The sequence below is a fragment of the Opisthocomus hoazin genome, chromosome 3 (genome assembly GCF_030867145.1).
Source record: "Opisthocomus hoazin isolate bOpiHoa1 chromosome 3, bOpiHoa1.hap1, whole genome shotgun sequence".
In the NCBI taxonomy this organism is placed as follows: domain Eukaryota; kingdom Metazoa; phylum Chordata; class Aves; order Opisthocomiformes; family Opisthocomidae; genus Opisthocomus; species Opisthocomus hoazin.
The window spans coordinates 61,543,181-62,119,896 of record NC_134416.1 but is presented as its reverse complement, the minus strand read 5'-3'; the positions used below and the strand labels follow the sequence as shown (position 1 = coordinate 62,119,896).

The window sequence follows — 576,716 nt, the reverse complement described above, 5'->3', positions numbered from 1 at the left end:
CAACAAGAACCTTAAAAAATATGGTAACAATGATTTTAGACTGAACAAACAGTCAAAAAAAAAACAAAAAACTTAAGTGAAGCATGGCTCATACAAGACAGGATGTAATTTACCGTGGCACATTTAGTAATCATTGTCGTTTGAAGAAATATTTCACCATCATACTACATAACAGGCAGAAGATGAAACAATATTTCGATTCTCTTCACTCTGATATTAACTCACGACATATATAAGTCCATTCACAAACTGAAATTAGTAGGCTCAAATTAATCCTTTGCAATATCAAGTGGAAGATATATTATACGCCATCTGCCGCTCCTTCAAAGGTCCTTCTTAGTGTGTCATGGTTCAGGCAACACCACTGTTCTTAGAATCAGTGATCAGGTATTGCTTAGTCCCGGAGATTTCAGACCTCCTGCTAGGTGATTTGAGCAAAGTCGTATGTGAACCAACATCACTTCACAGGGGACAAAAACAGACACAGAAAAATAATCAAGTTCCAAAATAACCTGCTAGTATTCATTTCTCAAAATCAGCTGCCTGTACATGATGCTATCCGTGGTTGCTGTGAGGCCATTTCCGTATGCATGCTTTCAGCTAGCCAAAATAGGTACAAATGTCACTGTGATTTCAGAGGAGGGCACAGCCCCTGAAAGTCCATACCTCCCATCTCCAACACGTGCAGAGGTTCATCACAATTCAGGCATTGTGGCACACAGTGTGCTGGTCTGCACCTTTCTTCTGCACCTCTGAGGAGCTCTGAAATGACTGTCTGCTCTTGCCATCAATTCTAGAAGTCTCCTTTATGATTTGAGCTGTCAGTATTTTCCTAGGACTTTACCAAGACCTGGAAGCTCTCTGGAGTCGCCAGGCTCCAGGGAGAAGCAGAGCTGAGCTGTCCCTAGCTGCACAACCCCCACATCTGTTTGCCCAATGGTGACTGCAGTCACCATCACCCAGTTTGGTGGGACTGGAAGTCCTCCAGCAGCTCTCACCAAGCATGAGGGGTGGAATGTACCTGTGTTGGGTTGACCTTGGCTGGCTGCCAGGTGTCCACCGAGCTGCTCTTTCACTTCTCTTCCTCAACAGGAAATGGGGGAAAATAAGATGAAAAGCTCATGGGCTGAGATAAGGACAGGAAGGTCACTCACCAGTTACCAAGCCCAGCAAAACAGACTCAACCTGGTGAAGATTAAATTAATTTACTTTCAATTGGTTGTAACAAAGTAAGATAGTGAGAAATAACAAAACTAAAACCACCTTCCCCTCCACCCACCCTTCTTCCCAGGCTTAACTTCACCGCTTCATTGCCGACTCCTCTACCTCCTCCTCCAACCTGAGTGGTGCAGGGGGATGGGGAATGGGTCTTGTGTTCGTAACACTCTGTCTCTGCCTTCCAAAGTAGGTCCTTCTCATGGACTGCTGTTCTTCAAGAACTGTTCCAGCACAGGTCCTCTCCATGGGGTGCAGTCCTTCAGGAATGGACAGCTCCAGTGTAGGTCCCCCACAGGCCACAGATCCTGCCAGAAAACCTGCTCCTGGGCCATAGCTCCTGCAAGGAGCCTGATCCTGTGTGGGCTCTCCATGAGGTGCAGCTTCCTTCAGGGCATATCCACCTGCAGCAGCATGGGGTCCTCCACAGGCTACAGTGTGGATAGCTGCTCCAGCATTGTCCTCCATGGGCTGCAGGAGGCACAACCTACTTCACCTTGGTCTTCCCCATGGGCTGCAGGGGTCTCTACTCTCCAGTGCCTGGAGCACCTCCTCCTCTCCTTCTTCTCTGGCCTGTGCATCTGCAGGGCTGTTTCTCTCACCCTTCTCTCTCACAGGTGCTGCACAGCGTTCTTTGCCCTTTCTTAAACACTTTATCACATAGGTGTCACCAGCGTTACTGATGGGCTCAGCTTTGGCCAGCGGTGGGTCCATTTTGGAGTCAGTTAGAACTGGTACTATCCAATATGGGGACAGCTTATGATCTCTTCTCACAGAGGGACAGCTCGTGATCTCCTCTCACAGAGGCCACCCCTGAAGTACACACAGACACCTCTCCCTCACTACCAAAACCTTACCACTTAAAGCCGATACAGCTCCACATAAGAGACAATTGCAGGGTGCAGCATCACGCTCAGACCCTTGCCTTGGAAATCTCAACATGCTTATGTTACGCTTGTTCCCTTTTCTCACCCTCATGTTCCTGTGCCCAAACCTTATACCCATTCACACTGCCAAGGCACAAAATTGTGGTGCCTGTCACACCTAGAAAAGGATGGTGAACTCTGATGGGCCTGCTGGCACCCCAAGGCACCACCCCATACACAAACTGGAAAATCCTCCATAGAGGAGTGATCTGGGAGAGTTCACGGAGCAGAGTCCTATGAACTCATAGTTCTTTTCATGAAGGAATCCTGTTGCTTATAGTCTTTCCAGGAGAAGAGGGAAACCCTGACACAGACATATCAGGCATGCCAGGCTGCAACCTTTCTTCCCTCCAGATGTTTGATATCTCAGCTGCATGTTTCACCTCTTCAACTCTTCTCTTCCAGTCCCACAAAGCCACAGGACATCCTTGCCACAGCTATCTATTTTCAGCTGTTCTTGCATGGTGTGTCTCCAGAGAGAGCATCGCCAAACAACAGCCACCAGCTCCTCAGAGAGCTTCAGGAACACTTCACCTTCAGGAATGATCTGTCTCCCTCTAGCTACAAACTATCCTTTGAGGCTCAATTCCTTGAGTTTTTTTCATTCTTTGCTCCTTGTCATAATCTATTTTTCTCCCTGATTTTTTTTCCTAGCCCTTCTGCTTCTGTTTGGATGAAGGAAGAGAGCTCTTGGTTTAGGGGAAAACCAATGAAAACAGTGGCCAAAAGCAGGGAGAACTAACAAAGGTAGTGACCTAAGACCAGTGCATGAAGGGAAACATAAGGGCAGAGCAACAGTTCAGCATCCTTACCACCTCCAACCATCTGCAGCTCAAGGACTTAATACTCACACGAAGGAGAATAAAGCTGTAATGAATTAATCCAGACAGGACATTAGAAGTAAGTGTTGTACTGTCAGATCTGGAAGAATTTTCCAAAGAAATTAATGGAGATAACTCCAAATCTTTTCAACATGGATGTAGCTTAACTCACAGACTAGTTTATGTGAGCTGATCAGTGAACTAACAATTAAAACATCTGTAACAGTCAGTATGGTTCACAGATATGATAGATAAATTAATTACCATAAACATGATGTATTTTATTTGAGTAATTATATGCTTTAGGATTTCACTTGCTTGCACAGGCTGGCTTTTAAGTGATGAGCAAATATGTTCTCTTCAAAGGCTTCAGATTTGGGAGGTATCTAAAGACTGGGACAAGCATAGTTTAAGGGAAGTGCCAAGTCCTGCATCTGGGTAGGAACCATCCCAGCCACCCATACGTGCTGGGGGCTGACCAGATGGAGAGCATCTGGGCAGAAAAGACCCTGGGCGTCCTGGTGGACAACAAGTTGAGCATGAGACACAACCATGCCCTTGCCCAAAAGAAGGCCAATTGTATCCCAGGCTGCAACATGAGCAGTGGTGCCAGCAGGTCAAGGGAGGGGATACTTTCCCCCTACTCAGCTCTGGTGAGGTCATAATTGGAGAGCTGCATTCACTTCTGGGCTCCCCAGTACAACAGAGGAGAAACTCCAACAAAAGGCCATGAAGATGATCAAGGAACTGGAGCATCTCTCCTGTGAGATAAGGTGGAGAGAGCTCGGACTGTTAAGCCTGGAGAAATGAAGGCTCAGGGGGATCTCTTCAATGTGTACAAATACCTGCAGGGAGGGTGCAAAGAGGACAGTGCCAGGCTCTTTGCAGTGGTGCCCAGTGACAGGACCAGAGGCAACGGGTACAAACTGAAACACAAGAGGTTCCCTCTGAACATCAGGAAACACTTTTCACTGTGATGGTGACCAAACACCGGCACAAGTTTCCCAGGGAGGCTATAGAGTCTCCATCCTTGTAGATGTTCAAAAGCCCTTTGGACATGATACTGGGCAAGCGGTTGTAAGTGGCCCTGTTTACGTCAGCGGGGTCGAAGCAGATGACCTCCAGAGGTCCCTTCCAGCCTCAGTCATTCTATTATTCTGTGACATGCTACTGCTGCTAGGGGCACTGAGAAATCACTTGCTTGTGTGCCCAGCTTGCCTACACACACAGAGACAATATCAGGTGTGACATGAGACATCTGACTTGTCTCAGTAGGATGGAGGATGGCTACTGGGTTGGATGGTTTGTTTTACCACCAGTTTTTTGACAGCCCTGAACATAAAGCACTTTATGGGACGGCCATTTTGCTGGCTGTGTGCTAATGCCAACACACTGACCGTGTCCCTTGAGCTCTCTGCTCTCTTCCGTGGTAGATTTTTCAGCGGTCATGTTTTCAGTCATAGAAGTAAGCTGCCCTCTGTTAGATGAATATCATGTATTTTGTGATCTGAGAAGAAAGAAAATGAATTGACATGTGACTCCTGCAGGATTTCCTGCTATTGCAGGGGAGTGAACTTAATGTAAGTGATGTTCCTTGGTCCTGTGTTTCTGGACAGCTTCCACTATCCCTGGATAATTAAATGAATGGGTTTGCAGGAGTAAAATGGCTAGAAACTGTGTGTGGTATTCAATTAGTTAACCAGAACTACAGAAATATTACATGCCAGAAGAGTTTGTCCCATACAAAAAACAGCATCAGGGAAAGGCCAACCTAAAAGTCTCACAGGATGCTCTAAGTCTCTCCAAATCAAAATAGATCATAGCTCATTGTTTGCCCTTAGATTTTTTTATATTTTTCTTTTATGAAAGAGAAAAGTAGGCAATCAATATAAAAAAAAAAATTTCGGTTAGAAACCTGATCTGTCAAAACACAGTTTCAACAAAGAATTTTCAACTCATGCAATTTTCCATACTCTGACTACCTGCAACAAGGGAAATTTAATTTACATATGAGGAAACACTTTTTTATAGTAGCAATACTGAAAAGCAACAATTAGGGAGGTTGTGACATACCTGGAAGTAAAGATTTCTAATATGAGGTTAGAAAAGCACTCACTGTAAATTAGAGTAGATGTAGGTGTTTCTGCCTTGGGGCCAGGGAATAGACTAGTTCAGCCCTATTTTCTGACTTTTCTGCACTTTTACTGGAGCTAACTAAACCAACTCCCAATGCAACAACTCTAGACTCTAATACAGCAGAGTCCACAAAAGGTGTCTGTGAAAGGCCTAAGGCTATAAGCATTGTAAGAATAGACTTATAATCTTCACCCTCTTATAACGCAATATGGAATTAATGCAGTGTTAGGGCAAATGATAGAGGACTTATGCAAACCAAAAAGCCAGTAATTATCTAACTATATTAATTTGCGAGAGGTTCGGTATTTTTCATACTTAGCTATTGTGACACTACTTCAAAGAGGTTTTTTCTTCTTTTTGAACTACTTATGTATGTTTACAAAGGCACATATGACATATCACACCTTGACTATCGGATCTGAGACAGGTTAGGAAAAAGGGGTGTTTTTCATTACACTCCCTATGCATCTCAGCTATTCTGAACTGGCTTGCCATAATTACAGCTTAAAAAAAATACTGCATATACAAATTAATAGCCTATGATATTGATTAAAGGCAATGAATTCACCAGAAGCTAATGAGGGGGTGACACATTTCAGCAGGTAGGAGAAACAAACAGAAGCAGGAACTTGTTTTCTGTTTGCACATTCCACTGTGATTTAATTTGTGCTCCACAGCTCTAACCTGCATTCTTTGACTTCAGCAGGATACTAGTCTGTGTATATCTGCATATATAAAAGCATAAAACTAAAAAACAGCCAACAATTCTTCATACTTAGAGATTCATGTTGTTGTGGGGTTCCTCTTAAACAATCCTGCACATCTTTCTAACAGGTAGACTTTAAACCTATCAAGGAGGAATGAATGTTGATATAAGAATCACGGTGAATACGGCTGCACAGACTCTTGCACACAGACACCGGCCAGTTCTGCCTGTTGCTTCATTCAATCAGCTGCAAATCAACTCCAGACTGAGGCTGTTAGCTTAGATTCTGCATCCAGCTAATGTATCCCTGCTGCTTCCAATTGAGAACCAGATCTGAATGCAGAGAGAGAATGAGCCTGTTTCTGCCTGTGATCATATCTCACATACCAGCTACAGCCTGATACAGGAGGCCAGACCATTGTGGCTTTCAGATTTTGAAGGGAAAAATGGAATAGGAGAAGGCCAAAGGGATGCAAAAACAGAAAATAAAACTCACAGTGAACATTAAAAGGACAGTTGAAAAATAAAAAAAAATGCACTCAAAAACATATATGTCCTCTGCCCATTTTATCCACAACATTGCATAGCAATATTTTTTGTATGCCTCCCCCTGCAACACCAGAAGGTAATCAAAGGAGATGTCTCTTTAATCAGCATGTAAATCCATTTAGACACAAGAGTTTCATTAAACAAATACTGCAATTTAAAAGACTCAATCCAGCAGGGAAACTCTGACATCTGTAATAAAAATCTGGTTGGCAAAGAAGCAAGAGTTTAGTGCAGGGGAAAGAAAACTGGTATTATCAGTAACCACTCCCTATGTAGTCATTTAGTGGTTCTCTTTCACTGCAGCACAGAAAAATTTCCCAGCTCTCCAGATCTGCAGAAGAACTAATGTGTGAAGTGCAATCCTCTTTTCTTGCCGAATCTTCCAGAGTTAACCCGTGCAGTCTGCCATTAATAATACTGTGACTTTGTGCCAGAAAGTAATTCATAATCCATCCCAAGAAAGGCTGGAGGTAGAAATGTTTAAGTACCAGAAAGCTTAAAAAATGCATTTCACACATCAAGCGCTACAAAAATATATCTCAACTCATGACAGAATGAAGTCATTGCACTTCACTGTCAGTCGCAATTCAGCTGTGCCACTGTTCACAAATGCCACCAAATTGCTCAAGAAACAGTTTAGAAACCGTGTAAGTCAAAATAAGACATTCAATGTAAAACTGATGCACAAGTGTCCATCAAAGTAATAATGTCAAAAGCCTAAAATGATCACGTATTTGCAAACTAGTGCATTGGAGAACTGCAATTTTTATTAAAGCCGATACTAACATAACAAAAAAAAATGGGCACAATCTAAAGGAATCTGTTTTTTAAGACAGTCTTCATTTTGTTAGCATAATGACAGTCTATTTCACTTATTTTTTTGAACTCTTTCTTGCTGAGAATCCTGTATTTCCTCATCTAGCACAGACTACTCTTAGTGGAAAAATAGAATAATTCCTTCAACTCCACTTGTCAGCAAGGCTCCAGTACCACAATTACACACAGATGTATTTATAGCTGTGCATAAGCATTTGCAGGAACATGAATCTCTCACAGCTGCAAAATGCAGTCACTCTCCTCTTTTGTCATATCATTATCCTAAAGGGTGATAAGTTCAGATTTAAATAACATTTTGATTAACTATGGACTGTTCATTATTGCCATATTTTGAAATTCCTCTCATTAGCCTTGCGTTCCATAAGCAAGTTATTATGACTGAATTATTGTTAATAACTCTAAACGGAAATAATTTTCATAATCTGTACACTGGATGTGTCAAACTGTATGAATTTTTTTTTCACTTTCTGAACTGTTCCATCTTTCAGTGTTAATGTAATTATGCACCTTCTTTCAGAATAAAAAGCAAGCTATTTTGAGCTTTGCTGAGAGCAAATATAGCTCTTCAGCAGCCCTGAACTATAACAGGGTAAGATGAAAAGTAAAAGCACACATAGCTTGCTGAAGAAAAACATTTTCTGACTAAAATTGTGAAGGAGGTAGAGTTCTTTAAGTATAATACAAAACATTAAAGATCAAGCATTACAGTTAAAGTGCAGGAATTCTGTGTTAGCTCTCCAGATCAATGTGATTGTTACGTATGTATTCTTTCTTCTTATTCTCAGAAGTATTTCAACTGTTTCAATTTTAGCCATTGCACATAATAAACCTGGTAGAAAAAATCTGTTTTCAAATTATTTTTTTAAGAAGTGTTCAATTCAACAACTTTAAGATCACAGCCGACCTGTGCCAATGATTCCGTAGCTAGATCGTGTCTGTGGTGGACCCATCTCAGACACATTCTGTATTCACACTGCCTACAAATTGTACTGCAATGAATGAACTATGGAGAAAACCCCAAGTCCATATGTTCCCTTAGGGTGATTTGGCGGCACTGTCCATTGGTGGAAAAGAGAGGGAGGCTGAGAACAGTCTGGTCTCCCTCCTGGCTCATTTATTCAACTTGGTGGCAGAAGATATGGAAAGAGTCTCAGAAGAAATGGACTGCAGCAGTGATGGTGTCCTCCCAAGAAATATGAAGTCCTCATCTCTTCTTCTATTACATGTCAGTGGTAAGCCAGTCAAAATATAACAGAAAGTCAAAACCCCTTTGTGATCAGGAACTGTCCCAGCTGTGGCTGCAGGAAGCCTTTAGGTCTTGTCTCTTAGAGAATAGGTATAAGAGATCATCCCATGGAGCAAAGTGTCTTCAAAACCTGGCTTCTTGATTCATGGAAAGTTCAGGAAGGTTGGGGTAAAAAAAACAAAAGACATTCCATTTCCAGAGCCATTGTTTCTTAAATACTGGGAGGTATCATCATGTGTGGACTTTGGCTGGAGCAGGTTTCAGGGCAGGTGTAATAAACTGTCAGGGCAGTTTATTCTTCTGACCCTGCCTTGCAGGCTGCCTAGAGCCCCAATGGGCAACTTCACAGGAATTGTGCAGGCTGCCCTGGCCCTATTCAGTTGTGGCTATTTTCAAAAATAGTTCCTTGAGACCTTCTCACCAGCTGCAGTGATCTTTCCTGTTACAGAATCTTCACTTCACTGTAGTTTATAACTAGTTAAACATCTGTAATAATCTGGGAAATTTTTCCATTTGCCACCTATAAATTGCTTAGTATTGATTACTCATTACACATGGCAGACAGATTAAAAATCAAGAATCCCCACATTTCCAATGTTTGCTTTCTTTGTGGCTTTTTAATTACATTTAGAATGCAATTCCAAGGGCTGGTGAGAGACCATAAAAAACAATATTCATTAAACCTTGACAGTCTTGCATTTAAATGGAAGCAACCCCTGGGGCAACAAAATACACCAACGCCACCAAATCACATCAAAGAAAAGTGCCTGTTAGTTATAAGACTACGAGGTAGGAAGGTGAATCCCTTGACAAAAGATATAAAAAACTACACAGTAAGGATGTAATTTGGCAAAAAGGAGTTAAAGCCAAAAGCAATCAGCTTTCTGCAGGAGTGAGTGAGTCAGAGATAAAAAAGAAATCGTGCACAGAGATGTAAAGATTCTCCACTCTGTTAATTGAGTGTGACAGAAGTTCAAAGACCTCTTGGTGAGAAGAGGCCAGAGCATGTTGCACACATTTTTGAATGTCTAGTGTAGATATGTGCTTTGTCTTCTGCATCATCAATCTACAGACAAGGATATTTCGATTAGAAACCATTTATAGCCTCTATATTGTTTAACCTTCAGTTTTATTCATTACTGTAAGCTTACATAGCACAAAATTCCTGGAGGCTTATCCAGCTCAGAAATTTGAAAGTCTTGGAAAGGTTAGGCTGAAGTTAGAAAAGAAGGTATCGCTGGGCAGAAATCCCAAATCAAAAGAAATGTCCAGCCCCTTAGCTCTCAGGAAAAAACAAAAGAAAAAGAAAACAGGATGCCAATGCATGGGACTGAGACAAAAATGTTCATTGTTCAGTAGAGGAAGAGAATTGACCTGATCCGAGACATCATCCAAAAGGAGAAGCCTCTCTGTTTCAATATGCCATTATCTGTGTCTTCATTCCACACAAAAACCCAATTTGTCCTTCACAAAATGAAAATAGGAGCCATATTCTAAACAATGAAAGCAGAATGTCCTTCCCACAGAAAAAATCCCATGTGCTGTAAACCTGAGGAACTGTTTGGAAAAGGATGCTTTGAAGGCTAGAAGTTTACATGAGCATGAAGGGAGGCCGAACAACCATATTTAAAAAAATAAAAATAAAAAAAGCTCAGAATTCAAGCTTGCTAAATAGCCAGAAGTGAAATCCAGTGAACTGAGTAAGTTGGAGCCTTGCTCTTGAGGCACCCACTAATGGTTACGACTGTAAACAAAATACCTCACTGGCTGGACCTTTGGTTTTACTTGAGCTCGCTGTAGGTATGTCCTTACATCCCCTCATGAAGCCAAGTGCCACCACGGAGGAGATCACTCTGCCTGACCAGCTGATGGCCCCCACCAGCAGAACTTGTGCTTACTACTGAAATCTTCTGTTTCATCATCATCCTCCTGTCTCCTTCCTGCAGTGCTCCTTGGTGTAGTCTTAGACAGCAAGGCAGCCAAACAAACTCCAGAAAGAAGTGCTGGTGCTGTGGCCCTGCCCTGGGACTTTGCAGCAGCGGTGAGCCGATACTGAAGTCAGCACAGCCTCGTGCAAGTGAGCAGCAGTAGGCTACCCTGAAGTGGCCTGAGGGTTCAGCTGCCCGTGCAAACCCAGCTCCCAGCACAGTTCTGTGCAGCATTTGCGGTTCACAACAGCTGAGCTTATACAGGTAGCTAGTCCAAAACTAGCTCTAAGGACTGTTTATCTTACTGTAAATAGGCCCTTTTCAGCTTCTCCATGACTCAATTATCCATTGGCAGAGGCAACTAGAAAAAAATTAGTTAAGACTGGTTTTTACCTCAAGGGTACTGTGCAGATAAAATATGTTGAAGGTGATGGGCTGTGTGCTCAGACACTGGAGCAATACAGACCAAGCTAATGTCTTCTTCACTTGCTTTCCATTGTCTGCTTACCCTACCTTTTTATCTTGATGAACCTTTGTGCTGCAAATCTATTCTTTTATATACCTTCATTATTGGATTTGTTTTGGTATGTGAATGTATTACAGAAATTAAACAGTCAGTACCAAACAGTAAAAGTCCAGCTTCCACAATCTCCACTGCCTGCATCTCTTACCGAGATATCTACCCTCTGACTTTTAAATTAAATTAAGATTTTTTTTTAAAAGGGGGGGGAGACACAGCATCCCCTTTTCTGTCTTTTATTGCCTACTGAGCACAAATGCCACTTGTGAAGATTAGTACGAGCACAAAAAATTCAATTTGCCAATGCAAACGTGCTCAGATTTTCGCTCCAAGTCTCAATACTCATGCATGGCTGAGAATGACAAATGAACAATATAAGAAGCTTTCCAATTATACATAATAGATAGCCAAATATTGTGTATGGAAAATGTGTTTAGTTGGAATAATAGGCAGGTAGATACAAACTAGACTGAGAACAAATTGCAAGTCTTTATTGATTTTCTGTCACACTAAACTAATGAAGCATTCAATAAAAGTGTGCTATAGACTAATTAACAGTCAGAAGAAAAAAAACTATAAATGCCTGAAGAAAAGTTCTTTCCCTTCAGTTTCTATCATAAGCCTAAAACAAAATCTGAATATTAATGGCTTGAAAGAGAAAAAACAATAGATAAAGCTGTTATATTGGTTATCTCTGTTCTCTGCATGTCAAAAATGATAAGTATGTTATTTTAGACAGTAATGATTTCACACTAAACAGAATATGAAAAGTACAAAAACAGCACTTTAAAAAATCACCTGATTCCTAAAGCTAGAAATGAAATGTAAGAACAAAAATATGTCAATTTTAAAAATTCCTCACAATCCAAGTGGAAATGGTTAGCTTTGGGTTTTAAGTGATATAAAAATTGCACAGCCAGACTTTGCCATTCCAGTGAACCCTCCTCCACCTACCCAGTCACTGCCTTAGAGGTGTTTCAACTCTAAGAGGTTCATACTTTAAATTGCAGTGTTTCCTTAATATTGTCCCTCCCATTCAGCTTAACTCTACTGTCAGAGCTTCCAGTGTAAAGATATAATGGCATTTTATAGAACAAAAGGTAATACAGATGGCCAGGTTAACCACAGCTACAAATCTAGGATCGTAGGGATCCTGTCTCACCCTGACACAAGGTCTTCACATAATCCATCACCAGTCCTCTGCACAAAAGGAAAAGGAAGCAGGAAAAATAAAAGGAGAACTTCAACCTGCCTTATCCAAGGATTACTCTCTTCACTCTTCCCGCCTCCTGCTCAGTACCAATGACAGACACACTGCTGCTTTTGCTCACAGACAGTCCCACTGAGGGCCCTGGGTCTCAAGGTTTTTCTGCAAGCAAGGTAAGAAAGAAGAAAAGTAAAACAGCTGAAGTAACTCCTCAGTCTCTGAACCATCAGCTAGAGATTGCAATAAACTGACAAATTATTTTACTGTCTTGAAAGTGCAGAGTCTTTTGGTGACCTGCTGGCGACAGGTGGAACTCAGCTATCTCAAAGGGGAAAAAGGATTCTTGGCCACGAGCTGGTGGGGCTCATTGAGAGGGCTTTAAACTAGGTTCGAAGGGGGAAGGGGACATGGCCCAGCTCACTAGGGATGAGCCTAGGCTTGGCGTGCCAGGGCCAGGGGTGAGATTGACAGCCCAGCTCAAGTGTGTCTACACCAATGCACATAGCATGGGCAATAAACAGGAGGAGCTGGAAGCCATTATACAGCAGGACGGCTACGACTTGGAATGCACATAGCATGGGCAATAAACAGGAGGAGCTGGAAGCCATTATACAGCAGGACGGCTACGACTTGGTCGCCATCACAGAAATGTGGTGGGACAACTCGCATGACTGGCATGCTGTCATGGATGGCTACAGACTCTTTAGGAAAGACAGGCCAACAAGGAGAGGTGGGGGAGTTGCTCTATATGTGAGGGAGCAACTGGAATGCATTGAGCTTGTCCTGGGGGCAAATGAGGAACGAGTTGAGAGCTTGTGGGTTAGAATTAAGGGACAGGCTCACACGAGTGACATTACGGTGGGTGTGTACTACAGGCCACCTGACCAGGAGGAGGAGGTTGATGAGGTCTTCTACAGGCAGCTACAAGCAGCCTCACAGTCACAGGCCCTGGTTCTCATAGGGGACTTCAACCACCCTGACATCAGCTGGGAAAACCATACAGCTAGGCAGGCGCAATCCAGGAGGTTCCTACAGAGCATCGATGATAACTTTCTGATGCAAGTGGTGGAGGAACCAACAAGGAAAGACGTGCTGCTGGACCTTGTATTAACAAACAAGGAGGGACTGGTGGAGGATGTGAAGGTTGGAGGTAGACTCGGCTGCAGTGACCATGAAATGGTCGAGTTCAGGATCCTGAGTGGAGGAAGCAGGGTGATAAGCCGGAGCAAAACCTTGGACCTCAGGAGGGCTGACTTTGGCCTCTTCAAGGAGCTACTGGGAGGAATCCCGTGGACCAGGGCTCTCGAAGGCAGAGGGGTCCAAGAGTGCTGGTCGCTCTTTAAACCACACTTCCTCCATGCTCGGGAGCAATGCATCCCCCTGAGAAAGAAATTTAGCAAAGGAGGCAGGAGACCTGCATGGTTAAACAAGGAGCTTCTAGCAGAAATCAGTGGAACAGAAAGGTCCATGGAATGTGGAAAGAGGGGCAGGCCACTTGGGAAAAGTACAGGAACGTGGTGAGAGCGTGCAGGGATGCGACGAGGAAGGCCAAGGCCCACCTGGAATTGAAGCTGGCAAGGGATGTCAAAAACAACAAGAAGGGCTTCTTCAACTACATCAGCAGCAAAAGGAAGGCTAGGGACAACGTGGGGCCGCTGCTGAATGAGGCGGGTGTCCTGGTGACGGAGGATGCGGAGAAGGCAGAGCTACTGAATGCCTTCTTTGCTTCAGTCTTCAGTGCTAAGACTGGCTCTCAGGAATCCCAGGCCCCGGAGGTAAGAGAAGAAGCCTACAGAGAGGACGACTTTCCCTTGGTCGAGGAGGACTGTGTGAGGGATCGCTTAAGTGATCTGGACGTCCACAAATCCATGGGCCCCGATGGAATGCACCCACGAGTGCTGAGGGAGCTGGTGGATGTCATTGCTGAGCCACTCTCCATCACCTTTGAGAGGTCCTGGAGGACAGGAGAGGTGCCCGAGGACTGGAGAAAGGCCAATGTCACTCCAATCTTCAAAAAGGGCAAGAAGGAGGACCCAGGGAACTACAGGCCGGTCAGCCTCACCTCCATCCCAGGAAAGGTGATGGAGCAGCTTATCCTGGAGGCCATCATCAAGCAAGTGGAGGAAAAGAAGGTTATCAGGAGTAGTCAGCATGGATTCACAAAGGGGAAATCATGCCTGACCAATCTGATAGCTTTCTACGATGACATGACTGGCTGGGTAGACGAAGTGAGAGCCGTGGATGTTGTCTACCTCGACTTCAGCAAGGCTTTCGACACAGTCTCCCATCATATCCTCCTAGGGAAGATCAGGAAGTGTGGGTTGGATGAGTGGTCAGTGAAGTGGATTGAGAACTGCCTGAATGGCAGAACTCAGAGGGTTGTCATCAGCGGCGCTGAGTCTAGTTGGAGGCTGGTAACTAGTGGAGTCCCTCGGGGGTCAGTACTGGGCCCAGTCTTGTTTAACTTCTTCATCAATGACCTGGATGAAGAGTTAGAATGTACCCTCAGCAAGTTTGCTGATGACACCAAACTGGGAGGTGTGGTAGACACACCGGAAAGCCTTGCTGCCATTCAGCGTGACCTGGATAGGCTGGAAAGTTGGGCAGAGAGGAACCTGATGAGGTTCAACAAAGGCAAATGGAGGGTCCTGCACTTGGGGAGGAATGACCCCATGCATCAGTACAGACTCGGGGCAGACCTGCTGGAGAGCAACTCTGCGGAGAGGGACCTGGACGTCCTGGTGGACGACAGGTTAACCATGAGCCAGCAGTGTGCCCTGGCTGCCAAGAAAGCCAATGGGATCCTGGGGTGCATCAAGAAGAGTGTGGCCAGCAGGACGAGAGATGTTCTCCTTCCCCTCTACACTGCCCTGGTGAGGCCTCATCTGGAGTACTCTGTTCAGTTCTGGGCTCCCCAGTTCAAGAAAGATGAAGAGCTACTGGAGAGAGTCCAGCGGAGGGCTACAAGGGTGGTGAGGGGACTGGAACATCTCTGCTACGAGGAGAGGCTGAGAGAGCTGGGCTTGTTCGGCCTGAAGAAGAGAAGGCTGAGAGGGGACCTAATATATACTTATAAATATCTGAAGGGTGGCTGTCAGGAAGATGGGGCCAAGCTTTTTTCAGTAGTGCCCTGTGACAGGACAAGGGGCAATGGGCACAAACTAAGGCACAGGAAGTTCCGTCTGAACATGAGGAAGAACTTCTTCCCTCTGAGGGAGACGGAGCACTGGAACAGGCTGCCCAGGGAGGTTGTGGAGTCTCCTTCTCTGGAGATATTCAAGACCCGCCTGGACAAGGTCCTGTGCAGCCTGCTGTAGGTGACCCTGCTTCGGCTGGAGGGTTGGACTAGATGACCCACAGAGGTCCCTTCCAACCCCTACCATTCTGTGATTCTGTGATTCTGTGATTCTGTGATACTTGTCCCTGTTATTAACCTTATTCCTTTGCCTATTTTTATTAGCTTTAATTAGCGTAAAAGGCTTTAATATTTCTTCTCCTACCTAGACAGAAAGCATGAAGGTATAAAACTTTATTTAGACATTCAGTTTTCTTTAGCTTTTCTTTTTTGAATGAGAAATAAAAAGTCAAATATAATATTAAATTTCAAATCATTAAACTTCTCATGTTGCGTTGATGGTGCTCCTATGCAAATTATTTGGAAGTTTATGAGGTTTTTTTTTATATAAACTGCACTAACTAAACGTGAAATTGCTGCTTGTCAATAGCAAACTAGAAGACCGACTGAACAGATTATCCCCTTAGTGAAACATCATTTTGCTGTCCTTAATGTGACGCGTGTCTTACAATTAAGCAATAAAACACAGCTTCCCCATCAGGCGGTGAACAATAAAAGAAGCAAGCTCTCCCAAAGAAGACTCGGAGTCAAAAGCTACCTGACCTATGCCACAGTCTGCCATTAGCAATGCTTGCCTTAAACAATGCCAGAAGGAGAAGAGGAAAGTACTCCTACCTTGCAGGAGGTTCTGGAAGAGGAGAATGCAAAGTCCTAGATACTTCCCTGCTAAGGTATTGACTCGTCCTAAAATTTGAGAGACTAGACCTGTCAAAAAAAAAAAATTGTATATATCTTGAAGGCCTTATTGTTTTCAAGATCATATAATACTGAATATCTTTAAGTTCTTTTTACTTTTTAACAAGTGCAGTGATCCCAATCTACATACAAATGTTGTCATTTGTCTAAGTGTAATGTAAAATTAAGGATATGTTTATTTTTTAAAGGCAATTATATCAATAAAAATAGCTTTCACTGAAAACTACAAGATCATTTTTTTTGTTGCTGGTACTTCAAAAGCAGAATTAGTAAGAAAAAGCAAAAATAAAGGTCAGAAATTTAAAGAAATGGGAGACAACCATGGAAATAAAGTTCTCGACAGAAATAAATTCATGAATTGAGAAGCCTGTCGTTATGCATCACAGTACTTACTTTTTGAAGGTGAAAATAATTATACAGTAATTTTGAAATGGATAATCATGTGCAAAATGCTTAACAAATGCCTCCTCTAGGTTTTCTTTGGTTAGAATATTCCCCCACACACCCCGAAAGCTCCATAAAGAGGGAACACAGGGAAAACAAACAGTAACTAAGAAAGAAGAAAAGGAGGATGATCCTGGACAGCCAATCACACCTAAGATCTATACTCCTTTTGACCATTCTCATTCGCATTTTTGCAGAACCATAGAATCATAGAATGCTTTGGGTTGGAAGGGACCTTTAAAGCTCTCCTAGCCCACCCCCCCTACAGTGAGCAGGGACAGCTTCAATTAGACCAGGTTGCCCAGAGCCCCGTCCAACCTGGCCTTGAATGTTTCCAGGGACGAGGCCTCCACTGCCTCTCTGGGCAACCCATTCCAGTGTTTCACCACTCCAACTAATGTACTTTTTACAAGACGACTGAATTCTCCTGACATACTATTGATTGAATCTGCTGAACATATATAGAAAAAGTTTCAGTCGCCTTGAATACCAGTATTTGAGCAACGGTGCCTGACCACTACTGTGTGCGTGAAAACCATCTCTCAGGGCAAAAGTTATGCCAGCTTTAAAATCTTTTCTTATCTTTCATGTTGTATAGCAATATTTACCTAAAACACTTGCAACAACATAACACAAAAATAGCAAATCCAAGTATTTAAAAATTAGTAAATGTTAACATCAATGTAGACCATGCAACTGCAGTTAACCCTTACATGTACTGAGTCTAATGCACTCTTTAATTATGTTGGTGGAGGCTTTAACAATATATATAATACAATTCCTTTCAGAAAACTTGAATTAGGGAAAAAAGTTCTGTTGCAAGAATTTGCATTAATACACACATGAGGCATCTGAAATGAAAAGCCATTTAGAACAACAGTGCACTCTTGCGACATTTGGGCTGACAGAATTAGCTGTGCTCTCCTCATGGGCTGACACCAGAGACTGATTGCTCTTAACCTCAGAGGAAGATAAGAGAATTAGGAAACCAGAGCTCTGTTTTAAAGAAGTCTGGGGCAGACCACTGTCACATAGCCATCCTTACCTCCTCCCACCTTCTTTTATTACTCTTTCCAGCCTGCCCTGGTGAAGGTGTCATGCCAACCCCCTGCCGCCACATGTCTTTGCCTTTTCCCATGCCTCACCAAGCAAGGGCACACCAGCGGGGATGTGTCCAGCTCTCCTTCTTTTCCCCTCACTCCAATACACTAGACACAACTACTTAGTGCAAGAAAATAACAGCGCTATCTTTGATATTCCTGCAAGTATTTTTGATTAATGACAAACCAAGATTCACCAAGGGTTTGGCACCGTAATATATATTTGTACTCATCAATATTCAGCTGTGAGGTGCTGGGAATCAAGCAAGAGGTGATGGCTGAAGACAGAAGTACACCAGTGTTGCACCTTGGGCTTCTCTATCTACCCGAAATTCATCCAAAAAATTCTCTACTGTCATTTTAATACCAGCTGTTATCATCACACTCGCTATATTTCAGTGTGCAAGATAAAACATGCTAAGATCTGAAAAAGTTGGTGAATTCTTTCTTGTTGGAGCTTTGTTTGACCATATGGCACTGCCTCATGGATTAATTCATTACCAGTGTGCCTCCAGAATTTCCCTAAAACTTAATTTTCTATGATACTCCATATTTGCCAAGTCACTGAAAAAGAACGAGTAACATCTTTGTGCAAATACTGAATTATTAGTAATAAAATTGCAAATGTTCACATATTCTTGCTTTACCAGACAACCACAATTAGGCTGTTTTCTGCTTAAAAAAACCTCTTCTCCTGTTGTCTTCTCTAGCCATCTGTCCCCAAAAGATTATTGTTTGCTTTCTGATGATGGAATAGCCTAATAGTTGCCTTTTCCACAAAACTCCAAGTTTGCATAGCATGCTGAGAACAGTGTGGGATGAAAATCTGACCTGACATCTATTTTTAAGCAAGAATCAAATGCCAGGCAAAATCCACAGATGAAGGCAGTTGACTTTTGCTTATTTTTTTTGTTAAGGGTAATGGCAACAGAAAGTGAGACTTTAGTAAGTATTTCATATAGCTAATAAACTACAATTGACACATTTCCTGTCTACTGGACAGAAAAATTTCGTGGAAATATCATTTTTGTTTTTATTGGCCCTTCTGAGGTCCCAGGTTTTATGCACTCATCTTCTAGTCAACTTTACTGATCATGGCTCCTCCTTGAAAGCCTGGACTATGTACAGAGCTCTTTACCGCTACAATTTCTAGATCTCTTTCTCTCTTCACATGTTTTTGCTATAGTTTTGTAAGCAAAGAACTGTTAAAATCATTGTAAGAAGTTTGTCGGGTGATATTGTCCTTCCTAATTTGTATTTTCAGCCTTCAAACTAGAATTTTCTACTGTTTTCATGGCTTAATAAATGGAAATAAATTTTATGCAGTGTGATAAGAGGAATTCATTTTTTTATTTATGACATTCAATACCACTTGCTTTTTCATTGTAATTCATCAAAGTAGATCTGTTTTACACAGTAATATTTTATTCAAACAAATATTGAATAACTCTTGGTCCCTCTCTGACATCTCCTTTCATCTTTACATACCTTCCTTTCACAAATCAAAACAGAAAATTAACAAATTAACATTAGAAAATCTGATGTGCCCAAAATTATAGTGTTTGGTGCTTAGGTAGGTGGTTTGTTAGGGGGCATTTTAATTTATTTCTTATCTCTGATCCCCTCTCTAAATGCTCACAGTACCTTCCAGAATAAATCTCTTAGCCTTCCTATTTCTTATCATTGTGCTTCTGCAAACATTCACCGCACGTTTAACCACAGCATCGTACGTCTCTGCTGAGCAGCAGAGAGCCTTTATAGCCAGGTCAAAAGTACAGCAAATGCAGCTCAGGCACTTTACTGCTGCAGCTTTGTACTCCATATGCCTCCTGGAGGCAGAAAGTTTTGTTAGCTGCAGTTAGAACGAAAGGCACGATGTTGTCCCACACACACCTACAGCCCCAGCTCTGCTGGACTGATGGAGTAACATTCACATTACATCCGAACACAGATATGTGAAATATTAGTACAGACTTCTGGAGTGTTAGGCTAATGCAACCTGAAGAAGAGTTCTCTGAGGGCTTTTTGCTCTTCTGCTCAAATGTTTTAAGATGATAGCATGACCATAGGACAAATCATGTTCCTAATTCTTTTTAATAATCTGATAAATCACCAGAATTCAATGCAATCAATATGCCACTCTCTTGTTGATAGCAAGTACCCTCTGACTTTCTAGACTTCAATAAAACTAAAAACTAAATTTTTAGTTTGTACATGACCCTAAACATTGTTATTACGAATTCTGACTCTTCATTCTCAATTCAGACTTGATCCAAATTTCTTTGTTGCCTAAGGCTGAGTGAGGAGACCTCTGCATCTCCAGTGTTTATTTTCTCTGCAACTGAAATAAAATGTAAGCACAAATTCACAGACTTTTTTTCCTATAAGTTATTTATTATACCTTATGGTACAGACTTTTTTGTGCATGCAATACACCGTTAGGCTGTGTACTGTACTTCTAGTCTAGAAAAGAAATTCAGAGCCCAAGAAGAGAAGGCCCTCCACAATTAACTTCCAAGGCACCTAAGGGGTGTTTTCAGGTCCAATGCAGTGCAAAGAACCTGAATTCATAAGGAGGTGGGTTCTGCCTAACATGATATGGAATGAGTGCTCTTCAAGCTGGTGCTCCAGAGCAAGGACCATGACCAGGTATATTTGAAGGAGGTTATTCAAATGATGGATAAGGTAGGCGAAAACAAATAGCAAAAAACTGTTCTGCACTCCTGTGACATCAGTTGTCTTGACTGTGTCCTATTCTTCCATGCCATGCACACTTTTACTATTAATCATCTTTGTTTATTGTAATGGCACTCAGTGGGTCCAACTGGTCTAAAGAAAAGGAAGTTAAAAAGCAAAGATGAAACTAGTGTGCCTTTGAGGATGGAGAGTGAGAGTGAGGCACATTTTTCTTCTCGGGAAATCTGAAAGACACTCACATATGATGAACATACTTCCATTTGCTAAAGTTTTTTTCTTCTTTAGATCCCTTCCCCCGGAATGTGTTGCTAAGCCTTTTCCCCTCCCACTGTTATGTGCCAGAGACCCAAATGACCCTCACTTGAGCTGTCACAGTGCTAATTGCAGAGGGTTTGTGTTTTTACCAGTCCTTCTGCACACAGATGTACTAAATCCTCAGTTCCTGAGCCCAAATTCGCCCTTTCTGTAGCAGGCTTCAGCTTTTGCTTGGTTCCCTGGAAGCAAACAAATTTTATCAGTTTATTCTGTAATGAATATGATTCTGCTTTTGGGCATTGCTATTTAACTGCTATTTGATAGATACAAATGTGAAGTCTTTCCCTAAGGCAAATAACTTCTGCTTTTCTCCCCTGTTTGTTTCAGTAACAGGGACTACCACCTCTTCATGAAATACTGTTAAAGCGCAGTACATTTTTTACCTTCATGACCTGAACTACAGTTCTCTGTAATGGTCACTTAAATTAATCCAGACTGGTATAGCTGGACTTTGGTGCTTCCGAGTTCTCTCTAATTCTTTAAGTTTTCAGTTCAGCTACCAGTTATGTCTTTAGTAGAGGTCTTAGACTGAAAATCAAACATAGTGACAGTCCTCTTGATGGGCAGTGAACATCCTATGACACCTCAGACACCTACCTGCATGTTTAAACTCTATTTATAATACAGACCATAGTCTTTTTGTGAACAGACTCCTTGATTTACAGTCTGCCAAACATTAGGAGGGGAGGTTATAAAGATCAGGAGTATCTGAAAGGGTAATGCTGCTGAAACATAGAATATTTTCTCTTTTACTTGGCATATTTTCTTTTTTTTTCTTTACAAATATTTTCAGAGACGGTGGATGATTTATTTTAAAGTGACCCTAATTCAAGGTTATGCTAGTGAGACAACTGTCTTTCTCTTTGATTTAGATGTTCCAGTCTTTCCTTTACGCAAAGACTATGTTGGCTTCATTTCCTTTATAACTAATCTTGCTCCCAGCATTACCAGCACACTGACTCACCAGTTGTTTCACTAGCAGGTAAGTGAGGGTTTACTAAATCTATCTAAAACTCAGAAAGCCTGCTTGGAGAAAGTAGTGAAAGGTGCAATGTTATTTGTGGAATGAAGTGCCATATTTCTAATGTTCCCTAAAATCTTTCATCTTACAATCATTCTTCCCTAAAGCAAAACTTTGGCAGGTGTTTTATGCCTCTTTTATGAAGATTGAGTAAGATTTTCCTCTTTACCACCTGAAGAAGTTAAGCTATACAGTAGGAAAACTTTTGCTGAAATGTTTATCTTTTGGATACTGTTCTGCCTGCTTCATCTCAGTTTTTTCACTGCATCAGCCAGAGGTCACACAACTCAGAGACTTTCTAACGGGTGATCAATGAGTCTTCTTCTGGAATCAGACTGGGAGTTACGCAAGGAGGGCTACTCCTGCCAGGTACAGCTTTGTCATATTCACTCTGCTGCAGGGAGATCGAACTTTGTTCTCACTTACTCTAGCATAAATATTGAGCAAGTCCATTGATCTACCTGATTTTATTATAGGTTTTTAGGAGTACAACTGACAGAATACTGTGTGTTTTGCTGCATTCTAACTGCCAGTACTCTTATGCATGTAGTTCCGGGATACCTGTGTGGAAATGGAAATACCTGTTCTACCACAGCACCATTGCCATGGGGCTCCACATGCTGATGCATGGAAAAGACAAGCTAGAATTACCTAATTTGGGATATCTTCATAAACCTCCCACACCTCTCCAGAGGTGGGTTTGGATGACAGCACACCTTTTTCAATGAGAATTTGGCTACTTCTACCTGTCGCAGAAGATGTGCCAGCACTGCATGCTGACATGCAACCAGACTAAAGTTTTATGTGGCCACTAATCCAAATGCAAGTAGATTTTTATAGGTTTGAAAAATTCAGGTTTGATTCTTACCACATTAGTTTTCCTATTCATTATTTCTCCCTCTCAGATGGATGGGCATGAAGATGGCTCTGAAAAGACGCATCTCAAAGAGGTGTTTTCTTCTCCCTGCCCACATCCTATTGGTTTCCCAAAGAAAGCAGCCACCTGTTGAATTCATGTTTTAATTCTTGTCTTTTCAGTACTTTTACTTTCTAGCATAAAGAGATGCAAATATCTCAGTGGCAAGACAAAAAAACACAATAGTGTTTTTAAGTAGCTCCCAGGAAAGAAAATCCTGCATGTTTCATGCACTTTTTTTCAGTAAGACATACCTGGATTTATAAGCCAGTGCACTTAAACGGCAGTGAATGCACTATAAATCCACACCCTCATTTTCTGTCACTTAAAAATATAAAATATTATTCTAAGGGTTCCATCTACTTGAAATATTGCTTTATTTGCAACTACTGGAGCAATCACAGCCAGAGAAAAAAATGGGTAGCTTCTAAAAAAACACCCAGGACTGCTGCTTTCTTTAGAGCAGAAATTCAGAACTTCTTTAGAAATGGTTAAATTTTTTTTGTACAGGAGATTTCCTTGATGGTTGTTGACAGCATTTCTGTAATGGCACTATTACTGGCAAACTTAATGATTTACTGGAAAGAATAACAACAGAGCAGTGGCCTCAGAAATGTCACTTGAAGGCCTCTTGATTGATTTTTACAATGATCCCAGAGGACTATTTGTCCTGTATTCAAATTCACTATTATTTTTCATTCCTTCTAGAAAGTTACAGCTATCCATAGGCTTAAAATTAATTTATTCTAGAAGCAAATAAGAAAGTATAGTGTATTCAAATGAGACTATGAAGTCTGGAGCAGAGTAACTAGTGTTTGAAAAAAACATGAATCAGCCTACTACAATCTTAAGAGAGAAACATGTGTTCTGTAGGCATTGTAGTTTTTCACTAGGTCACTCAAATGGATTGAGACTGATTTACTAGAGTGAAGGATGTGACCACAGGGTGTAAGTACATCACTTCCAAAGCAACTACCTGCATCAGGAGCAGCAGGGTTTGGTTTGTTGTTTTTTTTTTCCTTAGGTAGATTATGTTGTTACAAGTGAGAATAGACTAATAATAATATTTCTTGATGTATCACAAGTTTACAAAGCTACAGCAGCTTTACAGAGAGTGAGACTCCATGTTTAAAAAAAACCGAACTACTCTTATGATCACGTATACTGTCCATCTGCAGAGAGAGGGGAAACCTTCACTGAATTTCATTCCCATCCCTGATATCTATATATTAAATGACTTGTAGTTCTCCCTACCCAGGGTACAGCATGCTGCCTGCACTGGTGGGAAGGCCCCTCCAAAGTTCAAGTACTGGATGAGGAAGCAAAACCCCAGTCACTGGTGCATTAGTGCATTTACGGCCCTTGGGTTTTAAGTTCTAGTTTTTCTCTCTATAGATCGCTCATTTTCAATAAATTGTCCACACACACTTGGTGTGAAGAGGGTTATTTCACTGACGACTTTGTGAGCATTCTGTGTTTATGCCTCATGACAAGACAAGTGTTTTTATATAACCTCCAACATTCTGTGCATTTTTTTTAGTTCCAGATACTTGAGATAACAGCATAGCTTACAGTCTCAGCAATTGTATGTGAAAATGATACTGCTGCAGGGAGTTAATCACTTAGAAAGCATTTCCTGACTTTTCAGCTTAAATTAATTTTTCTCACTGTCATTTTAATGACTCTTGTCATTTCCTTCATAAACATTCTAAATAATTCCTTTTCGTCTCTGCTATTGCAAAGATTTTTTTTTAAGTATATTGAGAACTCAGTCCATCTTTTCTTAATCACTCTTACTTTTTTCACTTTCAGTATCTTTGCTAAAATACCCAGGGCTATGGATGTTTTGAATGACGCTACACTGACATCGTATAGAGAGAAGCAGTCCTGGCAAATAAGTTTCTGCATAGCTTAGATGCTTTACTGCGTTTTTTGTTGTTGGCAACAAAATCATGGCATATTGAATAAAACTAAGCTTAAATATGAATGAAGAAATCTTTCCTGAAAGTGACATTTTTCCTTATTCACAAAACAAACATGTAACTGTGTAATTTTAAAGTTGATCTAAGGGAAAAAAAAAAAGAAGTATCCATAACAAATAAACCCATCTTTCAGATTTTCATCTGTATTGTTTGCAAGACCTCCAGTCTGTCCAGTTTATTTTTACACAGTTTCCAAAGTCAGGAAAAAACTTCGTATATGGAATTGTGTTCAATGTATACATACATATCTGACACTTAAAATTTCAGCAAGTCTAATGCGCAGCCTAATTTCTCTCTAGAAATGCTGCTTACTGGGCAGCCACAGCTATAATCATGAGTAACATTTTGCTAGTAATTAGCTCAGTTGGTACAAGTGTGGCTTTAGATGCAACAATAGTTTTTCTGTGTTTAGCTTGTGTACGTACACACTTCAATTTTTTTTCCTCTGCTATTTTTTTCAAAAAGTATAGTCTGTATGTCTATCAGTGTGAAGTTAGTTCTAAGAAAGTACTAGACACTGAAGTGATATGGGACATATATTCATTATTCTGATGCTGTAAATCTCCACGACAAACAGCAGTGAACACTCCTACACAACAAACATTTATCTAGGTCTGATGCTAGTTCATGAAATTGAAATCAGGCTACATAATATTATACAGTGTCTCAGGCACATGTGAGGAGCCAGAATAGCTGTAATCAGTCATTAATATCTGACTAACCCTATTTTGTTGAACACTAGAGGGAGATCAAAGCAAAAAAATAAATTATCTACTAGATTATGGATACCAACTGGAGTTCATAAAATTTCAGCTGATGAGAAGAAGAAACACCAGGTATGATAGTATCTCAATTTTTCATCATAGTTTTCATATACCCTTATTTGGTGTTTGTTTACCTACAATGTAATTTTAAATTATGATAAAAAGAAAAATAATTAAAAGGAAAAGGACTGTGTTTGTATCAATACCTCAATTAATGTATTCTGTATTAAATTAGTTTTTTCTATGACGTACATTTACTTCAATGAGAAGACAGAGGCTTTAGAAACTGAAAAATGAAACATAAGCACAGAGTCCATCTATCTCACAGTTCTCTGGACACATGGTACTTTGTTCTAGTAAGTACCTATACCTGTGTTTCTGCAAGATCTTCCCTAGAAATAGCTCTTTCTGTCAGACTAACAGCAAGTAACTGAGACTGTTCACATTCAGAACAGGATGAGAATTCATGCTGTCACTTTTTTGCCATTACAACTATCATTATGTTCAGTCTTTGCTGAACAAAGTTTGTAATATAAAATGCATATTTTAAAATACAGACCTTTTTTTGCATTGAAGTTATCAAATGCTCGCTTTTTTGCCCTCTCAGTTACTGCTGGGAAATACCAGTACTTTCAGCAGCATTCCCAAAGGAAGGGCCCTTAGGGCCTTGAATAGTTTCCTAAGAAGAAGAACCTGGTTAATCAGCCCTCTCGAAGGAGGAACCCTGGCATCCAAGTTTCACAACCAAGGAACTACTCATGCTGCAGTTTGCACAGAGATTGTTACGCTGGTAGGGATGCCTGAGCTGGATGGAAACTGTGCTGGCACTGCTGGAAATGTAGTTATTGACAAAGAGGTCACAAAGTTAGGGTTACTTTACCCTGAATAAATTGCTATGCGTGGTGGATTGTTTGTATCCACCCAAGGGAGACGGCAGGAGTGAGAGAGCAGGAGCAGAGAGAAAAGCAGATGGGAAGGGAGAGCTGGAAATTTGCCTTTCAGCCTGGCGAGCTGCTAAACTGGCTCAGGGCTTGCTATGAAACCATAACCTCTCACAGAGTTACCAGTCAGGTCTCCTCCACACAAAAAAAAACCTACTCCTCCAAGTTCCACTTCACAAAAAGGAGCAATATTTGTACGTTATTGAACTACTGTGCTGCCACTAAAGTTAAGCAGCAACTTCTCAGAATCTTCCTGCACTGTTTGGGTCTGTTTAATAAATGGTAAGAGATTTAAAATGCAGGCCATCTGAGAAAACTATTCTGTGCAAGAGTTTAACAGTCGCAGCTGATGATGTTTCACATATAACATGCTACTGTTCATCAAGCAGACAGATTTCTGGTTTGTTTTTTTTATACAGGGTATGCTGAGTTACCTTAAGCATAGTCAACCTAGAAGTCAGTAAGATACTGAGACAGCCAACGGTCTTCACTTTAGCTACAGCCAGAAAAGTTAGGTGAGGTAGAGCAGGCAACTCGCAAGCTGACAGGAGTCTGTGAATATTGTAGAGTAATTCCTCTGACTCGGTTACTTTTAACACCTGTAAAGAGCCATATAACGTGCAGGGCAAGGCAGAATCAGGCTCTGTGTGTTCTTTTTCACTTACTTGCTCGCTCAGGGCTAAGCCCAGCTGGTAGACAAAAAGAAATGCCCATTAGAAAGTGTAGGGAACATCCTGTCCTCATAGTTTACCTTCCAATAACAGGTCCAGGCCGCTTTGTCCCAGTGAAAGCCATTGCTTACCTACTGAAGAAAAGAGAAAATAAGAAAAAAAAGTTGCTCTTTTTACTTATTTTACAGCTTTAAAAACTAAGCCTCCACATCTTTGTTTTGAAGTGGCTTGTTTCCTTCTTAAATGCCTTGAATATACATAAAAGCTGGAAATAAGGAAAAAAAGGTAATTGTCCATATTTTTTTGTCAAACATATTTTGATACAGATTTGTAACAGCTCGAATGGAAGTGACTGAAAATGTGTATAGCTTCCATCCACTGAACATGGGAGTCATGCTGTCATTTTCAGAAAAAGGTCATCCTAAGCAGCCCCAGACAGTATAACCAGTCACACACAGCTTGCCTGACCACCTCCACAAGGGATTAATGTTCCACTGTGACCAAGTTTTAGAAGGAGAGCCAAGGTGAATGGATCACCAGGTGCCCTGATGCCCAAGGTGCTTTTATTTAAGCCAAGGAGAGTTTTTACGCTGGATAGCTTTGGGGATGGAATGCTAGAGATGACGACATGAGAAGGCATTTGTAAACACATTGGAGACTTTTCTGGATTGAGAAAAGTTCATGGTATTTTAAGTGACAAATAAGGCCCTCTGTATATACTGAATGGAATGTGAAGTACACTGCACATACTGTGTGTGAAACATATAAAACTTGTTCTTTTTCATTCCTAATAAGTTACTTTTTTGAAAGACTATATGTACATAGAAGAACAGGGAATTAATACATTTTGTGGTTCTAGAAACAAATCATTGCATCTACACAACTGGCCAGTTATCCCCGCTGTTTTGTGCAGTCCTAAAGCAGAAGAGACTGCTCAATACACTTTCAGGTTTGATTTACTACCAGCTGTTTAGAGAGCAAATACAGCTTGGGGTGTCTCCAACAAAGTGAGGTATGGTTTTCTATCATTATAGCTCACAGCTGAAATAACTTTTGTTGCTATTACAGCTGACAAGGACAGTTTATGTAACATTTTGGGATTGAGGGAAGTGTGTTGTTTATTTATTGAATGGTTTTCATCCAATAAGAAAAAATAAAATCAAGTGCAGGCCTATTACTCCTAGACCTTCCAGGTACTAAATCATTGCATTTATACTGTAAAGAAAATTGAATGTTTGTAATCAATGGGCACTGGGCATACAGGAGAGAATTATGCTTTTTGTCCAAGGCTAATCCTGCACGGTGCTGAGACCTTCCAGCATCCATGGAGGCATTCTCAGCATTGTCACAAGCTGAAGTTCTGGGGCTGGCTATTAGCTGTGTAATATATACCCATGTGAACATGCTTTGTAAGTGTCTGAGTGTTGTACAGAGCCAAGCCATAATCATGGTGAATTAATACAATTGGCAAGTACTCCAAATTGTGTTTGTTGCCTAAGTTTGTACAATATTGTCAGTATAGTTTCCAGTCCTGGCTTCCAGTCTCCCAGTTTCTTCCTTCATCTTGCTTTAGGTAACTACAAAATAAAACAGAAATTGCTGATAATATTACTAATGTATGCGTTCTTCGTAACTTTACTATTGCCATCAGCTCATTGCCCATCATAGCAGCTCAGGAGACTGCCTCTTTCTAGATAAAAAATGTTTCAAAATATCCAGTGTTATTGAGCTGTTGATTTCTCCCTGCAGGACCTAATTTAAACATGAAAAAGAATGGGTTGAGGCTTTTGCAGTTTTTGTGATACAGCTATATTTGCAAATGTGTTTCAAACTTAAAGGGTCTTTTTTGTCATTTATTGCTTTTTGACTGTTTTACATTTCTTTCTACAGTCAGGTAAACTTATTCTTAGACTGTGAATGACCTGAAGAAACATAAAATCCAAATAGTTCAGCCATTACCAGGAAAAACTGATTGCAGTATAAGGCACTTTTTTATGCTTAAATTGTTGTGTTCTATTTTTAACAATTCGGACAGATAAACACTAGCTGTGAAAGGCTGACTTTGCAGATACCTGCAAAAGATAAATCTGAGGTCTTTCAGAGACTGGTGTTGGTGAGTGATATGAAACCTTTATCTGGCCAATGCAGCGATGAAGCAAACTGGAAAGGTTTTAACAGTGGAGAAGAAATCTGCTGCATCCAAGCTGTCTCTGGTAGTGCAAGCAACACAGGAGGGTAAACTTTTCTTTTTTACCTAATGGTTATTTATAGCTTTGTGTGAAACGACTTTGGCTTTAATTTCTGTAGCCAGTGGAAATATGCATTCAAGCTCCAAGGTGTCTTCTTTTTCCATTAGCTTTTAGGATGCACTGAGGTTACTCATCATGTTCACAATAGCTTTACCACCTCTGTGTAGTCTGTCTGTCCTAACCTGCTTAGAAGTGTTAAACTGCTTCATGCACACTACCTGGTAGATCTGCAGCAGTGAAAGAATCCTGTAAATGTGGAACTTACTGTAGATGTGTGATATAACATGGGTTGCATAGATCAAGCACTGGATTTGTTACCTGTGTGCAAGAGTGTATACACAGATCTTCATGTCCAGGAGGTCTGAGACAGAAATATGACCGTGTACCACACTGAAGCATCATGAAAGGAGGTAATTGGAAATATCCTCGATGGAACCCTAATCAAATATTGTGCAACAGTCAGATATACACAATGAAATGAGAATCTCTGAAATAAGAATGTCTTTTTCTGGTTTTCTATTAATTGTCTAAAAACAACATGAACTGGTATAATGTAATTATTCAGTTTACTGCAACTGCTCTAAAGCCCTTGTAAGTTCTCTGCTCTAACCAAATGCCATACTTAATGTGAAGTTACTGTAAAATGATAAGCAGCAGATGCAATATATCATGCAATTCATAATACTATATGTTTTCAGTGCAGGAATCTTCATGTTTGTCAGGCAGATTAGTTCAGCAATATGACTATATCAGCAAAGAAGCATTATTGAAAAACCGTTCTGAGAGAATACTAACTTAACAAAAGCATTTTTACCAACAAATTGTCCCGTTTAAATCCCACTGAAATGAGGCTTTGTCTGAAGTGTCCGTGTTGACTTTCTATTAAGAGTGAAAATTAAGTTGTTGAACAGTTTGCTAGATTAGAAATCATAAAACTTAACTGTGACAGTAGCTCTAGGTGAGAATAGGAAAAACATATCGTTACAAAGACATTGCTGAGTCTCTTCTTCATGTTAGTGACTCCTTACTTCACATACTGGCCAAGGTTGATGTAATTGTATTTGTTTGGGAATGTCCACACATCATACAGTGCAATACAGTTCACTTACTCCACCACACAGCCTTTGTTTTCAGATAAGCATTGTTACTCTCTTGAATGCTTTCTCTTAAGTGAACTTGTTTCAACTGAATTCATGATGGTTGGTGGTCCAAGTCTCAGCATTCTTCTTCCGCAGGTAGTACCATACAGGCAATCTCAGCAGATAACGTTAGCAAACATGTCGAAAGCCTATTTTCCTTTGAAAAGTGGCCAAACACATTCATCAACATCAAGGCTAATCATATTCAAGCAGCAGTTCAGCTGTCCTGATACTCACTGACACTTGCAGAGGGCATTGTTTGTGTAGAAAGGAGTTAAAACTTTTGACTTCTCCCTTTGAAACAGTAGTAGAGTGTATTATGGCATTCGGCAGCCATAACTATGAACAAAGGTCTGAAGGAATTTCAAGACTTACTAGTATGAAAGGGCAGAGGGAGAATATATCAGTTCCTTAAAAAAGGGGACATTCCAAATAGAAACTGCTTTCGTGTTTCTCGCATGGGGCTATAAAAACTACCAAAACAAGTACGGGTAATATCCAAGCTAAATTAATATCACATCCATTTGTACACTAATGAAAAGCCTAAAAAGCCTAAACCTTTGTAAAGATTCATATATGCTTTAATGTAGTTTATATTGGAATAATTATGGAGAAAGAAAAATATTTTCTTGATGCTGAAATAAGCATTTGGTCTTTTAGATAGCTGTAAAATACAGCCAAGCTAAGATTGTACTTAGGATCTTAATCTGCATTAGAAATATGTTCATCAAATCAAAAAACAGTTTCAATTCACATGAAAAGAAAGCCTCCCACTGGTACCTAACATGCCTCAGAAAAATATCAATATTTACAAATGTTCATGTCTAAATTGAGGGCATTTTATTTCACCATCAACAGTGTGGTGGTAAACATGTTGCTGTCCTGGACAACAGTTTATCTTGGCATTGGTCTCATTTGTGTCTAAGACTTGTGAGAAATGCCAGACTTTCTCAAAGCAAACAGCTGGGCCAGTAAAGATTGCCAAGCTCTTGAAGTCTGTCAGATCAGTTTCAGTAAATGTGGAATGTTCATTGGTAAAGAGAACTACATATATTTTTTAAAATTGCTTTGAAGCTAAAAGAGAATTTATACTTTGTTTTCCTCTAAGGCTCAGCAAAGCCTGGAGCAGCTCTTATTTTATTCAAAGCAACTTTGCCTCTCTCTGATGATGATATATGCTCATTCCATTGCAATAGGTAATATTTTTAATGTCTATTTTTGCCCTATCTCTGTGGTAAATTTCTTCTTGATATTTATGTTTCTACATGTTTTATTTTAGGACAAATTCAAAACATTTCAGTTAAGTCTTAAAATTGCTCCGGATGAAGGAGAAAGCCTTCATCAAAAGAAGAATGTTCTGACTGACAGGTCAGCTTGAGAATAAAGCCAAGCCTGAGAAACAACAGCCCAGAATCCTTCCACGACCAGAAGAAATGAGCACTGAGAGACCTTCCAACCTAATCAAACACCCAGGGCAGACAAGCATTCCTTCCCTTGCAAATAGAAGTGATTATTCCTTAAATATCACTGACTGCATCCAGGTAGTGGTGCCAGAGGAAGTTTTTTTCACCATTGCTGCTGCTGGAATGCTGGAAAATCTGCTTGTCCTTATTGCTGTCATTAGAAATAAGAATTTGCACTTGCCCATGTACTTCTTCATTTGCAGTTTAGCCGTTTCAGACATGTTAGGTAGCTTGTACAAAACTCTGGAGAACATCTTTATCATCTTGTGCAAGATAGGGTACCTGACACCTCGTGGGGACTTTGAGAAAAAGCTGGATGATGCCATGGATTCCATGTTCATTCTGTCTTTACTGGGGTCAATTTTCAGCTTGTTAGCTATTGCAGCAGACAGATACATCACTATCTTCTATGCTTTGCGATACCATAACATCATGACACTGAAAAGGGCTTTGGTTATCTTGGCAATCATTTGGACGTTCTGTGCTGGCAGTAGCATTGCCATTGCCCTCTTCTCCTATGAAGCAGCAACAGTCATTCCCTTCACCATCCTGTTCCCTTTAATGATGTTTTTTATACTGTGCCTCTATGTCCATATGTTCCTGCTGGCTCGGTCTCATGCTAAAAGGATTGCCTCGCTGCCAACCAGCACAGTCCATCAAAGAACTAACATGAAAGGAGCCATTACACTGACCATTTTTCTTGGAGTTTTCCTTTGCTGTTGGGCCCCTTTTGTTCTTCACATCCTCTTAGCAAGGTTTTGCCCACATAACCCTTACTGTGCCTGCTACATGTCCATTTTCCATGTGAATGGGACGCTCATAATGTGCAATGCAATCATCGACCCTATGATTTTTGCATTCCGAAGCCCAGAATTATGGAGTACATTTAAGAAGATGTTCTGCTGTGCCAGATCAACCTGGAACTGGTAAACACTTAATGAAGAATGAAGATTATAGAAGCACACCTATGGGGTGCTGTGCAACAGCAGTTTGCAGAGTTAAAAGTGCTAACAATTATGCCCAAAGTAATACTATGCTTGTAGGATACTGCCAGTGATTTCCAGAGGGCTACCAAAGAATGCATAAAATCTAAGTATGCACACAAATCTTTCCCAAGTGGACCTCCAGATATATTACTGATGAAGTTAATTCTGCTTACAATTTTCATGCAAGTAAAAAAATAACTGCATATTAACTATCTTTTGTCACCTCAGAAAGTGCAGAAGTTCATCTTCTGCAGCAAGTATTGCATTACCCCAGAGATGAGTTTGTGCCAACTCATTTTGTATCAGTAATTTCAGTTTAAGGTGTATACTACTTTAAAATTCTGTTGTTTAAATCACAATGAAATGAATGTTTGTTTCTAAACTGCACATCTACATGGAAGTCTATTATAAAGCAGAAAATATGGACATGTATTTTGCTGGAAAAGTGAATTCATGACTGTACTTTAACATCTAGTCTCCTTAAAATCATGCAATTAGTGTTCTTTAAGTTTCAGAAATAACTTTTGGAGTGTGAGTCCAAGAGAAGAAGGTATTTTGGCTTAAAAGCTTTTTTTAGTGACTGAAGAGGTTTGTCCAACATAAAGTTGTTGTGGCAGAAAAGATAGGTTTAGAATTTTGCAACCCGAAAGCCATGTCTGGACTAGCAGAGGGAATTGCTGAGCTTGCCACGTCCCCGTTGGATGTCTCTGGGCCAGTTTGCTTTAATACTATAATAAGTTTCACAGACAGTAAAAGAAATTTGATTAAGCCATGACTTTCTAAACATGTCACAACAAAGAATTCAAAAAATAAAATACCAGAGAGAAAATTCAAAAACCTCCAAGGAACCCAGTCACCTGGAGAAGGAATCAGCTAGCCAGTCTGGGAGGTTGCTAGAAAGCAGTTTGTAATTTACAACATTCCAGTGAGAAAATTTTAAATTGTCCCTGCCAAAGTAATACAAAACTCACAAAACTTTAAGGCAGAATAATTTTCAACAGCAAAACATCCTGAAGCAGTTCAGAGCATATGGTGAGGAATTAACCTCACAATAATTTAGTGGTTATTCAGCTGTGCCAGAGAGTAAGAGATAGCCATGAAACTGAGAAAGCCAAAGCATGGCTAGAACAAGAACGAGAGGAAAAGATATAATCTATTCGAATTCATAGATAAATAGAATATTTTACTCTTTTGGAACACTAACAAAAATAGGAATTTCAAGATATATGGAATGTGGACCAGACCATACATATTCAGGTGGACAGGCTTACAGATAAAGATATAAGAAAGGGACAATAAACCTGAAAGCTTCTATAGAACTAAGCAAAGAAAATATATTAAATGAGAAAAGAGATACTAAAATGAAAATTTTTGAAGCCTATCTATTTGTTACAAAAAAAAGGTTGATCTAAAAAATTCAAGTTCAGAACGGAGTTCAGATAGAATCACACATTTTATTCTAATGAGAATTTTTTCCTTTCCACCAAAAGTGAACAAATGTAAAGTTGCACAGCAAGAAATGGCTGTTAGACCTGAAAACAAATAAAAAATATACAATATTAAAAGACAAGAGAAAAGAAAATACCTACAGTACCATAATACCCCATGCACACAGTTGATGAGCTTCAAAAGGATAAAAAATATTGGACAGAAAATTGTGATTTAAGCAGCCCTTACATTAACTCTGTAACACATGAAATATGTATTAAATGCACCTTCCCTCAAAACTTTATTTTCCATCCGCTTCCCTAAAACAGGCGTAGTTAAGACAGCCAGGTAGCCTCCACCATGTTAGAAGGCAACATCTCCATGTTCAGACTGAGATCTCCAAGCCTAAATTTTAATAAAATATGTATAATAAAAAACTAACCTATAACTTCAAAACATGGAAAAGTAATCATTAAAGAATGTACATTTAGCACTGCAAAGAGGAACGTTCAAGACAGACTCATGTCAAAATCCAAAATTCAGCAGTAAAATATAAGATCATTTGCAAAGGACTGCTCATCTTGTGGAGACACAGGCAGTTTCAGCTAGGAAAGGGACAAATGTGAGAGCCCAGGCTGGGGGTGGACATGGACATGGCTACAGCAGGACCCAGCTAGGGCCACCAGCTGCTGCTTTCTTCTACCACACATGCATGTGGCATCTCAGAGCAGTCCTGAGACCGGGCTGGCTTGGTCTGCAGGAAACAGGACAGCTTAGACCTGGCTGCCTTCAGCCCTCATCTGACTGCCCCCACCTACACAGGTCTCAGGAACTGGCTGGCACCCACCTTCCTCGCGGCATCCCCAGGCCCAGGGGAAAGGGGAGGACAGACCCTAGGAGGCAGTGCCTAGCTCTCGTCCTTGCACTTCCAGCTCTTTGCATTGCAACAAGGACCTGGGCTCCTACCTTGCCGCAAAGCATGGCTTCCAGGCTGTGCCAAGGAGAGAGTAGCCTGAGCCGAGGAGCTTGGATAAGGCACTACACCAACCCTCATCCCAGACCTCCAGCCTGCCTTGCAAGTTTGTCACTGCCCTGTCTATGCCACAGCCTCAGGACATGGCTGGGAGTGGTGGCACTCTCCTGCCATGGTCCCAGACCCACACTAGGAGCCCTCCGACAGCCTGTGTGGGGCACAGACGGCTCACCAGGCAGCTGGGCTCACTCCCTCCTTTCCATTACCCGTGTCTCAGCTTCACCCTCAACCTAAGACCCAAAGGGCACCTAAGATAAGAACTTCAGCTACAAAACCAGTCCTACAGCACCCTTTTGATCCCCTTCCTCTCAGCCCCACTTCAAGGCCAGAGCAGACTCTCCTCCAGTAACCCAGCACCTGTCCACTCCTTCCCAGCCTGTCCCACTGCCTTTCTCGGCACCATCCCCAAGCCTCCAGCCACTGTTCACCTGCAAAACACAGAGCAGCTGGGGTTATGTAGGTTACAGCCCAGGGAGATTTCTTTTTAAAAACAAGGAGTCAACACTTAGGCAGCAAAATTTTGGCAAGTTTTACCTCACATTGTTGTCACAGACTTGCAAGTATTTCTGCAGGTACTGACATTGGATCTCAGGTTGCTGTGGGATCCAAGCACCATCAGGAAGGGGTTCCTACCTAAAGTTACCAGGAATTAATTGCCTTTGTAGCTTACATAAAAGCCTGAGCAACACTTAAACTTGTGGCTTGAGGTTATGTCTTTAAACTGGTGATGAAGTCGATGGCTGTTACTGTTAGACTGTGTGTCTAACATCCAGACAGCCAGCAAGGTGGGGAAAAAACTGCTATGTAAGGAGATCTAAGACAAAGCACAGAGAGAACAGGCTTATAAATTATGAGAACTGCCTATTGTTCTCCATTTTTAATGGGTTCAGGACAACAGAACTTGCCATATTCTCCATGTAAATTCATAAGAAATGCAGATCCTATGCATTTGCAATACAGCTGAAATCTGCAACAGAATATTAGATCTCAAGCTGAGCCTAAGAGTTGTGTAAAAGAGTCAATACAAAATTCAAAAGACACATATAAAAACTCTTTTTTCTTTAGTGTGCACTAGTTACAACTAAATGGAGCATTCTTTTGAAAATATTTCATTTCAGGAGAGGCAGAGTCAGGAATAGCACAAAACATTCTTGAATAAAAAAAGCTTCTTGGAAGATTTTCATTTTCAAGTCTGCCAGCATTTGTTGCGTGTCAGCAGATGGGTAGATCTCCATATGTTATCTCCTAATTGGCTGTAAACTTGGCTTGCATTTTAGCTGTTGTGCAGTGTCCAAGAAAATATTTTTTTCTGTTTGACATAATAATATCTACCTGTATTTCCCTGTGTTGTGCTTTGAACAGATTCTTTAAACTATGATTTGCAAAGCTTTCATTGTATTGTACCGAAGTCACTCGAAACTCTGATATATTAACGTATAACAATGAATGCTTTTCTCAGGTTTGGGGACTTTCCTTCATCTGCCCAGCTTTAAATTACAGGTGTCTAGGGGGCAAAACTGTACCTTAACTTTGGAAGAAGCAAGTTCATCTTGGATCCTACCAGAAGCTAATAAGCCTGGAAGGAAAATCCAGTCCCTTGCCTTGTCACAGGCAACACTACAATTGATGTTTCATTTGGAAGCGCCCACAGAACTTCATCATGCCTGTGGCAACAAAACATTTCCTAGTCACTTACTGCAAAAGCGAATAAGAAAAGCTCCTCCTCTTTTTCTGTTGTTTTGAACTGAACATCATGTTCAGGAACAAAGTGAACAAATCTGATAAAGGCACCCAGGGGAATTAATTCCACTGAAGCAGTCAGTATGCCTGTGAGATACACTGTTTGATTTTGTTCACAAAATAGCTAGACAAATATAGTTTATTTGTGATTATTTCTGTGAGAAAATCTTGTTTCCATGAATTACAGTCCTGGGCAAGACTTTCAGAAAAATAGGTGTCTTGGACACCTATTAGCTGAAAAAAAAATCAGTTTTTCAAATAATATTGAAGTAACTGAAGAAGAAATTTGACTTGAAGTGCAGAATACTGTCAAAGGCAAGCAATATTTATTTATAATATTTGTTTATAATATGAGTTGAGGCAAATGTTAGCCTTCTCTTTAAAAATCTCAAGCAAGATACTTCATATAGAGTCATATAAAACTACAGGCAAGGAAAACAATGAAAGCATCTTAAAGTACCGATTTATCATGAGACATAATACTGCTTGCAATAGTACTGAATTGCAGTTATGTTCACAGCCGTATCAATTTGGTTGAATTTTTGGATTTTGTTTAGCCTTGGAGGCTTGAAACTTTGAATTGCAATTATGTTCACAACCTTATCAATTTGGTTGATTTTTTGGATTTTGTTTAGCCTTGGAGGCCTGAAACTTTCAGTACTTTTTTTTCAATACTAAACTTCTACATTTCAAGCAAATACTTTCTTTAAAAAAATCATTTTAAATCAGATTTGAACGAAACTCTTCAAATGATACATTTATAGAAACAGAATCTATTCCCCAAGTAGGCACAAGGTCTGTTTTTTAATTCTCTCAAGGTAATTACAGCAAATAGCCATCTATGAAGATATTACATGTTCATCATTCGGTAACGCAATCATACAGCTTCGTTTGAAGTGTTACTTTTACAGAAGACACAGCTTCTGATTCAAAGAGGATGAATTACTTATAGTACAATTATGGAGAAATGAGTGTGACCATTTAAGAAAACTTTTCATCTCCACTTGAAAGCAGTTTCCTTATGTCTGCAAATCCCCTCAAATTGCTGTTGTAACACAAAGATCACACTTTCGAGCTGTCACACATAGTCTAATGAGTGGCCATTAGCTATCAAGTAATTCTGAATAACCCAGCTGAAGTACAAATGCTTAGTGAGTAATTGAAATTATTTATTGCTTTCCATAATTTTTTTTTATATTAAGACCATGAGACAGGTTTGTTACTCCACATTCCATTGCTTTAGCAGCACCTTTACACTGCCATTTGTTACAACTTCAGTCCTTCAACAGTTACACCTAAACTTCATACGAACTGTCTGAATAAAGGCAGAACTAGTTAAAAACCATTTGCTAATGAGAGGAGTTACTTCACCAGCAACTTTACATCCCCTGACAACCTGACCGAGGATGGAGGAGATGGAGCATGTGGCCTGGGTGGATACTTGTGTTGAGAATTCAGCTGTGGTAAGTCAGATGTGTGATTTACATGGGTACCCGAACAACCCAGTTATTCGTATGGCTGTACAGAAAGGTTTCCAGAACAAAAAGCCAGGCCGCACTGTGTGCATCTTTACAGGTCAACAACTCGTTCCAGCGCCATGGCCCTGAGGCCCTGCCAGCCCTGCCTGTCCCTGCCCACCCTTGCATCTCCCCCGGACCCTGCTCACAGCCCAGGACCCCGTGCCAGGCCCCCAGAACCATCAGCCCCCTCACCACAGCAGGGCCAGTCTCCAGCTCCCCACAGTCCTGCCCTGCCCAGCCACGGGCCCACCCGCAGGCCCACGTCCTGGCCCAGCCTCGCGCCATCCCCAGGGAGCTGCCTGATGCCCAGGCTGGGGCTGCCCCTGGGCTGGGGCTGCCCTGCTCCTGGCTGGGGTTGTGGGACCAGTCCTGGCTGGCAGACCCTGCCCTGACAGAGCCCAGAGGAGTCCCATGGCCGTTGGCATGGAGCCCCCGCATTACTTTCAGCTGTTAATTGCAAACAGGCAGTTAAGAGCCATTTTCACAGAATCTGAAGCTGCGCAGGAGCCTCTGCGGCACAGCATGAGAGTATTCAGCTCTGCAGGGAGCCTCCGTGTCAGCATAACACCATGTAGTTTAATACAGTCTCTAAAGCCAGCAGGAAAGATCTTCAGCCCCTTTAAAATCCTGTCACACAAGTTATTCTGGCTAATTGTCCCTTCCTGACAATTTAAATTTAGTCTCAGTATTTGGTGGCATTGAAAGTCTAGGGTAGATGTCTTCCAATTCAAAACTAGCTTCCCAGTCCCAGGCATTCCTGCAGCTACTCACTTTCAAAATTAATGGATACTATCCACCATGCTAAATATGCGTTTGAGGTTTCCGTTGAATTTTAAAGAATGATCTCCAGTGTCTGCTTCACTGATGTACCGTTTCAGTCTTACAGTCTACAGTCAATGCATTTTCATTTACTTGAGAAATGAAACCACAGCCAAGCAATTTGGGTAATCACATCATCTGGTGTGGCAGCTAAATCTGTCTTGACTGCCAGTCTGTGCAATGAGGAAAACAGGAAGAGAGAAAGAAGCTCTTCAGCCCGGCACGGAGTGGTCCGTGTCAGAGGGCAAGCCGAGAGGCACCGATGGAGTCCTCAGGTCTCTCATTCGTGCTTCGCTTCCTCTCAGCTCACACCAGAGCCTGCAAAAGAGGGGGGAATTCGGATAAAAGTGAGCTGCTGGCTCCTGGGTGAGAGGCAGATGAAAGATGTGCAGCCTTACAAGTGAGAGCTGGCTGGTTAATAAGGGGTTGAGACTGGCAGCGCTTCCCATTACAGGAGCTGGCAATAGGGGTTGTTAGAAGTCTGGGAACAGGCCCGAGGAAAAGGGTCACTGAAGAATAATTATTTTTTGAAAGAACAATGTTAAATGAACTAAATCAGTTGTTCAGCCTCTTTTTATACATAGGGATCTTTACTGAAGGCTTTGTCTGGGTGGCTCAGGAGTATCAGGGGCATGAGAGAGCTCCTCGGGCAGAGGGGTCCCTGGGCTCCCAGGCTGGAAGCATTGCCAGCGAAGCCAGGGTCAGGCTAGGAGGGAATTAGGCAGTGCTGAGACCTGGATGGGAAGAAAGAAGTAATTTCCAGGATTGGGTAGGACAGCATGGAAGTATGCAGCACAGAGAAAGAAACAGGTGGAGAGGACATACTCATCTTGCACTGCTGGGAAGAAGTGTGCAGACCTGAGAGAGAAGCAGAAATGAAGAAAGTAACTATCAGGATGAGACAAAGCAAAGGAATGGCGAGAGATGAGTTAAAGGAGCAGAGGTGTCCAGAACAGGGCTTTAGTCCCTGATTTGCAATAGCAACCAATAATTCTGGGGGTTTTCCCAGCTGCATTTTCCGTTCATTATTGATGGGTTGGGTGCAGGTGCCCAGGTGCTGGCAGTGGAGGGGAGCTGCAGGAGTGGCCTCTGCAAGGAGGATCCGGGGATGCACTGTATCGGCTTCAGTGGACCGGGGGCCAGGTCACCACAGTGCACAGCTGAGCCCCTCAGCCAAGATGGTGGCATCTCTGGGAAAGCATGTTTAACAAACAGTAAAAGGACTGTGCAGCAGCTGTGAAAAAGGAGTGAGGAAAAAATGTGAACCAGACCTGCAGACACCAAGCTGAGAAAAGAAGGAGGGGGAGCAGGTGCTCCAGGCACTAAAACAGAGACTCCCCTGCGTCCCTTGGAGAAGACCATGGTGGAGCAGGTATTTCCTTGCAGCCCTTGGAGATGACCATGCCGGAGCAGCTATCCACAATGCAGTCCATGGAGGACCCCATGCTGCAGCAGGTGGTTATTTGTTGAAGCAACTGCAGTCTGTGGAAAGCCCATGCTGCAGCAGGTTTGTCCTGAAGGACTGCAGCCCATGGATAGGACCCATGCTGGAGCAGAAAAAAGGTAAGAGGAGGAAGGAGCAGCAGACAGGAACTGCTATAGATTAACTGTAACCCCCTCCTCCCAGGGTGGAGGAGGACATCGAGGAGTCAGGAATGAAGAACTGAAGTTGAGCCTAGGAAGAAGGGGAGGGTGGTGGGAAGGTGGTTTTAGTTTTGTCTTTGTTTCTCTCCATCCTACTCTGTTTTAACTGGCAATAAATTAAACTAATTTTCCCCAAGTCAAATCTGTTATGCCCATAACAGTAACTTGTGACCAACCTCCCTGCCTTTATCTTGACACACAAGCTTTTCTCATCTGACTTTCCTCCTCTGTCCTGTTGGAAAGGGGGAGAGAGAGAGCATCAGGGTGGGCATCTGGCAGCAGGCCACGGTCAACCCACCACAATCTATTAATCTTACAGATTCATAATTCTATTCTAAAGATGAGACGCAGTAGGACTGCAAGGGTGAGCAAACCACAGGTGAGGAAATGACCTACAGTAGACTAGTTCAGTGAACTTTCATCAGCTTTTTTAGAGATCCCAACCTGAAGCGTCCTGAGTGCTCTTACACTGACAAGAAAGTGCTGACTTCGACTAATCAACAAATAAACCACAGATAATAATGTTAAACTGAGTTCTGTGCATAAGCTTTGGACATCCACTTACTCAAAGCACTAGGATAAGCTAAAAGATCTCCTCTCATTCCAGCTGATGAAAGTAAATTTTGCAGGTATATGTGGCTTTGTGTGCTGAGTACCATCTGCCAGCTTTCTGCCATCAGATGGTGAAAACTGAGTGAAAATTCCTGTGACTGTTAGAAGGCAATCTGAATTAAACAGGAGAGTGATAATAAAATGGCCTCAGAAATTAGAACTATTGCCTTGATAGCACCAAATAAATTCTAAACACTCAGAAATACTATTTCATCTGGAAAATGCAGAGCAGTAGCTTTTTATAACAGAATGATCTATGACAGCTGCTCAGGAGTGTTCTCAAAATGGTCCAGATATTTACCTTTTATTTAACTGTTGTTCAGGCTCAAAGCCTGTAATTTTGGTTTGGAACTAATGTCAGTCTCAGCACGTCAAAGGCAAGATTTTTTGGCAATATTCAAGCAAGACACAGAGACGCGGCAGAATTGACATAGCCTGTGAAGCAGTTACTTCAGTTTGACGTATTAGTGCCAGAGCTACAATATCACATGGCAAAAAAAGCACTTACCTCGGAAACGCCAGTGAAGAGGTGGCTAACAGGGAAAAGCTATTTTGCGCACCAGCAGCCATTACTGCTGCCAAGGAGGAGGGACACCAGTGGTGGCAGCAGCTGGAAAGAGTGCTTGGCACCTGGAAGGAACGGTGACACAGTGGCTATCTGATTCACCCAGATCTCTTGCTGTGGCTCTTCTCAATGTCGTGCCACAAAGGAACTGAAATATTCATATGTATCTTCACACATACACAGATAAGCATACTTTCTTTGTATTTCTTTCTTCATAAAGGTTCTTTTGACTCAATGACACAGGCTTTCAGTCTCAGTCCTGCATCCATTTGATTTAGTGACCAAAGAAGCCTGAAAGTGCATTTCCTGTGTTGTCTCTTTGCACGTGTGTAAATAAGAGTTGGAAGGCATGTTCTGTGAGGAGTGGCTGAGGACTTTGGTCTTGCCTAGTTTGGGGAAAAATAGGCTGAGGGGCGACCTCATTGCTCTCTGCAGCTTCCTAAGGAGGGAACGTGGAGAGGGAGGAGCTGAGCTCTGGGATCCAGTGACAGGACATGTGGGAATGGTTTAAAGCTGGGCCAGGGGAGGTTCAGACTGGGCATGAGGAAGCGTTTCTTTACCGAGAGGGTGATCAAGCACTGGAACAGGCTTTCTAGAGAGGTGACCAATGCCCCAAGCCTGTCAGTGTTTAAAAGACATTTGAACAATTCCCTTAACAACATGTTTCAATTTTTTGACAGCCCAGAAGTGGTCAGGCAGTTGGACTAGATGGTCGTTGTAGGTCGTTTCCAACTGGCTCCCCAGTTCAAGAAAGATGAAGAGCTACTGGAGAGAGTCCAGCGGAGGGCTACAAGGATAGTGAGGGGACTGGAACATCTCTGCTACGAGGAGAGGCTGAGGGAGCTGGGCTTGTTCAGCCTGAAGAAGAGAAGGCTGCAAGGGGACCTAATATATACTTACAAATATCTGAAGGGTGGCTGTCAGGAGGATGGGGCCAAGCTCTTTTCAGTGGTGCCCGGTGACAGGACAAGGGGCAATGGGCACAAACTGAAGCACAGGAAGTTCCGTCTGAACATGAAGAAGAATTTCTTCCCTAGGAGGGTAACAGAGCACTGGAATAGGCTGCCCAGGGAGGTTGTGGAGTCTCCTTCTCTGGAGATATTCAAGACCCGCCTGGACAATGTCCTCTACAGCCTACTGTAGGTGACCCTGCTTCGGCTGGAGGGTTGGACTAGATGACCCACAGAGGTCCCTTCCAACCCCTACCATTCTGTGATTCTGTGATTCTGTGGAATAGTCTAGTCTAGTCTAGCCTACTCTCAAGTGACACTGTTTTGCATGGAAGGAATTCAAAACAGGTCCTGAAGAATCTGTAATGTAAACAGGGATTACGTTTGTGCTTGATGTTTTAATAACTAATTTCTTTTTTATTTCCTTCCCCATACCTTTCAGAAATATTCACTTTCTTCCTTAAATCATTGTCTGCAATGATCCCGGTCCCTGTTAATGTATCATGTCGGGGGGTCAGTCATATTAGAGTTAGATTAAGTGTGGTGTTTCTGGTATTTCAAAAATAACCTGAAAATTTAAAATTTAAAACATATTATGCATTCATTTGAAATTCAGATGTTGAAGGTCCAAAAAATATTTCATGCATTATGCAAAATGCTTTATATCCATTCCATAACTAAATGCCTTACAGTATACCTTCCTCAGCTAATTGTCCTTCCAGCAGCTAAGTCATGATCATAAAATTTAGCTCAAATGACTAAAATTACCTAACACAATATCTGTACCAACATTCAATAATCTATTCAAAAGTTTACCTTCCTATATTTGTGGCAGAAAATGTGGATAAAAGGCAGTACTGTGTGAAAAGATTTTAGGACTAAATAAAATAAAGACTTTTAGTGGAATTTGGTGCCTAAAACAGACACATCTACAGCTGTTCCTGTTTTCTTTGCAGGCAAATGCACACAAGCTCAGTGACACAAGCAACCCCCAGGAAATGGGAGTCAAAGATTCACATTCTTCTTACACAGAGAGAATTCAAAATCCCATCTATAGCCTTTCTAAAGCAACAACCACAGGGGTTTATGTAGGTAGAAAAGTTTCCGGTTGCTCTTCCTTGAAGATGTTCCTGCTGTTGAAACTGTGCAGTGAAGAAACCAGCATTCACTGGAGTGGGGGAAGAGAGAGATTTGTGGATCAGAAGAACCTCTGTGGGTCAAGGGTCTCTGCAACCCAGGTCCTCCTCTCTGCCCTGCTGACGTACCTCACTTCAGCAAAAATATAACAAAGTGATTCCCCAGGAAGTCTGAACTAGAAGTCCCTCAGGTAAAAGGGAGATGAGAATCCAGGCTCATATACTTCTGGAGGGGTGGTTTAAACACAGGTCTGTGGCATGAAGCTCACAGTCTTACAACCAAGACAACGGCAGCATTTTACAAGAGTGATATCTAGTACCCAGCTCCCTCAAAAAGGAAGAGTGTGATCACCTGCTCTTAAAAGAGATATTCAGTATGTAGTTCCATACCCCACGAGATTATTTGAGTCACCTCCCTCATTACTGTGTTCAATATTTCTGACCCTCTTTTGCAACAGCTGCTTGTATCCCCACCCAGTTTGGGGAACCTTAGACCTAAGCATGGCTGCAGGCACCGCAGAAGGTGACGAGATCCTCAGAACTAGAACAGTTTAACTCAACTTTCCAGACCGTCTGCTCTCCTGTGTGCAGAAGGAGTGAACAGTGACAGTTTAGCTCTGTTCCCAATACGCTCTGTGCAAAAACAGAGCTTAGTAGCAGCTGTTTGGCCTGTGGAAACTGTGGAATGTGAAACAGACAGAAAAGAGTATGAAAAAGGTACAACAGCCCTAGTTCCCAACTGCAAGCTCACCTGCAAAGCAAGTCTCTGAAAAGTGAGAGCAATCCTGCTTCCTCCAGCTTACAAGAAAGATCTGGGCTGGAACCAGTTAGAAAGTGTCTTATTTTTGTTACGAGGCAGTGTGTATTACACTAAGCCTGTAACAGAGAATTTTTCCCCTAAAGAAGAGATAAACTTCAGGTTACTAAGAGATCTCATGTTGCCCGCAGTTAGCTTTGTACAAGCCCAGACTTTCAGTTTAAGGGTTTGGAAAATGTTCTCATGAAAGACCGTGATAGGAAATGAGGGGAAACAAAAGGTCTTATGAATTAAGTGAGTCTGCTCTCCCAGCCCTTCTGGCTATACTGATGACAAAGCCTTACTCGGAAGGAGGGGAGGCCTTGCCACCTACAAATGTTGTGAAACAAATGCCTGGAATAAGAGCCAGAAATAGCATTTGGCAGTTCAAAAATGCACCTGTTCTGCTAATGATACTTTCATATCAGTATTTTTGGGTGTCACAGTTTAAAGCACGGTGTCAATAAAGTGGGTGGCAGACGCTTTCTATTAACCCCCACCCTCCCACAAGAGGAAGGGAAAAGGAGGAAAAGGGAGAGAGACTTACAGATTGAATATAAAAAGTTTTATTAATAACACTAACAATACTAATAATGTGAATAATAAGACAAATAATGCAAAATATACATAACTGATACTGAGTTTCCTGGAGTTGGGTGCTGGTGCGCTGGCGTCCCTCCAGCAGCTGCCGGGCATCACCAGGCAGTCCCGGACTGGCGTCGGCAGTAGATGGGATCTGGACTCAGGAATGCTCGGATAGGGATCTGGGTCAGGATCGCATGCAGGACAACGAGCAGGGTCTTCTTCAGCAGCCAGCCATGGACGAAGAGAGCAAGACCCTCGCGATCCCCCAGCTTTAAACTGAGTATGACGTGCATGGCACAGAATACCTCACTGGTCAATATCGGGTCACCTGTCCCGTCCGCCCCTCCCCGCAAGTACGACCCTTTATGACTACTTACTTACAGGACCTAAGAGGTCTACTGGTGACCTTGGCTGCTATAGTGATAATTATAAACAAGGGTCTTTTTCTGCATGTCTTTCCTACCATTAGCTGAGTGTAACTGTAAACATTAGATATTATCAGCTTTGGAGCCATCACTGTCTGTAAAATAAGCAACCAACTTCAGAAAAACACAGTTACTTAGAAGAACTTCGCTTTACAGAAGGACCACTAAAAGAGAATCAGTTCTGTTTTAACCAAAACCAGGACATTGGGTCACAGATTAAGCTATATGAAAATGAACGTGATTTTACATCAGTTTAATTCTGCTCACACTAATTTCAAGCTGAGACACACTTTTTTGTCCATTGGTGAATCTTTTCAACAAATATCTTTGCTCAGGTCTGCCTAAGAAGCCCTGGAAAGGCATACTTGGGCTGATCTGTGCATCTGACCACTTACCAACTTCTTCACAGGAGACTGCAAGGCGAATTGCCTTGCCTGTGAGCTCAGGTGTCCAGAGCACAGCTTCATTAGTTCAAGACAGCAGGATGGCAGTGAAGACACCTTTCCCACAAAGGAGAAATTTGATGTTTGCTAGCACCTGCAGCACGCTGGGTGACAGTCCCTCCCCATTCTGAAGGTAGGTGTGGGTGGGAGAAGCCACGGGTGGGAGAAGTCACGCTCTCCAAAGTGCACAAACCTCTGCAACAAATCATGGCAGCTGCTGGCAGGTCGGCAGCCAGAGTTACAGGGTAGGTGATACAGAGCACTAGCAAAGGAGTTGCCAGCAAATGTAACCTTAAGAGAAGGAAAAGGCAAAGAAACTAACTGCTTCATTTTAGCCGTGCTTTCTAGCAACAGTAGAAACAGTGGTATAATTATCAAGAGAAAAATGTCAAGCACCACTGCACCCTAGACACTGCGCGTTGCTAAAGAGTTCCTTGGCACAACATTCAACCAATAAGAAATGAGAAAGGACTAAAGATAGAATATTAGGAATTAAATTTAAAACAGTACATAATTCAGTAGTGGTAAAAAGGGAAATTAATTCTGACATTTCTGCTTAAAGCCTAGCAATCTGTGAATTACCTGAAGTGCACACTGAGTTTCAAGATGATTGGCTTTTGAAGGATATTCTAGTATATATTGTAGCCTGCATTTTCTGTAATCCCTTTCATCAACACTAGAGATATTTTCCTGCCCTTTAAAAATGGCTTTTGTCAAAAATCAGAGTGCAGTTTCAGGACCTATTCTTTGTTGCTAAATCTTCACACCTTTTCCCATGACCCACTCACTACTTTTTTCAACCAGTTGCAAGATGCAACCTTAGTATTACTTGTTAGCTCAGGGTGCTTTCTTTAAATGACAATACTTACATTACAATAATATTAGCTAGGGGAAAAGTCCCATGATTCAGTAATAAGCACATTGAAATGTGGGGAGGCTATATTTTGACTATGTGGAGGAAACATTCTCGTAACAGGAGTAAAAGCTCCCTCATGCTTTCCTCTATAACAGCCAGGGTGGGCCAGACTAACAGTAATATCTGAGCCCCATTACAGGGAACAGCTACAAAACGTTTCATCCCACCCTCACCACTGTAGCTGAAAAGACCCCATGAATGATGAACTCTGTAGTATCAACACACACACCCAACAGTAGGTCTCTGCAGCTGAAAAGATGAGTCTTTAAGTGAATTAGTACATAAAATTAAAAGACAAAATGATGAGTAGCTGGACAAGAAAGACTATCTGGAAACAGAGGCCAGAATGCAGCCAGCTTCTCATTTCTGAGGAGGAAGTTAAGGAAACAGGAGGTAAGCCACACGCTGGTACTCCAGGGAGGGAAGAAAACAACTGTGAGCCAAAATGCAAACACGGTTCATCCCTGCAGGAAAGGAGGTAAAAGTAGAAAAATCACCCCTACGACAAACAAAGCAGTGAATTAATTAATTTTAGTACTTAGCTTTGTAGTCTGACCTCTGTGGGGTTGTTTGTATTATTTTGGCCCATTTGAATCACAAGGGCTTTCTAGTAAGATTGTTCTGTTTTTAACTCTTGTTTTTTGACTCTCTTGTTTTTACCAAAGATATATAACAAGAGTAGTGGATTTACTGTGCGTAATTTAATAGCCAGTACACTAGCTTCCCTTAGGAATACTAGCATCCGTTCAGGTGAGAACTGCCATAGCAAAACATAATGATGAGAGTAAAGAATGGATACTCGAAATAAGCTTTCAAATATATGTTTCCATGGGAGCAAATTAGCCATAGCATATGGAAGGCCTGTACCCATACTTCAGCCAGCATTGCTTCCTCTCCACTGCCTGGCCACATCTTGCTGTCTCCATTTCAAACATCTGTGCACATGTTTAAGACTCAGATGTCTGTGCTCGGCTGACTTAAAGTTCGTGTATTATCTTTGGCATGTTTTATATACCATTTGACAACTAGTGCATTACCAAAACCACAATTTCATGTACTTGAAATACAATTGTACCCACCCCCAAGGCTGAGAGGGCAACGACTGAGAAAAACAGTCTGAAACAAAGCAAACATCAGGGAGAAGAAATGCATGTAGACCGTTTTTTAAGACATGAGGAAATGATAAGTTGAAACCCATCAGGACAAGAGGCAGAACTGACAAGGACTGCATGCGCCTTATGCTGATGCACAACTTGGTTAAGTCTATCCTTAGCTTTGCAGCCTATGACCTTTGGATCTGTATACAGATGCCTGTTGCTCAGTGCCCTTTTTGTTCTAGGAAAAATGTCTTTCCCAACTATAGTTCCCAGCTGGTTGCACAAGTTTCCTATAAAAGAATTGAGCTGTTACACCAGTACGGCTTTAGCTCCCTTAGAGAGGTCACAAGTTGCTATCCTGCTGCATGAGGGGAGTTGGAAGAGCCAGAGGGACCCACCCCCACACAGAATCTGATCTAAACAGAGACTCTCAAAGGAGCCCATTATAGAGGGCAACCCACTTGCTGCATTTAAAGGGAGTGAGCTCTGCTAAGCCTGAAAACAACTGAAAAGAAATACTGAGTGACTCTGACATTTCGCTAGTCATCCCACAGGTTTGTCTCCAGGAGACTGACTGAGTTTTTAAACCACATATTCTTGGATGTCAACAGTCTGTGCATATCTCTGATGTGAGATAAAGTTCCACAGAGCTGTTTGTATGTGATAAAAATAGGAAGATTAACAGCAACCACCCAAAAATTTTGATCAGGAGGTTCAAATCTGTTTGATGAGTTGTTAGCATTTAGATCACCAATAGGTATCACTTGTCAGATGAATAAAGGGTAGAGAGATACATAGACAATTTCATGTCATTATTATGCTGATTTGCCACTTTAGAAGCAAAGTTGGCCACTCAATAAAGTGTTACAAAAGCCTCAGAGACAGAAGGTAACTGGTGAGAAACAAATACATTTTTAGGGAAGGACAAACAGAAACAGTCCAAATAATGAGGCCAATATGATCAAAGCACAAAGGACAAGGAGTATTTCGAACTAACAAATGCACGTGTAGGGATGGTGGTTTCTAGGCGAGATAAGAAATTCACTTCCTTGTTTTTAGTATACAACAAAAACCGAAACAAAAGAAAACATTTTCATTTTTTTGCAGAAACAAAACACAGGATTAGGTTTGCCATCTGCAGCACTGATGAGGTCCAAAACCTTAACGGTGAAGGGAAACCTATAAAACATCTAAAGAATTACTGATTCAAATGCCGGGGGGAAATAAAGGGGGAATTGTAGAGTCAGAATCTTCTCACTAGTTATTATAGCTGTAGCTTTTATTTACAAGGACTCTGAGAATGTAATTAAGTATTATTCTAATGAATGCTGCTTTCATGTTAGTGCCAAAGACAGAACTGCAGCCGAAGGAAAGGTCCAAAATTTCTCAAAATGGAAGTATAAAGCTATACCTTCTATTCCCCATCTCATTTTGGCACAGCTTTTTATCTGTCACAATGTAAGTGGCTTGCTATTCCTATTACTCTCTTTTACAGACAGGACAGTTGCTGCAGCCAATGGTTTTAAAAGCGTTGGTTTCTCTGCATGGAAAAAAAAGCACCTCTTCTGCAGCTGAAGGTAAGAACAGCATAATTTAGCCATGATAGCACTTGTTGATTTAAAGCCAATGAAATGATTACTGAAAGAAATCCCTAGGATATTTTGCAGACAAGTCATTATTTTGCCTGACCTCTGAAAGTTTCACTGATCAAAACCTTGTATCTCTTACAGAGGAAAAATTAAGCAATTATACTAATTAATCAAGGAACAGTAATGGAATCTCCAGTAAAGGGGGTAATGTATTCACTTCTAAAAGACACATACCAATCTGGTTTTACTTAGGGAAACAGTTTTCTTTATCTTTCACAGAAAGTTTTATTAAATCTACTTAAATCAAAGGCTACTAGAAAACAGTAAGTTATTCACTTCCTTTGTGCCATATTGATTGAAGTAAAAAGCTATTTCTCTACCTAGTCATGTCAGATTGAATCTAGGTACTTGCACCATCACTGTCACCATGGCAGCTATATTCATAGTATTTATCATTACTTTCCCAGCCACTGTAACTACTGTTTTGACAAATAGTGTTATTAAAAATTAAAATTTCTCAAAAAGTACTTCACAGATGAATTGCCTTCTGTATAAATTTAGCTTTTTCCCAGCTAATTAAAATAGTGTTCTGCAAGGAAATTATTTTTCTTGCAAAAAAATTCCATTATTTTTAAAAGCTTACAGTAAATCTAAACTGTTTCAAACAGGGCCAGTCCAAAACCTGTACTTTCTTCAGGAACTAGAAAGCTATAAATGTTACTTGAGACAATAAATGTAACTGGGGAAGGACATTTCAGTAATGTGAAGGCAGCTATCTTGGGGACAAAGGCTGGTAACCACAGTCCTTTCAGTCTCTATAGCTGCATAAATAAATATTTTGAAAGAGCATAGAAAAAACAAATCTAATAGTGCTGCCAAGAAAAAAAAAAAAAAGCCTAAAATTGCAGAAAGCCAGAGTGAATAGTTACTAATTAGTCCCTTATCCAGCCAGAGATAAATATCTGTATTTCAGGGAAACATGTTTCATCTTCTTTTATTATTGCTATAATTACAGTGAGTAATTAAGGATTCACAGACAGAGTGTGTTTGTAGGCAATAGAATAAATACATGCAGTGAGCTCTGGAGAGATGACAGCAAAGGAAAAATAGTAAGTAGGCAGTTGGGAATGTCATGTATTTCACCCTGGAAGAGTATTTGGCCTGATACCTTGCTGCTGGCTGATGACCAGCTTTCTCATTAGAAGATTTGTTTTGTGCAGGCACAACAGCATAAATAATGTGTTGTGCTTTCAGGTCTGTGTTTGCACTGACATTTCTTCCCACTCCTAATGATCATACAGGAACACATTCTTTTGGCACAAGTGGGACTTCAGTGTACAGGCCTATGGTCCCACTCAGCAATCACTCCAGTTTCAATGCCTGAAGTTATTCCTGAGTCACTGGGAAACTACATTCAAAGACCTGGCAAGATGTATGTTGTAACCCCAGCCCAAACAGACACTACGCCCCAGCCAGTACCTTTTCCTTTACCTCTTACCTTTGTGTTACCAGTGAGATCTTCTCCCAGATGGTGCCGTGAGGGTAAAACCACATTTCCTGACTTTCCCAAACACTTGCACAATTGGAGACAGGGAAATGTTTCCTGTTCTTCACACATGCAAAAGGTTATAGCACTCTCCCATCCACAACAGTAGGTGAAAAAAGAGCATGCTGAGATAGAAGTATGCCGTCTAAGAAAGGAAAACCCTTCTCAAGCAGAAGTCTTTCCCCAGTTTATCATCTACCTGTGCATGACTATATCATTCCAAGTGTTGCATATTTTAGATATCCACCATATTTCCCTCCAGAACTTACAGCTTTTAAGTTTCAGTTAGAAGCCCATCATCAATTCTGTGCTCTTTTAAACTGCTTGAGGCAGTTTTACACTGTATTAAAGCTGAGATGTCTTTCAAGGCTTACTGGGGGATCAGAAAAAGAATCCTGATCCTGGCTCTCCTGCGAGATGGAATGGGGAACCCAACAACCTTCTCTTACTTGAAGCTGAAGCCCAGGCTTTCTCCTTCACTCATTTTCATTTCCCCCAGACATGTTAACACAGGTAGGTACTACCTGCTGTTGGGTTCTGCCGCAAATGCTGACATCAGAAGTCTCTGTCCACATAAGCTGAGGTCTCAGTGATTTACTTCACTGGCAGATTGAGGATCCCTGCTTTTTCCCTGGTCTAATGTGGTGACAGGCCTGTTAGGTAATAAGCAAGGTGGTTCAGCAGGCCTGCGAGGGAGGGAGGGAGGGAGGGAGGGAGGAAGGAAGGAAGGAAGGAAGGAAGGAAGGAAGGAAGGAAGGAAGGAAGGAAGGAAGGAAGGAAGGAAGGAAGGAAGGAAGGAAGGAAGGAAGGAAGGAAGGAAGGAAGGAAGGAAGGAAGGAAGGAAGGAAGGAAGGAAGGAAGGAAGGAAGGAACTGGCTACAGAGTCAGGGCAGTGCTGGCAGTAACCTGGCAGCAATTGTCGATAAATTCATGAAAATACTTGGCTGACTGAGTCAAAGAACACCTGGAGGATCCAGAAAAAACTTCAGTTTGCTTCATGTAGAAGAAACCACGAGCCATGAAAGGAACCTGATGTTGACAAAATAAGGCTGGTAGCCACAGGACAGGAGCCATCACCCTGCTATCAGCAGTGATACAAACAAGAGTGATCCAGGGAGCTGCATAGTGAAAGAACACTGACATCTAACATGATGTAGCAGTAAAGGAGCCAGAAGAGAGTAAAACTATTTTTCAGTGATGAGCCACTAACCTTTAAATCCCTTGAGTCTCCCTCCGTTGTTTTTTCAGCTTTCACAAAAAACACTTCATCAACAATAACCACTGTAAAGAGATGTGGTAAAGAACTTAGCAAGGACAGCACATGTTGCAAAAAAGAAAGTGGAAAAATAAGTCAATCTGTTGGCATGTGCTGGGATGCTACCAGCAGCTATGCTTGACATAGATTTCTTAATAGAGAGAAAACTTAGTTTTCAAAACAAGGAGAGTTCTGACGTTTTAAGTGTATAATCTTCATTGACCTTGTCATAACAGGACAATGGAAAACAGAGAATCAGAAAAGGGAGCTAGTTCATTTATGATGTTCCTTCTATCCTTGCATGAAAGTCGTCACCCCAGTCAACTCATTGCCTTCTCTGCTTCTCCCTGAACTTCTTTAATCGTCTTTGACAACTTCACCTTTCATCACAGAGCTCTCTGTCACTTGGATTGCTCAAGCAGATCAAACCTGTCTGAGGGAAGTTTCCTCCTTTTCCTTCACCTTACCTACAGAACAATCAGGAATGCAAAGCCTGAATGAACTCCAGTGTCATACCTTCAAAATAACATGGGTCACTTGAGAGCTAAGTGCCTTTGTCGCTGTTTTAGTCTTGTTGCAGTGAAGTTTTATGCAGCTTTGTATCAAGTTATTTCTGTGCCTGTATAATCCCCTTACCTCTGACTTCACAACAAAGGCTTTGAGAAGAACAGAAACTCTTTTTGACACAGAATGCCACAAAGAGACAGAGAATTTGGCAGAGTTTTGCAGAGATGTGTTCTCGGTGCCCTGCAATATTTAGACCTGCGGCAGCATAATTTGCCTTAGGAAAGTATTCTTTCACAGTGTTTTGTTTGGAATAAGGTCTTCAGAGGACCATAGTGACCCTTGTAACTCTGTGCTACAGGTTTCTAAGCAGAAGGGCAAGGCTGTTGCTTGTGTGAAACACTCTTCTGCCTCTGCCAGTTATGAGTCAGTCCTGTTCTGTTTGAAGTAGCGAGTTGTGGTTTAAACCCGGCCAGCAGCTCAGCCCCACACAGCCACTCGCTCACTCTCCTCCAGTGGGACAGGAGAGAGAATGGAAGAGTAAAATTGCGAGAACTTGTGGGTTGAGATAAAGACAGTTTAATAAGTAAATCACAAGTTGGAGTCTCAAGCAGAGTAGAATAAGGAATTCATTCACTGCTTCCCATTCGCAGGCAGGTGTTCAGCCATCTCCAGGAAACCAGGGCTCCATCACCTGTAATTGCTACTTGGGAAGACAGATGCCATCACTCCGCATGTTGCCTCTTCCTCCTCTTTTCCTTAAGCTTTTTATCACTGACCACAATGTCATATGGCATGGAGTATCCCTTTGGTCAGTTGGGATCAGCTGTCCCGGCTGTGTCCCATCCCACCTTCTTGTGCACCCCCAGCCCACTCGCTGGTGGGGCAGTGTGAGAAACACAAAAGGCCTTGTTGCTGTGTAAGCACTGCTCAGCAATAACTAAAACATAAGTGTATTATCAGCACTCTTTTGGTTATCAGTCCAAAACATAGTACCATATAAGGTACTATGCAGAAAATTAACCCAGCCAAAACCAGTACATCAGTGTAAAGAAATTGTATTTGCTTCAGCTATAGGAAGTATGATCAATTTTTAAAACAAAACAAAAAAAAGAAATCCTGAGCAAAAACTATCAGTAAAGCTGAAACAAGAAAATAAGGATTGCACCAGGTGGATCTTTAGTCTCCTAAAATACCTAAGCCACCTTGAAGGAAGAGAAAAAGTGACAAACTGTGCCATTAAATTTCCATCCAGAATTGGGCTCCCTCTTTGCTTTTACAGATGGAGCTTCAAATTTGAAGTCATCTATAGACTTTTCACATGTATTTTTAGTATGTACTATACTATTATAGACTACAGTTGTACTTGTTACCAAAGACAGCCATTAAGTATCTTAAAATATACCCAGAAAGGGGGAGAAATAAGACATGTATAACTTTTGGAGGTTTGTATTTTTGTGCTTACTGTTCTTTTATACGTAAATGCGTTGTTACAAATGAGTGCTTCCTCAAGGAGAGACACAAAAATTCTTTTTGTTTATATAGAAAATGATTGCTCACTTCTTTTGTTCTAGTTTTTACCTCTGCTTTACAGAAACAACACTTAGCTGATTTGAACTTGCAGGAAACTTCACTAAGTGAAAGTGGAGAAGCAGATCGTATATTCCTGGTTTGGCTCCCACTACTGTATCTCACTTTCAGCGGGGACACTAGGAAGAGTAAAGGGCCTGTACTTCCTCATTTATTGAATGAAAGAAGCTGAAGTTTCTGAGGCAGGACCTTAAAATGCTCATGCAGAAGAGAATTAAATACTGTCATCTTTTTCCCGTGACTCTTAAGAGACTTGATGTTAATACAGCTCAGGCAGTTTAGCAGGATCAACACTGGAACAAAGTGTATTTTTGCAAATTTGGGTTAAGATACACTGGCAGAAGTCCACAGCATGAACCTCACCTAGCATCTATTCCTACAGCTATCTAAAGTCTTACCATGTTCCATTGGAGCAGCATTCCTTTTCAAAGTTGTTATTTGTAGGAAATTATATTTATTACATCCTCTTGGGAGTTATTTAACAGGTATTAGCTACTCACTGAAGCAGAATTATTCAAAAGAAACAGATAGGTTTCATGTTTTGACATTGTTTGCAGTCTTTAAAGGAAGGTTGATCTTTATTGCATAATTCATCTCTCCAGAAAAATCTCCTAGCTCCCTCCTTTGTAGCAACAAAGCAGTGAAAAATCAAGTAATACATGCTCAACTGATGTAAAAGGAGATATCAAAATGATAAGCCTGAATACATAAAAATATTTGAAATCCATTCCTTTAGATTCTAAAAAGCTTTGGAGTAATTTAAGAAATAAATCCTAACTTGCTCCATAGGTTTTATCACTACTGATTTTTCTAAGAAAAAGGTAACACAAGACTGTACTCCTTCAGTGGTAAAATCCTTTTAAATAAACAGCACTTCCCCATTTGTGCTCCTACAGAAGAGCTGTCTTAGATGCACAGACAGAAACCTCCGTATCTTTAAAAGTTTCACATATATCTCTTTCAGAGTATAAGAGAGTTACTGGATGGAAATGTTTTATTCCTGGTAGCTACATAAGAAAATAATGCAATACGACAGCTGTGAGCCTCTTCCTCTGGCATTTTGGATCAATTCAACTGGGTATTGTTATGGTTTGGCTGTGGCCTGCAACAAAAGTGGCACGCGGCCGCCCCTCCCCCCGCCGGGGTGCGGAGGAGAACAGAAAGAAACAGGCAGAAACTGGTGGGTCGGGATAAGGGCAGTTTAACAGAACAGCAAACAAAGGGAACAGGAACAACAATGATACAGATAAGGGGAAAACACAACACAAACAGCAGGAACGGACAGAGCTGCTCTCACCGACCGCCACCGAACGCTCCCGAGCCACAAGTGAGTTCCCGTCTCCCAGCTCCCCCCCACCAGAACCCAGCATGATGGCACATGGTATGGAATACCCTGCTCTGTTTGTCAGCTGGGGTCAGCCCGCCCGGCTTTGCCCCTTCCTGGATTCCGGCGAAAATTAACCCTCTCCTGGCCGAACCCAGGACAGGTATGGAAAATTCGCACTCACATCCAGAGTTCAAGTCTGTAAAAAAAGATCCGAACTGATTTTTCCTTTTGGCAGCTGCTGTTCAGATGTTTCAGTGATTGTTCTGAGGCAAATAAAGCTTTTCAGTTACAAAAGTGCTTATCAAAACATGGAATGAGTTACAGCAATAGCTCATGAAGGAGGAAACTGCTACATGAGACCCAATCATTTGGCCAGCTACAGAAGAAATAATTTTGGATCTTGTAGAGCTGGTGAAAAGCCGGTAAGTGCAGCAAAAAGGAAAAAATCATGCCTTCCATTTTAAAAAATAGTGAAGCTTCATAAAAGTACATTTGAAGCTGCAAATATAATGGAAAATATACTAAATTATCACTTTTACCCATTTTTGAGAAAGGCTTTTGCAGTGGCAGAACTGTCCTGTACTGCTAAAGCCAAACCATTCTGTAAAAGTGTGTAGGCTTCAATGGCCTTTGTATGGGAACATTTCTGAAGCCAAGGGGTCCCTGGTCACTTCAGAAGGCCGGGGGAAATGACAGGCAGAGCTTGAGACCTCAGTCAGAAACCTTGACACAGTCACATTTCATAAAAATGGGTTACAAAGCACAACACATTTCAGAACATTAAAAATCTCATAAAGTATGTTTGTCCTGCTGTGGACGTTCATTCGACTGTGAAGAAGCAGACTTCATCCTGTTCCAGTGAGGAATACACTACAACACAGGCTACAGACAAATGCTGCAAGATGAGGGGAAAACTCTTCAGAGTATATCAGGTAACAGCAGCAACTACTTCCTGGGAACTTTTTTCTTTTTATCAGCTCTATTCTACCTATGCTACTTTTGAAGTAACTGCAGTGGACTATGTGAGGGCTTCAGGAGCATCCACAGCAAATCTAGGTTAGGAGAATGAGAAGACTAAATTTAGTACATTATCTGAGGTGAAAAAACATTCTGGCGTGGCCAGGCTCACCTTGGAACCACCAGGATGCACAAGAAGGCCTTCGTGGTCAACGTCCTAAAGACACAGACATCCCAAATAGTGCAGCAGTAGACATGAGACAAAAATAAGCAGCTTACCCGTGCAACTGGTTGACGGGCAGAGTGTGCTGTTTCCTTTTTCAGGATGAGAGAAAAGCAAGGTCAGTTTACTGACCATGAAGAGGTGCAAGGGATGTCAGGGTCCCTTTCTATGATCTCAAATGTCTTGTCACTAAAGCCCCTGTGGCCACCCTTTTTTAGCAGGTCTTGTGTCGTGGGTGTCTCTCTGAAGCTGTCACTTTGACAGACAGCCGTGCCTGCAGCGGCCTTGCCACTCTGTTCAGCTGTCGCGCAACCCTGTGTAATTCCCTTCTGCACCCTATGACTATTTTCACAAACTCTTATGTCCCAGTTGCCTTAATCCCACACTTCAGTGGTTATTTCTCAGACAGACTATGACTTAACTCTTTTATTCTTTCCCCTCAAACCAATCCATCTACTTCCTAAGACAATTCCAACGTGTTAGACTCTCTGCTGTTGAGCGCTCAGAGAATAATCATGAGGCTGATAAATTCTGGAAAGTTTTTTTCCAAAGCACAAAGGCAACAGAACAGACAAAGGCACGAACCTTAGGGGAGAAAGAATCTGCTAAGCAGGTCTGTGGAGAACAATAACATTGTTTTAATTAAATTGTGATCCTGCCCTATAAACTGTAGCACAAGAGGCTGGCAGAGGCAGCAGCAAAGTTTGTATTTTTTCCTCCAGTTGTGAAAGTTCTTTAATTACTAATTGAAAAGTATTAAAACCTTAAGTCCCAATTATTACTATCCCTGCATTGGCTCATACATGGCAATGGTTCAGATATGAATTATTCTGTGTTTATATCACATAAAGCAGGAGGGTGAGGACTGCAGTTACAACATTTACTAAAATATTGTTATTACAATCCTAATCCTGATCCCAGTTTCCAGGCCAATTAGTCTGGTGGCACTGGATGGATAAAGTCGAGCAATAGGAAGAAATGTTCAGATCAGTGCTTTTGAGCTAGTTGCTTGGTCGTAACTGGGTAAAATCACAGAATCACAGAATCACAAAATAGTAGGGGTTGGAAGGGACCTCTGTGGGTCATCTAGTCCAACCCCCCTGCCAAAGCAGGGTCACCTACAGCAGGCTGCACAGGACATTGTCCAGGCGGGTCTTGAATATCTCTGGAGAAGGAGACTCCACAACCTCCCTGGGCAGCCTGTTCCAGGGCTCCGTCACTCTCAGAGGGAAGAAGTTCTTCCTCATGTTCAGACAGAACTTCCCATGCTTCAGTTTGTGCCCGTTGCCCCTTGTCCTGTCGCTGAGCACCACTGAAAAGAGCTTGGCCCCATCCTCCTGACAGCCACCCTTCAGATATTTATAAGCATTTATTAGGTCCCCTCTCAGCCTTCTCCAGGCTGAATAAGCCCAGCTCCCTCAGCCTTTCCTCATAGGACAGATGCTCCATTCCCCTCATCATCCTCGCAGCCCTCCTCTGGACTCTCTCCAGTAGTTCCTCATCTTTCTTGAACTGGGGAGCCCAGAACTGGACACAAAATTACCTCCCACAGAGTCTTACACTAAGAAAGAGGGCAGTGCTTCTCATTTCTGTTCTCCCTCACTAGGGGAATGCATGAATACGAGATGACTGGAACAAAAGAGACTCAATCACAGGTTTTTCCTTTGTCTTTCTGCGGGTGCCTTCATCCCCCTATGGCCAGGCTGCAACCTTCAGTGTAGGCCACAAAGGAGGAGAAAAATCTCGTTTTATATACAATTGGCCCACAAGTTGTTTAACTGAAATAAGTAGAATAATACACAACATGAAGTATCCCCCAGCAGGATTCAAACAATCTGCCTCTTCAGCTCTCCATTCATTTGAAAAGCCTATGACATTTCCAGGAAATCTGTTGTTGGATTAAGAGGAGTATATTCAGTTATTTTATGTCTAATGGCATTCTACAGCTGAAATTGTCTTTGGGAAATTCCTACCCTACATTTACCGCATTTCCACTCACTTTCAGTTTGAGAAAAAAAGGCTGAGGCTTAATGGTTATTTTCATTCATTCTCTTTTAAGTCCATTAGGAGAAAAAAAATTAAATCAGAATAACACTGCACTAAGCATTTGCAAGAAACAGTCATTTGGGGGAAGAATATCTCCAGAGTCCTCAGTAATGACTGGCTTTTATTTTGTCGCCTAATCATAGGTTATAGAATGATGTATCTAAAATGAAGATCAGTATAATACCATTCATACAACTGGCAATTAATCAGGCCCTTTAATGTTTTCCCTGTCTTTCATATTGCCTAGAAGAAAAAACATGTAGCATCAGAGGACATCTGGAACATGTTTTTCATTCCAAACATCCTGCCTGCTGCATAAAGATTCATGAAGCTTATTTATACATTTGCCAACCAACTTCTTAGCCAGAGTCTTTGTATCACACCACCCCTCACTGCTCCTCCCTGTGCTAAAGCCACAAAAAGTCAAGGTGCTGGTAATTCCTAATGGCCCTACAATCCCTGCTCTGCAGACAGAGATGTAGGCAAAACAGTCTGCATCAGGGGAACTCAAAAGAGCTTTAAGAAAAACTCGAAGTAAAATCTAAGTAAATAGAAACTTGCACTGTACGAGCACTAGCAAGTAAAGACATCTGTTTGAAAATAATTCTTAACCAGCTAGGTCATGGGGCCACTGAAACAGTATCCAGGCATCACAGATGTTAGTATTGAACAGGAATTTCTGCTCAAACCAAGTTAAATGTTAAACCTACACTTGCAAACTTCAGAACTGCTCTAGAACCCGGAATTAAATACTTCTACTTATTTCTCAGTTTATCCCAAATATGTTCTTCCATCCCAATCACGAATTATTCTATCATTTATCTTTTACCATTTTATTTACATGGTTTATCATCCTGATGGTTGAATGGATGCCTAAAATGACAGCTTATCCTTTTATTGTGGGAAATTAAAAATTAACATTGACAGGCATGAATTTGAGGTGATTTTTATTATTCCCTTGCATTTTACCTCCTCCAAATTTTGTAATTCAATGCTACTTATACTAAATACTTTAGAGGCAGCAAAAATACAGAAAAAAACAAAGATCTGGATGATTAGAGATGCAGTAACCATAATCAACACACAGCTAAATAAGGTTAATCACGATTGATTCAAATAAGGTTAAACAATTCCCAGAAATTAGCTGACGAATTAAATGTGCCATGTCACTTCTAGATCTGAATAAATTAATTTTAACATAAATTATTCCATGAGCTTAATTCTTCTTTCTGTTTTTTTATCAATTAATTATACCCTCAACACTTCTCAGTTGAAACAAGATTTTGTACAAAGCTACTTCACAGTTAAGGATGTTCACTTGTACTGTGATTTCTGATTCAGTTCTTGCATTAACCTTGTACGATTCTGATGTTCTGGCCTTAACCTGGTCTCATGGAAGCGTCTCGCGTGAACCTCCACATCTATACACATAGGCAAACTTCTTTTGGACCATATTAATTTACACCTTACAAAGAACAGAGTTATCAGTATTTGTTAGCTTTCTTGGGAAAGAGACATGAACATTTGCTAACTTTCCGTGAAACTTCATTCAACATTTTAAGACCAGAACAGATTAACATGATTGATGAGTCTGACTTGCATAATAAAGAACACAAAAATCTTAGCCTGTGATTTCTGCATCAAAATCATTTAGATATTAAATCCTCACCATTAATAATTCAGTTTCAGCAAGTTCTTGCCACAGCTGTTTTCACAGCCTCCCAATTGGTTATGTTAATACAATGGTGACACCAGACATGAAAATTCACATTTCCACAAATCTGATGAAAAATTTACTCCATTGGTAGTATCTACACGATCCCTTTACTTATCTTCTCTTGCTTAATTCTAGCTCCAAAGTGAAATACATGCACACTGTATGAAGAAGGGGCAGAGATCAATGACACTTTGCAAAAATAAATGACATGAAGAGTCATCTAATACCATTAGGCACTTAAATCTGTCAAGTACAGAATATGGAGACAATGATCCCGCTGAGCAATTTACTCAGGGTGCATCTACCCCTTGCACTGGGCCACACGGTGCGGAGATCTCTGAAGCAGCCCTAAACAAGCTGGTGCCAAGACTGTAGGAAGCATTACAGGCACTGACATTGCTGTCAGCAGCTGGCTGGTACACTTTGCCCAAACACCGTATTTAGGGGGCTAGATTATCTGAGAGCGCCAAGTCAGTCCTTGTGCTATACTTTCCTTTGTTATGCAGGGATATTGGGTCTGATCGTGGGATGTCTAGCACTGTCCTCTTACCCCAGGGTCATCAAGTATGTAAACAGTCCTGCAGGTTTCAGAAAGACAGTTTGCGCTTGTAAAGAGCAGGCTGTTCTTATGTATTTGCTTGAATTGGAGACTAAATCAAGAATGCTGCCATAAAGTTAATGAACAGCAGGTGCCAGTCAGCTACAGATCTTTTCAAAGGAAAAACTGCAAACTGAAAACGATGCCCTCAAACCATCTGATTGCAGATAGACTAAGGGGATTTTAGACCAGATGGCTACATATAGGGTGAGTAATCAAAGACAGCAGCCTTAGAAAAACTAAGGTATTTTAAAAAGCTTTACTTGTTTTCATCCATCACTGATTATCTTTTTCCCACAGGATGAACTCATTTTAAATTTACTCTGTTTCTGCGGTACAGAGGAATGTGTTGCTGCAGGAGGCACGAGCAGTGCTTACCACTGGCTGCTATGGAAGTCCATGGTTGCTGAAGGAAGAAGTTGTTCATGGACCCCTAAGACTACTAGACTAGAGCAGCAGATTGGTGAAAGAGTAAAACTGGAAAGAAAACCATTATAACTGCCAGAAAAAAAAATGCTTGACCTGCAGCACAAGCAATACAAACCAGCGGGAGAGGGTTACTAACAGCTAACCAGCAATAGACCTAATGCCTCCAACAAACTGGGAGTCAAATATGCCTTAGCAGAGAAGTAGAAAATACTTTTAAGGGATTCCTACCCTAAACACAAAAAATAATTTCTGTAGAATAACAATTGCTTCCATTGGTTTTACAAATACCTCAAGATGCAGAAAAATATTACCTTAAAACTGTGGATGTCATTAACAAATCTCCATCTAATTTCTGTGTATTTGCGCATTTCAAGAGCAAGAAATTGCGTTTCATATTCTAACTTCCTTTTTTTATGGAGAACTTTCTCAGAAAACAACAGGGAGAAGTTGACACAAGTTTCTGGGTTTGCCTTGTTTGTGGTTTTGCCAAGGCATTTGCATAACAATTTACATTTTTAGACTACAATCGTTGTTTCTAAGCCCTTGAACTACAGTCTGAGCATGCTTCCCTCTGGAACTACTGAGCCCCACACTACAGAGGTTCTGGACCTGTTACAAACATGCCACCCACAGGCCACTGGCCACAGCCCAGAAACTAGAAAAAAAAAAAAAAAAAAGGAATACATCTAATAGTCTTTATCACCTGAGGGAGCAATTTCATCAGCACACACTGCACTAACTTCTGAATACTTCCTCCTGTGCTCTCCTTGTGTCTGAGCTTCAGGGGTGAGGAAGAAGATTCAGGGCTGGAAACCTGCTTTTTGAGAGGAGGAAATGCCCTGCCTGCCCTCGAAGCCCAGTGGGGACTCCAAAGTCATGGCTGGTACCACAGCACGGGGCACAACCATTTTTCTCAGGTCTGGTACAGGAGGACACTAAGCTTGGAACTATCCTACCACCCCATGTTACACCATGGATGTTTTTCTGGTGCCTGGAAGCCCAGTTCTTCAGATTGTGTGGTGACTTCAGAGAAGTGCTTCTTAACTGCAAAGGAACAAAATCCGTAATTTGGAGTTCTACTTTCAAAAATAAGTCATCTTTTGCTCCCTGCCTTCACCCTCAGGGTGATGCTATGCTTCTGCAAGAAATCTTGCAGCAATGGTTTGAGACTTCATTTGTTAGTGTTTGCAAAATACTCAGAGACTCTCAGAAGGGAAATGCTACTGAATTCTAAATATCTGCCTAATTAGCTCTGTTCAGAAGTTATTTTACCCAGTCAAGCTGAAAGATCAAAAATATCATAGAAAGGTAAACTGCAGAACAAAAACACAAAAAAATCAATTTGGCGGTGGTTAAATACCTCCCACTTCTCTATGCAGAAGGCTTCTTATATCTCTTCCAAAGTGCACAACTGTCCGGGGCCCATGGACAGCCCTCTCCCAAGGCTGAGGTGGGGGTAGGGGGGACCTGCTGCAGGCTGTGGTGACCTAGGACAAGGTCCAGGAGCAGTCTCCGCAGCACCTCTCCTCTATCCACTCTGTTAGTTCACCACAGATTTACTTCGTTATTATTAGCCATATTCTAGTCATTAAATGTTTTTGGTTTTTTTTCACAGCACTAACAACACTGGCTATTCACTGGCCATTATTAGTTCAGCAAAGCTTCAATGTATGTGTAATTCCAGGTGTCCAGCTTCCCTGGATCTTTGCTCTGGTTCTTCACTGAGCATTAAACCTTTCATTATTCAGTCCAGTTATTTATTACCCTCTTTATAAATTCAGTACAATCTTCTAACTGACATTTTCAACGAAAGGTCATTTGAAATACACACGGTGTTCCTTGTATCACCTGCCTTCCCCTCTAAAGGTCCACCAGAGCTAATGTTGTACTTGTCATCTATTTGCTCATTACATTGTGCAATAAGTCTCTGATCCCCCGCTTGTCTGTATGCCAGGGCTGTCTCCCATGAGGTAGCTCTAGGGTGGCTTTCCTCTTCTCCATTCTCTTCTAATTAAGCTGGACACATTTTCAATATCCCCCACTCTAAATACTGTTCCAGTGTATTGCTTAAAATGCCGTGGCTAAGTTCAGCTATTAATCGCACAGGACTGGAGCGCCAGGCATTTGGCCAACAAAACCAAGGAGCTGAATGAGGAGCTGGGAGCCTATATCCACCTGTCATTTGTTGTACCTAAAGCCCTTGCACCTTCCAGCTTTCTGGAAGCTGAGCATCTCCGCTTTGGATGGCAGAGGCACAGAGGACTGCAGACCACAGATCCTATCGTAAAAATAAGTCCAGTCAAAAATAACTGAAAAGATGTTTCTCCACTTGTTTCACCAGAGGGACTGTCAGACTTTCCCAGGGAGTAACTAAAACAGCAGCCTACACACCAAATACCATTTTCCAGACTCAGAGGTGGCCACGCCAATGTCCCTTGTCATAGTGAAAAGCTGAATATTTAGCAGCTTCACTGTGAGATTAAAGACCTGGACTTCATTCAAGGACTTACCTCCTACCTCTTCATTTTCTATGCACTTTATGAAGGGACATGAACCGCCACTGGAACTGCGCTTGAAATTCAAGTGATTCATCTCTTTCCTCTGCCTTTTGAAAGAAGGGCTTTTTAAGCACCTGCTTTAAAAATTGTGATTACCAAGCAGGGTACTTCAGCCCAGGACAAGTCGAAGGTTGAACCTACCTTTTCCAAGTGAGTTAAGCAGGTTCCTTATGAGCTGGCTTTTCAGAGACCCCCAGTCAGAGCACTGGATCCTGGGAGTCCGCAGTAGGTAGCTGGCAGGTTCTCAGTCTGAAGAACATGAGAATAAACGTATTTGCCGACACATTGATTTTCCACTAAAGTTTAAAATATTGTTATTTTCTGTTCTAAGGAGGAAGGAGCTAGAGAAATAGCCCATCCTGAATTCCTACTATATATCTTTGTGGGGAGGAGATGACTTACAAGACATTTCAGTGAAATGGGATTCAGTCACACCTGGTGAGGGTCTTGCACGCAGGCTTTCACTCAAATTTCCAGCACTTAATGTCTCTCTTTCTCTAAAACAGAGTTAGCCACAAGTTTGTCTACCAGGACGTTCTCTAATACAGCCCAGTCATCACAGGAGGAAAAGGCAATTCATCTTCATTCTGTGTAAGAGTGAAGTGTGAATTTAGCACAGATTTAAAATGCTTGCTTCCTGAAGTCCATCACTCATCCACCACTGTATAGGCAGAGAGCAAGAATGTCCCCTCCTTGTTATAGCCACGGCACTTTCTGTCCTCTGGGCAAAACTTTCAGGAAAGAGCTACTCTTAGTATCAGTGACATATCTCTATGCTGAGGTCAATATTGGCACTGCCAGTAATTATGCTGCTATGGATTTAAAACAAACTTAAAGAGTATTTCCTGCTACCTTTTGAAAGAAATAGTATCCTGGACAGATTCCCCTGACTTTAAAAAGCACAAGCAACCTGTGAAGTAGAAATAATAGTAAGTTCTATATAAGGCTATCCCAGCACTATGAACTGCTGGGATATAGAAATTCGGGGATTTAGGTCCTGACCCAAAACCCATGCAAAGCTTTCCAGAAAGCAGTTCAGAGCAAAGCTGTGACAAACAAAAGGCATAATACAAAAATGATAGGTATTCCTAGGGTCATTTTTTCAGGGTAAGTGAAGTTGGCATGAAGTTTCTGTGCAAGATACAAAAGCCAATGAAAAAGCTAACTTATGGGCAACAGCACTTATTTCTTGCCAAAAGTAACTGTGTCCTGTTAAAAAGTGGCAAACTAGAGAGAAAAATTAATTCCATTTTCTTTGTGGATTTTTGCTTTGTTTTGTTGCGGTTAATTAGGGCATTTATGCAACAGGGCATCAAAAAAAGTTCACTTGCTACCTTTGAAAATCATGTGGAGCCAGCATATAAAGCTTGTAGTTCCAATTCTCGTCTTCCTTTAACCAAGAGTAAAACCAGCCTAATTGAAAAGAGAGGAGTGATGAATCACCACCTGGAGGTAGCTGCGCAAATGACATTCTTACCACCATACTCAAAGTAGTGGAGGGTTTCCAGCAATTTGTGTCTGAACTTAGGGTCCCTGATCCTCAGCCACCCAGAACATGGCTGGGTCACACTGCAAGGCTCCTGCAGCCTCTGCAGCCAGGCTTCCTTCCCATAAGATGTGGGGAGGTGGAAGCTGTATCCATCAAGTGAGTTCTGCTACAGAACTGGGACATAGCCAAGGCATGTACTTGGACCCAGAAACACAGAAGCACTCCTAAGCACCATATTTTTGTCATATGTTTAACATGCTGATCTACAACCAAAGCCCCCATCACTGAAAATGTAAGCCTATTTAGAGAACAGACAGTATGTTTTCCTATGAGCATTTGCAGAGAGGGAATTCTTTTAGAAATCTTGAAGTTTTTCAAATTAGGGAGCATGTTGTATTAAATGAAAGTATATTGTTACACACTGCTAAGAAAAGAATCGAGAACAAAACATGCAGCTTCGTCTGGTACTGCGGAAATCAAGTTTTCACCTATATCTGGATTATCCTGTGCTTATATGGTTCCCCATGAGTCAGAAACAGTATAGTGGATCTAGGCAAACAAGATAAGGGCAACAAGGTATGAAAACACCAGCAGAGATTAAATAGGCTAGGATCCTTGTCTGGAAAAGAGAAACGTTATAGGGGAATATAGGGAGCAGAATAATGAATGGCACAGGGAAAGTGAATGGGGACCAGTTGTTTCTCTTCTGTACAACATAAGGACTCAGGGGTGTTGAAGAAAACTTCCAAGTAGATGTTTCATAAAAGGAAAAAAAAATTTTTCCACACAGCATACCAAAATTGTGAAACTTGCTGTCACAAGATGTTGCAGATAAGTATAAAGACATTCAAGAAGTGTTTAGATAAATTCTTGTAAGAAACATTCATTGAGAGCTATCAGTCACAAAGCTGTAAATATAACCTCCTGCCCAAGAAGTCCCTAAACCATAGCTTGTTGGAAGCTGTATGGATATTTCAGAGGATTACCATGCACATGTCCCGACTTCATATAATTCCCCTAAACAGCTGCTCATTGTTATGATGGAGACCCTTCAATGTCAGTTCTCAGTGCAGCCAGTCACACGTTCTTGGGGTTTTTTAGGTGAGCTGCTCAAGAAGAAACTGTTCTAGGAATAGTGCTTAAGCACCATAAGAATTGAAATTTTACTAGGCAGTGTAACAGGTGCTAGGGGAAGTCTTTGTTCTATCACATTGATCCACTCTTTTTCAAAAGCTCGAGATGCAAAAAGCGCTTGAGGCTTTTTTCTTCTACTTCGGATTTAGACTATTGCTAGTTTGTTCACAGGTGGAGGAAATATGTGAGAAAAGCTGCAGACTGGAAAGTAGTGTAACAAATAACTGGATGACAAAGAGCAGAAGCATTAGGGAAAATGAAACTATGCATCCTCACATACATTTCATTTGTTGATGCTATTAGTGATTGTACTCTGTATTTGGAAGTAAGAACTCATACACATGTAGGCACATATGTAAGTATAGACACACACATACATACCTCAGATTCTACTGTTCTGTCCTGTATGAAGGACAAGCTGGATCCAAGGTGCACACAGCTCAGGTTGTAATACATGATAAGATTAGAAAAGGAGGGAGAGCATCTCACGTGGAGATAACCTAGCACAGAGACTTACACAGGCAGCTCCATTGCAGCCTGCATGGCCCTCCATCTCTGATGTGGGGATCCCCTTTTCCACATCCATGTTCCTGTACCTTATTCACCCACCCTACCTAACAGGAAGGGCACTGCGCATGCAAACCAACACAGCTGAAGACTGGGACAGTCCACTGCAATCCCTGAACACAGCAGTGGTCACCGTGAGCTGGTCTTCTGTGCCAGAAGCTAACCAGCAACGGAAGAAGGATTTACTGCAAGAGAGGAAGGAGAATCCCCAACAAGGCTTGGAGACAAAACAGAGTCCTTTGAGATTTCAGAGAGCAGACTGTGTGAACGAGTTGGCTGCTTTCCCACAGATGTATGAATGTTTTCTGCCCTCTTAAAGTTTGTGTGTGCAGGAAATTCCTGTGGTTTCTGCACATGTTTTGTGCAGGATTCCTGAAAAATGCAACTGAAGTCTCCAGAGAGCCATTCAGAGAAGATTTTCTAAGAGGAAAAGCCTAAGCAGTGGGAATGTGCAACCCACTCTCAAAAGGCAGTTGGACACTGGTTGCAGGGAGGTTGCAGACCTGCAGGCTGTAGAGCTTAAAGTAATTCACCCCTCCCAGCCCAGACCCAGAGGGAGCAGTACTCAGTAGTTAGAGCCCTTTGTGACAGATTTGTTCCCGTTTTGGGAAGCAGGGCTGGCCCAGGATCATAAAAAGCCTCTTTGTTCCATTCAGTTATGACTGTTTTGTGTTACAAGAGATGCTAAGGCTCTTGGAAATCTAGTATCTCCAGGTACCTTACAGTGGCCTTGGCTGGGCAAAAAGATCCAGATTTTCCTAATGCTAGTATCAGAGCATGCTGAGTATGGGATTATCCAGGCAATGCCATCATTTGCAAAAGCCAGCTGTCTACTTCAATCTACTAGAACAAGCAACATAGGAAGTACTTTGGTGTGATCTGGAGGCAGAACAACACTCCTACCATCAACCACCCTTTGCATTATTATAGACTGAATCATCCGGTCTTCTGCTTTACTAGATGAAGTTCTGGTGCAGCTAGAAATGTTGGTTGGGGTTTTTTTAATATTGTCCCTGCTCCTACTAACCTACTTAAAATGCAGGTATAATTTCACCACCCTGTTATAGACGTTGACCCCATCTGCAGCAGGAGTGAGTTCAGAATAATTTCTTAATAAAAACTTCAAAATAGTGACACACGAGTTAGAAGCAGTGAAGTGTTCAGCCAACAAAGCAGCAGTGGGTAATAGAAGTTGGTTTTGGAGCTCTGGCACAGAAATAGCATGATTTGAGCTTCTTTCCAATGACCAATACAAACCATAAACGACCAGCAGTGTAAGCAAGAGTAGTACCATTAGCTGTGGGGACATGGTGCAATGAGCCCTAGTAGCTAATTTTTTCTTGGCTGTCCTTTGACAGAAAATTTCATACTTACACAACGGTTGCTTGTCCCAATCTATCAGAATACTTAGTGTTTTCCAAGCTCTGGTAGAAGTGAAAACATGCTAAATGTCGCTCTCTTTCTGTGGCTAAGCAGAAGAAAGAAATAGATTAAAACATGTCATGACCTCAGAGACACATGTATTTTATATGCATTCTTGTAGTGTAAACAGCCTTTTTTTTGAAGGAACTATTCTAGCCTGTTGCTGAAAATATTTTCGTTTCCCCCTTAAGCTGCCTTTGCTCCCACCTGTAAAGCTTATAATGAGGATGTGATGCTGACACCTAGAGAAACATAGGTATGAATGTAAATACATTGTGGGAGTCTGTAACTCTTTCATAATGTGTTTTTTAATCAGGCATCTGTTTAAATTGAGAAGTGAAAACCTGTGATGCAATATTCCCTCTGTGAATCATCTATAAGGTTAGCGGACACGTTACAATGAATAAGCAGTAATAGTGGGTTTTCCAGCAATCCAGTTTAATAGCCTCTTCATATGTCTTTATACATCAGATAAACTTTCAACAAAAAAAAGTAATGTACAATTCAAGAAAATACCCAAAGCTATTACAGTTTTGGCTTCCTCTTTGTCGATTTACAATTATGTACAAGACTGTCTTATTTGCAATACTCCGTGAAGATTTAACGATTTATTTACAACCTCAGCTGGTGCCTGTCACTATGCAATTGAACTGTCTCCTTTTTGTTGTTTACATTCGTAGTAGCAAGAGCCCACTCTTACATGCCATTTATGGATAGGGCTCAGAGCTGAAGTGAAACAAGGCAAGATTCTCACTACTGACCACAAACACATCTCTGAAAGTCCATTTCAGATATAGCTGAAGGAAGATTCCAGCACCTAGTGCACCGATAAAATTACTATATTTACAATCAACATAATAAGGTGTCTCCACCGAGAACAACATTCCCACTCATATCAGAGGGAGATACATGTGTGAGCTAGACGCAGTATATATTTTAAGCTGCAGCAGAAAAAAGATATAAGGTGCTAAAGATGCACCCTACTTATCCTGCCAGAGACCTCCAAAGCAAATGAAGACACAAAGTATGCTATCTTTCTAAACGTGTGGAGGAGAATCTGTTACAATTCTTACACAAAAGATTAAATTAGCAGGGAAAAAAACTATAATTTTGTCATAATATGCAAACTGTTCCACAAAGTCACAGGATAACTTGAGTTGAAAGGGACCTGTGGAGGTCATTCAAAGCAGGGCCAATGTCAAAGTTAGAGTCAGCTTTCAGTTTAGAGCCAATTGGTCAGGGCTGTCCCCAGTCATGTTCTGAATATCTCCAAGGATGGAGACTGAACAACCACTGTGGTACCTGCCCCCACATTTGACCACCACCATGGTAAAATATTTTTCCTAACATCCAATCAGGACTTCCACCTTGAAGGTGTAACCTAAGGCCCATTGAATCAATCATAGTCCTTCTATACACAACAACAGTTTTAGAGCACCTCTAAACTAACTGTAACAAGGGTTATTTTTCCAGCTTTTGGAAGAAATAATTCATTCTTCCAAGCTATTTTCTGACACTTAGTCAGTAGGATACCACTGCTTGAAATATTTTCATCATTTATATCACAGTGCAACATACGTACCATCCATTGGCATCAAGAAATCAATGCCACAGTTGCACTTCCTTCATCTGTGATAAATCCAATATTTTGCACATTACACAGCTGTTGCAGAACAGCATGTTTATGAGAGCATGACTGGATGCAGATTATTCACACAAATGGCATGAGGGTTTCACCTTAGAATCCTCTCAAAAAAGACAAAAACTGTTTGTTTTAGGAGCAAAAGTCAGGAGACTCTGTCGTGTCTCTATATGTGCCTGAATTTTTGAAATCCCTGGTTTGCCATTCTCTACTACGCCTTCTGATTATTCAGTTTGTTTCTCCCAGCTTGAAAGATGCGATCTACAGTACAGCTTCCTCTAGTAAAAAAAGCTACCCCTAGCTGAAACAATTTTCTAATGTACGTATAAAGGAACCCACTCACTCAGTCCTTCCACCTCCACAAAACATATGACTCTAGAGGCCATGAACCCTTTAATTCTCTAGCCCTGGCAAATAAAGAAAACGGACAAACTAGAATCAGCTCAGTCTTCATATTCAGCCTTAAAATCCACCTACGGTACATCCTACCCCACTGCGATAAGAACACATATAGTCAGACATTAAAATCTCGTGGTAACACTGTCCTCTTATATAATATGTATTTTACGGCAGTAACAGTCATGACTGCAATTGTAGAGTGCTGATATGTGCATATATATTGGTCACAACTGCTGAGCGAGGTATGTGAACCCTGATAATTGGAGCTACTTCTCTGATTTTATGTCTTCAAAAGGAAAGAGCAAAAAACCTCTTAATTCTGGGCATTGGAGTAAGCCATGATGTATCTAGAGAGACAAAGAATATCAAGAGAAACACACACTGAGAGGCTGGTGGGCTCATTTGCATGGCAGGTCACACTTGCTGCATTTTGCAAAGAGAAAAATAAGGCTTTCCCTTTATAGTCCTTTTATAAAATCCTGTGTTCAGCAGGGTGAGATTCAAAATATTCGTTCCCCCCATAATATAGATGCACTGAGTAGCTCCTACCACCAGTGTGAGAGAGGTGTGTGGAGGGAAAGAAAGGTAAAATCATATATTAAAAAATGGTTTCTGATTGCCACAGAAATCATAACAGCTGAATGGAGAAAGATATTCCACAGGCATTTCAGCAGAATTACAAAGTGTGGCAAGATTTTACATTTCGATTCTCTTCCCTGGTTTGGCTTTGTTTTCTCAATACTTGTTTGATAACCCACAGACCATTCTCAGGCTATAGCAACAAATTATCTCTTTGAAGGTCTTCCTCATTTCCTGGCTGCGAAAGGCGTAGATCAAGGGATCAATCACCGAATTGCACATAATGAGAATGAGGTACATGTTAAAGTGAGACATAAAGCAAACACAGTAGAGGTTTTGAGGGCAGGAGATCATCAGGATGAGATGAAGGAAGAATGGAGCCCAGCAGACAATGAAGATGCCGAGAAGCATAGTCAGAGTGATGGCTCCTTTCATGCTGGTTCTTTGACGGACAGAGTTGTACCCAGGCAAAGCAGCTATTTTCTTCACGTGAGTGCGAGCCAGGAGGAACATGTGGATGTACAGTGAGACCATGAGCAACAACATGGTAAAAAACATAGTGATGAGACAAATGATCACGTAAGTCGATTCATAATAAAGAATGAAGATAATGCCACAACCTGTGCAAAACGTCCAGATGCACGCAATAATGAGCCCTGATCTTTTCACTGTCATGATGTTGTGATAACGCAGGGCATAGAAGATAGTGATATACCTGTCTACTGCTATAGCCAGCAGACTGCACATGGAAGCCACCACAGATATGCAGATCATTGAATCAAAGACATTGTCTATATGACGGACAAAGGCATCTTCCATAATTATGTGTCTATTGTTTATTAAGTATATCGTTATAGTCTCCCAGGCATTAGACACACTAACCAGCATGTCAGCCACTGCTAAACTGCAAACAAAAAAATACATGGGTGAATGCAAGTTCTTGTTCTTAACTATTGCACATATAACTAAGATATTTTCAAGGAGGCTTACAATGCCCAGAGTTAGGAACACCTCAGCCGCAATGACCACTTGCTCACATGGTGACGACTGGCTCTTGACAGTAGGCACAGTAAAGTTGCTGCCAAAGGCACTCAGGTTTAGTTCAGAAACATACAGTTGAGAGGATGTGTTCATCTCTGCAAGGAAACACGTTCTGTTCTTTCTGAGGGACTTGCCAAGGAGTGCGGTAAATGCATTTTCCAAAAGGCAAAAGACCCTGCCAAAAAAAATATAGCATGACAAGAACAGGCAGAAGTTGAGAAGATAAATATCACTTATTTCTATTTAATTCGGCTTGAATACCTGCCTCTTCCACACCGTATTCCTCTACTGATTCTAAATTAACCTCAGATTGGCTCCAAATTTTTCTACCTATCCTTACTGGGCAATTAAAACCACAGACTAATGAAGAGATTCATGTGCTCTTCATTCATAGTTTGTTTATTCTATTAGGTCCCCCAGAGTGAGCACAATGTCCTGGAAATTCTGCTGAACAACAAACAACAAACAGTTTTCAGAGTCTCAATTCTCAGAGCCCAGAAATGCAGGAGAATACAGTATTAGGTTCAGCAGAACCTGCTCATTTTAATACAATATATAGAAGTTTGAATTATTGCCACAGTTAAGAATTGGACATTTTCAGTAAAAGATTTTAATGCTTTCCTGACCTTTGTACTTAAATTTGCATGAACTCTATTACAAACAGCTTAACTGTGCAATGCTAACATGCTCACTTAAGAGAACAGTATTAAACCCCTAACCAAGGCAAATCCATACATTTCAGAATAGTCTAAGGTTACAGAATCAGTATGGGTGGAATTCTGTCATAAAAATACATTTTCTATTCTAGACATTGGGTTTTTTATTCAGTGCTCTTTCAGTAATGAGAATATTGAGGCTAAGCTGTAAGCCATCAGATTCTTAATAAGGGGAACAAAGCTGATTGTCAGTGACTTGCTGCAGAAAAAATTCAGAGCTTATCAATCTAAATAATTTTCATTTTTTAAAAGTAACCTTTGTTTTTAATCAAGAATTAACTGTACCTATTTACCAGAGTTGCTTCTTCAACTGCTCTTCCTCTTCATCGCCTGCTACCTTTCCTCCAGAGAACAGAAGTTTCAGCCCCCCTCCTCACCCAACATCTGGGGCTGGGGACTCCTTGGTGGGAATGGATGACAAAAATAGAGCAAAAGAAATGCGTAAATCCATAGAGTCAAGGCTGACCACGTATAAATTACTTACTGTGCAACTGCCTTTTTATAGACTCCAAGCAATAATGATTTCAGTACTCAAACTGTGGCTCCTCCTCCCCTTCTTTGCCCCTCTGAACTTCTCTTTTCACAGATGTTGTTAGCAAAGGCTTGGGTTTTTACCACCATCTAGTGGTCTTCTCTTGTCTTTCTAAATGAACAGTGATTCTGATCTAAAATTCATTGTGAGCTTTTTAAAATATTAAAGGGGCAAATGCACTAGGCATGCTCCTTTCCAAAAACATTTCCTTTTTGTTTTCTTTGCTGTTGCTTGTACTCACTGACAATAAGTTCATACTGCAACAGTACTCCAAAAGAGGTGAGAGCAGAAACTGAAGCTACTGTTCTAAGAATCCATCTTACATTCACAGTTATAATTTTGCAAGAATAGGAACCACACTGTTATAAAACTCAGAGAATGTACAGTCAAGCCCATCACACCACTAACAGAAGATGTAACTCAAGTAATTTGTGTGAAAAAATAGAACAAATACATGGTTGTGTTCCAGCCCCCTTGCTAGAATAGAGATTTTGATGCAGATGTGGAAGAAATATAGAACGCATCGTGCCAGGAGCCAGGACTTTCCAAGATGGATGTGACTTCCCCAGGTTTCACAGGGTCTAAGAGCTGGGAAACCGAGTGCTGAGTATTGCAATGGCTGAAGTCCCTCTGTGGGTCTAGCAGTCAGTCAGTCTGTGCTCATCCTAGGCCCTACCCAAAGGGTGGAAAAATCCGTCAGAGTCTTTTCCTTAGCAGATGGGCTCTGCTTCTGTGTGCAGACTGAGGAATGCAAAACAAACACCTTCCTGACACTACCAAATACACTTTGTGTTATCCACTAATCAGCCAGTCAAAAACCATGCAGGATTTGAAGTTACCGTGAGACAAAAAAGTCTCTACTTCTCCAAATCACCACTTCTCCACAAATTAAGGAGTTGGGGGGTTTTTTGCAGTATATAACAGATTTGAACACTTATTTTTAGCCTATAGCATTTTTCTTAAAGAATCGCCACCAACAAACGCAAACTTTATTGCTGTATGCATTGCCTTTTTTGTGTTTTCTGTGTTCAGATAGAGTTACTGCTAGCTTCACTCCAGGGATGCTTGAAGACACTTAGTCCCTGTGCCAAAGGAGACAGTGAAAAGCATTTTTATTCATTTGAGTAAAATGGCTCCTGTAACATTACACAGTTATAGTCTGCAGACGAACTTTGCATGCCCCTTTTCCCCACGACGGGCAAGAGAATTTAGATTATCACACAACAGAGGCAGCAAACTATGCTCGAGTGAAGCTGTTAGATCTGAGCAGATAACGCCAGCTAGTGAACAGCAATACTCCCTGTCATATCTAACCCACCTGTGTGACACATCTGAGCTCCTAGATCTTTGCTAAACCCAAAACAAAAAAATAGAGGATGCCCATCTGCAGTTCGCTTTCTGTTCTTTAATCTACTGCAAGTTATAGTTCTCCTACATACCTCTAGTACCTTTGTAGTTACCTCTTTAGGTAACTTTTCTTAGTTATCTTTGGTTATTTTTTGAAGAGTTTCTGATTTTCCCACTGTAGACCCTGGAAACCATATACCTAAAAGTAAAATTTTACTTTTTTCACTGTTCCTGTATCTACCAAGAACTGTGCAGTCGCTGTGCTCTTTCCACTTCCAAGTATTTCTCTTCCAGTATCCCATTTTTTTGTCTGTTATACTCTGTCTTTAAATTCTGACGGTCTTCCCATTTACATATTCCTCTGTATGTTCAGTTTAATAGAGTTCTTTGCAGCCCAGCTTACCTGCCTTTGCAAAAGTTCCCACTGTACCTGGTAGGACTCAGTAGCCCAACTGATTACAAGAGATAAACCACACATCAGACTGGATGGTTCAGCTGTCATTCTTTAGAGCAACACCTGGTCTCTCACGTATAAATTATGAATCAGCCTTTGCATTCTTCTTCCACATGGCAGGTGTAAACCCTGGTACAAGTGTCTATGCTAGACAAAGAAACTCCCTTATTTACAAACCTTGCAGAAAACCTTACCTGCCTGGAAACTGGGGTAGTGATACAGATGTAGTTTGTTTATGTTAGAGGATGAAATTAAAAAAACCCTTTTTTTTTTCAGAAAAGAGAGAGTTTTATCGTTATATTGCTGCAGCAAGCAACTGTAAGCATTGCAGTGAGAGAAGCCAGTAGCTGAAGGGCACCCAGGTGAGTTATAAGCATTGTAAGTAAAGAGGCATAGGAGCAGATCTTTGGATTCTCTCAGGAAGAACCCAAGAGTGGCTTCACCTCCCACCTGGAGGACTCTTGACTGAATAGACTGGTCCTTCAGATGTTCATGATCTTGGCGTTCAGCTCCCTTGCTTGTTCAGTTAAATAAATTCTCTGCCTCCACAGACAGGGTGGCGCTTGGTGTTTTCCAGGGCCACAAGAATCACGTCTGGATTGCTGGTGTGAGTGAACAGTACCATGCATCACAAAGCTGGTGTTGGTATTTAGCTATTGGGCTATGCCGACATAGCACAGGACCTGACTCCTTGCGTGCACACAGAGCCGGCACCCTGAGGAACACAGTGAAGCCTCTGTGCTGTCCTCAAACCAGAGTTTTCTTTGCACAAATGGAAAGAGGAAGGGAGGTTGGACTGGGGGCTTGGGATGTGGGTGCAAAAGTCTCCCTGCAGCCTAGAAACAAGCACACCTGGGTCATACACCAAGGACCCTGGGTCTGGAGCCCTTGGGAGTGCTCCTGAGGTCCATGGTCATCCCAAAAGGCATAATAAAATGTATCTTCAGGAAAAGGTGTTTTGTTCTGTACTTCATGTAACATCTTACCTGGCATAAGAAAAATGCTAGCTGCTTAAAGTCCCTATTTCACTGCACTCACCAAGAGTTTGCTTGGGGTTCCAGGCAAAAATATCAAAAGTGCCCCAGAAGGACATCAGTGAATATAATAAAGAAGTAAAACACAATGCCAACAAAGAGACATCAGGGTCTGTTCAGGTCCCACGCCATTTCTTTCCATTGTGAAGCCATGAGAGAGATCAGAAAGCTGCTCCTGCCACATATCTGCCTCACAGGCTTCATCAACAGCCAGAGCAGGAGCCGTGACAGCATCACTGACAGAAACACCCAGCCCCTGCCTGCCAGCAGCACCACCACCAACCACACCAAAGCTCTCCTTGGCCCAGCACGTCCATTGGGACAGGAGAGGCCATGAGTACCCTGACCCATGGGCCAAGTTACACCATGTCAAAACCAGCAGGGAATTGCATGCCGACTTCATGACAACAAGATACTGATTTTATCAATGAATGTATGAATGAGGCCAACAGTACAACATGCCTCTGAAGAAGTTCCTGTAAGAAAAGCTTCTTACACTCAGCTGTGTGCTGGTATTAATCCATGTGAATCGTAACAGGTTCAGAGCAGAGGTTTACTGAAGTTAACACATAGACCTATACAACTTGTCTAGTGCTCATACATCAAAGCAACTTAATTCCAGTGTTCTTCTGTAGCTATTTTTATCAGCTCAACAAAAATAGATTTGTCCTTCACAATGTAGCTTTGGATTGGTGCTCTTGGCCTATTTCAAAATGTCTCTTCTGTCTATCCCTTGCCTATGCTGTCAATAACATAGTATTTCAGAACCCCGGGGTATCCTCTCAGACTGCATTCTGCTCTAAGAGATAACCCATGGATCCAGGGCAAAAGTGAAGACCGTGGCCTTCTCTGCATTTGGAAATATGTAACAAATGTTCTCTAACTTCTCACACTGAGAAAACCATTTCTCTTGACCTCTGCTACCCTGAGTAGCTTTGGCTGAGCCCCATCAAGATCCCCTCTGTCACCTCCTCAGCATTACCATCCAGTTAGCCTTTAATAAAGACAATTAATCCAGACCGAAAATAAAAAGCATCAGTCCTTCCTGTCTTTAAATAAAAGAGCTGGATGAAGTGGTGACAGTTCAGCCCCCTCCTCTGTACAAGGGACAGCTGAAATTCTAAAAGTTAGGTATTTGAGGTAAGCAGTGGTATAGTGAATACATTCTTTTACATTATGGCCCTAATCTTCAAAACAACACTTGAATGCTTTTTTTCAGGAAGAATCACAGAAAAGCAAGACTGAAAAAAAGACATCAAAATACCACGTAAACAGTGCCCTGTCAGAGGGTGGGATCAGCCATACTTAGTATGACTGCGCTAGCACTTCTAACCATCACCTCTTTCACCTGAGTCCTTCAAAACAGTTTGAGAGAATCTCTGGCCACTCTCAGCTAATACCTATCAGTGGTGCTTCTCGCATCAGAGTAGAAAGCCATGAAACATGCAATACAGTATAAAAGGCATTTTAGAAAGGCATATCCTAATAACCTAAACCGGACAATGTCATAACTAGCCCCCTAAACCATAAAAGGGTAATAAGGGGCTTAGTATCCATCATTTTTTAATGCGCCTTCTAATGGGAGCCAATTCCAGTAATGAATCATCCCCTAACATATTGTTAGAGCACGAGTCAGCAGTACAGACCTGGTGAATCACACAGAAGTGCCAGCTACACACTCAAAAAAACACAGATGACCAGTGAAAGACTGTAGAAACTTTCCGGCAGACAGGAGGGGTAATTCAGTAATGGACAAACAGACTGGGAATTAAAAAACAAAACCAAAACACTTCACAGGTTCTTACTGGATACTACTTTCTACAACAGAAAGGAAAGTATTTCTTGCTAGACCACAGAGAAGTTTTAATATGTCTTTATCCATTCGTATCATGATCTAAAATAAGTGATTAAAAATGCTACTTTAATTGCATATTCATGTCTCATTTCTGCAACCTTATCCTCCAGTATGGCAAAGGCAAATATTAAGAGCACATTGTTAATTTGCTTCATAAAATGCTTGTGCTTGAGAATATTTTTTTATATATATAAAATGCTCCTAACTTGTTGTGTAGTTCACCTTCTCAGTGGGACTTTGATGTTTGAACATTTTAACTTTTTTAGAGTGACCACAGGCAATTCAGTGAGTGCTGACATACAACCCCTAGTCTCCACATTCAGAATTCCCCGTTTTTCCAGCAGTTCATAACCCCAGTGCTAGGTACACATTAGATGCCAGGTGGACCTTGCAATCACCCATTTACCAATAAATATTCATAAGCAGATCATTCTTTTTCCAGCAAGAACCAGATGACTTTATTTGCATTCTTCTTAACGTGATCTAAGAAGAAGTAGCCCAGCGTAAGGCTCATTTTTCTTTCAGCTGGGACCAACATGGGGCTTGTTTCAATGAAGTGCTCTCTGATTTTAACTGGCCTGCCCTGTGGTGACAGCTTACCAACTATTTCCCTTGGCTCAAGAAAAAGAGGTCTCCTTTTAACGACAAAGGCCTTTTAAAGGACTTGTTTGAACAGGCCAGCCACACATCCACTATTCTTCTCTCACCTGAGTTACTAGCACATGTCCCAGACATTAAACCTTAAGCCTCCCCAGGCTGATCAGAAACACAGGCACCTTTCTTCTGTCCTAGAGTAATGTTTCACACGTTCCCAAGATACAGACCCATTCCGAAATTCAGTCTTTATTTTTCTACTGTCTACCCCCACGGTCCAGCTCTGGCTTCTCTTGAAGCTTAACTCCACCTTTCCTTAAATTTCATCAAAGCTGTGAGATCCCTGGTTGAGAGTTTCCATCTTCTTCATGAAACAAATGTGAGAAAATTCACGTACAAACAGGCACCGCACAGAGCGTCTGAGCACATCATTGCTTTTACATTAGCAGATAAAAAACAAGAGATTACAGACCACTAGCAAACAGCAAACCTTCTGAACCCAATGCACTGTGCCGAGGTCCTCCTTCCCTGGGAGTTTCTTGCATGCCCATCTGAGTGCAAAAAGCCACGTATTCTTCAGAAAGAGTGAAAAAATCCTGATTTCTGGGTTTTTGTAAATTTCTGGTCTGAAGAGATCCCCTGAAGAGCTGATCACTCCCCTCTTCCCTCCTGCCAGATAAACACAGGACCACTGCATGAACTCTCCCCCGTAAGTGCTGCGCTCCCCACGCTGGGCTGGCTGTTTGGTTTGAGCAAAGAGCTCTGACAACTCAGTGTCTCTCTGTCCTATGCTCTCTGCGCTGTCAGGTGTTGGTATTTTCACCCAACATGGGGACAGAAAGATGACAAGCAAGCTGAAGGACAACCTCAAAAGAGGTACAGTAAAAATAATCATGAATTCACTATACACACAAAGAGACATTGCTACACACACAAAATTGCAGATGTAGCAATATGTATATGCAGTTCCTATCTAGGCAAGTGTAAAAGTCTTTGATTCAATGCATGTGATGACTAAACGTAAATATACATGCTACCCAGGCAATTTTCAAGAATGCTATGACAGCAATATCAACATTTCTCCTTTTGAAGGAGTTTTCAGTGCTATTTGTAATGTCTGTGTACTAATATACACGTTCTCTCCTCACTCTCTGCTCAGGTTGGTAAAAAATGCAGTTACTTCCTATTTAGTGAGGTGTCTAAATGCACCAGAAATTAGAATTGAATAATAACCATTTAGGTCAGAGTCGAAGGTTTTTGTCAAGCCCCTACGACACTGATTTTTCTGAGCTTTCCTACAACATAGGTTTGCAATATAAAGTATCTTTTTTTAATATTGGGATGTTCTTTTAATCACTATATCCTGAAAGAAAAAAAAAACATTATTTCGGGAGTAGGCATTTCTATTCTTCTAGCATTCACCTGCTAAGGAGTGAAAATGTGGAGTTTTGCTACGGCTGAAACCAAAGGTATAAAAATTAAAAGGCATATTATGTCAGCCAGAAACAACGAGATCTGCAAAAAGGGAAGTCCAGTATTGTGTCTGAGCCCAGAATATTGTCTTCCATACTGAAGTTACCAGTGCATTCATTAGTAGTTGTCTTCCATACTGAAGTAACCAGTGCATTCATTTGTACTAGCAAGAACCTAAATCAGTTTACACTAAAGCATTGTCCTCAATGGCAAGCTGTTCGCTGGCGTACGAAAAGCAAGTGACTCTCATGAGCCCCTCAAATTTGGGACATTTATAATTTCAAGCATTATCAACCCCTCACAAAAGCAGGCAGCATGTGCTCTGCTGTATTTACTGTCTAAGCAAGTACGAAGAGTGAAGTAGAACCTGAGAAATTTCTTGTCATACTGGTTTGGTGAAGCTGCCTGTAAGCCGCAGTTTTCTGGGCTTACAAAGTGTCTGGTTATGAATGAATATCAGAAGATAATCTCTTTTTCACAGATTTTGAAACATGAACCAAAAAAATCCACTTTATTTTTTTTTTTCCCCCCAGAAAAAAACAACCATATAATCCCAGTATGATTTCAGAGAGAGGGCAGCCTCTAGAGAAAGCTCTAGTTCTAATGAAAATAACCCAGAAAAAAACCCAGTGCACAGGTTAATCATTCAGGCTAAAAGGGATGGCAGATTTGTGTCTCCAAGAAACAGGTTGCTATTGGATCAATTGGGAAATCAATTTCTGCAAGAGCTAAGCTGGACTATGCTATGGTTTCTCAACTGAATTACATTTCTTCATGCCATCTCTAATTGCTGATAGATAAAAAGAAAAGAATGCTTGGCATCTACGATCTTTCTTATTTCCTCCCTCTGAGCTCCTCAATTATCGCAGCACAGAGGTCAGTGCTGGCCAAACATCACAACCTTCAAAGTGGTTAAAAGGTGCATCTTTGAAAAAGTGATGTTCATGCTTATTAAAGACCCTGAATGCTTAAAATGCACCTCAAACTCTATGGCTAGTTGAAAGCTGGGATTGAAACATTTCCATTTGGGGGATAAAAGACACACACTTCCAAATTCTGGGGAAAAAAAAACAAAGCTCTAACCTTAAGCAAAAATCAAACTAAATTTTTCCTGTGGATCTGTATTTGAGTTGCCAGCCTTGACAATCTCCAGGGCTGACAGGCAGAAAGCTCAAGCCCTCTTCAAGAAAATCACTGGGGAGTCAGGAGGGAAGATGCAGTTGTGTAGACCTTACAGCAGAACAACATCATGATAGGAGTTCCTGTTCCACACACCCGTATGAGACAGTGACGGAGCAGCAGTCTGATACCACAAAAACACCATGGCCCTGTAGTTCTAGTGACCATACTTGTACTCCTTGTACTCTCCCGTGGATGCATACAGTACCGCCACCAATGTTGTTACAGAAGTTTAAGCAGCAAGGATTGCACTGATTAGTGTAACTCCATTAATGTCACTAGTGTCCCACAGCCACAGAACATGGCACTGATTTGCAAATCCGAGTATATTTTTGTCGGTGTGCCCTGGCCTCTCCATGACTAGGTCATAAGAAAAATTCTCTGAAAACCAGCAGGGAACAACTAAGGTTTGAACACCTACTTACAAGCACACAAAGCAGTAGCAAAGAATTAACTTTGGCTTCAGAGAAAACAGTAGCAGTATAGTCAGCTTATAGATATGCAAATATTTTTTTTATTCAAGAGAAGGGGACGAACAAGTTAATTCGAAGTTTCAGATCAATTAGAAGAATCAGGACAAAGAGAAATTGGAAGTCTCCTGACTTTTCTCTAGAGAATGAATCTGCAGGCAGAGCATGTTCACAGGCACTTCTTCAAAGAATAGGATGAAACAAAAGGACCCCCATTTCCAGCCACAAGAGAGAAATGCACCTGGTTAGCATACACCTCAATTTTAGTAACAGAATTAATATTGACCTGCATTACCAACACTATCAAGTTCAATGATACCATCACTTCTGAAAACCAAGAAACACAAAGTACACTTCCCAATACAGCCCGATTTCAGCCTTAGCTGTAGGAGAGTTGGAGCTTTGTCTTAATAGATAGTGAGAAGCAAAGTAGAGAAAATCAATTGTCTCGTCAAGAATGTTCAGCTAATTCGAGGTTTGCAAACAAGTGTTGTTTTTAGCGCTGAGAGTTAAAATGAACTGCTACTAATGCGATGGCAATAATAACGAGAAAATGAAACTTAAAGATGCAGGTTTCTTTTTCAGATTTATAGAGAATAGACTTCTATTCTCAGCAGACTAAACAAGACTAAGAAAAAATTGCAGTGCTTCTCAGTTATAAATAACATAATTGATTAAAATACAAAAGCAAATGAAATTTTAATCTTATAGAATTGAGAATATGAGAGATATTTTATTCAACTAACAAAACTTCCACCTCTTCATCTTCATTAGAGTCTTCCTAAAAGACTGTAAATTTGTCAGTAACTAGGTGCTTCTTTTTAATGCCTTCTTCTTACATTAATTTGAAATTAACATAGCAAGTTTGTAAAGTGCCAGAGAATAACAGGAAAGCCATGGGAATTTCTTGTGAAGGCATGCTCCTGTGGGTTAGAGGACGCAGTGAGAAAAAGTTCAGGACACCTAATTCAGAGGAAGTGGTATTTTTACCCGAAAGGTTTGTGCTGGATGCGGCACACAACGTAAAGTTTATGCCCTGCAATAGGATGATCAATGCCTGACCTGACATAGAGTTTGAACGAGGAGGACAGGCAATTCAACCACTGCCATAAAGCATACCAGTAGCAAGTTAACCCATCAAAACTGTTTAAAAAATTTGACCATGTCAAACCACAGCTCTTACATCCCTTAGAGATGAGGTCCTTGCCAATTTTAATATTTCAGGTTAATGTGCCAGCTACTTGCAATTGTAATAATGAGGTTTTTTCCATGTGAATAGGTGTCTACTACACATAGTGAATAAAAATGGAATATATGGGATCTTAATAGTTTAGCCCTGTCTAAATATTTTTCTTCCTATTCTTTCAGATCATTTTTTACTTTATTCTTCATTTTTTATTATTTGTATTTCTTGAGGTTGTCCTATGCAATCACTGAATTGTTTTTTTCCAAAATAAATTCCAGAATAGATTTGCACTAACAGCAGAACAATCATTACTTTTGAAGTTCAGGACATACGTTCGGGTCACTAAGTATTGACCTAAAGGCTTTACTCTAGGCACATTTTTCAGAAAACCTTGCTCTATATAGTTTCCAGCCTAGAGTTATGAAAATACAGTGGGGTCTTTGGGTTTGAGCGTTTGGGTTTTTGTTTGGTTTGGGGGGAGGGTTTGCATCTTTCCTATCTCTTTGGCATAATTAAAGTTATCTGAAGTATTTAAAAATTATCACTTGCAAATAAACACTGGAAAATGAAACCATGAAAGATGCATTCACACAGTATGGCATGAGTGGAAATACATGTATTTCCACAGCTATGGCCCCTACTTCCCTCACTTTGCAGCCTGGCCTCCACACTGGCCGTGCTAGCAGGAACACTTGGAAGCCATACAGCAAATAGCATCAGGGAACAGTTCTGAGCCGAAAAAAAGTAGCCTCTTAAAAGAATGTTTATTTTTCTGCTAAATTCAGTCTCTGGTCTATATATCCACATACAGATCCATGCAATATAAGTGGGAGGAAAAAGTGGCCAACAGGAGACAGAAACTGCGGCAGCCAGCACAGCTGCCAAAGGAAATCTGTGCCCAGCCACAGCCTTAGAAACAAAAACTGTGCTGCTAGCTTAAATGTTTTTCACATACAAATAAAATAAATACAACTAACCTTACTTGCTGCTGTGTGTCTGCTAACAAACAAATCTGTTAACAGGAATATGGATGCACAGAAAATGGATTTTGTATTTACTGAAGCACAGCACAATTAACAAGAGGGTGAGCTAGCTCGGTGTTCTGGTTTCGGCTGGGACAGAGTTAATTTCCCTCCCAGTAGCTGCTGTGTTTTGGATCTAGCATGAGAAGAATGCTGATAACACTGATGTTCTCAGTTGTTGCTGTGACATCAAGGACTTTTCCCAGTTTCTCACATTCAGCTAATGAGCAGGTGTGCAGGAGCTGGGAGGGAGCATGGCCAGGCAGATAGCCCAAGCTGGCCAAAAGAAATATTCCATACCATAAATGCCATGCTCAGTTTATAAATGGGGGTTGGACAGGGTGCAGGGAGATCTTCTCTTTGCTGTGAGTGAAAATCCTCTCCTGTCTGGGAGTTCAAACTTTTCTGGGAGTTCGGTCTTTTTTAGGAATTTCATGAGATTTGCAAAATCCACAATTTACAAGCCCCACAGTCGCTGCCCGGGGCCTGGCTGCGAATCAGTCATCAGGTGATGAGAAAACTGTATTGTATATAGTTTGGTTTGCATATTCCATAGTAGTAGTAGTAGCAGTAGTAATTTCCTTTGTTGTCTTATTAAACTGTCTTTATCTCAACCCAAGAGTTTTACCTCCCACTGGGAGGGAAGGGTGAGCGAGCAGCTGTTGGATCCTTGTTGCTGGCTACCGGTTAAGCCATGACACTCAGAAAAAAACTTAGCTGAGGCAGCCATTTAGTAGCTGAAGGGAATGAGGTAGCCTCCCCCAGCACAAGCATGGTAATGATACCTGCCTATTTCTCTCCTGACACAGACCCAGTCACACCCTTTAGGTGCCTGAAAGACCACATACCCATTTGAGAGGAGGAAGAGCTGAGTTCTCTGAGGTTTGTTGCTGTTTCTAAACCAAGGACAATAAGGCACATTGTCCAGGGCACAAGGGCAAAAGCACCAGTTCTCCTTTCTCAGAGGAGGGTCCTATTGACCAGCTACTATTCAGAGATCATGGCTTCCTCTTGTTTGATCCTTTTTCAGCTCACTTTGGTGTAGCTTCAGTAAAAGATTCCCTCTGAGAGCAGTCACGTCGTCAGATGAGCAAATCTTTTTCCTTGGGAAGTGGGAGGCTTGGGTTTAAAGACCCTGCTTCTGAGGAGCTCTGCAATGGAGGCACCACTGCCCTGAGAGAGGGCCTGGGCCTCAAAGCTGTTCAGCTTTGAGCTTTGAACACATTGCTCAAGGCTATAGTTATGGGGGTCAAATTCTGCCTGATACAATATTTACTTCACCTGCAGCAATGCCAAGTTCAGTGTAACCGTGATGATAGAAAATATGTCAGACAGGGTGTAATGGTTAAAAAGACAAGCTCTAGCTTGCTTTTCCATAACAGGACACAAAGCACCACTCGCCAAGTGAGTGGTGCTGGGAGAGCAGGAGTGAGACCAGTAACACCAAGCTGTAAATACCATACCAAAGCATCATTATCTTTTCACAACTCTGCCTTGAAGGTTGGAAATGTACACAGTCATGACAGGATGAAAAATTTCAACTACACTTTCTTCAGCTAGTTTAGAAAAGATATGTCAGGTAGAGGAGTGACATCTTTACTAGGACAGCTTCACCTGGCACACCTTGATGTACTTGAAGGGGTAGAGATGTTTCCATGTATAACATCTGCCTCTGCATCTGTAAATGGGCTGTAACATCACAACTACACCTCCAGCGAGAAGTTCTACCACTTTCACATAACTGGTGGCACTGATGCAAAACAGCTGCTGTCTACAGGGAAGTCCTGAGGGAAACAGAGCATTTGGATTCTCGCACACAACCGCTTAGAGGAGAAATGACATATTTATTCAGCCTATTTCTATTTGCTGCCTGAAAAAAAGCCACGGCAACTACGCCAGCAAGGTACTCTCTGTCCTAGTTAAAGGGTACCAAAACATTCTTTTAGGCCTGATGCTGAAATCTTCATTAAAGTACACCATCCTTGTGGTTTTTCGGAGAAACTGTGCTCCGGCATTTTCCTCTGAAACTCACTGCTATATCTGCATACCTTTTTGCATGAACTTTTTCTTGTAGTACTAACTGCACTTGATTTGCTGTTTGCAAAGAAAGCCAATATTACTATTAACAACAAAGAATAATCCATGCTTTCATGACTGTGGTTTGATTCCAAGATTTCTACCCCATATGTCTCCCTTGCATAGCTTTGAAAAGGTTTGCGTAGGTGTCATCGTTTAAGCTGGCAGCTGGCAGCTAAGCACTAGACAGCCACTCGCTCCAGTATATACCCACAGACTTGTGACTTGGGCAGTACACAGCCTCAGATCACAACACGATCCTCTGCAAACCTGCAGCATGCCTTGATTTTCAGCCAGAATTTTTTTATGCAGGCACTTCTCAATTCAGATTTCATTTTTCCCACCACAGCAAAAGACTCTCCATGCCCACCCAACAGCCTCCACTGCTCCTCTCAGGTGGCAGTGGTGCAGGCAATGGCACATGCTCCGGGCAGCCCCAATCACTTATACCATGTTTTCCGTTCAGCGGCAGTTTATTCTCCAGGTGACATATGCAAGGTGATAAGAGGTAAAGTGTTGTATCGGTGTCAGGAGTAGACACACACACTGAGGACTGATCATCACGGTGTACTGGAGACAACTCTCGGACAGTGGAGCTGGAGCAGAAGGCAGGAAACCCCAGCTGGTACTCGATCCCCAAGAGGGTCTCTTGCCTTTCTCTGGCAGGGGTGAGAAGTTAAGGGAAGCCATGTAAATACATTCCACTATGCCCAGTTTTCCTTCATTGGTCCAAATAAAAAAGTTTCTTTAAGAATCATTTCTTTTTCAAATAGCATTTGGAAAACAAGTGCCTCAGTGCCTCTTCTTGATCCATAAGATAAGTGGGTTTTTTCCTTAGTAATAAGATTAATAAACTAACAGTATTTTGCAAAGTCCAAGCTTCCCATTAGATGAAAGTCTGCCCTTTGCTTTCAGTCAGGAGATAAACACTCATATTTAACTATCATATCTAAGATTAATATTTTTTTTTCTCTTAAAGCCATGAAAGTCATGTTGGGTTTTTACAATTAAAATCAAGTAAAACAACTTAGAAGACTTTCAGGGAAACTTTGATGAGCAATGTAAGATAGATATACCTCTGAATACATTTACCTTAAATTATGGCTTAATAGCAAGTCTAGTTCAACTGTTACCGGCAGAGAAGGCACGGTGACCTATCCTCACACACAGAAATACTGATTGATTTCAGACACAGCACTGGGAGCTCTCAGAATACGAACAGGGCGCGGCTTTAATGAAAATTCCAGCCTCCAGCTTTTCACAGGAGCACTCTACTCAATCTTTAAAGCACATAACAGTAAATTTGGTCATAAGTAGTTCAAACCAATTTGTTTTCTAATCGACTCTTTCTCTTCAAGGGCATTTTGACCACAGATTAGGAAATTGTGAAAGTTTCAAGGAACAGATTCAAACAGACAGGAGCAGAGTGTTGCCCTGAACAGGCTGCTGTGACTTTCAGATGTGAGCAAAGCCTTGCCCAGAAATTCATCCCTTTGCCTCTCCCCATTTCTTTCATATTGTTAAAGGTCACCGCAGCAGTATTTTACCCACTGAAGTTACTGGAAGTCACCTTGCTCATCAGTTGTGGAAAGTTACGCAAAACCATATTGTATGATTCAGGCTTTGATATCCTTGAGTACATGTGGCTGCTGTTATCGCAGTGTGGAAGTGTAAAATCAGATATTCTCTTCAATGGTAAGGTGTTGTACTGATGTTGCAGAGGTAATACAGATTTTCTTCCTCATCTCCTTTTTAGATTATGCAATTCAATAATTTTCTGCCCAGTATTTTCTAATGAACATATGAATGCGAAAGGAAAAATAACCACTGCTTCTTTTTTCTCTTAGTTGCTTTTTTGTCTTTCTGGACATGTAATAAATACAAAATTAAATAAAAAGTGATCCCAGGTGGCCAAAAAACTGCTGCTTACAAAGTCAGCAGTGAATAAAGTATACTAAATGTTGCACTCCTATTGCTGAAGTTGGAAGAGCAACGAGTAAAGTAATATTGAGGACAAACTTGCTACAAAAACTGCCTACTCCACTGAAGCTAGCACCAAATTCACATTGACAAATTGCCAAAAATCATCTAGGTTCTTCTCTAAAGACCCCCTGTACTGATTCAGCTTAGCAAAGGCAAGCAGCTAGGTAGTGCACTGCAACCAGCCACAGTAATTAGCACTTTCCCCAGCTGCCGTTAATTGCCTGCACAAAAACAAAAGTCATAGTCGTGCTGCACTCCAGCTGTCACTTAGCTACACTAATTGAGCAGCCACCAAATTTTGAAACTTAAAACAACACAGTGATAAACAGAATCTTTAATATTCAACACAAGTGTTTAATTGGGTCTCAAGGAGGCAAAAAATTATGCTGTTTATTTGTGATGAAGTAGACCACTGTAATGATTACATGTACTTGAGCGAAGACAAGACTGTAAAAGTTGTGAAAGATCATGTTGTATTGCTACTCAGTAGCTGGAGAACAAATACATAACACAAAGGCAGCCACCAGTAATAACCTTTTCTGTAACCGTGTAACTTATTATTTTGCCATCAGGAGGAAGAGGATTATACACCTCTAAACTTGTTTGTCTTACTACCATGTTACTTTTGTTATGTTACTTTTGTTATGTGGTACACACTGATGTTCAAATATCAGTGCACACAAACCATTTTAGCAGCTAAGGAGGGTGGCTTTATATACTCGTTATTATATGCAGGATATTTTAAGAAAGACTTTACATGCCCAGCTGTGAGGGACCTGACTTTCAAGGACTGCTGAACAGATCATCTTTGAAAAATAAGACCTTTTTATATTATTTCCAGTAAGGTGTCTTAAAACTTAATTTCTGAAACCAGTATTCTTTTAAAATTCAGCTTTTTTGTACTGTGGTGGGTTGACCTCAGCCAGCAACCGAACACCACCCTGCCACTCACACTTCCCTCTGCTGTGGGATTAGGAGAAAATAAAAGGAAGGTGAAAAGACTCATGGATCAAGATAATGACAGATTAATAAGGAAAGCAAAAGTGCTGTGCACAGGCAAAGCAAAAAGAAGAATTCATTCACTGCTTCCCATTCGCAGGCAGATGTTCAGCCTCTTCCAGGAGAGCAGGGGTCCAGCATGCAAAATGATTACTTGGGAAGACAAACACCATAACCGCAAATGTCCTCCCTTCCTCCTCCTTTTCCTCAGCTTTTAGTGCTGAGCATGACTCCATCTGGTATGGGGCAGTCGTTTGGTCTGTTGGGGGTCAGCTGTCCCAGCTGTGTCCCCTCCCAGCCTCTCGCCCACCTCCAGCCTGCTGGCTCTTGGGGGAAGAAGTGATTTGGAGGTAAAGTCTTGATGCTGTGTGAGCACTGCTCAGCGGTACCCAAAACACGGGTGCATTACCAGCACTGTTTTAGCCACAAATGCAAAGCACAGCACCATACGGGCTGCTGTGAACTCCAACCCAGCCAGACCCTGTACAGGTACTTTCACTATTTGATTTCTCCAGTGTTCCTGTAGACTTCGACAGTATTGGTTTGTCCAGGTACTGTTTGTGCTATTCCACCTATTATTTTTTGTCATATATGCTGACTGCAAGCCCATTGGGCAATGAAGCTAACTCTTTTGTAATGGATAGTAAGCTAATACCCTTAGAGTTCAGCCTATGTAGAAGAGGGATTATAGTAGAATAATTAAAGCATTACAGCATTGTACTTGGAAAACACCTTAATACAAGTCTAGAATATGTATTCTAATGCTGAAATACAACAGCCTAACTGTACAACCAGACACTGCATTTCTACCTTTGAGAAAAATCAAAATTTTTAGTGTTTATTACACTTTAATTCAGAAACTAAAATGTATTACCTGAAGAGGCAAAGACAACAAAATTTACTTTCTCTGTGATGGTCTTCTTCAAGTAAATTTCCCAGAATTGAGCAACTAGTCAAAGACTTACAGAACTCTTTTGCAGTGTTTGAAAGAAATCTCTTGGCAGATGGGCAGCGCCTCAAAAGAAATACTCTTTGTTTAGCTTAAAGAAAGAACCCGTTAAATGTGCTGTGTTGGTGGTTGTTAAGTGTGTCTCTGTTACAAGACAGGTTGCTTGCAATGATATTCAGACAGATCTGAACTGCAGTTGCACGTCTGCTCTCAGGCAGAAACACACACACACACACACACACACACACACCCCCATAAAGAGGGAGCAATTCTACATTAGATATGCAAAAATACCTGAAAAGGAGCCAAGAAGGTGCTTTTTACAAGGTGCTGCCTTGGAAGACATTTAAGACAAAGAAGCTGTCCCTATCTGATTGCTACTACCTTTGTCAAGCAAACCGGACATCCTGGCATTCTGGACCTTTTTGGCAAACAAGGAGTATTTGTTCAGCATTAGGACCCTGGCAGCGTAGAACAAGTCTTACAAGCTCCTCCCTCAGGACTGGTCAAATAGGAAGAACAGCTTTCTTCTGCACTGTGCTCTGCTGATTCCACTTCAGGATACTTACCCAGAAACTCAGACTGAAGTCCAGTTAATGTATTGAATCTCTTTACACTGAAGAACTGGCTTCCCACATCATCGCCGGAGATCCTGAAGATGGCTTCAACTACGCCTTTGCGATGTGATTTATACCCCTGTATATATATCCAGGACATGCCCTGCGAAGAAGGCAAAAGCACAGGTCAGCTAACCTGTCCTACATGATTTTTACTACCAGCTGAGAGATGTAAAGAGCCTATAAGACAATGTGGCTTTCATTGCTGGCATTGTAAGGCTGGCAGCTGAGGCATCCAGCTTATCGCGTGTGAATGAAGCAGTCTTAACATGGAAGTAACGAAGACACAAAAAATTGCAACTCCTCTGCACTCTCCATGATGCTTCTTTCAAAGTGGAGGGGCAACAGTAAACTCTGTACAATTTCCATATGTATCTTTACATTTCACCTCTTCACACTCTTGTGCAGCTGGATGCCGCCCTCCACTTGTACTTCCCGGTAAACCATTTCAACCTCTGTGAGGCGACGTATGAGGACTTTTCATATGAGAAACACTCAAAGCAGTGGGTGGCCTTAGTACTATACCCTCACCTAACAGAGGTTGAGTCTGTTTATAGCCAAATCTTCAGGCACACTGAATAGCACCTCTCGCGTCATATACATCCTCTCATTAAGGTAACAACCTACATGCTGACCTGCTGTGATAAAAATTTTAAAATTTCTCCATAATTATGAGCTACTTTTTGCCTTTCTTCAGCAAGAGTATAAGAGCAATTTGCATTTGGCTTGTGCAGGTAATACTGTTTCTTTATTCTGGTCATATTTGACAGGGTTACTTGGGCTGCAATATATGTTGCAGGGCCACCGCTTGCTGCAGAAAAATGGTTGCCACAGCCAGTATATAATTACACTGTACTAATTGAAGCAGAATATATTTCCTTGGCAGTAATGAGTAGTAGAGAGGGCTTAATGGACCAAATTGCTGCAGAAGCCAATCTTAGTCACTCGTTATTCCTTCAGAAGCCAATCTTAGTCACTCGTTATTCCTTCAGTAGCTGTCCTATGCTAAGTCCAACTCAGCAACTACACAAAATATCAGATGAAACCTAAGTCTACACTGCAATAATATGATCTTTAAAGTTTCCACCAACATATAAAGCTTTAAAGGTGGTATTTTTTGCATCTGTAAAAGTCACATAGTGCCGAGATCTACAGAGTATCTTCACTTCTAGACTGGGATTAGTTTTTGGACAAAAGACCAGTGCCAAAAGAACCCACCAGGTCTCCTTGTTCCACAAGTGATCCGTTGTCATCACAAATTTATGCCTATCTTGCTTTACTTTTTTCTACTGTTACTTGTCTTAGGAAGAACAAAATCACTAAGTTTTTTCATAATAAATATTTCTCAATGTTTATGATGCAAAGTCCTGCCAGACAGATGAAAAAGCAGGAATTTTCACACATACTCTGCTCCCTACTGCAGTGTGTGAGAGGGAGAACCATCTTAGATTTCTGGAGTAGTGGTCTTGTCTCCTGCTACATTTCCTCCAAGGAATGTGTTGCCTTTTATTTGTGATGACTGAGGTTTCTCACAGGGAGACTCATCAGCTAAAACAACTGTCCCAAGGAAAGCCACCCAGGAAGGATGAGATGGCTTATCTATCTCACCGAAAAAAGTGACATGGCAATAAGCAGCCCCAGTCATAGGCAGGGCAAAGCAAAGTAACTGCTAAACACTACGACACTATCACATCAGAAGATACATCCCAACGTGTTCTGGTATGGCCGACCTGCTGCAGATTCTTGTTAATAGATAGGTTATGTTTACTCTGAAGTTAATCTGCTTTCTGTCGTTGCAGCCCTTTAAAATCAGATGCAGGCAAAGAAATGCATGAAGAGAAGTTTGGGATTCACAGTAAAGCAGAAGAAAACATATGGATATGCTGAGTAATATGGACACTGTCTCTTTTCCTACATTTATTCAGACATATTCAGCCAGATCACTGGTGTTCACTGTGACGCAAGGCAGTCAGAAAATTACCTCCATCTCTGCAAAAACACAGGAGCCTGGCAGAAACACTCTGTGCTGGAAAGCCAGTTTCTACTTTTCTTGCCTGTGTTTACTGTTTTCACACCTCACTCTTACCTTTTGATCACTATCTTCTGTATCAGCACAGAACAAAAGACTCAGTGATTCTTCTGCTCCATTTGTGGGTCACCCCAAAAGGAAAGCGGGAAGGCAAACCAGGTGCTGCTCTTTGTGTGCATATCCTTTCTCCACCATCTTGTCCCTTTCCTCTTTCTGGTATCAAGGGACAACTATACTCTTATAGTACTCCTCAGCATTAATTTGGGTTTAAGAGGGGGACTACAGATAAGTGTCTAAAACTCTGCACGTGGATATATCATCACTCTCAGAAAACACATCCTGTATGAAAAAAAAAAGGCAAACAAAAGCATTAAATCATATGAATGATAATAGAGTGCCTAACTTTTGCTAGGATGGCCATTACCACCTTGCAAGGCTACATGCAGATTTGCAAGCACGTTTCCCCCCTCACTTAATGAGCAATCTTGATGCTTGGAAAAGTATGCTGCCCCTGCTAGGGCTCTGGATTGCTCAGAGGTTTTTGTCAGAGTAACCCTGGAGACAAGAAAAAGTTACCCTGTCTTAGGAGAATGCAGACACTCTCTTGGACTCAGGCAACTTAGATCTTTGATGTAAAGCTGTTATGAGGAAACCTGACCCCGGTCTTGGGCTGAGAAAGAAGGGGATGAATAAAAAAGAGCACAGGACATCATGGCCCTCCCAGGTTTCTAAGAGACTGACAAAATGTCTTTTGGATATGTGATACCACTCAGCAAAGGGACAAAGGCAAGTGCCAAAATGGACAGAGTGTTCAACATTCACATCTGCGTAACCACCAGGCTGCTCAGAATTAATACGACCATATGATGAGCGTGTCTTCTGATTACAGCCCATCTGTGCAAAATCAACACCAAGGAACAAGTTGAACTGCAAAGGAGCTTGAAGGAATAATTGTGCAGGCTGATGAATAAAAGACGACAGCTATGAACCACTTCCTTGGATTGTCAACCTCCCTCCAAAAAGAAGGTATACTGGTTACACTAACAAGCCAAACACACTTAGGGTAGCAAAAATAGGCCACCTCCAGCACAAGAAGCCTTGATTGCATCAGTATTTCACATGAGTTTCTTTGGTAGCACCAGAAACTGGAAAGGGAAATGAAACTTCTAAACACAGCATATGAAGGAGTCCCAATTGCCATTTACTCCTGCTTCCCAGAACTCTGTAATAAAACTTCACCCCTTTCACAGCATTTTCCACCTTGGTCCCTACTGAAAACAGGCAGAAGTCACAACTTTTTAAAGAAGATAGGAAGGCTAGAGACAAAATAATTTCTTTTGAGCCACAATCAGATCACAGCTCCCTGTAGCCTCCTCGGAAATGCCCAGGCCCTCATATTTTGGGAGCTTAAGAGAGATGTTAAAGATAGAGAATTCTTGCCTTAAAGAGTCTTGACATTACTACATTAAAAACTGCTGTACTCACAATACAACAGGGCAGACATACACAAGCCTAAACATACAGTGCACCCAGTGCTGCTGTTCCTCTGCAAGGGAAAGTGGATCCAAACGTGGGTACCTGCAGCCCTTTGAATGACATATTGTCCAGAAGAGACACCTACGATACATGAATTACCCTCATAATTTACACTTGAAAAATGTTTAAAAGTTTTTAAGTAATGAGGATGACTGAAAATAATTGTATCATCCGACACAAATGGTTAATGCAAAAAGCAGAATTTAAAGATACTTTGAAAGTGATTTTAAAGCCTGCAATGGCCAAACGTCATCTACTAATAAAACCTACTGCCATGTTGTTACTGTATCCTTCCAGTTACGTCAATGCTCTGATGTGATTAAGGAAAAATCTCAGCTATTTTATGCTTGACTTCTTTTCCCCCGTCAGGCTGTAATTTATGTGTGTCACTAATAGGTTTGTCTCTGAATTACAGCCCCTGGCAAATTCTGCTTCTGAATGTGCCTGCAGTTCCCACATCATTTAGGGAAACAGTTTCAAGTGCTGAGGTATCATGTGGTTTCTAGCACTTGCAAGGAAAGTTAGTGCTGAAATCAGCAAGGCCAGGAACCAAGGGACTTTTAAAAGAAGATGGCTAGCAACACAAAATGAACCTTTCAAAGTGTAAGTTTTTAGTTTGGACTCAGGCACAACGCACCCAGTGTGGATATATCCAGATTCTCCTGCATAGCTGTGGGACATCCTCAGCAAAATAGGGGCGAGTTACAGAAGACCATGGGAAAACTCCCTCTAACCGCAGCGGATGTCAGCCTGAAGCTTTATCTTATATTCATGCGGCCTTTCATTCCAATAGTGTGTGCTAGCCAAAGGTTTTCAGCAAGCGTGAGGGGGCTCAAGCGTAAACAGACTCCCGAAGCTGAAGAAAAGTAGGAAGTTCACAGTTGCCATGCTTTTATGACTGAAAGGAAACGGACTTCTATTTTGGCATAGATCTACTGCAAAAATATGTACAGGCTTACACTCCTTCCCTCAAGAAAACTGTCGCTTGACCATATTTTTCTCCCCTGTTGAGTACCAGGCAGAACAGCTGCATTGGACACACGTTTGTTTCTGCTCCACGCAACTCTCACGACTGTCGCCATCTGGCATGAGAAATGCTGCCTTCAAGTCTGAGACTATAGAGAAAGTCACACACGAAATGTCCAGGAAACGCCCTCTCCCGTTATTTCAAAACAATCCTCCTGCCTTCACTTCTGCCCTTTGAGGATGTCTTGCCTAAATAAGGGATTGCCTTTCTGACTGTCAGCTAGCCTCCAGTCAGAGACGATTGTTTGGTTGCAGTTGCTCAACTTTTCTGTGAGAAGCTGGAGATCTGCATATAAGCTGGAGTTGTACCCAGAGTAGCTTGTGCACCCTGAAGCACCTCCCCTAGCTTTAATTTGCCCCCAGCAGAGTAACAATTATCCTTCATTTAATAAAAATGTTCATCAACTAAATAGATTCACAATTCATGATTCAGAATTCAAAATAAAATTTCATTTTAAATTGCTGATAATTTCCTTTTTACTTTTCTAGCTGCTGGAAATAAATAAAAGAACTTAGAGGAGGATTGGGAATCAAATTTAGTGGAAAGTATGAATTAAATTTTTGATGACTTCACTTTTCCCTTCCCTGCCCTGCTCCTGTTTCTGACTACCTACACAGAACATGGTTTTCCACCTCTTTTTAATGCAGACTTGAGCAAGGAAGGCTCTGGTCAAAGGCTGCAACCTTTGGGCTGAAGGACTTTCTTGGCCTGACCCTCAGTATAGGCATCGTCCAAAGAACTAAGTCAGAAACCTACAGCCTTGGGAAAACAATAACAAAGGCATGCCGTAATCATATTCCATGGAGAACTGGATCTGAGAGAAACTCATTCTAGAAAAGACTAACATGAAAGTTTACATACAGGCTATTGCAACAGTACTGTATATGAATGCAACAGAGTGCACAGGAACAGGACAGAAAGACAAGAACCAACCTGGATCTACCAACTACCAGCATTTGGTACAGGCAGAAAAAAATGTTATGTTATACATGTAGAAGCAGACAACCAGCAGTTGAAAGCAAACCAAATGGCTTTTAAGTGATTCTCTGGCAGTGCTAAAATACTACAGAGTACCCTTGTTGCTTTCTACAAGCCAGTTTCTGGCCAACTCAGTCATCTAGCCAGGAGACTGGAACTATTTTTGTGTGCAATATTGCCCAGAGCCTTTGCTGAGTCACTTTGCATTTTTCTGTGTCTATCAGCATATCAATAGATATCAGAATTCAATTCTTATTCATGTACTTGTATTAGCTCAGCATTTCCCAGAATCCCAAGCTTTTGCTGGTGGCCTGCAGGTCTACCCTGCATTCATTCCACTGCCTGCCTTACGTCATTATATCTATTAGTGTAGTTGTCCAGCAGAGCACCGCCTGGCATGTCTCATTAACATTCTCTAGCTACAGCAGGACTGAATGGCATGTCATTTACTTGTAAAAACTATTCACTGAAAAATACAAAAGTGATTATAAACTAATCTCTAAGCTTTGGCTTCAGCTTGGACCCAACATTTTTATAGACATCTATACTTCATTCTGGTGGTTCATGACAACACATCCCCTTGACTAAGTTGCTGCTGTCTGTTAATAAGCAACCTATCCTAATTCATTACCCCACACTTTATTAAGTGTAGGTAAACAAGAGTCTGGGAAATTCTTTTATTGCTTATTTGACTTGTGAGTAAATGTTCCACTAATTCGAGCTATTCTCCCTCTTAGCTCCTACTTGCTGATTCCAGTGACTAAAAGAAAAATTATATTTCAGCTACATAAGTTTTGTAGTACAAATACAAACTAACATGCTCTGCCTCCATATTGGCCCCTCTACCCTAGCTCTCCTGCTGTCCCTTCTCTTTGCAGAAAGCAATGGCAATGAAGTCCATCTGAAAAAAAGACTCTTCCAGGCAATACTTGCTCTGCTCAACATAGTCTCAGCAAACCCACTGGATCAGGGATCTCAAGCATTCCACCACAGAAGAGGCAAAACTGCACTTCAGCTTGGTGAAAGCAAGAAAAAGGGGAGAGGAAAAAACGGAAGCAGTTTCTACAGGAATTCAGAGTCTGCTGAGCAGGTATGGGGGAATCATAATTTCAAATTCAAATACTTCAAACTCCTCCTCAGTCCAGTTTGAGAGACCTAAGAACCTTTGTATTACCAGCCCTTTGTATAATCCTGTGCCAAGGAAGCCAGACAGCAGAATAAAGTTTTGCCTCACAGCACAAGTTGCATAAAGTCTTTGTGGTCGTAGTGAATGATCTGCAAGGAACCTTGTCATTGCTATCTATGTAAATGTCATCACCTTAGTTGATCAAACTGAATTACATTTTTAGAACTAACATGCTTAAATCTAAAAAGAGTTTCAAGGTGACAGAAATAAAACAAATACTTTACTGTGTAAGTGCAAAGTCAAGATTACTCAGGTTGGTTTATTACTGAAAGACGAATTACTACATCCTGCAGGGAGTATATGCCATTTTCCATTTAGGCTGAGGAGAAATGCAGTTAGCCCCACCAGCTGAATACAGAAATCCTGACTATGAATTAGTTTTTCTCCACCACACTGGACACAGCCATTTTTGTATTGGGCCAAACGGGCAACATAAACACCCTAAATCAATCAGGATTTAGTTTCATGGCCACATAGGAGGTTCAGCACACTAAATGACTGTAAGGAACCACATCTGTGAAAGATTATTTTTTCATTTTATAAGACATGCTTCAGTGTATAACTGCTAGACTGCTGCTAGAAAGGGCAGCTGTGAGAGGAGCAAGTACGGTAAGAAAAACTTCCTGTCTGGAGACAAGCACATCTTCAGAAAAGGTTGAAAGGTAATAGTCAGCTGTTTTAAGCCATTAATTTAAAGTAGAATTTGCTAAACAAAGCAAAATGAGAGCATGTTCTCTGTTCCGTGAACTGCTTCTGGCCTTGAATCCACAAGCAGAATGTTGCATTTTCCCCACTGTGGACAATTTACGGAAAACTCCTCACCTGCTAGACCCGGAATGTTTAAATTGCTTTGTAATGCACATTTCCATCAAAATCTTCTTCACACTGAATGACCCTTGGTCTTTTCACACATGAAATGCAAGTGTTCCATACAATAGGAACCAATTACTTATGGCAGTGACCACCACTTACTGAAATTCATAGAATCATAGAATCATAGGTTGGAAAAGACCTCTAAGCTCATCGAGTCCAACCATCCACCCAACACCACCATGCCTACTAAACCACGGCCCAAAGTGCCACATCTACACGGTTTTTAAACACCTCCAGAGATGCTGACTCCACCACCTCATTGGGCAGCCTGTTCCAATGCCTGACCAAATTAATTTCAAGTAAAACAAAGAAATGGACAGTGATTATTCAACACTACAGTTTCACAGAAGGCCTGCAAAGCGGAATAATGCCTTTTATTAATAAGTGTTCTTCTCCCCAAAATACACTCACTATAAAAGTCTCCGTTACAACAATTGAACTGATCAACTCCCACAGGAAACACGAAAAACACTCTTTCAGCACAGCAATTGATAGCAGAGTAGAGAACAATATGGGGAAACACAGGAAATTTAAAAAAAAAACCCTCTTACCTGCTGTTTTGTTGATTGTAAGGTGTGCCGCACTACTCTGTACAAACCAGTTTTAAAGCAAAACGCAATGAAATTAGTTGCTGAGCGAAGAAACTCTACAGCAGGTTCCAGCTGTGATTCATGCGCAGGTCCACAGGCACTGCATATGCTCTTGGTTAATGCACCTAAGTCGTCTTTGGAGTCAGCACAAATTGACAAAAGGAATGATGACTAAAATTAAAAATTGTACTACAAAAGTAATGTCAGAACAGAAGAATGTGGTTTAATACACTGACTTCTTCTGTTAAGCTGGCTGTCAGTGAAAGTCAGCTAACAAAAGAACAATTTAGCCAGTCCTTGAAAAGTGGTTTCTCTACGAAACTTCATTGTTTCATCTTGAGATCCCTAAATAATGCTGCGAGAATGACAGGTTACAGTGATGCAGAATTAATGGACTTCTAACAGCAGAGCATCCTTCCCTCTCGCCTCTTCACTCCTCAGCAAAGAGGGACACAATTTTGCTTGGCATATGAAAACACTGAAAGCAGCAGCCAAATTGCACATTTCGTTTCCATTTACCTCAGAAGTCAACAGAAACCTCTGAAAATGAAATACATAAAACTTGCTTTTTTTGCCTCTTTTTTTTCTAATGTTTCTTGTGATTAGTAAAATATTTACCCCACCTCCATCAGCAGATCAGTTTCATAAAACAACAGTGATTTTATAATTTGTATTCTGACACGGGTGAAAGTATGGCAAGAACATACTGCTACACTCCAGGCGCAGGCGGCCACACACACCTGTAAGGCAGCCCAGTTTTCCCTCGAGGCTGTTAAGAGGAAGCAGTGATTCGCTTCTAGCTGGAGAAACATTTACTGAATCTTTTATGAATTATGCAAGGAAGCCAACGATTTCCAACCCTGTAATTATTGTTATTCGTTTGGCTCACTCACAGCTCTTTCATAAAGAAGCAGGCTTCAGTCCCATCTGTCTGCTGCATAGATGTACACTGGCTGGTGTCAACAGCAAGGGAACCAAAGAAAGAAAAGGACTACTTGGACCAAAGAATTGAGAATAATCCTGCTACCAGAAAATTACTACTCCACAGAGCAGTTTCCTTGGACTATAAAAAGTAGAGATTTAAAAGCTGTATTTTATATATAAACCAAGGCTGTCTTTGTGTTTATTGTCTCATGTAGTTTTTCATAGTTTTAAACCAACAAACAAAGATTATTCTTGTGCTGAAAGTCAGAACAATTCCATCACTTCCAAGTCAGAAGCAGTGAGCGCAAACTGAGAAGGAAGCTGTTACTGGTTGGGAGCTAGTAAGTCATCAGCTGAGTAGTCTTCTTCCAAGACTACAAAAAAGCCACAGAAGTTAAGAAGCAGAGCCATGCACCTAGATGGGAGTGAGAAAGTGTGACTCCAGAAAATGTGAGCACTGTTACTCTGAATTCCATGGCGATGTTCATTTCACGGCGAAGTGCAGTAAATTTCCAGTTAAATCACAATTAGTGATTAATTAAGGGTGAGCAAAAGCACACCGTTTTATCAGCCTGTGTCAGAAACACAATTTGTATGAATTCAGACAAGACTGTAGGGCTCAGAGAGAGAGCGCAACTCTTATGAAGCTGCCTATTAAAACATTATGGCCTACGAACTAAAAGAATATCCTCTCCTTGGGCTTGAACTATTCACTCCACAGATCAGTCAGACTGTAAATGTTGAAACACCTTACCCTGAAAGTGAATTTCAGTCGCGAGGAGACACATTAAAGTGAATAAAAAGATGACAATGTTGAGAACCAGCTTTAATAAAATGAAGAAAGGATGACAGCTTCCATTAAAATCATATTTATGCACCATCAGAATACCTTTAACTTATCAAAACCTAATTTATCAAGTTAGCTTTGTTCTGTCTTACATCTGTTCTCTAAGTAACAGAAACATTCAAGGCAATACATAAATCTATGATGATATTAAGGGAGGTTAAGGGAAAGTCATTTCACCAACACTAGCACATCCATGTAAAATGTTACACACTGAAGCTGCAAAAAAAATGTATTAACATTTTTTAGTTCAGTACACAGTATTCATAACGCCATCAGCACAAGGATTCAGATTTCAGACTTTAAATCTCAAATTAGGTTTCTTGTTCAAAAACCACTCAAACACTTGTCTCCATGTCTTTTGGCACTGAAATGACCTGATTTTTGTGCTTCACACTCCTGAAAAATCAGGACGCTTATTTGCATTCATAAGTAACAATACAGGTGTTCATTCCCTCACTTCTGTACAGACTCATTACTCATTTGTAGCACACAGGGAACACTGGGGACTGAGGTTACAAGACTACTGTTAATCCTGCTTGATATTAGACAAGCCATTTCTCCCCCAGAAGCATTATTACTTTGGCAATAAGTGGACTGAAAAAGTGAATTTATTATCAGGCCCTTGATTACTTTGCAGATGTTTTAAATTCATTGCTACCCAGTTTAATGTTCCCTAAATTAACTGTTTTCAAAGTCTTTACAAACACAGTTTAGCAATTAGAATACAGCATATAATTACTCTTTTTAATAAAAACAGATATTAGAAGAGAGTGCCTTATTAAATAGACTATGACACAGAAGGAAAACACTTTCAGTCAAAGGACTGAGATGCTCATTATGTAAATTAAACTATGCAAATGTTGTAACAGGAGTACGTGTGAGATTTTCAGCAAGTCTAGCTTCTGAAGTCAATCAAATACACTCTACCAGGCAACATGCCTCCTGAAGCATTCGCTTAAAACTTAAGCAGAAAACACAGCACATGTTTAAGTGCTTTGCAGCAATTTCTACCACACTGGTATGTCATTCACAAAAAAACCCCTCATACAATACAGCACCGATACAACAGTAACATACTGAAGCATGACACATTTCCTGCACAAATACAGTATTTCATTATGTTACTTTTGCTGTAAGATTGCAGAGTATTCTAAAACCTACAAGGAACAACTACCTATACTAACAGTGCTTGGGCAACTTTGCTGCCGCGTAACCTCAGCTACAGGACAACGGAACAAAACATAGCTCCTTCTTTCAAAAGCAAAGCAAGATGGGAGGAAAAAAGTTGGGACAAATTGTCACTGGCAGCCAAGTACCTTTTTTTTTTTTATCAAGTCTTCCATCTTTACCTTGGCAGATGTATCATCCATGACCACTGAATCCATGTTAAATGGAGAGGGCTGGTATTTGACTTCACTCTTCACCAACACAAAATTATACACAGAAAGCACTGTACATTTGAACATCTTAACCAATTAGTTAAAACAGGATTTTCATACATCCACTTTCATGGTGAACCGCGGTGTATCCTGAGGCAAGGATCTATCTAATCTAAGTGCAAAACAACTTTTTCAGCTGTGCTGGCTCTCCACAGCAGCTATATGCTGGGCAACTGGGTTCTACCACAGTTCTCAACTGTCTGCCATCACAGAAGGAACCAGAGAAAGACATTGCAGCTCTTCTAGCTCTTGTTCCCGACTCGTATGTTTCCACACCTGCATGAGAGAGGATAAACCAAACTACAAAGTTGCCATTTCTAATCTGAATTCCTTGATTGTGTAAAGTGAATTTGAAAATGGAACCACTTAGTTGGTGTAGCGCCCTTCATGTATCACTCCTCCATCCTTTCTTAATTCAACAGATTGCCAGCATTCCTTCTACTGCAAAAAATCATCCAGCTCAGATGACCTTGACACTCCCCTGTCTTCACTTTTTCACCAGCAATCCTGAAGGCCTTGATGTTCTGCGCTCCTTTAATTGCTTCTACGAGGCCACCCGGTTCTACTGAGAAGACACATATTGCATCAGGAAATGTTGCAGGGCTATCCAGTTGCTGTTGCAGGGCTATGATCTTGCTGGGATCATGGAGACACGGTGGGATGACGGTGGGATGACTCGCATGACTGGAGTGCCGCAATGATGGGATACAGGCTCTTTACGCAAGACAGGCCAGGAAGACACGGTGAAGTGGTGGAGTTGTCATTTGCATAAGAACACAGCTGGAATGCATGGAGGTCTGCCTTGGGATAGGCAATGAGCCAACTGAGAGCTTACAGGTAAGGACTAAAGAGATGACAGGTATGGGTAACATTATGGTGGGTGCTGGCTACAGGCCACCTGACCAGAAGGAAGAAGTGGATGAGGCCCTCTACACACAGCTAGAAGCTGCTTCACATTCACAGGCCCTGGTCCTCAATATCTACTGGAGGGACAGCACAGCAGGACTTAAGCAACTCAGGAGGTTCCTGAAGGGCATGGATGCAACTTCCTGATCCAAGTGACAGAAGAACTAACAAGGAGAGGTGCTCTGCTGGACCTCATACTCACCACCACCAAGGGGCTTGTTGGGGATGTGAAGGTCAAAGGCAACCTTGGCTGCAGTGACCATGACATATTGGAGTTCATGATCCTCAGATGAGGGAGGAGGGCAAAAAGCAAGCACAGCACTGGACTTCAGGAAAGCAGACACTGGCCTCTTGAAAGATCTGCTTGGTAGAGTCTGATGGGATAAGGCTCTGGGAGGGAAGGAGGCCTCAGTAAAGCTGGTTAATATTCAAGGGATCACCTCCTCCAAGGTCGAGTGGTCCATTCCAATGAATACAGAATCAGGCAAAAATGCCAGGAGGCCTGCATGTATGAACAAGGAGCTCCTAGCAAAGCTATAACACAAGAAGGAAGCATACAGAGGGTGGAAACACGCACAAGTAACCTGCTAGGAATAGAAACACTGTGCAACCATGCAGAGATACAGTTAGAAAACCCAAAAGCCCACCTGGAATTGAATCAGGCCAGAGATTTCAAAGGCAACAAGAAAGGCTTCTACAAGTACATTGGTGAAATAAGTCAGGCTAGGAAAAATGTGAGCCCAGTGCTGAATGGGGCAGTGGCACTGGTGATACAGGACATGGTAAAGACTGAGGTCCCGTATGCCGCCTTCGCCTCTGTCTTTACTAGCAAGACTGGCCTTCAGGAATCCCAGGCCCTGAGACCAGGGGGGAAAGGCTGGAACAAGGAAAAATGTGTCCTTGGTCGAAGAGGATCAGCTCAGGGAATACTCAAGCAAACTAGACATGCGTAAGTCCATGGACCCTGATGGGAGGCACCCACTAGCACGGAGGGAGTTGGCAAGTGTCATTACGAGGCCACTCTCAATAATCTTTGAATACTCATGGGAAGTGGGAGAAGTGCCCAAAGACTGGAGGAAAGCCAATGCAACTCCTATCTTCAAGAAGGAAGAACCAGGAAACTACAGTACGGTCAACCCCACCTTGATGAGGTGATGGAACAACAGATACTGGAAACAATTTCCAGGCAGATGAAGGACAAGAAAATCACCAGGAGTAGTCAGCATGGATTCATCAAAGGGAAGTCACGCTTGACCAACCAGATAAACTTCTATGACAAAATAAATGACTGGCTTGGTAGATGAGGGGAGCAGGCAATATAGTATACCTTGACTTCAGGAAGGCTTTTAACACCGTCTTGGATGAGCAGACAGTCAGGTGGACTGCAAACTAGCAGTCCCAGAGAGCAGTGATCAGTGGGACAAAGTCTAGTTGGAGGCCACTAACAGTGTACCCCAGGAGTCAATTCTGGGTCCAACTGTGTTCAAAATCCTGGAGCATCTCTCATGTGAAGAAAGGCTGAGAGAGCTGGGACTGCTGAGTCTGAAAAAGAGAAGGCTCGTGGTAGTAATCTCATCAATGTGTACAAATAGGTGAACGGAGGGTGTAAAGATGGAGCCAGACTCTTTGCAGTGGTGTCCAGTGACAGGACCAGAGGCAACAGGCACACACTGAAACACAGCAGGTTCCCTCTGAACATCAGGAAATGCTTTTTCACTGTCAGGGTGACCACACAGCAGCACAGGTTGCCCAGGGAGGTTGTGGAGTCTTTGTCCTTGGACATATCCAAAAGCTCTCCGGATGTGGTCCTGGGCAACCGGGTCTGGGTGGCCCTGCTTGAGCAGAAAAGTTGGACCAGATGACGTCCAGAGCTCCCTTCCAACCTCAACCATTAAGTGATTCCGTGACATATTGAAATTTGATTAAAATAGGAAAGACACTCCACTGTATTTCCCCTCTTTTTATTGTTCTTGTATCTTCCAAAAAGAGCGTAACACTGTGCTGGCAAATGAAAGTTGATAAAGAAATCCAACAAAACTAGCTTTGACACACACAAATTTCAACGAAACATTTCAGCACTTCTAAAGTGTCAGCATTTTTCAGCTAGTTTCATGAGTACTAGTTCTAGCATACAAGAAAGAATCTTGTTTTCTTAATTTCAGCAGCAGAACTGACTGTGATTCTACTGCTTTGGTGAAGGTTATACTTATTCTTCTATACAATAAAAAAAAAAATTAAGGAGTCATGGAGGAAAGAGTACGACCTAATTACAGGGAGAAGGCAATACAACCACAAACTCCAGATAATTTGAATGCTTAACTTTGTAACAGAAATGGTCTTTCCTAGGTTTATCACAACTTTTCAAAATACTCATGTACCATCAACATTTCATCATTTCATCTCTACATAAACTATACTAGCCAACAGCAGCAAACAGCTACTGTTAGCCCAAGAAGGGAGAGAAAAAACATGATGCACCTACGCCCTCTCAGTAGTGGGTGGCTACAAGCACGTGGAAAGCAGAGCAAACACCATGTCAGAAATCCCTAAGCCAGCTCTAAGAGACTGACGGGCAGTTAAGATGGTAGTTAGGCACAGCTCTGCCTACTGGTATCATGAGATTACATTCCCAGAGTATTTGGTTTTAATTTGGGGATTGTTATCCATATGTACCAGGGTGTGTACACACACACATACACAGCCCTCCCTCCCAGAGTGAATTTCTAGTGTCCTCAAACGTTATACAGGCTCCCCTTTTAATTCATGATCCAGTATGTGACCACATTACTAATGCCTTAAGGACTGTGATGAGTCCATCACCACCAATAGTTCATCCTTCTGCCGAGCACACTTGGAATTTTATGAAACAAGTAAGAAACACATCCTAAGATCCGTCTAGTAAGTTTCAGGAGACATTAAAACTGCCAAAAAGTCAGGAGAGTCTTTAATACAATAGAAAATGTTCAGTAATCCAAGTTCAGCAGCCATTACTAATTACCATTTGGAAAAACGATGTAAAGATTTGAAACTTTAGAAATTCAGTTCTTTCAGAGCAGCTTTGTACAGAACAAACTCATTTAATCTTGAAAGCACCATGAAGTGACACTACATATCAGCAAGCACAAAAAAACAAGATCATGGGACTCCACCATGTGAACTACACCTTGAATACCACTAAGGTAGATTTACACTGCAGGCTTGAGCACAGCACAGAAGTACTCAAACTGACTCAGATATTATTTGCCACTTAGCTCTGCATGCAATGTAGACATACCCTATATGTCAGAATATATCTCATTATGAATTAACTGAGCTCTGCAGTACAGTATTTAGGCCCTCATTCTGCACCACTGAAGTCAACAGGCATTTTTCCATCAACATCAGCAAGTGCAGGGTCAGGCTTGTAATCACAAACACACTTCTCCTAACAAAACATTTGTTTCTAACATGAAGTTATGTCAAGTTCAAACGTGAGTTTTGAGAGCATGCAGATTGCTTACAAATGTAAAAAGACTGGTTCAGAATCTTTCTTAAATATACACACGCAAGTCCATCTGTCACAGACAGGCAATGTAACTCAGAATCATGAGCTTGCTCTAGTTTTTGGTAGTGGCCTGCACGCTTCTGATAATTAAAAAATAAAAAATAAAAAAATAGTTGCCACAATGGACTTCTGACCATTCCAACTTGCACATGGATATGATCTCTTCTCACTGCATCCAGCACATGAAGTTTCACATTTGCTTCTCAAATGCAAATACCAAGTAAATACCTAAAAAAGAAAATGGAACATATTTAAAGTTTCAGCTTCCTCTGCCATTTGATTCAGTTTTCAAAATGTAAACAGGTTGATAACTTGCCCAAACAACCTGTTAGCAGGTTACTGAAATTATAAAAACTGCTATGGCTTCCCAATGAGTCACTCTAGCATTCAATGGTTTTAGACATGTTTTCACAATAAAGCTAAGAATGCACAAAAGCAGAATATTTTAAATACTGCTGATACAGTTAATGCAATGCTAACTTCAGTTAACAGTATTACTGAAATCTGAATGTACCTCAAATTACTACGCCATTCTACACATAATTAACATTCACTGGTACATAAAAAGTCACATGCAACTAAATTTAAAGACTCCTTCATACATGCAGAAATGGACAATTAGGGGTGAAATGATCAACTTCATTTTTAATTAAAAAGTGAATAAACTCTTGTAAAGAAAAATATTTACAAATGCTACATGATATTTTCTCACATCCAGAAAGCACGATTCTAGAAATGGATACTCCTACAGTCCACCCCAGCAACCCTAAGAAATAATTATCTGGCACATAATCAATGCCAGCTACAGCAGAAATTCTTACTCTTCATACCAGATAGATAAGTTAAAACAGCTTCTTGGGACTGTGACTTTAATTCAATGTTTGTGGATCTGCACTTGACGTCAGCTTTTGTTGTAATGGATGAGGTGCCATAGCTACATTGAAAATCTTTCAAGACAAGCCTCAGCGATAAAGCAAACTGAAGTCCTATGTAACAAGCAAGCTATCCTTATACCCTATCAGAAGCTCTGTACCCCAAATCTCTCTGAAAAATGACACTACTTAGAAAATACAGTCCTCGCTCAACTTTCAAAGGTATAAAAAGCCCCTCTCAACTAGATGAACAGTTTACATAATTCTTTTACATTGCTGGAATTAATGTCTACCTTATGATTCATACCTTTACAAAATAGATAATAATTCAAGAAAGCAAACACCTTAACTAAAGATTTTTTCATTCATGAATTGAACAGTGCTTTTTGGGTGTTTTTAAACCACTAACACGTCCAGTGTACAGTCTGCAAAAACGCAGATGCTGGTTGGCTGCAGTTACACAGAAGTTAGTAATAACCTCTCCGGGAGTCAATTTTGATCATTAGAATTCTCAGTCCCTTACATCTGAGTTTTATTTAACTCAACATTGGAAAAAAAATATGTCAAAAGTTTTCCATGGCACATGCTCACAAAATCTTAAAACATATTTAACAGCAGTGTATCCTTTCCAGTGTCTGAGGCACCGACTTTTTTCCTCCTCTCTTTATAAAATATTCAAATACCCCTTCACCATGCATGCTTGAATTGATTCTTCCTGAAACATATATCACTACGGGCAAAGGGTAAAGCTTCAGTCCCTGTCTTCCCAAAATAGATTTGTATTATTTTTGATAAATGTATGTCCCAACAGGAGTTTGTTTTCTAGTTCACTGATAACAGTATAACATCCAAGTGTACCAAACGGCAGTATTGCATTTAATCCTCTAACAATGGCATACTCTTTTCATACATCCTAAGTAAGGCTTCCTCAAACTATTTTAGCACAAAAGTCTGCGTGCTAGAAGCTTCTTAAATAAAGCAAAATTTCAATCTATTTTATGCATTTCCCGCCCAATTTCTTGAGATGTGTGGACTACATAATCTATACATATGCATTTGAGTAACACAAATAATAAAATCTTGTTATGTTTAAAATTTGGATTTTCTTCCATAACCAACAGGCTATTATTTCACATGCTTTCCATAGCAGTCATTCAGTCAATGCTGAGTTTTCAAAACAATACTTACTTGTTGCTTCCCATTCAGATTTACTCAACGTTCCCTAGAAGGGGGAAAAAAAAAAGAAAAACCACAAACAAAAAAATACAGTTTCAGCAAAAAATAAGGAAACGATAAAACACCAATTTAACTTGCGACAATCAATCTTTCACAGACCAATTTCTAACCACCCACACTGGCTGGCTATTTAGAGACTAGAAGAGCATTACTGTAGCCCGCAGATACTTATAACTCCAATAACTAGGACAGTATGGAATTGGAATACCCCAGATAATGAACACACATAAATTACACAGGTGTAGGAGAATGGGCCAACAGTCTGTTGGGCTGGATGTCTCTACAATGCAGAGCATGCTGGGCCCATTACCACACATCAGTGTGACCTGACGTGGCTCAAGCTGCTCCCTAGGCTGAGATGCCCAACACTTGTGCAGAAGTAATGAAGAGGCCCTATATCACTGTGCTGCCACCTTCCCCAAGAACACCGCCTGCCTCCACCTAACATTTCCCTGCAGCTCATAAAAACTCTATTTGCAGGAGACGAACTCCCAACCCAGCTCACACATTGTGAAAAAACAGCCTGCCTTGCAGCCCAGGAAACCTACTCCTAGCTCAGCCTTTCGGATGACAGCAGGGCAAGTGCACAAGTAAAAAGCTGTGGCCATTTACCCTACAAATTAAGAAGCATGAGGTAACAACAACAACAAGATGGGTTTTCGGCTCTGCCCATTCCAGTGAGTCCTCACTGGGAGTATGATTTAGTGCATATACTATACCCACTGACCAAGCCTGACCAAATAATTAGTTTTTTAAAATGCTAGTGAAAAAAGGCTTGTTCAAGCAGATTTCTTCTTTGTCAGGTGACACAGCACCTGACAAAAGAAGTCTTTGGTCTGACTTGACCATTCTCACATTCTTAAGCTTATTTCTTGAAAGAAGTATTTTTCTTTTTGAAATTTTTAGATTTCAAATACAGAGAGTATGTTTCTTTTCCCTCTTGATATAGGATTTTTATATATACAAGTAAAAGAAACACACCTTTAAGAATTCATAACATGAACAGTAGTTAAACCAATGATTAAAAAAAGAAAAACCCAAGCCAAAAAACTTCAAGCTGACCAGCCTCATGCTGTATCTATGACAATGAAATGGGATGCCATCTATCAGTAACTATACACAATTTCACTAAAACTACAATCTCTATGCAAACTAGTCTCCAGTTTTGGTTCTCTCTTGTCGAAGAGCCTCAACACATAAAAAAGACTTAAAGTTCAGACTAAAAGAGCCAACATTGCTTATCAGGAACTATTCAGCATTAATAGTTAGGTTAAATCAAGCCTTTGCAAGGTTTCCATCCAGCCTGACCCCCCAAAAGCACAGACAAAGCAAACACGCAGCTATATGCTACCCTGAATAGCTAGCCTGCCTACAGATGGAGAGGCAAGAGCCAAACGGAAGCAGTTCCTGGCAAAAAACAACAGCAAACATTGTCTGTCCTCCTGCTCGCTTCCCAGAACAGCAGCTGTGCAGGCTCCTGTCCATCATGCACCCAACTCTGAGACCAGTACAGAAGAATGAAAGGCTGCAGGGGACAAGCTTCAGACAACTCCACATTGTCATGTACTGCTAGGACAATGGAAGAAAGAAAAATCCTTTATAAAAACATGAGAAACACAGCAAGTTCACAAAGGTAGAGCTGTGCATTAGAACACAAGACTAGAAGCAGAAAAAAACATATTTAATTGGAGCACTGATCTAAAATCTAATATGATCTCTTAAAGATCGTTCAGTACTCTTTTCTTTCTTAAGTCATAAATCAAGCTGACAAAACAGGAGAAACACAGAAAAATATGACACAACAGCAGACTAAGTTTTGTACATAAGATCACTATCATCACAAAGAAAATTTCTTTTCACTCCAGAATATGGACAGAATATAATAATTAATAAAATTCAGGGTGGAAATGCATGGATTTAGTTTTATGCATATAGGACTAGTTTAATTCTAGGAGCCCTGTTAAAAAAAAAAAAAATGAAGGCACAGTAGATATCAAAAAAATAACATTTACAGAACTTTAGTAAAGTTGACTTAGGAGGGAGCTAGATCTTCTTCACCCAAAACCACAATAGACAAAGAATGCTTAAGATTTCAAATACATGCAGTTTTATGCAGAAAGTTCTCAACTCACCTGTCAGAGGATTAACAGAAGAAAACGAAAGCTTTAAAATTGGTAGCGTGAAGATTCAGAAACGTAAGAAAATGCTTCAAATTAACAGTTAGGTTAGAACAACTGCCAAGGAAGATGGCAAAATATCCTTTTCCTTTTGCATTGTTAAAAATTTTTTAATAACTACCAAATTAAATGAATTTGATTCTTTGAGTACGAGTTATACACTAGACGAACTCCTCAGCCCTGCAGCTCTACCATTTTTCACATGCACAGAGACATTCATACCAATTTCATTGCAGCTGGAAAGAAGCAGCAGGCGTCACATGTCCAAAGACACCATTTGCTCTAGTGAAGTAAGCAGTAACTTACCAATGGTAACTTTGCCTTGCCATCTTTGATAAACTCTTTTGCATGCTCATAATCATCAGGTTTATCAGAAACAAGCCTGGAATCACCAAATGTAGAATATGGCTGGAGAACATAGAAAAAAAAAGAAAAAACTATTAATTGTGTAGTAAGATACATTAATCACATCCGTCAAGAGTTTGTCACAACATAGCCCAGAACAGAGGACAGTAATTATTAAAAGGATCTTAAATTTAAATCTCTACTTTATAGCACCTATAAGATCAGGTCTGGTATTCCCCACTTCCCAGAAAATCCGACACCCAGAAAATCTGACACCCAGGATTTATAAATTAACTGTTATCCATGTTTCCAAAATGGGGGAAAGAGAGTAACTATAAAAATTATTCTCCGTGTACTGCTCATTATGAGCAGTACCTAGATACATGCTCTTTTAAAACAGCAACTAAACAAGCCAACATCTCTCTTAAGCAGAAGTACCAAGAAATGATCAACTGAAAGATTTCAGGCAGAATGTTTAAAATGCTTTAACAACACACAGGAGCTGTAACAGAAGTATAGAATTGATTTTTCAAAACTATGCATACACTTCTTAAGGATCCCAGCTACTGTATAATGGTCTGTGCTTAACAATGCAGTCCTCAATTACAAGTGGCCACTAATTTAAGACAGCTCTCACTTCTCTGAGAACAAAGCCGATATGTCAAAGGCTGTGCCACCACGCTACTAGCAATACAAGCCCGCACAAAGCACCACCCCTTTCAGAGTCAACAATGACAGTCAAGTCCACTTGCAGCCCATGTGACTCAGTTTAATAAGTCACCACATATACTTGACTTGATAGTTTTATGCTGAAAAATTCTACTGTTTGAGGGAGAAGGGAAGCACAGAGAAGTGTGAGTAAAACCAAAGTCTCAGAGATGGCACTGAAAAGCTTCTCTGAAGCTGCTGAAGTCGATAAAAAGGCAAAAATATTGGGCAAAAACTTCAGCTCAGTTACAGTTAAGTACCATTTTCTTCTACAAACACCATCTGTCCTTTTATTAAAGATTACTTTCTGTCTTTTCAATCAATATTCCTTGCGCAAAGATCCAGCTTTCAGTCTTTCTCTGCTGAGGAAGAACTGGATTATGGTTATCACTACCTGACACTAGGCACAATCCTTGTGCTTCTGCTTACTACTCAATAAAAATGAAAACTTGCCTCAAAACTGAAATTTTATCTACAAAACTGAATCACTCTGTTGGGTGCTCGTGCTCAGGTGATAGCAGCAGGGGGCTGCAGAGGTGGCCTCTGTGAGGAGAGGCCAGGGCCATGGCTGTCCAAGACACAGACAGTTCCACCAGCTCCAAACAGCACAGCTGAGCCTCTCAGCCATGAGTGGGGTGCCTCTGGGAAAGCACATTTAAGAAAGTGCAAAAAAAACCCTATGCAACAGCTGTGAGAAGAGTGAGGAAAAATGTGAAACTACCCTGCAGACACACAGGCCAGAGAAGGAGGAGCAGGAGGAGGTGCTCTAGGGAGGGACACCTGCTGGAGCAGGGAAACAGTGTGAGGAGGAAGGAGAGGTAGAGAAAAAGTGTTACGGACAGACCACAACTCCCATTCCTCATCTCCCTGTGCTGCAGAGAGCAGGTAGAAAGGTCAGGAGTGAAAGAGTGAAGTTGAGCCTGGGAACAAGGAGCAGGTAGTGTGAAGGTGGTTTTAGCTTTGTCTTTGTTTCTCACCATGCTACACTTTTTTTTTTTTTTTGTAATAAATTCAATCAGTCTTCAAGTTTAGCCTCTTTTGCCCATGATTGTAATTGCTAAGCAATCTCCCTTTATCTCGACCCACAAGGTTTTTTTCTTCTTTTCTCCCCTCACCCTGTTGGGAAGAGGGAATGAAAGAGCAGGTTGGTGGGTGTCTGGCAGCCAGTCAAGGTCAACTCACCACAGTTGCACTTTCAGCCACAGGAGTTTAGTTCTTCTACTGGTAGCCCTTAATTAAATCGCACAATGTTCACAACAGGAATTTCAATTATTGCACAAATAATTAAGACGACATAAAACACTATTTAAATGAAACCGGTTAACTCCATATTTACCTCCAAGGCCTGCATTCTCCTTAACAGCATTTTATGCTCCTCGTTCTTGGTTTTTTCTTCATAGAATTCCCGAAACGTCATTTTGTAGACTAGTTTCATACCATGTTTCTTCGCCATTCTGTCAAAATAATAAGCTTAATTAGGAAAGCTGCAAAATGAGTGCAGTTTTATTTTCAAAGGAACAATTTTAAGCCACAGTGACATATTCTGGTATTCACTAGGATTACACTCTTCCTAGAATTTTTTTTTTCAGTAAAGACATTTAGATGAAAAAAAACCTGCAATACCACCACAAACTGTACTTTTTTGAATTGGGACTACAGAAGTTTACACAGAGGTCATTACAAACATTTCAATAGAAAAACATCTCTTCTTCCAACACACAGAAGTTAATAAGTTTCATTTGAACTTCCAGACAGACTATGCTATTTCCCTGAAATATCATCACCCTGCCACATCAGCTATTATGGATATATTTAGAGAACCCCTTTCTACCAGATTTACTGCCTTACATGTCAGTTCTATATAGACATTGTGGTCATACAGCACTGAAGTTACAGGTGCCAGTGACAGATGCCGGTATTTTTCAGAGAACTACAAGTGAAGTGCGTGAAAATATAAAGGTTTGAAAGCAAAGCCTAATATTGTTTAACAACCACACTGAGCTTGAATGGCAGGAACAACCCCAACACAGAAACATTTGTCTGTACCTCAGGAGACAGCCTGGGAAAGACAAATCTGAATTCACACAGAGGTAACAGCAAAATGTATGCTCAAAGGTGAAGAAAAAAAATATGTTGTAGGAAAAATCCTACAACATCCAAAGAAAGCTGGAGAAGACAAGAAATACACCATGATGAAGAGGTGCCTGCTGAAGGATTAAAGAAAGGTAGAATGAAACCCCAAAAAAAGTTAAGATTAAAGCAGAAAAAGTTGACAGCACCAAAGGTTTGCTGACAGATCCAACATATCACATACAGACACTCCTGTGTGAGACTTCGTTTCTCACATGAGCTTCTGAACACAGCACCTTCAACTGAGTGCAATGGACAGATTACTGTTGTGTATGGAAACGCAAGAAACCTCTCCATTTGGAGCAACAACAGAAAGTTAAGAACTGAAAAATATAGTAAGAAAGCCAAAATATAATTTTCTGCAAGTATTATGCAATGACACACACGCTAAACAAATGCTTATTACGTTCCACAGCTTTCACTGTATAATGAATTCAAAACTTAACTTACTCTTCCAGTAATGGAAAGTAAACCAAGAACTCAGGGACATCAACCACTTCTTCCAAGTGGAAATCATACTTGCAGCCAAACAAGGGATATTCTCCCTTCTTCTCAAATTTTACGCTGTATACCTCATTCCCAAATGAATTTGTTTCTGAAGCTTCAAGTCGCTTTCTATAAAATTAGATACAAATAAACATTAATTGACCAGTTTTTAAATTTAATGGGCAGAGAAAACCATGCATACGAGGCCTGAAATTCTTTCTCCCAGTACAGCATTCCATGATCTCTGTAGTTTCCCAACTCCCTTATCTAATGAGGCAATGAAACAATGAAATTAAGACAATCAGCATACTAGGTTTCAACAGTTTGTCATTCCTATACAACACGTCAAGAACTAAACTACAAAATAAACCTTTAGCCCAGACACAGTCTATATGGACAAGCAAGGCTTCTTGGAACAACCACAGCAAAACCCTGACAGTTAGTTCCCAGGCTGTGACTATTTTACCACTACTTAAGTTGCTACAGAGGATTTATGCATGAAGATCTATACACCACAAGAGCTACAGGTGCAAGACACAAGGTACGGTACAGATTTACTCACTTGAGTCAAGTTAATGAGTGAGATTTTCCTGACTAGAATCTAAAATAGTCGCAAAAATATTGCTTTTGTTTGCACAAATGTATCAGAGCACTGTAAAACGGACTACCACTTAACACAGCTTCACAGACTTTTGAAAGACTAATAGAATATAAAAGTACTTACACAAGTTCAAAGCTATTTGGAGTCGTGCCAATGAAATACCCTCCAGGAGAGAGGTTCCCACAAGCGTTTTTAAGCATCATGTCAGCCTGCTCATATGTCTCAAATGAGTAATGGTAAACAAACTGACAGCTGCAAATGTCAAAGCACATATCTGGATCATTGTATTTGGAAGATAAGAGATCCTGAAATAGATTAAAAAGAACAATAAATTTGTAACAAAAGCTACAGAAACAAGCATGATTCACTTAAACGTTCCAACAAACAGGCTACTCCCATAATTCTTCAAAGTTTTTCCTTTCAGCTCCCATTCCTTCACAAGTTCAACAAGAGTATGATGAAAAATGTAAGAGTAAGAAAAAATCCTCTGCTACACAGAAAGCCATACACAACATTAGGAAATAACAAGAATACACATACACATTTCAAAGTTATCATATCCTCAAATTCTTTTGATGTTGTCAAGTAATACCACTATACCCGAAAGGCCAAAACCCAAGGTTAGTTACCCAACAGTTTCCAGAGATATTTTACCACTGAGGGTTTATAACCAGCCATCATTTAGCTGGAAACAACTATTATAATAAAACGAATTTTCATTTTACTACATCTCTGTAATGAGAACTGACCCACTGAACATATAATTGAGAGGTTGTTTTAAATATGGCAATTTGCCTGCCCACCAAGTTGTACGTGCCTGTATTCCTCCCCACACACGTACCAACATACTCCTCCCCACGCAGCCCACGTAACCATAAGTCCAAAGAACTTAGAGCCCTTGAAATTTGTCAGATGAAAGCTTGCCACAGTTTGACCCTGTACTCATCAGTTCTCTAACTCTTCTTGATCAGGTTTCTTTTATACAATACTTGTAGCCATGATAAATAACACAGGAGCACACAAGTTCTCCCCAAGGCCCATGATATGCATTCCGTACTCAGACTATTTCATGAGTAACAGTTCTCTCAGACTTCCTGTCCACCCACTTACTCCCAGTCTCTACCAGTCCATGCCACATGCTATCAACGTTCTGTATTTGGCAAGACAAAAACGGACACTTCACATATCCACAGCAATTTTATCTGATTTACTCCCCCTCCACATTTGTGAGAAAGAGATACATGAAACTGAGAAACAAAGGTGTGCGGACTTAGACACCCTGTGAGAAGATTTTGCATTATATACAATATAGATGGTAGACATACAAAGTCACAGAGGTGAACTTTCATGTGCATGGACAGGCACAACAGAGCGTGCAACAGAAAATACACGTGTATGTAAGACTGAGCTGTAATAGCAATGTGAAAATATCCCTTTCTCTCCTGGCCAAGGCTCTCTCCTCTCTACTCTGACTAATTCTGAGCCAAGAGAGATGACCCGGAACATACAGACTGTATTCCTCCAAAGGAGAAGCAACCAAGAATTCAAGCCAACAACCCTTCCTGCAAGGCTAGGAAGAACAGTTTCAACCTTTCCACAGATATGCTAGAACCAGGTAGGCTCTGTCCCACAGCCTGCAATTCCAGGAAGCAAAAGCAGTGTGGGTTACAAGATGGTCTCCTAAGCCTCAGGAACGTATTCAAGATTGCCTCCAGTCTCAGAAATCTGCTCTACCACATAAGATTTGAAGACATGTATGATAGTCATTAAAATGCTGCTACAAAAGAAAAATACCAGGATAAGCAAAATGTACAAGTCAAATCAGAACATGTCCCTTATTCACTCCAGCATAAAAAATAACATTCACCAAGATAGAGTCCAACATCCCATGCTGGCTCATAGAACTCCATAAATAAGTAGTCATTCCCTTCCCCTTGTCAAGTGAAAGACTGCAAGCACCAGGTTTATTATCTGAAAAAGACATTCAGGCTTCAAGAACGTTACACTGTAAAATGGCAAGGGAACACATTCAGCCACATCTCAGTAACCTGTATGGTTGATTCTCCTTACAGTACAACAATCTGATCTTAAAAATATACATGCCCTAAATCTTGCAGCACTACCATCACTTCCTGTACTTGCTTAACACAAGAATGTTCAACCTCCAAAATACTATAAAGCATAGGAACTGTACCTTGGTACTATCTGCTTGTATAAATTCTGCATCAAAAATACGTTCATTATAACGACATCGGGCTTTCATGTCTTCATATCGCTGCTTGCACTGTTGCACAGAAATGTCAGCAATATCTATATAGAGAAATATTAAAAAAAAGTGTGTAAACTGCTCCCCAGACAAGAAAACTGGAATACAGCAGATTCATTATGGCTGGGATAAAAGTTGATCTTCAGTTATGCTTTGATGGGAACAAACGCTTTTATTTCCAGTTTGTAGAGAAGGAATTTAATTTGCTGGAGGTATCTCGGTTTATAACTCTCTGTCCTTCTCAGTCTTTACTTCAGACAAAAGTTGTAATCTGAAGATTTTAGAAAGCTCCCATCCTCACAAGTGCAAAGCAAGCTTCGCTAATTTTAAGAGACGGATACTAGGTGATCGATACTAAGTGCTGTTAGCATTAAGTGTCTGAAACAGCTCAGCTCCCAGAGTTTCTCCAACAGTACTGAAAGCTCTTAATCTTCTTACAAATATACATGATGTTGAAATGCAGTTACTTGTGATATATGCTGATATATTGCATTACGGGAATTTCTAAATTTTGTTCTTCAGAATCTTCCCCTCTCAGACACAGAGTTTCACTGAACTATATTAAAAGTAACAATAGGCAATAAATTTACATAAGAACTTTGTAAGAAAATTCATTAACTGTATTTGAAGACTGCCAACTGAAAAAAGAAGAACGAACTGTAAAATGTGAAATACCCAGAAAAATTCCCACTAAAGCAATTTTATGAACTTTTAGTATCTGTTAAGTTTGAAGTTATGGTATCTTCTCCCCAGATTCTAAGCAAACTATTTAAACAAAAAATTATTTCATCAGCTTTCAGCTCTTCCACTTTCTGAGTCTGAAAATCTTTGGCTGACTGTAACATCTAAGACCATTTTTTGTCAAACCACTGTGGGGTTTGATTTTGCAAATGCAACTCTTACATGCATATTTTTAGCACAGTTAAAAATGCTACAAGAGATGAAACGTGGGAGAAAATAAATAAAGTAAAAAATGTCAGTCTTTTCCCCAGTGTTACACTTTGCCTAAGACAATCCGTGGTAACTCTGTGATAGTAGTTTTTATTTACTAATTGAATTGAAAGCTCATTACACAGAATATCAATGTTCTTATATTTATGCTGGCAATCAAGTTGACATCTTCAGGTTAAAAGACACAAGACAACTTTTTGATAAGAGATGTATCATTACATTCTTGGGCTTACTAAAAAAACAAATAATAAAAGACTGGCGATGTGCTTGTTTTTCCTGTAAAACACTGGTGTACTTTCCCTGGAAAGCTGTTGTGTCTTCTTACCAGTACAGACAAGTTTTTTAATTCTCCCTTTTTTCCATTTTAGTAAGTCTCCACCTTTGCCACATCCTAAATCCAAAACTGTTATGTCGTTCTTCTTCTGTCGTACCCGGTCTATAAATTCACCTAGAAAAACAAAAAGAGAGAATTCATATAGAGGTCTCTGTAATTCACCTGTATTGTACAGAGATCCCTAAGGGACCAAAAGGATTTGAGAATTTTGAAACATCTCAGAACTTACTTTGCCTGTAAGTCTTGTTAACATTACAGACATAAAGCTCTTTTTCTAGAAACCACTAATGTTGAAAGGAACTGAAAACTTGTACAACTACGGAGAAAATAATGAATATCTTCTGTGTTTAATGTGCTTTGCATGTAATGTGACCAGTGCTCTGAACTGTTTCCCTGGCAGACAAAGGCAAAAACTGCACATTGCTAAACAAACAACCTGTGCATAAGTCGGGAAGCAAAAGCCAACTTAAATGCACCAGCCACAGCTTTTTCCTTGCGGTCACATTGCAAATGTGCACTATGTTGTGCACTCAGTCTCTCCTAGGCCTTGCAGTAACACTAGCTACTTGTTTCCTGTCTTTTTACCCAATATATACCAATTTAATTTCCTCTTCTATCTCCACTCTGTCTAGATTGTCCCTGCTCTGACTCATGTTGGCATATTATGCAAAACGTATCAGCATGCTAGCAACTTTTCTTCACCGTAAGAGACCTGAAATATGTTTGGATACAACTGCTATAATGCCACACTACTGAAATTCATCATGACTGAAAGACCTCAACACAGGCTCCAGAAATGGCTTTATATAGACTGAAATATTGCTTCAAACTGCTCTGATAACATGCTGCTTTTCACTGTGTTGTAAGACAAATGGTGCCAAAATCTCTGGCATAGATCCCTCTTCATGAATCTGTGGTGCGGTGCTGGTCATTCTTTTCTTTGTTTGCAGATATCCGATGGTTTTGTTTAGAATCATAGAATTATTAAGGTTGGAAAAAACCTCTAAGACCATCAAGTCCAATCATCTACCCAACACCACAATGCCTGCTAAACCATGGCCCAAAGTACCACATTTACATGCTTTTTGAACACCTCCAGAGATGGTGACTCCACCACTTCCCTGGGCAGCCTGTTCCAATGCCTGACCACTCTTTCAGTAAAGAAATTTTTCCTAATATCCAATCTAAACCTCCCCTGATGCAACTTGAGGCCATTGCCTCTTGTCCTATCGCTAGTTACTTGGGAGAAGAGACAAACACCTGCTTCACTACAATCTCCTTTCAGGTAGTTGTAGAGGGCGGTAAGGTCCCCCCTCAGCCTCCTCTTCTCCAGGTTAAATTAGTTCCAAAGTTTCTTCACTTTGGAACTAATTTGTGGAATAGCAGACTTTGCCTTCTATAAAAAGCTGCTGATTCTTAAAGAACTACATCCTCTAGTTTTTCATCTTTTTAAACCATTCACTACAGATAATACAGAAAACATTTATGCGTTCCAGTTTCCCACAGAATTGCTTAATCTAGACCTGAGGACAGACTGCTTTGGCAAAATGGCTATGAAATTATTTGAGACAGATTTTAATAACAAGAACAGCGCAATCTAACATGAACAGTTACATTCTTTATGATTGAAAGCTGTAGCTTCATTTTTTTACTTTATAGTTTCCAGTATGAACTTTTCTTATTTTTCAGGTCAGTTGATCTTTAAAACTTTAGCATATATTTGGCACTCCAACAATACACACTATCACAAAGATTAAACATAAAAATAAATATAGATATTTTATTGCACCTGAAATATCTTACGATGTATTAAGAGACAAAGTGCCATAATCATCATCAGAATGCAGAACAGTTACATTTTGATATAAAAATTAGTTACATTTTACTAAATTCTACCCAATCAATTAAGGAACCTTACCAATGAGGACACTCTTTGTCCAATTATTAAAGTTGCGGAGGTAGAAAATGCGAGACTGGCTACGTTTTTCCAATCCAACTTCTTGAAGTTCATTATAATGTGCAGCTACAGCTTGCCCATGGCCTATTTCACACTGCAGAAATGAGGGAAGGAATAGACTCAAACAGTGAATTCTTTTTATTACTTTTTCATTTAATCAAAACGTGTTGACTTCAAGGATTTAAGAAATTAGACAAGTAACACTATGAAGGGCACCATTATTATACATACAAAAACACTTCCCACATCTGTCCTCGTACTGACGTCAGTACTTCAGTTATCACAGAGAAAATTCCCTTAAAAATTTAATCCCCTTTTCAGTTGGGTTCACGTAATTTCTGATGGATGATGCCCAGCACCTTTCCCTCACAGAAATACCTAATCTTCAGTTTTCTAATACTCCCACCACTCTCAAAGAGTCAGGGATTGAAGAACAGGATATTCTTTCTCAAGGGCTATTATTTCAGCTTTAAGCTTCTTCAAACATCCTATTTCAGAAATTCAGTGTTTACATCTAACAGAAGTATATTAACTGCCGATTTGACCAAAATGCCAACTAGCTGATGTCGCATAAAGCCCTAGGCGGGTGATCACACTGTCAGAGCTTTAAACAGACCACAGTAAGGGAAAAAGAGTAATGACTTGACAACAATATCCCATTTAATGCTTAACAGTAAACTGCAAAAATGTCTCTCATTTAGCCTTAACTGTAAATAGTCCAAGAGATTTCTGCCCCATGTGACACAGAGAAGCAGCCTACATGCAGATATCATGCTCCTAACATTTCTTCAACTTGAAAATTATCTTCCATTATATACATGAAATGAAAATAAATATAAATAAAATATAAAGTAACAGAACATGGAGAACCAACACAAATTCTTTGAGGCACAAAAGTGTCTGAAATAACAGTACAAACCACAATGAAGGATTCTCAGCTAAAACCCACAAACATGCTACAAAGCCCCAGCCAGCACGAGTTCACACAGCAATTAAAAGCATTCCCAACAGTTGACTACAAAAGTCAACATCCCGGTATCTTATTATTCAAATAGCAGTTCCTCAAGAGAAAATAAGGTTTGACTGACTTCAATACACTACGTGAATTCTTCAGTGTTTCATATAATTTTGTAAACCTGACCCCGACATCTGTTTAGTACCACACTCAGCTAACTGATACTAACAAATATTATGACTATTTCTAGTCTTTTTTTAGGGTAAGCACAGATGGCTCCCTGAATGGCCACTGAAGGCGACATAAGCTAGAAGGGCTGACTGACAAGTGTGGGGGACATATTCATACAATCCATTAACATATCTCAGCTGCTGCAAGCACAGTTGCAAAGAACCATCAGCAATAATATCTAGATGCTGGCAGCTCTGTTCAACGCAATCATGTCTCTACACCCTTAGGCTACACAAAAACAACGTAGTTCTTGTCCACCTAAACACTATCAAAAAGATGACAGGGTTAATAATGTTCCTACCACAACAAAGGGCTCTCTTTATTTCACCAGATTGCTTAGCCAAAAACTTAACATCCTGGAAAAATTCTGAACAGACAAACAAAACATTAGGTCAAAGACATTTTCAAATCATACTTATACATACCAAAAGGTCACAATTAGACTAAATATTACGGCATCAGTTTCTACATGCTCATACATAATAAAGGACATACAAAACATTACCTGCTTCACCCTCTTATTTAAAAGGACAAATATCTTCTACCATTCTTGCAGTCTTAAACCAAAAAAATATGCAAACCCTTCAGTACTTTGTTAACAATCATACTGAAATCATACCACAGAGGATGCAGTTTGTGGAGTTTTCTAAATTATTCAATACCTTACTGAGGAAATTAAAGGACAAAATTACCTTCTGGAAGAGCCTCCCATGCACAGACAACTGTACTAACACACAGCATTACAACATACAAAACATATCGATTCAAGACAGGTGACTTGGACTAACGCCAGTAAATCCTGCATTACACTACCAGACTGCTACCACGCAGGCAACGGGACAATGATCTTAGAATTAGACTAAGCATGTGCTGAGATCAGTTTTCCTAACACTCTAATTGCCAGCCCTCTTTCTCTTCTGTTAAGCTCAGTATAACTCCTGCACCTGTTGTTTTGCTAGGAAGCCACCCACAAACTTTGACATTTGGTGTCTCATGCTGGTTCGTATATGTTTAGCACAAATACTTTCAATCTTTTCTTGAGCTAAGGCTTCGAAACAAGTACTTGGACGTAGCTCAAAATAAATGATACTCACTGCTTTCTTAGGAGGTTCATCTTCAGGATCTGAAGTCTTCCTTTTCGCTCTGTCATCCTGATTACCACTATCAACTTCGTTTTCTTCTTCAGCAGTGGAGTGCACTGTACCTGAAGTTGAACTATTGCCTTCCCCCCCAACACCTGAATCTGCCTCTAAAGTACGAGGTGTTTTCTCCACTTCTTCATCCAAACTCTTCTCCACTTCCTGTTCTTCTGTCTTGGTTAAATCAGCCATTTTTGACAGGTTCGTCTCCTCATCCACTGATCACAATGGAAATCTACAGAGGGGGGGAAAAAAAAAAACCCACCAACTATTTTCAGTATTGAATTTCACTTACTCATGTTTACGACCATGACCGTCAATCATAATAGAGGAGTTATAAACAAATAACATGCCTTTGCCCTGGGCAACATATAAACTTCAGATTTGTGTAGTTATTTAATAGACAGCACAACAAAATGTGGAATTTCGAAGTACTCTCATTACAAAAACATCAAATTAAGAGAAATCTTTACTTTTCACATTAGAGTCTTCCTTATCTGTCGATTCAGCTGCAAAGCCTTATTTCTTTTGCACCTGTAACCTCCCTTTCCCCCTCCCCATAAAAAGTAAGCTACAAATCACTTCGTGTTTTAAAACACAAGCTGACAGAGGTCCTCAAATTAGTAAATCCATTACTTGATCTGGTACGTTTTCAAACGGATGCCCTCAAACAAAAAAAATCAAGGTGGTTTTTAAGAGCAACTTTCCATATCAGTTGTGGATTATCAAGTTTGCCAACAATATCCACTAAGCCTCAAGCTTCACTAACACTAGAATTCTTCAGTGGTAGCTGCATTTCTGTATGTCCACCTCACAAACATCTATACGTTCCGCAGGACAGCAAACTGCTGCTGTAAAGCTCATTTAGTCTCCAGCACATCCCAGCCTTCTCCACACCATTGCCAGGAAGCAGGACACCCACTTTTTAACAAGGCACAGGAGACAGCAATTTGGCATCTCCTTTCCTAAGCCAGTGGTCTATTTCAGTCTCACAGGAAACACACACACTCCACTGCACCCAGGCTTCAGTCTCCTCACGAGGCCCAAAACACTTTCATTGAGCGGACCGCCACGCAGAGGCCCCAGAGCGGCTTTCCTCGCCTCACAGCATCGTTCGGGAGGGCTACTCCCCAGCGGCGCAGCACCCCGCTCCCGAGGCAGCGCGCCCTTTCCGCTCCGAGCGGTTCGCCGCCTGCTTTTAAAGCCTAAACTCCGAGCTTCAGAGCCAGCGGCAGCAGCCAAGCGCCCCGGGGGCGGCTGCTTCGGGAGGGACGCCGGAGAGCTCACAGCGCCGGGGGGACGGGACGGGACGGCGCTCGTGGCTCAGGGAGCGCAAAGAAACGACAGGCGCTGCCGCGCCGTTAACGGCCGGGGCCCTGAGGGCTTTTAGCTGCGCCGCGACAGGCTGCGCGGAAGGAGGGAGGGAGGGAGGCACGGACCCTCCGGCGCGGCGCTCCCGCGGCCTGGCCGCCGCCCGGGCGGTTTCCGAGGGACCCGGGAGCCCGCCGAGGCCCGGCCCGCTCCGCCCCACCGCAGCAACGGACAAAGCGCGCGCCTCCGCGGAGCCCCTCAGGAGGCCCGGCGCGGCCGCAGCCGATTGGCGGCGATGGGAGGCCGCAGTCCAAGCCTCCCGCGCGCCCCGCCCACCCCGCCCGCCCGCGAGGCCGAGGGCCCGGGTCCCGCGCGCCGCGACGCCCACCTCGCCCCGCGCCGCCGCCGCCTCGCGCTACCCGCCGCCGGGCCGGGCGAGAGGGCGGGCGCGCAGCACTCACCCCGCGCGCCGCTCCGCCATCCTGTTTGCGGAAGTGACGCCCCCCGCAGCGCGGCGGTGGGAGTGGAGGCGTCACATCCGGGAAGGGCAACGGAGCGCGGCGCCGCGCACGCGTGAAACTCGACGGGTCTGCGCAGGCCGGTCTCAGCCCGCCGGAGGGGAGGACCACGAGCCCCAGAGGGCCGCGCGGCGGGGCGGGGCGGTTGGCGCGCCTGCGCAGCCGGGGCCCCCGCGGGGCCTCAAGGTGGTGGTGGGGACGGGCGTTGCTGCACGTTGCCCTGCCGCGCGCGCGGGGCGGGGCGGGGGAGGTGACGGGAGCGGCGCGCGCGCGCGGCGGCGGCCGTGGGTCAACCGCTGCCCAGCGTGTCCCCATGGCCCGGGGCCCGTGAGGAGGAGCGGTGGCTGGGCCGCAAGGTACCCGCTCGGTGGGGCCGAGGGGAAGGGGAAGGGGCTGGCGCCGGGGAGCGGGCGGAGGAGGGCGCGGGCGGGCTCCTCCCGGAGCCTCCCCCCCCTCCCCGGGGCGGGCGGGGCCGCTGGCGGGGGGGGGTGGTGGCTGTTGGGGGGTGGCCGGACCGCCGCGCAGGGGTGTCCCCCGCCCCCGGCCGTGCTCTCTATCGCGGCCCCCGGGGGCTCGGGCTGACTGACCTGCGGCGGCCGGGGCTGCGGGCCGCTCGGAGCGCCGCGCTCTCCGGGCCGCAGCTTTCCCCTTGGCGAACTCCGCGGCCGTTTTTTCGCCTGGCGGCCCGAATGTCAGCCGCGAGCCTCCAGCAGCTGTGCCGCTGAGGGCCGTGGTCGGGCTGTGCTCCCGAGGCAGCCGACGCGGCGCCTGCCGTGACGTTTAGGCTCCCCGAGGTGGCTGCACAAACGTTTTCTTCTCTAATAAGTGTTTTGCACGGTGTTTGGTGACCCGTTGGTGGCACGTGACATGCGACCGAAGGGCTGGCTTCCCTCGGCGGGAGAATCTCACGACGGAGAAACCTGGGTTTTGTTCCCCTTGCCCCTTCGCTGGTAACGTTGTGTTTTCTTGCTCACCTTGAGCTTTCAGCGCTTTTTTCCTCTACTGGCTTTGGAGGTCTCTGAACCCGTAGGAGGCAGCGGTTTAGCAAAGTTGTATAGAGTTATGGGTCTTGTTAGTAATCTGCTTCTGGTAATTAACTGTGGGAGTTTTCCAGGGAGGCAGATGGTGAGAAATCAGAACTGAGTTTTTGATGAGGCTGTTAGATCAGATAAGTAACTTTATATTTTGAAGTCCAGCATGGATTTATTTCGGATGTTACAAATTACACGTTCAGCCTAATTTGTGTCTGTTTCTGAAATGCCTTCTACAAGCTGGCCCACAAGAGGAAACATGAATTTGGACAGTAATACCTGAAGTGTCCTAGAATTCCATACCAAAACTAGTTCTTAAGCAGGCTTGAACCAAAAGTGGTCCTCAATTTACCTAAACTCCACCGTGTCATTGCTGTTAAGTATAAATTTAAAATGAGTTGCTGAAGTTTTGCTACTTCAGGGAGAGGTAGGGAGCAGGTTCCTCATTTAGAATGTGTGTCGCTGCCTGTGCTGCTAGCTTATATGACTTGCAGCTGCTTCTGTGTGGGAGATGCATGTATGGAGGATAATGTGTCCCCACAATCCATCTCCTCCTGTGGGGCTGGCAGCAAGTGTTTATGTCCTTTTCTGTTGAATGGCTGTTTGAGGTAAAAGGGAGTGTGACTGGCCTCTGTGGCAGCATTATTGAATTGCACTCACTGCTTGAGAAACACTTCCATCAGGGAGGAAAAAAAAAAATCATTTGATGATTTGGGTAGGTGGATATCAGGTGGCTTCCACATGACAAAAACTGAGTAGGCTAATTCAGATGGTTAAAGAGTATGTAAGGAATGTAAGAAGTTAAAGATTTGTCTAGTGTGACTGTCTACAGATCTATTCCACAGACTATAAGAAAAGATTTGATCTGTCTTTGATTTTTAGAAGGATCTGTGTAACTCTCCTGCTGTAGATGATGTTTTCTCCAGATAAACTGGCGTAGCTCTGTGTATATGCTTATAGGCATCACTGAGAAAGTCCACTTATCTCAGGTAACAGCCCTCAGTTTGCATCTTTACATGTTTCTGGATCTGTAGGGAGTTCTGACTGGTCTTGAAGATAAGGCCACAAAAAAATCTATGACAAAAGCAGAAAGAGCACTGATTTTTAAAATATAAAAGTACTAGTTGAATCCACAGTGTTCCTTGCAATTGGTTAGTTTTGCAGATTGAGAAGATGATCTGACATAGTTCTTGTTAGTGCTGATACACTGTGAACCCAGATAGTTGAAGCTGAACTTATTTTGAAAATTAGATGCCGAAACAAATTCAACATCAATCGGCAATATTTCAGTATTAAGAAAGAAATAAAACCACTGAAGAACAGAGACCTGGGCCCAAAACGTGACTGAAGTCTTCTGGACAGTAAGGTATCATCACAACAGATCATAAGGATTTTACCTTGACATTCTGTTAGGTAAATACCTAGTTCCAGCACTTTAGATCAAGGATCAGCTTCAGGGTCAGGGATTCTTAATAACTGTAACTCTAGTAGATTGTTTGACTTGAGACAAATGGATTGTGCAGTATGGCAACAACAACAAAAAAGGAATGCTGCTCAAGTTACAGGACTTTTTCTTAGTTTTTAAGGCTTGGCTCGTGATACCTCTAAAAACCGTGGATTACTCTTCATGTCCCTGTCATTATAATAAAATTACAGTAAGAGTAGAAAGTGATTATTCAGTTTAAAAATCCTTATGATCTGTTGTGATGATACCTTCCTAAATTCAGTTGGTCTTGAAGGTGCCGGTACAGATGTGTGAAGTCCAACATACTTTGTTCGTAGTAAGTCAAGAATGTGTCACTTCAAACTGCCAGGAAAGTTATAGTTTAACCAGGTGTTAGTAGGCCAGATTGGTGTGGCTAGTTATGTCAGTCCTCCCACCTTCTGTCTGTCTTAGTAAGTAAGCAGTTAAGGACAGAAGTGATTTCTCCTTTAAGGCACTGGGATTATACAGTAGAGCTTTACTCTGGTTGGTGTCTAGACTTCTGCAGTGCAAATGGTAATGGTCTGTGTTCTCATGAAGCTTGTGTTTCTGCTAAACAGCTACAGTCCTTTCTGCCCTAGTGCCTTCTGTCACTCAGTTCGCCCCACATCCTCTTCAAACCAGCTACCCATTGTATAATTCAACAAAAAATGAAAATTTTTTTGTTGTGTTTCCAGACATAACACTTCTAAATAAAGATATCTGAATGGTAAAATTAGGTCTTGCTCTGTTTGTGCACATCAGAAAATGAAATTGCTACTTAGCTGGACTGTAAAGTTTAATTCCATGGATCTACTGTTTGATCTTGTCCAAAAACTGGCCTTGACCATGTGTAACAGTTCTTAAATATAACAAAACAAAAAGTTGCGTGGCTGTGATTGTGGCTTTGTAGAACGTTGTAGCAGATGATCCCCTGCAGCCCTCTAGAACTTGTGTAGTCTGTCCTTGGAGAGTGGGATGAGGGAAGGGAATACAGTCACGTGCTCATGAACAAACTATAAAACACAGCAACATTTTTTTTTCAGTTGGATAGATTTTGTTATAAAAATACATGAGTGGCTTTACAGCAGTTGTATAAGTCTCTTCCAAAAGAAGCGGCTGGTCTAAGACTTGAGTAGAATGTGAGGGCACTTATCTTTTAGCTGTAATTGGTAGTGTTTAGCCCCAACGTGTGCCAGTCAGTTACTTTGTTCTTAACATTTTGTGGATTTAAAAGCTGATTTTGCTGATGTTAAAATTAGTGGTACCTGTTGCTTCCTGCTGTCTCACGCCATAGTATAGTACTTTCTGATGGAGGGATGTTTCTGTGCTGAAACACAAGCCTTGGACATTGTTGATCACATCTAATAGAATGAATGCAGTGTGCTTTCAAAGGTTGCAATGTTGCAGACACAGGATTTCTTTCTCAGTCTGAATACAGCAATGTAGTAAATCCTCTGCTTCGGACTGTGAGCAGGAGTGTTATTACGGTCCTATTACTGAAGTCCCATCAGAGTTCCTTCTGGTGTGAAGACACAGGCTGTGTGAGTCTGGTGCTCTTTCTGACACGGGTAGATGGTGTCATTTTGTTGTTTGCATGGCTGGCAACATTAGCAGTCATGTCCTCTATACAAAAGACACTGTGTAAGGCATTAAATTGAATGGTGGGCAAGAAAGTTTATCCACTCAGGTATCAAGACCTTAAGAAAAATAATACTTCTTTTGTAAGAACAGTTCGTATTCATTTGTAGAGATGTAGGGAATAGCATTTACTAAAAATTAGATGAAGAGTATGGTTTTGAGCATGTGTGTGTTCTGTAAATGTTATGATCAGCCTCTTCACACATAATTTTTCAAGATATTCTGATTGATACTACACATATTTCCCCATATGGAGAAGTTTGAATTCACAACAGAGAATTCAACACTTACTTTGAATATTTAGAAAAGATTTATACTGGAAGTGAATGTCTGCCAACAGTAATTCTGCTGAAAGATGAATGTTCTGTATTTTTTGCTGGGAAGAATGACAGCTTCTCAGTGTTTGAAAATGTGAATTAAATGTAGTGAGAGAATAAAAGAAAAAATCTTGAACCTAATGCTTTCACTGTGAATTATGTTCTTATTGAAGCTGCATTTTGGGTTTGTGGTTTTTTTCCCTGTTTGGGGCTGGTTTACATTTATTGCTACTTTGTTTCTAATTGTAAGGCTTCAGAGTTTTTACTTGAACATGTTTTTTGAAAGTCTTAGAAGCGCTCTGGGTGGATTTGATGGATAAAAGACTTGTTACTTGATAGGGGTTGTTGCTTTAATTTTTTTGTAAAATTGTTACATAATATAATTTGCATTTAAAATATTATTACAGCCAATACTGTTGATTACGGTTGGGTTATGGAGGGAAGAGACACAGAACAGTGAGACAAGAAGGACCTGCGAAGATCCAAGGTGGCAAAAATGGCATTTATCAAGGCTAGAAAAGAAAGTTTTAGTAGTCACAATGCATGAGGAGACAGCAGGCTGTACAAAGTTGATGTTAACATCTAAGTTTAAGCCTGTTGCTAATACCTTTTATAACTAGTCAAGAGAAAGTATTTGAATACCTAAGCTCTTATTCTACGGTCTGGTCAAAAAGGCTGAACTTTATTTGGGTTAGCACCATTTGTTTTAGTGAAAGGTACAGTGTCTGCAGTGTGTCTCCAGTTGTTTCTTAAACCTTTCAGGAATAAATATTTTATTATAATTCCAAGAGCTGTTTAAATTAAATATTGTGATCTAAATTTTATATGTCAGCGAAATCCTGAGTGACCAGAAAGATTATGAATTAAATAATTAGCTTGGCTACTGGTATCCAAATTATGAATAGCAGGAAATCTTGAGTAAGCTGGTGTTCAGTTTTGTTTGCAGCATTCTGGCTGCTGTTGATGGCTCTGTTAGTGAAAAGAGATGTGCACAGCAGTTCTGAACTCTAAAGAGAAGTAGCAGAATTTCATAGAAGAAATGTCTGAACCTTGAACATAGAACTAATAGTCAGGTTTCTAGTGCTTTCCAGCATGCGTTAAAATGTAGAGTTGGAACTCTTGAGGTGCTCAGTGAAAGTTGAAAGAGGTAAGGAATGTGCCAGTTAAAAGTTCAATGAGTATTGAGAGGGAAGATGCTAAGAGATCCTCAAACTGTTTCAGTGAAGTGTAGAAAACTGATCTGTGTATTGATTTGTTTGTGTTTTAGTGTCTAACCCCTCACCAGTTCAGTTGTGGGGTTTTTTCAGAGGTAGTTCAAAGCCATATGCAGGAAACTGCTGACATGAGGCTTGATTATGTGAGTTACCTTTTGCAGACGCTTTTAGTTATTTAGTAGAAACTTCCCAGTGCTTTGCAAATGTACCACCACACGTCCCACATCTCCGTGGTCATGGCCCTCTGACAGAAAAACAAGTGTTTAGAGGGGAATGAACTAATAATACATTGGGTGATACAAGGATGAAAGAGGCTATTAGGTGTTGCTTGGGAAAGTTATTACATGAGAGTAGAACAGAAAGGAGACAGAGTTAGATCTTATTTTGATCATTAGCTTAAAGTGGAAGGTAATGTGCACAAGGGCAAAATAATAAACAGATGAGTATGATCCCTGCCTTGAACTACCAAAGGGCTTTTTTAACCTTTTTGACCTAAATGTACATACCTATTTTTCAGCTTAGTTAACCTCTAGAAGTGTAACTTTTTAACCTACTTATTGCATATGTGTGTATAGGGTGACAAATGAACAAAAAAACCCGAAATCAGATAGCACTTTAAAAGGCAAGTTTTTTCTCCTCCCCCTGCCATATGCCTGTTATTGGGGGGGGGCTCTGGAACAAACATAGAACACGATCAAACAAACTTAGACTTGTTGAAAGGAACAGTGGAGAGCAGAAACCTTTTGTAGTATTAGTATAAAAGGTGTAATTATGTTAAAATTCGGTAGAGGGCAGAGTGAAACTTCTGAACGAAGGAACCCAGCGTAGCTCTTGACCACTGCGAAGTAGGAAAACGGAGTTAAGAGATGGAATACCACCAATTATTAAAAACATAGTTCCTAAGAGCAGAAAGCACTACAAGTGACTGTGATACTTTCTTTTAGAAGAATTAGAGAGAGAACATTCACGCTTCTGTATAATGCTGTGTGCAAGCTTAAGATTTAAGGCCTTCCAAACAGAGGAAAATGGGGATACCACTGTCATATTGACTGGATGCAGATCGGCTGTTAAGCCTCCTGTTTAGCATTCCAGATCTATAACTCAACACACAGGCACTGCATTAGGTTCTCCTGCTTTATTTGCCTTCTGAAGCCAATGTTCAGACTTTATAAATGTCTACAATAACTTTTATTCTTCCTAAAGCTACTTTTTGTTGTGCTTTCTAATACTTATGTATCAGAAGGTTGTAGCAGTGAAGATTGCTCTGTTTGTAAGGACCCTATGAGGGTTAATTCTACTTTCTTGACTTCGCTAAGTTTGTTTTAGCAAGAGTAGATAAAATAGGGTTAAAAAAGTTGTTGACTTGTCTCCTCTTCTATCAGTATTGAACTGTAGTAATATGATCGATTTAAAAATTACAGCATAGTATTTACTAAGTGAAGATATAATAAAGATTAGGCATGATGGAGGTGGGATGGGACTAATGTTTAGGGTAATCTGTCTACAAGAGTTTACTCTTTCATTTATTTTAACATGATGGGTTTTTATGAAGATCTTAATAAATTTCACCACAACTTACTTTGCGTTACTCCCTTTAACCTAAAATGGGGTGTTATATTTTTTTTTTTAGACAGCTTTGAATGGTAGACAGGATTAGATAGCCTAGTGATGCCCAAATTTCACATTGTAACCGAGTTTTTTAAGTTTACAATGAATAACAGATTGTATCAGGGACACTGCAAAAGTAGTAAAGGTCAAAATGCAAATTCTAAATGCCAATTCATACACTCTTAAAGTACTAATACAAAGAATAAAAAGTTCCTTTATGCTGCAATTTTCCTGTCCACGGATAGTGACTGCATGATATGCTGAACCATTGCAGTTACGAAGAGGTTCATAGTTACATTTTATATTGAGTTTAAGAAAAACAGTGATGCTTTGCATGTATTGCACTACTGTTACAATGACTTTAAAATGTGTTACCAGCTTTTTAGGCAACCCATATATGTTTTCTGTTCAGTTGTGGTTTTCTTATTTTGGTTTATTGGCTAGGCAAGATTGGTTTTTAAAATATACTGTCAATAAGTTCTTGAAAAGAATAATTTAAATCTGAAAACAATTTTTTATTTTTTTAATTGTATTTAGTAAAAATGTAAGAAATGCAGCGAGGTTTTTATTAAACTGAGGTGTTTGGATGAGATCTCTGTACATTTGCTGTTTATGCAATCTGAAAGGTGAGCTGGAAAGGATTTCTGAAAATTTGGTTTGTGTCCTTTCACAATTCTTCTGTATATACAACACACAACCCTCAAAGTTTGCAGATTTTACACTAAAAATGACAAGAATGTAAATTAATTCTCTGGTTTCATAGGAAGGTGCCTTGGGAGTGGAAAAGCTCATGGATTTTCATTGGTAACTCTCCTGTGGTATAATTAATGTTCTTTTTTTAAAACGGTAACAGAACAAGTAAAAATGCCTTAAATTCTTCCATATTTACATATTGTGTCCAGTGTGTATCTGGTAGAACTGAAGAAAATAAGCCAGTGTAGTCTATATATAGTATACCCTCAATGCCATGAGATAGTTTCTGACCTCATTTACAAAAGAACTTACTCTAAAGTTTTTACCATCTTGCATCCACCCCTGTTCTCATATTTTAATTTCCCTGTAGCTCAGAAAATGTTAATTGTAACAGGATAGCTGCATTCATCTAAATTATTCTGATGTAGGTTTCATCTGGCAGCATCTCTGGCATGATTTCTTTTTCCAACAGCAGATATCCACAGCAGCCTTTGCTGTACCTATATTGCCTGGCTTGTTACGTCTGTGTTTTCCAGTGATCCCCTGTTTCTTTTTTACATAAAATGTTAGCACACATTCAAAACCATGAATTTGTGGTAGTCACGTAGACCAACTCTGACATTAAAAGATCTTGAACTTTTGTTGTCCTCGGGAACAAAAGCAAGTCTAATCTCTGCTTGCCATTAATCACTGGAAGGCAAAGGTTTAGCAAAGCAAATGCAAGAGGTGGGGTACTCCTGCAGTACATCAGGTTTATGCTAAAGCTGACCTAAGTTGTAACAGAAGTACAAATGTTTGCTAAACAAAACCTCTGGTGCTGTAAGGAAAAGCTGATCTATATTTTTCCTCAAGAGGCCACTAGAGCACTCCGTTTGTGTCAGAGAGCTTGTTAATCGCTTGCCATGAGGCAGACGTGCCTTCAGGAACTAAATAGATGTCCAAGAATCCCAACCAGGAGTATGTCCTGAACAGCCAAGATCTCAGTTTACTGCCAGCTGGAGATACTACTAGATAGTTAGCCAAATTATGACAGCACTGAAGAGGAGACCTCATCCCAGAGGTGTTTGTATATAGTTTCATAGTTTATCCTAGTAGCATTTATTCAGCCACTGACCACATGAGATTTTTGCAGCACAGAACACCTATATTTGTCCTTAGGCATGTTCTTTTTTTTTTTCCTTGTGCCATTTTTAAGGGAAAGCTAGTGTAGAATTCTAAGATGCTTTAAAACACCTTCTGCCCCCGCCCCCTGCAAAATTCTCATAGAATCATAGAACCCATAGGTTTGGGTTGGAAGGGACCTTAAAGATCATCTGGTTCCAACCCCCCTGCCGTGAGCAGGGACATCTTCCACTAGACCAGGTTGCTCAGAGCTCCATCCAGCCTGGCCTTGAACACTTCCAGAGAGGTGGCAGCCACAGCTTCTCTGGGCAACCTGTTCCAGTGCTTCACCACCCTCATGCCACAGACCAGCTGCTTTTCCACCTTGATATCTGAAGTTTCTAGCTTCGGTCCTTTTCTGTGCCTTTGCAGCATCATATGACAGCATGAAGAAAAATGAAATACACTAAAATGAAAAATTACTAGGTGCAGTTGTGGATAACATTTAGGTTACTGTCCTGACTTCCTTAGAATCTGAGTGGTTTTAACAACCTAAAGCTACAGGGCAATTGTATAACTTGTATAGCTACAGTAATTCCTTTAAGGAAAGTATTATACTTAGAGAATAAAATTGTGCCTCAAGTCCGTAGGCTGACACACTTTGTTGAGTGTACAGGGTACTAGGAACTTCCTTCACTAATCAAATCTTAAAGAACAGATTTCTCTCGGTTAATCTCATGTTTCAGAGGGATGAAACAACTGCAGTTATATATTTCTTTGGACCTTGACCACTTTTATTGTGCACTTTGAGTTGTCCGTCCTGCTTAAGATTTGTTTGCAATGTTAAGCCAAGTAATTAAAATATTACAGTTGAGCTGCTGCACCCATTACCCCTTTAACAATATTTGTTTCTTTAAAATCAATGTATGAAGTGTATGCTATATTAATCTGTTATTCATTGGCCTTTCCTGCATCCTGCTGTAAGCATTATACTACTTCCCTCGTTTAGTCTTGTAGTGCTGCTGAATAGTAGCGTAATCCTCAACTTACTGTCACCTCAAAAGTCTCTCATTTGTTCATTTAGAGAAGTAAAATAAAGCATGTGCCTGTGAAACACAGTAGGATTGTTAGGAAAATTCAAACCTTGTTTTGAAAAAAAATATTTTTTTTTATTCTCTCAAATTTAAGCACCATCATATCTAAGCCTTTGCTTACATGTCAAGCATCTAGCAAAAAGCTTTTTTTAAAATGGAGAAGCAAAAAGTAGGCTGTTTCACAGAATGTTAGCTAGAACCCTACTATCATCTGTCCTTACAAGGTTCTGGACCTTTTCAGGATCTACCCTAGACAGTTAAGTGAACCTTACCTTTGACCAGCCAGGTCCTTGCATCGTGGAGAAAACACTTCAGTTACTAAGTTCCAAGTCTATCTGAGGATATGGGAACAAAATAAATGTGGTGTGGCAAGTTTTGTCAGTGGCTCTAGTAGTTCCCCTGCTTTCAAGCCATTGGTGACATTCTATTTTTCAGTCTAATGCAGTGCACCTAACTCTGTGAGCTGAGGCCTTGAAACTCATCTACTAATCATAGCTATGTTAACTGCAGACTGATGAGTGTGACCACATAGCAGTGACCCATTGCTCCTTCACGTTAAGGAGAATTCTCATGCCCTGGAAGCCATTTCATACCCCAGTGGTCTGCAGCCACTGCAATGAATCAGAGGTGTGGTACAGTGTTACTTTTGTGCTGTCAGTAGATGCTGGACAGCAAAACCTAGAAACGGTGTTCTGAGAAATGCTTCTACATATACACTATGTAGAACGGGAAAATTCAGAAATACTTTTCCGTTTCTTCTTGCTTCTGTACAGAAGAATGATCTCCTTCCAAGGCTGTTGGAAAGGAGAGTCCTGTTAATAACATTAATGAACCAAAATCAGAGTGTGGAGCATGGTTTCCCCATGCTGTGTGGTGGCAATTTTCGAAGCTTGTTTGGAACAGGTATTTTTCAATAGGGTATGATCCACTGAAAACAGATGAACAGCAGAAGAGTGACTCAAGCTCCCAAATTCGCATAGAAGGATAGGTATCCTTTGCTGAGTCTGCTGGCTGGATATCATGAAAATCTGCTTACAGCAGATGCTCAGTGTTGTGTATTACTGGGGGGGGGGGGGGAACAGTCCTCTGTGGAGAGTGTTATCCCTCAGGAAAGGAGTGTAAGTGGCAATAGGCAAGCAATGTACCAGTTTGTTGTTATGATTTCTATAGATCAGTAAGGTAGTTGGTAGGTGACAGAGTGCCATCTTAACACTTGAGTTTTGATGAGTGTTTTTGCTACTCTTTGTTTTGAGAAGCAGTTGCATTTGGATCAAAGATATCAGCAAGAATCTCTGCTTCTTGTGAAACCAGAGATACCACAAGCAGTTGCTGCTTCTGGTGAATTCTTACAGAAGACTGACTCATTTAGAGGCAGTACCTGTGGCTGATTTACTGCTCCATAACCAGCAGTACTTCTTGGCTCCCACTGAGTTCAGAATTCAGCAGGAGCGAGCAACTGCTTGCTTACATAGAGGCAAGAGTTGCCTTTTCTCCTGTTGATGCAATACTTCCTGTTAGTATGAGTTCAACAAGACTGGGTATCTGTGCTTCACATGCAAGGCAGAGGTTCCCAAGGAGTTTGAAACCATTCCTCCAATCTTTTCCCCACATCAAACATTGTAATTCTAGTAATTGCAATTAATTCAAGCACAACAATAACATAAAAACGGCTAGAAAACATATAGGCAGGAGTGTTCCAACGCATGCATTTGGTTATGAAACTTTCCTCTCTTGGAAGAAACAGTAATTCACAGCTGAGGAACTTTTAAGTTACACAGAAAAAAAACTCCTATTAGTGTGTCAGTATCCAAAGGGGTATTTACATCAATAACTTTTTCAGTAAGCAAGGTTTCAGGCTGACCAAAAATCTCCATAATACTAGTTTGCTGTTGTGGCTATTTCTCTAAATGCATCTTATTTTCTACTTTAGTAGATTCGTCAATATGTTGAAGACATATATTTGAAAGGTGGGGATCTAGTGGAAGACTTGCAACTCTTTGAAGATACAAACCTTATCACACTTGTTGCATATCTGGAAAGTAATAAAGGGTATGTATGGCTTCGTCGGTTTTTTATAACTTTTGCTGGTGTTATGAAGTATTGATCATTTTCAGCAGCCGAGACAAATTCACTGTCAAAACACCTGATTGAAATATATCTAAGGTTATAGGTGAAGGGGAAGCAGACATGGAGACAACAGTGGATTCTCAATTAAACTCTAATCTAGTTTGGATCAAGAATTGTTATGATAATTAAAAATGTAAATGCATCAGGAAGATTTGACAGTTGTAATATAACTGACTTAACTGGCATTTACTACATAAAATGAATTAGTGGCACTTTTTTTTTGGAGGGAAGGAAAATGAGTTCTGTAACTTGCAGTCATTGTATAAAGGAAAGGAGAGCGTTAGTACTTAAATCACTAGTTCAAAGCACGGATTTTTTTTTGGAGGAGGGAGCAGGGAATGACTTCTTGATGTCTATACATGTCAAACAAAATTCCTGTCTTTCGTGGGGAATCTCTCAATGGTTCTTTTGAAATTTTGGGAGTAACTGTGAAGTATTCAAAATCATAAAGTTAACTGCATTATCCACAGTTCTAAAATTGCAGTTCAGTCTTGTTCCTGTTAACACGTGACATTCAGTAGTACCATACCTCTTCCTAACAGGTTTATACTGGCAGGGCACTATGGTTGGGTTTGTTACTGTTGAGGTTATTGATGATTGGTTGATGATTAATAATTATTACTGATTTTTTTACTCTATGAACTTTTAGTTCAAAATAGTATAGAACATGAAAAATCATACCAAAACTAAGACTGTATTGACAACAAAAATTAATTTGAATTGCAGTTCAGTGAGTTCATACTACATTTATGTAGGCTCAAAGTATCGCTCAAACTATCAGTTGCTGCTAGAAGTGAAGTTCAAAGGTAGCTTTTCAATAACTATGCCAGATTATGCAGATAAGAGCAGTAAATAGCACTAAATATCTAAAAATGTTTTCAGAGAGTAGAATGAGCATTTTAGCTGTGAGGAGCAGTGTTTATTAAGTTAAGGGGCCATTTTAGTTCAGAACTCTAAAGAAGCGAGGTCTTAAATTATTTACTTAATTCTAAAAGGTAACAATTTCTGCAAAGCAAGATAAGGAAAACATTTTAAAGTAGAATAATAGAAAGCAATTTACAATTTGAGAATTTCAAGTGGCATTGGAGTAAATAGACATCAGAATATTGAAATACAATTTGTTTACTCTTTTCTTGTTTCCTCTCTATAGAAACCTCAGCCACACTTCATCAAAATGCAGCGGAATCTATTACATACTGCATCTCAGCTGGCGCATGGGACGTGTTTGGTTTTTCCTTATATTAGTATCTTTCAGCGCTTAAAAGGACAATCAGTGTTGTCTAACATTGGATACAAAGTGATTTTGGCGCTGGACCCTCCTAAACGATGTCTTCATGCAGGTGCAATGTGCTTTGCTGCAAAGAAAAGTGCTTTTTCATCACAGCCAGCAGACCCTCCTCACAAAGTACCAGAAGAGAGAAATCCTATGACTTCGGCCACTGATACACCCAAGCAGAGCCCTGTAGAGTCAGGTTCTTCAGATCCTGATCCATTACAAGACAAATCAATTAGTCTCGTTCAGAGATTCAAGAAAACTTTTAAACAGTATGGTAAAGTAATGATTCCAGTGCATCTTCTGACTTCCACTGTATGGTTTGGATCCTTTTACTATGCAGCCATGAAGTAAGTTGATATTTTGTTGCAGTGCCCAATACTGTTGTTGAGTTGAGAGTGAGTTTCACAGGTGAAAGGACATATAAATTATTATTACATGTTTAAAAGTGCCTCTATATATAATAGGGAAATGAGGCTACATTTTTAACTGAAGCACAGGATTGATATCAAAAGTATATATAGGATTCATGAGTGTCATGTGTGTACTATTATTATGCAGTTATTGCTCTGTACCAGATATGTTGCTAACATTTCAAGGAATACTCATCTTCACAAAATATGCATGGATGTAAACAGCGTTGAAGTTATTGTGACCTCTCACAAGGTGAAGGTAGGGATTTGGAACCCTGATTACAAGTTGCTAGGTGAGATCTTTATAGACCTGTTCTCTTTTTGCAATTGGACTTGAAGGGTATTTCACCACCTCTTCCCCCCTTCATCCCCAGTCCACCCTCATTGGACTTTCACATTGCTCACATCACTCTGAGCTCCTCACAAGCCATGTGTATTTTCTCCTTCTATATTTCTGTTTCCTGTCTGTCCTGCTTTCCACCGAAAAAAAATTATTACTGTAGGCCAGACATTTGAATTGGAAATTAAATATTTGTGTGGCAAAAAAAAAGATAAATTATGTATTCTAATTTTAGTTTGTTTCAGCTATAGCGTGTGCCAGATACTGTTCTGGAAAATGGCATTTATTAGAAAAAAATTACTATATCAGCTATGAGCTGCTAGTTCAGATGAAAGGGGTTTCATCCATCTGCGAATGGTTTGCTAAATATGAGTAAATGTTTATCTCTGGATTGCTAGTGTTGTGTATTTAATAATAGAAAGCATGAAACAATGACAGTTTGTGGCAGCAAGGATGGGGCTTTGACATCAGAATGCCTTACCGCACAAGTGTTTGTTTTAGTTACTCTAACCAGCTGGCATAATTGCCCTTTCTAGGAGCTATAGATCCAAATGTCATTCTAAATTTAGCTCATGTTAGAGGAATAAAGGTCTTGAGCTATAAAAATATTTTGCTTTGGATGCATTCATGCTGATGCTTACATCCAGACATTTCAGATTGAGTGGAGATTACTTTTCTTGAAACACTTGTTAGCTGCTAAAATAGGTATTTTATGGATTAAAACAACTGAAACATTTAACTAGAAACTAATTATAACAAAGCTTCAATTTGTCATGAACAAGAGCAGCAACATCTTGAAGTGGGGAAAAAAGCCTTGCAGAATGACTGTGGTATGAGACTAAACAGTGGTGGTTTATGAAGTAAAACAGTTAATGCTGTCTTTAAGATCTTACTAGGTCTTCATTTGCTACGCTGGGGATAGGCCTTCAGATTGTAGGTTCTAGTAACTGTTAGTAAGTTACTGCCCATAATTGTTCTTGATGCTAAAATGATCCCATGCACAGAAGAATGCTTGAAATGTTAGGTAGAAAAGGATAATGATACTAATAATACAACATCACTAAATATTGGAAAGTCAGGTCTTCTGTAACTGCATGTAGCTTTCTACTGTAATGTAAACATGGACTGTCTTTTTTTTTTTTTCTTTGGTGTTGATGTTAGCTTAGCTTTCCTGGTTTTCAAATAGAAAGAAATGGTGATAGGAGCTCCCTCCACCCATCTTGCCACCTTATATTGGCAAGGTAGAACAACTGGGCACAAAACCCCTGAAGTCTTGTCCACATAACGTGTTGCTTCCTTTTCTTTTGCCACATTGCATTTGTTTGATGCATTTAAAAGTGAATGGAGGACACTGAAGTCTGGATTCTGTGCTTCTGGGCATGCTGCAGATTAGTCTGAAATTTTAAAAAGGAAAATAAAAAGTAGTTTTAGGCAAAAGAGAACATGAAGCTGAACCTGCACAACTGAAGCCTGAGTAGCTATCTTACCACTATTGTATCTACCTCCAAACATAGTACACTGGGACACAGGTAAGTTAGTAGTGGCTCAGCGCAAAAGGGATAATATAAATGGGTCACCTCTTGGTGGAATGCTGATAAGAACATTAATTTATCTGTATGTACAGAAATATAAATCCTGTAAGTATATTGCTTAGATGAGAAAATACTTTGCTGTCAAATTACAAAGTTTGTGTAATAGAGTGAAAGAATGGAAATGGTACTGTAAATCATTGTTCAGGTTTCAAATTCCAATTCAGGTTGCCAATTTTTTTCTCTTTTATAGAGGAGTGAATGTTGTTCCATTCCTAGAGTTGATTGGCTTACCAGACAGCATAGTAAACATCTTGAAAAATTCCCAGAGTGGAAATGCACTAACTGCGTATGCATTGTATAAAGTAAGTATAATTATAGTTTCTAAATAACTTCTGAATCTTGCCTGGTGAACTGAACAGGGTTTATTTGTTTATAGCAAATAAAAAAAAAAATCAAATTTAGTTAATTTAAAGAGTTAATGCTGTTTTCTCTCTCTGATAGTTACACATACTTGAGAAATGAACAGAGCCTTCATTTCTGTAGTAAAAATAGTCATGTGCAAGTTGATATGGACTCTGTGTTCCTTTAAGAAGTCGATCTATATTTCTCAAATAACTTCTTTGTTTGCTGCGGAACTATTGTCTGCCCTCAGAGGTTTAATTACAATTAAGTTATTGCTCTGTATTCCTGACATAATTAACAGGGATAAAGAGGTAAAGTCTAAACACCTATGATTTCCAGATAAAAGTGCAGTTATTTTTGTTCTATCAGATTCACTAGTTTGTCTTCCTACCTTAGGTCTCCATCATTGTCAAGTACTTTCATTGTCCATTTGAATCGATTACTTACATTCAGGTTTGGGTCTCTGTTTTTTGCTTTATACGTGCACAATCTGTGTTTGGGAAACTTGAAACATGTCAGACCATGCAAAAACAAAGTGCTGTATTTGCTTCAAATGCCACTCGTCTGTTTTGTTTCTAATGTGATGTGCTTCGTGCATGTTATTTAAAGGGGTCATTTTCCCAAACAAAATGCGAAAGCACTACTCTTGCCAATTATTCCTGTGCCTAACAGAGACCAATAAATAAATGTGGTTAAATATAAAGATTTCATTGTAGCTGGGAGATCTGGCGGTGCTGGAAGAAACTTTCAAGATGTGGAAGCACTAGATTAGGTTGCAAAGGAAAGATTGTGCAGGCTTTATCTTTTTAGTTTGGTTTGGAGGGGACCTTTAAAGCTTGTCTGGTCCCACCCCCCTGCAATGAGCAGGGACATCTACTAGATCAGGTGCTCAAAGCCCTGTCCACCTTGACCTCGAATGTTTCCAGGGATGGGGCATCTGCTGCCTCTCTGGGCAACCCATTCCAGTGTTTCACCACCCTCATGGTAAAATATTTCTTCCTTACATCTAGTCTAAATCTACTCTCTTTTAGTTTAAAACCATTACCCCTTGTCCTGTCACTACAGGCCCTGCTAAAATGCTTGCCCCCAGCTTTGCTATAGCCCCCTTTATGTTCTGAAATGCCACAATAAGGTCTCCCCAGAGCCTTCTCTTCTCCAGGCTGAACAGCCCCAACTCTCTCAGCCTTCCCTCATAGGAGAGGTGCTCCAGCCCTCGGATCATTTTTGTGGCCCTCCTCTGGAGCTGCTCCAACAGGTCCATGTCTTTCATGTGCTGGGGGCTCCAGAGCTGGATGCGGGACTCCATGTGGGGTCTCACCAGAGCAGAGGGGCAGAATCAGCTCCCTGAACCTGCTGACCACGCTTCTCTTGATGCAGCCCAGGATACAGTTGGCCTTCTGGGCTGTGAGTGCACATTGCTGGGTCATGCTGAGCTTCTTGGCAACCAACAGCTCCAAGTTCTTCTCTGCAGGGCTGCCCTCAATCTCTTCATCCCCCATCCTGTATTGATACTGGGGGTTGCCCCAGCCCCTGTGCAGGACCCTGCACTTGGCCTTGTTGAACCCCATGAGGTTCACATGGGCCCACTTCTTGAGCTTGTCGAGGTCCCTCTGGATGGCATCCCATCCCTCAGCCGTGTCAACTGCACCACTCAGCTTGGTGTCATCCTTTTGTGAATTTTAGAATTTAAAGCATATCTTGCTGTCAGTATTTCCTCTTGGCTTACGTGGCTCAGTGTCCACATACTGTCTGTTCTGAGTTGCATTCTGAGGTGCCTGATGATCGTCCCACAAGCTGCACAGGGAGGGTTTTTGGTTTTTAAAATAGGAGTCTAATGCCTGTGCTGGTTTTGTCAAAAAAGGTACTTTAAGTAAAAACTATGTATTGCTGGGCAATGCACTGTAAATTGGCATGTTTCCTTAGAAATAGATGATCTTTTTAGTATCTGACACTGGCCAAAATAAAATCTCAATATCAAAAATACCTTTTGCTAGATAACATTGTTCTGTTTTATTGATATGTTGTGTTCTTTGGTTTCTTTAAGATTGCAACTCCTGCCAGATACACTGTGACTTTGGGAGGAACATCCATCACTGTTAAATATCTACGTAAGAGTGGCTACATGTCCACACCACCACCAGTGAAGGAATATCTACAAGATAGGATGGAGGAAACAAAGGATAAAATTACAGAGAAGATGGAGGAAACAAAGGATAAAATTACAGAGAAGATGGAGGAAACAAAGGATAAAATTACAGAGAAGATACAAGAAACCAAAGATAAAGTTTCATTTAAAAAAATAAAGGACTAGGAGAGATGCTTAATTTTTCAATATATCAAACTTAGCACCTTAACCCTTTGTGAGGCAGGATATACGAAGTGCACTTCTCAACTTTTTTTTTTTTCTTTTTTTTTTTTTTTCCTCTCCTTCTCTTCCCTTGTCTGGAGACCACAGTTGCTCTGTGGATTTAAAAAAGCTGTATATTCACCAAGGTTAAAGTTCCCGGGGGGAGAGGTGGTGACAAAACTTCAATTTACAGAAGAAAAAGTGAATCTTGGATTAGAAGTTCATGTGTCCATTGGTAATAGTGTTAATAGTTACTCTTCCCTCTTTTTTTTTTTTTTTTTTTAAATCCCCCCCTCCCCCAAATGAAGATGTCTTCTTTCAAAAGCCACTGCTTTATTCCTCTTCCATCATAGCGCATAGCCATTATTCCATTAGACTGAATCTTTGATTAAATGAGAATGAAGATTTCTCTGCTGGGAAAGGCAACATATTTTGGTTTTCAGAGTATGTGGACCCAGGCTTCTTCAATTGTGATCATCTCTCAACTTGGAGACAGACCATTACCCCAGTGATACTGCACATGGAGGAGTCCGTGGATTAGCTACTCAGTCGGAATGAATTACAATGGCTACACTGACTTCAGCTGGGCTGTGATAGTTTACAGGTTGAGACTATGTATCTTTCTTGGACAGTGTATCTTATCAGAAATCTCAACTGAAAGCCAGAAGATGATGAGTTAATCACAGTAGGCATACTGTCAAGTATACATTGTTTCCTAAAGTTGATTTACAGTGGAAAGAAAGATATTAAATGAAATTAATCAATACATGTATATTAAAACTAGGTTTTTTTATTATGTTAAAGTTTACAAAACTGTGGTAGTTCATTTTCAGAACAAAAAAAAAAAAATCTGGAAGAGAAGCTTACTAGAGAAATTGGTATACTAAGGGACTTTTCAAATACATGCAAAGTTAGAGTTAAACCCAAAAGTTCCCCTTCTTTTTCAGGAATCCCTCAGGCTTCAGTAAAACAACTTAACTAAAATAAGCATAATTTCTGAGGCAGTGATCACAGTCTACCAAACTTTTTTCCCCTAGATTTTCTTAGGTCGAGCAAATACTTCATAGATGAAGGCTGAAATGCTGTCTCAGAGATGTCATAAAGGACTAAAGTTGAAACTGTTCTATTTGACTGGGCAGGCAAATTTGTCTCATGGTTTTATTCAAATGTAGACTAAATTGAAGTGGTTTTTTTATATTTCTGTTACAGCTCTCACTTTGTAGCAACTCTCTGCATGTGTATCTTGTTTAACAAAAGGTGGTTTTTGTGGGGGGATATAGGTAGGCAACAGAATTGGACCCTAAGCGTTGTAATTGACTAGAGTAAAAGAATATCGCTGATAAATATCAGCTCTGCTCCACTCTTAGGTTTTCAGTCAAGTCACTGAGGGCCTCTCCATGTTTAAGTGAGTTGAACTTCATTAACTTCATTGTGCAGGATTGATTATGTACCTTTCTGCCTCTGTCCAGATGTCAAATAGTAACTGCAATCTTAATGCCTACCTCACAGGGATGTTGTGAGGAATAATCATTGTATATTCAGTGCTCTGAAGATGTAAAGTGCCATGTTTCTGATAAATGTTATTAAAAAAATAAGTCTGTGAACTCTTATGCTGCCGAGATGAGCACTACTGTAAGATCAGAGTTAATAGATGCTTTTTGTTTTTTCTATTTTAGTGTACTTTACTGTCCCTTTGCATGTGTTCTTCTGATGTTGGCCTTTGTTCTGGTTTTCCATTTTTGTGGACAGTGGTGCCTGTGTCCTGCAGGACTTTGCGCAGCCCACAGTCTGCTCCAGTGCTACTACGTGGTCATCCTCTCCATGTGGGGCCAGATGTGGGAACCTCTGAGTGCAGCTCTCAGGATCCATCTCTTCTTTGCACGTGGCAGGGGTTGCACAGGGGCACCTTGCTGTCCTAGGATGGGTCTGTACCTCCCCAGGCATGTTAGAACTTGCTCGTTACTCAGACGCACCCTTTTGGTACCCCTACCCCCCATCCTCTTGCCCTTCCATGTGTCCAACTGGCCTGTGCCTGCTCCAGCACTTACATGGTCCATCACTACCATGGCAAAGTACAAACGATCTCTCTTAACTACATGCAGTAGACTGTCCTGTGTGACCATTTCTGCATCTGCAGAAACGGTGACTGCTGGCAAGCGTCTCATCAATGTACTGTCAATTTTGCAGCATTAACGGCCTTGTGGAGTTTCTGGGACAGCCACATCCTCCACCCAGGATGTTAATTAACAAAGCCCACAATTATGTGGATCAATCTACACAAAGCAGGAGGGGGAATCTTCAAGACTTTGCAAATCCCACCTGGAGAGGTTTTGTGACAATTAGTCAAATGCTTGGTTGTGCTGGAGACCTTGTCTCAAGTCAGTCTCATCTGGAATCAATGCATTGTCTCATTAGTGTGGAGACCAGCCTAGGCCTTCCTGGGCCACCCAGGGCATGAATGACGTCAGTCTGCTGGGTGCCCAGCACGTACCCAGCTACGCTGCCATTTTAACTATAGGATAAAGTTGACTTTCATCCTGGTGTCTTACTTGCAACTTCATTTCCACAGCTCTTGTCACGCTGCTAGGGTGCAATTCTTGTCATTGACAGTAGCACGTAGTGTGGGTCTGCATGGCTGGAAGCCAGCGTCCATCCCCCTTGGGTGAGGCAGGGCGCTGGGACTGTGCTCCCAGGCTGGACATTCGCAGCAGGCAAGGGGGTGCCTGGGGGGTTTCCTATTACTGATGCCAAAGCCAGCATAGCGGGCACACTCCCACATGGCAGCAGCATCATCAGTGGGTGCCTTTGGCAGTGTAGAAGGGACAGGAGAGCAGGTGCCGTGACTTGGGAAAGCAAACAGTTTGGCCGCAGCACTTAGAGCTGGCATTGAGGCAGCCAACAAGTGACCTGTGCTCTCCCCAGCGGAGTGCCAGGAGTCCTTGGTGAGGTGAAAAGCCCAGGCAGAAGCTCAGTAGCATCTTCTGTTGCCCGTAGGACCATCCAGGGCTAGCAGGGGGTGCCTTCTTTCCCTGGCAGCTCAGCATCCTCATGGGAAAGGGCTTCTGCTTGCTCCATGCCTCACACATAGCACCACTGCAGCAACGTCACGTTGTCTGCCTCTGGTATAGGTACATATATGAAGGCACTGAGTGCCTGCCAGCGCAGAAGCTGGAAACGAAGTCACAGCCCAAGAAGCAGCTGAAGTAGCGCTCAAGCAGGACTGGGAGGCAAAGCTACAGTCTGAGATGGGGCTAGAGCCAGAACCAAAGTAGCAACCTGAAAAGAAGCTGGAGCAGAAGTAGTGGCCTAAGATGGGGCTGAAGATGCAGCCTGTGTAAAGGCCCAAGCCAAGAGACGGCTCAAGCAGGAATTCAAAGTCACGGCCCAAGGTGACACCAGAGCTGAAGTAGCAGGCTGAGCAAGAGTTAGATGCAAAGTCTGACTGGAGCTAAATTAAGAGCCTGAGATGGGGCTGGAGGCAAAAGAACGCCCAAATGTGCACCAGAGCCAAAGATATGACCCAGTCATGGGCAGGAGCTAAAATTTCAGCCCAAGCACTGGTCGGAGCAAAAGTCGCAGCTGAAGGTGGGGCTGGAGCCAAAGTCACCACCAAGAGCAGGGGCCAGAGCTGCAGTAGCCTCCTGTGCAGAGGGATGGAGCCAAAGTAACAGACCAAGATGGCACCAGAGGCGAGTTGCAGCCCCAGATGTGGATGGAGCCAAAGTTGCCAGCTGAGCTGGTGCTGGGCCTGAAATTGTGACCTGGATTTGGGACAGTACTGAAGTGAAAACCTGAGCCAAAAGCAGAGCCCACTATTGGGCCAGAGCCGCAGTCACAGCCCAAGATGAGTCCAGAGTACATGCTGTGATGGTATCAGGGCATCAGTGCCAAAACTGGTGACCCAAGATGGGACTGAATTAGATGTCATGATCCAAGCAGGGGCCAGATCTGAAAGCACGTCTCAAGATGGGGTTGCTGCTGAAGTTGGAAACCAGCTCAGGAATGGCGCAACATTGCAACTCAGTATGTGGCTGGAGCCTAAGTTGTGGCTCAAGATAGGGCCAGAGCCAAAACTGCAGCCCAAGCAATGGCCAGAGTCCAAATCGCACCTGACGATTCCGCCAGAGTAATGGCCCAAATAGGGACTGGAGCAAAAAAATCACAGCCCATGAATATACCAGAGAAGCAGTCGCTGCCTGAGGTAGTGCCAGAGCCAAAGTCATAACCCAAGATGGGCTGGAACCAAAGCCATAGTCAGAGAAGGAGCCAAAGCCTACATCACTGCCAAAATAGCAGCCAGAGCTGCAGTAGCCACCCGAGTGTGGACCAGAGCCAAATGTGCCTTGGAGGCAAGGTGCGGCCCAAGATAAGGCAGGAGCTGAGGTCACAGCCCAGTACTGGGCCAGAGCCAAAATCATGACCAGAGATGGCATTGGAGATGAAGCCACAGACTGACATGGGCTTGGAGCCAAAGTCACAACCTGCTATCAAGCCCTAGCCAAAGTCGCAGACCAAGCAGCACTGGTGCTGACGTAGTGACTCAGTATTAGGCCAGACCAGAGTCATGACCCAGACAGGGCAGGAGCAGGGACCAGAGCTGAAGCCCTGATCTAGTCCAGGGCCACAGCCAAAGTTGTGGCCTGATATTGGACAGGAGCTGGCCTGAACATGCAACAGGGCTGAAATCATTGCCCAAGAAGGGGTCAGAGCCAAAGCTGCAGCCTGATAACTGGCTAGACCCAAAGCTACAGCCTGCAACGGGCCAGAGCAGAAGTCATGAACCGAGCAGAGGCCAGAGCCAAAGCTGCAACCCAGTATTGAACCAGAGACAAAGATGAGGATGGCAAGGTGGCCAGAGTCAAAATCACAGTCTAATATGGGGCTGGAGCTGAAGTGGCAGCCAAAATATGGGCCACAGCCACAATAGCCTCCCAAGCAGGGCCCAGAGCCAAAGTTGTGATCTGCTATCAAGCCCATGGCAAAGTAGCTGCCTGAGATGGCACCAGAGCCAAAGCTGCAGGCTGAGCAGGCCAGAGATGAAGTCACAGCCCAATATGGGGCCAGAACCAAACTTATAATCAGATACCAGGCTGGAGACAAGGTGGTGGCCTAAGATGGGGACTGAACAAAATCTGTGGCCTGAGCAGTGGCTGGAGCCAAAGTTGAGGATGAAGATGTGACTGGAGACAAAATCACAACCCAAGATGGTCCCAGAGTCAAAGCCATGGCTGAAATAGGAGCCGAGTCACAGTAGGCTCCTGAGGAGGAACCAGAGCCAAGGCTGGCCAGAGCCAAAGCAGTCATCTGAGCAATGGCCAGAGCCGAAGCTATGGCCAAAGATGGGGCTGGAGCCAAGTTTCAGTCCAAGATGGGGCCAAACAAAAATCTTGGTCCAGTATTGGACCACAGCCCCCAGTAGCAGCCTGAGGTGGGCCAGAGCTGAAATTGCTGCCGAGGATGGGGCAGGAGCTACAGTCTCACTCCAGTATCTTCACAAAGCTGAAGTCGCAGCTCAATTTGGCACCAGTGCCAAAGTCACAGCCCAAGCAGGGCCAGAGCCAAAGTTGCTGCCCAGCATGAGGTAGGAGCCAAAGTCACAGACCAAGATAGGACAGAGCAGAAGCCAAGGACCAAGCAGGGGCCAGAGTAGACATGAGAGCCTGAGCTGGAGCTGAAGTATCCAGACCTCTACGCACAGCCTGAACAGAGGTCAGAGCTGAAGTCACAGCCTGAGACAGGGCCAGGGCCAAATTGCAGCCCAGCCAGGAGCCAGAGCTGAAGTTGCAGCCCGATGTCAGCCTGGAGCTGAAGCTGTGGCCTGAAATATGGCCAGAGCTGAGCTCACAGCGTGATACGTGGCCAGAGCCAAAGTTGTGACCAACGTTGGGCCAGAGCCCAAGTATCGGCCCAAAACAGGCAGGAGCAAAAACTGCAGACCAAGATGGAGCCAAGCTGAAATTGCAGCCCAGTATTGGCCCAGAGCTGAATTTACAACCTGAGCAGGACTCAGTGTCAAAACCATGGCCCAAGATGTGGCCAGAACCAAAGTCACAGCCTGACACGGGGCCAGTGCCGAAGTCCTGGCCTGGCATCAGGCTGGAGCTGACGCTTCAGTCCGAGATGAGGCCGGAGCTGAAATCATGGCCTGAGCAATGGCTGGAGCTGAAGCAAAGGCCAAAAATGGGGCCAGTCAAAATCACAGCCTGAACAAGGACCACAGCCTGTCACAGCTGAAGTTAGTGCCAGAGCTGAAGTTGCAGCCCAGACAAGTGTCCTGAGCAGGGCTGGAGCCGAAGCTGTGACCCGGTCACAGGCCAGAGCCAAAGCAGTGGCCCAGGATGGGGCTGGAGCCAAAGTCAAAACATGTTTTTCTGATTGTGGCAGCTTAGAACATTACACCTCATTTGTCCTTGTTCATCACTTACTGTCAGCAACAATAATAATTAGAGAATCATCATTATCCCCTGGCAATTATCTGGCTATTTTGATGAATAGGATCTTCTTAAGTAGAAAGAACACATCTTGATTTCATAAGCCTGCAGGGCAACATGTAGCGTTAAGTTTAGGTTTGAGTTTGACAGTCACGGAGAAGGGAACACAGGGGAGGATACGCAGGCCTGCTTAGGAATGAAAAAAGTAAAAAAACTCCGAATCTAATACAACAGGAAAAGAGTTTCATAAAGAGGCATAATCAACGAAAGATTTCTAACTGCTTCTGTGTCTGGCCAAGTGGCCAGAAAGAGACTAAACCGCAGCTGGAGGAGACCCTACCTCAGATAAATTCTCCAGCACTGTTTTTTAAAAGTTTTTTCGTTTCTTTTTTTTTTTTTTTTTGGGGGGGGGGGGGGCGCGGTTAAAGGTACTGTTTAGGGGAAAAAAAAAAAGTAGTCTGCAAATCTGTTACTTTTTCTGTGCAGAACTGGTATAACTGAAAGGTGCTCAGTGCTTTGCAGGCACCAGAGGTGAGCCGTCCCTGGGATGTGGGGCAGCGCCATGAGTGCCCAGAGAGGAGGAGTTGCTCCTCACAGGCACAGCAGCAAGCACATCTCCCTGGCTAGGAGCCACGGCAGGTAGTGGTGGCCTTGAAGGTGAAGCCACTTTTCCCTAAACCTTGTTCATTACCGTAAAGAGCTGTCCTACATGGGAAAATAGAGGTTCACACTCGGACATATCCTGTGTCCTAGCTCTCTGAGAAACCAGCACATGGATGGGCTTAGGGGGAAAGCAGTGGCTGCTCTCCACAAGATCTCATTTGCAACCTCTGGGCTTCAGTATTCCCCAGGAATAATTCATGAACTATGTGGCAATATTGTTGCGTTAGGCAGCTTTGGGCTGGAGTAGCTGAAGGGTTAGGCTGCTGCCAAATGCTGTTTTGATACTGCTGGTTCACAAATGGGCTAAATCCAGGTTTAGCACACTTAGTACCAGATTACATGGGCCATGGCTTCCTGACCCGTATGTTCTCATGTTGCTCAAACATGCTACAGTTTTTGAGTCAACTCCACTGGCAGACTGACTCATTACAGAATCTAACAGTCTGTGTCCTCCTTCTTCTAATCTCATGCTGAATCAAGGATCTTACGTTCTCTTGCAATCAGAATAAAGTCAATAAAGCTGATGTCATTTCCACTTGCGGTGCTGTGTTGAATCCATCTGAAACGCAGTTGTGATCCTACACCTAATCCGAACCAAAACTGTACTGCTGGGCAGTTAGCAGTGGAATGGATCCAGCAGTGGTAGATCCAGTACTGATAACCTCAGTGCGCTGCCGGGGCAGCCCCTCGGCAGTGAAGGAGGTGCAGAGAGACGCAACCTCTGCGTTTACGTGGCCCTTGTGCCTGATGATGCCTTCCCAAATGGGGTCTCAAAGCAGATGGAGACAAGATGCAGATCCACCATTAGGCTCTAAATACACAGGCTGCAAGTTTTCCGCACACCTATGGATTTGCTGGTAAATGCCGAAAGAGTTGCCAGCAAGCTCTAAGGATGTGAAGCCGAGAGAACGCGAGAGAAGTTAGAGATGAGAACTAACGCTGTGCTAGCCCTTCGCCCTTCACAAGGCTCTGCGGTAAGGGGCGCGACGTGCCCCGAGCAGCGCATCCCGCCAGCGCACTCGCACCGACAGCGCGGCTCTTTAGCCAGGCACTCCGTTTGCGCTGACGCAGCATTCCTTCCCCCAAAAGCAGGTGTCTGCACACAGCTACGGCCTGCAGCCGCCTCCCAGGTGCAGCAGCCGTGTTTTAATGCGGAAGGAGACGCTTGGGGAGGATTTTAGTGGGGGAAGGGAAATTTCTCAGCCTTGGCTGACTGACAGCCAATGCTTCGGTTCACCAAATACCTGCGTTTCATTTTTATTCTGGATTAGATTAGAAAATCCATGAAAATAAAGATAATGCAGTATAATTTTATATATGGAGTACTCCAGGTTCTGCCTAATGTCACTAACACTATATTTTGTATTGCTGGATTGTTGTGCAGTAGTCCTCTGTTTAAGCAATTTGCACATCTCTGCACAGTACATACCTGCATACGGCCCATCATCTGCTTTAAGGAAAAAGAAAGGCAAACTGCCAGTGCACAAGCAGCCCTTAAACTACAGTGGCACGATTTACTCGTGAAGACGGTTTTACTACAAACAAGCACTTTATTTGTTCTGTGTTACTGTCAGGTGGTAATTTTAGTGTACCTGATACCATTTTCCTGACAGAGCATAATTTTACAGTGAAGTGCCTTTTTCCCCTAGCATATGGCTGGAGCTAGCATGCGTATTTTCTTATCTACAGGTATAACATCAGCAGCATATACAGCATAATTTTAAAAGGTGAGAGGGCTTGCATGTTGAGTAGCTAATGTAGTTATCACTCAGCCATAGGGCTTTTAATGTGGGCCAATGCACCTCTCGCTGAGAAGCTGTGACACCTCATACTGCGCCAGCAACCATCCAAAACAAATAGTTAAAGTAACTATCAGCGCCCTCGATCTGCAGGACGAAGGGGGCCAAAGGAACCAGACTGACTTTGCAGTCAGCCAGCCAAGCCTTACCTGTTGGGCTTTTCCTGACAAAACATTAGCGAAAGTCACCAGCTCATCAGCTTTTTCCCCTGAGAGCTGTACAGTTTGCAGCTGTAAGCAAATTTTATAGCACTTACAATCCTAACCCCATTGTCAGGAAGAGAACTAGCTCCTGTACATTTTGCTGTTGCCATAAACCCTGCTGAACAGCTATGCAAGCACATTCGTGCTTTTATATTTGACTTGTATGGCTTCTTCCCCAAGTAAAGCCAGCTAGGGCAAACCTGGCTCAGCTTGTAAGACAATTATGGGTGTATGCATACAGGGACGTGTAATAAGCTGGAACATTCTCACTGCTTGGAGATGAAAAGTACTTTTTCTCCCCTCCGAGTTTCTTGCTGCCCAGGGTTAAATGTAGGTCAAGCTGTCTGAGCCCATGTCTGTGGCACACAGAGTGGGATTAAATGGGAATTTTCCACTCAACTCAACTGTCAATCACTGTAATGTCTGCAAATGTTAAATTAATCTGGAGTGATCTGGGGCTGGCACTGAAGGGACCTTCTGGAGTTCAAGGATGGCATTTTGGCCTCCATGAAATAGATGCCCTCTCTCTCTCTGGAGGAGGGGTGGCTGCCTTCCGGCTGCTTGCTGAAACCCCTGCAATGGTCGGCCAGACACAGACCAACAGCGGTACCTGCGCATTAGAGGTGAGTGGGGAGAAACTGCGCCTCGCAGGCGGGGGTACGGGGAACGGTGGCGATGGGAGGGTTATTCCCAGCACTGCCACAGACTGCGCCGAGGCCCGCCAAGCCCTTAACGCACGTTCCCTTGTCTTTAAAATAGCATTAGCACCTTTCTGCTACTGTTCTGCAAAGCGCTTCATAGTGGGAACCATTAAAGGGTACAAAATATTTTACAGCAAGCAGCTTCTGGTTTACATATTAGCCCCTTTATTAAGGAGAGCAAGCCTCTAATACACCCCCCTCTAGTTGTGGTTAGTTGGTTAGTTAGGACATAGGACGTCCACTGGCATCCCAGCAACGCTGCCTTTGGCTTAGCACCTGACAGACAGCACTGAGAGAGATCACGTAGTCCTGCCAACTTAAATAATATATTCAGGGCAACTTGGAACACCTAAGGTAAGCAGAAACAGGCACCTAAACAGCAGCAAGTACAGCACATAGCTTCTCCCTTACGCTTTGAAACATTCTGGGGACAAGTAGCATTACTGACTGACCGTACAGGATACTGAGAAACTCAACTCATCGGTTTCACCACACGCAGAATAATTCAGTATCTCAGCTCTAATCCCTACTCTCAGGAGCAATCACTTGGCAGTCAGTCTGGGGAAAAAAAAAAAGTAGAAAACAAGCACAAAAAAAAATTTCAAGTTTTTGTCCTAATACAGTGCTAGACTTCTGTAAAAGCGGCACAATAAAAACTGCACAAAAGCAGGGCATTGCCCCAGTAGAAGCAAGCCATTACAGCAGGATTCAGCAGTAAGGGTTTTAAAATGTGCATTTTAATCAGAACTCATTTAAAGCACAACTGATCAAAACAGTGATAATGAGAGAAGCCTAATTAATTTTTGTCTAAGTAACGAACTCTCATTATAGAGTGGTCTTTGGAAGAAAAGGGTTTGGAGTGTTAAAAACAGGGTGTTTGTAATGAGACGCAATACTGCTGGGAGCCTGGAAGCCAGACCTAGAGGTTTCACAGGACTGCAGCAGCCACCATATTAATCTTTTAACAGGAAAAAGTAACCCTACTGAGATGAGACATCCCATTTACAGCCGAGTTCTGAGTTGCAACCACTGGCAGAGATATTAAAACACAATCAAACAGAATGGCATATTATAAAACAAATATAAATACAATTAAAACCAGATTAAGTAAAAGATCAAAGCAGGCTCAAAAAAATGCAGTTTCCAGGGAGTTCAGGGTTCAGACAGCAGAGGAGGAGCAGAAGCTTGGAGGTTTGGAGCGCTTCTAAGGACTGAGGAACAAGCGATTTTCTAAGTACTAATTAAAATGCTGTAGATGGGGACCGCTAACTCAGGGTGGTTACAGGAAAAGAAAGGGGTTACTTTTGAACCAGAAAATAAGTATTGCAACTTTTAAGGAACCAAGCCATTCGAAAAGAGCAGCAGCAAGGGGAACGCCCGCTGGTTCCTACCTGCTCACATCAAGGCCGCTCTGTCAGCAGGGTGTCGGGAACAGGCTGGGACTGCAGCTCCCGCAGCAGACCTCTCTTTCTTGAGACGACCTGCGAGAAAGCTCCAGCCAGCACAGGCACAGGTGTAAAACATACCACCAGAGAATTTCATAAATAATCACACTCAGTAAAGCATCGCTTTATACTTACACATAAACAAACTGCTCTGTAAAAAAAAAAAAGAAAAAAATCTTTCCTAATTTCGTTGAACTTTCGTACAGCAAAGTGACAGGTGCCAGCCATGGATAGGTTGATCTACCTTGCCAAGATCTCTGTTAACAAAGAAAAGCGTCTTTCACGGCCCCCTTTTGTCTAGTCTCTTACCAACTGCATCACGCCTCTCCTCCCCCGATACTGGACCGCAGCTGCTCTTGCTTTAAGCACGGGCCAAAGCGTGCCCCAGGTTTCTTAAACCCGGTCGTGCTGCCCCCTCCCACAAGCCCTATCTTGTATGGTCATTTTTTAACCAACTTTTGCAGCTCCGTGATTTGGGGCCGCTGCTTACCCCCAGCCAGCACTGATGTGCCCGAGGCAGCTGCCAGCACCCACTGCTTCGAATGCGGCTGAGGTGGGGTGGTCACCTTCCAGGAGCTGAAATCACGAGTGGCTCAGATGAAGTGCCCAGACTTAACTACAGTGGGCGACAGGCGGGTGCTCCAGCGCAGCGGCCTCCTGCAACGGCCCACCCTACGGCAGGAACACCCAAAACCACCCTGGTATTAATCGCCAAAGGCTGGGGGTCAGAACAGTGACAGAAACCCCTCAGCAGGCACCCGCTTCCCAGGGCCCTCCCACACGCCTCAAGGATCGAGGCCACCCTCCGACTCCTCACTGAGCAGCTGCCCAACTGCCGGCTGCAAACCAGCATGGGAAAAAGACAGGCACTCGTTTTACAGAAGGCCGCTCCAGTGTCTCACCTGTTTGGTTTTGGTTTTTTCACTTCAAAGAGAAAATAAATTCAACAGGAGACAAATGCATTTCATGATTTTTAATAATTTTGTGCCATGGTTTAACCACAGCATATTAAGAACAAGCATAAAATCTGTATTTAAAACTAACAACAGCACTTAGAGCAACATCTTCCTTTAAAAGTATTGCAATAAACAGACCTTAGGTCTAAAAACTAGGACATCACCATTTGCTCAATTAAAAGTCAGATACACCACAGCTGAAATCTTTTCCTGTATATAACTGGGAGTTATGGTGGGGAAAAAAGCAACAAATTAATTGTGTTAAAAGGAAAATAACGTTTAAAACAAAAAATTAAAGCAAGCCAGGTTTGTCATAGCGTCGCATGAACAGCTATTGAGAAGTTCCAGTACAGTTGTAAGAAGACTTACTGTTTTTAAGAGCTTTGTTTTTACAACAACGAAATTTAAAGGAAAGATTAAATAGTGTTGATAGCGCTGTACATACTTCAGAATAGCTCGAAACAAAGCGGACAAAAGTAACAGACGTGTTGAAAACGTGATCTTGAGAAGCCACAATGCTGGAAATACAAAAAAAAAATCCATACAGCAATAAAGCATTTTACACTGTAAAATAACTAGCAAGAAACAACAAAGAGATGGTCAACGCTCTAAAAACAGGGATTTGATGGTTAATTTTACGTGTAACAGCCTGACTGGTGTACATACCATCGCGAAACGCTCTGAGCACAGCAGCGCTGGGCAGCTGATAGCTGGACAAAGATAAAACCCCTATCGACACTTACGCAGTCTTTGTACTATCAGTAGAAACGCTTTGTTAAAGAATATTAGGTTTTTTTATTATGATGATTTTTCTGTCCAGGTCTATGATGCCCGAGGCTCTCACAACTTCTGCTCATACTTCTTTTAAAATCGTGGCTGCCTGCTGTGCTTTGCGGTAAACGGAAAAAGCGTGAACACAGCTGTGAATACACTTCATAGCCAGCCTGCTCCTTCCGCTGCAGCTTCACAGCAAACGAGTGCCTCTGAAAGGGGATGCGCCCTCGTTTGGTCCACTCAACATGCAAGTTTTGTTCTGCTAAATCCTACCCGAGATGCCTCCGGCGGGAAGTTTGCTCCGTACAGAGTCTTCCTAGTCAAGGCCTGGGGTTTTGCGTTTGTTTTTCGCCCTTCGTGCACAGAAGCGGCACTGCGGCGCAAACAGAAGGGCGATGGTGGCCGGGCGAGGCGTCCTTCTGAAACACTCACTCCATGCCCCGACGAACGACAAATGAGTTAACAAACGACAGCCACGAAACCTGCGTGTTTCCCTATGGTACGCGCTGACGCATAAACCAGCCCAATACACAGAGGGGTGGATACAAGCCACCCGTAAGGGCTCGATGGTGCAGAACTGGCCGTGAAAGAAACTTCCACACTTCTTCAAAAGAAAAAACCGAAACCAACCATGATTGACACGCAGACACAGGACTCCTGGGAGGGCTTTTAGAAAGGTATTTAGAGACACGCGTGTAGCTGAAGTTTCAGGTCGACAGAGAAGCCGTGAAGGGCTGTGCCCCACAGCACCATCCTCGAGCGTGAGAGACCGGGCTGGAAGCCCCCCCAAACCAGAGGAAGCCTCACCATTGACTTCACTGGGCCCTGGCAGAGGCCCCGAGTTTTGGCGCAGCGTTCAGCTAGTCAACTGAAAAACCAAACAAAAAAGCCATCCCAAACGTATCCCAACACAGTGCTACCCTACATCTGCAGTTAAAGCCTGACAAGCATAAAAAAGCTGCATATCGACACGAGTATCTATGACAGATTCATCAGTATCCGCCTGTGAGAGGACGAGTCTGTCTCGGACCAATAAACTGCCGTATCACCTACTGTCCTGGGATAGAACAAACAGTTTAGAAAAATAAGTACAGCATCTGCAATCTCTACACTGGAACTTCATGTGGCGTTTTCCTGGGGTATCTGCTTTACCAAAGAGCCCGCGGGGCACGGGGACGGACGACCAAATGCGCAGGGCATGGGGACGGACGGCCAAGCGCACGGAGACATCGGGGGAGAACCAAACCTCCCAGGGAGCCCGGCGGAAAGTTCAAGGGTCCATTTGCTTCCCACACTGCTTCCCGCGCCAGGCCTGAAGAGGTTTAGGCATTTCTCCACAACCTTAAACACGAACCCGGGCTAAGCCACTGCTGCCAGGGGCCCGCAGAGCAGTAGCGCTGCCAGCTCACAGCTCACGCTCGAGCCCTGCGCTCAGCTCGCCGCCGACCACAGCTCTTCCCGCCTGCCCTGACGGCTCGCAGCCCCGCAGCCACTCAGGGCACCGGGGAGTCCCCGGCGCACGCCACGCCGCAGGACCAGCCGGTGGGCACAGGGCAAGGGCCGGTCACCGTCACAAAACGCTCGTCGGCCCAGCTTTCATTTTGCAGGGGTGGTTTGGGTCGGGTCCCACTCGTCTGAGCTTCAATTCAAATCTAGGATGTGGATAAAAAGATTTGGGAGGCTTTAGCCCATTTCTAAGGGTTTGGGTTTTTTTTTTTAAAAAAAGTTAATCAAGGAAAATAATAAATATCTGCTGGAGAAGTGGTAACTAATACTGGTCCAACTCGGCAATAGCAAGGCAACAACAAATACAAAAAGCATCTAGTTGCAAGGTTAAAGCTGTGGAGGTTTTGTTTGCTTTGTGTTTTCTCGTTTTTCTTAAAGTGACACGTAAAATAAACAAAAACAAAACTTCACAGCAAAGATGCATCAAACGACCAATCGCTATACACAGGCTGGTCAAAAAGGATTTGTTCAAACTTTTTCCCTTATGATATTATATTGATATTTAATAGGAAAATAAAATACATAGACTTTTTGTCATTTGTATGCATTCATGTGCAGATTTTCTTACAAAAAGGACCAAGCACAGAAGTTGGTATTCACAAAGTCTATGCCATTTTTTTTGTTTGTGTTAAAATTGGTATCATCTATACATTATTTTACAGTATTAACAACATCTATTTGTTTTCGTATGTTTGTTTGTTCTACCCATTGGGTAGGATATGTGCATAATATATTCAAGTTATACACAACACCATACAAAGGAAATAAAAAAACAAAACAAAACAGCAAAAAAGACAGACAACTCAAAAAGCACCATTTTAAGTGAGGCACAACAAAGGTGGGAGCGTGAGGCCTGATCCAAGGCCCCCTGAAGTTGGCAAGAGCCCTCTGACCAACTTCACCGGGCTTTGGATCAAGCCCTCTCGACTGCAAGGGGATTCCTATCTGCTCAGACCCGAACATGAGGCACCTCAGCTGCTTACAAACTACTGACATGCAAACCTCCTCAGAACTGCATCTAACACAGACGCATCTACCGCGAGAGCACAAACCAAGGGGAGAAAGGAAGGAAAGGAAGAAGGAGAGAGGCAGCTTCGTCACCTGGGAGGTCCTACACACGCCATGTTGCTTCAGAAAGCCCGCACACCAAACCATTTAGAACAGCAGCAGCAGCAATACAGCAAAGAAACGACAGAGTCATCTCTGGCAGTAAATTACATGGCTGTCGGAGGGAAGGGGGAAGTATCTAGGTTACAAGTTTGTTTGTTTCTTGTTAACCAACCTCAAAAGGTAAGCTCTTTCGTAGCAGGAAAGTGATGCTAGCAATACCCAGGTTGCTTGTGCTGGGTCTAGAAAGGGAAGAGACGACAGCAAGGCAGAAGAGCGAGCCAGGAGAGTTTGCAGCACTCCTCAGCACAAAACCGTCCTTGGTTTTTCCCTTCCAAAAGCAGGAGAAATGCAGTGAGTCGTTACAAAAATGGCATTAGCGGCCCTTAAACACATTTAATGCAAATAGTTGCGATCTGAAGGAAACACCAACAGACTCCTCCACTGCGTGTCTGTGGCACTCGCCGGCACGGTAGAGCGCTGGTTCGAAACCATCTCCTACGCTTGCGTTTGCTGGGAAGGGGCAGCGCAGGTCTTACATTGGCTCTGGAGGCCGAACTTAGCGGTGCAGCTCCTGCTAATTCCCCAAGCGACGCTGCACCAAGAAAATGACTCTTTTTTGCTGGTGCAAGTGTGCCCAGTGGAGCTTTTGCCAGCACAGCGATGGCAATCGGAGGTGGGTCCAAAGGTTACTTACACCTCTGATGAACTAGGACAGACTGGTGAACAACGTATTAAGAGTCACAAAAAATTAAAAATCTTACCAACCAACATCTTCAACTGGGCCACTCTCAAAACTTCAAACTTCAATTTCCTAACAAAACACACAGAACAGAGCCTTCAGACGGGAAACCTCTGTAAGCTCAACACATCCTCACAGGGACTGTTCCACGCTCTAAAAGGCCTCTGCAGGTCTCAGACCATTCCGTAACAGTGCCTCTTACCAGGGATTTAAACAACTGAAACATCTGGGGCTACTTCAGGAGAATAGTTGTAATCGCACTGGTTGGCAAGCAGGCAACACAGTGTGGGAAAAGACCAGGTATGCATAATTAAATTGTTTGCAACAGCCTTTATCCAAAGAGCAAAGTAGCAATCAAAAGCCAGCCTTCACCTGAACCCACTGCACAAATGGATCACTTGGTTCTCAGCATCAGCTCGGTTTGAAAAAGCACGCTTTCGAGATGGAGAGTACCTGGAGCCAATCTCCCTCCTGTACGTCAGCGCACGAGGTCTACGTTAGGGCTGTCCCAAAAGCACGAGGATTTTTCAAAGCTCACCCGAAAGCAGAGGGCTGATGGACGGAAGATGCACCAGGTCAGGGGCAGGAATCTGCGTGGCAAGAAGCTCCCCTACGGATAACGACAGGGCCGTGACACCGACAGGACTGAAAAGCAAATCTCCGCATGCGCCCGGCTGTTTGACAGCTGACCTGTCATTGCTCCCGAGAGCACAGTACAGGGCCATTTAGCACTGCTGGAAGGTGACTACGGAACAGTAACGAACATAGAGATAATCAAGGGGGAGGATATGGTCACAAGTTTGCATGAAGGCACGTATACGCACACATGTGTATGGACATGACTTAATGGTGGTAATGACCAGAGAGAATAATCCTAAATACCTTCAAATGTATGAGTAAGCCTATTGTTTATCCTTGGGGGCAGGAAAAAAATAGAAAAGGGGGAAAAAAAAAAAGCAAAGAACAATTTTGGAGCCAATCTATTTTCACCAGCATACTATTTTCTCTTTCTTTGCCTATGACATCAGGTTACCTCAGTTACCATGGGCGCTGAGGGCTCAGAGTCAGAGCAAGGTTAGTAATCAATCTTCTCCAAACCATTCCAACACTCCTTACAGACTAGAGTGTCAGTTTTAAGGTCCGGTATCTCCCTACCCGGCTTAGTGAGAAACGACCGCTTCAGAGCGTGCCATTCCAGGCAGCCTACGCGCAGGAATCCCCAGCAGGACAAGGCTTTCTCCCCTACTGAAAGAAAAGTGCGTTCTTTCGGAAACAAAGTCATTTCACTCCTTGCCCTGGGGGTGGGGGAACCACCTCAGTGACTTTTTTTTTTTTTTCCCCTAACATTTCTGCAACACAAAAATTCCGAGATTTGGGGTAACAGAAGCAGTTCCAGCTGGGACAAATGCGTGGCAGAAGTGGGCAAGCAGTAATAAAAAACCAAGTGAAGCACAGCTTGACCCATGGTCCCTGCAGATTCCACGCCTGCAGGAACATAACTAACTTCCTCGCTCGCCATCAAGAACTTGTACGTGGGGCACGCATCTGCGTTCTCGTACTTGGAAGGAAAAAGCACGCTGTAATGAAGTCACGGCAGACCGAGACTGGGTTAAGTGCAGAGTTCATCAGTGACAAGACTGGGAGTCGCTCAGGTAGGTCCTCCCTGACAAAACCAACCTGTTACGCAAAGTACCGTGAATCCTGCCCCTGCCACACACTCCAAGAAAGGGACCTGAGCACTGCTCCGTTCCCTGGGCACTCGTCTTCGCATTCCTCACTCGCATCATCTTTCAAGCAGTGTCACATACGCAGAACCTGCTTGTACAGCACTGAGATGAACCCGACCACAGTCAGGCTAAATGTACATCCAGAATTAGAGCTAAGTGATGAGTGCTCTGCCGGGACACCGGGAGAGAAACCTCTATTCTGTTGCTAACCCCCCTGCCTTTTCTAGCCCTGCAAGATCACAGGAAAACATCAAAGATGGGACATATTTAGCACTGAGGAAAGGAGCCATGCCAAGCTACACAAGGGAAAAATTAACCTCTGTGGTAGGATAGAGATCATAATGCTTTATTTCTTAAATACTTAAAAAAAAAAAACCTTTTAACTTGAAAATTTCTAAAGCGGGGACATCACTGGACTGAATTTTGGGAAGACAGGCAGAAGTCAGGAGATGCAACCAGAATTCAAGCTAACGTGATCCATCACATAGAAAACTCCACCAACATATTATGTGGGGTTTGTGCATGACACACATAAACCTAAACACCAGTGTGGAGGTATAATCCTCATTATTAACTCTACAATGTTTGCAGAAATCTTTTATAATGTACAAAGCTTCATCTGAGTGGTCGTGGAATACAGTTTATTCACTATGGGTATTTTCAAAGGGATTTTTCCATAAATGCTTCATAGAATTATTTATCTTCAGTGATTGCCAATTTCTAAGCCTGTAAAGATCGACAGTGCTATCTAATTCTGATATTTCTTCTTTTACCGTTCTGTTTAGTTAGCAAGGGCATATTCTCTCTCACTGCCACAAAATAAAAAACGGAGAACACACACACTGTCGCAACGCTGTACTATTGATGGCACCCCTACTGGAGATCACTAATACTCATCAGAAAATACCATATTTACTTCTGTAAGAGGCCCCAAAACACAAGCAGCAGATTGCAAGCTCACCCATAGCAAGCAACAGGTGAGTACACTCTCACGGCTGACAGGTATACCAGCTGCAGATCAGCTTTGGACAGCAGAATACAACAAGAAGGCAAAGATGCAAGAGGAAATGCAACCATTAGGTGAGCAAATACTAAGTTCTTTTTAAACAAATCTTTTCTACAGAACTGGAACAGGTTACGTTTTCCAGGCAAAGAAAAATTTCCTCAGTCAAGAAAAATTAAGAGACAACAAACAGTGCACGTATCATACTGGACAACGTTGATGGGAAGACCATAAATTCACTGGCATGCAGAGATGGCAAAAGATGGCGAAGGGCTGCCTTCAAAGAAAGCATGTTCTCAAGAGGTGCCTTTGAAGGCAACTTCAAGGCTCACTTCGCCAAGATCTGTGCATGGGGTAAAGCTGGTACTCAACTGGCCCAGGCCAGGCGTGCTCTGCCGCGCCACCTGAGCTCCAGCTGTTCTCGCCTAACAGCTTCTCGGCTCAATAATCCTCGTTTAGGCAACAGCACAGTTATCTGTGTAGGCACACACATTCTCTGACTTAAAAGCTCACTTCTGAAGGAAAACAAGTCACTGAAGACCAAACCAAACATTTTCTGGTTTTGTCTTCTGTTTGTTCGGGGTATTTTTTCTCAACTAAGAATGATGTTCATAGGTTGTTTGCAAAAATCTAATTTCACAGCTTTTATTCCCAGGAACCAGACACGAAAAGAGTCCCAGCTGACTGACAGCCACCTAGTCATCTCCTAAACACCTGTCCTGTGAGTCTGAGTGGAGGAAAAAATAACAAGCGAATCCCATCATACAATCTCTACCTCTCCCTTCAAATAACACACAGATTAAAAGGCAGCTTTACTCTGCATTACCAGCATGACTCAGACCAAAAACCAATTACATGTGAAGCTGCGTATTCAGACTAACAGTTAAACAAACATGATCCAGACTAGAATAAAACCAAAATTACCTTATGAAGAAAACAGTCTACACTGAGGCCCATAAAACACACAGACAGACAGGCATACTGTTTTGGCATTAAAACTCTGCATAGATCAAAGATGCACCGCAGCTCTCGGAGCCGCCGGTGCACAGCAGTCCTGCAGAAATCCAGCCTCCCGCCATGGGACCGGGCACCAGGGCCCAGAACCCCTCTGCAGCGCGCTCAGGGCACTCGGTGGCCGCTGCCCAAAACCAAGCACAAGGCTTCAGGACATAGAAAAAAGTGAAAGATCTCAAAGTGAAAAGGTCTATGACACCCACCCACGCACATATGTATTAGAAACTATTCAAGCTATGACTCTAAAGGTTCTTACTTTAAGTCCATTTCCAAAATGCATTTTAAGTGCAAGTTGTGCTTTTTCATGTGCTCGCGATGCCACTGCCACCATTTGCCAACGGCCTTCCAGCACTGCGTCTGCTTCCACGCAGGAACAGCCCGGGAAGAAACACCCCACGTGCCGCTTCACAGGCGGGTAATGTCTCCCAACTACTCTTGAGACCAGCACGGCAAAATGCAGGCTTCTGGACGCTCGGCTGGCACGTGAGCCGCCTCCGCCCACGAGGAGCGACGGGCAGGCAGGAGGGTTTCCGCAGCGCGGCCCAGAGCAAACCGGTGGGCGGCGAGAACGGCCGGCGCTCCCACAGCGCTGCCAGCAACGCCGCAGAAGCCAGCACCGCTGCCGGGAGCACTCTCGGCACGGCTGCGGATGCGGCACCGGGGGCTCTGGCCACAGAGGCCCACCCGCCTCAGCCCGAGGGAGCCCCAGGACTGAATGTCAGCATCTGCAGGATGAAACGGAGAGCGAAAAGCACAACAGAGTCCCGCGTATTTAACAGCACTGCAGGGGAGAAAACCCACCTTGCGGTTTTAAACAATTTATTGCATAACGTCATGATATGTGACTAAATACATTTCAGGCTACAGTGAGGACAAAAAATCTCTAAAACCGTTAAGTACTGGCGATACTGCATTATGGAAAGGAAAAGAATGGCAGCACTTCGTTAGAATCGATACAAATTAACACAGCTGGATTTTGTTTTGCCGTTTACGAAACAAACAGTCTACACTGCAAAACAGCTAAACCCTAAGTGATAGAAAATGCTGGGATTTCATATTTGCCTTCTTCCATCCAAAAGTCTCCAAGACACTTCATTGATGCACTGCTATTTGAATGCAAATTATTGCAAAGACAAGTGTCCCTGTATTTCTTGATTTGTGAAAGTCAAGAGATGTTAGGCTAAGTCCTGGCCCCTTTTTCTAACAAACCCGGGGGGAAGGGGGCAAACTCCTCCAGATTACTTCTGGGGCTCTATCGTTATTCCACAGGTGAAAAGACAACATATAGAAGAACTTCACATACAACAGTTCCCTCATATATATTTTTCTTAAAACATTAAGATAGTGCAACTTTTTAAAACACATTTATCACAACACAAATTAATTCCTTGCATTCATCTAAGTTCTCAACTTTATACCTTGGCACACAAAACAGGAATTTTGTTTCATATTAAAAAACAAACAAAAAAAATCCACACCCTGGGAGAAAAAAAAAAAGCAAACTGGCCAATTCTTCCCCCATTTATCTAGCAAAACCACCTTTTCTTCCTTCTGCCATTCAGTGAGTATAAAACAGGCTGTACAAGCCTCATTTCTGTGCTAAGTTAACTTTTAGAATTAAATAATTGAAATAGTTTATTAAAAAAAAATAATATATCCCCCCCCTCTCCCCTGAAACACTGCTCGTAGACAAACAGAATGGAAGTTTGTATTTCTTTCGATCTGCTTTGCATGCAATTCCCCTGAAAGGAATCAGAAACAAAGAACTGGTTTGCACGTTTGGTTTTACTAAGTTGTACCACGTGAAACGCAACAACACTGTGCACCAGAGCACGGGGGTCTTCCTCCACCACCCCACTTGAATCTCTCGTCTTCAGTTCCAACGCGCCTGGGCGAGCAGCTTAGACCAGGTTTCCCGGTTTCCGGTCTTGGCCTTTGCTGGGGACTATTGTGCTCTCTGAATTGTTCTGCTGAAAGTGAAGTCTGCTCCCCCTCTGCGAGGAAGGAGGTGCGTTGCTGTGCTGGTGATGGAAAAAAGAGGAGCCTGGGTAATGCCCCATGACCTCGCTGTACGTCGGGGGGGGTCCTTCCATCCTTCCGTTGCTGCTGTAGTTGGTTGCACTTATGCCCGAGTTGCTGCTTGGTGGGCAGGGGCCCCCATTGTACATCGAGATGTCTATCAAGTCGCTATCAAAAATGGTTCGGTTGGGCGGTGCCCTGACGGATTCCCGGTTGAGCTCCATCTGCTGTTCGGGGTCCCGGAGCTGCAGGGTGCACGGGCCTTGGTATGGCGGCGGCTCCTCCCCGTCCGAGAGGGAGATGGTCGGGGGAAGGTCGATCTCATGCTGCATGTAAGGGTAGGTGGGCTGGAAGCGACTGAAACGGTCCCGCTGCATAAAAGACGGGGCGGTAAACCTGTCCCTGGACCTTGGAGCATACATGATCTGCAACAGGAAGAGAGACATGTGACCCCACCTCTGAGCACAGCGCTGTGGGCGCTCCTCCATATTTACGAGGAACTGACAGAATGGAAAATGCTTCTCTTTGCCACCTGTCTTAGAGATTAAAGCCACGAGATCCTGCGTGCACGCGCTCCCACACACATGCATGTGAAAAGAGGAGGTAGGAGTTGCAGGAAGGATCTAACACAAGATACTTGAGAACAGCTTCACAAAGGAAGATCAAGACCCCACACAGCTCCTCCTGACATCAAAACATGCAGAGTCGAGAGAAAACGACTCTGTTTCTTTACATAGGAAACACTTTCTCTCTAGTCTTGACAATTCATTAGTTCTATGAGAACGTCCAGTACTGAATTCCAGCTGCAGTCTCAGCCCCACGCCCTACTCGGAGTTAACGTAATACCCTGCATCACCAAAGAATTCAGGTGGTCATTTTAGTCCGTTTTGTAAAGGCCCAGCATAACTCACGCCTTCACTACCAGAGCGTATCAGGTGTCCTCCTCCCCTTCCGCTCTCAGCCAGAACCCAGCCTCCGCGGAGGACCTGCACGGCTTCTGCACTGCGGGCAGAAAAACAGTCCCCACCATGTCAGGCCCTGGAGAAGGTCAGGCTTTACAAGAGGAAAAGTTCAAGATACTCTGTGAAGAGCTATCGCTCCTCACTTCATCTATCCCAGATCTAGACAGACACACCAGCCTCTCAAATCTAGAGCTATCAAACAGCTCTTCTCGTTTTCGGGTCCACGCAGAGCCTTTAGCCCCTGACCCTCACAGATGCAGGGTCAGCCCCCAGGAAGTTTTGTTGTTTGCCACAGGAGAGCTGGGCAACTCAGAGCAACACACCCACAAACTACCGCATAGACTGGGGATCTGTGCTAGCTGGCAGATGGGAGACACTGATGATAGGCCGTAAATCCACAAAAAAACACAGGGAGAAGAGCAACTGGTCTCCCAGATTCCAGTGAATAGTGAAATTACTGAGCTACTGCATGAGAGAGACACCTTCGCCACTTACCTGTGAATGCCTACTGTGATACAGCTGCTCCCTGTATCCTGGCTCTCACCTTACACCACAAAGGCTTTATTTACTGAATAGAACATGCTTTTGAGAAGAGTCAAATATACATAATGGGAAAGAGGAAAGCACATAGGTGAAGATAGTAAGAAATCTGTACCTCTGAAGCACCCTGGCGCGAAACCGAGCTTTCTGAAGGCCACAGGCACCCTTCCTGGAATGCAGAAAAACACAACAAAAGAGAAAAATTAATACATCACATCACCATCCTTGCCTTAATAACGTGACTCTTAGGAGCAGCCAGCTTTTAAAGACTGGCTGTCTCTACCTAGAGAAAGGTGATACGCAAGCAATGTCCCACCCCTCACTTTGCAAAACCAGAGGCAACAGCAGCTCTGCACCCAACACACCAAGCCCAGTCCCTTTTGTAAGTGCCGAGTCACCGTCTCCAGCACGCAGCCTCATGGGCCCCAAGGATGCAGCGAGCCAGCCGCAGCTATGAGCGCGCAGTGATGGGGGGAGATGACAGGAGAGACCTCAGTGCTTGCGTGATAAGCAGGCACCTGTAACCTCCCAACCCGTGGCGAGGCTGTGTCAGCACAGGCAGCAGGTCCCACGAAGCTGACCTGCCAGCATGGATCTCCATTGTGCACCAGAGCCAAAGCAGTTCGCAACGAAACCCGGCAACTGTAACCTCAGTGAAGCGACAGTCACCGAAACCCAGGTATATGCTGGTCAAAACTGTCAGTTGCCCAGTTCCCACCATAAACAGCAATTACACAGCTGAGGTTTCAGCCACCGGTTCCCTTCTTCAACCGCTTCCCCAGCCACCTTCTCAGGCCAGAACAAAAGGGTGAAGGAAAACAGGTCAATGAGGGAGAACGGCTTAAGGCATAACATTCTTCTCAGCTAGTCATTTAGAGTAGCAGTAACTACCGCAATGGAGTTATTTTACTGGAAAATTTCAAAGATGAAAAGGACACATCTGAGCAGCTACAAAGCACAGAATTTCAATCTTGGTGCAAAAGAAGAAAATCAAAAAATTGTATGGTCACGACTATTTTCTTGGTGCTAATTAAAGTTTTATGATTTTACAGACTTAAGAAATTTCAGAACTGGAAGGAAAAGGCCAACTATCCCCAAAAGCATCACCCTGCATAGACTACTTTCAAATCCTACCAGACTGCTTTTTCTCACCATAGCATCTTTCAACATATTTCAGATGTAAAAATAGACCTAACTAGATGTTCATCATGACACTCGGAGACCAAAAGCCGTCTGTGATCTTCTCAGGAGAGTCCACCGCAGAGGAAAGCTGCTCTAAGAGCAATTTCGCACAGGATTCAGCTGTTAAGGCAAATGCTTTGAATAACAAAGCTGGTCAATCACTTCTCTTCTGTAGCTTTAGAGAGCAGAGACAGAGGGAGGCTGACCACTGCAATGATTTACAACTTTCCTTTGCAAAAGGCCTGATATTAAAGGCAGATCTTAGGTAAATTCATGTACTTCAGTGCCTATATAAGGTTTTGTCAACAGCAGAAATTATAACTATGTAAGTGTATATATAATTGTGTGTATATATATATATACTTGTACCCATCTTCCTTTCCACTTCTCCATCACCCAGATGCCCTCATTTTGAAATATCTGCGGGTGCATTTGCACAACTACAGACAACCAGGTTACCAGCAGCTGACCCAGCAGGCTCCAAGCCTGTTGCGGTTGTTAAGTAAAACATATTAGTCAAAGCTAAACTGTGCAACTAACTGCCCATGAACTACAGGCCATACACAGCCCAACAGCAGATTCCTGAGCGATGGCTTGAAAAATACAACAGTGTGTAGCTTTATGCTTAGTGCAGCTGTCTCGGTCTCTCCTGTAACGTGTTCAGGCTCAGAAGAGATGACAAAAGGCAAAATCAGTGACCCAGCCCAGAAAGGAATTCAATCTACCACCACCACTCATGTGACTCAACTCCCTCACGAAAACGAGTTTCTGATAATGAACAACAGACGACAGCCCCATCCTAGGGCCCGTCTCCGCTGCAGCAGGTGAGGAAGAAGAGCAGAGAGAGACAGTGCAGTAGGTGGAGAAAAACTCCTGGTGCCAGGAGAGAGCGGGACTTGCGGGCCGAGCCGAGGCACACAGAGCTGTCACCAGCGACATCTAACAGAAACAACCTGCCAGAAGAGTGGAGCTGCCCGTTACTGCTGCTGCTGCTGCCTGAACCCCAGTACAGTGACGGACCCTGCCTGGAGGCACTGCGGCGGCTACAGGGACGCGACGGAGTGTGGTCGGGGTGCTGGCACAGCTGGACCATGGCTCTCCCCGCTCTGCGATAAGCGCTTGAGGAGACAGACAGTGTGGGATGCAGCTGAGCTCCAAGGCTATGAGATCCTTAGCATGCAGGGATGTGTAACAACACGGCCTCTGTGTACACGGCCTCTGTGACAGTGTGTCCCACAGCCCACCTGGAGCTACCTCCTTCCCTAAGGTTTCCTCTGGAGAGAGCAGCAGGCTCAGTAAATCATTTGGCAGCAGCCAACCCCCAGCAAGATCTCTATCCCAGGAGCCAAAGGAACTCCCCAAGCAGATGGTTGGGTAGCATGTGCTCAGCATGCCCACGCTTGGAAAATACCAGGCTCACACACCACGTGCAGACCAACCTCATCAGGCGCACGTGGCCGGTTCAGTGCCACAGTACGAGATTCTCTCCTCACCACTATAATAAGCCCAGACTAGCCAGCCCAATGTAGGAAAAGGCACTAAGCTCTTACTTAGTGCACAGTCAAGTGTTAAAATGGACAGCAAGAGGGGCACGGAGACAGGGAAGGCGCCAGCAGGCAACTGGGTTTCCTGCACCCAGCTACAGAGCAATCCTTTAATCCTTCTGGGACACAACCTTATTGTACAGTGACCTGCAAGGGCAAACACAAACATGCAGAGGGGCTTCCCAAACTTTGAGAGAAGAGCAGTATGGCAACATGGGAAGAAGAGTACAGAGAGGAGAAAAAGAGAGAGAGATGCCAGTGCGTAATTATGAATGGCTCTGCAGGGTTTATATTTTTACGTATTTGAGGGATACAACAGAACAGGAAAATCATTTATGCTTAACATCACACACTAGATACACGCTATGTAAAAGGATAAGGGGTATTTCATTAGGTGCCTCTGAGCCAGCCACAGTAGCTCGCTACTGAGCTGTGCAGCTCCCGCTTCAGGGCTGGCCCGGGAACAGCCAGCTCACAGCAAAGACAAGCCCCACTCAGGCCCGTCTGCAACCACCTATTTCGATGTGCCCTTCTGCTAACGTCCCATGGCTAAGAGAAAGGCTATGAAATTAAGAAAAATTGAACACACCAAAATGCTTTGGTGAATCTTGCCCTGCAATGCTATAGGGGTTTTCTGCACTTTGTCTTCTACAGATAAACTCCATCTCCTCTACAGAAGGTGGCGTCTGGAAAAAAAGAACTGCATCCAAACAGGTGCCTGCCCCATCTTCCCAATTTTGATCTTTTCAGTCATTCTGCCTTCCTGAAATTGCTGCATCCACCACAGAAGACTTACTGTCTACCTTTCTCGAGTCTTCACATCAGGGAAATCCTCCCTCTCCTGCACTGGGTAGATACAACTTAACCCAAGGGTTGCTGCCCACCAACTCCACTGCTCTTGGGGTGGTGGCAAAGGGTTGGGAGGAGAAAAAAGGACAAACCTTAGTGCTGCAGAAGGAAAATACCCCTATGACTCATTTTTCCCCAAGATGTAGAAGTAAGAAACAGCACGCTAGTCCCAACACAAGCAATCTGGGGTGACTTACGCTGAGGGGAACTGTTATTTCTTGCTCTCTCATTGTCTCCCTACTTACAGACCTTCATTTGACAGCTCAAACGTTTCCCTGCGCTCAGATCAGTGAAAATTAGGTAAGAAGTGACCGCATTTGTATTTATATTCCCTCATATTTTTCCTCCCTTTATTATATACAACACCATGGTACATTGGCCTAGTGATAAAAAACTACTTCTGACATCCTTTCACTTGGTGACTTCTCACCCCGCTTCTCATCCCGTGAGCAAGACGGAATCAGGCACAGGCACCCAGCTCAGCACGACAGCTAGCCAGCCACCAGGCCTGGCACCAGCTCGCAGCCCCAGTACCACACCCCCCAGCACCGCGCCGACAGGCACTTCCCAGCTAGCAAACCCAGCGCTGGAGGTCCTCCTCGATGCCCCCTCACACCCAATTCCCCGGGGATTTGTACAAGCAGTTCTCAGGTATGCGCAACCAAGGTTAAGCCTGAGCGAGTGTGGCTTACCCACTTTTTTCTGTGGGCAGTATATCATTTACCTGCTTCTCACAGGTTCTCAACAGCTAGCCACCTCAACTTGCTCCTTCTCAAAGAGACTAGAGGTCTTCAGGCGTGAGCTTCAATACTTAAAAGTAACAGGGAGAGAAAGCTTATGCACTCATTCCCTATATCGTACTCATTTTTAACATTGTTGGGTTTTGGAATGAGAAATGATAGGTCTCCATGGTAAATCCTAGCTCCTACAAATAACACCAGAGCAAGAAAAATCTTCAGGACCCTGCTATGTCTTTTGTTGACCTTTGCCGTTCCTGGGTTTCGTGAAAATTTACAGAAATTAATTTTGCAATTAGGTTTTGAAATAACAGAGTTATTTAACAAATCCAGCTAGGTGGTTACTTAATTATCTTACGGTGGTGATCATTTAACTCAATACTTAAGAGCTTAGGAGACAGGATAAGCTTAAAATAATTTGCCTAATTTGTATTTTACAAAGGTTTACCGCCTCTAGAATTAAACAGTTTAGAAACATTGTGCTTCCTGGAATACACAGTGTCATCCAACTACCTCGGCTGAGCACCAACTACAGATAAAAATTTACGCTCAGAAAGAAAATTTCCTCAAACTGTAATGAAGCAAAAGCATCCCTGTGCTGGTTTTGGCTGCGGTAGAGTCAATTTCTTTGCAGTAGCTGTTAGGGGGCTATGTTTTGGATTTGTGCTGAAAACCGTGCTGGTAACAGAGGGATATTTCAGTTACTGCTGAGCAGTGCTTGCACAGAGCCAAGGCCTTTTCTGCTCCTCACACCGCCCTGCCAGGGAGGGGGCTGTGGGTGCACAAGCAGGAGACACAGCCAGGACAGCTGACTCTAGCGATACTCCATGCCATATGATGTCATGCTCAACATACAAAGCTGGGAGGAGGAGAAGGGGAAGGGGATGTTCAGAGTGATGGTGCTTGTCTTCCCAAGTAACCGTTACCTGTGATGGAGCCCTGCTTTCTTAGAGGGGCTGAACACCAGCCTGCCGATGGGAAGTAGGGAATGAATTCCTTGTTTTGCTTTGGTTGCGTGGGCGGCTTTTGCAGTACCTGTTCAACTGTCTTTATCTCAGCCCCCGAGTTTTCCCACTTTCAACCTTCATGGGTCTCTCCCCCATCCCGCTGTGGGGAGCAAGTGAGCAGCTGCATGGGGCTGAGATGGTGGCTGGGGTTAAACCCCAACAATCCCATATAATCCAAACTTTGGTTTTTTTAATGACTCTTAAGGAGCTTTTCAGTTTTTCCTCTACTTTTTAGATTCTGAGAATTAGAACTCGGCCTGAAATTGTATTTCCCAAGAAACAAGAATCAGTTTTTCGGTTTCTGAAGTGCGTCACAGGTACTACGTCTCTCTTTTCCCCCTCGATTAAACTCAAGACTTTCATTTTGGTTTCATACGCATATCCACACGCCCAGCCCCGCCGCAGGGACACATCTGGGAGGGCAGTGTGCTTTCTGGCGCTGGCCCTAGGTGGCAGCGACCGACCAGGCCACAGGGGCCCTGCCTGCCCCAGGGACAACCCAGGGCCGTGCCCCCTTCCCTGCCCAACAGGGGCAAAGCAACGGCGCTGCCTTGTCCCCGGCAGAATGACACCTATTGCAGCAGGATTGCTCTTTCCTTTAAACACTGAGTTTCCCAAGGGCAGGAAAGGTCACTGTGCCTGGCAGAGCAGTGCAGGGTACCAGAGGTAACTACAGAGAGCTCCAGAGCTCTCCCATGTAGTCCGCCTCCCTACACTTACAGAGATTATTCCTGTTACTCAATGCTTTAAAGCCTTTATTTCCTCAGCTTCACAGCACTTTACCACTTTAAGTAATCCTCATTTGAGCCAAGTGAAGGAAATAAGTTTTATTATCCTTCCTCCTTTACTTGGAGATACATCCAGCTCTGGAGCCCCCAGCACAAGAAGTACACGGAGCTGTTGGAGCGGGTCCAGAGGAGGCCACAAAAGTGATCAGAGGGCAGAGCATCTCTCCTGTGAGGACAGGCTGAGAGAGTTGGGGATGTTCAGCCTGGAGAAGAGAAGGCTGGGGGGAGACCTTATTGCAGCCTTCCAGTATCTGAAGAGGACTTACAGGAAAGTTGAGGAAAATATTTTCAGCAGGGCCTGTTGGGACAGGACAAGGAGCAATGGCTTTAAACTAAGGGAGGGTAGTTTTAGACTGGACATACGGAAGAAATTTTTTTTACCATGAGGGTGGTGAAACACTGAAACGCATTGCCCAGAGAGGCAGTGGAGGTCCCATCCCTGGAAACATTCAAGGCCAGGCTGCACGGGGCTCTGAGAAACCTGATCTAGTTAAAGATGTCCCTGCTCACTGCAGGGGGTTGGGCTACATGACCTCCAAAGGTCCTTCCCAACCCAAAGCATTCTATGATTCTGTGAAGCAAGTTGCCTGATGTGACACACTGAGTCAGAAGCCAACCCAAAGGCAGCATGCTCCTAGCTTCTAGTCCTACCTGCAGACTTCCTAGACGATCCTGCCCTTTAATATTAAAGATGTTCTGACTTCACTGCGGTAGCCTTCCAGGATCAGCAGCCAGCACACACTGTCCCTCCCGGCAGCACACCTTGCAGGGAGGCAAGCCCATGTTCCTCATGCAGGCGGCAGGAGAAGACAGCACGCATCCAGCTCCTGCCAACTGACACCTGGGACGAAGGAAAAGGCTTGGCAAAGCGGGGTGGTCTACTGCACTCACACTCTCTCCCGGCTACAGACTGGGTTCTTGTTCCCACCGCAATCTTCTTTCTTTTGCACATGTCAGTAAAAGTGAGAGTGAAGTGGGTCAGGGATACCAGCAAGCAACAGAAAAAATGCCAATGCCAGTGGGGAATAATTTGAAAGGCCAAGAGGCAACATTAACATTTGAAATTGCCAACAAATCCCTGGAGTTGTCAATATTATTGAGTATTTTCTGTCACCCTCCTGATGCTCCCCTTCTATTCCAAAATAGCTGTTCCAAGAAGGGCAGTATTTGCACAGCTGTGCTCCTGGAGCTTGGCACTATCGGTGCAGGTCCCAATGCAAGCTGACCAGCCCTAGCTGCAAAGCTGCCCTCAGTGCTGGGAGGCAGGGGCTGGTCAGGGTGAGCATCTCGGGTGATGGATGCAGGGACTTCGCTGCCAGGAGTGGACCTGGGGCAGTCAAAGCGTTCAGTACTCCTTCAGCATCCACTTTTTAAAAAGCACAAAGACAGAAGCCACCAGGATGGGAAGAAGGAATCAATTTAGGAACTTCAGAAGCTTATTAAGGAGCTCCCTGTAAGTCACTTAGTTAATCTCTTTTCCCTCAGCATCCCCCTGGAAATCACTGGTGATGACACTAAGAATTAATCACTGGAAAGCAAGCTTTATCTTGGTTTTGTCCCAGCAAACAGAAGTGCACTGCAGCAGCTGCTTGGCCGTGGCTACCTGCATTCCACGAGGAACATTGCCCTCCCAGTACAACACCAGTCCTCCCAAGGCACAGCCAGCAACACCACAGCACACACCCTGTGCGTGGATGTGCCTTTCCACAGCTGCCACATGGCTCTGTCCCAAACCCCCCCAGTGCTACCAGCAGCACCAGTCACTCCACGGGAGAGGCTGTGTCATCCTCGCGAAGCAGCCCCGGGCATAAAACACACCCCACAGCCTTCGCATCCCCCCAGTCGCTCTGCAAACCTTGCCTCGCGCCCGGCCGTGACGCCAAACACTGCTGATGGATTGGCCAGGAGTGGGAAACGTTCAGTGTCTTACCCATCACGATACAGACACCATTCAGTACCGTGCACGCTCACGTCAGGTTGCCAGTCACGCTGATGCGATTGTCACTCAGCACTGTTCCGTCTCTCACAGTTAAGACCCCTAAACTCATATTTCTGCTGATGTTAAAACAGGCTTTGAACATTTTAATATCCACGCTAGGAGAGGGCAGGGCTTGCCACGGGAGGGCAGGCAGCATCCTCAGCAGCGCTGCTGCTGCTGAAGCACCCCATACTGAGCACTCAAGAGGTTGTCTTGCCCCTGCTGTGATCTGTTTAAGGCCTCAGCCTTTACTAACCAAGGAAATAAAACAAACAAAACAAACAAAAGACCAGAGGAAAGATTGGAAGATGAGACTCCAGAGGGGATGAAAAGGAAAAAGAGAAAGAAAAAAAAAAAGATAAAGATGAACTGGTGGTCACACAGGAAAGCGTATTTATGGAAGAGAAACCTAACAACTACTTTTCAGTATGTTCTTGTCAAAAAGCAACTTTTTTTTCCTGGGATCAGTCCCTTTTCTGCCCTTTGTGTGTTAAGAACACTTGTGATACCAGTGACACTTCATCTTCTTTTTAATACTCTAATTTCTGGACTTGGAAGACAATGAGAATTTCAACTCCCAAGCCTTTTTTTTTTTTAAAAAAAAAAAAAAACACCAAACACCCATGAAGGAAGTTCAGCCAGCCAAAGAAGCAGCCCACAAATACGTTTTCTTTCATTATTTTGGAGGCCTGACCCCATGAGTTTTACAGGTGTGAGGATGGCAATAAAGGCAGTAGATAATATAGCTGTTTGCTTCTGTTATGCTTTCTAGAAGAACCAGAATAAGAGATCATCTGTTCAATAGCTGGTCTTTACAAGGCCAGAAATCTGTGCAATTCAGCCACAGCTCAGCTATTGGCAGGCATGATTATCTATCTAGAAATAGGACAGGCTTGAAGGAAACGAAAATTGAAGCTAACAAAAGGACAAAAAAAGGCCTCTCTGAATAGGAAGGACATGGTTCTGCATCTTGATACGCCTCTGCTGCCTCAGTTACATGAAGGTGGGTTCACTTCATAGAACAGGAATTACAGGAACTAGCGAACGGTCAATTAATGTGCTTTACAGTTTTCTTTTAAGAAACACTACTGAACTTCCTCTGTTTCCATTTGCTATTTCTCCACCAGCAGAAGGCCTGAGTCAGAAAGCTATTTTCTTCAGACATTAGTAGTTAATAAACTTTTAAATCTGTTTTCACAGTCTATATACCATTAAAAAAAAAAAACATTCCCTTGGAAGAGAATCCACTTATCACTAGCATTTGCACACAGAAGAAGGCCTCCCGATGAAAAAAATCTGTATATTTCTAAAGTGCATAATTTAACCTGCATATTACTGCTCAGGCTATCCATTTACTTTGTGCAACTCACTCCACCATGGACAAGAAGAACAGACTGGCTATTTTCAGCTTCACATCACAGAGCCAGTGCTTTCGTTTCCCGACCCTCGTGCACCACGCACTGCTTTTAAGGTTTGCACTGCAAGCAGCGCACAACCAGTTTCTACCAGAATTTCCTTCTAACACCTGAGACAAAGGAAAATTCAAACGTATTTGACATCTGACCTCAGAGAGCTCTCAAGTCCTGCTCTCCACAAGTGCGACCTTCTTTTAAGAACAGTTTCAGCTTATCAGAAACCCAGATGAGTAATAGCGATGACAAGCCTACTCCAGAGAGTTTTCGGAAGAATTAGTAACCAGTTCTTGCCAGCCAATCATCAGTTCCCACAAAGTGCTCACTTGGCTATGACTATCATTACTTACAAGGGTGCCATCAAACTGAAACTGAGCCAGTGTTTTAAAAAATTATTTAAGAGTAGTTCAGGATACTAAAGCAGCTCCTAAGTCCCCACTGCCAAGGTGCACATTCTTCTTCACAGACAGGTGGTGTTTTCTCCCTTGTGTTCAAGAGAAAAGGCACCTTGCTCTGATAAGAGACAATACTAACGAACCATACAAAGGAAATAATGGGTTACTTCATGCATTTGACAGCTTACTGCAGTTTTAGAAGATTTGTGAAGATGAAAATGTGTTTCCTTCATCTCAAATTATGTCATTTTCAGTACTTGTAGCAATTATAGCTAACAGTTTTTGGGTAGAAGTGTGGTTCCTGAATTATAGCGTCCATTTCAAAGCAACACTCAAATTAATCTAGCCAATTTTTCCAGCCCTGAAGTCCATAAGGTTAAGGTTTGACAAGGTCCAGTTTCGCCTGTGACTGGACAGAGCTGGACAATGAGGCGACCTGCCTTTGAGGCACCTTTGCTCCCCATGCAGCCTTCAAGGTAAGAGCTACTCACCCCAGCACAAGGGTGTGGGTGATGTGCTGAGCAAGAGCTTTGGGAACCCTGCATTAATCACATTTTACAGCTGGCCTTCAGGAGGGAGCTGCCAACTGCCAGAATTGCAGCTCCCCAGCAGCCACTCGGGTCCAGCCCTGTCACTTGTCACTGCTCCTCCCCTGCCCGGGCACTCTGCTCGCTGATCCGGCTGAAATCTAACCACCGTGGAAAAAGAAAGCAACTAGTGTTCAGCCAGACCAGCCCCCTGAGGCCTCTCGCCATGACCTTGGCAGCTCCCCAAGGAGCACAAAGAAGGAAACACAGGACTGGGATGGAAAGAAAGGTGAGACTGTGGACTTACGACTGGTGTAAACCATTACAGGACTGCACCTTCCAGTTACAACCAGACAATTTTTTCAACAGCGAGATGAAATGAAGCTGTGAACTCAACACTGTTGCCAGGAGTTCAATGCATCAAAAGGCGACACTCACAAATGGCCCCTCAGCCACCGCACTCAGCGAAGAGGCTAAGGGCACCACTCTGAGGACATTGAAAAGCACATGAGAAAAAGGACCCCCCTGCACTATCACAGGACACTGCACCGCACTGCAGGCCTGGGGGGGACATCCCAAGGTCAGGGACACCCTGTGTTTAACCTCACAAGGGAGCCGTGCATCCCACCCAGCAAATTCCTGGCTCACAGGGCAAGTCAGGTGCCCATTCACTGTGGGGTTGACTAAAGACAGCCTTAACACATCTCGGCTGAGATTCAGTCTTAAGCCTTTGGCTCTGTAACACAACACATCTTAACCACTCCAGGTCCTTGGAGGGATCATCTTCCTGACACGTTTTTTCTGTCCAAGTGAAACAAACATTACATTTTCCTGGGCCCTTACTGGGCCAGTGTTCTGGATCCAGCAAATTGTTACTGCAGCTTCACAAATCAGTAATAGTGATAAAACTCCAGGATACCAGTAAACCTATGGAAAGTCACAACACCACACATTTCAAGTCTTCATACCCCAGGTGATCTCCATTCACTCCCTCTCCACCCCCCTTCACATTACAGCAGCAAAGAGGATGTCACCTCTGAGCCTCCAAACGCAAAATAAAAACAGGCTACATAAAACATAGCAAGGTCTAAAAATAATCAAAGACAGTACATCACAAACTTATGTTCCTTTTTTTTTTTTTACCTACTGACAAATGCAACTTCAGCAAAAGACCTAACTACAGGGAGCATTAAAGGTGACATCAGAAGTTTTTCCAACAGTTGCCTGTACCAGAGCTCCTCAAGATGCTTTGCTGCAGACCCATCCAGCACAAGGAGAAGGAATTTGGTGCAAAGGGCTCATACTTACCGCCTGCAAAGTCTCCTCCTGTCTTCTGCTTTGGCTCTGTCGGTTGATGAAGGAGCGTGTTGAGAGTTTGTAATGGTTCAACAAGCAGATGATCACTACCACCATAACAGTTATAACCACAATTATGATGATGATTTGAACAAACTCCAGTTCAGCTAAAACAAAGGAGAACAAAAAAAAGAGGAAAAAATGTCAATCACACAGAGAATGTTATCCATCGAAACAATAATCTGAAAAGCCTTCAGTATTTCATCAGGACTGATCTGGACTAAGATGTTCACTGCTCTCCATTTCACAAAATTTTGCAAAGAAAACCATGTTCTAAGGAGTACAAAAATTATTCATTTTTTGGCAGCACCGATCAATTGGTACAAGTGACTGCAGGTCAAAGCTAAGAAACTTCCCAGTGATCCTTCTCTGCAGCCTTCATACAGGTAATAAATTCTTCAGCATAAACACCACAGACAAGCTTTTTGGATAATACAAAAATTCCACTGGAGGAAAAAACACAACCAACCAACCCACCCCCAGAACAAAAAACCCCAAACAAATACACAGACACAAGACCTACCCTATTTTAACAGCCACCTGCAATGCCAATGGAGTCCAGAGGGCTCCATAAGCTTCAAAGCAGAGGCCATGGAGAGAGCAATCAGGACACTGTATTCAGTAAACCATCCTTAACTTTTTAGCAGCTAAATAGCATGAAAGCTACCTAAATCAAGTGGAAAACAAACTTTTTTCCTATTGAATCCACACACGATGTCTTTTTCAATTACTTACTTCTCTCCCACTAGAGTAAAATTAACTTTTGTGGGACATTCCCATTCAGGTAAAAATCTAAAAAGAGATCTGGTAGTCTAAAACAAGATATGTTCCACTATGGTTAAAAATGAACCCAGGGCCTTGGCTGTTGCAAGAGATAAAATTACAATGAACTCCATCAGAGCCCATCATCTTATCTGAAGTCCTGCCTATACCACAAATATTAAGTATATTTAGAAATGAGTCACTCTTGGACCCTTTTGGCTATATTGGAGCAGCAAGGATGCAACGTAAGGGGAGAAATTGCCCTTTGGAGTTACACAGTTGCCGACATTTCTATGGAAACTGCATTGCTCACAGGGGATGCTCTCATCTTGAAAGACAACTCCAGTTAATGGGAGGAGGTCTTTGGTTGCTAGGCTGGTAGAAAAAGCAAAGAAGCAGTGCCAGTTGCTCAGTTTCAGTACTTTCCAGAAACAGCACTACTTTTGGGTGCCAAAACATGAATTTCAGGGAACCGATATTAAACTTCTGTTCTGAAAAGCCAATGAGGAAAGAAAGATAGCAAAATATAAAGAGACAAACCAAACATCGGAGAGAACAAGCTTCCCCCCCCCTTATCTCTTTCATTTGTAGTCATCCTCAGCCTTCCAGGTACCAGCACTGCGCTTACGCACACACAACACCACGACGCCGAGCTAGAAGAGCGCTGTTCACACATAAAATCCAAATCGACCTGAGGCGGAACTAAAGGAAACTGGAGGCTGTTTCGTTGTTCCGAGACCTCAGGCGACAGGAGCTGCACACGCCCTGGTCCAGCCGTTTGTCACCCATTGCCACTGGGCATGGGCACACCACCGTCAACACGCTGAGGTTCTGCGATTGTCTCAGTGGGAGTAACTCAACTTATTTAAGGCTAAGGCAAGAGTAAAGGGCAACAACACATCTATCATTTAATTTCTCCTTGCTGTTAACTACCAACCACTCCTCACTAAGACCACCAACATCTTCCAAAAATTTTATTAGTTGGTGCTTTGCTCTGCTTTCGCTATCAATCCCATATGCAGCAATCTCCCCTCCTTGAGTCACCAGAAGCTAATAGTGTCAGCATTAAAAGATCAAAAAGCAAGAAGTATCGAATTCATTAAACAACAAACCCACCAAATCTGCGTTTAAGTAAAAAGCCAGTTTTCCTCGGCTCAGAATCACAGAATACAGACTTGACACGGCTGACAACTGCTGCAATTCACAGCCTGCAGCTACTAAGTATCAACGGGTTTCTTCACCCAAAACTTGTGTTTTGGGGGGTCCACGATAATACTTTAGACTGGAAATTGAGAGACTGCAGCTAAAGGGCAACATGCAAAACCAGCAGTGTTGATTTAGGCTTTCCTAGAATGCAAAGATCACTGCAATGACATGTTACTTCTCTATCTGCCAAGGGCAGAGTCTTCTAAATTTATCGAGGCCCCAGCATTTCCGTAGCGGGGGCCGGTGCCTCTCCCATAGAAACGGTAATTAGGTCTGCGAGCATTTCCCTCGGGGGGATCACTCGGAAATGTCTACCTAAGACACGGCCCCGCAACAAAACCCACGCAAGTCACAGCTGTCAGCAGACAGGATTTTCCGCGTCCAGCTTCGCGCCGCAGCCGCCGAAAGGCAGCGGAGCTCCCTGCTGCCGTTCTAGAGGGTTTCCTGACCGAACGGCGGAGGGAAAGGAAGGGGGAAGGAGACTGCTGACCTCTCTCCCCTCCGGCCGCCCGCTGCCTGCGGGGGGAAGCGGGGGGACCGGGGCCGCAGCCGCCCCCGCGGCCTGAGGGCCCCCCCCGCACGGCCTCCCCGGGGGGCAGCGACCCCCGCCCGCCGCTCCCGCTGGAGAGGGGGGGGGGGGGGGGGGAAGGAGCAGGCGCGTCCCCCGGGACAGCGCTTCCCACCGGCACCGCGGGAGGGGCAGCGACACGCCTCGGCGGGAGGGCGCGAACCGGGAGCCCGCCCGCGGCCCCACCGACCGCCAGCCACACCGGCGGAACGGCCCGCGCCGGCCCCCGGAGCCCTCCCGCGCCCCGGGGCGGGCGGCGGCCCCGCCCGCGCAGGCACAGCGGACGGACGGGCGGACGGACAGACGGGTACCTCTTTCCAACAACAGGTCTGTTAACCGCGCGTCCTTCGCCGCTGTCCGGTTCAGCCGCTCGCTGGACATGCTCGCCGCCGGCGGACGGGGGGGCTCAAGCCGCTTCGCCGGCCCCCCCGGCGGGCACCGCATCACCGGCGGCCCCGGGATCCATCCGGCCAGGGGACGCCGGCCCCGCGCCGGGACTGACCGACAGACAGACTGACAGACAGACAGTCAGTCCCCCGCAGCCCGGGCCGGGCCGGCCGCTCTCCCCCCCGCCCCGTGCCCCCAGCCGCGCGTGTGCGCGCACGCACGCACAGACACGAGAGACGCCTCCGGGCTCCCGGCGGGCTCCGTCGGCAGAAAAACAGATTAAAAAAAACAACAAGCAAAACAACACAAAAAAAACCCCCAAAAAAATTAACCGGCGAGAGCAAAAAATAAAAAGGAAGCACCCCTCCCCGCCCCCGCGGCGCCGCGCTGCCCCGAGCGGGCCCGGGAGGCCGATGGGCCGGCTGGCCGGCCGGTCGGTCCGTACCTTACCCGCGCCGCCGCCCGCCGCTCTTTAAGCCCGGCCCGGCCCGGCGAGCGCTCGGGGCGCCCCGGCTCTTCCGCCTGCCTCGGCCCGCTGCGCCTGCGCCGGCCCCGCCCCCGCCCCTCGCACGTGCCCGCGCCCCGCCCCGCCCCGCCGTCACGCGCCCGCGGGCGCCGCGCGCCGCCGCCAGCCGCCGGGCTCGCCCCCTCCCGCCCCTTCCCCCGGCGGCTCCCGGGAGCGGCTCAGCCCCGCGGGGGTCCCCGCCCTCGGCTGGCGGCGGGCGAGGCCCGCGGAGGGAGCCGCCCCTCCGGTCTGTCCTCGGCCGCGCCGCGGAGCCGCCGGAGGCCGGGCTGCAGGGCCCGCGGGGCTCCGGGCGCCGCTTCCAGCGGGCCGGCTGCCCCGGCGCAGCCCCCCAGCAGCGCTCCCCCCCGCCCCCGGGGTGTGCTCTGGGGCTCCCCGCGGACACGGCCCCGCTGCCCCCCGCGCCCCGCAGAGCGGCGAACCCCGCGGGCCGGCCTGGGAGAAGCAGGTCCCGTGGCTGGCGGTCCGGGAGCAGGGCCCGGAGGGGAAGGAGCCCGAGAGGAGCGGGCCTGCAAGCTCTGACCCCGGGTCCGAGCCGCGGAGCCAGGCTGGGGCGCAGCCACCGCGGACTGAGCAAACGCCCCTGGAGTTCTTCCCGGCGGAGCAGGAGGATCTGCAGCCCCACGCCGACAGCACGCCGTTGTGCGAGCAGAGCGTTAACCGGCCGCAGCACCGCCACCGGCAGAGGGAAATCATCCGGTGCAGACAGCAGGTGTGGAGCACCTCCGAAACGACAACCGCACCGCCCCGAGACCGCTGTGAGCACAGCTCATCCAGCGGGCCGGCCTTTCCAGCACGGCTGTTGTACAGGCACGACCCGCTTCGCGTGGGCAGTCGCTGCCGAGGCCGATTAGCTTCCCGCTGCCGAGTCGCCGTCGTCAAGGACTGAAGTGTAAAACTAAAGTTTCTGAGCCAAAGACTGACCCGCATACATGGTTCCCAAACCTCGCATTTAAAATGAGAAGTTGGTTCCAGATAAGCGTAGTTTGAAGGCTGTAAGCAGAAAACAAAATAAAATGAATTTAACTCTCTTCAGTTGCTGAAGGGCATCAACCTGCAGCATGAAACAATTGCTTCGGCCAGACTGGGGATTCGGCACGTCGAGAGAGCGATGCACCGCACGCTTCACTCCCTCTCTTACCCGCTGCTTCCCTACCCACCAAAATTCGTGTAATATTATTGTGCAAGCACAGGCACGATGACTGCAGAACGGTTACGGACTGCTGTATCCACAAGCAATGCACCTGATAAGCATCCTCAAGAACATCCTCAGAACAGTATCTGGCTCAGTACAGACTTATTAAGAATTTATCATCAAGTTTTTAATGCGAATCGAGCCCTTTAGGGGCTGAACAACTGCACAGCAAGTGCCAGATAGCCCATAAAAGCTGCTCTGTCAACAAGGATGGGGGACCGGCTTCCTTCTGAAATTCCCCTCCCGCAAATGTTCCACCGCGACCTCTGACCACCGCGACCTCTGAGCAGGACGGCTGCTCTGGCGCCAGGGTTGAAGCTCCCTCAGCAGGCGCTGGCACACCGAGCCGTAACGCTCCTCTGCACACCGCTACAAGTCTAGCATGTTAATGATCAAGCCAAGGGCTAGTTAAACTTGGTAACGTTTAAGGTGAAATTTTATAAAGGACTGTCTCCTCAGTCTTGACTGGGAAAATCAAAAACTCATTCTGGAACCCGCAAGAACAAAATCCAATTTTTTGTTTTACTAATGGTAAAGATGTTAATCGCTTAAGCGTAAAAAACCACAGTCATGCCTTGGTGACCAAAACTGGACAGATGCTGCCTTCTCTGTGTGAGTTTCGCATTTCTGTTACTTACCCCTTTTTTTCTCTGCTCCTCTAAAGACATTACTGACTGTGGGCAGGCTCTCGGCCAGCCCTTACTCTGAAGAGCAAGAGAAAAACCAGAGTCTTGAAACTGGAAAATGAGGGGGTGTTTCCTCCTGCCCGCAGTCAGCCCCTCGGGGCCACTCACCCGGGGAACCCGGACGGCGGGGGGGCGTACGGGGGTGCGTCCCCCTCCCTGCGCTGAGATACAGCTCGGAGCCACGCGCGTAACTTCAGCCCAGAAACCCACCTGAGGTGGGCACAAATCTGCAAATGCCAGCGCTTCACGTGGGGCCACGCGTCCTGCCGTGCCTCTTCCAGGCAGCACCGGGGCGATGCTTCATGGCCAAAGCCACACTGGGGTGATGTGTGCCCGTCGTGGGGGAGCCCCACTGCCAGACCCCCGGCAAAAGGGCCTGCACGGCAGCCCCACGGGTGCCTTCAGGACCACCCGGACCATGGCTGCTGGCTGCAACCCCAGCCCGGTGCCAAGCTAGTGGCCCCGGGAGCACGGCCCTGGCTCTTCCCGCTGCCTGTCCCGTGCCGTCCCTGGCACACACGTGGACGGCGACATGGCCCAGGCACAGACGAGCCGGACCGGGTCTCTGCTCACAGGGGGAAAAGTCAAATTGCTTGCTGGGTGAACGCTGATGCTAACACAAAAAAAGGAGGTGGGAAATGGTCAGCGAGGGGCAGAGCAGGAGACGGGGACCATCCCCTTCTGGGTAAAGGTCGGCACCTGGACGGGCTTTAAGCAACCGCAGACGCACCCACCGATTGAATGCCCCACACCCCACCTCTCAAACTGCCACCTCCTGTGATAAATTTTAGCCTTTTTGGTTCAATCTGGAGTTTATAGGTTAAGTCTGTCAGAAAAAAGATACTGAGGAATGGCACCACCCCAGGGAAAGGAAAAATGCTTTTCTCATTGGCACTGAATTCCAGTAACTTACTTGCCAGCAGGTGCCTACCTCGATGCATTATGTCGTTGTGATTAATGCGATTAGGTGCACGGAACAAGCAGACGGGAGCAGTGCGGAGAGATCAGCAACGCAACCCAAAAGAAGCAAGTCTGGGGGAGTGATTTAACACAGAAGGGGACAGTATTTAAGGCCTCTAAATTAAGGCCCTGTTAAAGCTGTTCTTTGCTCTGCATTAACAGGAAGGATGGTGAAACTGATTTCTCGTTTTGTTTTGGTTTTGTTTTAAAATCACCCTTTGCAATCCTCAGTTAAAGAGCTCCCTCCAAATCTTGATTCCTAGACAAACAAAGCGGTCCTTCATACGCACAGATAGCTGCACAGCCTGCGTGGTCCATGTGCTGGCCATGCGTGCGGTGGTTTATTTTCCTGTGCTGGAAGGAGGGTTCAATCTGGGACACTGAATTATAACATGCTGTTTTAAAAGTAATCACCATTTCAGACCTGACGAGCCCTAGCTCTGTTCATGCTGGCGAGTGAGAAAATCTACTCATGAATTATCCCCACTGCAGTTCTATTAGTCCTCGCACGCCGGCTCGACACAGGCAATTTACAGTCGTCTCCTCCAGCAGGGTTAAATGGTACAGTGAGAATAATACGCTGGCCCTGTTTACCCTGGAGATTACGCTGCTGGTAACTCTGATGCTCCCCTGCCACTGCTGAAAAACAGGTACAGAATTTCCTAGTGCTGATGCATAAGGAATGGGAAATTCTGGGCAGGGAAAGGCAGCTGTAAATCTGAGGGTGATCATCAGCCCAGACTACTCAGACCATGAAAATTAACCCTAGAGGAACGAAGCAACCAGGTGGCTGAGAACCAAACTTTCGCGCAGGTACCCATTACGCTGAACACTGTTATACAGTGGCTTCCACTTATTTTAATCATTGACAAATTCAATCCTCCATTTAGTTCTATCAAAAACTCGTGAACAAAATCAGCTGCACTGAACATACTGCAACCCCTTCCATCCTTCATTTCAGTCACATTCCATGGCTTTTGGCTTCTTTTGAGCTCCAATCTAATCAGTGGTTGTAAAAATGAACCATTTAAGTAAGATAGAAGGCAAGAAAGCATCACAACATATCTTTTTTTGTCACTCTGACTCAAGAGTTCTCCCAGCAGTAACTGTAGTTAGTACCTGGTACTGGACTCTGTAGAGTCTCAGTGGGTGCAGCATTGACTACCCTGCCTAAGCTGCCCACGGTTTCCAGGCAATTCCCAGCAAGTACAGGGAAGAATCATCCCTCATTATTAATGTTTTTTTTCAGCCCATTCAAACGGAGCTAGAAGAGATGCACTAAGGACCACATTAAAAAGCTGAGAGATCACATCATGCATTATCCTACGGTAGGAACAGATGAAAGTTAAATGAGAGACAGAATTAGCACAGGTGCTAGAATCTATGCATATGCAAGAATCCGGCTCCAACCCAAAACTGAAAGCCCTGTTGTAGAAATATAGGTTGCTAAATAAGCTATTAGAGGTATTTTACACACAAAAAGGAACGTTCACTTTTCCACCAAAGAACACTCTTTGGAGTCACAGAGAGTCTCCTGCCAGGTGGATTATTCACTCCATAAATCTCAGTTGCCAACAAACTCCTTGGCATTCAGGAAAAGAAAACAAGGGGCACTTGACTGCAGATTAACAGACTATCAAGATTTTTAGTACTTTCTGACTAAGGTGTACAGAAAGACTTCAGAAAGCTGGACAGTGCAGAAACCTTTCAAGATCACAGGAAAATCCAGCAACCCTGGTCTAAAAAAGAAACCTAAGTGCAAGACACAGAAACGGAGATAAGAAGGGAAAGCAGAATGAGGATTACAATAAGGTACTAAAAATACAAGCAGAATGTGAAGAGCTGTATTTTATTTCTGACATTAATATAATCAGCTGGTTTAGAGATACAAAACTCTGCCTCACTGACAGTGCTGTCTAGTACCTGAAAGTACAAGATGAACAGAGGAACCTGGAAAAAGTGTCGAAAGAGATACAGGGGAGAAAGGGAATCAACATAATACAAAATGTGAGGTCAGTGATGACAGAAAAATAATGCTTTCAAAGAACTGCAATGCCAACATAAGGTAGTATTAACCTTTAAAAGTGAGTAAAGGAGATGCATCAATACTGAAAAATTGATCTACAAGCAAAATAAAGGCATTTTCTTTGTTTTCTTTTATCCTACAGTTTTCTTCTTATTTATCTTGCAGCATTTACATACATGCTGTCTGGATGTGTAATCATAAGGGAAATTAACCCTGGATAACCCCATGCTGCAGCACGTTTACAGAAATTGCTCTAGAGAAAACAACTCTAGGAATAAAATGGGGGGTGTTCAAACCATCGGAAATCAAGTGAGTCACAGACATGATAGGTCTGAAGGATGGGAAAATCTCTTTATGAGAACATGCCATTAAACATTACAATCAAGCATAAAATTGCTCTGCCACAGTATTTTGTTTTATTTGCATTGTTAAGTTTCTTCTCCTAACAATAATGGATAGTTTATAGCACTAATGATTTATACAAAAGGAGCTGCGTAAATGCATCCCAAATGGGCGGCTTCTTTCTTAAGAATTGTAGACTCACTTTCCTTCAGCTTGATCGCAAATCAGTGACTCACACAGATTTCGCATCTGCCTCAGGATACAATGGCGCAGCTTCTAGCGAGGTTTCATGATAGATTAAGTTCCTAGGGTGAAAACTCACGCTCATTTAAAAAAGCACACTGCATTTCCACAAACTGCCCTGGTGCAAAAACTATAGATGCTTTGCCACCGACAAGTGTTATCACTGAATCCAGTACGGCTGTTTTACTAAGTTCATCACTTCTGGCTTCCGCAGCCCCACTTGAAATAAAATACATTCTTTGTATCTACGCACACAGACACAAATTTTCCCCAATAAATCAATTTAATTGATCTGGAGAAGGGGGCCACAGTTTAAGAATATTTAAATTGGTCTATGAAACACATTGACCTCACTTGCAGTGCACCCCCCCCCAAAAGAGATGGGGCCTGAGATTTTTGACATGCAAAGTGATTTGGATTGGTACCGTTTATAACCCACTCTATGATGTAACAGAGTATTCTGTTCCCAATCCCCAGCATTCCAAAACTGTTAAATCAAGGTCCCTCAAATCAGAAATCAGAAGAATGGCATAAAACAACGCTTTGGGATACACTTTGGTCACACTTGCCAGTGTTTCTTTGACCTTTACATCAAAAAGGTATTCGTCAACTCCCTCAATTCCAGCAGCTGAAGAATTAAGGAAACCACTTAATTTATGGTAAAATCCTGAGAACTGACAACACTGGGAATAAGAATCAGAATCTAGTCAAGAATTCTTAGGCCAGCAAGAATGAGAGTCACTGCAGATATGATGTACGCAGCTGACGGCGAAGCATCGGGAAGTTTCTAATGCACTTCTTTTCTGACTAATGGCCTAAGTGAGTGTGTAGACAATAATCCTCACGCAGGAGATGTGAGGAGGAGACGGGAGAGAAAGCCCACAGAGAATGTCGGTCGTCGGATGCTTCCTGCAGTTTTTCCATAACCACTTACCGGGAGCCAGTTTGAACGCATCATCACAGGCATTCCTCGGCAAGCGGCGGCGTTTCTGCCGCTTCCTTCAGACTGGCAAAGGAGTAAGACTTCCCAAAAATACACCCCCTAGAAAAGAGGGAATTAGGTGAGCGAGCTCAGCGCTCAGTGGGAATCGGATACCTCACTGCTGCTTGTGAACAGCAGACCTCTGAGTAAACCACCAGCGAAATGACAACCACGTTGCAGAAGCTACCACGCTATTTTTACCAAAGCAGAATATGTTATCTTTTCATTTTGTATAAAGGCAATAAAAATTCATAAGATTCATGCTCTGCATTTAAAGGGAAAAGCTGGGTAATACAGCATTCAGACCACATGGTTTTTAACATTACCATGAATGGTATATGTTCTTCAGTCTTCTGACACGTTCACAGGGATGGTGTTTACACTGACTCGTTCATGGTACATCATATCACATTTTAATGATTCAGTTCGGCTCTGACAAAAGGAAACATCTGCCATAATTTTTTCTTTCGTGAACTTTATCACAATTAAAAATCTGACGTTTCACCAGCCTGTGTGCCAACCGAGAAGCACGCCAAGCTCGGCACTTCCTGATACATACAAATGCGTGCAGCCTGAACAGCTAGTACCAACAGCACCAAGCCATCACTGACTTGTCAGTTCCCACCACAAAAGAGAAAAAAGATCACAGTTTGTGGGCAATAATTTCATAATCTTGATCTGGTTTCCATATGACAGAGTGCAAGAGAGAGAAAGCAAAAAAAAAAAAAAAAGGAATGCTTCACAGCTCTGTGTGATGACAACATAAGATTTCTCTGTCTTGCCCTATTGCAGCCAGAAAAATATTAAAGCAGCATGTCAAAACTGGCATAGCTTCTAAAACACGATTTCCAAACATCGCTTGATGGACAGCACCCTAGGAACTCGATGCGAAGCTTAAAACCGCATCTACTTTACACAAAATGAGGCCAATCCCACCCAATGCAATGACAGTCGTCTTCTTTTCAGCAGAGCTAATGGTGTCTACAAACTCAAGCCACTCCTGAGACACTGCACATATGATAGGAAGGCAGCTTGACCATGTACCATGAAAACTACTAACCTCTTGTACCCCACGTAAGGCTGGAGTAACTCTTGTACCTCTAGGCAGTTCCAATGATACCGTCATCTCGGGGTGGAAGAGCCAGAAACAAAACCAGGAGCCTAATGGTACGAGCAATGCAGTGCTGCTTCAGACGTGGAGCAACAGGGCCCCATGGCACGGTGGGCTGTGGTGGTACTGTGCCTGGGCAGTCGGGATGGATGGCGGTTTCCAAAGAGGCTCCAGGATAGAGCTCGGGTCTCAGTGAGTGTTGAGGGGTGCTTTCTAACACTGCTCCTCCATCTTTTCTTTTTTCCTGTACTACCAGCACAATACTGGATCAGGTAGGGTACGATTGACGTGTCTCACAGGAGGACTTCAGGGACTGAGAAAGAAAAGGAAGAATGACCCTGCATACACAACATACAGATTGCCCAAATGTATGGCACCGGAGATGTTTAAGGAGCTGCATGGTCTACTAGCCACAAGGTCAGATGGCGATGCAGCCTCTCTCCCCAGCTCTGTCACAGACCTGCCTGCGACCCAAGGGAAGTCCCTTCAGCTCTCCCTGCCCGTCCCGCCCCTCCTCTCTCCTGGCACCATGGCAGCACCTACGCAGTGCTTTCACAGAGCACGGCCTCACTCGCTCCAGTCTTCACATGCTGCCTCACACCAGCACCACGTGGAATATGGGCTGCTAAGCCACTTTTGAAGATGACATGTGAGCCCCTGGATCACAATGGTGCGTTTTTAAAATCCGCCCAGTGGCGAATGGACGGGCACCCTTTCCAAAAGGAAAAGTCTGGCCCCAAGCAGCTGCAATGGCATTTTCCTGTGCACGACAGCAAAAACCCAAATCTGCTGGTAATCTCACCAGACGCGCTGGGAACTGACAGCTAATGTATCTTACAGTTGGTTGGCTGGTATTTTTGGACGGGAAGCTGCATTTCAAACTACTTCATCCTATGTTCTCACTCTCTACGACTGTACATCCGACACTGTACTGACTCACTGGTAGCACTTCTGTGTAGCCCACTAAAGAGACACCATTGCACCCCGTCCAGGAGGGGTGAGACTTTCTGGGTGGACAGGGAGTTTTGAGAGTAAGATACTCGTTTTCAGGGTTACAGAGAAACTGCCCTCTCTCATGCGTGCGTGCACACACAGCACGTTCACCCCCTCTCACTTCTCCACGCTACCCCATTGGGGTAGCAACACTACTGATACTTCAAATTTGGCACGGCCCTGATTTTTAAAAAAAACCACATGGTTTTTATTAGGATTAAGATAAAGGGTTAAAACCAGATAAAAACAAGTTGTTACACAGCCTCCAGGGAGAGGGCTGTGCCTTCCGCCCAGCCTAGGAGGGGATGCTGCCGGCACAGGACTCCTTCCAGCCTGGCTCCAGGCAAGCACAGGGCAGACGCAGCCTTCTGGAGAAGCAAAGGGCAGAAAGATCTCTCCGTCATCCCTTTCGGCCTGAGATCAGGGGTCTCTGCCGTACTTCTGATCCGCCGAGTTTTAAGCCAAAGCTGCAGGGAATCGGCCTGAGCCAGGCAAGCGCTTTGCAAGGCAGCTTTGTGATCCCCTGCCGCCGGGACCGCTTCATGCATTCCTGCAACGACTCAAGAAACAGCCTTGACTGCTCACCCATTAACTGTGGGACGTGAGTCAGGTTCGCAATGCTGGGAGACAGGCTATTTTTACCACGCTTAGGATGTGCTGTCACAACGGTAAATCCCAGTTGCAGATTTACCAAATGCGCTAAGGGGATTTGTCCGGGATTTCAGGATGCCCGGCACCCTGATCTGCACAGCAGCTCAGACCAGGCTTTTTGCCATTCAGAAGTCCCGGACAAACGACTCGTGAGAGCACGCGGTTTGCCAGCGCAGGGCACATTCAGCGAGCACGCAGCACCTGGGATGCGCCTGGCACTGGAAGCGTGTGCTGGCCCCCGGCACGCCGTATCTCAGCCCCCCGACACGCCACGTGCCGGGCTTCGTCAAACACCTATGTGCACATGCAGCCCCTCTCCCATCCACGATGCCCGTCGTGGGTGCACCAGACCACGAGGACCACGCGCACAAACTCCCTGTGGCAGGTGGCAAAGACCTGCTCGCACAGCCCCTGCCCTCAGGCAGGGCAGTACGTATTCCCTGTACATCCCACACCACTCCCCTTTCGGTAGTCTCAACCAAAAGTGCAGTGCAAACTTGCAGTTACTTCCCTTGCAAAGTTTATACCCTGCAGCGAGAGCTTCCCGGCCCACCTCTGCTCCCAGGGATCCGATGCCCTGGCTGTGGCAGGTACACAAAAGGGACTCAGGGGAGAAGTCTCAGTGCGCCCATCACTGATGGCTCACGGGTGGAGTCTGAGAAACGCTGCCGTACGATGCTAGGGACGGCGAGGCCGAGTTGCTGCTGATACCTTACCTGCCGTATTTCCTGCCTTGGAAGCTGCATGCCATCCTATTAGCACAGTTTTGCTAAATTAATTAGAAAAGGCACACCCTTTCCAGCACTCATCTTTTTTTTTCATACACGTTGAATAACTTTACCTTGCTGTCAATATATCTGGTTTCTGTTTCACACCCAGAAGACGGGAAGAATTGCTCAAGCCAAGCTTGTGCATATTAGGAACATGAATCTGTCATACAACCTAAACTGGCTCTCAGCATGAATCTACCCTTTTTGGGGCAGACGGCTTAGACATTCTGAATTTAAAAGGACTCTGGCATTTTTCCTTCATGGCCTCTCATATTTCTTGCTCTGAAAGCTCAGCCTAGGTCTTTTTGTTCTTCGTAGGTGTCTTCCTCAAAGGCAGCTTAAACCTGAACAGCTCCAGAAATGTTCAGGAAGGTGGTATTTCGGTTAGGGTTTTTTTTGGTTTTGCTTTTGCCTTTTTATTTTTTTTTTTTTTTTTTTTTCACTTTTAGAGGTGAGCCGTGGTTTCCAGTGTTAAATCGCAACATTTTGAGGGTCTGTTTTTCTGCTACAAAAAAAAAAAGTTGCTTTTTTTTTCTTTAGCACAGTATTTCTATCACATAAGGAACTGTCTGAGTCCCAGTGTCCAAAATGTTCATATTTTACCTTCTCTGCTATATTTCTTCAGTTAATACTTTACAATTCTGCCTGAAACTGAAGTAGTTTTAGTTTCTCTATTGCCTACACATTTTGCCATTTCTAACACGACAGCACTGTAACCCGTTTGTTTTCTCAGTGCATCTTTCAGCATCACTTGTACTTCACAGTGCAGATGTCTAATGCAGATCAAAGCAGGCGCCGCAGTATATTCTGTTCCAAAAGATATCCCCACCTCCTCATTTGTTTTGCAACACACCTATCAAAGCATTAAATAAATATCATAACAGTTAGCATATATCCTTTGTTTTGCTTATTCTGAATGATTTATAGATATGTAACTTAATTCCTTCATATGCTGCTCCTGTGAAATAGATACAGAGGTGACCATTTTATATGAATTGCAGCTACAAACCAAGTCAATAGCTAAACTAAATAATCAGATCGACAGCCCTTTCTCAATTTCTGAGGCCAGAATAAATCCCATTTATAAGGAAAAAACAACAAAAAAAATTGCAGACCACTTCCTGCAAACAAATGAAATGTAGGCTAAACTTCGACCGCAGCTTTTTCTCCATGAGCCTCTAGCCTAAATCGAGTTCTCTCCCTTTAAGCTCACACCCAGAGGCGCAGCTCACTGGTCAATGCAATCTTCAAAGTTTCCCATCTTGAACAATTTATTTTCAGGAACGAAGGCCTGGAAAAGGTCCAAAAGCCCCGTGTGGGCTGGCAGCAGCTCAGGATGCTGTCTAGGTGTGTCTGGCTTGCCCAACTAACAACTCTTTCCACTTCCTCCACTCAGAGCACACTTGGGTTCCATCGTACTGCAGCAAGCCACCTGGTAACTTCTATTCCTTCATTTCTAAAAAGGCTACCGGGTTCTCCCACTAGATCCCCAGCGTTACGGGCTGTCAGATGCTTTGCGTTTTAGCTGGTGGCTGAGCATTCGACAGCGAATGCACAGTTTAGGATTTACGGCTGGGAAAACAATTTCCCAAAATGAATGCAATGCAGAAATACGCCACGTTACAACGGTGAGTATTCTTTCTCAAAATGGAAGCGTTAAACTTCAAGCACAGCTCTGTGCCTGAGATGAGCCAAGAAACTTCAGAGCTGAGTAACAGGCCTTGCCCGGCACCCTGCGGGCAGAGCAGCCCGCTCCTTTGCCGCTCCTCTTCCCGCTCCAGGTAGCCCTGGCACCGCAAAGCCTTGTTCCTCAGCTATCCCTTTAAGCCAGACTCCCCTCAATACTGATTCCAGGACAGTGTTTCCCAGCGGCTACGCTCAAATTGTTAAATCCTGAAGTGGGTGCCTCTGGAGGTTATTAGAATAATAGAACCTTTTAGGTTGGAAAAGACCTTTAAGATCATCGAGTCCGAACTCAAACTAATTTTTCATGTGCAGAAACACAGAGGGAAATAAACACTAATATTAACCTGTTCAAACAGCAAGAAATCTCCCCCTTTCCCCCTCCCTCCACTTAAAGCTACAAAAATTAAATCCGTAAGGGCATTTATAGAGAACATCTTATTTAGGGAAGAAAACAAAAGTGACTGACACAGTTATTTGTCACTGCTGGCAAATAAATTTGCGCGGCTTACAATGTTTACCCTGGAGTACAGCTGAAAGATCCATTCGTGCTGCATTAGAAAACCGCCTCAATGACAAACTTCAGCTCCCCGCTCCCGCAAAGCTGATGTATTGACTAGACAGGTAGATATTAGGTGCTCCGACTGTCTGGATGCTATGGAAATCATGCCGCACGCATCTGACCGTTGTCAGCAGCAGAAGACAAGCACCGGCCTCATTCTTATTCTAGCCAGGAAGAAGGCCTCGTCTGCATTAGCCTTTTTACTGAAAGGCTGCCATATTTGTCAGTTCAGACGTATGTAAGATAAGCTCTTTCCCCGTTATCTAATATTTCACCAGGCAGTGGAAACGAAGGATAAGCAGAACCTAATAGTCTATGTGGGCAGCAGATCTTGAATGCTGTCAAGCTCAGCGCAAGGCCTGGATGCCCCAGACAAGGGGAAGTTTACAGCAGAAGTTAATCACTTCATTTTGAAGAAAAACTCACAGGGATTTGGAGAAACAGTTACAACTTATCCTGGCTACGCAGCAAGCAAGGAGACAAACGTAAAACCCTGAGTGCAGCATTACGCTCGGTGCCTCGCCCTCCCTATAACGTAGGTACCGTCCGGCTAAAAATTGTGGTCCAGTCAAAGGGGATTAAAAAACACAGCTGTAAAACCACTGCTTTCCCTAAGCTGCTGGAGGAAACAGAAGGACAGGCAGGGAGAAGCAAAACAAAAAAAAACAAATTCTGCATTCTTGAAATGTCCTGGGCTGATCAGTCCCTTGCACAGCAGTTAGCAGAGAGGCCAGAAGTACCACTGCAGCCTGGCTCCCCTGCACTCCTCCCCTCTAAAACTGTCCAAATCTCACACAGAGTTGGCAGCAACCTGGCCAACAGATCAGAAAGGCCCTCGCTCAGTCGCAGGGCTCCCAGGCGAGCACATATGTAAAAGGCTGTTATGCTGTATGATGTGGATACAACAGTGCTCAGCGAATTCTGAATAGAATTAAGCTAGCCTGTCTCAGGGCTCACAGAGTAAGCCTGATTTAAGGGCATGTCTGCTTAACAGACACACCATCTTAAACAGTAGTGACTACACAGCCACACCGCTCCATTTTAATGCGCTGACAGGAGAATCGAGCCGTGTTTGCACAGAAGTGCAGCCCCAAGCATAAGCTTTCAACGTTGTTTTGGCCCACCTGGAATGGCCAAGCTAGGCCCAAAGGTGGTTTTTCTTTTCATCTGGCAAAAGCAGATTTCTTGGGCACAACTGTTAAAGGTGCCCGGCCACAACGCAAGCGGCAGCCCGCGAGGGCAGGGTTACGGCACCCGGGTGGGACGTGGTGCCCGCACCCCTCTGCTGCCTGCTCCTGATCCGCCGCCCGCGCTCCAAACCGCTGCCTAAGCGACACGGCAAATCGCGTCGTACGCGCAGACTCCTGACGTCAGCTCTGTCCTTAACGCCTCATCCATCAACAGCAACGATCCCGATCCTCCCTGCAGCCGGCGACGCACTGGCCGCCCGTCGCAACAGCCCAGTGACGCGAGCGCGGGGGGTCACGGGGAGCCACGCGCCCCTGGGCCCCAGCACTCCCCGTGTTCTCGCAGGGAAGACGTGTGTGTGCGGCATGCGAGCCCGCCAGGGAAGCAAAGCCTAGCCTCCGGCTAATTTTAGGCTTGGCAGCCTTAAGGATGTTCCCGGCCGTCTTTATCTTTGGCTCTTCCACCTCCTCTTCCTTTAAGGCCATACCCCCAAAAGCGGCGGCGCTGCCCCTCGCCCTGCGTCTCTTCTCTTCCCCACGCGAGGCCGGCCAGAGGGTGCCGGCCAGAGGGTGCGGCAGCGTGGAAGCTCTGACCTCCCCGGAGAGCCTTCCCTTTGGGGAGCCGGCGGGACGCCTCGCCCGGCAAAGGCCTCCCGACCTGCCGGCACAGGTGGGACGGAGAAGGGACGATTCCCCGCGCTTTGTCTCATCCCCAGCTGGCCGCACGGCTTTCTGGGTTGCCCTTGTCCTCGGGTCGGTCAAGAGCTCCTCTGCCTTTTCTCACACCAACCTTGCAGTGTATTTTTTCTTTTTTTCTTAATCATGTACATCAACAACTTCATTTAAGATGATCAGTTTCACATTACTGGGAAATAAAAGGGAACGGGGAAGTGCCAGGAGACGATGCCACATAGCGTCTTCTAGCTGGCCAAGCTCCTTTTCCCCTTACAGACCCCCCGAGCCCCAAAGCCTATCCAGCGGGACTCAGACACCCCTTCCTCATGCAGGAGCAAGATGCCGCAGGCGAGCTGCTTTGCAGAGATCACCCGGAGGTACGGGCAGGACAACACCAAGCATCCTCCCGCCCTCTGCAAGCTCCCCGCCGCGACATGCTGGGGGAGAGGAGCGGACACTGGACCGTGTCCCCACTGACATGGGGAAGCTGCTCATCCTCCGGGTGCCTCAGCCCAAGGCTGGTCCCACCACCTAGGCACAGGCCCTCTCCAAATCTAATCACTGTTCATTTCCTAAAATGCAGCAGGGTTTTACTTAGAAACTGGAAGAAAAGTACAACACCCTAACGGTGCCCCTTCACCCTTTACAGTATTCCACCTCTGCCGGTGTTTCCCACGTGCAGCCCGAAGAAGGCAGCAGGTCACCCATCGCGACACCACCGCTGGGTCCCAGCCCCAGGGGTACCCTACAGCCCCCTGCCCACCTGCGGCAGGGCTGAACGGAAATACCAGCTTCTGGAGGAACGTGTCTTTGGGCAGCCACACCACGTCTTTCGGGCAGCCGCACCACGTGACCTCTTCCTTTTACTTCGCATTCCAGCTGCCACTCCAAGGTTTGCACAGAAATGAATAATCTCATTTTCTCTGCTTTTTAACATTCTTTTTTTTTTTTTTTTTTCCAAGGGGAAGAGGGAAACCTTGATTAGACAGACGTGGCTACTTAAAAGCCGTCTCTAGCAAGACCATTCTCCGATGAAACAATTGGGGCAGAATGGCTCTCTCTTAATGTTACATTTAGTCATTAAAAATGTGCATTTGTGATTCTAAAAGCTGCTGGAGGCAAAACACAACAGAGAGATACATACTCAGATTTACATTTAGTTTCCAGCCTGGCAGACTCAGTGAAACTAAAATTAACATCTCTACCTTTCATACGCTTCTACGGACAAACACACACTGAGTAATAACCACCACTGCTGTACACATTTGAATCCTCTTTCAGCAGAGGACTAAATGCCTTTTGAAAAAACTAAATAATTTAGCATCATAATAGTGTGAAGTGTGTAAAGACACTCTTATATACTACTGCATTTAGCTCTGAGGTACAGCACAGGGGATGTCGTCATCTTAAAGCAACAACGCGATGGCTTTGGGCAGGAAATACACGCAGCTAATAGGTAAATGGAGCAAAAATACTTGAAACCATCACTAAACAGTAACAACAGATAATCCAAATAAAAATAACAGCAAAAAATAATACAAACTATACTGCGATCTTTGATGAGGAGGATCTGCAAAGACCTCGGTTTCACAGTTCATCCATGCTTGTTAAATGACATCTTGTAAAATTAGCTCATTCTCACCATTTATTTGTACTACAGGAACATATAAAGATGCTTCAGCCAGGAGTCACAATGCAGTGGCCTGAGCACCGCATAATTAGAAAAAGACAGTCCTTACACCTACGATCTTGAGGTCTGCAACTACAACAAAAAAGATTAATTGCTTAGGAAACAGGAGGTGAGATTAAGGAGTAAACTGCTCACAACCACTGTACAAAATTCTGGGTATCCTTAGCTCAACAGCTGCCTAGCAAAAAAAAAAAAAAACCCAAACCCAAAACACCCTAAAGGAAGCCCTTTTAGGATTTTGACAGCAAATATTTCCCATACATCAGGGACCATCTACTGAACCACCAATACAAACGGGTAGCAGGAGGAATTAGCACCCCTTGTATTTTCTGTATTCCAAATACTTTCTGCTGTCTTTTTTTTCTGATCAGTAAAAGAAATGGTGAAAACAAGGTCCAGATACTGACAGAAATAAAGCTGTTTCCTGTCTTCCTATTACCTATCTTTTAGTATTTTTGGTGTCTCAAAAACAACACACACTGGGAAACAAAGGTTTAAAAAAACAAAAAGGCAATCTGAAAGGTTCAACTTATATAAAGGCAAATGAATGAGACAGACACACAGTTCAAATGCTGTGGCCACACTACCCAAGAGTCTCCTTCACCACCAGCAGCTGGAGAAAACAAATCTCAAAGCTGTTTAATTTTTGTTCTGTCACCCAGACTTTGCTTTCCTTCCAGACTATGGAGACCAGGAACAGAAAACTATTCCTGGTTTTCCTGTAACAGTTTCCAAATTTCTCAACCCACTTCAAATAACTTCTGGCAGATTTTTTTTTTGCCCCCAGAGCTCCCTGGAGCAGGGAACATTTAACAATTTGCTCCTGCAGTGCCAAGCAGAATGCCAAAATGAAAAAAGAAAAAAAAAAAGAAACAAAAAAACCAAAAGAAGGAAAAGCCATAGAGGTATGCAGAAATGAATCAAAGACAAACTAAGCTTCAGCGTAAAAAAGTCGGAAAACCCCCCAAACTAAGGTGAGGGACTGTACGAAAGTAAGCAGGTGAGATGAAACAGCCACCCACGCAGGTGCTCAGAAGCGATGATCTAACGGTCTCTTCTGATTTCACAGTTCAGGAGCTCCTGGCACACCACTGCCCTATCTGCAGCATCTCCGCGCTGGGAAAAAAAGTCTCCATCTACAACTCATTTGTTAAAAACTGTCTCTTTAGGCTACTGTAAGACCATAATTTACAATGCCTAGATTCACTCTGTGCTTTGTTGCTGAGCAGAGCAGAAACAAACTTACTGTTCCTCTTCTACAGTGGTTTAAAAGCACAGTGCAATTTCAAGGGCAGATCAAAGTTAGACTAATTATTTCCTTTCTGCATATCCTATAACTACATGTAACAGGTCACTAGGGAAGAGTGAAACAAAAGATGAATGTATTTGCACACACTAACAACAAACACTAAGAAGCAAGGACATTATTTATATAATAAAAAGATGCATAAGGGAAAACATCAAAGCCTGTATTAAATACACAAACCCACAAATGTATCACCAATGGTGCCTAAATAACCAGGGAAATAAACTGGCTGCTCTCTTTCTGCACACTTCAAATTAAACATAACTGCTGAGGCGGTTAAATCCTTCAAGAGCCTTCAGCATTACTGATCACGAAGGTTTGGTAAATCCAGTATTGCCCACTTGAAGTTAATCCCAAAACTAAAGAACATAAATTTCCATTGTTTTCTGCTGTTTAGAAACATTTGAGTTTACAACGGCCATACCTTAAAGATTTAGCCTGCAGTCAGGAAGGCTAGAAACATGCTTTACTGTAATTTTTAAATGAAACTTGACATTCTTATTTGTGAAGTTTCAGGAATCAGAACTTTAAAATACTCCGTCATGAGAACTGAAGAGCGGTTAAGAATACAATCTGCCTCTAGAAACCTGCAAAAGCAAATAGCTACTGTTCTGCATTAATTCCTCTCTAGGAAACCTCGACAGGGATATTTTGATTATGTTACTGTTCCTTTGTCCTTTTCCCAGGTTACTTCACCTGCTAGTCAAGAAATTGCAAGCTTTGTGCAGAAAAAACCCCCAGTGTGTAACTCCAGCGTTTTGTCCACTTGTCAGCAACTGCAAAAGCAGTCTCCGTGGCATATCCTTAAGCATTCCTACTTCAGCCACTGCTTCAAAGTACCTACACGAGGTAAGATGACCCCAGCATACAGGGACTCCTCCAGACAGCACGCAATACACAGCAGCATCTGTCAAGGCTCAGGCAAGTGTCCAACTTCTGTTAAGACCCATTAAACTCTCCCGGATTCATGAGAGCTTTTGGTACAGGAGCAGCACTGCTTCTTGTTTTGAGTTCTTCCCTTGAAAACCATGTTCTTGGACAATATGCTTTTTTCCCCTCAAAGAGCACAAGAGGTTCACTGGAACAGGAGGAGAAAAGGGAATGGGCCTTTTCAAGGCAGAGAACTGGGGGTCTTCAGAAAAAGCCCTCTTGAACAGAGAGGTGGCTCACAGGGAAGGCACCCGAGCAGACAGAGGGATGGCCACGGCTGCACGGAGCATGGTGCCACCAGCGTCACCTGGGCCTCCAGAAGTGGCAAAGCGTGCAGTCCTGCGGGAACAATCCTTTGCATATTTACTGCTCTTTTCTTTCACTCCTGAAGCCTTAGGGAAGGCTGTCGCCTGGCTCACATCCAGGAAAGGTTGCACGGATCAGACCACATGCCGACCGAGGACTAAAGCCTGGCACGTAGAGGTCTGAACGGCACACCTAAATTTCTACAGTAAAGCTAGGAGCAGCCCCAAACTCCTGCTCCATTTCTACACACAAATGCAGGGCCTTTTATTGGCTTGACAGCGCTCTGTATTTTTTTAATGTGTGCCCTTTTATCGTTCCTTGACTAAGAGTACAGATACAGGCATTTCTCACCCACACAGTACTCAAATGACTTCTAAACCTTTGTGTTAGCCTGTCATTTTTGGTAGCTTTCACACCCTTACTAAAACAAAGCTTAGACAAATCCTGAAAACTAAGGATCTCTCCAGACATGTCTAGACTCTCAGTTCAACACGGCACAATATTTTTGAACTCTCTAACCTTTAAGGGAGGTGACCAAAGCCAGCTCAGACAGACTAAACTGACACACCGCCAGCTAATACCCTGAACACCTTAAAATGCAAATAGCTCTAATCTTATTAAAAATTATGCAATTCGCCCTACCGCAACAGCAAAAGGGGGAAGGGAAGCAAAAATACTGTTGATAGCATAGGCTACTGTTCTCATCTGACAAACAAAACCGTAACATTCATGAATTATTTCCATTTGCAGTTAAAGAAGTCAAAGAATTAGGATTTTTTTTTTTTTTTTTAAACCCATATCGAGCCCGGTAAAAGACTATATCTAGGCTATGCGTGGGAGGTGAAGAACTGCCACCATCTCCCAAAGACATGACTAATACAAGATTTGGTAACTCAGGAAGACAATGCCAAGTCTTTCCTCATACTGTACAACTTGGATGAAAGCAAGTATGTAGGAAGGTAGCTCGAGCATGCCAGCGTAGGCTTATGCTGTGCCCGGCACTATAAAACAGGTACCTCACTAACTTAGACGGAGCAAACAGTGTAGAAACGTAGCAGAAAATTAGCTTTCTGCAGCCAGAGCTGTCCTGCTACCCTGCCTCCTCCCTCCAGCGCGGGACAGCAGGAAACCTGCAGCCCATGTAACGGAGGAGCTGGGCAGCTGCGAGGCAGTTCTAGTTGGAAGAGGGACCGTGCCACCAGTGCGGTGAGCCTCACACACCACCCAATTCCAATGGCTAAAAACCTGCTCGTTTACAACCTGTTAAAAGTACAGCCTCTGTTTCCAGTCCTACAGGGCGCATGATCTGAACATAAGGTAAATGAGGATTGGTGAAAAGTTCCTTATTCTGATGGGCTGCTTGTATCCAGCACCCTGGAAAAATAATGCTGCCTTGGATTTCCACATGCCCTTCCAGCGAAGGATTTCCCGATTCCTCCCAAAGACTTCCGAGTTCTGAGTTTGGCCCTTGGTGGAAATGCCTCAAGTGAGGCTGCGCGACTCCAAGCTTGTGATTGCTCGTGTTTCTGGATATCCAGTTCACTCCATTTCCAAGAACAGAAGCGTATGACCAGCCAGGGCTACCAAAGTATCAGAAAGGACACTGATAATGAACTGGTTTCTATCACGCAGTATCAGCGAACGAGCTCTGCTGCAGTAGCACAAAAGCCTTCCAGCCACTCTAGCAAGCAAAGGCGTATGGGAAGAAGGACTGCTGGAGTTTTGGAAGCTATTTACTGTGGTATTCTGCAACTGGTGTAGAGCAGCATGTACAGAAGGAGCGTGGCAAGTTGACAGAAAGCAAGTAGCAAGCTGCTTCTCTTTTACTGAGGCTTTGCTCAGCTGGGTTGCCTTATGCAACCACCATGGGAGCAAATTCACCATGGGAGGCAAGAGGAAAAAAAGACTGATTTATCTGAAACCCTGTAGAGCTTCCTCATTCTCAGTTTTGCAAAGAGTGCAGCCCCAAAGCACAGATCCTAACACATGAAAGATCTGTCAAAAATAAGAAACTAGTAATTCCATAAATGCTGGGGCATCATCAAACATACATTTGCCTCCAGATAATGGATTACTGTTAAGTTAGGACAAATCTCTTTTCAAGTGACATCTCAAGGTAAAACAAAACCAACCATACCACCCAAAACCAATGAACCAAAAGCCCTACAACCTGCTATCCCAACCAGGTGCACACATACCCATGTTTCTGTCTATTTTGGATCATAAGAGCTTAACTATGCACCTAGTCTCAGACAAACATTCCCATGCCATTAAAAAAAATGCTAACCAATCTTCAATACTGAAAACCCTGGTTTAAGACATGCCACAAAAGAAAGAATGGAACGGTCCCTGTAAGTAAGCGGAGTTTTGCTGCTTCTCTAATGGATTTCAAATGAGGGATCTGATGACAGTCTGCCAGTCATCAAAGGGCCAGCAAGAATGTCAGCAATTAAGGGAGAGCTGGGGGAACAGGCAGGATCTGGAAAAATCCTCCAGCATGAGACTGGGGAAACAGGGCAGCCTGCCTGTGCCACGCCAGCTGGAAAGCAGCTCCCTGCAGGGGTTGGTGATCTTGTAAAGAGAGTTTCAGAAACAGCGGGCAGCACAACTGGCTCTCTCTCTCAAGCCACACTAGATCACAAAACAGATCAATTCCATCCACAAAAAATGAAGTTCTGCCACTGTGAGGCACTTTGAGCAATACCCACACTATGGTTTGTTTTTCAAGCTTACACAAGGGTCCAGCTGACCAGTATAGCAACTCTGCAGAAAACCTTGCATGGCCACTGCCGAGTTCACTGCTATCAATTCCAGACTTTCATAGCCTCTAAATTAGTGCTGAGTGTCTTTGAGGTCCAAAACTAAGCCATCGTTCCTGTCGCCATTCTGATTGCTTTGCAGAACTTCTTCCTGCAGGATCTGAGCGTTCATGTGGAACACGATGGGTCTTTACGCTGATTTTAGCCTCAGAATGAGCTGGCAAAAAAAATGGGAAATCTGTATGGACGACAGAGCACTGGGGCAGCAAGACAGGAGTTCCAGGATTTTCTTCACAGCCTTGCAGACTCCACAAAATTTAAACCCAGATCAAATGTTAACACTGTTGGAATAGGATAGCGTCAAAAAGAGGGGACAGGAGGGCTTCCAGTTACAAGCCCCACCTTCAAATTGCTAGAAAGACTTGGGTCAGTCATTCCATGTCAATAACCTAAGACCCCTAGTGGAGAGCTTCACCCAAGGAAAGAATTTTGCTCACGTCTTTTGCTCCTCTTCTTTGGCTCCGGTCCCAGTACAGCACTGCTGACTGTCTAGCTCCCATGAACTGGCATGCAGAGGCAGGAAACTGGAGAGGCACCACACTATTGGGAACACAAGTGGTGCCAGCATGGAGACTAAGAGGCAGGACATGAGAGATCTTCTCCATAAGCCTCCACAATCGTGCTCAGTAAATGCACGTGAACAACGATCTCTGTGCCACAGAGAAGGAAAAGTTCCCTAAAAAAGCAATCTTTTCAAGACTGAAAGAGGAATTGGGAAATTTTGTGCCATTTTCCCTCACATTGCTAGCTCATTGACATTACCAAGTGCAAGGGACGGACGGTAGATGGGCCACAGTTGTTCTACACGGCATGCACCACCGCATGTCAAAGATACAAAATCAGAAAAACAACAGGAACCTTAATGACAGTTAAACAGTGCTGTTACTGCTAGCCCTTCACCTTTGAAACCTGCCAGGGATGGCAAAGTGCAGAGGAACTGCAGTGACCACCAGATGAAGCAGAGGAGAGATCTGGGCACTCGGAAAGCATCTATGATACAAAAGATCTTCTTCTTGCCCGTTTAGGCAATTTTCTTGGATCACCTTGCCAGCACCCGTGAAAGCTACGTAAGCCGTTCCCATGCACACAGCACACGCTGCACCATCGCCCCTGAACTGGCACAGCCCAGAGCCACAGAACCCTTCAGGCCGGAGCGGCCCTGGGAGGTGCCTCGTCCGACGCCGTGCCCAAAGCCGGGTCAGCACTGAATCCAGATCAGGTTGCAACTTACATTCTGCTGGTCAGATCGACTGTAAGGAATGCCCTTTAACTCATCAGGACAAGGAGGGAACTGCACTAATTTAAGTGAATTCATCTCTAAAAAGACATGAAATCAGTATTGCTTGGGTCTAAGCAAGGCTGGCAAGGGTTTCTGAAAACAAGACATCGTGGCGACAGGAAATATCTCTCCCACCATGAGAGCACTTAACAGAGCTCATGAAGTTATGCGGGCAACAGGCTCTTACCCCTACACAGCCTACACGAGCTAAGAACCCCTCAGACAGTACAGCTTAAACCTGTTTCTCAGAAGGAACAAGCTACACCAGCAAAATAACCTTTCTATTTTTTTTTTTTTAATTATTTCATCTACCCTCCAGTTTCTGCTGGCACAGCTGAATGTGTTAGGAGAGTGATTTACGCACAACGCTCGCTGACGTACCATTTTCCAGTGCCGACTAAGCTGCAGTCATTAACTAAGAGAACTTCAGAATACGACGAGTTTAAAAGAGCTCCCCAACCAGTTCAGAAACACACGTCGAGCAATGTTTAGAAATACAGCAAACAAGTCACTGATAATCTTTCCTTTACAAATGAGACTTGTCTTTCAAAAGGTTCAGCACCATCATTATGGTCAATTTTCGAAAGCACCTTGTGATATTTAAGATTACTCAAAACAAATAGTGCTGGAGGAGGGAGGCAAAATTTCAGCAGCAAAATACACAGCTTTATAGTCTGAGGAATGCCAAGTACATACATTTTACCCTTGAGTTTGCTGTGACGCAGCGTGGGGATTATCAGTAGGAGCCGATTTGTTACCTGAAGAACTCACCAGGTAGTACAAAAGCGTATGTTTTCAGAGGTGCCAGCACCGTAACAGCTCTGCGTATGGCCCACGAGCTGACAGCGACAAAAGAGTGCATAGGAAAACTTTTCCTGTACTTAAATTAAACAGAAAAGTTCTCAAATCAGCCAATGCTTGCGCTACTAAGGTAAGCAATTTTCCAAACACACTAATTCAAAGATGCAACTGTCCTACACGCAGGATTCCTGAAACCTCACTGGAGCACTACATTTTTTTAAGGGAATAATTACATGTGCTTTCGTTATTTTCCTTACTCTGTTCTCACTTCTGATTCCAGAGGGTTTGTTTTCCCTTGCCCCGAATGACCCACGACCGCTACCACAAGCTAAAATTACACATAGCTGGCACATACACTGAGAAATATGAAGAATCATTTTTAATGTGATTTGCTTTTAAAGGCAAACCAGCAGTTACTAATCGGTTGACCTATTTCTGGTCCAATTTACCATACTTTTCACACACAATCCAAAAAACTCTCTTCAGAAATGCAAAAGCACTTCAAAAACTTAACTGGGGTAGAGAAAGAGGTAAAGATGCCATTATATACTAAATTCCTTGTGGGGAAGAAAATTGGTATTTAGAAATAAAATTAACTACAATAAAAAGAAGAAAAGAAAGGAAAAGCTTAGGGAAGAGACCCAGGTCATGAGGATGGTATTTCCAAATTTTTTAAAGCTGCAACACAACATTCCCAAGCTGAGAAAAACATGTTCCCTGCCCTCACAGCAACCCCGCCACAGAGATGCCAGTGGCCGTGTATGTCCTCATCCAGTTCTTCACGTCCCACACCTCCAGACCCAGAGACTGACTCCTCCAACCAGGCACCAAGCTTCCCGCACGTCTGAAGGAAGGCTGGCAGAACTAGAGACATTGCTTATGAAACATGTCCCTATGGGTATTAGCAAAAGCGTCTATTTTAACAGTATTGTTTATTTTCACCTATTTGTGCTTTTTGAAAAAAATAAAATAACCCACACACTTTCTCCTTGAGCAGGCCACAGAAAAAGCCTGATCGGTTTCCCTTTTCTTTGCTGGCACAGATCCCGGTCCCGGGGCTGGCGAGGTGCCTATTGATTTCAGTGAGAAGAGGATCAGGCCCAGTCCTGCAGATGTTACTCATGCAAGTGCTCTGCTCCACCCTTCGTTTCCCACATCGCTCCATGCTCTGCTACTTAAAAAACAGGAACAAACTGGAACGACAGAGCCCGGCGTGCAGCGCTTGGCCTCTCGTGCCTTCTCGTACGTGCAGCCCTCAAAGCCCTTTGTCACCGCTCAGCCGGGGACTGATAACCCGCAGCATTGGGGACTGATAACTTGCAGCATTTTGCACCTACGACTGCCAACATCAGGCCGTTCGTAAGCGGATCTTAGTGGGAGCCATGCACTGTCATCTTTGGTAAGGACCACGGCTCTTCTGGCCTGTGGGAAAGTCAAAGGTCAACAGAACCGCCCCAAATACTGCAGCATTTGCTCTTGTTCTTAAAGTCACAGTTCCTGGAGTCGTGTTTCTTCTAGAGAAACTTGGCTTTCATTTAAAAACTAATCCTTCTGGGTTCCCATAATTGCAGAGGATAGCCTGAAAATCTGGCTTCAGAGTTTCCCAAGAGGAAATAAAAAGACACTAAACAAATAAAAAGGACTGGAAGTTTTTCTTGGTTTGATGTCATTTGTTGATTTTTCTTAACATCGCTATTTTAAGCAATCCTTTTTTTTTTTTATGTCTTGGCAAATTATTTTTGAATGCTTTAGAATGGCAATTTGCTCTGAGCTAAATTCTGATTCAGACTGCCATCACTGAAGATTAAAAAAAAAAACGTTTCTTCATTTGTTTGTCAGCATTATTCACTATTCATTAATTATATTTTTATATCTATTCTTTTATAGTAATGCTTTAAACCTCTTCATTGGATTAGAGACAAACTTGGGAAACAAAGTCCGTTCCCAATCTAGAAAACCCTCCAGGCAACTAAGACGCTTGGATCTCATTTTATGCTTATGAAGCTGGTATAGGAATTGTAAATATACACCTATGAGACACTTGAGATTGGGAAAGAAAAGCTGACTGCTGCCCCTTTGCAATTGGACAATTTACAAATAAGTACGTAATTGGGCTTTAGTTGCTGACCTGTGTAATGCGCACTATTTCAGTATTTCCAACTCAAATAAAATGATGCTCATTAGAAAAATGTTCAGCTTGCATTATTTCAATACGCAAAACTGCTCTTCCCTAAGCAGAACTGAAATGGAAAAGATGGATATATTTTATTTACATACATATCTACACATAGAAACGCACCTTTTTTTTCATAACCACACTTTCTGCCTTTAGGAGAGCAAGACATGCAGCCTGGACAACTGCAGATGTTTAAGAAGAAACCCTTACAATGCTTAAAGAAAAGGAAAAAAAGAAGATAATTGTGTTTGTGCTTAATGTCTAATGTATTTTATGCATGTGGATGCAAGAGCTATCAGCTGTAACCCTCACTTTACATTGTTGATTAAAAAAAAACGACAGAGAAAAGAATGAGACTTTCAGCGCAGCTGGGTCAGCTCGTACCACGGGGGGGGGACTCGTATCTGGCACTGGCGTGACCCAGCTGCGCAAAGCATCTGATGCCAATGTCGTGGCCTGGCTATGACAAACGAGGGCTATTGCGCAGTGGTGGCCATCTCCAGCAACAGGCTGTCAGGGCTGTGAATACGCAGCCCTGTCTTGTCCCCGGCCACCTGGAACCGTGCCTCGCTGAGGAAAGTTCCTGCTCACGGACTGGCACCGAGACGTCGATGCATCCCAGAATTCATGACCCCCGCCCCCCACTTCAAGCGCTTACAATAACCTTCCCCACAAAGCACCGTCAGATGGGCTGGGCTGTTGGTGCCCAGCTCACCAGGGTGGAAATGCTTCCCCCACCCCCAGAAAGAAACCCCAGGCATTTCCCTCTGCTTGCCCAGTACCAGCAGCCATCCTTCTCCACGACCTTCCATCATAAAACCAGCTGCCTACAGACAAATAGTCACAAGGAGCTATTTCACACAGGTTTTTAGCAGGAATGTGAGCCCGGGATCCCCAAAACACACTCATGAAGGTCTCTGGATTGACCTCTAGCGAATTATACCACCATCCCAAAATGAAAATGCCATTTATTTAAATTTTTTGACACCAGAAGTAACAGGCAGGAGGTTGCAGAAGAGATTTTCAGCAGCAAGGAATTAAACAAACTAATAAAAAATCCCACAACAATGCTGCAGCAAGCTTTGAGACAACTGCAGTATAATTTACTCGACTCCAGGTCTGGTCCTGCCAGCCAAATAGGAAAAGTACAAGTTACGTTGGGGAAGTCAGGCTTGGAAACTGAGGCTGGACTGTTCTGCCCACCCCTCCCTGCATTCTGGGTTCTTGCTGAAGCTTTCTAAATTTTAGGGAAAAAAATCGGCAAGTCGGTATCCTGGACTTTTATGAGAAAGGTAGTGATGACTGAAGAAAACATGCTTTGGTTCTGGTGCACGGACAGGTGAGTGGGACTCCAGGACGTGTTTCTGAGAACAATGACAGCAACAGGCACTGCGCTAGCCCATCAGGTGATGGAAGAACCAGCGAGAGAGCTGAAGGAACCGCCACTGCTGCGAGAACAGTACGACGCTGCAGAGGGGGTGCCTCAGCTCGGGGAGAAGATGGGGCAAGATGAAAGTACCAGGAGAATACGGTGCTGTCAGGGCTGACTCCAAGTTTCTACACTTGCAAAACATTCTCAGGTGTTAACAGTAAAGCACGGACCTTTACTTAGGATTTTAATATAGACCAAACAAACCCAAGAATAAGTCACGTAGGAATTTAAAATTACCAAGTCCTTCTCAACTCTCCCCCAAGGACTTCAGGTTTAACTTAAGCATAAAAGACATTTGAGGCATTGAGACTATTTCTCAATGGTGAAACTGTAATTTGGGGTCAAAACAAAGACAGCTGATTCTTCTGGAAAATACCTGTTCCCTTTTAAAATGGTAGCAAAAAGCACCTCTTTGGGATTTGCACAAACCAAGAAGACTGATGTGTTTGCAACACAAAAAAATAACGTATCAGTCCGTGCTGAGAAGTCAGCAACTGTCAATTGACCTCACCATGACTGCACAAGGAGCATTTTTCCCACAGGAAAACTTCAAAGACTTTCCAGATACTGAATGCAAGTCTTCTGTTGTTGTTATGATGATTTATTATGATGCAGGAAGATCTAAATAATCTTTTCCTGGTTTGTTCTTGAATTTTAAACTTAACAAGATCAGAAAAAAAATCAAGTCGGTCATTTCTTTCCATTCCTAGAGAGGACTTTTTTTCATGAATTCTCTGGAAAATGCTTACATTTAACCAAGTGTAGCCTTTCAACCAAGTGTTCCCTAGGATTAAGCTAGTATTCACGACATCACAGAGGAAAATTTTGCAGTGAGTACAAATCTTTCCTCCTCTAAACTGCTCAGCCTTCGGTAGGTTCAAGTCATAACAGTCTTGAGGACTTGTGGAACTGCAGGACTGTGCAGTTCTGCAGAAAACAGCAAAAAGCCCCAACCAAACATGTGACAAAACCCTTCAAACCCTCCCCCCATTCTCTTTTTCTCCTTTTACGTGTGTATGTTTCACATCATCCTGATTTTCCTACGTAGAGAAATCTGAGGGTGCGTTCCCCCATACTTCCACATCTTCTTTCAGAATTTTTTTTTCTGCTCTAGATGTTATTCTGGGAATACGGACATAACTAAGGAGAGGAGAACTCTTTATGTCCACGTGGAAAATTGGACTCCAGTTCTGATTTCTCCCACAGTGGCTGGAGTCAATGACAATCTCAGTGAAAGCAACTGAGTTATTCTGGTGGAAATTTCAGAGAAAAAATGTAGAATTAGCCTATCGCCTCACTACAGAAATAGATCAGTGATGTATGTTTAGGCAGTGGCGTTTTTCAACCATGCACTAATAAGAACACTCAGTTTGAGTATTCCACAAATTACTTAAGATCCCGATGCCTCTTCCTGGGACCAGCTCTTCGTTAAATTTAATGACTCCTTAAAACAGAAAAGAGAAAATGTCAATACCACCTGCTAGCAGTGAAAGCTATCTAGGCAAACTTGGTAAAAAAAAATTACACTGGAAACTTCCATGAGATTTAGCGGGATAGTGAACATTTTCTGGTCCACACTCATGCACACGTAAAGGGAAAAAAATCCAACTTGTTCAAAGCGAAATTCCTGTCTTCGCCTTACAGTCCTCCCCATCCCCCCAACCCGAAAATGTGATTTACCAGAAGGAGCTCACAATGCTGCTCTGGCTGAGAAAGTACACTGAGAACTTCACAACGAGCCCAAAATAGCCTGAAAAGAGGAAATGGGTGGGGGTGAGGTTCTTTCTTCTGCTCACAAAGGACTTCACCAGCCGATATAGATCAAGCAAAAACAGTCCTGACATGCGGAGCGGCACTTGGTGACAGTCCTCCCCTCTTTTCCCAGTCTGGTCTATTTTAAGATCACATCACAGGAAACTTGGCAGCTACGTGTTTCTGAAAGCTGCCCCTGCCACTTCCACAAGTTCGAACCGTTTGTCAGGGCACAGCTCACAGCACAGAAAATTCTGAGGGGACAGAAGAGGTACTGCCGGGCTACCAAAGGCAAGTCATTCCAAGAAAGAGGACGATTACTGATAATTAAATGAAGCTGAAAGCACGTTTGCTTTTCAGCACCATATTACTGTTTTTCAAAGAAATGCAACATTTACATGAGCCGTCCAAGCGCTGATAGTACTTGTGATGGACACCATGCGTCTGCTCAGAGAAAGAAGTTCTCCTCATCAAGAGATCCAGCTGTGTGGGCTGCACCTGGATCATTTTGTCATGGACTCTCTCTCAGCTTTCTCCAGAAAAATTTCATGGTGTCAAATACAAATAAAGTAAGGACACATGCAGACACGGAACCAGGAACAACGAACAGCACAGTTGTTGCACATGAACCTCGACTCTGATTCCCATTAAGCATGGAATAGGATAAATGTTAATGGCATGGTCTGATCAGAGAAATTCATGATAATTAAAATACTAACAAAAAATGCAAAAGCGCATAAACATTGCTAATACCTTCACCCTGCATTATAAAATCATTCATATGCACAAAAGCAGCAATGGGAGATGAAGCAGGAGTTTTCTGAAAATAGGAAAATGAACAGTAATTATAACCAAGTAAAATTCTTTAAAAAACACACAGTTTTCTTATTTCATAACCATGTCTTTTACAAATGCCAAAGCTCCACGGTCCCCCTTGTCCAGAGAATTCAGTTTCTGAGTAATCTGAGCTCAAAAAAATCATTGAAAAAATAAAAATCCTGCAGGGGAAAGACATACTATTTAATCTCAATGGACTACAACAACTAAATAGATGTTTATCTTCCTTTCCAGAAGTAATTTATCTCTGGATATAGGAAGAGCATTCTCATCCCCGAAAGTCAACTCTGCGATACCCGTAAATAACTTAAATACAGGTCTTAAAGCTCAGTCTGTACAGTAAACTGATTATTGGAACACCATAAATCTTGAGTGGCATTCTAAAGCTATTAAAGCAAAAAAAATATTAATATTGTCCACGAAGAAAGAGAAGAGGTGCAAGCCCTTGCCTCTTTATGGGTGAAACCATGTGAAAGCTTTCAGGGAATTTCACGTGGTCAGTGTTTTGTGTTTTGGTGACATCTGCTTCAAAAGAAAGGCCACCAGAGGAAAGGCGTGTTAGATCTCTTCTTGCACAGCTCACTCTCTGCTCCCATGCTGAACATCACTGCCCTCTTGCACGAGGGCTCTCTGTTCAGCTTCCACACACAGATTAGCTTAAATTGCTCTAAATAACTCCTACTTGCTATTCTTGAGCCCTTTATTCCAGCCTGCTCTATATTCTTGAACTGTACCTGAGTCACCTTCACGTGTTATCCTCGGCACTCTGGGAAACTTGGGGTTTAGTAAACAGGTTAAGCAAATGAAAAGATTAGTCAGTACTGTGCTTCAGATGGATGCAAGATGAGATTACACTGAAAGCAAGTATCTTAACAAAATTAAGCAGAAAGGTTTTCAGAATCTTTACACTAATCTAAATAACATGTACTGCACAAAAAGAAAGCACTCCCAAATTTTGTGCTTGAGTCTTTTTGACCCTGGTATTGAAGACCATTGCCCATACTACCAACTTATTGGGCAAACTGGTTTTTTTGGTTGCCATACAGGCTGGATGACATGGCCATTACAAGTTCCTGATGACTGAAAGTAAAGAAATTGGAAGGAACAGAGATTAAGGTGGCAACTAGATAATAATAGTAGTTACGGAAGACAGAATAGCACGGTATACTTACATTTACTCCTCACCATGTGTTAACACGTTATCTCTACAGCAAACAGCGTGAAATACAATATACTTACATATCCTTTTCACCACACAAAAGAAGAACTTAGGCAAGTTAACGCAAGCTCAATTAAGAATGAATACTGACTTTTACGAAAGACTCAAGATAACTTTTCTTCATTCTTTTTTGTGGGTCGTTCCCCCCCCCCCCCAACAAACATGCTAGTGACACTAGGGCATGACAAACCATCACCAGTTCAAACTGAAAGCTTACCAGAGACAGAAACATTTGGTGGGAAGCAATGTGATCCAACCAGTACGGCAATGGGTAGAAAATCTACAGAGGCTTGGAAGCAATCCAGTCTCTTCCATTCTTCTCTGTACCCCTTTGTCAAATCAGTCCAACCCTCGTATCTCCATTTTCCACTGGCCATGAGCCAGGCCATGATAGATACTTCTCTGCCAAAGCACTTTATAGAAATTTGTAGAAAAATTCTGTACAAGAACTTATTATTCTTATGTCCTAAAAATAATTCTTCACATGAGCTGGCTTTACAGTCTTAGTTTCCCCATGTTATATGGTCCCTCATCATGAACGTGTTCAGGTTCTGGTAAGTACGCCATCATCTCAATATTAGAGGCATCGTCCATCATCTTGGATTGTTAACAAATCAGCATCCTCAGAAATGAGAAGGGGAAAGGAAAGAACAGAATAATTTCTCCCCTGAAAATTACTTCTTCTGAATAACAGTGAAAATATCTTGGACGTAAATCTGATCAAGCAGAACAGAAACTGGCTAAGTTTTCGGACCGAAGAACTGCAAACCAACAGAAAATGCCTGCTGACAGTAACCCAAATAACCCAGCCCTCTAACAGTTTTCTGATGCGGTCCTTCAGCTGTGAGATAAGGTGATTATTACAATAACTCCTCACACATACAGAACCCACACGGCCACACGCAGAGCTGAAGAAGTTTTTCCAACTCAGCGGCATCAAAGTGAGGAAACCCCCAGACCGGTGCCGCTGCATGTAGCAGCACGGCACCTACGAGTCCCCACGGTGCCACACGCAGCCCACGCACATCGTGCAACTGCAACTAACTCAAGTTTTGGTGGATGTGAAAGGCAAAGGGTAAGCAGAGAAACAGACACAGCGCGTTGAACCCACTGTCCTGAGCACCAGCTAAAGACACTACAGTGTTCTGCAGGGCTTGGGAGAAAGGAGGCAAGGAATGAGTGTTGTACGTTGAAGGCAAGGAGGGCATCCATGCCGTGCAAGCCAAGGTAGATCGTGCTTATTGCTTCACCAGAAGTCAGGCTTTTACAACCATGCAGACACAGCCTCAGGTTTTCTTCTCGGCTTTGCCGCTTGCCTTCTCAGCTACCTGGACTGCCATCTCATTATTTCTTTCCTTTTCTTTGAAAAGATTCACAGTAATTTCATACAGTGGGCCTCATTTTCAGAAGTCCTCAGCATCCAGACATGTTGAGCCTTAAAACAGCTCAGCACTTCGCATGTCCTGAATACATAATAACATATCTACAGATTTGTCTTGTCCAAAAATCTAACCTCAGTAACCTCTCTGAAGGTTACACCAATACACACCATCAGAAGTAGTTAAGAGTTGTTGAAACCCTCCCCCTCCCATTAAAAAACAGGCTTAAAATATTGTTCTAGTTTTTAATAACTAAAAGTTAAATACCAATGCCTAAATCTCTGCTGGAACTCAAGCAAGTGCCCCTTCACAAGTGCGTGCCAGTGAAACTCTCGCAGGGATGTCCCCGACTCTGTGTCACTAACGTCTGCAGTGTCTCTAACCTTTTGAGCCTCTCAGCAAGCTCAAGGCATGCTCAGAGCCATGCACCCTATCAGTCTAGCATTCACACGTGTACGCTATGCTTTTTTTAAAATAACAATTCTTCTGTAGTACAAGGCTGCTTTTCAAAGATGCTCATCACTCTGTTTCCTGTTGACTACTCAGGAAACAGTGGATCCTCATCATCTCCGAAAACTAGGACATAGATGACTTTAGAGCTGAGCCGACACTCATTGAGATGACATCTTCTGTGCAGTTACAAAAGTCAAAGTCTTCCAGAACGAAACCAGATGAGGGAAAGAACAGCTCACAACGTTAAAAGGTACTCTGTCTCCACAAAAACAGTAATTAAAAAAAAAAAAAAAAGAAAATAAATGCTAAAAATCTGGCTCATTTTAACATACTAACAGTCACATTTTAAAATGCAGCCTGTTTTCCTAATGGAGATACGTCTTGATGAGGTGAAGGATCCGTTCTGCAGCTAGGAAGGGCTTATCAAGAAGAAAACGGCCACAGTGGCAAAAGACAAGGAATGTAGCATTCGTCCGGCCGTCTTGGCCCCGGCATCCGTCGGCAGGAGCTGCAGAGGTGGCTGGTAGCCAGGGAGGAGGACCTGAGGCAGCACCAAGAGAAGGGGGCAGGCAGGTCCTGGAGGACACCTGGGCGAGGAGGCTCAGCTCTCGGAAGGGCTGCGGGCAGCCCGGTGAACAGGAACATCCCTCGCTGAGTGAGGACCTGAATGGTGAAACGCAGCGCCGGCAGACAAGGAGCAAAGGAGAAAATCTGGCAAGCTAAGGTAGATACCACCAGCATTTTGCATGGGTAATATCCACCCACTCCTCTTTGGCCTCCCCAGGCAGGTCTTGAATATCTCCAGAGAAGGAGACTCCACAACCTCCCTGGACAGCCTGTTCCAGTGCTCCGTCACCCTCAGAGGGAAGAAGTTCTTCCTCATGTTCAGACGGAACTTCCTGTGCTTCAGTTTGTGTCCATTGCCCCTTGTCCTGTCGCTGGGCACCACTGAAAAGAGCTTGGCCCCATCCTCCAGACACCCACTCTTGAGATATTTATAAGCATTTATTAGGTCCCCTCGCAGCCTTCTCTTCTTCACGCTGACAAGCCCAGCTCCCTCAACCTTTCCTCATAGGAGAGATGTTCCAGTCCCCTCACCAGCCTCATAGCCAGCCCTCTGCTGGATTCTCTCCAGTAGCTCCTCATCTTTCTTGAACTGGACACAGCACTGCAGATGGGGCCTCACTAGGGCAGAGTGGAGGGGAAGGAGAGCCTCCCTCGACCTGCTGGCCACACTCCTCCTAATGCATCCCAGGATCCATTCCCCTCAGCTTTTTTGTTTCGGAGGGGGTGTATGTTTAGGCAGCTTGAAGAGCTGGTTGCAAGGCTTCGATATGGGGGGGGGAGGGTGTGTGTGGATAGAGAAAAGGACTAATCAACACATTTACTTATGAAATACATAAGTTTTAATCAAAGTATTAATTTCCTTATTGAACCACCAAGGGATTTTATGTTTATTTATCCCCAAGGTGATGGTTCAGTCCCTCTCCCTGCACCCAGAAAACAACTCTTTCTCTCCCCGGCTCTAGGAGGGAGCCCTCGCCAGAGCCGCCGGCGGCCCGGAGAGAGCGAGGCCCGCGGGGCCCGGGGCAGGACGGCGGGCCGGGCGCCGAGGCGAGGCGAGGCGAGGCGAGGCGAGGCGAGGCGAGGCGAGGCGAGGCGAGGCGAGGCGAGGCGAGGCGAGGCGAGGCGAGGCGAGGCGAGGCGAGGCGAGGCGAGGCGAGGCGAGGCGAGGCGAGGCGAGGCGGCTCCCGGCGGCGGGGACACCTGCCGGCCACCGGCTTCAGGGCGGGAGCGCCCCGCGGCCGCGGCCCCGGCCCGGCCCCCGCCGCCGGTTTTATTCTGGAAGCGCGACAGCCGGCCTCGGGGAGCCGGAGGCGGGGGAAGGGGGGCCCGGCCCGGCAGGACGCGAAGGCGCGACGTGGCGACGGTCGCTAAGGGAGCGACAACAGCGCGATCAACAGAGGGGCCGGCGCGCGGGGCGCCGCGACGCCCCGGGTTTTTACAGCCGCCGCGTGACGTCAGCGGCCCGCGCTGGGCCGCCGCGCGCGGAAATAGCTGGGCCCCGCCAGCGCGCGGCCGTGCATGCGCCGTGCTGGGACGGGGCCGAGCGAGGTAGCGCGCGAAGCGGGGGAAACTCGACCGGAGCAGCCGCTCCCGGGGCTGCTTCCCTCGCCACCCAAGGGCAAAACGGCTTCCCGGCGCGCGCAGGAGCGCGGGATCCGGCCCGCGCCCCACGGGCGCGCCCCGTCCCGCCGCACGGCTCGGCAGCCCTCCCGCCGGGCTAGGCCGCGGCCGGCTCGGGCCATGAAAACGGCTTTGGGCTTTCCCGGCTCACGTCGGGCCTGCTGGGCGCAGCCGCCGGGCCCGGGCGGTGAGGGTGGGCGAGGGAGCCCGGCTTCCTTGAGCTCCCGCGGCCACACCCGTTCTTAGAAAACGAGGAAGACGTGGAATCCCCCAGCCGCAAAAATTAATGTGCTGAACTACAGCAAAAGCCTTGACAACCACACTTCTGCTCCAGCATAGCGATAGCAGTAATCTCCTATGCTGCTGCGGCAAGGCCCCGAGTCACGTTGTATCTACTCTTTTTCTTCTTCTTGTTGAAAGAAGTTAGGAACGTTTACCAAGCTTTCAGAAGAGCAAAAGATTGGGTACCTTTAAAAACTAACAGTATTTCGATGCATCTATAAACTTATCACAAGCTTCCTGAAGTGCACACAGCGGTATCACTGCAGAGGAGGTATCTGCTTTCAAGGGGATTTGCATTCTCATTGAATGCTGGACCAAGTCCAGACCAGCCGGAGGATAACCACCCTCTAACCTCCCTGCGGAGACTTACAGAGACGAGACCGAAGCAGTATCATTTCTGACAGAAATCAAATCCTGGCTACTGCGCTGCTGGGAATACTACAGACAAGAAGCGAAAAAAAAAAAAAAAAGGAGGAATTGGAATTAAAACAGTTTTGTGGAGCTCATTTAGTTAATACCTTGTCAAAGGACCTGGTATGGGAACACATTATATATTTACTAAATGCATGCAAAAGTTAGGTGTCTGCTAGCGTAAAATTTAACAAACGGGAATGTACAAATGTTAAAGCTGACCAGCAATAAAACAGCTCAGTTACATGCCCAGGTTAACCAAGCTAAATAGTATATCTAACCAAATTGTACATAAAACAGCGGAGAGCATTCAAAAAATACAAGGTGTTCAAATTTCCATCAGTTCATATTTCAGCACGAGCATCTCAGAGGACAGGACAATTCCTAGCAATACGCCTCCAAAGACTGAAAAGCAAGTGGAAGCTTATGAATATTGGGATATTGCATTACGGGTGCTGGGTACGTATTCAGTCCTTCCTCCTTGATGAATTGCACCCAGGGACACACACAAAGAAATCCCAGGACAGACTGATCAACAGCTTCTAGGTATTCCCCGTCTTGCCATACCCATTCTGCTGCAGCGGTAGAAACCTTTGAGCAAACTGTATCAAAATGGATCAGAAAAATGATAACCAATTCTTGAGCATCAGCAAAGCACAGGAGGCAGCACAGGAACGGGAGCAAACTGACTACACAAGGCAGCAACCACTCAAACAGTTTTGCCAATACGGCCAATAAATGAGTAATCTTCAAATACTGTTATCAGGGCCAGTGAGCTCTAAGACTGTCCCAAAAGTACTGGCACCTGAATTGTGTTGGACCTACAGAGACCCTTAGCCATGGCTGGACTGTTTGTGAAAATATGTCCAGACTATAAGAAAATTTAACGTTTTAAAGTGTGCTACTTAGCCTGTTTTAGCTGTAATACTGGCAACCCAAATGACAGTCAGATATAAAGTCACAACACTACAAAAACACTAGGTACAGTTTATTTTTTAACTGATACCTTAATTTGTAATTCTTCACGTCACAGTTGAAAATACTTCCAACTAGAATCTTGGTTTTGCTGTCTGTAGCATTTGTAGCAGAAATATTGAGATTGGTCTGAAGAATGGATGAACAGAAATGCCTGTCGGTAGAAGCACCGGGGAAGGCAATAAAGCAAAGTTATGAAAAGAAAAAACCCCAAAACATTTTGATAACCACGACATGACTGACAGCAATTGAACTGGCAAGCACCGAGGAATGTGGTGCTTGCATCAGGACCAGGAAGCTTGTGCCCTAGGAAGCCCGTAGCGGGCCTAGCAGAAGACCTGTGCCCTGCCCGGAGGAGGATGGCAGCGAGGTTGCACCACGCTATACGTGCTGTTCCTCTTCCTGTTCTCCCAGCAGGGAACCGGACTGTAGCCACAAGGACACCCACAGCGGGCAAACCCAGGGAACACGCAGCAAACTAAGATTCACCTAGGCTGAGGTAAGCAAGATTTGGAAGCGAAAGGACACGCCATAATGACATGCTTGACTGCCAAAGGACAGGGAAGATCTACCCCAAGAACAGGGCATCGCAGATGCAGGCGTCAAGCGACGAGAGAACTTGGTGGGTGATGTCCCTTGCCCTCCAGGTGCACACAACTGATCCTGGCCAGATCGCTTCTCGGGCACACATCTCTCACAGCTTAAGAGCGTGGGGGTTGTGAGAGAGGGCATGAAATTGATAAGAGAAGAAGTGTGGGATGAATCAGTTTTGTTTAAAACAGGTACCACCACCTCTTTCCGTAACGTCTCACTGAGGTTTTTTTTTGCATTCATTTCCCTGTCGCTATGTGTTACGATTAAAGCTGAGATTCTCAGATAATCACTAGAACCTCAGAGTTGAAACTTGCAGAAAACTGTGGAATATGCAATAAAATTGCAAGAACTAGCAGACAATACTGCAAATAAGCCAGTGATGGAGAACCTCACCGCTGTTTATTTTACCTAGTTAATAATTTTTAAAGTACAGATTTCTCTGTAAGAGTCTTTTAAGAGTGCTTTCTAAAAAAAACCCACTTTCTTCCCTGTTTTTAAATGCGCTCCTGGTGCTCCAGGAGAAGCTCCATCAGCAGTTCAAGTTAGACTAGTTTTAGGGTCTGAATGTATTTTAATATTTGCATAGAGACAAACTTTGCTGAAGAGAGAGGGGAATGAAGACAGAGTAATCGTGGCCTGCCCCTAAAAATGGGACAGATTCAGCAGAGGGGACAGCACCCATAACATGAAGAGACCTGTCAGTATTAGTGCTCTGTCATCACGTCTGCGTGGGTTCTTCCTCTGCCACCACATCCACACAGATCTAGGGATGTTTGCCTAGGGAAGGCAACTCCCCACCTGATACAGAATTCAGAAGGTAATGCAGTTTACTATTAGCATTTGGGCCAAGCATCAGCGAGGCACGAAAGGAATAGGGCAATCTTGTAGGAGAGACAACCTGAAGCTATTCTAGATGTGCCATTTCCTCCCAGAATTAAAGCAAACACTTATCTGAAAATACATTAGCTTTTATCCCGAAACGAATTGTTCTCACAGATATGGGGAGGGGGGAGTGTGAGTGTCATCAGTACAACCACAGCTGGGTAACCACTCTGCTAATGCTGTACTGGGAGTCCTCCCAGTAGAGACTAGCTCTAAGATTCGGTCTGTTGTTTCTGTGCAAGTACACTTGATGCAGTTACAGGTGTGATTCTTACCTAAACAGTTTATACCAGCACAGCCTGTAATGCAGACACATCTATAGTGGTGCAGAAGTTTCTCTGCGACGCTGCTATAGCTGTTCCCACATGGGAATACTCTGATACTGGACAGAGTACACCAGTACTGAAATCACACTATTGCACGTCATTTTCAAAAGAATTTGTTGCCGTGGTCCTGCAGAGTGCCTGCTTCTGAATGCTGGCTGCTCTTTAAGCACCAGTTGCTGTTTTCTGGGATTTATGACTGAAAGGATTAAAACCAAAGAAAACTAAAATAGATCTCTGAAGGCTATTAATAGCTCCTTCAAGCTCTGTCGCATTCTAGATCTTATTATTACAGAAAAATATTCCTAAGGTAATAGATACATCTTCCTCAATTTAAATGTTTTCTCCAAAAAGTAAATTCTAACTCATTCTACAAATATCCAATATTCCAAACACAACCACCCGTGCAAATGATAACTGGGTGATCATTTGCCCCATTTGCAGATATATTTGAAGGGCAGCTGAAAATTTGGGCCATTGTAAATGTACGTGGCATGCCACTGTTTTGCAAACAGGGCTAATGCCCTGGAAACACTGAAATGCCCAACGGCATTGGCGGGAATTGAGGGCTCTCAGCATTTGGCAGAGCTGAGCCCTTCTTACGTGTGGGTACGAACACGTTTGCTCACACCTAGAGAGGTTTTGAATAAAGCGCAGATGGTGGACAATAATTTCCTATTCATCTGGACATTCTGGGAGATGACATTCCTGACCATGCTTTTAACATTAGAAATTAAGATTTGGTACTTCATTTAAACATAGTTCATTTATTTTCTAAAGATTCTGGTTCTCAGCAAATGAGGAAAACAGACTCCCACAAAGCCAGCAGACCAATCATTACATTAACTCTCTCACACTGGCAGATAACCTTTAAGGAGGCCTTACCTATTTATATCACAGCCATGAAAACATCCAAGAAGCATACTAATTAATAGTGATAATAAAAAATAAAGCCTTCAGTCATGTGTTCCATTCAATCATTTACACCATATATTTTTAAAATGAACGAAATACATTTGCAGTTTGCTGGGGAATTATTTTAAGGCCCTGGTGTCCCTTAGAATCTCTTCTCACGTCTTTAGATGTCTGCCTTTCGCTCGCGCGGACTGAAATGTCTAGACATCCAAATTAAGGAGTGACCAATCACCGACAAACCGATCCCTCTGCGTATAAGGTCAGTGCTACAGAGGCACATGCGCGCGAGCACACACACACACGCACGCACACATACTTGCAGCCAGCACTGTGCAGGAGACCTTTATTTGTGCACAAAAATATTGATGTTGCTAAGTGATACGCAGGCGGTCACTAGCCCGAAGTCTTTATGTTTGTTTATTACTGTGTCTTCCTCGAGTAAACAATGCAACGGTGATGCAGAGATAGAAGAACCCGTCTAAATTAAAACAGCTATGGGACCTAATTTATTATGTCTGTATGATATCAACCTATTACTTTTTTTCCTGATTTTGTTCCGTTAAGTCAGAAGGAAAAAATTTAGAAGGAACTTGAAAACACACATGTCCTGAATGGTCCCAATCATCCTACTTTCCTTCAGTTAAATAATAAAAACAATTTATTTGCAAAGGTCCCTCTGCATCTTACGCTTGCTGGCACCAGATTTAAGGGAATTTTTTTGAAGTTAAAATAACTCTCCTGTATTAAATTCATATGTTTAGTATATTGGAATAAGGGGCAGTTCGAAAATAGTATCTCGTGACACCACTTAATAAGCGTGGATACACTTTCCTTACCTAAAAATTCAGTCCAGTTCCATTCGGTTTGAGAATCCAAGTTTCTAATAAAAAAGTCATTAAAAAAATCTCCCCCCAGACAAACACCTCCCCACCTTTTTTCAGTTACCCCACATTTTATAAACCGTACCTTTGGTGGTACTAGGAGTAGGTTTCTGGAAACACACGTGTTCATGACAGGGGTCCCATCCAGAGTTTTCAAAATAAACTGGCTTTCTTGACTTCAGGGAGGGCAGAGCGTGGAGAAGCCAGGTTTCCCTAACCCCCTCCCTTGGCGAGCCTTCAGGGCTTCTGGGGTGCCCGGGAACTGCCGCGGCCTCCCAGGCTCATGAACCCCCCTGCTCTGACGCAGCCCCCCGGGGAGGTGCCCAGGCAGGAGCCCTGCAAACGCTGCTCCCCCGAGGTCACCGCCCTGTCTGCAAGCACGCTGTGAGGAAATCAGCCCGGTCTCGTCATGGAAGCTTCCAGATCTCCAGAAATTTTTACGGTCGACATGGTAGACCATTAGATTGCAAATCCGTTTTTCAACACAAAAATATTTCACAGAGCTTTGCCGTGTCATAACAGAGAAGCCACTGGAGCGAGGCCACTCTCCCCCCCACCCACACATACCACTACTGACACCTGGGACTACTAGTTACACAGAACATATCATGAGGAAAAGAGAAAGTGTATTTTGACTTTTATTCGATTTTATTTTAGCAGCGAGGTACAAAGATGACTACCAATGGCAACCAGCTGTGGCAAGCACAGCTTGAGGAACCTTTCAGAATCTTTTACGCCCTACCTGAACAGCAAAAGCCTGCACGCAATATAAAGATGAGAATGAGCTGGGAACTAATGCAAAACAGTAATTCAGGTAACTTGTTTTTGGTTTTGCTCTAGGTTACTACAAATGCTGTAATAAATCACAAGACAGGTGTAAACTTCTGGTTTAATTGTCAGGTACATATAAGCTCCTCCCAAACTCTGTTTCTCTCTCTCTCCCACTGAAACAGCAGCGAGTTTACAAAAGCCATGTTCTGCCGAGTGACTGCATTTTGGACGCCTTGATACATAACCGTACCCAGAGCAGCGGCTGCTCCAAAGCGTTCTCCGTGCAGTCAGCCGCATCAGACATGGCAGCAGTCGGTCCAGCAGGAAGCTGAAGGGACAGCACAGCTTGGTCCCTTCCTCCCTACATCAGTAACTCGGTGGATGAGTCACTGGCCCTCTCTGTCTCAGTTTGTCCATCTGTACAATGTTAATAGTAATGATACCTTCCAAGCAAAAAGCGCTGCTTTAAACTCCAGAGATCAAAGAGCAGAAACGTTCCGTTCTGTACAAAAAAGAGTACTTTGCCTTATGCTCAAGCTGCTTGCACAGCCAGCACTGGGAGCAGGCCACTCCTGCAGTAATCATGAGGTAAACGTATTAACCCTTATGCTCCACGTCAATACTTTCCATTAAAGCATTGTATCTGCAGAGGTACTCAGGACAAATACTTCAGTTGTGGGGTGGGCAAAGAAGAGGGAAACGAGGACGTAAATAGAACACGTTTTCCTCAGAAAAGCTGTACGCTAATTAAAAATATTCTTTTCCAACAGAATTCTATCTGTAGGAAGAATGAGACACTGCAGATAACGGGCCTTAACAGTAGTGGCACTACTTCAAAGGACCTGACTTGCCTTCAGCTGCGACATGACCTCTCAGGCAATCAACACACCCGGTGAAGAGCACATAGCTTAATCACACGTGAACTTACTTATTTCACTTATTCTTCCTCTTTTCTTAAAACGCTTTTTACAACTCACTAAAATCCTAATTGTCCTACTGCAAGTTCACGCTTCTGATTTTGCCTGTCTAGAGGAGAAAGCTTATTCACAAATAGACCTTGCAGGATGGAAAAATGATGAGGAAGAAAATATCAAGTCAGACAAGTATGACTGGAAACTCAGATGTAAAGAATTCTAATATTTCAAAAGATGTCTTGATAGGTATATTCCCACCTCATTCCAAGCAAATAAGATTAGCACTTATTACTGAGAATTTTCTGCCTCAGAAGAAGGCCCTAATTATATTTTACACTGCTCTGAAGACTCCTGTAATATACACACAACTTTAATGTGGAATTTTATACCCTATTTATAGCATATAGACTCTTTTTGATATTATTACTTTTCTATGAAAGTTCATTTGAAGTCAGGTAATTACCTTAAGTGAAATATTTAGCCTGTTGTAAGAACTGAACTATGAGATTTGTGTAGAACAAATAAGTCATCGTGTAGCCTGGTACAAAGGTTTCTGAGCCACAAGTGGGGATGGAATTAATTACCAAGACAAAGCCAAGAATGCATTTTAAAAGTCATTTAAAGTGAGAGCTGATAAATCTGTATAGTACTACATCTTCCTGCATGCCCCTAAAAACTATTTGACCTAAGCACTAGAGAGCATAAAATTGTTTCCTTACCAGTTACTATCCTTAGAACACCCAGAAGCTTTAGGTTACTGCAGACGTAGCAAGAGTCAGGCTGTAACTGTGAAGAGGTCAGGAGGAGTTACTAAAATGGCCAATAACGATCTGCAGTAACTTCTCCCAAACCAGAAATGTTGCGTCATTAAAGACTTGCAAATCTGGATTCTTCCCATGCTAGAAGAAAGTGTGTCTCTTTCTCTGCAAAGCTATGAATCTCTTTACTGGGATGAATGACCTATGGTTACCATATATCAATATACAAAGTTACGTCATTTTTATATTGCATTCTGATCTAGTCCTGAACTATGGTAATTTTGTGTCTGATGGTGGCATTTTCAAGAAAAGTCACTTGTAGTGCGAAGTCACCGGTGGGTCCCCCCTTCACCTCTGCAGACACAGTTCCTTGAAGCTCCCTAAAAGTACGGGATGTTAAAACGCCATGCTATATGGACCCACAATTTGTCACGCAAACGTTATTCCTCATATGCAATGCATAATATAGCACATGAAACCAAAACGTCAAGATCCATCCATGCACACACGCGCGCACACAGAGAAGGTGAGTAAGCCAATGCAGGACAGCAAAACCAATGTATTATAATCTTTCACAGATGGAACAAATTCACCTAGTTCACTGCATCCAGACAGGTTTCCCCAACTGCATGCACTTCAATAATCTGAGAATTGAAACTGCTATATATTTTGCCTAAGCAAAAGTCTAGTTTCTTATTAAGAATGCTTAATAAAACCAACACGCATTAAAAACAGTCAGCAGGGAGTGTTGCAATTAGATGCTTTCACAGGGCTTCCCTCTGTGCCTACATGCAAATATTTTTCGTCTTATACAGGCTTTCAGAAACTTCATCATGTTGCTACAGTAAGAGAGACCTCCTCCCCTTTTCTTCACGTGAGACGTTAGGCCATCAATGGCATATCACCATTACTTTACAGAATAAAATAAAATTACTTGTAAATTGCCTAAAAACCTAAAGGTGTCCACCCCTCCCCCAAAAAAAATAAATTAGGGGTGGAGGAGACACTAGGACTAAAAGGGCAGGTGAGATATGGATCAATAAGGAGACAGAATGCTGGGGGAACCACATCGAAGATGACTGAAGTACCTACATAGATTATATGAAACATTTTCCTTTACAGAATATAGAAATGCTGTCGAATATGTTCTTTTCTGGGGGGGAAAAAATATTTGGACTAATAAGGGCAATCACAGGGAAGACAGGCTTACATCTGATTTCTGTCGACTTAGTCAGATGCAAAATTCACTCTGATTGCTGTGGGATTCTCCATATAAAGCCAAAGTCTACAGAGTCTACAGTGCTGCATGCTCTCAGTGTAATTCCTTCCATCTGAGTGAGTGATGCTCACTGGTTTGTAGGAGGCACTCCTCCATCTTGTAAAACTGGCTGCACATAACTTCGTAACAATGCCTGCAATTTTCTTGCTTCGTACTCTTCCTTCCCGGAGCAACCTACTGAAGGGAGTACAGCATATACAGGAAAGAAGCCAAACCAGCAGGAGGAAACTTCAGGAGGGAATGGGAGGAACAGGGAGAAGGCTCTGAATCACAGGCTCACAGAAGGGTTGAGGTGGGAAGGGAACCTCCGGAGGTCACCTTGCCCAAGCCTGCTGCTCAAGCAGGGCCACTCAGAGCCAGCTGCTCAGGAGCACAGCTGGCTCCTTCCAGCCTTGCTCTGGCAAGTGAGAGGCTCTGTTTGAGGGGAAGAACTGCGGCTGTCTCACCTCACCCCAGGCATGCTACAGGACATAGTCCTTTTCTAAACCAATTCCACGGCCTATCTTTTACGAAATGTTCAGCTTTTCTGTAGAGGCTTCCAGTCGGAGCCTGGTAGTGTTTGACATCAGCTTCTCTCATGCCACACTCTGACAAAGGAGGCTTCCATTTTGTCAGAGCTTTGTTCCCACTGCTGAATCCTAGCCTGCAAGCATAGCAAAATGTCCCTACTAGAGCGAGTATGCAAACAAACAAAAAAAGGCTGCAAAAATATTCAGCGTGAAGGAAAGCCACACCCATCATCTAGGTCTGTCCAAGTCTGTCTTTTCGCCATATTTATATCCTCTTGTTCCAGGTGTGTTGCTTTATTAATTGCAAATTTGTCTGTGCAAGTCTCTTGCACATTTGTTATGGTCTTTATAAAGATATTCCTTGCAAATGCCTTGAGGTCACACTTAAAACCATGGTGCGAACTACGCCAGACATCGAGTTTGTGAAGGAGCTTCTTCCAGGACTGTGCGTGATGTCTGCCTCTCCGCGCAGAGCAATTCAGAAATGAGGTGCAACTACAGCAGTCCGTCCCCTGCTGCTTAGCAGCCGCCACGTCTCCTCTTGGTCACGGCCGATTCCCACAAGATGGCATGGTACCATTTAATCTGAGCTTAATCTCAGATTTTAAAAGATGACTCCTTTACTGACGCAAAAGTCTGCCAGCGCACTGCCTCGCTACACATCTCTCACGGAGCATCTTTGCAATTTTCCCTGAATCAGAACATTGCCCATCTCTCCCCCCTGACAGCAGAGCACTGTTTCTTTACAGCTGTTCTGCAAAACAAAGTTGTAATAGCCTGAAAGTAAAGGTAGTTTTAGGTTGTGCGATCTACCTGAAACGCCACTCAGGCAGTGAAACATCAAAATGGGAAGGAGTTGGAAAAAAAAATAAAAAGACAAATCAGGATGTAAGAGTGTGTTTTGGTGTAGGATTTTTCAGCTCTGACGGCTGTCAGTGCTAACAGCGTTTTGGTTTAAATCAGTCTTAAAACAGACTTTGCCTGATTTAGGCAAAGTCTGTTTTAAGACTGATTTAAAATAAAATTAAAATAAGACTGATTTAAAATAAAATTTTAACTGAAACGGAAAATTAACACTGGTTCAGTCAGTGCAACCCCTCAATTTCACAAAATCTCCATTATGAAGTTGGAAAGAGAAGAAAGAAAATTACATTTCTGGTAGTCATGCACAAAGTTGGGGAGAAAAATAACCTTTTGCGATAAGCTGAGCAAAGGCAGATCTTCCCCTTCTTTTCACTGTCTTTATGGTTTCTACCACTTTGTCTGCCTGAGCCGGTGTTCCAGCTCCCCACCCGGGAGCATTCTGTGCAGCAGCTCCCATGCCGCTGGATGCGTCCCTGCCCGGCCACGGCTGGGGAGAAAACAGTTAAGCTGAGCAGCAAAGCGACAAGAGAGGCAGCAGCCTCCGGCAGCCATGGGAACAACAATTTCTACAGACTAGAGGCTGAAATTTCAGAGGAGAATAATCCCAACCGCCGTAGCCAGGTCAGAGAGAGGGGCCCCAGTGGCACTGGCTTGAGTTTTAAGGCAAAATGTTACTGTAGACGTGCATGGACCTGACTTTACCATCCTCTAAAGGGCCATAAAAATGACAGCCACATACCTGCGAGAGGTAATAAAGCAAAGCAGGAATTTTGCCTGTACAAAATGTAAACATCAAAACAGATGGCGCAGTTATGTTAATCAGTTAATGTTTGCAGAGTGCTTTGAAGATGCAAAGCACTATAAAGGTACTAAATACTTACAGTCTTGTCTAGACATCATCAAGCCCATTTTTAGATTGCAACCTTTTCAGGCCAAATAGTGCCTCTCTGTATATGTTTGCACCGTGCCTTCTGTAACGGGCTCCAATCTCAGGATGTATTCCTAAGGGAGGAATAACAGAGGAGCAGCTCCTGGACATGAAAAGCACAAGGCAACAGCTCTTGCTACAGCAGCATGAAGTAGCTCAGCAGACAATCGGGCTAAGTGTCGTTAGGGAATCAGATGGAAGTCAAAATGTACTCTACCAGAATCAAAATAAACACATCACTTCGGTGCAGTGCAATACAGAAAATGTGCATCCAAGTACAAAGACTATTTTTTGGATGTTTTGCCAGAGAAACAGGTAAAGATTGAGGCTGTCACAACAGATAACCCTTTACAAAACAGTTTGCCATAACAGTGAAAAACATTTACTGCACTAACAAGCCAGGATGAGAAAAATCAACTTTGACAGAATAAACTATGTACATAGACTTCACAGAGCTGTGAGAAGTGCCGTGGCAATCATCATCACGCATAGTCCAAGTATGGAATTTAGCAAAGCGAGTTATGAACAACGAGATCACAGATTTTGTTGAGGTTTGGGAAAAATCCATCTAAACCATTTCAAAACTTGCACTTTTTATTTACTCTAAGGAATGTGGCATGCAAATAAAAGCAAACTCCGGAGACTTATTCTGCAATAAGTGAGCCTTCTGTCTCAGATTGGCTTGCAACCTCATTATTCTGATGTTAAGAAACCACAGAATTCAGAAACCTTGTCCACTCATGTTTCCCAGACAGCTCAGACTGTAAATGGGGAAAGAAGTCTGGTGTTACACAAAAGGTGTAGACAGCTGAAATACATAATCCTTATTCATACCCTAAAAATAGACCCAAACTGACCACCCAGTGCATAACCAGAGCTAACGAGCATGGAATTGGAGTTGGAGATTTCAGCTCAGCAGCTAGCTCCCGGCTAGGAGCAGCGCGGAGTCGGCGTGTGGAGGCCTGAGGGCGAAGCAGCTTCCAGGCCCTCTGAAACGGCCCCTCCGACCCGACCCGCCCAGAGGCAGCACCAACCAGACCCAGGGGGGAACGGCATCCTTCTCCCTTTCCCTTGAACAGAAGCTAAGCTTTGGTCAGAGGCTGGCAGTCAGGATAGAAAAAAATGAAGGTAGAAAGGGCTGTTTGTGTTCAGAAAATTGATCCTTTTCACCCTAAAAATAAAACACCATTTTTTTCAGATCAGAAATGGACATTCCAAAATGTGGGGTGATACCCATAAATGTAAAATTTCCTATTGACTACTGAGTCTTCAATTCCGTCTTTTCACGGCATCAGGGGGAAAAGACAATGTTATTCCTATTTGCACTTTCGGAACATCCCCCCAAACCTACCTCCCTACTCTGCTGGGAGAGTGCGCGAAGGTCTGCTACCAGCTCGCTATTCCCATAAACAGCTGTACGACAAAGGTCCGACGCTGTAGATTCACTTGAATACTAATGAGAGGTAAGGTTATGTTCTTGCTTTTGAGGTTTTGGTTTACTTATTTTCCAGACTCTTAACTTCAGCTGTTAAACATTAATTTCTAAGCAGAAGAAAAGCCTTAATATCAGTACAGCTCTTGTTTCTCAATTTGTTCTCAAATAATTTCCGTACTGTCCTGAAAATAAAACTTTAATTGGAAAAGGATTAAAATAATAAATAACAAAGTAGCGCTCTGTATTGGTAAAGCACATGAAAGAGCAATGCCAACACCATACTGACTTCTTTCTTTCCAGGGAAAGTGTTGCCTCTCCCCCTCTGTTTCAAAAAGCACGTATATATAATAAGCCCAATTTTCAGTCTCATCTTAACTGGGTTACCCTTTCCTTGCCCGTAATTTTGCATATGCTCACATAATTATGGCCTGAAATTTGCAAATACAATTACTTGCTGACACACTTTGTTATTTGAATGATAACGTACTTGATTGTATCCAATGAAAACAAGATTAAGATGTGGAACCAAACGTGTTTTAGCAAACCTAATGTACTAACTTAAGCTTCTGTTGTTTTATGGAAACATGATCCTCTAACAGCATGTCTACACCCTGTAGCGAAGTATTGCCTAGAGACCTTGCATTAAAAGCAGCATAGTTGTATGGCTGCATTACCACATTTGCACTTGCCTGGTAAGAAAAACAGCTACAGAGGAACAATCACCCTTTTTAAAAAAAAAACAAACAAACAGGAAAGTTTGCTTGCATAAAAATCATCAAGTTAACAATGGCATATTAATGGAGTCACAAAATAACTGACAAAAAGGTGCTGCTAAATGAAACTAATTTAGAATTCATATTGCATCTTGATGTTTTTGAGTTCATCACATGTAATAAAACTTCCTGATTTCTTTCCCACAGAGAAAATTTCCAAAAAAGTGTTAAATTAGAACTCATGACGAGCAACTGTCAAGATACTGAACTACAGTTGAACAAAACTAAGAGGTTTTTCACAGAATCACAGAATCACACTTTGACTGAGTTTAGTTAGGTTTGCAAATGACTTTTGAAGCTAGATTAATTTCTCATTAGTTCAAAGTTAGCAAACTGTTTATTAACAAAATTCCATAGAAAATCCATAAAACTGCACACTGGGTCTATCTGGGGGCTGGCCCTCTCTCATTGCACTCTTGTAGAGCTCTCAGGGCAGCTGGATTTCCTAGTGCTCACCATAAATGCAAATGACTAACCGGAAAATCCAGATGAGGTTCAGCTGTATTTCAAGAACAGTTATGACGTAAGACTTTCTTGGTGCACACACAGGCGTGAAGCTAGGGAGATGACACTAGCAGCTCATCTGGGTTAGCATCGTTCAGGAGAGAACGCAAACAAGGGGTAAGCAGCCTACTAATTCCAGTTAAAGATATTATTCAGAAAATCTAAGGACAGCAAAAATATACTTGCCAATTTACTTAGAGGCATTATCAATAAGATCAGGAAAAAAAGGGTTTTTGTTACGAATAGTTTCATCTATGTTTGAATATACTGTCATCAGCAGAAAAAAATATCCAGAGCCTGCAGTCATTAATTCATTTTAGGTCTTGAAGCTGGCACTGAATAAAAACGCAGCCAAGCACACAGAGAAATATTTAACAAATGAATATTATATGGAATCAATCAACATAACTTGAGTTACCACTTCAGACTATTCAGAAATTACGGCAGCGCTTATATCAGGAGAGCTTAAGGATTCCTACATCTTTTTTCTTTAATTTTATCTAGTTTCAAAGCCTTCAGGGATCATGTGTTTAAGCTTTTCTTTGCAACTGAGAGCACTGGAAATTAACCTTTTTTACAGTGAGACCACAATTCTGAAGTATTTCTATAATCAGCAGCCTTGGAAGGCAGGTTTTAAAGAAAATGCAAATCCATGCATGACTACAGAAGAAGACTGTAAGAGTTGGTAACGATAATCCAGCAATGACATCGCACCATAAATTGGATATTAGCTTCAAGAAGAATCAAGCAGCGGAATTCCAGTGAAGTCTTGAGCAGCGTCAGCTTCACATTGTAACAGAGGATGTCTGCAGCATGCTGGCCACACCACAGATAAAGCACCGTCCGCACACACAGTTAGAGGACAGGCAGCCACGGAGAGTAGCTCAGTATTTACTGCTGTATCTGACATGGGTGTTTATATATGAGGGTCAACCTTACTTCTTTGTGTTTCAAAACCTCTACGTGACCACATTGTCACCCACATATAAATACTCCGGCAGCCCAGAAGGAAGCCTACACTTCATCAGACGTATTTACGGGACACGTCCTACCAGCACGCAGCCCGTCGCCGTCAGAGAGAAGCACGACACTTTTCCGCATGGGCTGCCAAGTGTTGCTCCTCAAACCAACCTGAACTCCTGTTTGTATCCCAGACTTTTGTTCCCGTTGGAGCTACACAGGATCAAAAGCTGTTTACTCCTTTGTCTTAGTAGGTTCTACACCAGCGAGGTTTCAGGAAAATGTGCCAAAACCGCCCATCAGGGCTTTCATGTTGTTGTTAGAGCCTAAGGAGGGATGACACAGTGTGTTTATAGCTCACGCAGCTCTGAACTCTCCAGTTCTCTGGGCAGGAGAAAGACAGCATGATCACAGTCCCCTGATTATGGTTTGCATTTTTAAAATGTTCATATCTTTGCGGCCTTCCTGTAGTATTCAATGCATTTTGACCATAAACTGCTCCAGAGTGCAGGCAAAAACAGTTGGGAAAATATTCGTCCTCTCCTTATACGGTGAAAATAAAAAGGAGAAAATCCAGGCTGCATTCAATGTGATAAATGACTAAGAAATTCCTCTTTGAGTGGATTCCCTGACTCTACCTTCTACATTCACAAGAGACAAATTATTTTGGCATATGGAGATAAGAAATTGTGTCAAGTTAATTTTGTACCACAATTACCAGAAAATGCTGTTTTGACCTTTTTAAAAAAAATGGTATTTTGAGACTTTCGCCCACTCTTAAAACTTAAGTGCTGTACAACAGTTTTTGCAAGTTAGGCAAGTATTTTTATTTTGCAGACGAGAAAACAAAATTGTTAAGAGACTTTCATCAGTCATTATTAGACTCAGCGAAAATTTCAGGAGACTTGACCCTGTATCCTGCATTGTCCATTAATCAACGTTCCTGGAAGAGTCCATAAGTATAACCTATCACCACTATGTACATTTGCATTATATCTACTCAATGGTTACCTGAGTTGAATGAGTTACATCACGCTCATCTCTCTCACTGGGTTGCTTTCCTGTTGGGTCAGTGTCAAGTCTAGGTCACCATACAGCTGTAGGAGAACTGTCACAAGGAAGTGAGCAAGAACATGTGGCCGGAGGTAGAGCAAGACCAAGTGCAGACAGAGATAAAATTAGACACGGAAAGCAGACAGTGATCTAACAAAGTCCTCTGTTTTAGACACAGGGTGCTCTGTTTTTTTTTGTTCATGCATAAAATCATAGAAATATAGGTCTGAAGAATTCGGAGATTAGTCTGACCTCCTACTTTAAGGCAGGATCATGTGGGTGCAGACTGCCTATGACTGATGATTATCTAAGCTGTTCTCACCTCGAGTGAGGACACTGCACTGAGTGACCCTCAGGTAGCCACTGACGATGTTCTACCATCTCAGCAATGGAAAGGTCTTCAAGACTTTTAGCCTAAATCACCTCAGTGACACATTCGATTGATTTCCTTGTCCTACTCTGGAAATTATGGCAAGCTGGTGATCACTGTCACTTAAATACTGACATTTTGCATAGCAAAGACTTATGTTCCTTCTGGTCTCCTTCTGTGTAGACTAAGAAAGCCAATTTTTTCAGTTTTTTCTCTGTGGTCACCTATTAGAAATCTCTTATTATTCAGAACCTTCTGTACTTCAGTTTTGTCTCTCACAAAGTAAGGGAACTCAAACCAAACACAGTATCCCACTGATGAGGATCGGTACCAAACATACTAGAAAAGTCCAACTATTAATCTAAGCTTACATGCAATGGAAAACTAAAATATCACTGAAGACACAGAGACAATTCCAACAATATATTTTTATATAGAGAATAAAATTAAATGTGATGCAAGGAAAGTCGCTGCCCTACACAGTTAGCTCATCTTTGGAAACAACGTAATTACACACACGTTCTCACACATATTATAATCTGACTAGCTGCCTGTATGACCTACAAACTCTACTTGTTGTTATGTACTTTCATTTATTCAACAGTCTTTATTTTTCAGAAATGCTTTGTGCCACGGCCTTGGCACTACAGTCATCATATCGAGTAGGAACATCCTGGATGTGACAACAGTTGCACCTGTCATCCTTATGGGTCGATTCCCACTCGAGATATTCTATGATTCTGTTCTATGATTCTATCAATAACTGTAAGGACTGTCCTTTCAGATGGACATTCCCACAGGGAAGAGTAGCTGGCAAACTACTCTTTCTATTTCGGACACCAAGTCTATGCTGGGCAAGTAACCAGTCACCTGAAGGTGCTCTTTGCCTCTCTGGCCACTTCAGAGGAGAGAAATCAAAAAGCAGAGAGCAAGGCACCCAGGGGCAAGGCTCCCACCAAACAGAAAAGATGTGGATCAAGTGCCAAAGGATCGCTGCTGCAGTGAGCGAACATAAGCAGGCATTCGGGAGCAGGTCTTTCTATTTTCAGAGGGCTTCCCACACTGCATACTGCCTGCGGTCAGAGGGATTCGCATACAAATTTTTCTTTGCCAACTTCATCTCTTTCTTCCAAACATGAACCTGAAAGAATAGACTGAGAACTGCAAGCTGCCAGAAGAATGGGAATCTGGGGAAGCACCTGCTTAAACTACCGGGTGCATGGATTGATTAGTACTGGCTCTGATGCTCTTTGCTTTTTTTCCAAATTATTTTTCTGCTGGATAAGTTCCAGGAAATAGTTCACAATAGTGGAAAACACTTGTATTTGCACTGCTCAGGGCAGGAAAGAGTGGCTGGAAGGCACCAGCTGAAAGTCACCAACATTGACTCAAATGTGAAACCAGAGTCTTCAGCACCTTTGTCCAGGCCTAAGAAATCACAAAGGAAATTGAGAAATCAGTTCAAAGAAGACTACTTTTATACTGTAAGAACCTGTAGGTCCATTCATATTGATTATCTGAACATTGCAAACTACATGGTTTTTCCTGACATACTACAGCTACCAACATGTTGTTGGGCTTCACTCGAATTGCTTTTTCTAACTCATTGTAACACAAGCCATCTATAATGTCTTGTGTAAATCATGGCAATAGATTTTCTTTAATTTCAACCAGCAACTGTTGAAGTAGACCAATAAATAACCACAGCACAGTTTCCACTGAGCTCCCAAAAAAGGCTGTAAATACATTTAACAACCTGCAGCATAAACACATCTTCTGCTCTCAACCAGCACTGAATACCTTTCAGAAACTGTTTTTGTTACGAGTGTATTTGTAGAGAAGAAAGGCTTTAAAGGACACATCTGAAATGCCTCTTCTTCCAAGAGATGTATCCACACTCCATGCTCCACTGCATCTCCTAGATGAATCAGCGATCCACAAATACCAGCAGCTAACCATCTTTCTGAAAACGAATGCAGTAATCAGTCTAATTAATTTAACATTTACTTATTTTAACATGAAAACTTTCACTTAGGGAATACGTGACAACTGACAGAAGTCACAGAAGCCTGTAATTGCATTGTGGTTGGCTTACAGTATTTCCGTAATACACTCCCCCCGTCAGTGCTCAAACTAACTCGTAGACGTCTGAGGAGCAGGCGTGTGGCATTTGACAAATGGCTGGCTATGGCACTGAGCTGAGGTTTAAAGGGTCCCACTTACCTGGACTCATGCCACAGCTAGCCACTACAACTGTTTGTGCCACCATTCTTCAAAACACGTTGTTGAATTGATCCAGCATGACAATATCCAGTACTTTTTTTCCTGTAGCGTTGTTTTTCCACACAGCTATTTTCAGTGATGGCTCAGCAGTTCGGCCCTGCCAACAGCCATACTGCCAAAACCTCAGTGGTGGCAGGCAGACGTACAGAGCCAGAAGGCTCTTGCATGGACTTCGCCAACGAAGCTACTGTCTTATCGAGTTACGCTCTCAGGAGACAGCAACCACTAAAACTTCCCTTGAGCTTAGCTAAGAAATGCCACCATGGTAGCATATATAACATTCTGAGGCAGCTTCCAACTTAAAACCTAAACAAATAGAGACAGAAAAATCAACCTGAAATATTAAAAAAGCGTTCTTGAATGAAACTTGAATTAAAAATTAAATGATGTTTCTTTACAGCACCAGGGTACCTGATGCTTTGTCAAATTTGCAATTCATCAGAGCTGCACACAATTTATATAAAACGAAACCAATTACAGTCTCCCCCATCTTTACTGAAAGTGACAGTCTTCGGCAAACACAAAACCCGGTGCCCGGAAGAAGAGTCCTTAAGGGGACATCTCTAGCAGAGATTCGCTGCAAGCTGAGAGCTGGTGATGCAAGCCCCGCTCCCTCCCCGCCCCTGAGACCAGTCTACCGCAGTCTCTGGTTACCTTAAACCAAAGTCAGGCCTTTACTGTTGCTGGTGCTGAATGTCTCACATTCATCCCAAATGTCGACTGTACCTTAAATTCTATTTCTGAAAAGCCAGAGTCTACAGGGGAAGAGCTGGTGTACGCCTGCCTGTCACTTCAACTCCACCTCCAGCTGGGGTAAGCAGGCATCGCTGGGAGGGTATTAACTCTGTATTTCAGCCAGGACCATCCCATCAAGGATACGTAAGAAACGACTAACAAAGGAGACATCAGTTTATGCAGTGTGCTGCATCGCTGGGAAGATCATGCTTTGTGTACAGATACACTTACCAGTTTAAATAGACAGCTCTTTGGTATAGCACAGGACTTCAATTAAGGGCAGGGTTAAAGTCAGGGTGGTTGGATCAGGTAGGGCGGTTCTGCCATTAATGCTCAGGTAGTTTGTGAAAAAGTCACTTCACTTTCTACCTCTGTTTCCCTCCCTTGCTCCATTCCTCCCTTTCTGTTTTTTGGTGGTTTTTTTTCATTTCAAGACTTTGAAGACTCAAAGCATCCATGCAGCTGTATGGCACACAGGTTGCTGGGCTATTTTATGACTTCTTGTCTGTTCTACCTTGCCTTGTTTCACAGTTTCTACTATTACACAGCACTAGTTTCTAGAGAGTTTCTCTTCCTATTTCTAATTGCAGAGCGTGTAAAAGGCACTAAGTTTTAAATAACAACAACAAATCACTGTCAAAACCAGAAAGAAATAATAATTTGAAATGTTCTTTCTTCAAGCAGAAGTGATTGGGGAGCTAGCAAAGGATGATCAGAGAAAGCTAACAAGAACTCCTTCCAAAACAGAAAGCACTTACCTGGAGTATGGAAAACTACCTCTACCAGATTTGAAGAAAATACTCGACCTTGGGCCTCCCTGAGCTTATCTGTGAGGCTGCAGAAGCGCTCTCTGCTCACGCCTGCTGACACTTGTAAGTACCTGCTTGAAGTGGAAACTCCACCAAGGAAGCACGAGACAGGCGGTTTGGGGGGACAGCAGCTCCCCGCGTGAGGCTCTGGTGGGGGATGCAGGAGATCCAGCAAACTGGGAATAACTGGATTCATCTCCAGTTCCACCACGGTCTAGGAAAAAATCTCCTGATAGGCACTTCACTGCAGCCCTTACATTTTCCTCAGTTTTCTGTAAGAGCTTTCTGTGGGCTCAACTACTCTAGACTCAAGCCCAAGCCTCCTAAAGACATCATAATGAACTACAGCAGAATGCCTTTTACTGTTGTAAATGTTTAACACAGTCTGAAAACTGCCGGCAGAGTAATGGGTCTTGCAATCATTATTGTTACATTGTAACTGAGAAAAAGATACCTGGAAAGAAAGTATTTTGTTACTATTTGATAAGCCGGGGGAAAAAAGCACCTTAAAAGAGAGCAGCGTGATTTTAAATGGCATTAGCCTGGTAACTACCACTGTTATCAACGCAAGCGAGTGGAAACACAACCATGCTCAGGCGCAAAAAAAGTACTGCGCTTTGCTACGGTCAGAAACCCTTCAAACAAACTCTTCGTACACTGGCGAGGAACTCCTTTGGACCTTCAGTCAAAGGACTCTTCCTGCTGTGAAACAGCCCCAGTAAATGCTCCTACAGCAGCGACAGAAGGAAACCTAAAAAAAAAAAAAGAACTTGCGACAAAGTTTCTTGATTTTATTAGCTTAGACATTCGGCTTTTGGAAAAGCTTTACAAATAGCTACCCACAGTGACACCACCTCAGCTACGTGTTTGTGAGAGAAGCTGAGCAGCAGCAGAGTCTGGGAAAAGTGCAAACGATTTCTCCACGTAACCTCTTGTCCATCTGGCACGTTTCAGGGGACAGAACGTTTGGGTCACACAGGAAAGAAGCTGGAGTCTCTGTGAGCCTTGACAGAGCCATGTTGCAAGCTGTGTGAACTGCTTCAAACGAGGCAGCTAAGGGGGAGGGGGAGATGCCACTGTAAATGTCTCACAAAAGCACTTAAAATACTGTAAAGCTTCTAGAATAAGAGACTCCGCATGGCCAACCCTTGCCATTTTATTGCAAGTCTCGTGACGCTCTATTTAAAGTCATAGCTTTTGAAAATAACTGATTACCTTGGAGTCAGCTTTCATTAAAGAAGGCCTCCAGCAGAGGTTATACAGAACAGCCTGAAGAGCCCAAGTAGGCTGCAAAGCTTCAAGAAAATCAGCTGTTGGTTAAAGACTTGTGATCTTTAAGTTAATCACGATTTTGACAGGCGGGCTCATGACTTTGTTTAAGAGTTGGTGTTAGCAATATCAGAGAGGCGAAAAAAACCCCAACAAACCCTGCCTCAAAACTAAATGAATTCCTCAACACCATGAGCAAATTGGCAGCAAGAACGGAAAGCTATGCCACACTGCCTTGCCTTTGAAAGTTTCTCAACAAAATGAAATACACCAAAAAAACTCATACTTCTCTAAATCAAAGAGTAATAATAAAAACCAGCAGAACTCCAGAAATATGTTGGGCTTATGGAGCCATTCCTGAAAGCAAAGGTAACAAAAAGTGGAAGAGAATCTCCAGGTTGTTCATGCCAGCATGATAGCTGGTGCCTGGCAGTCAGTTGCAAAATAGGTGCAGCAACTTCAGAAAGAGGAGATGTGGGAGCTTGGTGGAAAACAGATGGATGGTTTGCCTACTATGCCAGGGAAGGTTATTTTTTGCCGCTTCTACTTCCATCCACACGAATTGTAACATACATCCTGTGGATGTTGACTGTGAGGGAAGTGGGGCGAGAGGATCAGGCCGCGGCCACAGCAGTGGGAGAGAACTATCAACACTCATCAAAGGAGCTCGGATGGGAGAAAAACAGTCTTCAAGTAGGCCAGATCAAGATAACAGAGATGTAGCGCCATGAATAAACTATCACTTCCACCTTTGCTACATTTATCTCTTCCTTCATCATTATTTCTCCACTCCCCCCCACCACTCCTTCAGATTTCCATTTCCAAGCAGACAGAAGATCAAGATGTGTGCTTTAATTTAAAAAGGGAAGGCACAGAGGAAGACACGAGGAGATTAAAGTAATCAGACCTATTTCTCACTTGAAAGTTTTGGTTCTACAGGGAGGAGGCTGGTCTGACTTGAGTAAACAGTGTTTTGTCAGGGCATCGTTGCTACGAGCAGCGGAGCACCTCCAGCCAAGAGAGCAGCTGAGCCTGGTGGCGAGAGCCACGCCAGAGACGGGAGCAAGGAACAGGGCAGGGAAGATCTTCCCGTCCAGCCCATCTGGCAAATCACCGTGGAAGAAGCAGTGTTTTTCCTGGAGCAAGGGGGGCTGTTTACCTCCATCAGACATAGATAGGTATATTCTTTTCACAGGCCCCTTCTCGCCGAAGCAGCTTCTCTTTAAAGCTGCTACCATGCCAAATACTGTTAACAATAAAAAGCATACTTTTTCTATCTAAGATGGAAATTAAAAATAGTTGCAATCATACAAAGAATTCCTGGAGGCTCCCAACCAATGCCTGTTGGGTCTATCCCTGCTAAACTTGCTGCATGGAAACAGTTTAGAGGTGGAAAGCCAGCCAGGCAACTCACAGGAGACTCGTAGTTCATATTTTTCTAAATTTTGGTCACAGTCTGGTTTCCCATTTGTTTTTAATATACCCAGGATTCCTCCCAGACCTGCTAAGCTCTGCATCGCTTTTGTTCATTCAGTTTAAGATCTGTTCCACAGGCACTAGAAACAAATGAACAGGGAAAAAAGCTTCAGGGAATGGAGCACAGCTGCCATTAAAACTGCACTAAACTTTCCAAATGCCGGTTTCACTGGCTAAACACACCTCTAGACAATGATCACAAAGCAGAAGGTTAGCAAGCCCCGTCTTCCTCATCAAAGCCACCCTACATTTAAATGGTCGGAGGGAAACACGGATGTTTTCCTTCAAATGAGGCCATGGACACACATCCGTGTTAGCCCTGCGCCCAGCAGGAGGGCCTGACTTCAGCAGGGAGCAGAGAGCAGGAAGGAGCAGTGGAATTTAACCCAACCTTCCACATGCCTGCCCTGTGCTGAGCAAAGCAGAGAGGCTCAGTTACGAAGGGCTCACGCCCCTACAAAACCCGTGTGAGGCAGCGACTGCCTTCTTACTGCTATTTCTGACGCCTTGGCGGATGTTCCCATGTTGGGCAGGTCATACCCTGCCGCGCTCCAGGGGCTGAGCTGGCCAGGGCTGGAGGGAAGGATGCAGATGCAGCGGTTTGCAGCAGCTTCTGCAGACTTGGCAGACTCTGCCCAGGCTGCAGAGATGCGTCTGCTGCTCGAGCGCAGCTTAGTAAGGCTTTTGAAAGAGGTTTTCGCTTCACTAGCAACTCATCGAGCCAGTTGCTGGTCAAGGACAGAGAACTTTCCGCTGTGGAGACACCAGACAGATAAACTGTGAGTTTACTGGACCCTGCAGCCATTTCGAAGAACTGGGATGGTGCCACGCTTAAGCGCTGAAGTCAGGCTGACGTGTTACTTGTACAGTGTACACTTATGCAATAACACTGTATAGACTGACAAATCACAGCATGGAATGTATTTAGATGTGCCTGCTGAGATATATACTACCACGGTGAAGCCTTCCATGTGAATGTAAATATTTAACAGCAAAATAGGGGTAAGTCTGTGTGTGGATCAAAATATTTTTCACTCAAGGACTTTATTTAAAACTTACTTGTAACATGTCACATAAATATTACTCGCCGTTTTACAGAATCTGAGGTTTGTTGGTGATTAATATTTGTTTACTGAAAGACTGTATGTACTATTTGAAGCTGACAGTTACCAACATCTCTACATAGACAACAGTCCTCAGAGCAATATGCTACCCTCTTGAATATTTCCTGAAGAGTCACAGCTCTGCCCGGTGCGACAGCAGAGTGAAGACGAGGTGGAGGTAGGACAGAACACAGTGCAGTCACACACGGTACGTACAGACATGTCATGCCCTACCACGAACAGATATGGGAGAAAACAATGTTCAGGTAAGTAGCTCAGTACTACAGATAAAAGTATACAAATGCATGTGTTGCATAAAACTTTTCAAAGGCTGTGTGTAGCTAGATATGAGATCAAATTAATGGCCAACACGATATTGTGTAAGCATAATTATCAAAATGATGGGATGTCTTCAGTTAATTTAAAGATTATTAACAGGTTCGTAAATCTTGTCAGATAGATTTATCAGATTGGAATATTTTGAAAACCTCACCAAACAAGCTCAGACTTTAGAAAGAGGAAGATTAAACTCTGCTGTTGCACATCTATAAAACAAAACAGAAAGGTCAAAGCAGAGTGCCTCACATAAATTGCACTTGGAAATTTCATTACAGATTGGCACGCACTTTATTCACAGCATCATCTAAAGTTACCTTCAGCCAGGAAGCAAAAGATAAAAGGTTCCTCAATATTCAACAGAATATCAAAAAAGGAAAACCGTATCTCAAGTGCAAAGTCCTCCAAAATGCTCAGTAAAACATATTCTGTCTAGGAAGATTAGGCTCAAGTCAAAGGAATATTTAAGGACTATTCTGCTTCCTAGCCTTCCCACAGGACCCAGCCGCGCTTCCGAGGCACAGATCACATCCTAACTCAGCACATAGCTTCAGCTCCCATAACACATCCACTGTCCTTTTTAGTCTGAGCTACACAGACAAAATTAAGCATGCCATAACTTAGAAGATAATGGTATCAAATTAATTCTTCAGCCTAATTGTAACTGTAGTTGATAGAAGATTCAGTTTTGTCAGTAAAGTATCACAGGAATTTTGGCATATCCTAGACACTGATTCAATCGTCGGGTAAGAATAGACCTTAAGTCATATATAGTTTAGGTTAACATCCACGCACACTATACTGGGACCTCTCTGATGCAACAGATTTTATTCCATTCCATGTTATGCTGTCAACAAAAATGTTTCAAGCCTTACTGTATACAACATTTTAAACCAAAAATAACTGAGTGTGTTATAGTTGCTACAGAGTCACGGAACTTCGGAGGAACATCTACACCAATGCTTTTCTCCTCTAACGAAGGTGTGTGTGCCTTCTCCTGCGTTGATTAATTGGAAACAATAGGACGTCCATAACGTCTTAGGCCAAACTTCTGCAGTTAGGGTAAGGGACTTTTTCTTGATTTAACTTTTTCAATCAAGTTTATTTCCAACCATGTGCTTTTGTTCATCTGAGATATTCAACAGGTCATTAATAATTAGAAACAATCCTCTGTGAAATAGCTTCAGTCAGGTGTTTTGCATGGTTTTAGAGAGTACTCTGATTTGAAATCTGGCCACATCATTTAACAGACCAACAGCCCTAGCTGAAGGTGGAACTCTCTTCCAGGTTCTGCTAATTCCCCCCACCCTTCCTCAGCTTCACGGATTCAAAATAGAGGATTCTCCTGCCTTTCCATATGTTACAAGGATTAGTATTTGTTCACTATTTTAGGCATAAAAAATACCATACAAGCATGTGTCTTTATTCTAGGTGCACAGAACCATGCCCTTCTAGGACTCTGCAGTCTCTACAGATACTGACACTGGGCAATTTACAACTCGATCAAATCTAAACCTTGGCTTACCAGGCCTTGGGAAATAGTGTTGACTACTTTCATAAAAGGAAGCACTTTTCCCTGCAATATGCAGATGACGGTAGCATTGCCTGTAATAGGCTGCTGAGGGTAAGAATTCCACAAAGCGCATGATGACACCTGTACAGATCAGAAAGCTGTCCAGAGTTACAACAGTTCAAGATTCAGCAAGAATATTAAGCGTCCGACTTCTGGATTTAAGCCAATCATAATGAGAAATCAAGCTGAAGGTTAATATGGAGCACTGTATTTATTTTTTTTTCCCCTTAAACATTCCTCTAAAACCGGAATGGTTCACTTATGGACAATTAGGGGGCATTTTGCCTCCCATCCAGCTGTTTGGCTAGGCCAAGGATGTTCCAGGAAGAGTGTTCATCTCTGTACGACCAACGCAGGACCAGTCCCAGGCACACTGAATGAAAGTGCGACAAGCGCTCATCACTCTTCAGCGACAGGATGAGCTCCCGGCAGGTGCGCGACGCCCCGTGACCCTGGCACCCCTAAAGAGGGTCCCGCTAAACTCGCAGCGGGAGGGCAAAGCACACCACAGGGATCATATGGGGCTATCGGGGCTTACCAGCTCCCGCTCAGTGTAAGCCCTTTGGGACACTACGGTGCAAACCGAGGGAGGGGGCGGCTCGGTTCAGGCACAGAGGCCAGCCCCAAGCTGATCTACCACGCCTTCAAGGTACTGGAGCTCCGGGAGTTCAGTGCGCTGACACCCGTGTCCTTCTGCACGCAGTCAGGCCAACGGCCACCAGGGCGTGCGAGCCAGCTCCGTGCTGATGGCAAGTGATCCCGCTGGTGAAATAATCTGGAAAAGAGTTCAGCTATTCCTATACAATGATGCATACGAGCTAAAAAAATCTTTTCGAGCCAGAAGTGGCTCTGCAGGGGGAGAAAGCTCTAGTATTCCTGATTCCTCTTAATCTGCCACACAGGCAGTGGAGATTGACTGTCCTCCTCCAGGTGCAGGACTCCAGTATTCCTCATCCACAACCTATTCACACTGCCTCACTGCATACCCCCTTCTCCTGCATCCACTGACCCTACTGTGTCCTGGAATCTCCATCTTTCACCTTCCTTTGTATGCTAACGAAAGAGCTGTACAACAAGCAGTGTGCTAAATGATTTACATGACCCACCAGGGATGGAGAGGGATTTACAAGGAAAAAAGTATCATCGAGCTAGACAGATGGCTGTACTGCAGGGGTTATGGCTAAGGAAAAGGCTGCAGAGACTAATCAGAAAAGGGAGGTCCAGACTATACAACAGACTGCCAAGCAAAGGGTTGGTAGGGACTGCTAGGCTGGGGCAAGATATATGCAAAACGCCACATCCACTTAATTTCAAGGCTAGGTCACTAGGCAAACATAGGCAAAGGGCTGGAGGGGTTGCTCATTAGATAGGGGTTAACAGTTCCAGCACGCAAAGTGTGATGAATGAGCCTGGCTGCAGAGAGAGCTGCTAGCAAAGGCTCCCTTCTCTACAAGAAGGCACAAGCAGATCAATAGTAAGAGAGAACAAGAGTGCAAGGAAACTACTGGGTGGTGTAAGTCAGAATAATACCCTAACCTCATCATTGCCAAGTTTCTGCAGACACAACATCAAGGGAGACTTCCGAGAAGGATACTGTGAGTGCCCAGAGGATGTTTACAGGAGCTTTCAAGAAAGAGCATCAGTGTTGAAAGCACAAAGCTAAGGAGAGTGTGCCCATGTCACTCTTTTCTTCTAATCCTTCCATCAGTTCCCCTTCCTCTACAACAAAATCTCTAGCACATAAATTGCTTGCCTTTGCTTTCAAGACCTATTTGTTTCCTACCTATCATATCTCATTTCTCACTGAAGTATCAGCCCCTTCTCTGATCAACCAGTGATGCCAACATTCATCACCAACTTCAGTGACAAGCTGGGACAACAATCTTTGCAGGAGCATTTGCCATGGATATGAGCAAGACTGCATTTGTCAGGGCTAGAGAAAAGTACACAGCAGTAGCTGAAACATGAAACTGAATATTAGCTAGATGAGAAGGTGGATAGAAACAGAAGATGTTTTGAAAAAATTCTAATTTGTCTGAGACTCTTCTCAGACTCTTCCTGCAGCTGTCTGTGATTCCACATACTCTATCCCAAATCCAAAACTAGGTTCTGTTCTGAGGCTCTCATGACTTTCTGCAGCATTTCCTTGCTATTGGCTTCATGTGAAAAAATTCCATTGTTTTCTGAAGGAAAGCTCAGCTACCCAATTAATTGTAAAGAAAGGCAGCAAAACAATCATATAGACAAAACAATTCAAAAGCTTAATAGGAGCTCCTATTAAAAGGAGGCTACTTACTGTAAATAAAGGGTTGTTTTGATTTAATTTCTACATTCCTTCACCTTTATTCAGACCCATACTATGTATCAGCTTGTCCATGTTGTTGTAAGTGCAGTAGCTGCATGAACTACAGACACACTGCATGGAAACAGAAAACATCAGTACTTCTAAGTTTGGACTTCAAGTTTAAAATAAAAAAATGTGAGTTTGTGAGTAACTGAGTAATCATGATGCTATTATTGTGCACCCCAGCATGTCATATTCCACGAATCACAGACTCACAGAGTGGTTGAGGTAGGAAGGGAGCTCTGGAGGTCAGCTGGTCCAGCCCTCTGCTCAAGCAGGGCCACTCAGGGCCAGCTGCCCAGGGCCTGAATATCTCCAAGGATGGAGAGTCCACAACCTCGCTGGGCAACCTGTGCCAGTTCTCGGTCATCCTCACAGTAAAAAAAGTGTTTCCTCATGTTCAGAGGGAATCTCCTGTGTTTTAGTGTGTGTCCACTGCCCCTGTCACTGTCACTGGGCACTGCTGAGAAGAGCCTGGCCCCGTCCTCTTTGCTATCATCAGGCTTCAGGGCTTGACCCAGATCTCAGTCACAGAATCACAGATCACAGAATGTTCGGGGTTGGAAGGGACCTCTGTGGGTCATCTAGTCAAACCCTCCTGCCGAAGCAGGGTCACCTACAGCAGGCTGCACAGGACCTTGTCCAGGCGGCTCTTGAATATCTCTAGAGAAGGAGACTCCACAACCTCCCTGGGCAGCCTGTTCCAGTGCTCCGTCACCCTCAGAGGGAAGAAGTTCTTCCTCATGTTCAGACGGAACTTCCTATGCTTCAGTTTGTGCCCATTGCCCCTTGTCCTGTCGCTGGGCACCACTGAAGAGTCTAGCACCATCCACCTGACACCCACCCTTCAGATATTTGTAAGTATATATTAGGTCCCCTCGCAGCCTTCTCTTCTTCAGGCTGAACAAGCCCAGCTCCCTCAGCCTCTCTTTGTAGGAGAGATGCTCCAGTCCCCTCACCATCCTCGCGGCCCTCCGCTGGACTCTCTCCAGTAGCTCCTCGTCTTTCTTCAACTGGGGAGCCCAGAACTGGGCAGAGTACTCCAGATGAGGCCTCACCAGGGCACTGTAGAGGGGAAGGAGAACCTCCCTCGACCTGCTGGCCACACTCCTCCTAATACATCCCAGGATGTCTCTCTCATGCTAATGGTTTTGCTGATTTGCACTGTTATACCCATTTCACATTGGTGGTAAATGAATTCCATTCCTCAAAATTTTTTACTCCACCAGCTGCCTCTCTGCACAGACCCAGATGGTTGAGTGGAAGAGGATGTGATATGTCTGAGCAAGGCATAGCCAAGAGCCGGCGCAGGGGCCATCTTGTGCTGCGTGCACGCCCTGCACACACCTCATGGCTGAAACACAGCAGCAGCTCCTCCGAACCGGCCACAGTGTTTCCCAACAGCCAGGTGAAGAGGAGAAAACAAGTGCCAGCAGGAAGGAGAAAGGCGAGTGATAAGCCTGTGTGCTGGAATGCACTGGACTTGGCTTGGTTATTCCACATACATGTCAGGGTCCGAGGGTTTGCAGGGTTCGGCATGTTATAGATTCCCAGCTTCAATCCAGCCTACAGAAGGCTTTAAGTTCCACCTAGCTCCCACTGTACAGACTAAAACAATTTGTGTATTCGTAAGAGAGGCACAAGACTCATCACAGACAGCTCTGAGACTACTGAAGAGAGAGTATTTGGGAGTTTGAGACATCCATAGAGTCTTTCATGTGAAAAAGAGAGATGCCAAGCACACTACCGCAGCACTCCGCCAGGACTAAGTAACTCAATCTATCATTTTACCAAAAAGTTCTAACATACACTACGCAGAGTTAGTGTGAGGAGCAAGCAAGAAAATTATCATCAGCTCAGCATAAACCACTCTAGGCCAACAAAAGTACTTCACCTGTCGATGAGAAATTATTTGCTGAAACTCTTCATACTGTCAGCAGTTTACAGTTCCCCCTCCCCCCAAATCATATACATCTGATTATCATAATTGCTTTAATCTGCCAGCATATCTGCCAGAATGGACCTGACACAGCTGACAGCAGCTATCACCAAGGAAGTGCAAAGATTTTTACAAGATGAAAACCAGCAAAGCTATCAAGTCCATCAGGACTGGCAAGATGCCAAGTGATGATGGGTTGCCACCTAAGTTCTGTAAAGTCCATCAAGACCAGGTGGGTCCAATCTAACAGGCAGCATTTCAGCAAGTAGAGAAAACAAGTTTTTGCAATCCTTTTCATGAAGCTATCAGTTCTTCGATGGACAGAGACTCCCAGAAAGGCAACGAGATGTCACGGATAATGGATACACTATAAAAATTTAGGCAGATCAATCACTGCAAGAATGGTCATCTAGTTTTAGGGCCCAGTTTGCATTTAAGGGCTATGTTAAAGTACAGAGGAGCTTTAATACCATATCAACTGCAAGAAAGTAAATGCAAATTACGTCTTGTTTGCCAGAGGAAGTGGGGGATCCATTGTACATGATGGAAGAGTTGCTGGTTACCAAAAGGGCTTTGGACTGGGCGGAGTGAAAGAACTTTTTGAAACTCCCAAAGGATATGCATGATTATTGAAATGCACATACGCTTTTCTTTTGGATACACAAATGCAAAAAAAAAAAAAAATTCAAAATCTTTTTGTGAAATGGCTCTATTTCTCTACCATTTGAAGCACTCGAAAATATTGCTCACTACTATTTCAACTTGAGATTTATCCTGGGAACAAATGGGAAGAAATATACCAAAAAGGCATTAATATGAGCAATCAAGTCCATAAGGATTATACAACGCTGAAAGAATGCTGCAGCCACTCCAACATTCTGTTACTGATACTTAAAGGTCAGTTTGCTGAATCTGAAGATCTTCAAATTAACCAAGTATTTAATGTCACTGCTCTGCATTCCTGGGTTAACCAAATCTGAACGATAACTTAAACTGAGCAAAATAAAGCATGACCTGAATTAGGTAATGGATGATGAGGTACAATTAACATTACTAGTCAAAATAATGGGTCAGATTCTCTTTGCTATAGAATTTCTGCTTGATTCAGCTGAATGACGGTCAGAAAAACAATTACAGCTCCCTACTTGTTTGTCCAGCCTTGAAACACAGACAAGCTTCAAGTCTGCTTTGACATGCAGCAGAAGGGAAAACTGCTCAAAACATACTCTGTCAGCTAAAGAGAGATGGAGTACTTAAACCACAGCTTCTCCCTGTCTCCACCACACTGCCTGAAGATACCTGTGTCCTGGGATATGGTGAGAACAATGTAAAGAGTAACTGTCTCAGACAAAGAAAACCCCAAGGTGTATCTGAGCAGAGTCCCATGTAGATAGATGTGAGGACAGGAAACACAAACAAATAAAAACAATCTAATGCATTACATAGACAAAAACAACATTAACAGAAATAACTGCTTTTTGTGGTGCTGCAACTATGCTGCAGTGCAATTTGGGTACTTGCACAGCCTAAAAACTGAAAGAAACACGCAAGATTAATCAGGATATAAAAATCTGAGTTGTTTAAATTCAATATAAAGCAAGTAGCTGCCTGAGAAAATACAAGAAACTGGATGCAAAACATTAAACTGCAAGTTTTCATATCTTCTTTTGTCCTTTCCTACTTCCCAACTCAGACAGCAGCACCCTCACAGAAAAGTAAGACACATAAGGATACGAGCATGCCTTACACCAGAGAAAATTCAGATCTGGCTGGTAACCAGAGAGAGCTCAGCAGCCCACGGATGGGTTAACAGAGACCTGTGCCTCCTTCCTCCTCAAGAGGTCTTCATATACTACCATGAACAGTTTTACCTGTTTAGCAACCCAAAACTGAGAAGATGCGGCTTTAATAGATTTTTTTTTCTCAAAAACAGCATAAGCAGTGCCTAGCTTCTCAGTGATCTAATAAAGTGTATTGGGTGCTTCTAACTTCTAAAGACAACTAGTTTAAATGGGAAAAAAATTAATTCATACACACGCACAAAGCTATTTTACACTTCTTTTGGGAGTCTCTTATTTGTACAGCAGAAAACCAACAGGATAAGATCTTGGAAAAACCACATGAAGACTACGCAACCTATATTTGAATAAGGTTTAGAATTTCAAAGCAAAGCATTTTGTAAATGAGTGTAATAACATATACACACGCTTTGCCCCTCTTCCTCTCCCCAACCATTTAGCTTTTGTAATATATGCATCAGATGCATTTCTAATATAGCACCATTCTCCAGCCAAAGGAAGACATTTGACTTAATAGTTAAGGTTGAGAGAACATAAGCACAGTTTAAGAGATGAAAAAAAAAATGATAAGGCATTATAAACAGCTGCACATTTAGAAAGCACGAAATTTAGAAATCAGCTTTGACATGAGATCTGTATGTTTAAAGGCTGTAGGAATACACAGTTGACAGAACAGAAACACCTTAACTCTGTTCCGTAGGGATGCCATTTATCCCGCCCCCCTACAACCCCCAAGAAACCCCCACAAAAACATAAGAGCCCAAAGAAACGCATGTGGAGAGTGGAGGGTGGTGAAGCTACTTTATTCATACTAAATTCACAGAATTCTTTATAGAAAGAGAATATGTCAAGAAGAAAATCACCCACGGAAACAATTACATCATGATAAGCGTATACGCATGGTAAAAGTAGTCCAAAAACTGTAACTGATGCTATTTTCCTCTCCTTTTTAAAGCTGAGGCTAAATTCCATATATACTTAAGAGCAGGTAAAGCGTTAACCAGATGAATACTTTGGTATCTACTTTTTAAATGATGGAAAAGAAATTGTGCCAAGTATCTGCATTCATTCTCAGTACGGAGCTTCCCCTGACCAAAGGCAACACCTCCGAACTGAAGGTGAAGGTGTAAGATGCTGTAATCGCCACTCCCTCACACTTTCTTAGAGTATCAATTTTTAACATAAATGGTCTGTATGATGCTGGAAAGTCACTAAGTTTTAAAAACAAAGGAGTTTATCATGCAGGATAACTGGGTAGAACGGCACTTCAGTTACCTTCCTAGACAGGAAAGGAAACCAAAAATTGGAAATTAACATCCCAAGGAACTTTTTGTATGTCCCAACTTCATACCAAACAAGCTTAACAAATGTTTCATTTGCTTACTAACAGGCACCATCCAAACAAAGCCGCAGTGCAGTAAGTCACACGGGACGTTTTAATGAAGCTCAGGAGATGGCCTGATGCTTCATTTCTGCTTGGCAATAACCATGGACTCCCTCGGTATTCCTGGGAAAAGAGCGCCCCGGAAGGGAACTCCGTGCTGAACTGCTTCTCGGCTTCCACAGCTAGTTTGTACCTGAAAGGTCCTAAATAACAGCTACTGAAGTGACCCTGATGTGTTCTGTTGCATTTCTCTTTTTGCAAATTTGCTACTAATACAGTAATAAAGAATTTAAGCCCTTGATTTGTTAGCCTAAACAGGCTTCTGGTATTAGGGACAACTTCAAATCAACTCAATAAGCAGTTTCCTAAACAACTGTTCCGCATCATACTGCTCATTGATGTAGATTTGCAAATGCCTGTAACTTTGCAGGAATTTCAAATGCACAGGAATCGAGCGTGTTTCCATCAAGCTGCCACTGCCAATCTGAGAGCTGGTACCTACACATCACCTCTGAAGAAGCTGTTCTCCCTGAACTGGCATCAAACACTTTTCTGTCAAAGAGATACTGTCAATGACACGAGATACCAACCACCAACCATCCACAGCTGCCTCATCATTGTCGCTTAGGTCTCACAGATAACCAGCACAGCACTGGCACTGCCCCTGCAGTGACTGGGGAGGGGTTATCCACTGCTGGTTCCTGTGGAGGTTCTGCCACTTGGGTCATTCCTGACAATTGTTAGGAGCCAGCCTTGACCGACTGACTCCTGCGAGAGGAATTAACAAGCTGACAAGCGGTCCAAAGGAAGAAGGAAATCCTGCTCCAGACAAACTCTTGCACTTATCGTGGGCCCTGCTGGAAGCCCCACATCTGCACTAGTCTCCCCCTCAACGCCTCACACAGTCATCGTTACAGACTGTACATTGCTGCACGATGTTATTGACTCTGATTTTGCTTTTGATGATGCTTCTGTCTTTGCCTGGTGTCCTCTCCGACACTTGTGTCTGCCCATGTCTGAATGCCAGCAGGAGACCTAACCACTGAACCCGACCCACCCCGACGCCGAGCACCTTGTCCCCAGCAGAAGCGCCACTGGGTTACGCTCTTACAAGCTCCGATGGGTCTGCACTAAATAACCTGTTCAGAAATGAGAAGTTACCAATACCAGCGCTGCACACCCACATGTCCAGACTGAATTGTCTTACAGACACTTGGATCTACGTGGTAACAAAGTTTCTTTTTCTCTGTGAAAAGGCTGGATCACTTAAACCTGAACGGATGGATACAGTAAGTATGGGTATAGTAACTGCCAGGCTCAATAGAGCCTAAGCCATTCATCTGTGCCCACGTATGTAACATTGACGTGTATCACCATCATCATCCAGTGATTTCAAAATATCATTTTAATAGCTGTTTTTACTACCATGTTCTCAGCAAATAAATAATTAATTAATAAAAAATAAATAAACCGAGAACAGCCAGGCACATGTGAATAAACATTCCAACCAAGAAAATCTCAGAAGAAACGTTTAGGCTTATCTGTTGTTTATAGATCCAAATCTTATCAATTCTTTCCTCTTTTACTAATCGCCAGTCTACAAGCCACACCTCTGGACGTGTGGTAGCATGATCCTTATGACGATATGAAGGGAAGTGAGTTGTGCCTCAGCCTCTCTGAAGTCCTGTATCTTACTACAACCCAAAAACTAGACATTCTTAGAACAACAAAATCTGGCAACAAAATCCCCCCCTGAAGCATTCGGTCCCCTTTCCTTCTGAGAAGGGAAATGCTTCCAGTTATTCAACAACGAAAGCACCTTAAACCGTCTTCACCATTCACGATGCGTCTAACCCTCCTGGACTGCTTTCTGTGCTAAGATGCCTTTTACCCATCATGCAGTTACGACAGAGATTACATCATAGTGAGAGAAACGATGTATCACCTAGATTCCGTGGGTGACTGTAGACTAGTAGGTATGATATTGTGCCTAAGAGACGCAATTTTTGTGCAGTATTGCTTTGACGAGCAAATAAAAAGGAAAAGGCACGGGATATAAAGGTCTGCTATCAAACACAACTTTCATCCTTCCCTGGAACTTCAGCAATAAGGATAATTCACCGTTTTACTGCTTTAGTCATCAAATTTTATTACACTTTCAGTAGCATGAATGTTTTCTCTCTAACACTCTAGCACTTGGTGATTTGTAAGGTCTCTGTTCAGCTTTGAGCAAAAAAAAAGGTGCAAATTTGAATACCTGTTACAGTCACTCCCCTCTGCTCCCTCTCCCTGTGCCTGAGACTTCCAGAGCCAAAAATACATTTAACAAACTGAAGAAAAGTATTAGGAAGACATGGGTGTTCCGAACAGCCACACACTTATAATATCATGTACAAACACTTGGGGCTACAGTCCCAACACTTTGGCCCTACAGTACTGACACCAGTTTTCTGTTCTGAGAAGCAGAATATTTGTCTGTTCCCCCTCCCCTCAGTTTGAAGCTTCTTTTAATGGTACTTGCAGAGTGAATCCTTTCAGATTTTTTGCCAGGAGACTTTTTGCAGTTCCAAAGAGCATCAGAGCACTCTTAAGATCTGGTATTCAAACGTGAAATTTCTGAAATGCAGGCAATGTGAACCCAGCTGCACCTCAAGCCACGTATTTTTAATTCCGTATGCATGATCACGCACCATTGTCTTTGTATAACAAGGAGCACAGACATTCTGAGAGTAAATTTAAGATGCAGCCTTTCAATTAAGCAGATGCACTAAGTCAAAAGTCAGGTTGGAAAGCAGCGTGCCAATATGAGGTGGTATTTCACCTTTCCTTCGACACAGTCTTCCCCCTGCTAATGCACTAAAGCTTTATGTCACTGGCTTTCAACATTACACAACACGGTACGAACACCCAGCAGTGTTCACAGCTGAATGAAACAAGCACGTGCATTAATAATGGTCTCATAATAATTTTCTAATGGTTTTGGAGTAAAGCTCCAACTTTCACGATGATTACCTGCAGAACACAGGAAAACACGTACAACCTCTCCGCCTCACTCTGTCATTTAAAAAGAGGGGGGCGATATGATGTCAACCTCACTTTGACAGTGTTATCGTGGTAGTTAAATTGCTACTTGTGAATTATATTAAGAGCTTCAAGATAAGAAGATGCTTCAATTATACTGTTAAACAGCCACATTCAACACATCATCATCTGTCTGCCTATCTGCTCTGGTACTCCTGCAAAGAGCAATGACTTGCACAAGGTCAAGGTGCATAAAAACTCTTGGCCTGAGATCCAAAAAAATCTCAGAGATGTGGAAGCAACTCTTGTTCCCACAGATACGCAAAGTCACAGGTATGTATGACCATGGAAACACATGCACACACCTGTATCTACTCACATGTGCTTTTTACAACTCTCCTAGCATCACACAAGCACTCTTACCTATTCTCAAACACTGCACAGTCCAGAAAAAACTACTACAGGAAGCTGCCTCTTCTTCCACTGATGCTAAACTGTGTGACCCGGGTCTTCAGGGAATTCATTAAATCTTGTAAGCAAACACTGTTTTATTTGAGCAAGGATGGTGATGGAGGGCATTCCACACACAGCTGTGTGTACGTGGGGACAGATACACACTGTGAGAAGACCAAGAAATACAAACACTTTAAGATTCTGCAAATTATTCTTTACTAATTTTCAACAAATCGAAAGAATTTATGAAAAGTATGTCCTTCTCCTTACTTAGTCTCCGACTCAATATCCACCTCTTCATTCAATTTAGACCATTTTAAAGCATCTCTCAAGGTACATTCCATGGCATCTTGCACGAAGATCAGAAAATACAGCCCAAATAATGTCATGAATCATCTGACTTGAAACAATTCAGGAAAAATCAAATCACCATTTTTGGCAGGCCTTCAGCAGAGGCTCTAAGGCTGATGTCTCTTCTTTTATGCTGCATTCTTACTACTGTTTTTGAAACATATTGCCCACCTTTGGTTAGAACCAAGACTTAACACATGCTTCAGTAACTAAACTGAGCTTTCAGAATTTTCTAATACGGCATCTAAAAACAGGTCTTAAAAAACCCTATAAATCCTTACATGCACTAACACCACCACTTCAATGGTGAGTAAAAGTTAAAGCATTTAGTACCTATTTTAGTTTCCTCTTTAATGTATCTAAGTACACAGAATATTGCAAAACCACTTCAATAAAACTCTGTATTCAGTACCATAATTTATCTGCTCATCCTTTCTGCCAATTTTTTAAAGCGTAAGAAAAAACCCTACTGACATAACTTGAACCTATTGTCCTTCAGTACCCAAGTTACTTACAAATCCAATGTTGGTTTTTAACTACCAGATACAGAAATACGAACACAGAAAAAAATCTACAGTAAGCCTTGTGAACTGAAAATCAGTCCACCAGAACTACACCTGAAATGCCTTACAAAGAAAAAAGGACTCTTGGACTCTTGCAACAGCCTCCCCTCTTCCTGCCCTCCAAAACCAAAGTGGCCAGAATACAGTCCTTTGCTCCTAAATTCCCAATTCAAAACCATTTTAATCGGTAATAACTGAAATCAATTGCCACCCTGAAGGCTTTTTGGCTTATGTCCAAGAAATCTGAGGTCCCAGTCTAGCTCTGGGAGAAAAGGTGACCACAACACGGCCCACGACAACTGATTCAACTTGGCAAGTTCCTTTCCTGGCTGATTTGCAAAGACAAGAAGTAAATGGATCTGAAAGGGGAAGCACCTCTGAGCTTTTGCAGGCAGCAGCAACTCTGCTTCGCTGAAGATCTTTGATGAAACGTGCAGGCGAGCCTACACCGCTGTTACACAAACTATTTTGCTATTGGAGAGCACACAACTCTGAAGATACCAACATGGCTGCATCCATCTGCCCTACATGTTCTTCAAAAGAAATGTTAAAACCACACACAGGTCTGTGAACAGCAGAACTAACGACACCTGATCTCCCAGAGCTCTCTGGTCAGGCTGCTGATGTTCAGCAAGATGCAAGCACTAAAAAAAAGTTCTTCCAGTAGCTGACGCACCCACGCCACCACTTTCTCACAGACTCTGGTGCTGACTAGGCGCTGGGCTCCTCCTGCACCTTTTCATTGAATGGGCTCACTAGTAAGGACTTCCTCTTTCACCTGCTTCTCACTTTTGAAGAAACCGTCACAACTCCAAGATCTGCTCCTCTTCTGGGGGACCACTGGTACCAAAGCTGTTGCAGTGGGGGTGGGTAAGAAGCAGGCAGGCAAACAGGCAAATGCGTGTCTACATGCACACACATATGTGTGCACACACACACATACAGAGGCACAAACACACAATGTTCACCCTCACTGAAGCCTTATTTATTTTGGAATTTTAAACAGGGAAGAAAAGTTTTGCAATGTTTTTGCACACAGTAATTCTAATTTACTTCTGAGTGCCTGAAACATTAGCAGAGAAAAAAATCCAGGCTTAACAGCATCTGGTAAGCACTGCACTCTGCTAAGAATGTAGTTTGAGCTTCGAGGAGTAAAAAAGTCAGCCAGAGCTCCTGGCTCAGTGGAGATGGATGCTCAGCAGCCCCGTCCCCAGGGAGAGCAGCCCAGCATCCCTCCCTGCAGCTGGAGGAGCCTTCTGACACTCCCCGCTGGTGCTGGACCACAGACAACACTGCTGAGCACCGCGGGCAGCACTGCACCCTCCCACCCCAAACACCAGCACCTCAGCAGCTGTGAATTGGCTGAGATTTCAGTATGTTGAGGATCCTGCCTCTTCCCTTGCAGCCCCCCTGGAGACCTAGATGCCACTGGCAGAGCACGACAGGCACAGACTGAGCAGGTTCTTCACAGATCTGAGCTCCGTCTATTCCCATTCTGTCTGCAAAACACATGACAACACTTAAATTCAAGCCGTTCAACAACACTCAAAACCCCCTCTTCTCTTACAAAAGACAGACAGGAAACGGTTTAGTTTTGTGTTCTAATGTAATGGGCCAAGAGACTTTGTTTATTTGGAGTTGCAATTTTATCACTAAAACGATCAGGAAATGGCAAAATCAGATTACCAATATCCAAAGTAGTACATGATCCGAACCACTGATGGGTGGACGACAACATTAAGCTGAAGAGTTGAAGTTACATTGCCTATCCATTTGACAACTGCTACTGGTACCACTACTATTAAAAAAAAAGCAAGCTCTGCACTGTATTTATTTGTTCCTTATTTATCTGTATTTTACCTGTTTATGTAGGTAAAACGGGATAGCTGCTACATTTTAATGGCATCATATCCTAGGGTAAATATCATTACAGAGTAAGACCACAACATTTGTAAGGAAGTGGTAAAATAAAAGAAAAAATTGAAGTCAAGAAAATTGAAAGAGATCACAGTTCAGGGCAAGGGCGGAGGCTGCGGAGTTTCTAATCGTCATGTGAAAGGACACATCTGCTTAATGCACAGATCACACCATTCTTTCAATGGATCTAGGAGTTCAAGGCCATTAAGAATATATATTAAAGAGGAAGTAACTTCATTTGGCACCAGGTATACAGTGCCAGCCCTGTTTTGTCACGTTGACGCAGGCAGAGATTGCTGATAAGATAAAGTATTCTGGAATCTATGGTACCTCCCTGTTAGCAACCTGCTGCGTTTCCAGTTTAGATTAAGAGGCAAATTGTCGGGCCCAAAGATAAGCCACAGGACAACTTCTAGACACTTTTCTTTTTTGAGTAGAAACAAAAATGCTTGCTAAAGAAAAGTGATGTAACCAATGGCTTACACATTTTTTTGTCTGAGCCCTGGGATTTAAAAGGAAAATTTAACTGGAGACATACTGAAAAGATTTTGTTCACTCTTGCACGGTCACTGGCCAAAAAGCAGCACAGGTTGTGCTGGCACTGTACGTGACTACTGAAACACCACAGTATTTTCTGTCACATCTTAAGCAATGATGTTCTTGCTTTTGCCTTAAGTGAGGAAATATTCTGAAAGAAAATGAAGATTATGTTCTGCTTCTGTTTTCCCTTGAGAAAAATTTTAGAGGGCAGTGTCATAACCCAATGTCCATTCTTCTCATCTACAGATGACAGAATGGAAAATGCCACTTTATTTCAGAAATGAGCTACTTTTTTTCTTCTTCCGTTAGTCATGCCTGCCTGCAGGTGCAAGGGTTGTGGAGATGACTCCTTCAAACTCATGTTTAGAGTACCAGCGCTTCTCCTATCCGACAAGCTGATGCTTGCATACTTTGATAACTTGGGCAGCTCAATCTTCCACCACACCAGCTGGCCCCAATGCTATGAAAGATTAAATTCTTAAAGCAAGAAGCCCAATGACTTTTATAATTTAGCTACAAATTAACATCCAGAAATATCTCAGTGGTCTACTTGTCCTTTCATAAAGAGGACAACTTGACTTTGCGAATCTTTTACCACTTAAATAACCTGTCTGAAATGTGTTCAAGGTCTTCTGCCTACGTCGAACTAGGCCAAATCACTAGCAACAGGAGAGTGCCCTTTTTGACTATGAAGTACTGGAAATACAGGAATGATGTAGAATTTGATTTTATTTTTCTTTTAATACTGCTGAGGAAGAAAAACCCTATTAGGTCAAAGACCTCCCTCAGATATCTTGACGAAATGCAGAACTTTGACATAGTCTATCAAGATCAAGCAAACATCCTTTTCCTTCTCGGCTCCAGAGGGCCATAAGCTCCTACTGTTCCCCTGACGAATGTCAGGACACTGCTTCCCGTTTTTGCTGATGGCATCACTTTTATGCTACGGGCTCTCAAAACCTCACTTTAAGACGGTGCTTCTGTTTCAACGAATTTAATGAAAACAGTGACAAAATCCTCATAAGCAAAGTTGAGCACCTGGATCTCTATTTCTTTGCGAGCTTTCTTTAACATTTCTATCAGAAATATTAACTGCCATTTAACCAAAATGATAGCCTTACCAATTAAAACGTTCAGCTCTACCAATATCTGGAGAGTAGAGAATCGGTGTCCACTTTTGTGTTTTTACAGTGTCTTTATCACTGTGGTTAAAAGATACAGGATTGTTTTATAAGGGATTTTCTCCTCCTTTAAGATGCTTGGTAGACAGCAACTTGCTGCTGCTTACCAACAGAAAACTCCCTTCATGGAAAACAGCTCAGCCATTGAGCAGGTCTGCTAGTGCAGAACTCCACATCTCCTGTCCCCACACCATTTCCAGGAGAGCGAGGCGTGTTTCAGCAATATGCTTTCTCAGAATTAGGACCAGTAACTGTGAGAAGGCAAAAAGTTACTTCCAGAGCTTGGCCACCTGGAAGAGCAGGTCCAGCAGACACCATGTGTGTTTTGGCAGGACAGGAGAAGGTGGAAGATGCCAATCAATTCAAGCTGTTTCTCCACGAGGTAGCTCCTCACCACTTTAGTTAAGCCGACTGCAGTTTAGAAACACATCCACGGATCAAAACAGATAAGAAATCTACTGTGTAAATGCCAGCCTTGCGCAGAATGAGTTCAGACTTCTGAACAATGAAACAGAAGAACAAAAAGCTGAATTTTTCTGTGACTTTTCTCTATGTCTTCCTGAAAATACAAGCAATGGAGCCAAATAAGGAAAAAGCACAGAGGCAGCCGGGTGGCCAGCTTCGTACAGGTATGAAATGGAAACAGATGTGTGCATGGGAAAATACTGGCATGCCAACACAAAGGTAGACAGGTGACATCCACGGCTCTTGAATGCACAAAGGCATTAGTGCGAGGACTTCCAACAAAATAGTGACAGTGATGCTGTATCCTGGACTCCTTGAACCTTGCTATGGAAAAAGGAGTAGGGGTAGCCAAGCAGGTGGATAGTATGATGCTCTTGTAAAGCTGTGGCAGCAAAATCAGCTGTCGTTGTTGTTAGGGATTTTTTTCCTCCACTTTGATTTTTTTTTATTACTATTTTTATTACTACTTGTCAGACCACTTGTCTGAAATACATTATGAGGCTTAATATTTTAAGGAATATACAGCCTGCTGGGAGTCTGTGATAGAAGACACTCTACACAGGCCAACTATCATAATTACACCACGATTTTATGCCCAGCAGGAAACTTATGATTTGCCACCCAGGAACAAAGCTAAAGAAATGATCTAAGGTAGCCAATTAAAGTTTTCATAAAGAAACCCTCATCTATTCTCAAAACCCAAAATCTCCTTTTATAGCACAATCCTCTTAGCACTTATCTCTCTCTTCCTCATTAATCCAGTTTCACCTAGCTGGCACTGCCACATGCAGAGACGGGGAGGGATATACACACACATATACACACACTTTACTTTCTTCCTTCTGTTCTTCTTGACCTTTCTGATTCGGTTCAGCATTTATACCAGCCCACCTGTCTGGCCCATCTCCCCTGCAACGTGCCCTTCAAGATGAAAAAACACAGTTCGATAACGCATGGTGACAAACCTTGCAGACAGCAAGCGGGCGAGCGAAAGAGAGAGCAAGTGCTCAGGGAAATCGCTTCTAACCAGGATCTGCTGCTGCACAGCTAATCAGGCAGGTATTCAGTTGTTCACTCCTGCAGACTTGCTTAGCATAGAAATAGGCTGTCTGCCCAGGAAGATGAGGTAATGTCTAGGTTTAATGCCAATCACTGTAACTGGCAGGACACATCGGGTAAATATTTCTGCTGCAGGAGACCACATTAATTTGATTTTGCTACCAATTTTCATTATTGTTATTATTCCTACCACTATGAATATGCATGAGTTTACCTGCTAGCGCTGAGGATGGAGAGGGCACAGGGCTCCAGGTGAGGCTGCCTCTGCGCTGCAGCACTGCTCTCCCCCCCCCACTGCTGCCTCCACTTTGTCTCCTCATCTTCTTTACTGAAGGACCGGGCATTTGCCTGCTCACTTACCTTCTCTACTCCATTTATGTAGTATTAGGTTCCCTTTTCCACTCAGAGCATACGTTTTGTCCCTCGTTACTGTACCACAAAACTCACCTTCCATTCAGTACTGCGACACTGCAGACATCCACAAGTGCTTCTTATGCAGGCACGGCTTTACCTGCACATTAAGACAGCCATCTCTTCTATCAAACTGACAAAAACAAACAAAATCCCCAAAACATCAAAGAAAACTTCTCACAAAACGCTGCCAAGCAAATAGACAGAGGGCTCTTTTCACCCTCTTTGCTCTCTGCCCAAACAGAAAAGATATTGAAACGTCAAAGTGAAACCATAAATGAGAAGTGCGAGTCTGTCTGTTCATCTCGGAGCTTCACAAACACAGCCAGAGCTCTGAAACTTCAGGGATGCTTAAAGTAAGTCACGAGCACGAGAGCCTGTGAACAGCAGCAAGAGAGAAGTGGAACAATTCTGCAGGAACAACACCACGACTGAACTCCCTGTGACACGGTGCCTCCAAAATGGGCAAAGATTTAGGAGGAAAACATTTCAGGACAAAGGAGGACATGGACTTATGGTCTGAGAATAGGGCTGCAGACAAGGATTTCCCCAAAATGACTTGTTCTTGGCCTTAATCACTCCTATTTCTCTATCTGTTAGAACAAAACTAACTATCTGTGCCTTAAAAAAAAAATTTCCCTCAAACTTTGCCCAATACACTACATTTTCAGTTTCTGGATCATTTGCTTTTGAGCTCTACAGTCTACTTGAAAACCATATCCTGAGGATACAACTGTGCTCACGGTAGGCTCATATTTGCCTAGAAACGGAGACAAGGACAAAAACTTGGTTTTGGCAAAATTAAAAATATTCGAAGTCTTAAGATTGCCTTTAGTCAATTTTAAAAGCCTCAAATATAAACACAGACTGGTATTTTCCTCATTTTTCATGAGGTCTCTCCAGAAGAGCAGTTTCCAACTACCTAAATACTACCCATATTCATTTCTTCAGATCTTCAGGCTTCCCAGCGTACGGATACGATCACCCTTCCGAAGCCACCACGCTCCCAGACAGCTGCATGCAAACTTGCTCCAGTCTGGGGAGACTGCGACAGCGGGGCGCTCCGGCTGAACACCCCTCTCCTCTAAGGGGTCTGTCAGCCCCAGCTGCAGCACAGGCACACGCCGTGACCTGGCCCCCCAGTCAGAACCAGTCTGCAAGTCCCCAGCTCAGGTCCAACATGCAGATGTCTGCATCCTGCCTTTCAACATACTCATCTATATTCGGTTGCTGCACACAATTGTATGAATGTTGGGTAAAAGCAAACATGGTCATTTTCTTCTGTTCTGAAGTTTAACATGCTTAAAACAACCTTCTCAGTATGAAAACTGAACAAAATATCTGAAAACTGCTAGCAAATCTCTTGTCTTAAACCTACTTTTTTCCTGGTCTCACCTTTCATCTCTTGAATGTCAGCACCTATTTTAAATCATACAGCATCAAAGAGGGTGAAGGTATGTTTGAGTTCATTCTTTTCCCTTCGATACCAGTATATAGATGAGCATTTCAGTTTAAAATCTGTTACCACCTGTGATCAGCATCCACACATGGAAGACTGCACTCCAACTCTTCACTTCTTTCGTTCGTGCTTCAGGACACGCTGACTTTTCAAACCGTGCTGTTCCATTTGGTTCCACCATATGCACTCCTTGCACCAGATTCAATATTTAAAATACGCGGTCTACCACATGAAAGTGGTATACCAGCTTCCTTGGGGTTCAACCAATTCAGGGCAGACGTAATACAGACTTACCACTTTTACTGCATACATGTATTTTAGTCAAGTTCTTTGCAGCTTCTGCTGAAAAAACTGCTCAGGCACCACAATTACATTAAAAATTTGTTTCTGGTTCATCACTACCAGCGATTCAAAAACATGAAAAGAACATTTTCTGTAAAGAAAGACTAAAATCTGCATGAAGAGGAGAGGCAGAAGGTGTCATCGTTTCTTCCAGACAGCATTTTACGGTAAACAGCAAGGAGACCTGAAATTGAGGAAGCTTATGTACACCATCCGTCCAAAGTGAGGTGTGCCTTCTCTCCTCTCACGTGCGCTGGATACCAGCAATACCTGACAAATCTGAGACAGAAAATGATCCAGAGACCTTTGTCAGAACTAGAAAGGAACGTGACTCTCTTTGGCAAGAACGTGGTGAATAGTCCCAAGCTGACTACAAGCCAGAGCATGAAGAAAGAGGCCCATTTTCAGCACTAGGAACGGGCAGGCACAGAAATCCAACTTGAAAGGCAAAAAAAAAAAAATTCTCCCCTGACTATGAAGAAAATCATAGTTAAAATGAAACCTGTAGGCTTGGTGTTACTGGGACCAAGAAGTGAGACTCTTTGCCCAGCAAGCCTCAGCTACTTGGCCTGATAAGACACAGGTAATGGATGTGCTCCACACACTGCTTTTCCTGATAGGAATATTCAACTGAGGCCATCCCTTGGCAAAAAAAAGAGCAGCATAAATTTAAATGTGTCTGTTTAGAGAAAGGCTGGCTAAGCCTGCTGCGAAACAGTAATGGCATCCAAGTGTTGGCCATTACCAGATTGCACTGTATAGCAAAGTGCTAACACGGGTCCTCGCGTGCTTCCATTTGCTGCCAAAAACCCAGCAAAACAGGTTCTCATCTCTAGGTCCCTCAAGTTAGCATCTTTTACAAGGGACCATTTCACTTTAAAATTATTTTTAGCCAGTCCAGTTTTAAGCTGTGATGTCATCAATACCCAGTAATCAAGGACAGCTGCTTCTGAGTGCCAGTACCCTGACAAGTTGATGAGACCTCTGTTTTATGCCCTTGAGTCACTCATTCTCTCCTTCTGTATGAAAGCTCCCTCAAGAGGTTCTCAGCAGAGATGTATCCATGTTCAGTTTCTACCCTGGAGACAAAGTCCAACAACAAGACAAAAAGCAACCACAATAGTGACGAGACTTCTGTTGCAACACTTGGCCTTCCCAGGGATGCCCAGGCTCTTTCAATAAGCTTTCGGAATTCTGTCAACAAGAACACGTTTCTATAAGTGTTTCTGATCTGATTTTTTAATAGAATGATAGCAGCTTTGTAGCACTTTAAAAAAAACAGGGAGAAAGAGATGGAAAAATTAGCGTGCCAGCCACCAACCAGCTCTGCAGAGAGTTAACACTCCGCACCGGGACAGGCCAAGCTCGAGCCAAAACGCTGCCCTCAGGGTGTCCTGCCCAGCTGAGAAAAGAGAGCAGGGCAGATGGGTGGGCATGCCAGGTTCTCCGTGACATGAACTGTGTGCCATATCGTGGGCACTAGCCTCAGCAGCCGGAGCAGAAAAGCCGCGGTCAGGTCTCCGCGATCGCTGGAGCAGCTGTGACAGCCAGACGAGGCGGCAGACACGTGCCTTCAGGACGCGGGGAAGAAAAAGGTCTCTTCTTTGCCGTTGCCTGGGAACTCAGAGCAGTGATCCGCAGCTAGGGAAAGGCGATCGGGCCACTTTGTCACTGCTGAGCAAAGGTTTTGATAACTGGAAAGGGAGGCCTGGTGGATACAATGAGGGCACAAGGAGAACTTATTTTCAAAAAAAAAAAAAACAAACTCAAGAGGATTTTGACAACAGGGTGTACTAAGGGCATCTACCACAAAAGTCGCTTAGCAAATCTCACACATACCTCCAGTCTGATGTGAACTTTTCACTCTTCTCGCCAACCTGCTGAAGAAATTCTCCCAAATCCCCTCAAGTGGTGACAAGTGCTCTTATTCCTGCTGGCTGCCAAACCTCCTTCCTCCCCCAACCTGCTACAGTAGCAATGCGGGAGGAAGACGAAAGGGGAGGAAATAAAAGAGTCTCCAGCATGGCTTTCCTGGATCCCAATCACTGAAAACCAGGTTGATGGATCTTTGCCTGATAGCAGAAAAGCTTCTGTGTAGTTGAAATGTTTCTGATTTGCCATGTTCTAATTGTGCATCATAACCACAGAACTAAACAAAATATTTGGCTCCCTTAAACCCAAAGAGAAATCAGTCAGTTAAGGATAGGCATTAAGTGAATAAGAAAGTTTCGTTGGTTTTTTTTTCATTTAGTACTTAAATTTTCTCCAACATAAGCTGTCTTCTAAAAAATATGTGAAATTTAAAATTTTTAAAAATTCTGAAATGAAGTGTTTTGACAACTTGAAAACTGAAATACTTCCCTAAAAATTATTTACCACATTTGATACAAATGTGTGACAAGACTGAGTTAGCTCTAAACATTGTTTCTCAGTAAGCTCACACCTCACCAGCTTTGTGGTTCACACTCCTGCACAGCTTAGCTGCTCACTCCATCTTCAATAGCATTTTTGCACCAGCAACTGCAGGTCTGACTACATCAAAGTCCAGAGATCCATGAGAAAACTTGCATTGATACTGGCCTGTTTAGAGAAATGTCCTGCTTTTCAGAGCAGCAGGACATCATTCAATTCTCTTTGATGTTAGCACAAAAAGTCCAAAGATTAAATTGTTTCTTAATTTTCTAACTTTGTGGCAATTCAAATATCAAAGACAAGATATTCCTTAATTACTTCCTTCACATAAAGCCACATATTTTGTACAAAGCTGAGGTTTTGCAAAAGCAAGCAAAGTGATTTTCTACCCTTTTTAGAAACCCTTCTACCTGATGTATCACCTCATATTCTTGACGACAAACTAGTGAGCCGGTTTCTCTGGGACATTCCTGAATCAGGAGCAAGATTCTGATTTTGAAAAGGCTTCTTCATATGGCTCTCTACCATGCAGATATCCAGGACTTCTAGAATTATCATTTCTTACTTCTTAAACAAAATGCCTCGACTGCTTCCTCACCATGGACTCCCAGACCCTCTTTTGCGTCCCTCTGTTGTACCCTCTGGGTAGCAGACAAGGAAGAAAAAGCATTGCAGACATTTTCAATCTTTATGGACCAACAGTGTTTCTGACAAGCCATTACCCACAAGCTATGGCTATTACCAGAGAAAAGACATTATTCAACTCCTTACGAGGACACAGCAACAGCTTAAAAAAACCCTGACAAGAACATTGTATGCATCACTTCAAAGCTTTACGCTAGCCTACATGATCCCCCAGCAATCTTAACTATCCAGGGAATAATTTTTCTTTTTTTCTGCTTAAAGTCTTGTACTTTGCACACGTTGGCTGTAAAACCAGGCTCCCTCCACAAGATGAACACGTTAACTCACTGGAAGTAGCAAGCCTAAAGTTGTTTCTTAGGCTGATGAATACAAGACATTTGTTTACTGAAACCAGTAAAAAATCACGTAGTATTCATGAAGCTCTGTTTTTCAAAGGGACTTTGACACTACTGTCTCGAAATTCATTTCCTTGTGCTCATCAATTAATTTAAAAGGTGCAACAGAAATTATATACTAGATAATTTTAGCCCGTTCTCCAATTCCACTCGTCCTTCTACAGATCTGTATGCTCCTCCTCGCTCGCCGCCTGCAGGTAACGCACGTAGCAAACGCTGGCCGCAGTGAAAAGCTACCTACCACCAGCAAAATCATGGCTTCAGCAAAACCAGACCGACTGATTTGGCACCATTTCAGCTCAGTGAAGATCATACGAAGGAAAAATGTGAATTATGATTTCAACCACCCACCCGTGCCCACTCGTGACACTGTTTGCTCACACTACCCACGCCACAATGCACGGATCGGTTCCAAATTACCACCACTAAGAGAATGAGCTGAGTGGAAAGTTCCCCAACCTTTCCAGAACAATACGGTTTAACATCAAAATACCTCCGCATACAACACCACCTTCCTCACTTCTAACCACATTTCTTTCCTACATGGTTATAGACTATATTTTCAGTAACAGCTCATGATACCATCCTTTCTCTAGAATCTTTAATGCATATTGGCGTATGACATTAAGATCACGGAGATCTGTTATACTAAGGTCTAACTGAGCCTTGTAAAGTTATCACCGTTGAGTAGAGATGGCTAAAACAAAGTCAGGCTTTCATCTACTGGAAATGCACCAAAATTTACTCTTCAAGTACAGCACATCATCAGCTGCTGGTTAGTCTCAGGTCTTTCACTACTATGATCACAGAATCACAGAATGGTAGGGGTGGGAAGGGACCTCTGTGGGTCATCTGGTCAAACCCCCCTGCCGAAGCAGGGTCACCTACAGCAGGCTGCACAGGACCTTGTCCAGGCAGGTCTTGAATATCTCCAGAGAAGGAGACTCCACAATCTCCCTGGGCAGCCTGTTCCAGTGCTCCGTCACCCTCAGAGAGAAGAAGTTCTTCCTCATGTTCAGACGGAACTTCCTGTGCTTCAGTTTGTGCCCATTGCCCCTTGTCCTGTCGCTGGGCACCACTGAAAAGAGCTTGGCCCCATCCTCCTGACACCCACCCTTCAGATATTTGTAAGTATATATTAGGTCCCCTCGCAGCCTTCTCTTCTTCAGGCTGAACAAGCCCAGCTCCCTCAGCCTCCCCTCGTAGCAGAGATGTTCCAGTCCCCTCACCATCCTTGTAGCCCTCCGCTGGACTCTCTCCAGTAGCTCCTCATCTTTCTTGAACTGGGGAGCCCAGAACTGGACACAGTACTCCAGATGGGGCCTCACTAGGGCAGAGTAGAGGGGAAGAAGAACCTCCCTCGACCTGCTGGCCATACTCCTCCTAATGCATCCCAGGATCCCATTGGCCTTCTTGGCAGCCAGGGCACACTGCTGGCTCATGGTTAACTCGTCATCTACCAGGACACCCAGGTCCCTCTCCGCAGAGCTGCTCTCCAGCAGGTCTGCCCCAAGCCTGTACTGGTGCATGGGGTTGTTCCTGCCCAGGTGCAGGACCCTGCACTTGTCCTTGTTGAACCTCATCAGGTTCCTCTCTGCCCAACTTTCCAGCCTGTCCAGGTCTTGCTGAATGGCAGCACAGCCTTCTGATGTATCCACCACTCCTCCCAGTTTGGTGCCATCAGCAAACTTGCTGAGGGTACATTCTAACTCTTCATCCAGGTCATTGATAAAGAAGTTAAACAAGACTGGGCCCAGTACTGACCCCTGGGGGACACCACTAGTTACCGGCCTCCAACTAGACTCAGCGCCACTGATGACAACCCTCTGAGCTCTGCCATTCAGCCAGTTCTCTATCCACCTCACCGACCACTCATCCAGCCCACACTTCCTGAGCTTCCCTAGGAGGATGTTACGGGAGACTGTGTCAAAAGCCTTCCTGAAGTCTAGGTAGACAACATCCACGGCTCTCCCCTCATCTACCCAGTCAGTCATGCCATCGTAGAAAGCTATAAGATTGGTCAAGCATGATACCTGTTTATTAAACTCATTTTTTGACACAGTGAGTTCATTAAAGTTTTCATTTAAAATAAAATGGTTTCCACTGAAGATGGTTTATCCTGTAATCTTGAGACTAAAACTCCAGTAGCCATTAGGACCAGAACTGAAGTCCCTTCAGCCTCTCAAATTTGGAAGGGTGCATCTGCAACATCCCCGAACAACAGATCACTGTTGGTTGGGTTTTTTCCTTGGCTTTGGGATATCCAGGAGAACACGGACAAGGGTTTTTATTTCCCATTTTCACTGAATATACTTTCATGTCAGCCAAAGTGAAAGCTAACACAGTTGGAATATGGTAAATGTCAATATTTAATCTGGACTTTCCTTTCCAATTTTTTAAACCACAATGCATCATCTCAGCATGATTAATAACAACTCTTCTGTTGCTTTCCCTGAACCGACCTGAGGCATTTTTGTTGCTAGGTAATGTTCTGTTGTGAGCTGTCCTCCCAACACAGGAAAGATTAAGAGATCTCAGATGGAACCAAAGACAGCATGCCAGTAATCACAGCTGAAAGACGCTTGCATTTGACATCTTGAGATGGGAACAACATGTCTATTGTTTGGAGCCATCAGTCCTTTGCTATAACGCATGACAGACAAAACCACCTACCTTGTCAAGAATTGGGAACCTTGTCAAGAAGTCATTTGTACTGATTGGATAAACAAAAGAGGAATCTGGAGAAGCAGGTTCATAGAACAAGCAAGATGTCCTAGAAATTGTCCACATTCACCATCACATTCCAGTGCAGAAAAAAGCTCTCAATCTAGTTTAAGTGGTCCCAGGAGGGTCCAATACTCATAAAGAACTCTTGCATTGACCTCAAGCTTCCACTGCAGCTTTTATAAGAATACAATGCGGCACTGCCCAGGGAGCAGATTTAGCCAGAGAAAAGAGAGTTTTGGCAAAGACGTTCCTCCATCTGACTAATCCTTGGCTTTCCAAGAGCCTCTTGGAGCCACTGGCAGCCGATTCAAAAAAACCTAACACCTTTTTTAGTCCCAACCTATATGATACAGTATTTCAGCAGCCCCAAATCAGGCAAACGTGTAGTCATGCTGCATACTTCCTGCAGACTTTAACTATTCCTTTGCCCAACCAGGGAATTTATTCTAAGACTCTTTCTATGGAAGGATCAACATTTACCAAAATGCGTAGCTGTATCTCCAAGTTTCCCAGCAATACCCTTGGCAGAAATAAAGGAAGCCACACTGACAGAAAAGTTATACTCCAAGATTACTGTGCTGTATTCTCTGCCAAAGGGCAATTCGTCAATGCAGTTGACAAATTGAAAAAGGGGAACATTTTTAGCACCAGCCCAAGAAAACAACAGAATTGAAAAACAATGCTCACTCCCCTACTGAAAACATCACCATATAGCCTACAAGATAAGGAGAGGAAATACAAGCGAAGAAAAAGAAGTCACTGCACCAAGGAACCTAACTCCTTAATCTTATATTCTTTAAGATGGAATGAAGAGAAACACAGTCTGCTTTTCCCAGTTAACAAGCTATTTGCACATTCTGGTGGCACCTAAGCTCCCATCAGGAGTCAGAGATCCTTTTGTGCTAGGCACTGGAAAAACGCTTACTAAAAGGACAGACAGCCCCAAAGGCTTTATTATCTAGAATAAATAAATTACCATGAATTAAGACTCAATTTTCTAGCAGTGTGGGTAATTAAACACTGGAACAGGTTGCCAGGTGGTAGACTCACCATCATAGAGAGTCTTGAAGACTGTATTTCTCTCTAAAAAATATGCTCTCAACGAATTTATAGGAAATACTAAATGGCTAACTCTAACAGGGAGGGTCAAGCTGCATAATTACAGTGATCAGTTCTGACCCTTGAACCCATGAATCCCCCCTATTCAATCTCCTACTGCGTTAAACTTAAGGCAGATAATTATTAGCACCACACTCAGCTGCTACTGATACTTACCGTTCTGTGTAAGGGAACAATGACAACCACACTTCAGAGCTTCAGCCACCGGGCAGGAGATTTTCCCCTGCTGTACATCCCAGTTTTATTTTCTTCTGCAAACTGCAATGAACCGTCAAAGCGCTACACCACAGCAAGGGTCACTGGGTGGGATGGAACAATATTCTGTGGTGACACAGAGAATTTTGCTTCTTCAGTGCCTAATCTGGTGGTTGCTATTTGGCTGTAACTGGTTATGCTGGCAGCATCTGCTCAGATCTGGAACCCCAACAGAATTTTCCTGCAGTGATCTAATGACACTTCTACCTTCTTTTTGAGCACAGTGTGTGAATCACAGGGTCCAAGCCCCTATCTCAGCTTATCCAGATGGGCATCTTAAATTTCTGATGTGACCTCCATTCTCGACTTCTTTTCTGAATGTGGCATGCAACAATTTAATCCAAATAAAACTCCTGGGATCAATATTATGAAGGGCATATGAGTGAAATTCCAAGGCCTTTTACATCTTCAAATTAGACAGTCTAATGAAGTCCTTTAGGCTCTAAATTCTGTGAAGCCGATACAATGGCTTCTCCATGAGCAAAGAGCACCCAAAACATTCTCTTCTACCATATATAACTGTTACTTTCACTTCAATTAATACTGAACATCTTAATCTTCATTATATATCTCACTGTGTCTATGCAACTGCCTTGGCTACTTGGAAGCATTAACCTACTTGTCCCCAATGACTTCTTAATGAACAGCATTCTTCTACTGCATGTCTGGGAGCTTGTCTCCCTTTATTAGCTGTATTACAGACCACTGTGCTCAGGTGGTCATAAACAGTGTGCTGTATCTATACATTATTCATATGTGTTACCATATTAACCAAACTCAGAAATGCAGAGCAACATTAAAATAAAACAGATTTCCTTGAAACAGTGTTCTTCTTGTGGATTACTACAAATCTCTGTGAGATGTTTCAGCCCCTTAGGCCCCCCAAACCTTCCTGGACTGCAGCAGAGGGAAAGCAGCAATAAGACCTTCAAGATTATGCTGGGTTTTGTTATTGCAACTTAAAGAAAGCTGGCAGACTGCTTGCCACATCCCACACCCTTCCCACATCCCTGCCAGTTGTCTTGGAGAGTGAAGTCAAATTAACCTTAAAAACCTCAGGTAGTCGGCCAGCAGCTGTGGAAATACTAAAAACAAGTAACAGCTGAGCCAGCCAAATCACTTCATTTCCTTAGGCAACAGCACAGAGAAAAGGGAATGGGCAAAAAGCTTTAGGACCTGGGGGACTTTGGGTGTATATATATTTGTGCTTGAGGGTAAAATACACCCTTCCTGAATCTGAGAAGGGAAATAGATAAGAGAAGTTGGTGTTTCAGGTTAAAAAACCCTCAAAAACCCAAGAAAACCCACCACACTCAAAATTCAGCAGTTTTTCCTTCTTTGCTTGAAAGTCATTGACCGAGTGTGACTTTTATTACGTTCCCATTATAGTTTGAATTCCAGACACGATGGAAAGCACAGAGAAAATAAACTCACTCCTATCAAAGAAAAACTAAACCCCAGAAACCCACATAACCACCACTTTTCAAAAAAGCTCTGCTTATAAAACATTAAGAGAAGAATAATTTGTGTCCAAATGCCATTCGATCTGGCATCACTACCCAGAAATGTTGCCCAGTATAATCACTAAGACAGATTCTAACCTTCAGGGATATTTTAATCATCACAACCATCCATGGTTATCAGCTCAAATTATGTGTCCACCCCAAAAAAACTCTTCGAGGAGAGTTCTCTGTACTGGCAATAGTTTTAGGGCATGTATTTTATGATATAACAAGTAGCTACAAGTCTAAAGGGACTGTGATGTTTCCAAAATGGCATAGGCATGACACCCTCCTATAAAACATAATAAAAATCTATGTCAGATCAGTGCAGAGGCTAAAGTTTTATGCTGAGCAGACATCTGCCTGGTAATCACCATGAGCACAGAGCCTGGCTGAACACTGCAGCAGGAACATGTCAGGTGCTATTTCTCCAGCGGGGTTTACACTGGTTTCAAGCCCGAGTAAGCTCCACCACTGCAAATAGCAGCTTTGCTTCAAGAACATAAAAAAGGACACAAACCAATCCCCTCTGCATCACTGCTCAGTAACCTGAGTTACTCTCTGGTCTAGACAGACGCACGGAGCAAGACCAGACAGCTCTGGAGAGGGAACCTTCAGGACAACCCAAGCACACTCCATGGGAGCACGGTTATCCAGACCTGACTCGTCTCACATCTGCAGCTGAGCCCCTTGCACTGCATTTGCTGTAACTGCCATCTCAAAAAAAAAACCAACACAAACCAAACCAAACAACGGCCCCTTCAGTGCAGATAGGCATCATCTACCTAATACAACCCTATTCCTTTCCAAATTCGGGAGATGAAAGGCTCCTCTTCCAAAAAGCTGTGAGACAGCAAATTAAATGTTGTGATAAAAGAAGCTTCTGTTCAGCAGGTGCCTCTCGTGCTGGCGGCAGGCAAAGGTGCTCCTGCCTGTCAGCAAACATGGTGGCCCCCGAACAATGTGGGCTCCCACCTCAGGGGCTCTGCCAGAGACGCTATCACCACCGATATCGAGTAGCTGGCAGCACACGGCATTACGTGCAGAGATCGCCCAAAGGTCACTGAACGTCTACCTTATGGTTAAAAGCCAAAACAAGATTATCCCCACGGATGCCACCTAATAAACACACACACCAGTCTGTAAGGGATGCCAACTTGTCTGGAGCGATAACCGCTCACAGTGCTTGCGCCGGCTGGCAGGAGGGGAGCGTGAAGCTCGACACATCTGCGTAGGCCCCGCTCGGGAGGAACTCCAGACAACTCCACCGCCCGCTTTATGGCCCCTGTTTTCTGTCTTCTGCCTTAAAGCCTTGCCTTGTGCACCGGTCAAGCGGTGCTGCCTGAACTGCCTCAGCGTACTGGGAGCAGCGCTGCTTCTTCTCGTCTCTCAGCGGGGATTTCATTAGGTGGGTATTCCAGCCGAGGTCTGCAGATCGGCACAGGAGTTGCGACATGGAAAACCTATGCAGCAGATACCTAAAATTCGGGCAGTCCTCAGAAAAAGGACATTGCTGTTGGACAGAGCACTGCAAAAAAGCTCACTTCACACGACCCCAAGGGTATTATTTAAACAAAAAAAAAAAGGCAACAAGAAACCCCTCAAGCTGAGAGGAAAGACCTACAGAAAGTATGGAAAAGGGGCTGAAGCAATATCCTTTGCTGTTTCCTTTGTTTGTCACTCGCAAACATCATTTCTACAATGATGGACAAACGTAAATAACAAACAAATGGGTACCATCCCAGGGAGGGGTATTACTTCACAGCAATTCAACAAGGTACAGAGTGATTAATAATGCACTGTGTAAAACTGGCATAGATAAAACCATCCAGCACTCTGGCAAGGACCACATGCTGAAGAGCTCCAGGCCACAAACCCAGCTGATATCTGTATAAGGCACCATCTTGTCCTGAAACCTCCTGCATCACCCCGATGTGCTGACAAGTGAAACTCACGGGTAGCCGTGGGGCAGCATCCCTGCTGTCAGCGAGGAGCAGGATTTACAGCTCGCCGTTACCTCCACTGGCTCCTCTTCCATCGGGAAGGGCCCGGGCTGCTGCATCCCCGCCAGCCGCTCGGTGGGTGCGAAAGCATGTCTGCGCCCACAGAATCACACAGAACCACACAGAATGTTCGGGGTTGGCAGGGCCCTCTGTGGGTCATCTGGTCCAAACCCCCTCCCTGGGCAGCCTGTTCCAGTGCTCCGTCACCCTCAGAGGGAAGAAGTTCTTCCTCATGTTCAGCCTGGCCTTCAGTATGGCCATATGCTTCACCTGAGCCAATACACTGACTCACCAGCGCTGTAGTATCGATTAAGTGTACCTTTATTAAGAATAATAAGGAACATAGGACGCTGCGATGCTCCGTATCGGGTCATTTCTGTCTTTCTCCTCTTCTGCTTTTCTGCCATCAGTTCTCCCCTCTTCAAGGGATGCTATAAGGTTTCTTTCTTCAGATGACTGACTACAGAGCTTATGTTTAAATAAAATCCAAAAGAAGCCTTTGGTTGAAGACCATGTTATTTGTGGCAAATGTTACTTGTCCCTGACACAGACATGACCATGGTTCTCTTACTGTTTGCGATGCCCCGACACAGCACCAGCAACACACACCTCACGCACATCTTGCAACTTCTGCAGCCAATACAGGGAAACACCACTAGAAAAACAAATAATCTTGCGCTGGCAGCTCAGGATCAGATCAGTCAAATGTGTCTAACTTCCCCTGGGAAACCCTCTCTCTTGATGAATTATTGAGAGGTAGGTTCTGAGTTGTCCGAATAATTTCAGGTGTAGCCTCTGGGGTTCTCAGCGGCAATCAAAAGCAGACAGTACTGGTCCAAAAAAAAGGTAACACTTTTTAGGATCATGCCCATACTATTAGCAAATGCCTTTTTAGAACAACTGGTGCTTTGAGTTTGTTGCCTTCACAACATCAGGAAAACAAACGTCACACCTCACACCAACTAATAATGAGCTGACTTCACCTAGTCAGTGGACAGACATTTGCATGGCCCCAAGAATATCCACTGTTCATCCTACACCAGCAAAAGGCACCATATGGCCTACTATATTGGTGTCGTATCTAATTTCTGAAATTATCTAGGGCACTCTTTCAGAGAAGTAGGTCGCTGTGATATTTTGGATGCAAAGGTCTTCCACTCTTGGAGACCTGAATCAAACTTTCATGTAAGCACAGTGCTTGTTGCTATGACATAATTGCAAGCTTGTTTATGTTATGAATACTGTGTAATGAAGTCTGCATGCAGTCTCCTCTATTCTGGGATTGAAAGTACTTTGACTTATGAGTTATGGCAAACATTTTCAGTCTGGGTATCTGCTGTCACAGGAACTATTTGGAAGGCAGTGGGGCAGAAAGGCGTGCACAAGGGGAAGGTGCTCAAGGACGTGATCAAAGGAACAAGAGTACTATTCGAAAAGCAAACCCACCGAAATAAAAAAGTGCATGAGGCAGTTCGTTCCTTAGATTCCTCTCCACTTAAGACAAGGCTATTCCCAGTAAGCCCCTGCCCCTCTGCAAACTAAACTGCTAACTGTGCAGGGCAGCCACCGATCTGACTCAGTACATTCACCAGTCCCTGAATACACATCAATTTAATTTGAGACAATACAACAAGTCATCACTGTTCCTTCCCTTCCCCACGGCTGGCACAGCCACCTAGCCCTCCCAAGGGAGGGGGATATTACCGGAGTAGGAAACTGTGGGATGACCTTTCACGGTTAACTTGCTCTTAGACCCCAGTACAAGAAAGAAATATTTGGGTTCCTGGGCATGTACCACAACCATCCTGCCCCCATTTGAGGTGGCAAAGTGAGCAGCTCTGCTCTACACAAATGCTCTTGAGTACTGATCTGAAGCTTATAAAATGGGTTAACATTTTCTTTTCTAACTTGCATCATGCCATTCCCAGAATATACATATGAAAAAGCAGTTAACTGTCCTTCTCCAGTTGATTCAGTCACAAGGGCAGTAAATGTCTCAGTGGGGTTGCTTCACCCAGAAGAGTCTTGAGAGAGTCTTGGCACTGTTATTGCCCTGCACTGCACCAACTCAATTTTTTCACCAAGAGAGAATTCTTTAGGAGCATGGGAAGAGCATCGCTTGAGAGTGGAGTATTCAGTGCCACAGCACTAACTGCTTACCTGAGAGCATAACAACAATTGAGAGCAGAAGCCTGGCTAAGAGTGGAGCCCAAAAAATCAATTTCGGAAAACTAAGCCATGGTACAAAACTTCATTTCTCCTCACAAGGAAAAAGTACTAATAAATTTTTTCCCTCCAGAGCTTTAGAAATTTTTTTTTTCTTGTATATTCCTTGAGTTTGTAACAAAAGGCAGAGGAACTAAATATATACTCTGTGTATGTAAAAAAGCTGGGTATCAGAAAGGGAACAGCACTGTATAAAATAATCTGCAAAATGGAGGCTACAAAGGGATTAACTGCAGGATATGCTCTAGCAGGGAGAAATAAAGGAGGGAATAAAGCTACATTCAAAAAGGAAAGAAAAAAAAGTCAGATTATCTAAGGGCAGACCATCACTTAGACTTACTTCAAAGTTTGGAAACCAGATCCAAACACTACTGAATGCCTCTCTCCCAGGTGTAGACAGCACCACTGAAAAGCCAGACCCCAGCCACCACTTTCTGTCTCACACTACACACAACTGCACATACCCTAGCACTCCCGGTGACTCCGCAGGCCGAGCTTCCCAAAGATGCTTCTGGAATCAGCTGCAGAAGAAACCTGCCTGCGCTTCTGGACATTCAGGGTAGGGAGCCCAAATTGCAAGAAGGCTCTGAAGGACCATCAACCCTCATGTCGTATCCTCACTGTAAGGTGGTTGCAATACAAGTCTCAGTGAACAGAAGGAGCCGGGCTCGACTCCTGATCCTACCTTCAAGCAGACCAGTCTGCCTGTGGACAAAGCACCAACGAACGGCACTGAGAAATTTTTATGTATAGACAGGAGCAAAGCTAAGGGCAACACCCGAGAAACCTAGTTAAGACAGAACCTGGAGTGCTGAAGAGGTCATATTGAAAGGAAAAAAACATTTTTTCTTGCCATTCACATTTTTATAGCAGAAATAAACACACAGAGCGCTTTTGACAATAGCTCCAAAATCAAGAGAAAATTGTTACGAGAGGGTGAATAAAACAGAAAGCACTCATCAACAGAGGTTTGCATTCAGCCAGAGGAAAACCAAAACAAAACATAGACGTAGGGCAAATTAAGCGCTTAGAGGGGTGCCAGAGGTCCCCATAAGGTACTGAGGTACAACGACTGAAGCACATTTAAGAGCATACCAATAGCTTAAAGCTACACCATCATACTTTTTCAAAATCAAGCTGGAAAGCTACTTTACTACAGTAAACTAAACTACTGCATTGTTTGCCAAATACCATCAACAACCTCTCCAGGCCATTTAATATCAGTAACATGCTATATATGTTTTAAATTAGCTGAGCAGGTGTATATGGGTTCCTAGCAAACGTGGCTGGGCTTACGCAGGAAGAGTAAAGCCTTTAGTAAAATAATAATAATAACTGGAAGATAAATACACATTTGAAAAACCACCAAGGGAAGAGAACGACCTCGACTTGCAAGTCAGAACGAGCGGAATAAAGCAGCACAAAAGTGCATTTTGCTGTCAGCCGCTACGGGCCAAATCATGAGAGGTACCGAGTGTTTATTTGCTAGGGACAGCAGTTACACAAGGCACCCTTCCTCTCCTGCTGCCTTACGTAAGCTTCCCTGTCTAGACACAAGCTTGACTTTGACGGAACATGCTGGTCCTACATTTTTCTCGGGACTTTCCTCACCATCTGGAAGCTACAGGGGAACAACAATGCACTCGACAGTGACTCTGTCTCCCTTCAGCTGCTTATATAAAAAGTCTGGGCTTTTAAAGTATTCAGTGGAGGATGAAGAAAGTAAAAATCCAACTTCTTGGATTTAATTTCTTACTTCAGTGATATTTCCAAGGGGTTGATCTGTCATGCCAACATAGACAAGAATCAATATTCCTCAGTTACTTCTGCAAATAGAAAACAGAATCTGGATCAGCCTAGAAAATAAACACACAGAAAGGGAAAAAAGGAAAAGAGAGGTAACAAAGGACAAGGAAACTACACGTAAGCAGGCTATATATAAACTGTTTTATATAAAACACCTTTTATACCCCACATGCTTTTTCAAGGCTTCCCGGCAATAACAAGCAGTATTTTGTTCTCTGGGAAACAACATAGTCTAAATCAATGACATGTTGAACTCTAATACAAGAACGCACTGAAAGTAACACACGGGTTTGGTTGAGGTCACAATAATACCTTTGCTAGACAAGCTAAAATTGCATCTTTTACTTGAGTTCCGAGAAAATCTGGCATTTTAATAATTCTTAAGGCAAAATTAGGGCAGAAGAGTCTCTACGAGATGTCAGGAATTGGTAGGAGTTCATGTACCAGGTTCTGTTTTCCTTTTACTAAAAATACAGATACACACAAAACGAAAACGGCACAGCCAATATTCACAGCCACTGAAAGTTTGTTTTCTGGCAGAAAACAAACAGGAACAAAAGATAATGAGGTTGATCTTCTAGTGGAAAACGCTTGGGCATCCCTTCAACTTTTGTCTGGCCATTGTTTGACCGATACTTCTCCATCCTGATCCGGTGGCCTGACACGAGCCAGTCTGTATACAAACAGATGCAGCACAGGACTACAAATAGAACACATAATTTTGCATACTTTAACATATTTCCAAGCACTAAGCAAAAACTCAAAACCAAATAGGTTTCTGAAAATTACCCTCTGGAGCCTGTACACAGCAAGGCAAATACCATTTGAGATCAGCCATATAAATAAAAAAGAGGGGAAAAAAAAGGCTGTTGTAGTTACAAATGGCTTGTTAGTGGAGTTCAGCAGCAGGGCAGTATGTGATTGATCAAGTTGGCTGTCACCAGTGGGAACTGCTATAAAGGTTTTTGGCAGAGGGACTGGGATGGGATGATGAAGGTATTTGCTCAATGAAAGAAAAAAGGAAATTATAATGTTTAATAAAATATATATGAAAATATATTCACAAACATGTTTCATGGTAACCCTATAAACTTCAAAGTTTTCTGCAGTGAAAGAGGAGGACTGAAGGAGGTGTTGAAAGGAGGAATAAAAAGTATTTTATTCTTATGCATATACAATAAAAAACACCCCTGGCTTTTGTAAGAAGCCAGTTAAAAACTGTTTGGCATCTCCCAAGATTCCTCCTCTTTGATCTCACTGCCAACATGATCCATACTAAATGAAGAAGCAGAGCTTACGCTATGTATCTGTCAGTAAGAGTCAGGAGAGGCGTCAGGAAGGAACATCATGACATTCTCCCCCATGTCATTTTTGCAAATCAAGGCAGAGCTTGCTATAAAACGAAGAGGAGGACAAAAAGACATCACCTCTGTGTGAAAGAGCTGTTAAGTAATGGGTGAATTATGCAGAACAACATGATTAAACAAAATGCCATTGCTCACTACAAACAAGAGGGTGTGTATATAACCACACGTACACACAGATGCAACTCCCCTGGTGGCAAAGAAGAAGAGATGGGTGCGAGTGCCTTGACTGCCAATGTGGAACTTCCATCCTCCACCCCAAATTGCCGGCATTCATAACAGCTGTGACTCTGGGTCCTTCTCGTCTCTCCATTATAGATTAAGTGGTGTTCTCAGCACAGCAGTCTTAGGAGAACAAGGAAATTAAGGAAAGCAGAGCACAAGTGACCCTGTAACAGGAGTGTAAACCGGCCAGCCAGGGAGACGCTGGCCCGTTCATTCTCTCTGGCAACTTTGCAGTTGCACAGGCGCCAGGGCATTGCCGGTTCTTGCCACCATAATGAAATCTGGAGAAACATATTTAGAGAAGCATAAAATTGGAGTTAAACAAATGATGGACAGACATTAATTACTCTGCATTTAGCCAAACAAAATGTCTGGTCATATAGCTGAAAAAAAAAAGCGATGAACCACCGAGATCTGAACGTTTGCAAGAATTAAGAGAGAGAGGCAAAAAGCCGAATATATCCTGTATCAGCATCGGGCTGAACAGCGTTAGAATTGATGCTTTTGAATTTGATAGCTTTTGAACAGCCTGCATGAGATCTCACCTCTGCGTGTATTGTACAAGCATCCGCACCACAAAGCCGTAAGCCCAGCTGGCACTCTTACTGTTTCAGCAAAGAAGTCAACACTTCAACCTGACCTGAAGACCAAATACATAAAAGGTATTTGCTGCTGAGACGCTAATGCCAGGCAAGCTCGTGGCAGCAGTGTCCATGTGTTCTACTCCTTACAGTACTGACAACAAGTACTCAAAAATATGAGTCAGGTACCATGGAATTTCACAGCTGGCATAAAAACAGGTGTTTCTTTTAATAAATAATGGACTTCAACATTTTATTTCCTTCTAATTTCTGAGCAATTACAGCTCCTAAGCATTTTTTAGGAATGCTAGGAAGGCACTCCTCAAACCTAAGAGTTGAAATCCTCATGAAATGCCATGATGCTAGCAGACAGGCTTTCCAGAAGGAAAGAATCAAATACCATGAGACAGGAACAAAATCAGAAAGTTACCAGTGCTTTTGCATAAGCAACTTCAAAATCTTCATCCATAGAAAGGCAAAAGGACAGCAATGCATATCCTTCTTGCCCAAAGTCCAGAGTTCAAAGCCAACAGCCTTACTTAAAATGTGTTATCTCACTCTTGTACAAGACGTGAATTACTTGCACGTCGTGCACAACATCTGATTTTCACACTAGAATTTCACAATGCCATTGTAGGTTTAGAACGAGGATTGCAGTGCTGCATGTAATCACATAACTGAGTTATATTTACCTGCTCTCAGAGAAAAAAAAAAAAAAAAATACTTTCTATTTTAAAAGGAACTGTAGCTCATACTGACTGCTAGTTTTGGAAACTCTTTTCTTATTAAAGTACCAAAAGATCAGAAAGTGACGCACCACAACTAGGGCAGACATCACCATTCTGGGGATCACCAGATCTCTGCCAGCCCCACGGCACAACACCGGCTTCCCTCGGTGGGCCGCAAGCAATTCAATTCTTCACTCTTAACACTTCTTCAGTCTGAAAAACTCAAACCTGTAAACCTCAATTCAATATCCTGCTATTGTAGAGAGCTGACATCTCTCCCCAGCTGAAGATGCGCTATGCCTCGGCTACCCTAAATCTCTGTGACTCATCACTGGGAAATCTGCACTTTCACAGGATAGCGTCTCTTCAAATAACTGTTCTCCTCGGTTTCATAAAGTTGTGTATTTACTTTAAGGAACACCTCTTCACTGCAAAGTCAGGGGACTACGGTAATTGACTCCTCGGTGATTTCTCATTGCACAGACAGAACTGCTTACACACAGAGGCAGGCAGGTGGGCAGCACGTCTGTGAGCCGGCTGGTCATCACCGTCCCCAACCCGGCTGGTCACCACCGTCCCCGTGGGAGCTGCTCTCGTGTAAGCTCCCCGCCCAGCGGAGTGGACACAGAGAAACTCTCACACAGCGACCCAGGGGTTCTGTGTTGCTCACCTCTTGATGCCACTAACTGAATTCACAAGGAGACTCACTGAAACAAACCTGTTTGGTTCTCCCTAACCTTGTCTGAGCACTGCTAGCACTGTGCAGGGAACAAAAGCCAAACTACGATTATAAGATGTCTGATCAACTGTCAGCAAGTCCCCCTCTGCCCCTACTCTCCACACCCAACAGGAACTATTTCAGCTACTATTCATTACTTCCATTCTCCGTGGTCAGGCCCAGAATGAACTAAAAAAATATACGGGAGATGTAGAAGGGACAGAAGGAGAGAACAAACTGGCAGCCCTGGGGAAAAAGCCATGGTGAGGGTGGCCACGTGTGGGTTGTATAAAAGCCTGAGGGACAGCAGGGTCCAGCTGTGCTGTGCTTGCTGTCTCCTACAGACCACCCTGAGGACACTTCCCACTCGCCACTTTGCTTTGTCCCTCCGAGGGCCACTCGGCTCTCTGGCCACTGGCCACAGGAGCACGGCCATCCCACACCTTCCCCGGCAGCCAGCAGCCCCCGGCAGCTCGGTATCTGCAGGGATGGCTACACGCGTGACTGCAGGACCCCCCAGCACATCCCTGCGAGCCACGAACACGCAGATTGGAGCTTCAACATCACTGCAGCCACAAGAAACAGGTTTGAGCCTGAGCTGGACTCACGTCCCCAAGCAGCTGGGCTGAAGCCTGGCTCCTCCAAACTCCACTTCGACCGGCGACTCAGCCCACGCAGGTACCTATGCGCCCGTCACAATTAGGTCTCCACATTGCCATGCAGGCATGGCAGTGACAAATCTCTCTCTGTGCCTTTACACTTCCCTCAGCCTTTGCCAAATCCAGCAGGGCATGCGAGATGCAAATGCCTTCACACCTACGTGTTTTGTTTAATCAACCACAGATGCTCAGATTGATCGAGCAGTGATTTGCATAGATTAACGTGATGTCAGTATTTATAACACAGGAGGAGTATCATGCCAAAATCCACCTCTGAGGAGGTATCGACTCACAAACTAAACAAATACTGAATAGATTTTACAGCAGAAAAAGAGACCAAAATTTAAAAATTCAGATCTTCAAGTCAGTTTTGTCAGATTTCCTCAATTTTCTCCCCTCATGCAGACTTCTTCTTCTTGTCTATCTAGTGACATTGGTAATTTTCCTCCTTCACAGAATCACAGAATGGTAGGGGTGGGAAGGGACCTCTGTGGGTCATCTAGTCCAACCCTCCTGCCGAAGCAGGGTCACCTACAGCAGGCTGAGCAGGACCTTGTCCAGGCAGGTCTTGAATATCTCCAGAGAAGAAGACTCCACAACCTCCCTGGGCAGCCTGTTCCAGTGCTCCGTCACCCTCAGAGGGAAGAAGTTCTTCCCCATGTTCAGACGGAACTTCCTGTGCTTCAGTTTGTGCCCATTGCCCCTTGTCCTGTCGCTGGGCACTACTAAAAAGAGCTTGGCCCCATCCTCCTGACACCCACCCTTCAGATATTACTTGGGAAGAGTACAGAAACGTGGTGAGAGCATGCAGGGATGCGACGAGGAAGGCCAAGGCCCACCTGGAATTGAAGCTGGCAAGGGATGTCAAAGACAACAAGAAGGGCTTCTTCAACTACATCAGCAGCAAAAGGAAGGCTAGGGACAATGTGGGGCCGCTGCTGAATGAGGCGGGTGTCCTGGTGACGGAGGATGCGGAGAAGGCAGAGCTACTGAATGCCTTCTTTGCTTCAGTCTTCAGTGCTAAGACTGGCCCTCAGGAATCCCAGGCCCCGGAGGTAAGAGAAGAAGCCTACAAAGAGGACGACTTTGCCTTGGTCAAGGAGGACTGTGTGAGGGATCGCTTAAGTGATCTGGACGTCCACAAATCCATGGGCCCCGATGGAATGCACCCACGAGTGCTGAGGGAGCTGGCAGATGTCATTGCTGAGCCACTCTCCATCATCTTTGAGAGGTCCTGGAAGACAGGAGAGGTGCCCGAGGACTGGAGAAAGGCCAATGTCACTCCAATCTTCAAAAAGGGCAAGAAGGAGGACCCAGGGAACTACAGGCCGGTCAGCCTCACCTCCATCCCAGGAAAGGTGATGGAGCAGCTTATCCTGGAGGCCATCATCAAGCAAGTGGAAGACAAGAAGGTTATCAGGAGTAGTCAGCATGGATTCACCAAGGGGAAATCATGCCTGACCAATCTGATAGCTTTCTACGATGACATGACTGGCTGGGTAGACGAAGGGAGAGCCGTGGATGTTGTCTACCTCGACTTCAGCAAGGCTTTCGACACAGTCTCCCATAACATCCTCCTAGGGAAGATCAGGAAGTGTGGGTTGGATGAGTGGTCGGTGAAGTGGATAGAGAACTGCCTGAATGGCAGAACTCAGAGGGTTGTCATCAGCGGCGCTGAGTCTAGTTGGAGGCTGGCAAGAAGTGGTGTCCCCCAGGGGTCAGTACTGGGCCCAGTCTTGTTTAACTTCTTCATCAACGACCTGGATGAAGAGTTAGAATGTACCCTCAGCAAGTTTGCTGAAGACACCAAACTGGGAGGTGTGGTAGATACACCAGAAGGCTGTGCTGCCATTCAGCGTGACCTGGACAGGCTGGAAAGTTGGGCAGAGAGGAACCTGATGAGGTTCAACAAAGGCAAATGCAGGGTCCTGCACCTGGGGAGGAACAACCTCATGCACCAGTACAGGCTTGGGGTGGACCTGCTGGAGAGCAGCTCTGTGGAGAGGGACCTGGGCGTCCTGGTGGACGACAGGTTAACCATGAACCAGCAGTGTGCCCTGGCTGCCAAGAAAGCCAATGGGATCCTGGGGTGCATCAAGAAGAGTGTGGCCAGCAGGTCGAGGGAGGTTCTCCTTCCCCTCTACTCTGCCCTGGTGAGGCCTCATCTAGAGTACTGTGTCCAGTTCTGGGCTCCCCACTTCAAGAACGATGAAGAGCTACTGGAGAGAGTCCAGCAGAGGGCTACAAGGATGATGAGGGGACTGGAACATCTTCCCTACGAGGAGAAGCTGAGGGAGCTGGGCTTGTTCAGCCTGAAGAAGAGAAGGCTGCGAGGGGACCTAATAAATGCTTATAAATATCTGAAGGGTGGGTGTCAGAAGGATGGGGCCAAGCTCTTTTCAGTGGTGCCCAGCGACAGGACAAGGGGCAATGGGCACAAACTGAGGCACAGGAAGTTCCGTCTGAACATGAGGAAGAACTTCTTCCCTCTGAGGGTGACGGAGCACTGGAACAGGCTGCCCAGGGAGGTTGTGGAGTCTCCTTCTCTGGAGATATTCAAGACCTGCCTGGACAAGGTCCTGCGCAGCCTGCTGTAGGTGACCCTGCTTCGGCAGGAGGGTTGGACTAGATGACCCACAGAGGTCCCTTCCAACCCCTACTATTCTGTGATTCTGTGATTCTGTGATTTGTAAGTATATATTAGGTCCCCTCGCAGCCTTCTCTTCTTCAGGCTGAACAAGCCCAGCTCCCTCAGCCTCTCCTCGTAGCAGAGATGTTCCAGTCCCCTCACCATCCTTGTAGCCCTTCACCGGACTCTCTCCAGTAGCTCTTCATCTTTCTTGAACTGGGGAGCCCAGAACTGGACACAGTACTCCAGATGGGGCCTCACCAGGGCAGTGTAGAGGGGAAGGAGAACCTCCCTCGACCTGCTGGCCACACTCCTCCTAATGCATCCCAGGATGCCACTGGCCTTCTTGGCAGCCAGGGCACACTGCTGGCTCATGGTTAACCTGTCGTCCACCAGGACACCCAGGTCCCTCTCCGCAGAGCTGCTCTCCAGCAGGTCCACCCCAAGCCTGTACTGGTGCATGAGGTTGTTCCTCCCCTGGTGCAGGACCCTGCATTTGCCTTTGTTGAACCTCATCAGGTTCCTCTCTGCCCAACTTTCCAGCCTGTCCAGGTCACGCTGAATGACAGCACAGCCTTCTGGTGTATCTACCACACCTCCCAGTTTGGTGTCATCAGCTCCTTACCATTTGGTGTCATCAGCTCCTTACCTTTCATCAGCTCCTTACCTTTCTTAGAACAATTACAACAGCTGTCAAGGCTGTCACTGTGGCCATATCCACCTGAAGTGAAGAAGATATACACTGCAAAGTAGGTATTTCTACACATTGTAATTAGTATCTTCTTTGGAGTTAGTTGTGGGTAAAGATCATAATTTTTCCTACAAAAATCTTCACGTTTTAACAAAAAAGAGAAAAAGAAAGTGGAAATTATTTCAAAAGTTCAATTTAAAAATAGCAAGAGTTGTCCAAAAGAGGTCAGACCTCTGTAGGAGCTTTTTTTGCCACGAAAAATTAAAATTTTAGAGAAGACTTCATTTCAGAAAAATAGAAATTGTCAGCACTTCTACGCAGCACTAATCATTTTTCTCCTGGTCTAAATTACAGACAGCTACAAGATTCACTTCTGTATGTCAGTAGTTTGCATAGTAACCACCTTTATTTAAAATGAATTTAAAAAAGGACCCAGAACATGTAACTCCAAAGGATGAACAAGAGAATTAAATTAAGCGCTGCACGCTCTTCTGGAATTCAAGTTAAACATTTTGTTGAAATACAGTGAAATGCAGCTAAGATAGATTGCTTTAGACAGGCAACAATCTGCATTTTATCATATAAGATATTAATACCTATTTTACAGCCAGCTCTAGTAAACATCAATCAAACCAGCAGAGAACTCGACTTGCAACGTGAAGCGGTTACCATGACCAAAGGACACAAGTACAGTCAGCTGTCAAGAGATGCAAGCAAGCACTACAAACAGCAACACAAACCCCAGGTACTTCAAAGAGTAAATCAAATGGCTTTCTGCAGAACTCCACAGAGACTGGCAACATTATCATTACTGTACTGACACACATACAAAACTAAGGGTTTTTTTCCCCTGAAGTTTCAAAATAACATTAGGTAGACAGTTTGGGATTGACTTGCCTATTTCATTGCCTGCTTCCAAGGACCTTTTTTTTTTGTTTCTTTCGAAATAACAGTCCAGGACCACATTCCAAACATTATCCCACCAGCAGGCACCAAAATCCAGAAGCACCCATTGCAGTCCAGGCACTACTGCCATGGCACATCGGCTACGAGTTCTCTTCATCCTTGGTTTACCTCCTCAGAGGATGACAAACAGTTTCCAGACCACTGAAAACTAGCTTGGGGTTGAAAAACCCATTTAACTTGTTTCGAAACCTAAATGTAACTTGCACTCTGGTGAGACTAAACAGGAGTCTCAATTCTGCATGAGAAGATTCTTCTAATATTAAGAGAAATACAGAGAGGTTTTGTTTTCTGAACTAGTCTTTGTTTTATCTATTTCAAATAGTAAACATAGAGATTCAAGAGTGAATTCAGAGAATATTTTAATCAATACATATTTAAATTTTACTGTATAAAGCTTTCCAATTCAGTGCCCTAACACTCAATTAACCTAACTATTCCTGGCAATAAATTATTATCTTTTAACAGATATTACTGACCTTCTTGCAGATGTTTTGTTACTATGATGTTTGCTTGTTTCCTTGATTTTACACAAAAGTTGGGATACTTCGAGTAGCAAATTTTAAAAGTGGCTTTAGCTGGCAATTAAAATTTACTTTTTGCTCCCATTAATTTTTATTGAGTATCTGCATGCACTGATGAACCGCTCCACAGTTCCACTAGAAAAAGCAAAGCTATTAATAAATGAAAAGTGAAGAAAATATGAACAAAAAAAAAAATCAACTGACCAAAAACCCAAATTACACAGTCCTGTCCTTGAACATCAGGACAACATTCAGATGGTGCACGAATTCTTGAGGAAAATGCACCCAGTCTGTAGGAAATGACTCTGGGTACAGTGATGCCAGCAGAAAAAGCGTGCATTCACTCGCTGTTTCTCAAGTACATCAATACGCACTTTCCTCTCTATAAAATGACCGATTTACCATTCGGAAACTGCAAGGTGATAATTAATGTACAAGGTTAAAGAGAAAGGAAAAAAAAAAAAATCTTTCAAGGATGCAGCAAGAGAATTTTCTGCCTGAGGCTACATTAGCCAAAATAAGAATGTCCACTATACAATATCTAATTTCATGCATGAATGCTGCTCTGGGTCACAGCTCTACACTCTCTCTCTCTGAAGCTTCCCCATTCACCCCTGTACCCCAGCCTAAAATACTGCTCATTTATAAACTGCTTGGAACACTGGTGTCCCAACAGCCTCGTAGGTTTTACAAACAAATGTGTCTGTCTAACCTGGTATTGAATTTATAACATTTTTGAACCAAGAGGAGTAAACAAGATGATGCACAAGGCCATTACTTCCAGATTCAGGCAGAATGGAGAGGAGTGTTATTGACAGATGAAAAATTGCTCCAATTTTTGCCAGCAAAATTAAGAACTCTGCTGGAACAAAATGAAAACTCCTTCCAATTTCCAATAATTTTTTTTTTTTCCTTAAATAATAGAACTCAGGTTCTTCTTAGGAAAACCACCCTCAGGGACAATTAAGGTATGGTTTATCAAGACAAACACTGTCATTTTCTTCTGTTCAGTTTAGCAACAGCAAAATTGTTCAAATATGTCCTATATTACATCCTGGGGGACTGAAATCTATGCTGAAATAAAATAAGGGCACATAATCAGGCTGCAGAACAATAGCTTTAGGGCTGACTTAAGACAGGACAGTGTAGTAACATATATGAGCAATGAATTATCTTGGACTTACTTATCCACACTAGCATGGCATTTTCCTAGGCTAATACAATCATGCTTCTGACACCTAAAAAGTTAGCTTGGGTACCTCAGCAATGATGGCTGCATCCACACAGACACGTTTTCTGCTATTATGTTGTATAAACACACTGATTCACCAGCCATCAGCGGACAGTCTGAAAAGGCAAATCAGGTACAACTTAAAAAGGAAGGCAAAATAAATCCAGTACCGACTTGCTCTATGCACCTGTGGAATTGCCAGTGAGATAAGCTGCAAATAACAGTTTTATCTGTCTAGACTAAAGGTTTAGATTGGCTTGCAATCAACTGCTTCAAATAGGGCAAATCTCCAGGACAGGAAGATGAAAAAGAAGAGAGGAAAATCAGTATATGAAAAAGATATGGCATATCTTCATGGAATCACAGAACGGTTGAGGTTGGAAGGGACCTTCTGGTCCAACGCCCCTGCTCAAGCAGGGCCACCCACAGATGGTGCCCTGGACCGTGCGCAGGCGGCTTCTGAATAATCCCAAGGACGAAGACTCCACGACGTCCCCAGGCAACGTGTGCTAGTACTCAGCCACCCTCACTGTGAAAAAATGTTTCCTGATGTTCAGAGGGAACATCTTGTGTTTCAGTTTATGGCCATTGCCTCTGGTCCTGGCACTGAGAACCCCTGCAAAGAGCCTGGCTCTGTCCTCTTTGCACCTCTTTGCACCCTCCCTCCAGGTATTTATATACGTTGATGAGATTCCACCTCCCTTCTCTAGGCTGAGCAGCCCTAGCTCTCTCAGCCTCTCCTCACAGGAGAGATTCTCCAGTCCTTCGTGATCTTTGTGGCCCTTCGTTGGACTGTCTCAGTATGTCCACGTCTCTCTCGTACTAGGGAGCCCTAAGACACTTCCCAAAAGACACTTTTCCCAAAACACACTTTCTCAGTCTGAAAGTAGTAGATTTCTGCAAATTCAAACCAGTAAATAGAAGTAAAAGAGATTTACTTCAGAGGGTTCATGTAGTCTACTTTTTCACCCAAAGTTATTAAGCCTTTCTGTTTTAACGGGTCAGTACCACTATTAGGCCCACAAAAAACCCACCAAGCTCTCTAAACAACAAACATTTTGATGCCTACCAGAGACAGAATTATACGTATCTTTTTCACACAATTTATAGCTGTCTTCTAGAAAAGGCTTGAAAATGACTAAAAAGGGAGGTTTATTAAATTGTTTACTGCTCAAATACATTCAGAAGCAAAAATAAATGCCTTGCCAGCTGGTGTTCCTGTGCTCTCTGCAAAGCAGCAATGTTCGACACTTATCTCATAGGACCCAAAATTCTTCTTTCTGCCTTTTCTTCCCCCTGTGCTGTCAGTTTTTTTCCTAACATTTCTCCTTTTAAAAAGCCAGATCGGTAAATAAATTCTTGATCTAGCTGTTTGCATAATGTCATGAACATTGTGGGAGAGCACAGAGTGATCCTTACCCTGTCCCTCGGTGGCCGGGGCAGCTCGGGCCGGGAGCAGTGCCACGCCAGGGAATGGACCACGGCAGGCTGTCCCGCTCCTGGAGCCCCAGGTGCCCACCCTCTTTGAAGGGAAGTTTCCCTAGCCCTTTAAAAGCTGCGGTTTCTGCAGACTGAAAGAAGAAGGGGGAGAACAGGAGAAAAAAAGACATATGCAAGAGTCCTCTCCTCTATCCGGAAGGAAGTATCTTGATAAAGGATTGTTAAACCCAACATTTTAATGAAACCAAAGACAGGATATCAACTTTTAAACTACGCCTCTGCACGAATTTTTCCAGTCTATGTTGGGGAAAAATAACAGAAACAACATGTTAATCTTGTTCTGGCTTACTAGTAAGTTATTTATAAAACCCTTCAACATTTTGGAAGGTTATATTACGGAGTCAGGGTTGTATTGTCTATTGTTTTACAACCAGGTGCAGGAAACTCAAGTAGAGCCAACATGCTCACTGAAAAAAAATAAAAACCCCAACCAAAAACCTCTGTATTGCAGAGCTTGCTTTTTGTATTTCTCTCACATACTTTAGCAAATGTAGGTATCCCATAAATTAATATACACCAAGCATAAATGGAGATCCCCCATCTTCCTTACGTGTATTCTTCTGTAAATACAAGTGACTATCAGAGGCTCACCTTTGAAGAGAAACTTCAAACTTACTTTAAAATTTTTCTACCTTGCCAGCTGATTTTATATTAAAGACACGTAAGTTACAGCAGTTTTGATAGGGAAAGGAAAGCTTTTTCCAATAGTTTGGTCTCTGTACTTCAAAGCAGGGGCAAGAAGTCATCTGGCTTTGCTGAACAGACAAGTAACAGAAAATTATGTGGTCTATTCTTTTTTTTCACTTAATTGTTGCTGTACTTACAGAACAGAAATAAAGTCACCTACTGAAGACTCATCTCATCTCACTGGGGAGGGCATTCCCCAGGTCTTAAAGAGCTGGAGAAATCCAAGTAGCAACAGTACAAACACTATGACCAAGAAAGGAGTCTCTGTTTTAATCTAGATGAAATAGTACTGACTTCAATAAACAGATGCCAAATGTGGTACCTTTTCCCAACAGCAGACTGTGTTGAAGAACCACAACGTAGTTATTACAACAGCTGCCAATTCTGAATGGGATGCTCTTCTGATCTTGTGCAGTAACAGTCAAAAATTTGCTTAATTTTAGCTTCAGGTCAGGTAGTCTAACACAAAACCTGTGTCCGGAGAAGTTATATTTATGTACCACTTATCTGTTCTTCCCCTCACAAAATTCATTACCCAGTTTTCCTTCCTGCTTAACCTTAACCTCGACTTCCAAAGAAATATCAAATTCCGCTTACACAGTGTTCTTTATAATTAGACACAAATTGTTCAAGAAGTTCAATTATAACTTTTTCTGCTGTGGCATCTAAAAATGCTGGATATTAATAAAAGCTTTATCATCCTGAAAAAATACTACGCTATCACCATTCCATTCCATGTTTTATATTCCTCTGAGCAGAAAGAAATATAAAGACGGATACATTAATTATTACTATCCACACAGCCATCATTTCATGAAGTTGAAAAGCTGGGTTACAACAGTCTTGCAGTGTTGAGAATACACCTGTCAATTAAGTTTTCACCTATGATGTTGGATACAGTAAAGCTTATTTTACAATATACAAGATTAATATTACCATATATTAATTAAAAATTTAAATACGCTATCACATTATGTTAATATTACTTCTATTGTACATACACATTATAAAACACCAGCACAATATATTAAATACATGCATATATGAGTTCACATACATACACACACATGAAATAGTGAGAAGAGGCGTTCAGATCCCTGGGAGTCTTTGATGGGCAACGTAGACAACCTTACAGCGCAGATCCTTAGACTATCCCATTTCAGTGTTTATGTACCAGTCTAACAGAAACATATTGTGACACAAGGATATCAATTATCACGTAAAGCTAAAACAACCCACCAAACCGCTGGCTGTTGCTAACAGGGCTTGTAAGACACGCTAAGTGTCCAAAAAACTATTTTTATACCCCTGAAGCTTTTTCCATATTAGTAGACATTTTCAACCTAATATAGGCATTGAGGGAGTTTGTTGTCTTTACATTTCAAGTACACATCACCCTGTTTTTCTCTCTCAACTGTCTCGAATCTTTCTCCTTTAATTCTGCTGTCTGCTAGCAGGTCAGCCTCCCATTCTCATTTTCCACATTTTACAAATTTCCTTCTTCGGTCATTCACTGGCACCTGTCAACAATATTTACCCGCTAACCTGGTTGCTGATGTTGACATTTTCCAGGAATATGTGCGTCAGTGTACAAGAACTTAAATAAAATGAAAAAAATGACGGTTTTCCTGGAAGATGCTAAATTAGAAGTCCCTTATGCAAAATCTCTTCAGTTATACAAAGACTGGGCACCCAGTCTAATGTCCTGCCGGATAAACTCGAGCACTGCCCTTTGCTCTTTCACGTCAAGTGGCTTTTTCCATCATCAGCTTCTGCTTCTATAGGCCTGGCTTTGGGATTTTTCTATGGCACTGCTAGCATTTGGGAGGATATTTTGGTCTGGTAAGCAGTTACGATGGATAAATACACTAATGGATCACTGTATGCCAGAGAGTCCTCTTGTTAATAGGGAACTCTTGCTCACTGGCTTTTTAAATTTGCTTCAGGAGCTGTTGGGCTCTTTACCCTTTTATTTCCCTTCTATATAGTTTTATTTATTGCTGGTTCTGATGATTAACAAAAGTGGACAGCAGCAAGTCCTCAAGAGCCAGCTACGTTTTCTTGCTTTTCAACATGCCTCTCTGTAATTTTCCTCCAACCTATATATTTTAGGTTGGAGAAAAACTGCACAATCGCTTCCCCAAAGAGACACTTCCAAACCTAAACATGAAAGTTTCTTATTTAATACTTGCTCTTTGTTTCCCTTCGAAGAGGAAAAGGTGTTAGATCTTGTACAACTGGACAATTGTTGGTGGTAGACAGGTAGGTGGTCACAGGATCCGGAAGACTGAAGGCCACTCTCCCAGGCACCAAGAGCACAATCTGAAGATGCTCAATACTTCTGAAAATAGTTGGAACACATGCATGATCCCCATGGAAACAAGGGATGCAATGACCAAGCTGGACAGATTTCTATTGCCAGCAAAGAACTTTGCATCCCAACTAGCACTGCTGTACTCACTCTATAGATCATAATCACACCTCCAACACGAAAAACTTTTCATTGCTAAATTCATTACCAATTTAGGTCATTTGGATATTATTATGTCAATACAGGCTTCAAAATGCTAATCAAAAGTTTTTAGTCTTTGTATTCAGCTCAGAAAACATACAGCCTTGAAAACAAACCTTTTTTACAAGGTCATATCATAAGGCACATTTTCCTTCAACAAATGCTTACCTGACCAGAATATTTTTATTTTTTTAAACAATAAAGAATTAAGGTGTAAGTCCAACCCTTAAGACTCAACCAAGCAGTAAAACCCGAGGACTCAGACAAGCCAGATCCAACAATCATTTTGGGGCACTTCACATGGAAGGCTCTTGGGGAAAACATTACTTTCACTCTAGCCATTCTTTTTTGCAAAAGCATACACTGGGTTTTTTCCAGCACACTTGTCCAAAAGTAAAGTTTCGTTTTAAAGTGTATATTTGGCCTTTTTACAGTCAGTAATGAAAAAAAAAACCCACAGAAGAAAATGTAACCTGTAAATACGGAAGTGCAGCTTCACTAGCAAGAGGTGAAAGATGACACTTTTCTCAGGCAGCAAAACTAGTCTGTGCCAGGCTGACTTAGGAAAAAAATACCACACCGTATCGCCTTGTAATCAGCTGAAGGAGGCAGATCTAAAGAGAGAAATGAAATCCAAACAACACAGATGCAATGGACTTTTCCAAGAAAAGAACAAAGGAAGAAACTGATCGTGCTCATTTTATTGAAAATAGTTAAGAAGAATTCAAAGAATCCAAATCCCAGGGTTTTTTTCTGGACTCTATGACTAAAACCTACTGAACTGGAACACTTTGATGAAGGCCTGGTGTAGGAAATACAAATACAGGTCTTCACGAGCAATTTTATATGCAATTGCATATAAAGGTAAAAAATTTTACATACAAAACTCCGTTTATGGAAGAGAGTGCTTGGGAGAGCAACATCTACTATTTCAGCAGAATTAGGAAAATCAGTCCAAAACCTGCTTTTGAAGATCCATGTGGCTTCATTCAACAGTGGATTTTAATAATTATTTAATTGACATTAATAAATATTTGATATTAAATGTTATATCATATAATACATGCTAGCATTAAGTATTAATGTAAATAAATATTAAAATTAGTTTATTAGTTTGTTTATAGTAGTATTTATCTTCATTTTGTTGACCCTTCGCGTAAATGAACTTCATCTTACACTCGCTAAAATTATTTGGGCGGTTTTTTTCCCCTCTTATCCTCTCATGGCCTTTTCAGCTTAGCAGTTTAATGAATATCTGTTTCTAAGAATAAGTGCCGTCCTGGTGAATTTAACTAAACACGCTGAACGAACCGTGTTTCTGAGAAGACCTACAACAACAGACCAAGCTTCAGTTGAGCTTCATTTCCCGGAGTACAAATCCCTCCTTCAGCTCGCTGTAACATTTGACTTCTCGCTGGGAATGTACAAAGTTTATATTATGTTTTGTGGAAAAAATCTCTAGAACTCAGCTCAAGTTAATACAGACCCAAATGACCTTTTCAAAAAAACTTCTTAAGCTTCCAGAAAATAGCTCTTCGTGATAAACCGGGTATTTTTTAAGCAGAGTTCTAGCTCCATAGAGCTCTTAAGTAAACACAGCCCCTTCTAGCACACTGTGGAGACTACCTCTTACTGGGGAGGTAATATAAATAAGTTTAAATAATACAAATACATTTATAGAGAAGATATAAACCTTTTAAAGCTGGAACTGCTCATTAGACAGTGGTGCATTCACGCAAAGCAACCCCGTGATCTGACATGGGTCTATAAAATCCAGACTTTGACCCTGAACGGGTTCCTGAACACCCCTCCTACAGCGGCCAGGGGGACGATTTCAAAGAACAGGAGAGTGGGAAGGGACAAGGAAGCCAAACCAACAGGTCATTCTTTTTGTTAAGCTTCCCATGGCTCAAAACCTGGCATACAACACAGGGCAGGATAAAAATCCAGCAGATACAGCACTCAATAGCTCTTTGTTCATTTTACTCTAATATGTTTTGCCACAAAGAACAGAAGCAATACTGTTAGACTAGAATATGTCACCAAACTTGAATCTTTTATCTGAAACTGAAGTCTAAATGACTCTTTCTATCTGCCTTGTTGGTTCATTGTCCCTCTCCAAGTCCCCACATGAAAGCGAGGAAGCTCAAAGCTGTTAAATTTCCAGATGTCAGTGGACGTCACAACACCCATACTTGTAACAGAAGGAAGTGGATTAATTTGGTTAAAAAGATTTTAGGAGGCAAAACATCAAAAGATGGCAGGAAACTAGAAGGAGGGCAGACTGCTGGCTAGTTCCAGCCTTGGTGTGGACTGAAACGAAGGGAGATGAAGCCGGATCTAACGAGCCCCCCCTCACTGCTTTCCTCAGCAACACGCAGCTGAGACAGGAGGTATGATTCAGCGAAAGGAAAGCAGCTTAGTGAAGTTTAGCACTTCTACTTACAAGCATGAATTCAAGTCCTCACAACTAGTAACCACCATACTATCTGTCTTCATCGTGCTCATTTTCAGCATCAGTTTGAGTTGTCAGTGTATCTGTTCACTAAGCATATTGTTATCCTACAATAAGCAATTCCTTGCATCCTTCTCTCCCAACCTGGAATTTACTGAAGCTTATCCAATACGTAGATTTGCTGTGACATGTATTAACTACAGCAAGAAACGTATTAAAAGAGCCTCTTTGTAGATTTGCTGTGACATGTATTAACTACAGCAAGAAACGTATTAAAAGAGCCTCTTTTATGCTACCAGGTACCAATTTTGCTACTCTGAATGTCCACACTAAAAAGGCCTCCTTGGATGCGTTGTGTGTCTAGTTTTCAATTTCTTTTGAAATTAAAACAAAAAGTAGTAACCCCTTGTATTATATTTGCTGAAGTAACTGAGGACACGAAACAACTTACACTGCAAACACGAATGCTATTAAAGCACAGCTTCCTCCACACTCGTGCTATTTAACCCTCCCCACCACCAATGGTGGCAATAACCTCTACCTTCTCTTCTTCCTCTTTCTTGGGCCCACCAGCACGTCCGACAGAGCTGCAGCTCAACTGGAGCCATGCACACACTTCCAGGTCCCTGGTATTTAATTTGCCAGTCAACCACAGGTCTGAAATACACTCAGTTCTTGAAACTCTTTCTTCTATTTTGTTTTTTCCTTTTCTTTCTTGATATATGAACATTCTCTATATTTAGTACTTGTGAAAGTAATAGACAAGATGAATAATTAGATGTTCAGCAGGGTTAAAGCAACGAAGCTCCTTTGGACTCAGTTCACGACGCATGTAATTTCAGCAAGGTTCTTCCCATCCAGCCCTATCAAAGGGCCCCACACAACTCCAGTTATAGATCTTCTTAACCACTGTCTAATTTATGAGTCAAAGGAACGATGCTATGTGAGAAAGAATGAGGCCTATTTTCACCTCTAACCTGAGCTGAGACACCATATATGGGCAATTAGGACTCTAATCCTGTACCACTTAATTTCCCAATTGCTTGCAGTAGTTTTTAAAAAAGACGGATTATTGCTTCTTGTTCTCTTCATGAAACCACAGCAAGCACAACCAGGTGCTCCAGATACCCTGCATCTGAATAAACGAGACTCTGCGGAGCTCCGCGTGCAGCGACGTCCTCTCGCCACCAGCGCCCACACGCAGAGCGGCCGGTTTGCAAACCCGGCACCACGAACTCTCAGGGCTGACCGTCAGGTTTTACCCACACCACTCCTGCAGAAACAGTAGGCACCGAAAATCCCCGCAATGAACCGACTCCCAAGACGACCGGCGGAAGGGCGGCTGGGAAGGTGCACGCACGCAGCGAGTTTCGGATGGCGATAGCTAGGTAAGGCAGGGCGACGTCTTTGGGAAACCCAGCAACTCCCGCTTCCCACAGCCTGCCACACCTCCCGCTCTCCTTCCAGCAGCTGACTCGCCGGGCAGCCCTGCTCTGCCTACCGCCAGTTATCCATCTCGCAGTCTCTCCACCAAATCTCACCCAATCTGTTTGCTCCCAGACTAGTATCGCCCGTTTCTCCATCCTTCACGGACCCACCTAAAAGGCCCAGTTGCTTTTTCTTTAATGCGTCAGTGTAGTATTTTGTGGAAGTCTCCAGCCTTTTAAGGCCAGCTAAAGGGACCTCCTCCATCCGGGCAATGCACACTACAAACATGGAGTCTAACAAACGAGAAGTTCTGTCAGAATATAGTTACTCCTGTAAGCAGTGGAAACACTGTGTAAAACTGCAGTGCAAGGCAAGGGCTTCATGTCCACGAAACACAAGATGTTTTATCCATGCCTACCTTCAATACGCTACGGCTGCCAAGGGGCAGGCCCAGCAAACAGCCTGCGAAGGAATCAAACGGAGGCTACGAAGTCAAGATTTTGCTTTGATTCCTGTTTAAAAAAAAAATATTGACAAGGTTCATAGCCCAGGGGTAGGATTCAGAGACCAGGGCTGATGCCTTCAGGGGGCCAAGTGACTGAATGCCATGGAAAAGAAATACCTCTGTAACCAAAAGGATTAGACGCTTGCTTCCATTTATCCGAGTACCTTTAGAAGACCATCTTTTATCCCAGCCCTCTACCAAAGAAGGGGGGAAAAAAAACACCAACACTATGCTACAGTCTTCAAACACTTGTGTATTTATAGCTGTTCTCATTTTGGTTAAATTTCGCAGTGTTTATGGTCAGCAAGCTCTCCTTCACAACACTGTACTTCACTGCAGAGTGATGCACCGTTGCTGCAGAAATATTATGGCACAGGAAATACAAGAGGTTTTTTAAAAATTAACAGTTTAGGAATGCAAGTCATGTGGGATCATCACCTATACCTGCCCATTTGTAAGTAACACTGAAACCCCTGTTTCCAACATGCAGTGCCCGTGCCTTGCCCTTCTCTCCCCCAGAGTAACGTTTTGTCATTACAAACCATGCACAGACGCAGCTTCATGCGCAACATGAGGCAGAAAACCTCAAGTGTTTTTCTGATCTTTTTTTCTTCAGCAGAGATAAGCAGATCACTAAGAAAAACCCAGGAACTGCATTTCTTTTTCAGATCCATGTGATGAACACACATTTTTAAACCTCAGAAAGCGGTTTCACATCTGCAAATTTCTACCGGTTGGTGCCCCACTCTGTGATCAGATTTTTCTCTGGAAAATCACCTCTGGAGTTGTTTTTTTTCCTCCGCTGGTCAACAGCTATGATTAATTAGAAGAGAGGTGTCTGTCTGTCTGTCTGTCTGTCTGTCTGAATAATGGAATGAGACACAGCTGGTAAAACTAGCAAAGCATAAATGTAATGTCTTGACCACTTGTTGCTATTACAAAATCCTATGGCGTTTTTCCCTTGTGTTTTAGTATTGCAATGGGGATAATTACATTCTGTCTACTTAAATCCCTAGTTTAAATAGCTACTATGGTCACATATAGAAAGGTATTTGTGTGTCTGGCTCCTAACTTAAGTGACTGAACTGCCATTGAAAACAGGGACAAACATATCTTTTGAATCTGGCTTATATATGACATAATTAAAGAAAAGAATTTCTTTAAAAGTCAGAGACCACCAGTGTCGTGAAAAACACACTCTGCAAGCAAGGTCTTGACAGTGAAATAATACTTCAGCCTCCTCACTAGACAAGCCAAAAATCAGAAATATAAAAAAAAAAAAATCTAACAGCTATGGTTCAAACAACTGGTTAAGTCCAGCTAGCCCTGCAGAACGAAGAAAGGATTGCTAATTATTATTATTACTATCACCTAATCCAGCTCAGTATATTACGACTGCAAAAACTTCCTATTTGTGGGTGCAATTCAAATTATCTCTGAAATCCATTTTTATAGTGCATAAACATTTTTGTACACAGTCATTAGCTTGACAAATGATGTCTTTATAGAATCCATAACAGAAAGTGTGGCCAAATATGTAACTGAAGTGTTCCAGGCAATATGGAGAAACAGTTGTGCTCATGTAGAAATTAGGCTTTCCAACAGAGATCTCTGAAGCCCCATTTGTACTTGAAAGACATGTCTCTTGTTCCGCTTTATTTTTTGCTAGCCAACAAATATCTCATCTGTATTCTGCAAAACACACCTTTCAACTGTGGGAGGAAAAACAATGTCTTAGCATTCTGTGGGGAGGGAAGATAAGGAGGGGGAGAAGGGGAGGGGGGAAAGAGGGATTATTTCCCCAGTCACCTGGAAGATCAGAAGCGCTCTTCTAATTCACAGGCTTTTTCATATGGATAAAGAGGGAAGTTGTTTCAGGAAAGCAGGAGAAACACTTTACACATGCAGAAACTGGATCAGAGAAAAATCATGTCTGCCTTTATGTTCTGGCAGCAGATTTGGAGTCCCTCTTTTTGATCTACAGGTGTTCCTTTTACCTGGAATACAGTGGAGTATGCAGCAGTAGATAACTTCTAACCCCAGTGTGGCAACGCTAACTCTGCTGTCTGTTACTGCTTGTTCCTATAATGATGGGCAGGGCTGAAACGTATCACGGATCTGGACTTCGCAAAAGAAAAAAGACTGTTCTAGAATATATACACGTGTGTGTGTGTGCATGCATGTGTTTTTAGGATGTATAGCAACCGGAAATACTAATATTTTGTATCGAAATTCTTAAAGATACTACAGTAAAATACGAGGATCAGGTAAATTGTGATCATTTTCCTACGGAGCCATTCATCACACAAGTAGCACTGCCGCGTAGTTCCCCCCGCTGTGGCAGTGCAGAAATAGGCCGCATTTTGCTGACTCTTCACTGTAGGAGGCACAGTGAGAATCATCAAGGGGGTAGTTTAAAGTTGAGGTGGCACACACTGGGTTTGTTAGCGTGACAGGAAGCAAAACAGATGAGTCAGGTTTCCTCTCCAGTGTTAACCCAATGCTGTCCCTTCAAGGGTACAAAAAGCTGGTGGCCCTACACTTACAGTACTCTACACCAAGAAATTAAGCTGTTGTAACAAGGAAGTTCTAGAGACCTCACTTTCAAAACAATTTTAATTGAAGCACGTCAGTTACAATACCACGTAGAGATGAAGACAAGTGTGAAAACCAGACGCAGGACTGCACTCAAGCAATCTCACAAACAGCAATGTTATTCAACATTCCAGTCGCTAATTAGCAGACGGATGGTATCTGAGTAATAGCTGGCTGGTGCATGTATGACCACACATCTGTTTCCCACCTCTCTGCATCACCCTCCGTGTTCACAGCCTACACACATTTCTCTCCGAAAGTCCTCATTAATGGATGGCTTGTGTTGCAATAAGCAAAGAAACTGTTATCACCTCCTGCAAGAAGACATCTACACATGTCGTCCACTCCTGCTGAACATTTACATATGGAGTTCAGTACATTATGTTAAGGAGTAGACATTTCTGAAGGTCTGGTTTATTAACCACATGAGCTTAATGGACAGAAGGGCTGTACGAAGCTTCAAAGAATCAAATACCAATCCATACTGCAACCCATTTAACTCTAGCCTTGCTCGCTTAAACCGGCTTCCCCCGCAATTCCTAGCGCGCGTTCCCCGTCGGGCAGCAATCCTGCGCCGGGGATGAGCTCGACACCCTGGCCAGGGCCAGAACCTGCTGCGCAACGGGCAGCCCGGTGCCGGCTGGCAGGGACTCCGCAGTTCTCGCTTGCTGAGCAACTCGTTGTGCCGGCCTCGCCAGTCAACCACCTTCCATGAAAGAGAGATACAGAAGACAGGCCAGATTTCTGCTGTGTAAGACGTGATGGAAGGCTATTACACGCAATATCAGTCATTACTTAAGTTGGGGAAACTGCACATAAGGACTTTGATCGTAGCTGCACGCAAACACTGTTCCAAGCCACTTACTGTGGCCTTCGTTTTCACACCTATGCGCTATCCTCCCGGATGAGGATGTCCCATTCTCCAAAAGACTGAAGAAATGTCCTCTCAAGCTCTCAGCCCGATCTTACAGTTAGAAACAAGTTTAATGCCAAAAACCTCAGCCTTACACATTTCCTAACTCCTCCTTTCTGGATAGATTACACACAAGTGGACCCAGCGTTCAGAGGCTTCCTTGCTTTGAACAGTGCTAAATGCTTGCCTCAACGACACTGCATGGTAACGAGGTACACAGCCTATAGACCGCATGTATGAAAAAATGTCCTTTTTTATCAGCTTTGGGTTGCACTGAGTGATCTTCTAATCTTACAACACAGCCCAAGTTCCTGACCCACCTTCTGTTCAACACCCATAGTTCTGTGTACCTATTTAATTCCCCACTCTTTACCTAGACTCAAAAGTAAACAATTCCAAACTTTTTGGTCTCTATTCACATCAAAGTCTGTGCACAACTTCCTTCTGCTCTTTTCCCATGTTTTCCACATCTGCAGCATGTTTCTGTGCTGCAGCAACATTTGAACATAGCATTCTAGATAAAGCTGAAATGTTGATTTATGTAACAACATTGTAACATTTCACATCCTATTTTTATTGATTCAAAATATTTTATCTGACCGCAACTATATTCTCTAAAGAGATCTTCATTCAGCCCTCCATAGTGATGCTTTGGTCCTTTTCCTTAAATTACACAATTAATTAGGATCCAACAAACTGTATTAATAGCACACACTTTGCCCTCCAGTATGAATTGCTTTGCATTAATCAGGATTGAATTTCATCCATCATTCTGTTGACTGTTGACCTCATTTGATTAAATCCTTCTGATAGTCCTCTTCAGACTTCACTAACACACAACCAACTATCATTACATTGCATTACATTCGCGATTTTTTAAGATATTCTGCTCCAATTGTGGAATTAATAGTTGACTGATGAAACTCACTCCTATTCTTCTGCCTCTAGTCAACAGTTTAACACAAACTCACTTTTAACGTACCTACTTAGAAACTATTCAGCAGATCCATTTCCTTGCTCTTACATGCTGACATACAAGTTAAAAATTGAAGATAAATATATTAATATTGGCTAGTATGTGCTAATATTAATATACAACATAAAGCACATACTTCCCAAACTTTTCTTTTTAATTCTCACGGACAGCTTATCATTGTATTTTTTCCAGTGTGATACACATTTTTCTGAGATTATTACAGCTTAACATCTCCTTGCATGTCTTTCAACCACATAAAAATTTCTTCTTCTTTTATTATTTCTGCAAAGTAGATGAACATCATTATCTCCATTTTATAAATAAAGAAATTAAGGAAGAAAACCAGTAATGATTTCACCAAGATTGCACAAGAATTCTGTGGCAGGGATGCCAAGCAAGCTTGGAATTGCTGGCGAGACCTATTCACTGATCACCAAGTCTTTCATTCCTCAAATCATTTCAGTCCTTCCTTTAGTTTTCCATCATCCAACATCAGGGGAATTTATTTTCCCCATACATTATCTAATAGGCTTGTCAAAAGGGGACGTGGTTTGAAACCTGTGTTACATAGCACAGTAAATGCACTCACTGGAGGAGAACCGCCTGCCCCAAATACTCACGGCCAGCTGACTGATCATCTGCATTGTAATAGCCTATCAAAAGTGACAGGTATTCACAGCGAGAGCTGCAGCTTATTACAGACAAAAGCCACATGCACCTTTCATCCTGGTAATTAAAACAAACAAGCCAGTACCTTTGTCAGGGAGGGGAAAAAAAAAACAAGGAGGTTTGCAACATGATGATTCCTGTCAACGTCTAGCAAATCTTTGACTGGTACGAATGATAATTTCTTCTGGAGTATCTGAATCTGATGGAAAGAAGTCAAGATCATTCCCTATTGACACAGCTGAAAGGTTCTGCAAGATAGCAATATCGTTCCTGGCATTAGCTGTGAAGCATTGAACGTGAAGGAAGAGACTGCGTACGTGAAGTACCATGAGATAGATGGCCAGCCTGAGGTACTGGACTGGAATGCAGGCCACTGGGACGGGTCTCCAGGAGACTATCGACTCTCCTCTGAAAACACAGGGAGATGTCCCTTACACCAGATCGTGGCTCTACAGTTTCTCACAGCGTATGGTTCATTCTGGCCATATGAGCCAGGTTTCAAAACCAGCAACAATAAAACTATCTGAAATTTAGTAGGAGATAGAGAGCACGAACTATCCAAGAACTGAGATGCCAATTCCCACCACCACATACAGGGGTGCATCTATTCTGATAGAACCCCCTGTTTGAATAAAGACAACCCTAGTCCAACCAGACTTAGCCATACCCATCTCTTTATACACACTTACGTTTGTTACCTCAGACCACAAAAAAGAACATTCTAAATCTGGTAAAATATAAAAGAACAGAAAGACTGTTTTGGAGGACTGTACTGCAAGAACACAATCATATCACCATCAGCCCCCACACATTTGTTATTGCATTCAGCACAAGTGCCGGATGAACATCTGCACTGTAAAAATTCAGCCCATTAGCTCCTTCAGCTTGTTAGCATATTTTAATACTGTGATCACAGCTTTCTATTTCTATCAAGGTGCTACTAGGTGCCAGACTCAGTATTCACATAGTGCGTCATTATTATCTCTATACCCCCCAGGTTCTTAATCTGTCTTACTTTTATGAAGCTATTACACAGCAATACCGAAACAGAAGGAAAGAGGAGGGAGAAATCTGAGGAGACGGAAGGAGGATGCTACCAGTGTGGCAATACTGCTGGAAAGAGAAGTAGAACTGTGATCTTATCATGTATGGCTGCACTAACGCTGTGTTACATGCATCCCTCTCCAGCCTCTTAGTCTGTATTGTAACTTAGAGAAAAGTCATCTATCACATGCAAAATGCAATTAATTTAACAACTCACTGTCTCCTGATTGGTATTCCTTTAGCTCCTTACAGTGGCTCAGTACAAATAGCTGGTCAACTATCTCATTTATGGCCTAAATAAACCTCTTAACGCTAACCAGTCTGAATTCAGTCCTTACATATGTGTAACACATACATGTGAATAAAACAAAACTGAGTGCAAGCCTGCTGTAATATACACACACGTACTCCCACAGTATCTGATGCCGGTGTGCGACAGTCACAGGTGACAACTGTGTTTTCTACATGCAGTAGGCTTTGTGTGAGCATTTTTTTTTAAAACATCCAAGTCAAATTTAAGCCTAGTTTCTTCACAAGGTGAACTTGGTTCACTATTAAAGCTGTCACACAGTCCACAAATCCTGACCGAGAAAAACCCCACCACCACTCAGAAAAAACAGAAAGCTTAGAGAAATTTAAAATATCTGTTCCTCACAAAATAAGTGAAAAGACCCAGGCAAATAGTCTTTCAGGTTGACATGAATTCAGCACTTGCAAGCTTGCGTCCTACATTCAAAATGCCTTAACATAAGAAGTGTGTGCTGAATATAGAAGAAACCAGCGTGCCCACACATGTACTGGTTAGCGAAGGGTTGATGGATCTTCTCTCTTTCTTACAGTTACGAAATTTTCTCTTTACCTCAGTTCCTGCCCTTTCTAAACACCAAATTCTCTCAGGAGGACAGAAATCCCGTGCTCCCCACGCAGAGCAGTGCAGCATTCCTCCAAGGAACCAGGTTTACTGGAAAAAGCACAAGTGTTTATCTAATTTGCTTATACTCTTTCACTTAGCATCTGCAACGGGCCAGTGCCAGATTCAATATTGGGCTAGCTGGGCCTTTGAGCCGACCCAGGACAGCTGTTCCTGTGAACTCATTTAACTAGCTAACATTATTCCAATAAAGCCCTACGTCTTAAGCCAAACTGGACTTTGTTATTGAAATGTTATATTACATTCTACTAGCATGGGTTCATTCCAAATGAACCCAAGCCCATGAACGATCACGAGAGACCCGTTCTGATGCTTCATTCTTCTGTTTCATTTCTCTGTAACAAAAAGTGACAAATGATGGGATTTTCAGAATGGGGGAGAAGCGGGAAAGCACCAATTAGCTCTTGAATTCCCAAACTCTCCTGTATTCAGCGAAAGGTCTTTAAGCATATGCTTTACTGAGGCAAGGCCCGAGGCATTTAATAACACCACCATTTCATGGAAACCTTAAACCAGCCGAGGATAAACCACCACGGAATGCAGCCACTTGTACTGCCCTCTGCTTCGTGCTGGCACCAGAGTTCGCACAGTTGAGCTGAGAACAGAACCAAAGATGTAACACCGGCCAAAGCAAAGTGGAAGTTTCTCAGAGTTCATCAGAACCAGACCAAGTCTCCAACCCAGTTACTGGGTGGCTGCACAAGCATTTGCGCAGGGACAAGTGAGGGAGCAACTACACGGGGCAACACTGGCTTACGCCAGTTTCACGCACCTGTAAAACTGTGGAGAAAACAGGGTTTCTCAGGCTTTCCAGTCTGAGAAAAATAGCTGCACACTAATGGCCAAGGCAACATGCTTTGGTTAAACACTACATAATATGGAAAAACACCATTTCACACACAATACTGACCACAGAGATCACTGAAAAGCGTGGATTTCTTTGAGCACCAGCATGGTGCTGTATGTTAAGCTACACAGAAACTTCAGGCAGAAATTTTCCAGCGTGCATTTATTTGGAACAGAACACACAAGTAAACTCTCAATTCATCTTCATTGCAGCTGTTACTTTAAAACAGAAGGATAAGATGAGCCTGCTTAAGAAAAATCAAGGTGGTTCATTTCATCAGGGAGATGAAGAGTTTCTGGAGATAAAGGGTCAGATGCACATCTGAAGAACGAAACGCAATCAAACATTGCAGTCTGCAGCATTCCTAGAGAAGGAAGGCCATCTAGTTCAACTCTACACCTCTTTTTTGTGAGGATTTAAATTATTTTTTTTTTTTAAAAAAGCTGCCTCAAAAGCACGCTCTCTGAAACACTTTAAATCGTATGAAAATGTAAGTAATCTTCACACTACCTAAGCACCTGAACAGCTTCCAATGTTGTACAGAAGAAACAGTTTGTGACTGCTCCTCTTGGCTTCTATTAGCCAAGTGCAAACACAGCACAAACACAGTGCTCCTAATAAGCATTTACCAGCGATAACCAATGTGAATGAAGGACAGGAAGAGCAGTGGCTTTAAAATTCACACCAGAGGATTTCAAAACTGCATCTAAACCTTACAGAGATTTAGCCAGGTAGCTCCTAGTGCACTGTACTGTGTGACCCCTGCAAATGAAAATGTAGAGAAGGACAGTAATGAAGAATACTTACTAATGTGGACTGAAAATACAATCAACAAAAGTTGCTCAGTTCCACTCTGTATGATTTCTGATGTCGTGTTTGAGCACCTACTAGCTGTATGTGAAATAATGTCTGAAAATAACTGTCGCATGGTTTATTCTTTTCCTCTCTCCAGTGGGAGAATTGTGCCTGCGGTACGATACTGTGCTGTGGTTTTTGTACTTCAGTTTTAGGCCTGCCTTTATGAAGTGTTTTTGCTACCATGCACTTCTGGTGGAAAAAAAAAGTTTGAGAAAGGGTGCCCTCAGAGTCTGTGGGATGCCATTGCCCTGCCTCACACTGGTCCACAAGGAGCTCCTGTCTCTTGCAGAGCCAAGGATGCCTGTAAGATAGAAAGTCACATGGTGATGCCTGGCACTACTGCTCTGAGATTTCCAGCCTGAATTTTAGGCACTCTCTCAGATACATGAAAATCAGTCTTTGAATGAAGACTTTAATACACTGTAGCTTTAAGCACTTAAAATTGTCTCTCGCATCTGTAAAGAATCAGTAGCAGGAAAAGGAGACAGGAGACAGCAAAAGCATTACCAGGCATAACTGTACTACACTGTAACATTTAGTACTCAATGACGCTTCCTAAAAGCTAACAGCAATTGAAGCAGAAGTGAATGAAAGGTGTCTGAAGAACAAACACAAACAGTTCTAACAAATGTTGTTTCTAGATCTTGATTAAAGGTGATGCAACTGACTTACACACTTTTTTAATGAATAATATAGCATTTCAGAGCTACTGAAATTCCCACATTTTCATCTACAGGGCACTGTGAGCTTGTATTTCTTTTCTCATTAACTGTAGAAATATGATTAATGTTCAGCCGGAAACTTTGTGAAATGGAAATCGCTTACCAGGAGCCGAGTCCAGCCCTGTTTGTAAGCAGATGCAAATACCTGATGTTGCACCCGCATATTTCATGGTTGTTACTGGCCACGTACGTGTGTGTCTGGCTTGTCCAAGCTGCCAATACTGTAAGGCTCCGGATGAAGAACGGGTAAACTCTCGCATTACTGAATTCCCCTGCAGTTTTATTACAGAATTCATGGGATCAGCATCCTACTTCATTTATTAAACACCAGGAAATACAGTATTTCTAAAAATACATACAGAACATTAAAGGAAAACACAAAATTCACCTTAATTTTTTACTTTTTCCATATTTTCAAGCTCATATTAATTGCTAATATTCCATGATGCGCTTCAAAAAACACGCAAAGATGAAATTATTTCAAAAGAAAGCAAAGAACCCGCCTATAGCACTTAAAGAAACAAGACTGCACTATAGTCTGAAAACCAGATGAATTTTGTAAATAAAAGTATCTATCTAGTATTCGGTTATATATACACAGAACTAAAACCCAGGATGCTATGGCTTATTCTGTAATACAAAACCCTGAGAACCTCTTGCTTTTTAAGTAAGTTAGCACACCTATCAAATTAAATTCTTGTTATAACTCTGCCAGTCGAAAAATATTTATCAGTCTGTCTACATCAGAAATTTTTATTTCCTTATCATTAATTGGGCTTAGTGACAGAGAAAGGACAAGGAACAGCTCCCTCATGCTGTTACTTGTCCCTTCTCCGTCACTACGCCCAGCTGTGGGATCACTAAGCAGCGCACAATCTGCCCTAGGCCACGGGTCTCACCTGCTTAACGCAGCTTCTCCTTTGCAAACCGTAGGCAGCCGCACGCAACCTTATCTCAACAGCCCGGGGCATACGGAGCCCCAGGCAGGGATCAGAGATGAATCCTTCCGAACAAGTGGGCCAAACCAAGAAAAAGTAAGCAAGTAAACAAGCATTTTGAAGCGTATGCTGTGACTCAGCCAGGCAATAAATACAGGTGACGGAGGGGTTTTCTGCATGTGCTTTATGGCCAGCTGATGGCTTTCCCAGCCCACCCCCTCCCGACATCGACACTCCCGGCTAAATCACGCCGCAGTCCCTGGGCAGACGCGGCTGAAATCAATAGCGCCGTAACACCGTCCCTCTCCTTCCCCCTCCACGACGGCCAGGTCTGGGCCCAGCTCGGTGCCGAGCGGCTCCCAGCACCCGCGGGGCCTCTCCTCCCGCTCGGCGGGGCAGGACCAGCCCGCGCCGCTATCCGAGGAGAGGGGAGCGCGTCCTGACTTTCCCCAGTCACTTAAGCCGGCGTCTCATTGCTTGTCCTTAGAGACCACAGCTCCACTCAGGCAGAGAGCGTCTAGACAGTATTCATGATCCATCTGTCTGGCACAGCCAGGCTGATGACAAACTCTATTAGACCCGAAACAATTTTTTTTTTCCACCCCCCGCTCTTCCCTCCTCCCATATCCCTTTTCCTCCGAGAAGCAGTAATCTGACACTGAAAATTACTATCATTGTTGCAATGCTCAAAATAGCAGTGCCAGACTTTCATTAACATCAATGCTAGACTGCTAAATATTTAAAGAAATGGATAAATTTCACCTGAAGTGGGACAGCCCGGCACACATGAAAGCAGAAGCACAATCAAAATGTAAATCTAGGCGGTTGTTTTTATCTGCACAAATTCGGTGTCACAGTCAGAGGGGGATGCCAAAGGTCTCTCCAAACAAAATATTTTCCTTTGATTGAGCTTTTTGTTTTTAAAACAGAATCATTCTCCGACCCCCTGCAGATCCCTACAAGGCTCAGAGCTGACAGAAGTAGGTGGGGGTGGTGAAAGGGAGAGCTATATATTTGATTTGTTTGGGGTTCTTTACCTTGTAGAGGAAAATGAACTCCTACGGCAAACTCTTCTATGCCAAAACAGCCATGACACATTACCTCCATCAATGCTGACAACTTGAAATTTGATGTAGACATAATTTTCACATGACAAGAAGGATTTATTCTCCCTTATTTTATTCTTCACATTCTCATGCATGTCAATATTTGTGTCTCATATGCTCACGAACGCATACAGATCACAGTAGAGATAACTACCTATACTGTTTTCCACCAAACAATTAAAGAACTAAAATCCCCACCATTACAACCCTTCTCAATTAGATATGACTCGGATACTGCAGTCTACAAACAGACAACAGACTGTGCTTGCCGTTCCAAAATCTAATTTACTTTTAGCAGGACAAGGCAGGCCGATCATTTGTTGCGAAACAAAGGGAAATGCTGGAACAAATGAACTGTGTCCTGCTAGAAGCAGGCACATTGTTTCAATTCCTCAGAGTCCAAATTTTGCAGGTCACGTGGAGCGGCAAGCTGCCGCCAACACCAAGTCTGCAACGCAAGGATCCTATTCTTCATCTCATTTTTCCTGTCGTGGCTTTGTGCCGTTAAACACACCCTTGATCTCCAAGTAGTGTTAAAAGAACAGTCATCTCCATTATCTCAATCAATAAGTCTTTACAGATGATGAAAATAAAAACAGCAAGTGGACCTACCGAAAGTCGACACGGGCTATGCTGTGCGAGGCTACCTGTGGGGAAACGCGCAGTAACCTCGGAGCGTCCCCACTGCGGAGGGAGAGGTACGTCTTAACGTGTGTCGCCAAACCGGCCTTAAAAATCCCACTGCAAACCAAGCAAGCTGTTACCTTAACCTGTTTGGTTTAAATGCCTTAGCATGTATTTTGGCCAACTAACACTCGCACGGTTGCCACCAGTGTTGTCTAAAATCAGAGTCCAACACACGCTAGCTACTACACCTCATAGCTGGCGCAGATTTTCCCCGGCTGCCCTCCAATTTCTCTGCGCTATAGAGACTAACGTGCCGATGCAGTAGCATAAGGTAACTCTACCCACAAGTCCACAGAGGAAAATTAGTAAAACCAAAGGGCTGCAGAAATACACGTTCTGTTTAACTTTGCAGATGTGAGCCATCCTATTGAGTTCAGCAGCAACATTTAAAAGACTGAATTAACAGCCTTCGTACTGGAGCCAGACAGGAACAGCAAGGAGAGGGGAAGACTAAGTCTGGGAGATTTAAACTCCTCCAACACAATGAGATAGCGTCTGCTATAATCACAAGATCCAGCGAGCAGGTCACCCACAAAAAATATTTTTCTATACCACTGCTCATGCAACTTAGCTAAACTAAACGATAAGCTCCAACGAGACGTTCTGGATTTGGCTTCTGGCAAGAACACAAATGTGAAATGCTTCAGTAGCCAGGAAATACGGGCTACTGCTAACATGGCACATACCGCTTAAATAAACTGAAGCAGAACTTCCATATGAAAATTTGTTTACTTATTTAGACCTCATTTGGGGGTAGTCTAGGTATTACTGTGAAATGAGATGAATACTGCTTCCACCATGGGAGGACAGAAGGTTTTAGTACTGTATGAGGAAGGGATTCTTTAAAGAAACAGCGGAGAGGAAAGCATAACACAGTTGTGCCAACGTGCTCCAGGTAAAGACAAGAGCAGTCCCAGGGAGAAACAGGCCACCCTGCTCGGACGCAGATCAGCATACGCTTACACGCGGCTCCTTTCAACAGTTTCCTCCCCATTCGAGAACTGTGCATGAGCAAGAAGATGCAAGAACAGAGCTGATACGTAACACTGACTAGATAGAAATCCCTGCTTTAAAATTCCTCAAGACATTTTTTTTTTTTAAATACTCATTTTCTTCTTATAGAGCTGTATTATCTTCTTGTCACTAATTGGAGGCCAATGAATATATTTATTTCTGTGCTGGAAGGTAGCCTCATCAGCTGGGACACTGCAAGCGCATATACTCGGGTGTACTCTGGTAGGGATCCCCATTAAAATCTTCCAGCAACAGCATGCACAATTTCCTTAATTCAACATGTCATCCTTCTAAGGCCTGGGGACCTCACTTCAACAAGTATTCTAGAAACATTTTTTTCAAGGCTGGATTAAACCAGTACAACCAACTGCCACATTCATAATACTGCTCTTCCCTGTTACCAAATGGCACCGATTTCTGCCATGTAGCAGCCTGCTTAATAGCCAGAACATGATAAATACCACTAATCCTAATTTTTTTTAAATAGTGCTTATGGTTGTATGATTTTTCCATCTGGCTTCGACCTTTCTTCTCTTTGTTTCACCATTAGGACCCTGTTTTACTAGGGTTTGTTTTTTTATTTAAAACAGAAGTCTCTTTATTTACCAGTACTTGTCCCACAGTCCCTATTGCGATGAAGAAGTACAGTCGCTGTCAATATCCCGAACTGCGGCGCTCTCTGCCACAAGGTAGGCAAAAAGTTAAACACTTCCAAATGCTCCTAGTAATAAAGCAAGTATTTCCTCTACAAACTCCTCATTTGCCATGTCGTTACAAAACTAGCAAATACAGTTCTTGAAGGACTTCTAAGACTGTTTACCTAATTACTCCTCTTCACTCAGCACTGGGGAGGCCTGAAGCAGCAGGACCACTGGACACCGTATTTTAGGAGGAGTCAGAGAAAACGAACCAACGTAACAGATGTAAGGAAACATAATTCATGTGAAGGAACTTTTCTTTTTTAAAACCCTCCTAGAGGGTAACTGACAGATTAGTGGTAACAGTCCTCACGCTTGTAAAAGCCTGCATTGAGAAGAAAGTAAACAATTTTTCCCCATGTCCACGGAAAAGTGAGAGAAACGCCATCGCTTTGACTTGCATAACTCCCAGAGACAGGACCATGAAACAGGCCAACCGAAGCTCCCACGTCAGCAGTAGGAAACCTGCCACTGCAGGGTTTTTGCAGCCACGTTTTGTCGCATTTGGTCCAGATAATCTTTACGCCGCTGGAGGCGAGGAGGATGTCCTGCCAGCTCACCAGCGCAGCCCCCTTTCAGGCATGCCTGGCCTCACATTCCTGACCAACTCCAGCGCTTGAGGGGAGGGATGTGGCTTAGGGGAAGACTGGGAAGTTTGGAGTTCCTGGATCAAGCAAGTAACAATTTCTACAGTCCAAAGGCCTTCTGAGGGAAAGGCCAGCACGCGGTGCCAACACGCCGTTGAGATTACCGCCCGACTGCCACAGGGACGGAGGGCTACTGAAAAGCTACTGGCACCCCGGCTACCAGACCTGAAGCTGCCAGAGGCTGTTGGAGTTCCACCTAGGAGCTCCACACAGGAGCTCACCGGGTGCTGCCGCCGCACTGCAGCTGCGTGGGGCCACCACCTCCAACGCCCCAACTGCTGCTTGTCACCAAAGTCCTTCCCTCCATCTGCTACCACAGTGGTTTTCGTGGCTCCTTTTGGGCAAACGGTTGTGCTGGCTTGGTTTAAGAGAAGAGCTATACAGTATTCCAGTTAAAAAAATTCCCCTATTTCAACTCTAAAAATATGCTTGCCAATTTCCATTCGTTACAAAAATTACAGATACGTGCTGCTTGTAATTTCTATTATTAATAACAACCTAACAACACAGACATTCCTAAGCCATAGTCACAACCAGAGGCAAAACAGCACGCTGAGGGATGTCTGTATTGGCAGAACCAAACCATTTGGAAAGCAGTAAGTAATGTAACAGCATTTCTATTGCACCTGTAGACCAGAAGCATTATTGGAAAACTCCCCCATCCAGAAAGCTGAATTGTGGTTGAAAAATAAATTATTCCAGAACATACAAAAAAAAAAAAAAAATCAAAGTTTGATTTCAGTGTACATCACTGAGGGCAAAGCACTAAGTGAGCAATTCTGGTGATAAGCTCTGGCACTGTGTGTGACGTATTTATGCACCAAATAGCAACTAAAGCTATTTTAAATAGAGAACTACAAAAGCCCAGTGACCTACCAAATGGTGCTGATCTCAGCACTAATAAAATATATTTCATTAATAGGAATGAAGACTGGATAGATTACAGCTCTCTTAATAGTCTTAACGGCATACGAAGACTGTCACACAGACAAAGTATAAAGTATTTTTTAGAACCTTGGAAAACAAATTATTTAATCATTTATATATTATGCTTTCTTCCTCAGAAGACATGTATGATCCATATGATTATAACCGCCATGTCTGCAGCACAAAGTCCCTTTGCATAACTACAATTTTCCAGGTTTAGCAACCCAGAAAAAGCGTGTTGCAAACCACTGCTGGTTCAGAGAAAAACAGTATTTACTTCCTCTGTCTCATCCCCCCCAGATATCATACTGCAGACCAAGTTTCCGAACAGACTGATTTCTGAGGTGAACAGGCATATTCGACATACACTTATACACGGATGCACACAGAGAGCCAGTACTTACAGCTAAAGATGCCTGGAGGTGGATGCTCTGTTACAAGCAGACAGTTCTCTTCATCACTGTTATCCCCACAGTCATTCTGTTGGTTACAAATCAACGAACCAAGATACAAGCATTTACCACTGGCGCAGGTGAATTTGCACTCTGAAAAGCAAAAAGAAACCAAAACAAAAATTTGTGAGGCAACTGGTGGTTGCTTCCTTCACTGCTAGAATGACTCCTATTAAAGGCAATATTTTTCAGGTAGATGCCATCATGGTGGACTTCAACATGGCACTTCAACACCAAAATAAATAATACAGTATTTTTAAGCACTGAACTTGTTAATATATACGCGACACATTCCAGATCACCAGAATCAACCCACTAGTAAACCAGATTTGCCATTTGGGGAAATTCAACTTCTTCTTCTTAAAAAACAAGCAATATTTTTTTGTAGTTCATGTTGATTACAATTCACTTAGGACAAAGACCGTGTTCTCACACATGTTTGTGTGGCACCCTGCACATCTGGGGCAAGAGAGCGCTATGAGTAAAAATAATAATAGTCCCACACTAAAAAAAAGTCTTGCACAATGTAAACCAGCATCAGCTGTAAGGCAACAGTATAGTTTATAACCAGGAACAATCCTGTCCAGACACAGACAATTATTCCTTAACTACCTTCCCAAAGCCAATTTGCCAGTCTTCCAACTAATTACAATCAAGCACTCAATGTCTGCACACTAAACTCCCACATGCCACTTTGCTTTACAAAGTCAGTAAACTTCTAAAATCTCTACGAAGTATATGAATGCTATATGCGGGCATGCTGTATTTTTTCCATTTTGTCCATTACAAAGAAATTAATGGTTTCCCCTAAATATGGTTCAGTTGGTGAGACCAGTTCCTACGAGACCAAGTATGTAAACAAAAACTTTGTTACCTCAAGTTCCTTCTTACTTCTCTCCCTTTCTCTGCAAAAGGATGCAGGCTGGCTAACTAACCCTGTGTAAGATACCTCACTAGACTGATCTCTAGCTCTTAAAAAAAAAAAAAAAGTCAAGGAAAAACTCCTTACTTTGTCTCCCACTCAAATGTTACACCAACAGGAGAGCTATGCAGTCGCCCCTTCACACAGGGATGACATTACCTCCATCCTCGGCCTTTCATTTACTGGTAAAGATTCAGTACGTGCTAACCAGTGCTAGCTTTTTGTGGGAATTAATAGTCCAGTGCCTTGTCATCTTGGATGCTTTTTCAGAGCCCAGTCAGGCAAGGCTTCAGTCTGACTGACTTGTCATCTGTCTGAAACTCTAATACCTCAATATTTAAATAAGGCGTTAAGTACTAAGGAGGTCTACTATGGTTGATAATTAAAATTCCATTGCCCTTCTGCTAAACTGATCATTTAAACATCATTTCCAGAAACAAGGCTTTATAGAAAGTATTTCAGATGTAATTAAGAGATGTCCACAAAAATGTACACGCAATTATAAAAAGCTTTCGCACTACACTTGTTCCAAAGTTAAATACACTACACACATAGAACAGAGGACACATTATATTCAGACAAATTATAATTTAATGATTACACTTCCAGCATGTTGACAAGTTATGGCGATTCTCCTTCACAAGCAAAGGCAAAGTAGACAGAATTCAAACCAAGAAACACTCGCGAACAGTTTATTAAAGTAGTACCATTCCCTGAACACGGGACTTCCCTAAGGCTGCAGTCTGGGCTGGCTGATTCTGCTTGAGAGAGATGATCTCTGGTCCTTCCCAGCAGAGAGACTTTCCTTTAATCTTAACAGCACTTGGACTTACTCTGAACTGAGATGACAGGACCTATAATTCTAGCACGCTCCTAAAACTGAGGTGTGATACTTACCCGCACGTATCTGATGTGTAAAGTAAGCACAGTAACAGTGAAGGAGGAGAAAAATAAATTGGCAAAGTGAAAAAAATCATTTTTCTTAGCACATCTGCTTTGCAGGTAAAAGTGCTTTGTGGGCTTCACTCCGAACACTTTTCATCAAGAGTATTAATGGCATTTTGGTGCACATGCCAGAGAGAATCTGCTGCTGCAAAAATATATGCATCAACATGTGCAACATATAAAAGGCTATTTAGGAATATAAATAAAAGCCATAAAATACTATGCAAAATACCAAGCATTTCCTGTGGAAAAAAATCTACCCTTCCATTCCACTTGGTCAAACTGCACTTAAACATCAATGAGTATTTGCTGAAATAAGGTCCTCAAGATTTAAGCTTTTTCAGTCCAACCCTATAGTACTTGAACTACTTCAATTGTACAAAAAAATACTGCACAAACAAAATTTTTTTCCCCGTTCCTTTGTCACCCTCTTTCTCTGCTATAACAAAGAACTGAAGAGCCATTTAAGGGCTTCGTTTTTCTGTCTTGAGTATAGAGTATAAAAAAATTCATAACCAGAGTAAGTCTTTGAAACCTAAGGAACTAAGAAGGTCATTAACAGTTACTTTTGGAAAGGAGACTTAAAAGATTGGTCTCAATATTAACCATCTGATAATTACAACACTTTAGAACTCCTTTCTGCAGCTTCATGAAGTAAGAAATTGGAACAAGAACAGAACAAAGCTGCCCTGGAAGATTAGAAAAGTTAGCTTGAAAGGGCTCAGACTTTCCAGGTATCTTAAATGTGGAATATAACAGAGGGTGAAATTAAGAATGGCAAAGGACATACTGCTTCTATTTCAAAGGCAAACATTGAACACCACATTGCCTGAAGTTAGAACATGTGGTATGTTACTATGGCCACAATATTTAATTCTTTCCCATGTCTTTGTGTTGAGTCCTAATGTAAAGCTTTCCACGCTTCCCCCATGACTAAGTGCTCAAGCACGATGTCACCTCAAAAGCAATTAAAGCTAAGAACTTTGGGTTTCTGTTTGCCAACAGATTATACAGTCTTCAGACAAAAGACCAAATGAAGCACTAAATTTTTCGTAGCTCTATTAAAGTCTTAAAGTTACCACAAGAGGACTAAGCAGAGGAAAGAATTTGTACTTTAAGGTGGGGGGGGGGGGGGGGTTGCCTAGATAATGGACCGCATTGAAATTTGAATTCAAAAAACAGATTTCATCAACTTTTCTTGTAAAATTTTATGGCTACTTCCTCCTTCCTTCAGATACGTGAACATTGCCATTGTCAAGGTGAATAAAAAAAGTCATCAGGCTTCTCGTCCCCTGTTGAGGTGCCCACGTTGACTGGCAGGTTGCTTACACTACCGCAGGAATTCTGTGTTGATTTTAAAATGGCCCATGTTGCCAAAATCATCTCGCCTTGTGATCTCCCACCAGATCTATTCACCAAGAAAGCAGCCATCCCATACTGGGCCTGGCTGGGATGGAGTTAACTTTCTTCATAACAGCCCCTATGGTGCTGTGTTTTCGATTTGAGACCAAACCAGTGCTGGTAACACAACAGGGTTTTGGCTATTGCTGAGCAGCGCCTGCACAACATCCAGGCTTTCTTCTTTTCTCACTCTGCTACTCCCAGGGGGTAGGCAGGAGGTGGGCAAGAGGCTGGGAGGTGACACGGCCGGGACAGTTGACCACAACAGACCAAAGGGATCCTCCCTGCCACATAGCATCACGCTGAGCAATAAAAAACTGGGGATTTGTCTTCCCGTTGCTCGGAGACTGGCTGGGCATCAGTCTACTTGTGGGAGGTGGTGAGTGACTGCCTTTGCACAGCTTTTTTTCCATCTTTTCTTCACTTGTTCAACTGTCTTTTTGTTGTTACTCTTCCAATTCTCCCCCCTGTGCTGTGGGGTGGGAGGGGGTGGAAAGCAAGCAGCTGTGTGGGTGCTTAGCTGCTGGCCGGGATCAGCCCACAACACATACATGGGTGAAAGTAACTTCTAAATCTAATAAAATGTAATATCCAATGCAGGACACAAAAGTGCAAAATTTAGCCTGCATAATCATGTTCTGCTGCAGGCTGAAGGAAACGCTCAAAGGAAAAATGTATTGTAGGGATGGGACAAAATAATTGAACAGATTATTGAATGAAAATACAGATATTTCCAAAACCAGAATATACCTAACACCAGCTATTTGCAACTTGTAAAGGAAAATTCAGTACCTGAAAGCAGTTTGCACAGTAAACGCATTTCAACAGTGTGTGCTTTTACTAAAACCAGAACAGAACCCTTCCTTGTAAAACAAGGTGGATCAACGTCAGGCTGATGGAGATAGTCGAAAGCAGATGTTAAGAGTATTGTCAAACTGGAAGTTAGTAAATCAACCTGCAGAGGTGTGACCAGGAGTGACCTCAAAACACTCTGGCAGGGACATCCAGACCAGTACAGACCAGACCAATGAGCCTAACGACACGGCAGAGAGCCCTTTTCAGTCAAAAGTCTTGTACTTGGCCTGTCTAGACCAGAGTGGGAAAAGCTCCCGTTCTGAAAGCAAGCCAGCACGATCCTTCTTTCATGAATAATATTTCAAAGCTAGGCAGTTTTCCTCTTCATTCTCAAGTGGCAATTAGTGAAACATCAGTAGGTTGGTCAGCAAGGCTCTGACTAGAGCTAAACCCAAAGCAAGGTGACAGCTACTGGAGGCTGAAAAAAACAGCCCTTCTTATAATTTTGTCTTACTATGTTTGTAACTAAGTCTGCAGCATAATTCTAAGATTTATCTCGCTGATACACTGATTCTTCAACATAAAGTTTTAATAAACATACTTCCAGGTAGAACTAGACTACCTTGAAAAAGAAAAAATACTAAGCATACTATTACGAAGTTTCCTATTTTCATAAATTGTATGCAAGTAGTATAAGTAAGTATATTGGTCGCATGTTCAAGGTAGATGCTTGTATGTATAAACTCTCTATGTACAAATACCCATTAATATATGACTGCAATTCAAATTGTTAATTGAAGGTTATGTTTCAGCTGCAACAGCAAAAGACAGATTTGCCTCACGATACAAAAAAAATCCTCTGATCAGTGTTTTTTACTGTGAAATGTATTGGGTAGGCTTATTTTACACTTTCTGTGTCTACCTAACAAGACAATTCTATCCTTGCACTCAACTTAATTCTTTCAGACTTCATTTACACTTGACTCCATCCATTCGAACAGCATTCCCACTGTTTTGTCATCCCACTTACTGTAGGGCATTTTTAATTATAGCTAAGTGCTGTTTGTTTTTGCAATGTAAGTCCAACCACAGGCCAAGGAAAAACCAAAAGCGACGAAGTGTCACATTGAAAAAATATGGCAGTTTAGGCCACTGTTACGATGCATGTCACAGCTACTTATTTAACAGGTCCGAGATGATTATCTGACCCAGGGGCAGAGTTCTATTCCATCTATTCAAATAACAAAAAAAACCCCTATATATGCAGCCCGTGATCTCCAACTGTTGTGGCTAAATTGTAGTCAGATGCAGAAAATTAAATCCTAAGTGATGTCTGGAAGTTAACTGGAGCGTAAAGGCACTCTCCCAAAATGCCAGGAACTGGCGGCAGCCCTGGCAGCAGAGCCAGCAGAGGGTGATCAAACGCCCTGCTGGCGTCATGGAAATAGAAGGCGAAAACCTCTTCACCTCCGGGTGGATCTAGATCCCTAGAATAAAGGCCTAATTTGTAATTTCTTACATAAAGACTCCATTTTAAGTATGTCATCATACTTCTTCATACTCCTGTTCATATTGCAACACATAATGGCCTGAAAGAAAGTATGCTTGAAGGGCACCGTCACCTGTTACAAGGGTAATGAGAGGCAGAAGTAGTAAATTGGGGAGGGTGGGAGGAAGCACACTTCACTAGAGATTAAAGAAATATAAACCACAAATACCAGAGCCAGTACAATAAAACCCTGTTCAACCTCTGATAAACATCTGTCTGAGTACTACTTTTAATATTGTAGATTGTAGCTTTATAATGGGAAGCAGATCATAAATAGGAGGCAGTGTACACAAGGAACATGATTATTTGGGAAAAACCTTGGCTAATAAGGAAGATGGCAGGCTGCCACGCAATCTAATAAACCTCCACTGGTGCAGGGAAGGGAGGGATAAATAGGTCTTTACAAAACGAAAAAAACACTTCATAAAAAGAATGCCAAGCAGAATACCAGCAATAATGAAAGCGGATCGGCTTACGCAGAGTTAGAAGCAGGCAGCCACGGTCAAAGGCCTGTCCTCGCTGCCCACGGCCTGGCGCAGGACAGGGGAGTCTGTGCTCAGGGCCACACAACGTGGAGACTGAGAGACCTCCTCTGCCCGGGGGAGATTACGGCCCTAACACCGGGCTGACTGAAAGAAGACTGCAACTCGTTCAAAACCAGTCTCATTTGCTGAGCTGCTACCCTCCTGCAGTCCCCCACGCTCGCTTGCTTATCCAGCAATTATCTTTCCAGTTGCTTCTTAAGGCAAAGCCTGAAGCTATGCCCTCTAACCACTTACTAGTTATGCCAGGAGCTAAAGGAAGCAAACACGGTGTTCTTACACACAGGTAGTGAAACCTGCTGTTCAGTTCACCAGGTCAGGGCATCAGGACACTTCACTAAGCTCACCTTAATTAACAACAGCCTGACTGAAACGACACTAGACATCGTGGGGACAAGTGAAAGACCTCCGTCATTTTAAGAATTGTCAGTGAGGCTGGTTTTTGTCTGTAATCTTTCTTCCTCATATATACCTGTCTCCGCCATGAAAAGAAGCAGAAAGGTCTCTTCCCGGAGTCCTTTGGGGCATTATGAGAAGAGTTTTCATCAGCACTCGAAACTTTTTCCCATCTACACTGAATCCAGGAGGCTGGCTGTCGCTCGGCCACCGTCCTGCCCACGCAGTGAGCCTCCGCAGCCTCACGGTGGGGACTCGCAGTTCCCCCGGGAAGGTCTCTTCCAGAACGAGGAGACAACGGTCCCACCACAGCACTCATCTCGAACGGACCAGCCTCTCCGAGGCCATCTCGAAGACCATCAGGCTCACCCAAATCGCCAGTTTTGCCGCCACAGGGAAAGGCCAACAAAGGAAAGCTTCTTTTGTTGCTACCTTCATGGATGATCTTTTCTATTTATCAATGATCTTTCCACAAAACAGCATGGCAGCATCAGAGCACAGGTTTGTGTTTTCTGCCCTTCCATCCACTTGCTTTTCCTGACCTGGCAATCACGTGCCCGTTCACGCCCACACAGCACTGAAACACCAGAACTTCTCAACAAAACTTGAGAGTTGTGTTCCCTGCTCCCCACTCGTATAAAGGCTCCTCTACATCCTCACCAAAGCAGCCTGACACCTTCTCTGGCCACCAAGCTTCTGCAGAAGCGTCCTCCCAGCACCACATGCCCTGTGCTCCCCCACTCAGGGACTTGTGCCAGTGCCAGCAACTCAACCGAGTCACGTTTTGACTTGGACCCGCGAGGTGCTTGGGTCCGAGCCCACAGAGAGGAGGACACAGGGCACCAGGGCAGACGCGTGCAGCTGCCGAGGTGGCAGGCCAACAACGCCTTCACTCCATCTCCTGAGAATCATAGAATCATTAAGGTTGGAAAAGACCTCTAAGATCATCAAGTCCAAACATCAACCCAACACCACCATGCCTGCTAAACCACGACCTACACGGGATGGGTTTCCACAAGCCATGAGAAGTCCTTGTGTTTCTCCCAGCTGAATGCAGTGGCAAAGCGGGGTCCACCATGGTGTGCCAGGCCCACCCGCAGGGACATGTCCTGGCCCATCACCTCACCCCATGGAGGCGCCCAACGCCTGGGGCTGCCCCAGTGCCCCTGGCTGCCCACTCCTGGCTGGGGTGGTGGGATGGGCCACGGCTGCTAGGCCCTGCCTTGACAGACCCCAGGGGAGCCTCCACCTCCCCCTGACAGTTCCATACACACCAGCAGAGTTCTCCTAATCGAGTATGGGGAAGGCACATTGGTGACTCAGCTAATGACACTCTCATTTTCAGCTGTGAAATTGCATGAGGAGAAGATTAAAAATACATTGAATATGTACCTTACAATTTTGTCAAGCACAATGTCATTATCATGGGCAAGTGCAGATGAAAAGTAAAGGGTCTGTGCAAATGAGATTTTCTTATCATCTAGTTCTCCTTAATCATAATTCAAAGAATTCCTGAATTATGGTAAATATTTTAAAATCATCTTAGTTGGTTTTCATCTTAAGAAATCTTTAATAATCATAAGCAGTGCCACTTACAGGGTTTGTAGAGTGCTGCACACGTAAAGGAATATAAAACAAAAAATCATGTTACCCTAGCAGCTTCTTGTTTTTTCTTTGGAATACTGTTGGCATAGCAAATAGCTCAAGACTAGCCCATTTTATCAGGTAACATCACAACCTTTGAGTCCAGAGAAATACAGACTAAACCAGGTCACTTCACAGATGCATCACTAAGTTTTGATTGCAGTCCTAAAAATGGGCCTGGGTGAGGACGCAGCAGTTACTGCAACACTCAAGGACTATCTGGGGGTTGAAGGAAATGGGATGATTGGTGGGAAAACGTGCTGTCTTTATGTTCTCTGTTTTTAAATTAGGTCAGATTACTCAAGACTGTGAACCCTGTAAGGCAGGAACTGTTTTCAGTTATCTCTCCTAGGAGGTACTGAAATATAGAATAAATACCATTCTCATCTGCAATTGCGTAATGTCACTGAAGCAAGGAGAGGTCTGAGAATACACCCAAGAACTTGACTTTCCATACAAGTAATGTACAATGGAGGCAAGAGTATACCATGTTTCAGGTGGCTGCTCAGAAGACGTCAACCTAATACTGATCACAGTATTTTTTGCACATCTTCTGTGTACTGAGCAGAAAATGTAAGAGAAATGAATGCATTTACTATGTGTCAAGATGCACGACAGTTACAGAGGTTCTGCTGCAACGTGAATTCCAGATTTTAATGGACAAGAAGTTCTCCTTTCATTTCTTAATGGCATCTGAATTGTGCAATGCACACTAACGTAACAACAATTTTTCTTATCATCTGCAACATGCTCTCCAACCCACATCTGCAGAGATTTGCATGTTCCTGTAGTAAACACCTTGTCACTGTTTGGTTTTGTATTTTTAAAACCAATTTCTCTTAAAGCCCAGTTATCTCAAAAGTGTCTAACTCAAGTCAGTGTACCTCAGTGTTCACATAACAAAAAATATAAGCAAAATAATACATAAAGTACAGACAGATTGCTCTCAATGTCTTGCATCGTACAGCACAATACTTTTTACAAACTAGTATTGTCTTTAATTGTTATTTAATTCTGCAGTCCTTATTCAGCGCTCTCTAAAAAAATGAGTCACACATTTTCTTCATCTTGATACCTTTCCCAAAAGACTGGGTTTTTATGGCTAAACCTTTTAAAATATAAACAAAATAGTATTTTTTTCTATTAGAAAATTCCTCTTTTCTACCTCTTGCCTTCTCCTCCAGTCAATTCCCATGAACGCTCCCTCACAAATACATATTGCATTGCAAATGTATATAGACTCCCACCTATATGCATTTCCATGTAGTGGAGCTGGTAGTCATTCGGCTTGCCTAACATTTTCCACTATAAATGTGTTGGGAGAATCCCTCCCATGACTGCTGCATGCTGCGGGTCTGTGATGCTGAGCAGGAAGAACACCCCCGGGCTACAGAAGTGCCTTTTCTTTGTCCCAGGAAATTCTGTTCTGCTTCTATGGAAATAAAAACTGTTTTAAAAAATTGCAGTTACCTTTCCATTGTCCGTGTCAGCAGAGCCTCTGGCAACGCTCCAAAATCACTAAAAGACACTGTGCGGCTCCAGCAATATTGCTGCTGGAGCAAGAGCCCAAACCACACTGGGATGGCAGGGGAAGAGGCAGATTAACTCTGGTGGGGGAAGGAGGTGACCTCTGCTCCCCCACACTTTCACACAAGATTTCCATTTCACTTCCAAGTATCTACACTGCCAAGTTACTACCACCACCAGATGCTCCTCTTTCATTCAAGAGTGCTCCCAATGTTCAGTGCACAGGACAGACGGACAAGAAGGAAGAAACATGAATGCACAGCAAGAGTATAGTCAGTATTTTATGAGTTCAGAGTGCCTCATTTAGCAATCTAAGCAGAATAGTTTCAATACGGATTCTTTCACACTACAGTTCTGCAATTTTGTTTAAGCATCATCAGCGTATTTGACCACACAGCAGCTATTTCACCAAGATACATCATAATTTCCATGGCCTTATAAAGTAGTATTTATAAAGGAGACTACGCAGAAAACACTGATACAGGCATCCCGAAGAAACCTCTACCATATAAACCTTTCTGTCACTGAAACGGTATAATTTAAAAAGTAACAGTGCATTTAGGACAGTGCATTTCTGGTTGTGAACATGAGCATACAACTAACACGATGCTGGACAGTGCAGAGTCTATCCATGCGCCATGCAGTATCTTGGGAAACCACGGCGCAGAAAACCCAAGCAAACAGCTTTCCTTCCCCAAACCGCAGTCAACTTTGCAGACACAGTGTGTGTTTAAGTGAAGAAGTACCTAATAAATAGGCACAAGCCTGACATGATGCAAAACCTGTGTAGGAACAGAGCCCCTCATTCACAGACTCAGGTCATGACTGCAGTGCATATAAGAACCAACATAAACGAGCTGGAGTGCTGAGTCCCTATAATCAAACGCTTTGGGCTGGCACTGCTGCCCACAGTGGGGGGCACAGGCGGGCCCCCCGACCCAAGCACAACCCCAGCGAATAACCAGAGGGGTGAGGAGGGAAGAGACTGGAGCAGGACGCCAAGGGAGGACAGTGCCAGGGTGCCCAGGTGTGATGCTAAGGTCTTCACAGCTGACATCTGCACGTCTGGCTTGGTGGAGCTGCACAGCCTGGCACCCTTCTGGCACAGCTGGCGCTGAGAAGTTAACCATCCTTGCCTCTTCTCAAAAACAGTTTTGCAAAAGGAGCATGCTCTAGCTCACACCAGAGCCCTGGTGCCCACTGTACCAGCACACCCGAGGGAATGCCGGCCTGCCACGCACATGCGGATGTGTGACCTGGGCTCGGGGGACCACTGACAGATGAAGCTGACTTCACTGACAAAACACTCACTGCGTTTGAGAGCCAAGCTGCATTTCATCTCCAAACCACACCCCAAAACCCTGACACATCAGCTCCAGCCTAAGATTCTTCAGGACATTATTTCTGTCTGTGGTTTATCTTAATACGTCGGGCTGGAAACTACCATGGTTGACACGCAGATCAGCCACACCAGCCTTGAGACAGCAGCGTCAGTCAGCGACAGGGTAGGAGGCTGATAGCGATAACTGTTTCAGCTATCTAATTTTAATCTGCCACAGTATATCTGTCAGAAGCCCTACAGAACTTTTTGGGTGGGGACAAGAGATGGGCTAGGACAGATCTCTGGTTACAGCTCAAGTTATCAGTGTATCAATGACAAGTTAAAGCATGTTAAAAATTATACAAGTGATGCGTTGAACACAGAGCACCACCCAAAACCATACCAGCCATGAAAGAGAGCAAACAGCCAGAGCATCGGTAACTCAAGAGCAGCTAATTGTGTTTGAACTGTGGGCGAGGTAGTTTGTCATACTGTACCGGCTCACTATTACTAATCTGTTCAGAGACGGTGATAATTTTCTGTGTTTTTATAACTCAACATAATAAAGCCGAGGTCATTTTCATAGCACTGGTTTCTCCTCAGAAGACTTCAAGTAGGAAGCTCATAGTAAAGAGAAAAAGCCAGCTAATGCAGAACGCTGCTGATTTTCAAGCAAAAACAAAGGAACAAAGTATTTGCTAGAGCTTCCTTGTGTTCCATCACATCCCTCTAATTTAGTGTCCTTCAGCTTAAAAAACTATGTTGAGACACTAAGAAACACCATCTAAACAGATTCATTTTCCTTGTCGTTAGGAAATATTTCTTTAAAACATAAAATGCGTTACTATTGAATTTTATACTAATGTACAAAAAACACTTCTCCAGAGAGGCGATCATTCCAAAATCCAGGCTGCAGATTAAAAACATTTTATGATTTGCAGGCACTGTGTTTAGATAGGTGAAAATAAAAATCATGATCACACATCCTCAAGAAAGAAAAAGGAAGTTCAACAGCTCCCAAGATCAGGTAAAGAGCAATCTAGCATAAAAATATTTGGGGATCAAACTCAAAGGTCTGTCAATCTCTACAGAAGTGTAACATAGGGCTCCCTGATTTTTTCTTAGCGCAATTAAGCTCTCAGCTATTTATCGATATGTAATGAAGGCTACAATTAAATGAACACTGTGAACACACTAGCACATTTTAATACATTTGTGTATGTAGTTTGTAATAAGGTCTGAGCTGAGATGCAGCTTCCAGTGTGCAAACACCACCTGTTCTTCGCAATATTCAGCAAAAAACGTTCACCTAAAGTACTTCAGCAACAGCTTACACAAACTCTTTGTACTTTGTGTTACAGCAGATTGGGAACAAACTAGCTAGAGAAGTTGTAATTAATAACAACGAGGAAATAATACTGAAATATGTCTTTTTACACTTCATGCAGTAACGCTGTGTTTGAGTCGACAGCAAATTATTTAATGTGCTCTCTACCACCTAAGAGAGAGAAGACAGAAGCAACGATGGGAGGACTATACACCCTGATAAAAGGTCATTCGAAAGGGCAGGAAGCCCCTTTCATATTAGATCAGGGTTATATGGAAAGTAAGAAAAAATTCCTTAAAAGACCTATGTGTAAGGGCTTTTGAGGAGGTTACCAATTTTAAACAAAAACCTTACCTTCTGACACTTACTGGTACGTGGCATGCAGTGGTAAGCGGCTTCAAAATGGGACTAACCAGTTAAAAGTGATGAGCACACTTACTTAAATATAAACAGATAATGCATGTGCAACAGTAAGAACTTGTGGTATTCAGAATATATTGCAGTTTCTAAATGGTTGGTTAAATGGCAGCACATTTGAGAAAGAAGAATACAGTTTCGGTTTAAACACATTTTCTAGATTTCCCAACACAACCTCATTCAGTTTTATTTTTGTCAAAGCTGAAGATAGAGAATGAAAAAAATCTTATTCTACAAGCACACACTAAGAACACCAGTACTAAAAGAATAATGATATTGTCTTGTGACTAAAACATCTACATTCCCTTCATATGATACAGCAAAGCATCTGCTTACTCTTCCTGAAGGGCAAAGTTGTGGCAGAGCTGTACTGTCAGTCTAGATTGACGCAGTTTTGTTCTGCTCCTCAACATTACTGCTCAGGACATTAAATCATCACTTTTTTATTTCCATGGTGATTTCTAGGGAATACAGCTGAAGAATGCTGTTGTTTGCAACATCTGAATTACTAAGTTAAAGCAAACATTTAAAAATTACAGGTATTAGAGAGACACTCACGAAGGAATAACTGAAGAAAAGAATTAATTCTATTTTTAATTTCCAAACAGCAGATTAGGGTCCTTCAGAGCATCACCATCCTGCAGTTTTTTAGAAGTGTAATTACATCGGACAAAACGTGGGTATAAAAAAATTTCTATTTGATGACATCAAAGATGGGAGGAATTCACATCATACATTGTCTACAAAACCCGCGTTAAAATTATAAGCATCAAAGAAATGGGCAAAGGACGCAGCAAGCTAGGCACCTTTCTAACAGTACACTGCTGTTCAGTGGGGCTGCCTCATTTGTGACATTTTGGGGGCTAATCACACATATTTTAATGATAACTCTGCTTCACTGAATTCAACTCCTAAACATGGATTGTAAGTATGTTGCTCACTCTTTTCTTTGACTCTAAAGGTGATCTATATAGACTAAGATTGTGGAGAGATACTATACATATATAGAAATACAGGAAGATATAAAAGGAGCATTAAAAAAAGAGGAATGTTTTGCCCCTTCTTATTTTGTAAAACAATACATATTTCATCCTCTCTCTCTCACATCGTGGAGAGAAAATTAAAGAAATATTACAAACACCTACAGGGTGAAAACTAAGCAACTGAGATGAGAGACGACTACTCCTTAAATCACTTTAAAACTCTTTAGATGAGATCTTCAACTTTAATGGGGCTTCACATATCTATTTCACTTAAAGCTTATTTATATCAAATGCCTAGCAATCAGCAACCTACATCTTGGCTTTTGCATAAAGATTTCTGGAAGCGCCTTCTGAATTATTTTCTCTCTCAAGCCACATATCAACAGCAAAACAAGGAAAGACCAGTGTTCTTTTCCTTTAAAATAATTTCTTTCTCTACAACATATAGGCAAATACCTCAGAAAGAAATAAAACCAAAGAAAAAAACCACAATCTTTCCATATTCTTTACTTAGAAAGTTCACCTTTGATTCATACCGTTATATACAGAGATATGTACTGTCACATGAACGTATCTAACAGCAAACTCAAAGCGTAGGCATTGTGAGCCAAGGTTTGAAGCAAAGTCTGCCCTAAAATGCAGAGTTATTGACCCTGAGATTCCTTCACAAAGTACTCAGCCTGTGAATGATTTCATAGTCCTTAAATATGTAGAGTAAATGTAGAGTTCAAAATCTTGAGGCACAACCATCAACAAAGTACTGGCTTATGTTATACGGAAATTCCCGTTGCTCAACAGGAAACACATTTTTAATTTTAAACAGAGTATCATCTGATTTTGAATACATATAGCAACAATATATTATATAATGTATAATGTGCATTAGGCAATGCAGGGCGAAAAAGCACATTCCAAGCACACATGGAATACTCCTGCCAGACAGTACTACAATTTTCCAGTTTCCGTTTTACTGCTCGATGTCTGCATACAAAATCAGCAGGCCAAGCAAGAGGACTGGCCTCAATTATTTTCATATAACATTCAGCAGAAAAGAGATTTGCTGGCTATACCGGTTGCTGAAAGAGGCAGCAGCCTGCAGTTCTGCACTACTACACTTGCAAAGTATGAGAGCCTTAGTCTTGTAAAGTACGGATGCTCTCCCAGCATGGAGCAGCATGAAGGGCACGCATAAGGCAGTGTACCAAAAGATCCAAGGGGAAAAAACTATTATGCCATCTCAATAGTCCTAGACATTTTTCTTCCTGAAAAGCCACACAAGATTTTCTACTTGAAACAAAAAGATTACAATTATTTTATTAGCTGCAGTTCTCCCCCAGTCTATATGATGCCGGGCAAGCTGTTTGGCTTTTCTTAGCATATCTAGAGCTGGGATAATAATAATAACAATAAATAGTAATAATAATAATGATGATAATGATAATAATAATGATGATGATGATGATGCCACTACTGCTGCTGTGAAATGATCCAGGTATGTAAAGCTTACGACGACCGTAAGAAAGAAGGTGCGAGCACACTGAGTAACATTATCATGTATGTCAGTGTTGAGGAGAACCTCTACTGATTAATAATTTTAACCATTTTCCAGTTCCATTATTTTTTTTAAATCTCATCAACTATTAATTCATTTCTGTTATCTATACAGATTTTCTCAATGGAAACTGGCCAGTGTTTCAATTGTGCCACTCAGACAGCTATTAGATGAGATCTAATGCTCTTGCTCACTTCAATTTAGTCTGAACATTCATCCCTATCAAAGTAAAACCAAACACTTCCATGTCTCATATTGCGTGAAAAGTCACTTTTCTGTTCAGATTTGGTTTCAACCATCTCTTTTCAGTGATCTACAAAGAAAACAAAGTGGTTTGAAAGGGGCAGCCAAATCTGGCAAATGAGCAAACGGCTACAGGATTGGTGCCACAGCCAGGGGTTTGGTTACTTGGACCATGGAATAGCTTTAAGAAACCTGGTCTACTGGGGCCTCATGGGGTCCATCCGACAGAGTAAGGGAAGAGCATCTTCAGTCAGAGGCTTGCCAAGCTGGTCAAGAGGGCTTTAAATTAAAGACACTGGGGGACGGGAACCTCGATCCATCCCACGTGAACGAGTTTGATGCCAGCAGTAGATGCCCATAGCCTAGAGGAGCATCACACGTCAGCAGGAGAGCACCTGAAAGGCGGCACAAAGGAACTCCAGCCAGTAAGTCAGCTTCATCGGGGGCCCAACTGAAAGTAATGGGTTTAAACTGAAAGAGGGTGGATTTAGATTAGACATAAGGAAAAAATTCTTTACTATGAAGGTGGTGAGGCTCTGGCACAGGTTTCCCAGAGAAGTTGTGGATCCCCCCCCACCCCAGAAGTGTTCAAGGCCAGGTTGGATGGGGCTTTGAGCAATCTGGTCTAGTGGAAGGTGTCCCTGCCCATGGCAGGGGGGTTGGAACTAGATGGTCTGTAAGGTCCCTTTCAACCCAAACCATTGTATGATTGTACGAAAAATTATGTCATTATATAACTACCACTGCTGACCTGGCTAGTGGAGCTTTACCTTGTTTATCTTTCATTTCCTGAAGCAGACAACAGCACCTAAAGAAGAAACCTTGAGCAATATTCCCTTAGAAGACTAATCCATATTCTTCCTATATCCTTCACTTCATTCAGGATCTAATCTCTATACTCCATGAAGTCAGTAATAAAGCTAATGTTCACTACAAGACTGCAAGAATCGGGATTTCAATGAGGAAGGAAAAATTATTTTAGATTTCTTGCACCAATATACAAGGATGTCTTTGTTCCCGATGACGTCTCCCCCAACTATTTCAAATTAAAGGAGTCAGTTAAATGCAAATGCTTTATCTCTGCATGAAGGAAAAGAATACTAACAGGGTATGCGAGGTCTTATAGGGATGGAAAGTTGCCATGAGCTCTGTCTAAAATACTGTGCGTCATAGCCTATGTCAATTGTCCATGACCCTGTCACCTCTCCACCCTTGAGGCCATGAAATTGGGCCTGCCCAAGACAACAGTCATTTCATGACGGCTCTGGGATAGTTCAGAATAAAAAAAAAAATAACTGCACTGTTAAATCAGTAATTTATGAGAAAGGTGTGAAGGTTTGAAAGAACTGCTCTGAGACTTCTGCTGCAGCCATCATAATGAATACGCCGAGTCCCCAGCACCCTGAGAAAGGTTTTGAAGAGGAATGAAAATAAAAGCACGATTAGCAGGCAACTGAATGCAGCTACAGATTGCCTTTTGGTTCATTATTCTATTCCCCAGTATGTCAGGGAAGGATAATTTTAAGAAGACCTACAAGTGAACAGAGACCACTAACTCTTGGCTTAAATAGCTATTAAAACCTGAACAGCTATTTTATTTTATTGCCAGTTCAGCCACTAGTACCAACGGGTCAAGGGCTCAAATTCACTTTCATCTGACATTGTGTCTTCAGTCGCTAATGCAGTCGTGACAATATGTTTCCCACAGCCCCATTTCAATTGGACTGTAACAGGACCATAGCAGGCCTTCCAAAAGGACGTAAAACTACACCTCAAAACACGGGCCACGCGCTTCTGCGACTGCGTGGCAGCCCTGTACTGACTGATGCTCCCCAACTCCAACTGAGCAAGCAGCACCCAGTTCTGAGGGAGTCTTCTCTCCTCCCAGCAACAACCATAAACTCTGCAGATGTATTTGCAGCACATGATGGATCCAGGTGCCTCTCTCAGTTCCCCTATTCCAGAAAAATGAACAGGATAATTAAGCATGTCTGGTATTTACTGAGCTGGCAGATTTAGTACTGAAGGAGAACACCTTGTGCAGTAAGCAAAGTCCTGATGCACGCAACATTACCTGCAGGGGCAAAAGGAGACTGCCTTCTTTGCGTGTCAGCTTCCCCTCCATCTTCCATCCAGTGACTTTCCTACTTTCTCCCACCATGCAGAAAACACCCTTATGGTACACAAGTTTTCAGATTAAACTAATATTGATAAGGTCAGTAGCAGTTAGCTTCTCAAAAATGAGCTTCATGTGTAAGTTTTTCCTTCCTTTTTACCACAGCCAGCCAACAGACACTGGTCTACTAGGATTAAAACTAACTCAAGCTTAAAATATTCACAACTATTTTTTAAGGAATCACACACTCACACAAATTATTACCAAACATATTGAAAAGGGAAAAGTCAGAAATTTTGTGCCTGAGCTGTTGGATTGCCATTGCTGCTTTCTGGATGCCATTCTAGAAATAATGCATATTATACATAAATGTCATATAGAAACTGGCTCCACTGCACTCAGCGTGAAAATCAAACATCGTAGTAATTGATGAAAGGTCTATCATTGATATTTGCGACATTATTTGACAAAGTAATAAATCATTAGATGGAAAATTACATGGAAACATAGACTTAGTTTCTCAGAAATCTGTAGAAGTTCTCAGCCTATCTGCACTTTGCACCTTAGATACATCATCCTTGTAACTGCTGTTTCTAGGTTTTTCATAGGTATTATTTCCTCCATTCTGAAATGTGAAATTTACTATGTGTTTGTCTTAAAACTCTTGTTTCAGAGAATTTTCCAAGATTCTAGGTTACTAGTTTAATAAATTAAAGAAAAAAGTTGCTACAGGAACACAAAAAAAAGCTATTTTAGTATTAAAACTTCCTTTCTTAGGAAAAGTTACAGTTTTATGGAGCAGTAGTTGGGGAATTTTAGGCACAGAATGTGCTTAAGGAGTTGCAAAAAAACCAACCAAAAACCCCCAAAACCCTTACATGATGTGTCTTGCAAGTTCTCCACGTATTCATTATAAAAACTGCATAAATCAGAGTAGCACATGACATTAAAGCCCAGGAAATCCAGGATTTCAAGATCCCCAACCCATTTCTGCTCCTAACTGTTAACGATAAATTTTCTGCCACATTTCTGTTCGTCACTTTACGCATATTTGAATCATAAATACTTGCAAACTTTGCTACCACAAAAAGGAAAGTGCTAAATGGCATAAGCAGAGCCCCTTTAGACAGTCTGATGACAGAAAGTTTCCAACTAAAGCTAACAAATACGAGTCCTGATTTTGTAATAAGGCTCCTTACGCATGGCCACCTCTCCTGTAGGAAGAGAAACAGCGGTCTTAAAAAAAAACACCCAAACCTTTTTCTTCTTCACGACATGTTGTAACTCAAAACACCCACCAGTCCATACACTGGTAGAAGGGATCTTCTAATCACCTACTCCTTAGCATAGCTCTTTCACAGAAACCACTGCAGTCAGCTTGGTCAAGACTTGGCAGCACCGTCGGAGCTAGCAGCAGCCAGTCGATCGGGCTGTTAGCTGGAGCACGAGGGGACATCATGGTTTCCAGCAAAGCCTCCTGTTTGACCACTGCTCCCCTCTCCATGGAGAAGAGGCAGAAAACCATACAGCCAGGTTCTCAAGCTACCAGCTGGACCACAAACCCTGAGATGAGGTGGCAAGCCTTATCCAAAGGTCATCAGGAAGAGGTGAGAAAGACTGCAGATGTGCAGGGCAGCTGTGAGGGGGCCGGTATTTCTCTTCTGTGAATTGAATCCATTGTGTGCACTACTGTTGGCCCCAAAAAGGTTCCTGTGGCAAAGTTACTAGTGGAGCGTAGGCAAAGCTCTGAGAGGAGCGGGGGATCAAGAGGAAGGAGGTACATTCCATCTGACAGAAAACAGCAAAAGCTACGAAGGAGAAAGTGACTTACTTGCTCTAGGAAAATTCCCATCACAGGGATGCGAAGCTGCATGGTGTGCCCCTGAAGCCAAGGTGATTTGACTGAGGAGCATGAAACCAAGCTTTAAACAGATTGTTTGAATCACATACGACAGGCCACAAAATAAATACTTTGGCTACCAGTAAGGTCTGTAGTGAAGTCTCCGGGGATGGGAGCAACACAAACAAACCTAAAGCAAAGCAAATCGCAGGCTCAACTGCTTCATCGGGTTTTCAGCACAACTTGATTTGAGCTTAGGGAGAAGAGTCAGCCCTTCTGGCTATACTCAAGAGTGAGAAAATGTGAAGGGAGAACTCGGCACAAAGCGAAATGGCTGAAAGTAACTTTAACTCAGGCGGTATGTGTCCTGAAATCACAAAGTTGTGCTTTATGGTAGACACGGCAGTTTAATCAAGGCAGACTTTATAAAGAGACAAGTTATCTTTTAATTGATCAACAGATACAAGTGGAAAAAACAGGCAACGTTAGGAGCATGCAGACCTGTCATTCAGGATCTTTTTCAAAGACCTGAAGGAGTTGCAACGCACACAGCTCATCTGTTTTCTCCAACTAAATCAGATGCTCTAATAAAAAAAACTACCACCCCCTATAATTTCTACCTTGTAGAAATTACTAATACAGGGATGTACAGCTCAACACGATATATTTCACAGCAAATGGAGCAGCTCTGCTCAGTAACAAGAGTACCCATGAGACCATCAGAGATGCAAAGTCTTCCAATGTCAGCGTAAGTCATTATGGGGAATCTCCAAATATCTAACAATAAGTCCAGCAGAATAAATCTAAGGATAAACATAACATTTGACACTCTATGCAGCCATGCACCTGCTAATATCAATATCTGAACTCTAAATCGTATGTAATTTACTCTTCAAGACACCTACAACTGTAGGTCAGGAGCAGATGCAGAGCTGCTAAGAAAGCAGTCCTTCCAAATTTCAGCTACACTGTCATGGAAAGTAACATCCAAAGTCATCTTTTCTCCCCCAGGGAAATCGCCCTGAGACAAAGTAACTAAGTGTTATTACTACTGAGGACAGAAAAACAAAGCTATGTCGTATCTTCAGTTTGATAATCATTATAGCTTTTCTGGTCAGCTTTATTTTAGCCTTTGTTTTTTTACATCTTCCTTCAAGAATTTTTTCTTTACTATCTTATTCTAATATACAACTACTTGCTATTTTAAGGATGCAGTTTTAGTTCTCCTTAATGCTTCCTCATATACAAACTCTGACAGCTAAACTTAACTATTTACCTGTTTAGAATATAGAAATCTAGTGACAGATGTTATAATCCCTGCAATTTCTTGCGGAGTCTACTCCTGTTGTAAAACTTGGCAGAAGAAGAAAACCGAACAGTAATACTTTCAACAAAGCTGCGCAACAAACTGAAAATACCAGAGACAGGAAAGGAGAGGGTTAATGCCTCACTGCACACTAAACAATTTAGTCATTCATAATCAACAAAGATAAGAGTGGCAGGTAAGAATATCACCACGACATTAGAACATTTGCACAGTGGTGAAAAAATATGTACATTTATTTTTCTAGTGGACCAGAGCAGTAATGTATTTTCGCCTTGTACTAAAGGTGTATGTGACTCTTTTTAACATTATGAGACTTGAAATGCTCCCTTCTAATTGGACTGGACATACTACTCAATTTTGTCTCTTCTGGTATATGCATTTAGTAAAACCAAGTGTTCTCAACAACTGTTCAAGTGTTATTAAAATCAGACCTCTTGTACCATTTATACAAAGACACTTTGTTCTTTATATAATTTCTAATTCCCAAAGAATAATCCTGAAAGATTCAAGTACAATAAAAGCATGCCTTCTGCAGCAGGGCACACAAATATTCTACACATTATTCTCACAGTTTAAGTTGAACTTTTTAAACCTCTTAACAGTCAAAAGATATTGACAATATTACACAATGTTAATCAATAAAAGACTTTTTAAGGTTATAATTTTGGAGTGCTTTTGTTAAATGATTTCTACTTTTATATCTCAAGGATTACTGCTCCACTCAATTTAACGACTCATTATTACCACACAGGTAAAAAGAATATGTGAGGTTAACAGCTACGGCTACTAGCTGTAACCTCACCAGTATAATTGATCCATTTTCTTCAAGAATAAAATTCAGAAAAACATAATCACTACTAGCCTTTCTATAAAAAAGTACAGAAAGCCTGGGGGCAAATGCGTGGGATAATAACAAAGACAAGAGGAAGGAAAATGGGAGCGCACCACGAGTTTATTTATAAATATCTGGGAACACATTTCTTGGCATCATGTAATGTCTCCACCATCTCACATCGATCTAACTTTTAGACAGTGACTCTATGTTTCAGAACAGAAAAACTAAGAATCAGCACACTAGACTTACGATACTATTCTGGAAAGTGAGTATAGCTCTTTCTCAGCTGAAAAAGTTTCAAGACTGCCAGTTTCAGGGTAAGATTTCCAGAGTTTGTTCCCTGTACAAGTATTTAAAGGTTTTCCTAACCCAACGTTGGCAGAACTTCAGTGTGGTTGTAATGACTGCAATCACTGTTAAAGAGAATCACGTTAACCACTGTATGCACACCAAATTTTGTCTTCAGCTTCACCTTCTGCAACCATCACAAGTCAGGCTTTGACATCTTTCTTCCGTCTCTCCATGAACACTCTTTCCAGGTGGCAGGCTCAAGCACGTGAGATTCTGCAAGTCCACCTCAATTTTAGATACTGCCCCTAGGTCTCAATTCTCTTTCCTTATTTCTCTCATTAACACATCCAGCATCCCATTGCCACTTCATTAGGTCACAGGTACCGAACAGATGGAAAAAAGCAATTTCACCTTCTCTAGTCTTCTGTTAGCCAGTACTGGCTACTCTGGTGGCAACAAAGCTGTCTTGTGAGCTCAACCACAGTGCCAGGAAAGGAGGCAACTGAAGGATTTCATTCACAGTCACAATACTGATTGAAAGCAAAATGCTAATACAGCAACAGCCAATTTCACTTGCATGAGAATCTTCTCCCTGCTGGCTGTCCATGACTGGTTTTAATGCTGTTTTGCTTATGCAGCAGAAGATGGCCCTCAGCAAACTGAAGAATCTTGAATGCTTATTTACAGATTATTTCCTGAGGTGAAGGGCTCATATGTCTGAATGCTTGTGGGTTTGGGTATCTTGTTTGTTTGCTTTCCAAACAGACCGCTAGTTGTAGTATGAAATATGATCTTTCCACAAAACTTGCCTTTTTTCCTTCACAGAAAGCAAGTTACATAAAGAACAGGCCTTTTTGAGGCTCTTCAAAATAAGTCTTGAGACACTGTGTAAGTCTGCTCCATATGTGTATAAAGCAACGAGCCTGCCTGCATTACGTTAACGAACATCATATTTTGCATTTAAAGAGACTTGAAAAAGAATTGAAACTAATATGGACAGCTTTATTTGCATTCATCTCACTAAATTTTGTTCCCATAAATTTCAGTAATCCTACTCTCTAGTTGGTAATTCAATGATAGATTTTTTTTTTTTAAGACCTTAAGTAATATCCCATACCCCTCGAGCAGTCTTGTATGCTAGCACCTCCTTCTTCCCAATACACAATTAATACTTGCAGATGGGAAGGGCTGTTTGTGTCACATATTTTATGGGCAGCTGTAATTCTTCTTCAGAGAAATTCTTTCCAGCAATGCTGGTATAAAGTAAGCCTCCAGTTTCCGCAAGAAATCCTACTGACTTATGTTCTTCTCATGGCAGCAAGTAAAAAGAATAAAGATACAACAGAAGAAATATGAGAAAATAGTGCAGTAGGTATACTGCTGACTTGGAGATAAAAATAAATACGTTCGTACTTGCAGTTATAATCTCACCCTTCATCCTGGGTTCAGATTCAGGGGCTGTAACTTCAGTTCTCAGGTCTGCCAAGCTTTCTAGCTCACCCGATGCAAGTATTTCATTTGTGCCTTAGCTGCGTATCTGTAAATGGAGGACAGCAGTACTTTTTCTTTCTGCTTCTATCTTGCCTTTTTTAGATGATGTAATTTTAAAAGGGGCCTGCCTTCACTGTTTTGGCACAGCAGGGTCCTCATCTCAGTTGAAGGTTCTTTGGTGCGACACTGATTGCTACGAGCAGGAGTCATATGCCTGAGACAACATCAACTTGCTCATAAAAAAAACCTAGAATAATACAGTTTTAAAACAGTAACGTACTTGAGAGATTGTACAAAAGCCACTAAGTCAATGCTATGTCACTTTTTCCATGCACACAATACAGAAGGCACTGAATAAAAACATTTTCAAGAACCAAACTTCTTGCCTTTATTGTTAGAGCTTACCCCTATGCCTTTTACCACACAGAAACTCTCCAGCAATTTCTAAATACAGCACTGGTTTGGGCACAAAAACTATGATCTCTACAGAAAAAAAAAAAAAAAAAGAAAAAAAGTGTCTTTAGTTCACAGATGCCACCTACATCCTGAGTTAAAAACAGCGAAGTTTCTCTGAACTTACTCTTGCATTGTCGCAGCAGGTCATGTGTCTCTTCAAATTCTCGCTCTGAGCAACTGGAAGCAGATATTATCTTGAAAGTATTTCTTTTGAGATAAACAAATCAAGTATAATAAAGCTCAGAAAGGGGAAAAATGGAGACTCATGCACAAACTCCAATTTTTTCATTTAAATCAAGGACTGACTTGAGTACACAGCCAGTCTGTGAATCCGTCTTCAGCCAGTATAAATTACTGGTTTGTGTAGTCTAAGCCTCCAGGATAAACAGACAACTCAAACAATTCATATCCAAGCAAGTCTCCCAGGCTTTTCCTAAGCCAGTACCTTGTCCTGGGTCCTCCTCCCACCACCTCAGCATATGTACACCTACAACACATCGGCACGCAGCGTTGTCAGCAATCAAATGGCATTGAATGAAGCTCTTTTACCCACTAACAACAGAAATGAGCTTATCCTCAGAGGCATGGATTGAAGATGCTGCTTAGATGCTGGCTGTAAAATAGGATTCTTTTTTGGGTGTTTTCATCATGAAAAATCCTCATTGTTAACTCCTCACTCCTCCAACAAAGTTTCCTCTATTCTCATCCTTAAATCAGAAGGGAGTGACCTTCTACTGAAGAAAGCAAGAAAGTTAAGGGCACAAAGAGCCCACAACAGGACAGAAAATTTTAAGAAATAAAACCAAAACCCACAATGTATGAAAGACATACCGCTCAATCTGTCCTTCACCATTAACAGATTGTTAATCCCAGCATGAGAGAGCATGGCAACAGACCTGCGGTGGTGAAGAGCGGGGAGAGAGCCCACGCTTGCCACTCGCATGCAGGTAGATCCGCCCAGACTCCTGGGAAACACATCTTGATGGCTTTCAAAGAAGCTTAGGCATTCAGCTGTCCAAACTACTGGGTAAGTTTTATAGTCAAACTATAGTGGGGTGACTACAGGCAAGGACTCAAATGAGATACAGAGGAATTTTGTTTTGATACCAAAACCCAAGTTTCTGGGCTCCAGATACTGTCAAAGCCCACCTGCTTGAAGCCCCCTTGGTTCAGAAATCAGCAGCTTCCCAGCCCTACATGAGCACAGCTTGGAAAAGATGGATCTTGGAGAGCAGCAGTGATCTTACAGATGTATCAGCGCATTGCGTCATATTCTCTTCCAGGGAAAAGAGTATCTCTGGGTGGTTTTAAGAGGCTGGCAAGGCTTGAAGGCTACACCCTATTAGCGAGTAATGACCCTACTAGAAACCGAACATCTTGCTTATTCACTGTTGCTGTGGGCTGAGTGGAAATTAAAGAGGGTGGGAGCATCCCTCTGGAAAGGGTTCGGAGCAGGGGTTGGGCAGTCCCCGGGGAGAAAACCTGGGAGAGGCGCAGCATGGGGTGTGTGCTTGGGTGGATCCATGTTGCTTTGTAACGAAGCACTTCTGTGAGGAAAGCCAAGCCCAAGGACGGGAAATGCCGCCGATAGAGCCACTGGAACGTGCATGTTTGCAGAAAGGCTCAGAGCAAGGACTGTGTCCACCCATAAGAAGCTTTGCTTTGAATAAAAACCAAATCAAACTGCAACAAAAAAAGGCCTGACAAGTAAATTGATCCCCATGCATCCTAAAAAGTAACAGGGTGTAAATAGCAGAGAAGTAAATGTAACATTTAACTCTGATTACACGGTATTACCTTCTCTTCAACAGCTTTTAGGCCTTGTCACCACAACATTTATCCTGCAACCTCAAATATTTTTACTTTTCTGTTTACCCAAACTGCAAGCTCTGATTTGTAAAGGCATTGCTACAGCATGCAACAAAGAAACATAACATTAATTCATACTACTTATTTTATGGTAAAAGAAAATTGGTAGAATATCAAGTCAAACGTCCTGCTTGACATTACAGAAAAACCAAGCAGCAAAACATTAGACCACAACTTCATCTCGTGCTATTCCCTCGAAACACCACTGCCCGGGGCTGGGCGCATGGGAACATCCTGCCTCATTTTTGTACGAATAAAATTAAGTTTTGGCTAACAACACTCATGCTTCCACTCGGCCACTGTACCTCCTCAGCTTCCAAAAGGGTGCAGTGAAGTGCTTCGGTAGCTTTGCATCGAGTTGGGTTTTACGCTTGCTCTTTTAAGCGTGTAACGCTTCCCGCCTGCTCCCGGTGCCCGACAGCATGCACCGGGCCGGTCTGTCAGAACGGTGCAGGACTTCTGCCCAACGCCAACGGCCGCAGGCTGTTTTCTGTCTGAGGGAGCACCGGCGGGAGCGTTACCCCCGGCACGCAACAGGCCTTTCCAGTAGCGACATACCCTCAGCCAGCCATGGGGAGAGCCTGGTTGTCATACCCCGTCTCTTCTCTTCTCTTCAAATAAAAATCCAAACCAAAACCTTACCTAATTAATTAGAAAGAGTTAACAAAACATACGCTGCCAATTTCACCACCCATTTTCACCACATTTTATTTTCCGGATTTTACTTGAGCGACTACACGTTCACTTTGTCCATTCAAAAAGTGTGCCCTTTTTTATGATTAAACACCAAAACGTAGCATATTTAAAGCTAAATTTATTGTCACATTCCATCTGGAACTGGCCATTTGGCTGATTAAGTCGTACCATGCGAAGGCACTGTGACATGTACTATTAAGAAATGAGAAATGGCAGACAGGCATTTGCAAAGAACCATCAGCTTTGCAAATGGCAATGCTACCGCTGAACATCATCTACTGAAAATGCTTATCAAAAGGGGAGGATCCAGGCCCAGCGCTCCCCTCTGAACATGCTGGAGCATTCTCTCCCATGACTTTGGGACGGAGAAGTTTGCCTCTTCCAGCAATACACTACTTCATAAAATAATTCTAACAGCAGCATTGGCCATGTTGTTTCTCTAAATTTGAACCTTCTTTCGTCCTGGCCTGCGCAATCCATAGCCTTTTGTTTGGGCTCTGGACTGTTGTAAGGACAAGAGGGCCACGCACATACAGCCAAGGCTGCACCTAGACTGAAAATTAAAGGACTTTTAAAGGGAATTTAAATTAACTCAAATATTAATGCAAACCTAATTAAAATTTTAAAATAACAAAAAATATGCCTTCCAGATCAGGATAATCATTGTAGGATGGAGCTTGATATGAATGGTGTTACATGACGCAGCAGCCTGCAGTCCCAGGTCTGTGGAGGATCCTTTTCTGAATCCAGTGTCTCCCCAGGTGTCTCACAGGGCACCACACCACTGCATTCCCTCTGGAGTCCCCTTGGCTCCTTTCCTGCCTTTCTCTGCCTCCACATTCACGGAGCTCCAGGTGGCTTCACATAGCAAGGCCACCTTCCAGCAGGGACCACCGCCCAAATTCCCTCATTCTTCCCCTTAGCAAGCAGAAAGGGACGTGCTTCACTGAAACAAGCAAACAGGCAAGGAGGTCGTCAACCCTAGTTAAATAAAAACTTGAAAGGGGAAGCATTTAAGATACAAAATCCTTGGCCTGTGTGAAATGTCCCTCTACTTGCGTAAGGACTGCCACAGTTCAATTAGCAAAGGCAGTACCTGTCCGGTTACAGATTGCACAGTCCTTCAACCAGACATTTGAAGAGAACTACCTGTTTTCTTGAGGTGAAAGGAAAGAAAGAAGAAAACACAATGTTTCACCTACACAAAGTTTGGGATGAAAACTTCAAAACCGACCTCCCAGATGTGAAGAGTGACCTAAAGCAGAAAGCACTGCTATTCTAATCACTGATCTTCAGGACAATGGAAGAACTAGGTTGTGACCAAAAGCTATCACTCTCACACGGCACCAGTGCTCGCAAATTGATTTTCGCAGTTTCTCACTCTCCTGTAATTCTCTTAAAGCATTTCACCCTGAAGAGCAGACTTCCAAGCTATGCACTACTATACTTAACGCAGTTTTGCTGAATGCTACTGAACGTACCATATTTAGATTGCAAACTCTTAGAGACTAAGGTTATATCTTCTTCCTTGTATTTTTGCTGAGAATACTATCTGTACTCCAAAAATTGCACACTCTAAATAAAATATCTAAGGGAATACAATGGAATGTGATCTGTTACTATCTGTGTGCTGAGTAAGCGGCATTGCAAAAAGCAATCTGTTTCTCCCGAGAACTAAGAGACAGTAAGAGTTGTCCGTGAGTGACATAGTAACCTTGAAAATTCATAAAATAAGAATGCATTTGCTAAGAAAACTGCAGAGATTTTAGGAAGGCCAGACAAGCTCCAAGAGGCAGACGAAAATAAAACTTGACCCGAGGGGGATGAGAATGCTCTGCTACATATTCAAGTTGTATTTTTTTAAATGACACGTTTATCTGAAATTGAAAATCATGCAAATAATAGCAATGTGGGAGACCTGTGTTAATGTATAAATGAGTTTTCAACTGCTTTTAATATTAATTATGTTATATACGTATTCAAAGACATTTCAAACCTGTTTTGCTGTTTTACATTGAGCCTCAGTTACAGTTCCGAGGAAGACTACCTTCAGCAGCAGATACACCAGTGATACATTTGATGCTAAGGAAACTGCACACAGTTTTATTCATAATAAAGAAAACGACCTCAAAGGGTGGTTGCTTTGGCTTTGCCCTATTTTTGATTATCCTTAACAATTACCTTTGAAATATGCTTACTATCTAAGAGTGGTAAAAGCTTTTCTTAAAATACTTGCATACTGTGAAACAGAAGAACGGATGCAGTATTTCTGTAACAATGAAATATTTCTACCCAAGTTGGGCAGCCATAGAAACATGCCACGTCCCCCCAAAATAAGATGTTTAAAGAAGTCAGCCAGGCTAGAAGGAATGCAATGGAGCAACACTCCAGCGAAAAGACAGTTGAGACTTTAAACACCTAAGACTCTTTATCTGTCCTTTATCAAATATTCCAAGAGATCAACAGAATCTACTTAAACACTGAGCGGACAGAGCAGCGCAGGTGGGTTTCTAACTTTAAACATGTACATTTATTACCCAGGGAACCAGAAATAACAGAATCCCAGAAAAGTAAGGCTGGAAGTGCTCTAACGAAGTCCATTCCACTGCCCCAGGGCAAGATCAACTACACGTAAACCATTCCTGACAGACATTTGTCTAACTTGTTCTTAAAAACCCTCAGTGATGGGGACTTTGCAACATCCCTAGGCAATCGGCTGCAGTTCTTAACTATCCTTACCATTAGAAAGATTTTCCTAATGTCTAACCTCAGTCTCCCCACCACAGTAATCTTGTCTGTTACTTAATGCTCTGTCCCCAGCAGCACTAGAAAAGAGTTTCTATTACCTTCCTCTTTACATGAAATTTCCATATACTTTCAAATGGCTATCACATCTTCCCCCACTCTTCCACCGTTTAAACAAATAATGGCCAACTGGGTCATATGCAATCTGCTGGAGCAATTTATCTGGTCTCCCATGCAATCCCCTCCAGGAGGCTCCCTATTCTGGCACTACCACCCCCACACCAGAGACATCTCCACCCAAAACAGCAGTCGCACCAAGCAAGATGCGGGGAGAGAAGCCGAACTGAGCGGCGGGCTCTCAGACTGCTTCCTGCAAAGAAAGGTCCCACACAAACCAGAAGTCACCATGGAAAAGATAAGAGGAGGGCAAAGGTACCTACCCCAGAGAAGGGCAGATGAGGAGAGGAAGGGTTGAGTCTAGAAAAGAGGGGAAGAGGCTTTTAGACGACCTGGAATTAAGTTGTAGCGAGATGGTCTGCGAGTGGGAGAGGTCTGGAAACAAGAGAAGGTGAAGGAAAGCAGTGAAAAGCAGGAAAATTACCAGAAGGCTAGGAAATCTGGAAGAGAAGTGAGATGAGACATACAAGTGGGGAAAGATGGAGGACCCTCAGTACAGAGAGAGGGGATTTGGGCACTGACAGGGGAAGAGGTGGAGAGCAGTTGGGAAAGCATGAAACACAGGACAAGAAAGGCAACAGAAGTCCTGAGTGCCAGGGGGACACAAAGCAGAGGTGGGGAGACTGGAGAAGCTCCACCAAGCTGCGTTCCTACGAGCATGAGGATCTCCTAATAGATGAGAGCAGTTTCTCTGCTAAAGCAGGGCCTGGGAGAGGATCAGCCAAGCTGAGGAGCTGTTCCTTGGGAGTAACTTGGCCTCTCTGGATACGGACCAAGGTCAAGCTTCGACGACAGTGACATAAGGCTGCAAGGGATTACAGAAAGATTTGAGGGTGCCATCACTTCCACAGCGAAAGGTGTGAGGGAGAAGATATGAAGCTATGACAGACTGGGATCAGAAGGTGACAGGAAAAGTCAACGCTAGACTGAAGGGCAGGGGCCCGCTGCACACAGCAACCTCGTACTATTCAGTCTGGTTTCCATAGTGCCAGAGCTAACAACCCCTTCAGGAGTGCTGAGGGTCACAGGGCAGGAATGCCTCTGAGACAGCCCAGGTCTGACAGAGTTTGTGCCGAGACTGAGCTAATAAAATCCTGATGGACCTATGCTAACCTTGCAAGGTCAGGAGGCGTCATACACGGATTCCTAACCCATCCCATAGTGTTACCCTTATCCTTTGATCATCCTGGATGTCCCTGTGCCCCACAGTCCCCAGTGGTGGAGAGCCGATTTCAAAATCACACTGTCCTCCTAAACCAGCACTCAAAACACGCACTGGTGAAGAAAGCAGCTAACTGAAAAGACGGACCTTGGCTGCCCAGGATCACCACCACTGTCACCCTAGCACCGGCACAGCACCACGAGTGGCCAAGGCAGAAGGTGTAGTACTTCACGGCAGCTAAGAAGCATGCAAGCGAGGTGGTCCTTTTAACCACCGCACCAAAGCACCGCTGTATCATGGCCACATCTTGCCATGTAGCTCAGTGCATCAGACACACACCTTGGCACAAATCCCCACTGCTTCGTGGGAACATAGGAAAAACATCTTCAGAGAGTTTGAGAATTACCGCTCTAGTCTGAAAAAGACCGTTTTTTCAATTCTTAAGGGTTATGCTGTCTAGACCTCTGGCCTTTCATTTTGCTCTTCTCTGGATGCTTCCCACAGGCCCAAAGAGCGCTGCTCGGAGCAGAAATAGTACACCAGCCACACAAATGCTAAGCAGACTGGAGAAATTATTTTGCATGTCTTACATGCAGACTCCTGTCCATATATTCCAGCATAACATTTATGGCATAGTATTGTTGATTCATAGCCATATTCTGAACTCTTGCAACTGCCCACCCGTTTTCTGCAGACCTGCTGCCTCACCAGTTACTCTACATTTTGATTTGCACAGCTGATTATTCCTGCCCAACAACAACTTAAAACTTGTCCTTGATGAACTGCATCATATTTATTTTAGATCAGTTCTCCAATATACCACATTAATTTTGAATTCTAATCCTGTGCTCAGAGGGTTTACATCCTCTCCCTGGTTGGTGTCATCCTGAAATTTTGCATGCAGATTCTATCATCCAAGTCATTAATTAAAATATTGAATATTTTCAGGCAATCCAGGGCAGAATCCCACTTGACATATCCTTCTAGTTTGACTATGAATCACTAGTAATTATTCCAAGAATAGCTTTCCAGTCAACTGTGTATCCACCTTGTAGCCCGTATTGCCACCTTCTTTATGAAAGAGTGAAAAGCCTTCCAAAAATCAAGACGTACTGTTTCTCTTCTTACAGGGAAATTAGGCTCCACTGACAAGGTACCTTCTGGAAAAAACATGCAAATTCATTTAGCATATTATTATCTACAAGCTATTTATTTAAAAAAAAAAAAATCCAGTTGATTATTTTATTCATATTTTTTCCCCCAATAATTTAAGTTATCTACTCCAAAGGGGAAGAAGAAAGACCCAAGAAAAGTTTACATGTAGGTGCAGTGCTTGCTCTTTCATGGCTTTTTTGAACCTAGACTGTCCTCCAAATGTTCTCCAGTGTAACCATTAATTGCTCAGACATTGCTTCAGCTATTTCACCCTATGTTGCAGAGATAATTCAATAAGCTCCTGCTTGTTCTAAAATACTTATTATCCTATCTCACTAGTTTATAATCATGTTTCTGCTCTAATTGGAATTCTTCCCTTTCTCAAGGTAGCAGCGCTTTCCTTAGCACCTGATTATAGGTCACCCTTTTTGGCAAAGAACGATAAAAAAATGTCATTACTTGGTCCTCTCTGCACTATCAGATCATGAGTTTTGCCGTTCCCTCTCTACTAGTAGTCCAGAAACTCAGTCCTCCTCTTATTACTACTGATAACATAACATGTTTTGTTGTTTTCGTATCCTTCATTAGCTGTACTTTGCTTTGTGCCTTGGCCTACCTGGTTTGGCCCTTGCATTCTTCTAACGTTCTTGTACACTCCTCTCTAGTAATGCACCTAGTTTCCCCTTTCTGTATGAGTCCTCTATTTTCAGATCATGCCATTTTGTCTCTTCTTACACTTTTTTTATTGGGACACCTTCTACTTGTGCTTTTAATATTCTGTGTTGTGACTGGCAAAGTTAGTTCCTTCAGAAATTGCCAGCCTTCCTGAATTTCTTAGGTTTGTTTCCCAAGAAATGTTACCTGTCAGTTCTATGAGCTGAATGCGATCTACTTTCTTGGATACTATTGCTTTTATTCTCAAGTTCTCTCTTCTCGTCTTCTGAAGAGTGATGAGCTCGCTCTTTCAAGATTGCTATCACTCAAATTGCCTTCTACCATCAGAGGCTCAGCCATCTCTTTCCTAATCAAGCCTGGGAGCACTTCCCTTCCATCGCCTTTTCTACATTCGGTAATCCTGAGCCTAGTATACTTGCATGATCTACTGAAATTAGTATTTAGCCAGTAAAGTAGTGAAAAAGCTCTAAGCACAAGCTGTTGTTTGGTAATACACAATAAAGTGATTGGATGAGCCCATCTCTTGGAATGGGAGCCATCTGCAAAAAAGAGCAGCTTTGGCCTCTGTGCCAGTAAAATCAGCGTACAGACAGGATCAAAATATCTCCTAGCCTTAACTGTAAGCCTTTCCAGGTCACAGTGATTAGCAAGGTGGAAAGGAGTTTTACAAAATACTGTGAAGGTAGCTGCACAGAGGCATCGTCCTCCCAGCTTTCTTTTGCCAGCACTCTCTGCAGTTGTAAATTGAAATGATTACTCCGACTGTTGCAATAGCTGCAATCACTTAGCATGGCTAGATTCAATGTTGACACTGCACAGACTTCAGATATGAAAGCTTCTTCTGTACAAATTAGCTCCCTTCTGCATGTGGTCATGCCCCCTCTGCCGCTAGCAGCTCCTCTTTTCTCCTACAGCTAAACCAGCATTCCAATAAAACAAAAGGAGCAGAAGAGCAAGGATCAGAGGAGCAATCTAATGCACCTGCCAGCACACTTTTATTGCAACTCTTAAATTAGCATAACACAGTCCAGTGAATTTCTCTAAGAAATACATACCTACCCACTGTTTACTGCTGCATTCATTATATAAATCTAACAAGGAACAAAAAAGATCTCCAAAAAGCAAATATGGAGATCAATCTGACGCAAGTTGGAAGAAACAGAAGTCCTTGCCTTCTCCTCATATACAGCAAAGATGTTTCAACCTGTTTCCTTTACAAGTCTCCTGTCCGTTTCCCTTACAGGTCTCCTGAACACATGGTGCAGCTTAACTCGATGTTTAATTTCTTCAGCACAGCTAGCAAGATATGAAAATGTTGACTAACATCTTCACCTGAGGGCAACTCCAGAGGAATGTAAGAACTCTTATAAAAAGACCAAGCAGCCTTCACACTGTTACAGTCTCCAGAACAGGTCTGAATCTGCTGGGTTGTCACCACAATCTGACTGTTGCCCTGGGCCTCCAGGGACCCCAGTTTCACCTCCCTGAATTTTATCCAGCACTATTTGCCAGGTCTCTTCCACCCAGCACCAGTCACAAGGTTAGCAGCTTTCAGACACCCCGCTGCCCAAGCACCCTGATCACAGTGCCAACAACCCCTACCTCCGGGAGCTAAGCAATAGCAGACGCTGTGGCAGAAGAGTGTAAAGCCAGAAAGAAACTAATACAGTATTGCAAGGGTGTTAAAGGTAGCAAGGTTTCCAGCAGAGAGCCACAGAAGGCAGGGCAGGTAAGGAAGAGAACAGATATTCACACAGTAGGGATTTTGGTGGAGAGCTAAGGAGTGGCAAAACCTCCTAGGAACGAGCTGAGGGCTGGCGGAGAGGGACAAGGGGGAAGATGCGCAAACGAGAACGGCAGCGAGGAGCCACAGGAGCGTGCTGCCGGCCAGGCAGAGGCCGGAGGGCCCTGCGGTGCTCCCAGACTTCGCATCTCCCATCGGCACTGGAGCACGCGTGGAGGAAAGCTTCCCCTTTCCTCTCCTTCAAGACACATCTCGCTGACACGCACGGAAACCGTGTTGTAAATCAAAGCGACACGAGGCAACGGAGACAGTTCAGAACTGCGCCAGCGCTCCGAAGCGATGTCCTGGTGCGGACAGCCGGACATGGAGCCGCCAGCCCACCGCAGCCAGAAGGGTGGGACCAGCCTTGGAGGAAGGATCTGCTTGGGAAAGGACAGGGTGGGAGCCTGCCCGCAGGGAAAGGAACAGTTTTGCTGTTCCTTCCTGGGAAGAGCTCCTACAACAGCAAGTAGCCCAGGGTAAAGCAGCCTGAGACAGAAAATGATCTTCCCGTACAGACAACCCACAACGCAGTAAACTTCTTCAAACGCAAAAATTTTAAATTACAAAACCAAACGTCTTGCACATCACTAACTTCCACTGTGGTACTAATCCATTACAAAGACCTAGTAAAGCAAGAGGAATATCCCGTTGATTCTCTACCCACTTCTCGCAGGGTCTCAGCTGTCTGGCAGATGTGGAAACAAAGCAGCACGATCTTCTGAGCCCCATTTCCTTCTCCCGCCTCTCACATCAGAAACCAGCCCAGCCAGGGAACACACTGAATGAACTCCAGCAGACTTTACACTAGAGGGAGCTTTCCTCAGAGAGACACTCCACCTTGGCATCCTCTTTCTCCTTACATTCTTTTCAACGCACCTACAGGGAAACACGTCGGACTCGGGTGAAACCATTACCGTTCCAACTCTCCGCTTTTGCCAGCTCCAGCCCTGCAGCAGGACAGCGGTGCTGGGCGGGAGGGAGTACAAGGAGAAGGCACCTGACAAGTTCTGCCCAGAGATGTGCTCTGGCTGACGAGATCAAGCTCAACGCTGACACGTTCCTGAGAAGCCTCCTGATATGAACCGTGTCCGTCCTGCGCCCTCGCCAAACTCCAGTGTTGAACACAAGAGCAACTTCACAGACTGCGCTTTATATGGACCCAGGAGGCCACTCATTGTTAAGCTGTTAATGAGTATTTTAATGAGGAAAGCCGAGACACACCTTCCCTCATGCTTGCGGCCGTCTGTTTCAGAGGGCCTGAAATATGGGTAACTGTGTTACTGTTAATACAAGTGTCGAACTGTTCCTCAAGCGAACTGTTTTAAAATAGTAAACTGAAAGTACTACGGGGCGCCAGGACCTGTTCCAATTTATTTTCTAAACTGCAGCAACCTGTACTGAAACTATGAGCTGAACTGGAACTGAAGTCCTTACCTGTGAAAGCATTTGTGGCCTGAAAACCAGCTTCCTGCATACTGCTCTCCCAGCGAAGCTTGAGATTCCCGTCTTAACCTGTCCTTGCTGGAGACAACTGCTGAGCTCGGAGCTGTCAAGTCACTTCCATCTTGGCTCGTCAGAGTCCATTTCTCTCTCCATTCCCATATTTGGCACCATCCAATTCCCACCTGATCCCAGGTCTTTCGATCCGTAGGCAGAGGGGATCTGCACTGAACCTACGCAGGAAGCATTGGACAGTCCCATCAACCAGCCAGCCAGAGGATTTGGGCCATGATGAATGTGGAAATGAAGCAAATCGCGTGCCAAGACTTTATTTCCCTTTCACAATTAAGTTCTAATCCTCTGTTCATCCAGCACCATTTTTTTCAGGTCTCGGCCAATGGTGATGTTCAGTTGTCTCTCCTCTCTTGTGCTCCTCTCCCCTCAGGCACGCTCACTGAGAAATTAAAAAAGAAGAGATTATGTTTCCTGATGACCTGTAGCAACACTAAAATTAACAGACTCCAGGGAACAAAAACCCAAAACACATCATCAGGGATTGACTGTACACATTAAAGGAGATCTTCAGAAGGCAAATATTGCGATTTTGCTGAGATGCAAAGTGTGACCACACAGCTCTTTGAAGTGCAAAGAGGAACAGTGCTGAGGGTGTCATATGCATCTCCGAGAACATGATACGATTTACATTTCAAAAGCCATATTTAGCAGAGACGGGGGCAGCAATACAATAACAAAATTGCAGTTAAAAGGGAAAAGGAAAAATACTCAAGGCTCTCAAGTCTAGTCTGTTCAAAACCACAGTGAGATTATTAGCATTTCATATAGCTGCTTCCCTTCTTTTCTGGAGCAGGAGCAGAGCACGCTGTCTGCCGACACTATATATGCGGTTCTAACAGTCTTCTGAGGTTCAAAACTTCTCTAAGTCTTGCTGTCGATTATCTACTTAAAATCTCAATTGTCCCACAGATGACACAATTTGGGTGTCTTCAGGCATTCGGTGAGGTTAAAAACACCCACAAGAGAAAGGTGTTTAAATTTTTTGTGATACTGCTACTTGTGCACAGCACGGGTATCTACAGCTCACTGTAAAACAGAGTTGTCACACATCCAGCTTTTAAAAACCAGGATACATTTACTTTTATAGGGTGAAGGCCAACAGCAGACAGTTACATGTTTAGGGAGAAGATGATTTTAGAAAACAAGGAAGAATGGAGGACTTGGAGGAGAACCTACTCGCTCCCCAGCCATCCTCTTCCTTCACGTGGTAATGCTTGGCTCTCCCATTTCAATGGCACAGGCAGGTTAAAACTACGTCTGTGATGATCTTATGATCTACTCATGCATTTTAGCTAAGAAGTCTAGCCAGGGCTTGCAGTACTGGATTGGACCCGAGGTCCATCTCCTGGAGCAGCCCCTACCAGAGCGTGCCAGTACCACTGTCAGCCCCAGCATCCACCACTTCGGAGAACGGTGCAAGACCGGCCTCGGCAGGCAGGTGCAAGCAGCCCACCGCCTGCTCCCCAGCCCCGCTTCACCCTCTACCCTGCTCTGCGAGCCCCTGGTGCTAGACAGCACCCCGAAGCGTGAGGCTGCATCTCCCAGACAGTCCAAAAGAGCAGAGACTCCCATGGTCACCCTCAGGGCACCTTTCACTCTGCCAGCAGCCGAGCCCGCAGCCAGCCAGCCCTCAGGAGACAAGAAGGATCCGTTGTTCGTCGCGGTGTCCCTGCAGCCAAGCCAGCCTCACACCGGATGGATGTCATCTTCCCTGGAACACGCTGCAGGGAAGCTAGCTGCTAACAAAGGCGAATTTTCTATCTTAATGATGCTGCTGCTTTTCTTCCCCCTCAATTTTCTTATGCCGGCATTACTGAAGAAGACACGTTTTTGTCTCAAAACACAGCACAGGACTGACTGATTAGTCACTTGTATTCAGATCTCATAATTTGCGTTCAAATCAAACAAGGTTACAGAACAGATTTAAGATGTTTTCCCCATTTCTTACCCAAACATCTCAACTTAATAGAGAAGAAAGTGGAAACTAAAAAAAAAACCCACAAAAACAACACCTTTACATCTAGTATCTTCCATCAGGAAAAAGCTGCATAAAAATTTTTAGAATAGTGTTTAGAATTGTAATATTCCTGAATGTCGGGTCCTGAAGATGCTTTTTCAGCCCTTCTAAGTGCTCTATACAATAACCATTTCCTATGAGGTTATTTTATTCCAAAACACATACAACTGAGCAAGTATAATACATATTCACCGCAGCACATATTTTGGCTCTTAACACTGTGCTAACTATTCTGTAATGACTACAGACGGATGCTGCACTCATTTCCCAAGCTTCTTCTCTGGAGGCCAGAATTACTTCTTTCTATAAGAGCAGGTCCATATTTGCATTCACATTTTCAGCGCTATAACTTTTGATTTTGATTTATAAAGCCACAATTTTGATGCCTTCTACTTTCAGTATTTTAATTTGTCTCTCCATCTTAGAGATGCTCAGCCAGTGTGCCTCATATCTTAGCATCTAGGGAAATTCTCTTCTTGCTACTTTCTTGTATTAAATATAATAAATTTCTGATTCTTAGAATAAAATATTTTACTTTCTTGAAAATTAACTTTTCATAAAAGAACAATTATTTTCCACATATTAAACATTTTTGCTAAACTAGTTAACAACCCAACAACACTGAAGAAACTCTACAACACAGGCACTTTCAGCGACCTCTGCTTCTTCAGACAGAGAGACGTAATTTTAACAACGTTATAGGATACTGAAACACTTACAGAGTTCATTCAGACCTTACAATTTAAAAGGTAGTGCACTGCATCAGGTTTAAATCCTCCCTTAAGGACTCAAATGAAAGGAGATACTGATAACTCTTGATTGCCCTAAGTGAGCATCTTCTCTCACTGCAGAAGCGCCCTTCTCCCTTGGCAGACAATGAATTCGGAGGTGGCTGGCAGGACGCGAGCACGGAAAGGGAGCAGGCTGCCAGGGCAAGCCTGTGCAGTGCTCAGCCCTTGCTGGGCCTCTTCACAACTCAAAACCAAGTTCAGTACTTCTAAAACGCTCCACACTTACGGCTAAGCAGGTTATTTAATGAGTATTTTCAACAGGCAGGCCTTTCATCAGTTGCATTTGCACAACAAGTTCAGGTCTCTCACATTTCTCATACATCCACATGAAGACGACAAAGCCACCCAGCCGATACCACAGCAGATCAGCAAAACGGCAAATTCCATTTTCAGCAGCATGTAGAGCTATGACCTTTCTGTTGTACTTTATCCAGAAATTTTCCATTAAAGCTGAACTGATGTTTAAAGAGTGGAGGTTTGTGTTGGTTTCCTCACAGACTGGCACGTTCGCATGCACAGAATGGGGCACGGCTTCTCCCGACACATTTTGGGGTGGCTCAGCCAACTCTAGTGCAGCTATACGTTTATCCTTTCACACCACTGTGGTGCAGAAATGTTAAGCCAACCTCCCTAAAGGACCGAAAAGAGAAAATACGTATCTCAAAAAGAGAGTGGAAAGTAAACAATACTGATAGAACTACAATAAGGTGTGGTCTTTGAGGTAACTACTGTATTTTTCCCAACCTGCAGAGACCCCGGTGGGAACACGTCCCGTTATACTGATCAGATGGCAAAGAGAAAACGTAGACTAGAAAGATTGGAAGATTTTCTCTTTGCTCCATCTGTTACCTCCTTTCCAACTGCAACAGGAACACTGCTTCCACTTCTGCTTTCATTCATCCATTGCACTGTTATATGAGTCTCAGAAGCAAACCAAAGCAAAACGTTGTGTTTTATAAATATGTAGCTGTGCTATAAAGATTTTCGGCTACTATGCACTTACGTGACTGAATATCTAGAGAAAAATCACATCCATTTGTTTTCATCTTCTCCATTTTTCTCAGATTTGGTCCTGGGAGAGACACCACCATCTGAACCTCACACAAATTGCAAACAGAAAATATTTTGACTATTTAACACCTTATGTGAGTTACATGTTCTCATGGTATATTTAGCTAGTCAAACTGCTCTTCCTCTTTTCTAAACATTTGAAGATGCAGTATTAAAGGGCCAGTGTAAAAAAGAATCTGAGAGAGAAAAGTAGGCAATGAGTGCCATTAAATCCTGCAATAACAGCTACATTTTATGAAGTCTTGTGCAACCATCCATGAGGACCAAGCCTGGAGGAACTTGCTCTGAAAGAAGAAGTGAAATACTGCTTTTTCCAAGACTGATATCTCTGTAAAGTCTTGAAAAACTCAAAAGCACTGGCTGTCATGTAAATACTGCAGCTTGGGGTTTTTCGCTTGGGTTTTTTTCCATTTCCTTTCACTCCACACAGCTTGTTTCTTTGGCCACGTGCTGTTGGTTCCCACACAGGCATGAGGACCTCACTGGACACGTTGTCAGAAGGGCTACGGCCAGGGGAAGCGTTTCCTGTGATGGTCCCTGGCACTGGACATCCTCAAGGACAGCGTTTCACTAAGGTGTTTCACACATTTCACAACAGGAGTATCTGCAGAGTAAGCCCACACATTTACTTTTTGAGAAAGTCACTGCAGAGCTTGTGAGCCGTGGTTTAATTTAACCTCATCAAGGGAGAACTTGCTCCTTGAATTTCCAGCTTTCAGGTGAAAGAAGCGTAAGAAGGGGAGAGCGCCGGCGCTGAGCTGCCCGTCTCCAGCTGCGGTCCCCGCCGAAGGCAGGTGCCAACCAAGGGGCAAGCCGCGTAGAAGCAACGCTGGCCGGGCCGGCAGCATGATGCCAGCTCAGCGGAGATCTAAGCCTCTCTCCGAAGTCAAGGAAAAAAGTAATCTGACCAAAGCCAGGACAAGTACTGAACTACCCACATGCTTAAACACTTCACTGAAATCAGGCCTATACTTCCTATAGGTTACGGCAGCGTAGAACTGGATATATCTTTAAGAAGTTTCTGGCTGGTAAAACACTTTCAACATTTTGTTTTTACAAAACGATGTTTGTGAAAATATCTTTTGAAGTTGGCTTTTGCCACTTTAAAATGAAGCATGTGTGCATGCATATAGCTCACCTCTCTGTCCCCTTCTGGATTCACCAAGAGTTTTGCTTCTCATAGAGACTTCTAAACTAGGTATATTAATATCTACCAGTTATACCTACTCATTTTTAGATGGTAAGGCCTGCGTGTCACTATGCCATCCTCATTTATTTTACTTACTTCTATCTATAATTTGTCTTCCTTCTAACGTGACATTGCACCAGTGCTAAGTGAATCCTGGTTCTTGGGAAACACTATACTCCATAACTCAAAAGACCATTTAAAAAACTCCAGGCAACTTTCAACGGAGACCATATACAAATCAAACTGAAAACCAGACATTTAAAATAGGTTTATCACACACACATATACATCATTTGTTTTAAACTTCTATCACCAATATTTGTACAGGTCAGTTGTGACTTTTTCAACAGCTGTTGTATTTCATTTTCTTGGTGCATTTCTATGACATACAAAATGAGTTTGTATGTTAAGTTATGGGAAACATGTTTAACTTCCAGATACTCTTCAGCTTGCGTAGGAATAGCATCCAAGCTTCTTCTCCCTCCCTTTCTGTTACAGCATTCCCCAAACCGGAGTGAAGAGAGGACAACCAAAGCTAGGTGTGGTCTTTCTGTGCAAGGAAAGGGGTCTTGAGAAGAGGGCATATGGCCAAACCCAAGCATCATTTTTTCTAGCCTGTTAAGAAAACGTTCTAGAAAGCAAGATATATCCCCAACACCAACGCCAGCACACACTGCAAAACCCACTACAGACAAGGCGCGGTTTAAAAGAAAAAGGATGAATGTTTCGGTACAGACATTTCTTCTCCTCCTCCTCCCATTTGTTTCTTTCTTTTTGGAGCGAAGCAACAAACTGCAGCAATGATATAAAAATCAGTCAGTTTAGTAGCTTCATGCCAAAGTGAATAGCCTCTGGTAATCAGATAGCTAGGAATATTTCACTTGAAGAAATCCTATAAATAACTGATAACACAAAGGAGCATGCCACATTTCCTTCCATTAATCCTGTTAAGTGAAATAATTAATTTGGGTCCTTTACTTTCTATCTCACAAACAAACCAAAGAGCCATACATTTTCCCACAGCGATGCTGACAGTATGCAGTAAAACCCCAGGGGAAAAGTTTACTAAGATCTACGTGACAAGCTATTGGATTTGGATGAGGTAATTATTGGGAGAAATTGTACAAGCCGTGTTATGCAGCGCAAATGAGAACATTGCATTGTTTATTTCTGGACCTTCATAAAACTATAACTACCAGAAGTTGTCAAGATAAATCATTAATCGTGCTGCTCCGTGAACCTGACCAGTCAGAGAAAAACCTGAGCTCTGAATTTTATTTGCCAAAATAACAAAGAGGTAGTAAGAGCAGAATCCATTCTCAATTAATCTTCTTCCAAAGCCACACAGGGTCAGTATTCCAACTTGCAGAAGGCTGGTAAAAGCAAAAATCACATTAAGCACACTGGAGAAAAGATCACGAGTTTTTGACTGGTGTTCCCGTGACTTGTAGCAGTTGCCAGAAACGCAGGAGATTCTGCATATCTTGAGACTTTGAGTATCCAACATCCATCCAAAGGGCATTTAGCATCCCTGCACACTACTGGACAAACTGTGGCTGGGAGTCACAGCTGCAGAACCTGACCACCCAGACAGGCAGCAGTAGGACAGGGACGTCACTGGTTTAGCTCTGCTGAGCCACGTAGGATGCATGAGCAAGGAGGAAACACTTTAGCAGAACACAACATGGCCACTGCCCATCTGCTTTTAAGACCATCATCAACGTGGAGCCAAGCATAAGATGAGAGACGTGTTTCTCTCCTCCCCCTCTCCCATAGCAACCTGTTGCTGCTTCAACAAAAAGCTTCTTCTGGCTTCCTTTCACCTCATTTTTAGAACCCACCATACAGACACAAGCAATATATGTTGTTTACAAGCTCTCAATTTTCCAAGTGTACATCACGGACTTCTAGCTTTTCACCAGCCAACACCAGCTTCCCAAGTTCTTTATCTTTATCTAGGTTTTTAGGCGTAACAGGAGCACTTGGCCATTTGTCATCTCCACTGACAGACCTTGCATTAAGAGAAACAAACAGCCAAGGCTCCTTTCCTGCAGCAGATGACAGTTATGCCAACCATCCCCATCATCCCTAGGAGACCCAGCGGCACCCTTCCTCTCCCCACTGACAGCACCTTTTGGGTGCTTTCACCAGGGAAAGTGTGCACAGCCAAAACCAGCCTCTCCCACAGCAATGGTTAGAGCAGCCAAAAATCCTAATATAGACAATGCAGATACATGTACCGACTTCACTCATAAAAAGCAGACTCTGTGGATCTAGCCAAGCTGCACTTCATTTCTGAAGGCAGAAACATCTGCACTCTGATTGTTCTGGGAAGGAAACGCAGACGACGGTATCTCCCTCGTGAAAATCTCAAGCAGCGTCTGGACACGGAATGGTGCAGTCCTCCCACTGAGCAGTCCTGAGGACTGCGGACGTAACCATGCACGGGAATCTGAAAACTCAGAGATTTATAGGAGTTATCCACCATTACTCCAGCTTCTGTCAAAACACTCGGTACAAACGAAAAAGCACAGCACAACGCACATTTTGGCCAATGCAAAATGCAGAAGAGGACAGTGAACCTGTGCTAATCACAACGAAAAATGAACTGATGCTGAAGAGACACTGCAGGGGCATGGAAGTTGTTGAAGAATAAAACTGCTAGCCTGGAAAATAAAACCACTATCTGTATAGCACTTGGGTTTGCTACACACGCCACTGGGAAGCAAGGGTGGTTAGCCACTCTCCAGAAGGATATGGCATCCTATGCACTTGGGCCATGACCAAAGAAAATCTTCTTCTGCTTAAGAATAAAAAATGAGCTATGCAACTGAATTAGTATAAACTACCATCGTATTAATTGAAGAAGCTCTGATAAGAATTTGATAACTTTCTGGAAGGCTGTACTAGCCAGTGCTATCAAAGTCCATCTGCTGTGAGCAGCAGCTGTTCAGGAGGCCAAGGAACACAGGAGAACGGGCCACTAGTAATTCAGACACATTACTACCCAAAGCCAGTTCTAGTTTCCTGTAAATCAAGCCACGCCACAAGAATTCATCTGGGTTATTTACAGCATCAGTAGCCAGCACTATCTGCGTGCTGCACAAAGAAATCCAGAGCATTACCCAGACAAGCCAAACCCAGTTTAAAGAAACCGTAGACAGGACTGGGCACACCCCAGCGCTACTGTGAGCAGCCCGGGAGACAACGGCACTCTGCAGTACAGCAGCAGCCAGTGCACCAAGTCAGACACGTGTGTACACCTCTTCTAACCTAAAGAAGGTCTGTAATGATTTCAGACTGCCTGTATAGATCAGGTACTGCACACATCCAGTTTACTTCCAGTGCCACAGAAAACTTAAAAAGATATACAACTGTATTAAGAATGGACCCTTGTTATAACAAATAGCTAAAATTTCTCCTACAGAACTGCACTAGATTTTCGATGACTGAAAAATCCTCAGGTTTGCTGATCCATAGTCTACCAGTTTTGATTTTCAAGCTAAACTACAACAATCTGCATGAAGCAATAGAGATCCAAACTCCTGCTTGCCTCCACTAATACCAGGTCTCCCTTTTGCCCAGTATCTAACAAAACCAGCAAGTTTAAAACCTATCCCTGTCGTTACACTATGGCTGAGCTCTGAACTCCGTGCAACAATCCAGAGACCCAAACTGTTGCCTTAAGATGGTCCCCAGATGCTCTGCTTTCCAGAGCACCTACTTGAATTTTATCCTCTGAATGACACTAGACAACTAGATTAAAACAGAGCCTGTATCAGAAGCCATATCCAAGCAAAAGTTTCACCTGAGTCCACGATGGTTTTGCCTATGCCAGGCCACGAAAAAGGAACTCTGCTTTACTACTAAATAATCTTGACAACACTGAAGTGCTCCTTCAGCATTTAAATGTGTGTACTTCTAAGCCCCACAGACAAGGGGGCCTAAGTAACTGTCACAGCAATTCTTAGTTACAACCAACCACAACTTTTCTCAGACTTTAACCCGGAAATGAGAAAAAGAACATAATAATGGTTTAGCACCTCTCATATTTTTTTTGGACTTGCAAGATTGGCCTGTGTTTTTTTGGGCATGTTACCTGATCTCTCTAGGCTTCCGATCCCATCCGTGAAGTGGACATAACTTCCACCTATGGAGAGCTATAAAATGCTTAGGGAACAGAGGTGTTACTGCTCAAACAGATCAGAGAGAAAATGCTACAGCAACACTTTGATTCATTTGATTTTGCTCTCGAGTGAACATATCATTCTGCAAATCCCGACCAACCCTGTTAACATTGTAAAATCACACCAGAGAATCCCTTTTAAACAAGTAAGAGGTCAGTGATTCTTTATTTCCAGGCAATACTGACAATGCATACTCTCCCTCTAAGCCTGGCCGCCTTCAAAAAGATCTGCTGGAAAATAACTCACGAAATTCAAGGGGAGAGCACAGCTGGGAAGCAGTATCCTGAGGTGATCAGCTAAATCTCATTTTCCAGAGAACTACACAGTTCATTCTCACAAATCCCTCATTACTCAACATACAAAAGCAAAGCGGCTATTTTTTCTTGTCCTTGAAGAACAGCTTTTCACATAAACAAACTGCATAAAGGCATGGGAAGTAACGCTGTTATCAGTTCACAGAATCACAGAATCACAGAATGGTAGGGGTTGGAAGGGACCTCTGTGGGTCATCTAGTCCAACCCCCCTGCCGAAGCAGGGTCACCTACAGTAGGCTGCACAGGACCGCGTCCAGGCGGGTCTTGAATGTGAAATTCCCCTAGCTGAGAAGTTCTTGTTTAGCACGGACACACGGAGAGAATTTCGATGCCCTCTCTTCAGTTGTAATTCAGGAAGTGTTTACAACCCCAGTCGGCAAAACCAAACATCTCACCAAGAAAACCATGTCTGCGTTTTTTTAATCTAGCACCCTATCTATTTTCTACCAATATTTTTTAATAACAGATATGTTTTAATCTACCCTTGTCATATTTTAAAACCATTCTTGCTGTGCTCATATGTGTGTCTGGACACGGCTGAGGTACGTAACTGCACGTAACTGAACAAGCGTGTTAGCAATGCAACACTGACAGCACCTTCTTTAACAACGGGGGAAAAAATACGCAGTCTTTGACCAAACAACTGAAAAATTGGTATTTTTATCAAGGAAAATTTGGCTCTGTTTGTTTCTCTCAAGCAAACATTCCATTCACCTGTTCTCTTCTCGTACTGCCCGTGCATTTAGGGAAACCTGACGCCTCTGGCCTTGTTTTGTGTTTCACACTGTCCTTTTAAGTACAAAACCATAATGTTTACTTTCAAATACCTGTAAGGTTACATGCGTGGTCGTTCAAGCCTACCTGCCAGTCTTCTCCCCCAGCAACCCTTTGCAAATCAAGGCACAGATTCCTACAGGAAGGGCCTACACAGATGTATTTCAAAAAGTAATTATTAAGTGTAATTAAAGCTTCACAGCTACAAACAGAAACACTGCAAGCTCATGTTAGAAGAAAATAATGATCTCTGCAGATGAACACCCATTAGCTTCCTTGTTCAGCCATGGAGTTGCAGCTTTGTATTTTCCAGTTGTTAACCTACCGTCAGTCTTACCACAAAAACAAAGAATACTTTTGCCTTCCCCCCCCCCCCCCCTACTTTTGCCGTTTTTTTTTTTTTTCTTTTTAAAGAAGGGGAAAATGTAATGAGACTCTGACTTTATGCCTTTGATAATTAAGCTGCCAATATCATGGAACGTTTTCTAATAGGAGCATCTGCTTTCTGCGTTGCAGCCCTACAGCTAAGAAAACGTTGGACTTATTAATAAAGCACAACAAAGAATGAAACATCTGGGTGGGAAAGATGCACGGAAGGGGAGAGACTTTCTTCCTCTCGGAACAGTCAAGAGACAGCATGGCTCATCTAAATAAAATACAGTTTTTCTGTTGAGGAGGCAGCTGGAACCAATGATGCTGGTATTCCACTATATCCTGCTGCAAGACACAAACCTGTTTAGAGGGAACAGAGGAGAAAGCAGGAAAAAATCCCACCTCTATTAATCTATACCACATAGTTAAAAGCTCCTGACAGTGCAACCCATTCCTATGCCCAAGGAACAGGCACATGGGTGTACATGAATTCTTTCTGCTAACAGTGCTGGCAGAAAAGGGCTTCATATCAACACTTCAAATACTGAAAAGAGAAAACAGGACAAAAATAAAACCAGAAACACTAAAATCCCAGAAGAGTTAAATAGCTAGAATTCTGGATCAACAATTTGAGCATCTTATATAACGCAGTTCATCATATGTTACCCAGTCACTCATGCATCAAGAGCTGAAACTGGGTTAACTACAAAATTTCTCAGAAACAAACTGAAACCTTCATTTTAAAACACTTCATAATGTGCCAAATACTTCAGTACACTGTTCAAGCTAATTACCATCAAGCTAAGTATCCCCGCCCTGCATTCTTTTTAACTGTACAATACGTGGGGCTGTGTGCTGACCCCCCAAACGGCGCTGAGGTTCTGTAAGGGTATGCAGCGTTTCCTCGCCCCGCCGACCCAAGGGGCCACGAAGGTGTCTGAGAACCTTTCTGCAGGAGGACGGTCACCCCAGGACCTGCAACCAGAGTCTCCCACCCGGCAATGGGTGACGAGGTTAGCTCACCTCCAGCTCAAAGTGATACAGACCCCACGCCCCGGGGGTCGCTACCCTGCCCGCCTCTCCTCCAGAACAGGAGACAAACAGCAAGTGCCACCATCACCGAGGGGACAACACCCAGAGAAACCTTTCTACAGAAGAATTACTTGTTCTCTTCAGAGTCCGATTTTTGGGAAGGAGTAAGTTGCTAGCCAGTATATGCATAAGCTAGCAAGATCAATCCTGACATACCTAGGCATTTTTCTGACTTCTCTCGCCTCTTCTAGCTTAACTCTTGTGGTTTTGGGTTCGTTGGTGTTCATTTTTAAACGACGCGCAAGAAAAAACAACCAAAATAACGGACAAAATCCGTTCCCTAGCATGATGACAGAACCAAAATCAAACCTACCAACCCTGGCATGTTAATTCAGTACACATTATGGATTTGTAATGGGCCATTTTCAAGCATGTTTATCTTCACAACTTTAAAACTCAATTATCAACAAAATGTTAAAGGTTTTGCTCCTGTTACGTCGTGTTATACACTGAAATACATCAAAACAGAACCCATTTTCTATCCATTGAGACTTCACGGCAAGACTGAAGCTTTACATTTATTTTAGAGTTCAGGAAAGGCTCTAGGCCTTTTTATTAAACACATACAGAGGAGACAAGGAAAAAAAGATAATCAAATCTGCATTTGCAGACAGAACTACGTGGATTTTTAACAAATAACCAAACCAAATTTAGCCAGAAGCAAACATCAAAAATGCCAGCTCAGAGGGTTGTTTTCTTTTGGTAACGCTGTCACTTTGGGAAACTACTAAAACAGCACAAACTTAAAAGCGGCACTGGCAAAAACTTCGTGTAGTTCAACTCCAGTTTCCAACTACATGCCTTTTCCGCACATGTATGCTTTGCCTTCCATACTCAGCTGCATAATCTAAACCACCAAACTGCACTTTCAACAAATCTGAACTGACAATGCCAAATTTTAATTGAAACACTTGAGAGTGGCTGGGCAACGCATGAGCATTTTACAGGAAAGTTAGTAGCGCTCACAGCTGGAATAAACTTCTACCCCTGTAAGGGAGAAAGAGATCTCGTTTCCTCATTTTATTTTAATCCTTCCTTCAAAAAACAGACAAATCTGCTAAATTAAAAAAGCAAGCAAGACCATAAGTACTTTCTACTTGGAAAAATCTTTCTTTAAAGCCCATGAACACACTGGTAACTGGTGACTTCAAGAAAAAGAAAAAAAAGTGATTTTCTGCCTCTTAACGAACGAAACTACATTCCTTCTCCCAGTTCAGAGAGGAGATTCCTTGCAGCCTCTTTATATGACAGCAACATGCAACAGCTTCTCAAGACTGTAAGAGCTATACAGGCAAAAGTGTCTCTGAAAATTGTCTGTGTATTTGCGTACACACTTGTGTGCACCTATCTTTGCACAAAGCCCTGTACACACACTGTGCCTGTAACATATGCTCTTTTAGAGCACTTTATGACATTAACAAAGACATTTTTCTGCTTAAAACAGAAAACTAATTAAAGAAATTCACCTCACAACAATACAACGCAGTCCTCCTCTGGATAGTTTTGCTGAGATTAGTAAGCCAATTTTATCATGAAAGTAAATGCAAAGGAGGAGACCTACAAAAGTATCAGGAACTAAACACGTAGCATTCGAACCAAAATACATCAGTGGTACTTCAGAAATTTCGACTTTTCTCTGTTGTTCCAGTTATCTGGATGAAAAATTTGGTACTTCTCTGTTAAGCCCCCACCCTTTAGGAAAGCATGGACCTGGGAGTTAAGGCTGGATGGCCAGGTGGGGACAGCGCAAGGTGTCCTTCGGCCACAGACACGGTCAAAAAACATTTGCTCATACATGCTTTTGGGAAGGCAAAAAGGTCATATGGGATGGAGGGAGGTCACTGTGTCTCTATTTCCAACCAGTTCTTGACTCCTCAGATGAGCTTGTTAGCAAAACACCATCACTTACAAAAGCTGCAAAAGAAGGACATTAAGATTATGGATGCCCCTAAAAAGTCATGGCTCTCAAATATTATCCAAAACTTATCCTGCAACCAGCTGAATCAAAGCAGCAGTAAACTTCCAAATCTGTTTCTTTATTGAAGTTTTTAACTTCAAAACTTACTTACAGAGTACACCATGATACAGCTACCAGAAAAGCACCCATATTATGTCAGTGAAACTGTAAAATGTAACTGCTGCACCTATTTCTTCCCTTTCGGAATGCTGAAGATGTCGGGCACGTGCCCTCTGCTCACATCATTAAAACAAACAAAGCCATTGCCATGAAATCATTCACTGTGCAGAAACTTTATAAGTTCTTCTATTATCTTTTATAGCTTAATTTGAGAACTGAGAATCTCTGGAGTGCTTTGCAGCACATTAATAAGAGACACTTTGCTTTATAAAGTTTATCATTATTACGGTACTGCCTGCATCAGCTCATTGCAGTCAGTTTGGTTTTCTCCCCAGAAAAATTCCTTACACCAAGACTTGATTTTTCGAGTGAATGACAAAGGTGGTGGTTCTCAAGGTGTCTTGCATAGGGCTGCTGTTATTTAATTTTCCACAGTGCTTTAAGAGCCCATTATTAATAACACTGCTGAAAAATCCTTCTCTGAAGCCACCAGGCATCATGGGCTTGACACTGCTCCTATTTCTCTCACTAAAATCAGGGGCCTCTGAAGCCTGAGGACTGCTGCTAGAAATTAAGCAAACAATACTGGAAGCGTCAGCCGACAAACAAGGGAGCTTTGCATCTCCTGGGTGAGCTTTAAACAAACTCCAGTGTTTCACACCCTACTCTGGCTACTTTAACGCTTTACTGCTTACATTAGTCTTCACCCAGTACCTTGCTGAACATGATCTGGATTGAGTTCCTTGAGGGGTTTGAAGGCGGATGTGCAGAAATGCAGACAGGCAGCGGAGGCCAGAGCGATGCTGGCAGCTTCCACCAGGGCCGTCACGTCCCTCAGGGTGCACTAACTTAGCCATACCAGTATACAGGTCCATAACTGGGATGTCTGATTTTAGTCCCCGAGGCACTACGTTGCCTGGAGGCCACACACCAACCTTCCCGAGGCCGGTGGAGGCTAGCTGTGCCAGTGAGCCTTATCTGGGCACCAATGCCCAGGTGGGCAACGCGGCTGAGACACGGTCCCTCACCAAACTCCACGCAGCTCACACCAGGAAGGATCCACAGCGGTGCCATCAGTGGAGACCTGATGTTTCTGGGGCCTGCCCCAAAGATGTCCACCCAGATGCGGAGCACAACCCGTAACACACATCCCAAGGCACCTGGTTAAACCCTCAAACAATGACGACAGTGTTTCAGAAGCAACGCTACAATGCATTTACCTGCATTTTGCTGAAGTATGATGTTGTACATTTCTGGTGTATTCACGTAGGATGCCCAGCTGTCAGATCTGGGGCTAAATTTGTAAACAAACCACTTCAAGAAAATCAAGAACATGAAGTGTTTTTGAAATCATGCTTCACTTTGTTAACAAATACTGACTAGCATCGCTCTTCCATGTGTTTTTTTTTTCAAGTACATAAATTGTGCTGCATCCCAACTTCTTAGCCATGTTGAGTTTTTCCCAAAAGGAGTACAAGAAGGGGTTGGAAGCACATGCGGGTTTGCTGGACCATCAAAGCCAAATAACACTTTTTTTTTAAATGGTGAAAAGCATTATTCAAACTTACATTTATTCATAGAACTTATTTCAACAGAAATTGTTTGCTCAACTAGTTTTAAAAACCAACTACATAAGCAAATAAATGATTGCTTAAATATGGTTATGTGGAATTAATATTATCCATTTAGTCGCCAGAATATTAACTCATTTTTAAGTGTAAAAAACCCTATACAATACAGCTAGAAAATCTAAGATCGTTTTAGAGATATGTAAATGCAAAGCATTTTTTCCTCTATTCCTATCCAGATCACCACGTATTCAAGATAATGCAGTTAGTTGATTTCACAAAATTAAGAAATCACTCTAACTTTTCCAAAATGCAACTAACAATAATGCACAGACAATCAAGAAATAGAAACAAACAATAAACAGGTGGTCTTCCTAGTTTGAGTGTGACAAGACTTCCATAATTTCTCCATGGGCTCTGATACCCTCAAACAGTGGAGTCATGTAAGCCTCGTGTTGATAAAAGCGTGATGAAATGCTTCTTTCTCTGATTATACTCTTGAAGACACAGTACCGAGAACATTATTAAGATTTTCAAATCAAGTCCCTAAAAATGGTCGTGTCATTCCCAGTCTATTTCGGAACATGCACTAAGCTAATCAAACTGACAGGTTTTGCAGCAGAATTCAAGACAACCCAAGTCCCGCTGTTCCCGGAGCACAGCAGCCGAGAAGCTCCTCAAACCTGTCCATATGCACCTTGTCTTCCCAAGACTCGCCAGCACAGCATTTATTTTACAGAATTTGTGTTTTTCCTCACAGCCCAGGACACAAAGGCCTTCAGAAATGAAATACGTATGTCTGATACTGCTTTGCCTCCTTGCCCTCAGCATATGGCCTCAATCCTGGTTAACAACTCTGCTCAGAGCCTGCGCTGACAGGAGAACCATGGACCTCCTCGGGGGCTTTTAACGGGGTTCTTCATTACACCAGTTCAATGTGGCTACGCTAGGCGAGACAAGCAACATTTTACTAGTATTTGTTGGTAGCCATAGAAAGTCAAGAAGCAAAACCCACATGTCCGCCAAATTTCTAAATAAGGGATGACCATAAGCTTCTCAAGCAAAGTTCGCCAGAGTATTTATTTTTCACAAATGCAAAATATGCTTTTTATTAATCCCATTATTGGAAACTGTGGAGCCATTTTGGCTAAAATAACACATACTGGAATGCAGGCAGCCAACATGGAGAACTGCAGTCCAAAAGTTAAAGACATGTGAAGTGACAGGCAGCTGAAAACAATCATACAATAGCAAAGATTTAATAAAGAGCAGTAGCTAGATTACACACATTTATTTTACAAGCTTTTGTGCATGTGTATAGTTCACACACATTCGCTTCTCACTTTCAGAAGCACGAAGTTTAACACAGCTTCCATGGAAAACCTCTACATGAAATATCTTCTCTAATAGCTAAAACTTCCATTAATAACACAGGAAAATGAACGCCAAGAATATGATCGTAAACCCTTAAATAGTAAGCTAGGTAGTTACCAAGACATTATTCTTACACGAACACGCACAACCCATCCAAACACACACACAGGGTCCACGAGCTGTTTACAATTAAATCTGCCGCATTTCCTTGTTTGTGTACAATGTGTATGTGAAAGATTTGAAATCTCCCAGTTTAAAAGCCTGCTCCTGTCACTGGACATCCAAGAAGATCTCCAAATCTCAGAGGAGGCTTTCTCAAAGACGTTTCCCAGAAGAAACAACACACAAGGAACAACACTAACGTACTGTAACACTAATGTAATGTGCTATGAGATTATGCAAAAGAATTTTTAAAACTAATTTAACATGGGGAGAGGGTAGTTCTTTGCTCCCAATGACTAACATCTTGGATGAGGCTTGCAAACAACTTCAGGACTATTCCTTGAGCGCTTCCAGCAGCCATTACCAAGAAGACCACAGTTACCAACCACTGTGCAGGTACCGCATCTTCCACTGCCACAGCACAGGAGCAGGAAAAAACGCACGCTTGACAGTTTCTGCCTGCTTGCAAGGCGAGGGCAGACATGTACGTTGTCACGGTCCCATCATGCCTGCATGACAACAAAACTACTGCACATCCCACTAGCAAATGGCAACAAATGTAAAAATTGCAGCATGCAAATTTAGCCTATTTAGAAACCGTGAGGGAAACAGGATCCTCTCCAGCTTGTCAAAAGAAAGGGCAAATACTGTTCTGCCTTCTCGTGAGGTTAGCCATAGAGAGCTCTGCTATCGCAGGCAGAGCTTCACCCGAGGAACAGGTGTGCCCGCGTCACCGACCAAAACCCATCACGCACAGTCATCCTCTGCCTTCTCCTGCACGGCCCGCTCCAGTCAGACCGGGAGAAGGGAGCGCTAGTAGGACACGGACTAGAAGCAAAAGTGTCTCTTAAACCTCTGTGATCTGCCAGGAACACGAGTTAGGAGGATGCTGAAATGCAAAAGTTGCCTCCCTATCCTTCTTTGCTCCTAACACAAGGCCCAATTTAGTGCACAGAAAAGATAATCCTCACTATCTATCTTCTTACGCATATTTTTAACAAACAGACTGATCTGGCTTTTAGAGTTCATATCTAAGCAACGCTTTACAAATGTGAGGAATAAAAACAAAAAAATCTCAAACAAATAATTTTATCAACCAGGAAAGTTCATAACCAAACATACAACAGCAGAGTCTATTAAACCCAGTTGCTAACTACTTAATGCTACCACCTAAATTTCACTTGTCAATTATGCCCTGGTTTGAAACCAGAGGTCTGATTAACAGCTTTCAGGTTAGTGTTTAAGCTCACGACATTAACTCAAGTGCAGTTAACAGAGCAAGATCCCTGATTTTAAGGAGGATGAAAATATCCTTCTTACAGGAGGTACAGCCTCTGGCTATCTCCGAATTACAGAAAAACTACAAATAACAACTTTAAAAAAAACCATACTAGCATGTATGTTACTAAAGATCCAGTAGAGACCATCTGAAATTGCCTAGAGAAAAAATGCTTAAGTAAAAATACGTGCTGAGGTGATACAAGCAATCTTCTCTCCAAAACCACCTCCTGACAGCTCTCTAGGAGGAATATGAGAGTTAAGAAATACAGTTCAGCTTTGAAGGGTATGATCTCTCAGGGTTTGTGGAAAGCTGTTTAGATCAATTATGAAAGAAACGAGTCGCAGAGATGAAGGTGAAGCAAGAAAGGAGAATAAGAACCAAGCCAAAATGGTCTGCAACAGACATCTGCTAAAATAGCTAAAATACTACCAAGGAAACTGCTTTTTATCAAAAAACTACAGGACAATCCCCAGTAAGAGCTACTTCCCCAACCAGCGGTGAACAGCAAAAGTAGCTGTAATGAGGATTACTTTCTATCCTCGTTTGCTGATCAAGCGGCAGCTTCGGCAGCTTGATTCTCCTCTCTGCTGAGACACAGCCTGCTCTCTCCACATAGCAAGGAGAAATGAAGTTGGGCTATTAAAAAAAAAAAAAAAAGTCTCTTATTAAAATATGGAAGAACCAACCCAGAAAGCATCAGCCTCTCATGTTTCTCCTTCTGGGATGAGAAATTGTTTTTAGTCTTTCATGGAGGCCATAAAGCGGAGGGAAAACGCAGGAGGACTTTCTGCCCCTGCCCCAGCCGCAGCTTTCTGCTCTGCAGAGGGGTCGGGGAGCCCAGGCCCCGCTCAGCTGTGGCTCCAGCTCCGATGCTCGCAGGGTGCAGAGGGGTTTGCTCCCTTCTCCTCCTCCTCCTCCTCACGGGCTCCCGCAGCTCTCTCTGCAGGTCTGGTCCAGGGACCTGCGGGACCACTTTCGGGAAAGCAGCTCCTTTCCCCTCGGGTGCCGAGCAGGTGTTACAACCACACCAGTCCTTCCACCCCGGCTGGGCACGGCATGGCCCACGGCTCCGTCCTCCCTCAGACAACCCTGTTTATACACAGTGCGAGAGCTGACAGCTCTCCCTCCATCAGAACAAGAGAACAACGGAGACAGCATCTCCACCTTGGTTTTAAACGTCTTTTTATGAGTCACCATACAGCACAAATTAAAAATAAAAAGGCATGTTGTTGAGTCGCTTTGAAACTGAAAACAAGAAAGGCTCTTGTATTTCAAAATTCAGTTACTTGAATGAGAATAACATGAACATCTCATCTGTTCAGGGTTAACACTTTTAATACTCTGTGTCAAAGACCTATTTTATCCTGTCAAAGGACACGTAAATGGACACAGAGAGGTTGTCAAACCAAAGGGGTGTCTATTAGTGCGTTATGAATTGTTTTTACGAACACCGTGAATAATTAACTCCTATAAACAAACTTGCCCTGATTTAACTTAGTAATACTGCCTGAAGAGAATGCGACGTAGTGTAAAGAAAAATAAAAACATTTTATTTTAATAAGAATATGAAGTTTATGCAAAACACACATACTGTTTTCAAATATGAGTTATGTTTCTGGTTTATTTTTTTAACCTTGCACTGGATTTCAAGTGTCCTGTGTTTCAGTGAAATTCTGTCCCCACCTCATTCAATGGGAGTTTTGCTAATAACCTCACTCTGACCAGAATTTTACCTGGGGGAGCCATATTCATTTCACCCTTTTGTAAGTAAACCCAAGAGCATTCTGCCTTATACAACAATGACAGAGCTCGAGATAATCAGTAAATCTTCCATTTTATACATTCTTCCAAGTTTCACTTGAAAAAAAAGAACGCACGCATACATACATATACTAATACTTTGTGTAGCCACTGTGTACATTCACTTCAGTTTTCAGCCAAAGATCAGAATGAACTCCTTAGCTCTATTTTCTCATAAGCAAGTGCAAATCTTTCTATAAAGTTTGGTCAGATTTCATCTGACCATAATACACGTTTGCACAACGACATTACTTCAAACTCCTATCACAAATTGCTAGTTCACATTCACTATGGAAACAGACTTCCAGCTCACTTGAGAAATAACTAAGTCATAACGATTTAACTCCCCGTGCTGTTCATTAAAAATAATTATTCAATGCATAAAGGCTCGGTGCTGAGCGAGTGAACGGTCAGGCTGAAGTATTCCCTTTAGCTGGAGAACAGACATCTCAGATGCACCAAAGACGCATTTCCCCACACAGTCCCCTTTATTGCTCATTTGGAAAGACTGTCTCTAGCAAAAGATGAGACTTCAGACACCCATTTAGTTCCCCACTCCTATATTGGCTTTTCTGTTAGGAGCGCTGATTACTGGTAGACAATAATGATTTTCTAATGTGAACATCTGTGCAACAGAAAACAGGCTGAGATCAAATTAATGGCATGTGTCTCACCATTAAGCAGGTACCAAACAGTAAGGATTTTTTTAGCTGCCAGTAAATCTGACTAAATTCTTACCAAAGATTTAGCCATGGAAACACCAAAAGCATTTAAAAATCCTTGAGTGAGATGCTTTTTTAAATTTTTAAATTTTTTAAAAATTAAATAATCAAACTACTCTTAGGCAAAGCTCTAACTGAGGTCTGAACATACAAAACTCTAAATTTCAGAACTTATGGTCTCACTGCAACAATAACTCAGCCATACTGCCCACAAGTAGCAGTTAATTAAATTTAATAAGGAACGCTACGAGTTGTTCCTGTTCTTAAAATCCCTAAGTGTTAAGGACCCTAAACAATGACGCTTTTCTTACTCCAATTTTCAAATGTTTAAAAATCCAATTGAACAAAATCATCTTCAACGTTGGGGAGAATCCCAGTGCATAAAAATTCACTTAAGTCCTCTATTAAACGAACCAACCAAATCTACGTGGCAGAGGAAATGTCAGTTTTTAACAAGCTACTGAACACCTCCTTCCCAGCAACAGAAACAGAATTTATCTTTAATAAGACACATAGAAGTTTTTCCCCATCACTAAACTCTGAATCAGGCATTCACCGAGGATTAAAAAACAAATATTAGAAAAAAATTAACTTGGTGTGCTGAAAATTCTCCATTCACTTCTATGTGTGCAGAAGATTTTGCCCTTTCTCCTCTCAGTGAAGAGGGAGGTGATGTTAAAAAGCTTGAAATTATTTTCCTCTCTTTAGTATCTGAACATGAGACTACATCATACGACAGAAAGCCGAGGATAAAATTCCAGAATTATACAAGCCCATAGTATCCATCTAATTTCCAGGCAACCACAGTGCAAGTGATAAACAGGAAACCAGCAAAATTTTTCCAACTGTCTTTTACAAAAACCTATTACCTAAAAAGACAGTACAAAATATAGCATCAACCGATCTTGGAAAAAGAGATCAAAGACAGCCTTTAAAGAAGTAACATCACAAATTACTGGCTTCTGAGTAAGAAAGTTAAAAAGTAATTGATCATGTAAAACCATAAAAGAATATTACCAAGACAGGAAGCAGGCTATTCCACCTACATTTGGAAGAAAGGTTAATGCTATCAGCAAGAAAAATCCATCAGACTGGAAAGCCATTTGATTATTCCAGTGTATTACGTTTACATTGCGATTACTCTAATCTGATGTTTTAAAAACTCTCATCTGCTTCCTCATTATCAATGCCATCAACATAATGCTAAAAAAGAAAAGCTTAACTAGCGTTGCAGAATTAGTACAGATAGCACTACAGCCACATAAATTTCACTGGTATACTCCGGATTGGGAAAAAATCCACAGCAAATCGGAAAATATGGCAAACTGCAACCAGCTAAAGAGCTGTATTCGTTTGTGCCAACAACTACTATCTTTCCTGAGTAATGTTTGTTTTTTCTACAAATCAGGTCTGAATTCTGAGGTTTTCAAGCCAAATTCCATTGTATTTACAAAACCTGCTTAGGAAGGCAGTCATTCCTGACTGAGACTATGGAAGAGTTCCAGATGCTTAGAGCATGACACAGGAACTCCCCGAAAGGAAAGGTCAGTGAGCTCCCTCTTCCCACCAGAACCCAAGGACCAGGAGAGCTTCGTCGCGGCGAGCGCCTCGGAGAGGATGCCCGTGCTGCCGAACGCCCTTGCAGACAACCAGAATTCCTCTCAGCACTTTCAGGAGCTACCGGTTCCTTTTTATCAGCTGCTCTTCACTACTGTACCAAGCACACGATGACAGAATCACAGAATGGTCGGGGTTGGAAGGGACCTCTGTAGGTCATCTAGTCCAACTCCCCTGCCAAAGCAGGGTCACCTACAGCAGGCTGCACAGGACCGCGTCCAGGCGGGTTTTGAACATCTCCAGAGACGGAGACTCCCCAACCCCCCTGGGCAACCTGCTCCAGTGCTCCATCACCCTCAGAGGGAAGAGGTTCTTCCTCATGTTCAGATGGAACTTCCTACGCTTCAGTTTGTGCCCATCGTCCCTTGTCCTTCAGACTCCCTGCTCCCCCGCCACCCCACCAAACAACGATACTCACCTTACAGGAACTACCTGGCAAAGAGAGCGCCTCATACACACAGTCTATTTCCATCGGGAAGGCTGAGAAGCCGAGAGGAAAAAGGCAGCCGGGTATTTTTTGGCCATTTTTTCCCCTTGTTGGAAGCCTGTGTGCTCCTCTCAGCGCAGACCATCTCTTGCCTACTCAGTCTGGGGATCAGCACGCCAGCAGCACTGAGTAAATTAAAAAAACCTGACTCCAAACTGCAAACGTTATTTGCAGCTCAATAAAAAATAACGTTGGGTCTTTGACACAAGTTTACAGAACACCTAACATAAAAGGGTTGTTACCTTCTCATGAATAAATATGCAGCGCAGGCAGAAGTCTGGAAGCGTTTTCTAACTAAGAAAATAAAAGTCTGTGCAGTCCAAACTCCGATTCTAATTTTTCTTATTCAAATTTTTTAGACCTAGGGTTCAAGTTTGGGACCATACCCAGTTAAAATTAAGTAGGCTTGTTAAAACAAACAAAAAAAGTACATTTTGAGATGCGGTGATCCTGACTGATTGGGTTTGTTTATTTATGCTTTCAAAGATTTTGATAATCTGTGACAAGTGTCTCAGCTAATGCAAGACAGATTCAGCCACCTGAAACAACCAATATTTTAACATGTATTAATAATGCTCTAACAATAAACAGCAGCCTTTCTACTGGTTCCAGCAGCTACTGCAGAGCTTTATAAAGCCTGATCTTATCACGCAGCTCCTTCGTATCACACACTACAATGCTTACACTTGAAAAATTCATGTTCTAGCTTTTTAATTTTTATTATTCTCTACAGTTTGGAGTGACCTGTCTCTTCAACTTTATAAATAACCCAAATACTTGGTACGCTTAATTTGCTATCACCATAGCAATCTTTTTCAAAGGATGAGCCAAATTTTTACTCAAAAATTAAATGCATTTTTTTCACCCAAGTCTCCTCTTGTAGCACTAAAACACTGGGCAAAGTTTTTATTCAAAAATTTCTTTCTTCTACATGCAAATTTCATTGCGGCAATCATAATAAACCTTTCTTTAACACAAAACACTAGGCCTTATGTAAGACGTGTTCACAACATTCACTACCTTGTTAATTCTTTCGTTCCATGGAGCAGGCATTTGCTATGACACCGAGTCTGTCATTCTTATCAGCTCAGCAATTCATCTGCCTTTCCTACACTTCTCTTCCAGCCTGTCTTTCCTAATTTTTTGTTTAACTTCTCACCGTTTAGGTACTGCTCTCCCTCTTTAGATTCTGAACCAGGCTTTTTCCTTTCCACTATATAAGGTCTAATGTTTGAAAAGCTATACAGCACTGCAGTTCCGGGTACCACGACTCATTTCTGTAATGACTACTGTTTCCCACAAAAGAAAACTAGTGTTACTTGTCATATAATTACCAAGAGTTAATTCACCCAGGTGTTAGAATGTATGATTCAGGAAAACAGACACACAGGAGCAGCAGTTAGTACTTTCAGAAATCAGAGCAGCCTTCCGTGCCCCTGTCATGCTCCACTGCCTTGCTTACAACCAGCAGAAATAACCCACGAAGAACTGGAACAAAGAATTTTTCAGACGGATAAAGGGGTGTCCTTGAAGATCCGGGACATCCCACCCTCCAGAGCTGAGGTATCTGGGTTATCGCAGGTTTTGGTAGGAGTGGCAGATGTGCAAAACCCTGTACAACCTGGCTCCAGTTCGACAGTATCTTGTCTCAGGAGAAGTTGTTTGAGTCACTGGAAGTCACGGCTACCAAAGTAAAGATATTCGTAACTGCAGGCCAGGTCTGAATCCGGGTGTGTTCCCATGAGAGGGAAGGACCTCTGGAAGGATTAGTAAGTTACTTCTGAACACATCTTGACTGTTTCAGATAAGCATGAATGAACTGCTTTAATGTACCTTCCTTATACAGGCTACCAGATGTTTGTTTTGTTCAGCCACTAGAGGCTCTTTATAATAAACATTCCTTCTTTTCCAGAAATTTGGATTTTTCATGGCTGTTGTACTTACATGAGCTAGAAACAGAGGACTGTAGCACCCATTTAATTTTCTTTCTCCTCCTCCCTGCAGACACTGTCTGATATACTCTAACATTCACAACTACCGGAATGACGAGATTTCTACTCCCATGTCTGCTAACAGAAAAATAACACCACACCACTGCTCTCACTCTGCCACCGTGTATGGTCCCACCTTTTAGTTTTACACTAACAGACAGCTGAAAGACAGCACCCATTATTTTAAGTTTTCAGACCCCAGGACACTTTAAAAACATTTCCCACGTGGATGGCTGGCAATCTTTTCATCCACGTGGCAAACTGATGATGGCACAAGAGGTCAATCTCATGATGCATTTTTTTTGTTTAAAATAATCCTAGCATCACAGACGATCAGAACTTTCAGACATATTTGCCATCCAAAAACCAATGGGCAAGAGTACACTACCTTCAGCTTCATTACTTCTTCAAGTTAAAATACAGACTACATACTTCCACAGTTAACTAAAGACGCTGTCACGCAGCATCTCATAAAAAGTAATATTTATTTTATCTTAGCATTTTTCATTGGGACAATTAATCTCCCTGAGCACCTGTGCTTTATCAAACAGTATTTTTTTAAAGTTCAGAATCAATTCAATGGGATTCTGTCTTGCACTGCATTCACTGAATTTATGGCTGCCCAAGCCAGAGCACGCACTTGCAGAGTACTGTGCCAAACCGGGAAAACCTGGGCTCTATCCCACAAACACAAGCACCTTTACACAGCTCTGTTTTACACATCCTTCTGATGCATTAAACCTCCATCTAACACCCATTAAATGCCCAGGGCTAAGGTCAGCCAGAGAGAACTACAGAGGAACTGAGGTCTCAAGAGACTCGATTTAGAAAACACGATGATGGGTGCGTCACTATTTACTAGCCACCACAAAGTCAGAAAATACTTTCTGCTTTCCACACTGATAAGCACTACTAGATTTTCCACTAATTATGGATTACAAAGCAATGAATCCTGACAAGATCACTTTTGAAGTTAAATTTCAGAGGTACACTTAGGTTGTCAAGGATAATTGTTTGAATCTTTGATACTTTCAATAAACATTTTGCAAAGAAAATTGTAAGTGCTGAATCCCCTGAACATGTTGATATTTTTTTCTTTTTAATATTAAAGTTACTGTAAGAGTAGAAGGCAGCAAAAAATAGACTTCTGTTTCATACATTGCAGCTAAACCAGACCTTAGGAGGATACAGTGCTGCCCACCTGCCCCCCTGACGCTCCAGCAGAACAGAAAAATGGCTGGAGAGCTCAGGAGAGAAGTCAAAATTATCCAAATGCCCGAGGCCACAAGATGTGCCGCATGAGAAGTCATAGCATCAAAAGCCACAGCTAACACTACCTTGCTAGTCACAAGAGATTTCTTGCTATTCTTTTACCTCCTGAGATGAAACCGAGAACCACAAACTTTTTGGCTAGGAACGCAAAAGATGGGTAACTGTAACAACATGGGGAGAGCTTCAGAAAGCAGATGAACAGAAGTAACAGATGTGGAGCAGGTATCTGCTCTCTGCTTATAAAATGACGATTTTTCAGGGTAACCACTGAAATAACAGAAACTTGAAGCAGAGCATAAATCCTGAGAAGGTCCCTGTGTCGGGCTTTCAAGCATCAAATATAAGACTTCAAGCATTCACTGTTACCAGGTGAAGCCCAAGGGTGAATGATTTCCTTATTAATTTAGCGGGTGACCAAAAATAGAAGACAGCTTGTGGCATCCTTGTCAGAGCTGACATATGGAGAACATAAACCCCGAGCAGGCTTGCTGCTTCTTCTCTCACTGAGATCACAGTTCCCTACAACCACAACCAGCTGGCTGCCATACTCCCCTGTCCTCCCTTCCAGCCAGGCCCACGGAAGACCAGCGCCAAGGGCCGAGCCACAGGCTGCCCAGCCTCAGACGTGCTCAGCAAGAACTACACCCATTAGTAAACTGATGAGAATTGAGCCACCCAACACATCTTTATCACAGAACGTTGGCTCAACATCTTCACGTGTCCATTAAAGACTTGCCTCGTATTTCAGTTTCTTTAAACCGCAGAAGATACTTTAACCAAGGTAAGAGAACAAGTGTAGCAGCAGAATGGCCCTTGTTCCCATGACACCAACTCTGCAATGGCATTCACTTCATATGAAGTCCATGTCATGAAAGCAACTGTTTTGAGAATCTATAGAGGGCTAATTTAGATATTACGTTAATACAAGTATCTCTGGACTGCCCAAAGCAGCTGGTGTACTTCTACCTACTGAAAAACCAGAGACAGTCTACTGGTAGGCTGTACCTATCACGATCAACAAGGGATGCAGTTGATGCATTTCTTAACTAGCAACAGAAAGCAGGGCAATAAACACCACAGCCAGCTACGGCTGTAATACTGACCCCATACCCCAGGGCCATATGATGTTGTAACATGTTACTAGGTGCTGCCTAGCATCAAAATTAAAATCCTGGGGCTTACAGACATTGTGCACTGACCGACAGAAAGATCAGATAGCCCTCTTAGCAATTTTTTTCATTTTTTACTTCTAGGTTTCTCATAGGTCATCTTTAAATGCACATGCACAAACCCACTTATTCTTCAGCTTTCCTCAGCTGCAACGCAGGAAGAAAACCTTCAGTGCCCCCGGCAGAAGTTACCAAGCACAAATTCCCCATAGGCTTTCAGTAGCCTCTTTCACCTGCTGAAAAGATCATCTCCTCCTTGAACTGACACCAGGCCAGCAGAGGACAAAAATCTTTGGCGTCTTCAACAGCTGCTTTTCACTGTAAGTCAACAAGGGAGACTTATAAGCAAGGGACTGAGTTTTCAAAAGAAATGGATACTACTTGATGACACTTTGCAGTCAGAGGCGCTAAGAACGATGAACAACTTCCCAGCACTTAAACAAAACCCATGTTTCAGCTAGTTTTTCCCCCAGCTACAAACTGTGTTCTTACACACACGGCAGAGATGTGTGGTGAGATCCTGGGCTCCAACGACTAAGAACAACAATATCCCAATCGAGGAGCAGAGAAGTATTTTTCGGAGCCGAAAGCTGATGCAGAAAAGCTTCAGCAGCTCAGCAGCTTCCTGCAGGCTGCCTGGCTGAGCTGGGCACAGCGAGATGCAGCCCAATGTTCTGCGGAAGGGATCTTTTTCCCTTCCCGGACAAAATGAAGACTGTTCTGTTGTTTCAGAGGAGTGTACTCTATGTCAATATACAACTGGCTGCCTATAACTTTGCAGCAATGTTACTGGCAAAAAGGGAAAATCACCAATATTAATGTAAAAGTGGCATTAATGAGAAGGTGCGCACATGTTGATATCCACTAGCAAGCATGCGTATTTCTCGGCTGTGAAAGGTCTTCTTAAAGGCAGTCTTAAACCATGCAACTCTGCAAATATTTCTCCACAGAAAACTTCTGGAGACCTAGGGGTGATGTGATTAAACGGTTTCACCAGAAGCTGTTTGGTAGCAGAAAAAGATCACAACCAGCATCTAACTGGCCAACTGCTTGAATAGTACTGACCTCAAACACTCCTGCTACCACATACAGCAATACCTAATGTATTTTTGCATCCACCACTTCCTCCAATTATTTTTCTCCCTGTTAAGACATCGGCTCTCTATTCCTGCAGCAAACAGCAAGAGCAAACAACTGGCACCTTCATCAAAACACAACACCGCCAGGTAACTAACAGCACCCGCACTTCACATTTTCAGACTACAATAACGCAACTCCACGTGACTGTTACCTGCTGTCAGAATTCAAGCTTACACTACAATACCCAGGCACATAGCTATTAGTTAAACAACTGTAAAACATGCTTTCTGCTTTTAATCTTGCTACTTATTTGTTAGTAACATCCTCACTTCCCAGGTCAGGTCCGCTTATCATTACTTTGACACAAAAAAAGCTGCCAGCAAACAAGTACAAAGATTTTAAAGCTGAGACAAGCTCCAGGGAAGTGCAAGCTTCCTGCAGCTGCTTTACCAAGGTTTTGATTCACAGTGTGGCCTTAACAGGACATTGTCATCCCAACTTGGCTACATCCAGTAACTTTAAATTAATTATTTTTTCTCCCTTTTTTTCTTTTTTTTTTTTTTTCCCAGTAGGCCACCCCGAGTCCAACTACTTTTCAGTTGTAACTTACCAGGAGCAGAGATTTTAGTCCCGCCTGAATGGAAAAGCACCTAGCGACTGAAAACAAACTAACTTATTTCTAACAGAGCCTAAGTCGCATTACTGCATTTTCAAAGAAAATCTTTACAAGCACACAAATCCTGGTAACATTTAGAGCAGAGATGGGAGAGCAAAACTGGGTACAGGGAGAGGTTTTGCATCACTTGGCTGCTGTGCTTAGGTGGACTGACATCACTCACTCCCAGGGCGGGTCACGAGGCAGCTAATTCCTAACTGCTAGCAGAAGTGTTGTACGCAGAGAAATCTACTTTCATACATCTGGAGGACTGACATTCAAAATATCAATAAGCTACCTTTCCCCCAAGAATAACACATCTATTTTTTTGCTGGTATTGCAACTTTGCTGAGCAATTATCTGATCCGGGATCAACAGAGAAAAAAATACCAAAATTAAGCATGCCAATCAGTCATCGCTCTCTATTACTTTATAATGGAAAAAATCACATTCAGCTTCATGGAAGTATCATATACTTCATGGGTGTATGGTGGCAGTATATTAGCTGTCCTGTGAACCCAGTAATCCCAATCAAGTTATTCCTCACTTATGATACAAAAACTTCATTGAGTAGAGATACACCAGCATAAACATGTCATTGTGGTGACAAAATTATCCGTATTTTCTAAGTGCTCCGTATTTTGAAAATACTCCATGATTTACTCTTTATTGTTTAAAAACTAACTTGGATTGACTAAACAAGGCAAAAAAAGGAAGGCAGCAAATCTAGGAAACTCAAATATGAGAAACACTACTTGAAATTACCATTAGTCTGGAAGGCATTAAAAGGAAGGACATAAATTTTCAGATCTAGTTAAAAGATTTCCTGGCTTGTCTTTAAAGAACAGATTTTCTGAGAGGCCCGAGAAGACAGTCTTGAAAGTGAGGCACAACACCGGACATTCAGACAACTCTTTTTCTTGCCTGATTCCAGGGGGGTTCCTTTGACCTCTGGCAGCCCATGCAAGCCGATTTATCAAAAAAAGTAACTAAATTGGGGTACTTGGTCTAAAACACGTAAAGCCTGCCAGAGGCGCTGAATTGCATAGTTCAAACCTGAGTGAGCACGAGGTAAGAGCACAGGATTTAAGTCAAAGCCTCCCTCTGCAGCTTGGCACCCAGAGCTGATGCCCAAAATAGACTGTGAAAAATGTTAGCCTGAATTTCCCTTTCCCTCCGCCTGAGCTCTTCAAACTGTCATCTGATGTGAGGTAAAAAGGAATTATAAAGTGTATTATTATTAAGTACTTTAGATGCTGCCTGGGAAGAAGAAAGCTTTATTTTGGGAAAAACTATAGCTCCTACACCAGTGTGGCTGGATAGTTCAACAAAGCAAAAAGAAAACTGAGAGCAGAAACAGAAGTAGGGTATCATCCTGACCATTCGCACTGGGCTTCATCTATTCTGCAGACAGACAGACAGCTTTTCACCACTGTAGGACACATCTGACAACCTGAATTTGCCAACCTGCTGTATTTATTATTGGGGTGTCAGGTAAGGATGTAGACAGATGCATCTAAACCAAGCCTTCTTCCTTTTATTTACTTCCCTTTATATTTCTGCTCAAAACAAATTGAGACCAAGTTAATGACTCCTAATTTTAATAAGGATTTTGTATTTTCCCTTATAGCATGACTTCCCAGTCCAGACAGTAATTTGACTAAATGAGTGGTCATTCAGAAATGGTACCAATAGCTCTGGGTACCAAAACACAGCTTACAGGTTACAAAAGTATTCAGCATGGTGACAGAGAAAGACAGAAAAACTTCAATTCCCATCAAAGAACAGAAAAAAGTAAAAAGAACCAAAAGAACATTATTTTTATATTTCATGATTTGATTTAAAAAAAAAAAAGTTGGGGTTTTTTGGTTTGTTTTTTATGCCTAGCATTAGTGATACTGGACCCACCACAGCAGGATTCAAGCTCTTACAGAACAACATTCGTGATTAACAAAAGGCATGAAATTGTTTTCAACTGCAACAGAGTAAAACAAGGACTAAGTGCATTTTTCAGCTCCACGCCGTTCCTTAGTAGAACGAATGATGAGTAAATCCCTGGACTAGAGTTTGCTGGTTCGAAGAGGCACTGGGGCTGCAGGGAACGCGAGCCCCAGCAGCACGTGGCAGAGCTGTAAACAAGTCTCTGCTGCTCTCAGCCTGGACCGCGCACAGGGGGGCATTTCCAAAACACACATCCTCGCCCACCCCGCTGCACGCCACTGAAGCGTTAAAGTACATCTACCGTATTTAAATATTTCCAATGCTCTTTAATTGTTATTAAGATTAGGAATAACTCCACATGAATAAGAAAAGAAAACTGTACTGCCATATTCATGCATGCTTAAGATAATTCAACTTTACAGTTTTGACATGCGTAGCTGATTAGACTCTTCAGGATGTAAAAACACCATTGGCATTTTTCATATTGTAAGTGTCTGGTAGATAATGGCTGTGCAGATTTTATACAGAACGGCACAAGTAAACTTGCCAAACTTTCATCATCACTCCTTCAGGAACTCCGAGGGGGCCTATTAAATCGGCATTTTGTGTGACATGTACACAGAATGTGCTTCGCATGCAGAACAAGTATGGCAATAAACCTTTTCTTAACAGCTGTGTTATTTTAGCTAATGATAAACATGTATCTAAAGCCACTTTATCACCACAACTTAAATTTGTGAGAAAAGCTTAGTCACCCCACGGAAAGAGAGGCCATCGCAACAGAGAGGAAGCCGTTTATTTATTCTTAACTATGCAATTAGTTGTCTCACCAATAAACACTGCCGAATACACAGACTGTTGCTCTAAATGAAGTGAAGTTCGTGATCATCGTAGCTTATATTCTGCCTCTGACCTTGCTGCATCTACTCTTTAGTGACAGATTCCTGCCCACGGGCACATGTGTGCAATTATCACGGATCTCAGTTGAAGCTGTGGTTGCGTAACTGAGAGAAGAGTTTATTTTCCGGAAAGTTTCCTTACGGTCCAAGAGCTTTGGAGGCCAAAAAGGCTCTTTTTGTCATTGTTGTGGCTTGTTCCAGTCTGACTACATTCAAAACGAAAAAAATCTGGACATGTGAAATGCAGATGTTAACGAGCAAGACAGCATATTGATTTGGTTAAGCCATTTAATTTTGACCTACTGCCAAAACAACAATAAAAGAATCGCAAACCTGAAATATTGGAGATTTCATCAGCAGCCTAGAATGAACGGAGAGATAATGAGTCCCCGACAACCTCTAGGAAGGGATCGATGCTCTCCACGGAACTGCAGTGACTGGGAATTCCAGACAGTGCCCTTCGATTTTCTCTGAAATCTTATCTTTACAAAGTAAACAAACACGAGATAATAACCTTTAAACTTTCCGCAGCCATTCATAAGCGGATTCATTACTACAGAACAGCAGCCAACATTCAATATTAGTCTGTGTTCAATACACGGTACCGTATGGCAAAACTCCATCTTTTAGAAGGCACAGGTTGCAATTCCCAAAACTGTGACACTTAAAAAAAACAATAAAATTAATCTGGGTGCCTCAGAAGCATTTTCCAGCTTTTCTCTGAACCAGCAGAGCTGTACACATCCCATCTTTCCAGTGTAAACTAAATTTATCATATAATCAACTGAGTTTGCAATCTGAAGTCTTAAAAACCACTAAATATTGCAGAAAACACTGCAGAAAGTGACAGCTAAGTTTCAAAATGGGAAAAATACCTTTGTTTTCAGTTTTTTAAACACAACTAAACTTGGATCAAATTTTAAAATATTTTATTTTTTATTTACTTGCAACCAATCTAATGTTGATTCCTGTGTTCAGAAATATCTGCAGCAAACTAAACTATGACAGAGCTTTTAAAAGGCATGTGCCTGAAACATTACTACTCTCTATGGACATGTTAATTATGTATTTTTAAACACCCTCAAAAGCAAGTTAATAGCTATATAAAAGCAGAATTTTTCAAACCAAACCCTGACATATCCATCTTCACAGAATTATAAAAGATATTTTACTCTAAATATTTGATAAATGGCTTCTAATTCCTTGAAAAGAATAGCATTTAGACTACATGAGCCCAGTATCTTCTTCAATTATAATTGTATAATTCCATTACACTGGAGTGAGAAAAAGAATAGCAGAGGTAAGTGCTGCTGCATTACCCCCCATATTATATTTTTTACAGAAATTTGCAGAACACCATCAGTAAACACAGGGCTTCACAAACCACGTAAGAAAGGTCATTATCCCAGAGAGCTTACAACTACAGCAAACAAATCAAGTACAACAACCCTTCCATTCAAAGGAGATACGAGGACATTCCTTTTTAATATATTAGTGTATCAACATTAAACAGATTTTTAAGCCACTTATGATCCCCAAGTCAAGCAGCACCTAAACAGCACCAAAAGTTGACAAAAGGGGGCACATCTTTCTCCTTGCCCTTCCTTACTCGTAAGGTGCATCTTGAAACAGTGGGCAGATGCACATCAACTCCCTTCTCCACCGCGGGCACCACCGACAGGAATGTATGGAAACACACGGCGTGGGAGACACACGGGAACTGTACCTGTCAAAAAACCCCACTAAAATCCAGGAGCACAAGCTGGGCTCCAACCTCTGCTACTCTCCTGCTCTTCATGTCACCCCATCACGACTCTTCACTCTTGCTGGCTGCACTATTTCTCTGACATTCTGCAGTCGTGCCCACCAGAAACATCACTCAAGGGAAGAGGCGAAGGAAAACAGGAGGAGCATTTCACGCATGAGAAAGAGGACAGGAGCTCCCAAGAACACACACTGAGATGTTTGTTTATATTGTGGGCTAAATATTAAGGTTTCCTTTCAAGTTTACTTCTTGTCAAACTGAATTTCTTATATGACATCAGACCTGGAAAACAGCCAATATAAGGTCTGACCAGCTATGACAGTAATTTACTTTCTTTCAATGTGTCTCCTTTTCTTTAATTTTTAGATCAGCAATAAACACCTCCATTGGGTCCTTCAGAAGCTGCCATCACACTCCTCTTACAAAAGCATTAATCACTAGACAGTCAAGTACCTTTTCAAAATTATGTTTTAATTCTACTTTTCCACCTACCACCATCCCAATCTCATCCCTCCTCTCCACCCAAAAACCTATCGGAGCTAAGAGAGAAAAAAAAAAAAACAATAAAGCTGTGCAAACCCCAGTAAGGAGAAGGTAAAAATGCCAAATACATCATTAACATCAGACAATTCCCAATAGTAACGTTTAGGAAAAAATTTTTACTCGAAAATATGTTCTTTTCAGAAATTATTGCTGGTGATCATTGTCAGATTTCCCAAATATTAAGGTTTCATTTATAATTGATTAACACATATTATCACCTTCTATACCCACCACAGACTAGATTAATTTTATATTATTAATGATGATAAACAAAAATGTGGCTATCAATTATCCTGAGGTTTTCTTTAAAAGATGTATAGCTGATAATTAACAAGGCATCAGCACATTGTACACTGGCAATTGCTTACCCATTCATTAAAATATCATTCATGTGTTACTTCTGCATGACTATAAACCTGAATACAAAATGGAACACTATTTTCTCACCTCCTGCTGATCCATGCCCTCTGCGTGCACCACCGGAAAAAAATTACTGAGGATGTTTTTCTGTGGGTAACAGAGGAAAATGTCTGGAAGAGTTAATACTGAGGTTGGCTTTTGTTTAACAAAAGCAAAGAGAGACACACTGCATTTCCCTAATAACTCCCAATCATAATACTTAGAGAAGAGGGAAGATAATTTACCAGGTGTACACATAATCTTTGCTGAATTACCAAAACACTGGAATGAAAAGAGGAAGCTGCTGAAATGCATGAAAAAAACCCCACGTGTGGGTAGAGAATCAAGTAGCTTAGCTTGATAAGATGGGAAAGTAATTAGGAACTTGGATCAGTCAACTACCATGAGAGTAAATTCCTGCAGTACGCCTAAGCTGACCAAACGGCCTAAGTTAGGGAGAAGTGTCCTACTTTCAAGTACACCCAAATATCCCTTTTTGGATGTGCTATCTTGCTAGTCAAGTGTACAACCATCACAATAACTTTACCATATACATACCCACACTACCTCAGATTTTGTTTGCAGTTTACTTCTGTAAGTCCAAACCATTTTCATAAAAAAGTGTATTATTATACCTAGTCACTCTGGATAATGCTAGTAAGATACTTTATCTGTTTTCCAAGGCAGGATTTAACAAGAATTTCAGAAAAAAGTGTATTATTATACCTAGTCACACTGGATAATGCTAGTAAGATACTTTATCTACTTTTACTGTAAATTAATGTCAGGCTTTATTTCATTGCTGTTCTAAATTTGCAAACATTTTTAAATGTCATGTTTTCCAAATCTGGACGTGATTAATAGCTATGGTCAAACTTGGTCACCTGTGAGACACCATTCCTGGCGTGCCAAGCAACAATGAGTGATGGGAATTATCCATCTTTCTGCCGCAGTGCATCCAATGAGGACTGGACTACAATGTCAAGTCCTAGCAGAAGAAGGGGGTTTGGTTCTATTTAGTTTTTAAGTTGAATGCTTACACATGCAAATAAGCTGACAAAAATAAGCCTTTCCCTTGCCTTCAGACTCTCAGCCCTTCAGAAGGGTTGAGGCTGGATGAAGCCCAAGCCCGCACCCAGAGTAGCTCCCCTCAAATGCTGGGAACAGGCGTCCCAGAGAAATGGAAATGGAGCACTGGAGATGCTGGCTGCTCTTCCACTGGGTTTTCTGACCACAAGAGACTTCACAGACACAGCACAAAGCACTAAGCGAGCACCCAAGTGCCTCGGAAACAGCATTTGGCAGCTGAGACTAGACAAAGATCACAGGAATGACCTTGCATGGCGCAGACCTAATACAACCGTGCTGTAAGGCCAGGAAGGGAGATACCCACACACTACTGACACATACAAAGAAGGACTGTTGTGTAGGCAGTCAGGTGCCTTGCAGCTTGCACAGCAGCTAAATCAGCTGGTACCCTTCTTCATGTGCGTTTGAGAATAAACTGACTTTCAACAGTGAAGCAGCAGCAGTGACCACAAACAGTGCCTCAAAGGGAAGGAGACAAGAAAATGTAAACTTAAGATACCGAACTTGGAATGATCCGACCTACCAGTCTTCAACAGATAACAGGAATGGAAAAAACAAAGCCAAACGAAACCCAGTGACCCTGGACAATGGCTTTCCTAACTCAAATAAGGAACAACCACAGAGCATAGAAACAACCAGCGCAGTACATGTGCTTAAAAGTTGAACTCTCACCTATCCTTTGAATGTCTAGCAGTGAAAACACTGGTCGAACAGAAGAACAAACATTAGTTAAATACACTCACAAAAGCGGACTCAAAATGCTTTTCCTTTTTAAGCAAAAATTTAGAGAACAGACCGTTCTGATGAACCAGAACTTCTAAACTAACCAAGTGGGGTCAAGGAACAGTTCTTCGGGAAGAACCAAAAAAGGAAACAAAAGGAGGAAGAGCGTTTCCTCTCTGCAGAGCTTCGCTTCAGCCTGCAGTGCCGTAAGGGTGGTGATGAGCCAAACCTTTTCCCCACTAAACAGGAAATGGCTCTTCCTCACAGTAGAAAAAATGTACAGCCAAATCATCCAGAACTGAGAGAGGTAAGTCTGAAAGTAAAACAGCTTGCACATCCACAGCAGACACATACTTCATAAACAACGAAGTCCAGGAGAAGAGGTTATCTATGAATACAAATGTCCAGCAAGACACTAAAAATAGTTGACAAAGTTGACAAGTCTGATATATTGTGTTACTGCTAAAAGTTATTTGAAGATTTTTTTTTTAGCTATCTTAACATGTGTAAGTTTTACATCTACATGTTTTATGAGAAGTGTTTAAGCATAACCAAGTCCAATATAAAATTACAAGAGCACAGTGATAGGTAAGCTACTTCAAATTATACTTCAGTTACATGTATTTTACGATTCAATGTTAGTACACAAATGATACACAACACTCACAGTATTTCATGAATGACATTAAATATCAAAATCCTAAGAGGAAAAAAGGCATAAGGCTTTAAATAGGAGAGATGAACGTTACTGAAAAATGTAAGGTGGAAAAAATAAATAGAATATTATAGTTGTATTTTTTTATTATTTAAAAATGTCTCTCCGCTAGCGAGAAAAACTATTAACTTTGTTTGGCAAATGGTTGTATGTAACTACCAGCAATTGTTCCAAGAAGTGGAAGCATTTTTCTCATTAGAAGGTAAAGAAACCAAAGAAGACAGGAGATGAGAACAAGGCGATTCCCAGAACAGGTAACACATTTTGAGGAATACTGCAGTAGGCAAGAGTTGAAATCACACAACCATGCTAACTCGAAGAGCCAGTTTTAAGGCTCTGAAGCTTTTAAGGTTTGTTTTTCTTTCCCACTGTCTAAATTAAGATCTTTTATCAGCCCCACTGACTTCACCCATTAAACCGTGGATTTTGAGATCACAAAGAACAACAGAACTTTTCAGAGCGGACTCCAGCCCCGCGCGAGAAGGGCGCAGCGGCTAACTCCAGCAGACGTGACCTTTCGACAGCAGTATTATTCACCCTCTGCTCCTGGGCAGTTTGACACATTCGCACCGTGCGGGATCTCCAGGCGGTGTTTTATCAGCAGGCCCATCCAGGCATGATGTGCACTTTCGCAGTGCATTAGCATATCCAGGGAGGAGCAACGCTGCGGACTGCAATGGCCTTTCCTTCTAGGACAGACTGGAAGTGTGAAACAACTTTACTGGCATTGTTGCTGGCGTTCAGGAGCTCCTCAGCATATCCAAAATTGATCAGTATGTAAAACCTAGCACCGTATACTGAAAAAAATTAATTTCCAGAGCAGCTTAACTATTAGTGCTTTGCTCTTTTGAGCTGCTCATAGCCTTACATTCTGAAGAGTTCATCATCTTCATGTTTTCCTTCTTATCCTGCATATGAAGAAAGAATCGGTCTATATTCTACATACAACCTGAATGCTGAAGTTTAAAAAGAAAACAAACATATTTGACATTGTAAACAGAAACCCTGCTTCTCATCTTACACCTGTACCGACGAGAAATAACCGTGGTGAAGTCAAGTCAGCCCAGGTATACAAAGAGAGGGAATCCGGCCCAAAGAGTAACGCAACCCTTTGTACACAGACGCAGCCCAGCAAAAGAAAGAGCCGATGAACTGGTCTGAGGTCACACAGGAAGACGGCAGAGCAGGCTGTAACAGATTTTTCCTCCGTGATCTCCAACAAGTTTTGCAGTCAATAGTTCTGTTGATCACTCAATCCTGGTCGGCTGCGCAGGGGATTCCCCCACCGCACTTCCAAGGTCATCTTGCCAACAAGGTAGGAGGGCTCAAATCACAAACAGCAATCTACACTTACTTCAAACCATTCTGTAGCACAGCAGCTCGGGGTGTAAAACTAGATGTAGACCTACCTCACTATTATCAAAAACATTTCAAGCTGCTTCAAAATATAACTTTCAAATATGAATAATGAAAAACTGATTTTCCTCTTTCCTGTTTTATTAAACATAGCAAACGAGCAGAAATTTGGGCTACAAGCCATCATCAAGCCGTTGCTCCTGGTCACTTCCCAAATGTCCAGCTCTCTTCACCAGTTTCTGAAACATACTGAAGGCGCTCCTGAGTAGAGATCGGTTTCATCTTCATGGGCACATTTCTGCCAGCTGTAAGACACAACACAGCTCACTGCTTTAAAAAGGAAGGACAAGAGGGATTCTTCACCTTTAAAGTATTAGGCTAAGAAATTTGGTTTGGCAATTACAATTCTGAGATCCGCTCTTCCAGATCTGGATGTGACTTTTTCAAGGACATGCGGTAGTAGGAACCCAAGAGGTTTTTTTAAAAAATAGCAGATGCTAAGCAAGCCAGAATTTCATCTTACAAAGAGGCAAACTGAACTGACTGTATCCCAAGTGTAACAGCACTTCCCAAAGGACTCACGCTAAGAATTTACCTATTAGTTCAACATTTTTATAACCAAGCCTCCTATTATAAAACCCAGCTTTTCTTAAAAAGCATTTCTATCACCATACCCTAGTATGACACATTTCACTCAATTCTGCAGTCATAAATAATCATGTTTACATTATAAAATTTTGGCCAATGTGGCACAGAGAAACAAACTTTAACCTGCACACATCAATTTCAAAATAAATATTGCAAGTTAATGTTCCATCTTCTTTGTTCTGCCTCTTTGTCTTTAGGGTTTAGTACTAAGATGAAGAATTTTATCTCATATATAAGACCTGCCACTGACACTGATCTACTCCCTTCCCAAAACATCAACAAAAGGAGCTATGGGTCATTGAGCCAAAAAATGAAATGCTGAAATGTACATCCAATAACGTTACCCTTCACTACCAGAGATTGCGGGGGGGGGGGGGGGGGCGTGTGTGTGTGGAATAAAACAAATACAGCTCAAATGTCTATCCAAAAGAAAACATTCAGAAAAGAACAAGGTGAAATTCAGTCCTACTCTTCAGGACGAAAGGTATCTTGTTACAGCTTCAAATCTTTCGTAGTGCCTGCTTGAGCACAGCTAGAACATGTGGAGAAAATTTATTGTATTTTATCATGGTTGGCTTGGGGGAAGGAAGAGGTTTCTCTGTGAGGTCAGGCACAGGAAATTATTAGCTTTTCTCCTTCAGGTCTTCAACACGCATCCTCTTCTACCACTAACATTGCAGTCATTTTGCCTACAGAAAGCCGACTAGCCAAAGCAGTACTAAATTAAGCTTAGCTTGCACTAGAAACAGGCACTTCAGTGGAACGTACACCATTTTTTCCAGGTTTGAATATAAGAAAGTCAAATTGCAGTCCGCATTTGAGCAGGAGGTTTGCACCTCATGACCTTCAAACTCCATACACATGACAAACTTATGCAGCCTAAAGAAAAACAGGGAATATTTATAATTGTACTGCGTTTCCCCTGTACTACTATTCAACTTTCCAGGCTCCTTCTTTAAGGAAAAAAACACCAAGAAGAAAAAGAGTAATCCAATAACATACCTCTTATTATACACCCAACGAAATTAATGGTGATTTTATCAAAGTGAAAGAGACTACACTGGAAAAATTAATGGTATTTTCTCGAAGCTGTGTTTGCAGTGTTCTCAGTTCAGCAGTTATTCATCCAGCAGCTCAAGTCAAAGCTGAAGACAGACAGATACTAAGAACAGGACACCAGCATCCTCACAGGATAACAAGATTGGAAAACATTTCTTGGAAATGCTGGGAAAAAAATAACACTCAGTAACCAAAGTGAAAACAGAAAGATCAAACATATGCCACCATCCAGTTCTTCCTTTTCTAAGCCCAGTAGGAATTTTAGAGAATTTCTGCATATTGAATTGGACAAAGCTGCGAGCAACTTCATCCTCATTTGAAGTGGATTTAGAATAATTGCTGTCAAAAAAGTTGATAGCTTGAATGGCTGCAAGCACAAAACCACAAGTGTCTTGTAGTCACTGGAACAGGAAAAAGCTGAAAGACATCATATGACATGTCAGGTAGCTACAGAGATCAACAGGAAAAATAGGTACAAATATTTGTAACTAAAATACATTCACTCATAAAGTATTTAGGCCTCGAGTCTTGTAACTGTAACAGAATGCATTAATGAGAATATTAAAAATATATTAAAACAAGACTTTCTAGTAATGCACTGAAGAGTACCAGAGAACAACAATCAAGCAACTATGAAAGAAAACACACACATACTCAACTTTGTTCTGGGCTCCCCAGTTCAAGAAAGATGAGGAGCTACTGGAGAGAGTCCAGCGGAGGGCTACGAGGATGATGAGGGGACTGGAACATCTCCCCTACGAGGAGAGGCTGAGGGAGCTGGGCTTGTTCAGCCTGAAGAAGAGAAGGCTGCAAGGGGACCTTATAAATGCTTATAAATATCTGAAGGGTGGGTGTCAGGAGGATGGGGCCAAGCTCTTTTCAGTGGTGCCCAGTGACAGGACAAAGGGCAATGGGCACAAACTGAGGCACAGGAAGTTCAGTCTGAACATGAGGAAGAACTTCTTCCCTCTGAGGGTGACGGAGCACTGGAACAGGCTGCCCAGGGCGGTTGTGGAGTCTCCTTCTCTGGAGATATTCAAGACCTGCCTGGACAAGGTCCTGTGCAGCCTGCTGTAGGTGACCCTGCTTCGGCAGGAGCGTTGGACTAGATGACCCACAGAGGTCCCTTCCAACCTCTGTCACTCTGTGATTCTGTGATACTCAACATCATCGGAACGGTAACGACAAATAATGAATTAAAACTTTCGCTATCAAACCTATAGTTCTACTATCCATCTTGGAGTGCTTTTTAATCACTAGAAGGACAAATCCAGGGCACAACATAGTAGAAGAGAAAGCAGAAGATTCAAAATCCGAAATGAAAAAATTTTGATCACCCAGTCTGTTTTCCTAATTAATATTTCAGCTATTTAACACACTTAAATTCAGGCAGAAGACAAGCAATTCTCATTGCCTGCCAACCAAGATCATCAGAGCTATAAATCCCTTTTTATTAGAATTCCCTTTTAAATATAAATTCCTTGTGATGTATTTCCCCCAGTATGTAGTAATATAGCAATGTGCTTCTAAATGTCTGTCTTTGATCTACAAGTTTGATGTGAATTCTTTAAATTAGAGTAGTATTTCAGAAAAAAACAGCTTTCAAAGATGCATAATTTTTCCAGAGTATTCCAACATATAGAAACTTTGGACCTTCTGATTGACAAGACCAAACTTCAGCTGTATTAAAATGAAATCCAAAACTAGCATTTCATATTCCATCGAGAGGGTGGGAATGAAGAAGGATGACTAGAAGCAAGCTTCTGCATGTACAAAAGCCACCCCACCATCACCACCAATCTCCTTTGGTCACATTACTGCTAAACAGCTACACCTCCGTTCAAAATCCCAGCCAGACTGATCTCATTTCACTAGAATTTTTCAGAGGACAAGATCTTTGGCAGCAGCCTATCACAGTTCATACAAATACTTTAATTTTTCAAAAGAAAGGGAAAAAGAAAAATGTCTTTCGCAATTAGTAAATAGTTCAATATAAAATATTAATGTACCATCAAAGGCCTGATTATTCAGAATTCTTTGTCAGTGCTTTGAAATTTGAAGTTCATTTTGTGCTAAATATGCCTATTTCAGTTTAAGAAAGCAGAATGTTTAAAAGTCAGCAACTGAAAACCTCAATGAAACTAAACTAAAAGAATTACATAAAAATGCTCTTTTTGTGAAGTCCTGTAATTTCAATGTATATCTTTCTCTTCAATTTAATTTCATCCTCAACATTATAATTAGCAATTTTAGAACAAATACCTCATGCTCAAACACAAGCTCTTCATCTTCCAAGGTTATTCCTCAGTGTCACTTTTTTATAAATACTGTTAATGTCAAACACTGTCAGTGCATGGCAAAGGCTGCTGTTATTACCTGGAATGCTTCACTAGTGAATGCGAGCTCAGTGAGCCCCTAAGAACTTCCCAGCAGTTACAGTTTAATAAAACACGAGTCATGACCTGACGACCAAGGCTGGATTTAAGAAAACAGTAAAACACATGCACAAGTGCCTCTCTGAGTTTTAGCTTAAGGAAAAAAAAAAAAAGATAAATTGTTTGGAAAAGCAAACAAGTCAAAAGCACAGAAAAAAATCTAGAAAGCTGGCAACAGACTAAGTTTTTATAACAGAAGTGTGAAATTAAAGCAAGAGCATTCAAATTTACCTACCTACAACTAAAAGAGCCTCCTCAGAACCATGAAACCTCTATCAAGTGATAATTTGTTAAGTGTGCTCTAGCACTGCAATTTGTATTTAATTACAGCTCCACAGTTATTCCTTATTTAAGCTATAATGCTCTCCAGGCAGAATGCATCTCAGAAGGTTTATTACATACCAAGGGACAAAAACCACGCTTCTTCAATCACCAGAAGAGCAGCAAAATATCCCGTGTAGTCACTGCTACATCACTGAAATGGCATTTTTAAATATTACTTTCATATACTTCGACTGAAATTCATACATCACATGAAATCAATGAAGAGTTAATCAAAAGTTTAATTTGCATCTAGAGTCTAAGCCTGCAATAATAATTTAGTATCACTGAAAATGTAATCAATTTCATAGGTGATAAACATGGGGGCAAAGGGTAATATTACCATAAAAACACGGCAACTGCCATATTCAATCCTTTGGGATTCTTTAGATCCTGCTATACTAGACACTTACCGTTTTCCTAATCAAATAACTTTAGACAACAGCCATAACTGTTCCAGGAACAAATTAAGAGCCATCAGCGTGCACATGTATAAAAACATTCCCCACATCACTAATCAGTGTCTTAGACATTTGTTAGGCCTTGAAGCACAAAGTTTTGTGGCCCTTCATCGAAAACTCTTGGCATTTTTGTGGTAATTAACGTTATTGTTAATATTTCCCACTCTAATGAAGTGTATTGTTTCTTAGTGAGGACAACATGATCCACACATCAGCACATATAAGCTGTAGAAGATAAATATTGTTCACATGAATGCATTCAGCTGCTGAGTTGCCCAAAATTAAAACAGCTGTTAACAATGACGAGAACTTCCAAGTTCAGAAAAAAATCAAATGGCATTTTACAATTCTACAAAACTTCAATTTCTTCCAAATAATGAAGAATGCTAATGAACATGCACTGACCTGAATGTAACGCCAAAACACCTCTCTGAAGCCCAACTTAGGAATTGAAACACATCTTCAGTAAGAGAGACACAAACAGAAACCTAAACCCAAGAACAAATAAGAAAGCATAAGGTCTCCTAACAAAGCAGGAAAAATATCCCCTGCTCCATAATCACTTTTCCCTCATATGGCCACATGAACCCTTCCTGCTCTGAACCAAACCTCATTTCAAAGCAGACTGTTCTATCGTTAAGCTGTAGTCAGTCAAGCTGTGCTTCACTACAAAGAGCACTGTGTTTAAAAAAAGCTGCCATCAAAATACCAGGGCTTGTGAATTTTCTTTAGAAAGGAGATTGACCTCATGAGGTCTTGACAAAGCCACATTCTATTTTGTACAGAAGTCCAAAACAGGAGTTCCCTGATACTCATGCCAAGTTGTATGGGAAAAGCAGAAAGTTTTGGTTGTTTCTAACATACATCTGCCATAATTAAAAATTAAAAATCTATGCTGTCAAAATACAACAAATACCACAACAAAGTCGTTGTTTGTGTGTAAGTAGTGAGGATCTAGTCATGTTGATACATGGACCCACGTGCATCTGGGAGACCTCTTAGCATCCCTAGAGAAGATGCCATCATGCCTAACATTCAGGCTACACAGATGGCCCTGGACAGGTCTAGTCCCCGTATCAGCTGTATGGTTGAGGAGCCGTGGGAGGAGGTCTAAATGAAAGGAAAACAGCAAAGATATCCTCTTCTTTCATATTCAAAATTTTAATTATTTTTTAAATTGAAGTCTTTGTAAGACTTGCCTTCCAAACCTCAAAAATCTCACCGCTTTACAAAACTGCTCACCCACTGTGGAAAAGGTTTAAAGACATCCAGCCACTAAAGACATCCTTTTTGCTGTCGTGTTTTGGATGTTGGATTTCCTCACGTGTGTGTAAACATGTGTTTTTCTGAATTAGCTTAGACAAAAAGGTAGACCAGCTTGCTAGAGTGAAGGAGCCTAAGTGGTGCTGACTTCTTCACATTTCAAACGCAAATTATTTATTCACATATACAACGCCAAGTCATAAAAAAACCCTACAAAACACAATCCCATAGCTAACTCTTTTGTAAGTACAGAATGGTGCAACTAAATTAAAATGGAAGCTAAAAATGCTGTTTTCTTAATAGTGCAGGAAAGCAAGATAAAGAATATACAAGGACATTTGCATCATAAATACAAAAACAGCATTAAAAAGCAACAGTTTCTTCTACAATGGTCTACAAGTCCTTTTCTTCTGATTCCCTGAACATCATAAAAATATACGCACATAATTATAAATCAGTTATAAAATCCTAAAAACTTTTTCCTAAAAATTTTCCTTTCCTTTTTAAGATAGTCTCTGTAATTTTGATAAACTATTGACACAACATTTAAGAAGCAATGACAATATACACAGAAATTGTGCTTAACTATATTTTCTTAAAGCTTTTATATTAAGGTTTGACCTCAAAGTTATGTCAATTGATATAGTAACAGTATATTTACATATATTTAAATGCTTATTTAAAAAAAAAAAAAAAAGACAGCATGATGTCCAGAATTTTGGAAAGAAAACAGAAACTTTCATTATGTAGGAGAGAAAATTTGGCTGCAGTGCACTAACACACACCTGCAACAAAGAACAGAGAGGAGGGCACAGGAACACCCCAAGCTATTGCAGCCTATCTGCAGTTATTATATAGCCATTGCTTTATAAGCATGTAAACGGCATTTCCAAAGACGGAACAAAAAGGACACAAGCTTTATCAGAAGTTACTAAACGAACACACAGCAAGGCAGTTAAGCTTCACGGCGTCATGAATCTTCAGTATTTTGCCCCTGCTGCTTTTCCTCCCCCCAAAAACAAACTGAGAAATGTGTGGCTATGAATCAATAATTCAATTTTCATATGTATTTTCTGAGGACCACATATTCAAGAGAGACTGAAATTTGCTGGGCCAACAGCAGGAGATGTTTTTTCAGCCACACATATTCAAATTGCTGTTTTCTTTATAAACATTAATGGAAGTGCTGATGCTTCTAAGACCTTCATACAAAAAAATACGAGCTGACAATAGCAGCAAAAATATCAGAGGTATGGCTGGCCATAGAAACTTAGACGTGAATTTGATTTTTCAAGAAGATCCTTCGGTAAGAGCAAACTTCAGTTTTGCAATCCAGCAGTGAACACCAGACCTCATACCAAATTTAGGGGATAAGCTCTATAATACAGCTGAACAACATTTGCCTTCTGTAATCATGCTGCCCTGTGTTTTTAAGATTTACACTAATTAAACTAGAAAAGGTCACACAATTGAAAATGTTCTACAATTTGGGCAAGACTCAATGACAAAATGTTTCCCATCTATCACTAATCTTTTACACACAGTAGCTGTCACTTTGACAGAGTGTCTCTGTCAGCCTGCTCACGATTACACACAAGCATCTTCAAGTCCTTATCCTCTGGAAAAGTTCACGGCTCCGGCTTGCAAAACTCAGCGAGACAGAGCCACCAAAAAGAGGAAGAGGAAGCAAAACCGGACACCGCTCAGGACCTCCCAGTCATCTGTTCAGGAAATAATTTCTCTACAGTTTAAGAACTCCTTCAGATTCAATTTAAGGACTTCAGTATTGAAATTCTGGAAGACAAACATGTATATTTTTACAGCTGGGAAGAAGAGGAGACAGAAAAAAAAACATCTTGGTTCTAATCCCAACCTTTGAAAATTAGCTGCAGTGTGACCTGGGGCGAGACAGCTTTTACATCCGTGTTTCCTCATGGGTTATCCGATAACATTGTTCTTACTCCCATTTTTGAAGCCTTAAGAGCCTCTGTATAAGTCTACACCTTCCTCATCCCCTATCATGCCTTGAAAAAAATGGGACCAGAAGGCATTTCCTATATCTTCAGACTCTGACGCCTGCCACCTAAAGGGCCCGTAAAATACCTCTGCATTTACAGGTAATTGCTGAGCGTTTCGTCTGTCCTTGGGTCAGTCAGCAATCAGAAAGGGTACTGAGGCTTAGTCCCGTGGTCTGAAGTTTTTCCTGAATCTGAATAATCCTCCAGGCATAACCTAGAAAACCGTTCCCCCTCTGCATCTCCTCTTCTCCAACTTTTCTTCTTATGTGGAAAACTTTTCTCCCAAAAGCCTGCTCCCTCTCTCAGGTATTTAACGGGTGATTTAAAAGAAATAAAAGGATGAGGAGAAAACGGCTCCTACCCTTCACATCACAGTGGACTGCACAGGATCAGGACGGAAGCCCACACTGCAGCACAATGCTGTCAAACCTCTGGGCCCTTCAAAGGCTGCCATATTGCCTTCCTATCGCTGGAGGAGGTGAGAGCTTGGAATAAAAAATAAATGACAATCACACAACCTAACCAGTCTGAGAACAGCGGGCTTAAGAGTAAGCATTCAAGCAGCAAAGATGCTGACAGAGCAGATGAAAATAAAATGCTTTCAGAACCTTTCCACAATCTATTTCTGGATCAAGTTCTCAGCTTCACATGGTTTCCTGTCGCTTTGAACGACACCTTAATGTAGCCACCTCTTCAAATTGTATTCAATATATCAGATGTAAAGTAAAACTACAGAAGGTATCAGGAAAAAACCCCACAACTACACATGAACCAAAGCACACGTGTTGCTGCCATTCGGCCCAGACCCGGGAAGTGTTTCCCATGGAAACAAACTTATTTATAAGTGCTCTGCTCTGCTCCACAGCACAAAGGGGAACACCACAATCTAGCACGCTGCATAAGGAAACCATACCTACAAACAGAGGAACTAACAGACATGCATCAGTATCTATCAGAAATCGCCAATAAACTCACTTCCAAGACAGTCACGCGATAGTTCTCTCTCAACAAAACCCGACCACCAGACTACAACTACACTCATTTCCCTTGTGACACGGCAGGCTTTCAGAATGTGTTCTTCTCTCGTTCTGATCCTCATCTTTTCCTTTTTCCATTAGGACACTACAGCTTGCAAACGCTAAAAGGAGGCATGTATGAGCCAAAGGAATTTTCAGTCTAAAGACAACTGGTACAAAATGAACCTCAGAACTGCAAGTTAAGAGGAAGTTTGGCAAATTCCGTGTTTGACCATCTTCAGAAAATAGAGTATAAGCCTTTCCTGTGGGAAAGCTTCTCCACAGTAACCAAAACAGCAATCTGAGCATTGATTCCCTGTCAAAAATATCCTCAACAGAAAAACAGAGTACAAAAGCCTCTCAAAAGCAGAGATTTCTATGACCCAAAAAGAGGACAAAAGGAGACTCTGCTAAGCACAACTTCATTGCCACTGATCTATTTTTCTAGTAAAGGAATGACAGACTGAAATATAAAAAAAAGATTAAACAGCTATTTAACATGTACCAAATAAAGTTATTATGGTAACTAGTAAATTGGTGATGATGCTTCTCTAACAAGAGGTAGGATCAATACAGGTGACCCTCAGCATGACCATCAGGGATCAGAGCACTGTCCATCCCTTAAAACTCTGCTAAGCTTTAAAAATTGATCTGAAATTTTTCATGCTGAGTATTCATTTTTAAAGTATCTTAATTTCAGTCAGAACAACTCAGCTGTTTCATGAAGGAAGACACGGAAAAATATATTGTTTGGCCCTTGTTAAAAAGACAGATTTTTAAAAGCAAAGTTTCAAAGACTGATGCTTCCAAGAAAGGGTCTGGGGTAGTTTTGAATAAGGAAAATACCTTAGGTGTCCCTCAGGATAACTGCTGAATACAGCTAACACATCTTTGAAAACATACAGATTGCTCATGTTCTTTAAAATGTAGCCAGAGTTTTGCAGCTGAGGTTTCTAAAGGGTCTGGTCTGACAGAGCATCCCTTCCTTCCCACCCCACGAGGAGTACCACTGAAGAAACAGACACCACCACAATGTAGTCAAAGGAAGAAAGGAGAAATCCAACTGTGGCTTCCTCTTGTAATCACACAATGGTTTGGGTTGGAAGGGACCTTAAAGGTCATCTGGTTCCAACTGTCGTGCTACAGGGAGGGACACCTCCCACTAGACCATGTGGCCTTGAACACTTCATCAGGATCATCAGGACAAGATATCATTAGAACGTGTAATTCTACAAATACACACAGTAAGGAATCTGCCTCTTAAAGAAGAGGGGGAAACAGGAGCAGTGGAGTGTTTCTAACACAAGAGTCCAAAATTCTAGTTAATAATGCAAAGATTTTAAGTGTGCGAAGAGTGCCATATGCTTTACCAGGGTGCAACACTTTAGTGCATCTTTATCAACAGTAATCACACTGTGCTTTGTAGTTTTTCTTAGGATTCACAGCATAATGAGAAACACTATATTCACACCAGTCACCAAACCACCACAAGAATAAAAGGCACAGTCACTACCACTAATGCTGGTACATCATATGGAAGACCAGACAATAACCAGGACAGTAGGGAGAGAGTAAGCTTACTATCTCTCCAACTTTCCTTTGCCTCCCTTGTATGGGGAGTCGACGAGTACGAAAAAACATGTTACTATCCTTTTCCCTATCATAAAAACCACAAAGTTCTATCACAGTGAATGACAGGGACAAATGGACTATGGACAAGGACACTGCCATAAAGCTGCAACTGTGGAATTTGCATTGTTGCTTTTTGCTTAATATTTGGTATATTATAGCAAGTTCCCCTAATAACATACAGCTGAGATTCCTACATTGCCATTATGATGGCCTACTAAATCAGCACAAGTAAATATGAAGATTTTCCTGTGGCACTGAAGAAAAATATTCGGAGTTGTACGTGAAAAAAAATGAACATTTGACACTGAAAAAGCATCAGTTTAAGCCAATGTTACATCATAATGTAAAGCTTAATTCAAGTACAAAGAACAATAATTAATTTTGATTCATGAAAGTCACTAAAGACAAATTAGATGCTCATAAATCAGGTATCTCCTGAACAATCACGCATTTTCATCCAAAACATTGGCGGATAAATCCTTTCCATTCATTACGAAATGAAAAAAAAAAAAAACAACCCACACCGCAAACCGCTGTATTTCTCCCAAGCTCATTAAATGCAATCTTCAAACAAATGTCCAACCTTCAAAGAATATTACTACATAAAACTTTCCTACAATATTTTTCTTACTTTCATGTAATTTTTCAACTGATTTCATTTTAAAACTTACTAATTGAAAACATTACAGAAGCCAAGAAAGCAATGTGATGCAGCATAAAATCATGCAGAAACAATTAAACTGTGTACCATTGTCAACACGTCTGTTTTCTGAAAAAGTCTTCCCATACCAAGTATCTAAAAAATAAAATCTTTCTGAATTTTCCTTGAAAATCCCTGATCTTTTCCTGCTCTACAAAATTTGAATACAGAATTTATCCTTAACTTCAAAATAGTTCATTTGTGTGAGACTGGTTTCAGTTCCAGGATGGCAACTGTGTGGTAACCGCTTCTCTTTTTGTTGTTTTCCATTTCTAAACATATGCTTTGATCCCCTTGGTCTTGCTGGTGGAGCAGCCGCCTCACACACACAGGCTCTCTTTGAAGCCTTCCAGCAGTGCCAAGAAAGAAGCAGGCTGTGGCAGCAGGCTCAGTATTCTTCGGTTATGCAACAGATTACATCACTATCAACAAAACTGGATGCCTCCAGCAGAGAACAGAAATGGGGAATTCGAGAGCAAGTTTTTCTTTACTTTTTGAATTAAAGACGGCTGCTTGGTCAGTTTGAAAGGAGGAAAAAGTCACTTGGAATTAAGAGCTGGTCGTATCAGGGAAGATTACTCTTCGGTGAAAAGCTCTATAATAAACATTACTGTCACATTTATCATTCAGTTGTGTTCCTTCTTTGGCAGGAAAGTTTTCCCATTCATTGTGTAATGTGAAAGAAATATTTGGCTCAAACTGATGCCAATAATTTAAGAAGTCTGGCTTAGCCACAATCAAGTGGATTCCATTCCCCATAGACGAACGACCACGTGCCAGCAGGATGCAGGAGAAGAGTCTGGGTTCTCACATGCCTGCAGAGAGAATCTGCATGTCTTACCTACGATGTATTCATTTGCCCGTGGTCTGTGCGTGTGGATGTCCTACACATCTGTCACATTTCTCTCTTCTCTAGATGCCCCAACAACTTTCACATCATCAATTATGTAAACTGGCTTTCAAAGATGCTTCAGTTCAGGATTTCACTTGAGTTAAAGTATCTACTAGTTGGTCAGGGAGCGAAGATATGGATTTCAAGCATTCATATACAGCAGAAAAGTATATACTTTAATTTCTTAAGGAAATGCCTTGGCATAGCTCCATCACTGCACAACTGCCACATCCATTTGTGTTTTCCTTACAGACCATTGGGAAAGAAGTGTTACACTGCATGAAACAAACCTCTTGAGTCGAGTTCTGACAACAAACGTACAGTGAGGAGAGATTATATAATATCAAATAAACTATTTATTGCTTGTATGTAAGATGTCAGTCACCGATGCTAACAAATGCATGCAAATGTAAACAAACAGAGGTTTTGAGAAGCATAACTAAAAGCTTTTATAGTTTCTACTATAAAAGAGTATTTAGATCTTGGACCCAGGAATAAAATAAGTACAAAACAGTTTAACATAGAAAAAGCTATATGGTTGCTCTTAATAAGAGAAACTATTCTTACAGTGCTTTAATGTGTTAATTCTAGACAATAATAAATTTATAAACTTTGAAAGCACTACTGAAGTTGGGCTTTGCTTTTCAAGCTTCCACGAAATTAGCACTGAAAAATGTGCATCTGGTTATATTATAAGATAAAGGTAACATTAAAAATAATATTATCCAATAAAATAAGGATTATTAAGTATGGCAGAAGTTACATGACCAGTGTTATTTGTTCACAAATGTGTATTATCATTAGATAGTGAGTGGCTTAAAGAGAATCTAGAAATCAATAGCTCCGTGTTTTGGGCTTTATTTGCAGGTCTTTTCCAGACATGAGGTTTTGGGTTTTTTTCTATCTTATACATCTGGAAACTATTAAGGCAAAGGAATTATTAGCATAATAATGAGCTCTTAGGACTCACTTGTCACCATCCTTCTTTGACATTAACACTGGAGAATCAGAAATCTGTGTTCTACTACCTCTCTTATGCAATCACACAACACTTTATTGTATGATGTGACTCTTTAGAACCACAGACCTAGATAAAATCGGGTGTTTAGCTGGACTGCCCTCCTCTCTATCTTTATCCAACAGCCAATAATAATTAAAAATTACACATGAAGAAAATAACTGGCATTTCCCCCAAATCATGCCAGAAGAAAAAATCACTGATGAGTCAAGTTAGTCTGTAAGAGGGACACAAAGTATGATTCATAAGTCATTGCTTCAGGTTTAATTCTTGGGAGAGAAAAAGCTCCATCAATAACGTAAGACAGAAACTCAACCTCTCACTTTCATCTACAAAAATATAACCTTAAATTAACTACGACTTTTCAATTCTGAGTATTTTGGCTATGTATGTTCAGAACAAGGTTTAAACCCATGACCAGTAACCTTCCGAAACTCCTGCAGGGAGTGAAGCCTTGCAGAGGACAGTGAGCATGTCGGACCACACTCCTGCACAGCTGCAGGGCGCAAGCTCTGGTGTCCACTGCAGGGCCAAAGGGAGTGGGACCCTTCCGACCGAAACCACAAGGAAAGACTCAATAAGGCGCAACTGTCACTACCAGCATCTTAGATAACATAAATTTATAGGAGGAGCTGAGATTCAGTAAAGCTGCTGAATTTGCTTCTTTTTTCAAATGTAATGTTTAGGTAAATTAGGTAAAACACTAAAAAAAAAGGAGTATCAGTCCAATGCGACAATAGCAGAGGAACCAGTGGGTGCAAGAAAGATCACCGCTGCTCTGTTCAGACAACAGCTCAGAGATTCAGCACTGTGTCAAAAATGACCTCTGTGCCTCAGCTTTTACAGCAAATCAGATTTTCAAGTGCATTCCCCCTCCTCTGCCCTTTGTATTTCTCTCATTTCTTTCTTTCAAACCCACACCCAAGAAAACAGAGGCTCTGTGAAGCAATTCCTGTTTAAGCCCAAAGGACATTTATCACAACATTATTTTTAATATTTAAAGTATAGTAGAAAAAATACAGAAGTCTAAACCTATAAAGAAACAAAACAAACAACAAAAAAGAAAATCCAAGGGGGCTTTTTCATTAAGGAGATAATAAAATAGTAAAAGCATCTAAAAAAACCCCATCCTTCAAAACCCTGTACGACCTTGTGGTTCAGACACATCCTTCAAGCTGACCACTGAAAATAATGTAAAGTAATGCTCATTTTCCCACATCTCCCATCACAGGCCAAATGACAGCTCTGGCACTGGAAACGGACTGGCAAAGTGTTTTATTTCTCTTTAACCTCGGTTACAAAAAATGAGAGAAATTAATAAAAAAATTAAATAGCCAAGCTGCTGTTGGACACTTCGTAATTTAATCAGACATCATACTTGTACTGCAGAAAACTTGCAACAAGACGAAACTTCTAAAATGTAGCTGGCTTTAAAATGTAAGCTGCTTCACCTACACTCTCAGTTAAGAGGCCTTAAAGAAAGATCATCGCAGACACTCCAGTAGGTGCAACAGGAAGACAGAACAAGTGAGCACGACCTTGGGTTCTCCCTTCATATCTGGTGGCATTTCTTCTTGAGTATTTTGAAATCATCAAAACAGTAAGCACTAACATGAGCACCGCTGAATATACATGCTTTGGGGAAGGGTGATGAAGATTACTTGAATGAGTGTCTATTGTTTTATGTGCTCATTTACATTCCCTTTGGGAGTAATGTGTTACCAATGTCACTGCTATGAACAAGGAAGTGACATATCAGTAACAATCATTTATTAATAAATATTTCACTCGTTCCACAAAGTTAATCTTCGTATGCACCCATGAGGCACGAAATTATTAGCCAGTACCTCCCATGGGGAAGCTGAAATCACGCTACAGACTGTCCTAGTCCATGTAGTGATTCAGGTGTGAAAGCCACATGTAACAAACTGTAAGAAACCCTGCCTCCTAATCCTACTTTCTGATCACTGAATTTTGCCCATCTGATAAGAAGGAACCTATGAGGATGATGCTGTCTTATAATAACTGAAACGTAAAATCAGCACTTACTAAAAGCTGGTAGAAGCTTAAAGATAATATTGCCACTAAAAGGGGAAACACAAAACCCCATGATTTATCACCTGGTCTCCCCTTCATCTTCCAAGGATGTACGGGTGATTAACTGTTACGGAGTTACTGTTCCCTCAGATTAACACAGGCCTTCATTTGGAATAAACATCTTATATATGGAACTTGAGAATGTTTTCTCTGTCTAAATTTATTGACTTCTCCTTACCTGGCTCCTCGTCCTCAGATACTCCCCTATGTCTGAATGTGAACTGAATGTTTATGAGGAGACATTACTACTGTTGCCAAGAAAAGCAAGATAAAAATTAAGAGTTTAAAACAAAAAAGGAAATAAAGACGAGAAGAGAGATGTTTTGCTGCACAACACAATTTTACTGCTCATTTCCCCAATCTAATAAAACTAATACAGCAATGAGGACATGAAATGCTAGGCACTCCTCTACTTCCACAATGAGAGTGCAGTGGTTGTCTTCAGAATGGGAAACCTCTTGTGGTACTCGCAAATCCTACTTACAAAAGCAGGATTTTATCCATATGTTAAAATGCTTATTTCCAGCACGTCTGAATTAGCACAGTAAATGTTTCAAAGCTGACTAGGACGCTGACTTGGAGAGCTCCCTTTAAAGCTACCAGGAAGTGTATGGATAAACCCCTTAACAAGCTTTCGTATCTCCACCCAGGAGTTAAACAAATGAGGCTGCAAATCTTGCAAGGCTTCAAGGGCTCCAGATTCTCACTTGTCCATAAAAAAACACACCTACCTTTACAGTGTGCAGCAAAGGATTTCTGCTACCACCCAGAATCCAGGAGAACAGAACGTGAGAAATAGTGATGTTCTAATGAATTTTTAAAAATTGGTTAGGAGCTCTGCACAGAGATTTGAAGGAGTTTGGGGTTTTGTGCAGGCTTCTTCGATCTCAACTGTCAACTGCTTGCTCATGCTGAATGTACTGATGAGGAAATCCTCGAAGCGTTCAGCTGCAGCAGCTCACTGGAGGAATATCATTAGCAGTGTTCCCAAAACAACTTTAGTGCCTGGACGGTTCTTTCCTTTCCTCAAGTTCCTCAAGATCAAAGGAAATTAATGGGACAAATTCTGGTGAGCATGGATGATGCAATTCACCCATTTGTTCATTTCTCCACTGACTGAAGATCAGCTTCTACTTGTACAGTTGTTTCTTCCTACAGGTAAAGCGCATTTGCACCATCTCTCTAACAACGAGAAGCCAACGTGCATTGCTGCAAGTGCTACAGGCCTGTACACCACAGCACAGACACACTAAACACTGCTCATTTCCACCGTGAATTTCCGACTGAGAGGTGAATAGACAGACCAGTCTTCACAGAGTCTGAACACAGCTCTTCTAGCATATTCTTCCATAAGAGCTGGGCCAATACAAACATTATGAAAAAGCAAAGCAATAGGGGCTGGAATAGCAATAGAATCATACAGGCTATGAAAACCACACCAACCCAGTGTGCACAACAAAATGGGACCCAACAGATCTTCTCTCCTAAAACATATGTTTTTGAACCTCACATTTGTTCTTCAGTCACAGCAGTCAAAATCATTATTAACCTCTAAACAAAAAATTATTTGATGCTTCTGAATGTGTACAACATTTTTACAGGTGGTACAAAGACTGTGTCACTATCTTTTACGTTCTCACTATAAAAAAACTACTTCTTAAACTTTTCTTACTACGTGGATAAACAATTTCTCTTTTGTCAGTGTCACTAGAGCAGGATTTGATACGACTTTCTCCAAAAGCAAGCCAACCACAAAAAAAAGAAAAATTTAGAAGATGCATGTGCCTGTGATTCCTTATTTTATCCTCTCTTCATTTATAAATAATTCTGGAAATTTGAGCAATCCACTGTAGGAAAAGAAACAACCTCTAACAACAAGTATTTCTTCAATGCAAAATCCTCCTCAAGGGTCTCCAGAGAACAGGACAACCTCATGCTTCATGGAACAGACTCCAAACCACCGAAGCAAGCGCAAGCTACATCAGAAGAGTTAAATAAAGCTGCTAAAATTCAGCAGCATTGCAAGCTCCTCCAGACTACGGTTACTATAACCTACGTTGGGTGTCCTCTGCATAAGCACCAGTGTGACTTTGTGGACTGCTGAGACTCAGTCTGTTGCAACTGGCATAAGTTGCCACAGGCGAGTAATCACAAGAAACTGACCTTGGCAAAAGCACATTTTACACTTCACTGCTGTTCAACTGTGTTATACTAAAGAGAGAGCAAGTGAGCACAAGCGGAAGGGGGAGGGAGAGAGAACAAAGGGGGACAGACAGAAAGCGTAACAGCGATCGCAGCCATTTTCAGCTTTACCTGCATTTAAGATTTTAAGCGAGGTACGTCACCTCCAGTGCACATCGCAACCTGCATGTGGTTACATCAATCCTGTGTGTGGTGTCACTTTTAAACCAGTGTGGTCTGGGGGTTTTTTGTGGGAGGAGGGGGAGAAAGAAGGGAGATTAAGTACTAAATTAGGAATTAATACCTAAAAAAATCTCCCAGCAATGAGGGGGGAAAAAAATATGCAAGACAATTACAACTTCACATTTTCCAACCACTGGATTGATTACTGAGTAAATGAGGATATTTAAATTGTTCTTTCCTCCTGTCTGGCTGCACCTCTTGAGAGTACATTTTGGAATCAGCTACAACAAATAAATACTAAATGTATTCCATGACGTGTGCAGCAAGATGTCTTAGTCCTGACTTTCAAAGTTTCAGCTCAATCTTAAATTCAGAGGCTCTCTCAACAGCCTGGCATCAATCCACAGAAACTAGTATGGTGGAATTCCCACCACTGCACATACAGTGTTGTCTGTCCTTTCTTCATCATCTTTGGTCTCCTTTGCTTTGGATCAGTTATCTCCTGTCAAATCTTCTTCTTAGTTTCTGCATTAGATTTTTTTTGGTATAGATTACCATACCTCCAAAGAAACACAACCTGGCAGAACCAGAGGGCACAGGATCCCGTCACTTGCACTCACCCACACCCTGCCCAGATTTCACAGCAAGTTTAGCACAAGGATCTAACCTTGCAGGTATGCTGGGTTTCCAGGACATTCAGTGGTTGAAGGAAAACATGCACAAGGTTTGCACAAGTTCCAAAATATCCGATCGCTCTCCACTTGGGGAGTGCACAAGGTATGCAAGTCTAGGCAAAATAAGACTACGTGGATTTTATATCTCAATTCCCTTCAGGTCCCTCTTCAGTCAATGACCTAAGGATCAGCCCTCTAAAAAACATCCCTACAACGTGCAGTTTCGCTTCCACATCCTGAAGGCGGCTTCTCTCCTGTGTAGACAGTTTCTCCATTCCTCATCTGGTTCCATAATTAACCGAAAAACCCTGCTACAAAAGCCAGCCTTTGTTCCTCTCAAACACCCAAACCTTTCACATCCCTCTCTCCACAGTCTCCATTCCTCTATTATGACTCCTCTTTCTCCATTTCAGCCCTCCAAACGTCATTACTACCAGTAGGCTGAAGAAAAGTGGGTTTTTTTGGACACAGCCATGTTATTACCTTGAACCATTCCCATCTGACAGAGAGCCATCATGGTTTAATGACCTCCACTGTCACCGGCCGGGAAGATACAAGACTCAGCCCCGACAGCAGATGGCTGATTCACGCACACTGATGTTCAGCCATTCAACAACGATCACACTTAGCCTATAAATTATAAAAACAGCAACTCTATGAAGCATGACTTAAAATTTCAAGGGACTGAAGTATTTCAGAGTCTGAACTTCAGATCTGGGTCAAAAAGGTGTCAGCTGTGGACTGCAGAATTTTAATCATCTCACCAGACTGTAGTTCTCTTTCTCACAAATAAATGATGTTTGGAAGGCCCACAGGCACTCTTTGTGACAGCAAGGCAGGACTCTCTCATACGGGGCTGGATGGGCCACCAAAACACTCACTCCTTCTGTGCAGTGTATAAGAAACTCTTGTGGGTCTAGGCAGAGAGTAAAGTGATGTCTGGCATATTTTGCTGGCTCTGCACACAGGCACAGAATCTAACTATTAAAATTTTTATTGACTATGTCCTATAATAATTAGTTATAGTGGATGAAAAAAAAATCGGAAAGACTGCACTAGTTCTGCAGTAATTACTGTAGGTCTTCACGTTTGGCTATGATACGGTCACCATTTCTTACAATGGAGCACAGCAAAAGAAACAAAAGGGTCACAAGAAAGTAAGGACCTGAAAGGTACTCACATCCTCAGGAAGAGTGAATGTTTATTTTTACTAGCCCAAAAGTAAGCATATCTCTATATTACACAAGAGCACCCTCAGCTGAAAGCAAGAATTTGACACCTCTTACTTCTCCAATGCACATCCTAAGCAACAGGTTATTGAACTAGTTTCTCTGTTTGCGGTGCTCTCTGTGTCTCTCATACCACACCATACTTCAGAAGTATGTGTCACTCAATGCTGAATGAGCCATCTGACTTCATAGTTCAGCAGCTAGGATCTCATTTTCAATTAATTTTTCTCATTAGGCAGAACAAAAATGTTAACTGGGTCTTCCACATCCAGGCAAATAATTACCAATATGCTGGCTACTCTGGGCATCTCACTTCTCTCCCTCTTCCTTCCCCACCTATTTCATCTGAGAGAATTCCTTGAAATCAATACATTCACACAAAAAATACCAGGGCTAACAAATCAAAATCCTCCAACATCTAAAAATTACTAGTAAGGTTTAGCTATTGCTGTGTACATGAATATATATCTATACACACACATGAACACATACATCTATATAATTGCTATAAAATGTGTATCAAAAACTTCATGATGTTGTGGTACAGTATGGCTGAAACATTACTGCCATGAGAATAATTTGATCAAAGTATTCCCCTACTGGCAAAAGACTCATTTGTTTGAATTACATTTACCTTTCTGGAAGCATTTCAGAAAGAAGTCTTGTCTAGTTTAAACTCATCCAATACAACATAACGATATCCTTAAAGTTCAGAGAGTTAGGAGATTCCTCCTCTTCCTTCTAGTTGTGAATATGGAGTGTGATCTACAAGACAAAGAAAGTGGGGGGAAAAAAAATGTTTGGCAGGCAATCCTTTGTGTTCTCAGTGGGCCAGTATTTTCAAAATCCTTACAGAACACAGCACTGACTCCAGAAGATTGATCAGTAGCAACTGGGTTTCCAGAAAGAATTCAAAGCAGATTTTGTTGTTCCCTAGGTATCTCAACAAGCCACAACAAGGATTCATTTTTACGTGTCAGATATTCTCTCTCTTCATCACCTTGAACACAAACATATTAAAGTGAAAGGCCTGATGTCCTTCAGCTTCTTTTTAAAAGAACTGTAACGTACAGTTTGCATTTTCTGCTATAAATTTAAACTTGGCATCAGGGAATTTGTAACTTTTTGTTTGAACTTACCTAAGAGAAAGGTTACAGTTCCTGTGAAGTGCTAACACACTTCACAAAAACCAACAGCAACCCCTGAAACATAAGTAAAATCACGACAAACATAAAATACCCTTTTTCTCCTAATGGACACTTCAATTAATCAACAGCTACTGGTGGGTAAGTTAAGTTCTCAACAGCTTTGTCGGATAAACATGTTTGACTGTAGAAACAGCTGTGAAAAGTTCAGCGAACTTTATTCTCCGCAGTGTTCTGCTAACCCTGGGATTTCCACTTTTCTAGGGAACATCACTTTTTCTGGATAGCATGTTGAGCATGTTATTTTACAGACATACATAATACGAGCTCAGTCTTTCTAGTTCTTTCAGTAACAGCAAGCAAACTCACAAATGCTTTGCCTCGGATTTCACAGGCATGTGTGTGCCTGCCTCCAGTACCCAGGCCGCCGTGCCAATACGTAGGATTAAACTTTTTCCAAGGTTGAATAAGCCACCATCTGTCTATCTTGTGTGGTGCTGCGTGCCATCCGGGAGACTTGTCCCTTAGAGCATGTTTCTACCATATGTCACTCCTGAGCGATCAGTTATGCCAAGACATTTGGGAAAAAATGACTAAGTCGAGCTGGAAAACCCTTTCCGAATTCCAGAGGAGGTCTGCCAAGCCTGTATTTGCAAATAACTTTGCATCCACTGATATTTGCATATATTGTATGTAATGATAAACAACATTTACCCAAACAGAAAAAACAATTATTGGGATGATGTCCCTGCCCTCCACTGTCCGGTACTTTTTAATAAGCCAAGAGACTCAGGTATGACGCATCTTCAGGAAAAATACAAGGAACTTTTACAGAAGAATTGCGACTTTTATGATAACTAAGTTAAGAAGAAAGGAAAAAAACAGACGCAAAAAACATATTTCAAGAAAGACTCTACTTGGTATTTTAAAGCCACAACAAATCAGCAACTTCTTACTAAGTACTCAACCAAAAATACCTAAGGCAACTGAATGCAAGGCTTTTTCCTAACAGTAACTGTATCTGAAGTGCTCACCTGCATACAAAGCAATCGCCTAAACTAAATATTAAACCATTGATATATCATAGTTCATGCAATTACAATTTGTCTAGTAAAGAATATGACTTTATCCTATTTTAGATTTAAAGAACCATTTTATGTTCCAATTTCTCAATTATTAAATTAAAACTCAAGCCAGCATTGTTCTTATGGCCAGCTCAAGGCTTCTCATTTGCATAACTGACTTTCAAGGGCACTTGGTTATGCACCAATTAATACCAGCAAAGAATCTATCAGGTCTGCTACTTAACGTTAAGGAGGACGTTCTTGAGAACACTAAAAGAAGAGAGAAATTACTAAGTCATGATTACAGCCTCCCTGAGTAAGTTTAATACTGGATATAAGGGCAACAGAAGAAGTATTAAAAATCAGAAGACAAATTATAGGAATTATTATTTAGTGAAAAAAGTGAGATGAAGAGCAGTACTCTAGTGCAGCAGAGAACATTCTGCCTGTGTTTTGCCTTCAAAGTTTGTACAATCATCGAAAAAAGGGGAAGATGCGAAACAAGAATTAACTTGGGCCTGTGGGGATTTGTAGCACAAAGGGCAACAAAAACCAGAAAAAGCTGGTGTTAGATGAAGAACATAAGTACTGAAAAGAGGTGATTATTAAAGAAAGATGAGATAAATTAGCACCTCAGAACGGATAAAATTCTTTTTATATTTTAATGTATCTAATTTAAACAGCCTCCCTATGTACAAAGAGTGAAGCTTGCAAATGTGAGGATATTTCAACCAGATGGCAGGCAAGTAATAAGTTAATCTGAAGTAATGAAAGCCTCATACTGCAACACTGACTTGTGGAATGGAGAGAGGTAACGAAATACAGAACAGCCATGCAAAACTGGACCACTTGCCTATATAACGCACCTAATGATTTTGAAGCCAGCCTGTTTTTCGAAAGGCTCAGCTCCTTCCTGGCCCATTCCAACTGCCTAAGGCGTTCCCACTGCTGGGCCAAGAGAGACTGGAGATGCTGATCCTGCAGGACCAACTCTCTGCTGACCCTTCCTATCCCAAAGGGAAACCTTTAGACTAATGTGTGTCTACTCCGACTGACGTTCCTCTCGCTTCTTGCATCCATTTACAGATCCAAATGATTTTTCCCTGTAGGATTAGACATGATCTGGGTGTATCACCGACTGACTCAGAGGGCTGCAAATGAGAACAAGAGGAGGGGAGGGAAATTTACCAAAATTGCCAATTAAGAAAATTCTTATTCTAGATGAGCATTTGTGCTCTGAAGCTGGTAAACAGCTTCCTCACAGAAGGAGCGGCTACGTAGCTTCTGCACTATCATCTCTTGCCAGAACTACAGCAGAAACAATAGTCATCACGAAGATGCCCACATATCTGTAAGGAAAAATTACAAACTATAAAGGGAGAACACCTTAAAACATGGAGAAAGATTAATTTTTTTTGTTCCCTTTGTGTTCAGCTGAGGAGGCTCAGGATCTGTCACCTGTTTGCCCCATGCTAGAGTAGACACACAAGCAGCAATCCTATCGATCTTTAGAGAAATGATGTTTCTTAGTTTGGTTTAATCACTATGAGTCCCTTGGAAATGCTTGGCACATGCAGACAGCGTTAATTTGTGTTCCACTTCAAATGTGTTCTAAGCCTCAACACTCACCGCTGCTCTCACAAACTTTTTGGGAAACTCTCCTGTGCTCCTGGAATTCACATGCTTGGGATTCCAAGAATGACACGGTAAACCATTCCTCTACAAATAAATTCACTCTGTGGCACAAATAAATATTTCCGTTACATAAATGCAAAACTTCACTGAAACATCTGCTGATAAATGTAAGACTAGGACATGTAAAAGGCAGCAATGGTGAAATTTATTTCCACGGGAAACCTCATTTAGAGGGGACAACTGCAGAGACGGTGTTTACAGACAACAAAGGCTCTCCGAGCACAAGGCCAGACTCGAAGAGTCATTATGTTCTCTGAGCCACCCATCTGCGGGGTATTTCATATTTCCCCACATTCATCCATCAACGTCTGTGCCCTAATTGGCAAGAGTTTCTTTCACTGACCAAGACATGAGGGAGAAAATACAGGTTGGTGGGAAGCTATCAAATGTCTCTAAAAACTGCAAAGGAGCCAGCCCTCTAATAAAAAGTCCATTCTGCAAGCGCTATGGTACTACAACATAAAAACAGTTTGTTGCTCAAAACATTAAGGCAATATTAAAACAACATGCAGTCTCTTTTCTCATCAATAATGAGTATTTATAAACTAACTCAGCCAAAGAAAATCTCTACATGCTATGAAAAAGTAGAGATTGGAGAGTACGGAGTTACCTTTGTTAGGCGTGCAAAAAGAGGGACTGTGGAGGGGAAAAAAAAAGGTTTGCTTTTCCCAAGCACAGAAATAAAGCAGTTATCCTCACAAATCTCTCCTCTTCTTCACTTCCCCCCTCCTCCACACAAAACCCAAGAAAATCTGCCATTGCTTTAGGTCAAAGGAAAAACAGGCCCAGCTGCCGTAAGCCAAACAACGTACAGGTTTGCTATCTCCCCTGCTGTTTTGGCTCGAGCTCTTCAGACTGGAAAATTCAGAAGCACGATCTCCCAAGCTCTATAAATGCCAGAACCATCTAAGAGGAAAATAGGACAAGGCCACCCCCAGGCAAGTTTGTACTAAAATTTGCTGGCTGCAAGGCAAAAATACAGTAAACATCGCATAGGGACAGACTGCTCCTTGGGAAATATTCCACAAGAACAATATAGCTTCCAAAGAAAGGCTGCGCTAAAGGGACTTCTGGAAAAAAAAAATTGCAATGTTTTAAGCTCCTTGTGAGGAGTTAGCAAGCTAATGGCACACTCAACGACAAACTGTGTGACAGGCAATATGTTTTTGACATTAATCCAAGGAAGAAATGTAAAAGCGACATTGAGTGTTCTCTACAAAGCGGTAACAAATTCAGGATCCTAGAACAGTTCTGCACTTCACTAAGGAAATTTCGCTTTTGTCTTGACAATTGATTTCATGGAATAAAACAAGTAATAATAAGCAATTAAACCGTCAATATCATCATCTTGTCTTTTCAGGAAAGACAAGTTAAATTTTTGCAGTCCTTGAGAGATGAACTTTGCAACCGATTACTGTATGTTTTAACGTGCTCTATACTGACTCAATCTAGAAAAACAAGCCAAAAACAGAAGTTGAAACATCCTTTTTCCCGTGTAGCTCCAATTTGCAGTAGCAAGCAGCTAAACAACATGCTCTCCACCAGATGGCTGAAATAAAAAGAACACTCTTTCTGATTAATTAGGAAACAAATGAATCTGCTGTTAGCACAACAAGTTACCATCAGGAAACCTGGGCTCTCATTAAACTTTGGTATTCGCGCTTTCTGTGCAGCCGTGTTCGGGACCATCTCAAGATCTGTCCCTCAGTTCAGAAACAAAACATTACATGCAAGTCCATCACATGTAAGTATCACATCAGGTACTGCATAACTGAAAAGGGTATTGGCCCTTTTCACAGACGAATAACGCTGCAAGAGAAGAGAAGTTTCCTAAAAGAGAAAGTGCCCATCAGAGTAGAAATGAATGAAGGTCTCCTAGCGCTGTGAGGAATCACCTGAGGCAGCATCACTAGCTAAAACAACACATCGCTCATCAGGGTTCAGTGAGCAACGGAGGCCCATGCATGCACACTCGAGCTCTCCAGCTGGTCCAGGAAACGGAAATCCCCAGACCAGACACAGCACAAGAAGCAAGGACGTGACAGCCCCAGCAACAGAGGCCAGCCCGTGGTTCCCAGCTACAAGGCTGCCAAGGATGACTGTTAACATCTTGAGTGAAGGTTCAGAAAACAGTGCACGCACTGGGGATGCAGACAAGGAAGGCATAAAACACACAGAATCACAGAATTACTAGGGTTGGAAAAGACCTCTAAGATCATCAAGTCCAACCATCAATCCAACACCACCATGCATACTAAACCATATCCAAAAGTGCCACATCTACACATTTTTTGAACACCTCCAGGGATGGTGACTCCACCACTTCCCTGGGCAACCTGTTCCAATGTCTGACCACTCTTTCAGTAAAGAAATTTTTCCTAAATCTGATCCTCCCAACACAACTTGAGACCATTGCCTCTTGTCCTATCGCTAGTTATCTGGGAGAAGAGACCAACACCTGCCTCACTACAGCCTCCTTTCAGGTAGTTGTAGAGAGCAAGAAGGTCTCCCCTCAGCCTCCTCTTCTCCAGACTAAACAGCCCCAGCTCCCTCAGCCCCTCCTCACAAGACTTGTTCTCTAGACCCCTCACCATCCTCATTGCCCTTCTCTGGACACGCTCCAGCACCTCAATGTCCTTCTTGTAGTGAGGGGCTCAAAACTGAACACAGTACTCGAGGTGTGGCCTCACCAGTGCCGAGTACAGGGGCACGATCCCCTCCCTGCTCCTGCTGGCCACACTGTTCCTGATACCAGCCAGGATGCCGTTGGCCTTCTTGGCCACCTGGGCACACTGCTGGCTCATGTTCAGCTGACTGTCAGCCAACACCCCAAGGTCCTTTTGCGCTGGGCAGCTTTCCAGACACTCCTCCCCAGGCCTGTAGCATTGCATGGGGCTGTTGTGACCCAAGTGCAGGACCCGGCACTTGGCCTTGTTGAACCTCATACAGTTGACCTCAGCCCATGGATCCAGTCTGTCCAGATCCCTCTGCAGATCCTTCCTACCCTCAAGCAGATCAACGCTCCCACCCAACTTGGTGTCATCTGCAAACTTACTGAGGGGGCACTCAATCCCCTCATCCAGATCATTGATAAAGATGTTAAACAAGACTGGACCCAAAATTGAGCCCTGGTGAACACCACTCATGACCAGTCGCCACCTGGATTTAACTCCATTCACCACCACTCTCTGGGTTGCAAATGCACAAACACAGGCAAGGGCATGCACTTACAACATGAATATAACATATGGTGCTACTGAGGTGAGTGACCTTGGGAAGAAGGGAAATGAGCTCACCCAACCCCGTGAGGTGCAGGGAGTTGCAGCTAAAAGCCTTTGGTGTTGTCATCATTCCTCTACTTTCAGCGAAGACCTCCTGTTTCAGCAACATACAGCATGACCTCCAAAACTGGGAAAGGCATATTCAAGAAAACCATGCCCTGTTGCTAAGACGTGGATACAGAGGCAGAGAGCTCCTAGCTTTCCTTGTGTGAACAACTGCTTTTTTTGCACCAGACCTGGGACCCAATTTTTCATTAACAGTGGTTAAAGAAGGACCACTTCAGAAGAAGCTTTTTGAGGGCTAAATCACAATTTCACCTTCTTTAACAAGAATATGCAAGCCTAAAGAGGCATAATGCCCTAGTGAGAATCCAGGGCTGCCAACAAACCCACAGCACTATAATTTAGAGTATTTCTCCTATGTGTGCAACTGAAGTTCTCAAACATACTGAGAGAGTTGTTTTCGAGAGACAGCGGGAATGGTGGAGACATTTACTAGAAACTAAATCCAAGACTGCTTTTTAAAATCCACGTAAAGGTACTGTATCCTCTTAAGTAACTGAGGAAGCTGGGACACTATATAAGAAAAACCAAAAAGGCTTCCACACACTTTAAAAAAGGATTCCAGTAATTTATACATACAGAGAGGCCACTTAATCCAGCTAAATGAGCTTATCTCGCTTTTCCTTCTAGGCTTGTGCTAGTTACCTATGGTGGGAAATACAAGGCTACACAAAACTGTGGAAGATCACAGAAAACACTAACGTTTCAAAGTGCACTTGTCCATTACATCATACACACAGTTACAGCAAAAAAAGTATATTTTTTTGAGCATGTACTGTCAGAAAGTGGACCCATGTAAACTTTCAGCAAACACAATACTCTGGCACAGTGTTTTAAGACGACGCACCTCTCCTCTGTTTGCTTATACTCGTACTTTACTAGGATTCATGCTGGAAGAGACAGTGAACAAATGAACCTGTGCACCCTCTCCCCATCACTCACAATATTGCAGTCCTCAAGCATATCCTCCAATGTTTCTTCCAGGATAAAGAGTCACAGTTTTCTCTGTACATACGCCTTTCTGTATCTCTTCTGACTGCTGCCTTCTTCCATTTTTTCCCCATCCTACTGTATTGTTTCTGAGCTAAGGGGTCCTGAACTGCACATGCTATACAAGATGCTGGTGAGTTGTGAACTTACGCAGTGGCAACCAGGATGCTGTCTCTTTAATTCTCTATTCCTAGCATTTGATTTGCTTTTCTGACCAGCGTAGAGTACCGAGTTCCTGTTTTATACTGCTGTTTATCATAACCTGGTAACTGACTCACTCATGGTAACAGTCAGCTCAAAGCTCATCATTTTTTAGTGGAATCACAGTTGTTTTTCCCTATGTAGATGACTTTCCATTTGTCTGCACTGAAATTTTACCTGCCCTCACACAGCCACATCAGGCACTCCTCCAATTCTTCATGGTTCACTTCAACCTTACTACTATGAACACATTAGTTATCATCAGCAAACTTTCTCTCTTCATCAACAAGCCCCTTTTCCACTGTACTTTTTACATGTTGAACGCACCAACTAGTCCAACTACGCTGGTTACTGTCAGAAGGGACCACTTATTCCTACCTTATTCTTCCCATCTTTTACCCACATATTAATCCATGACATGACTCTCCTTCGTGCACAGCTGCCTGGCTTCCTTCTGGTAAAGAATGCTGTCAGACCTCTGAATGTCATCCAGATCTTTTTTATTCACTTGCACATTCACCCCCTCAAAGAGCTTTGGTTACTTTGAAAGGTGGCATTTTCCTTCATAAAAGAAAAGTTGACTCTTCCCACAGAGCTTGTATTCATTCAGCTAAGTAATAAACTTGAAAATGTTGCATTATGAAGTAGATATTATCCTTGCAATAGAAGAATTCTGCATCTTTGCAGACAAGATGTTAGGGAAGAAAGCAATGTCATTTTCTCCCTTCCCTCCCTTTAAAAAAAAAAAACACAAAAACCAAAAAACCCTATGAGGTTATTTTGAAGCCAGCCGGGGAATTTAAGGTACCACCAACGCCTCCCCTTTATATATGGCTCCATATATGACTAAGAGGTGGCACAGGCACAATAGCAACAATTTCTCCTCTTGCAACTCTTTAGTGAAGACATGACTTTATTAATTTTTCTATCAAAAAAGCAAGCAAGCATTAAAAAAAATTTAAAATATTTTCCTGCTGTTTGCCAGATGTGTGGGACTGCAAACAACTGCAAAGCACCAGAAAATGTCCTGAGTCAGCAAGTTACAGCTGCTCCCAGGTTTCCTCCTTGATCTTAGGCAAATTTCTACTGTTTTTACCAGATTAATAGACTAATTTCCATCCCCCTGTTGGCTCGTTTTTCCTGATCATTAAGTTAATGGTGCAGGGAACTGTGTCCTTCCAGCCTCCCATCCTAGCTGTTCCCTGCTGGCACACCACCGAGAACACGGGTACACCCACCTGAATTCTGAAAGGATCTGACAATGATGGGAAACTGATTCCCCTTACTCCCCTGTGTTCCTGCATTAACAGTAGCCACAGCCCAAACCTTAAATTCACATCTGAAACCTGCAATGACGCCCCTGATAAAAGTTCTCTCCTAACATTTATCCTAGCAGTATCTGTAACGCCCTCAGCATCTTTGGTATCACCACTTCCAGACTCTCTATCTGGCTCACTTCAGCAAACGGTGGCCAGAAGCTCTTGACGAGCACAGGACACAAGATGAGTGCTGGCACCCTCTATTTACATTACTTCTCACACCAAATAACTAGTTTATCAACAAGCTAAAAAGACCAAGAAAGCAGCACAAAGAAAAATTTCAACAAAGTGTGGATTCATCATTAAAATTTCTCTTTAATTGAGTTTCTCGTTGGTTTCATTATACAGAGAGGCAGAGAGCTCTGTAAACAGATTTGCTTAGTTTCCATGCCTGCTGCCAAATTTCCATCCTGCGGAACCAATTTTAAACAGAAAAAAGTGTCTCTTCCCATCCTCTGTTCCTCAGTGTCATTCTTACTAAGGATACAGAGTAAAAATTGAATGGAAATGAACCAGTCACAGTGGGGTTCAAATCCAAATGTTAACCTTTTTTTTTAATTGCCAGAAAAAATCCAAATCACTTTGATCCGTAATTCTTCCTTTCTTGCAGCTACGGAAAGTTTTTAAACTGAGGGCTGCTGACGACGACCTTGTTATAAACTGGAGTTCACAGTTATTTTTATGGAATTTTGTCTCAGTAACTTTTAGCTCAAGCAGTTCTCATGAAAATATTTCCAAACCACCAACTTTGCTAAATATTTCCAGTAAAGCAAAATAATCCCCGGCTCCTAAATACAACTCTACTTCTTTTTTTAACTTCACTTTACCCTGCAGAAAACTAATACAGCTTTAAAAATGGGAGACAGAAAACGGAGACAGGAGAGAAAAAAAATCTGAGAACTTCAAGCAGCCTCTAGTATCTCTGGGTTATAGCAGATGCAGAACTGGAAATGGAGATGAGATATAGGAAATAATCTCCCACATATATACAAGTATTAATAGAAATGGCAAACAAAAACAAAATGCACACTGTAGTTCAAAATAGCATAGTACTTGCCTAGCAGAGAGCTCTCGAATAGACCCAGCCATTGTTAGCCCATGCTCACAGCCAGAGTTTCCACACGAACATAAAGGACCTCACTAACGGGAAAGAAAATCTGATGGACTTTGTATTATCGTTTTGCGTAGCTTTTTCGGAGAGGGAGTGCAAAGGAATCATTTATTATAACCCTTTTCGCATCTGTCAGATGTTGCACGTTTTATGTAACTATCACACATTTGGCTCACTCTTCCTACCTACCCATATGCTAGGGAAAAGCTCAAACTGTGGAAGAGAAACCTTCCTCCACAAAGCAAATTTCCTCTTTGAGAGGAACAGCGAGTTGCACCTAGGGCTCCAAGAACTCCTCGCTCGCCTCTCATCGCTGGGACTGACACTTCCACACAGCCCAGAGCTCGCACATCTGCCTCCCCGGGAAGCAGAACTATCCACCCCGTGCTTTACACACGCCAGAACAGCAGTTGCACGGGATCATTTCCCACGCCGGACCACAACGCAGACGCACGACGACCAAAGCAAGCCCTCATCCACGCACCTACAACGGCTTTTTCAGAAAGCAAGCACCAGACGTGTGTGCATGACTGGCCAGTAAATTACCATCACTAATGACCAGGTCCATCAGCTGAAGCAGCACGAAAGGACACCCACACCAGGACCCCCCCAGCCTCAGGGGCAGCCGGCTGGGCATTGGAGCTGCTCCCAGCGGCCAGCCCACGCAGGACACGCTGTTCTGCTTGCAACAACTCTCCATCTTTCGCCTCAAGCAGAAGAGGCCACTGCCTCTGATCTTGAATTCAAACTCACTCATCATCTGTACAAAATAATATGCATATGAAAATATGCAAGCTCCATAGGTAGTCCTGAAACTGGGTTTTTTTACAGCTTTTTACTGCAGTATGTAAGGAAAAAGGCAGCAGCTGTGACGAGTGGGAGCTGCCACCAGAATACCCCAGCAGAGGAATGAGGGGAGTGTATGGAGAGCACGTTGGAAGCTACAAAGGAACAGAAGAGGGCACACCACAGAGCACTTACAGCATGACTTCAGAAAAAAGACACCCTCCTCAAACAATGGGGCTAAAAAAGAAACGGCAATGAGGAAGCAGATGCTGAGAAGAGTCCAGGTGCAGAAGAACCAGAGCGGCTGTTCCAGGCAACCAAACAGGACCTTCCTTCTTGGCTCACCATTAAGACACATTTTAGAATTTAGAATTTTAGAAACAGATTTGCAGAGCAAACTGGTAGTGCATTTCATCCACCAGAGCTTTCACCAGCAATATATCTATACAGTTTTAAATTTTAAAAAGTTTTCAACTAAAAACATTTACTAATTATTTCACATAAATGTCATAAACAGTTGCGTATCTTGGCAAACAGGCACCACAAGCACTCCTCACAACATAACCTCACCATCAGATATCACGTTCTTTAGCGGGTTCAATTGTGAGAAATACCCTTTATTTTCAATATCAGGAGTTGGGGCCTGCTGGTAGAGCTTGTGCAGGACTTCTCAAACTGCAGACAGATCAATTTCTTTACCTACTAGGATTGCCAACTCAATGTTTGTTGCTGACTTTGCTTGGAAAGCTGCCTCACTAGCCTTTGGAGCCCCTTGAATTCAGGAAAATAAAAAATCTGTAAATCAAACACATATAAACATGCACAGTTCAAAACTGTGATACACTTGAGTTAACAAAACTCAGAGAGTCTGTGAATACAGCAACCACGACAGGGTGTCGGAAAGGGAAGATCTAGAGTCACTGCTTCGAAAGGAAAAAGTGAGCTGCCAAGTGACTGAGAGGGGGAGGTTGCAACAGGATGTTTCATGGCATCTGTAGAAAATAGCGCTAAGCCCATGCATGAAACAAGAACAGAAAAGGGATTTAAGAACGCAAAAGATACAGCACTTGTTGTTCCCTAATCTAGCAAATGAATCAAACAAGGAAGTATAATGGAGTAAGGGTGGGATGGACAGATGGACAAGAGCAGGCTGTATTAGAGACCTGCAGGATACAAGTAACTTGTCCCCACCGACCAGGTTCCGAGCAAAGTCTTAGCAATGCCCTGCACTACGGCTGCAAAGAAAACGGGGAGCAAATCCTCGTACTGTCCCCTGCTGCCCCACACGAACACAGCTGCAGCACCAGATCTGAGCCCAATGGGCAAAAGAAATCTTCGGTGAACTGAGCAGGGAAAAAAAATGTATTCATTTGTCAAGTATAAGGGACAGTAACTGCCTATTACCATGAAGTCCTGCCTGTTATTTCTAACAAGGTACCAAGACACTGGATATTTATTTCTAGAAATCAAACGAGGTAGACAAGCTGAGAGGAAGAAATATTAATTTTTTTCGTAGTGCCAACTGATGCCATACTAGGCAAGAAGCATGGGTTTTATGAATGTGATTTAAATTTCTGTAGCAAATTGTTTCAAACAGCTGATAAATGCCTGCAGAAGTGCAGTGTGGTTTATAAACCTGAAAATCATGGAAATTAATAGCCACTTCTGGACGGTATGTTAAAGATACTGAGTTTCCGAGATTCCTTTTTCTGGCCCAACGCTATATAAACAGAACGCGCACCAGTAGAAATGCACGGACTGAGGAAAATATTCCTGCTTTGCAAATATATCAATACACTAGACAGATTACATAAAATTCTCAACCTTCCTAAACCTCTCAAACATACTGTGTATATCACGCTCACTCAGAATAGTGATAAAGCAACAAGTAACTTCAGTGTCGTCTTATGATTGACACAGGCACAGAAAACAAAGATATCAACTCACCACTAATTTTCAAATAGCCAATTATTTAATCTTTGTTGAAGTAAGCACGAAGAATGTAAATTAAGGTACCCTGACTCAGACATACACTGAATCGCTTCTTCATCCAGTGTGTGATCCTGTTCCAAGCTTAGGTTTTAAATTCATAATGACAAAGCCTGAATTTTTTTAAAAGTCTGCATTGGGTTTGCATGGCAGGGTTTGGTAGTGGAGGGACTACAGGGGTGGCTTCTTTGAGAAGCTGCCAGAAGCTTCCCCTATGCCTGAGAGAGCCAATGCCACCTGGCTCCAAGACAGACCCGCCGCTGGCCAAGGCCAGCACCGAGCCCATCAGTGATGGTGGTAGCGGCTCTGGGATAACGTATGCAAGAAGGGGGAAAAGTTGCTGCGCAACAGCAGCTGTAGCTGGAGAGAGGAGTGAGAGTATGTGAGAGAAACAACTCTGCAGACACCAAGGTTGGTGAAGAAGGAGGGGCAGGACGTGCTCCAGGAGCAGAGATTCCCCTGCAGCCCATGGAGAAGGCCATGGTGAGGCAGGCTGTCCTCCTGCAGCCCATGGAGGTCCACGGTGGAGCAGATATCCACCTGTAGCCTGTGGAAAGGACCCCACACCAGAGCAGGTGGATGCCTGAAGGAAGCTGTGACCCCATAGGGTGCCTGCGCTGGAGCAGGCTCCTGGCAGGACCTGTGGACCTGTGGAGAGAGGAGCCCACGCCGGAGCAGGTTTGCTGGCAGGGCCTGTGACCTCGTGGGGGACCCACGCTGGAGCAGCCTGTTCCTGAAGGACTGCACGCCGTGGGAAGGACCCACGCTGGGGCAGTTCATGGAGAACTTCACCCCATGGGAAGTGCCAATGTTGGAGAAATTCGTGGAGGACAGTCTCCCGTGGGAGGGACCCCACACTGGAGCAGGGGAAGAGTGTGAGAAGGAAGGAGCAGCAGAGACAACGTGTGATGAACTGACCACAACCCCCGTTCCCTGTCCCCCTGCGCTGCTTGGGGGGAGGAGGGAGAAAATCAGGAGTGAAGTTGAGCATGGAAAGAATGGAGGGGTGACGGGAAGATGTTTTTAAGATTTGTTATTTTCTCATTACTTACTCTGATTTGATCGGTAATAAATTAAATTAATTCTTCCCCAAGTTGAGTCTGTTTTGCCCACAATAGTAATTGCTGAGTGATCTCTCCCTGCCCTTACCTCAACCCATGAGCCTTTTGCTGTATTTTCTCTCCCCCGTCCAGCTGAGCAGAGGAGTGACACAGCAGCTTTGGTGGGCACCTGGCATCCAGCCAGGGTCAACCCATCACAGACTCCTTAATTATTTCAGAAAAAAAGGCCTCAACCCTACAGATGAAGCCTAGCCCTAACGAGAATTGCATTCTCCTGTGATTTAAGAAGTTTCTCTTCTAAGATTCCTCTTTGTAGGTGTGTAGGAATCTGCACTTTGAACACCTTCTAAAAGCAACCAACTTCAGCTAAAAGAAATCAGACCATCTTCAAGAGCTCTGCAATGCACTCTGTGGTAGAAACACTGACAACAAATCATTTCACATGGGTATTGTACAGTTCTAACTGAATATTGCTAAATAAAAAGCCAAAATCAAGAAGGTAAAAAAATCAAGCAAATATTTTTAAAGAAAATTGTGGAAAATACATATATGTCAAACTGTCTGCAATAACTCTGGATTTTTCCTGTGCGCACCTGTTACGCAAATTTTTAACACAACTTTATCTCAGTACATCAAAAACTACTCCCATTACACTGTATTACACTTGATATACTATATTAATTACTCATTCGATACCCATTTATTACATATATTCTGCATACTACATCACATACATTCTATGCTTCCTGCCACTCTGCTCCCAAAGATCCATTCCAATAAAGCACTCTCACTGCCATCTCATGACTTCTACATTTTATTAATCTGTAGTGAAACCAGCTGAATCCAAACGTAATCATTTTAAATGCTCACATTTCTACTATTTTGACAGTATGAATCCTAATTTGACTCCACGTATCCGTTTAAAACATTACAAGTAAAGTATATTCATGTTTCCTTAAAACCTATGTGCCAAATGATAGTTTTGGTTATGCCAATCAATATATAGGTGTCCTGGGTTTGGCCAGGACAGGGTTAATTTTCACCGGACTCCAGGAAGGGGCACAGCCGGGGGGTGGGGGCTGACCCCACCTGGCCAAACAGAGCCCGGTATTCCATACCATGTGACGTCACGCTGGGTTCCGGTGGGGGGGGCGGCGCGGCGGGAAGGCACTCGCGGCTTGGGGGGGGCGCAGCGCCGGTCCTGTTTCGGGAGAGCGGCTGTCTGGGTCGTTACGGTTCGTGGTTGTGTTTTCTCCTTATTTGTATCGTTGTTGTTCCTGTTTCCCTCTGTTTGCTGTTCTGTTAAACTGCCCTTATCCCGACCCACCAGTTTCTGCCTCTTTCTTTTCATTCTCCTCCGCACGCCGGCGGGGGGAGGGGCGGCCGCGTGGCGCTTTTGTTGCCGGCGGCAGCCGAAACCGAAACAATAGGTAATGTCAAACACGCATGTAGAATGCCACATACGACTTCGTGGAGACTGTGTGATTTGTCACACGTTGCTACTCCACCCTTCAAGGAAGAAAGGAGCATATGTCCACAGGTGAGTCCACAGCTAGCCCCTTCAGAGAAGAAAAAATACACAGTCTACTAAAAAAGTAAAACAAAATAAATATATCAATTATGTGCCTAACCTTCCTATTTGTAGCTGCATTAAGGCAGCTTCACGTGCACAGAGCACAGCATGCTGTAACAACCTAGCCAGCTACATCACAGTACCTCACCACATTTGTCAGCTCTGCAGCTTACGCGACCTCCCAAACCTTCTGCATAATACTTACTCATCCAGCTAGAGAAAACACAAATAGTCTAAAGAACCAATAATATACATGATTTACATAATACGTCGCACAAAATAAGACTGTGGAACCAGCCTAATGAACTAAAGCCGCACTAACAAGGCCAAGTGCAAGGTCCTGCACGTGGGTCAGGGTAATCCCAAACACAAGTACAGGCTGGGTGGAGAGTGGCTAGAGAGCAGCCCTGAGGAGAAGGACTTGGGGGTTCTGGTGGATGAGAAGCTCAGCATGACCTGGCAGTGTGCGCTTGCAGCCCAGAAGGCCAACCACATCCTGGGCTGCATCAGTGGAAGTGTGGCCAGCAGGTCGAGGGAGGTGATTCTGCCCCTTTACTCCACTCTCGTGAGAATCCACCTGGAGTACTGCATCCAGCTCTGGAGCCCCCAGCATAAGAAGGACAGAGGGTCCAGAGGAGGGCCACAAAGATGATCAGGGGGCTGGAGCACCTCTCCTATGAGGTCAGGCTAAAAGAGTTGGGGCTGTTCAGCCTGGAGAAGACAAGGCTCCAGGGTGACCTTATAGCAGCCTTCCAGTACCTGAAGGGGCCTACAGGAAGGATGGAGAGGGACTTTTCGCAAGGGTGTGTAGTGATGGGACAAGGGGGAATGGCTTTAAACTAAAAGAGGGCAGATTTAGATTAGATATGAGGAAGAAATTCTTCACCATGAGGGTGGTGAAACACTGGCACAGGTTGTCCAGAGAGGCGTAGATGCCCCCTCCCTGGAAGTGCTCAAGGCCAGGCTGGATGGAGCTCTGAGCAACCTGGTCTAATGGAAGATGTCCCTGCTCATGGCAGTGGGGTTGGAACTAGCTGATCTTTAAGGTCCCTTCCAACCCAAACCATTCTATGATTCTGTGATTCTAAAACTGCAAGGGGTCCGAGTCCTCAGTGGGCTGAGCAGGGCGCTTGGCATCGCATGTGCTCACAGAAAGATCGCTCCTCTGAGACAACAACAGAGCACCTGCAGAAGTGCTATCTGTTCGACTTTCTAGGACTCAAAACTAGTTAATGTCACACGATTTACACTGCTTTCAAGTATTCGCCTACATTTCTGACTTGTCTGATGGCATTAAAGGACCTCACAGCAGACTCTGTCACAGGAAGAAACCTACCACCTATTGCCATTGACTGGCTGGAGAAGGGTAACTCCATCTGGCTGAGAGACAGTGAGTGAACCAACACAACAGAGGCACCTGTGACAATGAAGGTGTGACAATCACTAGGAATATGGTGAAGCAAACCACACGGGTGAAAAAAAGTAGTTTTACGTATGTGAAGTATCTTCTCTTCAGTGGCATCACCTTAAAGAGCTTCATCACAAAGAGCTTCACCTGTGAAAACCCCGAAAAACGGAAGGAAAAACTGATTCGCTAGTAACTGTGTCTGAATTTTTCAGCGTGTTATAAAAATCTAAACCATCCATCTTAAAATGATACCAACTTCTAGAAGACCACAGTTCCATCTGAATTGTTTTAACCTGCTAGTAACACTTTAAAACTATTTTCTCTTGCTGCAGCATTTTCATATTTGCCTTTTCTGATGTTCATTTAACAATTTGCATTTTTTTGATGCTCATTTAACAACCAGATCCAGACAGCTTCTTTCTCTTTTCCTGTCACTAGGCTTCTGCTAAGCAGTAGGGATAAAATCATTACAATAAAATACAGAAACATTCCAAAACATAAATTACTGGAAAGATTTCAGCAGCTTTAGTATATGGAACTATTTGCAATTTAGTCAGCTCCACACAGTAGTTAGGACTGATTATGTTACTTTAACTGTTACTGGTACCAACACAATCCCCAGTGATGAAAACATCTGTGCAATGGAGAGCCAAATGACAGAGAAGGGGCAAGAACAGAAGAAATGTGAAAATCTCATGGAAAAGGGAAGATAGTAGATTCAAGAAGCTTCAGAAACTGCAAAGGCAGGCAGTGAACCGAAAATTTATTTTATAAAAACACGAACTTTTCCCAGACAATTAAATAATTTTTTTCATGGATAACACTTCCTTAATATATAATTTCTGCATGGGAATAAAAGAAGGAAACAGGGGAAGAAACAGCAAGTGACGTGAACAAAACCTGCCCACTCCTTTCTGTCCATGGCCATCTTTTTCTTCTCTGGTCTGTTTCGGAGCATCTACAGCATTAACACGGGCAGACGGCTGTAACTAGGAGCTTAAACATGACAGAATACACACACTTGCCTTGCATGCACACTGTCATTGTGAATTAGGCATGAGTTGACAAGCTAAAGACCTGGCTTGCAGCCTCATCATTCAATCATCCATCCAATCTCATCAATTGAGCAAGGCAGTAACACGTGTCCCCTCTAGCTTAAATGACAGCAAAACTGTGGGTTGTAATCACGGGTCATCTTCAAAGGACACTTATCATTAAGGATGGTTTTGTTCCGAACCAACTGTTCATTGAGAATTACTCTAATACGACACTTCTCTCTGCTACTTTTAACTCTTCCATTTAACACTGTTTTGAAGAATGTATCAAAATGAGAATACCGTAATTTCTTAGGAATAAGCTAACGATAAATTACATTGAGTAGAATGAAAAATTAGCAATTTACAGTCCAAAAACTTTTACAAAAATAACACCGTCTAGATGAACTTCCATGCCTGAATCTTTAGCTAGTGCTAATCTATGATGCCTTATTTACAGTATAAACTATTTTAGCCATATAGAAGCTGCCTCAAATTATCCTGGACATAAAAATTTGAAAAATAAACCAAAATATAAGTGACAACATAGGTACCCTTAAAAACCAGTGCCTCATTTACACATAGCATCTAGTGTTTTTGTAACACATAAAATGCCTCCTTTGTTCTAAATATGCCAAATCAGGATTTTGTTTTTTATTAACCTTCTCCAAAGAAAAAGACTGTGCAGTAGTTGTCCTCTCTTTTTATGGAACTTGAGGGGCAATCCTGGACTGTCAGCCAAAGTGTAAACTCAAAGGACGCTGATGGAGCCAATGGGAAAATAACAGGAAGAAAAGTTACATTTCTACAGAAAGGGTAAAAGTAAAGTGAGAATCAGTACTTCAGTGAGAGGACAGGCTCATCTGGAGCTCATTCACCAGTTTTTAAACACCAAGAGCTCCTTGGGCTCAAATCCAACAGACACCACAGCAGCATCTCCAGGAAACGACAGACAGAAGGACAGGCCCTCCACCAGTCAGTGCAACATAATCTAATCTCTATTAACATCGTTTGCTTTGTGATAGTTTACATCAGCTGAGGATCTGCCGTGAGGATAACGGGAAATGTGTTTGTTCCCTCACACCACTAGACATGACACGCAGGTTTACCAAATTCTACCAAGCTTAAATGAAATTCTAACCACCCAGCACTGGCATTTCATCACAAGTCTATTTTTCTCTACTGCACCCTCACCTCCTTCCCAAGCACATCGATCTCAAACATTTGATAACAGCTACAGAAAACATGGGAATGGAGTTCTGTGACAGCATATAAACACTAAGAAAAATATATTTTATTATCAGAAAATGTATTTTAAAATTTGCACTTAGTGAACTATTAAACGTACCATTTTTCCATCACTCTGACTGGAATGTTTTTTATCCAAGTCAAAAGTGACGAACAGCTTTTAGATAAGGATATGCACTGTTTTCCAAATAACTGCACTCTCAGTAAAACTGTTATGATATTTTAACCAGATTCATCTTTTTACCTCAGTGATGTGATAAATGATTCCACATTTACCAGAAACTGGAGCACCTGAATTATGTTTCAAACTGATCCTCCCCACACAATCTGTCCCCCTCTGCTAGCTCCCCCACCCAGCCTGGCTGCATCCTTTGCAGCTGACCTTTTTGCCTCTATTTCAAGGAATTTTCAACAAAATATTTCTGATGTTCCAGAAACTGAGTGATGGGAGATTTAACATACAGGTAATAATTTACTGTCTCTAGGTCTGTATCAGGTATAATTATTATCAGCTTGTGCAAAAAGATCACTTCAGTGTGGCAAATGCTTCAACAGCATTCAGTCCAGGCTAAGTCCTTAAATCAAAAAGCACACTAAAAAATTATTTTAAATAATAAAATTTAGAAGCCAAGGATCAGTTCAAAGATGACTTCATTTTTATTAAAAAGTTTAACGTTTTTTTAAGCAGAATAATACCTCAAATATTGGTATTTGTTTTCTTTCATACAGCAATCATGATTACTTTTGTGACAAAAAGTAAGCTACTGAACTGCAAAATAAAAGTACTTCCATTTTCAGATGAAATACTTAGCATCACCTTAACTCTGGAACTGTTTCTCACCCATGTAATTACAGACTCCTGATCTCATTTTCACTAAATCATGCATTTTAACTTAGAAAACATGGCTAATAGTTATGGTAAGTCAAAAAATGCAAAGAGGAAGCCATGTATGTCAATATTAGAGACCGTATTTGATAATGAAAGTGCTGCTATTTTAAACCTGAGGAGCAACTAGTAAGAATGGATGAATTTGAGAAGCCATGCCATAGTAAAGTAACCTAACTGTGAATTTCAAGAGAAACTAGCTTAAAAATTAAAACCACCAGCTATTTAGTAATTGGTGTTGCTAATATCTTAAGACGAAATATTAGTAGGGCTGCAACTTGGTTATTCCAAAAAATTAAGAACAGAAAAAAAGGCTAAATGCACATAGAACAAAGCAAGTACTTCAGGATACACACAACCGACTTGGTCGATTGTATTAATTTTTCTTCAAGCTCTAACTCATACCATATCCTCAAAGTCACCTTTTTATTTAATCCTGGTCAAATGCACTTTCTTTCCTCACACAGATGACAAATTATTTTCATTACAGTGCTCAAGTGGGGGAGAAGGAGTACTAAAACTTACACTGATACAGTAAAAAAGAATTTGCTATCAAAAAAAAAAAGACTCCAAAACCAAAATTTAAAGAAGAGCTTGGAAAATTAATTCAGATGTCCAAGATAAACAGTAAAACTAACACAGGGAACGTCCAAGAAAAATAAGGAATTAGAGAAATATTACCTTTGGCATACTCTTGATGACAACAAGTTCCATGCAAGCCCTGAGGAATTCTAGCTATTCTGTAATTTCTTTCAAGCCACCTCTTTATATTTAACGTGAACTGTGAATGACAGGCTTCCACTTTCAGAGCTGCAGTGGGCCTGTAAAGGCTGCGTACCCAACCAGGGACATCCAAAATGGTTGCTACTTCCCACAGTTAATCACGACCTCACTACACTGGTATGGAAGTCCTCACACTGGTAGCTCTTGTGGTGTAAAGTCTTTACATAAGTAGCAAAAGATCTGCTGAAAATCTGATGAAAAGAAGAATCTGACCCAGAACAGCTCCAGTCGAACACGAAACACGGTCTCCCTTTACGATAAGGCAAATCCAAAAGTCAGGAGGCAGACAAGGTATGTCAGTAGGCAGGGCGCTGGTACGACCTCCCCGCCAGCGAGGATCCCACAGTGATTAATTGCAGGTTTCTGTGGCAGTACTGCAGGATATTAGCACAGTATGTCTTCAAAAACAGAAAAATGGGGAGAAAAACAAAAAACAAAACAAAAAAAACCCCTTGCAACTCAGTTTTTGGTATCCTCCTAAGATTATAACAGTTCTCAAGTAACTAGCTGAAAAAAATGTAAACCTGAAGCTACGCACCACACCTAGTAACCTCTTCCGTGAAACAGTGCTTAGTTAGGAGGATTTCACGTTCAAGGTGACAGACTGGCAGTAATGAAATGTGAACTCTTCCATTTCTCTTCATAATGGTAAGCAACAACACAGGGAGCTTCTCACATTGTCCAGTTTAATTTCCTTCTCACTTAATTATAGATCAGGAGTAATTCCACTACAATTAATTAAGTTACATCAGAGGCTGACAAGAGAAGCAGCAGTCAGTCTGCAGTCTGTCTACAGCATGACACAGGGGAAAGACGACTATTCTCTCACCATGGCCATTCATTTTTAGCCTCATAGAACATCAACCCATTACATTTGCACTTCTGACCAGCGCCATTCAACCAAAGGGCAATTAAAGTTCTGCAAAATTCAAGTCCTACAGTCCAATCCTACTTTCTAGGAAAGTATCTTAATGAACAAGGTAAAGACAGCCCCTCAGAGAGGGGCTCTCCGGCCTTCCTGTTCAAATTGACACGAGAGCCACAAGCAGAGGAAGGGAGGGGCAGCCCGTGAGGACACTCACCACTGCAAAAGATTCCCCCAGTGTGGTCCTTCTCACCAAGACTCCTGCTTTTGGCATCGCACGTGGCAAATGTCCAATATTTCTTGGACAAAATGAAAACATCCCTCCTCAGTTTTTTTTTTTTTTATTTCATGCCATCATACAATCACAGAATGGTTTGGGTTGGAAGTGACCTTAAAGATCATCTACTTCTAGTCCTCCTGCCATGGGCAGGGACACCTTCCACTACACAAGGTTGCTCAGAGCCCCATTCAACCTGGCCTTGAACACTGCCAGGGAGGGGGCAGCCACAGCTTCTCTGGGCAACCTGTGCTGGTGTTTCACCACCCTTTCTTCCTAATATATAATCTAAATCTACCCTCTTTCAGTTTAAAGCCATCACCCCTTGTCCTATCACTACATGCCCTTGTAAAAAGTCCCTCTCCAGCTTTCCTATGAGCCCCCTTCAGGTATTGGAAGACTGCTAAAAGCTCTCCCCACAGCCTTCTCTTCTCCAGGCTGAACAGCCCCAACTCTCTTAGCCTCATAAAAGAGGTGTTCCAACCCTCTGGTCATTTTTGTGGCCTTCTCTGGACCCACTCCAACAGGTCCGTGTCTTTCCTATGCTGGGGGCTCCAGAGCTGGATGCAGGACTCCAGGTGGGGTCTCACCAGAGCAGAGCAGAGGGGCAGAATCACCTCCCTCGATCTGCTGGCCACGCTGCTTTTGATGCAGCCCAGGATATGGTTGGCCTTGTGGGCTGCCAGCACACACTGCCAGGTCATGCTGAGCTTCTCATCAACCAGCACCCCCAAACCCTTCTGCTCAGGGCTGCTCTCAATCCATTCTCCACCCAGCCTGTATTTGTGCTTGGGATTGCCCCGACCCAGGTGCCGGACCTTGCATTTGGTCTTGTTGAACTTCATGAGGTTCACACAGGCCCACCTCTCAAGCCTGTCCAGATCCTTCTGGATGGCATCCTTTCCCTCCAGCGTGCCTATCACACTACACGGCTTGGTGTTGCTGGCAAACTTGCTGAGGGTGCACTCGATCGCACTGTCCATGTCGCTGACAAAGATGTCAACCAGCACCGGTCCCAATACCAACCCCCGAGGAACACCACTCGTCACTGGTCCCCGTTCAGACACTGAGCCGTTGACTGTGACTCTGAGAACTCTTCCTTGCTGCTTCACAGCCATAGCAGTGACTGCTGTGAATCCCATTTTCATGTTTAATTCTCCCTTTTCACTGCAGACAGAACAAAACGCTCTGGTGAAGCAAGGCAGGTGTACGACACCCACTCCAGAACCAAGCTGCTAAAAGTCCAGAGCACCGTACCTCAATGCATTTGTGAGCCTGCCCCAACGTGTGCAAGACATCAGACGCAAGGTGAGAGTTTTCAGGCCTAGGCTGGATGTAAGTAAACTACAGGTGAAATTCAGCTGTAACCAAGTTTCTCGACTTGGAAAGTGAGAAGAATTAAAAACAACTAAAATGTAACAGAGCTCCTCACCACCATTTCCGGATTTTTTTTTTTTTAATAGTATCTACACTTTTTTGGTCGTAATTTGCCACTCCTCTGTTCTGTTTATGGTTTATCCATCAGTTTCTCCCACGTCCACCTCAGACCTTCAGCACTATCTTGGTCAATGTCTTCCCTGCTCCATTCTGTTCATTTTCCTTCCACTTACTCTTCTCTATATCTTTACCATACACAGTAGCTCCATGCTCTCTCTCTCCAGATGTCACGACCTCACTTACGTTTCACCAGCAGAATGAACCTGACTAATTCTTACCCAGTCTTCAACAGGTCACTGTGGAATATCTCGGAGACTGATCCCGGTTTCACCGAGTTGCTAGCGCAGACTGCAAACTGGCACTAAGAAGAGAGACCTTAAGCACAGAAAGGGTGAAGAGATGCAAGCTGAGGTAAGCAGGGAGGCAGATGCACCCTGTATTCTTTTGGGGGCTCTGTCTGTACTGCAAAGATGTTGCCTTACACAGGTCACCATAGGAAGCAGCACATGAACACAAATGCTGGTGCTTCGGATACTTTCAGTGAAAAGACTACCCAGCTACTGGAATGCAGCAGAATTAAAAATAGAATGCGCAGGACAAAATTTCTAATGGAAACACAGATTAGATATCGGAGGTCTAAGAAATTACCATAGGCTGCATTACAGCAGACAGTTTTAATACTTAAAAAATAGTGTACTTTATTAGCATTGGGAAAAATAAATTTGAAGCAACCAGCACATGACCAAGTATGATTAAAGACAAAAAGCTGAGGTGCACAACTCTGAAAGAGTCACCTTTACATGGTGGTGGCTGCTGCAAACACAAGCTGCAGGGTGGGTAGGCGCTTTCCAATCCAAGCAAGGCAGTACAACTCCGAGATGCTCAGCTCCTCTCTGCATTGCATCTACATCAAAAAGCCATGGCCTTAAGATGAAACTGTATTTTAAGCCAGTACCCAAAAGGTGTTTTAGAACTTTCTGTTTGTACTTCAGCATTCCTTTTCTCCCTGTTACAATTACAGAAGGTGGAGACATGCCACCGGCGCTGATCCTTCCAAAACCACATGGGTCCTCTATATTCCTAACAACATTTATCGACAGTTTGATGGGACCACCCCTACTAAACATGAGAACAAAGACAAGTTACTTATTAGCCTGTGTGACAGATGGACAGAAGCCTGCTTTAATCAGCCATTCCAGACCCACTTCCACTTTCTATATGACACAGCATATGTTGTTTTTAGTTACTAGGAGTGATCACACAGGTTAGTGGCTAACTTTACAGCAACTGGTTTTTTTTCTTCCTTGGCCTGACTCTCAGACAATGCGGATTTCTATATTTAGCTTGATGGCTTAAAATGAAGTAATTCTACTAGCTGGCCATCTCCTCTGTCAAATGACAGAAATCCAGGGATTTCTGGATTCTGCAGGTCTTCAAGCCCCTCTGGCAATCTACAGTTCCCCTGCGAGAACCTGCAGCATAATGCTGACAAACTGCATAGGAGGAACAGAGTTAGAAGCTACGAATCTTATCAGCTGCAGCCTAAGTACCTACATGGAAGCCTGGCCTCATTGAAGTCAACGACGACCACCATGTAGATCAACTCCAACCAAAGAAGATGTTTTTTCATTTGTTTTAAAGTCAGTTATAAAAAAATGCCATCCATTGCTGTCCTGCAATACAGTAGGGAAAGTTATTCTTCCATAGTTATTCTTCACATCACCCATTCACCCACATCACCCTTCCCTCGACTTGCTCCCAAATCCAGCTACTTACAGTTGCTGACACAATTAAATAATACTGGTCCCATACTGGGTCATTTATAGAGGCTCCTTGTTTCTAAATAGTTTCTTCCTTGTTATTTCTCTTATAAATTCCTCCTGCTACCTCCTGCAGTTTTTTACATGCAGACAGGACTTAGGACCCCTGGAGAGGCATTTTCCCCAAACAAATGAGTGCTCTGTATTCACATACATCTGTGGCAGACCGAGATCACAGAACACATACATCTATGCTCCCAAAGTACTGACGGCGAGATTCAACCTACCAAGAAATCACCACTTAAGCACAGTTTATTCTCTTGAACAAGATGCTTTCGAGTAAAAGACAACAGGGTACCCCTGCTAGATAGAAGACTGGCTTCAGCAGCAGAGCGTGCTTGAGAGATTTCCACCCCAGCTGGCTGCTCCATCCACAGCCCGCAGAGTGCCGACCCTCCCTCGCTCTCCCCCACTCCAGTTGTGCCTTCACAGCCGCTTGCAGGGCTGCAGTCGAACTGGATGGATGAAACAATCCGCACCAACAGGAACTCCCTTCCTATTCCCATCTGGAGGACTAGTCCAAATCCAGACGCTTTCAGCAACCCACACAGTGCCACGAACCGCTGTGCTGACACCGTTCCAGCAACGGCCACCCACCAGCACCCAGGTCTTCCCTCAGGGAGAGCTGTCACGAATGGGTGAGACCTCCCCGCCGAGACAACAGAGACCGTTTCCTTTCCTAAATTCATGTTCAGACATACTTCAATCCATTTGTTGCACCTGAAATGCCTTCCAGTCTGAAGTAATCAGTCCAAAGCAGATAATCAGCAGGGAAAATTTCAGCTCCAACGGCTCACATTTGAGAAAGCTACAAACAACTGAAGTAGTCTTCACCAACTGAAAGTAACAGGCAACCTCAGCTGCAGATGCTCAGTCTATTAGAATCTGAGCATACATTTTTCCCTTTATATTTAATAGTGTTTTATTTTTGCATTTCTTGCTCCTGAAGATCACTAGAAAGTGTTTTGTGCAGGTTATTATTATTGTCACTTTTTATCTGAAAAGCATTCTCTCAGACTGATTAATACCAGTCACAGCAGCATATAAACCAAAGTATTAAGCATAGCCCAGAAGACTTCAGTTCTTTGTCGATACAACCTTGCTATCTGCATTAAGACACTACTAAGGCCTTATGTATCATGATAGTCCAAAAAATCACCTACAAAAACGAAAGATCAAAAGTTCTATTCAAGATAGAGGCAGTTCCTCTAACTTCTGTTGAATGCGTACTTTTACAGCTGTTCAAAGAAAAGGGACAGCAAGTATATAAACCTTCTTTCCTGGTTAAACCGAAACTCGAGACGATTCTCTCCTGTAAGAATTTCTCAAGAGAGATTCTAAGTGAGCAGTCAGTGTTCGAAGCAGGCAGCCAAAGGACAGAGCTCCACCTCCATCTGAGCATTCACAAAAATACCAATGTCCATACTTCAGACAGTAAAAACCAACAGCAACTGATGTAAGTCTAATAGCTCCAGGTGTCAAATGAGACGGGAGGTTTAAGTACATAACATTAAGGTTATCCTTCAGAAATAAAGAATGCAAACTCAAAACCTCCACCTCTTATCGTCAGCTTAGTCTGTCAATAGTCTTGACAGTTAACCTTCTCTTCATAACATCGCCAGGCTTAAGATACACATTTCAAGAAAATACACGGAAAACTCCTACCTTTCTACCATGAATTTAAATAACAGAGGACATCACAGTCTGAGTAGCACATGCCCAAAGCACCTCCCGTCTCTTCAATTTTATGTAAAATAATCTGCAGTGATTATTCATACTGCTATAGATTAGAAAACTGACACCAGTATGCTCTTGGGCTTCTTCTCTGGACAATGGCAGTTTTACAGAAGAGTCTTCCCGTCCACGTTCAGCAGAGCTCACCACAAACATAGGGTTTATCAGATCGCATCCAAGGAATCAACCAGTTACTCAAGATGCCTCCTGCAGAAGGCAACAAAATGAAAAGAGAGATGGACAGCAAGGGGGGGTCTTCTAGTCTGAGGCAAACACAGGTACAGTGTCAGATCACACCCAAATCATCTCCAGTGTTATGTGGTAAACAAATAAGGTATTTCTGAACCAAGGCATTCTGTAACAAAAGGGCGTCTCTCAGAGCTGATCTTTCATAGCTCCAGCAGAGTAGTAACGTTACCAGCATATTTGATTTTAAATACAATATTCGTTCTTTCACAAATAGTTAACAGATCACACTGTTAAAACTCTCTTTTAAAAACGCAGATGGAACCACAACAAGTGATCTTGTCCAAACTCATTTACACTAGCTCCCACTCCAAAACGCACAAAACTCCACAAAGGCCCTCACTACAGAGGATGTCTTCACTATTGTTTAACTGTTCTTTCTCTCCACTCTAGAAACATCCTGGAGGTAACTTCGGCTCTTCCTGGGTTTTTTGTGCCATAACAGAACACAACATTTACATGTGATTTCTGATACAAATTCTTCATGCTACCTCCTCTAAAGCACCCTGTAGCCAGAGTAACAACGCTGAGCCAGAACTCCTCAGAATGAGGATCAGAACTTAAGTTCCATGTTTTGAGGTCTATTCACACCCTGCTCTGGGAAGCAGTATCAGCACAGCACAAATGCTGGGGAGCTACCTGGCTCTTTGGGGGGGGGGGGGGGGAGGGAACAAAAGACAGCTAGAAGTCTAATATTATATTTCATAAAAGTCTGTATATTGTTCATATTACTGTAGTATATAAGCACTTGTCACTACATGCTAAGTGCAAGCTCATGAAGACTGGGTAAGTGCCTTTCATCTTAAAAAGAAATGGAATGGGCCCACTGAAAAAAAACAAAGTTAAATAGCAAAAGTAAATGGATGAAGGAAAACAGTTTTTTTCCAGTGTTTCCAACTGTCACATTATATGCCATTGCTCCTACTCTATTAACTTCCAACCACAAACCAAATCATATTGGAAATTCAACTTTAAAATGGTTAAGAGAGTAAATGGGGAAGAAAAGGAAATGATTAATCTTCTAGTGGAGGATAAAAATCACAATGAATCTATTACTTGGCTCTCCAAGCCAAGGGTTCTTCTGAAGCATACACAGTACATTGGATTGACACGATGATTCCAAATCAAACTGCAATGCACCTTTGACATTTTAACTCACTGAAATGTAAGGAAGAGCCATTACAGTGCAAATAAAGAGTAGTCTTCGCGGAAAGCCAGCACAGAAAACATTTTATCACAGAAAAAACACCATCTAAAATAGATACAAAAAAACTATAAACTACTGTGCCACAGTGAAGTCTGAGCTCTTTATGCTACAGATCTAAAAGACAAACACATTTGTCTTGAGATCAGCTCTCAAACTCAATAATAAGTTTGAATCCTGTAAGAATTAGGATATATTTGGACTTGTGGTTTCTTTAGTTATCTATTATTAGCTAGAGTTTAGTTGTCAAGACAACAGTTTCCACTTCTACAAAATGCTCTAACTGTAAGCAAAATGTCACAGTTAATATCAAAAGTTCAGCAAATTGGCCTTGTCCGTAGCCAGGAAATAAGAGTATTTCCTCAGGACAGGGTCAGGCTGCCAACAATGGCAAACACAAGGAGACTGGATATTTCTAAAAGATCACATCCACCTGGTCGAAACTGAAGGATTTCAGTCCACCCTACTCCAGACCTGCTGGCCTACTTTGCTTCTGTGTGGTATGTTACTACAACGGCCACTCCAGAGTAGAGTATGGTATGTGTAACATAACTGATGAATGTATATGTTTCAATAGAGTAATCAGATTTTACATATCAGAGATATTTTAAGATACAGGAAAGAAAGACCAAAAACATCACAGTGCAAAGAATTCGTATTACCAGAGAAATGGAAGTCAAAGGAACACAGCAGTTAGGTACTGAACATATCCCACGCAGCAATGAGGGGGGAAAAAGAAACATGCTACCAGAAACTAGGTAAAGCCTCATACCGTGAGAGAAAGTGAATGGACACCTAGACATTTTTTTGACTATGTGATGTAAGCATGACAGCAATAAACATAATGCAACATCAGTCACATCCAAAAATCACCAGTATGTCCACAAGTCACCACTGGGAAAGCCTGCCAATACACAGTTTAGTTTTTGTAACACCAAGCACCTTAGGATTACACCTGTTTTCCTTATACTCTATTTTCCTCTCAAAATAAGTGTTCTGTATTTTTTAAAAAAACACAGTAGACCAACATAATAAAATAATGTGGGTATACTCTTTACAGTCCCAACTCAGACTGTTCACTGCAGAACTGATCTCATGTTCACAAACAAAACACCACACAGCTCCTTGGAAGGCAGCTGTGTCAGCTGCTCCCTCTTTCCAATCGCCTTCAGGTTTACATCAGCCGTAAACTGAAACAGCAGCATAACCGTCTACGCAAAGTGTTTTTCCCACCCCACTGGTATTCATTCAACGCAGGAGAACTGAAGGCAACAGAGGGAAGGATACTCAGGGGTAACAACTGTGCACAGAATACTCTAAAGAATTTAGAGTCAATTGTCATTAGTCACTTCATTTTAAAGATTCAAGTGCAAGTGACTCATTTTTTTCTTTACATATAACGTATATATCTGTGCATATAGATCTCCCCACGCAACCACCTTCTGCCTTTTATCTCTTTGCCTCTTTAAATATACGTTTACTATAACTCAGAGAAAGCAACTGTACCCTAAACCCCAACCTCAGATGCAATCCTTCCCCTCTGATGGAATGCTTCATAAACACTAAAGAGTATTTAGTCAGTACACTCATTTTGTTGCAGGAGCAGATGGGAATGAGCTACCTGAAACTATCAATATTAGCTCCCGTTAACTCAGTTTGCAGGAAACCAGAATAGCTCACTGGCAGCAAAACAAAGAAGTGGAGAAGGCAAGGCAAGTGGAGAAGAGAAGAACATCGATGTACAACTAACCTCCTCAGTATGCCATACTGAAGGATATGTGGGGAAAGTGTCTGGCAAATTGGAAGCAGTCCTCTTAAGCAACAGGCATTTTTGTCAAATTTGCATTTTCAGGGATACGATAGTATTGTTGCCCACATCCCAATGCTGGCACAGCTCCTCAGCTCAGTCAAGGCATTAGGCACTCATTTGTCAGACTTAAATCTTCCACACTAAATCTTCCGGCCTCTCCTTTTTAAGTACTATGTTTTATTTTTATCTCACAGGTTATTTTCAACATGTGGCAAAGTGACTCCTATAAAGTCTAAAAGAATCATTTTGTTTGCATTAAGTGGTGCCACTGATAATCTACTCAGGTATGTTTTCTTTTCCTTTAACTTTCCATATTTACTTCCAACCACAGTTTGAACCTTACACATCACGAACAAAGGTTACAGTTGCTTGGGTTGTTGTTTTTAATTTCATATTAAGACTTAAAAAACATATTTTTCTTTTTTTTTTAGCTTCTTTTAATATCTTTGAGAATACATCATAAGCATCACATAAAACCTCAACGTTTCAGCATTTGACACTGTACAGTTTTTGATCCCTAACAATAAACCAAGTTCTTAGATGCCCAAAATACACTGATCGCTAAGCACGAGCAACAAGCAATGCCGTACCATTGTATTAATGTCCTTGTGATCCTGGTTTTAGAAAAGGAGCATCTTTCCTACAGAAAGTCTGTAAGTTAACCATCTTTTTCTGTATCTGACAAAATACAAGAAAATCACCACAGACCTTTGAACACCGCTAAAATTACACTGCCAACGTTTCTTTTTCAAATAGCCACAATCAAAAGACTACCTAGCTGCTAGGACCCTGCTGCACAGTCTACTAACCATAAGTTAAAGCAGATTTTTTTTTTATGCACACCCCAAAACATAAAATATCAAAGTGAGTATTCCTAAAGCTTTATAGAGACCAAATCTTGACGTGTTCAGTAACTCTCCTCGCATCAAAAGGATCTGCATTTGCAGACACTATATGCAACAACTTAAAAACATAAAGACGTTTTCCCCCTCACAGACACGAACAGAAGTTCAGGTTTGAACATATCCCACATTTTCAGTTACAAACACAGACTTAGGAGAAAAGGAGAATCTGTCTTGAGAGTAGTCAACATATTTTCATGGCTATAATCTCGCCTGTGAACAGTACTCTTGCCAGCGAGCATAGCCAGCCATCAACATCAGCACAGGAATTCTGCAGAATTGGGACCAGTAAATTTGCTTTCCTGAAAATCACATATAGGAAATATTTAAGCTCAATCATCCAGTAAATTGAGTAGAACCAGGGAGGGAGGAAAATAATTTCTTATAAAAAAATTAAAATAAAAAAACATTAAAAAGTACTGATCAGGAAAAACACACCACTGTGTACTGGTTTATAAACACATTTCCATCTCTTCTACTTTCCCCATTTTCATGAGATAACTGTTAACTTTGAGTTTGGGACAGGAAGAGGCTGTTGGGCAGTTTGTTGTTTTTTTTTTTTAAATACAGAATTCACACCACAGAACCAAACTGATGTCTTGCAGTGAAATAAGCAGTATTGTCTATTTACAATTCATGCCTGTCCCCCTTTGCAGCTTCTAATGAAAGTGAGAGCGAAGTTGGTGGCAAACAGGTGGCAAAGTCTGCCACTTTTCGGCCACCTTAGCAACGCTTCTTGCGCTAGGATGATGACATAAGCTCTACATCCCGCACAGAGTCCACAAGTGACCTACTCAAGAAGGCTATTTGACCATCGCGAAGTCAAACTGAGACCTGGCACCCAGGAAACTCTTACCAAGCTAAGATTCTCCAAGTTTGTGGAAATGGATGGAGTAATAGTCTGAACAGTAGTGAGAGGAAAATTAAATGAACAGCAACAAGAAGGTCTAGAAGTCATCTTGGGGGTTCTGGATGCCAGCTGGTCCTCTACATCAGCCACTTGAATTAAATAATGTCTGGAGCAACAGTGTGTAAAATAACCCAGGAAATGGAGTCTTCAACATTTGAGATGGCACGAATCTCACAGCTGCTCATGCAAAGAGAAGAAAATAACAACTGAATTTTTTTGTAAAATTACTACAAGCCTCTGCAATATTTACTTCCTGTTGTGGGTTTTTTTAAGTCCTTGCTTCAGTTCATACTCGATTTCAAACATTCATGAACTTTCACTGCAAGTTTTCTATATGCCAGCTTCATTTAAAAGATTCTAGACCAAAGAAAACACATTTATAAAGCTAATTGACATTTTTATATGTATTATAAGCATATTTAGGGTTTGCTTTACCCATATTACTCTACCCCGTTTCATCAGTAACTTCTGATCATATAAGTTATTGTATTTCTACTATTTACCTTTTGCAGGCTACCCAAAAATAAGATGAAAAACATGAATAATATCCATAACTTTTTTAACTTTAATAGATAAACCAGTATTTTCAGACAAGCATCATCATGAATAGTTGCTCAACAATTATTCTTAATAAAAAACCAATGCAAAAAAATATTTCATGGTCAGCTCTTTGCAGGATCACTTGACACTGCAAAGGGAATAGTGTTCATAGCATAGGAACAAAAACAGTGGAGAGGAAATTGCACAATGATACTCATGCCACTTCAATCAAACTATTTAAACTGATGGTTTTACATTCTGATGTAGTTTTGGTGAAAACAGACATACCTAAATACAACATGACTTGTTTATCCAGCAGCCCACAAAGTTTTGTCTGTAAAAGTGACATTCACAAATGTACCCTGTAGCACGTAATTTATTTTCATATGAAAAACCTTGAACAAAAAATATTATGCTGTGTCAGCAATCATATAGCTAAACAGAAATTTTAAAGGTGGCTAATTCATTCAGCTGACCTAAATAGCAAGTACTTCAAAATGAATTGAGTGTTTTCATATCATATACCATTTCTAGCGGCTCAGACTTTGACGTGGTAACTCACTATAGGTTGTTCTACTACTAAAGTTAGACATTGTGTCCATCCTTAATTGTGTATTCAATGTCTAATCCCTGTTGAGCAATGTGGAAATAAGCCTGTTGGTTCTTACAGCATTCAAGCCTATCACACATTCAAGCTCACAGAAGAAACTTTCAAGGTGAAAGTCAAAGACCCTCTTTTTTTCACTTATTTTCTAAGCCTTTTTCTTCTAATTTAAGTAGCATGAAGAATGTAACACAACATAGTGGCAAAGAAAAACCACTCAGCATCAAGTGTAAGGACTTTCCAAAGTCAAATATTTGTGTATGTCCCTTCCCCACCTCCATCCCCCCCCCCCATCTGAATATCTGAAGACAAAAACAGGGACTTAAAACTCCACCACTGTGAGACCCAAACAACAGCATTCCAGAAATTACTCCAGGAAGATATACCACCACCCCGCATCCCCCTTTTTTCAGACAGTATGTGTTACAAACCTATCTTAGTCTACGTAAATTAAACTGGAAAAGTGTGGTGGTGCAGCCCCCCCCCCACACCTGGCAATCCCAGAACCAGCCAACATTGTACTCTTACTTGCACTGCAGGAATAGTTAGCTGGTGTGCAGTGAATCGGGACAACCTGGCACCTCCCTTGTCTTTGTACAAGAGCAGTGAGTTGCGCCGACCAGGCGCTCCCTGACCGCACTTGTAACTCCTGATGCCTGGAGTCGCACCTGCCTGGTAATGTCAGAACTGCACAGTCTGGGTAGGGGTGGAGTTGTACAGTTGCTGTCTAAATATCAGGATTGCATCATGTGGATTGTGACGAGCATGGAAAATCACTGATGCCTAAAGTCAACCACCTTGAGACCCTATAAACCACAGTGCCAAGGAAGGCCCTTTGAGCTCTTCTGGTCCGCAGCAGGCTGTGCCCAGTAACTGCCTCTGGGTGGGATGCCTCTGAGTAACTTGCCAACTGTCTGGGCTGATCTCCTTGAGACTCAACCTTCACCCGTTAAGAAACCATTTGATTTGAAGTGAGTATTTCACTGAACTCGAGGGGAATTTTTATGATTGTGTGTGTGCATGTGTGCGTGTGAATTGATTCAAAGCATAATATTCTATTACTGTGATTGTAACAGTAAATTATTTCTAACCACTCTGCACATGCTAAGTTAACCAGTGATTGATAGCTGCTAGATTCCTGTGATTCTCTTTCTCTCTCTAAACTGTGAACACACCCCGAACTGCCGCTAAACATATCCCTTAGACATAAACCGTTGTGGTCTAAGGCCGGTTCTGGATCCAGCCACACCTAGGCTCCTCTCCGAGAAGGAGTTTAGAGAGCAAGGGAGTCCAGTCCAGACCTCGTGACTCAACAGGAGGGTATCCCTTACCCCTTACACTTTTCTTTTACTCTGTATAAATCATTTTCCACTCAAAACTTCCTTATATTTTGTATTCCATTTATTTAATAAGTAATAGAGTGAACCTTGCCAATGAACTTTGTAAGCTCACATTTTCTAAATTTTCAGTAAAATCTTTTCTTACAAAGCCTTTGAGTGATCATTTAAGCGACCTAACCACTCATTCGCGACAAGAAGCCAGTCCAATTTTATGTAAATTACTTCAGCAGAAGTCAAGCACGTAATCTTCCATAACACAGCACTTCTGCATAACTGGATGGGAACATTTAATGACAGGAAAATCATATACGCATCAACACATATGAAGTGCTGGAAGAAGGAAAACACTTGGCTAATAGGAAGAAGACTCGACATAGCCAGTGTTATGCTCTTCAGAAGCAAAATCTCATTTGTCTTATTATTAGCTTCAACTCAAAAGAACCGTAAAGTGGGCTGAAAATTATTAGGTTTCTGTGTAAGTCTTCTTCCATTTGTAGGAACCGTTAAACTACATCAGATTAGCACCAGGTAAACAAACCGGGAAATTTGCCATAGGAGATACAAAAAAATACAAAAATAAAGAGGAACCTGCACAGTATCTATACATGTAAGAAATGAAGACAAGAAGATTAATGTTACCAGCTATCGAGTCAGACAAACCATACTGAATAGCTGAGACCAATCAGGAAGATACCCCATCTTCTATACAGTAATACGTACTCTTACACGGTAAAACAAATGTGAACAGGAACGAAGCAACAGAACAGAATGAAGCATCAGAAAAACAGAGTTTTAGTAATCTCCCTAATCAAGTTCCAGATTTGCAGTGGAAATGCAAAGAAAGTAAAAGAACTTAATAAATAAATAAATAAATAAATGTAACTAAATAATACAAAGCAAAAGCTCCCAAACAAGAGGGTTTCAGTTCTTGTCAGAAATACTCCTGTGGATCTGTTTTCCATCAGAAAATCCAATGCATAAAACTAGAAATATTTCTTGTAAAATACCCTTTTGATGACACTAATCATGAAATAAAAACTGAAATATGCATTTTATAATGCAGAAATTCTACATTATTTCATAACTTTGTGACTTTTCATTCCAAATTACTTATTCTTTTATTTTGCATGGTATCATACAAGACTACAGAAGAACACAATCCAATATAATGTAATTTTTGTGGAAAAGTGCAAAAAAGCTTTTTTCATTCTGTTTTAAAACAGTAAGCTTTCCAGCAAGATGTAAAATCCCTTTCTCACCAAAAGCTTGCTCAACGTTACTCTGACCCATTCGAGAGTTACCTCTGAGAGGACTTCTGCGTTTTTATAAGGTGATGCAGACAAGATTCTTTGTGTTTTATTTAACAATGGATAGTAGCCCTGTGGCAAAAGGAATACACATAAAAATATATACATTCATATCAGTGAAGAATTGTCAGCTGTTTCCCCTCTCAGAAAGTAAACTGCAAGATTCTTTACTAATTACGCAGACAACACTTAGAAGAGAACATCTCAAGGAAATAAAACAGTCTTGATTACTTTAAACAGATCCAACAGCTTCCAGCTACTCATGACTTGTTAACTCCTTCCCACTGGCAACAAGAGTTTGTGTCAACTTTGCTCTTTTTTGGCACTTACTCAGAATCTTTAGAATTAAAGTTGTCTTTTTTCATACTTTATTTTCTTCCACATGACTTTTATTGCATTTCTGCCCAAACACAAGCAATGCAGAACATACGAAAAAACCCATCAAGTTTTGAAAATTAAAATCTAAATAACAAATCTCTAGATTCAAAAGTATTTCTTCGGAAAAGCCTATTACTGCAGGCTGGAAAAGATGAACTCAAGAAGGCCCCTTCTGACCTGAATTACTCTATGATTCTCTTTGTATCATTAGAAGATGAAGCAAGAGTGCGTGCAGTTCACCTCTTCAATCTCTGTTTTGCCTGGACAACTCTACGCTTCTCCATGGAATTGTCCTGATGTTACTTTCATTGACTTTTTCAGCCTAGAGCTGCTACTATGTTCACAAAAAAAGTTTTACACCTGTAAGAAGAGAGGCCTCTAGTGTACAGCCAAGAAACAAATTTTCTTCTGTGCCTTATTTAGGATCTCTTTCTCTGGCTTATTTAGGACCTGCACGGACTACTAATTTTTTCTCGATGTTCACTAAGTATTTTTAATCCATGTCCACTAACTTTTACACAATGACTGTCAGGTAAAATTCACCAAACTCAGGAGACAGCACTGTGTTGGCTCCAATCATACAAACAGCTGTATTTAGAAATAGCTGCGATGGTCTCTCAATTCCCACTGAAATCCATGTGATGCTGCATGTAAACTCCCTTGCAAGATACGAATGAAGATTTACTGATGGACCTGATTGTGTCGTGGTTTGCCGGAATACACATCTGCATTTTCCCACATTAAATTCACCAGATTGCTTCAACACAGATTAATATAATTGCTATTAACATAAAGCATTCTTTTCATCTAGATTTGCATTTCTCCTGTTGTTTTGCCCCCTTCTCAACTCAAATCTGACTCACAGACAGATTAGAAATCAGATCAGCCTGGAATTTGCAACACTGACTTAGCCTCTTTGGACTAAAAATAAACAGTAGATAGAGCGGCTGGAGAAAAAAAATATCGATGACAGTCAGTCCTGATGTGCTCTATTTTACCACAGTAAGAACAAGCAATATCTGAAGTTTACAGGGCTTCTCTTCCCACAGTACTTTTCCAGCATGATTTCTGGAGCTCTGATTTTGCAGGGCCATCTGAGAGTACAAATATCTAGAACATGTATATTGAAGACTGTGAACCCCTTCATCTTGAATAAACATTTCCATTAAAGCCTCTGAGTGCAATGATCACCTGGTTTGTTCTATGTAGTTGGGTAAAATGCCCACTATGACAATTCTAGCTCTGACTGCTGCAGGAGGAAATCCTCACACAGCTCTGTGTGCTAAAATAATACTCTAAAGTAGCAGCAGCATGATTGGATTTCTGCATGTATCTGAGGTCACCCAGGTCTTGCGTCTAGTCTGCTGATCTCTCTGCCACGCAGACACCTGCACTGCATGGGCTCCCCACGCAGGAAGGCTAGAGCCATCTCCTAATGTGCTCAGTCGGAATCTGGGAGTGGAACATCCTGACGTAGACAAATAGATCAAACCCATCAAGCCACAAACTTCCTGGCATTCTCCACAATAGGCATGTTTTTTTCCTCCAGAGCACAGAGGTTTTGGTATTAATTTGAAGAGAAACCTAGAGTCTGCTGTGCAGAAACATCTAGTCAAATAAATACGTCATTAAGCTAACTAGCTACAGGATTGTCTAGCAGATGGATGACATCTTGGTTGCTAGTGGAACACTCTTCTCTAGCCTTGTTTGAGGCAGACACATATGGCTCTCCCAAGCATTGATGCAAGCTCCCAGATGGACTAGATCATTGTTGACACCTTATTATAAACCCCAGAGATGAAAGAAGGGAGCACAATTTTTGAGTCACAACACAGGAGTCTGAAATATTCAGACTTCCTAAAAATCAAGTTTACAACAGAATGTCTTAACTTCTTTCTGTTGAAAAAAGCTACTTCCAACCAGGAATAGAAAATAGGGGAAAATGCTATATTGAGGATAATTAGTAGAGCCTTCAGGAAACAAATACCGGAAGATCCTTAATGTAAATATATATTGTAACTCCATATATGGAGTTACAACTCTTACAGCACTGAGGATGCAAAAAACTGTCTGCTGTGCAGCTGTTACTGACACCAAAAAGCTTCCATCTGGAATTTCTTGATTGGGGTGGAAGGGGAAAGGAAAGAGGAGGAAGCCATTTAGACATTACAGATGCATGATATCTCTGAAATGTCTGTATCCTAAAGAACTAAAAAAATAACAAAAAAAAAAAAAGAGCAGGATTGAGAGAGAAAAGTCTAGCTACATGAACAACAGGAAAACTAGCAAAAAATATGTGGGAGATAACAGAACCAGTTACACACAGCATCTGGTTTTTGGTAGGTGTCAGAGACACCTGAGAACACCTCAAGTACATGAGGGGACTATGGCGTAATTTACACATCAAGGTCAGAAACAGGAAAAACACATTCATTTGCCATTTTTAGACTGTGAAAAAAGACTATCCTTAGCATCCAGTAAGAATTTTACCCTTTTCCTTCATCCAAACATAAGACTCAAGATACCAGGAAGATGACTTACCACATATTTTCTCTTGCCTCTAATATCTGCTACACCATGTAAACCAAGAAAGTTAGATCTTTGAGACCATTATAACTCTGTGACAAAACTTTTCCATGTCAGAAACAAATCAGCTCCATGACCCTACAAATTTGTTTGGAATTCTGTACATTCATGAGTCAGGGAGATGCTTAAGCTGCTAAAATCCATCTGCCTCTACTGCAGTGGCCATAAACTTAACCAGTATGCAAAGATCTTGGAAGCATCAGCTAAATGCGCAACAGCTAATATATCCTAACTCATTTGTCTCTTTTCTAAAGGGACACCTGTGCTTTCAGTATCTTCAACCACACAAGCATTTCAATGTACTGAAATCAAAGTTGCTCCTGAGTTTTCATTCACAGCTTTTAGGATGGATTTCATCTTCTTGGTCAACTGAAAGTTCACAAGGTTTTTCTTATGAGGAGAATACAACAATCATCTTACAAACTAGAATGTTTATAAATAAAGAGACAAGGGTGTTCTTTTCCTCTTTAGAGAAATAATACAATCTCTCTATCTCCATCACACCACGGAGCTCAACAGAAATGTCCAGGAAAAGTCTGTTTTACAAGGGTTGATTACAAAAGGGCGTGGGTAGAACAGAATTTCCAGCCAGATACACTGCATCTGTAACTACTTCAACTGGATGGTTCCTCTTCTCTGCAATACAACTGTCCCTCTGGGAGGCAAGTCCAGCTGCACAAAACCAGAAAAAAGACAACTACTATCTCCCTTCTTTCTCAGAACCCTGAAGAACATATGCTTCATCATTTATTTTAACTTCTCAGAGTATAAAAGCTTCAGGATATTCTTCCCTTTATGTAAGTCTTCCTATGCAAGACATAGGGAAGTGCAACTTGCAAACTTCTGTGTTCAGGGCTGACATGACAAAGGGTAAATTCAAGCCTTCAGGCAACAGAGGCTTTGGTTCTCCCGAGGTACTCCTTCACATGAACTCCAGATTGAAAAGAAAGGGGAAGAGAGATATTAATCGGCATCCATGAAAGCATAACAAAACATAGCTCAGAGCAGAACCAGACAGTTTCTGGGCTGCAAGATATTTTCCAATATTATTAATTTGTCTCAGAGCAGACAAATCCCAGAAATCTCCTAATTTCCTACCAACTGAAGGCTTCAGTTCTACAACTGTCAAGTAGAACTGATTTTTTTCCTTATTTTCACTCTTTACAGGACTGACAGTTTCAGTATGTAGATACTCTGCAGGTCCCCAAATCTGAGGTGGGTCCACAGGGATTTCTTCAGTCCTCGACACTGCAGCAGACTTCTCACCCAAGCTGTCCGAGGAAACCACTTGTTCCTAAGAAGCACAGTGCCCCTGGTCAAAGTAGGATCCATGGCAGTTAAGTTCCCTAAAAAAAAACTAAAAAAAGGACCCTAAAAAAAACAGGCCTCTGGCCAACACGCAGTTCACCAGGAATCAAAGACAGGTTGTGTCTTATTTTGATTTCAGTGAAAGTCTGTCAAATCTAAAATATTTGCAATGAAACATCCCAAGTTCAACGAACTCCCATTTTCTGACTCAGTAACATTCACTTGAAAGTCCGCAATTAGCTCCATCTAAGACGCCTCTTAATAGCAGCATCATCAAAACTGATCAATAACAAGCGACATGGAGGGAAGCTGAGATAAATCAAGTACAATACAAAACGCTGAAATTAAAGCATGGTAAACATCTATGTCAAGAGGCTCTCATTCGTACATAGATGGTTTTAGATCACTGTAATTTAACTTACATTCTGAATGATGTTCTCCTTCAGATGTAAAATGACCTTTGATGGATTCAAGCTAAATATATAAGGCTGTTCTATATTTAACACAGCATTCACACATAAGTTTAACCATACTTTAACATACATATCTGGACTTGACACTTCAGGTGATTTGCTTTGGTGTCTCCATGTACGCATGATTAAAGGCTTTTACCTCCAACCTCTAACAATACCCAGGGGAAAACAGGGAATGGGAAAAGGCAGAGTCTGTTGCCGGTTGCATATTCAACTGAAGAGAGAACTCCTCATTCCAAAAGACACTTTCAGAGTATCTTACACATCTAACTCCCACTCTACAATGCATAGAGACCCTCTTGCTCCTCTCTATATTTAATTCCTCTTGGTTTCCTATGGTTTTAGGTAATTTCAAACAGAATTAAACAAAATCATGAACCAAATGCTTCTTAACTGATTGCTGCGCATTATAAGCACTAACACACATCAGCACTGTGATATTTCTTTCTCCAAATACTTGCCCAGCCACCACCTATGAAAACAGAAGAACAACCTGCATAGTTTATTAGAGCTTTCTGCTGTAGAAACTTTACATTATTCCAGTCATTTTCATCAAAAGGCTGTAAAGATCATTAGAACAGAAGAGTGATTTTTACCTACAGCTATGAGTTGGAACCCTCATCTCTCTACCCACTGCAGGCGATTTCCTCTTGCAACTAGAGATGTTTATCTCCCTAATCCTCGGTACATTAATCCCTCCACTAAAAGGTGATACCACCGTTGTTATCAATCTAATAAGGCACTATAAGAATAAAGATATTTGTAAAATGCTTTGATGAGAAAGCTTTGCCATAAGGTGCTAAGTAGAACAGGTCAGATAAAGCACACATTTGACAAACATTGGCAGTATTTCTGTTCATCAACAGATGGTAGCTTTTTAAAAGTCTATTTTATTATTATAAGCTATGTGAAAGCAGGCATCAAACAGTACCTGTATTCACCATTATGCAGGCCACTTTGACTGGATAAATGGATCATGTTAGGCTTCCCAAATAAGGATAACTCATCATTTAAGACATTTAAAGTGAAAATTGGGTACTTGCAGAAAGTTAATCTCAAATGTGCTCTTTCTAAAAATCTGCTAGGAAAGTTATTAAAACAGCAAGAGGAATGTGAAAGGGTTACAGAAAATATCAATGTCCGAAAGCCTCACAGAACCCCTTCCTCTCCACTTCCACTAACCGTAGAAGTTTGGTGAGGAATTACAGTCAACACAAACTTTCTGTAAAAATAAACATCTACACATGAACTGCACTGACCAACACAGGCTATTAGTCAGCCCATGTCTAGCTTTTATATGACCAGGTGCAATCTTTGATTTAGGAATATTTTATCTTACCTGCATATATTTTTACAAACATTCAACTTAATTTTGCTTAACACTAGTTAGGCAAAACCTACAACACCAGTCAAGGTGAAATTATAAGAGAAGAACACACACCAATTTGGTATTTCACAGAGACGAAGTTAGTTTATTTATAAGCGTTCCTCACATCTTCTCTCCCACACCTTCTGCTACGCTCCTCAACTCTGACTCATAGGGCAAAAGCCAGGCAACTCACTTTTGTCTTATGAAAATCCCAAGCAAGCCATGGCAAACATCCAGCTGAAATTCTATACAATACAGCCAAAATATCCTTTACAAATCAGCATCACTTGATTCAGTAACTAATGGTTAAACATAACAAGAAAATGAAGCAATACCATTTACACCCAATAGTTTAAGAAACACTGCTACATTTAGGCAATTACATCCCTACAAGGCAAGTACATCCCTACTAGATATAGGACTAACAAATTCACATCAGTTCTTGCTTCATGTGTCATTAACACCTAATGGAATGCTTAAAAGTGTTTACAAGTCCAAAGAAATAATAGATCACTCTTAATTAACAAACAGTAAAAACTTCTGAAAGTCACAGTGGAAGAAGAAGGTTGTTAAAGAGATTGCTTCATATCTCAGTCACAGACTGCCCCCTCCTTTCCCTCTACGAAACGGAGAACAAGTAGGTTACAGGGTCAACAAACCAAAATAACACAGCTCAGCTACACAACATAAAAAGTTAATTAAAAAAGAATCACACGGTTTCCTTCCAATAATCTCTGGAATCAAGAAGAGTGGAAGTTGTGTTCAACAAACAGGGTACTGTTTGAAGATGCTTGCAAGTACTAGATGCTGAAAATTAAACACAAAGCGCAGTAGCCTTATACTGGCATATGCTGGATATTACCAGGCAGATGAGTCAACTCTTATTTTGGAACTCTGAGTAAAAATCATAATTTATCCAGAAGAAAACACTGTTTTCCAGCCTTCTCCCAATGTGGACGAGATTCTAGATTTTACTTTATTAAGCGTTATCATTTGTTGTAACAGAAACTCTAACACTGTGCACTGTCCACTAAAGTCAAGACTTAAATATATTCAGTGGTCAAAGATTACAACAGAATCACTCAAAACTCAAGATATTTATCATACAAACATTCAAAAAAGCGCATCTCCCCTAAAGACCAGTACAACTTTTACAACTTCAGAACACAGAAGCAAAGTGAAATATCGAATACAAAAAGAATGCAAGTCTCCAAATGTGTCTTTTAAAGGCAACAGCAAGTTCAATATGGTGCCTTGCATTTTTTCAGAATCAGATTTATTATCAGTTTTCATTTTAACAAAAAGTGTACCGGGGTGTTTAGCATGGAAGAAATGAAGAGCACTAGGAGATGGAAACACAGGGAAATTCCTACAGACACTTCATCAACACACGCCATTATAATCTGCAGCATTTGAGCAGTGTGTCTAAAAATGTTGACATTTTAAATGTCTGAAATAATGTTCAGTTTAGAATAGAACTAAGTTTGCTTAATCGGTTTCAACCCTTAGGACTAAACATTTGATTCAACACAAAACAATATATTCTGTTTGTACTGTCACTCTACTGGAAAAATGCCTCAGCTTGGTATAAGACGGATTTTTTTAAAAAAGTTACCTAGTCATCAGACCAGAGAGTCTACTACACCTGCAATTCTACTTAGCACGTGGCAAAACCTAAGTGCAATGGCATCAGGCAGAGCCACACACCACAGGTTTACGCTGAGCATAAATCTTCTAGCTACAGTGGTTTATTCATCCCTGCCATGTAACTTTAACAGCCTTTCTGTGTGGATGCTGGCAATCACTGACTCACATTGTCCCCTAAATTGTCTAAAAACATTTTCAAATGCTTTTCAGTTTTAGCAGATAATAAAACATAAAATCACTATCATTTCCCATCCTTGTTTGGTGCTCTGCTCAAAACCTAACACCCCTAACTCATAAATTACTTTCATAATAAAACGATACTCCTGTGAGAACACAGCTAGCTGTATTTGGAGCATCCAGACTCTTGTGCCCAAAGAGTTTTCAAAATCCAGCAGTAAGGATTTCTGAGCAGTTTCTCTGCAAAATGCAGACATTAAAAATAAATTATGGGTGTGGATGTGTCGCCTTCCCAGTCCTCTCCCCACTGCACGCACTTCCACCCCCGGTTTCTTTGCTGGTTTTCACGCAGGTTTGTGCCAGACATTCGGCATCCTCATTAAGTGGTGTCTGGCAACCTGCCTGACTTTTAGGGGGTTCTGGGAATTCCAATATATTAACCAGAGGACTTTTTTTGCATACCCTAGAGAGATTTTATTCTAGAAAAGTCAACCATCTGCCACAAAGAAAACTTACTTCAAATCTAGGAAAGCTCTCCACTGGCAATAAGAAGAGAAACTACATTTAGGTTCTTCTTAATTTCTGTCTCCTAACTGAAAGGAAAGTTTGATGTAGAGCAAGATCATCCAAACAGTTTAAAAGAATCACAGAATCATAGAATGGTTTGGGTTGGAAGCGACCTTTAGAGGTCACGTAGCCCAACCCCCCTGCAGTGAGCAGGGATATCTTCAACCAGGCCAGGTTGCTCAGAGCCCCATCCAACCTGGCCGTGAATGCTTCCAGGAATGGGGCGTCCGCTATGTCTCTGGGCAACCCGTTCCAGTGTTTCACCACCCTCACTGTCAAAAATTTCCTCCTTAATATCCAGTCTAAATCTACCCTCCCTTAGTTTAAAGCCATTACTCCTTGCCCTATCGCAACAAGCCCTGCTGAAAATATTTTCCTCATCTTTCCTGTAGGCCCCCTTTAAGTACTGAAAGGCTGCAATAAGGTATCCCCAGAGCCTTCTCTTCTACAGGCTCAACCACCACAGCTCTCTCAGCCTTTCCTCATAGGAGAGGTGCTCCAGTCCTCGGATCATTTTTCTAGCCCTCCTCTGGACCCACTCCGACAGCTCCATGTCTGTCCTGTGCTGGGGGCTCCAGAGCTGGATGCAGGACTCCAGCTGGGGTCTCACCAGAGCACGGTAGAGGGGCAGAATCACCTCCCTGCTGACGCAGCCCACGATACGGTCAGCTTTCTGGGCTGCAAGCACACACTGGTGGCTCATGTCCAGCTTTCCATCCACCAGTACCCCCAAGACCTTCTCCACAGGGCTCCTCTCAACCCCTTTATCCCCCAGCCTGTGTTTATAGCGGGGGTTGCCCAGATCCACAATGCAGGACCTTGCACTTGGCCTTGTTGAACTTCATGAAGTTCACACAGGCCCACCTCTCCAGCTAGTCCAGCTCCCTCTGGATGGCATCCCATCCTTCTAGCGTGTCAACTGCACCACTCAGCTTGGTGTCATCTGGAAACTTGCTGAGGCTGCACTCAATCCCACTGTCTATGTCACTGATGAAGATAACAAACAGCACCAGTCCCAGTACGGACCTCCGAGGGACACCACTTGTCACCGATCTCCATCTGGACATTGAGCTGTTGACCGCTACCCTCTGGATGCAACGACTCAACCAATTCCTCATCCACCAAACAGATCACCCATCAAATCCATATCTCTCCAATTTAGAAAGAAAGATGTTGTGGGGGACCGAGTTAAAGGCCTTATAGAAGTCCAGATAGATGATATCCATAGCTCTTCCCTTGTCCACTGATGTAGTCACTCCATCAGAGAAGGCCACTAGGTTGGTCACGCAAGACTTGCCCTTGGTGTAGCCATGCTGGCTGTCTCAAATCAAAGAATCACAGAAAGTTTTGGGTCGGAAGGGACCCCTAGAGGTCATCTAGCCCAACCCCCCCGCAGCGAGCAGGGACACCACTAACTAGATCAGGTTGCTCAGAGCCCTGTCCAACCCGGTCTTGAATGTTTCCAGGGATGGGGCCTCCACTGCCTCTCTGGGCAACCCGTTCCAGTGTTTCACCACCCTCATTGTAAAGAATTTCTTCCTTATATCTAGCCTAAACCTACCCTGTTTTAGTTTAAAACCATTACCCCTCGTCCTGTCACTGCTGTCTCTACTAAAAAGATTGTCCCCATCTTTCCTATAGGCTCCCTTTAAGTACTGAAAGGCTGCAATCGGGTCTCCCCACAGCCTTCTCTTCTCCAGGCTGAACAAGCCCAACTCTCTCAGCCTGTCCTCATAGGAGAGGTGCTCCAGCCCTCGGATCATTTTTGTAGCCCTCCTTTGGACCCGCTCCAACAGTTCCATGTCCTTCTTGTGCTGAGGGCTCCAGTCCTCCACATGCCTTAGCAGAGCTTCTAGGAGGATCTGTTCCATGATCTTCCCAGGCACAGAGATGACAGGTTGGTAGTTCCAAGGGTCCTCCTTTCTACCCTTTTTGAAAATGCGCACAATGGTTCTCTTCTTCCAGTCACCAGGGACTTCAACTGACTGCCACGACCTTTCAAATATCATGGACAGTACCTTGGCAACTACAACTACTACAACAACAGCCAATTCCCTCAGGACTCTGAGATGCATCTCGTCAGGTCCCACTGACTTATGTACGTTCAGGTTCCTCAGATGATCACGAACTTGCTCTTCTCTTACAGTCGGAGGGGATTTACCCTCCCGGTCCCCATCCCACGGTCCATCGACTTGGGAGGGGCGAGGGGAGAGGTTGCCAGTGGACACTGAGGCAAAAAAGTTGTTGAGTACCTCAGCCTTCTCCTCATCCGTTAGCACTAGGTGGCTGGTCTTGTTCATCAGGGAGGTATGCTTTCTTTGACCTTCCTTTTCTAGCTGACACACCTGTAGAAGCCCTTCTTGTTATTCTTTGAATCCCTTGCCTAGTTCAGGTCCAGCCGTGCCCTTGCCCTCCTGACCCCATCCCTACACAACCAGGCAGCATCCCTATACTCTGTCCCTGCTTTCACTGCCTGTGCAGTTCCCTCATGACCTTTAGTTTGACCAGCAGAGGTCTCCATTCAGCCATGCCGGTCTCTTCCCTTCCTTGCTTGACTTCTTACACCTGGGGACTGAGAGCTCCTGCGCTCTATGGAAAGCGTCCTTCAAGATCTGACAGCTCTCTTCTGCCCTCCTGTCCCTTAGGACCATTTCCCAGGGGTCCTACTGACTAACTCCTTGAAGAGCTGGAAGTTGGTTTTCCTAAAATTCAGGGTCCTGACTGTACTCGCCGCCTTTCCCATATCCCTCAGGACTGTGAACTCCACCAACGTGTGATCACTGCAGCCCAGGCTGCCTCCAGTCTTCATGTCACTGTTGAGCTCACTTGCACTGGTGAGCATCAGGTACAGTATTGTATCGCCTCAGGTAGGGATGTCTATAACCTGGCTTAAAAAGTTGTCCTCAATGCATTATAGGAATCTCCTGGATTGCCTACAGCTTGCCGTGCTACTTTTCCAGCCGATGTCGGGATGGTGGATGTCCCCCAGTAGGACGAGAGACTGCGAGGGCAAAGTCTCCTGTAGCTGGAGGAAGATGGTTTCGTCAGTAGTTTCCCCTTGATCGCGTGGCCTGGAGGTGACACCAACCACAAGGTTCCCTTTGTTGCCTTGGTCTCTTAATTCTTACCCATAAGCTTTCGATCTGCTCGTGGCTATTCTTGTAAGGTCATATATTCTTCTAAGGTTGTTCAGATATGAACAACACAGACACAGCACAACATCAAGAAAATGATCCATTTTCATTCCCTTGTCTCTTGTGACCAAAATAATCTTAATCAGGAAGATTAAATTTATCCATTATTATGCTAAGTGATAATGAATGGTGATATGGGTACTTGCAAATTTTCACTGCTTAACTAAACAATAAAAAAAAGCATTTAGTAAAATGCATCTACATTTAGCATATTCTAAATACGCTAAATCAAGGCATGTGCTACTGAAATGCATATATTAAATAAATATAGATGATGAATACATTTTGCCAGCATGAAATACAGAACGCACTGTAATGTTGTGATCACTCTTCCTCACCTGCAAGCATTCCTTCCACTCCAGTCCCCTTACATTTACTATTACTCAACTGTCAGCCTCAGAATTAAGCAAACAAATCTCCTCTCTAAAATAAAGAACTTAAATTTCTGTTTCAAATACAAGGCTGAGAGGAAACCAACCAAAAAAAAAAAGAAAAGTCAATAGCTTTCCTTCACTGGAATATTCTGCCAGTGCAGCCCACAGAAAAAGTTAAAGTACATTGGACAAGTGTGTCACTGTTTCGTTCCGAGACCGTTCCTGCAGACTGATACACCTAGAGAACCTCATTCATTTTAAGAGGTTATTCAGGTAATCTGCTACCATTTAGACATGGCTATCCATTATTATTAGAAAGTGCTTAAAACTGACATACTTAAAACTTCTCATCTTGGTTTGCTCAAATAATTGCTGACTTCCTGACAGCAGCTCTGAAGGGTCATGATCCCTTTACAATGACCAGTTAGCACCAGAGATTAAGCAAGAATCAATTAAAATCAAGTCAATTTAAATATCTCCGCATACATATTAGAAGTCTGGCAAAAATAAGATGATGTTTGGTGGGAAAGAAATTTTTAGCTATCTAGGCTGCCTTTGCTTAGATATCAACCTTCTAGGCAAGACGGCTATTCTTAAAAATAGCTGTCAACTGAGAAAAGAAAATGCATATGTATGAATCATTTCACTACAGGGTTGGATTCCCAGCAACTGATGCACCACTGTTCTGGCATCACTGCCTTTAACGAGCAGCTGATACTAGCTTAGTGCCATTGAAGAATTTCACGGTTACCACAGAACCGATCTGCAGAAAAATTCACGTCTAAACTACTAGAAGTATTTGTATTCCATAACTGGCAATTCACTTACAAGGAGCTGTTTTAAGCTATTAGAAACTCCAGACAGAGAAAAACTTTTCCAAGACTACCCACAAGTTAAATGCAACAACTATCCCTGCGGATGTAAGAGTTGGTGGGCAGGCATGTACTTCCTAACACTTCATTTCTCTTAAGAGATTATACGGAGTTAAATTACTTTTAAGATACCTTTCTAATATTTCAGCAATAATTTACTTCTTTCTGGCACATCACATCCTGAAAAGTATTCCAAACTATTTTAGACAGTGTCACTTAAACGCAACCTGTTCTTGGTAGCAGGGCAGCTGCCACTAGACAGAGCACTGTAAGACAGCTGTAAAAGAGAAAACTAAATTTTGGTCAAGAAAATCAGAGAGAAAACTTGTCTTCCCCCCGGCCCCGAAGAAGACATGGTACCTTCATTGCACAGAAAACTATGAGCTCATCTTTTGAAGTCTCAACTTAAATGTCCCACGCAGAGAAAACAGCATTTTATCTACTTAAAAATAATGAAGTGACAAGTTAGCTCTAAATTCTTAATTTAAGCTACTGTTCAACAATTTTAATCTTACCAAACTTAATACAACTGTGCCTCAATCTTGAATTCCAATTTACTTCTACTTTCACAAGTTTTCTTATAACAAACCTAAGATGCTGAAGACTGAATTCAAACTTCATTGGTCAAATGCTGCCTAGTGCCTGTAATATTTCAATTAACATAAACCAATGGTCTGAAATATACCATCTCACATTGTTAATTCATTCTGCATTATACATTTATCATCATTTAGGCCCGCACAGGCATCTGAATTTACTGGAGAATACTGATGTGCCTTATGTGTACGCAAGAATGATCTTCACATACCTAAGAATCAGAATTAAATACGCTGCTGTAAACACAGATATGTAAAAACACGTGTTTTTACTTCTGCACATATGCATATAGTCGACACATTCCAGTTTAAGTTCTCCTCACGCTGCTCACTTTATGCGTCATGTGCTAAGACACCAGTACAGCTATAGATGTTCAGAGTACCAATACTATTTCAGCTAACACGGACAAAGGGATGTCGCCAAGACTGGTTCTTACCAATGCACTGGTTTTCCAACAAATCCTCCCCTTTTATTTACAGCCACAAAGCCGTAATATTTATATTCTCGTTACTGGAACCATACGCATGCACCACACACACAGTCACTCAACTGTACTCAACAGTGCACTACATGTTATTTAAACAACTCCGGATCGTTGCAAAGAGCAGATTTCCCAAAACATTACCCTAGCAACAAAATTGGAAGGAAGAATAAAAGTTTGCTCTAATCCACAATACTCAGGGGTTGAAGGATGAAAACCAAAAGACGCTTTCCAGAAAGGAACACTATGGTGCTTATGCAGCACCTCCGTCCTTACCTCATCTGTGCCTACCAGTAATCGCCCCTCGGGCTTTCTTACCGGCAAAAACCCTCTCCCTTTTTGGCCAGCCTCAGACGTACGATGCTGCAGACACTTCACTCTCCACATTACATGGCGCACCTTTCCAGTCCACAAGCATTTTAACACAAAAGTTAGTTATTTGTAAGAGCAGACAAACCTCCTCAGCGTTTTCTTTCCTAACAAGCAGACACCCGCGTCTTAGATCACCGAACTTCTGTAACACCAGACGCTATTTCTAGTGCCACATGAAATCATCCACCAGGTTTCCGTTCTCTCGCACACCCATCACTTGCTATTCGGAAAAGCTTCCGAGAAAGAAAGGGAAAAGTCCCGCTAACACCTTTACCACCCCAGGCGTTAAGACCTCCCAACAAACCCGCCGTTACTTCTGCGTGGTGCCCGTTTCCCGCCCGGCGGACCCCAGCCCTGGGCAGCGGTGCGCCCGCCTCCTCCCCGGGCACCAAACCGCAGCCCGCGCCCACCTGCCCGCCCACCCCCGCCACGGGAACCCGGCGGCCGCGCAGAGACCCGCCAAGCACGTACCGGGGGCGAGCCGCCGCCAGACGCGGGCGGCCAGCGCCAGACTTCTGCCAGCGAACTTCAAAGGAAGCGGCGCCTCACCGAGCGCAGGTCACCCGTGCCGAGCCCGCCAGCCCCGCCGCTGCTTCTCCTCCCTCACAAAGTCGCCCGCTCGGAGCCGGGCGCAGCCGCCGCCGCGGGGCCGGGCCGTTCCGCCGAGCCAGGCTGCACCAGCCCCGCGGGCGGAGCGGGAACCCTTGACTTCGGGGCAGCCGGGGGGGACGCACCGCACGCCCCGCGCCCCCGCCACCCCCGCGGAGCCCCGGGGCTCTCCCCGCCCGTCCGGCTTCTCCGCCGGCGGCGGGCGGCGGCGGGGCTCCCCGGGGCCCAGAGCTCCCCGGGGCCCAGGCCGCCCGCAGCTGCCGGCGGTACCTGTCACGGCTGCCCCCGCCCGACACCCCCTCAGGCAGCGCCCGCCGCGGCAGGGAGGGCGGGCAGCCGCCGCCTCGTCCCTCGCAGGCTCCCCAGACCCGGCACTCGGGCCTCCTCGCACTTTCCCCGGCACTTTCCGCCGCGGCGGCCCCCACCCGCCCCCGGCCCCGCCGCGCAGCCGGCACTCACCGCCGCTCGCCCCCGCGCCGGGCTGGCCTCCTCCGGAGCGGACGGGGCGCCTGGCTGCCTCCCCCCGCCTGTCTCCAGCAGCCTCTCTCCCTGCGCCGAGGCTGTGCCTGCCTCCAACTCATCCCCAGCCTCTCCTCCTCCGCCCCCCCGCCCTGCCCGCTCCGCTGGCTGCCGCCTGTCTGCGGCGAGTCTGGCTCGGGAGGGCGGGAGGAGGGGCGGCGGCGGCGCTCCCTCCCCTCCCCTCGCCTCCCCTCGCGCTGCCGGCCGGCCCCGCGGCCCACAGTGACCCCTGCCGGGCGGTCACCGGACCCCAGGTGTCAGTGCGGCCCGCGGGGCCGGGCGGGAGCGCGGCGGCGGCGGGGCCGAGGTGGAACTTGGGGCGAGGAGGCCGCACCCGCCCCGCCGGGAGCTGGGCCCCGGGGCCGGCCCCTGCCGCCTCACCGCTGCGAGGGGCGGGAGCGAAGAGAGCACGGCGCGGTGTGTCCCGTGAAGAAACAGAAAACATTTTTTATTTTTTGACATTTCAAAAAAAAAAAAAAAAAAAAACCCACCACGTTGCAAGACAGGAAAAGCCAGTTGCCGTGGCGGCGCGGCAGGCAGGGACCCGAGGCCAGCTCCCGCCCTGACTGCGCTCGCTCGCAGCCACGGTCCCGCAACTGGAAGTTGTGGTCAGAGGTGCAGAAATATTTACGAACGCCCTTCCCCCGCAGACACACACACACACACTCCCTGTTTCTGCCAATTCAGAGCACCAGCCCCAGTCCCCCTTCGCACCCATGACGCACCCCGAAGACCGGCCCCGTCCCAGTTGCACCCCTGACCCCAAAGATGAACAAAGAGCAGCGCACCGGTAGGACAATAATGGGTAAAGGTTACTAACTCCAAGCGCACACACTTTGGCCTCAGATGCGCCTTTGCAGCGCAGTTCGTTTCCCTTCTTGCCTCAGCTCTCCCCAGCCGCAGGCGGAAGGCAGGCGCGAGTCTGCCCGAAGGAGCCGGGAGTCTGCCCACCCAGAACGAACAGCGCCAGGCTGTCGAGCTCGCCGGGGTGATGGCCTGTAGGTTGTGCCGGGGGGCAGAAGATGTGACCCCAAACGGGGAACCAAAACAGAGAAACAGTCAGATCAGCAGTGAAAGATGATTTTAGCAAACGTGTTTGGGATTAAGCCACCAGGAGCCAAAGGAACATCAAACAATACAGGAAAGAAGAGCTTCTGGAAATCGGGATGACGTATCGGGGCTACTTGTCCCTAAAGTCGCAAAAATTGTCAAAAGGTCACAGGGTTAATAACCACCATAATCAACTATTTATAGTCCATACATGGGTATTTATAATTTATAATCTGAAAAAATGGGAAAACCTTCATTTCAAGTTTGCTCTATGGTTAGCCATCAAGCGTCAAGTGCTCCATCCCCATGAGTGCCCCGGTAATCTGTATACGCTTCCTAACAAACGAGTTTGACACACCTCAGCCGTGTTCCCTTCGACAACTTCTCAAGGAAAACCAGTCGCCATTTGGTTCCGTCAGAGATTCTTGCACGCGCAGAGGAACATCCCTAACCCTTGGAAAACTTTGTCAAGCATAAAAAAAAAAATCACCTATCAAGTAACAAACTATTTCTATACATCACCCCTTGAGTGGAAAAATTTGCCTGGCAGCAATTTGGGATATTTTGGGCATGTAGAAGGAAGGCAGCGACAACCAGTGAAAACGCACAGACTCACGCACGTGCTGAGAAAGTGCCGTGTACAGATCCAAGTCTGGAGAGTGAAATGCAGAGAACGCTCCATACTGCTGGTACTCTTCTTCCTATCTAAGGTTATCTCCAGAGGAGACAATCTGCAACGTAACATACCGGCACCTGCCAGAGGACAATTCCTCAGATATGTAAATTCCTTTACCTTTTAATCACCAAAATTGCCATTACAAGTTCTGTTCGGTGTCTGGCTCCATTTAAACGTGTCTGAATAATGTCAGTATTTCTGAAGCTTAAACAGAGACAGTGTAAGAAGAGTGTTAACATTTATCCCCTGATAAAGTTATAAATAATAGGAGACCTTGGACCTGTGTAGAGGTTTCACTTCACTCTACAGAGAATCTGAAAGAGTTTGGTTATATGAAGAAACTTATCTTAAAAAAAAAAAAAACAACACACAGAAGAAACAAACCGAACCAGAACAACACATCATCTGCAATGAAAGCAATACTCACAGTATCACAATACTGGGTTTTCATATCCCCGAGGTTGCATAGGCATTCTGACAGTTTGTTTCCTGGATAAATCAGAGAAAGTTCTTATAATTGATCTAAGGTGCAGGCAGATCTGTGTATTATTTTATTTCATTTTTTTATCCTCCTCTATAAACCTAGTAATGATACAGCTAATATTTGGACTGTTGCGGGTTTGGTTTGGTTTTTTTACTACTTTATCATTCATCTGATAATAACAATGACTTCAATGTTACTGGTAGACAGCATGGCGTTGCGTTCCTAAGGGTGTAGCGTAACTACAGGAGCAGCCACTCACCCCTGCAATGTCCAGAACCCCCGTGCAAAAGCCAAGCAAACCTGGGAGACAGGCTCTCTGCTGACTCTATAATAAACACTTGGCCCAACTGTGCTATTAGCTACGGTAGAACACACACAACCTGGTGAAGCACGTGGTCTGAGCGTCTCATCATCACTGGTAGGACCCCTTCTGGGCTTGTTAGATGCGCTGTCACGGCTATCAGCTCTTCCCTCCCAGTCTTGTGGCCCACAAGATCACAGAATCACAGAATGTTTGGGGTTGGAAGGGACCTCTGTGGGTCATCTAGCCCAACACTCCTGCCGAAGCAGGGTCGCCTACAGCAGGCTGCACAGGACCTTGTCCAGGCGGGTCTTCAATATCTCCAGAGAAAGAGACTCCACAACCTCCCTGGGCAGCCTGTTCCAGTGCTCCGTCACCCTGCTAGGGTGCCACACTGCTAGGGAGGAAGCCAGTGCAGAAAGCAAGTATTTGAACAATTAGTCTGAGAGGAACAAATTTGAATCCAGGGGTATAGTAACTGTTGGGTGTAGTTACTGGTGACTCATCTCATTTTCTGCCAGGAAGCCACAGGTCAGTGTATTTCAAGTATTACCGATTCCTATTTTCTGTTACACTGAGAGAACAAGGAAGAAGAACTTAAAAACATTCAAACTGCACTAAGAGCATAGCCAAATAACATACGGGCACATGTAACAAGCCAGTCTGATTGAACTACATGTAACAGCACGCTACAAATAACACACCCGAAACTAGTTAGAAGATTACTCAGTTGGGTTTGATGACTTAACAGGTCATCCAGATTCGTCTTCTAGTTGTCCACCGTGAGCAGGTAAGCACTGCTCATAATCCCAACCTGCTGCTGTTTCGGAAGAACACTGGCACCCTGCAGTACACAGGGACAGAAAAATCTTCAGTACACTAACTTCCAAAAGCCACTGCTTGATCAAACCCCGGGGCAGGGGATGGGGGGCTGGGTTTTGGTGGTTTGGGCTTTGGTGGTGTTTTGGTTTTTTATCATGGTGGAATCTACTGAGGGAAGACAAAGTCATTACAATAGAGAAAGAGGTGACAATTCTCTCACTAAAGCCAGGAAGTCACATCCTTTCTCTTGGATGATTCCCAAGAAGGCCATTCCTTTCGAGCGCTTCCATGGTCCTTCCTGATTAGACTAACAGCAGTACATCAGGGAAGAAAATTTCTATATGAGGCGATCTGTGGAACTAATGGCAACAAATCAAGTCTCCTCAAAATCTGAAAAATTAGTAACATGCAAAAAACACACCACAAACTTGCCATCACGTTTGTGGCCATTTCAAAGGAAAAAAAAGTCTGTCAAATATTTTAATAAAAGATACTGAAATTTTCCAAACTGGTTCAAGATCTTAATGCAAATGTTTCCGTCATAGAGGGACGGAGGCCTCAGCCTGCACTGAGCTTCAGAGGAGGTGCGAGGCCTTGTCACGCACCTCAGTGCCCAAGCAGACGTGCGCAGGTGGACTTGTCGGGTCCCTTGGCCACACACCCAGAGTCCCAGGATCCAGCCTGTATTCCCAACAGCGTGTTACAGTGGTGTGCCGCTGTGTCACTCCAGCGACCACGCCGCCACAGAAAAGGACCACCTTGTATGCCTTGTTAAGTAGGTGGCAGGTATTAAAGCAATGGCAGGGGGAGAAAGTATGTAAGGATATAAGGAGGGCAGCACAAGAAAGATTACTTTTAACATTTTGCTGTTGTATAAAATTCTGTTTGTTCTAGTCATTCACTGAAATTAGACTCCAGCTGGTTTGTTGTTCATGGGTGCGCGTGTGCACACACACACACTCTGCAGTGTGTTGTTGATCTGCCAATTCTACCCACACATCTGCAGACCTCTCCACTAGATGTCAATCTCAGTTTTAGATCACCACAGAAATCTTAAGAGATGTTTCAGTTTTCTTGTCACGATGGACATAACTAAAAAGGACATCATTAGAGAAAGTACTACAGAGACAGCAATTAGCTGAGTCCAGACTGGAACTCTCCCAGCTACCGTACACCGTAAGTAATCTAAGAGCTTAGGAGAGGCATGGCAAAAAATCTCAGTTGGATGCACATCCTGCATCTCTTGTTGAAATTTCAAAAACTGTATTGTTGGTCACGATGACATTTCTAGAAGACAGCACCAACACACCAGTGAATTTGGAGCTTTTAAAAAACAGGGGATGAAAAGCTCTGGCCACTCTTACTATCTCAGAATTTATAGAACTGATGCACAGCTAAGAGAACCAACACCCTCAAGACTCTCCAAACTGTAATGGCAGTAACGCCCTTTCTTCCCAAAAGGAGACCTAATGCAAAAAACTCCATTGAGAAATAGCATGGATCAGGTTGCCAGGTCTACCTTTAGCTTCTGATAAATCAGCCAAGAAAGCTATGATGTGAAAACCCTCTGTGAGGAAACAAGAGAAATGGTCTGGAATCACATCATATCACATAAGCTACCAAGTACCACATACGCTACCATAATAAAGACAGAAATTACATTCGTTGTTAAGAAGGGCTGGATGACAGCAATCAAAATGGAGTTCTGTATCGACACCTTATTATATAGAGTCAATAATGTATGTAGGAATTAGACAATATTTGATCATCAAATAACAAACAAATTCTTGTCTTAACGTGTCAATTCTTTTCTACAAGAACCGCAAACCATTTGTCTTGGAGTTAGCAGGTCCTTACAGATGTACCAAGCATCTAATGAGGCCTTGAAAGAACAGAATCCTAACCTGACATAGAATTTTCATTTTGACAGCATTGCTTTAAAATAAAAATGGCGACTACAGTACTGAATTAATTCCCTAACTTATAAGGATTTGAAATAACAAACTGTCTAGTTTGCACAAATGTCGATAGCACTGTCACATTAAAATAGAAAGATATTTAGTAACTTCCATATGCTTTCACATCCATTTATCTGCTTTACAAAGTAGTCAGTAGATTTTTCAGATTGGGGGGAAAAAAAGGCCTCCATTATGCAGATTAATACTGATAATAAAATGCTATTTCCAAACTCTCACAGCACTAACGCAACTTTGGACACTGCTTCAGTAATTTAGCATATGAATTAACACACAGGCTATACTCTTCTTATCAATTTACAAACAATTAACAAATAGGTACATTTTCTGCTTTGCAAAATAAAGCCTTTGCCATGTGAAAGATACAAGATTCTTGTTTATAATAAAATTTCCAAATATTTTTTCATTTTCATTCCCAAGTCTCAGATTAATTTGTGCTGCAGGACAAGCCTTAGTATTTCCATAATACAGATGAAGAATCTAAGTCATAAAAGAAGTATGATTTGCCTTAAGAATGTACTACGAGAGGCAGAATCAGGAACTGATCCAAATTCTCCTGGTTTATTTTACAGCGTTCTGTCTACAGGACCACAAAACAGCTACTTACTCCTGATTATTCTACATTTTTTGATTTTCAAAGTACTACCAAAACCCTCTTTCTCCATAAACACAGCCAGAATTACTTTCTTAGCTACCAGTCCTACTGTACTGATTTATGTTAGTTGTGAGGGAAGTAATTAGCTTGCAAAGCATTTTTAAATGAAAAAATTGCCAAATATCAAACAAGATCCTAACTCTTTTCAGGTCCATACTGGAAATCCCACTGACTTCAGTAGGACCAGGATCAGACTCATTTTACACACACACACAAAACTTATAGAAAAAGTATTTGATGAAAATGCTGTGTCCACCTATTACTCAGATGAAACCATGACCCAAAAACCCCAAAACTTTGGATAGTCTTACATGAAGGAGGGAAATCATACGAGAGGATGCGTAAAAGAACTGATTATCAGTAACAGCATCATCATCTTATGCTTAACTGTAATGGGAGAATAAGCTTCCGTTTTTTCTGTTCGCTAATACAATCATTAGTATTATCCTAAGCTGCCCATACCTAGCTTTCAAATCCTTCCCAATAACCTGACACATCCAGATGTGCTTAAAAGCTACTCTATCCTTCCTCTTTAGGGCTTTACAGAATAATTTTATCTTTCTGTTTACACACTTGAAAAAAAAAATCCCCCATTTTTGCAGTTAGGATCATCTTCACTGTTTCCCTGGTACAGTACAGAGCACCTGGCCAAGGTTTAAACTTTAAAATACAATTGCCTTCATTTTAAAAACCCTACATTGCAATAAATTTCTTTTAGTTCTGCCCTTCAACTCTCCCCAAGGATAAAGCTGGAAAGCTCCGAGAAGTTCCCAGTGCCCACATACTACTACTACTTCTTTTCTCTTTCTCCTTTTAGTTCCCCCCTCCACTTTTGGATTCCCTTTAAATTGAAGTTTAAATTAAAGCCTTTGCATTAATGCAGCATTGAAAAATTTGAAGGCTTTACTATGACATAAGACAACTAAAGTTAAGGCAAACAGGTTGGACAGATTACACTACTCGAATTGTATATATTGTTGTATGAGTAGTAGCTTGGGTGTTTTTCATGCCTAATGGGCACCTCTCCACCACCTTCAGGCATCCCAGGCTAACACTGCCCACTGAATCAGATACCTGTATTCTCCAGAATGAGAACAAGCGGAACCTGCTGCTGACTGTCTGCCTGCTTCGCTTCATCTGCTGCTGTGACCAAACGCATTTTTTCCTGTCTGGAAAAATGTTTTCACAATTACATACAGAAATACTGCAAATAAGACTGTTACATTATTCAATTCTAGCTTAGTCCTCCCAAAGGGATCTTAGGGACTGTCTCTTTGCTTTTTCATGTTAAATGTATTCTAGTGACTTCTTTTATCCTCTCCACTGCTTTTGCAGGTCATCTGTAATATATTTTTAATACTGAAGATCTGCATAGCATACAGTTGTCTAATGCCTTCCATTAAAGGCTCTCAATGCATTTTGTTGTCACTAATCAGTTCAATCTCACCAACCCAGACTACACAAGCATTATTCCTATTCTATAGACAAGAAAACAACTACAGAGAAGGCTGAGTGGCAGAATTCATTCCTGCATTCAAACACCAACCACTAGATCACAAACAGCTTGAAAAAAGACAAACCGTTCTCTAACACTTAGATCTGTACAACTATATTAACAAGAGTTCCTCCAATACCTCACTGTCTCTTCTCTCAGGTACTTCCTTAGCTACTCGTTCATTTATAAGCAGGCTACCTACAGATCTTAACATACCTTACGGACACCAAGAACAGAGGCCAATATAAAACAAACCATTAAAAAAGGATCTTTCCTTGTTATTTTAGTATCAGTATAGCAAGTTGCAAGTATGCAAAAACACATTAAAATGATTGATTTTTACATCTTCTCCCTTCAACACACTGACTATTTCTTTGGCTGACATCTGCAGCACTCTTCACTGACAGCTGAACCACTCTAACCAAGACACTACTAGAAAAATGCATTCAAAATTTGTGGAGAAAAAAGAAGTTTCTACATCCCAAACTTTTAACTCCAAAGCTCTATATCATCATTATAGATATCATCCTAACAGGTCATTTGTATAATCTCTCTAGTGAGTGCTAAAGTACCAAGACATGCCCACTCATGTTGTGAAAATGATACCCTGATTCAGAAGTTTAAGATAATGAGATGTAAGAAAACCCCCTGTATTTCTTTTGCAAAGCTAAGGTCTGAGAAAGTACTATGTCCAAGGACAGTTTTCTGCAACTGATTAGACATGCTGCGCATTATACACTACATAACATAGACTTTCACAAGTGAAAACAAAAATAGTTCTCCTAGGTTAGGAAACTACACAATAGGTAGTGATGCCGTGTACTAAATTTTGGGGGGTTTTTTTGAACATTAAGTCAAAGGATGGATTGTAATTTTAACATTGAAAAACTCCTGTTGCAGATCAATGCAAGTTCGAAAATTCTTCTGATACAATATCATCATTTGCAGAAATACGAGTCAATTTACACTGTGGCATTAACTTCTATTTTTGTTCATTTTCTGTTCTTACCTGATATCATTTCTACAGTAGTTTTCCCTTCATTGTATAGAATGGAGACTGCACAAAGGATGAATCAGGAATACATATGGAAAGAAGTTCCCCTTGGTAGAAGCTCTGCCTCACTTGTGCAGATTAACACTTTGCTCTTGTTTAGTATCATATTCACTATGCCAGACTCTAACAGTAGGAATTAACGAACAAATTGTCACGAGTTAAGCAAGGATGTCAAATTTACTACAAACGAGTTAATCTGCAATTGTTTTCTATAAAATGTATACTCTGCCCCAGCAACTCATGTAGAAGTAGTTGGTCTTTAACTAAGAAAATAAATGGCTTTATATTAGCTTATATTGACCTGACAATAACAACTTGCATGCAGGCAGTTAATGCAAAACAGTCGACTTGGAGTAATTTACTCAGAATAAGGAGTTATAATAATAATAATAATAACCAAGCAGGTTATTCGTGTATGTATACTCTCAATATACATGAACTTACATTATGTCAGTCTGGCAGCATTTTTATAAAATATAGCCACACCTATATCTTCTCCCAAACTAAGTTACATTGTTTCCAGAAAATTTCACTTCAAGCTATGTCTTTCTGGCAAGATGACAAATGTGTGAAATAATCTCTTTAGATATATATAAAAGTCTTGAGACTTTTCTCCAGTGTACAGATAGGCAGATAAATACCTGCTTATGGTTTATTTGTAGCTATGCCATTCACAGGTTTTTAGCATGTAACTATCCCAAGCTGTATTGCTCCAAAACTCGACAACTGTAAGATAATAAAGCCTGTTCCTGCTCACAGGTATTAGAACAATCTTCTTAGTGTTTATTTTTGTTTAATATTTGTTTTTATGGTGCTATTTGTTTATTTCTCTGCTGTAGTCCATTTGTTATCCTGAAAGCACAAGAGATGAGCAATATCAAAACTTGAATTACCCCATAGGCAGTGAGGCCAGACAGAGACCTCGGAGCCTCCTCAGGGAAAGAGGCACAACATTATCTCCAAGCCCCTTCTGCCTCCACATATCTTCCCTCCTGCAGGGGGCAAGGCAGCAGACCAGAGAAGATAACTGCTCTGTTCAACCTCACTCCTGGCACCGCAGCCCAACAGTGGTGTGGACACCTTGGCCGGGAACACCAGCGCTTGGAGCATTTGAACAGTTGCATGGGGCATTCAGCCAGAGCCTGCACAGCTGCTGCTGGAAGAGGCTCCAAGCCACCAGCTCCCACCTGCTGGGCTACCACTCGCTGGTACGGTAAAGGTTGTAGCAGTATCAAGCAGACTTCTCCCCATCCACAAGTCCCATGCTATTAACTGGTACAGACTCTACTTGGCAGTTAAATGCAATGATCCAGATACAGGCTAGATGGGGAGTTCATTTAAAGAAGCCTCTGAGAACGTCAGAATCTCATCCGCCACCAGAAATAAAACCAAAACCACTCTGGAGTCAGTATAACTGTGATTTGTCTGTTCTTAAAGAGAACTACATGAGCATAGGAATTTATTTGTCAGTGGGCAATCTCAGCTTTGTAGGAGACATATGATTTTACATGAAATCCAGATGTCATTTAGAACAGTGTCAAAAGTCAGACTAAAATTAGTATTCATCAAATGACTTTTTAAAGAAAAAATATGCTCTGCAGCTTAAAGAAAGAATTGTAAAAATATCTCAGACTCACGTATTTCTCTTAGCAATGTCATTGGGTTTCCTCTCATACAAACACATAAGCCTAAACAATCAAGAGCAGAAATATTTTCCATGTTTCTGTTTGGATGTGGCTTGTAACTCAGGATCAGTTTATGAGTCTCAACAGTTCTCCAAGTAAAGAGCCGTCCACCACTACAATTTGATTTACATGCACAATATCTACCTACATGAAAAGTCCTGATACACTGGAAAAGACCAAGATAGGTTTTCCACATTTGTTTGGCAAACAAATGAAATTACTTTCAACAGTCTTAGGTTTTCTTAGGCAATACTAGAACTGCCTGCACACTACTCTAATAGTCAGAGCAAGCAGGAAAAAAAACCCAAAACATTGCTTATTTTGTTCTGAGACAGCCACCCAAAAGCTCTACCTACCACTCTACCAAGTGAGTTCACCTTCATGCCATGCTGTGCCTACCCAAATTGTAGCCGTCACCCACTTTCACTGAACAAAATGGTGCTTTATTTGCAAAGATTTAAATAAAGCTTTCTTTGTTCATGAAAGATCTCTATTCTTTTCAGCAAAAGGCATGATCTCATCATTCTAATATAATTGTCCCATTAATTGTGTGAAAGAAACTTTGCATTGCCACAGCTGAGACAGATCACTCTAGAAGGTGAATCTGGGAGTCTAGAGGGATGTTTACAATTTACCTCATCAACAGGAAGAAGAATGCGAGTCATTTAGCTATTCCCTAAGAATGAGAAAGAAAGCAAAATCAGCACGGGGCTAGGCTGACATCGAGATGCCATTCAAGGAGTATCCAGCCCCAACAATGTCTCGGCCTCATAATAAGCCTTTTACGATCAGCTGGCCTCCAGTTCCCTTACAAAATTTCATCTCAGAAAGGGATTAAAAATGTCTTTTAGACAGGAATATTCAGCTGCACCTTCAGGAACACCTGTTTATTTTAATGGTTGGTGGTGATATTTTCTGCTGCATGGTCTTTTTTAAGTTCTGCAAAGACATATTATATGTAGCTTTTTTGTTCAATTGCAGGGTTTTGATTAAAAATTGTTTAGATTTGTAAGTCACAGAATGGCAAATTTCAGAAAGAAAATGGTGGTGTTATAGTTGATTTTTTTTTTTTTTAAGAAGAAAACATGGTGGACATACAATAAATGAACTTTTCTGTTGTAACGGATATTACTACTCTTAATACAGTTTTTGAGCTAGTCACTTTCTTCCAAGTCACTCTTCCATCCAGAGTTCTAAACAAAGTGAATAAGAGATGACCAGATACAATAGCTGAAAGAGAAATCCTTTCCTTCAGAAGCATCACAGTAAGCAGACTGTCTCAGCAACTTAATGCTTACTCTTGAACTGACATGAGTAGTTGAGTCATTTCCCAAACAAACATCACAAGAGTTAGCTACAATAGAAAGGTGTTACCTAGCTTTGAGAGTGCTTTGAGAGTTTCAGCTTATCAACACTGACAATCTACAGAAGCTTGATGCTGAAATAGCGGTACTGATCTGGATGCAAGGATGCTGTGTTAAACAGCCAGCATGTTCTGTAAATCCTATTATGAAGCCTGAAGTCCTTGGGATTATACGCTGTTGTTGGCAATTCAAGTCAGAGATTCAGGAATGTGGAGTTACAAGATTAGGCCCACACCCTAATCACTACAGAAGGCAAGCCCAAGTAAAAGACTATCCCTACCACAGGTCCTTCTGCTTTCCTCAGTTGGCTGTAGTGGTGCACATCAACACTTCCTATGACAGAACAGGTGAACAGACTTTTCACCTTTCCTCCAGCTCATGCTCTTGCAGACCCAGGGATGCAGTCCTACCCTTGTACTCCCACCACTTCCACTTGTAGATCATCTAAAAGATTGGGTTTGCCTTTTTTGTGTCAGAGTTTGTGTCTGACACACCTGACTCTACTGGCACAGCTGTTTATCTCCTTTTCCTGACGTGACTTCTTGGGCTTTTGGACTGAGTACTAACATATCTTCATCTTCAAAGAAGATCCATTTGAAGGACCATGTATTAATGTGATGTGCTAGATCTTAGGCCTGTCATATTAACACAGAAAATGGACCTCATCCTACCCCTGGATAATCAAGTAGGGCAAATTCTTGGCAAGAGGAATCAAAATATGTCTCCTTTAGTTATCAACATTTATGGTGTTTCATACTGAGATATGGACATTACCTGGGCTAAGCACTGTGGAGTTCCTCCTCTGCAGAGAGGAAGTACTGCCTCCCATACTAGTAAGTCCTCAACTCCTGCATCTAGAAGAACAAATACTTTAGCACACTGACCTGCGTTGGCTTCACTGTATTAGGTGAGGCCTGTGACTTATTTCTGCACTACCTACAGAAAACTGCTGCTCATAAAAAGCCAATCTCACCACAGGCTGCTTCCCTGCCTGTTTAAGAAGCAGGATACCATCTTTTTCACAGAGCTGGCCAAGTGATAGCAGGCTTTTTTCTTGAATCTTTGTTTTGATGTGTCAAAGTGACTAATAGAGTATTTTGTTCAGGTCGAAAAGGGACCTACCTCTGGCCAGCAAGTGTTGGTGGTGCAGACGTGCACCTCTTCATGCCTGGGCTCTGACACAGGAGTCTTTCACACGACAAGAATCTGCCCAAGGAAGCAGTGTGGGCTTCATCCACCAACAGTGCAGCGTATGAAGCCCACTGTTCCCCAAGGCAATTGTCATGCAACTCCCACGTTACCAAATTAACAAAAAAGCATCTTAGGACAACCTTCACGTTACCACTTCAGCATATGTAAATTGGATTACTGAGGAAGCAGGTTTTCAAGAACTGCAATGCACTGCAGGGCATCAACAGACCACACAGTCTCTGCTGCCACTGCTGCAGCAGCTGTTCCCCTTTGTATTGCGGTTAGAGGACAACAGCATCTGGGTTCCAACCCAGTCCCATGAAGTTCAGAAAAAATGGCACCTGTAGGTGGGCTGGTCTTCAATCAAGCTGACAAAGGCATCCTCACACTTGGCATTGCTGTTCCAGGCTGGCCTGCTTTCCACTCCAGCATGTTTTTCTGACCCAAACAGGCTCTAAATGCTGACACTCTGCTCTAAGTCACATGCCTATAGAAGGGAGCAGAATGGGTGGCTCCTGGCTGTAGAAATGCCAGAAGCAGCTTTCCAGGGTGAGGGGTGTCTCCAAGACACCCGCCCGTGCAGCAGATATGCTTGCCTCTGCCTAAGTTTTGGAATAACTAATGTGTCTTAAAAATATCTTCCAGCTCAGAAGAGGTTGCAACCTCCAGCCCCCTGTCATCACCCTTCTGCCAGAGACTATCTGCTGGAGGGGCTCTTACTACAAATGTTCCACAATCTGTTGCCTTCTAAGTTAACTCAAAAAAAAAAAGAAAAAGTCTTGTAACCTAACTCGTTTTGACAAGACAAGTTAGAAGACGACAAACACACACAACGAACAGATCTGAGATGATGATAATCACCAGCTGAAAAGATGGTGACAAGCAGCTGAGGGGCAGTTACCTCTTCTGCAAGCATAGCAAGATCCAGACAATAACTTTTGCCCATGACTTTGTTAAACTACAATTTTGCCTTCTAAAAAGGCAGCTTATTTTCTGTACATTGCTAGAACCAAGAAAAACTGTATATTACTCATCTGTGTTGCTAAAACTAACATCTTCTACTTAATCCACAAACAATACTCTTTCTGCACACCCAAGTGTCAAAGTATCCACAGCCTCTTCCCAAAACCTTTGTTTAAAAGATCTTCCACCTTCCTTACCTTCAATAAGTTAACATTTTTCGCCTGTCTCATTCTCTACTGCACCAAAATAAAAAACTGTTTTAAATTATTTTTAATGTTCCAAACGTAAACTTCATTTCAATATATGAATTTCTATTTCATTCTACACTCAATGTGCTTTTCCGATTACACAAAATAAAATTAATCTTTCTACAAAAGACTGGATGAGAACTCCATGCTATAAAATAAGAATGACGATAACCTCCTTTCTGAAGCACTGCAGAAGTATCTTACCTAGGTCCTTCCTACGAGAGTGACTACTATAGTGGGGCAGCATAGCTGGTTTCATGTCTGGTAATGCTTTTGAGTAATTCTGTATTATTGTAAGCAGTTCTGAGAAACAGCCTCAGTTCTTCTATGGGGTTTTGTCTGTTTTGGAGTTTGGTGGGGTTTTTAAAACTCACAAACATCTTTTCTTGTTTACAAAAGTACTGACAATCTTTACGGACTAGTTGCTACAGGCCACACAGAGATGCCTGGAGCTATGGCAGTAGTTCCTCTGAGGACTCCCAGGGTGACCACAAGGCAGAAAGGTGCACAAAACTACAGAGACTATGCAAGAAATACAGTGTTTAGCAGAGGCTTTGAAATTACTTCTTTACATGCACCAGCTGCCTAACACATACTGTTTGAACCCAGAAAAAACTACGCAGATATGAAGGGGCGACAAAAGAGTTTTGGGGAAGTACATTATTTGCCTATGTTAAATTGTTAATACAACTAAACAGCAAGATTAAGCACCAATTGTTGTTCTAGGTATGCAAATGCTTTGAAAATTCCATTCCATGATTTAATGTACTTGATTTACAAAAATACCAAACCTCTTAAATTACTATTCAACCACACAACAGGTTGCTAGCCTGTAAGCCAGCAGTCTTTCCAGAGACAGTTTTTAAGCTCATCGTCGTGTTCTCACAATTAAAACCAGGTAAGAATCTTTATCGCATGATCTTAGGTTATGTTTACATCCTGTTCACACACATCTTGCTTTCTGTTTTGTCACAAAGACAAAACAGCTTACATATTTTGTACTACCACTTCTGTCTTTTCATTTAATTCTTTTACTTCCTTAATTCTTGTAATATTTATTCAATTTTCAACTATTGTCAACAACTAACTAAGTGCATCAAAATTTTCCTTTCTTCCTTTTGACTCCCTAGAGAGAAAGCTAAGGGGCTGGTGGATGTGTGAAGTTTAAAAATTTAAAACTAAAAACATTAAAAGTTAATGCTGTTAGTCCATTTCCTCCATGGTTTTTCATATCAAATATGCTACACTTAGAAGAAAGACTTTTCTGAATTGCCAGCGCAATCAACTATAAAAAGCAAAAATAGTTTGTTAACTATATTGTAGAATTATACTCAGATAATGACAACATATATATTTATATAATCTGCATCTGTAAAATTTCTACTTCTAATAAAACCAAGACTGCACCATACTACGGGAAATGCCCCTCTGATCCTAATGCACAATTCCTCTTTATTTCATAGAAGAAACCACAAAGTACGCAAGGTAAGCCTTCAAAAGAGATGCTTTTCCGAGAGATTCTTGGAGGCACCATCTGTTTAAATCACTGGAAAATAAACTTTAACATTCAACTAAAATTTGTTTTGTCAGGTCATCTCTAGATTCCATTAAATTAATCTTCTGTCCCTAACGCTCAGCAAAACAATTCAGAAAGGAAAGCATGTTTATCCAAGAGAGGCTTAGAACAGAACACAAGGTCCAAATATTCTTGAATTTTGTGAAAAGTCTACCCCACACTGTTGTCTTTATTTACACAGGAAGAGAGAAAACTGTGAGGAGCTGTATCAGTATTGAAGTGAGGAGGACATTTTGATACTTTGCCTTTCCACCCAATGCTTCCCATAGAGAAAATAAATCAAGAAACCACTCTAATACCAAACACTGCAATGAAAACTTAAAAAACCCACAACCCAATACTAAAAGCTCCTAAATCCTACAATACATGCTTTTAGAGAATCACCAGGGTGACACACCCTGATTTACCTGAAAGGAAGAAAATTTTTCCTGGCTCTTTGGATCTTACACATGCCAGCAGGTTAAATTATGAGTCTTCATTGCTTTGGCATTCCCTTCCCTCTCCGTGGAGGCCCTGGTCTCCAAACGCGGACAGCATCCACAGGAACAAACATGTTCTGAGCTGATTTTCACACAATTGCTGAAAACCTGCAAGATAAAGGTGAAGAACATCTGAACAGATTATTGAGAAAGAAAAAAATCTGCAGTATGAGGACACAAGATATTTCTCTCCGAATACAGAAACCCCACTTGCCTATCATCCTTTACTATGAACAAACTTTCAAAGACTGTTTCTCTCTGGTACTCACAAGTCATTTTCTAACGTCGCATCTTTGGCGGCTTGAAGCATTTTGAAAGTGGAAAGCAAACAAAATTGCTTTTAATGCACTCATAAGAGGGTACTTCAGGTTTTTTAAAAGCCATTTTTTCTCTATCTTTTAGCTGCTAGGAGGCTTTAAATGGGACCCCTGTAGGTTTTTGTCTGTAAACCATAAGAGAGCATAAAAGCTTGGAAAACTTGCGGAGATTCTGAAGCAGGTTCACACAGCTTCATTGAAACTGTGTGTGGTTTTGAAGCTCACCAGGGCTCTACTCACCAGGAACCATTTAAAATTGCCAACTTAAAAAATAGATTTAAAACTCATAACGGATTATGATGAAACCTAAGACTTATTTTGTAGGCTTCCAGCTTAAAAGAAATACTATTCTGTAAATAAGGAGGAATGGGTTTTCATTCTCTGAAGGTTTTCGGGTTTTGTTTCTTTGAAAACACATAATAGCAGCCTGAGAAAGGGATCAGAGTAACCTCTATAAACACAGCCTGAATTAACCTGCATCAAAGTGATTTACCTGTATCAAAAGAATCGGACTGATCAATCCATTATACCAACGCATGGTGGCTCAACTATCCTAAAAGCACTTGCAGGACTGTTACAATGGAAATGTGTCAAATCTTTCCCTGTCTTTGGAGATGACCGTTCTCAACCCATTTCAGTATCAATCAGAACAGCCAGCAGGAAAAGAAGGCTTGGAAAACCATCACTGCCATCCATAAATACCACAAGAAATGTGAAACTACTTTCATTTATATGAAGAATCAGTCAGTTAAAATTTTCTGACTGTTATCTCGCTATCACCAGTTTCTCATTTTACATTCTAAGGTTTACTAGAACTTGGTGCTGCAAAAGAAAATGGAAAAGTATTGTTTTGAATGTTAAGGAAGACATGAAAAATTTATCATGGTAGGGTCTAACATGGCATTTCTTGTACATTTCTTATACACAGTCATCACTGAAGCATGTGAGAGTTCTGTGAGGAAAGATTGCCAGACTGGATTTATACTTCAGTCAACACTGGAATTCTAGCAAGATACAAAGAAGTTGATGGACAGAAATGAAACTGGGTTTTTCATGTTTTCTGATGGCAAGGGGTACAATGGATGAAGGGTGTCTGAAATTATTTAAATTTGTTGTGGGACTGATTGTGCCACTAGTAGTTGCTTTTAGCTTTTATACTCGTTACTTCTAAATCTTTTACTCATCAGTAGTGAAAAATACTCAGCAGTGCTGTTGATTTCAGATTAACCATTCAATATGTCAGCAGCTGTGTAACGCCAGGGAATCCATATAGCTGTTCACCGGGATCATAAAGAACAGAGTGTTGGTCACTGAAGCTTATTTTTCCACAATCGCAGCCAGCCATGGAATTAATTCCTAACTCAGGAAGGTCCATGTAACATCTCTTCTGTTTGTACATAATACTCCAAAAGCTGTTGACTTTTTTTCCCCTAGCATCCTATTTGGCTAGGAATCCACTGGCCCACACTAAATGACCAAAGTCTACAATATATGAGCCCTAGCATAAGAGCAGGAGAGAGTAGAGATCAACAGTTTCCTAAGTCCTTGCAATAGCTGAGATTTTAAAGAGCTCCCAGAAGTACAAAGGAAAAGGTTCAAACCATGAAGCAGAAATTAAAACCAAGTTTATCCCTGCCTATTTGGACTAGAGGGGACAGAGGACTCGACCCGAAATCTAGTGACAGGAAGCAAGATACGCTGACCAGGTGCCTAAAAGACTTCACTGCCAAAGAAAACCACAGTATGCTCTGCCAACCTTGTGTGTGCACTTGTAGCAATCTTCAGTGCTTCAGGAGATGGTAGGGAGGGAAGAGAGGACAAAAAAAAGCAAACAAACAAACCAAAACAAAACAAAAAAAAACCTCCCAAGTCAAAAAAACCCCCCACAAAATCCTTTCAGAGTGGAAGGGGAATTCCTTCCTGGATGCTACAGGTAAGTAGCAACTCTGAAGCATGGCATTAATACCGCACAAGTGTAATGTAAAGAGATACTCGAGTAGTCTGTTTAAAAAAAAAAAGAAAGGAAAAGGAAAAAAAAAGAGGAGGTTGAGAAGTACTATTCACAGTGCTACTCAGACAAAGTCTGGAAGAGCACCGCCCATGGCTGGCATCTCAGTATTTCTTTTCCATCACTTAGGCCAATTTGAAGAAAATCCCTGCAAAGAAGCTTTCATAAGATGGCATTTTTGTGATTCAGTATAGTACCAATATTCCTTTTGAGTTTTATAACTGTTCCTAGAACATTCTTGGCAATGAATTTAAACTTTTAGAAAGAGGTTGCATTTCACTGTAAATGGTTATCTGGTATTCACAACACAAATTAAGCATTTGAATATTTATTGTGAGCACACTGCATTTTAGGGAGAACACACAAAGATTCTTACCACAATTATCTTGTTCCAGCTTTAATATATTAGCTGTCACCTCTTTAATGGATCTTGTGAGAAAGGAAAGTTTCTTTCTTCAACTCTCTTTTCCCCCTGAACGCAATTACCACCTCATTCAGAGCTCTTTGTGTCCACCTAATCTCTCTGATTATGTCTCTGACACCACCACAATACTACATGACTGACATACCTGACAGCTGTGACTAGTGACAGAATACTCACAATGAAAACCAGCTCTATGCAGGATGAGTATTACCTACCGCCAGCTTCACAGAACAAACATGGAAGGAAGGTAAAAAAGGGGTGGGGGCATTTCGCGACTAGCCTAACCCCCACCGATTTTTCCTCCTTTTAGAGCCAAACAGCATTGACAAGCAGAGCCTCTTTGTACATACCTACCTAATGAACCAATTGTTGGATGCATACAAAAGAACACCCATTAGTATTTTAATTTTGAATTTATAGAGTAGAAAACGCATGTTTGGAGACCTGGCTTACAAGTAGGACTTGATAGATCATTTTGTCTCTCTCCAGCCCTTTTATGCTTCTCCGGGACATAACTCCCAGCTGGTGCTCAACTGTCAGGTTTAGGCAGGTGGCAATAGATGAGAGCCTGTGAAGAAAGCTATACCTGAAAACGTCATTGCCAGACAACAAGCTGCCACTGGAATCAAGCACAAATTATTTCAGAATTCAGCATTTTGAGCCATAAAGGCATGGATTAGTATTACAAATAATTGGCTAATACAAAAGCAGTAATGAATACACTAATCAGGAAAAATATTAAGGTAGAGTGCTTTACAAAGTGTCTTATACCTTATACTTTACAAATTCCAGGTTTTTAAGTGGTATTCCTACATTAAAAGCTTCGTCTGTCAGCACTGACTTAATTTTTTTTCCCCTTATTAAAAAAAGGATAAGAATTTTTGGAATAGGGATGAAGCAGAATTTCCTAAATATACTGAATATTCAGAACAATTTAGTTGTATCTTTCTGAGCTCTTGAACAGCTTCAGAAATTACACATCCCAGAATCACAGAGAAGGGGCAGAAATCAAACTACTATTTTCAAATTGGAATGTCTACAGCCAAAATATACCACTCAGGCATCCAGTTTTCAGAGATAATAAAATAATATTTACAGAAAATTAATCTAAATGCTTTATATCCATCTGATATTACATCTGAAAACTGCAGGTGTAAGTTTCCTCAAACAATCATACAGCAAAAATAAAGCTTGCGAGCTTGAAGGATATGCTTCGGAATGCTTTGTGGTGAAACGGTATGTTATTGAAAGCTGAGCTGTTCATTTTCTCCTGGCTTTCTTATGCCACAAGTAAGGTTATCATATTGTTACTACAGATTCAGCACAACATTACATTAAGTTTGAAAAGGTTTAAGGAGCGGTTTAAGTAAATGAAGAAAAAGTTTAAAGAAAACCCTGGTTTTACTCTGTCACGTTCCAGCTTGCAATACTTGTTTAATCTGTACTTTAAGTTACTACTCCCCCAGAATCTGTAACACAGACTCCATGTTACATGATGTATTGTAATGCAGTGTTGTAATGAAAAAAATTCATTAATGTTAATAAGCACATTGAGGAATAATCTCTTCTACTGTTAATGCCAACTACAATTTTCAAATGTGAAGCTAGAATCAATATTCTACTTAACTGGTAAACTTGGGTGAGAAAATTAGTATGATACAAACATTGCCTTAAATTATTAGCAGTCATCTTTCTTACTGAGTATGAGGCATCATTGCAGGAAGGTGGATTCTTCACACAAATGTTTCATGTCTGTCTTACTGATTATAAGACATGCTCAGCCTTCATCTATACTATACAATGAAAGCAGCAAGGCATGAACTTCTATTATCTATTTGGGGGGGAGAAGTTAGAACAAGATAGCCCTCAATGAAAGTGAGGATATTCAATTAGAGTCCCAGGGACAACTGATCTTACGTCAAATGCCCACTCGTTCATTAGCTGCCAAGGACATTTGTTCCCATAATGCCTTTTCTCATTTCCAAAGATGCTACAATATAGAAAGCTAAGATACTTCATATATATATATATAAGATACAGTAACTACTAACCACATAGTGAACTCTGATAGCCCTGCAGCCCTCCAACTCCTCCACTAATCACAGGAGTAAGAACATACCAGCATTTCACCTAACAGGCATTCCTACCACAGAAATGTCCCAAAGTCTTTAAGACTCTACTTTACACACCAAAAAAACTTCACAAAATTCTCTGTACCATTTTAATCTTTTATATGATCAAAATAATATTCTAGACAGCCAGGCCTCGATATGCACCTTTAGTAGGTTTTCTGAACACTAATTAGTTTCAGATGCCAGGGCAACAATCTCCAAAACACACTGAAGCACGTGTACAGAATGTATTATACCTCCATTTGTAGTCAATGATGTGAAAACTTTACAAAGCTGTTGAATAATTATGATTACTAATATCCCAATTAGGCTGAGCAGGTACAAAGACATCCTCAGTGCCAGACACTTAATGAATTTTTAAAAATAATTTATTTCTGAATTTTCTCTCTGGTTAATCTTAAAACCAACAAGTAAGATTACTATAATTAAAGAGACATAGTTTGGGGTTTTCTTGTTTTAAGTTTGCCTGCTTGGTCTGTTTGAGCCAATTTTCCCAGTCTGAGACAAAGGATTGCATCCAACAACAGGAGAAAACTGAAAAAAGTTTCAAAACTGACAATGACCAAAATGAGAGAGGAATTACACCCAAAGCTAATTCCGATTCTTTGGTCAAAAGTATCACGGTTTAAACTTTTAATCAAATCTGCAGTCTTTGAGAATTGGTCAGAATTATTCTGTTTTTCTGTATCCCTAAAAGATGTAGAGACAGAGATCAGGGCTCCTTCATAGTAAGCGCTGGACAACTCCAAGCAAGTCTTGACTACAAAAGTGTACTACATAGGTAAAGCAACCATGAGGAAAGGAAGCAGTCACGTTCTATGGACTAGGAATGGAAGCAGTTTGAAGTGACTTCCTCAAGACCTTTGAAGTCCCACTGATGTTCTCACTTTGCAAGTAAAAATACATTAGCTATGCTCCAGCTCTTGCAACTTCTTTACTGGGGAAAAACTTCATCCAGAACTGACGAATCAACTGTCTATCAAAGACTTGGGCTTCAAATGATGTACCCCTTTCCTCTTCCTCATAAAAAAAAAAAAAGACAAAACAACAACAACAAAAAAACCCTGTCTTCAAGTTTGCATTGCACACACTAGAGCTCATCTTTTCCTAGAGATAATTTGCTTTACCCATATATGACAACGTCCAAGTCTAGAGATGATAATTATTGCCAATACATCCAATGACTTGTAACCATACCAAAATAGTAAGGGGGTACTTAAATTTGGGGGGGGGGGGGGGAAGTCATGCACAGTTTGTTCTTCAGCAGGTAGGTTATTTACACATCATGTAGTACTAACAGAAACTTCTGTTAAATACTTGTGAAACAAGAGCCTAAGGAGTAGAACAGCTAAAATATTAGATTAACTATGCTTCTTACATCACCTGGAATCATTGTGATTTGTCATATGAGTACAAGCATAGCAATATAATTCAAACAGCCAAAACAACTGCTGGGACAAGTGTTGTAGGGACATTCTCCAGTACAGAGTCTGGTCATGGAGCTACCAGCCTGTAAATTCGTCTTCACACTGCAAAGAAAGTCATTGTTATTAAGAAGCGAATCAAGCAAAATGGGCTGCAAACAGATGCCAGAATATTTAGCATCACCTGCAAACCACGATTCTCTTGGATAATGAGGGCAGATCATTTGCTCATACTTTACAAAATGTGTTTCACCCATATATATATTTACACATCTACACACACACACAAGCACAATTCAGCTGAGAGTATCCACAGCAGCACATTCTGCACCCTTTTCCTCCCTTATGCCCAGTCCAGGCGGCAACACAGGAAAGAATGCATAACCATTCCTCCCAGTTCTTCTCATCTCAAGAATTCAAGAAAAGCCTGTAACAGAAGCGTAAACAGAGTCCCAGACAGCAGCTCTGTCACAGGAACAGCACACAAAGACAATTCTGAATTTAGACCAAATAAACAACTATCCATAATTGGGGTTTCGTATTGCAATTCAAAGGCACTCTTTTACAAAGACCACTATATAGGGGGGAATTCTCTGTGCCAATACTGACAGCCGTTTCAACTCCTTTGGCACAGACAGAAACAAGGCATCTTTCTAAACAGGCTTGTCTTAGTAATATAGAAGGAACAGAGGCCAGTCCAGCATCAAAGTGATGAAGGTTTAATTCTGTAAGATTGAAATTTAGAGGTAAAATAATCTGGAATAAACCGATATCACAATTGATCTTTGACAAAAATTTTGGATGTGTTCTAAGAGTTATTTTATCCTTATGGAAACCAGTGTTATGAAGAATCTTACCACAGGAGGGACCGTCATCTAAACCTTGTAGAAAAGACTACTAAAAACTTCCCAATAGATAGCAAAAGCCACAAAATCACATATCTCTTACTAACAGATAGTGATCCTTCCTCCTCAGTGATCCAGTTTCATTATTAACAGTCACTCATCTAAAGACAATTTCTACTGAGAAACCAAGGTCCCTGAGAAAAAGGTAGAAGTTTATCAATCCCTTCAGAAACTGGTTCAGAAAAGACTACCATCAATCAAGTCAAGCATGTAAGACTAAACTGCACAGCTTATTAGAATGTCAGGTTTAAGCAGATGGTCAAGAATAGCTGCTAGGGTAGTAAATGTACAGTGAACATACTTCCATGAACAGCAAATCACAAGTCTTCTTTTCAATAAGTAAGACTTTAGCTACATTAACACACAACATGAAACAACAGAAGAGAATCTGTAGAACAGTTGGAGCTAATGACATGAAGTCCATACTACCTGCCTCACACGAGGATTATTCTAGACTAGCAAGAGGCAAGAACAACTTCAGAACAGAGGGCAAACAGAAGATACTCAACTAGAAAATGCAAAGACTTTGAAGATTGTGACATTGAGCTGAGTCTTTTCTCCAGCTCTGGAAGACACTTCTGGTTGTGCTTCTAAAACTGAACCAACGTAGGCTTTTGGACGCTAAGGCCTTTCTCAAACAAAGCAGCCAAGCCTGTTGAGGTAAGGCAGCAGACAGAAGATTCTCTCCATTCCAATTCTGTATTCAGAAGAAGTACAAAGGCATCACACCAACTAGGGAATGTGCAAGCAACATCCAGCAGAGAGAGGGCAAGAACATGATCAGGAGCTTACATGTTGATGTAAGAATAAGGAGGTGGCAAGTCTTCTGATGTCTAGTTTATTTTCTTTTACTAAATCTTCCCTTTCTGGTTTCCAGACTGTTGAGAAACAACGTTTTGTGAAGAAAAAGCAGATTTAGTATACTGTAACATAATATTGGTGGCAATGCACTGGGTACTTCAGGTTTTTCCTCCCATTTTTTTTTCAAATTTCAGTTGCTTGAAAATGCAGCTAAACAAACAATCTCATATTGAAAGGAATTTCACTTACACTTCCACAAACCCAAAGAAATGAATAATGTACACAAGCTATGACAGAACTATACTGTCAAAAAGCTATGTTTCTAGCTTAAGGCAACTTCAGACATACAGCTCCATGCTACAGAAATAAAACATCAGACAGAGCCAAAGGGTACAAAGGACGTGGTTAACAATGGGTAAGCTGACTGTTCATTGAATCCTACAAGATGAGAACTGGAGAGTACTCAACAAAATTAGAAAGAAGCCAGTTTAGCATACAAAAAATAAAAGTTTTGTCAAAAGAGGACACAGTGAACTTTCAGAGTTTACTGCCACATGAAGTTATGGAAACAAAGCGTCAAAAGGGTTCAGAAAGGTGAACAGATAAATTCACAAACAGGTCCATAAATGGGAAAAAAAGGGATAGGTGGGAATCTACCTCCCATCCCTAACCCTGCAACTGCGGATGCTGAGGAAATGCAAGTGAAGTGAACCAAAGGCAGCTGCCAGGCTTATGTCATCTCTCTCTCTTCACCACTGTTAGAAACAGAATACTGGGTTAGATGAATCATTCTGGAGGACTGAAGGCAATATTGCTCATGTTTAATTTACACTGTTTTTACATTGTTAGAGTTAAAAACAATGCTTATGTCTGCCGCTGAACTGCATAAAAAGTTAGGGAGCTGATTGTCAGATCATCAGTCGGGTCCCAGCTTTACCAGATCAAGACATGATACCAACAGGTCAGCTTCTGTACTGCAATCCCTCCCCCTGCTCCCCAAAGCCCTCCAAAAAACTAGCATTGCCTAAGAGGAGGCAGCTTGATCCCTTACCCACAGCAAGGAATCCTCTAACCAAAGATAGAAATGAGGTAGAATCAACTGTTGACGCATAGATTTTATTTCTGTATTTACAATGCTTAAAATAAAATATATCAGTATTTAGATATTCCTAACAAAGGCAAAAATAGAAAACTTCCCTTTTCAACAAAAGTGCAGAAACATAAATTAGAGCATGATAACTTTAAAACATACATTATTTCTCAGTGTTTTTACTATGAAAACAGATTTGAAAAACAAGCACCATAATTAGTTTTACAGAAGACTTTCCATCAAAGCAGCATCACAGGGCAAAACAAGTAGGACATTAGTACAGAAATGTAGTAGCAAGTCTTTGAATATTTTAAATGGCATAAACTGTTATAAATGATTATAAACAGTTACAAAACTGTTCTATTTTTTTGCAATAGCTTTACCACATAGCCGAATATTAACTGAGCCATCTTTGGTCGTCAGCACAACGAAGAGACCTTCAAATTTTCCTTCTGCCTTTGGCTTGAACTGGACTGGCACATTGATGTAGTGATGGGATCTATAAAAAGGCAATTGTGTCCATATTCATTGTTAATAAACAAGTAAATCCTACCAGATAGAGAAATTCTTCTCTAGTTTTGATTTTCACCAAAACAGTATATTAGACATGCACGGGATCATCAGGATTATTTTTATAGATTTGATTGTCTATTATTCTTCTGAGGGACTTTGATTGTAAAGGCCATTCTTTCCTACTGATTATACAAAGTACTACAATACTTTATTGCTGCTAGTTTACATACGTTTGGTCTGCCTCTTTGCAGTAATATCGACATTGCGTGAACTATATTTAGAGCAAAGTTACTACATTTCTTCCCTTCAGAAGTCATGTGACAAGTACACTAAAATTTCCAGTTCTTTTTTAAATTCTACCAATTTGAAGCTAGTAAAATAATTTCAATTACTTCTAATTGCCTCCACATTAAGAAATATTTTGCTGAATCATTGCAAGGCAATATACCCATCCTCAAACTATGTGTTAAAGATCTTACATTACACCTTTTTAGGTTATATAATTCCTCTTCTATTCAGATTGCAGAAAAACCATACCAAATCTGACAGGCGCCTGTCTTAATTGTCAAAAGCCTAAAGTGAATGTTTTAAAAATATAAGTCATAAAAGCAACAAGCTGGAAATGCTGAGTGGCAGCCTACTGGATCCCATGGCATCCAATGGAAATATCCAGCATTGACAGACAGGTAACAGTAACAGACACACGTTGCAAGAAGGAAAAATGAACAGCATCACTTGGTAAGACAAAGAAGGAAAAGACAGCTTTGTTTTCTTTTATTGTAGCTTCAGTTTTCGCCCTTTCACAGTATTTAGTATTATCCAATGTCCTCTAGATTATGCTTATTTTCCCTATTTTTTCTTATTTTGTTCCTATCTTTTCATCTTCCTTTCCTCTACTAAGCCAACCTATCATAATCAGTCTGTGCTCTTACCCTTCTCCTAACATTTGGAAATCATAATATTGGCCCTACATATAAGCCTGATCCCAGCCTCATTTGTTTTGTATCATCCTTGGTGCTAAAATAGTCACACTAGCAAATGTATTTTTACGTGGTGTCGTCCCCACCCTAACTTTTTTTTAAAAGATCCTGGTCAATCAAGTAACTTAAGAGTACACACTTTCAGAATAAAGACTGGTATACTACTGCATTTTTTTTAATTGGGTTAGTTCAAAAACAAAGCACTGATTATGTTGTACTGAACTACAATCAACAATACAGCAAAGGAGTGCAGCCAGGTCATGGTTTCAAGTCTCACACTTGATTGCTGAGTGTCATATAACAAACTTGGCATGCTCTGTCTCTTTATCCATTGATAATATATGGGATGAAGATATTTGCTCAGCTTAATTTTTAAAAATCTATTTTATAAATGAAGAACATCAGTGTGACTACTTAATCTGTAACAGATGCATTATATTAGAAAACACAAATTTTAGTAAGACTAGAGTCTGAAGCTGGTCTGAAGCTGCATACAACCAGGCCACCTGAGAATTTACAAAAATAAAAGTAAATTCAGTAGAAAGTCAGGAGGGATGCACACATCTGTATCATAATCTCCATAATCTCATGTATGCTTCCTTACATATCCTAACACAGAAGGAACAATAAAACCAAACTCAAACTTACACTACTAGAAACTTAACAGTAAGTTATGTAATGCTCTTCCAAAGAGATGGCTGCATCTGGCTGTCAAATATTAATTTCCAGAATATGTATTATATGACCTCGATACCGAGGCAGAACACAGTTTCTTAGCATATGACAGCTACATTCAATTCCATTTGACCTCTAAATTCAGGTGTCCATTGGGTTGGCGCTATACACATCATCGTTCCTTCTCTAAAAACAGAATTAGTCAGACATTACTTAGTTTATTTTGCAGCAGTCAGTTGATTTCTCACAATCAGGATAAGGCTCAACATACTTGAATTCTCATGCTTCCTAATCCAAAGGGAAAGTTGCTATTTCCATTTTCTTCAGCTAACAAAATGGGAAAGTTCAGACACCAGCTACAACAGCTCTTTGGGCTACTACACAGCATAAATGTTCTTAGAAATGAAGCAACCTGGAAGATTTTTCTCAAGTACAGTAGCCAGAAACTAGTCCAGAAGAACAGTGTCAGGACAAGCAAGACTCCTCTGCAATTAACTGTTTTTCTCTTAACTAAAAGTTTTACTTTACATCAACATTTTCACTATGCCTGTAACTCAATTAGTCTATGAATACTGTATGGCCTTTGCAGGTTGTTGTACCAGTTTCAAGTGGTATTTCTGGGAAATCAGGGATGTCTGAAGCTTGTTTCATAGACAAACTAATACTGTAATCCTCTAAACACAATAGCAGCAATAGGTAAGTTGAAAAGGAACAGCATGGGTAAGCTGCAGCTAAGCCACAGTACTCAGATCTATCGTCAATGATTCCTGACACCCAGAATGATGGCTACTAGAAACAAAAATAAGTAGTCAGGCAAAAAACAGCTTTACTTTTTACTAATATCTGAAATACACACTACCCCGTCATCAACTTATTTCAGACGGCTTCTGAAGGCAATACAACACGAACACCTTAGTGTTCAAACTTCTTTTAGATAGACATAACCTGATAGTCCTTCCCAGAACTTAGACAAAGGTATTTTAAAAGTCAAGTGTTTTTTAATGTTTCATCCATATGTTTACATCACTTCGGAAGCGTCTTGTTAAAGATACTCTCTTTGCAGCAAAAAAAATTTCCACTGTGTCAACTTATAGAACTCCTCTTTTGAATGTGAATTCCACACAGAATTCATTCCCACTCATTCTTTGCAGTTCTTATAATATTAGCTAAATGACTCCTCTCTGGTTAAAAAACAAAACCAAAATATACGCTTTAAGATATTTAGTGAAAATTATAAAAATTCTTTTTTTTGTTTTTTTTTGCCAGAGTGTTGGTTGCAAGATATCCTATTTGGATAAATCCCATTACTATTTTCAACTGAGCAAACTGTCGTAATGGAACAGCAGTGCTACATGTTGGTACTTGTGCTGACATAACCAATGGAACAAGTACTGGCAAGCCACTATACCAACTTCTGAAGGTCAGATTCTTGATAGTAAATACAAATACGAACTTGCAATTCCATTATCCAGATTTAAAACTTGATGACACAGGATTGCTTTCAAATTTGGCCCACAAAAACAAGAGCATGCAACAGACCATGTTTTACTACATGACACTTTTCTGGTCCAAAAATATAGGTAGGTGGTACTTTCTACTTTTACATTTATTTACAGACTAATACTCCAAGTTCCTGCAAACAGTCTTCTCAAACTACTTTTGAACGTTACATTGTAAGACATCCGGTTAACCTAATTCAGAAGGAAACAGGTTAACATTAGCTTTCTTGAAATCCTCCTTGACACTGTTCTCAAATAAAAGCCATTTGAAGAAGTTCTTTTAACACTTTTTTAAAAGCATCTATCCAAGTCAAGTAATTCCTTCTGTGCTTCATGCTCTTAAATGAGAGCGCTGCTTCAGAGAGCTATGCTGACTTCAGATAAACTAATTTTAAAAAAGCTAGGAAAGGCCACTATTTACAACTGAAGAAAAAACAGCCAAAGTTACTAGAAAAAAGGCTGTAGGTTATTATTAGAAGGTGCAGTATATTCAAGTCGGTAACTTTTAGAAATGGTAGACTGAATTTTAAACCTGTTAAGTCTACTTCAGACAAAAGTAATAGAAGTTCATCATCTCTCATGGAAAATACACCAAATCGCTTTTACAGCATTCCTCAAGAATATTTTTGAAATATCTAAGTGTCTTCCAATGAAGGTACTCATCTTTTTCCAAGCGACAGTTAAGTCATCCTGTACTTTGTCTGCAGCTGTACAGCCTCAGAGAGATCTAGCTAGTCACCTTTATTTTGATAGATTTTATCTTGGTCACTGCCTCCATAAAAAACCCTTCTGTGCCATCTGATGTGACATGTTTAATATAAAGATGCCAGTTAAATAGAAACACTGGAACATATGCCTAAGTGGAGTTATAACATTTTGCACTGAGAATTGGCCTTAAGAATACCTTGAATACCTGTGGCTAACACCACCACAGCCGTGTTTTTATAATAAATGCTAAGTACCATTGGCAGACACATAACTAGATTAGAAGCCAGAGTATCTAGATCCATTTATGATTTTGCTCACAATTTCTGTTCTGAATACGTTTAGTTTCCCTGTCTTTAAATATGGGGACCTGTTTAAACACTGAGAAGGTATGCTGTGTGACTTCTAATGAAACAGTCACATTTCTGTCTTCCCGACAACCCCACTGTTACAAATGAGCACGTGAGATGCTATACTTCTTAAAGAGATGACTAATAGGACTGTCAAATACTTCTTGTAATCAACTCCAAAGATGACTGGGTTTATTTTGAAGGATTGTTATCACCAGCTTGAAAATTCCTTTTATGCAGGTAATACGCTGAAATAGCTGGTATGACCAGGCAATTCCACTGGCTGCTCAAACCTCGTATTTGCAGAGAATCTTTGATGGAACTCTGCAGGTTTGTCAAATTAGAAGCATGATGAAGGCAATTTGCTCGGTCTGTTGTGCAGAAAGTATAAATGGAAGGAATGACTTGATTGTGCACAGCATGCCAAATGGTTAAATGAAGCATTAGGCTTAGCATTAAAAGCAGCAGCACTGTTAGAAACAATTTGCAGGAAAGAAATTGGTAGATGCAGAAATAACTGTGGGCTCATTCTGCTTCTAACCAAGATTACAGAGCAGAGCTTAGGGAGAAAAAAAAAAAACACACCAAAAATCTTTAACTAGACAGCCAGAGTGTTGGATATTTATATCTACATTTCAGCACTGTACATATAGAGAAGATATTTATCTTACTGAATTACTTGTTTAATTTTTTTGTCAGGAGAATGTTAGCATATGCATTACTTACCTTAGAGAGTACTTCGAGTGCTTGATGTAGAAAGGCTCTCCGGGACTTACAAATTTCAGCTGCAATTTAATACAAAATATTTAAAAGCGCACTTATCTAAGCCTATCATATTCAATTTATGACATGCTTAAGACAAACCAGGTCATTTAAAAATACAGCTTTACACAGACCCAGAGTTTAAAAATAAAGCATGCCCAATTTGTGCATAGTAAGAAAAATTCACATCTCAATATTTTAATTAAGTCAAAAAATAAAAAAATAAATCACAATAACAACATATCTATGCAAACTACAAACTATTTTTTTTGAATTGCAGGTATATTACAAATATACTCAGTGACTCAGCCAGACAAAAGTGAAAAAAATCAGTGCAGTTGAACTGTTGGAAGGACTTAAGAAGACGTATTTAAAATAAAGTCAAGCTTACCAAGTGTGTTATAAAGGAATTATTCCGCAAGTTGACCTTTAATGTGCATGATTCCCCAACTCTAGTTGGAGGAAAAGTGTACAGGTTTTCTGGTGCATATATCCCTCGAATTATCTTGTTTTGTCTGATTGAAAAAGGGATTTAAGATATTAAGATTTCCTACTTATATGGTCAGGATTACATACTTCAAGATAACAGGTGTATATTCTGAGACTAAATCAGGAAAAATGGAAAGATCCTGAAGGCATCAACTGCCTCGCCTTAAAATTTATAGGCAATGCATTTTAGCCACAAAGAATAATGAAAGCATCACTGTGGCATAAATACATGTACATTTACTTATACACACTTTCACAATCTGAATTTTTCCCCATATGCTTTACTAGACTGTTCTCAGAGATGCCATGTTTAACCAAAACATTTTACTCCTCTGCCATATTCACATCACCCCACAGCAGAAGAACTGGAAATCAGCTTAAGACTGAAGAAGAGCAAAGTTAAGACATTTGGAACAGTGATCTTCTCAGACTTCACTTTACAGCTCTATGGAGTCTCCAAACAGGGAATATACAAAAAGTAAACACCAGACTCTACTGCTGACACCAGCTCATTTACAGCAGCATATCATGGTTAGGCAACTTATAAACCCAACTGAAAAGAAAAAAACATGGGCGACTGAACAATACAAAGCTATTAAGACGTTTGGCAAGTCTGTCTTTTGCAGCTATTTACTCTTTAACATAGAATCACAGGATAATTCAGGTCAGAAGAGACTCGGGAGGTGTGTAGTTCAATCTCTTGCTCCGGTCAGGGTCAGCTGTGAGGTCAGACCAGGCTGCTGAGAGTTTTGTCCAGTCAGATCCCAAAAACCTTCCAGAACAGAGAGACTGCACAGCCTCTCTGCACAAGCCTGTTCAACCACATAGCTGTCCTAATGGTAAAAAGGTTTTGGTGGTGGTGTTGAGGGTTCCCGCCCCCCCCCCCCCCTTCACCCAGTTGCAGACTTTGTTTGAAGTTTCATCCATACATACCCCACTTTAATTGTACTCGCTTCAGAGTAAATCTTCATTTCTGGTATAACTGGAAGCTCAGTTTTTGTGAGGGCACTTGCAGAAGCTTTCACAATTGAAGTTTCATTTTCTGTTTCAGTACCCTATTGGTAAAAATACAGAAGTCTTTAAACTTTGCATTCAAAAGTATTTAAGTATTCAAGTATGCAAGTCATTTCCCTTATCCAATCCAAGGCTTTTTATTTAAAGTACAATTTTTCAGGAACAGTAGAGTCTGGATCACTGAGACAGAAGCAACGATTTAGTAGGAATACTTTAACAGGCTTCCGTGTTTTATGAACACTTTCTTTGTTACAAGCCAGTTCACAACAAACTAGCAGTGCATGTGGAATGTCGGGAAGGCTGCTAGCAACAAAGTTCTTGCTAAAAGCCAAAACAAAAAACAAATCCTCTGCAGATATTCTGCCTATATGCCTCAAGAACAGCAAAGTTTGCAAAACAACTGCTCAGAAAGCAGGAGAGTGTAAGTTACCATCATAGTTTGAACTACCACAACAGCAAAAAGCTTCGTAATAATTTTGTGTTATGAACAACACACCCCTCTCAAAGAAAGGGTCTCTCCAGAGAAACAGAATCTGGTAATGCATTATATGGTAATTGTCACATCCAGAAATTAGGCTAAAATATTTACCATCATCATGACCTCCATTCGGCATACCCTAACACAAGGAGACCAGATCACCCTAAGGGAATACTGCGCCAAATAGTCAATTTCAAATTCTGCATTGTTTAACAAATCTAGCCAGGTACTGTTTGGAGCCCCTTGGGTCACATCATCTTGAACAAAGTCAAAGAACCAAATGAACCTCCTACACTTACGGTCATACAACATTATCTCAATTTCTGAAATTGTGGTGATGTTTTAAATAAGCAGTTGATTCCCTTACACAGGGAAGATTAAAAAAAAGATTCATCTTCAATACAGCTGCTATGACAAACTTGTCTTTTAGACATTTATTTCTTCTATTGAAAGAGCTGCTAATCAGCCTGTCAGAAATAGCAGTAGCCAAAAAAAAAAAACACCTTAATTTTAAAGAATATTTTTCAGTTGCAAACAACCCATGAACCACAGTAGAACCCAACACAAACAGGAAAGGATTTGTACATGTATCTTGTTTCAAGAGCTTTTAATTTTCCATGTAGCAAAAAATGATGGGTGTCATGCCTCAGTGTTATCACTCAAATTCTTCAGTAAGGCAAGTTTACTGCACGAGAATAAGGCACATTATGGAAAACGATCAGAAGTTCCCATGGCCTTTATAAGGGCATCTTGAAGTACTGCATGCTTTACAAGAGCCCATACTGACTTTTCCTGTTTGAAATTAAAGCAGTATGCTAACATTGTCCACATGGTTACAACTGACCACTGCTATTCCAAAGCAACCTCAGGAGCACAGAAATTCATTGAGCTTTAAAATTCGAATTATTTTGCCCACTGAGCTTAAAAAGATTTTTCCTTCTCTCACTCCTGGGATACCCAAAGAAGATGAAGATTTGTACTTCAGATAATAATCAAATCAGGACTCAGCAGTATGTTTTGTGTGAAGTATTAAGAAATTCAGCTCATCTTGTTGCAAAATGAAACATTAAAAAGTTAGTTAAATGACTAAAGTACATAAACCTTGCAGATTAAAAAAAAAGGTATGCATTTAAAAACTGTATTGTCTTCAAAGAATAGCAGGGATTCTTTATGCAGCACACAACTTTCTACATGCTAAAGGAGCAAGCAGAACTTAAGTCCTGCCTCAGCCTTCTGGCAGGTTCTTGCTAGTTCCCCATTTCACCTGGCAGGGACCAATAATTAGACCAAAATACCAATCCAAGACACAATGCACAATGATGACACTCAGCTCAATGATCTTAGAACAATATCCGACAGCAGCTCAACAAATGATTCTCAGAAAAAGAAAAAACTAATTCTGAATGGCCAGTACTGAGAGGTGGGGGTCTGCAAAGCACATGTAGAATCCCTCCTTTCTTTGTCTCTGGGATCAGCTTTAGAAACATGAGCTTCCAAACTCCTGACTATGGCTTCCAGTGGTGGCGACTGCAAATGCATGCAGAGTATAATCAAAGTCACAGTTAATTGGTTTTTCAGGAAAAAAATTAAAACAGGAAGTGTCACTGATTTTCCTAACTTCACCTTGTTCTTTTAGTTTTCCTGAGCTCTTCCAAATTTTTCATTTCTTTTGAAGTGGTGCTATAAATAAATATCACTCAGTCACTCTGAATGACAGTCAGTCAGTCTTCCCACTTCATTCTATCAAAAGTCACGTTAACCAGAGCCATAGCCCTCTCTGCTTCAGCAAACCCAGAAGGATCTAAGTCCTTTTCAAAGCTGTAGTAACACAGTCCAAACTCTCGATCCCTAGGACATAACAGCTTATAACTGACTTGTCTTCTCGACTAAAAGTAGATTTGATTAAAAAGCTGCAACAATCTAAGTAAAGGTTATGTGTTGACCCTTCTTCCAAACAGATGTATAGTTCCTTATGTAGTTGATAAAGTACTTCCCTCTCAACTCTTTTGTAAAATGATCGTGACACATTCCAAGTATTTTCTACAAATTTTTTCCCACATGCACAAAGAGATGCTGGAAAGATCTAATTGTTAACAGCTTTGAAAAAAATCAAGAGGAACTACTATCACAGTAGTTCAAAAACATTAATATAAAGCTGTGTCGCTCAAAGTTTAATGCAACTCTGACAACTAGTCATGTTTTAAGAAGAGAATTCTTAAAAAATCCAGATTTCTGATAAAGAATTAATTTTCTTTCAATTTCAGCTGGCTTTTAAACAGACAAATGACATAGATGTTTTCCTCATTTTAAGGAAAATTATGTTATGTTTTAACCAAACCAGGACAAGATGAAAGCCAAATAAAAACCCCTCCCAGACCAAACATTATACAGGTCTCATTCTTCATGCCAAAATCAGAAGTTATTTAACATACACTTTTTTAACAAGTCCCCTTTTCAACACAATTAACTACTGAGAAGAACAAGGATCCTACAAAATAAAAGGTAAGGTACCCTGGCAAGAAGGGTAAGTATGGTTCCTGCTACTGAAACAGGCTTGGTACTCTAAAGAAAATCCGAAATTTGTATCTGGGCTTCTCGGAAAAATCAAGATAAACTCTTTGGAGAGGACAACAAAGTATAGCTAGCTCTTCACGTTCACCTCATTCAGCTAATCATTAGAATTAATTCTTCCTAATAGTAATCCTCTTGTATGGATGGTGAGGTAGGGATTAAAAGCAAGGTAAGAAGAGAAAGCACAGAAAATCAGTTCTAACTCCCAAAGCCCTCCTTTCATGCCTCACCATAAAGTTAGAGCTGAGAAACAATAGAGGAGCAAAAGAGAGCTCAAATCCAATCACTCCCATGTACAAATCTCAAAAATCACCTCCACCTACATTGTTACTTTGATAAAACAATACTCCGACAGATTCTATCAGAGACACCTCCGTATCTCCAATATGGATGTGTGAAAAATCCAATATTGCATTAAGTCACATATTATAACAAAGGTCAGTTACTTTACTATTTATTTACAAAAATAAAACCAATCCACTTAGCATCTGATACAAACAAATCCATGTCCACAGAATGCAAGTTTGTCACTACTTTCTCCAAGCAAAATAAAATTTTACATCTTAAATGGCAAAAGATAATGCATTATCACATAAGCAAGATGAAAAAAGTATTTTTGTAACATAGAAGAAACAGTACAGTTTAGTCCAACAAAAAATCAGCAGGGTTTCTTTTTTTCAGAATACACCAGTGCATATGATAAAGAGTACCGTATAGTAAAATTAAGATGTTATCAAAAATTTGTGCTCAGGACAGCATTTACAGCATTTAGATACTCACTGTTCCAGAAAGCTGAAATCTTAATTTGTGTTTCCAACTAGGTTTTTCAACTGCGTGACACTCAAGGTCCCAGAACTGGGAGTAATCCCCTTTATCTCTAGGTAAAAAGATTACAGCAACCTACCAAAACAAGAGAGTAATTCTGCAGAAGTTTACTAAAATAGTCTATACATCTTCACAATTTTACCTGCACAAAGTTACAGTTAAGCCAGCACAAAATTTACACACTACAGACACATATTCCACACACAGGTGATATTGCAGAAAACAATTCAGCTTGTGTTCCTTTGCCCACAAGAGAGAAAGTTCTGATGAAACAGGTTGTGCAAACTATCTTGAACAAAATTTGAGTTCAGCTTTCCTGCTTTAAGCAAAGTCAGCAAGTGCCTGCACAATTATTTCTATTAGTAAAATGGGGGAGAAGGGGACCAGGAGGGGAAATCCGTGCAGCTGAAAGACAGGAATACCTTCCTTCATCTGTCAGCTAAGCTGTGAACTATGGTACTCCTCCAGCTCCAAGTCTGTAAGCACACTGTGCTACAATTACCAGAAGGCCTGAAATTTAAACCAACTTGCAGACAATGCATTTGATCATCCTTAAAGGTCACCTACGTAACAAAGGCTTGTCTCCGTATAGTGCCATACCAGGTTAATTCAAGGGTACACTTGCATCGTTTTCAGAGTCGATGTTGGGGGAAGAGAGAGAAGGGGAGCAGCAGATTACAATAGATCACTACATCTAATTAGCCAAATATTATCATAGCCACTGCAAAAAACAGCCAATCATAATAGCACTGTACCTTACCATCTCCAGCCAATAGCCTGATGCCAATAATGTAAATTTTATTCAAATAGGCCTCAACTACGATAGCTAAGGCAAAGAATTATTTAAACTCAAATAGTAGTTTTCAGTATTATGAAATAACTATGAAACTGGACAGAGGTAAGTTTTTAATGCCTTGTAAATAGATTATAAATTGCATCATCATATAAATAATGTAGTTATGCAATCTCATAATAATCGATGAACAGATAGAACTGAAGCAGCATCGAGGGAGAAGGTGAGAGACAAAAGCCCCAAAGAAACCCATTCAGTATGTCCTTGGATGTGCTTTATAACTGTGGTTATGAAACCCTCTACTGGCCAGGAGATAAAACTGTAAGTCAAATGAAATGAACTTTAGGAACAGACAACTGCTCTTGAGTAAGTATGACAAGACTGCTTCTGAGGAAGGGAAACCGGTACTCACACCAGTTGCATAACAACTCAGTACTATTTGTGATTTTCTTGTGCATTTTTACAAAACATTTAAAAACAAGTTTTGGTTCTACAATAATTTATCTCCAAAAAAGCCCTAAAAAACCCATAAAACAAAACAAAACCAAACCACCACTATGTCAAAGTCAAACTACAGACTGCATGAATTCTTAGAATCAACTCAGTTGACATTATAACAGCTGTGGTAAGCAGATACTGACTACCTGATACACCCCAGAATCCAATTTTAGAAGGCCAACATTTTATCATTATCAGATAAAGTATAACCAGCTCCAAAAATTCTACTGTTATTTCACAGAATTTCGCATGGAAGATCCTATTTTACAACTGAGAAACACTAACATGCTCGAAATATTTATAAATGTCAGTTTACCTTCTCTTCTCCATGAGCTTGAAGAGTACCAGAAACACGGAAACATCTGAAAGCGGAGTAAGTAACCCTGTAAACACAACCAGTTCCATCCACATCCTGCAAACAAAATTATGGGTCAGATGCAGAAGGGAAAAAAACCACACCAACCAAAAAACAAAACCACACAATATACCCCCCCACACACACACACCACCCTTGCAAAGGACTGAAGAAAATGCACCCAAATTGCCTACAGAGATACCATGTACAGCGTAAATCCAGCAGCACAAGTCTCAAAACAAGACAAGTCTAGCATTCTGAAGCCAAAAAGGACACACGTCTTTCATGTATGCTTGACTACTTAATGCAATCTGGATGATGACACTGGACGAGCACAAGCGAACTCTTTAAGTCAGAACCAGAAATTGTCCCACAGAGCACCAATTGACTCACAGTCAGGGAGCACATTAGAGACGGAAAAAAAAAAAAAAAAAAAAAAAAAAGAGTAGAACACTTCCCTGATATGGACTGAGACAAAAAGAAACTTCGTAACTGAGTTCATGCTCAAATACATATTCTATCTTCAGAGGATGGAGGGAGAAAGAGAGAGCAGCAGAAAGAGAAGGAAAAACCCCAAGGGACATGCATAAAAATACCAATGCAAGCATTCACTCACTTTAACATAGGGTGGTGCAAAAGATGATAAATGCCACTTTACATTTTCATCCCCTTTATTCTCCATTTCCAGGTAACACTCTAGAAGAGAAATATCAGACTAGTATATTAAATGTCTTTGTTCACGTGACCAAGTATCTGTAGTGGAAAGAGTTTAAATGGAAGCTATGGTTCAAGACACACAGCAGTTTAAAGGAAACAGTTCTCACGATGCCAACTCCAAGAGCGGACTCAAACAAAGCATGCTGTCAAAATTCGTGAAAGCTTCTAAAAAAAAATTTGTAAGTAAAGTCTTCTAGCAAAGAATCATATTGAAGATGCTTACAAGAAACAAAGTGAGACCTAAATCTCACCTTCAATGACCCTAAAACAGTAACAGATCATCCTCTAAAAGAACCTGAGCATATCATGTGATATAATGTGAAAGTATTGCTGGTAGTAGGAAGCTAGCTTCTTATAAATGCAGAACATGACAAATAGCAAAGAGATCTTAAGTCACTTCCAACAGTCTCAGTTTTTTGCATTCAGATTTTTGGCAATACTTTCAGACCAGTGTACAAAAAAACACCAAAACAACCCCCAAAGACAGCCAACTACCTCCCCAGATGTTATTTGACTGCTCAGTGAAAAAAACACTGACAGCATTCTAGTTTGGGACCAATCAAATAAAGTTGCTTCAAATAAAATCAGTTCTCATCCCAGTATGGATTTGTTACTCAGCATATATATAGAGATATATATATATATGAACCCTCAACAAAAAGCTTATGCTTGACTTGCAGAAAGGAGAACACCTCACTGACATTATCAGAAAATTCCAACTTTGACAATATCAATAAGCACATTTCACACCTTGGAATGCGCCTCTTGCCAAGTACCAACAGGACATTTATAAAATCATCTCAATCTAGAGTAGCACCTCAGGAAGTTTATATAATAATACAGTATATATTACACAGAACATTTATAAACACAGAAAAGGAGTATTACATTATCCTGCTCTCATAAGTGTAACAAAAAAACCAGATATAATTGATAAATTAAGCCTTGAAAATTCTAAAATCTGTTAAATAAAAATGTAGTGTCAGTGAACCATTAAAAAAAAATCCTCTTTACCTAAAAAACAAAACTAAGCACTACCAAAAAATCTGGGATCTAGATAGAATGAGTCTCATACAGTAATGCGGATAATTTTAAGCATTACTGGAATTAAAAGTACAGACTGAGAATCTGAGACTCCATTATCAACAGTGTCCTCCTCTACCATCAGCTACAAGACCATAGCCAGGCTCATAGTTGACATTCCTATCATCTCAAGGACAAACATTTATTTCTCTGCTACACACTGACAGATTTATCTTACATCTTAGGGACACACACACAGATGAGGAGAATGCGTTATACTGTAAAAGTGCATTGACCCAAAAGAGCTTCAACAAAATGCAGTAACCTCATAGTGCCCTCTTTGCCCAGGCACAGCATGGATGCATTCATCATAGTTGCTTAAAAAATTGGCAACTTACCTGTCTGTATGCAAACCTATCTGCGGGGAAAAAGTTGTGGCTATACTGCATAAGCGGGGGGGGAGGGGGGGGTGGGGGGTGGTAATATAAGGACTTCTGAAAAGAATTCCATCACAAAGAGCAACCAGCAGGTCTACTCTGCCCTAGTGAGGCCCCATCTGGAGTGCTGCATCCAGTTCTGGGCTCCCCAGTTGAAGACAGACAGGTGAACCTGCTTTGGCAGAGGAGCAGGACTAGACGATCCCCAGAGGTCCCTTCCAATCCCTACGATTCTGTTATCTCAAACAGACTTCAAAAGAAGGGAACTGGTCCATCACACTTACCAGACTAAAAGAACAAAAACAAAGTCAAGGCATTCAAGTTCCCAAGCACGCAATACAGTAAACAAAAACTCTGAACACAAGATACTACAGGTGTTGCATTTATTAAGTCAGCAATATTACCTGAGCTTTGGCCAGATCTTGTTTTAGGAAAAACAATGGTTCTGTTCTTTATTTCCATTTTTGTTAGAGGAAGTACTGAGAGAGGTTTTGCCACATGAATAGTAGGACTTTCAGACTGTGGAATCAATATATCACGTCTTCTAGATGGAAAGTCTGCTCCAGACACACTCTGTGTGACTGCTTCTTGAATCTGCACTTTAATAAACTTTTACATGATTTGGAGAAAAAAAGATTTAAACAGTGAACATCAATATATTAACAAGTCAAACTGTTTAGCTCTATTTCCTTGAGCTGTAAGAGCTCATGTTCTTTAGCTTTACATTCCCAACAGTTTCATACATTGAATCACAAGGTCTTCTCTAACTTCAGCTCACAAAGTTTAAAGATTTTAGGACAAGTTTAATTTCAGAGAACAGGAAAAGTTGCTATCTAGATTTTTCAATTCAACAGGAATAATAATTTCAACTAGTTAAATTTAATTGACAACTACAATATTCTCTGCTCACAGAGAACAGGAACAGGGCTGCCTCACACAGAACGAGCTTTGTGTTCACTTCTGCCACATAATTAGCACTCCTAAAAATTTCAGTTAATGTTAGTAAAACCTTAGCATGCTTTTTGCTCAGTTGGATGGGTAGCAAAAAATGGCAAAAGCATTATCAGCTCTTTGAATTTGATTGGTTTTGCTACATTCTCTACTTTCATCCATTAGGTTTCTTCTCTTAAATCATTTTCTCATATTGTGGAACATAACATAGTTAAATATGTGCACAGTCTCCATTTTCCTTCTCAGCTCACACTTCCAACAACTTCCCTGTTTGTCTGGTTATTTGTTTTTATTTTTAAGGCAGTTTCCAACTCTGTATCATACCTCACCCTCTTCTTTCAGGAAGGAAAGTAGATACGCTGTTTTATCCTCCCAGGGTCTTATTTCTCTCTCCATGCATTGTTACAATTAACCCAAAATACATACTGGCTGTAAAAATTTAAAAAAATTAAAAAAAAAAAAAAAACCACAGACGTCTATTTCTTTGGGGGAGATTACCAAGGATTCTTTCTGATTTTACTTAGATGAGAAAAGAAACTGTTGGCTTCATAAATTTTATTTATATGCCTTGATTTAATCAGGGAAAAGTCTCGGATTAAAATACATGAAGAGCAAGAACCTGTTCTAGACATTCTTTACAACAGACTTGTCAGCCAGAGGGTCAGGTTTATCTTAACGGAGTTCAAAAGGAGCTATGGTGACTTGTCCAATAATCTCTTTTAACTTCTTTTACTTCAAAATATTACGTTAACTAATTTTATATATGCACGTGTACATATATATATATATTTAGCATTTTTCAAAACAAAGTGTAATGCAGCAGTGAGTGTACAGATGCAATCTAGCTGGCAATTCAGTCCAAGTGTTCACATCACAGTATTTCTTCAGAGATAAACTAAGAGTCTCAGTTTTCGAAACAGCAACTCACCTACATTTGCGGGGGGGGTGGGGGGGTGTGGTTTTTTTTTTTAAAGAGAACTTCATGAATTAGAGAATAACAGAAGTTGACAGAAATGCCTCATACCCAGAAGATTTTAGCAACATTACTAGACCTTATCCAGCCAAGTAAAATAAACAGTTGCAATCTCAACTCTCAAGCCACATACCTTTTGTCCATTATCACAATGGACATAGATTAGGCCACTCCAAGGAATTAATGCAGGCTTTGTGGCAAGTGACGGATTAGGACTCACCAGAATTAGTGTACTGCTCCTAATAATATAAAAAAACATTAGTATGATCCTCATATTAGAATGAATATCTACAACAGATCTCACTAGCCCCCCCCCCCAATAAAAAAGATGCACTTTTAAGATAGCAGGTAAGTGAAGATGAACTAGAGATGGTTAAAATAAGGGATATTCAGTATGTTATCAAGCTTTAGTAGTCAGAAATTTAACACAGATACACTCTATAAACTTGTCATTGATGGTTGTACAAGGGGTCACAGGGAAAGAGTAAATCTTATCTATTGTTAACATATGCAACCAGTCAGGCCGTGTAAAGCAGACATGTAACTCCATGTTTCAGAAAAATAAGTTTCAATACCAGTCAACAAGGGGAACTGTACTGTTCAAAGTACAGACATTAAATGCATTTCAAAAATCTTTTAAACTAATTCTAGTTTTAGAGAAGCAGCTTGCTTTCCTTCCTCCCATGCAAAACTGATCTTGGAAAAAAGAAAAGCCTTTCATTGTTATCAATGCTTTCTATAGCTATTTAGAGTAGGGGACACTGAAAAATCTAAACTCACTTGAAGCAGTTATGGCATCACACTAATCTGAGCAGTGAGAACATAAATTCTGATTTACAGTGTTCCATATTCTATACTAGAGACGTTTAAATAAAGGTGGGGAGAAAGCAAGCACTGAAGTATTTAAAAAATGAGTACAAAAATCACTCACATAAAGGTCATTGGCTGTACATTAGCAAAAGCACTCAAGCTACATTTGAAGAATTAGCTTAATATCTCATTAGCACAGCACTTCGCATTTGAGAAGTTTAGTGTAGGAACAAGATCAGTCCCCACAGGAAAGTCAGTTCCACAATCATTACCGCAATATTACCATCTCTACAAACTTCAACAAACAGAGGTTAAGGGCCTTAAAATATCAAATCAGGATACTGATATTTCCTTAAACAATTGTGGGGTTTTTCTGAATCTCAGCAGCTTTCAGAAACTTTTCACTCCTGGTTCTCTCGCTCATGTACAAGCTGCATTCCTGAGAATGTGATCTACTAAGTACACACACCATCTGTTACCACAAACCATTCCACTGTCTTTGCTTCTACCAGCTTGTCTTTGACATTTACTGAAAACTTCTCATGCAAATCCAACTTGCATGGGGTCACAAACCACACATCCCTCGGAAGAGTCATATTTAACCCAAAGACACTACCTCTCACTACTTTCATTGCCATGGAAAGGAGCAGAGCCTCTTGCAGCCTTTGAAAAGTCCAAAAGTCCCTGCTACAAGGTGCAATTCCTTTCACAGCACTTAACCAATATTCCCAACACTGAGGCGCAGCAACATGCCAGAGGCTACTTTCAGTTTGTCTCCTCGAGAAAAATCTCTTGGAATGCTACCAAATTCAGCAGAGACTCAGGAGTTTATTATTCCATATTCAGGCAGGTCAGAGGTTGCCTTTAGCTCATTCCATGGAACTTAAGGGCTTCAATAAAAGTGAAACGGGGGGTGGTCTGCTTGCTCTAGCATGGCAGAGTCAATCCTTGATCTTAGTGCCTCCTTTCACCATCACTGAGAAATCAGACCTTCTTTCTTCCTGGTCTAAATCAGTTCAAGAATTCTGTCAGCTCCAGCCATCGCAGTGCATAGTATAAAAGATTCTGTCTGGCTCCTGTCGTGACAGGATGACTGCTCTTGGCACTGCAGGGAGATGGTCATGAAAAGCAGAAAACTGGGCAAGCACAGCTTGCTGTGCGTAAGTCAGCTGTTCTCACAGGTCTGTTAGCTATTTGCAGGCCTCTGGTTCTTAATCCAGACTACTTGGACCCAACATGCGAGGTTTCAGCTCATTCTTTTCCAGTGAAGGGAACACATTTTAAAATTATGCAGTGCGAGAAAATTGCTGGCAGAAGGCCTTCAATTCCCTCTTTTTAAGAAATCACTCCACAGATAGTCCTGAGTCTAGGGTGTGAGACACTCAGGATGTCCTTACTTTAACAGGTACTGGAAAGTTGTTCATTGTCATCTCTTTGGAACTGTTATTCTTGACACTGACTGAATCTGCCAGGACTGGCAGGTATCCTAGCCCTTCCAGAGAATCCTCTTTACTTTGTTCTCACTAGTGATGAAAGTTCCCCAGCGGTACCTCCAAGAATCTAAATCTACATGAATACAGAATTCAGCGTTTAAAGGTACTGCATCTTGCACAATGATGCAGGACTGAAAAGAAAGTATCTGTTTGGGCAAACATCTACAAAGTTAAAGCAACTACTTAAATACAACTCAGAAAGCAAAACCTATTTTTTGTGGAACATGAGACTTGTTTGGAAGATGAGAATAGTTTAATACCAAGGTCTTAAAAGCCTTTCTGAACTGACCTTAAAAAAACATAAATTTAAAATGAGAGGTGGTCAGGTCTTTCAAGCATTTTATTGTGAAAGACCATCCATAAGAAGTCTCATACACACATACAGCGATATTATGACTACTGCTCCAAAACACTATTAAGACACAGGTGACCTGACACTGGCTTGTCATTCTTTTCATACCTACAGATGTCGAGAAGTCAAATACTGAGTGGCAAAAAAACTGTTTTGTAAGAATACAAAAACCACCCAACAATCAAGTTCTGATGAATATCAGCAGATTTGCAAAAGAAAATGCTAAGTTGCCAGACAAGAAGCATTCTATAAGAACAGTTATTTTGGGCTTTTTTTTCTTCGGTTGTTGTAGGGAGGAGGGGGAAAAAGTCCTTTTTGCTTTTAAACACACTGGTCATATTTAAACAAAAAAACTATAGCAAAAGGAGATTTTTAAAGTTTCAGCTTTGTTGACCATCCAGCTCCTGGAAAATTATGCAATAATAATAGTATCTCTAGCCACAGAAGATTCCTGGGGCCTCCAGGTAACTTTGTCAATGGCAGAAGAACATTCCCTCTGTACAGAACTATGAAAGGAGAAGGTCCTAAAATTTAAGACCTACATTTGGATGTTAGCTGACAAAAAGACTACACCCTGGAACTACCTAAAATAGTTAGTTCCACAGTATAGTTTAAACAAACTAAAATAAATTCCTAAAAAATAACTAAAATTCCTAAATTAACTAGACGCCTACACTAAATAAAAATAAATTCCTCCAAAATCTCACCACACTTTCATACATAAAGGAAACCTATAAAAAGAAACTTACTCTGGTTCAATAACTCCATGTTGTGGGGTTATAGTAAGACAGTGAGCTGCCCATGAAAGCTCAAATGTCAACAACCTATTAGAATTGTTGACAATTTGTACATGTCCAGTGTCTGCTGTTCCACCTAAAATAATACAAAAAAAGTAATACAAAAAAAGCTATGAAAAGCTAACATGCCCCAAAATCCACAGAACCGCCCACGATTCAGATACACCAATTCAGATAACACGTTTTATGCTCTATTTTTACCTTCACAATGTTTTAAAATCTTCGCAGGTATGCAGTGCGTATTACATGCATACACACACAGAACACACTACCTCTGACACTTCAACCAAAACTGTGTTCAAACCAAGTTTGCTGTTTAGATTTACAGCTACTGCAGCAAGGTTGTTGACCAAGCCACATTTACAACCGCAAAATAATTACATAGTATGCAGTACACTTATTTTAATACTAGAATGGTTATTTTATTCACTTCAAAAAATACTTACTAATAGAAGGAGATGTCAGTGTCAAGTACTCAGGTTTAACAGCCCAAGTTTGCTGATCATCTAATTTATTCTGCACCAGATCATCAGTTTTTACTGGTAATGGATGACTTTGAGGTCCTTTAACAGGAAGAACATCCAAAGTTGCATTGATATGTCTGACAGACTTCTCAAATCTGAAAATAAGATTGCATTAAGCAAAAGTAGTCATACAAACAACCTATGAGTACTTATAATAACTCATTCTTAGTATTTCTCAAAATTTAGTACTGAAATGCAATGTTCTCTACATAGGCCTTCAATTTAATTCATTTCTCCATTATTAAGAAAAAAAATTAATTCAGCAGCTATATCATGACACAGCTTTTTCACAGAGTGTTTAGAAGTGGAAGGTACTAAAATATACAATTACCTTCATGTGCTAATAAAGCAAAATACTTTCTCTATATTTCTTTATTCAGATTAGGAAGGTACTGTTTAAAGAAATAAGGCAATGCAAGTCAGGTTTCAAAAAACACTGGAGGTCAGTAGGGACATCTGGAGATCACCCAGTCCACCACCTGTGCTCAAAGTAGGGTCAGCTACAGCAGCTTACTCAGGACATTGTACAGTCAGGTTTTTAATGTCTCCACAGATGAAGACTTTACAGCTTCTCAGGGCAACCTGTTCTGGTGTCTGACTACCCTCACCAAAAAAAGAAAGAAAGAAAAAAAGAAAAAAAGGGTTTTTTTTTTCTCATGTTTCTTTTCTGATGTTTCCTCAAATTGAGTTTCTTGAATTTCAGTCTGTGTCCATTGCCTCTTGTTCTGTCACTGGATGCCACTGGGAAGACTTTGTCTTCCTCTTCTTTCCTTCCCTACCAAGTATTTATACACGCCAATGGGATCCTCCCATTGCTGGAGCCTTCTCTTCTCAACACTAAGTAAACCCATCTCTTCAGTATCTCCTTGCAAGACAGATGCTCCAATCCCTCCATCCTCTTCTTGGCCTAGTATTTCACACCTTTACTTGCAAAATACACAGCAGATAAGCTCCTGTATGAAAGTTAGGAGGCTGTTATTTTAGGATTCAGTGTATTTTCCTAAGTTAAAAGCTCAACTCACAAGTTTGATTTTAAATACTAAAATAAAAGCAGAAATCAACAATTTAAGAAAAATAGAGAACTTTTGCTCCATACAACACTGTGCAAACATACAGCTCTTCCTCCTATTATTTCTACTTCTGCTTTTAATGCTTCTGAGAATCCTGACTCAGTTCAGGACAACTGTACTGATACCTGTGAGAATTCATCTCTTAAGATAGCAATGGAACCAGGAAGGCAACTGATTCACTTAATTCCTTGACACAGAATGTCCCAACAGTCAGATAAGCAGCTGACACAGATCTCCTCTAAGAATTACAGCTGACTCAGAAAATGAAGATTCTCATGATGCTTAGCCAGGGAATAAATTTAAATCTAGAAGAACTGACAGGCTATCTAGTGGAAAAAGCAAACAAATTACAACCACCAATTAAGAGAAATGTCCTGCTTGCTGCTGCAGATATTTGTTTCCAACATCTAGCTGCGGAATCCCACTATGCCTGACAAACACCTTGCTAGCCGACAAGCCTGTCAAGTGTCCCAAAATACTCAGCAACTGGAGTTCAACAGGTACAAGCAATTCCAAGACAACATCTACATATGTCAATGTTAAACACAACAGGACTGTGTAGGACCCTCTCATCACCTATGTAACAGGATGTCAAGAAGAAAAAACATGAAGACTCAAGAAACAACCTAGGCAAATATATTCCTTGTAGTGTTAAAGTCAACCCATTTTTACTCTGGTTTTATGCTACAATATCTTAGTAAGTAGGACTTGTACAGGATTTGGAGGTTTCTTTCCCTTTTCAGGGCTCCAAATGCTACAGCAACCTGTCTTAAACAAAAGTGACAAGTCTTTTTTCAAAGACCAAGTCTCTGCCAGTCCTTCAAAGAAATCCCCCCAGTAATGGACCATTTCATTTGAGGGACTGATGGGGGGTGGAAGTGGCCTCAGCACTGATCTTTCTTTTGGTGAGTACAGTACATGCCACACTGAAAGGCTGGCATATGGGCTGAACAAGGAAAAGGCCACTAGGTCTTTGTAATATGTCTCTATTTCCATCCCAGACGTCAAAAATTCATTACAAGGAATGAAGTGGTTATAGTCCTATTATGACTGTAACAACAAACGCACTTCAGAAGTGCCTATAGAAAAAAATAGTTTCTTGAGATGAAGAATAGGAAGATGCAGATAAAGTGAATGGTGTCAGCCAAAGGAACAATTTTTGGAGAACAACAGCAGGAAGAACAATCTAGAAATTCATTAGAGCTATTCTCATAGAGCCAGCTCTTTTCATCACTGACATTAAAAATCCTTCAACGAAAGGAGATGCACCCCAGTCAGGTGCTATCTGACAGGTAGCCTTACAGTTGTACTACCTGTCTGACTCCAAATGACGTCCAGGAGGCTGCTGAAGTCCATCCTGATCAAAAGTGGAACATCCAACCACAGAAAGGATAACCTTTCGCATGTTTGCATAGAAAAGATGGATATCATTTGTCCCCCGTGGGATATCACATACTAAAATGAGAGTAATAGAGAAATTCTAATAAGAACAAATCTATAATACTCAGAAATTACACAACAGAGATTTGGGATACAGACCTAGTTAATAATCTGTTTGCTAAAATATTCTAGATCATTCAAAAAATTACTTACTAAAAGTTCAGCTACCAGACATAAATCAACATTAGCATGAGACATAACATATAAATACACACCAATTTTACCTTTTTAATTATAAAATACATGCTTTCCACCTTTATACAAATGGTATATATTAATCCGATTCTGTGCCAAATTAAAGTTAAATTTTACTTTTTCTACCCTGCCAAATAAGACTCATACATTTCTAAGGCTTCACAGAAAGAGATTCAACTTGAGAGAAGTTATTTTTCAATTAATCAGTCTACTCAGTCTAACACCTCATTATTTAGTCCATTATACCTGTAAATATCCAAAAGTTCAGGAATGTAAGAGTATGATCTAAAAATAATAAAATGTTTCATCGAAAAGTTTAATAATCAAGTCAAAGTTTTCTCCTTGGTTTTGAGCCATTTCATGTTGAACAGACAGAACAAAGAAATGAACACTTCTCACACAGGATACATTTGATCCAACCATTATTTCCTTTGCTGAGTAGTAGAAACCAGGGACAATTATTAGTATTTGTATATAGCTTCTACAACTCAGCTACAGGTAAAACAGAGCAACATCTGTCATAAACGCGTTTTTAGTTCAAATTTACATGCATCTGGAAACTTGTTAACAAAGCTAAGTCTTGTAAAAGGATGTCTAGAAAAATGTATTTTTTGGAAGAAATAATTTATTTATTCTGTCAGATATATAACAAAACTCAGTACAGAAATATGTTCTCTCTTTAGGATTACCATTACTCCTACTTTAAGTTTCTTCTGCTCCCTCCCTGATGCCCCAACTGAATTCCACTCAGTTCCGAAAATCCCGATTTTAAAATATCCCATTAAAATATTTAACTCTTACAGCCTATCCCATTTTCACCAACTTAAAATATCCAAATGGCTAGTTCATTATATCATTAAGATAACTTTGAACGCCAAGGCCACAGTACACAAGTTCAGACCCAAATTACACCACGTAAACTGCATGATGGTGCCATCTTCACAATCACAGACAGAAATAACTTTATACAAAGGCTGAGTTCCTGTAGAATATGGTGAAGTACATCATCTGATACCCAGAAACGCAGAAAAGGATCTTGCAAAGAATACTTGATCAGAATTCCTTCCCTCCTCTTTAACAATACATCCATATGCAGACAAGATGCTAATATGCATTGCAAACTAAATTAATTTCGATGACCCAAGTACAGAAGTCACAAAACAATTCAGACTCCTTCAGAATAAATAGTTGCCAGATGTTAAATATCAACAACCACTGTCTCTGTTCAATTACTAATTGAAGCATACCTTACCAACTAGAAATATATTAGATCAGCATGTGAAAGATGTTGGATTATGCAGTAAACCACCTTGGTGTTAGAGTAGTGGAATCTGGTACCCTCAAAGAGGCAACGCTGCCACCAGCCCAACCAGTAGCCAGGTTGAGCATGTGTTCCCAGCTATCACACACACACCCCCACACGCAGAGAGCCAGCCACGCAGACCAACCCAGACAGAAACACTCAGCACTCACGCAAACACAAACAGCACCAATGGCCTCATCCTGTTCCCTCCCTGGCTGACCGGCATGGAGGCTCATTACTGGGAACACCCACACGTACAGCGCGGATCCCCCCAGCTGCTGGCCCTGAACCACACCACACTGATGCATCAAGCGGGCAGACTGGTGAAAAACTGACACCACACTATTTCAAACACTAACATTAGTATGGAATTTCTTCATAAGTTTTTCAAATACATCTGTGGGTTAAGGCAATGAGGAATGGAGACACCAGAACAGTCTAAGGATCCAACTTTACATTAAAAGCAATCCTTATAGCCAAGTCATTCTATTCTTTGAGCTTTTTTACAGCATCACCTCTAACAGCCTTCCATTGAAAAGGCCAAAAAGTAAAAATAAGCATTTAGATGTTGAAAAAATAACTTTCACCTAAAAGATAGCATCTTACATAAAACATGAAAAAAAAAAATCCAATTTCTTAATTCTAGGTACTACTATTAGTTCCTGCAAGGTATTTGACTTAGAAGCACATGTAACAAAAAAAAAAAAAACAAAACAACTCATGGACATTCCCATTGAAAAGTGAGTGAACTCTAATGTGTGTAAAATAAGATTGCGCCATGCTCACTGGACATCACTGTGTGATAAGAAGGAAAGGAAGGGCTTGAAGTTTGTATAGTTGTTAAAATGAGTAAGAGTAACCTAATTCACTTTTCCAAGAGCTACTCTTCCAGCACCCCTTCTGGAAGGGATATTTGCAGTGTTATACAAGTCTGTCTCCTTTTTATTTGTGACAGCGGTCTTCACCTCAAATTTATAGATTGAGTTCAGAAAGTAGTACATAGGAGAGCAAGGATCTTTTATGTCCAAGATAAATAAGTTTGATTAAATAAAACAATTGTGACCAAATAGGGAACAATCAGCTATATTTCACAAACTCAGGAAAGTATGCTCTCAGAAAGAGACAGAAAAACATAAAGATGCAAGACGTAGGCATTGTTTTCTGCAGAAAGAAAAAAATTAAGCTACCATTAGCACAACTCTAGATAAGGCAATAAGAGATAATCAAGGATGTCTAGGCTCTAATACTGGTTTAACAACCTCAGAGCATAATCCAGAACCCAAATATCCTATCTTCACTAGAATTTCACCTCAACCAAGATGAACGATCAATCTTTACTCTTTCTAATAAAGACAACACACGATCTCTAGGGAAAGAATTGGGCTACAACATTCATTCAGGTGTAGCCTTAGAACAGTAGAATCTTTCCATATGGGAACAGAACTAGTTCAAGAAATAGGGTTTGACATGAAACTTGTGCATGACACTTATGGGATTCAACAGTTGGGGGACGGGGTTGGTTTGGAGGGGGGGGGACTTGGGGGGTGTTTGTTTTTTTTAAGGACACCTTTAGAATATGCGGCATTCTTTTTTAATAAATTCCTTGCTAACGCAAGCAGAAGTACCAAAAAAAACAAAAAAAGGGAAATATTTCAATGTCAGCGAAGTTCTCTGCCTCTCAACCTTCAAATATATCTGTGTGCGAGAAACTGGATCTTTCCCAATTATTACAGCAAATATTCTCCAAATAAACTGAGCATTTTTAATGTTACAACATTCATAGACTAGGCTTACATTTTGCTTGGAGAAAAGTACAGTAAATTGTTTAAGTAGACAGACATTACATGAAAGAAATGAAGTTCCATTGTAGTGGGTTGGCCCTGGCTGGACACCAGGTGCCCACCAAAGCTGCTCTGTCATTCCCCTGCTCAGCTGGACAGGGGAGAGAAAATACAACGAAAGGCTCATGGGTCAAGTTAAGGGCAGGGGGAGATCACTCACCAATTACTGCCACAGGCAAAACAGGCTCGACTTGGAGAAAATTAATTTAATTTATTACCAGTAAAATCAGAGTAGGGTAATGAGAAACAGAAACTAAAACACCCTCCCCCTCCTCCTTCACTCGTGTCTGCAGAGCTATTTCTCTCACATATTCTCACTCCTATCTCTGGCTGCTGTTGCACAGCAGCTTTTTTCCCCCCCTTCTTAAATATGTCATCACAGAGGCGCGACCACCATTGCTGATGGGCTCAGCCTCGGCCAGCAGCGGGTCTGTCTTGGAGCTGGCTGGTATTGGCTCTATCAGACACAGGGGCAGCTTCTGGCAGCTTCTCACAGACGCCACCCCTGTAGCTGCCCTGCTACCAAAACATTGCCACACAAACCCAGTACATATGTCCAAATTGAGAATTTTGCTTCTATGTTTATAAAAAAAGAAATAGTGGAAAAATAACCAAGATTCAAGTCTAAAAGCACATTTTTCCACCCAAAAACAAATACTACATTTTTCTTTTAACAAGTCCTAGGCTCACCTTCTGTCACAAGCTGCTCCCCTTGAAATTCTTCATCAAATACAATGTTCCTCAATAAGCTGTTTTCTGGGATTATGTGTTTTTCTACCTCAAGTTTATACATCATAGCTCTGTAAAAGAGATAAGAAACAAGAGTCATTAAATTACACAAAGTATTGGAAACAACAATTTGACAAGATTGTTAAGAATCCAGCATCATTTTATCATTTCTCAAATACACCAAGCTCCAATCTGCAAGCATTTGTTTAAAACTGAAATCTTTACATAATCTTAAAATGGCTAAAGAAAAACCTGCTCTATTGCTGCACCATAAAAGGAACTACTGAAATAATGGCTACCATAAACTTGTCTTTCCAAGACACTTGTTCTCTGCTGTCAGTCACACCTACCTAGATTTCTGATATATATATATATATATCAGGCTTCTGAGTGATTTTTTCAATCACCACAGGAAGCAGCAGAATGCTATTTTGGTCACCAGCGAAAGCCTTTTGAGGGGAAAAATTGACTAGTCAATGGCAGAGTGGCAGCAAGTGCCAGCCAAAGGCAGGAACATGGAGCCAAGGAGCATGACTGCCAACAGGACAGAAAAGACTGGGAGGCATAGAGATGTAAGTAGTCCTAGGAAAAATGGGAAGGTACAGGTCAGTAAGGGGAAAGCTGGCACTCAGACATGGTCAGAGCTGTGGAAGTAGAAAGAATACCTCAGCACTACTAACTCTCAGGTCTAAGCTACTTAACAGGCTGCTGACTATGTGTATTTTTGGACTGAAGAACTTGAGCCACGAGTTGGCAGACTAGGCAGATTACTCATTTCATATTCCTGCCCCTAAGTCCCAAATCACATTCTCGTTCTAGTACACAATTACAGAAGAGGGCTTGACTGGCTTACAGTACTCAATCACTCTGAGAAATAAGCATCTCTTTCAAATTAGCAAGGGAGACTTCAGAGGAGCTCCCAGTAAGAAACAACCAACCAGACCACCATGTTCAAGAACAAAATGCCATACCTGCTCACTATTAAAATCACCAGCAAATAATTTTACTCATGTACCAATGTCCAGAGTCTGAATAAAAAAAAAAAAAAGCTTCCAACACTACCTATAGAGGTGCATCAAGCTTCTCAATGGGTTTTCTGTTGATTCGTAGATCAAAGCTTTTACCTAGGTATTTTTGCCCTTTCAGAAGGATTCAATGATAGTGAGCATTGCCTCAGACAAGAGAGTTCACACAGAAAAACCAGTAACGAGCATCATCTTAAGTATTTAAGATAAGCCAGTTTTCTGTCAAGCAGGTCAAACACGCAGCTATTCCATTAGCTTTTTACTGAAAGTCATACAGTTAAATTCAACTATGTTTAATACTTTATTTGGATAATAATACATACAATGACTTTCATAAAGTTTCAGGCAATCATATTTAAAAGCAATAGTGAAATAATGCCATTCTGAAATTTTGCACTGAATGATGACCACCAGCACCTTCGTGCTTTACCTATTCTTAACATTTTGCATTATGTCTATACACCATACACAGCACAGGTCAGAAGTGCCACTTAGGTTATTAGAAGCAGAGTATGCCATTTTTGCGCATTTCAGTTATGCAAACTGAAATGGAGAGTAACATAGCCTCTAGTTAAGCTCAGTAAGATATATTCCACAAATTTAGTGTGTTACAAGTACACGTGGATGTTATTTCTCTCACATACACATCTACTCAAACAGTGTCTTCCTTAACAGAATTCAGCAGACCAAGACGCATATCTTGTTCAAAACTTAATACTACTCCTTTTACAAGCCTTTTCTTTAAAAATTAAAGCTACATACATAATGGAAAGAGATACACCAATATAGAACACAACTCTCTCCTGATTAAAAAAAAGGAAGTTTTCCCTAAAACCCAACCCACTCAAATTCAAGAATGTAAAAAGAAAATAAAACGCTTAACCAGGATTGTAGCTAAGTATGCAAACAAAACCACAAATAAACAAAGCAGACCCCCACCAAACAACCTACCAGATGTAAGACTTACTAGATCTCTCCATACCATCAATGTCTTTTGGTTTGTTCTTGCTATTTTTGGAAGCATGTTAAAACCACGCTCATGGTAGCATATATTTCTAGTTTTAACTTTTTATTAAACATCTGTCTCTGTTACAATAGCAAAGTACATCTTACCCACGATACTGCTGCCTAGAAACTTCATCTCCACAAAAAAAACATACTGTTGATACCAATGGGTTTGTTTTATGGAAGTTCTTTTCCTTTTCCATTAGATTCCATGTTATAGTAATCACCTGATAAAATAGACAAGACACTCAGAAAAAAATCTTATTGTTAGTACTAACGTTTGGAATATGAGTCAATAAATTACTGCATTACAAGTGAAACAGGATTTAACACAAGCTAATGAGATTTTAAAACAGAACAAGTCAGACACATTCTCCCTTTTATTTTAATTTAACTTAATAAAACTTGCTGAGAATCAGGTATTATACTTACTTCACATGTTCCTTCTCTTAGTACAAACTTCTCTGGAGATACCATCATCACCTGAGGATCCATAACTGTTTCTGTCCGTAGGTTTTCAAAGCACAGTGCTTTAACATAGGCAGCCCGAGAACCTGTATTTCTTATGTGGAAGGAACCCTTCCTTAATCTTGCAGGCAATAATCCATTCAATGTTACCACGTAACTATCTGACAGTTTTGTAACATTTTCTAAAGTTATATTGCTTGTTCCTCCATATCCAGATAATGGTATCTGGTGGGGGTGGGGGGAGGGACAAGGAAAGAAAAAAAAAAAATATCACCAAAAAAATAGTACTTCAAATGAAAAAGCTTCTTACTAAAATTTCTATACAACTATGGTAAACTATATAAAGAGTTAAAGAAAGACAAATGAAAATGCTTAAAATCTGAACTGAAAAGACCGCAAGAAATAAAAAGGCCTAAGTTTATTCAGCCTGTTTCAAGTTTTACTGAAAATTCATTTAAGGCCTACCTATAAAAGAAGAAAAGTTCAGCCTTTTTTTTTTTGACAGTTAAGGTTAAAATTGAGTTGAAGTCTTGGGCTACTTTTTAACACAGGACATAAAAATCTTTATTTCTTTACAAGGGGAAAAAGTGCATGCAAAATTAAGGCTAATGTTCAAACTGAAAAATTTAGTGCCCTCACAATCTTTATCAAGTATACAGATATGCACAGTGTCTATGGAAGAGTTTCAACTTTTTGATAGAAACAGCTATTCAGTACTAGATTTAAAATAATTATGAAAAATGTATGTTTAAAATTATTAGAAGTTAGGTTGGGACTCTTACAGTAAACTTAATTCCTGGCTTTGATCGAATCCCCAGCTGTTTGATTTCCAGCTTTGCAAAGAAGCAAGTTATTCGAGTAGGTGTAAACATCAAGTATATGTTAGTATCTTCTTTGGGATGGATTTTGAGTTCCCAATTACTAGTTAAGCGTTCTTCTGATCCAAAGATACTCTGCAGCTATAAAAACAAAGACATCGCAAGTGAGTGACTACAACAGGAAAAAACATATAGTAGTAAGACTTACTTCACTACTAACTCAAAATTAACTTCTTCAAAACCTGGATTAACCCAGCTGACAACGGCACATATATAAGGTTGCAACGCTTAACATGCAACAGAAAAGACCAAGTTCAAGATACTTTATATTCCCACAACGAGTATATCAATGCCTCCCAGTTTAGACCGCAGTGATTTTGCTTTCAATGCACAATATGGTAAGGATGAACTTCACCAGCACTACATTAATTCCCTCTCAGCTGAAGATTTTAGATATCAGATCTGAACATCTAAGGAAAAAAGAGGACATGAATTATGTGGACTAAGTAACAAAAAAAAAAAAAAACCCTCTAGTTACAGTAATCCCCCAAAGCTAATTCCAGTTTTTCTTTCCTCCCTCCCTCATGTACACTGAGTCCCTTGGAGTGAGGTCTGGAATCCCTCCTACAAGAAATGCCACTGACTGTTTACTCTGCCAGTGCTACGGCAGCTTACAGAGCTGTAAACTGAGCTCCAATTTGCTGCAGCACTGTAATAGTTTCAGCTCTTCCTAAGGCTGCCAGCGCAGCTTAAGCTCTGCTGCCATGTCCATCTTGGCAATGTCAGCACAAATACTCACACAGCCTGCTAGTGGCTGACATTTATAAAGGAATAACCCTTCAGGGTAAAGACATTTTTATTACAAACATATCCTGATAGTTGCCCTAAACACTGAAGAGAAATTTTCATGACAGTTACCTGAAAGCAGTCTTGATCCTGGCCTCTTATCAACAGTCTTAAATGCTGGGTCACAGATGGAGAGTCATTTCTTAGAGTTAACTTCTGCTGGCTGAAACATAGGAAGTTATGTGTTACAGCAATTGTAAATTAACTGCACATGTGTATTTATGGAAACAATCAAAATGGGATAGTCAATTTTAAAGTCATTCCACGGGAAAAAAAAAATCACCTCTTCATAAAAGAGAATATGTTACCTAGAAAGTTACTTCTGTATTCTCCAACTTACAAACCTTACAATATTACACACAATTACACATCAATCCTCATACAGCAAACCAACCTCAAAGTACATATAAATACAGCTTTTCTGAAGTTCAAGTATTGTACTTAACAGCTTGAACTTTTAAAGCAAGCAGCAGTTGTGTCAATATAAAAATTCGTTACACTTAGTTATGCAGAAACAGACTCTTGTGAGTAATATTGCCCATATGCACTGGAACAGTTGTAAAGAACTAAGTTAAGGATAACTTTTACTTTTCCTGTACTTTTCAACATGATAGTGCCACAGAAAGTCATGGCCACTTCGTAGCATCGGGCTGACCAAAAAGTAAACTTTTTTCTCTCTGATATATCCTGGCATTGAGCAGGCTTCTAGTACTCAGATCCTTCCTTGACCGAGGAAGAAAACCCCTCCAGCAAGAAGAATGAGTGTCTTTGTCATTTTCACAAGTCAAAAAACAATCACGGAAGAATGTGACAAGCTGTAAAACCGGAAAAAACATAAAGAAAGAGGAAGGATCATGCAGTTAGAATTGAAGAGGAGGATGGAGAGAGCGCGAGAGAGCGCTAGCAAGAGCGCACGCACGCAAAGCCTCTCTGCAGTTTTCAGTGGCAGACACTGGTTTATACTCTGAAAAAAAATTTTTAAAATAATTTCAGCTTCCTAAAACCAATGGTGAATCAAAACTATTTATCAGCAGGAACAGAAAAGAAAAAAGTAGCAGCATACATGGAAAAGAAAATTATTTCCAAACACCAAACGGCCAAAACTACCATGTTAGAAATACACTATCTTAACAAAACAGAAAAATACAAGTATAGCTGTCAGAAACAGTTCTTGGTTATAAACACAGATCACTTTTAAACAATCGGGAATTTTATTAGATTGCTCATAAAGTTCAGTACCAAAACAACAGTGGATTAGTCCCTAAAGTAATACTTACTACAAGTCCAGAGATCTGCAAAACTTACAGCTTTTGCATACAAAGGAAGCAAAGTATATCTAGACAATTACAAACAGTTTCACTAAATCATGGAATACTGAAGCTGTGAATTTAAAACTATAAAAGTTCAGACAAGAACTAGTCTGAAGGATAAAGTAATCATAATTAGGAATGCAATGCATTCTCCATCACTAAAAGTTTTAGCACTGAAACACATTCAAATTCAAATAAATTAATTCAGGGAAGTTCAACAGCCTGTGCTATTCAGATGGTCAAATTACACTACCAGACTGGATTCTTCTAGTGTTAATGGATGAATTGAAGAAAAACAAGCATAGTAATTTATTTCAGGTAGGTGTCAAAAGAACAAACAGATTTTTTTCCATCAACTTGCTTGTATAATATTTGCCAGTACACTTCTACTTACACAACACACTATCTCACAGAATCAGATGTTATTCTAGCGATAGCTAAAGAGTCCCGAAGAATACAAAAAGCTCAAACAAGATCACAGTTCGCTTCCAAAAATTTCTTGCACACAAAAAAATTGTAACATACTGCTTCTCTCACTACAGTCACAAAACAGCTTAGTTTTTCACCTGTAGATTATTAATGTGAATAGGGACAGTAAGGAAGTTTTACTTCAAATAAGTGCAATATAACACTTAACAATAAAACTTAACATGATACTCTATATGAACGGCTATCCAGCTTATACTTACACTGATGCTCCAAGCCTTACTCCTCCCCAGGCAATGAACTGCTTGTTGGAGAGAATGGGTGGGATGTCTGAGCAGCCAGCAGCTGTAGACACACGCCTGTTTTCCTCGGATTCCACCTCACCTTTTATTACCACTTCATACTGAGGCCCAGATGGCAGCACAAGGATTTTCAAAGTACTTTAAAAATAAATAAATTTAAATCCCACCACATAACCAGATTAGTTGACAAATACAAAACATAACGGAAAAAAATAAATTATAGATAGGCATTTTTAAACTACCCTCTTAAGGTGAAAGTACAAATACTTTTTAATGACAAAGGTCAGCTTTAGGCATAGCAGAATCTAAATCCTTTGGGCTGTAAATATGCATGGCTCATGTACCCCAAGCAATCTCCTGAAGTATTGAATCTGGAAATTGTTCAGGTAAGTATTTCAGAGACTACAGCTAGGCAAATTGCTTTTTGCCCATGCTAACTTCTGATTATTGTGACAGACTGATTTAAGAGAGAAACAAAGTCTGGTTGTCTCTACGTAGTCAAAAGAGGTGCCTCTTGAAATACCTGTGAAACTTCAACGAAGTTTTACAAGTGTGAGATACCGAGAAGCATCAAAATTAAACTGAGTCCTGTTAACAACGCAGCATTCTAAGCCACAAACCCAACATTTTTTTTTCCTCACTTTGGTTCCTGGGATTGGTGCGAGAAAGCACACTGAGCCCACAGACAGGGAAGCAGCCACCTACAGCTGACTGTTCATGATACAGCCACTGCCCTGCAGGACACAAGCACAGTGCAGATGACTACTGCCTTCTTCAGGCAGAGCAGAGAAACAGATGAATGAGAGCATCAGGAGTACAGATTCAAATAACAAAGAAATGGGGTAATACTGAATAGGAAAGCTGATTGTAACTAGCAAGAAAAACCAGAAGAAACTAGACACACAAGAAAAAAACAACCAGAAGAGGAACTAGAAAAAAGAAAGTCCTGCCTAATTAAGGGGGACAAAAGCCAACAGAGAAACAAAACAAAACGCTAAAGTATATATGGAAGGAAGTGGAGACTGGAAGTATCTAACCAATGATATAGGGAATGAGAGGAAAAAAGTCAGAAAAACAGAACTGAAAAAAAAAATAGAAAAAAGGCACAGAGCAAGAAGGAAATAAAGCTTTTACAGAATAGGCTGAAGCATTTGCTATAGCGCAGACCCACTTGGAGCTAAAATGAAACTCTAGAAACTCCACTTTAGCTATCATTGAATTCCTACGATGCGTACTGACACAGCCCTGCATCCCATCAGTAGGGACATGAACTCTTGTTACTGCTTTCATTAATTTATTAGTCTTTTGGCAGCATTTGGAAGTGGACTGCAGGTTTCTAACCCTGCTGAGTACCTTGAGCCTGTAAAGCAAAGCAGTTCTGCATAAAGCCACAGGAAAGCAAAGACTAATCACATTGCTTCCTATCCACTAGGATCACACTGTCATTAGCACAGAACTTCTCATTGTTTGATTCAATGCACTAGGTAGGCCCAGTTAAGCTAGACAGTGAAGCTCAACATATTTTGGACAGATTCCTTTGTCCATCCTTTGCATTTTCTTGCTCTGTTATAGCAGAAACTGGAAAACATGTAACAAAAGAGGAAAAGCTGCTCTGGAGAAATCAGTCTGACCCCTGCCATTGCCAAAAAGCTTTTACATGACACTAGAACGGTCAGTTGAACCAATCAAGTCTATTTCACAGAATGAAGTTCCACAGGTGCTAACTGCAAAAATATGAATGCTTACATCTACAAACGGAACACGTGTATTAGTGTTGTACAGAATTTACAGTCAAACTTTCATTTGATTATGGCAGCCAAAATTAATGAATACTTCTCATCCTGACCTGTGCTTAGAAGTAACACTTTCCTTGTCTCAGCAGAGTGAAGAAGACGGAAGCAACTGACAGGGCTGCTGAAGGTTAAGTATTTTAAAGCTTTGCTGTACTTTTGAAACAAGAACCATATAAAGGACTTCAGGGACTTACTCCATTTATTTACGCTAAACAAGTCTCAGGACATCTGTTGATCTGTGATGGGAAATACTAGCTACTCATTAAGCTATGTACAGCAGAAGAGGCAGAGAATCTATGGAACAGGTGAACCCTAGCAAAAGTCTACTTTGTAACAAATGAGGACTCTCACGAAAACAACTGAATTCAGTTTCCCTTGTGGGTAAAACCTGCAATTTGTTCATGATGTTAAGGTCAAAAGTAGCTCTGTTTCAAACAGGCAGCATAAAATCAGTTATATTACCTTTCTGTGGTCTTTATGTTTTTTGGAAAAAAATGGACAGTCACTTCTCGTTCTTCTCCAGAAAGAAGGAAAAGATCCTCAGGTTCAACAGCAAAGCAACTGTCCTGATTTGATGTCTGAAGGTGTGCAAGCGGAAAAAGGAAGGTTGAGGGAGTTACATTTCTACAACATATAATACAATTTGGTTGTACATACAGTTCAGACAATTCTAATGCACCTGGCACCTTCAGAACTTCCCCATAACCCTGCACTAGTTTAACTCTTTGAAAAAATTGGACACTATAGTACAAATACCTCTAAAAGAGACATCTTAAAACATCAACTGTGTATACAACACCAAAGGGGCCACACGGATTTAAAGAATTTAACAGTAAATACAACATGGCAATGGTACACCACTAGTGAAGCAACATCACTAGTCTCCACGGTGGCATCAACAATTGCTGGTATCAATCAGCATCCAGTATCATCACATCAACGTGGCATTTCTGATGCTTGTCGTGTATCCTATTTCCATGGACTGTGCTCCAAGAAATCATGAGCTCATAACCCTCAACCTGCTCATGGCTGTTCTTCAGGGACAGCTCTTCATGCTCTATCCATTTCTTGAGGTAGACAGCAATGCCTCTGCCTGTCTTTCCCCGCCTGTCCCTTCTGAACAGCCTGTAGCCATCAATAGCCACACTCCAGTCACGGGATTTACCCCACCAAGTTCCAGTAACAGCAACCAGTTTGTAGCTTTCTAGCAGCACGGTGGCTTCCAGCTCCTCCTGTTTGTTGCCCATGCTGCATGCATTGGTGTAGAGGCACTTCATCTGGGCTGCCGGCCATGTCACCTTAGAGGAACATCCCTTAACTCCTTTGAAGTATTTCAGTGGTGTTTCCCTGTTGGCTCCTATTATCTGAGGAGCGCCTGGCTCATCTTTGTAAGACTTCAGCTATGCTCCAGTGTAGCCAGCACATCTCAGAGCAACAGGCTGACGGCCACCGCTAGCACCCTGTCCCTCTAACCTGGGCATGCCATCCTACAGCTTGTTACAGGCAAGCCCGATATTATCCCCCTTCCCCTTCAAATCTAGTTTAAAGCTCTGTTAATGAGCCCCACTAGCTCATGAGCAAAAGGTGAATCCCACGTGATGCCAGCAGGCCTGGTGCTGTGTAGGCCATCCCATTATTGAAAAACCCAGAATTGTGGCAGTGACACCAGCCACGGAGCCATGCATTAATAGACCAGGTCCATCTGTTTCTTCCGATGTCGCCACCCACAACTGGAAGGCTAGAGGAAAAAATAACCTGTGCTCCAGGCTCCCTTATGTAAACTTACAAACCTTTTGTCAAACCACACCGTTAAGCTAAGATCCCAAGGTTTGGCTCTGATTTCGATACAACATTAATAGCACAAAACTCACGATTTCAAGAGGGAGAAACCAACCTACCTTAACTTTCAAACGTACACCAATGTTTCCAGCATTTTTCAATGGCAGCTGCTGTTTGGCTGTTGAACCCACACTAGTAGACAGATATATTGTCTGGAAAATACATGTAAAGTGTGTGTGTGTGTGTGTATGTATGTATGTATGTATACACACATACACAATAAAACCAAACGTTACAAAAGAAGTAGGCTAGGAGAGGCAAACTATTATTAAAGCAGACTTTGTAAATACATGCAAACCTGTAAGTCCTTTGGAGCATGTATCCTTGCTGTTCCAGCTCTTGCTCGGAGAGGAATACTTTTAATTACACTGCTAGGTCCTGGACTATCCACTTCCACATCAACTCTTGCCAAGAATTCATCTGCTGGACCCAAGGAATCTAGGAACAATTCCACGAGTAACAAAAGCAAGCAAGTCTGCTAGCAGCAAAGGCGATTCCTATGGATGTGTGTCTCACTTCAGCTATTGTCCAATCTTAACATATTAACGTTGTGGTGATATTAACAGAAATTCTCCCCATTACCCTGGCAACACTTCTTTTTTTTTCTTTTAAATAAAATCTCACAGGATCTTATTCAAGACTTTTACCCTTCTGTCAAATGTGGCTGAAATAATGCCTAAAGCAAACAAACAAAAAAATCTTAACATACTAGCCAAACTAGCTGATATACGTAATATTTCCTATTTAGGATGCCAGAAAAACTCAGAGGTTCCTCCAAACTTCTTATCTATTTCGCAACCAGTGTAATGTTTTCTTCAGCAATGATTTAATTCCCTCAGCAAAAGGAGTAAAGCAAATTCCACCCATCTTGCAGTAGATAACTACAGCTTGATACTGAAGTATAAAAACCCCTGTTAACATCTAAACAATTAAGACATAGAAGCATTCTGCCTCCTTCAGTTACTAAAATTTAATGTGATACCCAAAATAATAGGACACAAACCAAAAATGGAACGTTTCATTTCAAATTTTCAGCCTGTTCCTGCAATTCTAATGCATGCATACATTAAAAGTCGAATTTGCTTTATCTGAAATAAAAATCAAATTACTATACCTGAACAAGAAATTTGTTTCTTAGGTGCATGGAACAGAACCCAAACTGTTAAAGCTTCAGGATCCTGAAAAAGAAATTGGTTGACTCATCTAATCGGGGGGGGGGGGAGGGGAAAGGGCAGGGGGGGAGAGAATTACTGAGGAGAGGAAAAAAAATAAAACTAGCAACAAAACTCTGTTGCTCAAATAAGTAGGTTCCCCAAAAAACATTACTGTCAACACAGATATTCAGAACCATCATTTCAGACAGTAAGTAACAGGAAGAATCAGTCAACCACGAACTACTCACTTGCCCATCATAGCTTGCATGTATCACATGATTTACAACTGATGGAGCTGCTATCTGAGAAACTGCATCCATCTGAAGTGATTGTTCATTAGAAGGATTAACTTGTTCCTTGGAAAACGTGAAGCAACGCCAAGCTACTGCATTCTGTCAAAGTATTAAAAGTATTAAATCTCTTATCATCACTAACAACACTGACAAAGCCGAGAAACACAAGGTAAGTTCTGAACGATCTGAGTAGTTCGGAAAAAGCAATCAAAGATTTAGCCTGCAGTTTCAGTTGATAGGTGATAGACCAGCAAACCCTCTAAAAATAGTCAGAAACCATTCTGCAGTTAAAGGAGACAAACTGGAACTGGTTAGTTTAAGCCTTCAAGAATTCTGGCTGTTAAACATCAAACCTCGCTTGTCACCAAGATGACCTGATCCAATCTTAACATAAGGCCAGTACTTTCTTATCCCCCCACGTAAGCAAACAAGACCAGCTCTTCCCACAGCACAAAACAGCAGCCAGCCTAGCCAAAAAACTTGACTTTGCCAGAGATGCAGAGGAGCACGCTGTAGCCTATAATACCAGCTATTATTGTTTAGTGGGAGACAAAGTAGATAGAGTGAAGAGTCCTGCTCTTGCTCGTGCAGAGGAAGACAGAATATGTTAAGCTTGCCACAAAGCAAGTTTGGTTGCTTGCTTGAACAGTCAGCTGTTCCACCTGAACAGTGGAATATGTCTCCACCTTCTCAGAGGGAAGGATTAGGCAACACAAACCTTTTGCTATCTGCTGCCCTGTGCTCTCAAATCAGGCACCACAGAGGCAGCAGTACATGGCTGGGTTATAAAAAAAAAGAAGAAAAAAAAAAAGGAAAGCAAAAACAAACAAACAAAAAAACCCCCAAACTGCTAAATAAAACCCCACACCTATCCCAGAAGCATTTCTGTTGGTACACTGCCACCTTGCAGAAAAAAATTATTTCCTGACTAACCAAAGATTTCTTGGGAACCTTACATCTAGTGTCCATGGTATATTTCTTAATGACACATAACAAAGTGTTTTGGTATTAAAATTCAGTATCACAGGAAGCTAACTTTCACTTACAGGAAGTTTACTGTACTTACGGCATTAATAATAAGTCTAATTGGCACAAAAGCATGGGTTTTGTTGATAAGTTTTAGTGGAAGAGCCTTCCAACTGCCAGAAGTCAAGTCACCAAAATCCAGATAACCTCTTTTTCCTGTTTCCACCTAGTTTTAAGGCAAAGCAGAACTTATAAGGAAAACCTCTACAACACACTACCACAACAAAAGCACCAGGAAAGTAGAGATGGATGTTATTCACCTGTTCCATTCTCTTAATGCTACACCCACATGCAATACACACCACCTGCCAGGGGTAGGAGGAGTGTAAGAAACATGTTTCCTTTGATATCAAAAGGGGTTACATCCAATTGGCTATCTCCCACTATTTTGCCTCAATCAATTAGGCCAATTTTAGTGCAATATTAATCCACTAAAAGCCAGTACACAACCAAATTATTTTGGCTAATTTAAAATAAAAATAAATTTAAACTATGATTATTGCTAGCAAGTAAGAAATGCCGGTTTTAGATAGCTAAAATGTCATTTTAGCAAGTTAAAAGATAAGAAAATAACTAACAAGTAGTTAATTTTTTGTTAGCATAAAAACACTTAAGTGTCATCAATTGCAGCAAAATACAGCTTTAATATGGTACTTGTTCCAATCTCAGGAATATAACAAGACACTGGATTTAATTTTAATTTAAACATGAAGAAAATTTGAATGAACATGGAATAAATAGAGAATGACGGTTTTTGCCAAACTATGTATTAAAAAAATGTATAAAGAGTTAAATTAAAATTTATGGAATGGCATAAACAAAATTATATCCATTCCTGTATATTCAACTAGAATACCATTACTATAAAACATACACTTAGGCCAAAGCAGGTTAACAGACCACCTTAAAATGGAAAAAAGTGTTAGCTGCAGTTAATGACTGAAAATTTTACTTTTATCAGCAACGTCACAAACTATCATGTAACTTGTTCAGTCACCTCCAAAAGTACCATCAAGCCCATTTTTGCCTGTCCATATTTTTAAATTTAGGATTACATAAAGCCAGATCTAATTTTCAATGTCACACTGTCTCCCATCTGGTGGTTCTTCATAAGACACAAGACAAAGCAGTCTATACATACACTTACTTAAAATTTCTAATTAGTCCAAAATAAGAAAACATTCTCTACAACCATAAATAAGCTGAAAGTACTAAGAAACCAAGACAAAGCCTACTTGACATAAAAAAATAAAGAAATCCTTCTAATTGGAAATAAATGCTTTTTGTTACATTTTAATGCCCAATGGTATCCAGCATAGAAGATACTTAGAAAACATTAGATGCTTAAGACTTTATCCATTCTTATAATAATGAAAAAGCAGCAGTTTTTAATTTCTTCTTTTCAGACAGTTGCATAATGATTCTTCATTTCCAGCTATGTTCTTTTCCACAACTAAAACATCCTAGATAGTTATATAAGCTTCTCATAAACATTCTCCTATATTCCCTCCCCACTCCAAACATAAAAAGTCCCAGGTTCCTTTGAGGAACAACCTTGCATTCCTATTCTTTCCCAGTGCCATTACACTATTCATAAACTTGCAATAAAAAAATACGATAAGCAGCTACTTACTTCTAAATTAGGATTTTCAGCGACTGCTGTCAGAACTACCCTACTTGCCAAAGCTTCTGCCTGAACAATTGTCTCAGCATCTGCAGAAACTGGCCAAGATGAAACATTGAGAATACACTGAAAGATCCCCGAATGACAAGGTAAGAAAAGTATTTTCAGATCATTGGTAGAATAGGATCCTACGATGGGATTGTTCTTGAAAACCAGACATTGATATTTCACAGGATCCATCTGAAAAACAAAATCTCTGTCATTTTCAACAGGCCTCTCACCAGAGGACAGCTTCTTTCAAAGTAACCATATATATCTGTCATCACTACTCAACACAGACATTTTGCATATGTTTTTGCTCAACATTAATTATTGCATCTTCACATTCATGTCCAACTTCCATCTCACTCAACTGTAGGCATTTTCTTTTAAAGAGTTAGATAAGTCAGCCTGAAAGTTCCTGGAGTTTCTTTCCAGTATCTAGTGAAAGACTAACACTGGCACTACAGTATTTATTACTTTTGAAAGTGAATTCATAAGTAAACCCTGATTGAGAAAGAACAGCAGCAAAATCAACAAACAAAGCCAATTCTGCTTGGTGCTTTCTGCCATCAGAGACAGGAGGAAGAGGTATAGCGGAAGAGAACGGGAAAGGTGAGTGGATGGAGGTCACCAGTAAATCCTAGTACAGATGCCTTGAAGTTTCTGCTGTGAACATACTCATGGATCATCTTCAAGCAGGAGCAACAAACTGCAAGTCATACTCAGAATATCTTAGAGTTAACTTGACTGGAAAAAACGTTTTTAAATTATATTGTACAGCAAACAGATTAAATGTATATATTTATTCATGGAAACCATTGTAAATGAGACTGTCAACCAAAAGTGATTTCATGAACAAAAAATCACCTCCTGGTAGAACAGAATCTCAAGTTCGAAGAGTTGCATAAGATCCCCATGATACTGAGTGACTAAAAAAATACATAAGAAATCTTAGTTCTCATATACACAAACACAAAACTGTGGTTTTTAAAGAGGAAATATTCAGAGGAAACGAGAGCAAAACCAGCAATCATAAGTCGTTATATCTGCAGGAAAACAAACCTAAGGACGGATATGATAAGTATTTATAAGACTTACAAGCAGCAATACATAAAGTGAATTATTGTCCATTATTTCTCAGTAATAAGGACCAAAATAAACCAGCAAGAATCAGATTAAAGAAAAAGGAAAAAAGCAGTAGTGCACAGAATCCACAACTGAAGTGAACTGTGGACAACACTACACAATTTCAAAAGATGAACTAGATAGAGCAGTTCACCAAAAGCTAGTAAGAACAGGAATAACACCTAGCTCAAAAGCTCCCAAGCGTCAAACTGTCAGAAGCTCAGAGTATACCATGCTTGTTCTGTTGTTATATTCCTCTCCACTAAGAGTACTCATTATACTGATGGACCTTTAACTCATTCTCATGTTCTTGATCTTTTACCTCTGGAACTATTACTATGATGACAGAAGTAGATAGAATTTAAGAAAATTAAAGTGCAAGATGCCCAGTCTATGGCTTTCAAACTATGTATAACCCCCAGAACAAACCATCTAGCTCAAAGCCTGCTCCAAATATTTCTCATTCTCTGCCACACAAGATCTCCTAATTTCAAGAAAAATGGGAGCAAACGGCATAAAATGTTTTAGCAGTAACAGTCCTCAGCATGGATGCTTTCTTTTTTCAGGCTGACTTTTCTTGCACACAAAAGTGGGAATGAACAAGCAGTAAATTCAAACCTGCCACACTTTACGCGCACAAAACAATTCTACAAATCAATCCCATCATGTGGCATTTACCTCTCTATGCCAACTTGTTGGAATAAGTAGGTGGCCTGGCTGAAAGAAGGTTGCATTGGTTTTGTGCATGTTAACTATAAAACGGGAAAAAATCAGATTTGTACAGGGGGCTCTAATTTTACATATGACATCTGGTGAGATTACAGCATTATTTCTACAGCTTTATTTAAAAAAATCTCTTACCTTTTCCCCATTAACTGAAACACTGAGTATTCCAATGCTGACCTGCAACCACCGATCAGTTGGATTAAAAATGCTAAGAACTGTCTGTGATGCGATTCCTACGCAACAGGCATTAGGGAACTTCAATTCTTCTGGTACTTTTACATGTCCTTTGGAAAAAAATATGCTGCTGTTAGTTCCAAGTACCCAGAAGCAAATCAGCACGCAGGCTGCCACCATGTCAATTTCATCAACTTATTTAACAAATGCTTCCTTATGGCAAGGAAATGTTTGACTCCTACAGTGTTTATAAGAATGTTTTCCATAAGCCTGATAGTCATAATTTCAATCATTTCTAATTTGCATCTTACTTGGAGTTCTACTGTCACAATCAAAAATACTTATGGAAATAGCACATCCCATGCAGACACTAACCCACAAAGTATACATATAAACTTTATATAAAATACTCAGTGTTCACAATTTAATCAGTACTAGCCCAACTCAGAAAATGTGAATATCAGTATTACAACATCTTGACAACACTTAAACCAACCAAAACGAAAATTTCTTTTTACCATTAACCTAAAAAGGTGTTCAGGCATTTTTTGTAGATTTTTGCTGTAGAAGTGCAGTCATCAAAAGTTATCACCAAATCAAAAAGAAATCCTGCTTCAAATATTTTACTTCCAGGAAGTTGTTACTAAAATATTCAAAATAACTCTTTCAGAGGGATTGCAATATTATAATGACAACTTGAAACTCAAATGGAGGTAAGAGTTCTCTGGCATGCCAAGGATCAATCTTCATCACATCCAGAAACCCACTGATGGGTACTCACGTCAAATTAAAAATTTGACTTCTGAGACACACACGTAATCACCTGAAGTAGCTTTTGTTACCTGAGCAATACGCTTTCTTTTAAAACCACACACTCTTATCTCCCTCCATAAAATTTAGCACAAGTACACAGGTGTAAATACAAACTACCACTAGCATCACTGGAAATTAAGTTCAAAAACTCCAGTTTGCCAAAAATCAAGTTTATACTACACAGATACTCAGAATTCAAAAGCATGTACAAAACCCTAGAAATTATGCATATTTAAAACCAAGCAAAGTATAAGATTGTTCAAATTATACTATTTTAAAACGCACTAACAAGCTCAACGATTTAGAACAAGCAATAAACAGAAAATAACCTATAAACTGAAAAAAATTCACATCTTCAACTCCCCTAGCCTGTCATATCATCTGAAAAAATTAGCCAGAAAAAAAGTATAGCAAAAAACAACTAAAGAGATCAGAGGTTAAAAGAAGTCCTTAAAATGAAACACTAACTTGCATTGCTTAGGTTTAGAGCCAAGTCAACATACAAAGAAACAGCAGAAAGTATAGAAGGCACCTGGCAGCTTGTCTTTCCCCTTCTTAACCAGAAAACAGCTTAAGCCCTCCACTCTCCTTCTCAGCTTTTTTGGCTTAACTGACTGCTAACACCAAGTTAGGCTGGAGAGAGAAGTGTCATCTACTTTCCAGATAAAATACAAATTAATTTCTACAGCATGACTTGTCTTGCCTAGCATGAACTGCAGCTAGGATTTCTCTTCCTCCTGTGAAAGAGAGTTCTAAATCCTTTAAACAAACACAAAACCACTGAATGCTGAAATAGAGTGTTGAAATTCTTCTAGATGACGAAAAATTTCTTTTAAGACCATTAGGAGGACTATAAGCATAGACATTGAATTCAGAGAACATCCTTAAATAAAGAAAATTAGTAATACCTTTTTTTAAAATAACAAAGCTTAGATAAAGAATAATTGTGGTTATAATTAGTAGTCATCTTAATTACATTTACCATAACGTCAGCATTGTCATTATTGCCATTCCTGTCCACACCTGTATTTTAAACACACGCCAGAATACACACTTACCAATACCAGGTGACTTTGACAACTCCCACTCATTTCTGCCAGCTCCAAGACATTGTCCAGTACATGATTTTATATTTAAGATATTCTCGTTCCAGGAAGCAGAGTGTGGATTACAAAGTGAAGCTGCACTCAAAGAGCCAGGACCAATATTTGGACCCAAAGGAATTCCTACTGTAAGTGGATTCTCAACTTGTCCTGCTGGGATACCAGAGCAAGGAAGCCCTGCTGGAAGACCAAAACCTGCAGAGCTGCAGCCACGAAACTGAGACAAAACTGTATTTCCAGTAGACGGTATAGATCCCAGATGCTGCTCTGCAAATGGAGTTGTTGCAAGAGAACGGCCTGTAAGCAACATGGGAACAGATGAAGGAATTGCTTGACTCTCAGCAGTAGTGACATGGGATTTAAAGCTTGAAATTGGAACATGTTCACCAGATGAGTTCTGACTGAATGCCATGTAAGTGCTTAATCCAGGATATACGGGTAATGCATTCAAGCATGGCAATCCTTGCCTCTGTGCTTTGCTTGTTTGATCCTGCCACACTTCTTGTGCATCAACATTACTAGAAAGTGGCTGGAACATGCAGCCTTTACTTGGTAAAGCTGATTTAACATTGTCTAGCTCTTTATGATTTGCTGCTGCACTTGAAGGAACAGATGCAAGCTGCTTTTCATTCTTCAGAAAACCTTCTTTGGACAGTTCTTGACCCAGTACATCATCAAGTTTTCTTTTAAGATCTGTAAGTTCATTTTCTAATGATTTCTGGTCAATACTAAGCAGTGCTTCTTTTCTATTTCTTTGACATGAGTGGTCTTCTAGATTTTCACTTGTATGTTCCTGTGAAGGAGTTGGGCTGGCTCGAATTATTGTTGTGCTCAGTTCACTAGCATTTTCACTCTAGTAAACAAATATGCAGTATTACAAATTTTAGAAAAGCAAACGGGACATAAAACAAGACAGACCTTAATACCACTACTGTCATCCAATACAAATAATCAAGTTTGCCAAGTCTTACCTGAAGTTTTGCTTTTGAAACATGTGCAGCTCCTCACCTTATAATAGAAAACCTGCAACTTCAACCTGTTTGCTGTCTAAAGTCACACTCTAGCTAGGTGTACTGGGTCTGGCTGGGATGGAGTTGATTTTCTTCATAGTAGCCCCTATGGTGCTGTATTTTTAGATCTGTGACCAAAACAATGTTGATAATACACCACTGTTTTAGTTATCGCTGAGCAGTGCTTGCACAGCTCCAAGGCCTTCTCCATTTCTCACTCTGCCACTCCAGAGAGTAGGCTGGGGGTGGGAAAAAGGCAGGCAGGGGACACAGCCGGGACAGCTGACCAAAGAGAGAATCCATACCACGTAATATCACGGTCAGCAATAAAACTGCAGTGGAATTTTTCCAAAGTAGCTGTTGCTTGAAGACTGGCAGGGCATCAGTCTGCCGGTAGCGAGTAACTCCTTTTCCACCACCTTCCCCGCCTCTCCCCCTTCTTCACTTATTAAACTGTTATTATCTCATCCCACAAGTCCCGCACCCCACCCCCCTTTTGCCCTTCCAGTTCTCCCCTCCATCCCGCCATGGGGGTGTGAGCAAGCAAGTGGGGGGGAGGGAAATCAGCCACCGGCCAGGACCAACCCACCACACTAGGCATTAACGCCACAAGAATGCTCTGCTGTCTGAAGCTACCACCAACGAAGAGCACTTTCCCTAGGGCAAAAATGTTTGACTTTCTATGATTTTATAAAGTCACTCTGTGGGAAAGTAACTGTACTAGGAAAAAAAACCTAATGGAGCAGATTCCTAAACTCACTGCCAGGTTCACAGATATAATTATTCTAAAAAGAGACCTGCAGTGAATTTTCTTATTTATTGTGTTTTAATACAATATCACAAGGACTTCAAGGTTTAAAAAAGCATGAATTATAAAAATCTTAGAGTCATTTAGGTTGAAAGAGAACTTTAAGATCATCAAGTCCAATCATAAACCTAATACTGCCAAGTCCACCACTAAACCATGTCCCTAAGTGACGTATCTACACATCTTTTAAATGCCTCCAAGGATGGTGACTCCACCACTGCCCTCAGCAGCCTGTTCCAATGTTTGATAACCCTTTCAGTGAAGAAATTTTTCCTAATATCTAATCTAAACCTCCCCTGATGCAACTTGAGGCCATTGACGCTCGTCCTATCACTAGTTACCTGGAAGAAGAGACCAACACCTGTCTCACTACAGCCTCCTTTCAGGCAGTTGTAGAGAGCAAGAGGGTCCCCCCTCAGCCGCCACCTCCTCTCCAGACTAAACAGCCCCAGCTCCCTCAGCTGCTCCTCGGAAGACTTGTTCTCTGGACCCCTCACCAGCCTCACTGCCCTTCTCTGGACACACTCCAGCACCTCAATGTCCTTCTTGTAGTGAGGGGCCCAAAATTGAACACAGTACTCGAGGTGTGGCCTCACCAGTGCCGAGTACAGGGGCACGATCACCTCCCTGCTCCCGTTGGCCACACTATTCCTGATACAATTGCTCCTATCTCTGATAGGATATTTAGGATCTGATCGATCCTAAATAGGAGCATCCAAGTGTGGTATAGATTATTTCCCTCCATAGTCTTTATGACTGTTGAATGCAAAGGTGCTTACTAAGAAATGAGAATGCCCAAGTATTAAGAGACCACTAACAAAAACTAACAATAGGGTTAGGTATGAAATCTGTACTTAGGGTTCCTAGTAAAAGCCAAGGACCTAGAAGCAGTAAGTTACAGTATCAACAGCAGACAGATTTTTTTGAGAACAAAAAGCCCAATACACCACTAAAGACATACTTTCCAGCTTTTTAAGAAAGAAATTAAAAAGCTGAGTGGCCTTGAACCAAATCATTAATCAAAAATTATTAGTTTAAGATTCATGAAAAGGCACCAATACCAACACTTTCTTTGTGCACTCACACAATGAAATCATTCCAGCCCAAAGACTTTCCATTCTGGCAGGTATGCATTGTGTAGGTGGAGCGAGTGCACCTTATCCTCAGAGTCTTAGGATTTTTGTAATTAGAAATCAAACCAAGAGAAAAAGAAGTATGAACCATAAATACGCACACACACACAAATGTGTTTCAAAGAATCTCCTATTAGGTTAACTGTCAAGAGCAGAATTGATTACTCCCTCCCATGCACTGTTCATAGCCACTAACAACAGTACTGGTACTAATTAGCGGAGGAGGACTGACCATGGGAGAACCACCCTCCCACAACTGACATCACACTTGGCAGTCTTTACAATACAGTGGATAGAACTCCAGGTGTTTCCCTACCGATCTGAAAAATGAAAGCGTTAGATGTGCTACAAAGGTTATTTTTTCTTGTGAAGTACATCCAGATCACAGATTCCAGTTAAAAATAATTTTTAAGTTTCAAAACCAAAACTAGACAGAGTTGTATCAAAACAATCGGACATCAGCTCAGGACAGGTGTACCTACAGAACTCTGACACAGGAACAAAGCTATACAAAAGGATCTACAGTGTAAAACAACTGTTCAGCTTAAGTAAACAGGACTCGGAGGGAAACACACATGAAAGAAAGGGAAAGAACAATAAAGTAGCTGTTCGGATTGTTATAGAAAAGTAAGCTGCAAGTTAAATCCTTTACAAAGGGCATTCAGAGCAGCTGCCTGAGGTGAGATGGCTCACCAGGCCAAACCAACCAAACAGGAAATAAAAATTTTTTAAAAATCACGCACCTTTGACAACCTCATCCTAGTGTTAAAGGGAGAGGGTGCCACTGGTTAAACAGATTGTGCTACAGAAGTATCCAGATCTGAATATAACACCAACAGTCCTGTTGTCTGTAAGAAGCATCAGCAAGGGACATGAAAGTGGCTCTTAACAAGTACAAGTGAGATAAAGATCTCTCGGTCTTTCTCTCAGCATAAAAGATTACTAACCTCAAGGAATAAATTAACACTGCAGACACATAAATGGGACTTACAAATGTACTCATCACAAAAATGTTAATCTTCGGCAAAGTACTTGAGAATCTCCTTGCTAAACTACCCGAGGGAAAAAAGACTCAAACAGTAATGTCTCTTCCAGGCAGAGTGGCAAGCTAGTATACAGTCGGTTACCCCAAAGCATCAAGAGTCACCCATTTGCATGGGATGACAGGAATCTAGAACTATAGCCATTTCAAACATGAAATGATGTTATGTCAGCACTAACTGCAAGCAAACACCCATTTAAATTTGCCCTTGGTTTCCTTCCTACAGGACTGCGATTCCCACTGGAAACATCAAGATGGAAAAGAACAGATATTCCCTGCATAACCTGAGCAACCAGACCTAGAACAAAACAGGCTATAGGCCAGAGCACACGCTTCCTTCTTCCTGAGGCTTTCAGCATGAAGGAATATTGCTGCTGGTGTTCCTACAGGAGGAAGAGAAGGCTTCACTAAGCTTTCGCTAGCCACCAGTCCTGAAAAGCCTCACCCTCTGCAAATGAGGAAAAAAAAGCATAGTAGAGAGTATTTCTATTTTGTGTGTCAGCGGAATCCACAATTGATAAAGATATTACAAAATAAATGTAACCACTCAGATTTGCACAGATAGGGATGCAGTCAGAGAGGTTTTTCAGCTTTTGTTTTTTAAAGTTCCATCCACATTTCCACACACTTTGGAAGGGAAGAGGCATAACAGAAAGATTCCAGGTTCCAAGGAACCCATGGATGTAGATAAAAGAATGTCAATTATCTTAATCACCATAAGATTGCAAGTCTGAACAAAAGTTGCACTCTCAGAGTACACTCTTTGTTAAAACAGTAACAACAGTCAGAATGACTGTCAGAGGTAGAAAATGATGGCTTCAGTCCTGAAAAAAGAAGTTATAGCTAAAAAACTTATTTATAAATATATCTCCAGAAAAAAAAAGGAAACATACTCTCCTAATAGCTGAAGCTGAGCAGAAAGGGAGTCTCAGGAGTGAAGAAAGTAGATTTAGATCCTACAAACTACTGCTGGAATACTGCACTTTATTCCAAGAATAGAATGACTTAACAAGCAATTAAGGGAAGACAAAAAAAAACAAAACAAAAGATCAATGGGGAAAAATACATTAACTCTAACTTTTTTCAAGTTAGCAGTTCTTTGAATGTTTTACTAGGTTTATATTCATTACAGTATGTGCATTTAACTTTATCTATTCCAGAATTTAAATTTCTGAATCTCAGGAGTGGGGGAGAAACAGAATACCTTTTCCCTATGCACAGCATGTCCTAAACTGTTCTGAAACCCTTGAGGCTTTTCTAATTTAGAATTATTTTGACTATTTAAGGGTTTGGTTTTGGGGTGAGGGAGAGGTGTTGTTTTGTTTGTTTGTTTTAAAAAAAGGGAATTGCTACATATTTACAGTTCAAGATTTTCTTACCCAGTATGTCTCCGGATTACGTATTACAGCTGTGTTCTTAAGAGTACTGTCAGATGCAGAGACATAAGTTAATCTGCTCATGCTAGGACTTGAGTAAACTGACTGAGATAGTACACTCTCTTTGCAAGAAGATTCCTGATAACATGATGCGCAAGTGAATTCAGTTTCAGATCTGTAAAACAGATTCAAAATATGTCAGTATTAGAACATATTCTAATGCTGCCCCAAGAAAATCAATGCTACACATTACCTATACTATTCCAAAAATCAGCTTGCTTAGCCATTCTGTTTAGTACAGTCAGCAGAAACGAGAAATCAGCTCTCAACTAACTTTTACAAGTTCTGGCTTTGAGGTACACAAAATTCATTTTCATTAGATATAAATCCGTAAGGCAAAGCATCAGAGTTCCACAGCTAAACTCAGATGTTAAGGTCACAGAAACAACACAACAGCCTATTAAAAGAAAAAAGTGGATCAATATACTTGGTATCTAACTAGATGGAAGAACGTCAGATTAAATCATTCAACATCCCAGGCATCACAGATTAGTATTTCCTATTCACTGCTGACATTCTCTTTATTTCACACACCTAAAAGCACAGGATCTCTCACCACTTTGTCAAACAAGAAGAGATAACATGAAACAAATTACAGTCATTGACAATTTTAACTAGAAATCCTAATGCCTGTATAACATGCTTGCAAAAATAAACAAACTTCTGCGCATTTTAACTTCTGAGAAATGCCAGACAGCCTTTAATTCTAATATCAGGTACAACACACTAACTGTAGTTAAATATCAAACAGCGAATTTAAAAGTTAAGGCAAAGAAATCAGTTGCCTACTCTCTTTATGAGAATGCATAGAGCCATGGGCTACTGAGCCATCGGCTACTGGCCATGTTTATACGTTTAAAGACTACATAATCAACTTCACTGTAATCTTCCAGTTTCTGTACCAGATTGTTATGGGAGCTCACTTAAAAAAAACACTGCCCTTTCAGCTGTTAAGAAAACCTTAAATCTTAGACACAAGTTGCAGTTTCAAACCACAAAGTGGTCAAAAGCAATACAAATATTTCTCCCCATCCTCTTTCACAACAAGCAGCGTCATGAATCAGAGAACCAAACTGAGTGAAATACTTAGAAGTTTAAAAAACATACTTTCATTGGTTTATATAATGTCAAGCCTTGTTATAACATACTTAACGTCATAACCCCCAATCAAATAGCTTTAATTGTAATAGATTAATTACACTAGAACAACAATCAGTAAATATGGGGTTTTACAGCTCATCTACACAAAGGTTTGGGTATCTGAAGTATATGACCAGCTAACAGGCTGAATAGTTTGTATTCTTGCATTACTGGATAAACCTGAGCAGAAACAGCAATGTTCCTATCCACCACCTCTGTCTCATCAGACCAGTGAGGAAAATAAAAAGTTAACAATTGCTCAAGGCTGCTTCCCCATACACATAATACAAGCAAACAGAAAACTTAGTCTAAGCATGAAGTCTTAACCTAATAAAGATCTTCTATAAACTGAGATCAAGGACAACATTCAAACTAAAACTTGATCCTCAAAAATCCTCATGAAGCATTACTAATTTTTATAACCCACACCAAGAAATTTACCCTGAAAATGCTGTTCCAGAAGTCTCACTAGGAGAAGAGTGGATTAGTGGCAAAGTTGAAGGTCTGAAGCTATACTGCTCATCCTCCAGGGGCTGCAAGTCACATTCAGGTGGAATGGGTTTATGCTCTGGTAAATAAACAGAATTTAATAACAGTACTTATTTAAGCATAGGGATCAAGTTTACCATCAAGAAAAGCCTTTTCAACAACTGGTTACATTTATATAGGTTTACTTACCAGTACTATTGTGGGAAGTTGGAGAGAGCTTCCCAAAAGTTACATGTCTCGCATTCTCGCAGTAAGCAGTACTGGCATCTTTGTTTCTCCTCTCGATTTTCACATTTTGTTTCTTTTCATCGCTGTTCAATTTCTGCATAGGCTTTGCTCTTCTAGGACTTACTGAGACACATTTACTAGATTCCTTGGTAGGTTTTAAGTTGCTGAGTGACAGAGTGTTTCCTGTGCTTCTTTCCACCAAATCATTACATGGTTCAAGAACAGCATTTGTTGCTTGATCTCCTGTTTCTGTGTCTTCCCTGATACAACATCCACCAGTGAGACTGGTGGTCTGGTAAGCAAGCGGACTTCTCTGTGCTACTTCCATTTTTGATGCTAAAGGAATTCCATATCTCTGTGCTTCACTTCCAGCAGGTGAGGTTTGGGTAACAAGCGTATCTGATCTAAAATCAGCATTCACTGACTGTAAATGTTTACTATTTTCTAAATCTGACAACTTTCCTGAATATTTAACACTATTTGAAGTTACATCTTCATGATTGGGAACACCAGACAGACTAGAGAAATTCTGATTATCGTTTTCTTCATTAAAATAATTCAGAAATTGCTTCTCTATTTCTTGCTGCTCGCTATGATTATTTATCAAGTCTTCTGCAAGCGTATCCTTATTTTCATCTTTACCCAGTAAAAAGGTATCAGGCATAAGGTTCTGGACAGATGCTTCATGTTTCACAGTACTCTCATACTCACTTTCATGTCCAATTTCATCTGTTTTTTTGAGGTATTTTTCCATATCAAATGCACTATTTTCCACATTGCGGGATAACACCTGATTAGCAGAGAGTTCTGTCTCTTTAACAACTCCAGGAAGGAAACACGTTCTTTTACTTTTATTAGAGAGTCCCATCATCATAGCAGCTAGCTGGGAAGGATCAGCACTGCAGGAAGCATTAGCAATAGCAGAGGCAATTGTGCTGATACTCAGGACAGAGTCAGAGCGATTAGTTACGCCATCTTCAAGCTTGTCTCTACGAATGGCATCCTACAACAAACCAAAATGAGTTAAGCACCAAACTAAGGCATTTTTGGTTTGCATTTTGGTTTTTGTGTTTTGGTGGTGATTGGGGTTTTTTGTTGGGTGTGGGGTTTTTTTTTTATTATTTTGCATTTCGGTATATGGCAATATATTAATATTTCTAGTTATCACATATTAAATCAACTGTCAAGAAGGAATACTGCAATAGGCATAATTCTCATTGTACTGATTTAAGTCTACTCCACAAAACTTTTTAAAAAAATTAAATACAGATTGTCTGATAGGAAGCCTTAGTTCCTGTAAGACCTTTAAAAATCTTGACTTTAATTCAATTGGAAGAACTGGGAGTAAAATGCCATCAAGAACAAACACAGCAGAGAAGAAACTACCATGACCAAATACACAGAGAAGAAACTACCATGACCAAATACACAGTATCTTCCCAACTAACTTTAAATCATCTGCCTCTCTAGAGGGGAAAGACAAAGCTATTTCTACAGTTGTGTCTATCATGCAACTTTGATTTCTTCTTTAGTTTTCACATCGGCTATTCTTAGCAAAGGGCATGGGATGGGCAGTCATGTCCAGACCACAATCTCTACCCGCCTTTCTTAGATACACACATATTCAGGAAGCAAATGCCTGTTCTCCTGTAGATAGGCATGCATGTCTTCATAACATCCTCATAAAAAGACTGATGAAGTATGAAGCAGATAAGTGGACCACAACTGGACCGAAAACTGGCTGCTCAAAAGGATGTGATCAGCAGCACAAATTCCAGCAGGAGGCCAGCCACTTGCTGGTGGACTACCCCAGGGAACAAGACTGGCGCCAGTGCTGTTCAACATTTCCATTAATGATGTGGATGATGGGGCAGAGTGCACCCTCAGCAAGTTTGCCCATCACACAAACTTGGGAGGTGCAGTTTATTCACCAAGAGAGCAGGCTGCCATTCAGAGGTCCCTCAACAGGCTGGAAAAATGGGCTGAGAATCATCTCATGAAGTTGAAAGGGAAGTGCCAAGCCTAGCACCTGGAGAACCCCAACAGGCTGGGGACGGACCAGCTGGAAAGCAGCTTGGCAGAAAAGTACTTGTAGGTCCTAGCAGACATGAAGTTGACCATGAAGCAGCAATGTGCCCTTGTGGCAAAGCAGGCCAACAGCATCCTGGGCTGCAGTCAGAAGAGCTGCCAGCAGGCTCAGGGCAGTGATTCTTCCCCTCTACTCAGCACTGGTGTGACATCATCTGCACTGCTGTGTCCAGTTATGGACTCCCCAGTACAAGAGAAGACATGGACATACTACAGAGAGTCCAGTGAAGGGTCAACAAAGATGAGTAAGAACTTGGAGCATCAGTCATGCAAGGAGAGAGCTGGAATTGTTTAGCCTCAAGACGACAAGGCTCAGGAGGAAATCTTATCAATGGGTATAAATACCTAATAGGGAGCGAAGGGGGGCAGGGAGGAGTAAAGAAGATGGACCCACACTCTTCTCTGAGGTATTCAGTAAGAAAGCAGGCAATAGGCACAATTTTAAATGTAGGAAATTCTATTAAAACAGAAGGAAAAGATTTTTAATGTCAACATGATCAAACACTGGAACAGGTTGCCCCGAGAGACCATAGAGTCTCCATCCTTGGAAATACTGAAAACGTGACCAGACCTTATCTATCTGCTCTATTCGACCAGGCTTTGAGCAAGAAGGGATGGACTAGATGATCTCCAGGAGTGCCTTCTGACCTCAACCATTCTACGATTTGTCTGTGTTTGAGAACATTTTAGCATCCATATCAGACTGAGGGTGACCTAAACCTGTACTAATTGAGGGTAGAGTAGATTAGAATCTAGATATACATTATAAATTTGCGTCTAGAACAAAATGAGTAAGATAAATCAGAAAGAAAAGCAACTATGGCAGTACACAGTCAGATCAGCGATCCAACCAGTCCTTCTTCATTTAAGTCTGCAGCCTTCATCATCTGAGCAGCTAAACCACATACATGCTAGCTATTGATTCCTTTCAGTGATCTTGTCAGAGAAGGGCTGTTCCTGTAACTAAACGCGTCTGCATGTGTTCTGCCTGATCCAAAACAGAACTTGACACATTAAGGCAGAGAAGGTAGGTGTCTGGGATTACCAAATTGAAAATACAGCTTTTTCAGACTTACACCACGTCAATATTTTTGAATTTTATCAAAGATTTTCTTCACGTGCTAAATACAAGTTGTTTCATTTAAAAAACAGTATGGGAAGAGAGAGCTGCAATTCAGAAACCTGACTGCAGAACATCAACAGCCTAGGAATCTCTGAAAAACTAAGGGCTGACAGACCAAGCAACTCCAAAAGTGAAGTAGGGAGAAAAAGGAAAATAAGACAGTGACAGTAACACCTCACTCACTACAGGATCCTGGCATTCAAATGAAACTATCCTAACAAACAGTGGCACCTGTTAGGATTCAAATGATCAATACAAAAAGCAGTGAGCTGATATGAAAGTCCGAATTTAGCCATATTCAAAGAAACAATAATAACTGGAGTTATTTGAATTTTGTTCAAGTTCATAGTTGCACTTAATAGAAAAATACGAGAGAAATACCTTCGCTTTACTTTGGGTAGCAGCTTCTATATTAACACTTTTATGCTTTCCAGATGCAGTATCCATCCCATGCCATGCACCTTCATAGCTGGTAGAATTTGCATGTTGTTTTGTTTGTGTTTCTAAGTCATCTAAGAACAAATAAAAGCACAGGGAATTAATTTACAGTAAGTAAATTGTCTAAACACCAGCATTCTTGGGATACACATCCCCCCTTAATGCTCTATAGAAAAAGGAGCTGTTATAAAGGCATAAATCCAAACACCGCAAGCACCAATTGTTCCCTGTACAGTACTCAAAGTATACATTCAAGCCACAAAATTAGCTGGCATTAAGAATACCATGCTCACACTCTTCAAAGTTTATTTTCAGGCAGCTTATCATACTTGCATAAGCTAAATAAATCTTTCCATAAAATGGTGTTTACAAGATCATATGAACATAGACTAAACTCTAATAGAAAAGTAGAATAGTTAAGTCTGAGCAAAGCCAATTTTCTTAGGCTGCAGACAGGGTTTGATCAAGGCAGATAGCAGTGAACTGGCGATTTTGAAGGATTATGTTTAGGAGGCACAGGTATGTTCCTGAAACCATCAAAACCACAAATAATCTTCTTGATTAGGAGATCGAACCCAAACTAGGAGGTATTGTTCATATGAGACCTAGAGACTACCATTTCAACAAATGAGCTCCTGCTTGAAGGAAAATATCTGGACTCCCGAAAACAGTAAAAGCAACTTTTAAAGATGCCCCAATTGGTGAGAAAACAAGTATGAAACAACAAACACTTGGGGGGGGGAGGCTGTTGGGGTTTTTGTTTGGTTGATTTTTACTTTTTTTTTTTTTTTTGCTTTACGTTTATTCTTATAGCAGATATTTGGGGTTTGGATATACTTCATATTTCAAGTAACACCCTCCTCAGGTTGCTGACCTCTCAGCTTCTTCTCCATCTGCCGCTCCTTAGGCAGGAACTGCAAACTGGTATTGCTTATCAAGATTATTATTGCCAGTACTACTGAAAACCAGATGGCAGTAATTATTAATATCTTTGCCTCAAAGTGACACAAAAATCTACTTTCTCTAGTATTTATAGCAACCCTCATATCAAAAGAGCTGCAGAGCACATTAGGGTATTTTTCTATTATTCATAGCACCAATTATAACTATAATTTAATTGAACAGATGTCACGAACACAATGAACTCGTGGTATTTTTTGACAAAAATCCAGACTACTGCATAGTGAATTTAAGCACACTAGCACTAGATTTTTTAAAAAATAATAATTATTAGAAACCCTTTAAAAAAAGTATTTAAGTCACTGCACTGATTGTACAAGTAGGTTCACAAAGATTAATGTTGCCACAGTTGTATCAAGAGCAGCAGAGATGCTTTAAAAGGCACTCCTCCTTTCCTAAACATACCTTATTAAGTTGATAGGCATAAGTAGGCACCAAAATGTGTGCTGTGATCTTTTTACATGTAAAAATTGGAGGAATCTCCTAAATTATTACTTTAAGTTAAGCACATATCATGGGAGTGTGATAGCAGGAAAAAAACATAAACTATGTTTCATGCACACACTGTCAGCTCAGCTATAACCCAAATTATTTTCCTTCTTTCCCTATATACTCTATACCTATATAAGCAAACAGACAAATTTTCCTGGGGTTTTTTTTTGTTTGTTTGTTTATTTTTTGCTAATACATTTATACAGCTTTTTCAACAGGAAAACTCTGAACGGACTTTAATTATCACAAGACATTCTGGTAGTTATCCAGTATCTAGAAATGTTGAAATATCCAAGACAATTTAGGGTAGTACTCGGTATTAGAATGTTCCTTTTTGTAAGTGTTTAGGTTCTGTGTTTTTCTGGGTGAAGGTGGGGTGGGGGAGGTGCTCACAGCAAAAAAGATATTTGGTGAACGAGAACTAGAGTCATTCACGCATTACTCTTAATAGTCTCTAATAGCTATATACAAGTAATTCTTCACTATTGTTATAACCACTGTCTAGGGCTGAGCCTTCTGCTCTATAATTACCTGGAAACACCTCAGATGAAATCTCTTGGCCGGTGTCACCTCCTGATGAATCAGATGGCCTCAGCAAAGCAACAGGTTCCCTTTTGTCCGGAGATGTAATATAGTAACCAAAAGATGGCTATAAAAATATACCCCATAATACAGCATGAGTAAATTCAATCATTAGCAATGAGGTTCAGTGGGCTTGCAAAGCAGTTTCAGCCATAGTGCCTCCCCAGCTGGTGTCTGGCTCTCATACCACTGAGAAATAACATGTGCCTCCTAGCAATTGCAAATGCCTAATCCAAACACTTACACTTCCCATATATGCTTAAGATAAACTAACAATGTCTTTATGCCAGTTAGACAAACGAAAGTACATACGTTCTCATCATATCTGCCTGGAGGCACAATCAGCCTCTGAATGCACCAGGACAGAACATGCCAACTCTACCAATTCACCAGGACATGACTGAATTACACACGCACATTTGACTTCTTCCTCCACTGTATATACCTCCCTGCTTTTCTTTTGTCTGCAACACAGATGAGACACTGTCTTCCAACAGCAGATAAGAGAAGAAACAGCTATCAGATAGATGCAAGAAGTATACAGAAGTATGTTGGTAAGTCAGAGTCTAGATGACTACATTTTTACTGAAGTTGGGCATTTGCCTAGACAGCACACCAACTATCAACAGCCATTCAGAGACACCCTCACTGTCCAAATACCCCCGCGTGAGCAGCATTTCATTCAACTACTAAGCAGATCATTTGCTTGGATCTCTAACGTGCACCCTGTATATGGGGTGTACTTCTCTCTCTCTAATCCTACCTATAATTAGCTCCTGACCAAAAGGAAGATCAAGATTCATTGATAACACCAGCCAGCCCTTCACATCAGTAATTCCAACTGGGAAACAAAGCCAGTCCAGACCCATCGTGCATAGAGAACTTCCTTTGCAAGTGAACACAGAAAAGTAGCTCTGAAGAAAAATTAGTTACACCAAAAAACAAAAGCAGTGCTAGCCGGTGTTGTTCTTGTCCTTTCCTTGTGTCTTCATACTAAGATACATACCCGTTTCACACCACTGCCTCCACCAAGACAACCAAGAGCTTCAGATCTCTGACCAAAGAACTCCCCCAGAGACAAACGTAAATAACTGGCATCTTTATCGAGATCAGATGTTCTCAGCAGAATACAGCTATTGGCAGACTTCCATGAAGTATCTGCTAGTTCAGATGCATTCAGAGTGTCTACTTTTTCCGCCTGCAGACAAATACATTTCAGAAGTTGTAACTTGCAAATAAATTAGAGAACTCTTCTGTTTACATTGAGATAACTAGTTACCTGCACAAGTTTGTGTGCTTTCTCAAATTCTTCCTGGTCTTGTGCAATCATAGCTGCTGCTTCAGCTTAAAACCAAAGAGAACATTTATTAACATAAGGCATAAGTTATTAAGTGCTGTCGTTACTACTTTGCATCATTAAACTAAATTTTGAGGGACTGATATTGCAATATTTAATTCTACATCTGAGACAGTTTGGGACACACTAGGAGTTATTCCATCCTGTCATGGTGAGAAAAGCTCATATGAAGTTCATTTTAAAAGAATACTCCCTGGATCTTTAGCAGCCAAATTAAAATCAGCATTTAGTTAACATACTCAGTGATGAATAAAGAAAGTCTCTTACAGCCTTAACCCCAAACCAAACTATAACTTTTCATACATTATGGTACACATACTAGCTAGAACTAAACATCATACGGCTACTTCCAAACAAACTTTTACTATATTTGGTTTTGAAAATTTCAGCAAGGTGGTACCTGTGAATTCGAGCAAAAGAAACAGACTGCTTTGTACCAGATCATGAAATACCTGTGCAAATCAACAGGCCAAATAAATGAATACTACTTTTAAATTCAAATGCTTGTATTATTTTCACAGTTACCATTTACTGAACAATTAAAGTCTATTCACCAAAACTTGAAAAAGTGCTGATCAAGAGATATTGGTCCACCACCTTATTTCAATGCTAATGCATTGTTAAGCCCATCAAAACTTATAAAATATGTGGCCTTGTACACACAGCATCCCTAGCCACAGAGGACACAGGGCAAGTGGAGGAATAAGTCATGAATGGACACAAACTCAAAGTGAGTACAGCTGTTGTCCATAAAATTACTTACGGAAAATCGCAACACGTACTCCAAGGAAAGCAACAAAGTTGGGATACTTCTTTATCGAGCAATCCAACTGCATTTCCTAAAGGCAACCTCGTACTATCAATGACACAGCTGAACTCTAAGTCAGTACCGGTTCTTCCTTAATCCTTTGTATAAGCCATACAGCTCTCTGAAGACTTCCTGAAGCACCAAACTCTTGTCAAGTGAGCAATCCTGCACTATTCTATACAAAAATACACTGCGTGCAGAGTTAACGACAGAGATAGACACGTTGTAAGTGAGACTCAGAAGCATCTGATGTAACAATTCCTTTCTGTCCCTACAAATAAAATCTCTCAGATGCCAAGCACCACACTTGAGCATTGCAAACAGACAGGCAAAATGACAAAATGCTAACTACACCAAATCTGTAAGCACGTCTTCTACTGTGTCAGAAGGTAAGCCAAGCAGCACGAAAGCAGAATCTCTTTAAACACCCATGAGGTGGGAAAAAGCTAAACAGCCTTGACAAAATTTACAACAGTCAAATACTCTAATCACTCAATAACCCAAGTTTGAGATGCAGGAAAGTGTCTGAAATATCCTGGCATCTGAAAAAATCACGGAGGAGCTCTGCTTTACTGACGTAGTAGATAGAGAAGTTTCTACCAAATTGGATCATACTTGCTTGTTTCAGCAGAAAACCACTATGCTGTTGAAAAACACTGTTTCAACCAATGAACCCTGTTTGACTGCTCATTCAAAACCAACAATTCTAGAGAGCAACATATACAGTATTCTCTTTGAAAGAAAGAAGAATCTCAAGTGGACCATGGACATCTTTAGAATATATTAACCCATCCATATGTCAGCTTCAGAAGGTAGAAGAGACTAAGAGAAATATTTTTGCACACATTGCTTGAATTTGACTAGTAAAACGATGACCAGATGACAATTTGGTGCTAAGGAATTAATTTGTCTACAGTATTACAAGCATATTATCCAAGCCTGTATGACAAACACACGAACTCTCATGAAGATCAGTCTGAGATAGCTTAAGGAAAACAAACAACTTTAAATAAACAGAGGTTCAAAAAGCCTGGAATTTGCTTGCAGATGAGTCCAGTAGAGCCCCTCAATAAGCTCCGACATCTTTCAGTACCATTTTTCAGCATCGACATTCTCAAGGGGTTCACAGAAAAAAAAAAAAAAATCACCAGCTAGTGAATTCAGCACCACTTTTCACATTTTAGTTGATTTTGTAGTAATTTCTTGTTCACATTTATTCCCTGTATTATAACCACCATGCAATACTTCCTCTTCTTGAAAGAAAGGATAACAATAATTAAAGTCCAAAGGAAAAATTGTGGAAGTGACAGCTACAGGAGTTGCTTTTGCTTATGCAAGAAGTACCAGTAACACGTTAGAATGCTTTTGGAAACAAAACAAAAGACTCTTCAGAAAAGAATAAGAAACATGGAAAGAAGCTATGAACTATAACTAATGATAATATCATTTTATCATTATAGGCTACTATCAACATCAGTTTTCAAATAATTTGTAGTATCTAAAGCCTGGAGGCTTTGCAACACCAAATATCGATTTGTTCAAATGAAAAAAAAAAAAAGGAAGTTTACTTAACACTATTACAGATAATAACAGCTAACTAAAAAGGAAAAAGATAACATACATCCAGTAAGGAACTCCTCATTTATTTTATAATCTTCAGACAGACTGAAATCTTGTTCTTCATCAAATGAAGTATAATATGCAAGATCAGTCACCCACTTGCCCTCTTCATTTTGATAAACAATGCTGTGTGGTAAATCACCTGAAAGATATATCAAATGTTACACTGTTGATGAAAATAAAAGGAATATGGAAACGTCTCAAGTTTAGATTAAGGAGTTCAAAAAAAAGTAGCTCAATTTGCTGCAACTGCAAGCTTAAACTAGTTTCACCACCAAATAACAACAGCTAAGTGCAATATGCAACAGTCAGTATTTTTTGAAACAAAAACAAACCAAAATTTATTCATGTTACATTGTTTTTTATAACAAATTGCACAACTAAAGAAAAATGCACAGCTTGCAATTTTATTTCTTTTTCCATGCAACGGAGTCTGGTCACAACTGTACAGATGGGTTATGTCTAAAGCAACCTACCTTTGTCTGTTGTAGCTAAACTTGTGTTCTCACAGCCGCCTGCAGTTGGAGACAGGTAAGTATCAGCAAGACTGACTTCACATTCATTTGCATCTGTCTGAGGTGCATTTGCACTAAGAAGAACTTCAGGAGTGGTGAAGTGCCCTAAAAATCCTCTTGCTGTGCATAGTACTTCTGCATCAGAGGCCGCAGCCTGACACTCAGAGGACTGTATTTCTTGCTTTGGAAGGACATCCGAGACATCAGCTTTACAGCTGTCTATGCACTGAAGATATACTGAATCTAATCGCAACTCAGCAGCGGTGCAGGAATCCAGCACATCTCCAGTAGTCACGGAATTCTTAGAAAACAATAATAATTTAACAAGTGTCAGAAGTGCAGTTGTTAACTGTTTGCGCTAATAGTTCTAGGTACAAAACAGTCCAAGTTAACTAGGTTTTCAGATATATTTTTCAAACAAAGTGATGTTATTAATTTTTTGTAAAGAAAGTTTGGGTTAGTTCAATCTCTTCACAAGTTTTCAAATGCATTACCATCTTCTACTACAGTCTTGCTCTATATGATAAACAGAAAATTAGATGACAATTTCATACCAGTTGCTGTACTGCTCTGGGCAGCATTTCTCTTTGCACAGGACATCCAGTTATCCCTTGGTTTTGTGAACCTTCATCACTAGCATTTCCAGAGTCTACTCCTGTCACAGCCTGGTAAGTGTCAGGAAACTGAAAGTTCTCCTTTAAAAAGAAGTTAAATATTTAAGTTACACTAGAACAGATATGCCAAAGAAAAAAAAGTTAACACTACAGTTGTTCATACAATGTTAAAAAATTCTCTAGTAAAGAGATTATCATACTTTGTTCACTCATGTGCCACTGCAAGAGGATCTCTAGCTGCTAGCACCACCACCAAGGACAACAGTTCCATGCATCCACCTCCAAGGGCACACACAGCAAGAAGAGAGAGGATCTCTTCGTATTCTTATTACATCCTTTCATTCCTTTTAATAAAGGCACCATGCCACTCTTCCCCTGCTGGCTGACCCACTGCCGGACAGGGACTCCAAATCCAACTCAACCTGTAGTACCTACCCCACTGCCTAGGCACAATGGCAGTGAAGTAGGAACATCTTACACAAATAGAGAAGACCTGAGGTCAGAGAGCAGAACTGCATTATTCTCACTCTTCAAACCACCACCTATTCCTTTCTTGACGTACAGTCGTAGATCAGCAACTGGCAGCCTACGCAGACTGATTTTACAGGGTTAACATATCACTTCCCACAGCTTGGAAACTCTGCTGTCAGTTGGGAAATTTCTGAAATTTCAGAAGCTACAGTTCATTTAACTGTTTAAATCAATCACACTTTCCCATTCTGGTCAACCTTAATAGTTACAGAAACCAAAAAATAAAACAGAATCTTTTGTCAGTAGTGCATTAAATTTCTTCTCAACAAGTTTAATCAATGCCTTAAAAGAAAATTCCATTCTGTTATTTGAATTTCATTGCAGTTAAAACTGTAACTTCAAGAATACCAACAAGTTAAACTACTGACAGTAATTTTGTCACAGAACCAGCAGATTAAAATTAAGCAATTCCTACACAGACAACAGACCCATCTCCTGGATATCACAAGCAAGTTACAAGCGAGATCAAAAGATGGCCTTAGTTGCAGTTCAGCTGACCACCTCGCTGAGGCTGGAGGGAACAGGGTAAAGCAAGCATTTTATGATTATCAGCTTTCTTACGGAGATTTATCTTTCTTCAAAAATTCTTTCCATTCAGAGGCTAGTAATCAACATCACGCCATCACAAAACGATGGTATCAGTAAAGGCTTCTGCTTAGTTACCAATGATATAATTTCCCTTAGTGAACTTGAGAGGATCCCAAACACTTATCTACAAACACCTTACCATCTCTGATGCTAAAAACCATTAGGAAGCTCAGAGGGGAAGCAAGGTGTATAAGCAACATTCATACATTAAATAATTCAAGTGAATGCCTCAGAGGTACAGTAAGTTCAGATCAGCATAAGCAATCCAAAACTCTAAAAGCAATTTTTATTTTTTCAATATGGCATTTCTTAACCCTTACTAAGTAGTCCAGCAGAAAAAGTCTGTCTTCAGGAAATACTACGTATTCTATATTAGTTATTACAGAATTTCTGTGAGGTCGTGTCTCCATCATCGCAGAGAAGGCACAGAAATCCAGTCTTAGGAGTTGGGGTTTCCCCCCCACACCCCTGCCTTCGCAAGATCAAGTAACAGAACTGACTGCATAAGAGTCTCTACCAGAGCTGCTTATCAGGAGAAAGGAGAAGGCTATGCACAGGACAAAAAGCAGTGTGAGGAGCAGGGTTAGTCGGAGGCAAGAAACCTGAATGGAGACTTGAATGAAGGAGATACCATAATAGGAACCTCTTCAGCTTTGCTGCAAGCCCTCCTGACTAACGCCTCTAGGGACAGCCAGCTACTTACCTAATTCCACCTTATCTCATTAACAGCAAGACCTTCTGTAGCAAGCAGATGCTAGCTCTGTGCTACAAGGAAGAGGAAAATAAATACAAAAATAGCTACCTGGCTTCTTTTCTTTTTTCTCCCCCAAGAAAATTTTGCAGAGGGAACAGAAAAAGGCAGAAGCTCGCTCAAACAGCTTTGCTTCTAGTTTAGATCTGTATTTGCTATCTTTAAAGAGAATACTTTGCTGTACAGGCTACCTGTTGAACAGTATTTGGGTTTGTCAGGAAAGAAATAAATCCTACTTCACCCTGGCAGACAACCCTCAATGATGCATCTATGTTTAAATGTTTCACACTGAGCTTTGAGCATTACTTTAAACCTACTTGAAACAAGCCATTCTCTGAAAGCTTCAGTGCTGTACAGCATTCTGAGAGTTTCTGTATGTCAGTGTCTTCTCTTGGCATTCCTGGTTGTATCAGCTGCCCAAAATAGGCTCCTAGTTGGTTATCAAAGAACTCTTCATCATCAATATCATTATCTATTGAAATGGAAGAAAATATCCTGTTATCCTTTCACAGACATTTTATATCACTTGACATACTATCAAAGCAACTCCACGATTTTTAATACATTGAGTCTCACAATACACTCACACAGCCAGAGCAGAATTATCCTGGTTTTCCCTTAAAATAACTGGGTCACAGAAACATGTAATTGTCCTACTTTGTGACTACTGATAAACAGCAAAACAGGATGACTATAAGCTAGCACGTTAACTCCTAGGCTATCGAGTGACTCATCTTTCTTCACATGATTTATACACCACCATATTCCAACTACCAAATTATATATATACACTCATAAAGTAAAACATATGCATCCTTTTTCAAACTTCACAGAAAGTGACTGAAGTATAGTTCTATAGTTCAATGGCAAAAAATGTTAAGTGCTACTACTAAGAACAGTACTATTCCTATTTGCCAAGTGAGAAATTTTCCAAGACACAATTTTTCTTGGTTTGGGGCTGTTTTTCTTAATTTGTGGTGGCTGGGAGGGGAGGAAAGTTTCCAGGACTCTTGTTTGCTCGTTTTTAAAAACCCAAACATCAGTGAGCCTTTTAGGTCATGGTTAAACGCACTCTTAAAACCATATGTAAAACACATTCCGAGAAGTTTGACATCTTTACTTTTTATTCTTTCATTTCCAGGAAACAGTACCTGTTTGTGTTTTTCCTTATTAAAAAAACAGTATACTCAAAAAGGCCTTGCATTTATAAACTCACAACTATATTTTGTTTTCACATAATTAAAGAAGTGTTCATTTTCAGGTTGCCAGTGATGGTTTAAGAATTCTCCAGCAATTTTGCCTTTGCAGTGTATTTCAATTCTTCTCACCAAAAAAGTAATTCTGAAGAATCTTCTCAGTATTTCCTTCTGCCAAAGAGGTCTACACAATGTCAAGAATGTACAGGAAAAAAGTACATCTATACATAGGTAAGTCAACTGCATTCCCAGAGAGAAGAAGAGCCTGATTTACAGAAGCACACTGTCAACAAAATGCAATTTAGTTGAATTGGAAGCTATGGATGCTAAGCAACCTTGGTATTACAGCAAAGCAATCTGGATCTGTTACATTTCAGAGTCAGTAAATGAAAAATCTGCATCACAGCTCAGTTTCCACACAATACTGGAGAAAGTTCAGGGATTACAGGAAGCTAAGTTTCTTCAGTTTTTAAAAGAAGATTAATATCTCTCCCCAGAGAGCTTTAAAAATTGTATAAGGATTAGTTAGTTACCTGCATGGCAGACAAATACCTACAATTCAAACTCAAATTAACAACAACATGATAATTGTTTTAATCTCATTTACATATTAATTTCTTCTTTGTGAAACTGAAACAATAATCTGCTATCGTCTAAACAATGAGAAAGTAGATTAATGTATTTTACCTCAGATAACAGAGACTTCCTCCTTACTTTTAGAAATACTCAGCTGCCAAATTTACACTGAATACATAATTAAATTATAAAAATTAGTACATTGCCCACTGACCAGGAAAAATAAAAAGATCATTTACCCTCACCAGTACCGGAACCCTGAATAGACAAGTATTTCCACCTAAAGACTACCAACTCCGTAGGAGGGCAGTTAAAACTAATTCCATCCCCTTGGGTAGAGAAAAATAGTATTTTTGCTCAGCAAATTATTAACTTCATTTTTATACGCTAACACACAAGTGAAGTTATGCAACAGGAAAGAACAAAAAGACTCCAAAAGACAGTCACAACACCTGCAGATGTCATGGGAGAAATCCAGTAACCCTGTGTGAATGCAGGGCAGCTCTGTCTCAAGACAGCAGTAAAATTATTTATCACACTGCCTCCCTCATTTTTTGTACAACTGAGGATGTACACTGTCATAGAGGTCTTTTCCAACCTATGATTCTAAGATCATCAAGTCCAACCATTCACCCAGCACCACCATGCCTACTAAACAATGTCCCGAATTGCCACACCTACATGTTTTTTGAACACCTCCAGGGATGGGGACTCCACCACCTCCCTGGGCAGCCTGATCTAATGTCTGACCACTCTTTCAGTAAAGAAATTTATCCTAATATCCAATCTAAACCTCCCCTGACGCAACTTGAGGCCATTGCCTCTTGTCCTATCACTAGTTACTTGGGAGAAGAGACCAACACCCGCCTCACTACAACCTCCTTTCAGGTAGTTGTAGAGAGCAATAAGGTCTCCCCTCAGCCTCCTCTTCTCCAGACTAAACAGCCCCAGCTCCCTCAGCCGCTCCTCAGAAGATTTGTTCTCTAGACCCCTCACCAGCCTTGTTGCCCTTCTCTGGACACGCTCCAGCACCTCAATGTCCTTCTTGTAGTGAGGGGCCCAAAACTGAACACAGCACTCGAGGTGCGGCCTCACCAGTGCCGAGTACAGGGGCACGATCCCCTCCCTGCTCCTGCTGGCCACGCTATTCCTGACACAAGCCAGGATGCCGCTGGCCTTCTTGGCCACCTGGGCACACTGCTGGCTCATGTTCAGCTGACTGTCAGCCAACACCCCAAGGTCCTTTTCCACCGGGCAGCTTTCCAGCCACTCCTCCCCAGGCCTGTAGCATTGCATGGGGTTGTTGTGACCCAAGTGCAGGACCCAGCATTTGGCCTTGTTGAACCTCATACAGTTGGCCTCGGTCCATCGATCCAGTCTGTCCAGATCCCTCTGCAGAGCCTTCCTACCCTCAAGCAGATCAACGCTCCCACCCAACTTGGTGTCATCTACAAACTTGCTACTCCTTCACATTATGTGCCAAGTTGACTGCATTAATAAAGAAAAGCATGTTTGTTCTTCAGCAGCAGCCACTGGAAGGGCACAGAAATTTCAAAACTCTTGTTTAGTTATACAGAACTCAAGCTCTCACATTTACCCCTGTGGGTAAACTAGACTTCTGACTTGGGTGTCACACTGCACATGTGGCATCTAAGAGAACTGAAACTCAAGTATAAGTTAATTCTAACCATATGTACGTGTTCTTCATCACAAAAGTTTATCTCTATTAATGTAAACTGAAACTATAGCTAGGGTTATCACTTTATGAAATGAATGTCCACATTTCTACCTGTATTTTTGATTAACACTAACCAAGGACCACTGTTTATTTTTTTAGATTAAACTTCCAGTTGTGACTTTCTCTGACAAATTCCATAGCCACCTACTCCTATTACAATTTCAAAACAGCCAGTTTCCCAATGAACACTGTTTTCTTTCATATTCCTTATACCACGTTTTGATCAAATGCAATCCTCTATTAAATACTTCAGTAAAACAGTACGTTTATTCTCAATTATGCAATAACATTGTGTCGGAATTCTAGACTTAACTAAACAGAGTTATACATACACTTACCAGTGGAATCTTCTTCTGAGCTTGCAAGAGATGAGAGTTTCTCATTTTCCAAAAAACTTGAAAGGCTACTGCTAAGATGATCACTTGACATTTCACCTTCCATCTGCTTTTCCGAAGGTTCAGATGGACCAATCTGTGAAAAGCATGTTTCTACGAGTAATACTAGCTACTGTATAAATTCAGTTAATAACAAACCATTAATGAGGTTAATAACATTCCAAAACTTTGAACTTTGTCTGCTAGCTTCCAGAACAGATATACGTGACAAATACAGGGATCATGAAGGGGAAAGAGGGAAAAAGCATTTAAATGACACCAAACTTAAAAGACCTCAAAAATAAAATAGTGAACATTGCATTAAAGAGTTTACGCTTGAAAAAGTTCCCCCCCACATTCATTAAGCTGCAATCCCAACTTAAACGTACAAAGACAACTCTCAATAGTTTCCTAGGCTGCTAAAACAGTGCTTCTTCAGAAACCATACACCCAGATCAACCCTTTGCTGATAATTTCTTCAAATTACTACTAAATTACTTATAAGGTAGTAATTTAGCTGAATCTAGCTAACTGTAAATACAGTATCTTTTATACACCTGAATGATCTTTAAAAACAGCAAAATGTAATGCCTGTTTTGGATTTAGTCTCACATTCTTTATGATAAACAGATCATCTTTGACAGACAGCAAAAAAGTCAAAATTCAAGAAGTAAAGAATTTGAAAGGAACTTAAATTATGGTTTTCACATGACAGCCTGTGAGATTTCAACTGCAACTCACTGACCACTGTGGCCCCTAGAAAAATCAAATGAAAGAAAACTAAATCAATTTAGTAAATAGCAGCTGACACATTAAGAAGCACATACTGGGTAGCATCTGGCTGCAGCCTGAGGTATATTTTCTATACAGGCCACGAGATCTCCCATTTCTGTCCGCCTTCTATCTCTGTGCCCGTAACTGTCAGCTTCTCTAACACAGCGGACAAAAACAGCTGAAGCACAGCCCTGCCTGTCAATACCTGCAGCTTTGTGCAAGCGCTGGGACAGACACACATACAAAAAAAACAAAATACACACAGGCAGCAGGAAGATTGTGTTCTTACAAATGGTGCAGTTTTTAATGTTGAAGACACTGAAGAAGTCATCTGAACTAACCTTCCTCAAAGCAATTAACAAGTACAGGGGCAAGTCAAATCAGGTGGATATTGTCTACTTCGATTTCCAAAAGCATTCCAAAAAGTTCCTCAAAAGGCTTTTCACGAAGCTAAACTACAACTGGGATAAAATGTAAGGTCCTTACGTGGATAAAAAACTACAGAAGCACAGAGTCACAGAATGGTAGGGGTTGGAGGGAGACAGCAGAGGGTAGGAGTAAACAACAATTTTCACTACTGAGAAAGATCAGGTGGAGTCATGTTCCCATGGTACTAATTATGTTAAGTGATCTGCAACAAGGAGGCAAAGTGAGGCATGACACATTCACCATGCTAGCACTGTTATAAACTTAAGGGATACACGACATAAGACAACAAACACAGTTCGATTCCCTCCCTCCTCCTCTCACAAAACTAAGTCTAGTACAAGATAAATATTAGAAAATTTTTACTTTCACTGTATTTGGAAAAGGTTTCACCTTGTTATTCTTACTGTCTGGAAGAAAACATATTCCAGTTGACAAATCTGGAAGAAAAGAATGTAGTGTAATCAGTATTTTGTTATGTTCTTCTGTTTTACTACTAAGTGCCAACTATTCTTTAAGATAGGAGATCGAGGCTCTCGAAGGTCTTGGCATGCACCATAAAAATAACCCTGAAATACATATCTTTTCACAATACCAAAGTTTACATGTTCTCACAACAATGATCAAAAGTATCTGGGAGTAATTAAACAGGCAGGGCTTCATCAGGGCTAGAAGTGTAATAATTATGCCAGACTATTACTGCCTTAAGGATGTCTATCAGGCAGGGCAAAAAGTAAGGAGTCCCAGGCTGCATTAGCAGCAGTAGGAACAAGTGTTCTGTTCCACTGTGGCATTACACCTATTGGGCCAATTCTTTCTTTGGATCACTTGTAAGGTGCTTCCACTTGTCCTTGTGTATCCACCCACAATCCAATTGCAAGTCCCACAAGACAGAGAACATTGTAGACATGCATACACATATTTTAGAAAAAAACGTCCCTAATTCTTAAATAATAGATGGGAATAAAAGGCAATTTCCGGACCAAACCTCGAATAAACAAGTTAAAATCAATTAACTAAATACATTCAGGCACTATCAAGTCCAAACACTGGGTAGTCCCAGTTTTCCAAAGCATCGTGACTTTTGTTGCCGTAGTTGCTGCCACGTTATCAAGACTACAACAGCAAGCAGCTGAAGTCAATGCTTCACTGTTAAAAGTGTGTTTTATAAGTGCCCATTTATATTACAAACCATAGTACTTTCTAACTGAACGTGTTCTCTATCAAATCATTAATAATCACCTCACAAATAAACTATGCAAATATTCAGATAAAGCTCAGAAAAGGGTAATTGTTATAAGTATATATTTAATAAGTATATTTACTGAATTTTAAGCAGCAGAATTTAATTGCATTATTGGATTTTTTGCTAATGCAAATTGACAAACAAGTTTATTACCAACAGCCACGCTTTTAAAGTAAGTTACAGAATATTATCTTGCTTCAACTACTCTCTTCATACTTCAAAAAAGCGTATTTTTCACAGCAAGTATTCTAAACTACTTCTTCATGCATTATCTCACTAGAAAAGTAGGTACCCAGCCTCTGCAACTGCAGTTAAAGATCATCTATTACAGGTTGGAATAGGACAAGAAGAGACGTTAGTTAAAATATAATCTCATAGACTTAAACATACTGAAAGAGAAGGGGTAGAAAACAACTTACATACACTTTTTCCACAAGTAAAGATTGTGAAATTAATTCAGATTCCAACTAGCATTCTAATTATGGTATTTTATAGCAAACATTATTTTCATCAGCTTCCTGCCTACCTTTCACTTCAGGGAGAAACCTAAGAGCACAATGTCAACCCCAAGCTTTCTCTGTTTTCAGCTTGTTCAAATCAAAGAAATTCTTTTTGAAAACCCATTTAAATTATGCCATAAAACAGTGAAATGGTCAAGAGAAGGCATCTATAGCATAAAAAGCTAATTACACTGAGAATAAGTATACAATTTTTCTCAAATTTTAGTACCTTCCAATTGTTCAAGTGGCAATACCTCAGGCAAGGTATCTTGACTGAGATTTGAATGCTCATTGACACTCTGATCTTGCTCTCCATGTACTGAGCGGGGTTCTTTCAAACTAACAGAAGTTGGCTGAGGTTGTTTAACTTGTGCAGCAACCTCCCTAGAAAGAGAATTATTTCAACGAAAAATCACTCAGTGAGATATACAGATCAAAATTAGTATACAACATCTCTATAACAAGATTTGACAAACTCTCCCATTTTAATGCCGTCGTTTCTAGGAAGCCAGCTGTTCCTATTAACACAGTTTCTACAGACCTACTACCTGTCATTTTACAAACATGAAACAAATAATCTAATGTAACATATGCCTCTCTACTTTTTCTCTGTTTGTTCCTTTCATTTCTGCAAAAAGAGAAAAAAGCATAAGGTTGGAAAGGGTCTGTTTCCGGGAGAGTTCCATGCTCCATCTGAGAGCAAATCACACCCTAGATAACATTTTCCTAAGTCCACAATATCAGCATGCCTTTTGCAACATTAAATTAGGGACTGAATCATAAAGAAACTTTTTGAAATTCCATATAGTTCTCTTAAATAACAGCTTTTATAATTCTGTGTGAAAGTTATTTTTTCACTTCTGGTTTCACAGTACTTCCACACAGGCAGATAAGCTAATCATGTAAGACATTAAAATTTCCACACTGAGTGAACTGAACCATACTTTTGCTTTAACACGTTAGATATATAAGTAAAACTAACATTTGGAAGTCTAAAATGCAACTACTCCTTGTTTTGTATTTTTTATACTTGAGTACAATCAAGATAGTGACTCCTTCTCTTAAATCATACATTCTTTGTTTTTAGAGGGACTTACTGCCTATAGCACAATTTTATCAGTGAGAAAGATGCACGCTGTGGTTTCTGTCACAAGAATAGGAACAAATATGACCCCGACTCAACTGACTAGTTATTTCCTAAGAAACAGCAACTACAGAGGCGACAAGGAAGCTAAATTTGATAGAAATTGATGTTCCTTTCTGTATGCAAACTGCATGACACTTACTTGGAACAGATTTAAATCAGTGCAAACTATTATTCACACATATGACATCAACCAGAAACATCAGCTTAATTCTTGATTATGTAACATAAACTAGGTAGATACAATTCAGATTCAAGTAAGTCAGTTCATCGCGCTCAGGAAATTTTCAATTAGCGTGACAACAAAGCAAAACAGCATAGTTTTAAAAAAGTCACTTCTAAAGGTTCATTCCTGTCACGTACATGAAGCCCAGTTAGTCAATTCATCATCAGAACGGTGCTAATGTAGGGCTGTAGAGGCCAAGTAGTAGCATTGCATGGGATGCTTCCACCAAGCCTGCCACTATCCCTCTTCAGAAAACACGGAGGAGCTGTTTTAGGAGCAAAAGCTGCCCAGGCTGCCAAACACTGCAAGCTAACAGGCTAACACACAGCTGAGCTCTCCAGTTACTGCCATCAAAAGGCCAGTAGAAGAGGCTGCTGCTGAGATGGACAATTCAGTTCTGAAGTATTCCATAATTAGCTTATATTACATATAAATCTATGTATTGGTATGTGCATTTTAGGACAGAATTAGGTGTTAACTATCTCACTTACATGTCATCATGAAAGCTGAGGGCGAATCTCCCCATTGGCTGAGGATCTGACTGACTGCTGTGCGAAGATCCTGATAGAGGAGAATGTTGCCCTTGTAAATAGGATGCACAGGCATCAGAAAGCCTGTAAAGGTGGGGAGGAAAAACACACAACAGAATCATTCTAATATGGACCACTCCTGTTTTCCAAAGAAGTGGAAAAAAAAAAATCATGCTGATGGCCTCTCCTCTCCTGTAAGTTCAATTATTTGAGTATTTTAGCATTCTCTAGCCAAACTGTATTTACAGGTACACATCTGTACACAGAATGATCCTCTCCAGTCTTCCATAGTTCTTTAGAGAAATACCACATTATCATATTTGGTGGCTAGTGCTTCCCATTTGGAACACACGCTTCTGGAAAGACAGCGGATAAAAGTCTGATCCTATGTCTTGTTAAGTCACAGGGCAGCAGTTAAGTGAGCAAAGCTTCTAGCTGTTACTCTTTGCTCTATTCCTTGCCGAACAAATCATTATAAATTGTGTTAAGTTTTAATTCACATCCATAATACTAGTTCTTACACTGCTCTTTCTAAAATGAGCCAGATTCAGGTAATTTAAATGAACAGTTAACAGAGTTAAGAGAGCACATATGTAAAAAATACATTGCTCTCTAAATGACTTCAAACTTGAGTATACTAAGCTGAAGAGTCCAGTTAAAACAAACTTGGTTGTCATCAGTCTAAAAACTAAACTACTCTTTTAAAGGGTAATGTTGATAAAAATTAAGTATTTAATGAGTTATGAATTCAATGCAGATTTTTCACTGCTAATACAATCAATCCTATGTTTGCCCGTTAGTATGCCAATTAGTAAATAGTTTTATCATCTACCAAATAATGTCAAAAGAATTTTTCCCCTCCAAAGTTAAATGTTTCAAACCAGTCAACTGTTTTTTATATTATTAAGTGCTATTAACTGATAGTCTCACCTGCTGTCACAGCCTGTTTTACTCCTGGCAACAGTTGAAGCTGCAACAGGTAAGCCAGGGTTTGAGGAGACAGTAACATTTTCAAAAACGGCACTTGCACTGCTGCTCAATGAATGACCCAAGAAGCTTGGAAAGGTCTCATCGGCAATATTCCTGAAGTCTTCCATCATCCTGCACAAGCTGCTTAAAATAGCACTCTGCTTGGCAATGCGATCAGCCCTGGTCCAGCAGCATCTGCAAGTAGGGACAAAACAACTACACAGTTACCCAAGCCACGGCAATGCTGTCAAAAATACGTTATTCGGACATCACAGCCACTATTCTTCGGCAATCACGTCACTCCGTCCACAAACACGCTTGAAAATGATTCCAAGTCCACTCCCCCCAAGCCTTTCGGGGGCCTTCTTGGACTTTCTAAAAAGAGCAGCACTCCCGCAAGTCAGCGCACCGCCGCCGCGAGATGTGCCAGCCTATATTTAGCCCGTAAAGCTGCTTGGACCGAGCCAGCCTCCCTCCATTTCCACGGCAGCCAGCACCTGAGGAGCTACCAGCTCCGCGACGCGATCACCTCGGGCCACAGCCCGACGGCACCGACCTCGGCACGGAAGGCCCCGGGCCCTGCCCGCCTCAGCGCTCCCCGCTGGCACCGGCGCCGCCTCACCCCACCCCCCCCCGGGGGAGGGGCACGCCGGACTAGGGAGCAGCTGGAAGCCCACGACCCCCTTTCCCCCAGAGGGGAGGAGACCGGCCCCGCCGCTACTCGCCTGAGAGGAGAGGGAGGACGCGCGGCCCAACCGCCAAAACTTCAAACCGTCGCCCGCGCCCACTGCCCTGCCGTGCCCTGCCTCGCCTCGCCCCGCCCCGCCGCGCAGCGCCCCCCAGAGGCCGGGCGGGCGCCGGCTCACCTGGCGCACGGCAGAAACTAGAGCCCCCCCCCGCCGACGACCAACCCCGGGCGAAGGGCTCGCCGCCCAAAGCTTCCCGAGCCCGCGCGCGCGCTTCGCCCCGATCGCCCGCACCCCGCCTCGCCCCGCCACCAGCCAATGGGCGAGCCCCAGCCAGAGAGCCAGAGCCGGCGATTGGCGCGGCAGGAGGAAAAAAGTTGGGGGGGGGGGGGGGGGGGGGGAAGAGGATGGTGATTGGGCGAGGGGCGGAGCCCCGTCGCCCGTTAGGCGGGAGGCGGGGGGGGAGGGGAGGTGCCCGGAAGGGGGCGCTGACGTCGGCTGTTTCCGGCGTTTGCCTCACGGACAGGCCGGATTCGAACCCCGGTGCCGGTGAGTAGCGCGGGGCTGTGAGGGGAGCGGCGGCGCTGAGGTGTGCCCGGCCGGGGAGGGGTGTTTGTGTGACAGGGCTCGTTGTATTCCTGACCTTGCTCCCTGCAGCACTGCTGCTGCCTGAGGCGGAGCGGCGTGCAGCTCATACAGTCCGGGGGAAAAATTTATTTCAGTTTTGAAGCATGAAATGTCACCTGTGTTTAAGCAGAGGATGAGAAGGCAGCGGCAGCAGCTGCCTTCTAAACGTACCTGTATGTGTGTATGACAACTTCAGAAGGACCTGAATTGTGTTCAGTGTCACTCCAGGACATTTTTACAATGCCCTTTACAGCTGTGTTCCTGGTATGGAGACTGCAAAAAGCTGGAGTGAGGGTGAAAATTCACACACTTGGCCTCATCAGAAGTTCATACTCTGTTCAGATACATTCAAAACAAAACCAAGCAACAACAACCCAAAGCCACCTCCTGACTACTGCAAGATCCAAAAACTTCTAGTCCTGGAAGCTCGAACTGAGATGTGCTCCAAGCACATAAACAGCATACAGGATAATGCACATAGAATCATAGAATGGTTTGGGTTGGAAGGGACCTTAAAGATCACCCAGTTCCAGCCCACCTGCCATGGGCAGGGACACCTTCCACCGGACCAGGTTGCTCAAAGCCCCAGCCAACCTGGCCTTGAACGCTGCCAGGGAGGGGGCAGCCACAGCTTCTCTGGGCAGCCTGTGCCAGGACCTCACCACCCTCATGGTGAAGAAGTTCTTCCTAATATCAAATCTGCTCTCTTTTAGTTTAGAGCCGTTCCTCCTTATCCTATCACTACGTACCCTTCTTCCTTCAGAAGAAAAGGGACAGCAGCCTGACAAAGTGTTAGATAATTTTAAAATACTGCAAGTATCATCTGCTGCAATCATCCCTTTCTAAGCCCTTCTATAATCTCCCTCACTCCTAGGGGTTCTGCTGCTTGTGTTCAAGGCCCCAGATCCTGCACAGCAGCACAGTTCACAATCTTGAGCCATGGGAGCGAGAGAGATGAATGAAGAGGGAAGCGTGAGTCTGAGGAAGCGGAGGTGGACAGTCAAGGATATGGAGTGAAAGGTCCTGGTTTGCAGAAACATCAGTGCAAAATGGCCAGTGGGGGAAAGGCAAGCATCAGCCACAAAACCAACATGAGTTCATTTGTCGAAGTATTTGGCCAGTCCATTGGAAATGTGACTTGTTTGCACTGAAACTGTAACAGCATGTTTCCATTAGTAAGAAGTGTGACCGGAATTAGTCAGGGTGTCTAATAATAATACATGTTCAGCACAGAGGAAAATAATGGGACCATGCTGAACTAACTATAAACAAATGCATTAAAAGCTGCAAAAAGTTGCCATTTATTTTTACTATTACTGGTTATTCTGGGCTCCAAAAGAATAGCACACAAATGTAAAGGGGAGAAGAAAATGCAAGCAGGAATCTTTCCCTTAGATCTGGCTTATCAAGGACATACATAACGAATTTATCTTTGAATATATTTTACACTACTTTTTGTTCCACTGCAGTAATTCAGGCTTACCTGACAGACACTGTAGGATCTCACAGCACAAGCTTTTAGTATTGGGAAACAGCAGCGCGTATCTAGACATGGCCACCTTGCTTTTCTTGATGGCTGCTTAGGAAGGAGCCTTTTTATTTTTCCTGGTACAAGCAGAAGTGCGGTAAGAAAAAGATCGACTGCTGTATTGAAGGGAGTGACCCTTTAAAGGGTTAAGACAGAAATTCTCCAAGTGGCTTAAGCATTCAAAAGTCTATTCTGCTGCTTGCATATCCAGAGTTTGTTCTGTTTTAGGAATGAATCCCGGTATAATAGTTTTGATCTCTTTTTTATGTAACATTTCTGTTGTTTAGCATACAAAGTATGGCATGGTTTTATAAAAGTTAACTTTTTGGTACAAAGGTCCAAGTACCTGCTTTTACTAAAGCTTTTTTTGTTCTTTCCCCAGAGTTCTGTTACTGCGGGCTGAAAAATATCAGCAGCCTACCTCCATGCATGGTCAGCAAGCGCTCTGTTAACACCATTGTTAACCTCTCTGTTTTTTAGTAAATTCAAACTAAATTCCTGAGAGATAAATCAAGAAACAAATGTAGTGTATCTGAGCAAAAATAAATAAAGTTTTCAGAATACAACTCACAGGAGCTTGCTATCAGTTTTAGAAGAATGCAGGTTGCCCCTTCCCTTACCTTATCCTAGTGGCCTAGTCGAGGAAGTAGCATAAGCTTATGTTGAAGCACACTGAAATACACTGTTACACTTTGGGTTTCTGCTGCCCAGAGCCCACCTTTATCCTTCCTCCCCCTCAGGTCTGCTGAACACACTCAGCAATTTCATCCTGTACAGTAACGCAACTGCCTAGTAATGCCATGTAGTCATTGTCTGGTTTTAATCCTCCCGCCTGTCTCTCGCAGCCAAAGCTCGAGTCAGTGCCAGCATGCTGATCCACAGCAATGATGCTCCTGTGCTGATACATCAGAAAAGGAGGCTTTTCAGTTAGTACTACTTTTTCAAAATGTCGTGAGTGAATTATTCAATCACTGGAAAAGAATTATGAGATAATTTGAAATCCAACAACTCTAGTAGTCTCTGCAGACTTTCAACACACCCATGGGAAAATTCAGAGCACACCCTGTGGCAGAAAAATGTAATATGCAACGGCACATCCACAATGGCACATGACTTCACAAAAGCAAAGCTATCAGAATGGACACCTGAATCAAAAAAGCTCATTGATCAGGAGCTTGTTAAGAAAGAAAATATTACAAGAAAAAGCACACTATATACAGACCTTTTAGAATAAGTTTATTAATCAACCGCAATTATAAAATTTAAATATTTATACAGCAAGATGGAAAATTCTTAAGTAACCAAACACTCCAAACTATTTTGCTGCAGTATACACAGGAATGGTTTTGTTTCTTTTACAAGTTGATCCAATATCATCCTTTAGTTACTCAACAAGTTCTTGAAGCTGTGTTTGAGTATGTATTTCACATGTGTCAGTGCAATAACAAAAAGAAAAAAATTCGAGACCACACTAAACCGATTCCAAAAACTAAAGAAAAAAAAAGAAAAAAGGACAGGCACATTGAGTCAGCTACTCTGTAAATAGCTCGTGGTTAATACTGTTTGTATGTGTTGCCATAGTTCAAAGGGTACAGATTAAAATGTTCCTTTGATACACAAACAAATAACACATTCCAAATGTTGTAGTTTGTTTTGCAAAACATGCATGAAGTCCCCAATTTTTTTAAAATCTTCTGTACGAGAGAAGAAATACAAAGGCAGCCAGAAATGGAAGCATTCACAAACACCAGAACAAGGCCCTTCAGGGTTTATTCAAAGTAACGTATTAAACCCCTTCATTCTCAGGTAATAGATTAAGAGGCCGAGATACACATCGTCTGCGAGGGTGAGGATACTGGAGGTTGGCAGTGTCAGCATCGCAAGAGTGCTCTATCAGAGGAGGAGGAGGAAGGAGCTGGGCATGACTGGACCATCTTGATCCAGCCCGTGGGGAATCCAGAGGGGGAAAGAAATACCTGAAACAATTAAGAAAGGAACAAAACACCAAAACAAAACAAAAAAACAAATCAAAACAAACAAAAAAAACAAACAAAAAACAAACAAAACAAAAAAACAAAACAAGAAAAAGAGAAAGGTAGTAAATACAAGGAGAACCAAAGGGGAGAAAAGACATGCTGGAAAAAAAAAAGGCTTTAGTATATCCATGCCAAAACCAATAGAACATAATAGCAGAAATCAAGGCTTGTAATTCAAAACAAGACAAATCTGGAAACTGTTCTTTAAAGGAAAAAAAAATACAGTCTTTTCCACTGAAATCCATAGAAAAGAATACCGCAATAATAATCCTAGTATGATTTTTACAAAAGAACAGATTGCTCTGGAAACTAAAAGGTTGTTGTAGCACAGCCATGAATAGGCTTTCATTCTCCCAGAATTCCTGCGATTTGTTAACACAGCCATTAGTAACGCTTCATTTGCAACACAAGATATACATTAAATATTATGTAAGTACATTTTCTGCATATGCATCTCATTCAGATTAATGTCACAGCACTTCTAGAATAGAGGTAAAAACATCATTGTTTTTACAATACTTTAATCACACATTTACAGAGAATAACTACGTTCAATGAAATACAGTCTTTGTATATATTTATATATTTCTGCAAAATCCTCAATAAATTTAAGATTCCTGGTGAATTCAAGACTCAGAATTATGCCATTTCATGTCATTCTTCTGCTGTTTTGATTAGAACTTACCCGTAATACTTGCACATTTTAGTATATTGGATATCTACAGATGTTTTCTGTCTTGTTTACATTCTGTGGGCTTACATAAAGGAGCAGCTATATGGTTAATGGAATTAAGGGACAAGTCAGAACAAGCTTCATTTTGGTTTCAATCTTTGTATGGCTCAAGCGTTTGCATTTTTTAGGACACTATGCTTAGAGAATTTTAGTTACTCCATGGAATTATTACTATAGGAACGTACAAGTACATGTCAGAAAAAGTACTTCTCTTAGGACGAAGAAAGTATGACGGTACTTACAAAACATTTATTTGAAGTCATACGAAGGTATAAATGAAGCAATACCAAACTATTAAAAGCTACCATCTGTACAATTGTCAAAACACAGTTTTCTTATTCCTTTAAAACTAACAGTTTCATATATTACAAAGCAGTTACAAACTTGTGATATTTAGGAATCTTAATCAAATGCTGCACTATGAAATGCAGAACAAATTAGTTATCAAAACAATTTTAACGAAAATTATTTTAATGGTCACTTCCCTCCTCCCATCCCAGTCAAGGACAAAAATTCTCATTTTTAGTCATGAACTAGTCTTTTAATTTGACAAGCTTTCAAAAAAAAAGTTTTTATGGAAGTTTTGGGGTTTGGGTGGTTGTTTGTGGTTTTATTCCAAACAAGAAGCCTCTCCAAGTACTTTTCTATCAGGAGTTCTAACAGTATCAAACTGCAGGCTAGTACAAAAAACGTACGCAACGTGTTTTAAAAAGGCTTTTTGAATAGCGTTTAGTAGTTAGCAGGCTGCTGGTGTCTTGGGAGAGGTCAAACGGCGTTGGGGAGGGGAAAAAGGAGTTCGTTTTCCATTCCTGTGTGCATGCAACAAGCAGCAAAACACCAAAGTTACTCCAGTTAGCTTGGTATCAGCTCTGCTTTCTGTTAAAAAGGACATAATACAAATGGAGAATGGAAATTGTATCATAAATCTAGACATCACATAAACATAACAATACAGCCCTACTGACTTATTTTCCAGCAACCTACATCATCTGTGCTGAAACTACTGTGATTACAATGCCAGTTTGGTGATTGTGCTTAAACAAAGTTTTCCAGATCTGCCTACGCTTTAGCTGTTGCGTTTCAATATATAGACACCGAAACGTAGCATCTACAGTCACAGACAAAATAAATTCTGTGTGGCATATCCAATTTAGTAGAATGCCAGTACATAAATAAATAAATCTTTATTATACGTGTGAATACACTAAAACAGAAGTTAGCAACTGTGCTTATGCAATTCAAGCCAATGTGATTGCAAAAGAAAATACGTAGTTAAGTGCATCATTTTTATAGTAAGGTTCAGTCCTAGGACAAGTCACCATATATTTTGCAATTCCACAGCCACGGACTTAATTCTGTAACAAAAAGTTAATTCCAAATTGGAGCCAAAAATAACTTACTAAAAAACCAAAGCAAAACAAACACTTTCAAAATACAGAGTGACAGAGGGAGTATAAAACAGTGCTAGAGGTTTCAGTTCCACATTGGCTTACTACCAGCTTCAGGGAGAGAAGACGACCAAGCAATGGGGTAGGGTAGTCTTGCTGGCAGCAGCAGTCTTAGATAAGGAGATTGTGACACCACACCCTGTGCTCAAGCGGTATAAAATAGCCTGTATCTGCCTACAGGAGCCCAAGCAAATACAGTTCTATAGCTTCAGATATCACCTTTCCAAGACAGGACTGCATTTCAGCATTTTTTTGCTATACTGGAAGTAGCACCTGGAACCAGATGATCAATATAATTTTGGCCTCCTTCCTTGCTGGAGACTTGGCCCATTACCACTTCTTGCTGTCCCATTTATCTTGTGAGCAAAATGTGAAAACCCCTCGCAGCCAGGGATCTGGAAGCCAGAACTGCCATTCAGGGTTGACTGCTGAAGCAAGGGCAAAGGCTACTCTCCAAAAGCAAACTGTCATAGTACTTTACAGATGACCATTTTAAACTGAAAAAAAGCCTTATTAGTAGCTGCACACGGAATGGAGGCTATCCCACAGCATTCAGAAAAAAATAAAGGTGGCCACAAAACTTGGAAGCTGTTGCTATGGAATTTGGCCACATCTAGTCCTTAGACAGGACACATCCTTGTAAAGTTGACTGTACACACTCCACGGTACAAATGCGGGGCTCAGTGTATTTCTAGATTTCGGTGTGCTCAAATAAAAATGGTTTTCAGAAGAGGCAGTTAAATTTACCTACTCAACAGCAATTATAACAGAATAAAAACATAACAGACAAAAATTAATCTGCAATAAGAATGCCATATGAGGAAGATTAAAAAACCCCAAACCTTTACTCAATTGATGTTACACCTGCAAAAATGCAAGTAAACTAAAACTAGGATATGATCACTGAAACCATACATTATGAAGTATCTTTTCCTCCTTCCTTTCTGCTACATTATCTCAGTGAAAAACGGAATTTGTTGCTGCTGTTGCCCAAAAGGGCAGTTACACAGCAGTATGATGAAGCTTCTCCTTGTTTGAAACTATCTCAGGAAAGTTATTTTTAATAATGTGAAAGGACTAAAGGTGAAAATAGTTGTTTGCATTGCTTATTTATGCTGAATGATTCAGTATGGCTTATGGTTTTGTTCATTTTCCTCTTATCACTGGCATAACAGGCACCATCACAGGAAAACTACAAGAGCTTGTAGAAGTATTCATGCAATAAATGACACTGCACTTCAAAAAAAATTGTAAAACAAACGTGCAAGCTAAATATTTACTGAAACTCAGTCTCTCAACTAACTGACCTACCTGCTGGCAGATGATCCATTCAGCGAATTCTGTAGACTTGTATTGGCTGAACCTAGAGAGGCATTAAAAATTCCCTGCTGAGAACTACCATTCACGGGACTCCCGTTACCTTTCAGTATACCAGTGCACTTCCAGTTGTCCATGTAATTAGCTGCAAATATAGATATATAAGAACTGTTAGTTTCTCTTCCAAAGTTCAGCTTTTGATACAGCTATGGCGTTTCAACTGCTACGCACCTGGTGTGAATTAGAATTGAACTTCAATATCAATATATAAATTCCAAACAGCTGAGGATCTGGCCCTTTACCTGTCTGACATTCCCTGCCTATCCACGATTTAAAACTCAGTTTTGTACAGCAGCAAGAATGAGTTTCCTTTACTAAAATACTGAGAAACAAATGAGAATGGATGAGGAAACTGTCACTGGGGTTTTTTTGTTGTTGCTTTTGGAAATGTAAATAGAAAAAAAAGCCAGTTTGCCTGAACATTGTGACTGAATGTAGATTTTCTGGGTTTGGCAGCAGGCAAAGACAGCAATGCAGTACATATGTTAATTTTTAAAATGACAACTTTACATAGCCCTAGTCTGGTACAACAATTTGAGGGTACTGTAACCTAATTCACAGCAGCCTAAATGATGCAAGTGTTCCAGCACAGAAAATTATTTCATTTTTCTGAAATGTAAACGGAAATACAAAAATCTAGCATTCACAAATCTAAAATGACCTTTTACTCCAAGATTGTTTTTCACATGAAATTTCTCAAGTATATTCAGCATACTACAAAGAAAATGTATTTCAGATGGGTGACCTTACCCTTCCAGAGCCTAACACAGCCATCGTCACCAGAGGAGGCAAGCACTGTGCCTGTAATATTCCAGCTCACTCGCCAGACCTGGGAGTTGTGATTATCAAACTGTGCCACAATATGAATTTCAAATTTTGTTAATCCTCCAGACGAAGACAATTCTTTCCTGTTTAACAGAAAAGTGACAGTTCTGCACACAACTGTTCAAAGATCGGGGCTGGAACATGATGACAGAAGGAGGGGACTACATCTTCCATGGAGTTTACATAACAACTGTTACTGGATTAGAAGTATTAAGAGGTATTCAGACAATATTATAGACTTGCTCACAATCTTGACATCTTAAAAATCAGGCTGCTAAAAAAACAGTCCTGCGTCCATGAGGTTACTGATTTTAATAGTATATGCGAAGCAAAAGAAGACTATATGGTATGCATCACATCATACCAAACTATCTTCCTTTTAAGCTCACCTTAGAGGTTTTAGTGTGAAAATTCGTACGTCTTTGGTTGCTACAGCTAAGATGTGGAAGGATCTTCCCAGATTTGGAGCAAATGCAATATCATGTACAGGATCTGTGACTGTCATCAGAGCTTCTGCTTTTGCGTATTTCCTGTACAGCATAAGAAATTAACCTTTAATGTCATCAAAATTGACAGTGATGCAAATTATACAAACCAGACATAGTGGAACAGGGAAAAAGGATTTAGTATATATGATGAGACTTGCAACAGTAAAAATATTTTCTTAACATCAGTTTACTTCTAAGTAATAATTACAAGCTGACTTCTTCAGAAATTGAATACATCAGATACCGTATCTACTAACAACAGTATGCTAACTCATACAACAAAGCAAGGACATTTTTGTACAAAGAACATTTTTATCTACAGTTGGAAAAGGGACATAAAAAGATTCTTCCATACACAAATCTAAAAGGAATTTGTGTCTCAGTAACTTACTAAATCATCTGTGCTTGTAAGCAGACTGCTACCTGCCTCCTCTGCCATATGATAAACATGTATTCCATTTTCTTATTTACTACCAAGTAACTTACAACTTTTCTTTATTGTTAATGCACAGAGAACATTGTCTGAAGCCAGGCATAAATCCACAGAACACCTTGGCTCCTCTCCCACACCAGTCACCCTGAATGAAACAAGTTCTCTGTCATAGTTTAATTGAAAACAGTTGTGGAAACACACTTCCTGGCCTTTTCTGGTTCTGAATTCCTAACTGTACAAACTGAACTTTCACAGAACACTAGTAATTTCCGGGACTTTCTGTCATTATAAACATGTTTTTTAAAGCATTTTAAGGTCACCTTGAGCAAAAGAGTGCCTAGTGCAACACCATTCAAATTTCAACTTTGCTCTATTCATTCCTTGTGCAGAATTAAGCATATCAATTAGTAGAAGCAGAAACAATTCTCCCTTTAAATGCTGGTAAGAACACTGACATTTCTGCACTGAGATAGAACAAAATTATCAATATAATGTCTGTTAACATCAGTTACCATTCTGACGTCTACCTTTCCTCTCCCATCCAATGGCTCAGAGACAGAATTAAGGTATTATTACTTACTACTCCACTCCACATCTAATGACAGGCATAAAATAAAAGGCCATACATTACAAACTACTTTAAAATCCCACAAGTGTTATATACTGTCATTTAGCATACCTGGTATTTTCATTATATTCATAAATTTGAACCTTAGCCAATATATTTGGACTGTTGTCATCACTTCCTACAGCTATCATTGGAGAATGTGCTCGAGAGCTAAAAGGTGAAAACAAATACTGTTATATTTACAAATTATTCCACAGAAAGTATACCAAGCCATTTTTTAAAAAATTTCAGACACATTACCTATAAAGAAAACAAAACAATAACAAAAAAGATATCACAAAGGCGGGACGGGGCGGGGGGGAGAGAATCACAAGGAAGCATGAGTAAGTGCTATTCAGTTACTAGTACAATCTCCATTCCGTTGTTTTGAAAGTCCACTCTATTATACACCCACTAAGGTGAAATCATTAGGGAACATTATTTGGCAATCCAAGACGATGCTCCCAGAGAGCAGGACTGATTTTATGTATGCATCTGCAGTCAAGTACTCGCCACAGGTTTCACAGCAGAGTCTGCATTCTTTGCAGTGCTTTTAACGATTGATGTAGCGGTATTTCATTTAGCTTTTGGAAGAAGGATTACAAAAGCTAAATGTAGATGAGTTCTGGTTTTAAATCAACTTTTAACCCCACCTCTTGCGTTCAAGTGAAAGCCTGTACTCCGAACCTTCAGCACAGACTACTACTAATGAACAGAAGACTAACTGGAGCAGCAGAACACAGACCACTACGTCTATAGGGAAAGCCATTAAGGGCTTCTGGACAGAAAACCCAAAGCAGTTCAGCCCTGAACGGTTCTTCCCTTCCTGTTATTGCGGAGGGAGGATGTGAGCTGGGAAGCGAAGGAGAACCTCTGCTTGTATGTGCTTTTCTAGGTGGGGACTACCCAACCAAACTCCTCTCTGATTCCTTCCCATTCAGGAAGGGTAAGTGTGTCACTGGGCCCCTGAGGACAGAACTGAGAGAACAACACTTAGGCTTTGTATTTGACTCTTGTGGTCGCTAGAACTCTGTTGCACTGGCAAGGGTGTGTGTGCTTGTTAAGAGTACTCAAAATTACTACCTATTGCAACATCTTTCTTAAGGAAAGAAGAAAGAGACAGGAATTGTCCCTTTATAAACACTTTCTCTTATGAAAATCCCATTTCAGTTTTGTGGGATAAATAAAGAGCACTCCATAGCTCTTTAGCTCATTGCTTGCTAAAAACAATTGGGAACATTTCCTCACAGAGCACAGGATGACTTTTTGCAACACTTCTCTGGCTCTGCCAAACTTGCTTTAATAAGAGACATGTTAGTAGCTTTCTTTCAGATCTGAGTAATGTACACTTAATCTTCCCAATGCATGTTTTAGGATTAATTCTACAAAATTTCAGAACTAACTCTTTGGATCTTCTGCTTAAACAGTCACAAAGCAACACCTACACTTTTAATAACATACCTTGAAGGATTCCAAGAAATACAACTGCAGCTTAGCTTACATGAGATTTCATGCTGCAGCGACCACTGACTGAGATTCATCACATCTGGAGCTTCATAAATCCTTACAACTCCATCTGCTGAACAGGTTGCTAACATAAGACCCATATGCTTGGGAGCAAACTTCACATCTGTAACAGATGTCCTACTGTCTACTAGAGTGGTCCTCTTTACCTGCAAAGAAAGGCAGAAATTCTTGAAGGAAATGCTAGAAATTTTCATCAAAAAGTTATCCCCTAAGAAAGGCTAATGAAAGTCTGACAACACCATTTCATAGGATCACTTACCTCTTCCATTGAGAACTAAAAAAAAAAAAAAAAAGAAAAAAAACACAAACCACCAATAATCCTTATATGAATTGGAAAAATGACAGATCATTGCACTGATGCAATTTCAAGCACCAAGAGATATACTCACAGTGGTATCAAAGTTCTGATACCAAAAATAGTTGTTTAGATAACGCTCTTCAGGGGGGAAAAGAAAACAACAACATGTAACATAAGCATGAAGTACAATTGTATTGGCAACAGGCAGTGTGGAACTGTCCTCTTCGTTCATACTGGTGACAACATTAACTGTGATGCCTAGCAACGCCGCTTCCTAATTTCAGTGCTGCTTAAGTTTACCATGAAGCATTTTCTAACAGAAGCATCAAAACAACAAGCATTTCTGATCAGGGAATGGGTGAATACAGCAGACATTTGATAGGAAGATTAGCTAGGGTGAGAGAGGAAAAAAACTGTAAACATTTGTTTTTCAAGTTGTCTCCTCTCCTGCCAAGAGAGTACGAGTCTGAGCTGAAAACTGCGCAGCACAACTGCCTCCTGCACACGGAAGTCAGCTTTCATACAGTGCTGGGTGCCAAAGGTCCTGACAGTGCAACTCTTCACAATTATGTATTTTAATGTTAGAAAACTTTAGTGGAAAATTTCAGATATTTTAACAACCTAAAACAAAATAAAACATTAGCAGCAAGAATACCATACCAAGTTACTTAAGATTGCACATGAAGAATAGCTGCAAAATAATCTGATTAGATCTAAAATTCCCTTGATGAAATGCTGCCCGGAAAATCCATTTCCGAGCAAGCTATTTCCCTCCAAAACCTGATCTGTTGTTCGACAGATAAGAAAGAACAGCACGAGACAGTTTCAAGTGAACTCCTTCCACAGAAGAAAAACCCCACAGCTTTAATCCTACTGTAGACGGGAATTCACGTCTGCAAGTTGTTTGCCCGGAAACATCTCATTAAGAAACGCCAATAGTAGTGACACTGATTGGCCTGAATGTTGCCATTTAGCCGTTTTCCCCCAGTGCTTTAAAAACACTTACTCTAGATTGGAATTTTGCCACAAATTAACAAAACATAGGCAAACTCCGAAACACTTGATATTAACAGAAGAAAACAGGGTGCCTTCTCCGTTTCAGGAGTAGAAAATATGTTGCAAAACCAGAAGTGTCCAGTAACTTGGTATTTAGAACAACTTTCATGTTCAGTCTTCTGTTTAATTCTGGAATTTAAACAGTTTAAATCTTCATCCCATTATGATCAGCAAATAAATCAATGAGGCACAGTAAATCTGTTTATATGAGAACATATGGAAACTGTAATTAATGTGTTAAAGTCTCACCCAGTGACTCTGGCCTCGGAGTTTATCATTTGACTCTCCCACTATTTCTTCCCATACAGCTGCTGTTCTGTCGAAAGAGCAGGAAGCCAGGACCTGCCCAAATTCAGGATGGGCCCATGTCACACGCCACACAGATCCACTATGTGTCTGCAAGATAACACCAAAACACCACAAGGAAACTCGCTTACTGTAGCAGTCCAGACGATAAGCTATTTTCATGACTTTCTGCAGAAGCAGAAGTAAATTCTAGGAAGCAGTAAGGCTACTCCTTTGAAACCTATGTTCTTTTATAAAGCTCAAAGTTGCACTGCACCCGTTAGGTTTGTTTATTCCTATACACACTGCAAAGTTTTGTTAATGGTTAAAAGGTAATTATTACGAGGGTATTTCAAGGCATCATTTACCACTCCTTCAAACTGTAAGTTCCAAGCTAAGATTCTGCCCTGACACAAAAGGCACAGCTTTGTTTTCAATTTTCAGCCATGCTCACTTCTAGCTTGCTTGTACTCTTCCAAAGCATACACAGAGCATTACATATATCCTCCTTTTTTAAATGAAACTCATGTCATACCTAGTCAACCTAATGCTTTTTTTTTTTTTAGAGAAGGGGGATTCAAAAGCTTCACTTGCATTTCCTTTTACAGGGAATATTTTATTGTGATCCTGCCAAATACAAGGCAATTCAGAAGCTGAATGCACTAATTATCCTGATGAAGCAGATTCTGTATATGACACAGTTCTCAGAAGAGTTGGGGGTGGCGGGGGGAGAAGAGGTCAGATGTTGTAACTTTTAATAGCCAGACCTCTTTTTATAAGTCTTACAATAGGCAAAAAGGAAATATTCAATTAAAAATGAAGGTACTGTTTTCCAGCTCCCTGAACACCAGTTACTGCTATGTTTACTGATAACGTCTGCCAACATAACTCAGTACTAATAACACAAGACTGCCGCTAGCCTCTGCTTTAAGTGAGAGGCATCAGATACGTTTTATAAAAGCAGAGAAAGAGTATTTTACCGTAAGAAACACAGGATCTACAACAAACCAAAAGCGTTTCTACTCTACAAGTCAACAAAAACTAAGTGCGTTTCTTCAAAAACAAAGGAGAAATTATGGTTACAGCTGTGTCATTTTTACAAATACAAACCTTCCAGCTGGCAGTGCAATGCCAGTCTCCATTTTCACTTTTGTCCCAGACCTATTGAAAAATCAAAAGACAATCATACAATTTGTATATAAAGCTTACTAAGTAGTACTACACAACACAGCCATTAAAAAAACATACATATACACACAAACACACCACTAAACATTTTCATCTGGAAAACTCTACCTGGCTCAGTATGCAACTGCTTTTCACTCAACCCTGAAAATATCCCTACTCCAGGTAAAGAGGCATACACCTGCAAAATCTACTACCATATGAAGCCTATCTTTCAAATAACAAATTATTTGTAGAACACCAATCACCGCAATTCTCAACAGTCCAGTCGCTCTGTTCCATGAGCGCACCGCTCGGTTTCACTCCGGAGCTCCCATGGTCCCCACCACTGCAGGTGCTCGGACCTGGTGGCACACCCGTGGCGTGGCTCCTGGCCGTCACCGCAAAGACCAGAGCAGGGCAGCAGAAAGAACACCGACCCGGCAGGGGAACAGATCATGCTTCTGGTATTGCTGCCTTGACTTGTAACCACACACAAGTCGCTTCATCCTCCTTTCTCTTGATTTCCCGTACATCTTTATCACTTTTTTTCTGAAAAATTGTGAGGGAAGCGGACTGTAACCAGAAGAAAGACACCTCTACAAACCTGGCGTCCACTCCTGTTGTCAGTCGTTCGCTTACTGACACGTTGGATCTCTGGCACGGCGTCGGCTGCCACCGCCCCAGCCCAACCGCGCAGCTCCTCCCCGAGGCCACCCTGCAGGGCCCGGTCAGCGAGACCGGGACCGACGGCAGCTGCACCGCACCGCGCGTGGTGAAACTCCGCTCAGGGCAGAGCTGTTTCGGGCAGCCTCCTCACGGAGTCAGGACTGGAAAGTGTCGCTGCGCTGCTAGAGAGCACGGGGTTCGAGCTCTGCCTGCTCCTGGCACCTGCCTTAAGAACACTCCTCTCAGGCTGCGAGTTTCACGCCGTCGGTCCAGACCAAGGGCTGGCCTGGCCCTGGCTGCTTTTTGGGGGACGGGGCTGGTTGCTGGTGGCGCGGGGTTTGCTTTTCAACACGTGGTGAGGGAGAAGGGGCTGCTCGCTTGTCTTCACGCCCGACCCGCACCCGAGGTAGCTTCCTGCGGAAGAGCAGCTCTCCCAGCCGCCTCCCCGGCCTCACCACCGGTGCGGCAGCTCTCCGCGGGCCGCCCGGCCCAGACCCAGCCGCGCAACCCCGCAGGTTTCGCCCACCGCTCCCGGCGCTTCACGCGTCCCCCGACCCGCCGGAGCAGCCGCGGGGCTCCGGCCCGCTACGCCGGCCCTCAGACACCGCGCGGGCGCACCAGCACCCCGGCCCCCGGCCCCGCCGACGCGGAGAGGCCCGCGCCCGTGCGGGGAAAGGCAGCGCCCCCGCCCCGCCGCCCGCCCGGCAGGCCGCGCCGCGCCGCCAGACGCCGCGGCGGCAAACCCCGCCAGCGGCCGGCGCTGACCTTGACGCTCTGGTCGCTGGAGCAGGTCGCCATGCGCCGGCCGTGGAAGTCGAAGGAGACATCGTGGATGAGGTCGCGGTGATCCGCCGCGATGCTGCGCGCCACGAACATCGCCACGCCGCGGCGCGCCCGGACCCCGGCCCCGGCGCGCGCCCTTCGTCACGCGGCGGGGCGGGGCGGGGCAACAGCCGCCGCCGCGCTCGTTCCGTGCCTCGCGCCTGCGCGCTCCTCCCCGGCTCCGCGCGAGGGGCGGCCGGGAGCGGAGCGGAGAGGGCGGCCCGCGGGCAGCGCCGGTAGCTCCGGGCCGGGACGACTTTAACTCGTGACGCCGTCGTGTGAGGCGGCGGGGCGGCTGGCGCCGGGTGGGGGCTCGCTGGCTGCGGTCGGGCACGGCTGGGGGCCGCCCCGGGAAGCCAGGGTGATCCGCCGGGGCCGGGCTGCCGGGAGGAGTCACACGGGCCCTGGCGGCTGCCACAGCCCGTGGCCGTGCTCCCCGGGACGGACGGACGGACGGACGGACGGACGGCCTCCCGCCTGAGGCTGTTTCTGCCCCGGGCTGAGCCGCCGGCAGGCTCTGCGGGGGCCTCGGAACGCGGCCCGCTGCCGTGGTGCTCCGGTAGGGGGCAGCAGGCGACGGCTGCTCGCTGCGCCGGGGGCCCCGCCCCGGGCCCCGGCCCCGCCGTTGGGCCCCGCCCCCGCGCCGCCTGCCGGGAGCGGCGGGGCGCTTGGCGGGCGCTTGGCGCGCCCGGGTGAGCCCCGTCTGCTTCCCGCGGGCCCCGGCCCCCACCACTGCCGCTGTCCCTTGGAGCCCGGCCGCCGGCCGGTGCTGCTCCCCCCCCCCCTCCCGCCAGGGCCGCCGCC

At 42.1% G+C, this 576,716-nt stretch overlaps 6 protein-coding genes and 2 long non-coding RNA genes across 20 annotated transcripts; 3 read left to right on the top strand and 5 right to left on the bottom strand.

The window, feature by feature from the left end:
- Positions 1 to 31,814: 31,814 nt before the first annotated feature.
- MC2R (melanocortin 2 receptor) lies at positions 31,815 to 32,774 on the top strand. The gene has a single exon (XM_009938937.2). It carries the CDS (start codon positions 31,815 to 31,817, stop codon positions 32,772 to 32,774), a length of 960 nt encoding a protein of 319 aa, XP_009937239.2.
- Positions 32,775 to 65,384: 32,610 nt separating this feature from the next.
- LOC142360783 (uncharacterized) lies at positions 65,385 to 69,523 on the bottom strand. The gene is made up of 3 exons (XR_012763354.1): positions 69,443 to 69,523; positions 66,213 to 66,291; positions 65,385 to 65,465 (listed from the first exon to the last, which is right to left on the bottom strand). It is a non-coding gene; the product is annotated as an uncharacterized LOC142360783 (long non-coding RNA).
- Positions 69,524 to 69,907: 384 nt separating this feature from the next.
- On the bottom strand, positions 69,908 to 74,402 carry MC5R (melanocortin 5 receptor). Of its 2 annotated transcripts, none has more exons than XM_009938936.2 (2): positions 74,153 to 74,402; positions 69,908 to 73,326 (listed from the first exon to the last, which is right to left on the bottom strand). In XM_009938936.2, exon 2 carries the CDS (start codon positions 73,242 to 73,244, stop codon positions 72,267 to 72,269), a length of 978 nt encoding a protein of 325 aa, XP_009937238.1. In that variant the 5' UTR covers positions 73,245 to 73,326; positions 74,153 to 74,402; the 3' UTR covers positions 69,908 to 72,266. The 2 variants fall into 2 exon arrangements, with proteins under 2 accessions (XP_009937238.1, XP_075272641.1); XM_075416526.1 differs by having other exon boundaries at positions 74,161 to 74,402.
- Positions 74,403 to 107,621: 33,219 nt separating this feature from the next.
- Positions 107,622 to 126,431, bottom strand: RNMT (RNA guanine-7 methyltransferase). Of its 3 annotated transcripts, none has more exons than XM_075416521.1 (11): positions 126,321 to 126,431; positions 123,860 to 124,139; positions 121,541 to 121,673; positions 119,614 to 119,736; positions 118,266 to 118,381; positions 116,195 to 116,376; positions 115,435 to 115,599; positions 114,191 to 114,308; positions 112,108 to 112,209; positions 109,577 to 109,610; positions 107,622 to 107,744 (listed from the first exon to the last, which is right to left on the bottom strand). In XM_075416521.1, the coding sequence occupies exons 2-11, from the start codon at positions 124,094 to 124,096 to the stop codon at positions 107,707 to 107,709; spliced, it is 1,248 nt and encodes a 415-aa protein (XP_075272636.1). In that variant the 5' UTR covers positions 124,097 to 124,139; positions 126,321 to 126,431; the 3' UTR covers positions 107,622 to 107,706. The 3 variants fall into 3 exon arrangements, with proteins under 3 accessions (XP_075272636.1, XP_075272634.1, XP_075272635.1); XM_075416519.1 differs by lacking the exon at positions 126,321 to 126,431 and adding an exon at positions 125,677 to 125,756; XM_075416520.1 differs by lacking the exon at positions 126,321 to 126,431 and adding an exon at positions 125,604 to 125,693.
- On the top strand, positions 125,972 to 145,998 carry FAM210A (family with sequence similarity 210 member A). 3 transcript variants are annotated; one of them, XM_075416523.1, is made up of 5 exons: positions 125,972 to 126,089; positions 137,828 to 137,943; positions 139,172 to 139,644; positions 141,830 to 141,941; positions 144,026 to 145,998. In XM_075416523.1, exons 3-5 carry the CDS (start codon positions 139,196 to 139,198, stop codon positions 144,290 to 144,292), a joined length of 828 nt encoding a protein of 275 aa, XP_075272638.1. In that variant the 5' UTR covers positions 125,972 to 126,089; positions 137,828 to 137,943; positions 139,172 to 139,195; the 3' UTR covers positions 144,293 to 145,998. The 3 variants fall into 3 exon arrangements, with proteins under 3 accessions (XP_075272638.1, XP_075272637.1, XP_075272640.1); XM_075416522.1 differs by having other exon boundaries at positions 137,825 to 137,943; XM_075416525.1 differs by lacking the exon at positions 125,972 to 126,089 and adding an exon at positions 126,595 to 126,683 and having other exon boundaries at positions 137,825 to 137,943.
- Positions 145,999 to 156,535: 10,537 nt separating this feature from the next.
- Positions 156,536 to 459,778, bottom strand: LDLRAD4 (low density lipoprotein receptor class A domain containing 4). 8 transcript variants are annotated; one of them, XM_075416511.1, is made up of 9 exons: positions 459,598 to 459,778; positions 408,136 to 408,266; positions 393,004 to 393,086; positions 392,219 to 392,291; positions 349,100 to 349,559; positions 313,433 to 313,573; positions 179,648 to 179,802; positions 168,036 to 168,089; positions 156,536 to 166,843 (listed from the first exon to the last, which is right to left on the bottom strand). In XM_075416511.1, the coding sequence occupies exons 5-9, from the start codon at positions 349,137 to 349,139 to the stop codon at positions 166,301 to 166,303; spliced, it is 933 nt and encodes a 310-aa protein (XP_075272626.1). In that variant the 5' UTR covers positions 349,140 to 349,559; positions 392,219 to 392,291; positions 393,004 to 393,086; positions 408,136 to 408,266; positions 459,598 to 459,778; the 3' UTR covers positions 156,536 to 166,300. The 8 variants fall into 8 exon arrangements, with proteins under 8 accessions (XP_075272626.1, XP_075272628.1, XP_075272627.1 ...); XM_075416513.1 differs by lacking the exon at positions 392,219 to 392,291; XM_075416512.1 differs by lacking the exon at positions 408,136 to 408,266.
- LOC142360866 (uncharacterized) lies at positions 182,495 to 207,794 on the top strand. Its single transcript, XR_012763467.1, has 4 exons — positions 182,495 to 182,558; positions 197,857 to 198,099; positions 200,890 to 201,052; positions 207,382 to 207,794. It is a non-coding gene; the product is annotated as an uncharacterized LOC142360866 (long non-coding RNA).
- A 25,023-nt stretch (positions 459,779 to 484,801) lies between the features above and the next one.
- On the bottom strand, positions 484,802 to 576,024 carry CEP192 (centrosomal protein 192). The gene is made up of 53 exons (XM_075417258.1): positions 575,856 to 576,024; positions 574,368 to 574,418; positions 573,222 to 573,368; positions 571,553 to 571,764; positions 570,164 to 570,262; positions 568,953 to 569,093; positions 568,489 to 568,646; positions 567,673 to 567,823; positions 563,937 to 564,120; positions 562,900 to 563,042; positions 559,265 to 559,498; positions 558,296 to 558,418; positions 556,664 to 556,818; positions 555,082 to 555,128; positions 553,453 to 553,585; positions 549,922 to 550,076; positions 547,675 to 547,815; positions 547,082 to 547,421; positions 546,607 to 546,747; positions 544,100 to 544,164; positions 543,827 to 544,018; positions 542,770 to 542,887; positions 540,730 to 540,860; positions 537,099 to 538,140; positions 536,862 to 537,018; positions 535,224 to 535,395; positions 529,807 to 530,704; positions 527,897 to 528,045; positions 525,878 to 526,108; positions 524,285 to 524,410; positions 523,174 to 523,317; positions 522,886 to 522,949; positions 522,070 to 522,209; positions 521,831 to 521,923; positions 520,395 to 520,510; positions 518,101 to 518,277; positions 516,174 to 516,264; positions 515,220 to 515,396; positions 514,402 to 514,662; positions 514,078 to 514,196; positions 511,901 to 512,010; positions 507,745 to 507,886; positions 505,284 to 505,456; positions 504,790 to 504,913; positions 501,519 to 501,624; positions 499,866 to 500,070; positions 497,901 to 497,980; positions 497,246 to 497,341; positions 495,594 to 495,713; positions 491,684 to 491,805; positions 490,653 to 490,776; positions 490,226 to 490,284; positions 484,802 to 485,276 (listed from the first exon to the last, which is right to left on the bottom strand). The coding sequence occupies exons 1-53, from the start codon at positions 575,964 to 575,966 to the stop codon at positions 485,138 to 485,140; spliced, it is 9,129 nt and encodes a 3,042-aa protein (XP_075273373.1). The 5' UTR covers positions 575,967 to 576,024; the 3' UTR covers positions 484,802 to 485,137.
- Positions 576,025 to 576,716: the final 692 nt, after the last annotated feature.

Excerpts from the sequence above, each read along its gene's own strand:
- CEP192 (XM_075417258.1), bottom strand. The coding sequence starts at position 575,966 with ATGTTCGTGGCGCGCAGCATCGCGGCGGATCACCGCGACCTCATCCAC. Across the intron at positions 570,263-571,552 it reads ATTTCTTGGAATCCTTCAAG|CTCTCGAGCACATTCTCCAA; the intron begins GTATGTTATTAA and ends TTCACCTTTTAG. Across the intron at positions 568,647-568,952 it reads TTCACACTAAAACCTCTAAG|GAAAGAATTGTCTTCGTCTG; the intron begins GTGAGCTTAAAA and ends TCTGTTAAACAG.
- FAM210A (XM_075416523.1), top strand. The coding sequence starts at position 139,196 with ATGCAGCGGAATCTATTACATACTGCATCTCAGCTGGCGCATGGGACG. Across the intron at positions 139,645-141,829 it reads TTTTACTATGCAGCCATGAA|AGGAGTGAATGTTGTTCCAT; the intron begins GTAAGTTGATAT and ends TCTCTTTTATAG. Across the intron at positions 141,942-144,025 it reads CTGCGTATGCATTGTATAAA|ATTGCAACTCCTGCCAGATA; the intron begins GTAAGTATAATT and ends GGTTTCTTTAAG.
- LDLRAD4 (XM_075416511.1), bottom strand. The coding sequence starts at position 349,139 with ATGCAGGAAGCTGGTTTTCAGGCCACAAATGCTTTCACAG. Across the intron at positions 313,574-349,099 it reads GGCCACAAATGCTTTCACAG|AGTGCAAATTCACCTGCGCC; the intron begins GTAAGGACTTCA and ends TTTGCTTTTCAG. Across the intron at positions 179,803-313,432 it reads ACCTCCAGGCATCTTTAGCT|CTGAACTGGAGTTTGTTCAA; the intron begins GTAAGTACTGGC and ends CCTTTGTTTTAG.
- MC2R (XM_009938937.2), top strand. The coding sequence starts at position 31,815 with ATGAGCACTGAGAGACCTTCCAACCTAATCAAACACCCAGGGCAGACA.
- RNMT (XM_075416521.1), bottom strand. The coding sequence starts at position 124,096 with ATGGCTGATTTAACCAAGACAGAAGAACAGGAAGTGGAGAAGAGTTTG. Across the intron at positions 119,737-121,540 it reads GACAAAGAGTGTCCTCATTG|GTGAATTTATAGACCGGGTA; the intron begins GTAAGGTTCCTT and ends TTGTTTTTCTAG. Across the intron at positions 115,600-116,194 it reads CCAAATAGCTTTGAACTTGT|AAAGCGACTTGAAGCTTCAG; the intron begins GTAAGTACTTTT and ends CTAATTTTATAG.
- MC5R (XM_009938936.2), bottom strand. The coding sequence starts at position 73,244 with ATGAACACATCCTCTCAACTGTATGTTTCTGAACTAAACCTGAGTGCC.